Source organism: Phyllostomus discolor, chromosome 6 (assembly GCF_004126475.2).
Source record: "Phyllostomus discolor isolate MPI-MPIP mPhyDis1 chromosome 6, mPhyDis1.pri.v3, whole genome shotgun sequence".
NCBI lineage: Eukaryota > Metazoa > Chordata > Mammalia > Chiroptera > Phyllostomidae > Phyllostomus > Phyllostomus discolor.
The window spans coordinates 132215026-132788309 of NC_040908.2; the positions used below are offsets into that span (position 1 = coordinate 132215026).

Sequence of the window (573284 nt, forward strand, 5' to 3'; positions counted from 1 at the left end):
ATGGGGAAGCTATTAGAAAATATGCCAAGTCAAGTCTGAAGTTTCGACAAGGTAACCCAGGTGGGTGGCACCAGGAGCTCAGTCTGGGATCTACGACCAGATTGTGGAGGGTCTTGAGGTCACTTGAAGAAATTAGGTTGACTAACAGGGCACTGGGAGAGTGTTAAAGACATTTTATTCACAGAACAAGTGTTTATGGAGCCAGACACTGTGACGTGCATGGAGAATAATACAATGGCGAGCTCCAGAGACAGTCCCTGCCCATACAGGGCTTAGAATCTAAGTGATGGAGACAGACACTAAACAAATACAAAATGTAAAAATCAAACACATAAATGAATAAGTAATTATACATCTTGAGAACATTAAGAGAAAAGGTATCAAGTTCCAAGAGTGCATATAAAGAGGGGCAGGATCTGTCCCAGGAATCAGGAAGGACTTCTCTGAGGGAGCAGTTTTGCACTGAGATCTAAAGGATGCAGAGGAGTTGTCTGGGGGAAGGCGGAGGTGGAAGAGACTAAAGAGTGTTGGATTCCAGTCAGAGAGAACCTCAGCCATGGTGGCGGGGACCCAAGAGAGAAAGGGCACGTGGCCCAAGAGGCCGTCCAGCAGGGCCTTGGAGGCCACATTAAAGATTCTGTCTTTGTTCTGAGCACCCTGAAAAGCCACTGAAAAAGGATTTTAACCTTGGGATTGCCATTCAAGTCTGCATGTTAAAAAGGATCATTTGGGCTTCAGTGCAGAAGACAGATCGGAGGGGAGTAAGAGTAGATGCCGGCAGTCCAATTAGGAGGCTGAGAGATGATGACAACTCAGACTGGTGTGGTGGCAGAGGAGATGGAGAGAAGTGGATTCAAGAGGTAGTTGGGAGGGGAAACTAATGACTTGGTGATGGCCTAGATAGATGTGTGGAGAGAGAGCTGAGGTCTGATGGGACAGCAGAGCCGGGTAAGGGAAATCTAGCTTAGGGAGTGGGATTGAAGTGTGATGGGCTGCTTAGAGCCGGCTCTCATTGCCCTAATGATGGGGTCACCGTGGTATAGTGGGAAGAACCCCATTTTGTTATTGGGGAGGCCTGACTTGAATGCTGGTTTTTTCCCACTTATTAGCTGCGGCATCTCGACAGGTAATTTTATACATTCCTAGTCTGGAAAACAGGAAGGGGAAGGGAAAATAGGCCTGCTTCCTCACATGGTTTTTCTGTCAGTGTTCCATGAAAAATTAACTATTACAACCCAGAAAGCTCCACGCCACCCCCCACCTGCACATTACATTTGAATGTGCTGACTTAGATGAAAAGACACTCAAGAGCATGCATTTGGGCTACTAGACATACAGTAAGCTTTGAGCTTTGTGAAATGGGAGACACATTTTGTGTGTCTCTGCAGTTTCTTGTCCTCTGAGATAAAAATCGGATATATTCTAATGAACCACTTAGTTTGTAGCATATATAACAATTATAATTTGAAAAGATTCATGTAACTGTATTTAAATTGGCCTTCCCCACAGGACTGTAAGATCCACAAAAGCAATATATGTCTTGTGTCCCAGAGCTGAGCACATGGAGGGCCTTCAACATGAATGAATAAATGAATGAATGTTTGTTCTCTCTGGTGCCCACTGCTCAGCCCAGATTGGCCCCAAATCTGCACTCAGCACAGGCTTGCTGGATGACTGGGATTGTGCACCATGGAATCTAGCATGAACTCTGAGCCAGTACAGTGACACTGGAGACAATTCAGTCAGGACACAGATGTGAATCTGAGTGTCACTTGTAAAGGAAGGCTGGCCAGCTGGATCTGGTGCTGTTGAGGGTCAAGGCAGGTCAGGGTTGAGAATGGAGCATACAGTAACTGGCTTCATCAAGAGGCTACTCTTGGGGGACCTCTGAGTTAAATGTCCAGTTAATAGTGGCAGCGGGAGTCCCAGCACAAGAACTGAGGAGTAAGTGGGCTGGTGAAGAGGAATGGAGACCTGCAGTGCAGATGGCTCCTCCGGGCTGTTTTGTTAGTGATGTCAAAGAGAAAAACCTGACCTGGAAAGCAAAGGAGATGGCTTTTTAAATGTAGGCTCTTGATGTGTGTTGACTGCCCAGGGGAAGGGGGAGGGGGAGCTGGGTAATCAAAGTTTCTGAGAGCAGCTGGGGAGGCAGAGGCCCAAGGCCTCTTAGGCCTGGTCTACATGGCTGTGGTTCTCAGGGTCAGCCAAGACCCACCCATTGAAGGGATGAGGGGCATGGTCACTGGAGACCAGCCCAAGTGTTTTATATGGGTCATTCCATTTGATTCTAGCACTCCCTAGAGGAGGAGTGTGTTGGCCCACAGGCACACACCAACACCTTCTCCAGAGCATGACACTGAAGCTTGGAGAGGTTAAATAACTCCCCCAAGACTCACAGTGGGTGAGTGGCAGGATTGAGGTTTGATCCAGGTCTGTCCCCAGGGAAACACTGGGAGAAGTTTCTTCACCTGGCCTTTCTCCTGGGTGGCCTGGAGGTTGATGCCTGAGGCCCTGCCTAGTGATGCCTCAGGCTCAGCTCCTCTCCCAGCATCTGTCACTGGGGCCAGAGAACCTGAACTAAAATCTAAGCCAAGAAAACACAGGCTTTTCTCTGAACCTTTCAAAACTCCTTTCCAAGGCTACATGAGGACTTTTGTGGACATTAGGCACTTTTGTCTTTGTGAATTCCTTTCTTCATAAAACAGTAGTAAAATACCCTATACTTGTATAGGTACAAATACAAGTGTATTGATATTACATAGGGAAACCTTTTATAGGACCTAATTTTCTTTCTTCTGATTTTAAAGAAAATACTGCAGGAATCTCCAAAAGTATGACAGGCCACAGGCACTCTGCCTGCAGGGCCCAGTTATTCTGTCCATTTCTCATCCTCCAGTCTGACTTGTTGCAACAGCCGCCTTGGGAAGAACAAGAGATAGTAGTCATGGCATCCGACCCCGCCTTTACAACTTGGCTGAGGCCGCAGTTTGCACGTCTGTACAATGCGTGAAAGTAATGCCATGTTCATTGTGTGCAGGAAGTGTGAAGGTGAGCAGACGCCATAAGTAAACCGCCCAGCATGCAGCCAGGCACAGAGTAGGTGTGCAACAAAAGTTAGTTCTGTCGTTCCCTCCTTCCAGTACCCTCTTCCGCACAATCCGGAGTACAGTGGGTTTGGGGGAGCCGCCTCCTTGGTGGTGGGACAGAGTCCACAGTGTCCTTGTGTCCTGTGACTTCTTCGCCAGACCCTGGAAATCAGCATCGCAAAATAAACACCGCCGGTCCGCTAATCGCCAGCTCGGAAACAAAACAGCGCTGCGCTCGGGGATCTGGGCAAAACCAGCCCTCCCTCTTCCTTCGCCACCGCCCTCCCTTCCTCGCGCCGCTCACTCGCTCGGCTCAGCGCAGCGCAGCACAGCCGCCAAACCGAGGCAGGCACGGTCTCTCCGCTCTCAGCTCCCGCTTCCCGCCCGCCCGGGCTCCGGCAGGTCTCGCTTCCGCGGGGACCCCTTCGGGCAGGAGTCGCGTGCTGAGAGGGCCGGCAGCAGCGGCACAAAGTTGGGAGCCCGCGAGGATGAGGCTGTCCCCGGCGACCCTGAGGCTGAGCAGGAGTCCAGCTCTGCTGGCCCTGGCGCTGCCCCTGGCCGCGGCGCTGGCCTTCTCCGACGAGACCCTGGACAAAGTGCCCAAGTCGGAGGGCTACTGCAGCCGCATCCTGCGGGCTCAAGGCACGCGGCGCGAGGGCTACACCGAGTTCAGCCTCCGAGTGGAGGGAGACCCGGACTTCTACAAGCCCGGAAACAGCTACCGCGGTAAGTGGTCCGGCGTGGTGTGGGGGTCGCCCCCGGGGGGCGCTGGACGCGCGGTGCGGGAGGAGGGCACACAGCGTACGGGCGCACAGTGCCGGCGCAGCGGGGCAAGGTCCCTAATGCCCTGGCTGCCCTCAGCCTTCCTAGCTGCGAGCCAATTCCCAAGCCAGTTCTGGGGCCGTCGCGGGGCCCGCAGCCAGGTTAGCAGCCCCCATCTCCGACTCGCGGTTCCGGGTGTGTGTTGAAGCAAAGCGGCGCGTCACCGACCTGTCTGGGAGGGAGCCCGCCGACTGCCGGAGAACAGTGGAGACCCGCCTCTCTCCAGATCCGTCTCTGGAGGGGAGGGGACCCTGGCTTCTCCCAGATGGGTCCCAGTCAAGGTGGTGAACTCCAGCTTTCCCCACTCCCATTCCTGAAGCAGAACGTATCAGCTTGTCTCTGACTGACCCCGGCGGGACGGTCACTCCAGCTTCCCCGACAGATCCCTTTAGGAAAAGGGACTTTAAGCTTCCCCCCTTAACTGGGCACGGAGAGGACGGGGGGAAGAGCCTGAAGCTTTTCGGAAGGGTCTCTGGAAAGAACTCCCAGTAATATTCTTTCTGCCCCAGGCAAGGGAAGAGACCCTGGATTTCCTAGGATAGGCTCCCGCTGGAACTGGAACGGGCCTTCAAAGATCTCTGGGTAGTCTCGGAGAGGAAAGGGGAGTCCGATGAAGACGATCAAGACGGAAAGGGAAGCCCGAATTCCTGAGGCCTGCTCCCTGGAGGCCGGGTGGCCTTGGCTCCGGAAACCCGGAGGCTCCGTGCCCCAGGGATGTGGCGCCTAAGCTCCCTAGATGCGAGCGGGCTTTCGGGAGCGCGGGGAGGGGATGTCCAAGCAGGTGAGCGCTTTCCGGACAGGACTGGCAGCGCGACCGGCACAGACCTGACGACCCCGGACTCCATCCCCACGGCCCACCTCCTCTCTCCTGAGCCCGGCCATCTCCCCAGACGTCTTTTTCTCCCCATGTAGCAGCTGCCTTCTCCAGCTGGGAGACAGGACCAGAGGCAGGCAAGGAAGCCTGCCTGGCTCCACCTGTGGCCCCGCGGGCGAGGAGTGACACAGCGCGTATCCCTGCACCCCGCCCGCTCCTCCACAAGTCAGCTATGGTACCAAGCAGGGAAAAGTGGGATGTTGGGGCATCTGGTGGGGCAAATGGGTTCGCAGCCGCCATCCTCCCACCCTGCCTTCCCGGTTCCTAGAGCATCACAGGTGGAAGCTGTGGGAGCAACAGTGGAGAAAGTTTGGGGCAGTGTCAGCGGGCGCCCGGCCCACACAGGCGACAAAAACCACGGGCCACCCTTTTCAGAACGCTTCTGCTGTTTCCCCGGTTCTTGCCCCCGACTTTCTCCACCTGGGTGACCGGGAGCCTGCTTGCAGGCGCCCTCGGCACCGGGAGGCGCTCAGCGCTTGGGCGCGCGGGTCGGCGGGAAGGGAAAGGCGTTCGGCGGAGCACTGGCGACTCAGCGCAGGAAGGAGCTGGCGAAGTGGGCGGGCGGCTGAAGTAGCCGAACCGACGTGTGGCCACAGCATCTCTGCCAAGCTGGGAGACAGCCTCTGCTCAGTAGACCAGAGGCAAGAGGGCATAACTGCACTGGCCTCTTTAGCCCTCCCCCAAACGCAGGATCTGTGTTCTCTTAGGAAACTGCCCCAGCTGCACGGGCAGAGAAAGATGTGGCTCTGGAGTCAGATCGACTTGAGTTTCGTAGCTGTATGACCTTGTGCAAATCCTTACTTTCTCCGAGTCCATTTTCCAGTGTGAAAATAGTAGCTGTTTATCCTCCCTCTGTGTGGTTGTCAGGAGTAATTGAGTTTACAAAGTAGAGTGTGCCCAAGGTCTTTAATGCGTGTTCGTTTGAGTCGTATATGCAGCCTTTATTAGTTTAATAATGGAGGGATGTACTTGGTCAAATCTGGTGTGTGTGTGTGTGTGTGTGTGTTTAAAAGGCTTTCTCAGTGCTTCACCTGTCCAATTAACCAGTGAATGGTGGTTTTCAGGGTCCTCAAGAATTAACTGAATAAATGAATGATTTCTTCATGTTAGGAGTCTTGCCTAAGATTGTTCCTAATTTAAGCATGGGAGGAATATTTTAGGTAGTTTAGACAAGTTTGGGGCCCAGGCCCAGTGTCCTACCCAGCATCTCTTCCCACACTGGCTGGCTCTCGCCTCTCGCTCGCATCCTCCCAGCTTGGCTGAGCACTGGCAGCAGCGGGGCCGGCACTGGGAGGGATACATCAGGAATTCACAGGGACAGAGAGACTCCACGGCTGCTGCATAGGTGTGGGTGGCCTGGAAGTGGGAGCTGGAGCTAGGGGAGCACTAGACTTTCACCTTACAGTAATTCCAACCTAAAATGTTAGCCTTTTGGACTGTGAAGCCCCCACTCAAACCACTAGGTAGGCAATCATCCATTCTCCTTTCTGCTGGCTAAGAGATCTTGAGAGACCTTGCAGGAACCACACTGCGGCCTTCTGTGATTAGCAAACCTGATTCCGCCACTCCAAGTTGGGAAGAAGGGGGTGCTGACCTAGTTTGACATTTTTCTGTTGGCTTATACTTTCTTAGAATACTTGTGTGAAAAGTATTCTGCTTGGAGTACTGACTTAAAGCTGTGGAAATTAAAATTCTGCTGGTGTTCTATTTGCTTTTTTTTTTTTAACTTTTTCCTGAATTAGTGCCCCTCACAATCCTTGGAATCAATCCCTGGCTTGTTTTCCTTCCTCAAATCTTTGTCCCTAGTATTCCAGTTCATCTCCAAATAACTTCTGCTCTCCATGCTCCCCACCCCAGTATACCCTTTAGGCATTCTAGCACGGAATAATATATATATATATATATATATATATAGAGAGAGAGAGAGAGAGAGAGAGAGAGAGACACACACACACACATTGAAACATGGGGTTTCTTCTCAATAGCCAGGATCCCATTGAGATTACTATTCAGCCTTTTCCAAGCTGTTAGTACTATATTGACTTCCTTCTCTCTCCCACCACTTCTCTCTACTCTCCCTCCTCCTCCCCCATCCTTGTCCCTCTGCAATAATTATGCTTTAGAAACCTCTGAAAGGCCTGCTCTGTTTCTGACCATGCCCTCCTTTGAAAAGGAGATTACAGTGATTAAAAATAACAAGTTGAGGGTCCTCAAGGGGCATTCCTTATGGGAGGACAATTTGCAGGACCAGCCATTCCCAGATCACAATTTCAAGCCAAATAGAAGAGAATCAGCTGAAATGTTCAAGAATTGATTGAAAATAAAGGAGGCTCTTTTGTCTGACTAGAGGTCTGTTTATTAGGAAAATAAAGCCAGACCCTGGCTAATGAGAGTGGCTTTTCCTAGATGCTCTTTAAAGGGAAATTTCAAGGAACTCGAAGGGAAAAGAATGTCCAGTTGAGATTTGAAAAGCTTCTCCAACTTCAAGCATAATTGGGGGATTTATTCTAAACCGGGAGGTTTGGAGACCTCCAAAGCTGCTTTGCCTTCCCTTTGTTTGCCCCACTCTGGGGCACACACTGCCATAGGAGTGTATGTCCCAGAGTATCCCACCTCAGCCTGGTAGAAAGCACAGGCTTTGATATTGGCTGAGTCTGTTTCAACTCCTGCTCAGTCACATAATTACTCTGCCACCTGAAACAGGCCACTTCACCTCTCTGACCCACAGTTTATCCAACTGTAAAATGAGAGTGCTTTCCCGCACCCCACCCCCAGTGTTGCTGTGAGAATTAGAAATAATCCATGTCAAAAGAAATTGTCACACAGTAGGTGCTAAAATAAATACATGTTATGAGATGATTATTTTAGAAATAGAAAAATACTTGGCAGTGAGCACTGGATGAGACATTATGTTAAGTGCTTCCTACTCATCTCACACCTTATTCCTTGTAGTACTTTGAGGTGGTTTATTATTCCTATTTGCATATGAGAACATTAAGTTTTAGGGAGGTTAGTAACTTGCTGTGGTCACACAGCTAATAATCAGTGGAATCAAGATAAAAATTCAGGGATATCTTACTCCTAAATCTATGCTCTTAACCAGTCTTCCATGCAGACTCAATGGCATGAATTAGGAGTAGAATAAATCACCCAGCTACCCTCTGCCTTCTGGATGGTGTCTTCACTGAAGGACAACAGAAGCAACAAATCAAGATAATAACTGACATATCTTAGGACACAAAGTATGAAGTGTTGGGTCCATATTTACATTTGCTTTTTTTTTCCTTTTTATAGACCACAGTTTTGCATTTTCCCATAAACCAGAGGATTAATTTGGAAACATGAAGAATCTTGTCAATCTTTAGCCAATTTGTTTTGTTGGCAGGGAAACAGAAACAAATTGGATAGGAAAAAAGAAACTAATTCGACTATCATTTTGTTTTTACACGCAGATGTTATGTGATCATGCCAGTAAAATCATATGTTTGAAAAGTACATAGGTGTAATCTGAGAAATTTAAGCTGGATGGGGCCTTTTAAATAAACTCTTATCTAGTGTTTTTATTTTAGGTATTGCTGATGATATTGTAATTAATTGTAAGTCACTCCTCCTACCTCTCCTCTTTTCTTGCACTATTACCCTCTTTTTTAAAAATAATGTTTGACTGGACAGCTACAAGCAAAAAAAAAAAAAAGAAAAAAGAAACCCAACTACCAACTTACACCATACACACAAAAAAACTCAAGATGGATAAAAAATTTAAATGTAAGTCGTGACACCATAAAAGTCCTAGAGGAGAACATAAGCAGGAAAATCTCAGATATTCCATGCAGCAATATTTTAACCAATATGTCTCCTAGAGCAAGGTACATAAAGGAACAAATAAACAAATGGGGTTTCATCAAAATAAAAAGCTCCTGTATGGCTATATAAAACATCATCAAAATGAAAAGGGAACCAGCCATATGAGAAAACATATTTGCCAATGATACCTCAAACAAGGGTTTGATCTCCAAAATATATGAAGAACTCACATGACTCTGCTCCAGGAAAACAACCCAATTAAAAAAATGGGCAAAGGACCCGAACAGACACTTCTCCAAAGAGGACATACAGAGAGCCCAGAGACATATGAAAGGATGTTCAACATCACTAGCCATCAGAGAGATGCAAATTAAAACTACAATGAAATACCACTTCATACCAGTCAGAATGGCCATCATAAACAAATCAACAAACAAGTGTTGGAGAGTATGTGGAGAAAGGGGAACCTTAGTATGCTGTTGGTAGGAATGCAGATTGGTGCAGTCACTGTGAAAAACAGTATGGAGTTTCCTCAGAAAACTAAAAATGGATCTACCTTTTGACCCAGCAATTCCACTGCTGGGCTTATACCCTAAGAATCCTGAAACACCAATTCAAAAGAACCTATGCACCCCAATGTTTATAGCAGCACAATTTATAATAGCATGTTGGAAGCAACCTAAGTGCCCATCAGTGAATGAGTGGGTGAAAACACTATGGTACATTTACACAATGGAATACTACACAGAAAGAAAGAAGGAGCTCCTATCCTTTGTGATAGCATGGATGGATCTGGACAGCATTACGCTAAGTGAAATAAGCCAGATGGTGAAAGACAAATACTGTATGATCTCACCTATAAGTGGAGCCTAATCAACAAAACAAACAGGCAAGCAAAATAGAACAATTGACATTGAAATAAAGAACAAATTGACAGTATCAGAGGGGAGGAAGGAGGGGATAACAGGGGAAAAACGGGAAGGGTCATCAAGAAACATGTATAAGGGACACATGGACAGAGCCAAAGGGAGATAGGATCAAGGGTGGGAGGTGGGGATGGGTGGGGCTGGGGGAGTGGTGTGGGGAAAATGGAGACAACTGTACTTGAACAACAATAAAAAATAATGTTTGAGGTATATCTACAAATAACTTTATACTAGTGTACAATGTAAGATTTAATATTTGTATACACTACAAAATGATCAACACAGTAAGTCTAGTTACCATTTGTCACCATACAGAGCTACAAACTTTTTTCTCTTGATGAGGACTTTTAAGATTTACTCTCTTAGCAACTTTCAAATATGCAATACAGTGTAATTAATTATAGCCACCATGCTGCACATCACATCCTCAGGATTTATTTATTTTATAATCGGAAGTTTGTGCCTTTTGATCATTTCATCATCCCCCCTCTATTCTCTTCTGGCACCCACCAATCTGTTCTCCGTATGTGTAAGCTTGAATTTGTTGCTTTGTTTTTTAAGATTCCACATATGTGAGATTATACAGTATTGTCTTTCTCTGTCTGACTTATTTTACTTAGCACAATGCCTTCAATATCCATTCATGTTGTCATAGGTGGCAAGATTCTGTTCTTTTTTATGGCTGAGTAATGTTCCATTGCACACATGTACTGCATCTTCTTTATACATTATTCATTAATGGACACTTAGGTTTTTTTCACAGCTTGATAGTTGTAAATAATGCTACAATGAACATGGATATCCAGATATCTTTGCAAATTATTATTTTCATTTTCATTTCCCTCTTTTTCGTTATTTAAATTTATTTTTAAACCTTTTCCCTTTTTAATAAATATTTAGTTTGAATTGATAATAAAAATTAAAAGATGCATGTATGAGGTCTGTCTGGAAAAAGTCTAACTGCTGTTAATGAGAACAGTTTGTGGGACATTGATGTCACCTGGCAGCCAAGGAGAGTAGACTGAAAATGTGCATGTGTGAACAATGACAACTTCGCTGTACTAGTAGTGGGGGCAGTAGACAAGACTGACTGAGCATGTGTACTGTGTGGCCCTTATATTCAAAATGACTGAGAGAGTAGAGCAATGATATCTGCATCAGTTTTTGTATTAAGCTTGAACATTCCTCCACAGAAACTATTCAGATGATTCAGAAGGCCACAGCTATGGGCAACTGGTTATGATTGGCAGCTTCATCACAATGACACTTGCTTATGCATCACGTCTTGTGCAGAGATTTTTGGTGAAACATCAAATCACCAAGGTGACTCAGCCCCTCTATAGCCCAGATTTGGTGCCCTGCAACTTCTGGCTTTTCGCAAAACTGAAATCACCTTTGAAAGAGAAGTGATTTCAGACTGTTGATGAGATTCAGGAAAACATGATGAGGCAGCTGATGATGATTGCAAGAACTGTGTGAGGACCCAAGGTGCCTACTTTGAAGGGGACAGAGGAAACATTGTCCTATGTACAAAGTTTTCTTGTATCTTCTTCAATAAATGTCTCTATTATTCATAGTACATGGCTTGGTACTTTCTGGACAGACTGTGTATCTAAACACTTAATGGTTGTGGAGACTGTTTATTGCTTTTAGTTTCATGAAGTGTGAAAAAATGAAAACATACAAAAAATGAAAGCATATCAAATTGTAATTTTTCAAGATTTAAAACTTGAGTATGTCTTCATACACAGTTATGTTGTTGTTCCTTCACCATCGTCTAGCACTCTTCTGTCCAATAGGTAGCCATGAGTCACAGTACCTGAAACATGGCTAATCCAAACTGAGATATGCCGCAAGTGTAAAATGCACACTGTTGAATAATTAGTGTGAAGAAAGATGAAAACTTCTCATTAATAATTTTATATTGATTATATGTTGAAGTGATAGTTACACATATTAGGTTAAATAAAATGTGTTGTTTAAATTAATTTTATTTGTTTTACATTTATTCCTACTGGATACCTATTAACAAAGAAAATTAATTTCATCTGGCTTGGGCTTATTCCTATTGGACAGCACTGTTTTAGGATGTTCTTGTAGGCATAGTTACAAGCCAGCTAGCTCATTTACCACCATGTCTGAGTTCCACTTGACATGCAAGTGGAAAAAGGAAATAGAGGACAAGCAGCTTTCTTTTAATGATGTGACCCAGAAATTGCGCCCAGCACTTTCAAACACATTCCATTGATAAGAATTAGTCACATGGCCACATCTAGCCTCAAGGGAGCCTAGGAAACCTAGCACTTAGCTGGACAGCCACATGCTCAGCTAAAACTTGGAGGAAGAATCTATTTTTTCAAAAGGACAAAGGTGAAAATGGAATTGGGGGGTCAATTAGATGTCTCTATCAAATGCACCATTATGTAAAAACACAGTATTTGATGTTCTTGCAGTGATAGGTCATCTAGATGGATCTTCTCAACAGCATGTGAAGTTGACATAACTGCTGACTGAATCAGTAGGGGGTGGAGAGAGAGAGAGAGAGAGAGAGTGTGTGTGTGTGTGTGTGTTGATAGATTGCATACTGAAAAGACAGAAAGGGGCCAATATGTTTGAGTTGCCTGTTCTGTCTTACCTTCTCCCTCAATAAAAAAGGAAGCTGCAAGGAAAGAAAGGGGTAAAGGTATAATTGGATACGGCAAGTAAATACACACATGTTTGTGTGTGTGTGCAAGACAGAGAGAAGAAGAAGGAAAAAGAAACTATAAAGGAAAGAAAGAGAAAAACACTGGAGATACATTCAGCATGTCGACAAGAGAAATAATTTGGGTACAGTTGAGTCTCATCTTATTTGAGGGTTATATTCAAAAAGCTCTATGGAAAACCATAGCCACATAAGTCAAAATTATTCCTTAAAAATCCTTTGGAATTGTACATTAAATATAACATGGATACTACAGTCAATTTAGCCTTATTTATATACTCCTCCAGATAGTTTTGTTAGTGGGGAATAGAAACAAACACATTTTTCAGTAAGTCCAGCACTTCTGGTTTTCTCTTCAGTATTGGAAGAGATTGATGTTTCCTTAATACCAGATGAAATAATTGGTTCTCTTGTCCGTAAACAGTGATATGACAAATCTGAAATACTATATGATGGAGTAAGGGAACTCATGCTCAGTCAAGCACATAATGAAGTAGCAAGTTGCCCAAATTACCTGAAGTTTTATTTCCTCTCTTTTGTTTCTAACAGTGTGTAGTTGTGATTGAATATATGTGTACCAGGGAACTCACTATGTCACATAAAGCATTCCATGCAGCTGGCCAGATCTTGCTAGTATGAAATTTTTACCAGGTGTCTTTGCTGCTCTGGAGTTGAGGCTAAGACAGGAAGGGTCAGGGGTTACGTGACACCACCAAAAGTTCTTTGCAAGCTCTGCATACACAAAGCTTCTAACTTTCACATAATAATCATAACTGCTATGAGAAGTTCAGGGAAACTTAAACAGGAGCCTACTCACATCTGTTGATTTGATGAGGCACTGAAAATCCATGGGAAAGAACTTAAATCCAATTTACAGTTGTGGTTCAGATATTTGCAAGCATGTCTCATGGACTGTGCTAGAGAGGGGAAGGGCGGGGAAGGGTTCCAAGCACAAACCACTACATGTAGGGGATAGGAGTGTGGGAAGGTGGGCAGACTCAGAAGCAGGCCATAAAAACTAAATGTTGATTCTAGGTGCCGAAGGAAGCTCTTCTGATGTTCTTCCTCTTTCTTCCTTCTTCCTTTTCTCCTCTGTTTCCTTCTTCTTTATTTTTTCCTCCTCCCTTTCTTACTTCTCCTTGTACTCAAAACAGCAGTACTGCTCTTTGAATTTTCTAACTGCACCAGGCTTATTCCCATCCTAGGGCCTTTGTACATGTTCTTATCCATGTCTAGGTTGCTCTTTGTATGGCTCACACCTTATCTTTTAAGTTTCAGCTCTGATGTTATCTCTTTAAAGAGACTCCTCTGACCACCAATTTATGTTTCCCATTATTTTGCTTGACTTTATTTTCTTCATAGCCCTTAACCATTCTCTGAAAATGATCTTAATATCTGCCTCCTCGAGCTAGAGTACAAGCTTTATGAAATAGATCAAGAACTGTGTCTTTCTTATTGCCATTGGTGAAAGCTGGATCATTGATGGTTCAGAGGTGAAGAGCAGAGGACAGAAGGCAAAAGAGCAAAGGAAAAGGGCTGCCAACTTCAGGCACTGACTCTGATTACATGGAGAATAGGGCAGAGGAGAGTGTTGATCCATCAAACCTGGAAACCAGTTAATAAAGTGACTTTCCTTGAAATCAGTGCTTTGTAGGGTCATTTGCACTGTTCCCAAACCTAGCTATGCATCAGAATCACTTGGAAAGTTTTTTTTATTGTTGTTCTATTACAGTTGTCCCAATTTTTCCCCCTATTGTTCTCTTCTGTCCCCACCACCCTCACCCCTGCTCCCCTAGTCAATCCCTGTTGTCCACATCCAAGGGTCATTTATATATGTTCATTGACTAGACTCTTCCCTTCTTATCCCCTTTCTTTCCCTACCCCCTCCTCTGGTCACTGTCAGTTTGTTCTTTATTTCCATGCCTGTGATTCTGTTTTGTTGCAAAAGGTAGGAGTTCCTTCTTTCTTTCTGCTTCATAGTATTCCATTGTGTAAATGTACCACAGTTTCTTGATCCACTCATTTACTGATGGGCACTTAGGCTGTTTCCAGCACTTGGTTATTGTAAATAATGCTGCTATGAACACTGAGGTACACAGGTTCTTTTGAATTGGCGTTTCAGGATTCTTAGGGTATGATCCCAACCCTGGAATCACTGGATCAAACACAGTTCCATTTTTCATTTTTTGAGGAAATTCCATACTGTTTTTACAGTGGCTGCACCAGCCTGCATTCCCACCAACAGTGCACTAAGGTTCCCATTTCTCTGTATCCTCTCCAAAACTTGTTGTTTGTTGATTTGTTTATATGACCATTCTGACTGGTGTGAAGTGGTACTTCATTGTAGTTTTAATTTGCATCTCTCTGATGGCTACTGATGCTGAACATCCTTTCATATGTCTATGGGCCCTCTGTATGTCTTCCTTGGAGAAGTGTCTGTTCAGCCTTTGCCCATTTTTTAATTGGATTGTTTGTCTTCCTGGAGCAGAGTCATTTGAGTTCTTTATATATTTTGGAGATCAAACCCTTGTCTGAGGTATCATTGGCAAATGTGTTTTCCCATATAATTGGTTCTCTTTTCATTTTACTGATGTTCTCTTTAACCAGGCAGAAGCTTTTTAGTTTGGTGTATTCCCATTTGTTTATTTGTTCCTTTATTTCACTTGCTCTAGAAGATATATTGGTGAAAGTATTGCCACGTGGGGTATCTGAAATTTTACTGCCTATGTTTTCTTCTAGGACTTTTATAGTGTCACAGCTTATATTTAAGTTTTTTATCTATCTTGAGATTATTCTCATGTAATTTGTTAGTTGTTTCTTTTTTGTGCGTGTACCTGTCCAGATCTCCCAACACCATTTATTGAAGAGGGTATTTTCACTCCATTTTATGCTCCTGCCCCCTTTGTCAAATATTAATTGACCAGAGAGACCTGGGTTTATTTCTGGGCTCTCTATTCTGTTCCACTGATCTATGTGTCTGTTCTTATGCCAGTACCAGACTGTTTTGATTACAGTGACCTTGTAATATAGTTTGTGATCATGTATTGTGATTCCTCCTAATTTGTTCTTTTTTCTCAAGAATGCTGAAGCTATTTGGGGTCATTTTTGGTTCCATATAAATTTTTGAAATATTTGTTCTAAATATGTGAAATACATCATTGATATTTTAATAGGAATTGCATTGAATCTAGGAAATTAAAAAAAAAATACATAGCTTTACTGGCCCCACCCCAACAAAAGGCTGAATTCCAGGAATGCATATGCTTTATATTTTTTTATTTTCAAGTGAGATGACAAGGCACAAAGAGAAGGTGGGCAAAAGGAAGTCACTTTTCTATGAGTATGCCACCTCTCCCAGCCTCCACCTCCAGACTCCAATGCCCCACGTACTCTAACACCTGGTCACCTCACTGCCCTTTCCTGTTGCTGTGGACACAATACAGTGGCCAGTGAAATGTCCTCAGAGCCAGACAATGGCAGTGTCCCTTGCCTTGGCAGTGGAGGGGTGAGGAGAGAAGAACCTGAGCTTCCTTTAGGTGACCACCCACAACCTTGTACAGCCTGAGCTAGGGCTGATTCAGTTGTACTTCTCTGCTGCCAGCATTTTCCTCTCATGCAACTTTCACTCATAGCTGAGGTTCTGTCCTTGGGAGTCAAGCATATAAGTTTTCTCCGTGGCCATATATTAGCCCTTGAGATGTTGGTGGAGAAATAGCTACTATGCCTTCTGACTCAAATGCCCTATTTCTTAAACCATTCTTTATAGGATGGTGTTTCTTGTTTCCTTGCACTTCATACTCCAGGTGTGCCCTGATCAGGATGGAACAAAGCCGAATGATTATCTCGCTTGTCCTGGACACTGTGTTTGTATTAAGCTTGCCAGGTCTTGTGTTCGCTATTTTGGCAGCTATACTCTGGGATCACACCAAGCCCGTAGCCAGCCAAAATTCCTGTGATTTGCTGGGAGGCCTGCTGCCCTCCTCATGCATAAAACTTGACATAATTCCCCACTATATTTATTCCAGTATGTTTGGGTCCACCCCTGTAGCTATCAACCATTCATGAATCTGGATTCTGTCACTGAGTGACTAATCCACATTATCTCATTTTGAATTATCCACAATTTTAATAAAGAAGTAATCATTAGAGAAGTTGATTAGAATGTGGACAGGAGCCCTCTGACATCCATTAAGAGTCTTTCCCTAAACGTGACATCTAGTTAAGTAGTTTTGAAGTCAACTGATCTGCTGCCATCTCAATGACATTTAAATGCCAACTGCCACCCTCCTGGTCAGCCACCTCAGCTTAGTCATGAAAACTGTTTCTTTAGCCTGCTAATGAATTTTACAGTCTAGGCAGAATTATCTTCTTTCTTTGCTTCAAAATTAGTCACAACTTTTTCCACTGCAAGTGACAGAGATAAAGTCAAACTAAAGCAAAAAAGAGAATTTATTGAGTCCCATATTTAGAAAGTCCAGGGGTGGATTTGGCTTCATGTGTATATGGATCTAGGACTCAAATGTTTTCTCTCTCTCTCCCTACCCCCTTTCCTCTTCCATTTCAATCCTTCCCTTCTACCTACTCTGTCTTGCTCCTTTCATCCTTTGTGTCCATCTGGATTTCTGTGTGTTACTCTTGCTTTACTTACTGAGATAAACTTTCTCCAAATGACAGGAAAGATAGCTGCCAATGACCTTCACTGAAAAACCTTTCAGCTAGTTTTATATCTGAAAAAAAAAAATCCCTTTCCCTTTAACTCCAAACTGAAAAATCCCAGGGAAGTGTTTTGATTGGTCCAGCTTGGGTCATATACCCAGGGGAATGGAGTAGAGAGAGATAGGCTACTTCTGGGTCACTCATTTTTGTGAGTTTATATCTTAAGGAGAGGAGAGGGACTGTGATTGGTATCCCTGAAGATCACGTGGTCACAGTAGGGAAAGAAGTGAGGTCCTAGAAGAATATGTCCTTTAGAGCTTCCTGCCCTCATCCATATTCTCAGCTACAATGTTTGCTTAATTAATAAAATATATTAAAAATAAGTCAGTCTCTTGAGCACGGGCTGCAAACCAACGTGTTGCAGGTTCAATTCCCAGTCAGGGTACATGCCTGGGTTGCAGGCCATGACCCCCAGCAACTGCACATTGATGTTTCTCTCTCTCTTTCTCTCTCTCTCTGCCCCCCTCTTCCCTCTCTAAAAATAAATAAATAAAATCTTAAAAAAAAATAAGTCAGTCTCCTGTATAAGATAGGGATCATCATTATCATCTCATAAATTTGTCATAAGGATTAAAGAAGATAATGAATATGAAATGCATTACAACAGCTCAGTATAAGTTCATTCTTTCTCCCATGTGCTACCTCCTCATGGGATAGCTTGGGGAGAGATGAACAATTGTGGATAGAAAGAGGGATGGATGGCAAGGATGTGAGTATCCTGACTTATTTTTAATATGTTATGTTAATTAATGAATTTATTTATTTATTAATAATATATTTTATTAATGTAGCAAGCACTTATATGTACTTAATATTAAAATATTAATTCATTAATTGTCATAATAACAACATGACATAAGTACTGCTACTGCCATTTTATAGGCGATTGAAAACTGAGACAATGAGAGGTCATGCAACTTGCCTAAGGTTACTGCACACAGTAAATGGGAATTTGAATGCAGGACTGCTAGCTACGTCCATTGTAGAAAGACAGCCTTTGCAATTTTAAACATGCTTGATCTTTAATTTGGAATTAAATCTCCCATTTGGAATGGGAGATGTTCCCTGCCTTGGAATTCTGGGAGCAATTACTGAAGAAGTTCATCCAGGGAAACAGCATTATTCAATCCTACTATACATACACACTTGCTCACTATTGGACTTTTAGCTCAGTCTTCCTATCTGTCAACCCATCATCAGGATCTTTTTCTGCCTGATCCTGATGGGGTGGGCTGAATTATTGTACCAATTTCTAAGTGAAACATGTCAGTTGCAGCTGCTCAGAGCTCTGGAAGTTGTGCAGGGTAAGGAGTGGACCACAGTGGCTTATCTAATGCTCCAGTAGTCTATACAATGTCATGTTACAAGTTAAGGCAGAAGCTGAGTTCCTTGTAGCTGATGTGTGGGCTTATAGCAGGTGGGTGGCAGGGGCTGGCTGCGTGATGGAGCTGGGATTTGGTTCAGGTCCTCATTGTTGAGACTGGGACTGGGGTCTGAAGCCCAGAGGCAGAGTGGGGCAGTTGATGGCACTGGACGAAATTCAGTAAGGCTAATGGGTATAGGAATTAGGAATTGGGAATGAATTGGGAAACAGTTCACCAGAGTTTATGTTAATTGGTTGACACACAAACATTTGAAGGACCCAGAAAGCTATTTGGGAATTAGGTAGAACTGAAGTTTTTTCATGGCAAGTTTACCAAAAGGTGAGGAGAACTCAACCGTGATTGGACATTTGAGGCTAGGCTCTAGTTTGAATTATCAGTTCACATGTAAACAAGGTAAGAAAGATCCTTGCCACTGAGCTGATTTTTAGGGCAGGGCTGTAGTCCAATAATTGTGTAACTTTCAGCCTGATATTCCTAAAACATAAATCTGAATATAACATTCTCCAACTCAAATTCATCAGTGCCTCCTCATTGCCTCCAAGGTGGTGTTCACACTTCTTAACAAAGTTTTGAAGGAGTCTTTAACTATTTACCCTCTGTGTTCCTTCCTCTCCCACCCAGCCTCTTATCACAGCCTCTATTCCAGTTTGCAACTTAGGAAATACTGAGTTTAGGAAATAGTTCTGGTTTCTAAGGCCTAGACTGGCCTGTCATGCCTTTCTCTCTACCTGGGATGCTGTTGCTCACCTTGTCCCCTGGACAGACTCCTACTCCTTATTCACCTTGCTGTGCTGTTCAAATGCCATCTCTTCCTCGAAGCCTCCTCTAACTCCCCCAGTAGACTCACATGTTCCTTCCTCTGGGATCCCAGACCATTTTTGTTCATACCTCCATAACACCCATCACATGCTGTAAAAACTATCTGCTGATGTGTCTTTTTCTCCCATCTCGTAGACTGTGTGCTTCAAGAGGACAGAAGCTGTGCCATTTCTTTCTGTGTCTCCAGGGGCGTACCCCTGGACTGGCATGGACAAGTGCTTGGTAAACAAAAGGATAAGGGAGGTTGAGACAGTACACACAGTAACCCATAAAACCCATAAGAACTTTGGAGGAGGAACCAGAGCAGGAATAGCAAACTATGCACTAAAGAACTCTGTCATTCATTCATTCATTCATTCATTCAACAAGCACTTATTGAGGACTTTCTTTGTGTTAAGAGCTATGCTAAAAACTAAAAAGATACAGTGCAGTTCAAGAGACTTGGTCTCTGCCCTCATAGAATTTACAAGTTATTAGGGGGACTGGATTTAATAATTCAAAAATAAGTATTTTATTAAAATTGGGAAAAGGAAAGGGGTATTGACAGGGGGTATGTTGTGTAGATGTGGAGAGGCTGAGAGGACTTCACACAACACTCTATCTTGGTGTGAGGAGCCACAAGAAGACTCAGTTCAATATAAGGACTTACTCAAGTCCCTCCATAACCTGGCCCTGCAAAAGTTATCCCCCAAAATGACATCCCTTGCAACCCATTTAGTAGTCCTTTATTAGCACCTATTGGAGTGTTTCTTTGGAGATTCAGTCATTGTGCCTGAGGACCAGCTCTATGAAACTCATTGTTGGTTGATCAGCCTCATTATCTTCATTAGCATAATCATCAGTTTTCATCATCATCTTCATTACTCCCCAAATCACCATCAACACCACCACCACTATCACCATCCTTTACAATTCTTGCATGCTTTATATGTGCCAGGTACTATGTTAAATGCTTATTTAATCCTTTCTACATTCTTAAGAAAAAGGCAATATCATTAACTTCTTTTTAAAAATGAAGAAATAGAGAAGTTAAGTAACTTGCCAGGGGTCATGTAATTAATAAGTGTTAGCTCTAAGATTCTAATCCCAAATCTTTGCTCTTAACCAGTTTCCTGTATGTGCTCACAGGATGGCTTCAAATAGACCCTTCTTTATTTCTTTCTTTTTAAAAATCCTTTGTAAGCATTTTTCTTGAATTTCTTAGGTCCCTTAATGGCCTCTCTTGGGAGGCACTTGGAAGAAGTCATTAGAGAGAAAATTCTATTATTTATTGCCAAGCAATCGTCTTTCGTCATTACTGGGACTCAAAACACACTGCACATTTGTTCCTTTCAGGAGAGAGTCATGTAATGGGGTCCTTTGGAGAGATAGGGTCTCCTCTCTTCCTTCCAATTAGGTATACTGTGTGATACCGTCATTGCCAGTGATAATTACAGACTGAAATACCACACTGAGTTCAGCATCCAGAGGCTCCATCTTATGGGTTGTAATCAAGAACATAGAGTCAAACCATAGTTATCTAGAACCTACAGGAATGCAGCATTCTGGAAAGCTGAGTTTATGGTTAGTCCTTTAAGGGCACTACACAGATGTACAAAAAGGTGAACATTTATCATTCAAAAATGTTTAATCAAGATGTTACATACAGAAATGTTCACTAATCATGAAGCTTAGTGAATTTTAACATGTTGAATACACTCACACAATTGGCATCCAGATCCAGAAATGGAATCTGAGCCCTGACCAGTGTGACTCAGTTGGTTGGGTATCATCCCACAAAGCAAAAGTTCACAGGTTCAATTCCCAGTCAGGGCACATGCCTGGGTTGTAGGTTCATTCCCCGGTCAGGGCACAAACTGAAGGCAGCTAAGACATCAATGTTTCTCTCTCTCTCTTTCCTCATTTTTCCCCTCTCTCTTAAACAACAAGAACAACAAGAACAACAACAAACATGACTACCACTCCAGAAGCATCCCTGTGTCCTCTTCAAACCAGTACTCACTTCCCTTTCCCATAGGTATAACCACTGTCCAGACCTCATTGTAGTTTACTTTACTTTACCTGTTTTTTGAACTTTATATATATATATTTATTTATTTTTATTTATTTATATATATTTATATATATAAATGTAATCATACCATTTGTATTCTTTTGTGTCTGTCTTCTTCCACTCAAGATTATGTTTGTGAGACTTAACCATGTTGTATGTAGCAGCAATTTGTTTATTTTCATTACTATAAAGCATTCAGTTCTGTGACACAATATGTCACTATATACATATATATCTATTCTACTGCTGATGGACATTTGAGTGTTTCCAGCAGGTGCTGTTCCATATAACATTACTATGAACATTCTTATACATGTACTATGGTTCCATGTATGTATGCATTTCTGTTGACTTAAGAGTAGCAATTGCGGGGCTGTTAGTATCTACATGTTCAGGTTCAGTAAATACTGCTGAAGAGTTTTCCAGTGAAAATCATTCATTTTCCATTTATCAGCACTGTGAGAATTCCAGTTAACAACATTTGATATTGTTGATCATTTTAAATTTAGTCAATCTGGTGGACATGCAGTAGTATTTTATTGTGATTTTAATCTTTATTTCCCTGTGGACTAATGAGGTTGAGTGCCTTTTCATGTTTATTGGCTTTGGGTACCTTCTTTTGTGAAATGGTAGCTCATATGTTTGCCCATTTTTCCCCATTAAGTTGTTCATGGTTTTTTTTATTGATCTTAGAGAGTTCTTTATATATTCTAGATAAAAGTTAATTGTTGGTTATACAGATTGAAAATATCTTCTTCCATGCTGTGGCTTGCTTTTTCCAAATGGCGTTGTTTGATGAGAAAAATGTTAATACCATCCCTTTTATATATCTTCTCCTTTATTATCAGTTCTTTTTAATGTCCAGTTAAAAAATCTTTAGGTCATTCACATTTTATCCTATGCTATCTTCTACAAACTTTATTGTTTTACTTTTCACATTTAACTCTACAATCTGTGTGAAATTTATTTTGTGTGTGATGTGACATAAAGACCAAGATTTGCCATTTTCTATATGGTTATCCAGTTTTCCTAGCACCATTTATTGAAAGTCCTGTCTTTCTCCCACTGTTCTGAAGTACATCTCTTATCATACATCAAGTTTCCATATCTTTGTGAAACCTTCCTGGACCCCACATTGTTCAGTTGGCCTATTTTTCTTCCTTGCTTTCGTACCCGATTGCATCACTATAGATGTGTAGGTCCTGATACCCGGCGGCAGGAGCCCTCCAACTTCGTCCTTCTTCCTTGATCACCTGAGATATTCTCAGCCCTTTGCATTTCCATATACATTTTAGAACTGGCTTATCAATAACATAAAAACATGCTGGGATTTTAATTTAGATTGCACTAAATCTATAAATCAATTTGAGAATATCTGACATCTTCATAATACTGAGCCTACCATCCCATGAAGTACATTTAATTGCACATCAACTCTGTGCTAATCACTATGCTGAGCTCAGAAGTGGTTCTTGCCCTTGAAGCCCTTACCAACGGGTAAACAAACCCTTATACACAAAATATAATTGACGTGATAGTCTCATCACTAATAATAATAAGAGCTAATATTTATTACATGCCTATTATTTGCCAAGATGATTTTTAAGGACTTTACAAGAGTGAAGCATAAGTAAATTGATGTAATACTATGAAGTAAGTGCTATTATTATGCCCATCGTAGAGGTATTTATTTTTAATCTTAACAGGGTCCAAGACAAAAGAGCACACAGGTCTTGATAGTGAAATCAGAGGACACATCACACAAAAGGTGAACAGCTGAATTTTGAAGGAGTTTGTTAGGAATGAAGGAAGTGGAACATCGAAGACATATGAGTAGCCTGTGGAGAAAAATACTGCAGGGTGAAGTGATAAGCTTTCCAGGAAACTGCCAGTGAGTGAGTCCCAGGACTGGAATGTGGTGTGGTGGGAGATGGGAATGTGGTTGCTGAGGCTGGAGAGGCAGAGACTGAGGGCCTTGTAGTCTATGGAGTTTGAGCTTTATGCTGAAGCCAGTGGCTGTGCAGCAGGGATTGCCTATCTGTCTGAGGTTGGGCTCCCCAGAGCAGACTGTATTCATTTCCTGGGGCTGCCACACATAGTACCACAAACCAGAGGCTTAAAACAACAGACATGTATTCTCTCACAGTTCTAGAGGCTAAAGTCTGAAACCAATGTGTCAGCAGAATTGGCTCCTTCTGGGGGCTTGGAGGGAGCATTTCTTCCATGGCTGTCCTTATTCTGGTGACAGTCTTTGCTGTTCCTTGGCTTGCAGGTGCATCACTCTGATCTCTGCTTCTGTTGTAACCTGGCATTCTCCCTGTGTGTCTCTGTGTAGCTTCTTCTAAGGACACCAGTCATATAGGATTTAGAGCCCACTCTAATCCAGTATGATCTCACATTAACTAATTATAGCTGCAAAGACACTGTTTCCAAGTAAGGTCATAGTTCCAGACACAGGGGGTAGGATTGCAAAGTATATTTCTGGAGGATACAACTTAACCCATAACATAAGCCCTCAGGTGAGAATTTGGGTGCAAGTGACTTATTAGGAAATGATCCCAGGGAAAACCAGGAAGGGAGTAGAGAAACAAAATAGACAAGGTCAAAGGCCCTGACAGGCTGTGACCCTGTGGGAGGTCCCTAAGAAGAGTTTCAGTTTGATCCTGACAAACCATTTTGAAGCGGCAAGTGCCCGTCAGAGTTGTCCTCCCCTGGTGTAGGCAGCTGGGACTTTCATATTAGGCAGAGCAGCCTCCAGTGACATGAGGTCCACAGGTGCTGACTGCTAGAAACAAAGACATATCAGCTTCAGGGTCACTTTAAAAATGAATTTGAGGGGATCTGAGCAGAGGACCTCTATTGTCCGCTTCCCTTCCTCCAGAATTGTGGCCTTAAAAGGCACCCCACTCCACCCTAGATAGCCTCAGACTGCTTTGGAGCTGTCTGTCTGTCCCTCAGAGATATCAGTTCTTTCTTCTGACATCATAACCATTTTCTGCTTGCCACTGCTGAGCACCATGATTTTCTTACTGTACTTTATAGTGCTGCCCCCACCCCCACCATACTTCCTTCCTTACTTTCTATCTGACCTTTTATGAACATCAATAGCCAATAAGAATGCTCCTTTACTTTTATTGGATGAACTGACCAATCATAGCATGAGATTTGCAATTTTTGTGTCTCAAAGTTCTACTCTGAGAAGTATTGGTGGCTCATGGACCACTGCTACATTATCCAAGATGGTGGTTTTAGTTTTTTGAGTTTTAGGGTGCTTCATTTAAAGGACTGAAACTAGTTTGAGGAATTCAGAAGACTAAATGCCCCTCCTCAACAGAGGATTGCTTATCAGAATTGCATAAATAGTATGTTAAATGAATTAATTAAAAAAATTTTAAACCACTTTTTTATTTTTCAGTTACAGTTGACATACAATATTATATTAGTTTCAAGTGTACATCCCAGTGTTTAGACAGCATATAACTGACTAAGTGATCATTCTGATAAATCCTTTCTCACCCATCCCCTAAACCCCATCTCTTCTGAAAACTGTCACATTGTTCTCTGTATCTACAAGTCTGTTTCTGTTCTACTTGTTCATTTATTTTGTTGTTTAGATTCAATTGTTAATAAATATGTATTTATTGCCATTTTATTGTTCATATTTTTTACCTTTTTTCTTCGTGTTCTTCTTAAAGAAGAAACGTTAACATTTCATGTAATACTGGTTCCTTTAACTTCTTCTTGTCTGGGAAAATCTTTATACGTCCTTTGATTCTAAATGATAACTTTGCTGGATACAGTGATCTTGATTCTAGGCCCTTGCTTTTTTGTCACTTTGAATATTTTTTGCCAGCCTCTTCTGGCCTGCAAAGTTTCTGTTGAGAAATCAGCTGATAGTCTTATGAGAGCTCGCTTATAGGTAGCTAACTGCTTTTCTCTTGCTGCTTTTAAGATTCTGTCTTTGTCTTTAACTGTTTGCATTTTCATTATGAAGTGTCTTGCTGTGGGCCCCTTTGGGTTTATCTTGTTTGGAACTCTGTACATCCCAGACTTGCATGTCTATTTCCTTCACAGGTGCTGCTTGTCTGAAAGATGTTAGGAAAGTCTGAAGCATTAGCCAGGTCAGGCCATTTGTAGCAATAAGCCACTGGAAACAGCTTGGGTGGGCCCACAAGTTGGGTAGGGTAGGGTCTCAGGGAATCACCAGGGCTGGGAAAATAGTGTTAGCCAGGTTGACAGACTCAGATATGGGGCCCACCTATGGCTCTGTGTGAACATGGTGGGTCTCAGGAAAGAAAAAACGGCTTCTGCCAGCATTTTTGTCTGTCAGAAAGCTAACCCTCAGCTGACTTCCTGATGCTGGACAATTCGGTTCCTACCCAATTCACTCTGGTTTCTTTCAGAATGCTGCCCCAGCACTGGAGCTTAGAGGGAGTGAGTCCAAGTAATTCCATGCATGGGCCATTTAAGAGGAACTGCCTGGGACTCTAGAAACCCTCTGTCTCCCTCTACCTCAATCCCTACTGTTTTTTACAGCCAGAAGTTATGGGAAATTCTCTTCCTGGCACTGGAAACCCTGGGCCATGGGGGCCTGGTGTGGGACTGGAACACCTCCCTCCTCAGGGAGGCCCTCTACAGCCGAGATAGTCTCCATATTGATTTTTCTTTAAATCCCTAGTTGTAAGACTTCCATTCAGCTAGATTTCAGGCAGTTCTGGCTGATGGATGTTCTGTAGTTTAGTTGTATTTTTGAAGTGGTTGTGGGAGGACTCGTGTACCACATTTACCTACGTGATCATCTGGACTGGAAACCCCCTATAAACATTACCACACTGTGGCTCCAGTGGGGCACAAACCCAGGGCAATCTGTGTGATGCAGATGTGCCAACTGCTGCACTATGGAACCACGCCATTTCAAACATTTTTAAATATAACCAATGCTTGTGGGATATGCATACTCTGACGAACATGCTCAGGATGTGCAACCATGGGGGGTGCATTAAACTTGGCAGAGGGTTTGGCCCTAAGCCTGCTTCTGGGTAGTTTTACTACCTTGGGAGTGTCTGTTGATCTTTCTGCATCTTTGTTTCCTATCTGTGAAGTTGGAAGGCTGGAATGGAGGATAACTGGGATAGCTTGAGGTTCTAGTAGTCCATAATTCCATGTAAGGACCAGAATTTTAGTGCTTTGATCATGCAGTGAAGTAGTTTGAACCTTGATTTATGTCAATTTCAAGGAACTTGAATGGAGTGTCTATTAGATGCCAGGCTCTGTGCTAGGTGCTAGGGATACAAAGATAATTAAAATCCAGTCCTTCTCCAGCATTAACTGACAGTCCAGTGGAGAAGACAGGTAAAAAGAGACTTTCAATTCAGTGCAAATTTACAATGAAAGCTTTTCATTCCAGGAGATTGGGGATACACAGGGAAGAATGACTGTCATTGCCGAGAAGGCACTTGATCTAGGTTTCAATGAAAACATAGTTTTCTGAGTAAATGTGAGAGGAACAAGCACAACGTGAATGCATAACCCCAGCTACTATAACAAAACCTCACAATATAAGTTCATTTCCAGTACTATATTATAGTCTCTGGTCAGTGAGTGATTGTGGTTTTTCAGAAGCCCAGGTTCCTTCCATCTTGTGGCTCCTTCTCCTGGGACACCAGACTACTCTGCTGGATCTCTTGCATTTGGCAGGCAGAGGCAGGAAAGAAGAGAGGAAGATCATGTGGAAAGTTTGTATGGACCAGGTTGGCAGTGGCATGCATCTTGTCTGCCCATGTTCTCCACCTAACTGCAAGGGAGGTTAGAAATGTGGTTCAGCTGAGTGAGTGCCCATAAGAGAAAGGAAATGTGTTTTGGAGAACACACAGCAGTCTCTGCCAGTTTGTGCTGTAAGCTTCTAGATTTCCCTTGGGCAGATCTAATGGGAAGTGTATCATTAGATAACTGTCAAGATTTAAGTTGCCCAGCAGGGACTATCTTTATCAAACCATGGTTTACTGGGAGAGAACTCACCACAGTCTTGGTTAGTTCAAGAATTCCTGAGATAGGGGTCCAGGCGTTTAGCAGGTTCTGAAATGTAAGAGGGAGCTTGATGGAGAGAGTAAGAGTTCACCACTTAGCTGGACAAGTCCTTCTCACCATCCGCTGACCCGCTATCCCACAAGTCTGAGATGCTGATGGAGAATTCACATCTATCCACTTGGAAAATAAAAGGCAGTTGATTCTTATGTTTATAATCTGCTTTCTTCTCTTTCCACAGTGACACTTTCGGCTGCTCCTCCCTCCTACTTCAGAGGATTCATATTAATTGCCCTCAAAGAAAACAGAGAGGGTGATAAGGAAGAAGACCATGCTGGGACCTTTCAGGTAAGAGCCTTTCTGTGCTTATCCAGTGGCCCTTATTGCCCTGGTAGGTTGAAGCCAAGTTGACATGTGTACAAACAGAGAAGACTGAGTAAAATGAGAAGTGCAAGTGTCTGAGGTGGCTTCTTGTGCAGTTCCCTTGACTTGACCATTGACTGAGTGGGCCAGGTCTACTTGAAAGACCCATAATGGAATACGCAGCGAATGCCTCAAACATACCTTAGGGGGTTGGCCACCAGGCAGGGCTCGCAGTGCCTTTAGGCAGCACAGTCCAGCACATTGAGAGAGCATTTGGAAACCAGACTAGGCCCAGCTACTTTCCCTGTAGAGCCATTTCATGATTGACTGGCAATTCTCACCTATAAACTGAGCAAGAGCTTAGGATGGCCAGACTGGAGGGTGTTCAAAGCATAGGAGACGGACTATTAAGGGAATGAAGGGATTGATTTATAGGGGAAGATTAAAAGAATTAAATATGCTTTGCTTGGCTAAATGAACAGGACTGAGTTTAAGAGGTGGTAATGGTCTTTAAATGTCAGTCCTTGCAGAGCAATCTCCTTGGGGAGAGGCTTCGTCTGACTTTGTACAAAAGAGCACAGCACGAGGAAAGTGGGTCAGGAGAAGAAAGGCAATCTCAAAGGCAAGGGCTCTGACAGTGAGTCATATTTCACCGTCGAATATTCTTCCAAGGGAAGTGGCGGAACCATCATCCCTTTTCAGGGGTTTAAAAAGAGGCCGGCAAGTTGTCAGAACACATCCCAGAAGGACTGGGGTGATCCTAGGAGGGAGCCTGGCCAAATTTTCGGTAACCATTACTCATCTCAAATTTCCATTGTTCTGCAGCCCATTTCTATCTGGCATTTGCAAACTCAGAAGAAAAAGAAAAGCTCTGAGGAAGATTACTTAAACCCACAGTTGGCTGCTGGGGACTCGGATATACTTTGCAGGCTTCACAGAGGACCCTGCCCAGCAGTATCTTCCCCATCCAAAGATATTTTCTAATCTTTTGTGGCCAGGTTGTAATTTTGAATCCTGTGATTTAAAAAAAATATCCATTTTTTAGGATTCTGGGCTTCTGGCCTAGCAAGCCTGCTAATACGAATGCTCATTGTAGTGTCCTTCTATGGACCTAGATGGCAGGAACTTTCTTGGCACGAATCTAAAGGTAGTATTATTATGCCCCCATAATAATACTAACGACAGCCAGTATTTTTCTGTTGTTGGCACTTACTGTAAGCCAGGCACTAGGTTAAGTGCTTTCCCTTATCATGGTTTATCTTAATTTAATTAGCTTGCTTTATCTTAGTTTCTCAAAACAACGAAGTAGATAGGAACTTTTATTTCTATTTCATAGAACAGGAAATTGAAATGAGAGAGATTAAATCATTTGCCTAAATGGTTCATAAACAGTAAGGCCAGGTTCCTCTATCACATGTCTGATTCTAGAAACTCTTCCTAGGGGATTGAGTGAGCTCCAGGCAGAGGTGTGTTTCAACAGTGCATCAGTACGTTTTCCATTACAGGGACAGGAAGATCCGTGCATGCATTTAGCCTATAGAGCATTAAAATATATCTCCCTGGTTGTTGTGCTAATTTACCTGGAGGTATGGATGATTTATCTGATTAGGGCAGTTGAGAGATCTGGGTACCTGAGTTTCAGGAGGGATAAAGTTCTAAGAAAAAAAAAGGTTGGGGGCAGCTTGGGGGAGTGTGATATTAATTTTCACCCAAACACAATTTATCTGCTTCAAAATGATGCTTCGAGGTATGTACCCAAAAGAGTTAGAAGCAGGGACTTAAACAGGTATTTGTGTACCCACGTTCATTGCTGCATTATTCACCATAGCCAAAATAGTCCAGTGATGGATGCATGTGTAAACAAAATGTGGAAAAAAAAAACAAAAAAAACCCCAAAATGTGGTTTATACAAACAGTGGAATATTACTCATTCCTAAACAGGAAGGAAATTCTGACACATGCTATAACATGGATGAACCTTGAAGACATTATGATAAGTGAAAGAAGCCAGCCAAAGAAGGACAAATAGTATGATTCACTCATATAAGGTACCTAGAATAGTCAAATTCATAGAGACAGAAAGTAGAATGACAGTTGTCAGGGTATGCAGGAGTGGGGGGACTAGGGAATTATTGACAAATAGGCAAGGAGTTTCAGTTTGAGAAGATGAAAAAAATTCAGGATGGTGGTTATGGCTGTACAACAAGAGGAATGTACCTAATGCCACTGAGCTATACACTTAAAAATAGTTAAAATGGTAAATTTTATGTTACATATATTCTACCAAAGTTTTTAAAAAATGATGCCTGAGTTAGGCCAGATGAGGATATGATGTCGAGTTAGGCCTGTGGGGACATGGCTTCTCTTCTTTAATGCTGCTCTGTTTTAATTCTATAGGTTGGTAGTCCTCTCCAACTCACTGTTGTTTCTGCTCAGTTAAATGTTGGGCCCTGCTCACAGTGAGCAGTGAGTAAGTGTTTGTTGAATGAATAAATGACCGAATTATTCTTTCTACCAGTGTCCATAATTCAGTCCTATTTGGAATTTTTCATAACTTCCATCTTTTTATACATACCTCCTTTTTTCTTCTCTTGGCACTTCTGACATCTTTTCTCATTATATCTCAGTGGTTCTCAGAGTGTGGTCTGTGGACCAGCAGCATCAGCAGCATCTGAGAACTTGTTAGAAATGCAAAATCTCAAGCCCCACCCAGACATACTGAACCAGAAGCTCTGAGGGTAGGGTCCCCACAACCTGTGTTTTAACCCTCAGGTTGAGACCAATGAACACTAGAATTTGAGAAGCAGTGCTGAAAGGAGACAAAGATCCAGCCCATCCAACATGAGCTCCTCCATCACCATGCCAACATATCTGTCTGCTCCTGTCTACCCTCTCATTGCTTCCACCAGCCCTAGAGGGACCAAAGTGGGAGACGAATATGAAAAATGCCTAGCGAACCATAATAATGCTTTTATGCCAGACATAGTTCTAAGTGGTTTACATTTATTAATTGATTTAAGCATTATTGTCCTGCTTTTCACAAATGAGGAAATTGTGGCACAGGGGAATTAAGTAATTTCCCTAAGATCATCCAGCTCCAAGTGATAAAGCTGGGATTCAAACCTAGGCAGTCCAGGTCCCTGCTTCCAACCATGGTGTGCACTGCCTCTCAATGTGCGTATGTTAAGTGAGATAATGATGGTGTACTATGACCTTTTATGGTGGAAGTTTCTGTGCCGGGGCTTTATATACTTTTTCCTACTTGACTCTTACAGCGACCTTGTGAGGCTAGCATGGTTATCCCAGTTTTCCAGGTGATGAAACTGAGCCTCCAAGAAGTTCAAAGTAACCTAACATCTGTGGGAGGGGAAGGGGGAAAACACTGTGCCAAGTGGTTTTCTGTCACTTCATCTCTCCCCGTTCCCACCCTACCTTGTCCATTGAAAACGCACTCCACTTGGGTTCCCATCATCTCAGACGTTAGAGGGTGCTCAGGCCTCCATCTTGCCTCTCCTGCTTCAGACATGGTGGTCTCCATGCTTGCCTCCTTCCACTTTAGCAGAAAAGTGTTCTCTCTCAGTACCAAAGCTGTCATCTTTGGAGTCATTCATTTACCCATCAGCACTGATTGTCTCCTATGTGCCAGGCCCTCAGGTTAGCACTAGGGACACGAGGGTGAGAAAAACAGACATAGTCTTGCCCTCACACAGCATACAGTGTCCTCCTTGTCACTGGACCTTAGATTACTTTTGCAGCCAGCAGGCATGGTAGACAGTCAGCACATCATCAGTTGGGACATGAGTAGATGGTCGGAAATGATAAATGCCATTGTAATTTTAAAAATATGTATGTAGTGATTAACATGTATTTAGATATACTTCTCTGTTAACACCCTCACTCTAAATCTGACAGCTTTGAAGACTTAACATGAACAACAAAGTTCTAATGCTCTTTAAATCTGGTTAAAGTTTACATTCTTAGTTCTAGAAGTGATGCTGAGAATGGGTGATTTTGCTTCTTTCTGAATGAGTGACCCCTCACATGGAGAATCCAGACTCGGCCAGGTACAGAGACAACGAAAGTGAACCTTAATGCCCCTTTAGACTCAGTGGGGAGGGACTGGGGCTACTTCTTGCAGGGAAGGAGAGGTTACAACTCTCACCACTCTGGCAGAGGGCCCAAGAGGAGGTGGGGCTGCCTTCTCTGCTTCCAGGGGAGGGTCCGGTGTGGCAGTGTTGGCACTGACTAGGGGATCTGTCTCTGGCTGCCAGACAGGAGAGACACAGGAGTCTCTCTTTGATGAGCTGGTTGGGTATACTCATGGTTAACTGAAAGTGACAAGGAATGCAGAGCCTGGCTGCCTGCACAAAAGTAACCCGCTCATCCTTTAAAATTGTATTGCTAAAAACGAATTGCTGCCTGGAATGCTGGTGGCCCAGCCAACTGCCTGGCTCACTCTCCCGCTTCTGTCAGGTCTCTGCTCAGATGCCTCTTTTCCAGGGAGACCACCCTGATGACCTGATTTGAAAGCTCATCCCTCCTTGCTTCCTTCCTGCTTCCATCCCTGAGCTGGATGCCCTATCCCTCTTCCCCACTTAATTTTTTCCCATTGCCTTTGTTGTCACCTGACATGCTATTGATTCTGCTTGTTGACTTGAGTATTACCTCGACTCTTCCCCCAAATTATTAGCTCCACGAAGCAGGGACCTTTATCTGTCCTGTTTGCCGCCATTTTCCCAGCCCCTGGAACTATGGTTTGCACACAGTAGACACTCAAGTATTCACAGGCAGAACTTTAAGCTGCTAATTTATAATATTGTTGCTTTGTTTAATTTTCATTTAAGGCATATTGCTTCAGTTAGTTTAGATAACAGTCTGCCAATCAAAAGAAGAAAGACTCATTTTAAAGGGCTGTTTGCCTGAGGAGAGAGATCTCTTATCAATACCACACAAACAAGTATTTTTTAAAATAGCTAATTATTTCATATTCTTAATCACCTGTTTCTAAACTATTTTCATTGTCTCTTCATTAATAATAATATTTATTAGCATTTAATGGGTCTGAGCCATATGAGAAGCTGAGTTTTTGACACACTTTTAAAAGTAAAGTGCTATTAAAGCCTGTTCTTAAGAATTCTTAGTTTATAAGAAAACTTTTTTTTTGTTACAGTCACCTAAGATTGATTAATCCTGAACCTTATAAGACATTAGGATTCACCTGGCTTTCACTGTTATAAATAATGGAGTAAAATTTTTTTGCATAAAAGTTTTTTCTTATTGGGTATTATTTGCTAGAATAGATTCTCAGAAGTGTAATTAAAAATTCAAAGGATATGGACATTTTTATGTTGCTTATGTGCATTGCAAAGGTGATTTTCACACAACCCCCCCCCCCCAAAAAAAAATTTCACTCAGCACTCTTTTTAACAACTTGAGCATGGGCCTCCCGTTGTGGCAGCCACACCCAGTGATGCGAAGGGGAACATGTATTTCCATATCAGGACTGGGCACCAGAGAATGTGGGCAGGTCAACTGGATGGACCAAATCTAGTGAGAAGCTAATGGAGAAAACAAGAAAGTTGCCCACCTAGAGCCGAATTTCAGATGGGGTGGTCAGGATTGCCTCTCCTCAAGGTGATAAAGAGTGCAAGAAGAGAGCTTTGGATCTGTGGCAGCACATCAAACAAATAAGGACAAACATACCCCAGGATTTTTGGTTGCCTGTACATAAGTTCAGAATGAGTCATTCCATGAGATAGGACCACGGAAACTGATAAGGTCTTAGGATGCATCATAGGAGCGTGCACACAGGGGTCAGATTGTTTGTTAAGATTCCTTATCCATCCTGCAAGAGCCCACAGTGTTCTCTTTCTTCCCCTATAAAGTACACCTTTCTAGTGAACAGATATCATAGTCTAAAATATAGTGTTTTCTTTTATTCATTCATTTGTTTATTCATATATTTTTCACAGCATTCATAGAACCCTGTGCTTTTCTTTCAGAGTGAATATTACAATTTATAATTGTGTATTTGTATATAGATTTTTTTGTTTAATATTGTTTGGCCCACCAAGCTCTAGGGCAAAACCAAATCTATTTTGTTAACCAGTGTATTTCTCACAACTAACACTGCAGGAGGCACATTGTGGATACTCAATAAATATTTGCTGAACTAAATTAATGAATGCACTAATTACCAGCTACTTGAAAGGCAATGTTCTAGGCTCTGAACATATGGATATGAATAATTAAGGCATGGTTATTGGTATCAGAAATTCCCGACCCTGGTATGCTATGTATACTGGTAGATTACAAATAAATTGTTGGAGAGCCTAGACATTTATTTCCTTAGATATTGGGGTGGTCTCATCTGTTTAGGGAAATTCTCATTTCCTACATGTGACAGAGTAAAGGGACTTGTATGCAAAGAACTGTTTGGCAGCATGCTGGTACTATAATTGTTACATGTGTGCAAATAAGAAAATTTGCAGGAAGTGAGGAATGAGTGCTGATTTGGGAGAATACAAAGGACATTTACTGAGATAACATTCGAGTTGTCTCTTTGGATGATGGAAGTTTGCAAGTGGACAAGGGATGAAGGTGAAGGGTGTGTGTGAAGGCCACTCCACTCTTTCATCACACCTCTATTTTAAAACTTGCCCTGCTTTAACATTTCTCTCTATCTTCCCTGGCAAGTGCAGGGAGCCCATCCAGGGCCCAGTAAGAGTTTTCTTAGATGAATGAGTGAATAAATGAAACAGGATGAATGACATACTATGCCTGCCCCTGCCCTTCAGAAAGTCACTCAATGTAACATGCTTCTGTGGAGTTGCATCCTCAAAGAACCATCAAAAGGATACATTTGAAAAGCAATGTCAATACCTCTTTCCTGTTCAACACTTAGTTTCCTTTTTAAAATTGTTATCTGAAACTTGAAGAAGGAGCAGACGCAGTGCGCCCTGTGAGTGCCCAGGCAGACATTGGGTGCTCAGACCTCCACAGCCCTGGTCTCCAGGGTTTGCCAGCAGGAAGATGGAAGCCAGTTTTTTTCCAGGCAGACAAGCTCTGAGTTTGGGAATGAGACTCCTTAGGAAGGCTTGAGCATCACTCTTCAGCAGAACATTTGTTTTGTTTCCACACTTGTTCTGTGTGGAAAAGTACAGAAAAGGATACAGAAGAAATAAAAAGTAATCATCTTTTAACCCAGAGACAATCTGGGTATATTTCCTTCCAGATGTTAAATATATTTCTGCATACATATAATTTTTCCACAAAATTTTGGAACCATACTATAATAGGGTCTTATAACCTATTTTATTTTTTGTGAACATTATATTATAAGCATCTTCCTTTGTTTAATTTTATTTATTTTTAGAGAGAAGGGAAGGGAAGGAGAGAGGGAGAGTAACATCAATGTGTGGTTGTGTGTCACACATCCCCTACTGGGGACCTGGCCCACAACCCGGGCATGTGCTCTGACTGGGAATTGAACCAGCAACCCTTTGGTTTGAAGACCTGCACTCAATCCACTGAGCTACACCAGCCAGGGCTATTATGAGCATATTTCAATGCAATTTAATATTATTCCACAACATGAATTTTAACAGCCTTATAACACTCCACTATACTGTTGAATTATAATTTTTTCAGCCATTTCTCTATGTTGGGCAAAATAGGGGTTCCAGTTTTCCTTTTTCTCTGTACTTTTACTTCTAAAAATGCGCAATGAATACCTTAATCCATAATCTTTGTCAGCATGTATGAGGGAGCACCCCCCAAAATGGAATTTATTTATAAAACATTGTGTATTTATTCTTACATTTTAACATTTTAGTCACCTTCAAAGTGCTCTCCATTTGATGCAATACACCTGCCGAGAAGGTTTTTCCACCGTTCAAACAGTTTTTGAACTTGTCGATTTTGATGCTTTTTAGTGCTTCTTCCTTTTTTTGTTTCACCTCTTCCACATCGGTAAAATGTTTCCCTTTGAGGACTTTTTTCATCCTGGGAAACAAAAAAAAGTTGCTCAGGGCCAGATCCAGGGAATAGGGAGGGTCATGCTGGTTTTGGTCAAAAACTGTTGAACACTCAGCGCTGTGTGGGCAGGTGCGCTCCTAAATTACCCATCATGAAATGGACAAAGGTGTTGAAAGAGTCTTCAAAAAAAATTCAATGAAGCTGAAAGCAGCCGCTCACAACAATGCCAGCTGGTACACTGATACGGATGGGTTCCTAGAACACTCACCTAGCAGGGGAAGCCTGCGCTGCAAGGGGCCTGTCCTCCAGAAGATAATTCTGGTTTTGGGGGGCCCCCTCATATATTCCCTTATCACTAGTTTCAAGATTTAAATTATGGAGTTAAACTAAAGTCTCTCTCTCTCTCTCTCTCTCTCTCTCTCTCTCTCTCTCTCTCTCTCTCCCTCTCTCTCCCCCCCCCCACCCTGTGCATGCACACACATGCTACATGGGTAGGCAAAAGTAGTTTTCTAGTTGTTTGTATGGAAAAAGACATAAAGGTTATGATTATTACAATATTTCATTAACTCAAAAGTGTGTTGCGATACAACTATGAACATACTGTTGCCCTGCAGGTAGGTATACACTCCTCCATTTCCAGAGGTGGCTGTTTGGCTTTGACAGTGTCAGCACACACGCTATTATGACAGCAGAAAACATCCTTATTTTTAGGCTGATCTTCCTCCTCAAAAAGGACCATGTATCTTATTATTCTTCCACTTCTAGTTTACCATTTCTATTCATTAAAGGATATGTAGAAAGAACATAGATTTTGGAATCAGCAGACCTGGGCTCACATTCTGCCTGTGCCAGGTAGGCATAGGTGGCGAAGTTGCTTAATTTTGAGTATCAGATGAGATCATTTATGTAAAATGCCCAACAGAGGGCCTGGACATGATGGACTGTCAATCGCGTCTCTTCCTCCTGAACCAGCAGCCTAGCATGTGCTTTCCCTGTCTCTATGTCCTCTGAGTCACAAACTGCCTCCTTCTGTGGATGTGGGCAGACAGCTCAGCTTAGATGTGACTGATCAGCTGTCTGCAGGTCTCCGCCAGGTGAGGGGAAAGACAGGCTTCTGTCTTCACTGTAATATGATTGGGAGGGCTATAAAGTAGAATAAAAAATTTCATTGTTGCTGGGTAAATGATACCCAGTAAATGAAAACGAAACTGTTCAATGTAGGTGCTAGCTATTTGGCTGGGCTCAATTACTGCCTTTGTGACCCCTTTCCACACTGCAGTTTCACTGAAAAATGCATTCAAATTATACCTTGACAAAGGCCCCACACCTGTGAACAAGCAGGTGGAGGAAACCATGACAGTCACCTTCAGGCACTAACCAGTCCAGTCGCTTCATTTCCTTTAAGTCTCTCTCGGTTCTAAGTTCCAGAAGAACAGGGACTATCTGTTTCTTTCACAATAGCACACCTAGTGCTGGGCGCAGTGCCAGACACACAACAGATGCTCAGTACATATTTGCCAAACCAATCAATCAATTTCCTGTCATTTTCAGACCCATCCCTGGGGGTAGGCACTATTATTTTCTGCATTTTATAGGGCAAGTAACACAGAGAGAATTAAAAAATGTGTCAAAGGACACAGAGCCAGTCAATGGCAGTAATCAAGGAATATATACCTGAGGTCTGTGCCACTTTCTCTACTGAGCATCTTTTGTAGCTGCAGGGGCAGAGGTGTGGGAGAGACAGATAGACATTGACTACTTGGTCTCCTGCAATCCTTTCTGGGCTGCTCCCAGGATCACACCAGGCTTGTCCCCGCCCAGACCCTTCCTCTTCCTCATCTTGGTCCTTCACAGGCCAGCTCCTCTGTGCTTTCTGACACTCAGGTCTTACTTTCATTCCATTTAGAGTCTGAGCCCCTGGCCCCCTCTCTGGTCTCTCAAACACTAGGCATGTCCCTTTATCCCAGTTATCTTCACTTACCATGTGACCCTGCTGTGTTAAATCCCTATTGTCGTGCAAGATTCTGCAAAGAGGCAGAAATCTGGGCCGCAGACATCTCTGCATTCCCACGGTCTCACCAAGGCTTGGCACACTGGCCAGCGGATAAATATTTTCCAAACTGATGGATGACTGCTGCTGGAATTTCTGGCCCTGCCCACTTGTTCACTGGCATTAGCTGACCTCATGTTTGGGAACTAGCATTGTTTCCACATCTATTTTTCTAAAGGTCTGGAAATTATTTTCAAATATATTATATAATTGTTTAGCAGACAATATATAACTTTTACTGCCCCAAAAACTTTTATATGTATGTATTAAGTAGCTTAAAAATGCCAATAAATCATTGTGTAGCCGTGCAATTTCTCATCTTTAAAATGAAAACAAGGAGCCTCCATTCCAGAGTAACTGTTTTTATGGGATGGATCTCAATTCTGGTTTTACTTAAGCCATCATGTTTGCTTTTTTACAGAAAATATTTTATGTATTTATTTTTTTAGAGAGAGGGGAAGGGAGAGAGAAAGAAAGGGAGAGAAACATCAATATGTGGTTGCCTCTTGCATGCTCCCTACTGGGCCCACAACCCAGGCATGTGCCCCAACTGGGAATCAAACTGGCGACCCTTTGGTTCACAGGCCCACGTTCAGTCCACTGAGCCACACCAGCTGGTGCTGCTTTTTAAGATAGTTAAATCCAAAGAGTGAGTGGATCATAGTTTACTTAAACAGCTTATTGTAGGATATTTAGGTAAATTTTTAAGTATTATAAATAATTTAGCAGTGTACATTTTTATAAAGAGAACTTCTTATCCATTTAGTTATTGATTAAACAAATACTAAAAACAAACAAACAAAACAAAACCAAATACTTACTGAGCCTGCTATATGCAAGACATGTTCTAGGCTGTGAAAATGTAACTGTGACAGACAAAAATCTCTTCCCTTATGGACATTGTGTTTCTATTTTTTAGATCATTTTCATGGGATAGAGTCTCAAATTTCTGAATCAGATAGTGTTTAGGCTCTTGGTATATATTATTATATCACTTTCCATTGCACCTGACCAAGTAGGAGTTTGAGTAGGAGCCTGACTTAGCTTACTTCTAGAGAGAATGTATAACCTTTGCCAAGTTACTTTGTCTTGGTTTCTTCTTCCTTGGACACAAAACTGTCCCTCCAGTTGACCCCCAGCTGACATGTGATGTCCCATAGTCCTTTGTTTTGGGAGAGGCATGAGTGTTGGTTGGAAGGAATTCCCTTCTATCTACTATGTGGTTACCAAACTACAGCTTACAAATCCCATTCTTGTGTAATTACCTTCTTGGAATAAAGTTCGAGACCTTGGATTTTTACCCTGCTAAATTGATTATTCAACACGACCCATCTCACCAGCATTTCCCACTTTTTCTAGATTTGGCATCTTTTAACTCACATAGTTAATCACTGTCCTCACAGCCTTATGCTAATCTGTGGATTGAATGAGCCTGTAGCCTCAGTTGAGCCACTGGTTCATGCTTCAAGGACTTCATATTTCCTCTTCCTTTTACCCAGATGCTTCCCCCTAGGTATCCACAAGTCTCACCCCTCACTTCTTTCAAGTTTCTGCTCACACACCATTTTTTGTCAAATGGTCCATTTATGACCATATTTTAGAAAACAATATCCCCATCAGTCTTAATCCCATTTATCTTGCTTTCGTTTTCTTCATTTGTCTTCTCACCACCTGACCTGGTGTATGCTTGCTGGTCTATTAGCCATTTTCCCTCACTGCACTGTCAACTCCATGAGAGTAGGGACATTGCTTGGTTCAGCGCTAGCACAGTGCCTGGCACATGGTAGGCATTTAATAACTTGCTGTCAGTTTCTTTTTAAATTCAGTCCTGGACTTCCGGCAAGATGGAGGAATAGGTGGATACACCGTACCTCCATGCACAACCAAGATTAGAAAAACAATTTAGAGCCAGAATAACACCCAGAACTGACAGAGGATTTATCTGAATGGAAGTCGGACAGCCAAGAAGTTAAAGTAGACCCGTACATACAGACTGGTAGGAGGGTCCGAGAGGAAGAGCTGGGCGGGCGCGGGTCGGCGGCGCCCGGAGGTCAGGGAAAACTTGGCTCATAACTGGGGCATGAGCCATCTGAGGTGCGCAAGAATGCAGTGGTGGACCCTGAGTATGCAAGCTGCGACTGGTGGACCCAGTGAGGTGGCAATTGTGGACCAGGGCAGAGCTCGCAGCCCAGGATCCCAGAGAAGGGACTGAGATCCCAGGAGAACGGAACTACCGCCATTGTTCCCTCCCGCCCCCGCTCCCACATATAACGTCACAATCTAGAGACTGGGGTGCCCAGCCCTGGTGAACACCTAAGGCTCCGCCCCCCACTGTAACAAGAGTGACCAGACCAGAAAAAAAAAAAGGAGAGACAGGAAGAGATATGTTTCCAACAGAAGAACAGATCAGTCCCCCAGGACTCATCCTTTTGAGCGACCAAGAAATAGCCAATCTATCAGATGCACAGTTCAAAACACTGGTGATCAGAAAGCTCACGGAATTGGTTGATTTTGGGCGCAAATTAGATGAAAAGACACAGGTTACCATAAAAAAGATGAAGGAAGATACATGGAGGAGAGCCAATAGTGAAGGGAAGGAAACTGGGTCTCAGAACAATACAGTGGACCAGAAGGAAGATAGAATCAACCAAGCAGGAAAGCATGAAGAAATAAGAATTCAAAAAAATGAGGAGAAACTTAAGAGCACCCAGGACATCTTTAAACATTCCAAAATCCGAATTATAGGGGTACCAGAAGGGGAAGGGGAAAAGCAACAGATTGAGCACGTATTTGAACAAATTATAAAGGAGAACTTCCCCAATCTGGCAAAGGAAATAGTCTTCCAAGAAATCCAGGAAGCTCAGAGAGCCCCAAAGAAGTTGGACCCAAGAAGAAAGACACCAAGGCACATCATAATTACATTAGCCAAGGTAAAAACAAAGGAGAGAATCCTAGAAGCAGCAAGAGATAAGGGGACAGTAACCTACAAAGGAGTTCCCATCAGACTGTCAGCTGATTTCTCCAAAGAGACCTTACAGGCAAGAAGGGGCTGGAAAGAAATATTCCAAGTCATGAAAGACAAGGACCTACATCCCAGATTACTCTATCCAGCAAAGCTCTCATTTAGAATGGAAGGGCAGATAAAGTGCTTCTCAGATAAGGTCAAGTTAAAGGAGTTCATCATCACCAAGCCCTTATTTTATGAAATGCTAAAGGGACTTATCTAAGAAAAGAAGAGAAAGAAAAAACATGTATAGTAAAAGGACAGCAAACTCACAATTATTAACAACCACACCTAAAGCAAAACCAAAAGAAACTAAGCAAACAACTAGAACAGGAACAGAACCACAGAAAAGGAGGGCACATGGAGGGTTAGCAACAGGGGGGTGGGAGGAGGAGAGAGGGGGAAAAGGTACAGAGAATAAGTAGCATAGATTGTAGGTTGAAAATAGATAGGGGGAGGGCAAGAATAATACGGGAAATGTAGAAGCTAAAGAACTCATAAGTATGACACATGGACATGAACTAAAGGGGGGGAATGTGGGTGGGAGAGGGTGTACAGGGTGGAGGGGAGTGAAGGGGGGAAATGGGACAACTGTAATAGCATAATCAATAAAATATATTTAAAAACAAGCATCTTGGAGATAGTTTTGGAGAAAATTTAATAAAAAAATATCTAAATGGAAAAAAATAAATAATAAATTCATTCCTAAAACCAGTCGTATTTTTGACAAAATGACAAGGATTCTGGCTCTCACACTCAGCCCCTTGAACTCCCAAAGACAGCTGACATCCAGGTCTTCTTCACATTTGCCCGTATGAGGACGTGCATGCTCACACACAACTTCTGACCTCTTTCCAAAGTAACCTGAACTTGTACAGCTGTCTTTCTGGATCCTTGTGTAGGAGTTTGCCTGAATACCAATTTAATATGTTCATGTTAGTGGTACCATAACTGCTTTGTGCTTGTACCTGAGCCCTATACTTGGAGAAAGCCGTGCTGCAGTGCAGACTGGTAGACAGACATTGTCTTAGTTCCGTGGGGCTGTTGTTACAAATCACCACAAATGTGGTGGTTTAAAACAACAGAAATGCACTCTTTCACCATTCTGGAGTCCAGAAGTCTGAAATCAGTGTCACTGGGCCAAAAACCAAGGGGCCAACAGGACCACACTCCTTCTCGGGGACTCTCAGGGAGTCTGTTCCTCACCTCTTCTGGTTTCTGGTGGCTGCCGGAAGTCTTAGCCTCGTAGCCACGCTACTCCAGTCTCTCTGTCTTCATATCATTTTCTCCTCTGCCCCTTTCTCTCAAAACTTCCTCTGCATCTCTCTTATAAGGATACATGTGATTGTGTTTAGTGCCTTCTTCACCTTCCTTTATCCCAGATAATCCAGGAAAAATGTCTCTTCCCAATATGCTTAAAGAGATCACATACTTTGCTACATAAGGTTATATTCATTAATTCTGGGGATTAGGAAGTGACATTTTCTGCCTAACATTTTCTGCCTAACACACATATCCATCTAGGAACATGAACCTTGAAGAGACCTCAGCCTGCAGGGCAATCTGACTAAATTACTCTGGAAGGTTCTCTGTCCCACTTCCCTTTTGCTGATTTTCTGTAATTTCTCACTTTTCTCTACCTCTTCCCACATTTCTCTCATCAAATGACCTTGTCTCTTTCTCTATAAGAAAAAAAAAAAGAAGGAAATTCCTGGACCAGAACTACTAAACATGTTGGTATCAAGTTAATAAACCTCTCACCACCTCTCCTACGAAAGTGATGGAATATGAACGACCCTTCCTCCTAAGGCCAAATCCTCTGCTTAGGCTCTGGGCACAACCCTTTCCTGCCCTTTCAGGAAGTTTAAATGGCCACTCACCCCTTCTCTTGTTTGTAGAGTCAGACTTTTCCTCTCAGATCCTTCCCTTCAAGTCTTACAACTCTTCCTTCAGGAATCTCTCTTAAAACAACAACAAAATCTCATGATAAACAGGAACTCCATCCCCTGACCAATCCACCACTAAGTCCTACTGATTGTACTTCCTCAGGATCTTTCTAATTCATCAGCTTCTTTTCTTCTCAGCCTAGTCTTTGTCCAGTCTGTTGTCATGTTCCCCTGGACCATCACGGTGACCTCCCTGCATCCACTTTTGCTGAGTGTCTTCTGTGACTGTGTGGCCAGGATGTCAACTCCATGGGATCAGAATGTTGCTTCATTCTTTGCTGAATTCCTTGTGTCCCTAGCATCTAGATAAGTGTCTGGTGTTTATTGAAGGATTGTTGAAGGTAATCAATGTATTACAAATTTCAGGAAGAAGATAAAATTCCTTAACAGCTTAAAGGTCGACCCTCACTTATCTCTCTTCTCACATCATCTTTCCCTTACACCCTGGGTTCTATACACACTGGTCTTCTGTGAATACTTCAAGTCCCCTACTGCCCCAGGGCCTTTGTAAATCAATGTGTTTTCATTATTTGGAACACTCAACCCATCTTCTCCTACCTAATGCTGACTCAGTCTTCAGATCTTAGCATTGTATGTTGCAAGTTGCTTCCTTGCAAAAGCTTTCCTTAGCACCCTTATTTGCTCTTATATATTCTCATTGCACACATAGATTTCCTTTGCAGAAAATTCCCAAGCTATAATTGTGTTTTTATTTGATGACTACCTGATAATGGCCATCTTTCCCAGCAGAAGAGAAAGGGAGCCATTATGGTGCCTAGTGCTCAGCATGTTGTCTGACAGAGATGCTCAATAAGTGAGTACTGCAGGAATAAATGAACAGATACTGGAATAAAGCTGGGGCTCAGACCAGAGACAGGAAGAAGAGAGAGCTGGAGATTTAGATTGGGAGCTCAAGACAGGCTGGTTATTTAGGCTTAGATGGTTAGTGAAACATAGCAGACAGGAAAGATTGGAGGTACAAGAGGATTAGCATCTGGAGATGAGAGGGGCATGGGTTAGGAGCAGACTGGGAGCTTATTTTAGAAAGGAAGAGGTACATATGTGAAAGATGGGTATGGATATAGAGTGTAGAGATGGAAGGGAAGGAAGAGTTTGGGGGGAATGTAAGCAGGAGAGACTTGATGAAGAGGAAAGAGGAACTGAGGAAAAAGAGAGAAGGTTTAGATTTCCTGAAGAAAAAAAAACTGTTGACATAGAGGAAGCAGGTAACCTACATTAGCAAAGTGTGTGGGGAAACACGATCACACTATTCTCAATGTGAGCCTGTTTCTCAATAGAGTACTGTGCATCTGTTTACAGCTCCCCAAACTCACTAAGGCAGGTAAGTCAGGTGTGATGATCTTCCTTTTCTAGATGCAATATTAAGTTGGCTTCATGTCCTGTGCCTATGCTCTCTTTGCTAAACTACACTGTCACTGTCTCACCCAGCTCTAGCCTACCTGTCTGGGCTTGAGCATATGTTTCTCTCATCTTTCAGAATTTCAATCTACTGTAGATGCAGCTGGCCTCCAGGCGGGGGAATAGAACATCCTTGATAGAAGTCATTATAGTAGGATCTCAGCTTTAAGAAATCCTGATATTTCTTGTAACAGACTGTTCTCTTTCTTGAATGGGGAGCCCTTAAGAATGAATTACATTCTCCTAATTGTGCGGGTGATTAGGACAGACCAGGACCAAAATGTTATGCATAGAATGCGAGAAGTACGTGCAGCCCCAGGGCAGATATCAGTCATCTCAGCTCCTTTTTATGGGTTTGAATTCTGCTCAGGAAACTCCAAAGAAAAAGCATTTGACTCTGCTGATGGTGTGAGGTGTGAGGCAGCAATATAATGCCTGGAAAGTGCTCAGCAGTCTGGCCAGTATATAGTGGGTGACTGTAGGATGGTGAGGTACCCCCAACTGACTCAGGCGGTTGAAGGTCAGGTCATGGGGGGCTCATAGGCTACAGGTAGGAGTTTGTCAGTCCTTCTTCCCTTCTTTACCTTGAGCCAAATTTGACCTTGAGTCAGTTCTCTGACTTACTGAATTAGGCTCAAGCATTGCTGGACAGCCTTCCAGAGGCCCAACACTCAGTGTTCCCAACTCCTGTACCTGATAACACGTTGCTGCAAAGCCTCCTTGTGCCAACAGTGATTTCAGCTCAAGAAGACCTGGCCTGTTGACAGGCACCTTCAGTCCCAACACCCACCCTGGCATCTCACCCAGGGCCACAGGGCTCAAATGAGGAGACTGACACCATGCCACAGCAATGTGTCCTGAGATCCCACGTGTGAGTCAGCTCTTGACCCTGGTGACATACATCTGGGAATCAGGCTAACACCTGCTCCCTCGTAGAACAACTTAGCAGTGCCAAGCATGTTCTCACTGCAGAGACTTGCAGGGCCCATTTATCCTGTGTGCAGGGGAAAGAGGTTTTTTCTTTAAGTACATCCTCCATATGCTATAGTCTTCTAAGTAGCTCAAGGAACCCATTCAGTGGTTGTCCTGGTAAACGCTCACTCCTTTTTGAGACTCAGCTCACTGCCTCTGAGAAGCCTCTCCTGTTTCCCCTCCCCAACCCCAGTAGAAGTCATACCCTTGGAGGCTGCCACTGTCCTTGGTTCAGATGAATTTCCCTTTTCTTCCCACTTCTTTGCCTCAGTCTTCTAGACTGCAAGACCCTTGAGGACAAAGCATGTTTTTAATCATCTTGGGACCCCAGGGCCCAGCACAAGTTTTAGTTCTTTTTTTTTTAAAAGATTTTATTTATTTATTTTTAGAGAGGGAAGGGAGAGAGAAAGAGAGAGAGAGAGGACTTCCGGCAAGATGGAGGAATAGGTGGACGCACCGTACCTCCTCGTACAACGAAGATTAGAAAAACAATAATTTACAACAATAATTTACTATCAGAATAACACTCAGATCCGGCAAAGGATTTATCTGAATGGAAGTCGGGCAGCCAAGAAGTTGAAGTAGACGCGTTCATCCGGACTGGTAGGAGAAGACGAGCCGGCGGGCGCGGGGCTGGCTCGGGTCGGCGGCACGCGGAGGTCGGGGGAAGGTTTGGCGCGAAATCGGCGCAAAAACCATCCGGGGCGCAAGAAGGCAGCAGTGATCCCTGAGTACACAAGCTGCGGCTGGCAGACCCAGAGGGGCAGCGATTGTGGACCAGGGCAGAACTCGCGGCCCGGAAGCCCAGACAAGGGTCTGAGTCTGGGGGAACGGAACTACCTCCATTGTTTTCTCCCGCCCCGCTCCCACTCCCGCCCCGCCCCCACATATAATGTCACAATCTAGCGACCGGGGTGCCCAGCCCCGGTGAGCACCTAAGGCTCCGCCCCCCACCATAACAAGAGCAACCAGACCGGAAAAAAAAAAAAAGGAGAGACGGGAAAAAAAAAAAAAATGTTTTCAATAGAGCAGATCAGTCCCCCAGGACTCATCCTTTTGAGCGACCAAGAATTAGCCAATCTATCAGATGCGCAGTTCAAAACACTGGTGATCAGAAAGCTCACGGAGCTGGTTGATTTTGGACGAAATTTAGATGAAAGAATGCAGAATACCATAAAACAGATGCAGGAAGACACGCGGAGGAGAGCCAATAGTGAAAGGAAGGAATCTGAGTCTCAAAACAATACAGTGGACCAGAAGGAAGATAGAATCAACCAAGCAGGAAAGCATGATGAAATAAGAATTCAAAAAATTGAGGAAAAGATTACAAGCATCCAAGACACCTTTAAACGTTCCAATATCCGAATTATAGGGGTACCAGAATCGGAAGGGGAAAAGCAACAGATTGAGCACGTATTTGAACAAATAATAAAGGAGAACTTCCCCAATCTGGCAAAGGGAACAGTCTTCCAAGAAATCCAAGAAGCTCAGAGAGCCCCAAAGAAGTTGGACCCAAGAAGAAACACACCAAGGCACATCATAATTACATTAGCCAAGGTAAAAACAAAGGAGAGAATCCTAGAAGCAGCAAGAGGTAAGGGGACAGTCACCTACAAAGGAGTTCCCATCAGACTGTCAGCTGATTTCTCCAAAGAGACCTTACAGGCAAGAAGGGGCTGGAAAGAAATATTCCAAGTCATGAAAGACAAGGACCTACATCCCAGATTGCTCTATCCAGCAAAGCTCTCATTTAGAATGGAAGAACAGATAAAGTGCTTCTCAGATAAGGTCAAGTTAAAGGAGTTCATCATCACCAAGCCCTTATTTTATGAAATGCTAAAGGGACTTATCTAAGAAAAGAAGAGAAAGAAAAGACATGTATAGTAAAAGGACAGCAAACTCACAAATATTAACAACCACACCTAAAGGAAAACCAAAAGAAACTAAGTAAACAATTAGAACAGGAACAGAACCACAGAAATGGAGGGCACATGGAGGGTTAGCAGCAGGGGGTTGGGAGGAGGAGAGAGGGGGAAAAGGTATAGAGAATAAGTAGCATAGAATGTAGGTTGAAAATAGATAGGGGGAGGGCAAGAATAGTACGGGAAATGTAGAAACTAAAGAACTCATAAGTATGACAGACACATGGACATGAACTAAAGGGGGAAATGTGGGTGGGAGGGGGGTACAGGGTGGAGGGGAGTGAAGGGGGGAAATGGGACAACTGTAATAGCATAATCAATAAAATATATTAAAAAAAAAAAAAGAAAGAGAGAGAGAGAGAAACATCAATGTGTGGTTGCTGGGGGCCATAGCCTGCAACCTAGGCATGTGCCCTGACTGGGAATCGAACCTGCGATGCCTGGTTCACAGCCTGCACTCAATCCACTGAGCTACGCCAGCCAGGGCAAGTTTTAGTTCTTGACAGTTAATTAATGTGTTTGTTGAACAAAAGGATGACTATCTTTGATACCCCCTTCCTTAGTTATTAAATATTAAAAGACTATTTGCATATCCTCCCTTATTGTGGAGGCGAGACTTGCCCCTGCACAAATGGTCCCCAATGACTGTGGTCTGATTTTTCTTACATCTTTTCCCTGTGTGTCTGTTTCCAACAGCAACCTCATCCTCCAAGTGGAATTTCACATGTGTTAACAAATCAGTTTGCTCCATTCTGAATCTAGGTTCCTGCTTCTCCTTCAGAGTAAGTTGCAGGCTGGGAAGACAGATCCAGGCAGTCCCAGAAGGCCCATGCTAAGTGGACTGAGTGGGCCCAGCCCAGTGACTATGTCCATGCCATGTCTTCTTAACAGCAAGTGACATGTCAGCAAGCATGCAGAATTCCACGAGTGGGAAAAGAAAGGACAGGTTGCCACATCAGGGAGGGCAAGAATAGCATTCCAAAGATTCTAAAAAGCCCTTTTAAATTGTACTCAGAAATCAGAATGCACCTTACAACAGATACACAGGTGAAATGTAGGATTCCTTCACCCCAGGTAAACTGTTAACGGTATCATCGATGCCTCTGATCCTTGATGATTTCAAATATTCAAGAAACAATGGCAGGTTTTGTCTTGTGTGTTAGTTCTGGTGAATTGTTGGAGGTTACCTGGAGCTGGGAGGAGAGGGTCGGAGGCTGTATCCTGTCACAGCGAGGAAGAAGGATAAGCTGGGGCGACAGGGTACATGGGAGGTGGCAGGAATCCTGAGCACCAGGCATTTGCACCTTCATGCCGTGTCTTTGGGAGTAAAAGAAGGAACACCTGCCATGTCTTCAGTTGTAAACGGAGAGACACAAAACACAGGGAACGTCTCCTAGGGACCAAGTTAGAGGCTCGCCTCCTCTCACAGAGATTGGCTTTTTAAATAGCTTTTTAAAGCATTAATTTAATTATAAAAATAGCACATGCTTGCTGTAAAACAAAAGTGTGTAAATATTTGAAATTTAAAAATTTTATTTTATGAAGTTACTGTTAATGGCCACATATGTACATTGTTTTTTTTTTTACCTTTTTTCTATTACAAATCAAAATAATGTGTTTATACACATATGTGTGTGTACATGCACATACTCGCTTGTATATCTAGAGAGTAAGTCTTTTAAAGCAGCAGAATTCTGGGTGGACATCATTTTTAAAAGGCACAAGATTTATACAATCCAAAGAGAAACCAGAGTATAGACATCATTTTTAATAAGAAAAAGAAAATTGTCCACTTAACCTTTCCCTGTTGAGGTGTAGCTTGAAGATTACTTCCTGGTTTTCACTATTCTAAATGCTAAAAAAAAATCTTTGACCAGAAAAGTTCTTTTTTTATGTTTTAGATTAATTTATTAAAATGGTTTCTCAGAAATGAAATTAGTATATTAAGGGGTATGAATATGCTTAACATTTTTGATATTTTGTGAATTGGTCCATAGACTTGGTTGATGGACACTTGCAACAATGGATAAATTTAAGCTCAATAATAAAGCCTTTGTGTTTCCACTGCCAAAGAAGAAAAGAATATCGGAAGTATCTCACTGTGTATCCATGGTGGCTGGTTAGCAACAGCTCTTGCTAGGAGTGGAGCAAGTGCAGTGAACCAGGAGTGCAGCGGCTTAAGGACACCTCTCGGGAAATATGCAAGTTCTGGGTTACCACTGACTTTACTTGCCTCAAGTGAATTGTTTGTAGCAGACTGGGGAAATGTCCACACTGCCAGGACTCCAGGAGGGATCTCCAAAGTGCCAGGCCACTGTCTTTCCTTCTCGTGGGTCGAGTACAGATGGCCACCAAGGGCTGGGCAGTAGAGGAGTTAGCCCTTGGGGTCAAAAATCTTGGGACTGATTCTTGTTAAATTTTTCCGAAGGGGAAGAAACGAAGGGGATGGACTCTGATAGCAGCTTCAGGCACTGCTGTTCCTGTCTGTTGTGCTGTGTTCAACAAGAAGGCAAAAGTCTATGCATCAGGATAGACACTTGTATAAAAATAACAGTCAACTTAGTCATTCTTTTATTTAGAAAAGGGCCCATGTAATTATGGCATTGGTTATGTTTTCTCTAAATTTGATTAGTAGTCAAATGAACATACTGTTCACTTACTGCTAATGGGAGCTTTAAAGTAAGCTTTCAGAGTAGCAGGATTTATTTTCTGTCATATATTTATATTCACATTAAAAGAAAAATATATGCCCAATCTTGTTAAAAAAGATTTTAAGACAGCTCATATCCGGTTAAATCTAAAATTAATCCTTTTTAAATAGAACTTTAAAATGACCATTTTAGTAGTGACTTAAATTGGGAAAGAAAGGAAGCTTGGTGTTGACTCATACAATTGCTTTAATCTCCACAAGGTAATGTGCCTTTTTTTTTTCTCATTTCAATTCAGGCAACACTTCTTGATCACTCACTAAGTGCTAGGCGCTGCCTATAGCCAGTAAGACCTATGTGTTCTGTGCAGCAGCTGGCAGCAGATCAGCAGACTTTTGCTTCCAAACAGACACACGGCATTGCAACTTTGCAGAGCAAGCTTTAGACCCCCTTTGCAGGTGCCCAGGGATTGCTGGTGCTGAGGGAGATTTTCATAGGTTTCGGTGCCAGTGTTAGGCCCATTTCACCAGCACTGGCCCTCCTCACACATGTGGAATTTTCCTGTGTTCAGATGAGATATGTAATTTTACATATCTAGAAGTACTAATTATTCATGAAAATATTACAAACCACTTTTCAAGTTGAGACTGAACAAATGGCCAAATATAACTGGACCCAAGGCCCCAAAACAATGATATTATTTCTTTAAAACATTTTCATTGAGTTGAAAACCAATGAAGTCACAAATAAAAATAGTAAAACTCAATAAAATAGTCTCACTCTTTAGTAAATAGAGAGAGCCAAATAATGAAATAGATTTAAGAAATCAATGTCAATGTGTTTTTTAATTAATATTATTGTTTCTAGACTAAGCATTAACTGAGAAATTTCAAATTTTGCTTAATTTGCATTGGTTTTGGTTACCCATCTGTAAATAAAGCCTTTTCCCCTCCTTTGGGTTGAATATGGATTGATCCTTTTGCAAAATGCATCTTATATTTCTAGAGAACTTAGCAGGGTGTAACTAGTGTTCATATTCACCCTCATTTGAGCTCCATGATAGCCCTATGATGGAAACAGAACTGGGTTTGTATCCAGATTTTACAGATAAAAAATCAGCGATTGAGCAATTTGGTACCAAGCCAGTAAGTGGCAGAGCCAAGCATATCTCATGGGGCCATGCTGCCTTTCCATGTATTTACAAAATTAGGCACTCGAATGGAGGTGTGGGAACACAAAAAATAATTTTCTAAGTCCTTCTGGCTAGGCTAATAATCAAATTAACATGAGACAGATGAACAAGAGAAAATGTCCAAAATTCATAACAGATGTACATTCAGGGGTACCATAAGAATGAGACCAGGGAGGCATTGGCCAGTTGAGATTTATATGCCATCTGGAGCTAAGGACAAAGGTGGATGGGGGGGATTGTGGTTTGGGACTTCAAAGGGCAGGAGAGCAATCACATGGAGGTAGAAATGCAAATGTTTGGTAAATAAATGTTTGCTGGGCCATGTTTAACAATAGGACACCAAGAGGACTTTGAACAAACGAACCCTGTCTATCACAGAGTTTATATTAAACTATAGTAATCTGTGATGATATCTCCCTTCCTGGAACAGGTCTTTTATCTAAATTCCTTTTAGGCAGTTAGGGGGAAGGTTTTGGGTGGTGAAAGACAAGACAGCAGAAGCAGCTCAATCATAAAGAGCCTGGTCATAGCAGCCAGCATTCCTTAGGCACTTGCTGTAAGCTAGGACAGTGGAATAGTTCAGAATAGGTTCAGAAGGTAGAATTGTCAGCAGGTGGTAACTGATTGGATGTGGAAGAGGAGAGAGAAGCACAGGTCCAAGGAGCCATGATTAAGAGGGAGGGTTTGAAGGAGGAACCCATTTACTCAGAAGACAGAGGATGGGCCCCATTTGGGACATGTTAAATTCAAATTCTCTTTAGTTATCCAGGTAGCTGAGAGGCAGCGTGACATCATATTTGGGCATAAGAACCCTAAGACCTAGCTTGGCCACTGAGATTTATGACCTTAGGCAAGTTACTTAATCCCTCTGTCCCTCAGTTTCCTTATTAATAAAATGAGGATACTAATAGCTCTTTAGCATTAGCCTTATAGAACTGTAGTGATGTTTAAATGATATATATAACTTAGAACAGTTCTTAGCTCATAACAGGTACTTAATAAATATTTATTGTTATTATTATTAACAATTAATAGTATTGTTATAAATAGTGCTGAGGCTCGAGAGACAGCTGCATTGCCACCATCGAGGTAAGAGTATCAGGCTAAGCTGACCTCTATGTAACTACTTGTTAGGAAATAGTTGGCTTTAAGGAACAGAAAATCCATTTGAGGCTCTTCTCATAGATTATTTTATTGTTTAGCAAGGAATTTGGAGTGGAGTAGTTTCAGCATTTTCTCAGCAGCTCACTGATGTTGGGCCCCTGGACAGGTGGCCTGTGATTCACTTGGCCTTTCTCTCAACCATAATGTGGTTGCCCTAACTCAAAGTGTCTTATCCTCCCCAGCAGCATTCCAAATAGGACTGAAGCTTGTGGGGAAACAATGGTCTTCTCACAGATCTCTGTTCTGTACAAGAAAATCCCAGAAGCTCCAGGACAAAGTTCCCCTTGGGTATCACTGTCCAGAACAGGGTCACACAGGCACCTGCAGCTCACGGAAGGGAACAGGACAGCCATGACTGGCTTTGATTGTTCATGATTCATTCTCTGGGGCTGGACACTTTAAGCCTTGAACAAAATAGGGGTCCTTTTAACAAGGAAGTAGGAGGGAATAGCTGATGACCTGCAATTAAGAAATACTGCCACACTAAGGGATGTGGGCATTTGGAACAAGAAGAATAAGAGGGGAGAACCCAGGACCCCATGGACACATGGCATTCATATAGGGAAGAGGGTGGTGAAGAGATTTCAACTGCCAAAGAAATAGGAGAGGAAAGCCAGAGAGGAGAGCCAAGAAAAGCCCAGGAAGACTTTCCAGGAGGGCATGTCTACGGCAGCCCATGTGGCAGAGCTCTGAGCAAGAGGAGTCTGTAAAGAGCTGTCAGATTTGGAAGTAAGGAGGTCCTGGTGGCCACTGCCAGAGCAGATTCAGTGGTGCCAAGGGTTGAGAAGAGAATGGCATCTCTCCCACATGCAGCTGGTGGGAATGTAAATTAATTCAACATTTCTATCGGTTTGGCAATGTGTATCAAAATTTAAAATGCTCATACCACTTAACTCTGAAATTTCACTTCTAGGAATTAATCCAATAGGAAGAATTGGACAAATGTAGGCTGATATAGTAGGTACAAGGGTGTTGACTGCAGCCTTGTTTATGATAGTGAAGAAAAAAAAAGAGGGATAATGGATCTAAATGTCCATCATGAAGGATTAATTAAAACAAATGAGGGTACATCTTGGCAATGGAATGTTAGACACAGTGGCTAAGAGATGAAGTTCTGGAATCTGACAGCCAGGGCTTGAGTTCTGGCTCTGCCATTTACCAGCTGATTGACCTCAACTTTCTGGAACACCTTCTGGGGCTCAGTTTCCTTAGTCATAAAATGTATAATTACAGTAGCAACTCATAAAGCTACAGTGAGAATTAAGGAAATTGATACAAATGAAATACATAGAATATTACTGGCATATATTATTTTGCAGCAATAAAAATGTATGGCAGGCCCCTTACCACATAACAGGCACATGGAGACAAAAAAAAAAGTGGCCCAAATGAAAGAACAGATCAAAGCTTCAGAAAAAAATACAACTAAGCGACAGAGAGATAGCCAACCTATTAGATGCACAGTTCAAAACACTGGTAATCAGGATGCTCACAGAATTGGTTGAGTGTGGTCACAAATTAGATGAAAAAATGAAAGCTATGCTAAGTGAAATAAAGGAAAATGTACAGGGAACCAACAGTGACAGGAAGGAAATCAGGACTCAAATTAATGATGTGGACCAGAAAAAAGAAAGAAACATTCAATGAGAACAGAATGAAGAAACAAGAATTCAACAAAATGAAGACAGGCTTAGGAACCTCCAGGACATCTTTAAACGTCCCAACATCTGAATCATAAGGGTACTAGAAGGAGAAGAGGAAGAGCAAGAAATTGAAAACTTATTTGAACAAATAATGAAGGAGAACTTCCCCAATCTGGCAAAGGAAATAGACTTCCAGAAAGCTCAGAGAGTCCGAAAGAAGTGGGGTCCAAGGAGGAGCACACCAAGGTACATCATAATTACATTAGCCAAGATTAAAGATAAGGAGAGAACCTTAAAACAGCAAAAGAGACAGTTACAGACAAAGGAGTGCCCATAAGACTGTCAGTTGATTTCTCAAAAGAAACCTTGCAGGTAAGAAGGGGCTAGAAAGTATTCAAAGTCATGAAAGGGAAGGACCTACATCCAAGATTACTCTATCCAGCAAAGCTATCATTTGGATGAAAGGGGAGATAAACTGCTTTCCAGATAAGGTCAAGTTATAGGAGTTCATCATCACCAAGCCCTTATTATATGAAATGTTAAGGGAGTTAGCTAAGAAAAAGAAGATAAATATGAACAGTAAAATGACAACAAACTCACAATTATTAACAACCACACCTAAAACAAAAACAAACTTAGCAAACCACTAGAACAGGAAACAGAATCACAGAAATGGAGATCACATGGAGGGTTATCAGCGGGGCAGTGGGAAGGGGAGAGAGGGGGGAAAAGGTACAGAGAACAAGTGGCACAAATGGTAGGCACAAAATAGATGGGGGGAGGTTAAGAATAATATAGAAAATGTAGAAGCCAAATAACTTATATGTATGACCCACGGCATCAACTAATGGTGAGGAATGTTGGTGGGAGGGGTTGTGCAGGGTGGGGAGGAATAAAGAAGGGAAATGGGACAACTGTAATAGCATAATCAATAAAATATATTTTAAAAACTCAGGAGAGGAAAATACAAAAATATATGGTAGATCTATAGATATAGAAATAGAGAGGTGTTTATGAGATGGTAGAGAAAAAAAGTAATGTTGCAGAATTAGCAAGATAATATGATCTAACAGTTAACAGTACTTTTTTCTGGGAGATGGAATCATGGAAAAAGTTCATTTCTATTTTATACATTTTTGTGTTTCTTACCTTTAAAACAAAGATATCTTAATGTCTAATTCACCTGGCTGATTACCATTGGGTGGTAACTGTATATCACAGTGCCTGGCACATTGCAGACAGGTGGTAAATATTTGTCGAATGAATGAATGAAAATAGGAAGTGTCTTTAGGAGGAGGTTGCATGGACCAAGATTTTAACATGTAGCAGTTCTGTACTGACCAGGCTCAGGATGACCCCAGGGAGGAGGGACTCAAGCTGAGGGCTGTCCTGTCAGTCATCAGCATGGATGCTGCAGTTTTCCAGGATGGAGACAACATGAGAGGAAGCCAGGCCCAGAAACACTGGAGTCCAATCCCTGCTTCACTTCAGCCCTTCCCAAACTGGCCGAATCTGAGAGGACAAACATATTTTAGAACTGCAGAGGAGTTTGGTGGCCTTGAATCATTTTACATGAGCAAATGAATGCCCAGAAAGGTTGAGTTTCCCATGTTACCCTAGGACCTGTGTCTCCCCAGTTTCCTGTGCTGGGGTGGTTCCTTCTTCCAGGGACCCAACAATGTGGATATTTCCTGATATAAATGAAGTTGTTGTGAGAGGACATTTATTGGAATCTTTAAGAAACCCATTTCTGTTATGTAGTGTGACTTGAATTTCTCAAGTTCATTGATCACACATGCCCTTTATTTTTGTAAAGAACAAAGGGCTCACAACTCCCATTGTTCTAAGTCTTTTAAAAATTACATTTAATCTTTTAATCACAGTGGATAAACAATATTGTATTAGTTTCAGGTGTGCACCCCAGTGATTAGACATTATATAACTTATTAAGTGGTCATCCCAATAAATCTCATACCCATCTGATGTCATACATAGTTTTTAGAATATTAATGACTATATTTTCTATGCGTACTTTATATCCCTATAACTATTCTAACAGTCAATTTTTACTTCGTAATCTCTTCCACCTTTTAATCCATGCCCCAAACCCCTCTCCCATCTGGAAACATCAAATGTTCTCTATATCTATGAGTCTGCTTATGTTGGTTTGTTCATTTGTTTTGTTTCTAGATTCAATTATTGCTAGATATGTATTTACTTGCTATATTGTTGTTCATGTTTTTAAACGTTTCTCCTTCTCCTTCTCCTCCTTCTCCTCCTCTACTTCCTCCATTTCCTCCTCTTCCTCCTTCACCTCCTCCTCCTTCTTCTTGTTCAAGAAGACCCTTTCACATTTCATGTTAATACTGGTTTGGTGGTGATGAACTCCTTTAGCTTTTTCTTGTCTTGGAGCTCTTTATCTATCCTTTGATTCTAAATAATTGCTTTGCTAGAGTAATCTTTGTTGTAGGTCCTTTCTTTTCATCACTTTGAATATTTTTTGCCAGTCCCTTCTGGCCTGCAAAGTTTCTGTTGAGAAATCAGCCACAGTCTTATGAGAGCTCCCTTGTAGGTAACTAACTGCTTTCCTCTTCCTGCCTTTAAGATCTCTCTTTGTTTTTAACTGTTTGCATTTTAATCATGATGTGTCTTAGTATGGGACTCTTTGAGTTTATCTTTTTGAGACTCTGAGCTTCCTGGACCTGTGTGTCTATTTCCATCACCAGTTTAGAAAAGTTTTCAGTCATTATTTCTTCAAATAGGTTCTTAATTCCTTGTTCTCTCTCTTCTACTTTCAGCACCCCCATGATGTAAATGTTGGTATGCTTGAAGTTGTCCCAGAGGCTCTGTAAACTATCCTCAGTTTTTTGGATTCTTCTTTGTTTTTGCTATTCTGATTGGGTGTTTTTAGCTTTCTTATATTCTAAATTGCTGATTTGACTTTTGGCTCCTTCTACTCTACTGTTGATTCCTATAAATTATTCATTATTTCAATAATATGTCCTTTATTTCTGACTGATTCTTTTATATGGTGTTCATGTCTTTTTTACACTGTCAAAGTTCTAAGTTCATCTACTCTTCCCTTAAGTTCATTGAACATTCTTATAGCCAGTCTTTTTGTTTTTTAACTCTGCATCTAGTACATTGCTTGTCTCCATTTTGTTTAGTTCTTTTTATGGAGGTTTGTTTTGTTCTTTCATTTGGACCATGTTTCTTTGTCTCCTTATTTTGGCAGCCTCCCTGTGTTTGTCTGTATTTATTAGGTAGAGCTGCTACATCTCCCGGGGTTTATAGAGTGACTTAATGTAGTAGGTGTCTTGTAGCGTCTTGCAGCCTCTTCATCTGCAGTTGGGCACTGCAGATAGGTGCACCCACTGTGTGGGCTATGTACATTTTCCTATTGTAGTTGACCCCAAACTGCTGTTGCAAGTCAGTGGAAGGGATTTACCTTCAGTACAATCAGCTACAAGGACTGGCTGTGATAACTAACCACCATGAAGGATCAGCTATGTAGGGGTCCACCCCACAGAGCAGGACTTACTTCAACAGGGCTCTGGTGCCTGCTGAGTTTATCTCTTGAGTGTGTGGCTTGTGGAGGTGGTTGGGGTGCTTAGACATGGTCTGGAACTGTCTACTGGTCGCACTGGCTTAGGGCCTCCCAGGAGGTGCAGGCCAAGGTCAACTGCCATTGTGTTCTGCCTGGGGCCACCTGGCATGAGCTACAAATTGATTTGCAGATGGCTGCAAATTGTGCTGGGCTTAGAAGTGCCCAGGTGAGGCCATGCTTCAAACCAAGGCCAGCTTCTGCTTGCTGGGACTGGGGCCACTTAGCGAGAAGTAAGGGACACACTGAGGTCAGATGCTGCTTTTCTGAGAGATTTTAGGAAAATCTGAAGCATGAGCTGTGACAGGCCATTGTATGGAAAAGCCACTGGAAACATCTTGGTTGGGCCCACAAGTTGGTGGCAGGCTCTCTGGGAATTTCTAGGGCAGGGGGAAGAGTGATAGGCAGGTTGATGGAGAATCAGATATGGTGCCTTTCTACCAGCTTCATCGGGGAAGGGCTCAGAAAAGGAACAATGGCTTCTACCAGCACTTTTGTCTGAAAGAAAGATGCCCCTCAAGCTCTTGTCTTCATGTCAGATACTTCACTTGCTTCCCATATGTCCCAGTTGCCTTTCAAGCTGCTGTCCTAGCACTAGAGCTCAATGGGAGTCCATTCAAGTAAGTCTGTGTGTGGACTTTTTAAGAGGAACTGCTTGGGACTCCAGAAGCTCTTTGTCTCATTCAGCTACAACCTCTACTGTTTTTAGCCAAAAGTTATGGGGGTTTCTTTTTCGAGCACCCCTAATTTTTATCCACCACAGGTAAGTGTGGGACCAGCCTGTTCTGTGTCTCCTCCCCTCCTACCAGTCTTGATGTGGTTTCTTCTTTATATCCTTAGTTGTAGGACTTCCATTGAGCTAGATTTCAGGTGTTTCTGAATGATGGTTGTTCTGTAGTTTAGTTGTAATTTTGATGTGGTTCAGAAGTATGTAAGTGCTGCATTTATCTCACTGCCATCTTGACCAGAAGCCCTAAGTCTTTTGTGAAAACATTGATTGCTATTCCTATTGTTGAAAGTGGATTGTTCTCTTGGCAACACACAATGAGAAAGAAGGCCCATCAGGGCACTCTCAGCCTGTGACACTGTTGAAGTTTGATCTTATGGTTCAGGTGAATAAAAGAAAAAAGCACTAATTGAACAGGGAGTCATTTGAATTGGTTACCAATCTAAACTATAGAATGCTTTGGGAGAAATGACATTTGGTTATTTTCAAGTACATTTAGGAATTCAGAATACTGGCCAACTGAGCTCTCAAGGACAGGCCCTTAGAAAATCCAATTTAATGAATATTTAAGAACAGCTTGTTGTTATGCTATTACAATTAGCACAGGTAAATGGAGGCCTCAAATGAGCTCTTGGAAAGCAGCCTTTTCTCAGTTTTCTATGTTAATCATTGATTGCTCATATATTGTTGTTTACTCTGAGGCTGCTTTTACTGGAAAGAAAAGATGTGCTTAGTGACAGAAGATTGTGGGGCAGAGGACAGGGCCTGAGATTTGGGTTCATATACGGCTAAGGTAGAATAGTGGCTCTTCCATGGAGGAAAGCTGTGTGTCCCTCAAGAAATTCATTAACTCCACTGAACCTCAGATTTCCTCCTCAGTAACACAGGATCATAGCACCTGTTTCAGCAGTTGTTGCTTCTGATTCAGCAAAATCATGTTTAAAAGTCCTGGCACAATAGTTCAATAAATTCTAGCTTGCTTCTCCCAGAGCTGAACTTCTGTTCTCTGATTATCTAAAAAAAAAGATCAAGTTATGAATTACTGAAATCTTTCAATAGGTAAAGAGAAGGCAGTGTATTGGTTCCTACCACAGTTTGCAGTACGCCTTGTGCCTTTATCCTAGACTGTCCTGAGTTGCTGTTAGTCCTACCCTTCCTGAAGCAGCACACTGAGAAAGCAAAGGTGAGCAGCAAAACTAAAAAGTAGGTTCATGCTGGTTCACCTGCAAATCAGGTACCACACATATTAAGGTCTCACACATATTTAAATTTGGTTCCCTACTTTTTTCTTTCCTAACTCTTAAAATCGAGGGAGGGATCATGTAGGATGAGGCAGCCAGAAGGCAGCCTCAAGGCTCTGGAATGGAGCATGTCTAAGAGACGGCAGTGTGGTGATGAGGCTGAGAGTGGCAGAGATGCTGTCCAAGAAGTTAGCAGGGACTGGATCAGGTGGGGAACTTATTCATGGGGGATCTGTTCCAAGATCCCAGTGGATGCTAAACTAAGGAAAGTACCAGATCCCTATATATCCTGTGTTTTTCCTAGACATACATACCTATTATAAAGTTTAATTTATAAATTAGGCAGAGTAAGAGATTAATAATAACTAATAATGAAAGAGAACAGTTATAACTATATTCCATAACAAAAGTTATATGAATGGCTTTGGGGATGTTATAAAGTGAAATAAGGATCACTTGCACACAACACCAATACCGTGACAATGATCTGATAACGGATGTGGCTGCTAAGTGACGAATGTGTGGGCAGCTTACGCATCGTTGATAGGCTGGACAAAGGAATGAGTCATATATCAGGTGGATGGATTGGGATGGCAGGAGACTTCATCATGCTACTCAGAACATCAGGCAATTTAAAACTTATGAATTGTTTATTTCTGGAATTTTCCACTTATGGTAATGTTTTCAGAACTGTGGTCAACTACAGGTAACTGAAACTGCAGAAAGAGAAACCACAGGTAAGGGGGCACTACTGTGTAAAGTTTAGATTTTAAGTACAATGGAAAGGCACTGGAAGTCTGTAAAACAGGAAGTGGCATGATTTGATGTATTATTTTAAATGTGCATTCTAACTATTGCAGGAAGATTGGATTGTAAGAGTTCAGCGTGGAAGCAGGAGATAAGTTAGGGTGTAGCTGCCATGGTTTATGGAGTTCAGGGTGCTCTAGGGTGGTGGAGTGAAATACTGTAGAGGCACAATGGACAGGCAGTTAGAGGTGAGCCTTAAGTAAGATAACAGAATGAAAAGTCCAAGTGTGTGCCATAGACATTTAACAGACACAAGTCCCCTTCCTCCTTTGTGCTATAATTATTTCAACAAAGTGATGCTCTTCTCTGGAATTGGATTTAGAGAGATGAGGAATTAATAACCACATTTTCTCAGCTATGGATTTGCTCTTTGGAACGAGGGCTGACCAGGTGACGAAGGCTAGCTCTTGTGACCATGGCCTGCCTACTAGGAATACTTGCCAAAGGAGGGAGAAAGAAAGAGGCAGGAAGCAGGGGGAAAGGGAAGAGAAGTGTGGGAAAAGGCTGGAAGGTGCAATCCGGGGACCTCCTAACAAACCTGAAGATGCTGCTGTGTGCAGAAGGTACTAGCATAATAGCTGGATATGCATCCTTAAAGTGACAATATAGGGATGTCAGAGCAGTCTGCTGTAATCAGAACTGGAAGGAATCTTCTAGAGGCCATTTCATCCAGTGTCCTCATTTGAGGAAACTTGGATTCAGAGAGATGTGACTTGTGCAAAGCCACATAGATAATGGCAGGTAGCAAGATTGAGTGGAAAGAGACTAATTTTCCAAGTAAGAGATGAGGTGCAGTCTTTATTCAATAAAGGTGTCCTGAGCCCCACTGTGACTGAGACCCATTCTAGGCATGGGAAATGCAGAGTGCAATAAAACAGATTAGGTCTCTGGCACGTGGGGCTTACAGCAACCTTGCCACTGTGGGCCAGCTATTTTGCCTCCACAAATCAATTTCTTGTTCTCTAAAATGGCAGTAGTAGTAATTAGTGTATCAATTCATTCTGCAAAGATTAATTAAGTGTATATAATGTGCCAGGCACAGAGCTAGGTGCTGGTAACACAAATGTAAGGCCCCGTTTTCAGATATGATTCAAGATGATGTCATCCTAAATGTACATCTAAATCCCCCAGGGCCTTTTAAAAATTCATTACTACCCTGGCCCCAGTCCCAGAACTTCTGGTTCAACTGGTCTGGGGTGGGGCCCAGGGGTCACTAGTTTCACAAGTTCCCAGGTGGTTCTAATGCTCAGGTTGGGGGGCGGGTGGTGAAAAAGCCCTGGAGAGGAGAGGATAATGGACACAGACTGATGAGGGAGGTGACGGGTGGTACTGAGAACAGCACATATGGCTCAGGCCCTGGGTTTTCGGAAGGTTTCCCAGAGAAAGCAAGGCCACTATTAGAAGATAGTCTAGCAACAAGATGAAGGACAGTGTCTGGGAGGGAGGGAGGACCTCAGAGAACTGACGAGTAACAAATAGATGCCCTTACCACTGGCCAGGGCCAGTGATGAGCACTCAATCATGGTTCCTTTGCCTGTCTCTCTCTCTCCGTTTGTTCTTCCAGGCCCACTCCCTTCCCATTAATGATCTTTCTTCTGCAATACACTGTGCTGACAGGACAACAGCTGATTCTCCAGCTTCTAGTAATTATCTGGAAGAGCTTCTCTGTCATTCATCAGCTGGTGAACCACTCACATCTCCTGCTCCTCAGCCAGGCACGAGCCCAGCTCTCAGCTCCCTCCCCGCAGTGCCCAGCTCACATGTCCCCTGTAGCAGAGGGGAAGGCCCGCACCCTTCTCTGCATAATTTGATGAGTGTATTGCCCCCAACCTTCCACCTTCAGGTACACAAAGACAAAATGCATTCTTCTCAGGTATTTAATTTGTTCTGCACTCAGTAACCCCCAGCTGGTAACCCAACCACACTGGATGTGTTTGAAAATAGCCAGTGAGAATTACCATAAATCCACTTCGTTAAGAGAGACACTTAGTGTTAAAATATAGTTAGATTAAAGTTTGGCTTTCCCCCAGGGTGTGGAGAGTTCATAGACATGTACCGTATTCAGTAAGATTTAAGTCCCTGTGCAATGGCTTCCGCTTTCATGCTAAAACAGGAGGGAAATCCGACATGCTTTTATATCCCAGAGAATGATGAGAGTCAAAGTCCTGGTCAAGCCTCTTCTGAAATAACCCTCAGCAGAACCTTACCTGCTTTGAAAGGCGAGGGGTGGAGGAGAAGGGAGCCCCCTTCTGACCCTGTGTTGACATCTGCAGACTGAAGCAGAGTACAACCAAGCATCAGAGTAAGAAGGAGACTGGGATGTTGAGGAGAAAAACCCATCTTCTGCTGGAAATGTCGTTGTCCTATGACAGGTTGGGGAGAGCTGGAGAGTCCACTTCTATTTGTAATCTTCTAAATGCAATGTAAAAAAGGATTATATTATTTTTTCCAGCCTGTAAGATAGCCCCACTTTGTCCCTCCTCCCTTCCACTTTCCCTCATTTTGTACCACTTTGACATATGGGCACGACCAGAAACAAAGGTTGTTGTTTCATCCAGGCAGCCATCTGTCCACACTTGCCAGTGAACTGAATTTGCCAAGAACTCCCACTCTGAGGGCTCTCAGGAGAGGCAAGCTGATAAGCTTGTGCCTTTGATAAAGCTCACAGCTTCATGATCTGAGCAGGGTGGGGAGGCTGAAGCCATGGGAAACTGCCTCTCGCATGGAGATGGTCCGGATCCCTCTGGGCCTGGAGGTGCTGACAGTGTAAGAATGAAGGAATGAGGAGGGAGGGGTAGGGCTGCAGGATGCACTGGGGACGTTCGAGGAGCCAGGGCTGCAAATAAAAGCTGGCAGGGCTCAGTTTTCTTCTGCATCTGACCTTACCACAATCCTCTTCCCCAAAAATCTAAGCTTTCTCTTTCCAGAGGCTGGTGAAATCATGGAGAAGCCACTGGTTTGGAGCCAGACTGCCTGGTATGAGTTCATGATGAGCCTGGCAAATCTGGCTAAGTGACATTTCTTTGAGCCTTGGTTTCTTCAGTGACATGACAAGCCTGGTCCTCCCTCTGAACTGTTAGGGACTTTAATGTGCCAACATAGTTAATACACATAAAGCCCAGCACAGCACTGAGACATGGAGGGTTCTCGGCAAACTGAGTTTTTCCCTCCTAATTTTGTCCTTTGTTAAATGAAGTCAAACCATTGAAAGCCCCATTAGTGTACAAGGGATGTTCGTCTGTCCATCCCAGAGAGTCTAGCACAACATAAAAAGGCTTCCCGAACAACTTCAGGCAGAGCAGGACAGAGAAACATACATTCTGCTGAGCTGATCATAAATCTGAATGAAATCATTATGTAAGTACTCAAGAGCAATTCAGTGAGAAGATGCCTCATCTACCTTGATGGGCCTTTCAATTACTCATTTTTAGTACTGTATCACACCATTCTCTGGCAATAATTATTAAACACTGCAACGGTATTGCAATATAAAACTTTTAAGGCTGATTTAGTTCCTCGGCATTGGACTGCCTAGCATAGCATTCCCCAATTATATGGTTTTATTTGTTTAAAACCCGTCTATCAGAGTGATTTTCTAGCACTGAGTCAAAAGTGACATTATCTCCCCAAGTGGAAAACAAGGGGACTGTGAGTGGGGTCCAGTGGTCACAAGCTTTGGGGTTATGGGGGACGTTAGCCCAGGCTCTCCACTTCCCAGTCCCAGTTTCTGAATCTGTAAAATGGGGATAATTCCTACTTCACAGGATTATTAAGATGATTATGTGAAATAGTGCATATGAAGTGTTAGCAAGAACACAGAGTATGGACTCCATAATGCTAGATATTATTGCTGTGATTACGCATTCTGGGACCCCCAGCAATTCCCAGTTATCCACATATGTGCATCATCACCTTCTGGGTTCTGGGCACTAAAGGTGCTGTCAGGGTACATTTTCTGCTCGTCACTTTAAGAACCCAAAGGAAGTCATAGTTATGGGCCACCCAACTATTCCAGCCACCCTACTAGGCACTTTCATCAGCATGACCTAGCAGATTTACAGATAGGGACACTGAGGCACAGAGATTGGCTACTTCCTTCAAGCTCATGCAGTGACTAAGACGGAAGTCGGACTCAGGCCTGCTTGTCCCCAAAGCCCATACATCCTTCTCTCTTCACTACCCGATGCCTCTCAGGATCCCAGGAGGCATACATATTTCACCGGGTTTGAAGGAGAATTCTTCCTCCACTTCATGAATCTTTGAAAGGCAATACCTTTTTTCTTAGTGAGGATTACCTACCCCTGATAATTGACCAGTTCCCCCAAAGTCCATCTCTACCTTTTAGGGTCCCCCAATCACCACGTGGAAAATGAGCTCTTTTTCTCTCTCTCTGTGTCTTTCATTCTCTCTCTTTTTAATCATCACCTGAGGATGCAGTTATTGATTTGAGAGAGAGAGAAGAAGGAAGAGAAAGAAAAACATCAATCAGTAGCTTCACATACCTGTCCTGACTAGGGATCAAACCCACAACCTTTTGTTGTATGGGACAACTCTCCAACCAACTGAGCTACCGGCCTTTCTTTTTAACCAAAGGCTACGCTGTAGATGGAGTGATCAGGCAATGACCCCTACACACACACACACACACACACACACCAGGTCCATTGGAGCCTGTCCATTGCACTTGAAGCTCCGAAGCCAAGCTGGATTTAGGTGCAGGCCAACTGGGCTGGTGCCAGGGACACCAGTTTGTAAGGAGCACTAAAACACTGCTGAAAATGTAATGAGTCGGGGGAAAACAGTCTTTACCAGAATCACTGATAGTGAGCATGACATGAGAATGCTGATAATGTTTATTATTACAAGTGATACACAGTAATTATAGTATACACAGCAATAGCTTTGTGCCAGGAACTTCTCTAACTGCTTTCCATATATTAACTTCATTTAAACTTTCCAGCCTATTGAGGTGGCCCCATTTTAAAGATAAGAAGACTCCTTCCAGAAAGGTTAAGGAACTTGCCAGTCACACCACTAGTAAATAGGCTGTTGGCTTTCCCAGGGTGTTCACTATTGCCTCTTGGTGGAAGGAAAAAACCTCTAGAAGCACTTAAGTGACAAGAGATGGTGTCTAGCCTCCCTTCCAGGCCCCAGAGTTGCTAGATGACGTGTGCAAGTTCAGGGCTGGGAGCTGAACTGCTCAGGGCAATTAAAGAGTGAGTGAGAGCTGAGCCAGCAGCCTTCCCTGCCTCCTTCTCACACACAGCACTCAGCCTTTCCTCCAAATGGATGTTTGGCATCTATTTAGAGCATATCATTTGAAAGGAGGACCCATTATTAGCCTTCTCAGAGTGCCCACATGTTCTGGTCCAGCTCTGTTTCCAAGCCTGGCCTGTTGTGTTTGCTCTCAATATGGGAGACAACCCATTTAACTTGGGGAATTAACCTGCTTTTGGGGGAGGACACGATCCATTAGCTCTTGGGCCTTGACCTAGATTAGAGAGCATGTGCCCAGGGCCAGGTGTCATAGGGGCCACCTGCAAAGCTCATGGCCACCTGTGCAGGTTCTCAGGGAGGTGGAAGGCATACCTAGGGAAAGAGAATATAAAGCGAAAGGGTAACAGAGATGAATACAATGAAAATAAAAATCTTTTGGAGGAGATGCTAGAGCAGAAAGGGGTGCTCATAACTTCAGTGAAGGGATGTGAGGTTGGGAGATGAGAGTCTTTGTTCGACTTTGAAGACAAGTTTTGGGCCTAAGGCTTTACATGCTAGAGGAGGGACTGCTGTCAAAATCGACAGTGGATACTGCAGCCAATCCAGACATTCAAATGATGTTTTTGGTTCATTCGGAAAACCGGAGAAGTGCAGAGGCTCCTAGCACAAAAATCAAGCATAACATATACACAATATGAACACAACTGTTTACAAATGTCAAAGTGTAACTAGAGAAGTCTAGAAGGAAACACACAAACCAAAATTATTGAAACAGTGGAAGATTTTCCCCCTTTCTCTCTTTGTATAATTTTCTATAATGAACTTGCTCATTAGAGCAATAAAGAAAACAATCTTTATTAAATTTTAAAAATCTGTATAGAAAGTTTTTTCATAAAAGACAAAGCAGCTGTCTTTCCTTCCAATATTTTTCAGACTGGGAAAATATACATGGGAAACCAGAAAGAGGTGGTTTAGCGGCTGAGATTATTTTCTTTGGAATCTCTTTCAGATATTACTGAAGTGGTTCAAAAACCCTTCTTGGACAGATCCAGCAATAATAATCTGCAATAATTTTACCCCCAGAAAGATGAAAAGATGTGAAATTTAGCTATAAGGAGTGATCTTAATAGCCCCAGATTATAAACAACAAAATGTTCAACACACTGAGGTTTGTTAGATAAAATGCAGATAATCCAAACTGTGGCTATTATGCAGCCAATAGAAAATGTTATTGAGACATATACTGAGTAGTAAAGAAAATGTTCATGGTGTGTTGTTGAGTGAAAAGCAGGTTCCCAGGCAGTATAGTATAATCTATATTATATAATTGCACATACATGTGTGTATATATGTATAATCTGAAAAGATGCACATCAGAATATTAGCAACTGTCTTGGTTCATAATTTTTTGTTTCATATTTTTTTCCTTTCTGTTTTTCTGAATTTTCTCTGATGAAGAAAATATCCCTGCTTATTCTCTTTAGGGTGTCTTTCTCTGTGTAATACAATTAGACTAAGGTATGGGAGGACCATTTTCATCTAACTACCATATACTGAGGACCCATTATGGGTCCTGAATGCTTTGTAAATACAATCTCATGCATTTCTTTTGTTGATCTAGCAAGATGGGTACTATTATCTTTGTTTGCAGATGGGAAAACAAACTCAGACAGGTCAAATGACCTTAGCCAAAGTCATACAACTGGAAAATGGACAGAGCCAAGATTTAATTCAAACCTACCTGACTCAAACATTCATGCACTTTCTGTTTTATCTAATCACAAACCTCTAGAGAAGAAATATGTATGAGATGATGCCGTAGAACCACATCTTCCCCCATTCTCCACCCCAGAGCTATAACGTCCCCTACACTCTCTGACTCAACAATCTGTGTTCAGACACTGATGTTCTCTCCTTCAGACTCAGCCTACCCACTATCCAGACCAAAAAGAACTTAAGCAGCCACTGTCTCCAGTTGTAGGTTATCACACACTATTTCTGATAGGTGTTGGGGACATGAAAAACTAACTTTCCCTCCATCCTTCTAAGTTCTTCTGGTGGGCTATAATCAAATTAACATGAGACAGATGAAAGGAGAAATGTTCCAAGTTCATTATGAATGTACATTCAGAGGATTTGCCATAAGACTACGAGACCCAGGAGGCATTGGAAAGTGAGATTCATATGCCATCTGGAGCTAAGGAGAAAAGTGTGATGTGTGTGTCTTGGTGGGGTATAGGGGTGGGGGCATGGGTTGTGGTTTGGGATTTCAAAGGGCAGGAAGGCAATTCACATAGAGATGAAAAGCAAATGTCTAGTAAATAAATGTTTGCTGGGCCATCTTTAACAATGAACACAGAGAGGACTTTGGACAAATGAACCTTGCTAGATTTCTCTCTGTCATTCACACAGGAGTTTATGTTAAACTATAGTTATCTATGGTAATCTCTCCTTTCTTGGAATGGGTCCACTATTTAAATTCCTTTTAGGCAGTTAGGAAGGAGTCAAAGGTTTTTTCCTGATTCTTTGTTTTTGAAAATAACCATGTTAGCCCTGGCTTGTGAGGCTTAGTTGGTTGGAGCATTCATCTATAACTGAAAGGTTGCAGGTGTAATTCTTGGTCAAAGCATATAGCTAGGGTAGTGGTTCAATCCCTGGTGGGTATGTATGGAAGGCAACCAATCGATGTTTCTCTCTCTCTCTCTCTCTCTCTCTCTCTCTCTCTCTCCTCTCTCTGAAAAACAATGAAAAAAATGTCCTCAGGTGAGGATTTAAAAATAAATAAATAAATAACCATCTTAAAATCAATATTCAAAGTGCCATATGTTGTATGGCAAAACTTTGGTCCTCCTCCTTAAGCACCCTTGGTCATGGTGCCCTGCACTGACCCCTGCACTCCTGAGTTGCTCTCTTACTCACCTCACACATCCCATCAGCAGAAATCCCTTCTAATCCCAAGGCCCAGGTTTCCAAACCTACCCTCTCCTGCCAACTGTGCTGCAAGCCCATGTTCATGGGCCCAGTTTCCTGTTGTGGATGCCATTTCATGTTCTTTTACAATTAATGACTTACCTTCAGTCCTCATGTGGGACCTGGAGCCCTGACCCTGAGCACTAGTCCTGATCTCTATGTCTGTGGCTCTTGTTTCCTGAACAAATGTCCAAGAGGCCACCTACATGGGTTTCTACACAGCAGTCTCCTAGATGTCTGACTCTCACAGTCCACACATTTTTTACAATGCTTATGACTTCATCTGGGAATGCTGTTTAGATTCATCTCCTGAGGCTATGTCTGTTGGACCAGAAAGGGTGAGATAACTTATCAGGAGAGAAAATCCAGACCAGAGTTGAGGAGGGGAGCCAAGATTAGATTCAGGGAAGTATTGTGTATTCAAATCTAAAGAAAGTGAGGCCATAAACAGGATGAAGGGAAAGTAAAACACCAGGGTAAAGGTAGGTCATGATGCAGCTTTCAAAATAGGTTTGGTGTGTGATTTAGGACTAAGATTGTGACCAATGAAGAGTTTTGGAAGCCTTTAAAGTTGTGCTGATGAGGTAGCTTAGAACGTCCCTGGAAAAGCCTAATACTTGAAAAGGCTTGTTTGTGACCAGATGCCCAACCAGTTGCCTGAACTACAGGTTGCCAAGAATTCTGGAAATCAAACCTTGTCCACCTGTCTAAACCTGGGTCTTACCTGGCTTACCTGGCTATCTCATCTGATGGGATGGGGACCAGTTACAGCTACAGGTCATTAAATTATATCTCTTGCAGGGAGTTAAACAGCCTGCTTGATCAGCAAATCTCCCACAAGTGACTTTAAACTTAAACTTAACTTGAGATGTTTATTTCAGCCTGTATCTAAAAAATGGAAATGTTACCCATGGACTGTTGTTATGAGGTTCTTCAAAAAAATTAGAAACCTCTTCATTTAAAGTAATGCATCATTATTGCAGAAAATTTAGAAAATACAATAAGCACAGAGAGGAAGTAAAATCAACCCATACTTCTTATGTCTATGACTAGACATAAACCCGCTACTGTAATGTTTTAATTTTCTGGCCTCAGGTACTCAAAAAAGAAACCATGGATTGAAATGGTTGGTGAAGGCTTTTTAAGGGAGCTTCATTTAGTTGGTGGCTAACACCATGAGTCTACTCTATACCCTGACAAATGTGGAGACGTTTAGGGGTTGGGGAAAGACAAAAGAACAGGTTCTGATAGGACCAAAGCTTGTGTAAAGAAGCTGATATTTTCTGAAAAGCAAACAACTTTGGAAGCATTCCCTGAATGGGAGGAAACAACCCCTTCTGTTCAATACTTAATTACCATCTGGCATCGGAGGTTGTGGATAAACAACTGTATTTACCTGAGGAGGTTTTATGGTTTGGAAAACATTCTTCTTGGTTTCAGTTCTGGGCCAAGGGTCTGAGTCTTATTGCTCACTGGGATCGTTGCCCACTTGGAAGAGCACAGGCTTTGGCTTCCGACAGCCCTGGGTCAGAATCCAGACCAGATTACTTTGAGCTTCATTTTCTTATCTGTAAAATGGTAATAATTATTCCTATCAAGAATTCAATGATGTGACCACATTAAGTACTTGGCCCATAGCAGGTGTTAATTAAACATTAGTTCTCTTTAGGTTTCCCATTCAGTCACCCAGAACGCTCCCAAGACTTTTAAAGGTTCAGGATCAAAGGTACCTGTGAAAGTTCTCTGTGACTCTATAAAGGGAGTTGTTGAACCCAACTGTTCAAGTCTAGGAAAATCATATTGTTTGGAAATCCACCCCGCCAACAAAGCTGCAGAAGGAAATCTAAGTACTCATCAAGAAAATATGAAACAAAAGTACTATTTACATTTACCAAATATGCATGTGTGTCTGTTGGAGTGGGGTGTTTAGTTGTTGGGGTCTGATTGGCCCAGTATATGTGGTTCTATGGGACTCAGCCTGGCTACCTAACATGGGAATGACACTTTTAGGAGGGACTGTGGTATAAGGAAAAGAGCACAGGCATTAGAGCCAGCTAGCACTGAGGTTAATTCCTGACTCTGCCACTGTGACCTGGACAGATTATTGAACCCATTTGCATCACAGTAGATGGGTATTCTTTAAGGACAGGCTGAATAATATTTGAGGGGAGTGAAAATAACATATGTAGAGTCCTTGACCAACAGATAACTGCTCAAAAGATCTAGCTATTATTATTATCAAAGCTATTAATAACTATCTAGGAATACAAAGTCCAAAGTCAGAAGGATGTCCAGGGAGTTGTCTAATTAAGGGAGCTGGAGCAAACAGTGCAGTCAAGACTAGAGACAGGAATCTTGCAACCAAAGGGATGGGGGCAAGTACACACCTCCTTCTTCAGTGCACACCTTTATGTACCAGACCCTGTGCTAAGTGCTGAAGAAACAATGAAGGAAAACACCAAGATATAGTACAGTCCTCATGTAGCTTACAGATTGTTAGAGAAGTAAATATTAATCAAGGAATCAAACAAGTGCATATAAAATTAAAAGACTGATAAAAAGTCTGAATGAAAGGAGAGCAATGAGTCTATGGGAAAATATAAGGAAGGGGAATTGCCAGAGTGAAAGAAGACAGGGAAGGCTCTTCAGAGAAAAGTGAGCTGAGGTGGAGGAAAGCAATGGAGGAAGGGAAGAAGAAAAGAAGGGAGGGAAGAAAAATAGGAATTGACTAAGCTTTGGCAGAAGAAAACAAGACCAGCACAGCCAATTGTGGAAAATGAGGAGGCAGCACAATGAGACTCGAGGTAGGAAGGCAGGGGCTCAGCTCTGGTTAGGATTCAGTCATGATTCTGGAAACAATAAAGAGATGTGGAATTGTTCTAAAAAGGGAGATATTATAATTACATTTGTGTTTTTAAAAGATCACTCTGGCTTGCAGTATAGAGAGCAAACTGAAGAAAGGCAAGAGAGGAAGTACAAAGACTAGTCAGGATAATTTCATATTGTTTTAGATTAAAAATGATATAGCTTAGTCTAGGATCCAGTAGGGATGATAGTAGGAATTCCAGAGATATTTGGAAAGTAAAATGGATAGCATTTGGCTACAAAGCATGAGAGAGAGGGACGAGCCAAGGATGACTTCCAACATTTCTGACTTGTACAATTGGAATAGGACCAGGTTAGAGGGAAGATGGCTAAATTGTTGACAAAGTGCATTGGGGGTGTTTTTAATCCACGAGGAAATGCAAGTAGAATATAGAAGGTCGGTGATCCATGCCTGGAGCTCAGAGAAACCACCAAGACTAGAAACACAATATAAATTTTTTAATTATGTACACAGAGGTAGTAATTAAAGCATGAGCTGAATGAGGTCACCTACAGAGAGATAATAAAATCAGAACAAGAGAGGGCTTAGGACTGAGATTTGAGAAACTTCAAATTTAAAAGCCAGTGGAGCCCTGGCAAGTGGCTCAGTTGGTTGGAGCATCGTCCTGTATATGAAAAAAAGATTGCAAGTTAGATCCCCATCAGGCACATACATAGGTTGCAGGTTCAACCCCTGGTCGGGGCTCATGCAGGAGGCAACTGAGCAACTGATCAATGTTTTTCTCTCTCCCCACCCACTTTCTCTCTCTTTAAAATCAATAAGCATGTCCTCGGGTATGGATTAAAAAGTAGAGTAGGTTGAGCAGCCAAAGAAAGTTGAGAAACAGAGGACAAGAAAGTTGAAGTGGGAGAAGAGGGCAGTGAGGAGCTATGGCATAGAAACCAAGGGAGGGGAGTCTTTGAAGAAGGATTACATAGTATCTGTTGGGTTAAGCATTGCAGAAACCAAGGATTACCTCAGGTAGAGCTGTTTTGGTAGTGTGATATGTCTCCAAACACCTGGGATTGGATTGAGAATGATTGGGAGGTGAAGTGAGGACAGTAAGTATAGCCAACTCCTTCAAATAATTTCATTGTGGTGGAGAAAAGAGAGATACCACCATAAGCAAAAGGGAATTAGGTGTTAATTGTATCTCTTAATTTTTAAATGCAGAGACTCAAATGTGCTTCAAAGGCTAATGGGAATGATTCAGTTGGGGGCAAAACTTGAATATGGGGAAAACAGGGGAAATTGTTTGAGTCAGGAAGAAGGGATGGGACCAAAGCAGAGATGTGAGCAAAGTAAGGCTCCTCTGTTAAAACAGGAATGAAGGTCAGGGTGGCTGCAGATGGGAAAATGAGATCCTCTATACCTGATAACCTCTGTTTTTCTTTTCTTTCTCTGTAACGTAACAGGCAAAGTAATACAATAAGAGGTTTGGGAAGAATTGGGAAGACTTGAAATTATCATTGTCAAGAGTGGGAAAATAACAGTTAGCTAGATACGTACAGCACCATAGCAGGGCACACTTGAGGCTAGGACTCTATCAATATAGGAGACAATCAGCCTTGTCACAGGTTTTGCCCAGCAGCACCATTCTGCTCAGGTGTGAGAAGTCCATCTAGATTTGGGATTTTGTCACATCGGGAAGATGAATGACAGAGAGATAACGGAGCTTTTAGATGCAAGGGTGTCCAACCTGCAGCCTACAGACCACCCTTCAGCCTACAGACTGAGTGTGGCCCAGGATGCCTATGAATGTGGCCCAACACAAAATCATAAATTTATTTAAAACCTTTTTTTCCACTAGTGTTTGTGTATTTAATGTGTGACCAAGAAAACTCTTCTTCCAGTGTGGCCCAGAGATGCCAAAAGGTTGGACACCCCTATTAGAGTATTTGTACCATAGATGAAAAATGAACATCCATAAAGAGATAACTCGATGTTGATAAAGAAGAGAAAGGAAGAGGGCCTTGCCCTTCTAAATATTAACTACCAGAAACAGCATGAGTTTTTAGGAACCTGGCATGTGATTACATTGAACATATGTCCCATTTGCCAGAGAAAGTCTCAGTTTTGCCTGTTGTTCCAGAACAATTATCAATAACAACCCCTTCTAACCTCATTTGACAGTACATCACATCATCACTCTATATATGAGAGATGGAGCACCACAAAAAAGTGAGGGAAATAGATTAAGTAGTAATAAAAGTAGGTCACAGCATGGGCTTCTGGTGTCCCATCCCACATGTAAGGAGCTTGAGGTTGCCCCCCCCCCCTAACAATAAGTATAAGTACAAATAGACTGGGAAATAATTCAACAACTCTTCTGATATCCATCACGGGACACACCACAACCCTCAAAATCAGAGAGACAGACAGGAGGACACAGGAAATCACAGCTTACCAGACCGAACCTCCACATGCCAGGGTAGGAACACCTGAGGGGGGCTGATAGGTTGCTAAAGGCTCAGTGTTGACAACTGAAGATCTAAAGCATGCTGGGGCACCCATTTGGTGAACTGGGGAGGGGAGCAAAACTATGTGAGCTCTACCAGGTCTGTCCTCACAGTGAACATCAGAGAAAAATTCCCTTGTATACACTTCTGGCAGGGGAGGAGAAAAGAACCATTTTTAATGTACCAGAGCATTCTGTTCTTAGCAAGACTTGCCCTCAGGACAAACTGTTTTTCAGAGCCTAATCTACGGGAGGGGGGGGCATTCAACTTCAGCCCCCTCCAGCCACCCTATCTAATCTAAGGAGGAGAAAAAACTAAGCAGTGGTGTGAAGTTTGCAATCCAGGAGCCCACGTCACCAGAAGACAAAGACCTAACAACAGGAAAATAGAAGGGCCCCCCAAAAGCACACACCTTACCACCACATTACTAAATCCCTGTTTACCTGAGTTCCTTTCAGCCAGTATATCATGTCCACATGTGAACAAAAAATTAAAAGGCCTCCTACTAGGGAAAAAAACAATTTGAAAAGACAGAGAAAGCATCAGTACCAGACAGGGCAAGAGTGTTGGAGTTATCAGACTAGGAATTTAAAACAGCTGTGATTAATATCCTACAGGCTCTAGTGGATATAGTAGACAGCATGCAAGAACAGATGGGTGATGTAAGCAGAGAGATGGAAATCCTAAGAAAAAAGCAAAAAGAAATACTAGACGGAAAAAAAAACACTTTAACAGAAATGAAGAATGCCTTTGATGGGCTTATTAGTAGACTGGACACAGCTGAAGAATCTCTGAGTTTGAGGATATATCCACAGAAACCTCTAAGACTGTAAAGCAACAGGACAAAGACAAAAAAAAAAAAAAAAAAAACAGCAAAATATCAAAGGACTGTGGGACAGCTAGAAAAGGTATAACATATGCATAATGTGAATCCCAGGAAAGAAAGAGAGAGTAAAAACAGAAGAAATATTTGAAACAATAACACACAATTTTCTCAACTTAATATCAGACACCAACTCTAAATCCAGGAAGCCCAGGAGAATACCAAGAAAGAGAGTGTCAAAAACACTACATCTAAGCATGTCATTTTTAAACTACAGAAAATCAGAGATAAGAAAAGTCCTGAAAGAAGCCAGAGGGGGAAAACACCCTTATTTTAGAGGACAAATAAAAATTATATCCAACTTTTCTTAAAAAATCATACAAGCAAAAAGAGTGGAGTGAATAATTTAAAGTGCTGAGAGAAAAAAACCATCAACTTAGAATTCTGTACCCTGAAAAGTTACTATTCAAAGTGAGGAGGAATAAAGGACTTATCCAGACAAAGAAAAATGAGGGACTCTGTTGCCAGTAGCCCTGCCTTGCAAGGAATGTTTAAAGCTCTTTAGTGAGAAAGAAATATATAGGTCAGAAACTCAGATCTTCACACAAAAAAGAAGTGCATCAAAGAAGGAATAAGTGAAGGTAAGTGAAAACTTTTAACTTTCTTATTCTTAGCTAATTGAACAGGTAACAGTTTGCTCAAAATAATAATGTATTCAGTTTTGTATACTTACAGCTATAAATATGCTCATATATGCTTATGTATAAGTGAAATAAATGACAATAATACAGTGAACAGGATGGAAAATTAATAATATTTTCATATTATAAGGTATTTGCACTATCGTGAAGCAATATAGTGTCATTTGCAAGTAGACTTGGGTTAGTTGTAAATATATATTGTAAGGCAAATTCTAGGACAGCCACTAAAAAAAAGAAAAAGTATTATTGGTATTCTAAGAAAGGAGAGAAATAGAATCATATGAAAAGCTCAGGTAAAACTACAGAAGGCAGACTTGAGGTCAAGATGGAGGTGTAGGTAAACATGCTCACCTCTGCGCACACCTGTAGCAAAATATATAGCTACACTACAAAACAAATAGCATCCAGAACTGTCAGATAATCGAGCTGTTTGAAAGCCCAACGACCAAGAATTTAAAGAAGCCACATTCATCCAGACAGGTAGGAAGGGCAGAGACATGAAGAGGTCCAGAAAGGCATGGAGACTTGGAGTGGCTCAGAGAAGCATGTGGACAGAATGGCTGATCCCAACATCTATGAGTGGTGGATAAAAACAGGAGGGATTCCTTAGGGGTAAGGAATCCCAGCCCCAGGCCAGACTACCCAGCCCAGAGTCCAACTCCAGAAAGATGAGTCCCCATAAATGGGGCTGTAAAAACCAATGGGTGTTGGTGTGGTGGAAGAAACTGAATCCTCTTAAAGGGCTCACAGTGGACTTAGGACTCATGCAAACCCACCTCCTCAGGGATTCAACACTAGGGCAACAGCTGGAAGGGCACCAGTGGCTTATGGGGACACAGTGAAGTACAAGTGGGGAGACAGCTTCTTCCCTAGCAAAACTCCAGAGGGCAGGCACCAGCATTGTCCCTTCTGTAAGCCCTGCCCCACACAGAGCAACAGAACGGTGAACCCGATTGGCCTGCCCTGGCAATTACCTAAGGCTCCATCCCATATAACTTAACAGGTGTACTAAGACAGGGAGTCAAAGCAGCTCTACCTAAATACACAGAAACAAACATAGCGAGGCTGCCAAAATGAGGAGACAAAGAAATATGGCCCAGATGAACAAACAGAACAAAACTCCAGAAAAAGAACTAAATGGAATGGAGATAAGCAACCTATCAGATACAGAGTTCAAAACACTGGTTATCAGGAAGCTCCAGGAACTCACTGAATACTTCAACAGCATAAAAAAGACTCAGGAAGAAATGAGATTACACTAAGTGAAATAAAGAAAATCTACAGGGAACCAACAGTGGAGAGGATGAAGCCAAGAATCAAATCAACGATTTGGAACACAAGGAAGGAAAAAGCATTCAATCAGAACAGCAGGAGAAATAAGAATTTTAAAAAATGAGAAGAGGCTTAGGAACCTCTGGGACATCTTTAAACATACCAACATCTGAATCATAAGAGTGCCAGAAAAAGAAGAGGAAGAACAAGAATTGAAAACTTATTTGAAAAAAAAAAAAAAAAACAAGGAAAGAAAGCTTCCCTAATTTGGTGAAGGAAAGAGTCCAGGAAGCACAGAGAGTCCCAAACAAGAGAGACCCAAAGAGAACCACACCAACACATGTCATAATTAAAATGCAAAAGTTTAAAGATAAGAGAGAATCTTAAAAACAGCAAGAGGAAATGAGAGAGTTACCTACAAAGGAGTTCCCATGAGACTATCAGTGATTTCTTAAAAAAACTTTGCAGGCTAGAGAGACTGGCAGGAAGTATTCAAAGTGATGAAAGCAAGGACCTACAAACTAAATTACTTAATCCAAAAAGCAATCATTTAGAATGGAAGGGTCGATAAAGTGCTTCCCAGATAAGGTAAAACTAAAGGAGTTCATCATCACCAAGAATTATTACATGAAATGTTAAAGGGACTTATTTAAGAAAAAGAAGATCAAAATGATGAAGATTAAAATGGCAATAAATTCACAACTATTGATAATTGAATCCAAATAACAACTAAGCAAACAAGCAGAACAGGAATGGGATCATAGATATGGATATCATTTCAAGGGTTATCCCCAAGTTGGGAGGGGGAAAGGGGAAATGAGAGGAAAGGGCAGAGATTAAGAAGCACAAATCGGTAGGTACAGAATAGACAGGGGATGTTAAGAACAGTACAAGTAATGGCGTAGCCAAAAAACTTATATACATGACCCATGGACATGAACTAAAGCAGAGATTGCTGGAGAGAATAGAGGTACCAGATAGAAAGGAGCCAAGGGGAAAAATTTGGGACAAACTGTGCCCTGGCTGGCATAGCTCAGTGGATTGAGCTCGGGCTGTGAACCAAAGTGTCGCAGGTTCGATTCCCAGTCAGGGTACATGCCTGGGTTGCAGGCCATGGCCCCCAGCAACCGCACATTGATGTTTCTCTCTCTCTCTCTTTCTCCCTCCCTTCCCTCTCTAAAAATAATAAATAAAATCTTTTAAAAAATAGAAATACTTAAAAAAATTGGGACAACTGTAAATAGTATAATCAATAAAATATATTTTTTAAAAAACATAGAAGGCAGAAAATGTTGGAAGACAAAAATAGGAACAAAGAACAAGGGCAGAGAACAAGAGCAAACATGGCAAGTATTAATCCAACTATAATCAAGAATCACCTTAAATGTCAATGGTCTAAATACACCAATTAAAAGTCAGGTTTTCAGAGTGAATAAAAAATCAAGACCCAACTATGTGTTGTTTATAAGAAACTCATGTTGAATATAAAGCCATATATAGATTAAAAGTAGAATGATGGAGAAAGATATACAATGCTAACACTAATCAAAAGAAAACAGGAATAGCTGTATTACTTTCAGACACAGCAGACTTTAGAACAAGGAAATTTAGCAGGGATAAAGAGGAGCATTACATAATGATAAAGGGCTCAATAGTTCAAGAAGATATAACAATCCTTAATGTGTATGTGCTGAACAACAAAGTGTCAAAATACAAGAGGTAAAAACTAATAGAAATGCAAGGACAAATAGATGAATCCACTTTTATAGTTGGAGACTTCAACACCTATTATAAATGGACAGATGCAACTGGCAGCATATCAGTAAGGACATACTTGAACTCAACCATGCCATCAATCAACTGGATGTAGTTGACATCTATAGACTACTCCATCCAACGACAATAGATTACATGTCCTTCTTAAGCTCACATGGAACATTCACCAACATAGACTGCATTCTGGTTCATGAAACAAATCTTAAGTTGAAAAGGATAGAATGCACATACTAACTGCTCTCAGACCACCATGAAATTAAACTAGAGATCAATAACAGAAAGATAGCTAGAAAATCTTCAAATACATACTTGGAGATTAAGCAACATATTTTTATCACATGTATCAATGAAGAAACTTCAAGCTAATTTTTAAAATATATTGAACTAAATGAAAATGAAAATACAGCTTATCAAAATTTGTGGAATGCTGCAAAACCACTTTTTGGAGGAAAATTTATATCATTGAATGTACATATCAGAATAGAAGAAATATCTAAAATTAATAATCTAAGTTTCCTTCCACTTTAGGAAACTAGAGAAAGAAAATCAAATTACATTCAAAGTAAGCAGAAGAAAAAAATAATAAAAATTAGAGCAGAAATCAATGAAATTGAAAACAAGATATCAACTAGAGAAAATCAACAAAAACAAAAGCTGGCTCTTTAAAAAGATAAGTAAAACCCATAAGCCTCTAGTTAGACTAAGAAAAAAACAGAAAAGAAACATATTACTAATATCAGAAATGAAAGAAAAGACATCACCCCAAAGTCTCTGGACACTAAGAAATAATAAAGGAGTATTATGAACAACTCTATGCCCACATATTTGATAACCTAGATGAAATTGTTAAAGTCCTTAAAAAACACAATCTGCTAAAACTCACACAAGAAGAAATACACAGTCTAAATAAGCACATATTTAATAAAGAAATTGAATCAATAATTATAACCTTACAAAACAGAAAGCACCAGGGTTCACTAGTGAATTTTATCAAACATTTAAGGAAGAAAGTATACCAATTATCTACTTTCTAACTCATTTTATGAAGCCAGCATCACCCTAATACTAAAACCAAACAAATGCTTTGCAAGAAAAGCACAGACCCATATCTCTCATGAACATAGATGCAAAAATTCTCAAAAAATATTAGCTAATTGAATCCAACAATACGTAAGAATTGTATACCCAACCAAGTGGGATTTATCCCAATACGCAAAGCTGTTTCAACATTTAAAAGCTAATAAATGTAATCTATCACAGCAACAGTCTAAAGAAGAAAAATCACATCATCTTATCAATGGATGCAGAAAGAGCATTTAACAAAATCCAATATACATTCATTCATGTTAAAAATTCTCAAAAATGGAGAGGAATGCCCTCAGCTTGTTGTAAATGTAAAAAGAACATTTACAAAAAAAAATAGCCTATAGCTGTTTCATACTTACTAGAAAGGAACTTGAAGTTTTCCTGTTGAGATCAACATCATACTGGAAGTGCTGCCTAATCCAATAAGACAAAAGAAAGTAAAAGATACATAGGTTGGGCAGGAAGAAATAAAACTGTCTTTGTTCATAAACAATATGAAATATATAGGAAAATCTGGAAAAATGGCAAAAAACCCTCCTGGAACTAATAAGTGATTCTATTAAAAGTTTAATCGTTGCCAAGTTTTGAGGTGGGAGACAGATAAAGGAGAATTGGTAGAGCCCAGAGGAGTTTTAAGGCAGTGATGTTCAGTACAATACTACAATGTGCAATGCCATAATGATAGATACATGTCACTATACATTTGTCAAAGCCATTAGAATGTACAACACCTAGAGTGAAGCCTAAAATAAACTACAGACTTTGAGTAGCAAGAACGTGTGAATGTAGGTTCACGTATTGTAACAAATGTGCCATTCTGGTGCTAGATATTGATAATGTAGGAAGTTGTGCATGTGTGGGGGCAGGAAGTATGTGGGAACTCTCATTTCTGCTCAAATTTGCTATAAACTTAAAACTGCTCTTTAAAAAAATTATTAATTTTTTAAAGTAGCTTACAATATGGAGAAAATAGAGTTGGGTCCCTACTCTATCACATTTAAAAAATGTATTCCAAAAGGATTGAAGACTTAAATGTGAAAGGTAAAACTATAAAGCAAATGGAAAAAAATATTGGAGAATACCTTTGAGATCTCAGTTTTTGAACAAAACTTAAAAAGTGCAAACCATAGGAGAGAAATTGATGAATTTGGCTACATGAAAAATTAATTGAGTTCCATTAAACAAAGAATTCTAAAGATAAGATAAACTCCTGAGGAACAGAAATATATTTGTAAATAATGAAGGACTCATATCTAGAAAGTCCTACAAATTAGCAAGAAAAAGTCAGAAAAATCCACTGATAAAGTTTCTAAGTAGGCAGTTCACAGAAGGACAAACCTGAAAAATTTGTGAAGAGATGCTCAAATTTGCTAGTATTAAAACAAGATACTAATGTACATGTATCAAATGGGAAACTATTAGAAAGTCCAACAATCACAGTATTGTTGAGGATGTGGGGAAATGGAAACACTTGTGCCAAGTTAGAAGAATAAAAGCAGGCATCACCATTCTGCTGAACAACCTGGCAGTAATTAGTGAAATTAATATTATTATACCCACAACCTAACAACCCAGCAACCCCACTACATGGTTTATATTGCTAAGAAGCTCTCATGTGTGTTCACAAGCAGAACAGCACGAGAATCTTTATTGCAGCAGTGTTTCTGGAGGCAAAGAGCTGGAAGTCAGCTAAGCGCTCCTCGCTGGGACAGTGGGTAGATAGCGTGTGGTCTATGCATGCAGTGCATACTAGGCAACAGAATCAATGAATTACATTCACACACAGTAACATATCCCGAAAGCATAAGGTTAGGTAAAAGAAACATTAAAATACAAAACAATTCTATATAACTTCAAGTAAGTAATACACACACACTCTAAAGAACATATATAAAATATTTAGGAGTAAGTGTTGAACAGAGGAGGGAAATGGGAGTAGGATAAAGAAAACAGAGAAAAACAAAATGTAATAGATGACTGCCTTTGTTTTGTCCAGTGATGAAAACATATGATGAACTAATTGGGTGACTTAATTTTTTTTAACTGCTGTGCTAAGAAGAGGAATTTTTTTTAAAGAAAATAACTAACTAAACAAACAAGTGAGCAAAATATAACCAGAGACATGGAAATAAAGATCAAATGTTTAAAGTTTAAAGTCTAGCTACCGTATATAGAGAGTGTTTGCTTTGACGGTAACCAGAGGGGAAGGGATAGTGGGATAATGAGGCAAAGAAGGAGAAGGGTCGTCAAAGAACATGTGTAAAGGACCCATGGACAAAGACAATGGGCGGGGAGAATTGAATGTGGGAGGTGGGAGTAGGTAGGGTGCGGGAAAGTAATTGGGGGGAAATGGGGACAACTGTAATTGCACAACAATAAAAAGAAATACAATATGCATATAATGATCTCTCTCATCAGGTTATATTTGAAGATTAAATGAGTAATTCAGATAAACATTTAGTTTAGTGCTTGGCATGTACTAAACACTCAAATGTTATCCATTAATGTATTAACAGTACTCCTGACATAGCTACTACCAATCAACTGGAGTTAGCACTTAAGACCAATTGGATTTAGACAATTCCCCCAAAGATCCATAGTCTACAGTTCTAATAGATGGATAGGCAAGTGCTGGCAGCAGACCCAGATGCAAACAGCAGAAATGCTGAAAGCAGCCTCAGGGAATGGGAATGGCTACCAGCTTTTCTTGCAGTGCCATTGGGAACCTTGATGGTTAAGGTGGGAGAACGCTACTGGAATGCACACATTAAGAAAGTAGAGATTGCACAAGTAAGCTGTGCTCAGAAACTGGGGAACTTCACGTACTCTGAGATACTTCTCCAAAGGGGCGTTTTCTTCTAACATTTTATTTTCCAGCTATAAAACTAGCTGAGTTTAAAGTCTAGCTATGGTATATAGAGAGTGTTTGCTTTGGATTTCCTGTTCCCCATTCTCCTCTTCCTTCCCTGAGGTGGGACATACCTCATCTTAGTGAATGAACAAGATCATCACCAGGTGGTCTGTTCCTCAAAGTGCTGACCCAAGATCCTCATCCCAGAGAGCCCAGAACATATGCCAGCCCCTTGCTGGCATGTTAATTCAACAAGCATTGGCTGGGACTCTATCCCAGGCACTATTCTGGTGTCTGGGGATCTAGAGTTGCTAACACAAAATGACAGGCTTAAAAATAAAATTAAGAAAGTGTCAACTTGGAAACTTAAGAGCCTTCCCAAAGTGAAGCACATTTTAATATGTTTATGTGTCGCTGGTTTTCCGTAGATCATAGATGAAGAAGAAACACAGTTTATGAGTAACTGCCCTGTCGCAGTCACAGAAAGCACCCCTCGGAGGAGGACACGCATCCAAGTGTTCTGGATAGCACCGCCAGCAGGATCGGGCTGTGTCATTCTAAAGTAAGTGAGCATGGAATTCTTTTAACACTTCATTCCCCTTCCCTGGGGTCCATCAAAGACTTCATGGTATTGCAGAAAGGAGGTGGCTTTGCTGGGGCATCAGGCAAGCTGCATAATTTCTCCATCCTCTGTTATCTCAACTCAGAAATGGAACTGTGGGCCATTATTGGTAAAGTGCTATATAAAAATCATTCTCCCAAATCTCAATTTTCATCTAATACAATGATTCTCCTGGCCACTTTCTACCTTCCTTGAGATAATGATACTGTGGTTAGTTAAGAGAAATTATTAACCAGGTGAGGATAATCTTTGACTTTCTCCATCTGGAATGGGATACCTAATATCCTTAATCTGCACCAGGTTGACTTGAGACCCAGTTGTAACCTCTGTTAGCCTCTGACTTTCCTTTATGATCCTATTTTTTTTTCCTCCTCCCATCAAAATTGCCCTCTTGTGCCACTTCCTGGGTGGGGGGAGGGGGCTCCTGATTTTCCTTTTGGTGAGTTACAGTAGATGGTAGGAGGTGTTAACCAGCTAATAGTTTTCCTCCGAAAAGTAGCATTATCTCAAAACTATGTCTCCAAAATTGTATGCCATACAGTGATGTTTGGGGAGATAGATATAAATAAGTGGGCAAGAAATCAACTCTGTGGTTAAACAAGTTTGGAAAATGCTATGTACTCTATCCTCTTCTTGCAAATTCACAACATATGTTAGCATACTGATGGTTTTACAAACTCCTACTAATATGAAATGTTTGACTTGGTTCTCCCCACCATTTCCCAAACTTATTTGACTGCAAAGTTCCTTTTCTACTGAGACATCTATTGACATTCACCAGTTTGGGAAACATAGGAATACATTTTAAATAGATTATAGACTGCATAGAGTATGGTGAGAATTTTAGGATTTCAGACAGGCAAATTGTCATGGTTAGGTGAGCAGGGCTCCAATTCCAGTATCGAAAAAGTCATTTTCCTATGGAGGTAGGAGCTGGGACCTTCCCGACCACCTTCCTCTTCTTTCAATCACCCAAGGCCTTATTCCTGTATTTGGTTCACTTGTCTGTACCTCTGGCAGGTGGATATTTCGACAGGCTTACAACTGTAGTTAACTCCAGCCCAGCCCCATAGAGAGGCTAATAAAGAAGCATTTTACCTATGCACTCCACTCCCTGTAGGTTTTGGATTCAGTTGTGCCTGACTTATGGAAAAAAGCTCACAGAAATCTTTGGAAACCTCTGTCCCCTGTCCAGACTTTGCCCTGTCTTTTGCTGCTATCTGGGCATCATTTGTTTCTTTTTTAGTTCAGATTCTTTGAGAACTTTAGCTCTTGGCATTAATTTACATTGGAGATTTGTTTTAAAAAATTTAGCAGTAGAATATTTTAGATGAAATATTTTATATATAAGCCCAATATATAACATGCATCTAGTATCTAGTTGAAATGTGGAAGAAGACCTTCTGGGAATAAACAAAAACACTGAAAGGAGAACAAGCAGAGACTATTCGTTCAGAGCTTGGTATATATCAAGGGAGTCAGCTGCCATCACTGGCACTTGGCAGAGACTCAGATGCAGGCAGAGGAGCAGGAAAGCTTTATAGTGAAAAAGGGAGAAGACTGCAGGTACGTGCTGATCGGAGGTGGTTTGTGTGGGGAAGCAGAAGGTGGCTAAGTGGAAGTGAAGCACCTTATGCAGCTGGTTTGGAAAGTGTGTTCAGGTTTCTTTGGTTGGTCCTGAATCAAAAATAGAGGAGGCAGTGGGGGCAAAAATTAGAGAAGTTGGCTGGCATTGACCAAGTCCTGAATGTTCGGGTCTGATAGCTTTCGGAAGTTGTGCTTTGGCTTCCCGGGCCAGTCGCTGCAAAGGCTGGGGTCAGATATCTGTTGTCATAGATGGCCTGGCCATTGTCCAAGAGTATATCCAATTGGATATCCAGACTGGATATCCAGTCCAGCCTGAACATAGCGTCTCAGTTTGGCTTTCTTGTACCCATGGTGGCCCTACCACTCCACAGAGCCTGGAGCCTAAAGAGAAAGTTGGAAAACATCAGACCCATGTGATGAGTCTTCCCACTTCCAGAACTTTTATCTCTCTGGCCTACTTTTCTGATTTTCTTTGACTTCTTGTTCTCACAAACCAGAAGCTTTTGATCTCCCTGGAGGAAGCCAGAACGGCGTCTCTTGTTTATTCATTAACGATAAACACATGTGAACATATGTTTATTTATTAACAGTTAACCAGTGTGGCCTGTGCGTTCCCTTATTCTTTCAACAAATGTGACTGAGCTTCTATCTGCACAGGCATCGGGATATACAGGCAACCGAGGCATGTTCTTGGCCTTGAGGTTCTCATGTGCCAAATGGAGGAGAAGGAAGGGTCAACCAGTACTTTCTGTGTACCAGGAACTCAGCTGCACTTCTCTCAGGCTTTATCTACATTAATCTTCACAACAGTTACCCCATTTTACAGGGGAAGAGTTGGGTCTCCAAGAATTAGACAAGTTTCTTAAAGTCACACATCCATGCAACTCTAAAACCCCATGCTCTTCCTTTTTTTTTTGGTTTCTTTTGAAGGAATGAAATACGAGCTTCTACTATTCACGAAAGAAATAACAATTTTATAGGTAAGATGTAAATACATTCACATTGTAAAATTTCAGACACAAAGAAAACAGTGAAATACAGAATGCAGAAAAAATGAAAAAAAATCCCTGACATTGCCCCCAATGAGTCTCAGAGTTTCCTACCCAACAGTAGCAAAGATATCAATTTGGTGTTTATTCTTTAGATTTATCTGTATGTTTGCATGCATATAAATAAACATAAAAGAACATAGTTTCATTTTTGTGGGAATTTAAATTTACACAAATGATGTCATGGTCTGCATGATGTACTGAACTTGAATGCATCTTCACTAAAATGTGTTAGAGATTCCCAGGTTAGGACACAGAGATCAACTGCTTTTGAGAACCGGTTGCACACAGTCTATAATGGGAATGTGTTAATTATTCCATAGTTGATGGAGGACATTTAGATTGTTTTCCATTTTTTTACTGTTACAAATAATATTATGATGTGCATCCCTTGTACATGCCTCTTTGAGCAAATATGCAAGTTTTTATCCCTGGTAGATGCCAAGAAATGGGATCTAATGGATACACATTTATAATTTTAATAGATATTGCCAGATTTTGCCCCCAAAACTGTGCCAACTTAAAACATTTTCCCTGATTATGAACAAGAGAACCTGTTTCCTTACTCACCAGCAACTCTTGATATTATCGATCTTTCAAGTTCTGCCCACCTGATAGTTAAAATCAGTATCTCATTTCAATTTGCATTTTCCTGATTACTAATAATAGTAATCTTTTCACATATATTCCATTTCTGTTTCCTATGCCTATTCGTGTTCTTATCTGTTTTCCTAATGACACAGCTTTTTAAAATTGATTTTAAAGTAGTTAAATATACAATTATATAAAATATTTTTATGTGCAAAAATATTTTATACATAGCACTTAAAATTGATCTGTATATGTTCCAGGAAATAATACTTTGTTATACATTTTTTAAGACTTTATTTTTATTTATTTTTAGAGAGGGAAGGGAGGGAGAAAGAGAGAGAGAGAAACATCAATGTGCAGTTGCTGGGGGTCATGGCCTGCAACCCAGGCATGTACCCTGACTGGGAATCGAACCTGCGACACTTTGGTTCACAGCCCGCACTCAATCCACTGAGCTATGCCAGCCAGGGCTTTGTTATACATTTTAAATATTTCTTTCCACCTTTCTCTTAACTTTGCTTATAGGTATCTAATCTGCCAGAAATTGAAATTATGATTTCAATCACGTGTATCCACACCTTCATTTTTGAAGTTTGATTTGTGTCTATTTTAAAAAGGATCTTCCTGTATCTATGATTATAAATATATTCCCATAGTTTTAATATTTTCATAAATTTAAAAATAAATTTAGGTCTTAGTTTTGTGAATGATATGCTTCAAATAAGTCCAATAGAAACTAGAGGCAAGCTCAAAGTGAGGTTGCCAAAGGGTCAGTTTAACAAAGGGTTTATTTACAATGGTGTGACCACAACAACAGAGAGAGAGAGGAGCTTTTACCACTCAGAACTGAAGAGCAAAGGTGGGGAAAGAGAGGACGGAGCAAAGAAGACCATCCTCTCTGAGGAGCTGAGACTTTTGGTTAAGGGAAACAAATCTCCTGAGGTTGCAGAGGCTCCTACCCCACTCCTTTCCTCTGATTTTCTGCCAGTTGGCCCCTTTGGCCTGGCCCCAACTCCCAGGATGATGAAGCCCAGGGATATTAATATAGTCCATATAGATTCCCCTCTCGGACAAAGACCAGGGTGTCGAAGGACAACGAAGGTATCTGGAGAAGCAAGCCAAAGATATCAGCACAGACAGGAAATCAAAGTCTACCTCTTTTTTCTCAGAATGACTCGTTACTTGTCTCATATACACTTATTGAATAGTTTGTCCTTTCCCTGATTGCTTGTCATGCTACTTTATCTAATATAAAATTTTGAAACAGGTCTGTTCCATTCTGTTGATCTTTTTATTCCTGCATGAGACCCACACCATTTAGTAGCATAATTTTATTTTATGTTTTGATAGCAAGTCATCATTCATTAATCTTATATTTCAAAATGTTCATGGCCATTCAAGCAGATTCATAACTCCAGACAAATTGCAGAGTAAGTTTGTTGTGTCTAATAAAAACTTACATTGAGATTTTAAATAGTATTGCATTGCATTAATAGTTTAATGTGAGAAGAGTCAGCATCCTACAATATGTTTTGCAAGTCAGAAACATGGAATATCCCCTATTTATTTGGTATTTTATGTCCTTCAGCAAAGTAATGTAATATTTCTTCATTTAAATTGCACATTTTTATGAGGTTTTTTTCCCCCACAGGTATTTTACAGTTTTATTGCTATTTTGAATGGGTTCTTTTTTCCTATTTGACTTTCTAATCCTTGATTGCTTGCATTTAGAAAACCTATTGACTCATGTACCTAGAATTTAAATCTGGACATTGCCAAACCCTCTTGATAGTTCTAATGAGTTGTTCTTCCATTCTTTGGGGATATAATGAATAAATATATACCTTTTTTTCATGCATTAGTTGCTTATCTGTCACCTCTAGTAGAATATTAAATAGTGGTAGTCATGCTTATTATCTGATTTTAATAGGAATACCATTATATTTCACTTTTAAGTATAACATGAAGTACAGGTTTCAAATTGATATCTGTAATCAAGTTGAGAAAGACTCCTTATCTAGCTGAAAAAGTTTCCATCTTTTTTCATGTGGAAGGTGGCTGGGGAAGCAACCAAGCAAGCAGTACTCCTTGTGCACCTGCCATGTGCCCAGAGTACATCAGCACTGATACTGACTTTTAAGACTTTCAGTCTATTGTGCTAAATAAAAATATGTATGCAGCTCTGGCTGATGTGGCTCAGTGGATTGAGGGCCAGCTGGCAGACTGAAGGGCTGCCAGTTCGATTCCCAGTTAGGGCAGATGCCTGGGTTGTGAGCCAGGTCCCAGTCGGGGGCATGTGAGAGGCAACCAATCTATATTTGTCTTGCCCGTTAATATTTTTCTCCCTTTCTTTCTCCCTTCCTTCCTCTCTCTCTAACAATAAATAAATAAAACCTTTAAAAAACACATGTATGCAAAAGTTAGCAAACCCAAAACAGACAAGAACAGGGGACAAATTAAGTATGGTTAGTCAGAAAGGAGATGAGTGAGGAATGGAATAATGGGAGCACCAGAATAATGGGAGCACCTTTCTTGGAAAGGTTAGTTTATATCTTAGAGGCTGAAATAGGGTTTGGATAAATGGACAGAAGGGAAGAAGTTATTCCAGGTGAAGGGGTGGACAGACTGAAAGTGAAAGCTTGGAGGTAAAATAAAGACAGCAGCCTTGGGAGACACTAAAAGACTGACTTAGTGAGATTAAAAGGTCTATGGGGACCAAAGTCTATTGCTCAGTCATGGAGGTCCTCCAATGTCAAGATGAAGAGATTGAACTTCATTCAAGAGGACCAAGGGAGCCATTCATGGTTATTAAACAGTAGACTGACATGCTGGAGGAAGTTTCATTAAAAAAAGTTAGTAAGGGCACTGAAATCTGGCAGCGAAGTCAGGACAGATGAAAGGGGAGATGCCAACTTTGCTGCAGTCCTGACTTGCAGAAAGGAGTGTTTATTGTTGCCGTGTTCAGGTGATGTTCCTGGGAGACGACAGCATGGTAGAATCAGCAGCAGAGTCTGCTCAGTGTCTGTAGATGACAGCTCTGAAGCTAGATGGTTGTATTCTTTTGCCCGGGAGGGCTGGGAATGGAAGCACATAGCAATTACGACTTCCCTTTTGGCACAAACCTGACACCATTTCCATTAGATGCAAAGACTTGAACATTTCTAAATTACAAGCTTTCCAGGCAGCGCTCCTTGCATCCTTCTCCCCCCAAAATGAATGACCCAGCACTTAAAGCTTCCCTGGCATGCTACAATGCCACAAGAATGCTGAAAACCGTTATAGCAAAGTTGCAACTGATTGAAAGAAAAAGCCCTCATGAATATTTACAACACCCTACCAGAGGGAAGTCCTGTCTCCTGAAGTGATGCTCTCTTTCCGTACATTTATTGTCTTTATTACTCTTATTACTAGATTTCTTTTTCCCTTTTTTTTTATTGATGTTCGAATACAATTGTCTCCATTTTCCTACCACCACTTTCCCCTGTCCTACCCATGCCCACCTGCCACTCTCAATGCCACCCCCTCTTGGCTCCGTCCGTGGGTCCCTCATTCATGTTCACTAGATTTCTGACACTCATTTGCCACTTCCCAGGAGGGTCTGAGATGTCATCCTACACTGAGGAGACCAGTCACTTGGTGAATCATTTGGGGAATTCAACCTTATGAAACAATGGTCAGCTAGAGGTAGTAATAATAGCCAAGAGCCAAGCCCTGTTCGAGGTGCATTACAAATACTTATTTAATTTTCACAGCAACTCTAGGAAGTCAATACAAAAGGAGAAGTTAAAGCACAGAGTGGTTAAGTGACTTGCCCCAGGTCACAGGGTGACAGAGCTAGGATTTAAACAGAAGCATCTGGGCTCTGCAGTCAGTGATTATAATACTGCACTCTGCTGTCTTCGACTGGTGCCACTGGGTCAGATTCAACTCCAACTTCTCCCTCTCCCCCAACATCAGTAGATGCCAGTCTGTCTCTTCTAATCACTTGCTTTGCATTCATTGCCTTATTCATAGAAACCTTTTGCCTCACTATGGCAGCAACCTCCTCAGTCCTCACCCCAGCACCTCCTGCACACTGGCATGAGACTTGCTGCCTTCATATGCTGCTGAGTTACCCCAGTTACCTAGCAATTAAATGAGGGCTTCCATCACCTTCAAGATTAAGTCCAGAATCCTAATCATGGCATTGAAGTCTCCTCCTATCCTTTACCAGGGTCCCCGATCAGCCTCTTCTTTCATTGAGTCCCTCCTTGAACACAGTTCTCCAGCCATTCTTTCCTACTCACTCTCGGGAACACTCATGTGTGCCTGCTGTGTGCGGGTTCTGAGGACTCAGACGCTGGCTTTGAGGACATCACAGTCTAGGGGTGAAATACAACAAAACAATTCAAGTCCAGAGTCTGCAATTCTGAAATCCCAAAACCTCTAAAATCCAAAATAGTTTTCTTAACTCATTTAGGGCCCAAACCAGCCCTGAACTGACTTCAAGTCATTTATAGTCTTTCAGTGTAAATATTAATGTATTTGATGCTCCCTCAGGCCCTAATGGGGATATTATAAAATATATGGAGTTTCCACTTTATTACTTTCTGAAATCTGAAACTCTTCTGAATTCTGAAACACATCTGGTTTCCAGGCTATCAGATTAGCCTATCAGATTAGGGACCTTTGCTCTGCTGATACAATAGGGAGGGGATGGGAGGTTGGATATCACTCAGAGTGCTGGGGGAGAGCAGAGGAGGCAGCCCTTGGGTAGGACTGGGCTTCACATAAATGTGAAAAAAGGAGGAATCCACTTCTTGCCAGTGTAATAATCTATTCCCAGCTGCAGTCGCTACAAGATATGAAAATTGATTTACTGTTCCTCATTGCCGAAGAAAAAGGTACAATTCCTTAGCATGGTATCCAAGGTCATTTATGACTTATTCCAGCCATGCTGGAGTCTCATTTCTAGGCACTTCTCCACCCCACATGAGACTATGAGCTTCATAGAGGAAGGGATCAATTTTATACTCTTTGTAGCTCTAATGCATGGGTTGGCAAACCTCAACTGATAGTCTAAATCCAACCCATTGATTGTTTTTGTAAATAAAGTTTTATTGGAATACAACCATGCTCCTTTACGTATGTATTGTTTAGGGCTGCATTGTTTAGGGCTGCTTTCCTGAGAAGTTGCAACAGAGACCGTATGGTCTACAAAGCATAAAACCCTTCTTCTCTGACTCTTTATAGAAAAAGCATACTGACCCTTGCTCTTATGCATCCCCCAGTACTAGGAACTCAATAACTGCTGGTATCTGGTCCAGGCTCTCCCAAAAACCCAGCTGAGACAAAGGCTTATATGCAGGTAGCTTGTTTGGGAAGTGATCCCAGAGAGCAGGAGGTAGGGGATAGGAGCCTGTGAGTTGTATCGGGGTGAGGGGGGCATGTGTGATTCAGTCAAGTATTACTGACTTAGCTGTCACTGTAGGCAAGTGGTGCTTGATCCTCCTGGGACCTTTTGAGAAGGCTTATGATGTGTCTCAGGATAGTGTGCCCAGAGATGCAGGGGGAAGCCATTATCCATTGGCTTCCATCCTCCATTTCAAAGGGGGTGGGCACAAGCATTGACTCCCCTGAGCTTCTGGGGTGCACATTTGTGAGCGCTCATCAGATTCTGAACACATACTACAGTATCAAAGAAGCTCTGGTACAGAAAGCAAGAGGTACACCATGAGGATAAGATGTGCATCATCCAACTACTGCAGGCAGAGCTGGTCACAGCACAACTGTGGCTGCAGTCAGAGGTGCATGGCAGAATGAGAAGAGGCATATAGAGGTGCCCGGTGCATCAATTAGTATGAGTAACAGTGTAAGTAGTTTACGTTTATTACCAGCACTATGCATTGCATGCCTTATCTCTGTGCTCATAAAAGCTTATAGGTCTTCTTTATATTACTCCCATTTTGTTGACGGGAACACTGAGGTTTACAGAGTTTATATTCAGGGTATTAAAGCAGTTACAATGTAATTACAGTTATCATTTAACTGTTACATAATAGATCTGAGACTTAAACTCTCTTCTTCCTGACTTCAAACCCCTTGTTGTTAACTAGTCTCCACTAAACTACACTGACTGAGCTTGACCAACCCCACCCCTCACTCTCACCTTCTGCCTCAGTTGGCCTGTGAGAGCATAGCCCCTCCTATAAACCAAGGGGTAGAAGACTGCCTGTGGGGAGAGATATTTTTCTCTGAGCGAGGAAACTACATGTCATTTACTGTTTAGAAAGTGGAAAACAAACCCGCAGAGCTGGCAAGGGAAAGGCTTATCAGTGATGTTTCTTGATCTCTGCACCATTTCCCCCTTCTTCCCCCATCCCCCTCCCAGCTGATAACCCTCCAAATGGGGGATGTTAAGAATAATACAGGAAAGGGAGAAGCCAAAGAACTTATACACATGACCCGTGGACAAGAACTAAGAGTGGGGGGTGCTGGAGGGAAGGGGGTATTAAGTGTAAGGGGACAAAGGGAAAAAAATTGGGACAATTGTATCAGCAAAATCAATAAAATATACTTAAAAAAAAGAGTACATGCTATATAAGATTCTGTGTATATAATGTTCAAATGCAGGAAAAAATAACCTATCGTGCTAAAAGTCAGATAATGACCTTCCACATCTGGAAGGGGAAAGACCCCAGGGGGTTTTCTGCAGCACTAGTGTGTCATACTTGTTGCGAGGGTAGTGTTTCCCTGTGAAAATTCATGAAACTCTACACTGATAATTTGTGTACTTGCACATATTATATAGGGTTTTTTTAAAGATTTTATTTATTTATTTATTTAGAGAGAGAGAGAGGAAGGGAGGGAGAAAGAGAGGGAGAGAACCATCGATGTGTGGTTGGTTGCCTCTTGCGTGCCCCAGACCAGGGACCTGGCCTGCAGCCTAGGCACATGCCCTGACTGGGACTCAAACTGGTGACGCTTTGGTTTGCAGGCCAGCACTCAATCCACTGAGCTACACCAGCCAGGGCTTGTATAGGTTATTCTTTAATTTAAAATAAAATGTAAGGCTTCTGGGGAAAAAAAAAAAAGAGAAAGGCTTATTAGTGGGGAGAGAAGATGAGTACTGAGGAATTAGCTAGCACTCATAATACTTTGTCACTCCATAGAGCTCACCAGCTCTTTTTATCTTGCAAGGAAATAATAACGCAGACAGCCCACATGAGACGACTGTGTGTGATTTAGAGCAAACTGGCAGGCTTGGGAGATCTGATGTGGCTGGGGTGCAGCTTACCCCACAAGTTTCCCGGCATTAAGTAATGAGAAGAACCACAGACGTCTTTATTGTAACTCAGGGTTGCTTTCCCTTGAGGTCATCTAGAACCTCAGCAATGCTAACCAGGGGAGGACACAAGGAGCCTACAGCAAAGGGGGTGGAAAAAGCCCCAGCCAGCTGAAGTGGCTGGTTCTCGAGAGAGCATTGGGAAAGACCGAGGCCATGTCTAGAAGCGCAACATGTGCTTGGTTCAGGAAGACTTAGATGCCCTAAGACCTACCGTCCAATAGGTGGAGTCCAGATGCCAGGGGTTCCTGAAAGGCTGAATGTGGTGCAGTTCCAGGGGAGCTGTCAAATGGCAGCAGAGTTTCACTCAGCAGCTGGAGTCCCAGGTGTTGGATCCAGCTCCCAGGGGAGGAAGCTGTCCAGAATTCCACCGGAAGTATGGGCTGTAGAGGCACTCCAGGCACAGCAGTGAACTGAAACTCAGGTGGGAACCCTGTAGCCCCACTCTGTGGATGGTGCCAACATTGGGAGGGGCCAGGAGCTTACTACAATGTGGTGGGCATGCATGAGTACACGGCCCACCCCAGCTGTGCACCAGGGCCCAGGCCCCTAGCAGCAAGACCAGTCTCGGTCCTCTCCCGCCGACAGAGTGGGAGTTGCCAGTCTATTCCCTGCCGTAGGCACAGTGGGATCAGAAACAACATGTTTGGACCCCGTGGACATTTTTTAAAAATTGAGATTAAATTCACATGACATAACATTAACCATTTAAAGTCTACAATTCAGTAGCATTTTAGTACATTCACAGTGTTGTGCGACCGCCACCTCTCTCTGGTTCCAGAACATTTCCATTGCTTCAGCGTAAAGCTCTTTACTCATTGAGCAGTTTCTCCTTATTCTCCTCTGCCCCAGCCCTTAGCAACCGCCAATCTTCATTCTGTCTCGATGGATTTACCTATTGCTGATATTTCCTGTAAATGGAATCACACAACATGTGATCTTTTGCATCCAGCTTTTTTCACTTAGGTAATGTTTTTGAGGTTCGCCCATGTTGTGGCATGTATGGTACTTCATTCCTTTATAGATCTGAATAATACTCCCTTACATGTATATACCTCAATTTATTCCTGTGGACATTTTTGACATGAAATGGTCAAAGGATAAAAATGGAAACATTTGGGCAACAGTGAAAAAGTACTAGGTGGTATCATGCCTACATTAACCTTGCAGTCCCTGTAGTGTTTTAACCAGAGAACATATCATGCAATACACCATGCGTTGCTCCACTCCTGAACCTTCCCCCACCCCCAAGAGGGACAGTGATGACTCTGCAACAAAGGTAGAAAAGGACAAAGAAATGGTTCCACATCTACTTTGTCTTTCAGGGTCACAAAGTAAGTGCAAAACAAGTTAGCGTAACTTACCCAGTCACCAAAATGGCTTGGTTAGGCCTTTATACCCAGTACGTGACCACAGTGTCACAAAGTCACATCCTTGGCATGTGTTACGTCATCTGGAAGAAGCATGTGCTGAGTCCCACCAAAGATGCAGACGATGCCAGAAAGATGAGCCTTGGGTGCTCAGCGGTGTAGGAGAAGGAGTTTCCTCCACAGGCGCTCACGGCTCCATCACCATCCACTTTCAATCTGTAATCAAAGAATTGTCCCTGAGTTGTTTGCCTCCCTGCCAGCCTGCTTACCACAGAGAATACCCAACCGAAAGCCAATGAATAAATGAGATTACATGAGAAGAATGTCCCCCTTGCCTTCTGTGATTAATTATTGCAGGTTGATTTCAGCTACATTTTTCCTTGGGCATTTCCCTAAGATTTCACATATAATAGCCCCTGGACACTGGGGAAAAAAAAACAGAGGAGAAAAAGCTCCATTATATCTTAGTTCTATGCTACTCATAAATGAAAATCATTGTTAATTTAGAGTTTGACAGCTGTGGAGAATTTGTAAGTTTAGGGCAGCTGTCATCAACACTCTAGCTTATTTTTCAAACAGATGTTTAATTTGACTTTAGTGCTATTGCCAATTTTTGAGGAGAAAGGGGGAAGCAGAAACAGAAATAATCATTATATTCATCATTTGGTTTCCTTTCAAAACATAAATCGGCATGATTAACGATGACATCAGAATTGCTGTAATTGCAATTTTGGGTGCAGGACTGGTTAGCTATCATCTCCTTACTTGATCTAAAACTCCGTTTTTCCTCTCCTAAAGTCAGGGGCTGTTTTGTGATAATTACACCCAGACTCTGAACAACAGTCACAGCTGACCAGCGTACAGGAAAACTCAGGGAGTGGCCAACAATGGGTGACTGGGCCCCAACCCCGGATGAAAGTCACGGGGCCAAGTCTGTCTTGTGGCTGTGGAATCAGGAAACCAGCGGGAGCAAACAGAGCCCATGGAATGGCATCCCGGGTCTCCCGCTCCCTTTGACACAGCTACCATGCGTATGTGGCTCAGGCAGCTGGGTTTGTGCATGCTCACAGTGTGCAAATCGGTCTCAATGTATAAAATTAAACACATGTGTGGCTCCACGTAGAAATCTGATGAGTCAGAATGGACTTGAACAGGCCCGGCTATTCCAGTCCACGTTGCTTGGAGGAAATCTTCCTTCACACCAGCTGTGTTGCTAGGTAAACCCACTTCCCGGATCTGATTTCTCCACCCTTGCCTTTTTGTGTTTGGATTTCAGTGGTCTCCCTTGGCTTTTACTTTTTACCATCTGTCATGTGTTTGATTGTGGCCCTCAGCACCTCTTTGACAATGAGTCTGTGGTGGGAACACTAGGTGCAGTAACACACTTATTGTTTACCTTTGTACTTGTTTCTTTGTACATTGAGATGGAAGACTCACCTTGCCTTCTCCCTCAGTCAACAACTCTGATTTGTGCTATGCTAAAGAAGAATATACCCCAAGGAAAAATTGGGCAGATATCTTGGATTTCAGTCTTAAGCTGTGGTTTGGTAGAGGAACCATCCACAGCCCAGTCCAGCTAGTGCTAGGAATAACAGGTCTAAACAGAATTGAGGATGTGCGCTCTGTGGGCCAAGTCTGAATCCTCAAAGGGTGCCCCCCTCAATCTCTTTAAATGGTAAGTATTATTTTCAGAATATTAACCTGGAACTAATTCTTCCTTAACGACAGAAAGACGAGACTTCTGCCAGGTTAAATACTCAAGAATTTTGGGCAATCTTTAGGGAATTATTTCATGTATCAAAAACTCCTGGCTGTTGCTTGCCACCCCAGCCATCTGCCTGGGTCTAGACTATGGGTCTGTTGCTCAAGCAGCTGCTCCCCCACCTTTGCTCCATGCTCGGAGACTGTCCTTCGATATCCCACATCACAGCTAGGGTCAAGTGATGATGGTTGATTAGATGCTGTTGAAAGCTTGGGGAGTGCCAGATGGAAATTTTAACATGGAGAACCTACATAACTGGCTTCTAGGTTTGGCGGCTCTCAGGGCCCAGAAACCCAAGCTCGTCCTTGGGGGTTCCTTCCTCTCACACACGGCGAGTATTAGGATCCCAGCCTAACCTCAGGAGCCAGTTTACTTCTCCCAAAGAATGCCCCTACATGAGTCCCAGTTGTCCCAAATTTCAGACCCAATTCTCCTCTAGACTAATTTTTTTAGCATTATAGTTACAAAGGTAGATTCACAGGTCAGGTGGCCTGTGATTGAATTCTGGCTCCACCACCCACTGACGACATTGGGCAAGTCATCCTAAACTCCCAGAGCCTCCGATGCTACCCTGGAAAATGAGGATAACAATAGGACCTACCTCACAGGGCTGCTGAGCGGGTGCAGTGAGTTAATATATGTATGCCATGTGTTTAGAAAATGTCTGGCACAGAATAAGCTCTTTACAAGACTGCTTATTATTATAGTTTTGATGTTGCTGTTGTTATTGCTTCACATTTGCAATAAAATGGAGATCATTGTATGGATGTTTCCAAAGACAAAAGAAGTGGTTAGCCCCCAGGAGTGAATTCCAATTACTACTACTTAGGGCAAAAACTGTACAATTTTAAATGTGGTTTTTCAAACTTCGGAAACTATTACATTTCAGTCTCACTGGGTCTAGTTTCCTTTTGCTTGCCTGCTCCTTGCCAATTAACATAAGAAAAACATAAAACAAAATAGCCATGTTAAATTTTTAAAAAATCAAAACCTGGTAAAATGAAAATGTGAACATAACATCAAGAGAAGAGGGAGACCGAGTGCAAATATACATGGGCTCTAAGCTCTCACAGAGTTGTAAGAGGAACAGATTATGCCCATTAAATAAAATGGAAAGCTAGAGGTCTTCTGATATAAATAAATATATATGCCAATTAAAGGAATGAATGAATGAATGAATGAATGTAGGAAATTTTGATAAAGAGCAGAATGTATAATCTCAAAATACCTGCACTCAGAATACCGACTAATTACAGAAAGAAAAAAAAGGAACTTTAGAATGGGGAAGTCTGACAGACCCCAGTAACAGGACAAATCTAAATTTACATCATGTGCCACCTGATAGGGTACAATGAGAAAACACAGCATCACTTCTGTGATATTCCTCCTAAAGACACATAACTTAAATCGAATCCTGAAGAAACATCCGACGAGCTCAAATATTTTACAGAGTTACTGACATGTAATCTCCGAAAGTGTCAAAGTCATAAAAGTCCAGGAAAGACTGAGGAGCTATTTTAGATTGAAGGAAACTAAAGAAACATAAAATCTAAGTGTAACACTGTGATTCTAAACTAGACCTCTTGGCTATAAAGGAATAACTGGCAAAATTTCAATAGAGTTTGAGGATTAGATGTATTAATGTTAATTTCCTAAATCTGACAGTTGTATCACGGTTCCTCGGGAGAATGTCCTTGTTTATAGGAAATGTATAATAAAGTACTCAAGGTGACCAGATATCATGTCAACCACTTGCCCCCAAATGCTTCAGGGAAAAAAATTCTTTGTACTGTCTTCTAAGTTTTCTTTAGGAAACGGTTTGGAAATGGTTTCATGTTTAAAAGATTCAGCTCAAAGACAGAGTAAAAGGGAAAAGAGAAGAGTTGCATTTGCATCTTTGTCTCTCCTTTCTTGATTCTGTTTCTTCCTGGCTTCTTTCTCTCAGCAGCTTGGGCTTAGATGTGGGGGCGGAGACTCTGGGTTCAGTGGAGAAGACAGGCAAGGACTCACCAGGCCTGAGAGGCCGGGCTGAGTTCATTTGCACCACTGTTCCATACCAGGCACCATGCCAGAGGCTGAGAATGCAGAGCTGAGCAGGGCACAGCCTCCCAAGAATGCCCAGACTGGTAGGAAAACAGACAATGGGCAGCAACTACACAGTGTGAAAGAGGCCACTATGGGAAGAGCACAGGGCTGGGCGGGGTGGTGGTGGGGCCCAGCCTGGTCTGGGGTGCTGCAGGAGGGCCGCAGAGCACACAGAAATGAGCAGACAGAAGGCAGCTGGGGACAGAGAGCAGAAGAGGCAGTGGGTGGGAGTGTCCTTGGCCCAGAGAGAGCAAGGAACATCTGAGGACCTGCATGTGGATCCTGATGATGGAGCAAGAAGGAGTGTGGTTGGGGGTGGAAGTGACACTCAGTAAACGTGACTTTTTTTTTTACTTTCCCTCTATTTTTTAGCCTTTCCTTTGCCAAAACATTCCTTCCTTGAGCATTCAGCTGTATATTCCTCTAATTTTTTAATAACAGTAAAATAATAGCTAAAATAATCTGCCAACAACTCTATAATGAAGATACTATCCCACTTTACAGAGAAGAAACTGAGGCATAACCTGTGTAACATCATGAGTGGTAGAACTGGGATTTAACTCCTGGCTCCACTAACTAACTGACTAGACTAACTCTACAGCACAAACTTTTGATCCGCCACAGTGCAGATCTTTAACGAGGCTGAATTCTTGCAAGGATTGTCTTTTATGGGCCTCAGTGGTTCTCTGACTAGAGAGGTGAATGGGAGAGATGCTTGTGAACAGCTGTCAGTGCATCTTACCCACTCAGGTCACCTCCCCTCTCACCCCATCCCACACTGTCAGCAGTCGTATGAGCCCCGCCATGTGGCCAGGTGAGCTTGGAGCCTTGGCTGCTTACACCCTGGGCAGCTGTAGAGCCAGAGCAGCTCAGCAGAGGAGGGCAACAGAGGGTCAGGTTAAAGAAGAAAGTCTAAGAATCAGGTCCAAAGCATCTTCAGTGAGGGGAGGCCTTCACAAGGGAAGAAATGGGGCACAGAGTTGGGTTAAGATGAGCAGTTCAAGATGGACACTGTGAATAAGGCAAAGGTGTAAGTCCCGTTCGTATGTGGTACTACAGGTGGCACTTGGCCTCTACTGGAAGGAATGTCAGGGTATTTTTCACCACACTCTGCATGCCACTATACCACAGGACTCTATTGTTCATTCAACAAACATTTTCTGAGCACCTATTATGTGCCAGGCTTGGGCTAGGTGTGGAGGAGATGAGAGAACAAGCTGGAGGGACTAGCACATGAATATTCATCTGAGAACCTGAAGTGCCAAGCTGTCTTTGGAACAAGGCTGCATTTTCATTTTCACTTTAGCCCCTGGAACAAAGCAGGGAAGTGACAGTTACCAGCTGGGGGTGGAGTGGGAAGTGTGGGAGGAAAGAAGAGCAAGTTCCCTCCAGCGGCAGGGACATCTCTAAAACAGCTTTTCACAGAAAGCCTAATTATTCTATTATTCCTCCACAACAGGAAAGGTCTCCCTTTCCACACTTTTCTGGCCTTCACTACAGACTCCATGGCTAATCACGTTTTTCAAGATGGTTCTTGATGCAAGCGTTGCCCTTGCAGACAAGCTCTGGTGTCAGACAGGTCAGATAGGAGTCCTAGCCCCACTCATTCTGAGCCTGTTTTTTTTAACTATAAAATGGGGATGAGGCTCTAAGGTTTAGGAAGTGCCCCTTTACATTTTTAGGTAGTTTAGGGTTTACAGAGCACTTTCCCAATTCTCTTGCAAGACTGATGTCGTTGAGTGAAATTGAGGCTGAAAGAGACACCGTGATTGGAACTGGATCACACAGACCATGAATATAAAAGTCAAGATGGAAACCTGGCCTCCACTTTTAAAACAGAAAGGATTTTCTGTACTTTGGCACATTTTCTTTTATGATGATGAAAGTCACTGGGTAACTCTGGGGACACCTACATATTCTATTTCTGCCCAGGAGTTTTAGCTTGGGATTTCCTTGCCACATGGGAGCTGGGAGAGCAGTGGAGAAAGTGATGGGTTGTGGCATCAAACTCATTACCTAATCCTGGCTCCACCTCTTAAGAGTTACATAAACTTGGGCAAGATACTTGGTCCCTCTGTGACTCAGCTTTTTTCATCTGCAAAAGGAGATAATAATAGTAACCATCTCATAGGTAGGAGAATTAAACCAAGTAGTCTAAATCAGTGGCTCTTAGCTACACATGAGAATCACCTGAGCAGCTTTTAAAAATTACCAGTAAGGCCCCATCTCTGGAAATTCTGATCCCCTTGGTCTGGAATGGAATCAGGGTGTCAGTGCTTTTTAAAATCCCCCTCCCTCCTGAAATAATTCTAATGAGCAGCCAAGGCTGAGAACCCTCAAGGTATGTAAAACACTCACTACGGAGGGCCTGGAGCATAGTAAGCACTCACTATTGTTAATTATTAGTGTTGTACCAGCTGGTGATAAAGTAAGGCGCATGGACTAACACTGGTGAATTGGTGCGAACACCCTGTGGGCGCCAGCTGCTGTGCAGTGCACTATGGGTAGCTAGATGAGCAAGAGAGTCCCCACTTCATAAGAGTTTAATTAACTCCCTAGTTGGGTAGGAAAGGCATAAATACATGAGAAGTTATGCAGCAACGTGAGGTTTAAGGTAGAAAGAAGAAAGGAAGAGAACATTTTTTCAGGTACCTACTTTGTGCTAGGATCTTTACAGACCAGCTTAGCTCATTAATGCTCACAAGAGACCCATAAAGTAGGTATTAACCCCAGTTTCTAGGGCAGAAAACTGAGGCTGTGGAATTACATTACCTACTGCACAGTGAAGAGGTGTGTTGAGATCTGCTGGACTGCAGAGGTCTCTCTGTCTCACCATGTCTGTACCATGCTGGTTTCACGGTGACTATAGACAAAAGTAATGAACTAGCAGAGATTAGCATTTAAAAGGTTTAAATATCAGTCCTTATTTAAATATGTATATGTATGGAACTTTTAATCTGTGTATCTACCATTCTACCCACTTACTCTTCCTTCCTTTTGTCTAGCTATTCATTTAATTCTGTTACCCAACATGGCTCCAAAATAAGATTTTCAGTTTAATCAAATACTTTGGTTAATAAGCCAAGCTGTTGGGTAAAGTTTAATTAATTTTTTATTTTCTTGCATAAAGTTAAAAAAACAGCATTAAGCTAAACGATATATCACCTCCAACAAATCATGTTGGAATGGGAACGCTCAGGTTATGCTTCAAGGTACACTAATGCATCGGGAGTTTTTAATGTAGATTAACTACCAGTCCTAAACAGTAATAGAAATAGAGGAAAACAAAATTAACGTGATTAAATACACTCAGAGAGTATTTATTCTGTTAATTGTTAAAATTTAGGCAGCAGTCAGATTGCAAGGAGACTTGCAGCTGCAGCTCCGAAATAGCTGGTCCTCCCCTCAGCTGTTGCTAATTAATGTGATTTTCCTAATAACAGTTGCCTGATAGCAGAGAGACGGTAGCAAATCAAAACAACTTCATTTCAGTGTTGATGAGCCCTGACAACAACAACCAAAAGAGCCCAGTAAAATCCAAACGGAAATGTTGCTAATTGCAGGCTAACATGTGGTGTTTCTTTTATTTTTAAATTTTTTTATTTATTGATTTAAGAGAGAGAGGAAGGGGGGAGGAGAGAGAGAGAGGGAGAGGGAAGCACCAATTTGTTCTTCCACTTGGTGCATTCGGGCGATGCTCTAACAAACTAAGCTGTGGTCCAGGGCTACCTGTGGTGTTTCTCTACACCACTGACCTCCAGAAGTTGGTGGTACAAATACATGGGGTTTGTTGGTTAGTATACAAGTAACATCATTACATCAGCCACAGTCACAGTGGGATTATGCCACAGGCTCCAGAGAGGAGCAGAAAAGTATTCTGGACAACTGTCCATCGCTCTTGACCTTGGCATGTATAAGTGACCCATCTTCTCTCAATATCTGTCTGACATTTTTTCCCCCAAAAGACAGAATTCGAGAAGCCAGTTTGCACCATACGATATGCAGAACCCTACTGGGAAGAGTTTTCAGAAAAAGAATCCAGAAGTAGCCAGCATCTCTCGTATCTAACCCATCTATGGTTGCATTTGGCTCATGTATTGATCCCCAGTCCAATCAATTGCCAACTAGTTGGTTTCACCAAAATATGTTGCACAAATCATAACAATTTATAGATGAAAGGACTGGTTTTGTTTCCCTAAGGAAGGTACCAGGCACATGGGAGACTAGAATGTATTCGGCTTTTCTACCAGCAGTGCAGTATAACGGCATCGCAAACTGGGCCAGTCAGTCACATTAGACCCCTGGCCATAAGGGGCTCCTGGTCATCTTAGGGCAGCTTGAACAGAGGAGACTTCATGTTAGCAGGAGATTGAATTATAGATTTCCAAGACCAGCTATGTCAACCCAAAGAAACACTAAGCATTTGGACAAAGAGGGGTTAAATACAGTACAAAGGGTCATTACCAAAAGGTCATTACCAAATATCCTGCTAGGACAAGGATTCTGCTAGTTTACTTTCTTGAAATTTATTTTACTTGTATTAAAATGTCCTTGACATGGAGCCATCCAAAAACAAGGGACCCGCACACCCCATTGTGGTGGCACAAACTCAACCATTTGCAAACACAAAATGAAGCAGTATCTGTGACCAAGGCAACGGACACTGACAGGTGTGTGATTTTGGGGCCCACTACACTGTGAGGGTCCAGCTTTAAGGACATCTGTTGTGCTGCCCCCAAGAGGTGGTTACCATCCAGTTTTACTCCTGTTCCCTCATACAGATGAGGGGTTGAAGCTGAAGCCTCCTCCTTCCCTCTCTTCCCTCTCCATCTCCACTTCTATCTCCATCTCCTCTCTTCCTGTCTTCCCTCTCCATCTCTGCTTCTGTCCCAACTTTGTGACAGTTCTAAGCATTCCCTTATGAACACACACACTGAAGTTTAACTTCATCTCGCAGAGATATGCAACATGGAAATGTGGTGACACCATCGCCTTTAGGATAAAGGTCTTTATTGATTTGTTGGGTTTTAATTTATTCCTTGCTTACTTGAAAAAAAAAGAGATTTGTAGTACCTTGTTTAATATGGATAAAAGACTCCAGATTCATTCCCAAGTCCCCCATCTCAAGCATTAGTGAAATTTTGTAATTTACAGTATTTTTTAAAAAGAATTAGTCACTTGTATTCTATTCTGCATCATAATGAGGTACCATTAATTCATCTTCCACATATTTTACTCAGAAAATTAGACCTCTTGACCTTCCTTCTTTTTCTCCTCCCTGCCTCCTCTCTCCCTGCCTGTCTTCCCTCCTTTCCTTTCTTTTCCCTTATCTCTGACAGTATTTTCTATGCTAGATCACAGAGCAAAGCATGCCCAGATTTTGTGGCTCACATGTGGCTCATGTTGTTGTTCCAGAACTCTTTAGTAGTCAGATGTGATCATGATTTACCTCTGATAAGCTCATGTGATATTAGAATGAGGTCAGGTGCTACAAGAAGGGTACAGATGTTGAAAAGAAGAAACATGGGACAAATCTGGAGTCAAAAATGTAAGGCCTATGGGTATCTTTTTTTTTTTTTTTGGTCAAGGTCACCTCAAGAGATAAGCAAAGTGTATATTGTGAAATCAGCCACTCTCTTTCCCACAAAGAAAGTTCCATCCTTGGTTTAACCTCTTCCTGGCAGACACATCAACATCCTGTTGATTCCCAACATTGTGAAGGAATTTTGAATTCAACCCAAATAGTTCCTTTTGAGAATAATGGTTGCCATCAGTCAAACAGCCCAGCTCGAACAAAGCAGAGCAGACTTAACTGGCCTTTATGCAGTGGGGAATGTCGTGTGACTCACACCAGCCGCTGTGTGCTGCTCACCAGCACTCCGGGTGCCGCTGCCAGCACTGCAGAGCTATTGCTTCTTTCCAGATCCTGGACATATGGTAGACGCTCAACACTATGTGCTGAATATGAAAGAGCTGAATGATGAGTAGAGTCAATGTATGAAAATATATCAGATCAACACACCTTCAATGCCCCCTGCGCTGTGCTAAGAGCTAGAGGGGCCTCAGGGCTACAAATAAGGCCCCTGAAAGAGCTTAGAATTCAGTAAGAAGTACACGGTATAAACACACGTTAAATGGTAATACAAAATATTAAAGCTCAAGCAAACATCAAGAGTAGCCAGTGCCCGAATGTCAAATAAAAAGTAATGACGGGCAGTATTCAAAAAACCCAGTGAGACTCTAAGGAGATGGTGAGGGGGTAACAGATGAGTGTGGTGTGGTTAGACACAGAAGAGGTGGAAGTGCATTCCTGGTTTAGTGAGTAGCAGGGGCAGAAGCTGGGAGGGGTCATGGGACCCATGCTCTGCACACAGTGAGAAAGCAGGACTGAGTTCAGGTATTTGGGCAGAGTCAGGTTGTGCCAGTGGGGTGTCAGACCCAGAAGGTGGTGTGTATCTGAGTGTTCAGGATTATGGTTGTTTAGCCAAGGGTTTGGACTGTAATTGATAAGTGAGAGAGGAGCCTTTGTTAGGACCTACTATGTACAAGACCCAGTGCTAGGATGGGTTGGAACAGGGCAGAGATGGGCGATGGGTTAGTTAGGACTATGGTGCCATTGCTGCCTAACAGTCTATGAAATGAACTATTAATGTGCTCATGGTGACCATTAACCAGTCCCTTGGCAGAATGTATATAATAAATTGGATGGGTTTGCAAGGAGAGGTGATTCATTAAGAGGTTACTGCAATAATTGTAGAGGGAATCATTCCTTTACTTTTCCGTGCATGTTCTTTTTGAGGGTGGGGTAGATAGGACTCAGGTGGATACGAACAGGCATAAACATCAAGACTCCTAATTTCGAGCAAATGGTTTTTGTAGAATCTCTCCCCAAAGCAAGGCACATGCTTACCATTTTGCATATGGTTTTTCCAGGGGTTCGAGAATCCTCTGAAATTCACTCAGCAGCCTGAATCCCTAGCTAAGAACCATAACCACCCTCCCCACAGTCCCTAACCCAGCCTGCAGGAGCGAGCATCTCCCAACACACAGGTCTGCTACTGTACAAGAAACTCCCATTTCCACAGCAGAAGTGCCGGGTGACAGACAGGGAAGCTCTCTGAAAAACAGGAAAAATGGCAGGTAGCCTGTGTTTAAGGATGTTATTCTGTCACCTGGATTGTTTCCTTATACCTGAGGGGACAATGTTGCCAGCCCTGGCTTAAGGGAACCCACAAAAAGGGGAGGCAGCTGAGACCAAGGTGGAGTGGGACGAACTGCAGAGAGTAAGGACTTGTGTAAACCAGCCAGAAACAAACTTGAAACGAGGCATTTCCTCTCTAAGGAGGGGGTGGGGTGATTATGGGATTACACCCACGCCCTGCGAGGAGCACAAGGACTCAGCAAGGAACACCGAGAAACCCAGGAGCAATGCTCTGCTTTCTATTTCTTGTTTTCCAGCCGAGACAGGTTCTATTTCCGATCAGAGCACAGTCTGGAGAGAAAGCAGTTGAAGTCTTGGATGCTTGGAATAAAAATTTAACCTTTATCTTTAGAAAAGAAAAGCACATACCTTCGTTGAAGATTTTTATTAAATGGAATGATAGCCATGCCATTTCATATCTCTCCCAGCATGCATGTCAGACCTAACAGTGGTTCTTAAGCTTTTCAAGGTCAGAAACCGCTTTGGGGAGCACAAGAGAGCTATGAACTCTTACCCAGAAGTATGCACCTGTGGACATCACACAAAATTCCATCATCCTGAAACCCATCTGCAGACCCCAGATTGTGAACCCTGGGTTCAATAAGCTTTGGCCAGATCCTCTGCTGAGTTCCAGGTACCCACTGAGGAATAAGAAACAGTCCTGGGGCTCAAGAGGCTCACAATCTGCTGAGGGTTTATACATGTGGAGAAGTTGGAGGAGAAAGTGAGGCAGGGGGCTGACCAGCAGCTTAACTGCATGAGACATTACACAGAACAATCATGGGTTCAATAGTATTACAGAAGCAGTGAACCCAACTGTCAGCTGTCCTTGGATTATTAGTCATACCCCAGGTATCATTGATCATGTTGCTAAATGCTGAATAACATGCTGAGGCTGGTTTTTCTTTGAAAGTAATTTTTCAGGAACACAAAGCATCATGGTTTTGTATTCTTAAGAGAAAAAGATATCCTGGCCTCAAGATGCATTGTGAGATATTACCTTCCCTCCAGGCTCATCTCTCTTTGCAATGTTACGAAATGCCATGGATAATTTAACCCAGAGAGAAGAACTCAGAAAGGGTCAAAAGATGCTGGGGGAAAACAATTGGGTGGTTTAAAACAATTATAGAAAATGAGAAATGGTCCTGTTCACTACCCAGCATTGCCTACCTGCCAGAGCTTCCACCACTGGGACTACTTTCTGCAGTTTATTTATTTTGTCTATGTGAGTTTATTTAAGATTTTTTTCCCAACAGGTGACATATTTCCAGCCAGTGATTTAGTAGGTACCCCTAAGGGTTTCCACTGTTTCCTCAGCCATGGTGCACGGGCATGTGACAGCCTCCTCCAAAGAAAAATTATTTCCCACCCCTGTGTTTTCCTGTCAAAATCCCACTCCTCACCCTTCCCCTTACAGCCCAGTCTCTCTTCACACTGGCGTGAACTTGCAGGAATCAGGTGCAGAAAACAGGAACCTGTTTACTGCTCTCTTTGTAATCACAGTAAACAGGTGCCTGTCTTCTGCACCTGATGGAAAGTTGCAGCAAATGGCAGCATGACCTCCCACCCACCAATTCCAAACCCCCTTTTAAGTCCTCATTCATAATGTCCTACTCCAAGACTCTTCTAACCAGTGTCCCACCTCTACTCCCACCTAAGTCCTACAGTGCTCCCCGGTACAATCTCTTGACCTGGTGCATAGGGGCTTATTTTTCTCACAAAACAAGAAGTCCAGGGGTAGGTGGCTTGCTGGCATTGTTTCAGCACCTAAAAGATGTCAGGGCCAGTGCCTCTGTGATTTTTCTTGGCCGTTTCCTCATGGTCACAAAAAGGCTGCCTCGTTTCATACGTTGTGCTTGTAATCAAAGCCAGAAAAAGGACAGGCCGGGGTGACTCATAAATTTCTCTTACCTGGAAAGCAAAACTTCCTCAGAAGGTCTCCCCTTCATCCTGCAAACCTGCCCTCACGTTACTGAAGCCACATGTGGGTCATATATCTCCCATTTCCCAGCAAGAAAGTCTGGGAAAGTGAGACTAAGATACTGTGATTGGCTACCTTGTACTACCTCCTGAGCAGAGGGTTTGGCACGCATGGCAGATGGAAGAAGTGGGTCTTGCGTAGACTCTCGTACTTGCTATGCAGTATTTTGATTCACCAGATTACATCTCTCTCTCTCTCTTTCATCAGCCTGTCAACTATTTGCTGTTGCACACACACTGTCTTATTCATCGCTCCACTTCCAGTGCCTCACACAACTGTTAAACTGAAGCACGAGTAAATGAATGTCTTCCTGCTTTCCATGCCTCTCACATCTAAACTCATACTTTTAAAACATAATCCAGTTTTATTCTGTTTTTATATCTCTCTTGTGATATGAAAATTAATTCCTCATTGTTAATTTTCCATTGGAGTTTGCAGGGGAGGCAGTAAAATGTTAAATCCTAGAGTAATAGTATTGAGAAGATATGATAAAGATGAGGTCTGACACTGGACAATAATAACAGAAAATGGGACCACAATAAATTTGTGGTCCTCAGGGTTATCTAAGAAGAAATAAACTGAGTGCTAAAATGAATTTTCCTCTCATTTTTGTTAAAATTAGAACTAGCATTTATGAATGAGTGGTAATTAAGCAGGAATAATCTCATGGCAGCTACTAGAATTGCTTCTTTGCAGTAACAAGTGACTATACCAATCTTTGAGCCAGTAGTTTTGTGACTTCAATGAGGATTGTAACCTTACTATTGGGCACACACGGAGTTCTCATGTGTGTATTGTGGACAGAGCCCTGCAGTTAAGCCCTCCCTTTTTACTCCAGGGGCACATTATCGTGGGCTGCCAGGATGTCTGTTAACTCCCGGACTGAGCTCCATGTCCCAAGATGCCCCAAACACCATAGAAAGGATTGATAAGGGTCTGGATCATGAAATGCACCCAGCCTCTAAACATATCTGCTTGTGAACACAAGGCCATGGTCAGGGTGGCAGCTGGGGTCCTTATGAAGTGAAATAAGGCAGATAGCCTAAGTTCCTAAGGATATTACCATTGCTATGACTTTAACATTTCATTCCTGGGGCTTCCCACAGAACTATTCTTTCATGGCAGAAGGAAGATGATGCTGATTATAAACTGGATCACTTCTATGGAAAACATCCCTGAGATCACAGACAAATTTTGTAATGTATTATAAGAAGTGTTCAGTAATAGGGATTTTACTGGAATTGGGATGAGGATTGACAAAAATAGTCTGGAGACCACAAACCCGAGCTTCATTTTGGCCATTCATTAGCTCCACCTAAGGCAGATGACCAGGATAGCACCTCACTCCTCCCTCCACAAGGAAATGAGACAGACCTGGCATCAGTCTTAACAATAGCTGCTCTTTATTAAATACACTAATGTGCCAGGCACTTTGTTAAGGGCTGGTGATTTAACAACAGCAGCAATAATGGCTACCACATACTGAATATTGACTTTTTGCAATGTGCATGTAGTCAGGCCTTTGCATAAATTCTGTGTACACAGCAGTGACCCAGCTCCTGAGGTCTCCCTGTCCATTTTTGGAAGGAGTAGGGATCCCAGGCCGTTTCAGCACTAGACAGCAAACCCACAACCTAGCAAACTCTAACTTCACTCCAACAGGCAAATTCCCCAAGGAAAAAGAACAACCAATAAGTAAACCCTTCAGACAGAAAAGAGCCAAGCACCCAAGAGATTCAAGATGGCATTTCTGGAAATGTTCTACTTCAGGTTTAAAAGGAAATTTTGAAATGATTAAGTTCTTTAGAATCTCAATATTCCAAAGTTTGAGAAGCTAACACACTGAGAAATTTAATTTAGATTTCCTTAACACTTTCTTTCATGATAAGAGAGCATTCAGTAGATCAGTATATAAATGCTATGCAACAGGACTGCCAAATTGCAACAGAGAATGGGAGAAATTTGTCATTTTGAAACGCTGAGGGAATTCTTACTAACAGCTTTCTCATCTTGTAAAGCTATTATTCTCCTGAACGATAATATGATTTATAAATCTCAGCTGAGTTTTATACTTTGATGCGAACAGACTTCAAGTGAAATGCATTTTTGCAGAATATAAAAGTCTCTCAGGAGTTGACCAAATGAGGAGTAAAAAGAAACATCTTCTGCAGCTAAGCGTATCAGTCTTGGTCTCTGTTGTCATATTGGTAGGTGAATGTTGGTCTTCTTCAGAGTTCTGGGCTCAGCTTGACTTCTTCTTTAGTTCACTTTCCCTGGATGACATCAGCCACTCTGAAAGCTTTAACTTTTACTTCTGCCTCAGTGACCTCCATTTCCACACTCGCCACCCCTCACATCTCTCCCGAGTTACAGTTCCCCAAGTCAAACTGACCCCTAGACACCACCTTCATAACCTATAGTTCAGTCTCAAATTCTCTCCTTTTCCTCCAAACCCTGTTTCTTCTCCCAGTACCACAGCGACATTAGTAATGTCTATAGAAGTAAATAAGATACAGTTCCTGCTCTCAAAATCGAATAATCTAGCACAGGAGATAGAAGAGTAAACAGGCAATTACAATATAGGCTAATCAGTGTTGCGGTAGGAAAAACCCAATAGGCTGTGGCTGTGGTTCTTGTAGGAAGAGCACCTAGCCAAGGAATCACCTGAAGGAAGCACCATCTTAGTTCAGTATGAGTTAGGTAACTGAACTGTGTGTGTGTGCATGTGTGTGCGTGGTGTTGAGGAGTCATGAGGAAGGACGAAAGAGGTCCCATGGACAGAGGCCCAGAGGTATAAGACCATGAACACAGGTATAGGGCATGGCTTGGACAGAGTGCTCGAGCAGAATTGGATAGGGATGAGGGCAGATCGGAACAAGCCTTGTGTCCCACGTTTGATCTGCACAGAGTTTGAAATCCAAAGGGCATGATGCAGAGGGCTGGCCAGCCACATGGAGATGTCTGCTCTGGCTTTTCCTGGTGATCACGACCCAGGCTCCAGGCAGACCCACCCAAATCTCAGTTCTCCACAGTGTGTTCCATGAGCTGATCCAAGGAAAATTCATCAGGGTTACGTTCCATAATAATGCTCACCTCACAGAGTAATTGTATTTTTTGTACCTGACTTTTAACCCTTACAACCACTCTGAGCAGAAGACAAACCATGGACTTTGGAGGCAGACAGAAGAACTTCAAAACCTTGGGCATGTAACTTGAACTTTCCTGCATCTCAGTCATTCTCCTCTGGAAAATAAGCCCTCATCTTAATCCCTCTGAAAACAATAGCATTTTTCTAAGTTTGCCTAGCTTGACCTGAAATGACATGGAGCTAGTTATAGTTTTATTTACCCTCTTAGTGTAAATATTCTTACATTTTGCTGCAGAATATTGATGTGTTTAATTTGGGGGAAGTTCATTGTATCTGAAAAATTAATTCAAAAACACACCCAGCCCCAGGGTCTTGGATGAGGAATCTGAGGACCTGTGATAGATGTAATGCATATATGCACAGGAGATAATATGTGTGAAGGCCTCCACAATGCAGGGACTGGCAGGCACAGTGCAAGGGTGCAGAAATTACAACTATTATCAAAACGAGAAAGTGAGCCTCCTGAGACTTTGGAAAACAAGGGATGAGGGAAACTGAAGCATCTTATAGGAAATACATGGTTTCTATCTCTGCTCTCCCAAATTTTTACAATCTTAATTTTGGAAAATTTAGGGATGATTTAATTGTTCAAAGTGTGATCATGCTTTTAAATCATTGGCTTTGCCATTGTTCTCGTATTTATAGCAGGAGGAAGAAAATCCAAGATATTTGTCATAGACACTAGCAAAGGCAGGCTTTGGGAGCTTCTGGAAAAGGAAAGAGCACAGACAAGGGCCTGGTAGAGTGGAAGAGGAGTCCAGGTAAAGGGCATAAACTTCTCAAAGTCTGCATCGCAGGGAGCATGGCGCCAGATGGCAATAAATGAAACCATAGTAAGTTTGTATTTTATCCTGTACAGCAGGGTTTTCAAGCTATTTTGACAAGAGAATTTTATTGAGACAAAGTTTGAGTGGTGCGGGAGCTCTGTGTACTGCAACCACACACCAACCTGTTTTTATTCTATGGCCCAAGAGTTTTTTCAGAAGAGCAAGTCTGATCATCTCACTCCTGGGGCCACACTCTTCAAAGCTATCTCATCGAGCTTGGAGTAAAAGGCCATCTCCTTGCAGGTTCCAAGTGATGTGGTTCTGCCTCCTCTCCAGCTCTCTCACCACCTCCCTGGCTCACCATTTGTAGGTTATGCAATGAGCCCTGACCCTCCCCCACTTCACAGATTTTATAAGGCCCTCTCCCTTGCTTTGCCCTCCCACTTGCCTAGTTAGTTTCTTCTCTTTCAAATATATGCTTAGCCATCTTTTCTGGGGGGAGCCTTTCCCAGCTTGATCAGGACCCCCCATGTTATACTCCCCCACATCCTGTGGATTTCTCCATTCAGCACTTAATCACAGTTGTGTTAAATGAGTAGGTGAGGATTCAGTTGTTTGATGCTTTCCCTTGCACTGTACTGTGAACTTTGAGAATGGAAAGGGGCCCCATCTGTCTTGTTCATGACAATATCCCTGGCCAGTGTCTGGCCACTAAGTAGGCCTCCAACAACTACTTGCTGAAAATGTACCAGTAAGTACAACAAGAAGGCAGGAGGGGAAGAAGGCTGCTTTGGCTGAAATGAGGATAGAGCCTTTAGTTGAAGCAAGAATGTGGGGCCTGGAATACTTCCCACTAGACCTTCTTTTCCTTGCCTTCCACAGGGGTCCCTGAGGCCCTTCTCGGTGGGAAACAGTCTGAAAAGCACCGTGGGATACTCTGACTAATAAAAGGCTTTATTATCTGGCTTTGGGGTGAGAGTCAGTGTTCTCAAGAGTGTTCTCTTGGCCCGAGGAAACATTCTGCTTGATGGTCAACAGAATGATCATCATAAATAATCAAAGTAGTTTTGTGTTGACGGGAAGTATATTTCATTCATTTATTTCAACATGTTGTCTCCCCTGGGTGGGGAAAAACTATAAAAGACATATGTAGACTGGTCTGAATTTTATCCTTTTGTGCAAGACAGGGTGCAGAGTAGACATTTCTTTGGAAAGTCATCTTGGCCTAGGCCCAGACCATTGAGAAAACTGCCTCTGTACTCGGCAAATCTGTGCACACTTGGCCCCATTCCTGCGTGTGAGATCGTGTGACACAGGGCAAATTGTGTGACTCTTTCACTCGTTCAGTGTAGTCAGCTGGGATGGAGTCAAGGGCTCCCTTTATCTGCTTAATAGGGTAACTTGAAGCAAAAATTACCTTTTGATTGAGTAGCGTTGCTAAAGAAAATCAGCAGAAAGGGCTGGAGATCCATTGGCACCATCTCAGCGTTAAGTGTAGTAGACTTTTAAATTACTGGAACACTGGGTTTTGGGATTCAACTTCCACACAGCCAGCTAAAAATAAGTAGCAGGGTGGGTTAAAGGAGAAGTAGAATGTCTGTGTGATCCTAATTAGCGAGAAAATATGTGCTGGCTAAAAGTAAGTCATTTTTCAACCTCAAAACATTCTTTCCAGATTCTAAGAACCTGTGTTTGACATGTTTAAGAGAGAGATATAATAGCTGAGTTGTCTTTGTTCAGAATGCAGGAGACAGTTTTGACTGGACTTTCAGGAAAGATATAGAATGACATTTTCAGAACAAATCAAAATGTATATTTTAAATTCCCTTTTCCCCCTTCAGGAAGAGGATTTGACACGCTTCTCTGATTTGAATTTGGTTGATCTACAAATGGTTTCAATAGTTTATATAAAACTAAAGTAAAATGAACCATTGAGAAAAGTTATTGAAGATGCTGTTAATTCACTTTTTTACCTTAATATTAGCACCAACACCACCAACACAATTACTAATATTTATTGAGTGGTTTCTAGGTTGTTGCTAAGCTCTTAATGTATTTTCTTATTTAGTTCTCATAGCTATCCCATGGGGTAGGTATTATTTTTTTTTAAGATTTTATTTATTTTCAGAGAAAGGGGAAGGGAGAGAGAAAGGGAGGAAGAGAAAAATCAGTTGGTTGCCTCTTGCATGCCCCCATCTGGGACCTGGGCCACAACCTAGGCATGTGCCCTGACTAGGAATCCAACCAGTGACCTTTTGGTTCACAGGCTGGTGTTCAATCCACTGAGCCACACCAGCCAGGGCAGTGGTAGGGATATAATGGTGTCAATTTTCCAATGAAGAAACTGAGGCATAGAGAGTTGAGGTGACTCACCCAAAGCCGCACAGCTATGGGTGGCCAAACAAAGTACCGACAACCCCCAAATCTGCCTGCCTCATCACTCACTGCACTTGTGTCTTCTTTCCTCACAGGGCCAGCATCGTACAGAAACGCATCATTTATTTTCAGGATGAGGGCTCTCTGACCAAGAAACTTTGTGAACAAGGTAAGAACATGCGGGCGGCAGAGGGCCACAGAAGTGGAAGGTGGCTCATTCAGTCCAAACATCTGGCCTCAGGAATAAAGATGATTGGGCTTTCTGAGTTCCTCCAGCCCTTCTTCCTCACGTAGCTCCAATTTTTAATTTGGCTGTGTGCTCTGGATAATTGGATCTGCCTTAAGCTCTAATTACCCAGCTTGATTCCCTGGGTAGGAGATAATGTACCTTATATTGGTGTCGTCTTTTATTTTTGTGAAACAGTGATTATTCTGAAGAGGTTCCTTGGAATAATTCACAGGACTTAATTAAGGAATGCACAATTGTGTACCTTTAGGAAGTTTTTAATGGTTTTCCAGAATAACCACCAGCAGGAACTTGTGTGGCACCCCGCCAATATGGAGGGATCTTCTCCAAGGAGATGGGGTTGCCAACAGGGCACTGACCTTGTGATTTCACCACATTCAAGGATCTGGTCCTTAGATCTGCAAGCTTATCATCAGCCTTTCCATGGGTTGAAAGCAGTCTAACAAAACCTATGCAGACCGAGTAAACTAGAGAGGTCAGAGCGGAGAGGACTGCATTCAGATCCAATCTGTGTTAAAGCCTGCCTCTGCTCCTCCTAACCATCCGACTTAATTTATGTAAAATAGTGTCATGCTTCCTTGGCACATAGTAAACGCTATATATAAGTATTAGTTATTGTTATCTATATCTGAGGGCTTGTTTGTTAATCTACTGTAAAAAATTAAGACCTTAAACATCTGAATGTGTTTAGAAGTCATTAAGGAACTAAATAAAAATAGAAAATGTTCTATAATTATACATCTTTATCTCATTTCTATTCATTTTTGCAGGATTTTATTTGCATTTAAAGTAATTAGCATTTTGAGAAGAACTAATCCTTTCCAATTCTAGCAAGTCATAAACTACTAAGAAAAAGGTTGATAAAAGTCTTCTGGGAAAATTATACGAGGTACTATTTTTTTGAGTGCTTGCTACATCTCATGCACTATTCTAAGCACTCCACATCCTTAGTGTAATCTATACAACCCTATTTGGTAAAAACTATTAATTACATCACCCCTATTTCATAGATGGCTCAGACAGGAAAAGTTTAAATGGTTTGCTCAGCATCATACAGCTAGTGGTAGAGGGCAGGGTTTGAATCTAAGAGCCAATGCCCTTAACCACTTCCTTTTATCTAAGGAACTACGTCCCAATTCAGTAGAGTGAACTGTTGCCTTTGTTAGATCAAAGCATAATAAAGCGTAGGGTTCCCTGTAGATGAACTAGAATAGAAATTAGGTTCTATTTGGCGGGGGTGGTGTTGGTGCACAGTGAGCATGGGAAGAACAAAAGCGGGGAGGTCAGATACCCTGCATTAGGACCATACCTGCCATAGGGACCAGAGAGCTGGAACCTATGGGTCAGGGCCCTAGTTGGCTTCCAGGCAAGCATCAAAACATGTGGCTCTTGGGGCTTTCCTTTCCTGTATTTCACTGTGCACAAGTTCGCCCCACTTTTCTCTAAACAGAGAACATCTCAGCTGTTGAGTCTCTTGGTTCTCAAAGGGCATTCCCATTCCTGCCCTGGCTTCTGTGAAATGACAGTGAGGGCCTGTGGGCCAGAGTTGTGGGGTTTCTGGGTCACACATTTATAGGCCACCTCTTAGTTCACACCCACTGGGGTATGGCTTTGGTAGTCTGACTATTAGAAAACAGCCTTATTTCCCAGATTTGAGGCTTCTCAGGAGACACTTCACTGACACTCCCATGTACTAATAACAATCCTCAACTCAGTGTACTTTCCGAAGCCTTAATCCTTGTCTAAGCTATGAATATGCTAAAATTCTGCAGGTACAGTGTCAATAAAATGGCACTGCAAATCCCTATTGGTTATCATTTCTGAAGCAGAGGTCCTGTCAAAATGACTAAGCACACACCTGCATAAAAACACCACTTCCTAATGGCAACCTCATGGGGGGTAGGGAGAGGCCCAGCAGGACCTGGGCTATAGGATATCATTAGATACAGTTGTGGATGATCCCTGGAGACAGCAGACCCAGGAGGAAATTCATCAGTTAGCAAGCAGATCACATTAAGAAAGTGTTTAATTTATGAGCACAGAGCAAAGGGATTTTTCTTAAATGTGTATGACTACTTAATTATCTCTAGCTCTTTCACTAAGGTCTTTACATTCTTTGCTTCTGCAGTGAGTCCAATCAAATCTATCAAGGAAGAGGAGAGAGAAATGAGTATTTCCCTCCAGTTGAAGCTGTTAATGCATAGGGGAAAAATTAAGAACTGCACAGATCAAAAGCAATGGCAATCGTTATTTCAAAGAAGAAACATAAAACATTAAGCTACTTACAATTAAATGAGAAACATAAAATATTCAAAAAGGTGACCTATCATAAACACATGCATCCCCATGCTCACTTTAAAACCAAGTCACAAACAATTAAGGGAAAGAGACAAAGAGAGGGAAGGATGAAGGGAAAAAACAGAGAAGAGAGGAGAGTGTGGGGGAGAAGAGGTCATGAGAAAAGGTAAGAAGAATGAAGCCTAAAGGATGACAGCTGGAAAGGAAGCCGACGGACTGAGAGCAGAAATGGGGAGAGTGCACCTCAGGAGACGCTGCAGGACCCAGACTTGCCTGTAGCTGGCAGCCCCTGCTGTAGTTGGGAGAAGGGGGAAGTGAACGCTTGTCATCACTGCCCTTTGAAAACCTGGTTCACTTTCAATCAGCTTTTCCTCACTAGGAAACAGTATGGTTGTTTCTAATTTCAAACTTAGACATTTATTTTTTTTAAGTGGAAGCTTATTTTCTGTTGGAAGGCCAAAGGATTTATTATAAATGCATCCCTTCGAACTCCTGGATACATCTCAAGTTTACCACCTATACCTGAGAGCCCTTTTGCTAAGGTAAACTTAACAATTTGCCTAAGTTTGGTTCCCTGAGACACTGCTGTCTCATTTGACGCTGCCTGGTGGTTAACAATCGAAACCCCAGCATGTATCTCTGAGCTCTGAATCCCTTTTTCAAAACTGATTTCATTTATTCACAACATAGTTGGTCATAATGGAAATGTAAAAGACAAAAAACCTTCAGGAGTTATTGATCTACCCTGCCTTTCCTAAAATACATTCAACAGGGCTTGTCCCTTAACTATCAAAGTGGCTCACACAGGAATCAGACGTGGTTTCCTGTGCATAAGGCAGTGGGGAGCCTGCTCCTAAGCACAGATGATGCTCTGGCCTCTTCCTAGTGTACAAAGAGGAGCCACACAATGATATCTATTTTGGGTGGTTTCAGACCTCTTCTTTAGGGCTGTTTAGAAATCCTGGAGCTGCGCAGGGAGATAATTTTCTAAATGGACCAATCTTCATTTAAAAAAGCAAAAAGAGAAACACACAGAAAAAAAATTTACTCATTGGTGTTTCTGCAGACCTATCCAGCAGAAGGTCTCTCCTAGACAGGTGTAATGCAGAGATTAAGAGCATGGGTCCTGGGCTCAGAAAGACCTGACCTCCAGTTCTGCCTGCACCACTCACTAACCCTGTAGCCTTGGACTGGTGACCTAATCTGCCTCAGTTTTCTGATCTGTAAAATGACATTAACTAAAGTACTTCTTTACCTCCTAGGATTGCTAGGACAAACCTACCAATATATGGAAAAGACTCAGCACATGGAAGGACTCTATACAGTGTAGTTTTTATTACAATAACATGTCCCTTTTTTCTCCATCCTAAAACCTAGAGTGCACTTCTTGTCCCCATCACTGATTTTGCATATTCAAAGCAAACAAACCCAGTAAATTCCATATGGAACACTTGTAAAAGGCTCTTCCTTACACTCAAAAGAGTTTTGTATTCTTTGTTACTGTTCTTTATATAATATTTAAGAATAAGTGTCCAACTTGGAAAAAAGAACAGTTATGTTAATACAGCCAGAACAGAAGATGAAGCAGTTGAAGCGAGTTGCAGCTGTAGTCATTGTTTTCATCTTATAGTGAGCAGAACAGACTACAAGCAACAGTGCACAGTTAGGGATGTGGGCTTGACAGTCGGGTATCCTGAATTTATTCATGTAATCTCTCTTTCCCCACTTATGGCTATTCACAGCTAAAAACAGGGGCAGAGAGGGATTCTTAAGTTTTTCCTGGCTACCACTGTGCTCAGAAGTAAACCTGAATTTAGGAACATATTTCCAAACCCCCACCACTCCCATTAAAATTTCTGAAAGCTTGATACAAAGTACTGTGGCTATACATGCATATCTTTTTTTAAAAAAATAATTTTCAGCAGCCCTTTATTCCTCTGTCTCTGTCTTTCTGTTCTCACTGCTCTCCTTCAAAGCAGCTCCTTCTGGTCCTGGCAATTTGGCCCCAGGGGATATTTCTTAGAACACACACAATGCCTATATGCATATTCCTCTTGAAATTTGATGGAAAACCCTGATCATGTGGCTCAGTTGGTTAGAACATCATCCCATATGCTGAAAGGTTGCAGGTTCACTCCCCACCTCGGTCAGGGCACATACCTGCGTTGCAAGTTCGAACCTCAGTTGGGGTGCATGCAGGAGGCAACCAAGTGATGTTTCTCTCTCACATCAATGTCTCTCTCTCCCCCACCACACACACACTTTTCTCTCTAAAATCAATATAACATATCCCTGGGTGAGGATTAAAAAAATTTTGGTGGAATAATTGTGTTGTAGTACAGGACAGGGAAAGAAATTGGGGTCCAGAATGGTTAACTGAGTCAATTGTATCTCTGGTTTCTCAAGATAACCTCCATCCCAAATATTCTGCCTTATTGGCACCATAGGTCTCCTCACTTAATTAGAGCAAAAACTTTCATTTTTGTTTTTTTACAGAATAGAATTACCGTACCTAGAGGTATACAAATCCTTTATAGCCCGAAGACTGACCCGCTTCTCTGTGTTATCAGTCAGTGAAAACTCCACCTCATATTTTTATTCCCAAGCATTATGGAGGAGACCAAGACCCACATTCGCTTCCTGACTTGGTGCCTTTCCTTCCTGTTTCAGATTCCACATTTGATGGGGTGACTGACAAACCAATCTTAGACTGCTGCGCCTGTGGAACTGCCAAGTACAGACTCACATTTTATGGGAATTGGTCTGAGAAGACGCACCCAAAGGATTATCCTCGTGAGTAGAGGAGCTACTTTATGGGTTGGGAAAAGTGCATTACAAGGTTCTGTCTGTCTCATCGTGGGACACACTAGCTAAATTGTGTTAGGTCTGCTCACTCGTGCCAAGTGATTCATGAAAGGCACGTTTCCTGCAAGTGAATTCATCAAGATAGTGGTAATGCTTCTGGCTTCCTTGTATAGCATTGTTCTAAGTGTTTTCTTATTTGTGATTTTTAAAAAATAATCTTGAAGTTGTGCTGCTTATTTTCAGGTTAGACATGTGGTAACCTCAGCCCTCCTCAAATGGCTCTATCCACAAATTATACAATACACATCTTTGTGCTAGAAATAGCTGGCCAAATGGACCTGCTCTTGGTGCCACAGACCAAGGTCGACAACTATTCAACATCTTTAACCACAACAGGCACTGGTAGTCTCCCGGCACACCCTTTCCTTACCGACTCCAGGTAACCCCTTAGAATCCTCCATGACACCATGCTCCAGATAAGCATTGAGGGTCCATGAGAGCTGTCAGGAGACCCCAGACTTGCTATTTTGGAGTCGATCCTTAACTGGGACTCTGCCAACTCACTTTTATCATACAATTGTCTCAACAAATGTCTAGCGTGTGCCAGGCACTGTGTAAAACTTTAGAGATATAATGAACAAAAAAGGACACAGCTGATGTTCTCATAAAACTCAGATTAGTGGGGAGACAGACATGAATCAAATGATCACAAAAAAAGATGTGAAAATTATGACGATGAGTAGTGGACTTACTGAGTGCCATTTATACATTATGTCATTTAATTCTCAAAAAATAACCTGCTTTTGTGCATGAGCTCCCTGGTGATCAGAGAAATGTCATGATTTGCCCACAGTCAAATGCAAGTAGTGGGTCCAGGCTTTCAAAGGGGTTTGCAGGCCCCTTGCCCCACCTCTCCTTTGGATTGCCTTTAAGACCCAGTGTCACTCGTTCTAACTGTGGGTGGCAGGCTGTCCGTGTGTGGCACTGAGCACCCTTTTTCTGTTCAGTGATTTATTCTTGTTCATTTCACTTTGGAGTTGCCACAGCTGGGAAAGAACAGTGGGACTGGGGGGAAGAGATTAAAAAGAGGGATTTGAGTCAGCCCCAGAGGAAGGGGGAGCAAAGGTTACATGGTTGGGGCTTCAGAATACTCAGTTCAGACCAGAGCCTCCACTGTCCCAAAACAGCCCACCCAGAGGGCACTCCGACATTTCTTGGCAGGTCAAGAGCCCTATTGTTTAATTTTACCCACATGTAATTAAGGCTTGGGTCTTAGAAGACTCTTAATAGTTCATTCTTCTGACTCTGGGATTCAGCTTGATCTGCTTCAGCTGGTGTGGCAGACCTGCTTGAACAGACTCGGGCTCTTTGCCTGGGGGTGGAAACCACTTGGAACAAGTATGAAGGAAAAAATTCCCTCCAGTGCCTCCCATCCACCAGCCCAGAGGAAATAAAATGTTAGGGGCCCATTACTCATCTTTTCTAATTCTAATGAGCTACTTGATCTTTTCTGTTCTGACACCATTATTTCCCAGAATGAAAAAAATAAATTTAAAAAGGTACAAATCATTGTTTCTGGGTCTTTGGGATAAACCAAGGGCAAATCTGCACAGAATTTCTGTGGAGTTGTTGGGAGTCTCAAAACAAATATAGCAGACGTGTGTCTCAGATCCCTCAGGGTGGCTCCATTGTCAGCTGTCAGAGTGCGTCAGTTTTTGGTTGGAAAAACTTGGTCACTATGTACAGAAGAGCATTTATCACATCATGCTGTAATTATTTCTTCAGGAGACTTTCTTCCCCATCAAAGAAAGAAAGTCCCCAGGACAAAAGCCACAACACACTCGTTTTTTATTCTCAGTGCCTGGAAGTGCCTGTTGCCTTCCCAAGTGCTGTGTCCTGATTGTTGGACTTAGAGTGGCATTGGCTTTGACCTGGGAGGCAGATTTCTGGTGCACGTCTGGTTACAGTGGCCAATCCTGAGCAGGGGGTGTGGGCTAGACCCTCCTTGGAGGAAAGGGGCAGCTTTGTACACTGGGGGGACAGGAGCCAGTTGGAAGGGCACAGAAGGTTAGTCAGGACTTTCAAAATGTGATATTCTCTAAAGTTATTTCTACCATCTTAGGTCATAGATGACCTTCCTTTTGCCTCCCTGAGGATGATTTTGTCTTGATAACCAAAACTTGCCATTAAGCCATAATGTCTCTCCACAATAGTGCAAACTAATAAGTGTGGAGTTGGCCTCTCCATATTAATTACTCACCCAAAACAATGCTTCCTCTGCAAGTATCTTGGAGCAGCAGTTCTCAAGCTTTTTCATTGCAAGGACCCTTTTACACACTTAAAATGTATTGAGAACTCCAGCATACTATGGTTTATGTGGGTTGTATATCTCAATATTCACCATGTCAAAAATTAAAACAGACATTTAAAAATATTGCCTAATTTTAAAAAGCAACATGCAATGAATTAGCAATAATAAGCTTATTACATGTTAACATATTTATGAAAATGACTGTTGTCTGAAAAAAGGAACTTTAGTGAAAAGAGCATCACTGTTTTACAGTTTTCCAAATTTCTTTAATATCTGGCTTAACGGAAGACACATGGATTCTCATATTTGCCTCTGCATTCAACCTGTCGTGGTTTTGGGGGTGTTTTTTGGTTGAAGTATATATGAAGAAAATCCTATCTCACAGAGATGTGTAATTGGAAAAGGAGAGAATATTTTAACAACCTTTTCAGATGACCTCCTTTGATACTACACCAAAACTCTGCAAATGGCACAGTGGTCCTCCCTCGGCTGGGAACCTGTTCTAAGACACCCAGTGGGTGCCTGGAACTACAGATGGTACTGAACCCTAACTATACTATGTTTTTCCTATAGATACATACCTATGATAAAGTTTAATGCTTTTTCCAGCTTAACTCAGCACTTACCACACACTGTGGACATAGCTTTGTAATCTGAAGTGGGACAGCAAAACTACCATAAATGTCTTTCTTCTTCACAATTTCATTGACAGAGATCCATTCTTAGAGTAGATCTTAGCAACCTCAGCATATGATTGTGTGCTTATTTGTTTTGTTTTTTGTCGTTTCCTTATGAAGTTAAAAACTTTCACCTTTTCACTTAAAGGAAGCACTTTACACTTTCTGTTTGGCATATGTGAATTGCCAGCATCAGTATTCTTACGGTTTGTGGCCATTGTAAGTAAAATAAGAATTACCTGAACACGCACTGGGATACTGTGAGGTCCACCTGGTAACAGAGACAGCTAGCTGCTGAGTGACAAACAGGCAGGTAATCTATACACATGGACACACTGGACAAAGATGATTTGCTTCCAGGGCAAGGCAGTGGGGCATGTCGTCACACAACTCAGAATGATGTGTGATTTTAAAACTTATGAATTGTTTATTTCTGGAATTTTTCATTTGATATTTTCAGACCATGATTGACCTCAGGAAACTGAAATGGTGGAAAGCAAAACCTCAGATAAGGGGGAACTACTCTACTTTCTTAAAGGAAAATTATAGCCCTGGATGGCGTAGCTCAGTGGATTGAGCGCGGGCTGTGAACCAAAGCATTGCAGGTTCGATTCCCAGTCAGGGCACATGCCTGCGTTGCAGGCCACGGCCCCCAGCAACCGCACATTAATGTTTCTCTCTCTCTCTTTCTCCCTCCCTTCCCTCTCTAAAAAAATAAATAAATAAAATCTCTAAAAAAAGATAATTGTAACATAGAATATTAAACCATGCTAATGAACTTGTATTTTGTTACATTAAAATGCATTGCTTTCCTTTGACTAGATCTTTTACAACTGAATGATTTTGTTACATCATTTATTGGTCATTTGAAAAATACTGGTTTACTGAGTTATGCAGACAATCCAAATGTTGAGACATTTCATTATACAATATCAAAAATCACATTCATTAGCATCATTTCCAGTCTCATTGGAAAAGGGTTTATACATTGGAAAGCTATAAAATTCATTAGTGACATGTTAAGTTTTGCCAGAAAGCTTGAATTTTATCATTGGCAGCAAATGCTGTCAGTTGTGTTCCTTGAAGTGACAGGCTCACTTCATTTCTGAGATGTCTGCCAGATCCTCAAGTCTGAGTAACCGTAGTTTTCCGCCCAGTTTGCACCTCCAACAATCACACAAGGGCTTTTATTCAAGGCGTTCATGGTACTTCAGTATATAGTGCTTTATACATGCTTCCCATTTAGTCACACAGTATAATAAAAAGATGTGTACTCAAAGGTACAGAGATTTAATAAAGTTAATAATTCTATGGTTTTATCAATGACATTCTTAAGGGGAACCAACTTTTTTGATGGTTGTTTTTGGTGGTGTGTTTGATGGTTGCTCCTCACAGTAAAGATTACATTGACTGTTGACTACTGAAGGCCACTGCCTGGATCTGCACTGAGTTCCAGTAGTTATACTCACCTTGTTTTCACACCATCAGCGTTCACATGGACACATTGCAAAAGGCAAACAATGTCTTAGTAGTATTATGAGAATAGTTTTCACCTCACAGTCCCCTTAAAAAGGCCCCAGAGCCCCAACAGGTCTCCATAGTACTCTCTCAAAGTAAACCGCACTTGGAGAACCTCTGCAGTAAGATAGCTACATAGGGTGTCTATCCTTCTGTTCTCTTTGTATACCTTGAGAATTCACACTGGACTCTACGTTGAGGATGGGGCACCACCCTTATGCTTTCAGCTATCCCTTGTGGCAAGCCACATCTGCCCATGGCTCCTCTCAACCATTATAGAAAATGGTTTATTCCAAATGCTGACTTTGGAGTTCCCTCTCTTGGAGAACAGAGCACTCTCTGCGTCCAATACACTCCTTCCTCTTGGAGGGGCTAGGTGTGGTGAGCTAAGGAAGATGGCCTAAACAACTTCTGACATCCCCTCTCTATTGTAATTCCATGAATCCCTGATGGCCATCTGGAAATACTAAAATCCTTTCAAAACACTCCCAATTGAGTAATTTTTTAGAAATTCATTTTAAGGCTGGATCATGCAAGTTTTACCTCTGAATTTTATAAGTGGAAAAAACCTGAAGCACAAAGAAGTTAAGGGCTTAGATCTCATAGCCAGAGAATGACAGAACCAAAATCAAAGCTCAAATCTCTTGATTCATTTTTGCCTTCCTCTGGGGCTATCATGAGGCAGTCTTCTCCTCTGCAGTAAAGTTAAATGTCTTATACACAAAGCGTCTTTTAAATTTCTTTAAAATTTTTTGATTTTAGAGAGAGGAAGGGGAGGAGAGAGAGAAAGAGAGAAACATTGATTTGTTGTTCCACTTATTTATGCATTCGTTTGTTGCTTCTTGTATGTGCCCTAACTGGAGATTGAACCTGCAGCCTCGGCATATTGGGATGATGTTCTAACCAACTAGGCTACCCAGCCAGGGCTAAGCATCTTCCAATAAGGCCCTGCTGTACCACCGTGAACTCAACAGATACCAAGTTCTGAACAGCTTTGCCCCACAGTACAAAGACCTGCTCTGCAGAGATCCTAACTTAGAAGCGAGAGAACGAAGGTCTAGATTCTCTGAGCCTGAAGAGTTCCAGAACCCTGGGGACTAGAGGTGCAAGCCCTTCCCCCTCCACACCCACTCAGTGTCTGTCCTCAGTATTCTGAGTCTGTAGTGCCCCGCAGCTGTCCAGGAGCACGTGTTCTTTATAAACCGCAGTGACTGGGCAGTGTTACCGCACAGGGATGCCCCAAGGAGACATGCCCCGTCTTTGCCAGGGACTGGGAGTTGCCTAACACATGCTGAGTTTTTTTACTCTCTTGTTGTGAACATAGCTCCTGGGTATTTGACAAATGCTTCCACTCCAGAGAGACTATGGAATCTCCCTTGACAACGTAAAATGCATAATGCCCTTTGTTTTTGACATAGGTTTAACACTGTTTAACAAACTCATATTGACGAAAGAACATTTTTTCCAGGAGCCAATTATTTTTTGCATTTGAGAACACTTTGCCTCAAATATAAACATGGCCACTGGGAAATATACTCTACAGAATCAAAGTTAATTTTATGATAAAATTCAGCCCTTTTTTTTAATTGGGTCATTTAATTTAAAAAATTATTAATTATTAAATCCGATCACATGAAAGACCACCATTCTGACACTTGGCAACTACTTCATTTCTTTATATATTCATCTGTATGTAGAGTGTCTATATCACATTGGAATACATTGTGTCCCATTTTTTTGCATTGAATTTTGTTTCTATGGCCACAGTTTATTACATCAGCTTTCCCTTAACTGCTTACCTAACTGTTCTTTTATTAAACATTTAAGTGATGTCAGGTCTTTTGTTAACATAAGAAGCACTGCAATACCAAAACTTTGTACATGAAGTCTTTCTCCACCCTTTCTACTTCTTTTGAATTATTTCTTTGAAGTAATTTCCCAAGACTACTGTATCAAAGGATATGGGCTTTTTTGGCTCTTGAGATCTTTTTGTCACATTCTTCTATAAAACGTTTCTATCAATTCACCATGTTACCAAGAATGAATAAATATATCTGTTTCTCCCAGCCGCCTCAGTATTCAATTTAACCTTGTTTGTTTGGATTTTGCCAAGTAATGATAATGAAAAGTGAATCTCATTATTTTATTTTTTAATGTTTTATTTTTCTAGATTTCCTTTTTTAAGATTTTATTTATTTTATTTTTAGACAGAAGGGAAAGGAGGGAGAAAGAGAGACAGAGAAACATTAATGTATGGTTGCCTCTGGCACACCCTCTACTGCGGACATTGTCCCAGGCATGTGCCTTGACTGGGAATCAAACTGGCAACCCTTTGGTTCACAGGCCGGCGCTCAATCCACTGAGTTACAACAGCCAGGGCAAAATGTTAATCCTGTTCTTTCAAATTGGGATTGGCTCAGTTACTAACACATTTGAATCCTTTTTTTCATGTTTATTGTCTTTTGCCTTTAAACCCACTAGGGTGTTAGCAGGAATCAAATCTGACTTTGCTCATTATTTCCGCAGAGCCTAGCTTATTGTCTGACCCATTGAAAGCCTCTCATTAAGTAGTGTTGAATGAATGAATGAATGAATGAATGAATGGCACTTACAAAATGAACAAGGGAGAAAGTGGAGGGAGATGAGCAGTGAAAAGCCATAAAGAGGTAAGGGCAGGAGAGAAATAGGGCCTTATATGGCTTCTGAGTGGAGAGCACATTGGGTGGAGCTGGTGATATATGGAAAGATGGGTTAGGAAGATATTGCAGTGATGGTGGTAGCTTGGACTAAGGCAGATGACATGGTGATTGAGACAAGGGAGTGACTTAAGATCTTTTAGAGGTAGATTCTAACATGGATTGGATGTGGAAGAGTGAGAGAGAGAAGCATCAAACCTGACAAGCCAGGTTTCTGGCTTGGAAATGAAGTACTCTTCCTTCTTAAAATATTCCTCAATATTATTGTCTGTCTATTTTTATAAATGATTGTGAAATCATTTTATCAAGTTCTATAAAGATCCTGTCAGAATTTTAAGTGGGATTGCACTAAATCCCCAAATTACTGGGAAGAATTACTAGCTTTATAATATTTAGCTTGCTCAATTTCTTCCCATTCATGAATGACTATTCATGAGTTTCCATAGGACAATGATGAGCTATGTAGGGACCGTAGGACTCTTCTCTTCATCTAACCTGAGAAACAAAATAAAACATTCAACAAACAATAATCCCACTCTTTTCTGTCATCACTGGGAATTTTTTTCCCAAGCTGAGTAATTGTGTCCCTCAGAGCCTCCCAGTTGTGCCACCCCCAGACTGAGTCACAAATAAAGCATGTCACTAGGAAATAGAATTTGGTACCAAACACCTGTGTTATGATGTACCAGTTCAGTGATAGAAAGGGCAAAAGAGAAAGGATTAAATAGCTTCATCCCCCTTTTCCTCCTCCCTTCCTTCCATTGTTCTGGGAAGTCTTATGGCAACACTCACTATTTATGGAGTAGAGAAGGAAAGTCAGTAACTTGGCCTACCACTTAAACATAGCAGGTTGAACACACACATTAATCTCTGATCGTCCCTCAATTCCCATAAAGAAAACACTATATAAATAAAAAAGATATAAACCCACAAAACAAGAGATAGCACCAAAATCTGGGGAGATGAAAAACAGAGAGACAAGACGCAACTCTCTCAGCAGAGCACAGAAAAATGGATCCTGAAACCCGCAGAGAGGGCAGTGCCTAAGAACCAAGCCCAGTCACCATGCAAACATGAGAATAACCTCAGGAACCAAAAGAAGGCCAAATGCTCTGCACAATTAATGAAATAGGCGTATTATCTTCAAATTTCAGAATGATGACTATAGGGACAACCCTAAAAACATCCGGAGAAACAGGTAACTAACAAAGGATCAGGAACCAAGTGGCATCATAACTCTTTCAAGCAATACAAAGCAACAAAAAACAATGGTGCAATGTCAAACTCCAAATCCACAATTATAAATTCTCAAGGGAGAAAATTTTTGTTCAGGCCAGGGTCCAAGCGGAGACAGAGAACCTTTCTTTCTGCATCCCTTTTTCTTTGAAAGTTTTCCCCTCCAAGGACCCTGCCTTCCTGCTTCCATCTAACCCTTCCATGCCCCCATAAATTATTTCTTCATCAAACTCTCCCCTCTTGCCTCATTGACCACATCATCACTTTTCCGTGGGACCCTGACTACTATGGCCACATTTTCAGAAATTGATTCTTACTCTGTACGTGTATTCCCTTGATTTAAAAAAAATTGCAAACACAATAAAATCACTTATCACTCTAGGATTTCGCCTATATCCCCACTACACCACCACCACCTTTGACTTAGACTCCCCCACCTGTCCAATGCTGCTTCCCTCCCATTGCTCCTAGGACCTGGAGACAGCCAAATGGGACTGTCTTTCTGGGTCAGTGGGTAAACTCGGATGCCAATTCAATTCCCATTCCTAAGGTTTCTAATTCCCTTCACTAGCACTAGGCTGTCATTCCACCCAAAGCACATTCAAAGCAGCATTGTTATAAGTAGACATGTCAGCGCTTATGTGCTAGGTCATTTCTGTAACTTTAGCCCAGAGAACACCCTTTAATAATGGGCAGTACATTTGCACAGCTCATGTTTCCTGGTGTAAACATATATGTGATTTCTGTAAACACTCAGAAGAACAATTCTAATTTTTCCTAAATGATTTCCTTCCCCCACAAAATCTTTCTTGTATATCCTTCATAAATTCCTAGAATTATTTTACATTTTTGTTATTATTATGAACATAATTTCCATTTTTCATCATGTTTTCTGCCATTATACTTATTATACTAGAATTTTATTGATATTTTATTCACTTTTATTATATTTGTATGTTTTTATTGCTAATAGTTTTAGTCACAATTCCTTGGATTACATATATAATCACATTTGTCCTTTTTTCTGATTATTAATCTGTGATTTCTATGGTCTCCTTGTTCACTGACAAGAACCACCACTACAATAAAACAATAACAGTAAAAATGGGTAGCTTTGTTTGGCTCCTATATGCATTTAAAATGCCTTTAATATCTCAAATACAAGGTTGACTTTTGACTTTAAGTATATATTTATATAAATGCCTACTTTTAATTTTTAAATGGTTATTGGACTTTTCAAATGCTATTTTAGCACCTATGGGTATGAACATATAATTCTTATGATTTAATCTCTTTTTATAGAATATTATAACTAACAGTTTTCAATTTGCTAGACTATTTATTCTTGCATTCTGTGACAAACCTAACTTGGTGATGGTGTATTTTTCCCTTTGGTGCACATGCATAATCATTCTTCTTCCACTATTGTATACTATTTGTAAGGCATTATATTAACTTTCCATGCATTTTCTCAATAACTTGCCTTAGCCCCATAGGATGAGTATTGTGTTTCCCATTTTCAGAAGAGGACATTGAGTCCCAGGAAGGTTAGCAATCAGGTGCAGTCAGAGACTCAGTGTGGGCAGTCAGGCTTTGAATCCAGGTCCATCTGACACTAGAGCCCTTTGGCCACAACTCACCTTTAAAGTAGTAATCAGTCAGTGTTGTCTTTAAATCATTCTCAACTACATGCAAGAGTAAATAGGTCTATACTTACTGATTTTTAAATCTGCCCTTCACCTGACTTTAGTCTCAAGATATTAACTTTCAGGAGGAAATTGGTAGTTACTAACTACTCATCTCTATTAGTCATTGATACTTCAAAAGATTTAACCACGAACACTGAGAATTTCTTCTCCATCCTCAACTCCAAGTTCTCTTCCATTTCTACATCACTTATTGGTGCACTCAGGCTCTATCTTTTGTGTTAATTTTAGAATTTTATTCCTTTCCTTAAAAAATTATTTACTTTATTCAGATTTTCATAATGCATAGCAAACCACAATAGAGCACAATAAGATAATTCTATTTTATTTCCTGACCAAACCTACCTGTGTTGGTTTTGTAGGTTTTGTTAGCTTAGTAAATAATGCTATTGTGATAGTGTTATCCTTTTTCCAATTTACATATATCTGGTTTTGCATGTACTATTTTCTCATTTCTTTTGGATTACCCACTTGTTCCTTTGCTAAATTTTTATATTGTGTAGTTAATACTATTTACTTAATATGCTGATTTTTCCATTTTGGGTTTTTTTTAAATATTAGTGCTAAATGCAATTTAGGGCCATGAATTTTCTTCTTTAATAGAGCTCTGAGCCCCTCTTGAGATTTTAATATGTAGTTCTCATTTTCATGTTTTTTTTTCAAACAGAGTACTTTTGTACTTTATCTTCTTGACATACTTGTTAAACAGCAGAGTATTTTTAAGTTTCCAAGTAGTCAGGGATTTTGCTTTATATTTTTGTTCTTAATTTTGTTTATTTTGCTTTGGTAAGAGAGTAGTATATAACTTCCAACTTTTTGTTTTAACAGTGTTTTTTTTTAAATAACCTCATTTATGTTTACTTTAGAAAGCTTTTTTTTCTTATTCCTCTTCAGGTACTGAGGAGTATGTTACTTATTTCCTCACGAGCATCATTGGTCCATGCAAAGCCCTTATGGCTTTATTTGTGTTTTGTCTCATTTCATTTACCCCACATATATTGTGATTACTACCATGTTGCAATATTTTTCTGCCACTTTATTTTACATTTTCTTATTATAACTTCTTTGTCTTTCTTTTTGTAATGATTTCTTTTCTTTCCTTTGCTTAAATTTTTTCTACTGGTTTAAATGTTATTTGATTCACTTTTGTTGTTCTTGTTCTAAAGGGTAGTTGCCTGTGTTTTTGTTGTTGTTGGTATGTTTTTCTTTCACATTTTTTTGTTTTATTTTCTCTTTCTATTTTGCTTTTTAAAAATGTTTCATGGAGGGTGCCTTTAAGATACATACTTATGTTTATTTATCTTTATTGATTTCATAAACATTTTAAGATTTATATCTTCCCTGAACAAAACAAGAATGTTAGCATGCTTTCAGATTCCTCGGTCTCTATCATTCCTTTACTTAAACATACACTTTATATTGATTATTTTCTAGAATTTTATTTCTGGATTATTATGGATACTTTCCTTTTCTCTTCTTTAGTCAACCAACTTTTTCTGAACTTTAGAGAATGAGCAGCAGACATCATGCCTGGTCTTTTACCCTTAAATACTTCAGTCATGTATTTTCTAAGAATAAGGATATTCTCTCACAAATCACAGTGCACATCATTAACACTGATAAAATGCTCTTGTCTACATACCTTGTTCAGGTGACATTAGTTGTACCTCTAATGTTCTGTATAGCAATACTACACACTATCAGTATAATTCAAGCAATAAATATGAGACCATTGAGTGAGCATATGTACTGTGTGGCCATTGCTTTCAAAATGACTGAGCAAGTAGAGCAACGAATCTGTATCCAATTTTGCATTAAGCTTGAACATTCCTCATGGAAACTATTCAGATGATTCAGAAGACTGCAGCTATGGGCAACTGGTGATTGGCACCTTCATAATGACAGTGTGTCCACTCATGCATCACATGTCATCTCATGCAGAGTTTTTAGGTGAAACATCAAATCACCCATGTGACTCAGCCTCCCTACGGCCCAGATTTGGTGCCCTGTGACTTCTGGCTTTTCCCAAAGCTAAAGTCACCTTTGAAAGGGAAGAAATTTCAGACCATCAATGAGTTCAGGAAAATGTGATGGGGCAGCTGATCGCTATTGGGAAAATTGTGTGAAGTCCCAAGGTGCCTACTTTGAAGGGGACTGAGATGTCATTGTCCTATGTACAATGTTTCTTTTATCTTGTATCTTCTTCAATAAATGTCTCTGTTTTTCATATTACATGGTTGGATACCTTCTGGACAGACCTCATAGGTAATTTTAAATGTTCTAGTAGCCACATGAAAAAAAGGGAAAAAAATCAGGTGAGCCCTGGCTGGGTGGCTTAGTTGGTTGGAGCATTGCCCCATGCACCCAAGGATCATGGGTTTGATTCCCGGTCAGAACACATACCTAGATTGCAGATTCAATCCCTGGTTGGGGCACATACAGAGAAAGCAACCAATTAATGTTTCTCTCTCACACTGATGTTTCTCTTTCTCTCTTTCTCAAATCAGTAAATATATACTTGGGTGAGGATTTTAAAAATATAAATGAAATTAATTTTAATAATTTATTTTATTTAAGCCAATATATCCAAAATGGTATCATTTCCACATGTAATTAATATGAAAATTTATTATTGAGATACTTTACATTGCTTCTTTATGCTCAAACCCAGGGTAGATTTTACAATTAAAGTACATCTCAATTCAGACTAACCACATTTCATTTACTCAGTAGCTACACATGGCTCGTGGCTACCATATTACACTCACAGCTCTGCAGCAAGTTAAAAATAAAAATTTCAGCCCAAGATCCAATCTAAGATCATATACTGCATTTCTTGTCATATCTCTTTAGCCTCCTTTAATCTAGAGCAGTTCCTTTGTCTTTCTTGACTTTCACGATAGTGACATTTTGAAGGGCACCATACAGTTATTGTGTAGACTGTCTCTCAATTTAGAATGCTCCCTCTTGAGTAGATTCAGACTGTGCATCTTTGGCAGGAATACTGCAGCCATCATAACTATTTCTTTAACATGCAACTTACATTTGGTTGTTTTTCCTTACTTCCTGTTCTTCCTTCATGTTACTAATATCCTCCCTAAGTCTTTAGGGAGATGTATGTGCTCATGTTAAATTTCTGGTCCATCTGTTGAAATAAAGCTGCTTCATGTTTGGCTCACTTTCTATTTTATTAGTTGCACCCCTTGGTATACAGTTATTGTGACAGGTGGTTTTGTGTTTCTCTAGTGCTATAAATTTAGGCCTGCTGGTGTGTGATGGGGAAGGACAAAATCCTAAGTAGTATTTCTGCTAATGTATGTAAGGGACAGGAAGAGAAAGAGACCATGGAAGAGAAACCAAGCATCACATCGCTCTATCAACTCCTCTATTTGCTCTCATTTTACTGGGTTCCTTCTCCAGTCAGGAATTAATCTCAACACTCTTAGAACAAAACAGGAATACTAAAAGGTGATCCCCTTAGGTTCTACTCCCTAGCCCTCTCAGTATGGAGAGGAAAGGGATAGAGAAAGGTACACCCAGAGGTGCCTGGGCTCCCTTCACCTCCTCTTTCCTTGAGGAGTAATGCCCTGAGATTGCTCTGCATAGAGAGAAATAGGGCTGGCCCGCTGCAATAGACATCTGAGTTGCAGGACAGGCAATGTCTCTCCCTTGGAGATGTCAGAGATAGGAAACAGGAGAACAATAGTCCTCCCAAACCCATCCTCCCACCACTGGGTCAGAGAAAAGAGGAGGACTCCATCCACCCTCTTACTCCAGGGTCAGGTGCCTTTCATCCCATCCCAACCCTCCAGTCAAAACAGCCTTTAATTTTCTTAATTTTTTTAATCCTCACCTGAGTATATGTTTATTGATTTTAGAGAGAGAGGAAGGGAGAAAGAGAGAAGAATAGATATGAAAGAGAAACAGGGATATGTTGCCTTCCTTATGTTCCCTGACCAGGGATCAAACCTAGAACACTGGAATGTGCTCTGACTGAGAATTGAACCCACAGCCTTTTGGTGCAAGAGACAACACCCCAACAAACTGAGCCACCCAGCCAGGGCTGGACAGCCTTTGACCTCCCTTTATTTTAATGTCTCTGTTAGCTCCATGGGTCTGTGATTCCTTCTGTTTCTGAAGTTTTCTGGGATTAAATTTAGAGGAGTGAGGAGAGTGTGCTAATTCACCATCTTATCAGATGCCAACAGCAAATTTTCAGGATTTTTGTTGTTTCTAATTCTTGTTTTTAATTCTTGTTGATTGCAAGAATTAAATACAATTCATTTAATTCTGCGCAATATCCAGTCTTACTGCTTAATCATGTTTTTTAGGCTCTCTATTCTTTTACCATTTTCATCTTGGTTTTTCTATAATGGGCTATTAACAACTTGTTCTAAAATCATGTACTTATTTCTCATTGATTTTTAACAGTGATTGCTTTCTATTTGTCACTATGTTCTTTGGGCCCTATATATTTATTATCATTATATTCTCATTAACCCAGACTTTTATCATTACATTATTAATATAATTAGCTCCCTTTAATAAGATCTGCCTTAAATTCAACCATGTCAGCGTCACACCTGCTTTTTCTTTACCTTTTTAATGTTTTTATTTTTTAATCTTATTTTCCATAAAACATTTCTGACTACCCCAGCTAGCATGCCTATTTATTTTCTGAACTCCTAACTGGTATTATATTTTGGCATCTAATCATGTGCAGTCTTAGGACCATCCTTGTCTCAGCCTGTCTGGAAGTGTTAGTTAATACTTTACAGTTATAAGGAAAACCAATGGGATTCCCAACATACCTGGGTTCTATCTCTTGTTAGCTGTGTGACCTTAACTAGGTTAATATGAAACCGGAAAAGCCAGCATTCCTGCTGCCTCCCACCACCAGAACCAATAGCAGAGACAAGGATTGAAACTTTATGGGCACTTTATTCAGGGGGCTGGCGAGCTGAGAAGATGGTAGGTTTGTACCCTAACAGACCATCTTAAATTCCATTTTAAACCTACCCTTTTTATAAGGAAAAGAAAGCTGTAGGTAAAGGCTTTGGAATTCAGGGGGAAAGCTAATCAAATAAAAAGCTGCAGCATTCTTTCATCTATTTCCTGGGCGTTGGTCTTTATCTGTGTGACTCAAATACCATCTTGATTGCTTGCAGTCCTCCTGAGGCACAAAGGTGGAATGTTTATGGTCTCCTGGAGTCAAGGCAAGTCATACCTTCAGTTCCTGGAACAATAACTTTTTACATACATTGATTGCTGAGCTTATTACCTATTACCTGGAACTAAAATTTTCCAACTTTCGAGTCCCCCATCAATTTGATCTCTTTTACTCTTGTTAACATAAGAAACTTCCAAACCTGTAGAGAATTTTTATAACAGTTTATTTGAGTCAAACTAATAACATATGCCAGGGAGTATAATCTCAAGTGTTCCCATAGAATAATACTTTTGCAGCTTCTTTTATGCATTTGAAATTAAGGAGTGAAAAGAAGGAAGATTACAAGGAGGTGGGAGAAAGCAAGGCAGGGTTGGATCACAGGACGGGTAACAAGATTATGTGCTCTGTTGAGGGTGGTTACAGCTGATTTCAAAGGTGTGTTTATTTAGATGCACTGAAACAATGGACAGGACTTGCTTAAAGATAAATCACTTAGTAACCAAGTTACATTCCTGGGGTATGACTACCCACCATGACCTGCTGAGTTAGCAATTTATGATCAGATCACCCTGTGAGATTACTTTCCATAGAACTCCTTTTTTTTTAATCCACATTCATTTTTCCCAGAGTTTCTTATGATGATTAGACTGCTACTTCTGAAACCTCTGCTTCAGACTCATTTATTTGGCATTTAAATGGGACTTGAAGTTTGAAGGTTCACAGCCTCTCACTTGCCTTTCTCCTGGAAGTCCACAAACTACATTTCTTGAGCATATTCTTTCTTAAATGAGACATGCCTCTATTAGACTGACCATTAAGCATTGTATAAAGTAATACTTCCCTTATATCTATCAAAGTAAAGTTCCATTATCACTGATAGACACAAGTTAATTAACTGATAACTTGCCATTGACTCTTGGTGGTTGGCAAGTTAAATAGGAATGTTCTCTGCATCTCATTCATGTAACTTAAATAATCACTTGTCTTGAAGTGATTTGAGAAGGGAAAAAAAGTGGCATCATTGGCACATCATGGATCAGTTATTACACGTTCCAATACTACCAGTTTTCCTGGCAAAACAGATGTGATTAACATTCAAGTATGAGACCAACCCATGCATTTTTCCTTTAACATTTCCATCAAATCTGTTTGCTGTTTCTTATGTTGTGACCCCCAGAAATGCATGCTTTAATAATAAAAGACTTAATTTTCCCTTTGCATGAAAATATTCTAAACTCCAAAAAGTCTTATGAAATCATAGGACAGGGAATATACAAAGTCCATTAAACAACAGCATAAGTATGGTTACCCAGGAATTTGCACACAGAACTCTGCTAAAGCTAATGGCATTTACGTACTTAAGTTTTCCAAACAATGAGTTGAAGAACATACCCTCAAGAATTGTTTATGCCAAGAGAGGCCAACTATGTATAATTACAAGTGGAGTTTCTGCAAAGTTCTGTGCCAGGCACTACAGCCCTGGCATACATTTCTGCCAGTGTGCGAGAGCTCTACTGTTTTGGGATAGACTAGAAGCATGAGAAGCACAAAAAAAACACTCTCAGCTTTTTCCTAGCCTCAGTTAAACTCACAGTGAAAGAACAAACATATAAAAGGACAAAGGATATAGGAAATCACAGCACAGGCAGCCCTGCCTGGCATTTAGTAAAAAGGATTAGTACAGGAGACCCTGCAGTAAAGCTCATTGCAGGTGATTAGGGAGTAGGTTAGTTGTAATCCCTTTACCACTGAGTTGATTGACTAAATTGAAAGTTACACATCAAATGCCCCAGAATGTCTTAGAACCTTTCAGAGTCTGTGCCTATTCATATGACCCTGATGACCTTCCACTGGAAGGGAAAGTGTGCACTACCTGCAGGGACATCCTGAAGAGGGCCTGGGCAGAAGCTAAACTTTTCCACAACTGCCAGCAAGAGTTTAATTAAACTCTCTCTAATGTAATAAGCTTGGTTCAATTTCAGAAGAAAATGTGCCCTTTTCCCCCACACATGGAGCTTCAAGGGGTCTTGCAGCCCATGTGGAAAGAACAATAGAAAGCAGAAGTCTTTCTCTTCACATCTGGCTCCTTGAAATGAGCTAAGAGGCTTTCTGTAGGGTCTTGCTGGCTGGGACTGTTAGTGTTTACAGATGTGAGTGGCTTTCAGTCATTGAATGCAAATTGTGTTTGCTTTGCTGCACACACTCTGGGAATACCAAGAGGAAGAAGAGGAATACTATTCCTTTATCCGCCCACCCACATTGAAATTCAGGGTACAGATTTTTCAGGTTTGTTAGGTCCCTAAGTAACCTTTGAAGGGAGCTGTATATCTGTCTGCTGTCCCTACTGCAGCACACATGGATTCATTTGGCTTTGCCTTTCAGCATTCTGGTTCCATTTTTAGTCCATTGACTACATTTTTAGGTGAACATTCTTGCCTACAGACCTGAGTGGCTACCCAGCTCCTGGTCTAATTCTGCCTTCCTCTTAAACTTTGATCCATATTCTGAGGGCAAGCTTATCAAAACAAAAATAAATAAATAAATAAAATTTTAAAAAAAGAAAGAGGGCTAGCTTTTAGTGAGGAGGCTTGAAGCCAGAAAAATAAGCTAAAGCAGGAAAGTGGGAGAGAGCAGGTTCTTGCTGGAGTAATGGATCTGAACACCTAATATCAGAACAATGTGGGAGTTGAAAGAGCATTTCTGAGGTCAGAGAAGCTGTAACCCAAGTTTCTCTTGCCCCAAGAAAGTGTGGCCAGTGGTCAGCACTCTTTGGAAAGGCAACATGTACTGCATACAGTCGGAAGCATCCAGGACTTGGAAGTTAGATCCAACTTGGAGTCTTGTATCTGAGACTTATTATAGGGCTTCAGGACAATTTCTGTACCTTTCCATGCCTCATTTTCCTCATTTGTAAAGCAGGGATAATCAAAACTCATAAAGCTCTTTTGAAGATGGCATGGGTTCACAGCTAAGCTCCTTCATTGGCTAGCCTAGAGGACCTCAGGGAAAAAAACACCAACTGACCTCTCTGAGCTCTAATTTTAAAGGATAAAACCAAATCTGCATTATTGGGTTATTGCAGGGTTAGGTGAGTTAACATTCTTATTGCCCTTAAAACAGGCTTGGCATGTACTGAGAGCTCACAGTGTTAGTCATTGTTATTTTAAAATGAAATAATGCATAAATCGTTTTTGAGCTCAGTACCAGAGGCACAGAAAGTGCTGTGTTATCTGTGGCTGTAATGCACTTATTTCTAGCCTTATCAGTAGATCTATCCAAATTCTCAAACTTTAAATTAAGGATTTAGCTCTGATCTCATGATGATATCTTGGATAAATTCTCTCATTTGTTTGGCTTCTGTCATCTGATGAGAATTTGCTGATGTTTCATCCTGGCTCCTGAATTTCATCCACATCCCAAATGGAGAGAGCCTGAACTGCAGGTATATTTTGTCATCCTTAACTCTACAGATACCACTGAAATTGAATGGCCCCAAATTTAAAATGAAAATAAACTTTACAAAAAATCTAACGCTGCAGAAAGCCTGACCAGCAATGAGGAAATGGAGCTTGCGTTTGTGACTTTTTCTCCCCTCAGAGAGGAATTTAATAACAAATACAACATATGTCTCACAATCAGCCAGCCAAACACATGGAACTAGTCAGCTAACTTTAATTACAAGTTAGTATTTACTGACTTGTATTTTTGTAAATAAGCTAAGGCAAGCAAACAGTTTGGGATTTCTGTGTGCTGTTGGCCAAGATCGGTTTTACTTGGTTTCCCTCCTCTCTTTCCCTCTGTTCCCCTCCTCTGCAAAACACACAAAGACAATTCTTAGGTGGGATTTGCCTCAAAGCATACTAGGGCTTGGGCGGCAAACAACTAGAGAGGCTACAAAGTTAGAATGAGAAAATGAAACTGACCTAAAATATTAAGTGCAGTCCCATGTGCAGCCCCTTGCTCTCTTCACCAAGCCAGGTCTGGCTCAGCCTTCCTAATGCAGCCAAAACCATTACTCTTCAAGGTTTTCCCTGACACCCCACACTGGACTGAGTCCAGTTCTCAAAGCCCCTTTGTAACCTTTTGTCCCCTTTCTAAACCATTTATTATTTACTATGACTGCTACAGGTTTCCATAAGGTTATGTTCCTCAAGATATCTACATAATTTAAAGCTTACAGAATTCAAGATTAATCCTGAAGAGGATTAAGACTGTTTTTTTCAAACCACCTATGAAGTGGTATATCTGTGAGCCAAAAACAGCTTAAAATGCATTCAGTTGCCAGCTTTGAAATTATGATTCTTGACAATCCTTTTTATTTGGAGCAAGGGTAATTTGCATTGTTTTACATCTTGTGTATACAGGAGCTTTAATATTTTAATATCTCTTTTTATGTCTTTATTAATATCTTTTATATTGCTTGCCCTATGATTCTCATCCAAGTAAAATGAAGTTACTCTGTAATTATTTGTTTAATTACCCAGGCCCTTCTCCCACCAGTAGCCTCTCCTCCTGTTTGCAGTAGAAGCAGGCGGAGAGCAGGACCCACAGCAGGGTGCCCAAGGCCATGGTCACCTCTTTTCTCCTCTCCAGGGTGTCACAGGTTGGGGATGCTGCCTAGCAGTGGGAAACTGGATTGGCAGATGTGTTCCAAAGGCAGCCCAAGCCCTGGACAAGCAGGGAAGCCATCTTGCATCTGCCACTTAGGACAAATGAGAGGGACAGCACAGAACAAGTGCTGAGCTATGCAGGGGTTGGGATTGGCCAAGGAAGGTGTGGGCAGGGAGTGCATGTGAACCCCATAAAGCAGATACAAGCTCAGCATCATCACTGGACAAAAATCATGGAGCCAAAACATGGCCAAATTATGAGTAAAAAGAGAATGAAGATAATGGGTTAATCCAGCACATAAGCAAAACCCACTGTTGGGGTGAACTGAGTCCTCCAAAAGATGTTGCAGTCAGCCCTAACCCTCAGGACCTGTGAGTGTGATCTTGCTTATAAATAGGGTCTTTATGGATGATCAAGTTAAGATCCTTATCCATATGACTGGCATCCTTATGAGAAGAGGAGATTATGACAGAGGGACGCAGAGGAGGAAGCTGTCAGCAAGCTAAGAGACACTTGAGGCCACCAGAGCTGGAAGAGAAGCCTGGAACAGGTCCCCCTCTGGAGCCTTCAAAGGGAGCTCAGCCCTGCCTGCACGTTGATCTCAGACTTCTGGCCCCAGAACTGAGAAAGAATAGATTTCTTTGTTTAAGCCACCACTCCCCTCCCCAAATTAGCTGTTTTCCCTAAAGGATAACTTCCAGATACTGTCATGCTACTCATTGTTCATTGCAGTATAAAAGTGTGCACCAAAATAGTGTCATATGGTAGACAGTTGAAAAACATGGGAGGGACTAATGAAGGTAGAAACTGACATCTTCTGAGAATCTAAAAGGAAACAATTTTCAGACTTCCAACCAAGATGGAAGCATAAGTGATGCACTTTGCCTCCTTGCACAACCAAAACAAGCACAATAACAAATTTAAAAACAAAACAACCAGGACTGCCAGAAAATCAAATAGCAAAATCAAACTGTATGGAAGTCCAATAACCAAGCAGTTAAAGAAGAAACTCATCCAGACCAGTAGGAGGGGTGGAGATGGGCAGCTGAGATGGAGAGGATTAGAGGCAAGGTGACAGGTGGAGGACCAGGCAAGGTGGTGGCTGGTGGGCTGGGTGGTTCCACATTTGCATGTAGCTCAACTGGGGAGCAAGACAGATCACACAACCCAGGGTTCCAGCATGGGAAACTAAAGCCTCAAAACCTCTGGCTGTAAAAACCTGGGGGTTGTGGCAGCAGGAGAAACTCCCAGCCTCACAGGAGGGTTAGTTGGAGAAAACCACAGGGTCCTAGAACATACACAAACCCACCCACCCAGGAATCAGCACCAGAAGGGCCTAATCTGCTTGAGGATAGTGGGGGTTGGGAGAGGAAAGTGACTGAAAGCTGGCAGAGAGTGGAGCAAGTGGCATTGCTCCCTCTCTGACCCCTCCCCCACATACAGTGCTGTAATGCTGGAAAGGGGATTGCCCTGCCCTGATGAATACCTAAGACTCTGCCCCTTAAAATGTAACAGGTGTGCTGAAACAAAGTAATATGGCCCCAATGAAAGAACAGATCAAACTCCAGAAAAATAACTAAGCAACAAGGAGATGGCCAACCTATCAGATGGAGAGTTCCAAACACTGGTAATCAAGATGCTGACAGAAATTATTGAGTATGGTTATCTAATAGAGGAAGAAATGAAGGCTATACAAAGTGAAATAAAGCAAAATATACAGAGAATCAACAATGAAGGGGAGGAAATCAGGACACAAATCAAAGATTTGGAACAGAAGGAAGTAATAAACATGTAACCGGAATAAAATGAAGAAACAAGAATTCAGAAAAAATTAGGAGAGGCTTAGGAACCTCTGGGACAACTTTAAACATTCCAACATCCAAATGATAGGGCTGCCAGAAGGAGAAGATGAAGAGCAAGAAATGGAAAACTTATTTGAAAAAATAATAGAAGAATTCCTCAGTCTGGCAAAGGAAATAGATTTCCAGGAAGTCCAGGAAGCTTAGAGAATCCCAAAGAAGATGGACCAAAGGAGGCACACACCAAGGCACATCATCATTAAATTAACCAAGATTAAAGATAAGGAGAGAATCTTAAAAGCAGCAAGAGAAAAGGAGTCAGTTACCTACAAAGGAGTTCCCATAAATAAGACTGTCAGCTGATTTCTCAAAGGAAACCTTGCAGGCAAGAAGGAGATGGAAAGAAGTATTCAAAATCATGAAAAGCAAAGACCTACATCCAAGATTACTCTATCCAGCCAAGCCATCATTTAGAATGGAAGGGCAGATAAAGTGTGGCCCAGATAAGGTCATTAAAGGAGTTCATTATCATCTAGCCCTTATTATATGAAATATTAAAGGGACTTATCTAAGAAAAAGAAGATCAAAACTATGAAAAGTAAATGACAACAAACTCACAACTATCAACAATTGAACCTTAAAAAACAAAAAACATACTAAGCAAACAACTAGAACAGGAACAAAATCACAGAAATGGAGATCACATGGAGGGTTGTTAGTGGCAGGGGAAGGGACAGGGAATAAGAAGCATAAATGGTAGGAACAAAACAGATGGGGGAGGTTAAGAATAGCATAGGAAATGGAGAAGCCAAAGACTTATATGTATAACCCATGGACATGAACTAAAGGGGAATGCTGGTGAGAGGGGTAAAAGGTGGAGAGGAATAAAGGGGAGAGAAAAAAATGGAACAACTGTAATAGCATAATCAATAAAGTATACTTTAAAAAATAGCAAAATTAGCCCTGGCTGGCATATCTCAGTGGATTGAGCGTGGGCTGGGGACCAAAGTGTCCCAGGTTCGATTCCCAGCCAGGGTACATTCCTGGGTTGCAGGCCATAACCCCCAGCAACCGCACATTGATGTCTCTCTCTCTCCCCCCCCTCCTCTCTTTCCCTCCCTTCCCTCTCTAAAAATAAATAAATAAATAATCTTTAAAAAAATAGCAAAATTAAAAAGAAACAATTTTCTTTTCTCCATGGGCAGGAAGGACAGTCATATCTTTCATCTCAAAAACAGAGGAAAGAGTTATCTATTCCTCTGGGCTTCATCAGCATTTTGTCTACTCCTACAGCATGGCACAAATCCTAATTGGCAAGAATTATTTATCAATCTATCCCCTGCCCTAGACTACTAGTTCTCTGAGGGCAGAGACTATGTCTTCCTCATGCTGTATCACCTCACAGCCTATGCAAAACAGAGTAGACACTGATGAGCATCAGAGAGCTGAAAGGATGGATGAATAAACTGGACTCCTGGGTCCACTCCATCCTCTGTAATGATATCAAGGAAATATCACATAGAATAAAATCTAAACCATCTAAAATCTACCTTAAATACTTTCTGCTTTCTTTAATCTGTAAGATCTGGAAAAATATTTCATAGTATCCTCAACCTTGTGGCATGCAATTATACTTATAATTAGCATCTCCAAGGTACTATGTATCTGAGAAATAATATTGGACAAATCTCCTTATGATCCTTTTCCTTACCCTTTATTCCCTATGTCCTCATAGGAAGGGAGAATGTACATGTTCTAAAAATCTTAATAAGGTTACTCAGAATTGTACACACAAAATTCTGCTGAAGCTAACAGCATGTATGTGCTTAAGTTTTCCAAACAATGAATTCAAAATATACCCTGAAGAATTGTTTATGCCAAATAAGGCTGACTATTCACGGTCATGACTAGAATTGCTGCATGTTTTGTGCCAGCCACTGCATTCCTGCCAATTTGCAAGGATTCTTGGGTTTCACTTTGGAAATAAAGCAAGAAAATGCCTCTTCAACCCAACTTATATAGATCTTATTCTTCATTAGCACTTACTTAGTCTACACTGATTAGAGCAATATCCTAACCCTGTTTTGAAAGGCTTATTTTGGCTGACAAAGTGGCATGGATTTTCGACCAAAGAGCATGGAAACAAGTTAATAGAATTGTGATGTCAGTTAGGTCCTGAACACACAACACTTGGAAAATGGCTCACACTACTTCCGTGCCGGAGGCACCAACTGAGAGGTTGTCAGTCAGATATTTCTCTCAGCCAAAGGAAAACATCAGCTCCCCATCCTGGTGGCTGATGGGCCAAAACTTGAAGAACAGAGGAAAAAGCAAAAAGTTGGCAGACGGAGGTAGCTTTGATTTGCTAATCACAGCTACTAGATGGTATGCTTGGAGAATAACTCACAGCAAATAGAGCTTACAGACAAAAGTGATCCTGAAAAGTGGACCAGCTGAGAACCTTGAGCCTCTTCTTCAGACTCAATCCAGCTCCCAGCTTTTGGAACCAGTGATTTTCTTTATTTGGAAGAACTTTGCAAGAGCTTAGTAATTCATCATTGTACCAATTCTAACAAGGCTATCACATCTAATGGTTAAGTGTGTGGACACTTGAGCCAGACTGAATCCTGCCTCTACCACTTAGTATCTTTGAGATGAGTGGCAAGTCACTTAACTTCCCTATATTTCATCTATAGAGTGGGAATCATAACAGTACTGACTTCACAGGACTATTGTGAGGATGAAATAAATTAATATATGTGAAGAACTGAGAAGAATGCCTGATATATAATGTTACACAATTGTTAGTTATTATTATACCTCAGTTTTTGTGATTGAGTTCTTGCCTTGGACCCTAGTTCTCATAATTAGGTCTCAATCTTCAGGCACTCATTAATTCCATAGGTATCTAGGGAATGCCTACTCTTTGGCTGACCTTGCCCTTAATGTTGCCTTTTCGCTCAGTACCAGATGCCCAGAAATGTTAGTGAGATCACATAGGAGCCTTATATTTGCCCCTCCAAGTTTGTGAGGTCCCTCCCTTGCTCCTACCAATATTTCCAAGCCCTGGAATTCTGCCTCTTGGAGCTGTCAGACCTGCCTGATGTCCAGTGTCCCTACTATGCCCTAACACTGGGAGGTCCCTGGCCTGCCCGCTCACCTCTACTACCAGTTTCTCTGTCCTTTTTTTAAGTCCGGTCTGATCCTCATTCTGACAGCACCCTTGAAATTTGTTCAGGCAATGAACAAATTATTCAACGCTTTGTTTCCCTCCAAGGAAGAACTAGGAAGCCAGACTTCATCAAGCCATTCCTGCTGACCCCACTTACTGTGATAATTTAATCAGGTGGACAGCTTTGGGGGGGCAGTTAGGGAGTGGAAAGATCAAACAAAGAGGAAAAAGAACTCATAGACATGGACAGCAGTGTGGTGATTGTGCAGGGGGCGGCGGGCTATAAGAGGGATAAACGGTAATGAAAAAAATACAATAAAAAGTAAATTTTCTTAAAGAAATTTTTTTAAAAGAGGTAAGGAAATATCCCTCTAATCATAAACTATACCTCTTCATCTAGAGAAAACCGACTTCTCCTGCCTAGAATTGCACAAACAGAACTCTTTCATTTCGCCAGAGCTCCGGGGAATAATAGGCCACCAGCTGCCACCTTGGGCTGCAGGTTTCAGGAACGGGGAATTTTCCATCCTGACTGCTGCCTCTGCAGTGTTCTCAGCCACCAGCATATGGTGGTGGGCGTGAGTCCGAGCCAACTTTTGTGTTCCTAAGTAATACAGCTGAGATGCCGTCCTCCTTTGCTATAAGGTTTTGGACATTCATTAATCACCCGGTTTCTTGTATGTACCTACTATGTGCAGGCCTTTAGAAAACAAGTCACCTCCTTATGTATTTTTAAAACTCTTGGCGGGAAAGCCAAAGTAAATGAAATACTCAAGGCAAAACTAATAAAGTTCTGCTACTACCAAAGCAGAAGGAACTTGATCAAGGTCACAGACCCCAGGGTAAATTCGAAATTTCATGCCATCACCCTGGGTTAAAATACGAATTCTTCAACTGGACTAAATTCACTAGGACCTGACCAGTGCCAATCTAATCTCTTGCCCGTCTGCAGCTTATACTCTTGTCTCCATTGCCATCTGAGCTTCCCTGACAGCACCCTGCTGGTTGTTCTCCAGACCTTTGCACATGTCCTTTCATGTGCTTGCAACACTCTCTCCAGTCGCACCCTTTCACCTGACTGATTGCTGGCTACTCTTTCACTCTTTGGATAAACCCCACTGCCCCAGAAAGCCTTTTCCTGTGCCCCAATCTAGATTAGCAGCCCTCCTCCTTTCTTCTCAAGCCTTGTGGTTATCCTGTCACGACAATTTCCATGCTGCATTGTAATTGCCCATTTGTGTGTTTGATCCCCCTCATAGGCTGAGGGGCCCTTGCCTGGTTTGTCTCAGAGTCTCTGGGAGCTTGCATAGCACTTAAAGTATAATATGTGACCAGTGAGTTGCATTAAGATAAATGAAGCTTTTGCTCTACTAAACTGCCTCCCTGAGAGGTCGAATTCCAGAATAAAGATACCAGCTTTGCAATTCCCAGCTACTGGCTCCATGCAGGCTGAGGTCCTGGCCCAGAGCACCTGACCTCTGATCTTTAGAATGTGCTAAAGTAACTTTGACCTCCTACCTGTACGTCTTACAAGTTCACAGCTCATCTCTGTCATTTTCCTGTCATGTCCCCATTACTTTTGGTTCCCATACAATGTAGCTCAAGCCTTGGGTTGTCCAGAGTGAGACTTGAGAGATAAGGAAAGAGAGGTAAGGCTGCTTTCACTATCACACCTTCTTTTTTTAAGTGAATTTTTTACTGAAGCACAACATACATACACAAAAATTGGTAAATCGTAAGTGCACAGATCACAGTCTGCCATTCGTTTGCCATTCCTTTGAAAAGGAGGACTCCAGAACCTCCTTTTTTTCCTTCCAGTTCTGCAAAGGGCAGTCACCATCTTGACTTCTATCACTGAGTAATTTTGCTTGTTTTTAAACATTTATAGATAAAATTTTATAGCATATATCCTTTAGCATCTGGATTCTTTTGTCAACTTTGTAGTTTGTGAGATTCATTCACAATGGTTGCAAATAATTTTGGTTTGTTCCTTTTCATAGATGTATAATACTCCACTGTGTGACTGTACATTTCATTTATCCATTCCATTACTGATGAACATCTAGGTAATTTGGCACTGTTATGAATAGTGCTATATAACAAGCATTCATGTGCACATGTTCTGGTAAATATATGTACACGTTTCTGTTGGTTATACATTAGGAGTGGAATTGCTGAGTCATAAGATATGTAACCTAGTTTTAATAGATACTGTTAGGTAATTTTGCTCAAGAGAGATCTGGTGAATCTACATCCTTGCCAGCACTTGATGCTATTCATCTTTTTTCTTTTTTCATTTTAGCTATCTGCTGTATATGTAGTGATATCATATTTTTACTTTAATTTGAATTTCTTTGATTTTGACTACTATATTCACATTGGTCCTTTGAACAATCTAAAGTGACTATTCAGGTCTTTTGAATTTTTTCTCTATTGAGTTGTCTTCCTTTTTCTTATTGACATATGGGTTCTTCATATATATTTTATTATATATATATGAGTCCTTTGTCAAGTATATGTATTCAAAATATCTTCTCCTATTCTGTTGTTTACTCCTAATCTTTTTTTATTTTCTAAGTATATTTTATTGATTATGTTATTTCAGTTGTCCCAATATTTTCCCCTTTTCCCTCCTCTACCCAATAACCCCCTTCCCTCCAGCAACCCACCCCCTTAGTGCGTGTCCATGGGTCGTGCATATAAGTTCTTTGGCTTCTCCATTTCCTGTACTATTCTTAACATCCCTATTTTGTACCTACCAATTGTGCTTTTTAATTCCTGCACCTTTCCCCTATTCATACCCTCCCTCCTCACAACTGATAACCCTCCAAATGTTCTTCATACCTATGATTCTGTTCCTGTTCTAGTTATTTGCTTAGTTAGTTAGTTAGATTCAGTTGTTGATAGTTGTGAATTTGTTGCTATTTTAATGTGCATAGTTTTGATCTTCTTTTTCTTAAATAAGCCCCTTTAACATTTCATGTAAAAATAGCTTGGTGATGATGAACTCCTTTAGCTTTACTTTGCCTGGGAAGCACTTTATCTGCCCTTCCATTCTAAATGATAGCTTTGCTAGACTGAGTAATGTAGGATGTAGGTCTTTGCTTTTCATCACTTTCAATACTTCTTGCCAGTCCTTTCTTGCCTGAAAAAATTTCTTTTGAGAAATCAGCTAATAGTCTCATGGAAACTCCTTTGTAGGTAACTCTCTCCTTTTCTCTTGCTGTTTTTAAGATTCTCTCTTTATCTTTAACCTTTTGCATTTTAATTATGACATGTCTTGGTGTGATTCTCTTTGGGTCTATCTTGTTTGGGATTCTCTGTGCTTCCTGGACTTGCATATCTATTTCCTTCACCAAATTAGGGAAGTTTAATTTCATTACTTTTACAATAGATTTACAATTTCTTGCTCTTAATCTTCTCCTTCTGGCAACCCTACGTTGGCATGTTTGGAGATGTCCCAGATTCTTCTTATACAATCCCCATTTTTTGAATTCTTGTTTCTTCTTTCTGTTCTACTTGAATGTTTATTTCTTCCTTATGTTCCAATCAACTTGAACCCTGGCTTCCTCCCTTTCACTGTTGGTTCCCTGTAGATTTTTCTTTATTTCACTTACTACAACCTTCATTTCTTCCTTTATGTTGTTGCCATACTCAATGAGTTCTTTGAGCATCCTGATCACCAGTGTTTTGAACTCTGCATCTGATACATTGGCTATCTGCATTATGTTTAGTTCTTCTTCTGGGATTTTGTTCTGTTCTTTCATTTGGGCCATATTTTTTTGTCTCCTCAATTTGGCAGTCTCCCTGTGTTTGTTTCTGTGCATTAGGTAGAGCTGCTTTGATTCCCTGTAAAATGCACCAGTAAGTTGTGTGGAGTAGAGCCTTAGGTAATCGCCAGGGTAGAACAACTCATTTCACCAGTTTGTGGCTCTGTGTAGGGGGAAGGCTCATAGAGGGGACTGTGCCAGTGCCTGGATTCTGGGGGCTTGCCTGGTATTTGCCCCATTTCCAGCTACTTCATCCACTCCCCATATGCAACTGGCACCCTTCCAGCTGTTGCCCTGGTGTTGAATCCCAGAGTCAGTGGGTTTGTGTACATTTTAAGACCATGCAGGCTCTTTAGGCAGAGTTTCCTAAAAATCCAGCAGTTTCTTCCACTTCCCCAATCCTCACTGGTTTTTACATCTAGAAGTTATGGAGATTTATCTTCCCAGCGCTGGAGCCCTGGGCTCTGCGGTCTGGCATGGGACTGGTATTGCTCAGTCCCAAGGTATCCCTCCCAATTTTATCTACTGTATGTGAATGTGGGACCATCCATGCCCATTCCACCACTGCCACTGCCTCTCCATGCCACACCACATCTCCTCACTTCTCCACCCTGTCTCCACGTCTCCACCCCTCCTACTTGTCTGGATGAATGTCGCTTCTTTAAATCCTTTGCTGTCAGGCTTCCATACAGTTCAATTTTCTGACAGTTCTGGGTGTTATTTGTTATGAAATTTAGTTATAATTCTCTTTGTGGTTGCATGAGGAGGCAAAGAATGTCTACTTATACCTCCATCTTGACTGGGAGTATATTACTCCTAATCTTTGATGAGCAAAATGTTTTAATTTTAATGTAACCTACATCATCTTTTTTCTTTATGGTTAGTACTTTTTGTGTCTCGTTTACAAACCTTTGCCTACCTCCAAGTCACGAAGATTTTGTTCTATATTCTCTTTTAAAGGCTTCATTGTCTTTACCTTTCATATGTAGATGTTGAGTTGATCTGTAATTGTATTCTTGCATGGTTTGAGGTAGGGGTCAAGATTCTTTTTTTGCCACCCAGATTTACTGATTAGAAGGTTCATCCTTTCTTTTCTGCATTAGCATCACCTTTGTTATATATCAAGTTACTGTGTATCTGTGGGTCTATTTATGGACTCTGTATTCTGTCTTTCTGTTTTATTGGTTTATTTGTCTATTCTTCATATCTGGGAGTGTTAGTTCCCCAACTTTGTTTTTTGAGACTATTTTGTCTATTCTTGGTTCTTTGCATTTCTGCATAAATTTTAGAATTATGATCTTAATTTTTATTATTTAAAAATCTGCTAGTATTTTATTGGGCTTTTGTTGAATTTAAAGAAAAATTAACAGAGATTTGATAACTTTATCTCATTAACATTTTTAATTAACAAATCTGTTATATTACCGCATTTATTTAGATTTACTCTAAGTTCACTCAGTAATATTTTATAGCTTTTTATGAAATCTTGTTCATTTTTTATAAGATTTATTCTTTAAAATATGTATCTTATGCTATTGTAAATAAAGGGTTTTTTACCTAATGATTTGATTTATTTGTTACTGTATATAGAAATTAAATTAATTCTTGTATATTGACTTAGTATCCAGAGACTTTGCTAAATGCACTTATTAATTCTATTTGTTTGTATATAGATCATTTTGGAATTTCTCACAAGCACAATTATATCTTACCAACAGTTCCTATCCAACCCTTATGCTTTCTAGTTCTCTTTCTTGCATTGTTGTGCTGGCTAGAACCTGCAGTATAATGTTGAATAGAAATGGTGATAGTGGGCATTCTTGCCTTGTTCCTGATCTCTTGGGGAAAGCATTTTATTTTAGCAGTGGTTGTGGAAAGCTTTTAGTATTTTATTATTAAGTATGATTTTTGCTATAACTTTTCTTGTAGATTTTTTTTATCAGGTAAGGAAAGTTCCCTTCTATTCTTAGTTTGCTGAGATTTTTTTAAATCATGAATGGATATTGAATATAATCAAATATTTCTTCTGTATCTGTGAATATATTAATATAAATTTTTTCTGTTAATGTGATAAACTACATTGACTGAATTTTGAATGTTAAACCACCCTTATATTTCTGGAATGAACACTACACGGTTATGACATGGTATACTTTTTCTAAATAGCTGGTTGTAAGGTTTGCCAATATTCTGATTGAGGTTTCTGCTATGGTCATGAAAGAAATTGGACTCCTATCTTCACTTTTACCTTCAGCTTTCAGGTGGGAATTTTATTTACCTCAGCCTCCTCTTTCATCCTATATGTAGACTTGGTTAAATAGACTTTGCTTCTATTATTAGTTTAACAAGCTTTCCGCAGAGCCTCTAGCTTCTCTCTCACTGACAGAACAAAAAGTCTTCCCAAAGACAATGAAATCACGATCCAAGTCCTGGTTCAACCATTCATGGGCAACGTGCCCATTGGCAAGTTACAGATTTTCCGCCAGCCCTCCGTTTTCTCATCAATGAAATGCTATTGGAAGTAAATTAAGGGATGCATATGAAGCACCTGAAACAAGTATGCACTCAGTAATTCCTATTCCTTGCTACTTCTTCTCTCTGCTGCCTAAAAACTTTTTAAATACAGAAGAGCATTTTGGCTTACTATTTACAGAGCATAGCTGGCAGTTAAGATTCAAACCTGAAAAATGAACGATTGGTCATGGGAAAAGTCCATTTTTTTTCTGTTAGACTCTAACAAACAAAGCAAAGTTATTTACTGCTCCTGCTAAGTTTTTGAATACCAGCTCCTAGATTTTTAAAATTAGATAAACATTGCTAGAATTTATCATCCAAAGTGCTGCAGTTTCTTCCCTGGGGTTTCAAATTCAGATGTTAATGGTGTATTAAACATTTGGAAGGTGTCCAGGAATATAGCCTCTCTCCCATATTTAACGATGTTTATGTGGAAAAGTCAGCTTGGAAGGACACTGAAATAAAGTTCCTCTTTCTAGAAACATAATCCCAGTGCCATTTGTCAGCACGCAACGAACTTTTAACCAGCCTCCGCAATAGCAATAGACATGGGAGTCTGGGGGTGCCCTGAGGTTATGTTCTTTGCCTCTAAGATGAGAATCACTTGGTTGACTAGGCTTTACAGATGTCTAAATAAATCACAGTCAGACGTTCGGAAAAAAATTGGGTTGGAAAGGCCGAGTTTGAAGAAGGCTGAGAGATTTATGATGTCAAGAGCCAATGCCTGCAATGTTGTCAGGGGCTCTGCATAAGCACGGTTCCATTTATTCCTCTGGTGTACCCACCCCAAGAGCTGATTCTGGTGACAGCCCTGTGTGACATCAGAATGACCTTCTAACTACATCTGGACTTAGTTCAAGCTCTGGATTCCCAATGGAGCAGAAAGGGCATGGCCTTGGCAGACCCAAAGATAATCTCAGCCCTGCCACTTACTAGCAGTTCAGTTTCCATATCCATAACATGGGATGGTAACTGGCCACCTAGGATAACTACTGTGAGAGCAGAAGGATGCTAGCAAATACCTGTGAAGTGCATGATGCAGGGAATATGTTCAATAAATTGTAGTGGTTGTGATGATAATGATAACAACGGCAACAATGATGATGACAATGACAGTGAACACATCGTCCATAGCTTTGGGTAGAGGGATGCTGAAGAATCATCTGTATTCTATAAGACTACCCTACTTACAGAAACAGGAGGAGCAGCCCCAGATGTCTCTCATTTAATCTCCAGACTGTTATTTTATGGGTCTCTGGGCCCAAACACATGATCTTACTTGAATGAGCCTGTTTCAGTTTCCCCAAAGGCAGAGCCAGAGGCAAGGACTTTGCTGCAGACACTTTATATAGAAGATATCTGGGAAGCAGGAGGAAAGGAACCAAGGAAGTATAGAAGGGGAGGAGAAGGAATCAGCCTAAGAGTGCTTTGACATCAGTGTACTTCTAGAAAGTGTACAGAATAGAATTATCTGCCTCCCAGGCTTGTCCACCAGCACCCACACCTGCACAGGCTGCAGATCGTCTCCAGGAACACTAACTTCCCTACACTCCCAGGCACTTGCCTGTAGGCCAACCGAGCCTCAGAGCTTCAGAGAAGGCCATGAGGCGATAAATGGAAAGAAGCACAGCACACTTGAAGTAGACGCTGACTGACAGGGTGCATGTGCGCTCACACCTGCCTACCATCGTTGTGGCTGAAGGGAGAGGTAGATGGAGGGTGTGTGATACAAAGCACCGAATGCAACTGCCGCAGGCCAAAGCTTAGTTCAAGTGTGGGCTCTTCCTACATGCTGTCTACCTGCCACGTGTGATTCAGCACTGTGAGACACCCAGTCCCCAGTAGGGTCCATCTTCCTCTATCTCCACTTCCCAGGAGGGGTTACCTGCACAGCTGGTGCTTACGCTGAGCAGTACTCAGATCTACCCCAGACTCCAGAGTTGTGCCATCCCATATGATAGCCACTAGACACATCTGGCTATTTAAATTTAAATTGATTGAAATTAAATAAAATTTAAAATTAAGTTCCTCGGTCACACTGGCCTCTTGTCACTTCAAGTACTCAATACTCACATAAAGCAAGGGGCTACCATATTGGACAGTGGAATATGGAACACCTCCATCTTCACAGAAGAGTTCACTTAGAGCTTCTCTAGAGTGAGCCTGCCTGGGTCCAAATCCTGGCTCTGCCACTTTACAGCTGGGGAACTGAGGAAGTCATTTAAACTTTCTGTGCTTCAATTTTCTAATCTATTAAATGGCCTTGTTTGAAGGTTAAATAAATAACAATATAAAAAACACAATGTAAAAAACAGCTAGAAGCTCACTGGCTGTGATTGTTATTTCCCAGTTTCTAGGATAATTCCTAGGTGAGTCAGACCATGGTTAAAGACCCTTTAGCCCCAATCCAGACCCTGGGTCCTTTGGGGTTCATCTCTGGGCTCCTGCAGTGTCTCCAGGCTCAAGATGCTCTGCCACATGCCCCAAGTCTCAGAACAGAGAGGGTGGTTTGGCCACTGCTTCCCTCTCAGCCTCTTTTCAGTGTCTCACCCTGACTCCAGAAGGTAGAATCTGACGCCTAACTGCAAGCTTGTGACAGGGGCCCTACTGGCCACTCCAGTCTGTACAGGACTCATTCTGCTGCCAGTCTCTCACCCCTTGCTCCACCCACCTGAAGGGCTTCTATTACCCCACCACCACCACCACCTCCACACACCAGAGCTACGTAACTGCCATTGGAACCACAATTAAGCTGGCCAAAGCACTTGGCAAATCCAGCTATCCTGCAGGATTTTCCTTTCCCTAAAGGACCTGTGCGTGCTCCAGTTTGCTCCCAATCCTTGCCTTCCTTGGAGAAATGGAATATTAATATTAAAAGTAACATCTATTATACATGTTGCTGTATAAAATGTATTATACATGTTATTGTTTATTATACAACAGAAACTATGCTTTTTTCATATGGGTTTCTTCCTGTAATATCCATGACAACCGTAGCAGGTAGGTACAATTGTTATTCTCTTTTCACAGGTAAGAAAACCTAGCTAGCTCATTCAAGGTCACACAGCTAGTAAATGGAGGAAACAGGAATGTGGTGATGGCCTTAAATCAGGAGGAGGTCTCCTTTTTTTTCTTCCAAGATGTTTGAAAAAGGGATGAGCTGATACATAAAACAGTATGGGTGAATCTCAATGTATTATGTTAAGTTGAAGAAGCCAGACTCAAAAGGCTACATCCTGTAGGAGTCCATTTATACCATATTCCAGAAAATGCAAAACTGTAGGGACACAAACAGATCAGAGGTTGCCAAGGGCTGAGGGTAGAGGAATGAGGTTGACCTCAAAGGGGCACATGGCAATATTTTAGGTAACAGAACTGTTCTATATCTTGATTATGGTAGTGGTTACATGATTGCATGCATTTGTCAAACCTCACTAAACTGTACATTCAAATGGATGAATTTTATTAAATTTTAAGTATACACTTATTTTTTTTAGATTTATTTATTTATTTATTTATAGAGAGGGAAGGGAGGGGGAGAGAGAGAAAGAGAGAGAGAGAGAGAGAGAGAGAGAGAGAGAGAGAAGGACATCAATGTGCAGTTGCTGGGAGTTCTGGCTTGCAACCCAGGAATGTACCCTGGCTGGGAATCGAACCTGGGACACTTTGGTTCCCAGCCCGTGCTCAATCCACCGAGCTACACCAGCCAGGGCTTGTATACACTTATTTTTAAAAGGAAATAAAGCATACAGTAATTTTCCCCTGGTTGTCCCCAGCATTTGTCCAACTACAGGAATAAAGTGGGGCAAAAGTCACTGTTTCAAAAACTTGGTGATGTAAATGGGTTCAGGGCCAAATAAGTGAGATCCAAGATGACTTTTATGAGAAGAGCTGGCAGGTCCACAGATCAGGATTGGGTGCCAAGGATTCCAGAAAATAATCAAGGAGGAGAAACAAAAAAAAAGTGAGCTTAACTTCCTTGAGAAGCCCGGAGGTACAGGAAAGAGAACAGGTAGGCTTTGTGGGAAGAGAGCATTGATGGAAGATTTCTTTCACCCAGAATGAGAAAACTTGAACCTCTTTACTTCAAGGGAAAAGCTCTTCCATGAAAAAGAGATTAATGGTGGACTTGACCCAGGTATTTACCATCCCCAGTACTCTCCATTCTTTCATGGAGATCTGAGTTTCCATCTGTTTTCAGATCCCTTCAGCCTGAAGAACTTCTAATAAATTCACTCGGCTTTCATTGATCAGAAAACATGGTTTATTTCACCCTCATTTCTGAAAGGTATTTTTGCAGGATATAGAATTGGACGGTGGCAGTCTTTTATTTCTTTTAGAATTCTAGAGGATCATTTCATTGTTTTCTGATTGGTCTTGTTTCGGAAGCCAGCAGTCATTTTTACTCTTGTTTTCCTAAGTGTAATATGTCTTTTGTTGCCTCTAAATAGTTTTGAGATTTTCTGTTTATCTCCAGTTATTATGAATTAGTTACAATGTGTGTAGGTATAATTTGTTTTTAAATCTTCACCCAAGGATATATTTTTTATTAATTTGAGAGAGAGAAAGAGAGAGAAACATCAGTCAGTTGCCTCCTGTACACGCCCTGGCCAGGGATCAAACTCACAACCTAAGTATGTGCTCTGACCAGACACTGAACTCACATACTTTTGGTGCATGGGACAGCGCTCCAACCAACTGAGCCACCTGGCCAGGTCTAGGTGTAATTTTTAAAATCCTGTTTGTAGTTTATTGAGCTTTTGCATCTGTAGATTGATATTTTTCATCAAATTTGGGGATATTTCAGGCATTATTTCTTTAAATATTTTTATAATTCAATTTCACTATCCTCTCCTAGAACTCCAATTACCCCTGTGTTAAACTACTTGTTGTTCTAAAGGCCACTGAAACTCCAATTCATTTTTCCACTTTTTTCTATGTTTCATTTTGAATTGTTTCTGTCACCCTGTATTTCAGTTTACAGATCTTTTCTGTTGCTACGTCCTAATACAGGTATTATGTTTGTCAGTTCTAGAATTTCCACTGGGTTTTTAAAAATAATTTCTGTTTTTCAGCAGAGAGTCCCCATCTGTTCACTCATTAAGTTAATCTTTTAAAAAAAAATCTTTGAACATGTTGATAATAGGTGTTTTAAAGTCTTGGTATGCTAATTCCAACATTTCTGTTAGAAACTCTCTTTATTGACTTTTTATGATCATAGACAATATTTTTGTGCTTATGCACATTAGCAATTTTTAATTGTATGTGGGACCTTGGGGATGCTACATTTTTAAATAACTGGATTCGTTCGTATTTTGACCTGGCAGATGGTTAACTTGCTGGTACATCTACTTGATTTGCTTTCAAGCCTTGTTTTCTGGGCTTTGTTAGGGTAAACCTAGAGTAGCATTACTCTAGGGATAAAGTAGTTTTAGTACATTGTGCTTTTCTAGGGTCTCAATTCAATGCTCAGGGGTCAGCACGATCTCTCTAATGTGGATGGTTAGAAGTCCTACCTCTTTTGCATTGTGTGAATTTCTGAATATCTTAGCTTCCCAGTAGCTATTCTCTCTGAGAGCCTTGTGGCACCTCACCATGCACATGTATAACTCAGTGTTTGGTCAAAGATTTAAGGGGATGCCTCTTCATATTTATGGACTTCCTTCTCTGCACAGCTCCCTCCTCTCTGGCATTCCTACCAGTAAATCCTGTCTATCTCGGCAGCCTCAAGTTTCTGCCTGCACCTCCTCACCTCAGTCAGATTGCCACCTTCTGCCCTTGTGACACCATCCTGCACCCAAAACCAGGAGAGGTTCAGGACAAATCTAGGGCTTGCTTCTTATGTTTCCCTCTTCCAGGGATCACAGTCCTTTGCTGTCTGTTTTGCAACATCTGGAAGCTAGTGTTTCATATATTTCATCCAGTTTTATAATTATGTGCAGAGGGTAGTCTAGTGCCATTTACTGCAGAAGTTGTGTGAGCACGTATAGATTTGGGAGTTGTCTGTAAACAGGACTATTGTATTCTCTTCCTGGCTTTGCATTGCCTTCAAGATAAAATAAAAACTTACTGTTAAGACATTCATATTTCCTCATGATGCGCCTGGCTGAATGGCTTCATTATGGTCATCTCTTCCTTACAAACACACACACACACTCACACACACTACTTTACCTACTTGTGGTTTTCCATGTACCTCTGCCTTTTGTTATGTTCTGCTTTAGCACAGACTGGTCATTCTGCAAAAATACCCTTCTCCTTATCCCTTAATTGCCTTGCCAACTGCTACTTATCTTTCAGAATGTAGCTCAGCTACCACCACCTCCAGGAAGCCTTTTATGGTTTAGTCAGGGTTAAATGTCTCCTTATCTGTGCTCTTATATCACTCTGTGTGTGCCTTTATCAAAGCAGCATTGCACGCAGTTTTTTGTGATCACCTACTATATGTCCTCCACCCTACCCTCCTGACTGAACATGTCAAAGACAGGGACTAAGCCTGATTCTTCTCAGAGTCTCTCTGGAGTATCACAGGTTCTAGGATACTTTTTCTATAAAGGGCCCCATAGTAAATATTTTAGAGTTTGCAACCAGACAGTCTCTCTGTCATTACTACTCAACTCTGCCATTGCAGGATGAAAGCAGCCATAAACAGTAATAAATAATATGTAAAATAAAAACCTTTACTGGAAGAAGAACAGGCAGGGAGCTATAGCTTGCTGACCCCTGAGTTAGCACACAGTATATGGCTAGCAAACATTCATTCAATGAACTAATTAATAGAATAGAATATTATTATTGGAGACCTCAGAGGAAATAACAAAAGAATAAAACCAATTGTATAAGTGCAAGGGTTTGTCCTGGAATGGAAAAGCGACACTTCTTTCGAGACCTGAAGGAAGGAAAAAAGTTTAGTTGAGTGCTAGGTTGAGGAATTTCTAGCCTAATTGACATATTTCCCCACACAGGACTTTTTCCAGGAGGCCACACAGGAATGAGATCCTGAAAACCAGAATGCCTTGGTTAGAGTGACTTTCTGAAGCAGCCAAGAGTAGGAAGAGCCACAGAGCAAGTACAATCTGTGTCCTGGCAGCACCCAGGGGCAAACCCAGAGGAGCCAAGTCCTGTAGCCAAATCCAAAGTGTCAGAAACCATGCAGATTCTGGAACTAAGCCTAGGATGAGAACAACAAGGGCAAGAGGGAAGTGAGATCCAAGATGACTTTTGTGATAGAGCTGGCAGGTCCACAGCATTTTTCTGTTCGTCTGTGCATGAATGAGTCTGTGGATGGGTCGACCTTGGCCTTCAGAAGAGTTAGTGACAAGGTCATCTACTAGGAGATAAAAGAGGGAGAAGGGGATAAGACTTAGAGATTAGAGGAGTTCTGGTGTTGCTAGTATAGCAAATTCCAGCCCTCTCCTACCCCCAAAAAAGATTTGTTGAGGCTGAGTTTAGACAGCAGGAGGCTGTAGCAAACCAGCCACCTAGTTCTAGAATATTCTTCAGTCAAGTGCTATAAATGGATGTGAAAGAAATGAATGAGTGGCTCTCTTCAGGACTGGGATTGGCAGGGGAATACAGCCACTGTCAAAGCAGGAAATCTGGGCTGTCACTGAACACCTGCCATATGTGGAACACTTTAGAGAATCTATCTACCATGCACCATGCCTCCTCCCACACCAGCCAAAAGCCAGACATGGTTCTTCTTTTATCAGTTATGGGTTTGTAGGCATCATTGTGAATGCTGGTAATTTAACACCAACCATGACAACAGAAAATGTGTCAGAAATAAGGTTACTACACATATATTCAGGATATATGTCCCTGGAGTGGCTTTTAGACAATGCACCTGGTTGGCTGTCAGTATCTCAAACTCACATGTTTAATCGTTTCTTCCTCCCAGCTTTCCACCTGCCTCTGTCCCATCTGTGCCTCATCCAAGCTACTGGGGATAAATGTCTGGACCCAGATAAGTGTAGGCCAACTGAACACTGCCAGAACCAGAGAGAGGAATGCAAAACCCAATAGCTGTGGCCATACCTGAGAGCAGAAGGAGCTGGTGATAGTCTTAGTGCCTCAGCCCCTGCCCCCAAGACTGAAGCCCCAGTGTTTCACCAAAACCCACAGCACTAGCCTCCATGAGTATTCCTTTAAGAAGGTCACAAGCATTTTGTTGGTTCCTCATCCTCAGGCCTTCTAATACCTGAAGCTTCTCTCTCTCTCCCTTATTTCCTAGAGGATGGTAGAACCAGGTCTAAATTTCTCTTTGTCTAAGTTTACTGGATTCTGTTTAACCACCTCATTCTGTAGGCCACAGATTACTGAGTCACATTTAGACAACTCTCTACCATTTTTCCATATTCAGGTGCTTGCATCTGACATTTCATCTCTATCTACCAGTTATAAGTCAAACAGCCACCCAATCACCCAACCAGATTCCTCTTGGTTCCCATGCCATCCAGAGACTTGTCTGGGTTTGCCCTGCCTTGTTCCAATTTAATTTGATGGACTAACATTTATTAGCATCAAGCCTGTTTTGTGTGCCAGCCACTAGTCATTACATCAGCCTCAGAACAATAGGAGGGTGGTCATGTCAACATTTCTATGTAACAAAAGAAACTGAGGTCGAGAGTGACTAATTGACTTACTCAATCTAGAAAGTTTGAGAACTGAAATTAGAATACATGTTCGTCTGACCCCACAATCAGAGTTTTAACTATTTCACCAAACTGCCCCCAAACACTGTCCCATCTTCCCCTTACTGACTCATACCTCTGCTGCCATGTCCCCATTTCCTCTCCCCTGCCCTAAGTCAGACCTTGTACAACTCATGCAGAAATGTTGGTGGGTTCTCTATTTGGTCTTCTCCCCGGGGCCCTCAGGAGCGGGTCCTGTCAGAGACGTGGCGCAGGCTGGTAGAGAAGAGCTGGGCTCTGGCACCAGACAGGCCCAACTCAATGCCATTGCCTTCACCCCTCTGCTTCTGTGATCATGGATTAACTCAATGTCTATGAGTCTAAGTTTCCTCATTTGAAAAATGAAAGTTATGATAGCATCTGTATCAAAATGGGGTTTTGTGGGGAGCGGTTTGGTGTTTAATGCGATAATGTTGGTCAAGTCCCTGACACAGTGTCTGGCACATAGTATCAAGTCAGTATGTAGCTGCTGTCTTGTCGTTCTTCTCAGGAGGAAACTCCCAGGATGTTTCCCCCATTTGCCAATGCCATTTACCACAACGGACACTCAGCACCCTCCACAACCTGTCCCTGACACTCTTTTTTTATCTTATTTATTTGCCTTCTAACTCTCCACTCACCCACTGATCTTCTCTGGTTCTGGACCTCTCAGTAGGATATAGGGAAAAGAGAGTGTCTTCTGGGATGAGGCAGATCTCGATTTGAACCCAGGCTTTTCCCATCACTAGTTCTGTGAGCTTAAGTAGGTTCCTTAATATCTCTGGGCCTCAGTGTTCTTATCTAGAAGATGAGAGTGAGGTTGTAGTGAGGCTTAGACCTAGGAAAGCGTTTTACCTAACACTTAATAAGTATTTAATCCTCTTGTCTATTTTTCAATAGAATCCTTTTCCTACTGCAGGATCTTCCCATGGGAAATTTTCCCAGCTCCACCACCTCCTTCCAGATTCCTCTTGTGGATTCCCATAGGGTTTTCTGTCTGTAATCATTCAGAGACTTCTGTTTTGTACAGTTCTTTAAAGTTTTTATAGCTATTTCCAAAACCAGTCCAATTATTTTATACCGCTCTGAGAGACAGTCAAGCCCAGTAATTATTCACCTTTTTTCCAGTACACGATGGTGGTTGCAGAATGACCACAGAGATGCCGATTGCAGAATAAAGCATATAGTCAATAATGTCAAGATAACTGGGTATGGGGGCAGGTGGGTGCTTGGGGCAATGTGGGAGGCCACTCTAGAGAGTGCATGGTTTTCTGGCCACTTTGCTATTGTATCTGAAACTGGTGTGGAATGGTTGAATATAAACTGGTTGAAAATATTTTTTTTAAAAAAAGGTAAGTGGAGGCTCTGAGAGATTGAATGACTGTTTCATAGTCACAAGTAGAGGCCTGGAGCTCAGATCTTCTGGCTCTCAGTCGTCATGCTTTTCTCCCCTGTATCATTTTGCACTTGAATGACTGCTCCTCACCTGAAATCATCGCCCTGTCTAATGCTGCAAATTGTTTTTCCGCGGTACCTGTCTTGTCCCACCAGGGAGAGTATAGTCTGGTCCCTCACACTAGCTTAGTGCCCTGAAGATATCTGTTATGTGGTTCATGGTATTCAATATGTTGATATGTGAATTAATGTGGCATGTTGCAAGACCACTGTAGAAAACTTACAACTGTATTGACTGGAGGATTGAACTGGTACAATGACATTTATTCAAGGGTAAGAAACCACAAAGGCATTCCACTCGTGAGGCACTGGCTTCTCTGCAGTTGTGCCTTTAGACTGGATGCTTGGATGTTAGGGGAATTTGGAGTTAGCTGCTCCATCCCCTGTGCTCTGTGTTCTTTATTCTGTAATAACCCTGACCATGCTTAATTGTAAGTAATCTGCTTATGCATCTGTTTCCCCACCCCTAGACTATGAGTCCCTCCAGAGCAAGCACCATACTAATTCCTGTCAGTGTCCAGGGCCAGCCACTGCACTTGGCACATACTTAATGGATGTTGAATGAATAAACCAAAAAGGCCCATCTGGGCCCATCTCCTAATCCCCCTATGATTGTGCTTGTTCTTATTCTGTTGTCCTGTTCCACATTGTCTATTTCTTATCTCCTGTACTGAATTAAAGGCAGGTTTCATATTTTACTCCTTTTTATAGTCTCCCTAACAACTAGGAAAGGAGGAAACTATAATTATTGAGTGTCAATTGTGTTGCCAGTAGTGATTGCACACATATTATCTCATTTTTTTCAATTAAATTTAATTCTTATAATAGGCTGATAAGGTAGGCATTATCATTTTTGAATTACAAAGGAGGGAGCTCAGACTTGGGGAGATAAAGTAATTGGAATTTAACCAAGTTTACAAAGCTAGGAAAAAACGATGGCAGGATTTGAATGCCTGTCACTGGCTCTAAGACCAATGCCTTTCTTTTTTATTGTTGGTTGGTGTTTGTTCTTAACAACATGCCAGATAGCTGAGTGTGTTAGTGTTAGCTCAGTAGGTGTCAGGAATTCTGCTGAACTGAGACTTGAGTTTAATCATGTTGAATCCAATCTGTACAAGCCTGCTCCCAAATGCTCCGAGCACATATACTACTACCTTTCTATTGGATTGTTTAGATGACATGCTTTAGGAAACGTACTAAGCACTCACGATGCATCAGGTACAGTGCTAGGTGCTGGGAATACGGTGCTGCATACAGGCTCCATCAGGGAGCTTACAGTCTAGTGAGAAAACAGACATGTAGCAGTGCTTATAAATGTGATCTGTGCTGTGAGAAGACCACACACAAGGGTTTAAGTCAGTCTAGGGAGGCCTTAGGAGGCTTCTGGGTAAATCATGAAAGAGGAATGAGTTGGCCAAGCCAAGAGTAAGGAAGCACAGAGGAAACAGCATGTGCTAAGCCACTCAGATACGAAATTGCAGGTAGGATGGGATCTGGGAATTCTGGTTGAACACAGTCAGTGGACCAAGAGATGCTGAAACTTGTCTCCCTGAGTTCACATCATGAACCTAAGGTCAGCATTTAGTTCCTAGCTCTTGCTTATACAAGCGGTGCTTTTGGCTGAGATGACAGCTAGGAAGTGAGTTAGAGAAGTAGTTGGCAGAATCTCCATTGGTCTTCTCTAGGGACATGATAGATAAACACAAGTTTGCATTTCCCAGATGTGTGGGAAATAATGAACAAGCAGTTGGGCAGACCTACATGGTGATATCATCTGCCTGGGGTGGGAAAGGCTGCCCTCAGCAGGCCAGGAGGCTGGCTTGGTGCCCATGCTCTTAATGTGCCCCTGGGAGCAGGGGCCATGGGGTGGCAGGTGGCAGATGTAAACAGGATCAGGCCCTGTTGAGTATTATTTTCTTAAGTGGTGGGGTGGAGTGGAGAGTTCTGCCCACTCTGGGCCACAGGGTGGTGAACTGCAGATGTCAGTTGAGTCCACCCAGTTCAAGTTTTCCTCTTTGCTATGCTTGAAAATGTTCTTTAAGTTGAGACATTATAAACCTAACCTCAGTCAGAGAACTGAGCCAACCTTATGATGAATTGTATGTCACTTAGTAAGAAATGTGTGAACAACCTTAAAGACACAAAACAAACTCAGTGTCACACTGGTGTTGATTCTGTTCCTCTCCTTCCTCCCCCTAGGACTTTAAAAAATCTTCAGGTTAAGATTTATCTTGGTCCCACTCAGACCTTATTCCATTCTCTTTTCATGTCAACCATTAGTGCCCACCTGTATCCCACAGCAGTCATCAGCCTGCATGGTCCTCACCAAACCACAGTGGACAGGCCACTTCCTCATATCCCAGGTGCCTTCCCATCCTCTAACATGGTTAGCTTGCCTGCCCCCCCACCCCATCCTGGAAGGTACTTAAAAGCCAGCTAAAGACAACAATTCTTATTCTCTAGAATTGCTAAGCCTATATCACACTCAATTCCTTGACCTTTTGCTCCTTGCTGACTCCCCAGCTCTGTGCTCCAATTTTGCTCCCTCTAATGCATTCTTTACACTGCTGCCTGGATGATTTATCTGCAATTCAAATGTGATCATATCAGTCCCCCACTCAGGATGCTTTAGTGGTGTCAGACCCTTTCAAATGACATGCAAACTCCTGAAGTATTGAGAGCAAGGCCATCCATGAGCAGGCTTCTTCCTACCTCCTCGGCATCATTTTCTGTCTCTTCCCTTGACAGTCTGTGACACAGTAATGCCAAATTACTTATGGTTCCCCAAACACACAATCTTATTTTATGTTTCTTCATCTGCCAGAAATAACCTGTTCTCTCTATTCTGTCTTAACAAATCTGATCAGTCTTTAAAATCCTCTCAGCTATCCCCTTCTTGGGAAACCCTCCCAAGCGGAAGCCATCATTCTGGGCTGCCTCTGTGTCTTGTTCAGGCCTTTACTGTTGCTGTGTCTGCATATTCTCAAGACTTACTTGTTTATAGGGGCTGTTTTGTTCATTACTGCATAGCCCAGGACCTAACACTGAGCAGGTGCATAGCCAGATCTGGTTGAATCGTTGTCCAATTACACCTCCTCCCCATAATTTAAAGGATTTGAGTTTTAGCCACAGCCACACTGATACCTGTACCCTCATTGGCTTTTCTAGGTCGGGCCAATCACTGGTCTGCAATCATTGGTGGATCCCACTCCAAGAATTATGTGCTGTGGGAGTATGGAGGATATGCAAGTGAAGGTGTCAAACAAGTTGCAGAATTGGGCTCACCAGTAAAAATGGAGGAAGAAATTCGACAACAGGTAAGAAAAACAATCACAGAATAATCCCAAACCAGAAATGCAATCAGAGTGTTCTTTAGATTTCACTCCCAGGAGCTTGAAATTTATAGTACAATACACTGGAAAATTGGTACCATAGGAAGCAAAATCTATTTGCTGAGTCTAGAAGGTTTAAATTAGGTTGAGGACAGAGGCACCAATGTCCATCTTGTTGTCGTTCCTTGATTGCATTTGTGTTTTCTTCAGTCTGTGCTAAAAGCTGATGCTGTGGCCACATTGTTGGGACTCCACATCTCTGGTTTTCTGAGAGTGAATTTGATAGATTGTGGTTTGCTTACTATGATTTTTAAGAGGGTAGATGAGTGACAGCCAAGTTGTCTAAGCCAAAATTGCCATTTCCAGAAATAAACATTTGTATATCAACACATGCTCTTGCAACTATATCTTGAGGTGTCTGACAAATTAGTTAGTCATTAGTTATAATCATTAGAGACTAAAGCATATTTTAGTAACCGTGTGCTATATTATGTGGGCCCATGAGCCATACCATTACCTGGGTACCCACTCATACCACTGAAAGACAGAGGAGAAATAGCCTGTTGCTCTGATGGGGGATTTGGGGAGAAGAACTGCAGTGTTTCTATGGCCATCCACAGGCTGCCCATGAAGAGGAGATGGTCCAGCTTTGGTCATCACTACCCACAAAAACCCTTTGGGCCAGAGAGAACTCAGTGGGCAGCCACGTCTCACTGACCACAAGCACTCAAGATAAAATAAAGAAAGAGCAAACTGTTCTTGGAACATGGTCATTTCACAACACAGGTCACTATGAGGCTGCCCCATGTCTCCTGAGACACTGGGCTCATGTCACATGAGGAGCATATGCCCGGAGACCTGAGCTGCACAGGAGGGTAAGCACAGGTAACAGAGGTGCTTCCCCTGAAGTTAAACATCTGGCCTCCCAGCCCCCACAAAACCTAAATTGAATGCAACAAAGGTCACCCTGACTCCTACTATAATCCCCTGAGGAATCCTTTTGTACTAAAGTCCAAAAATGCCCAGGAATTAGCTCATGTTTCTTATTAATTTGATTTAAAGTCTTTTCTCCATTCTTGGAAGAAAACATGTTTAACCAGATGTTTAAGACTGCATGTTGTTCATCACAAGGCTATCTGACCAGTTACTTAGTGTTTCTGTGATTCTGGCTGTCATGCCTCACTCAGAACTGGCATCACTCATGCAGGCTACAGCACAGCCACGTACACCTGCAAAGTCATGGAGGGTCCATGTTGGTCCTGGTCTCTGACTTGTCATGGGGGGTGTGGGGAAATCCCTTGTTTGGGTTCCTGGTGGTCCCTATTTCCAGTTCTCGAGCATGGAATTGTGATATACTGCCTTGTCTAGTTCTGTTGTGTGAAATGGTGAAAACCTTTTTATTACAAATAATGATTGAAATGCTAAAGTTTGCAAATAATTTAGATCAAGAGCAAGGACATCTTCATAATCATTCCAGTCTCACTTGTTGGCTATATTGAGAGGTTTCTGGAAAAGAAGGAAGTGTGTATGAATTGTGAGAAACTGAGACCCTGTTGTGCTGGTGAACATTGTCTGCCATGTGTCATAACAGTAAAAGGTTGATACCTGATGTATGGGACCCTCAGCCTTAGAATGTCCTCCTTAGGAAAATGTTCTTTGTTTGGTATGTTCTTAACCAGCCCACCTGGGATTAGCTTTTGTACCACACAGGCAATGTCTGCTTGTCCCAAGTGGCTAGAGTTCCTAACATTAAGTTATAATGATAGTTTAATTATGGATACTGCCAACGGAGTTAAAAATCCCTCTGAGCATGTCTCAGGGTCTGTCACTGCCTTTCAGCCCCCTGGGTACTGGACATGTACTTTTAGCTCTCCCATCTAGTTTGAGAAGACAATATATTATCAGTTTTACAGATAAGGAAACTGAGGCAGTCAATAGCTAGAGAATAACAGAACTTGAACCCAAGTCTATGTGGCTCTGAACCCTGTATATAGTACCAGATAGGAAATTTGCAAGGTCTTATGTAAATGTCAGTTGCCTTGTTCAAAACTTGTTAAGAATTTCAAGGTGGTGATGCTGTGAATTCCACAGCATGGAGCCCTGGGAGTCTGCAGGTCGCATACTCGTGAAGCAGGCCCTACCCTCCCACTTTCCCTGCCCCCCCCAAAACTGCCCAACAGACAAACTCCTCTCATTAGGCTTGGAAATAAGCCCTGTTTCCAGAGCTCCACAAACAACACAATGAACTCCCCAGCTCCTTGGAAAATCGGTTGGGTAGAGTGATGTTGGGGCCCCTTCACTTCCAAACAATTCATGGTTATAACACCCAATTTATTATATTTTTATGTAAGTCAGGTAAGAAACAACATAAAAAGGATCAGGAATGTGAATCCTCCTAGAATATTAAAGTGTCCTCTGAATAAATGGGAGCTTGTTTGAACACATCTACAAACTAACACAGTGTTCTCAGCCTTTAATACTTTATATCCTACCAATCACTCTATCAAAGAACCTGAGTCTAACCAGGATGAAAATAAAAAGCCCTCTATTCCCAAGGAAGACATTTATATGCTCACCAGCATTTTCTTATTACAGACTTATCACTCACTGCAAGTTTCAAGGGCATTAAAAATCACAGTAGATACTGTTGGAGGTAAATCTTATGCTGATGGCTTTCAAACAAATAAACAAACTAATAATCCCATTAGTAGTGGAAAATTGTAATAATATCCTTGGGTATAAATTTTAATGTTAATATAATTACAAAACAACCAGAAAATTAATGAAAAATTACAGTAGCATTATAGGCAATAATGACACTGGTGGCTGGAGAGAGTAGGGGAAGAGTACACTGAGCACTTCTTAGCAGGGAGACAGAGGCACATGTGCTCTGGTGGGGACTGTGGATTAGCCTGGCAGGTCACAAAGGGGTAACTCGAGGCAGGTGGAGACAGTAGGAAATGGTAGATGACACTTGGAGGTACACCAAGGAACAGAAAGAGAACTCTTGTGCATTCATTGTTATGAAATGGTTGCACTAAGACCATTTCTGCTTCATCGAGTACACATTTATGGCATGTGTACTGGGTGTCTGGTTTTCTGCTATCTTCTGGCCCAGAGGTGGCACCCCATTCACCATCTTATTCCCACTAGAAACCTAGGCATCGTTCTTGATTCCACCCCCTACCCTAACTTCTGCTTTCTCTCTCAAATTCATCCAGTTAACTCCCTCCTCAGCACTGCCCAGTCCAAGCCATCCTCATCTCTTGCCTAAATTGTTGCACTAGCCTCCTGGTCACCACACCCCCCATCCTCTGCCTGACATTCACATGGCCCCAGGGCCACTTTGTGAACATGAATCAGGTCATGCCACACCCCCAATTAAGTGTATTAATTTACTTATTTAATAAGTATATTAAACACCTACTCAATGCTAGTCATTAGAGATGATGTGATCAGCTCATTTCCTGCCTTCCTGGAGTTAACATTTGAACAGTGGAAACAAAGAAAACAATTAAATAATTATAAAGTATAAGTGAAAAGAAACAGGGGGTGACATAGAGAACTGTGGTAGAGAGGGACCTTTTGAATAAGGTGGTCAGGAAAGGTCTTCCCAAGGAGTGACCATTAAGCTGAGACCCTAAAGAAAAGCATAAGGAAAAAAAAACATTCTAGATGGTGGCATCAGCATGTGCAAAGACCCCGAAGTGGAAACAAGATCATTGTGCTTGAAGAACTAAGAGAAGACTAGTGTGGCAAGAAAGGAGAGTGAGGAGCAGTGTGGCACATGAGACCAGAGAACTGAATGCAGGATTACTTTATCGCCATGCTGCAGATACTCACAGATTTGGTGGAGAGGCAGGTAGTTACTTAGGTAACTATTTGGAAATTATAAAGTTCCTTTAGGGGCATGTCTGCATCAGCTGGGGAAATGCAGACAATGGAAGGTGAACGTGCCATTGTCTGGATCATCCTATGTTCTACTGCTGTTTCCTTCCCTCTCGCAAGCAGGCTAGGCGTCCCTTGAAGGCAGGCACACACCTGTGGGCCTTCCTCACTGCCTCTGTTCATACTCATTCTGCTGTTTCAGTATGGTTACTTTTACCTCTTCAATTTTAAACATGTTTAATTGCTTTCTTCAGATCATTCTATTATCTCAGGGTCTTAAGGATTAATGTTCCTTTGAATTGAACTTGCTTTCTCTCTCTCCCCATCACTAGTTTTCTCACTGGTTTTGGACTGTTTGCTCATCTCTAGTAGTATTTTTCTTTTTTTCTTTTTTTTCCAGTTGGAGCCTTTGCTCAAGTTGTGGTATCTCCTTAGGGTGACATTGTATCTCCGTCTTATCCACCTGAGTTTTTGTGTCATTTATCAGTTTGGAATTCCCCACTGCATGGCCAGTATGGCCATGAACTCTGTTTATACATGGGAGAGTCTAAGGTTTCCATTTCTTGAAGGTGAATTTTACTGAAAGTCCTGGACAGAGGTCATACTTTGTTGCCACCTTCCCAGGTGACGGATGGAGAGTTTTCTCGTGCTCTGTTCATAAACAGGGCAGCCAACAAGTGAGCAGCTTGATGCAGGGATGTCTTGCGACATCTCACCTCCCGCCAGCTCAAGACCTCCTCCTTTCTCCCCTCATGGCTTACAAACCTCTACTTCTAGCCTCTGTGGCCCCTGTGCTCATCCACAGCCCACACAGGTCACCATGTACTGCCTCCTGCTCATTGGCCTGGGTCAGATTTCTCTTCCCATTTCAGGCATCTAGGAATTTTCTAAACTCAGGTATCATTAAAAATGTGCCGTTATAGTTTGTCTAGCATTTCTATGTTTGTAGCAAGAGGAAGAACCTTCTGCCTCAGCCCAGTCTTTTCACGTTTCCAGATGCCCACTCAATATCTGCAGCACCTAATACAGTGTCTCATACAGAGTCAGTGCCCAACAAATATCTGAATTGGTTAATCAACAAGCAAGCCACAGATGTCCCTTGCATAAAAGCATAAGCTGTGAATGGCCACTCACTCATGAAAAAAATGAACTAGAAAAAAGCACTCCAGCTTTGAGATTCCCTGGACTCAAGTCTTCCCTGCCGGTGAGAGGTCAGATAATGATAGGCCCTCATATAGACATCGATTGTTTCATCTTCAGGAGGCCTCGCTTTGGCAGATCACCTAAGCCAGCCAGTAGGATGATCATACCACCTATGGCACAAGAATCGATAAATAAGCAAGTGTTCTTTTTCCTTTAAAATTGAAGCAGTTTATAAGGCCCTGGGAACTGGCAGGAAAGGGAGAATTTTTTTCTCATCTTCTTTAAATCTTTAGATACGATGTACATCTAACTAAGCTTTTATTTTTCTTGATTGGTCTCCTAAAATTTTATCACTTTCCTCTAATGAAAACCACTGCCTATTTCTGACGTTTTCCATGAATTATGGCATGCTCCCCCAACTGGTGGAGAAAGTCACTCATATACACAAACACACACACACACTATAAAAATAAAGCTCCAGTGATCTTCGGGGCTTGTTACACATAATACTGTCTAATAGCTAAAAGTTGTCTAGGGCCATACCACCCCAAGCATGCCCGATCTAATCTAATAACTAAAAGCACTGGGTCTGAATCAAGCTTTCCTGGGCTCAGATCCTGGCTTCATCATGTACTGTGTGACTTTGGGTAAGTTACTTAACCCCTCTGTGCCTTGATTTCCTCTCCTATGAGATGAAGATCATAATAGTGCCAATTTCATAGTTACTGTGAGGGCCAAGTGAGCTGATATGTATAAAATGCTCGGAGCAGAGCCTGCCCTATAGCAAGTGCCCACTAAATGTTACCTATAATTATCAGTTTTCATTCTTGGTTCTCCTCATCAATGAAATAAGGGGTTTGTCCTAATATTAAAGAGCCCCTACAGGAGCTAGAAAAGTTAATGTTTCTAAAGGTTCAAATTCATCATGTGACTCCTCAACCTGAGAACGGATGCCCATAGGTGGAAGACACAATTTCTTTGCCATCCCTCAGGCTCTGCCTCTGCCTGCCCTTCCTTCCCCTGCCCAACAAGGTGATCCCCCATACAGCCTAACCTTGTGTCCTAAAGTTGACCTTAAACAATCTGAGGACAATAACCATGCCCTCAAATAAAAAAGGAGCCACAATAAAACTCCATGCCATTCCAACCCTCTCCCTGTGCTTTGGCTCTTCCCTTTCCTTGGAGCGGCATTGCCTAGATGCCCCCAGGAGCTAGTTTAGTGCCACCTCCAGAATTAGGCCTGGAGACAGCCAAGAAGAGATGTTCCCATATTCATGGAATATCAGCCAGAGGGTAGAAATGCAGACAAGCCTCCCAACCTAAGCAAGGAGGTGGTCCAGTGTAGCCTCCTGATTGCAAGTAAGAGCAACCCACTGAAACTAACTCAAGGACAAAGAAAACTTCATTGTAGGGAGAAAGTAGGACTCAGGAAAACACAAGCTAATACTGTGAGCAAAAAAGCCTCAAGGCAGCTGTGACTAGAAGGCATTCACAAATTGTCACTCTCCCCTTTCCACCCTACCTCCAACATCCCCAGAGCCCCATGGTTTTTTCTAGACTCTTCTCTGTGAATGTCTTTCCCCATCTTTCTCAAGAGACCTGCTCTCTCTGCTTATTTATATTGCCCACGGACCCAAATTGTTACTCCACAACTTTCTTTCTTGGCTTCCCATAAGGAAATAAGCAGTCTGGGTGACTCTTAGCTGAAATACTGGAAAGACAGATTGATCATTGGACAATCTGTGCATTGGTCCCCCCTGCATATCTATCTGCCCCTAATGCAACCAGTGGCTACTCCGATGTAGGAACCACCCAGCCAGTTATTCCATATAGGAACTGTGGGTAGAGGAGTTTATGCTAAAAAAGAGAATTGAAGGTAGAAGGTAAGTTGATTGACATTTCAGAGCAACCGTGGATTGGCAAGAATTAGGCTGAGTCACAGAACCATGGCCAATGGACTAGAATTCAGGGCAGGATGTCAGGCCTGCAGGAGGATCACTGAACAGAACAGACTCAGCACAAATGAGAGGGGACATCAGCAGAACACCAGCGTGCAGAACTAAGCCAATTAGGTGAGAAATGCTGGGTCCAGAGATTGGTTCAGCAACTTAGGTGGGGCCACAGGCCATCACTATACCTAAGCATAGGAATTTAGAAAGACAGAGATCAGAGAAATGGTATGAGCGTTGAGAGCACAGTCAAGGCCACTTATTTGCCTTTGTCACCTGCTGTCTTGTTCCTTAAGAACCACGAAAATAGTGCAGGACAAGTAGGTTAGCTTAATGCAGTTTCCTAAGTCTTTGACCTTGTGTAGGTCACCGAAGCCCTAGATTCTTCACTTTCAAATGCTGATAATGAGAATATGAACAGCATATGTTTGTTATGAAATAATACACATATAGTGCCTGGCTTGAAGGATGAGCTCATTTTTTGTCTTACTGTGTGAACAAAAAGTTAAATTTGAAGTATTTATTAACCCATTTTTCTCCTACCTTCTAAGAAGACGCCTTTGTTTTATTGGGTGGGAATGCAATTGAAAGAAGAGGTAAACTGTGCTATGTAAAAGCTGCTTGAGAATGATAACCAAAACAAGTGAGGGAAGGAGTAAAGCCAGGAAGCCGAGACAGTATTCGAACTGTAAGGAGTGAGAAGAGACACATTTGAGCCGCTGCCATTGGAGTGGAAATCAGGGGGAGAAGGAAAGGTCCAAAGAAGGATTTAATGAGTTTGACTTCTAAAAGAGCCATCAAAATGGACCTTGAAAATATCATGCTAAGTGAAATAAGTCAGTCAGAAAAAGCTGAGAACCATATGATTTCACTCATATGTGAGACATAAAACTGAAACTCATAGGCACAGACAGCAGTGTGGTAATGGTCAGTGGGGCTGGGGGAGGGACAGAGGGGCCTAATGAATGGTCATAGAAGATGGTTTGACTTTGGAGGTGAGCACACAGTGCAATATACAGATCATATATCACAGTAATGTACACTCATGACCTATATGACCCTATGAACCAATGTCACTTCAATATATTTAATAAAAATTGGGGGGGAAGATAATTTTAGCAGTATACTTGGCAGAACAGTGTGTGATGTAATTTGCCCTCTGCTGCCTCCTCAAGAAACATTCAGTAAAGACCTACAGTACTTTCCAAGGCCCCCAGGAGTGCCCAGTTTTATCTGTGTTAACCTCATTATCTGTATCTCCTTCGTCCCTCTCCATCTCATTCAAGGTTTAAGTCCATGGAGTACATAGAAGTGGGCACTTGTGTTTGATTAAAATAAAGTGATGTAGGAAAGGAGTTAACAATTCTTAGTCACAGACACTTGATACAGAAATTAGAACATCATTTGAAAGGTGTGATTTGAGTTACATGAAACCTCTTGTTTGCTTTCAGTTGAGTCTTCAAACAAATCAAAATCACAGTAGGACCAGCAGCCAAAGTGACTGAGTGATGCCTGTTCTTTAATAAAACCAGTGCTGGCCCCCTTGGGTAGAAGGAGGCAGAGTTTGACTCAACAGCAATTTCTAACCACACCCCCTCTTTCACACCAGAGCATCACCAAGTCCTGGAAATTTTTCTGAGAGTCTCTCTGTGAGAGAAATGTGGGAAAATTTTATCCAATGCTTACAGCTTATTTAACTCACCAAAAAATCCATTTTTACAGCAACTGAGCCAAACTATTGCAAACCAAAGGCATATGTAAATGGGGAATAATTAATAAATTGCCTCAAGATTTAGAGGGTAGTTTGGCAATATCTATCACAATTGTGCAGTTGTTATTGTGGCAAAACATAACAATTTTTGTTATCTTAATTTTTAAGTGTACATTCAAGTGGTGTTGAATATATTTGCATTACTGTTTGCATATTTCATTTATACCTCAACCTAGTAATTCCTGTTTAGGAATTTGTCTTTCAAAAATATTCTCATGCAAATGTATATGAGGAAGAATATTCATTACAACATTGTTTATAAAAACAAGTGATGAAAGAAGTTTTTATCAATAGGGGACTGGCTGCCATGCAAATGTTAAAAGGAAGAAAGCAGATCTGTATGTACTGATACAGAATGCTCTGCCGTGAGTGCTGTTAGGTGGGAAAAGCTGAACAGTGTCTCTAGCTCTCTATCATCTGGGAAGAAAAAAAAGAGGTGGGCCAGAGTACAATGGTCATATGCATGCACAGAACTTTATATGCTCAGAGTATTACCATGATCACACACCAGAAACTCACTGTCCCTACAGCAAACTGGGACCTACAGCAAACTGGGAGACCAGGGGTGAGAATGAATGATGTGTTCACATTTCAGTATATTCCCTTTTGTATTATTTGTACACGTACAAGAATGTTATTTAAATAAACAAAGAAAACTTTGGCAAGGAATTGAGTATTACAAAAAGGCCAATACTCCAAACTTAATCTGTAAATTTAATGTGTTGCCCCCCAAAATATCAAATAACTTTTTAAATCATACAGACTAATTCTATGAAAGAACTAAATAGTCAAGAATAGTCAGAAATGCCTTAACAAGAATAATGATTTGTGGGGAGGAGAAGAGAGAAGACTAGCTAAATCAGATACTAAAACTATATTATCCAACTACATTAAATAAAACTGTATGAAACTAGAGCATGAATAGACAGATTAATAGAATATACTAGAAAGTCCAGAAATAGACCCAAATTCATTTTAAATTAAGTATATGAAAAAAGTATAATTTCAATCAGTTGAGGGATGATGGGTTATTTAATAAATGATAATGACACAACTGTAAACCATGGGAAAAACAGTTTGTTCCATACCTCAATCCTTAAGCCAAAATAAACTCCAAATATATAAAAGATGTAAATATTTTAAAATGAAGAAAACATGAGAGAATGACTTTTCTAATCTAGGGAAAAGTCCCTTCTAAGCATGTTACGAAACCCAGAGGTCATAAAATACTGATAAGATAAACTGCAAACATTTTTAATGGTGAAAAAGATTCCTTTAAAAAGATGAAGGACAAAGTGGGAGGAAATATTTGTCACTCAAACAATAAGCAAAGGGCTAAATTTTTTAGTATGTGAGGAGCTCTTATGGGTCAATTTTGAAAGACCGATAAACCAGTAGAAAGAATGATCAAAATACATGGACAATTCTCAAAGGAGGAAATTAGATGGCTTTTAGAGATCCCTAAAGATGCTCAACTTTACTTACAATCACAGAAATGCAAATCCATTCACCAAGCTGCAGTTGACAGAGACACAGAAAACCAGACGCTTTGGTGAGCCAGGTGCGGCAGTGCACATGGGGACGACTTTGTGGAGGGCGCGTTTCTCTGCCTCAGCAGTTCCTACCCAGGAATGTACATGTGCAGATACACATAAGTGTGTGCTGTTTACCGAACGCTGTTTGGAACAGAAAGAGTGGGAAAACTTAAATATCCATCAATAGGGGAACCAGTTAAATAAAAAATGAAAATTTGAGATTAGACATTACCAAGACAAATCGTTTAGTTAAAACAGAAAGCGCAGCAGAGTATTTATAGTGCATTCTGTTTGTGTTATCTCTTTGAAGACGTCCATGTACATCCCTTGAAGGATTTATAACAATAGGAACGGTGGTTGCCTCTAGAACAGGGACTGAGATTGTGAAACAGGAATCGGAGGAGGACCTTTCATTATATTGCCTTTGGTACCTTTTGAATGTTGTCCCATGTTTTTGCAGTATCTATTAAAAAACTGATTATTTCATAATTGAAATAAAAATAAATAAGCCAAACACCCAAGCTTGGGAATCTTTGAAAGATGCCATAAAAGGGAACACGTTGTATGTTCTTGGGGAATCGCTGTCATCCTGGTGACCAGCTGAGCTTCTCTAGACTCTGCTCATGGAGTCAAACGAACATGGTGCCAGAATGCTCCCAAAGCCCCAGTTAGGACCTGGTCCCAGGGACTAGGCTGCTTAGAGACAGAGATTTATAATCTATGTGGTCTAAAGCATCTATCAGAGAAGGAGTATGATCATGGCCATGGAGGAAAGCAAAGGTAATGTTGGTACCTGGGCTTAGGTCTGAGGGGTCAGGCCACAAACAGGAAGACCCCAGAAGCCCAGACAGCATGGGAAGGGCTGGAAGGTGCCCGAAGGCTCTCCCAGCATATTGGCTGCCACTGGGCCTAGGAAGGCCTGATGTCTTTAAGGATCAGAAAGGACTGGCCAGAACTTCCTCCAGGAAGGCTCCAGGAGTGATCACAGCCACCCCCTCTTCACCTTAGAAACTACCAGGCAGTGTTTGTACATGCTTTAAGTGTTTAACACACTGCAGAAGACAGAACCTCGACTGTGGATTGTCCCCCGTTCACAGGACGTGTGAGCTGCCCTCCTGAGAGTGAGCTCCTAAGTCAGCGTTACACTAAGTGCAGTCTTGGACGGTGCTGTCGGCAGGCCATTTGCAGCCAGTCCGCGATGCGCTGAGCCCAGATGTTAAGAATAAGCACTCTGAAATGGCAATTTAACAGTGTCCATGAACCTAATAATAAAAATATCAGAACCTGAATTTTGTATGCTTTCATTTTTTTACTTACTTTGTTTTACTATTACATTATAATTATATTTTACCAAAATACAGTCTGCAACAGATTAGATATTTTTTAAATGACAACGAGCTAGTTTCTCACTACAGAGTTGGGAAGCATTGTTTCAGAAGCAAGGACCATTTCTCTGTCATATCTTTACCTCCAGTACCTGAGTCAGGGTCTGGGGTACCACAGATGTTAGTAAGTGTTTATTTGAAGTTACCACAGTCTGCTGTTTATTTGTTTGCTTTTGTTTTTGTTTTTGTTTTAGATGAGAAAGCTGAGGCTCAGAAAATATGTGACTTACCCAAATGCTAATGGCAGCACAGATCTGCAGCTTGGATCCCCTAATTCCCATCCTGGTGCTTGCTTTTCTCTCTACTAATAGAGAAGAGACATAGGCAGCCCTGAAAACTGCACCCATTGGACTCAGCCAGTTTACTGAAAAACTTGCACAGTTTTCACTGGACTGTTTCTGAGACAGTTTAGAACTGGACTTTCCAATGAATATTTGCCATCTAGTGGTAAAAAAAAAAATAAGTGTATGCACCTAGTATAGATATTCATTCATTCACTTATTCATTCATTCATTCATTCATTCATGTGTCAAACACCATATTTGGGAAACCATTTGTCCTTAAGGGGCTCTTGATCTCTTGGGGAAAGCTGACATAGAAATAGGTAGTGATAACACAGTGCAACTTCTACTAGGAAAGTCAAGTACAGGGCTGATTATGAGCACTGACAGAACTTTCTCCTGCCTCAGGAAATTGAGGTTTCATGAGCAGAATATTAAACTAAATATTTTGATGCTCAAAAAATATCTTCTTTCTTGTCTTGCTTTGGCTGTACCATGAGGACCAGGATAGCAGTTTCTGTTGTCATTTTCCTTATGTGAGGACAGACTCCTGAACTGAGCATGTTAGGGCTGCAGCCAGTACATGCCCTTTGGCTGTCCCAACAGCTGTATACTTCGCCACCACTACATCTGGGGCTTCAGGTCGGTTTTGAGAATGGGTCGTTCATTTCCCACCTCTTGTCAGAGCATCTGCGGAATGTCCCTTCTATGCATGCAGTTCTTTAGCTATCTCACCCTGAAATTCTCCTAGAGGTAAGCCTGGCATTCCCCAGACAAAGAAGTTCTTCCAGGCCATAGAAGACACGCTCCAAGGAGCCAAGAACCATCCCCCCAGTAGTCCAGCTTGCCATCAGTGAGAGAGGTGGGGCATAAAGGAAGAAGGGACAGGCCTGTACAAGGAGGTTGGGGTCATCTCATGAATGAACTTGAGCATCAGGCTGTGGAGATTCCAATAGACCAGTAGGAATAGGGCAACCCCTGAGGATTACTGAGCAGGGAAGTGACGAGAGACCAGGGCATTTGTTCAGTCAGCTAATAATTATTGACTTGTATCGAATAAGACCCAGTGTGGGAGACGCATGATGCCATCCCCTGGGTTATAATGCACTCTTTACTCCCGTGCAACAACTTGAAGTTCTTGTCTCAGAGAAGGAAAGAAATTAAATTGTCTTTGAAGCTTCAGAGTATATGAAATTAGCTACAGAAATTATAAAGCCATAAGTCACACTTGCAATTGTTCTGTAATTCTGTAAACATAGCAATTTTTCTTTAGGATAGAAATATGTGAACCAACAGGAGAAGCAGGAGCCCTGCCTCATGGAGAGAGATTCTGCTCCTTTCTCAAGGTCTGTCCCCACATTACAGCATGTCCTCTTGACACCATGTAGCCAATAAAGCTTATGAAGCCTGGCTTTGAGGACTAAGGGAGATGGAAAAGCAAGTAATTTGAAGCTGATGAGCTGTGTGTTGCTAGAGTTTTGTATAAGGTTACATGGGAGTACTAAGGAGAAAGTATCAGATCCATCTAATTCTGTCTTGAATGAAGGAGCCCACAAAGTCATGAGCTGAATTTTTTAAAGAATGAAAAGAATTTGTAAGTAGACAAAAGGGAAGGGCTCACCAGACAGCATGGAGGTGAGAAATACCTTCATGAAACAGTAAGGGATGGGAGAGCATTAAGATATGGAGTCGGGTGGGATTTACTCATTCACTCATTCTTTCTGTGAACGTTTCCTGTGTACCTATTATGGGCCATGCCCTGAGGTAAGCCAGAAGGCATAGAAATGTGCATAAGACACAAATCTTACCTTGAAGGAGCTCAAGTACTCAGAATTTGTAAAAGCAGAAACCCCCCTAAAAAAGCAGTACATTGCCTTTGCTTCAGAAAAGGCAGGCAAAAGAAATCAAATGATTCTCTCAAAGTCTTGCTATCATTTCCATAGCTTCCACTATTGTCTGCCCTGTACCAGGCACTATGATAGATTTCTTACAGACTTACAGATTTCAATGAATCTTAACAACAACACTGTAAAGGTGGTTATTATTGATTTCATTTACCCGATGAGAAAACCAAAGTCCAGGAAGCTTGGGTAACTAGCCCACGGTCACACAGCTAATAATTTCGGTAGCACTGGAATTTGAGTTCTGACCTTTTCACTGGCCCTTTGCTCTTTCTCGTGTTGCCTCTCCATCCCTGAAAGAGCTTTCCTTCCCCATCTGTATCAGAATTCCTCCCAGACTCCCATATCCCACCCTGTCATGGGGACTTTCCTGGTCCTTCCAAACACATGCTGTTTCTGTCTTCTTGGGTCTTCCAGAGTATCTTGTATCCCAGTTTGGCTCATTTCCTGTGTTGTGTTATGGATGTCTGCATCTGTCCAGGAAGAAAGAATACAACATAGGAGTCAGTCTAAGCTGGGCTGTGCCCTGGACCTACCCCCCACCCCTGCTCCCTGGTGGGGCTTTGCATACGACTTAACCATACCTTGGTAAGTGTCTGTTGAATTAAGTGGAACACATTAGCCCTCAGTTCCATGACAGAAGGACTGCTTTAGCAAAGTCAGCCATTCCACCTCCTTTGTGTCCATACCCACCACCAGTTCTCCAAACAATAATCTATTTCCCAGTGGGCTCCAGTTATAGTACTCCTTAATTTATCTTGCCATTTATAGGCAAAATGACCGCTTCATTAATCAATGGGTAAAGAAAATCAAAAGTCTATTAACTGGCAAGCCAATGCTGTTCCAAGAGGCATTGATCCATCTACGTTATGAGCAGCTTGCTCATTGGTGGCTACAGTTCCTGAGATCAGCTCTCTAGGGTAGCAGTGGGGGAACTGGAATCCTTTTCAAAATAGCCTTCAAGTGGATAGAAACACACCAGATTCTTATTTAGATTTTTGTGGAAGGGGGTAGGGAATAAGAAGGGGGAGACTATTTGCTTGTCAGTAATAAGTATGCCATAGGGTTTATAGATGCATGCATTTAACCAATAAACACTGACAGATATTTATATGTTATCTGGAGCCAAATTAATTTATTCTTTAAAATTTAATGAACTCCCGGTGGAATGTAGTCAAGAATCGGTGCAAATACAGAAGGTGTGCTCATCTAGTTGATGGTCTGGGATCAAGGCTGTGAACATGGTTGGGGCTCTCAAAGCGAGGTTTTTCTCTATAACAACATCCAAAGGGCTTTCTTTCTGGAATGGATTTGCTGATCATTTAAAACTCACCCCTACATTAAGGTTAGTGACCCCAATCTTGAGCAGATACATATCCGAAGAACATGGAATATCCAAACCTACCACAAAGAAGTGGGTCAGAGGTTAACTCCAAAGCCCTCCAAATTAGGGCCTCAGACAACAGCAGTTCTTGTTGCAGGGGAGGTGTCTGGCCTGAGTTAGGGCTTTATTTTATTATTCCAACCTCCATTTGCTTATTAAGTTCCCATTCTCCTACTACATGCATTCTTTTACAACATGCACCCTAACTTACCTGAGTCCAATATACTAACATCTAAGATGATTTTACTACGTCCAGGATGATGCAGGGACCTTAGAACACTAATTTTCCTCATGCCACTAACACTTTAAGTATTGCTGTTACTAAATAATTAACTTTTACAAACACTTAGCCTACAAGGCATTATTAGTATTGTTTCGTACAGTCACTATCCCTTTAGCGTCACCCATATACTTACCCTTTCTGTCACTCTTCCTTCCCAAATTTCCATTTCCCGTCAGGGGTCCTTTCCTTCTACCTGAAGGATTCCTTTAGCATTGCTCCTAGTGAGAATTTGCAGGCAATAATTCTCACAGTGGTTTTCTGAAAATGTCTTTATGTTTGCCTTCTGTCTAAAGGATTTTTTAAAATAAGCTGGCAGTGATTTGTCTTCTAGTATTTTAAAGACATCACCCCATCTCTGTCTTTGGCTTTCATCGTTTCCTTGAGGTCACACGTCAGTCTGGCTGCTGCTCTTTTGAAGATAACATGTCTTTTTCTAGAACTGCTCTGTCTTTGGTTTTGAGCAGTTTTACTACATACTGAGACGTGGTTTTGTTTTTATTTACTTATTCTTTGGGGGAGCTGCTGTAACACTTCTTGAATTCATGATTTGATATCTTTCGTCAGTTTTGGAAAACTCTGGCCATTATTGCTTCAAAGATTGGTTCTGCCTCAATATTCTCTCCACTCTCCTCCTGAGACTCCAACTGCACGTATGTTACATTCTGATGTCATTTCTCATGTTTCTTATGCCTTCTTTTCTCTACTCTCCACCAATTTTCCCTCCATACGTTAGTCCCGATATTCCCTAATTCTGTCTTTTGTTGATGTTAAACCTGTTAGCTCTTAATTCCAGTTCTCATACTTATCAGTTCTAGAATTTCCATTTGGTTCTTTTCTACAAATTCTGATTTATTGCTAAAGCTTTCCATTTTGATTCTATTTCCTTGAGCATATTAATCAATTTTGTTTAAATCCAGGTATGATAGCTATAATACCTGGACCATCTGTGGGGTGGTTTCTAGTTTCTATTTTCCTTGACCTGTTTTCCTGGTATGTCTGATAATTTTTTATTGAATGCCAGACATTGTAGTTGAGAAATCCTGAAAGCTCTGGATGACATTATCTTCATCCACAGAAAGATCACTTTAATTAAATCTTCGGTTGGACTGTTCTGAAGCTAAATGTCACTCTTTGTGGGAGCTGTTTTATTTATGGTTCACCCTATTCCAAAGGTGTAGCTGTTCCGGGGTCCTAACTGGAAGCCTGGAGAGCTTTCCAGTGTCTCTCCCCCTTATGGTTTCTGCCTTCCAATTTTAACCTCAAACTATGAGGCTGCTGAAAGCTCTGTTTGGCCCCTTAGCCACTAATTCCTACTCAGGTTTGCAAACTCTCTATCCTGTGACTCTTACAAATCAGCAACTGCCTCAGAAGGAAAAGCAATGCCAAGTGTTGGACTCGCTTCCTGTCCTGCCTTCCTTTCTTTTCAGGATCTTGGCTCAAGTCATTTTCTCTCCCCAGGCCTATGAGACTGCCAAAAGCTATGCTCAGCTTCTAGCCTTCTGTGGCTGAGGGAAAAGCCAATGCCTAGGGGGCGAAAGCAGCTCAGGATATCTGACCCACGTCTATACATTTCCCCTCTCTCCAGGATCTTGGCCTTCAAGCTCTGGCTGCATTGAGAGCTCCTCTAATGCTTTTAACCATGTTGGTTTGTTTTGTTTCATCTATATTTTTTAGTTGTTCTTGGCAGGTTGTTTGCCTGATAGAAGCTAGTTTATCATGATTGGGAGTGAAACCAGAATCTCTTCTTTAAGCATTAGGGCTCTGTCCAGCCCGTATACAACTGTGTCTCTGACATCATTCTGATCCTTTTTCTTAATCCCAATCCCATTTTCTGGGATTGGTACTAATCACGTAAAGAGCTCTGTCTTTCCAACTGCAATTGTTCAAAGCCCTCCCATTAAATATGTTGTGTTTATATTTGCTGTTTGTTTCCATTTCTAATTTCTATTGGAAAATACAGCATTGAACCAGGCATGACTTTCTTCAATGTGAGTGCTTTGGCAAAACTCTGCAAAGGGGAAGAGGCTTGTAATACTCGAGTACTTTGACTGGCAGGCTTTCCTGCACTGAAGTCTCTCTCCTGCTAATCAAAGCATTCTGTGTCTGTGTCTAGCTTCTCATTCACATAACCCCACTACAGCGGGACCACCTGCCCTGAGTCTGAACTGAACCTGTCCTGGAATTTTGCTTTTTGACTTATTGATACCCAGTGTATATAAGTGAAAGATGCTAATAAACTTGGGTTTTGTTTTTTTTTTTCAAATATTCAAACCCTTCAAATTTTTTAAATCTATGGGTTTAAAATAAATAATATTAAAATCCATTAATTAAAAATAAATATTTAACAGTAGTCAAGTAGTAGGACTCTGATTCTAAGATATTATTAAACCGTACCACTTTTTTAGAGTGTTTGAGACGTTAGATGTAAATCAGAAATTATTAAAGAATTTCTTGATGCTTTTGAAAAGGAATTAAAATAACAAAGAATTTGCTTAATGTGTGAAATAAACTCTATTGGCTATATACTGAGCACCAACCAACACACAGACAGAACTGTCTAATGTGGTAAGTGAGCTCCAGGCCGATTCAGCTGGGACAAGTAGCTAGTGAGTACTGTAATCTAGAGCAGAATGTGCTAAAGCAGGGACTTATAAAAAGTAATACATGAATATGTCAAATATAAAACACTCCAAAAATTCATCGTCCCTGATTTCCAGTTTGGGTTTCTTGAAAGTGGATCAAGTAGTTAAAGATAGTTGCCAAGCCGTCTGCATGTAGAAACACCAACTTTGACAACTTTGCCCAATTTTGACAGTTAGCTTGTTCTCACCTATAGACGATATGTTTAGTAACTTATCTTTATTGAGTCTTTTCAAAGCAATCACCTTCTTTTTCTCACTCATTACTCATTCATTTTAAAAAATTAAATTGTGTAAACACAGTATAAGAATAAGAGCATTAATATGCTGCTGTAGCAAGGAATGGGCCACACTGGAGCATTCAGCATGGGGTGGGCTCTGTCAGCATTTTCTAGAGAGGGGTGACAAGCATTGGTTAGTCCTGCAAGGAGGGTAAGTGGCAGACAGCCAAGAAAGCTTCCACAGTACAACTAATGAGCACAGTACATTTTGTTCAGGCTGGGGTTGAACGTTATCTATTTGAAGTCACCTTCCTTGCCACTGTCTCTCTTATCCTTCATATTCCTTCACTGGCATGATCTCAGAATGATTGAAAACAGTGCCTTCACTTATTGCCTTAGTTTACTAATAATAACCGTGAACTTTTAGTGTGTTACCAAGTGCCAGGCTGCTAAACACTTTACATGAATCATCTCATCGAATCTTTAGAACTCTATTAAGTAGTACTATTATTATCTTTGTTTTATACTTGAGGAAATTGAGACTCAGAGGAGTGAAATGATTTGCTCAAAGACTTATAGATAATAATGGTTCAATGCAGAATTCAAACCAAGGTCATCAAAATCCAGAACTCACATTTTTACCAACACACTTAACTTCATCCCTTGTCATGGAACTTGGAAATTGGTGGTGAGTCCTTTCTGCTTCTCAGGCCAGGGCCAACTCCCCACATTGCCATTTTCCTTTTTGTACTCTGGACAGCATCTATAAACTCAGCCCACTTTCCTTTCCTTTAGTCCTCCAGATTCTCCCTGACCCCTCACACCTGGCAAAGTGCAGAGTTCCATTACCCTAAGTTACATGCAGTGAAACTTATTCCTAAATGATGTAGGTAAGAATTTCAAAAGTATTTTCAGACACTAAAAGATGTGTTTCTTATTCCCTTTCAAGGTCATTGTCATGTGAAGTATATTTACATCAAGGATTCTCTGGCTTTCTTTTTCTTTAGTATACTATCTTCAAACACATATACTTTGGTCTCAAGTGTCTGGGAAGAGTCATTTATTCTAATAGGTTACATTCTACATGCAATCCTTCAATTAAATATGGGTTTATAAGTCAGAAACAACACAGAATCCTACACAAACTTGGTCTCATCTTACAATCAGTCCCTACCTCCACCCCAACAGTGGGAAAAGAAATGAAGTCAGCCTGCTTTATTACTATTATTATTATCTCTTGAATTCAATGAAGGGTTATATATCTTTCAAGGAATGGAGAATAGATATTTCCAAGACTGTACCATCACATACAAGAACTTGGTAATAAATACAATAAATGCCTAAATAAATCAAGGCAAGCATTGGTAAAGTAATTTTTCACCAGCATACAGTTTCTGTAAAAAAGCACTAAAGTGTCAGTCCACATGATGCCCCCAGCCCGTTTCAAGGTGTCTGTGAATTGAGCATCCCTCTTTTATTCACTCCTCTGCCATTGTGGCAAATGCCTGGTTCATGTTGTCCCACCGCTCAGTAGGTCTTCACTGTGGTTGCTACAACAGACACCTTGAGATGCTTTTGCTACAGAGACCGTTGTAGACTGCTTGACTGGCCCAATGATGACTAATTTCAGTGACTTGGATCACTGGGGAAGAAGGGAGCCACTTTCATTTTAATTACATCTACAGGAGTGCAACAGTTTGACTCCAGCTCATTGTCCTGAAACAATGAGCTGGAAGGAAATGAAAATAAAATCCGGCATGTGGTGGTCTCTACTTGTACAGATCTCCTTTTCACAGTTTATTATTGCGCCACAGCTCAGTCAGCTCCATATTGGGAAATACTGGCAAGCCATGGATTTGCAAGAAGATTAGAACCTATGAAGAAAGCATTATTCAGCTTATTTTTGTTTATTTTACTTAAGCAATGAAAATGCATTGTGCGGCTCAAGATATGAGACAGCATCTCGCCATCACTGCAGATGTTCTGCATAAAAAGGTCAAGAATAATTAACTCTGACATGCAGATGTATTTATTTATTTATTGTCCCAAAGAGAGAGAGCCAAAGACATTCTTGGGGGTTTCCAGAACACTTCATACTCATCCGTGCCCTTGGATGCTGGCACATGCTGTTCTGTTCCCTCTCCTTTTCCATTTGAATAAATAGCATCTTTCAGCAAAGCCCAGCTCAACTGCTGTTTCTTCTGGCCTTCTCAGCAGTGGAGGTGGGGTAGGGAATGGGTGTTGAAAGAGCAGAAGACCTTAGGTGAGAAATCTGACTGGGAATGCCAGTGCTGTGTTGACCTTGGGCAAGTTACTTTGGCTCTCTGAGCACCAGTGTCCTCATCTGTACACTGGAGGAGAATTAATAGTCTCCTATACCATAGTTGTTATGCATATTAAATGAGATACTTTATGTACAGCACTCAGGATGATGCTTGGTTATAGAAGTGGCATTATAGGTATAATTTACTTTCCTTCTGGCACCTCCAACAGCAGCATCTCTTTAGTCTTCTTTATGATGCCAATTGATTACACATCAGAAAACAGGGATTCAAATTATTCTTTATTCTTTTCTCCTCCCCCTACCCAAGTAAATACATGAGCAAGTTTAATTTTCTCTACCTCCTGTCTTAGATCTATTCACTCCTCTTGGTCCTCACTGCCTTGATTAATACAAGGCTAACTGCCTTGATTAATACATGGGGGTTTTTTTCATGTCTCACCTGAATTAATGCAATAATGTCATTACACATCTGCCTGACTCCCATCTTACCCCCTCCATTGCATCTCCCTGAGGCTTTGACAGTGGTCTCCCCTGGATCTCCCCTGTCCCTCTTCTGTAGGGTAATCAACCATCCCAGTTTACAAGGACTGAAGGGTTTCCTCAAATGTGGGACTTCTAAAATCAGGACTGTCCTGGGAAAACCAGAATGAGTTGGTCACCCCACATCCCCTGTTTAAAATCTCTCAGTGGCTCCACAAAGATTTCAAGATACTCTTACATCTTCAATATAATCCAGCCCTGCTCTCCCTCTACCTTCACCTTCACCACATGCTTCCTATTCCATACACAAACACACACACTCTTTGCTTCAGCAATACTAGGCTCCTAGATCTTCTTCCACAGATATTTCATGCTTTTTCCCAGCCCCTTTTCTGTCTTTGCACTTGTAACTCTTTCTGCTTGCAACATCCATCCCCTACTCATTTCATCCAGTGACTCCTTCACATCCTCATGTATCACCTCCACTAAGAGGTCTCCCCATTGCACCTGCCTCACACAGAGGCTCCTCCTAGCATTCCCACAGCCCCCTGGTTTTGCTTGAACCCAACATCTATAGTCTGTGTGCCCTAACAGACTGAGTGGTTCTGAGGATGGGTACCGTGTCCTCTCTTTATAACTCCAGGCACTGACACATTGTAAGTACTCAATGTGGAATGAACAAATGAGATGTACACCTTTTCCTCCCCACCCCCACGACTGTGTGAACTCCTCAAAGGCAAAAGGCAAGTCTTGATTTTTTTTTGGTTTCTTGATTGCCTCCCCCACCACCTGGTACCCAGTAGGGTTCCATTAATACTTTGAATAAATAAATAGATAAACAGACAAACAAACAAATAAAATTTCCTTTAGTTATGAGCCAATGACTTTTCATGGTGAAATAAACTTCCCTTCAGCTTGCCCCCTCCCCTAGCCATGTGTCCCGGACAAGGTATGTCAGACTAAACATGGCCTCGTGCTGTCCCCCAGGTAGCCCTCAGCAGGAAATCACTGGAGTCATGACCTCTTCTATAGACACAGACTCCAGAAGAAAGATGGTTTCTTTCCAAGGCAGATTTCATATCTAAGAAAATTCTCAACTAGACTCCCTACACAATTGAGTATAAAGGCCACTAGCACATGGGGAAGAAAGCTATACCAGATGGATTTCCCACTACAAAGAGATGAAATATGTGTCATTTCCACTTCTGTAGTGGTTTAGTCTTTTTGGAGCTCAGCATTAAACAGCTGGGAGTCCTTTCCGACAATGCAGATTTGACTGCCTGATGGCAGGAAGTCGAGCAGCAGGCAAGTTCCATCCACTTCCTCCAACCACCTTTCCAGCCAGTGGGTGATAACTTTCTCCCCTGTAAAAGTTTTATAGTAAGTTGGGTAGAGAACCTAGCAGGGAGTGAGGCCTCAAGGGGGTTGGTAACATGGAGAAAATGAGAGCAGATTTGGAACATGAGCGATTCATGAGTGATTTACTGTTGGCATAAATGCAAAAAGGTCCAAGGCCCTTGAGGTCACATGGACCTGGGATCAAAACCTCACTCTTCCAGGCGCAAACTGCGTGAGCTCTGCTTTCTAACTTCTACAATGAGGAGAATGACAATCCCCACCTGGCACAGAACATGTTAACACATTAGCTCTATTCCCTACTTTTGACACTTACTGCATTTGCTGAAATGAAATTTGTCAGACTTATGGTCTGACAAAGGATTTTTTCCTCTCATTATGTAGGTTTCTTTATAATGATAAGATTGTTTTCAATTAAATCACATTTAGATGTACGTATTTTTTTTAATTACTTACTTTTGAATGGAAAGAAAATAGTATGTCAAACAGGAAAAAATAGAACTGTGAAGGGGTGTCTGGGAAATGCAATGGTTCCAGCCATGTGCCAACCATGAAAGCTGAAAAATGGTGGTTTTTGCAAGTTGCTGTGAGTCTCTGGAAAGACCTGGAAACACCTGTGTTCTGCTTTAACTCTCATACCTCCTCTCCTAAGTCTCCCAAATGGAGAGGGGTCTCTAACAGCCTTAAACTCGTTTATATACCCCTTGATGTCTGTCCCCAAGACAACTTATCTCCATACAGGATTGTTTCTGACAGTTATTCATTCACCTTCCAAGTTCACTAATCTTTTCAAATTATGGTACATTTGAGAATAGGCACGTGTGACGGAAGCTTACTCACTTTCAAGCCAAAATCATCCCAGAGAGAGCTATAGAAGCCAGGCCACCATGGCTCAGTGAGCCAGGGTTTCAGAATCAAAGGCCAAATTCTAATCCTGGCCCCTTCATCTTTGCACAAGACCAACGCTTTTGTCTATCAGCCATTAGGTAAACTCTCCAAACACCCATCACTTAGTTCAAGTTCTCCTCCAGTGCTAGACACCACTCCTTCACAGTCCCAGCAGATAGTCACCCTACTCCTGCTTGACTACCTTCAGTGACAGGCTACTCATCTCTGTCAGCTCCCGTACACAATCGTGCAGCTTGCACACCACACAAAAGCACCAGCTGAAAGCCAGTTTCCTTTCTGCTTGTCAAACTGGTTGTCCCTAAGGGGATAACTTTTTCTAATTTGATCATCCACAGGGGCTCCTTTTTCTACCTTTCCCAAAAGTATCATGAGGACTAGCAGTGACCTTGTCAGGTTGGTGCACTCCAATGCTCTTAGAAAGGATACTGCTCCCTGAAGAGGAAGGGACTTAGTCTCCATCACGAAGGTGTCATTGCACATACCAAGTGAGCAGCACAACTTTGTGTCTTTTGGCTCTTCTTGGCAAGGACCAACTCCCCAAATGAGTCCACATGTGGAGAGACCTGCAATTAGTCGGCATCCAAGTGAATGTCTCTGCAAGGGAAGAATATAACAAAATAAACAAGGACCTGTGGCAGCAAGCTCTGCTGGATCATTCATCAAATTGTAACATCTTATCCATGACTATGAAATGGCTTTATGGTTAGGAAAATGTACTAATAATTTTATTAGGCAGCAATTAAACTTAAATTCCTTTTAACTGTATTTGATGTCATCCTTTTTCTGAGCCCATTAGGGTAACATTAAGGTGTTTGTGCAGATAGCTAAGTCATTTCGAATTACTTCCCTGTCTAATGTGGGAACCTTTAATAGCACACTCTTAGGTTGAATTCAATTTCAGAGACACCAGGCATGCTAATTAGATCGTCTCAGTGTTCCTTGCAAAAAAAAAGTCAGAGAAGAGCTATTTTTCCCCTCTTCTGCTTAGTGATGTTGGTGGAACACAACTTTCCAAGCAATTAGAGGTATAGACCCTTTACTGCACAAAACCTCACTTGAACTATTAAGTATTGCTAGCAGACACAATGTCTGGTTAATATGACACCACTGCTAAAATGTTTTTAAGATCTAATTAGAACCAGTAAGTTTTCTCTGTTATTCTTAGTATCATAGCTAGTATTTGTTCTGGCTCAGCCCTTTAACATTAGAGTTGAAAAAAAGGCAAGAGAAAGGAATGAATGTTTATTAGGTACTTATTATCTCCTAAGTTCTGAATAAAAGAGGCTGACAGTTTAAATCCCAACTCCACAGCTTGACAACTGTGTGACATTGGTGCTTTGCTTACCCTCTCTGAGCCAAACTTTCTCTGTCCATAAGTGGAGATAATAAGCCACAGCTCACAGGGCTCTTACAGGCAATAAGCATCTTATCCAGAACTTAGGAGGCGGTAAGTGCCTAATAAATGTTCATTTATGATCTATAAAACAGGGATGATAATAATATTCACCTCCCTCACAGTTCACTGTGTGGGTCAAATGCAGTAATAAATGTAAATGGTCCTTACAGAAGATGAAGTGTGATACAGATATAACAGGTATATCCCTCAGTTTTGCCCATGAGGTCTTGGGAGGAATCCGCCTTCTTTCTGTGAGGCTGAAACCACATATTCGATACCACAAGGAAGTTGTAGAGAAGCACCAGTTAAACCACATACTTGGGACTTCGGTAAATTAGACCAAAGGGAAAAGAAGACAACACCATGGGGAGGAGTTGTTCATGGTTCCAAAGGTGATTTGATGCATTTGCAACTCTTGAGGTGCCTCAGTTTCCCCATCCATAAACAGGGGGTGGGGTGAGCAGATTGATCCATGGATTAAATGGTGTTTTGTAGAGCAAACAGTGCATTGCCCAGATCTGAAGCATTCAACAAAATAATAATTTCATTTCACAGTTATTTCAACCAATCTTAGTCCCTGGAAACCATCCGCCTATGTCATCCCTGCTCACTTATAGATTGGCTCTTTCGTGGCTCTTTCCTCATTGATCTATTAACATAAATTCTTTCTCCAAATAGTCCCTGTACTTGACATCGATCTGCTAACTTACCGCTATTACAACCATGATTGCAATTACCGTTTGTCCAAGCCCTTGAGATGCCATCATCCTTTCCTCTCAGTTACCATGATAAATGTTACTAATAACTCCTGCCTCAGATTCTTTGTGGAGTGAGGAAAGAGATTAATTTATTAATTGATGGATTAATGACTCATAGCTCTTACAATCATCATTAATTGCTGTTACCTTTGAAGCATCAAATGGTTGAGAGGGTTGAGAGCTAGGCTAAAAGGATGTTTCTTGCTCTCATGGAAAAGATGAGAGACATCACCAGCCCAGGTAAAGGAAGTGAAAGTCACCTTGAAAGTATAAGTGTGTTAAGGCTGTCATGGCACAAACCACAGCTACACTGACCCATTCCCCTGTGTTCCCTAGCTTTTCCCCACAACTACTGTGATTTTCTCAACGTTATACACCCTGCCCTGGGCTGCTGGCACTTCCCTCACCCCAAGACCATTCTCCACCCAGGGATTCCTAACAGCCAGTCAAACAAGACAAGAATACAATGGACTCTTGGTCCTACCATCCTCTGGGGTCCCTGCAGGCTCTGGTCAATGCTACACGTAGCTGCAATCTCATCACCTCGTCTTTGAGAGGGCCGTCATCCTCCAACACTCAGAGTCCATGGAAGACAAGAGCTCCTGATGCTCAAGTCAGCAGGACACCATGGAGAGCCCAAACCCTGTATCAGCCCATTCCACTCCATCCCCATGCACACCCACCTCTCACAGGTGAGGAAGGTCATCCTGGAAGAGACACGCAAACCTCTCCTGTAATTACATTTCTGCTTAGACACCAGAGTTATGCCAATGCAAAGCACATTGGCTTTTGCTGAATTATTCCAATCAAGCAAATACAATATCACACGTTCTCCTCATAGGGTCTACCATCAGCAAAGCCGATCATATTCTTTTAAATATTATAGCCATTGGTCCTTGCTTTACAGTTTTGCTCATGGAATATTCCCCATCCTTTACCATCTAAGATCTGTTTTCCCTCCCTTTACTATGAACCCTGACTATTATTCAAATCCCTTGCCTCCCACCCTTTTCTCCTGAAGAGCCTTTCTCAGCCAGACTTGGCTCATCTCATAACTCACCTGTGGAATGTTGTAACTATGTTCCTGAAAAAATGATGGGAACAGACTAAGGGCTTGGTTCCAGATTCAGCTCTGGGTTTGAATCCAGCATTCTACTGCTTTTAATTTAGCTCTCCATCACACTTGGAGCTTTGGTTTTCATGAATTCCATTTATTCTTCCTTAAATGGCATTCTCACTGGAAACGGTGTCATGGCAGGCGGACTGGTAGGAACTTCCTTCCTATGGCAGCTTCTGTGGGGTCTGTGTGTTTCAGTGGCAGGCCCTATAAACAGGAGCAATGCTCTGTACAAACTCATCTGTAAGAAGATGTGTTCCGTGGCCTGCCCCTCACAGACATCAGGATGCTGACCAAACAGTGAGAGGTTTGACACTCCTTATCAACAACTGGAGCGATTCCTCACATCAGAGAGGGTACCACTAGCAAGACTGTCAGTGAAACCTGAACCTACATGGCAGAATGACTTACATACAGTTTGCCAAAGAGATTAAAATGTGTACACAGCCACCATAAATCGCAAACAGACATCACTAGAGAGTAAAGTTGGATTTAATATCAATACCTCCAAAACAGGGCATTGGGCAAGGCCTTGGCCTAGGCCCACTGAGTAGATCTGTCCTGGAATTCCCGATCTACCTCTGTCTTTGTTGTGGTTCTGTGATTTCTGCTGACCTGCCTCTCGATCCAGGCTGATCAACACACTTTCTGATCCAACTGGCCATGCCCATATATCAGAATTGATGTTCACATTGCAAAGAGTTCTTTTTTTATGTCAGTCCAACTGATATGAAATGACTAGGGGGACTTTCGATGTCAGGTTTTGCATTTGCTTGTATAGTCAATAAAAATTATTAAGCTAAGGAGTAAATCCTAATAATATGCACCTCCCTGGGTTGTATGAGAAACAAATGAAATAAGACATGCAAAATGGGTTTGAAAAGCACATAGGCCTGGTTGTTATTATTTCTTTTTGAAAGGAGCTATTCCCTGTTAATGATTCCTGTCTTGCCCTTTGGACTTCTCTTCAAAAAGGCAAGCCAGACACATGTGACAAGTTAAACAGGCATAGAAGATATTTTTATCTCTTTAAGCCAACAACAGTAAATGCATCACAAGACAGTGTGTGATTAATTTCCAAGTGAATTGTGAAAAGAATAATTGCCAGAAGAATATGAATGAGGGGGGTTCACTGTAGCTGGTGGTAGAAGGAGAGAATGAAGCTCCAGAGAGGCTGTGCAGAATAATAGAGATTTGTTCTGGGTCTTGTAGAACCAACCGGAATTTTGGTTGGTAAGGAGAAGGCATTCCAAGGAAGGTCATATAAAGATAGGTGGCCAGATAAGAAATGGGGTGTCCAGGGGAAAGTTAGAGCAGGTGGGTCAGTGTGCAGAGTAGAGCGTGGACATAGTGGGAAATTGTGAATGATGTTTGCTCTGAACTCTATACCTTTCAACAACTTAAACACACCTACACCATATGCTCTAACCTAATGAAAAGTATGCTCCCAGCCTGGCCGTGTCTTTTGCCCAACACACTCTCCTCCTTGTTCCCCACCCATCCTTTGCCATCCTAGCTCAACTAGATTCCTAACTTGCCTACATTTCCAAACCTAGAGAACTGAAAGTAGCACTTACCTAGGCTTTTGTGTGCTTAATGCTTTAAATATCCTACCTCCTTTAATTCTCAAAATAACCCTGTGAGATGGTACTGCCTTTATCCCCATTTTGCTGATGAGGAAATTGATACTTGAGATGTTAAGGTCCAAAGTCATATCACCCACAAATGGTAGAGTCAGGTTTTGAACCCCAAGTTGTCTGACCCCATAGAATGATTCCCAACCACTAGGCAGACAATTCAGCCTCTCATTATCTAAATCACCCTTGGACAGGATGGATTACTCCAGTCAACCCTTGGAAACCTGTCCCATGCTGCCATCCTACTGCAAAACCCTGGGTACCAAGGTCATGATACAGCTAGGAATTGTTAGTATGGCAATTGTTTAGGGTCTTAGAAGACTTTCAACACCCACATTTATATTTTATCCTTTTGACAATGAGAGCCAATGAAGCTTTCATGATGATTATAATCATGAGGAATAATATGGTCAAAACCCATATTTTCAGAAGACGAACCAGGGGACCCAGTTCAGCACTGTCCTGCCTGATACACCCTGGATTGTGGAGAGGTTGCAGGAAAAGGCAACAACTTGCAGCCTATTTTGCAGTTTAAGGCAAGTTAATAGGATCTGAATTAAGGTAATGAGTTTGGAAATAGACAGAATATGATAAAGAATCAACTCATTTCACTGTAAAATAAAATGTACATGTATTTCTTTTGAAATACTAATAATGTCATGTTATCTGTAAGGACTTGACTGATAGCTTCATAGCTCCTCCAGATTCAGATGCATAACAGGTACATCATTGTTCCTGGGATTGTATTCTTGGAACTGCTGGAGGCAACATGACTTGGGGGAAAAGTTGTTCCCAGACGTTACAGGCATGGTTCAAGTAGTGGTCTGTCCATTCAACTCACCATGTGACCTTGGGAAAGTATTTAATCTGTCAAATGGGGGTAATAATAATAATGTCTGTCTCACAGGGTTGTTATGAGAATGAAATAAGACAGTGGATAGAAAGGCTATGATTAACACAAAATAAATGTCAGATTTTGTACTATCATTTCTTAGCCAAACATCTCATTAAAAGCCCTGCATAATCACCCATAAAATCTTGTTTGAAATAAAGTGATTGGGTTCAACCAACCCTTTGGAAAGCAATTTGGCTTTCCAAATGCTCTCTACTGTGTATTAAGACACATAAAAATGTTCATTTCATATCCTTTGACCCAGTTGTTCCACTTCTCGGAATCTATTCTTAGGAAATTGTCCTCAATACAGGAAGAGCATAATGCACAAAGAGGTTCACCGCACAGATGGCTAAGAGTGAAAAATTAGAAGCAAACTGAACGTCCAGGAGCAGATGATTGAGGAGTTCTTGTGCAGTCTGCTGATGCTCTAAAAATGCTTTAAGTCGGTATTAAATACAGAGTTCAGAAGTATGTCTTAAAATGCGTAGTCAATCGAGGATCAAAGCATATTCTTTTCTTCAATTCATTAACCCCAGTCCTACCCAGGGGTTCCCTGCATGGCCCACAGACCAGCAATTCATCCCTTTTTATCCCATTGTCTGCCATCCAGGCACAGTCCCTGGGGGCTTCCTCAAAGAGCTCACTGCACCGCCTTAGGCTCCTCACCCCTCTGAGGCAAACCTCAACTCTATCCTCTTCCCTAAGCCCCCAGCCTCCCCACCCCACCCCCGCAGACTCAGAGGTTCTCTCCAGGACAGGGAGCTATCTTTAGGTCTCCAAGGCTGCCACAAGAAAGCATCTTTCTCAGCTTTGCCCCCACCCCATATCCCTGCAGCCTCCCCACTTCCAACTTCTTTTCCATTATTTTCAACACCATTTGTTATGTTTGTTAAGAGAAAGTGTTTTCTTCAAGTGTCCAAAATGTGTTCATCCAATTAAACGTAAAAGGGAAAAAAGATTGACTTGAGTGTTAAATGTGATTTAGTAGCCCATTTACACTTAGACTCTGAGTCTTGGAGCCTTGAATGCTTTGGGAAATACTTCAAGAGAAGAGTGAAATTTTATTAAACCTCATCATTTCAAAGCTGGCACCCATGAACTTAAAAACTCAGACATTTAGCTGGTCAAAAGAAATCCAGTAAAATCACTTGGCCTGCCTTTATCTTGTAAGCTGGAATTTCTTTTGATAACACCTAAGAGGAAAAGCATTTGCTTCCTCTTAAATTTGTTTAATCATGTGCATTTTGCAATTTCATAGATTTGGCAGACAATGGGTAGTATTTGGCTTCAGTGATTCCAATTTTAAAGACAGTTTCACAACTGGGCTTCTCTGGAAAACTCAGACATCTGGACCCTGAGTGGCCCAGGCTCAGCATGTGGTGAAACCCCCTGTGAACCTCTTCAGCAGAGCACAGAACAAGCTGTACCGGGCCCTTTCCTTCCCTCACTCCCAGGACCCTTGGTGCAGGCCTCCTACAGTTCCTGCATAAGTTTATGGGCATTTTTAAAAAGTCAGTAGGGCAAGAATCTTTATTAATGTTGTTTGCTAGTTGAACAATAATCAGTATTTCAACTCAATATTCACTCAGTACCTACTGCATGCCAGGAGTCCTGTACTGAGCACTAGAGATATGAAGATACCTCATGTTGGTTCATTCTGGCCCTTCCTTCCTTCCTCTCCTCCCTCCCTTCCTTCCTTCCTTCTTTCCTTCTGTCCTTCCTTTCTTCTTTCCTTCCTTTTCCCTCTTTTAGATATTATTTAGATAATGCTAAAAAACAAACAGGAATAAAAGTTTTTACAATTTCACTGCTTTGTATATAAAGAAAAAAAATGAGTGTCTCTCTTTTCCCATCCCGCTTTCAAAACCCCAGAGGTGGTAACTATCCTTAACAGATTGGTGTGTGTTCCTCCCAACTGCTTCTTAAATTTATATAAATGGAGCTATCTATGTATATGTCTGTTTACCCCGACATTACTTGGAGGAATAGAATGATGTAATACTTAGTAGTTCCCACAGCTTGATTATTTTACTTAATACAGTATGGATTTTACCTAATTATTTTTAATGGCTGATTAGTAGTTTGTTATATGAAAGGTCTATAATTTATTCAAATATTGCCCTATTGGTGGACATTTAGGTAGTTTCTAATTGTTGTGCAATCGCTATTATGAACAATTGTGCTATGAATATCGTCTGAATATATATACTCATATATGCTTACAAATTTGTATTATTTATTTATAATGGATACCCATAAGTGATATTAGTGACTCAAAGAGTATGTGCCTTTTGCAACTAAAATAGATATTACAAAATTCCTTTCCAAGTACCTTCCTCCCATTCACACTGCAACCAGCCACATGGGACAGTGACCATTTTCCTACCTCTCACCAGCTCTGGAGAGTCCTCTCTTTTTCATTGTTCCCAGCCTTTAGACAAAGCTATTACTGTTCTAATTCATATTCCCCTGACTTGTCAGGGGCATTGTATATCCCATGCTTTTGTATGTTTATTGGCCACCTATTATTAAATCACACTTTCATGTGTGTTATTACTGTTGTCACTGTTAACTCTGACATATTGAATGCTGGCCAGGCAGCCAACTTCACTGGACACTTGACATGCATTGTTGTGTTTAATTCTATAACCCTGCTATGAAGTAGGTGCTATTATCCTCTCCATTTCACAGGTGAGAGACACCTGAGGCTAAGGGTAGATAAGAAACTTACTTGTCCAAGTGGCCTACCTGGGATTCCAATGCAGGTCTACTGGCTTCAAAGCTTTTGTTTGTTCCACCATTCCAGTCCACCTCTCACAGATCTGCCCTCCTACATACCTCTGAGTCTTAGCTTTCTTTTATAGATGACTTTGTTCATCTCCCATCTGCCTCGATGGCCCACAATAGCCTTGGGATGAGAACCTAACTCCTGCACCAACTGACCCCTGAAGCAGCTAGGCTTATGTGAATCCTTACCAGTCTCTGCCTGGAAAAGGTGCACAGATTAAGTTTATAAACAGTGCACTGGCAGTTTAAGTTTACCCTGTAATTTATAACCTTGTGCCTGGGCTTTCTGGTTCTCCCACAGACCTTCCCACTCTGACCTCCCCTAATGTAGAACTCCTTCAATGTCAAGTCATTTCTTTCTTCCCTCCCCACACACTTAGAACAGTAGGGCACATCTTGTTCTCCATGAACTTGCAGGATTGGGCACACATTGTGAAATAATAAAGGAAAGGGAGGAAAAGAGCAAGGGCTGCATGATTTTCTGGCTCCAGAAATTTTCTTCCAGGGTAAGTTAACATCCAGCTTGCTCTCACAAACAGTCCTGAGCCAAAAGATTCCAAATCAAAGCAAAAATCTATCAAGAGAATTCTGATTTAAAACTTAAGAAAACAGCTTGTACATATTTTTAGAACAACCCAGAAAAGAATACATCTGTGACTTGAAACAGCTGGAAATCTACTTTTTGCCAAAATTATGCCGATTACAAAAGGCATAATAGAGAAGAGGCATTCACTACCCAAGCAGTCCTGTATTTTTTATATATTCAACTTCTGAATAACCTTCACTTTCATACGTCAAAAATTAACATCTCTCAAATGCCTTGTGACCACCAAATGCCAGCCAGCTGCACAGTCTGTACAGCAGTGTTTGTATAACTACTTGAGGATTTTATTGTATTGTGTCCTTATTGGCTTAGTAAAAAGAGTAGTAACCCAAAAGAACAAAAGTAATAAGAAGCACAGGTCTTATAAGCTCATCATGTATTTGAGGAAATTGAAGAAATTATGAGGCATGCTGCAGACAGAATAACATTAGCCTCAGATAGTCATTGGACTTAAGCCAGTCAACCATGTGTTCGGTTCCAAAGGAAGACAACAAAATTAAAGAACATGTGTTGAAAATGTTGGTAGCAAATTTTGGTTATAAAAAAAAGTATCATTAGGGAGTCAAAAATTGGGGAGGGGGAGTTACTGAAAATGAAACCTTCTCTTACCTGGGTCCCTGCTAGGACAGGGCCTCTCTTGTTCACTAGTACGTCCCAGTGCCTTCTTTGCATGTAATAGAGGGTCCATAAATATGTCAGTTGCAACATCAAGGACTTCAAGGTTCAGAGAAGTGTGTTTTTCTGCCCCTAAATATAGGAAAAGAAGCAGGAAAGAAAGGATCCCTAAGGCTACCCTGTTACTGTGCCTTACAATGGACCAGCGCCTTATGGAGACAGAGAGTAGACCTGAGCAGAAAGTGTGACAGTGAAGGCCTTTTCTAAGACTATTATCCAAATGCTCTCCTGCACTATACCCCTTCCCTCAATTCACACACACACACCCCTGACCAAAGTCAGGCACAACACAGGTCCAGCCAGTTCAGATGTCCCAAGGACAAAGATAGGACTCTGAGGTTCAGTGTCTCTCATCAGAGAATGCCATGTTTGGAGAACAAGTAGAACTGGAAGCTGTGCCCAGGAGACCCAATATCAAGGTCAAAACCAATACTCCAATCTTTGGAATAAAATGAAAATTTATAGTTCAGGTAAAGAATCAAACCAGAAAAAAAAAAAAGAATCAAACCAGAGATACTAATAAGTGAAGAGTATTCAGATGAATGAGTTTAGAGGAATTCTCAAAGTCGAGTGAGGACATCCAAACTGGTGTTTTCCACCAACTCTCTGTGTGCATTTGAAGGAACTGGAGCAGGCTCCATGTATCTACTTTACAGAAGATAGATAAATGACAACATCAAAAAGAAACTTGTGCTCCACCAGAGTGACTCTCTGGAGTGTTAGCTCCATAAAATAGTGAAGCCAAAAATTGGAGACAGTTGAGGTCAGACACTGGAGAAGTATTTCTGTGGCGCCAATACCACAAGCATAGAGGAAAAGGTCAGCAGCAGGGGAGGTCAAGAGCAAGATAAGAGCAAGGTGAGCCTGAGATTCCAAGACCCGAATCAGAAGGGCTGGCCAGGAGGCCTAGGACACAGTGTCAAACAAAAGGTCTGCGGGCCAAATTGAGCCCTCCACCTTATTTTATCCAGCCCAGCACCTTGTTTCTACCCAAAGGCAGTGCGGAGCTTTCGCTTAACTGTTAAGGAATAGTTACACTGATACAGTCCTAAAATTACATTTGGCCCTTTGAAGGCAACCGCAAGGCCAATGTGGCCCCTGGTGAACATAAGTTTGACACCCCTGGCCTAGACGATGATCAGATGGTTCTGCAAGGACAAAGCCTCCTTCAAAGGCCCTGGTCCCTAGCTTTACCCTGATTGCCGCATCACCCCAATCTTAAGACAGTGCACCCTGAACTTGATCCATGATGGCTTGTGAACATGTGCGAGACCCAAGAGGCACTGTGGTAAAAATACATACATGTGTGCATGCATATGTCCATACATACATACATATTTATCATTCTGCTTGAGGGTTTTTGAGGATAGTAAGCCTTTCTTGTCCTAATGATAAAGGGGGTGGTTATTCATTTTAAGTGACCTTGAAGTTTACTCTAAGTGAATTTGCATTCAATGTGTCTTGCCTTCAAAAAGTTGCTCTATGAGATGCTTGAGGAAGAGGGTCTTTTTCATTGTTAAGCCTGCTACAGCTCTGCATTCCCCCTGCTGGTCTTCCTCAGACAAATAGAACTGGGACACTGTCCCCAAAGCCCAGGTATTGCCGAGAAGCCCCAAGAAAATGCCGATGAGGGGATCTGATCAGCTAAGTCCACTACTCTGCTCTTAGAGTAAAGATTTTTTTCATACAAATAAGTGATATGTCTCCTCAAACCCCAGAAAAGGTAAGTAGCAGGCAGCTGAAGACTGGTCAGGGACTGTATGGAAAGGAGGTAAGTGGGAGGGAATGCATGTCCAGAATTTCACCATTGCTTTTCAGGTAGTGCCCTCAAGTGGGAATCAACAAGCTGAATTATAATTCTGTTTTGAACTTGAGCCCCACCTGAATTTCCAATCCCATCCATATCCTGATGGAAAACTGTTATTCTGTCTTCCTGGTGAGGAGATACTAAAGTATACCATCAGCCTATATGCTCCCCTCCACTATCCAGAGAGGCACACCCAGAGTGACCCTGATTGTGAAGCCTGGCCCATCAGAGGACCTTTGCTGAGGATTGCCACTAAGCCTTTTGATGGCAATGGCCATTAGAGGCTTGCAGGGTGCCCTGCTCCCCAGTGTAGCTCTTTGGTGGCTGTAAGACTCTCGGCAGTGATTCTAAAAGGCAGCATTTTAGACAAGGACCCCGCTGTGCCCCTATGGAAGCTGAGTTAACTGCACAGCTTGCCCAAGGAACATCTTCCTTTAGAAACTTCCTCAGGCCTGGAGACTGCTTATAGAAAATGAGTCTGCATTGGTAGTTATCTTACAGGCCCCTCTTCTAAGACCGAGCACAGGTCAGTGATTCCAGCCTTCATGGTTAAGGATGAACTTCACCTCCCCCAAGTTTTGCCTTCCCACCCACTCCCCACCAGTGAGGCAGAGTATGCCTATTAAAGTTTCCCATTGGTAGCTGAGATTTAATATTAAGGGTATCTGGCAAAAGCTTTAGTGGAGCATATACCTCTGGGCATGTAATTGAATAATGACAGTCCTAAGTATCCTTCAGCTTCTTAAGCAATAAATGCATATTAAACTTCATTAGTGACTATAGCAGGAATGGCCAAAGTCAGCCACTGGATCAGCTTCAAGCTTAAGGATAGATTTTAACAGTGAAACACCCATGGCAAAACCTCAAGTAAAAGAATGCTAGCTAGAAAGCAATGGGAAAGAATTGAGGAGAATCCAGACCTACTCTGCAAAAATAGGGTCTGCCTTGGCAAACACAATAAATGTGCATGTTTATTCACTCATCTGGTTCATTACAAAGCACCAATCACAAAGATATTTGTCTTTTTTCTTGCTCTGGTAAGCTAATTACAAAGTAATTAAATTAGCTACAGAATAAATTAGTTGTTATCAAACTGAAAGTAAAGGCATTCTTCTAAAAATTATTTAGGGTAAAATCCTGGCTTGAATGATAATTCCAGATTGAGAAATATTTTATTTCCTTCTTTTACTAATGTATTTATTATTTTAGAAGGAAATCCTAAATTTAAAGGTACACCTAAATACTTATTCTACCTTTAATGAATGACAGATAAAGGACAGCATGCTTGCATCCTTGAAAGCAAGAGAGGGGCAGCCTACGTGAAATGTTTACATGATGGTCCTTGTTGGCTGAGGTCGCTGAGATATTGAAATGTCTCCAGTAGAGAGTAAGTGGGCTGGAAATTAATGGTGCTTGCTGTACATATTATCATTTGATTTAGCTGCCTCACCACATGTCACTACTAAGTAGCTAGAAATAATGCCTTTTTCCAAAAGCGACTACCCTGCCCTCTTAAAACTATGAAAATATAAAAAGTTATTTCCAACCTCTAAATTACACTTCTGCTAGACGCCAAAGTTCAAGAAGTGGCTGTCTCTGATCAATTGATTTTGCAGAGCCCTTAATGAAGTCATTTCTATTTGATCACAAATAAGTCTGAAAATACCATGTAATAAAAGTGTCAGGCTTTCAAGCTCTCTAACAAGATGAAAGTTATTTATGAGTTGAAAGAGTGTGAGATATTAATGGTGAAGGCACAAACGACTGGTAAAAGCCCGGAGTCAAAGGACAAAAGCTGGAATCATTAAAGATAATGGAGCAAAGTCCCATCATCAGAAACCCTGTGATATCATGGATTTCTTTATAGCGCAGGTCAGGGCAGGGCCTGTGGTCACAATGTGTTACGGGGGAAGGTCAATGTCAGGCCCCACACTTGGGCTCCACAGCAACAGCACGGTTAATAAGATCGGAGAGCTGTACTGGGTTTTAGTGGCTAGTAAAGTCAGTCAAAGTCAGTAGTGTGAAGAAGGGCCAGTGTGAGTGTGGATAATGTTAGAATGTCATCTAGAGCAAGGGTTCTTAACTGAGGCTTCCGGTGTGGAATTTAGAGGTCACACCCTTTCTTATCAGACATTTTACAGTTTTCAATAGTACCGTCAACACTGTCGTGATCACCCATGTTCATATATCTTTGCGACCATTCCGATGCATGCCTAAGTACCATCCTAAGAGTGGAATTGCTGGGTCTAGGGGCATGTACATTTCTAGTATTCTTAGTATGTCTTGTCAAAGGGGTCCCTAGGAAGGTTGTGCAATCTCCGTTCCTAACATGAGCATTTGAGAGTCATGTTTCCTCCGTGCTTTCCTCAAGGAACCCATTTTAAAGTGGAATGTTTAGAGGGGGAGAGAACCTGAAACCCATCCCTTTCATTTTCAGGGGACAATACTCTGAAGCCTGGAGGAAGTGAAGGGATGGGTTCTCCAAGCTCACAGCAGAGCAGGTGGGGTGGGGGAGAAATGGGCGTCTGTAGGCCCCGTTCCCGGCCTTAGACCCGACACACAACAAGTCCTCAGAAATGTGCAGCACAGACAGATCTATAGGAGCAGAAGGCAGGTGGGCAGTTGCCTCGGGGAGTGACTGCTAATGGGTGTGGGGTTTGGGGTGAGGGGGGCAATGGTTACACACTGCTAAGACTACACTAAAAGCCACAGAATTACATAGTTTAAATAGATAGGTTGTAGAGTATATGTTTTTTTATCCCAATAAAGCTACTGTTTAAAATAGGAAAAGGTGCTTAATAAGCATCTGTGGAAAGAAGAAAGAAAAGGAGGAAAGGAGATCAAACATCCCTGTTCCTTGATTTCCAACCGGCGGCCCATCCTCCATGTCCACTTGAGAGAAGTAGAGCAGGTCTGCGATTGATCCCAGCCTCGGTTCAGGGTTACCTGTCTAGGTGTTTCCCTGCTTTCAGTACACACTGATCTGCCTATTCTCAGAACTTAGGAGTAAAAACTAAAAAAAAATGATCTGATCTCCATCCTTTCATATTCCCCTCAGACTCGAGCTCAGGGCCAGTTTCAAAGTAGGAACTTGATAAATGTCTGTTTACAGAATTACTGGTGAACTGTAAGTAAATTAAATATTAACAAATAAGGCAGCGACACAGCACTATTTCCTAACATTGAGGCTTCATTTTTCTGCAGCTGTCAGCACAGCCTCTATAAATTAGGTTGACAGTTCAGTTTGGTATTTTGGACATTCTGACTTTGCTCCTGACTTCGCTGCACATAGTGAGTAAGGACTCATGGGTCCCATTTTCTCCCTCAGTGCCAGAAAGCACAGAACTAAAGTTAGGGCTTGAGAATAGTGACTGCTCCACGGAGGGGTGAATCCAGAATCCATGCGGCTTAATGCTTATTTAGTCTTAAGAAAAAAGAATACAACATTATGAATGCAAATTAAGTATATAGGACCTTAGAAGGCTGTGAAGGTATACCTTCCCTACCCTGTGGCCACACTCATTTCTCTGCTCATTCTAGTTGCATTTCATTTTGCTTTGGGGTTTAAATGTCCACTGTTAGCAGAATTTTAGCATTATAAGTCTCCTAGACTTCAAATTCTTCTTAAAAATAGAGTATAAGCAATTGTCGAATTAACACCCACTGCCAACATGCAGATACTAACTAGAATAATGACAGAAGCATCCCTTCTTGGGTGAAGATTGGCCTCTAAAACTGTTCCACAGTGCAGAAATTACACATCATCGTCATTATCCTTAAAGTCCCTGAAGATGCCTGTTAAGTGCAGAACATGGGGTTTTCATGTGTATGACCTTGAGTTCTTGTACACACTCAAGTTTGAAAATTGCATAGCCAGGTCGAAGGTAGGGAGGTGTAAATGCAGGTGGCAGGACTTACAAACCCCTCTCCCCTCTGACAACACTCAATCCTCTAGCTGGAATGGAAGGTGGGTGCTCACCCAGGGTGTTTATTCTATCCTGTTTTAATACTGAGCCTTTATAAGCTTAATACATATTAACAGGTTTGTTTGTTGTTATGGAATTTTAAAAGGTGATAGGATACGTATGAAAGCAAACAGACCTGGCATAACAGGTGCTCCGTAAATGTCAGCTGGATTTAAATCTGTCTTATTTGACTGGGTCCCCATACACGCTGCTGTGGGTAAAGATGGTGTCTTCTGAGCTGGTGTTTCTGTTGTGGCCCCTCTACACAACCTCACTCTCAGGCATGTGGGCCCTGGGCTCAGCATCTCTGAGTGGGTGTGAGGTTCCTTGGACCAATGGAGTAATCTCAAGTCCTTATCTAAAAACATTTCAACATTACAGCTACTTTATCTTACTTTGTATATACAACAGCTGTTTTGGAATGAAATTATTTATTTAGTAATTTGTTTGCAATGGTACGTTTGCATTCTTAGTTCTTTCGAAAGCTGCCACTTAGAGGAGAAAAAAAATGCTTCTGTTTTGGTTGTATCTTTAAAAGTCACTCAAGCAAGGCAATAAGATTTCCAAGAGGCAACCAGGATTCTAGCTAAATTGGTCTCAGGACTTCAATGAACTTTGCTCCTGCCTTCATATTTAATAAAATATCTCATTGATATCAGCAATAACTTTTCCAGAATAAAATCTCATAGCACAATCTACTTTGGGGTGAAAAGTACAGAGACCCTTTAGTGGTACAAATTTACTTAGAACTTTTAAATTATATTTTATTGATCATGCTATAACAGTTGTCCCAATTTTCCTGCATTTCCCTCCTCTACCCAGCACCTCCCACTCCCTCAGGCAATCAATCCCCACACCATTGTTCATGTCCATAGGTCATGCATATAAGTTCTTTGGCTGCTCCATTTCCTATACTGTACTTTCCATCCTGTAACTATTCTAAGTTACATCCCCATACCTATTTGTACTTCTTAATCCCCTCACCTTTTTACCCATTCCCCTACAACCTCCTTCCATCTGGCAACCATCCATATGCTCTCCATATCCATGCTTCTGTCTCCAGTTTGCCTAGTTTTTTTTTTTTAGATTCAATTGTTGACAGGCATATATTTATTGTCATTTCATTGTTCATAGTTTTGGTCTTCTTTTCTTCAATAAATCCCTTTAACATTTCATATAATAATGGTTTGGTGGTAATGAACTCCTTTAGTTTTTCTTGCCTGGAAAGCTCTTTATCTGCCCTCCAATTCTAAATGATATCTTTGCTGGATAGAGTGATCTTGGCTGTAGGTTCCTGCTTTTCATGACTTTGAATATTTCTTGTCAATCCCTTCCAGCCTGCAAAGTTTCTTTTAAGAAATCAGCTGACAGTCTTATGGGAACTCCCCTGTAGTTAACTAACTGCTTTTCTCTTGCTGCTTGTAAGATCCTCTCTTTATCTTTAACCTTTGGCATTTTAATTATTATGTGTCTTGGAGTGGGCCTCTGCATTCATCTTGTTTGGGACTCTCTGTGCTTCCTGGACGTGCTTGCCTATTTCTTTCACCAAATTAGGGAAGTTTTCTTTCATTATTTTTTAAAAATAGATTTCTAATTTCTAGCTCTTTCTCTTCTCCTTCTGGCAACCCTATGATGCAAATGTTGGGACACTTGAAGTTGTCCTAGAAGCTGCTTACACTATCCTTGTTTTTTGGGATTCTTTTTTCTTCTTGGTGTTCCTATGTTCCTTCTGTTTTGTTTTCTCATGTTCCAAATCATTGAGTTGATTCTTGACTTTATTCACTCTAATGTTGTTTCCCTGTAAATTGTTCGTTATTTCAGTTAGTGTATCCTTCCTTTTTGACTGGATCTTTTTTATGTAGTTGATGTTCTCACTAAGTTCCTTGAGTATCTTTATAACCAGTGTTTTGAATTCTGCATCTGATAGATTGCTTACCTCTGTTTTGTTTAGCTCTTTTTTGGAGTTTTGATCCATTCTTTCATCTGGGCCATGTGTCTTTGTCTCCTCATTTTGGCAGCCTCCCTATGTTTCTCTCTGTGTGTTACGTAGAGCTGCTATGATGACCTGTCTTGGTATCATAGACTAATGTTGGTGGTATCCTGTAGGGTCCAGTGGCACAACCTCCCCTATTACCCAAGCTGGTACTCGAGGTGTGTCCCTCATGTAGGCTGAGTACACCCTTCTTTTGTAGCTGTGCCTTGGTTGCTGTTGGCAGGTCAATTGGAGGGATCTACATAGGCCAACCAGTTACAGGGACTGCTATGACCACTGACCACCAACCTCCTCCCTCTGTGGTGGATCAGCTGTGCAGGGGCAGTGTGATGGTGCTCTGACATGATCTCTAGCTATCCACTGAATATGCAGTCCCTGGGGTTTCCCAGGTGGTGCAGGCCAAGGTCAGCCCCCACCTGTGTTTTGCCTAGGGCCACCCTGCCTGAGCTATAGAGTAATCTGACATGACTGCTACTTGTGCTGGGCTTGGAGACCCAGGTGAAGCCAAGCTGTCCATCTAGGCTGGCTAGTGCCATGCCTGGAGCCAGTTAGCAAGAGGTAAAGGGCCTGGGGACTCACTGAGGCCAGCTATTGTTTGTTTGAAAGGATTTAAGAAGTTGTGAAGCTTGAGCCAAGACAAGCCATTCATATGGGAAAATTACTGTTAACAGCTATAAGTTGGGTGGGACAGAGCTTCAGGGGATCTCCAGGGCAGGGCAAAAGTATTAGCCAGGTCAATGGAGTCCCAGATACGGCACCTGCCTGCTGGCTCTGTGGTTCTGCCTGCCTTTCCATCTGAGACAAAGCTGTCTCCCAGCTCTTGCCTTGATGCCAACCACTGCAGTTCCTCCCTGTATGGCACTGGTGCTTTTCAAGCTGCTACCCTGGTGCTGGACCTCAGAGGGAGTGAGTCTGGGTAAGTTAATGTGTGGGTTCTTTAAGAGCAACTGCTTGGAGCTCCAGAAGTTTCTTCTATCAATTCTACCTGTGGATTTTTGCAGCTAGAAGTTATGGACCCTATCTTCCCGGCACTGGTACCCTGTGCTGTGTACCACCTGCAGAAACTCCTCGCTCCTGAGATATCCCTCCCAAATTTTTCTCTAGCACATGTGTATGTGGGACAAGCCCACTCTGCATCTTCACCCCTCCTACCAGTCTGGGTGGATGTGTGTTTTTTTTTTTTAATTTCGTAGTTGGCAGACTTCAACTTGATTTCTGCAGGTTCTGAGTGATGGTTGTTCTATAATGTAGTTATAATTTTGATGTGGTTGTGCGAGGAGGCAAGCCGTGTTTACTTATGCTGGCACCAGAAGTCTGCTTAGAACTTAAGTAGCGGTCCAGTGCTGGGCTTGGGGCAGGGGGTGGTGTTCAGAAACAAATAAACATTGCTAACCACCAAAGGAAAGAACCTCTAAATCATAAAATATTTCTTGACTCTATCTCTTCTTCTTTCTCCTCTGCTTCTTCCCCAGTTGGGGAAGACTTCCGTGCTCCATCCACACCCCTAATTTCCTAATTATATGTTCCTCCCCTAAGCTCATGTATGGCTCCTTGCTTATCTCTAATTAAGAGAGCAGTCAAGTTTATGGCTTGCCTTGTGTACTAGAGGGTTAGCTCCTTGAGCCAGGGACTTTGAATTATTAATTTTTAAAACTTCAATTCCTTGCTTAGTGCCTTGCTTCCTCAGTATTTGCTAATATGTGGTATTTGTGGAAGGAAAGGAAGAAAAGGAAAGGGAAAGAAGGTAGAATATTGGAGCTATAATCATTTTCTTTCCATCAAAGCGATAGAAAAGAAAACATTTTTAACATCCATTTAATTAACTTCATGCATTTTAAGTCTTTATGTAAAAGATCTTTTGGCTGATTTCTGTATTCTCACTTTTGGTGATTGCTCTAAAGTTATACAAAGGATTCCTAGAAACCTGCAATGCTCCCAGATTCCAAGAGGGTCCTCTACTCTGTAGCGTCTATAGCACAGGTGGCAAACACAAGACCCAGGGGCTAAATCCGGCCCTCCACCTTGTTTTATCCAGCCCAGCACCTTGTTTCTGCACAGCAGCAGTGCCAAGCTCTCACTTAACTGTTAAGGGTAGTTAGATTTATACAGTCCTAAAATTACATTTGACCCTTTGAAAGCAACCACGAGGCTGAGGTAGCCCTGGTGAACATGAGTTTGACACCCCTGGTGTAGGATGACGGCTGAGAGACTGGGCTCTGGAGTGAAACGGCCTGTGTTTAAATCCCTGTCAGCTACTTACATCTGTGTGGCTTTGGCCAGTTACCTCCCATCTCTGAGCATCAGTTTCCTTGTCCATAAAATGGGGATATTAAAACTACCAACTCCATAGCAGTCATTAGAAATTTAAATGGGAAAATACATACAGCTGAGTAAATATACATGTGCCAATAAATGATTACTATTAGAAGGACAAAATCTAATACATCCAATCTTAAGTCATAGCTCCATTAGCAGGTAACTATTAAGTAGTGGATTCTAATAAAGGAGGAACAAAAAATTCACTGAGAACTTATGAGAGGTAATGAGATGATGGAATAACCATCTTTTTCTAATATATTTAACTCATTTTCTTACAATTAAGCTACAAGATTATTCCTTCACCTATAGAATTGATAAATTCTTCATTATATTGACTTATTTGAAAAGATATCCTGGTTTAAATGATATGTATATCCCTTTAATATGATTTTTCTAGCAAGAATAGGTTCTAATATAGATTAATATCCTAAATTGAGAGTTCTAATTGAACACTGCAGGAACCAAGCATGAGTCCAAGACATCATCTCATTTACAAATGTCAGTCACTGAGGAGACGTTCACCCATGGTTGGGGGGATCTCACAACCTCAACAACAAGAATAATCATAAGTGATATTGACTGAGTACTTGCTGTGTGTTAGGCAGCCCACGTCAAGCTACCCAACCTGAGCAAAGCCTCATGCCTACACCAGGGCTGACTATCCGTTTATAGAGTGGGAAGCCCCCAGCTACAGAGCAGAGCACTTTCATCTGCTCTCTAGAGCATTCTTTACTCAGGCTCTGGGGACCTCCCCAGCAGCCTCTGTGATTGGCAGGGATCCCAGCAAAGAGAAGGAAGAACTCCCCAAGGCTCTGTCATCCAGACCAGGGTGAGACTTGGAAAGCTATTTGTCTCACTTCCTTTGTGCAGAAAGACCTTCTCTCCCTTCCCCCAGTCATCCTCTAATATTTTCTTCATAGTGCTTATTGCTTTCTGAAGTGATCTTGCACCTTTGTATTTTTAGCATCCTGAAGCTTCCATGAACACAAGGACCTTTCTGTCTTATTCACTGCATCCCACCACCCATGACTAGGACAGTGTATGGCCCGGAGTAATGCTCAGTGCCTATGTGTTGAATGCACATAAGGAAGGAAGGTGGGCAAGGAGACAACACCCTCCAATGGGGGGAGGGGGATTCTCATGCCTCCAAGATCCTGTGTTTGCTTGCCCAGACTGGGTTTCAGTTGACCAAAATCTCCCTCCCAGATTCTGTTTTCCAAGTTTCCTCAGCTTACCTATGCTTCCTTTGAGCCTAACTCACTGACTAGCCTTCAGTTTCTTCCACTTTCAATCATGCTCGACCCTATTCTCCCTGCTCGACACTTAAGGACACATCCCATCTCTTACCACGATTTCTGCAGGTGGCTAATACCATTGATTATTTGACTCATTCAACTCTCAGAGGGTACTCTTTCCTTTAATCCAAGTTTTAAGGCCATCTCACTGTGGGCTCCTGTGTATCACTGATTACACCCGGCAGAGTCCAGCAGAGGTGTTGGCACTGCTCTTTACAGATTCCTCTGGAAGCTCTGGAGCTGTTAGTCTCTGTGGTCCGTGCTAATAGTGCCTTTCTCTAATCAACCCCGATCTACCCTTCACCATGCCAAAAAGATAAATACCAAATGACAAGAAACAAATGAAAGGCCGCCTTCGAGGCCCAGAAAATCTCATCCACTCTGCCAGGGCCCAAGAACTCCTGATTTAAGCGGTTAGTCTCTCCTCTAATTCATCCTTAGAATGTATTGCAAACTCAAAAGCCAATAGTTACACTTCTCGGCAAAGGAGCCGACAAAAATGTTTATGTTTGAGGCAGCAGCAATAGAAACAAGATCATGTTTCTCTTTTATGAAACCTGTGAGGGTAATTCATTGAGATCTTGACACTTAATATCACCTAATCACCTCTCCAACAAGATAGTTGTTTTGGTTCAATCAGCCCCACATGCAGACATTGCTGCTGCCACTTACTGGGTCTCGTTGTTAGGTGGGCTGCTTTAAATATACAAGGCAGGATTTGGCAAGAGGAAGCAGCACCTGCTTTATTGAAATACAGCATCATACTTTATCCTCTGAAAGAGAAATGTGCCATGTAAATGTCCTTAAAAGATGATATTCATACATCAAGACGTCCGTTCCAACGAGCATTGTACCAGATGCCCAATCACACACAGTCACCTAGAATGGAGGTGGCAGATGGAGAATTTGAGCTTTTAGGGAAAACAAATCTGTAAATTCCTAAGTGTCTGCATGCTCCTGGCCAACACACACCCAGGTATTTCTTTTATTCTCACCCGAGGACATGTTTATTGATTTTAGAGAGGAAGGGTAGGGAGAGAGAGAAAAACAAACAAACAAAAACACTGATGTGAAAGAGAAACATCAGTTGGTTGCCTCTCGAATGGCCCCAAGCAAGGATCCCACTACTTAGGTATGTGCCCTGACCAGGACTCAAACCTGCAACCTTTTGATGTACAGGACAATGCCTCAACCAATGAGCCACCCAGTCAGTGCCACACACCTAGGTACTTTGAATAGCACCCACTGGCTCAAGGAAGAGATTTACACCTCAGAGAGGACTGGGGAAAAAGATGACATTCAGGTCCCTTGTTGGCTGGAGCCTATGAATAGATATTTGCAGGATACTCGACCTCAGCCTGGAGAGTTTTATGCACTGAGTTAAAAGAAAGGATTGAGTGAGCACTGTCCATTGACACATTAGTGTTGGTTCCCTGGCACCAGGGGAGACATTAAGGTAGAAGACATTTTCTCTCCACTTTTCAAAAATTGAAACAATCATTCCAGCAGTGGGAGCAGGGAAGTCAAAAATCCATAACGCTTAGCAGCTCAGGTACAAAGAAAATGAAATCAGAAATCCAGGGTGTTTTGCTATTACTGCCAAGGGCCTATCTTCAGCATAAAAGCAATCTTTTAAATTTCACATGGTTTGACTCCTATAAATCTGATTGAGTCATTCCTTGTCGAAAATCCTCATGTGGCTTCTATTGTGCACAACTGTAGCTTTCAAATTGTTCAGCGGGTTGGAGGGGGGTGCATTTACAACTTTACATTTTAAATTACTACTCCACATATTTTGTGATAAGGGCTAAGAATGCAATGGTCCCACCCTCCTGAAATAAGTAGACTTTGGTCTGCAACACGAAACGTTTCAGTGAGATAGCAAACAAACACATAACACCTAACACATAACATACAAAAAGGTTCTCCCAAAAATCAGATTAATACAATGCTCTTTATGTTATATGAGCAGAAATAAGGGGAAGTAGGAAAATAAGACATTAAGGGTGCTTTAAATGTAGAATATCTTGAGGTCTCACAAAATATGTGGAGTATTTAATTTAAAATGTAAAGTTGTGACATCCATATGTTTAACACAAAAACCCAAACCAAAAAGCTGTGAAACATCTTATGTCTTATGTTCTCTGTGTTCATGCAACTGACTTGTCTGTCCTTTTCTGATGTCTGGGTCCCAGGACTGGTCTCCAGCCAGTTTGCATCGGTAACCCGCGAAGATTCTGGGAAGCTGCCACTTCAGTCTTTTCTTTGTGTTATCGTAGTTTGGTTTGAATAAAGTATATAATAACAATGAATACCAAAAAAATGTTCTGTGGGGCCTCAGCGAAGGCTTCTGTGGGGTCTGAGGGAGAGGGACGGGACTCTCAGCCTCACCCCCTCCGCTCCACTCAGAGACGCTCTCCCTTCGTCTGTTCTGCAAGGTGGGCTGCCAAGCAGGATTATCAACAAAGAGTTGTGTGACTCAGAAGCAAAGTTTGAAAATGACCTGCCTAACAGATAAAACCTAGACAAGTCCTGCCTGTTCTGTATCCCATCTGCCTCTCAGACAGCCCCCAGCACACCGGTGTAGTCCAGTTCTTCCAAAGACTTGAGTTTCTCTCGCACATCAAGTCTTCCTTCTGTTCCCTCTGCCTGAACGTTCTCCCGTCTTCCCTACCAGGTAGACCTGGGTTCTTTTTTGAGATGTGGTTCAAATGTTGCCTTTTGAGTGCTACTCTTCCTGCGTTTGCAGTAATTTCCCATACTCCCATAGCATTTGGGCGTGTGATGGGATTGTTATATATGTCTGTATCTTGGGCCAGTCTGCACACTCATAGAAGATAGCGTCCAAGTCTTATTTCTTTCCTTCTCCATCTTCCTCCAGGACCCAGGCATGTGGTGGGCACTCAATAAATGTTTGATGGATGAATGTGTAGCTGTTTAATTCACCACCAGATAGCAAGTTGGCATTTTCCCAAACAGCTTGATTCAGAAGGAATTCAAAGACACAGCCACAGACTCATAATCAACTCAAGCAGCTCTGTGTTAATAAAGAGCATACATTCTTTTAACTAGTTCTGTTTGGATCTGAATTTCATTTTCATAAAAGCAATGATTACAACAACATTAAAAGAAATATTGTACAGAGGTCACACACTGAAAGTCATGGACAATAAGAGTCTCTTAAATTGGTATAGTGTGGCCCTGCTAATGTGACCAAATCACTTCTCTACTTAAAATCCTTGTGCAGCTACCTGCTGCCATGGCTTTCAAACTCCTCCATGGGGCTTCAGGTGTTCCACAGGCACCTAAGAGTCAGGTCTCCATGGAGATCTGACTTGGGGGATGTAGTTCCGGCCCCACACCTTCTGCTCCAATTGAGGAAGGTTCCACAAAATCTAAGGGTTTGAGTGTTTTGTGCTTTAATGTTTTTACTTGAATGACTTTGGCTCAGCCCAACTCTCCAGCTCATCATACGCCTCACTGTGTTTTTTTTCTGTCCATCCTCACCTGCCTGATCCCTGATATCATATGAGTTTACAACTCAAAACTCACTCCAAACCCAGCTCTCTAACAGCTGTTTTCATTTTTATGAACTGCTGTCCGGGGCCAGAGCACAGAGTTGCCATGTGGCCCATACCGTTTTATGTTTTCTTTCTTCACTTAACACTGCATCATAAACATTTTTCCATTACGTGAGACACATCTTTCACTGTGACTTTTAAATGACGAATTTTTTAATTGGTTGGCTCTAATTTATTAGGTCTTCCATTACCATTAAAACAACTTTTGACTCTGCAGGTCACTTGAGCTGCTTCCAAATCTTGGCTATTGTAAATAATGCTGCAATGAACATAGGGGTGCTTATATTCTTTCAAATTAGTGCTTTGGGTTTCTTTGGATATATTCCCAGAAACAGAATTGCTGGGTCATAAGGCAGTTCCATCTCAATTTTTTTGAGGAAACCTCATACTGTCCTCCATAGTGGCTACACCAGTCTGCATTCCCACCAACAGTGCACAAGAGTTCTCTTTTCTCCACATTCTGGCCAGCACTCATTGTTTGTTGATTTATTGATGATAGTTATTCTGATAGGTTTGAGGTGAGCTCTCATTGTGGTTTTAATTTGCATTTCTCTGATGATTAGTGATGTTGAGCATCTTTTCCTATGCCTATGGGCCATACTTTGTGTCCTCTTCGGATAAGTGTCTATTCAGGTCTTTTGCCCATTTTTTTAAATTGATTTGAGATAAAGAAAGGAAAGGGCAGGGGGAGAGTGATAGAGAGAGAGGGACGGGGGAGGAAAAGAGAGAGAACATCTGTTTGTTGTTCTATGTGTTTATTCACTGGTTGATTCTTGCATGTGTTCTAACCAGAGAACAAACCCACAATTTCGGCATATCAGGACAACACTGTAACCAACTGAGCTCCCCAGCTGGAGCCCTTTGCCCGTTTTTTAATTGGATTATTTGAGAGGGAGAGTTTGGTGTTGAATTTTATAAGTTCTTTATAAATTTTGGGTATTACTTCCTTACTAGATGTATCATTGGCAAATACGTTCTCCTTCAGTGGGTTGTCTTTTCATTTTGCTGATGATTTCTTTTGCTGTGCAAAAACTTTTTAGTTTGAGGTAATCCCATTTGTTTATTTTTTTCTCCTGTTTTCCTTGCCTGAGGAGATATATCAGAAAAAATATTTCTTGAGAAATGTCCAAGATTTTACTGCCTATGTTTCCCTCTAGGATTTTTATGGTTTTCAGTCTAACATTTACATCTTTAATCCATTTTGAATTTATTCTTGCATATGATGTAAGAAGATGATATTGTTGCTTTTTTTTTGCATGTATCTGTCCAATTTTCCCATCACCGTTTATTGAATAAGCTATCTTTACCCAATTGTATGTTCTTGCCTCCTTTGTCAAATATTAATTGACCATAAAGTCATTGGTTTATTTCTGGGCTCTCTATTCTGTTCCATTGATCTATGTGTCTGTTTTTATGTCAGTACAATGCTGTTTTGATTACTGTGGCCTTGTAGCATACTTTGATATCAGGAATCATGGTTCTTCCAACTTGTTTTTCTTTATGCTTAGTGAAATAAGCCAGTCAGGGAAAGACAAGTACCATATGATTTCACTTATATGTGGAATCTAATGACCAAAATAAACTAACAAACAAAATTGAAACAGATTTATAGATACAGAGAACAGACTGGCAGCTGTCAGAGGAGAAGGGACTTTAGAAGGCTGGGTTAAAAAGGTGAAAGGACTAAGAAAAACTCACAGACACAGAGACAGTCTGATGACAAGAGGGAAAGGAGGGTGGAGGGAGGGAGAAGTGAATAAGGGAGGGTAAATGGTGATGGAAGGGGACTTGGTTTGGGATGGTGAATACACAATATACAAATGATGTATTATAGAAGTATACCACTGAAACCTATATAATTTTATTAACCAATATCACTCCAATAAATTCAGTTTTTAAAAAGGAAAAAAATTTATTTTATGCTCTTAGAAATAATGCTGTGTTGAATATCTTCATACATCTGACTTTTTTCTACAAGTAAACATGTTCTTGATTTTAACAAATTCTGTAGATGATATTGATTGTGCTATTTTGAAACAAATGTTTTCTCAATAGTCTCTCTTTTCTTTTTTTATATTTTCATGGTTAAACTATGTTAAGTGTCACCCTGACCAATGTGGCTCAGTGGTTGGGCATCATATCACAGAGCGAAGAGTCACTGGTTCAATTCCCAATCGGGGCACATGCCTGGGCTGCGGGTTTCTTTCCCATCGGGGCATGTCTGAAAGGCAATGGATTGATGATTCTCTCATACATTGATATTTCTCTCCTTCTCTTTCTCCCTCCCTCCCCACCTCTCTAAAAATAAATAAATAAAATCTTTTAAAAATATATGGTATTAATTATCCAGTTGAATCTTTTTATCTCTTCTAGTATTACTTCCTTTATCACTTCAAGCCTTTAAAAGGTTTTCAAGTTCATTGTTTACAGGCCCCAAGTTCTGGTGCAGCCTTGGTTTTCTATTTTTGGGGGTTGTCCCATAGATATATACATTTAATTGTTTAATTCATTTGAGTATATTTGGCACATGTTTAGTTATATATGATATTTAAGTTCGTATCATTGTTTATTTAATAACCTCCTTTGCCCCATTGTTTGTCATACTTCATTATACATCAGATTATCACATGTAAATAGGTTTGTTTCAATGCTTCTAATCCTCTTCTACTGTCTGGTTTGCACCAGTACTATACTATTTTAATTGCTCATGCTTCATAATATGTATAAAATTTACAGTTCTATCTTATCTAACCAGAGGTCTTCTTTTCCAAAATATCCTTATATGCTCTTAATATTTTGTTTGCCTAATAAATGTTAGAATCATGTTGTCAAATTCTAAGAAAAAAGATTTTTATTTAAAATTAATTGTCTTTACACTTAACTTCTCAAGTCATTGCATGCATTTTATAGTTTTATGTTGTTGTAAATATACACATTCTAACTGTTTACTGCTTATGTATGGTAATACAGTATATACAGTACATAGTAACATATTATGTACAGTAATGCTGCAAAGTTTTGAATTTGAATACCAAATCTTCAAGTACCAAAATTTGAATACCAAAACTTGTTGATTTATTTTTATCTCCTTTCCAACAGTTATTGTTCTTTATACCTTTTGCAATTTGCCTAAAGCAATATTAAGTTATAATAGTAGTGACATTCTTATTTTGGTCCTATTTTTTAAAGAAAAGCTTGACCCAGACTAAACTCAGCTTTTGAATGGGACAACAAAATGGGCTTTGTTCATCCTTTTGAAATGGAGCCCAATTATGTTTCCTTAATAAATGAAACTCTGTGTCCAAATAGGAGAGGCACTGTAGAGCAATGGTCAGAAAGCACTTTGTGTAGAAAAAAGCTGATGAAGTTTTCAGAGGGTATTCATTTGCCTGGAGCTGGGCTAAGACAGAGAGAAATATTCAGCCTTCAACTCCTTCTCTTGTTTCCCTATTCCCCTTTCCTCTTACATATGTTTAACTATTCCATGTAAGATTTATTTTGCTACTTGATGATGGATTTCTGTGTTTATTCTGTCATTTAGAAAAAAATCACTATTAAAAACATTTCTAATCTGTTTCTAAATGTCAACAGAAAAATAAGCCAAAAGGTAGACATAGTAATTAATCAAAAAATCTTTATTGAGCTCTTTCTACCTACAAAGCTCTGTGGTATATGCTATAAGGGGAGAGTTAAGAAATAGTCCCTACCCTCAAAGGTCCTTTAATCCAGTTGAGAAAATGGCTAAACAATTGCTGGCTGTAAAATATGAGAAATTGAAATAAACGTTATAACTAGGTCATAAGCCACACCCTGTAGATCAATTGGGTCTCCAGGTCAATTGATTAATCCACAGATCAATTGGATGGATGAGCAAGGACTTCATGAGCAACTTGCATTTAGGTTGCATCTTGGAACATAAATAGGCTTCCTGAGCATGTGTTCCCTCAGATTCTTTTAGGTGAGTCAGCCAAAGCACCCACGCACTATGCCCCAGATGTCAACAAGCACAAGCAGCTTGCTACTCTGGGCTCGTCCACCAGCCCCATGTGTGCACACAAGCACACAAACATGTTTCCAAATCACAGACATTTGCTTTCCTATCCCTCACTATGATTGTCCAGCTCCAAAACCCTTTCCCATATGTCTCTGGCCCTCCTCAGCTCGGTGTTCTCCAAAGTTTGGCTTCTTATATCTGTTTTTTTCTGCATGGTTTTTGCTTCTGCTCCATTCCTTGAGTTTAAGCCCTTTCTTCCATGTTGTTCTAGTGGAGAAACTCTCAGATCCAGTCCTCTGCCTATAGAATCTTCATCCTCAGTCAGACATACTTTGTATTGAGGGAGCTTTGAAAGAATTCCCTTCATTATCCATCCAGGAGTCATGGAGGTGATCCAGGTTCTCCTCCAGCCCCTGACTCTAGGAAGGAGAAGAAGGGTGAAGGGAAAGCAGATGAGAGGATGTGCAATGGAATTCCACCTGTGTTGTCCACCCAGCTGGAATAACTGGAAGTTATGCATCAAGTTCCAGGAGAACCTCAGAGGGCTGTATAGGGACAAATCAGCCATTCCCAAGTGGTAGATTTGTTAAAGCCAGAGTCTGATTTCAAACCCAGCCAAATCCTCTGGCCTCTGTAGCAAACTCCACTTGAGAGACAGGATGTGGGGGGAAATGTTTATTAGAATGCAGCCAGCCACAAGTAACAGAAAACTTAATCAAGAGTGGCTTAAACAATATGGACTTTTCTAGCTCACTAAATGAGAAGCTGGGGGATAGGTGGTTCCAAGGTTAGGGCAGTGGCTCATTGATGTCATCAGGGACTAAGACACTTCTACCTTTCTACTCTGCCATTTTTCACGTGCCGTCTATGGCTCAGTTTATGGTCCAGATCAGTACAGTAGTTCCACACTTTGCCTCCCCATGTGACAACCTGGGTGATTTCTTCTGCTCAGAGTACTATTGACCAAGTTACTCATGGTATTCAGCTGACAAATGGGATGGCCTAATCAGTCAGAGATGGCATTATTCATATAGCTGGAACCCTGGAGGGGTGTGTGGAGGGCTAGAGCTGTCAACTGGAGTGTCCACACATAGCCTCTTTAGCATGGTGGTCTCAGGAGAGTCAGACTTCTTACATGAAAGCTCAGTGCTCCCAAAGAGAGTGTTCCTAAAGACAGAAAGTGTACACTGCCAATTTCTTAAGGCCTGGGCCCATAAACTAGCCAAACCAGCCACAAAGAAGTCACATTCAAGGGGGAGGGACATAGACCCCCATCTCTTAATAGGAGGAATGTGAGGATTTATGGTCATCTTTGATACATGCATAAGTTATCAACTAAGCTGATGCAATAAAGAAACCAAAAATTTGGTGATTTAAATCAGACAGAAATTTATTTCCCTCACATATAACACTGCAAAGGTGAGCATCACAAGGCTGGTGGTCTGTTTCTGCCAGGCTCTGTACACAGCTTTCATATCTGTGTCCAAGACAGGTGCTCTTGTTGCTTCTCCTTCCCAAACAGTGGGAAAGAGGAATTGGAAATGGAGGGCAAATAGCTTCCTGGTACAAGGTCATAAAAAGTTATACACATACTTTCTGTTTGCATCACATTGGCTAAACAATGATCCCATGGCCACACTCAGCTGCAAGTTATTACCAAAAGGAAAATGGGGAGAATAGGTGCTGGGAGATAATTACTTCTTGGTCTCTCTTGACAGCCCAAAAAGAAATGAAATAGGTGGTGGTAGATACGCTTCAACTCTAAATAATGAATTGCTATCTGGGGGTGGTTTATGAATCAGCCATGTAAGTGCAGATGGTCTTCACACCCAGGGCTGGAGAGTGAATCATAGGGCATTCGGAACACACATGCAAGTATTGGTCTACTCACCCAAACAGAAGCAGATAATGTGCAGATAACCCCCTTTTAGGAGAGGTTGCTTTCTTGAATCTCTCATTAAATAGTAATGATAACTAGAAGCTGGGTTTGCTTGGTTGGGGTTCTTCTCCTTAGAAGTATTTGATGTGGTACCTTACTTCGACCTCACAAAGACTAAGAATTAGTTAATAAAAAATAAGCCAAATAGTTCAGTAAATCACTTGTCATCCATAAATATAATCTAGATCTAATTAGGAAGGCCTAACAGCAGCATTAGCTAGATCTAACCAACCAACCCCACCTCAATAGGGTGTTGATGAAGGCCTTCTGGGAGAAGGTGGTGTGCATCATGGGTGTTGCTGAGATTTCTTCTGCCTTCTTCTGGTTCCAAGAAACTCACTGATCCACTTTTGTCAGATCATCTGTCTGCAAGGCAGATCAGAAGGTTCTCTTGCTTGTATCAGAGCTGATGCTCCTATGGGGAGAGGTCTCAGTTTCTGCCCATAAGTGCTCACAGTTCAGTCATTTTATTTTATTTTTTAAGATTTTATTTTTTACTTTAGAGAGAGGGTAGGAAGGGAGAAAGAGAGGAAGAGAAACATCAATGTGAGAGAGAAACATCAATCAGTTGCCTCTTGAACCCAAACCAGGAACCGAACCCAAAACTCAGGCATGTGCCCTGACCAGGAATGGAACCGGCAATCCCTCGCTTTGCAGGACCACACCTGGCCAACTGAGCCACACCAGTGTGGGCCAGTTCAGTCATTTTAGCTAACACCAACATTTGTTTCATAAGTATAGAAGCAGGGGCCAGTTCAGTCATTTAGCTAGCACTAACATTTGTTTCATAAGAATAGAAGCAGCTCTATTCCTCTCTGCTTTATATATTTTTATATATTGGGGTTCTGACTATACTTTTGCTTAACAAAATGTGTTTCATTAGTTAAGAAGAAGGGGGGAGGGATTGATGGCTATTGGCTTAGAAGGCTCCTTGGGCTCAGGGCACAGCCAGCTCTTGCTCTCATATATTTTCACAACTATTTTCAAGAAGGAAATGGTCTTTCCACTGGCTCTTGAGGGATAATTTTAATATATTTGGGGACATATTTGAAATGGAATAAGGGTGTTATGACTCTAGATTCCATTTATTTATAGTTAAATCTCTTTAGCTTTTGTATTAAAAAAAGAAGAAGAAGAAGAGGAAAGAAAAAACACGTATTTTACTGAATAGGCAGAAGAGGGTGACAGAAAAAAACACGCATTTTCTACTCAAAAGACTTAGGTTTCAATATCCTATCTCTACTACTTATTAGCTCTGTGGCCCAGAGGAAATATTGAGCTCATTGAATCTCCACTTTCTCATGTATAAAATAAGGAGGATAATGATAATTCCTGTAATATCGTGCTACAGTGAGGGTTAAGTTAGCTAGTTTATGTAAAGCACTAAGCATAGGGCCTAACACTATTAATAATTTTCATGTATTGATCCCTTACTAGGTGACAGATACTGTCTAGGTCAGTGGTTGTCCCCTGGGAACTTATTAAAAATAAAAATTCTCCTCAGGCCCCACCTCAGACTGAGTCAGAAACTCCGGGGGCAGGGGCCCAGCAACCTCTTTAACAAGCCCTCCTGGTGATTCTGATGCACACTCCAGTTTGCAAACCACCAGCCTAGGTGTTTAAGAAATGAAAGATATAATTCTCACATCCACATTACACTAGAGTGATAATAATTTGTGCTGAAAATGAAGAATGCAAACATGCCCTCTTCTATTTTCTTTGATGAGAACCCCAAAGTCTTACTGACTTAGTCACACCTGTGATATTTGTTGTTCCCAGAGCCATTTCTTACAAGGAGATGGAAGATAGGAGACTTAGGAAAAACCAAATATCTCACCTCCTCCTCCCTCTCAGGTCATCTCCTCCCCCAGCAGAGGGTCTGCACTCCATCTATGTCAAATGCTGTGAAAGGCCTGCGGAAAACTCAGCCACTCCAGAAAGCATGAATAGCTCCACCTTAGTGCAGCCTCAGCACCTGGGGCCACTATCTCCCCAACTTGTCATGATGTGTTCCATCCATCCCCCTGATAAAATACGAGCTCCTTGAGGGCAGGAACTATGTCTTAATCATCTCTGTGTTCCCAGCGCCTGGTACACATAGTAGACACCTAATAAATGGGTGGTGAATGAATGAAGTGTCAGCCCCAAATCAGAGGGGCATTTGTTCCAGGAACATTCAGGTGGTAGGCGTGCCCTCACAGCCAATATATCTCTGGCCCTGGTGACAAGTAGGCAACAGGATTGCCTAGGGACCTGTGAAATGTTACCTGAGTCGTGCCTCCTCCATCCATCAGCTGGGTTCAGTGCCACAAGGAAAGCTGTGTGACGGTCTCAGGGCAGGTCGGAACCACATTAGGAACAGCCTAGAAAAGCAAACTGAAAATATCCATTTCTTTTCTCTGCCATAAATTGTTTTCCCAGTTACAGGCGAGGTTGAAATGAGCTTTGTCTGTTGACAATTTGGATAGAATAACTTTTCTGTCTCATGAATTCTGAAGAGTGGAGGACTGAATTTCGCTCTGGGCCGTGGATAATGAACAAAGCACTCAGGGGAATCGGTGGGAACTGAGCGTGGCTTAGCTGAGGAAGAATCTGGCCCTACTTTGGGCTTTCCCTGAATTGTTCCTGCCTGTCAGGTCCTTTCATGCCGAATGGGTGCAGAAAGCCATCCTGCTGCCCAGCCTACCCCCTACCCACTGCCACCTATGCCGGAAGCCATTCATCTAGCTCACTTAAAAGAGCCAGAATAAATATAGATTTCTCCTTCCACACATTAATTTATGGAACTTTTCTGTCTTTCTCATTGCAATGTTCCTACCTGCAGTGGTCCCATTCAACTGTATTGAAAAGCAGCAGGGAAATCATCCTTCGCTAGAAAACTTTGACGACTAAATTCAGACTGTAAGGGAAAATCTATTCCAGGTTTAGCCTCTCTCTCTAAAAGCAAATGTAGTCAGTATGAGGCCATGGTAAGGGGCCCCCGTAATGAGGAGATCAGGCACCCCATAAGAGCTGAAGGAGGAACGAAGAGTGAAATGGTCCAAGTTAAACCTTACACGGAAGTGACCCTGCAATCCAGTTACGAGTGGGTGATGGCCAAATTCCAATCATCCAAATTTGGTGTATCCTCTAAAGTAAAAAATGTATTATAAAACTGCCCCCTATTCATATCAGATTGTAGCCTAGATGAAGGAAGAAGATGCAGACAGAAGGGAGTGGTCTGTGTGGCCTCTAGAAAGATGGTGGGCAAAGAGAGGAGTTTGTGAAGAAGGTTTTCTGTCCAGTCTAGGAGAGAGGCTCCACGGCCAGCAGGCACAGTGTTTTGACCTACAGGCCTGTCATTTAACTTTAATACTGGCCCTGTATTAAAGTCTATCCCTGTAATGGAGGTAAATACATCTGATAGCTCCATGAATGTGTCCATTAAAATGATTCAGCTACACCCCTTTGCTTCAACTCTGGGCTTCCCAGGCAATATTCGGTTCAGATTATGGCTTCTCCAAAAGGTGTTCTCACACATGTAGGCTATGCTACACAGCACTCATGGGTTTTTATAAAATCCACTTGACTTTCCTATTTCTCACTGTTGAGCATGTCCGAGTTCCTCTGGTGGACCCCCTCTGCACACACCATCAAAATCAAAGTCTTAGATCAGGAAAGGAGAGGAATATACTGGTCCAGCCAACATCCTAGATGACAAAGCTCTTGAATTCAGCTGGGATGATGATTTATCTTCCCTATCTCTGTCTTCTGAGGGCCGGTATTAAAGTTAAATGACAATATTAGTCTCTTTCTTTCTCTTTTTTTTTTTTACTAAGGTGAATTGTTAGGCTGTTTTAAGCACTCCTTTGAAGTAATTTTCTTCCAAAATTTTCTAATTTTTGTGCATTATATATTTGAAAGGGATTTCAGATTGCCTGGTGATAGAAAATGAAAACATACAAACTATACACTCCAACCTTAAAAACATCTATAATACATCACCATAAAATATAATTAGAAATCCATTCCAACATCACATTACAAATCTATGACTTAAAGGTAGTTTCTGTCATTTGAATATGGTGGTGAGCTGATGGCTGAATTGGATTCTTAAGATAAAAGCAATTCATCCTGCATTAGGAGTTATTACCTTAATTGAATAATGTCTGGATAATGCCAGTAGTTAATGTTATTATCCATTATCTTGGTGATTTCACCCCCCTGTTTCCAGAGAAAATATAGCCCATTAAATGGATGGTAGGATTAAAACAGAAAAAAGCTGCAAGCTTTTCATGCCTTGTTATGCCAAGGTCAGGAGAGAAGAATGGCCCTGACCTTGAAATAGGACAGAGGACCTGGCCTGGGCTAAATGCTTAAAAGAATTGCAAAGGAAGTGCTGTCAGTTACTCCAGAGTGCCTTGGGTTTCCTCAACAGTATATCTCTCTGAAAATTAGCACCCATTAATTAATTCATTTATCCTTTTACCCATTCATTCCTTCAACCAACTTATTCATTCAACCAACATATTTTGTGCACCTTCATTAAACAAACTATCAATGGTGCCAGACCATGGAGAAACAAAGATAAGTTAGTCAAGGAGGGAAAGGCAAGGCTTATGGAGAATTTACTATATCTCAGACAATATAGTGGGAGCTTCCAAAAATATCTGGTTTATTCTTCCCTACAACTCATATGGTAGGTAGCATTACTGTACCTATTTTAAGCGTGAAGAAACTGAATTTCAGACAGGTGAAATGGCTTGCCCATGGCCTCTTAGCTACTAAAAAAAAATGAGAATCTAAACTTAGTTTATCTTATTTCAAGACCTTGGTTATTTCCACTACAACTGGAATTGGACTTAGGACATAGATACATTTTTAAAATTATAATCCAATATGATAAATGATATACAATAAATGGAGCAAGACAGCTGCACTGGGGGAATCTACATATCCATTCTGGGTGGACTCACTGACATTTTTGGCAGGGGAAAATGTCTAGATGGTTCTCATGTCTCTTCCAAAACTTCTTTACATCCCAAAGCCTGTCACATAGCATCGTCTCCACCTCCTTCTTACCAAAAATCCAGTCTATATGCTCCCAATCTCTCAAGTGAAAATCATTTGTTTCCCCAGATTCAACATGACTCAACACAAGAGAAGGGATGAGGCTCCATTTCATTTCCATCACCTCCTCACACTTCATTTTATGGAAGGAACTATGCTCCCTTGAGACTCCTCACACCCAACCAAACTAGCCTCTGTCCTGGTCTCTGCCACCTTCCAACCTTCTGGTCACTCTGAGTCCTCATTTGCATATGTTGGGGTAGCATATTCTATTACCCTTCACCAGCCACTGGATCTTATCTGGATCACAAAATAACCAATACCGATAATAAGAGTTAAAGACTGAAGAAAAAAAAAGATGAGGGAGTCTAGCTCCCTCCTGCACCACTGAGGATCAGCAGTTACTTACAAATGATGGGCTTTCATCTGGCTCCAGGCTGGCAAGGGATCTGGTGGAAAAGAATTCTTTCTGAGTTTCATGTTCCTTATTCCTCTAAGCCACTTCTGGCTGGGACACTATAAGCAAATCAAGTTTTGATTAGTTGAAGCCTATTTGAAGGCTCTAGGAAATGCTGCTTGTTCATTCATTTATTAAACAAACATTGTCTCCCTTGTGCCAAATCCTATGCTAGAGGAGTGGGGAGGAGGGATATAGAAATGAATATGACACAGTTGCCCCCTGGAGACACTCACAGTGGGGAAGGGGAGGGAGGAGATGCTTGATATGTAACGAAGAAACTGGGGGTCATGACTTGGGTCAACATAGGGTACCTTGGAAGCACAGGGGAGGGGCACTACCCTAAACTGGAGGCTAGAGCTGCATTCTGAAGGGCCAGGAGGCATTATCTAGATGAGAAAAGGTTAAAAGGTATCTCAGGGAGATGGTGGGGTTTATGCAAAGGTACAGAAGCGTAAAGAAAGTATATCTGGCTCAAAAAAAAGAACAACAACAACAACAACGAAACAGTAAACCATTCAGTAGGAAGGCAGACACCCTAATGACTGTGCTTTGACATCACAGGACCTTGGGCTCATATTCAGGATCCTCCACTTATTAACTGTGTGAAGGGAATGAATTGTTTGGTTTCTCTGAGCATCTTAGCTGCGTGAAGAGAATGAATCATTTGGTTTCCCTGAGGAATTTCCTCTCACTCAAATTCCCCCTTATAAAACTATAGGTACCTACCACATAGACCACACTCACTACTTAATAGCTGGTTTGGTGATAATGAAGAAGTTAAGGATGGTGGTGCGTAGATAAAGAGTATGTGTAAGCAGAGGCAGATATGAGGCTTGGAGATAGGGGGGGCCAAAGAGTGAAACCATTGTGTTCCATGCTAAAAAAAAATGGACTTTATCCCTAAAGCCAAAAGAAGAATTTCAAGAAGTGGTATGACCTGGTCAAATGTATGCTGTAAAAAGATCCCCATGAAGGTTTAGACGGGGGAGTGGGAGAATAAAATTGGAGGTGGGAACTGAGTTAAGAGGTCTATCGCACAAATACAAAGGCAGGTTTGGGGGCATTCTCTCCAGAGTGCAGATGATGGAAGATGGAAGTGGGAAGCCACTCCTATGATTTCTCCAACTTTGGGGGTGACCTTTTTTAGTCCAGGCCTGTGTACTTGCAGCAGGGCCCAGCTACACAAAGGACTAGAGAATCCAGGCTCCTGTCATCAATGGAATTAAGTTGCACTGGTGACTCCATAAATGTCACACTCAGGCACACTGAAGTGTCTGTTTTATGGCTTAAAATGTAAAAAACTACAGTGGTTATCTGTGGGTGGTGTACAGATTGTTTTTATAGTATTCTTTTTGGCCTATCTGTTTTCTAGGTGTTCTACAGTGAATACATTTTTCCACTATAAAAATGATTTTTAAAAAACAAAACTAAAAAAAATTACAACAAAACTAGAGAACAACTATCACTCAGAACTGCTGAAATCTGGCTGAATGGAAGTCCTACAACTAGGGAATTAAAGAAGAAATCACGCTGAGACTTGTAGGAAGGTCAGAGATGTGCAATAAAAATCAGGAGGGATATCTTGGCTGCTAAAGTCTCCCCTGAGGAGCAAGGGGTCCAAGCCCCACACCAGGCTCTCCAGCCCAAGGTTTCAGTGCCAGGAAGAGAAGTCCCCATAACTTCTGGCTGTAAAACCAATGAGGTTGAGGCTGAAGGACATGGAAGGCTTCTGGAGTCCCAGGCAGTTCCTCTTAAAGGGCCTGCATATGGATTTACTCAGAATAATGCTTTCTGAGTGCCACCACTGGAGCAGCAGCTTAAAAGGCACCAGAGATATATGGGGAGGAACTGAACTGCCTGGCATCAGGATGAGAGCTAAGGGGCAGTTTTCTCCCAGACAGAAGTGCTGGCATAAGCCGTTGTTCCTTTTCTGAGCCCTCCTCCAACAGAAACAGCAGGCAAGCACCATATCTGAGACTCCATCAACCTGGCTATCACTGCTCTCACCATCCTGGTGATTCCGTGAGGCCCTGCCCCACCCAACTTTTGGGCTCACCCAAGCTATTTTCAGTGGCTTTTCCATAGAAATGGCCTGTCCTGACTCATGCATCAGACTTTCCTAAAATATCTCAAACAAGTAGCATCTGGCCTCAGAATGCCCTGTACCTCTCACTAAGTGGCCCCAGACCTGGCACTAGTGGCAGCTGGCCTTGGCTCACAGCTTTGAAGCACCTCCAAACCCAGTACAAGTAACAGCCATCTGCAGATCACTTTGTAGCTTATGCTAGGTGGCCCCAGGCAGAGCACAGGTGGCAACTGACCTTGGCCTATACCCCCAGGGGAGGCCACAAAGCCAATACACCCAGTAGACAGCTTCAGACCACATTGAAGCATCACCACCCAACCACTTCTAGAAGCAACACCCTGAAAGGGAAGACTCAGCAGGTACCAGAACCCCACTGAAGTAAGTTCTGCTTGATGGGGTGGGCCCCCTGCACAGCTGATCATCCATAGTGATCAGAGGTTGATGGTCACAGCCAGTAGTTGCAGTTTACCAGCCTGGAGGTAAATCCCTCCCATTGATGTGCCAACAGTAATCAAGGCTCAACTACAAGAGCAGGATTACTCAGCCCACAGAGGGAGGGCACCTCTAGTGCCTAGCTTGGGTGATTGGGAAGGCTGTGCCATTGGACCCTACACAACCTTGTATTAGGCCACTCTGCCAAGCCTGGGAGACATAGCAGCTCTACCTATGGCATAGAAACAAATACGAGGAGCCTACCAAAATGAGGAAACAATGAAACATGTCCCAAATGAAAGAACAAAACAAAACCCCAAAAAGAGAACTAAACAAAATGGAGACAAGCAATTTATTAGATGCAAGGTGAAAAACACTGGTTATAAGGATACTCAGTGAACTTAGTGAGAACCTCAACAGCATAAGAAAGGACCAGTCAGAAATGAAGAATACGCTAACTGATGAAGAATAATTTACAGGGAATACAGAGTAGAGTAGATGAAGCCAGGAATCAAAACAGTGCTTTGGAATATAAGGAAGTACAAAGCACCCAATCAGAATAGCAAAAGAAAAAAATTTTAAAAAATGATGATAGTGTAAGGAGCCTCTGAGACATCTTCCAGCATACCAGCATTCACATCACAGGGGTTCCAGAAGGAGAAGAGAGAAGCAAGAAATTCAAAATCTATCTGAAAAAATATGATGATGGAAAACTTCCCTAACTTGGTAAAAGAAACAGACATAGAAGTCCAAGTCCAGGAAGTACAGAGAGTCCCAACAAGATGAACCCAAAGAGGCTTTGCTAAGACATCATAATTAAAATGGCAAAGATTAAAGACAAATAGAGAATCCTAAAAGCAGTAAGAGAAAAGCAATTAGTTATCTAAAAGGGAGCTCCCATTAGACTATCAGCCGATTTCTCAAAAGAAACTTTGCATGCCAGAAGGAAGTGGCAAGAAATATTCAAAGTGATGAAAAGCAAGGACTTACAACTGCGATTGCTCTACCCAGCAAAGCTATCACTTAGAATCGAAGGACAGATAAAGAGCTTCCCAGACAAGAAAAGCCTAAAGGGATTCATCACCACCAAACCAATATTATATGAAATGTTAAAGAGTCTTCTGGAAGAAGGAGAAGAAGGAGGAGGAGGAGGAGGAAAAGGCAAAAAGGAAAGAACAGAAGGAGAATAAATTAAAAATGTGAACAACAAAATGACAATAAATACATATTTATCAATTGAATCTAAAAAAAATAAACAAACAAGCAAAACAGAAACCGACTTATAGATACAGAGATCATTTTGATGGTTGCCAGATGGGAAGGAAATTGGGTGGATGGTTGGAAAAGGTGAAGGGAATGGGAAGTACAAATTGGTTGTTACAGAATAGTCATGGGGATGTAAATTATAGCAGAGAAAATATAGTGAACAATATTCTAATAACTATGTATGCTGTCAGACAGGTATGAGATTTATTGGGATGACCACTTAGTAAGTTATCTAATGTCTAATCACTGGGGTGTACACCTGAAACTAATATAATAAGGTATATCAACTAGAACTGAAAAACAAAAATGATTTAAAAATGGAAAAAAAACTTACACCTAGTTTCAATCAAAACAGCAATTCTTTCCTTACTACCTAAGTAAAGAAACGTTTGATTAAATTTCAAAAAGGAAAAAAAAATGTTGATAGGTTCCAGCTTCAAACTTCTAAGCTACTTATTTTCTCCCTTTTGCTTTCGGAGATGGTGCTGTGCCAATGAAGATAGGCTGGAGACATGTGAGCGATCTTGCGTTTTGAAAAATCATAGCCACCTTTATTGTTATAGCTGCAAACATGGATTATTTTATGATTTATATTCAGGAATCTTCAAGTGCAGGAAAATTGCCCAAGAGTTAGAGATGATTGGATTACTGGTATTGTCTTCTTCAGGACAATAAAATATCTCATCCGAGGGAAGCCCAAGTGACAACAACAGTTTCACACTCAGCCTGGGTTGTACGTGGGAGGAATTGAAGGTGAGCCTTGGGGGAAGTTTAGTGAAGTTCAATGGGAACCAGACAGGGGTCTAAGAAACAAGCTTTTTCAGCAGCGTGCCCCAAAACATTGAGTCAGCATGCCCAAATCCAGCATTCATGAAATCTCCTTAGATATACATTTTATGCTTTATTAGGCCATCTTCTTAAGAGGTGGAATCTTGATTAAAATTTTCAATTTGTTTTTTTAAACAGTAATAATAATGATGAGAATAGTTCACATAGGTTTATGGTTAATAAGGTGTTCAACATTTAATCCTCACCACAACCCCATGAGTTATGTTTAGTCCCAGTTTAGACAGGGGGAAAGTGAGTCTCAGAAAAGCTGACTGACAGACCTGAGGTCACCCAGCTAGAAAGGGGAGAGGCCAGGATTCAGACCAGCTCTGCCGACTCTAACAACTACGACCTTTTCACTCTCCCTGCTTACGACTAGTCTTTTTTGTTTTGCTGTTTTCACTAAACTCACTAATTCAAAGGTGAGTAAGGCCTATAGCAATTGTATTAGTTCCTATTACTGTTATAGCAAGTTACCACAAATTTAGTGGCTTAAGAAAATACAAATTTATTTTCTTACAGTTCTAGAGGTCAGAATTCCAAAATGAGCTTTACGGGGCTAAAACCAAGGTGTTGGCCGGACCGATTCCTTCAGGAAGCTCCAGGCTGCTTTTCTCTTCTTCCAGAATGTGGCTGGTGGCATTCCTTGGCTTGTGCCCACATCACTCCAATCTCTGCCACCACCCTCAATGGCCTTCTCTGTAGTCAAATGCCCCAGTGCTTCCCTGTAATAAAGACACTTACCCTTAGGGCCCATCCAGGTAATCCAGAATAATCTCCCTCTCTCAAGATCCTTAACTTAATCACACCTGCAAAGTTCTAATGAACATACAAATTCACATTCACAGGTTCTAGGCATTAGAACATGGATATATTGGGGAGCCATTATTCAGCCACAGGAATATTTATTTCATGCACTGAGTGGTCCTTAAATGTAAAATTCTCTGAATGTAAATTTAGGCCATAGCTCTTCTTAGTTTTCTATTTTTAACCTTTCACTTTTGAGGGCCTTGGGGCTTTAGTGCATGCTTGCTTGCTAGCTTTTAAGCAAATTTAGCTCTTAACTCTTGTTGGAAGTAACTTTCCTAAAAGCTGACGACAGAGGAGGTCTTCCAGGTCAGGAAAGCGCTTGCAGAGAGGTGCATTTTCTGCTGTGAGGCCTCTCCTGCCTGCTGCCTTTATTGATCACCTACTATGTGTCAGGAACTGTGCAAGCATGCTACATTCATTCATAGTTCATTTAGTTCACTTATTTCTTCCTTTTTATTGTATTTTTTCCATGACCATTTATCCCCCTCATCCCCTCTTGCACACCCAAAGGCCCCCTTCCCCCCACAGTTACCACACTGTTGTCCATGTCCATGAGCTCTTTTTCTTTTTTGCTCAATCCCTCCACCCTCTAACCACTACTCCCACCCACCGCCCCAAGCTGTCAGCCTGCTCTCTATTTAAATTTGTCAACAAGCCCATAAGATAAATATCATTATCCCCATTGTACTGATGAAAAAATCAAGGCTCAGAGTTAATATGTCCAAGGTGACACAATTAAGCCACAGAGCCTCCAAAACCCAAGTTCTTAATGCCATGCTGTTGCAGTTGGATAATTCTCAAACCTGAGTAATGTATAGACTTCTTTTGCAGGTCAAGTATAAGCTCACAAACCCCCAGGGTTGAATTAGAAATGCATTTACCATATTAGTATTTAAATATGTGCAAAGATAACAACATATTAACTCCTCATTCTTATAGCTCTCATATGACTATAAAAGCAAAATAGCAATAATAATAATACAAACAAAACTAAACTCCTTTTAAAGTGCTAATTAATAGCATTGTTTCAATGTGGTGGGTGATGCTTGTTGCTGAAATTAAGTCACTGCTCACAATCTACATGCCATGCTGCCTGCCCAGACCCAGGTCCTTTGGAGCTTGGCACACCTGTATACCAGGGTCCTTGGGCCCAAGTCACCTCTCCCACTACTCCCAGCCATTGACATCACACATATCAGTTGGGCCTTACCTGGTAAGAATGCCACTGATTTGTTAACACTGCCTCTCTTTTTTTTCCCCCAGTAACTGTAGCCAGTGGATTCTCTGGGAAGCAGACTGAGTCAAAATCAGCATGCAGGAAGATATCAGGGAGTGCTCTTGGGACCCACACACCTGTGAAAAGGAGGGAGCTGAAGTAGAAACCGGCGGAGGGAGAGGTTGAGCTGGGCTGAAGGCCCAAAGAAGGCCTCTGCCAATCCACTGGGCAGGGGTGGCTCTTCAGGGTTGCCCTGACTTGGGGTCAAGGAGTCCCCTTTGGGCCTCTGGAAGGAGGCAGTTTCATCCAGTCAACACAATTCCCCAAAAGAACTGACAGCTAAGGGCTAGAGCGATCTGGGCAGAGTCACAGGGTCCACCACACTAGCCCCCAATAAAGCTGTGCACAGTGGCAGTAGAATGAAAACACAAATGTGTCCTGGCCACTGAAATGGCCCAGCGGTGCCTGACTAAGTCACTTTGAGATCATTCATAGTTACTTAGTTGATTTTTTAATTCTCATAGGAATATAAAATGTTTATATTCCCTCAGAGAACTGAGGCACCAACAATGACTTCACAGACCCCTAGGGTTCCTCAGACCTTACTCTGAGAAAGGAGAACATTGGGAGTCATCTAGTCAGCTCTGCTGGGGATTACTATAAAACCCAGTGAGATCTTTCCTGTGACGCATGAAAACCTCAGAGTTTTACAAATGCTTCTTTGGGTGGCAGCCATAATAATTTCCAGGTCCTCTCCTAATTCACAAGTAACATTTGGAAATAGAAACTTCCATTTATTGAACATTCATTTAATAGATTTCATCAGGTACCAATACTATAGAACAGATGCTTTGCCAGGCACCTTTTGGTAGGAAAGAAACATTAAGTGAACAAATAATCATGCAAATGATAATGCAACGTGATTGAGGTCATGGGAAAGGCTGGTTCAAGAGTGTGGGGCCATTGTGAAGGAATTACCAGGGGCAGGGAGGAGGGGAAATGGGAGGATGTTGGGCGGAGGGTACAGAGTTTCAGTTACGCAGGGTGAGCAAGTCTGGAGATCTGATGCACAGCAGGATGAGTATAGTTGATAATGCTGTATGGTACACAGGAAATTTCCTCAGAGCAGATTTCACCACACACAAAGAAAGTCAACTATGTAAGGAGATCAATATGTTAACTAGCTTGGCTGCAGTAATCATTTTACTAGTACATGTATATCAAAAATCATGTTGTATCCCTTAAATACAGTAGCCCCCCTTCCCATCCTTCATTTCACTTTCTGCAGTTTCAATGACCCATGGTCAACCATGGTTAATTGGTCAACCAATATTAAATAGAAAATTCCAGAAATAAATAATCCATAAGTCTTCTGTTGCATGGCATTCTGAGTAGCATGAGGAAGGCTCATGCCATCCTACTCCACCCCGCCTGGGTCAGGAAGCACCCCACTGCCCAGTGTACCCACTGTGCACACTCCCCATGAGCTAGTCACTTAGTAGCCATTTGGTTTTCAGATCTACTGTCATAGTATCTCAGGACTGGGCTCACATAACCCTTATTTTACTGAATAATGGCCCCAAATTGCAAGAGTAGTGGTGCTGGCAATTCACACACCGAAGAGAAGCTGTAAAGTGCTTCCTTTAGGTGAAAATGTGAACACAGTACAATAAGATACGGGTATGAGAGAGAGAGCACATGCATATAACTTTTATTACAGTATATTGCTATAATGGTTCTATCTTATTATTGTTATTGGTTAATCTCTTACTGTGCCTAATTTATAAATGGTTTCATAAGTATATACAGGAAAAATATAGTACATATAGGGGTCAACAGTATCTGTGGTTTCAGGCATCCACTGGGGGTCTTGGAACATATCCCAAGAGGATTACCGTGGACAGCTGTATATACATTTCTATTCAAAAAAGAAGACAACAGCTTTTCAGAGAAGGGATTGCTTAAGAGGAAAGGGATAAGGGCATTCCAGGCAAAGGGACTCACAGCCTTGAGTGAACCTGGACATGACAGGTAATGGAGGAGATTCAGGCTGAAAGGTAGGTCGGCAGGAGTAGGAGATTATAGTGAAAGAGGTGGGGTGGAGAGATGAGAATATATCTAAGTGCTCATTGTTACCCTTTTTATTACCACTCACCTGCTCTTGACCTACCTTATCTCATTCAATCTTCATGAGTTATTATTGACCCACTAGAGGACACAGCCTGTAAGAGCAGGGATTGCCACCTTGTCTACTGCCCTGACCCTCCCAAAAAAGGAGCTCAGTAAACATGTGTTGTACACATGAGGAACCCTTTCAACAAGGATGAGTGACTTCCCCAAATTTACACAGCACAAAGGTGACTGAGCAGAGATTTGAACTTCAGTCCACCATACTCCACCACACTGCTCTTTAACTCCCTCCCCATGATGCCACAGTAGTAGCTAGAAGGGGGTTTTCACAGTTAGGGGAACTTCGGTTACCATGGGAAGTGGAGGGGTGTGTGTGTGTGTGTGTGTGTGTGTGATCTTAAAGTCCCTTGATTTCCCCTATTACCTCTGTGTTATCTGCAAGAGTACATGGGGGTGGGGGGGTCTCAGGAATGAGACGGGTTAAGCTCTCACAGCTTATCAAGTTGTTCTTTTGCATTTAAATAGCACCATTTAAGTAAGCAGCATTTCTGGAACCTTATTTGAAGCTAACACACTAAGCACCTTAAGGCATGCTTATTTCTCCCCCATCCAGGTCATTTAGAACTTCATTACTTAATAATTTGAAAGCTTTCTCTAGAAATCGGTGGTTGAAGGGAGATGATGACATAAAATGTTGTTATATTTAAGGACCCAGCAAAACAGGCTGACTGACACCTGGGTGAGAAGCTTCTTATGGGGAAAGAGAGGAGAGATGGAGAGCTTAGTGTACAAATGAATTCTCATTTCCTTTTAAAACTGCTTTTATTTTAAGGATAATAAAGCCTAACAGGCTTTAAAATGGTCAAGTAGAGAAGCCATCGGATGTCTCATCAACTATGCCCCTGCTCTGGTTCTTTTGCCTGTTCCTCACACCCCTGCCCTGGCTCTGAGCCCACCACCTCTAGGCATCTGCCCTGACCCCCTGCACTCACAGTGAAGGTCTCACACATGCCACTTTGGAAGCCGTCCTCACTGTCCAGTTGAGAAAACCATGGGAAACAGACCTGAAGTGCCTTTTCTTCCCATTTTTCATTAATGGCCATATAATCACATGGTTCCAAATTCAAAAGACATTTAAAGTTACACAGTGAAAAGCCTCACTTTCTTTGCTCCCTGGTTACCCAGTCCTCCCCCCGTGAGATACCCTGGAGAAACTTTACGCAAATAGACATACAAGCCCACGCAGGCACACGCACACACATTTTGTCCCTGCCATTGCTTTGCACCATGGTAGCTAGGTTATTATACACATAGATTTTTATACAAACTGTACCTTGCTTTATTGTTTTGTTTATTTTAGAGATAATCACACTAGTGATGCAGGTATCTCCTGCTTTTGGAAAGGTCGAGTTACATGTACCACTTCACGTTTACAAAAGACCCACATTAGTACCTGTTTTCTTCCGCCTTTCACTAAGCGGAAGAAAATCCAAAGAGGATTTTCATTTTTGCGAAAATAAGGTTCAGCCTTGGGTTTGCAGTGAGCCCTCATAGAGGCAGCACACACTCCAAGCAGTGAGACTGGTGCCACCAAGCTCCTTTTCCAGGAATTACACCCAATATCTCAGCATCAAGCTGTCAGAGCTTTGAACTGTCTGTGAGCATCTGTGCTCTCTCTCAGTTTATTCCGCACATCCGTTAGCAAGATGTGTCCTAAGGCAATTGCTTCTTCGCTTTATGCCATTTCACGTTATGAAAGGTTTTCACAGGAAAGCTCTGCCTTCAGATAGTGGGAGAAACCCGGATAGCTCTGTTAATGATGAACCCAAAGACCATAGAGCAATGTTTTAAAAAGAACATATATGCTTTTGTATCTCTTTTTTGCATCGCCATGTAATTTTTTGGTTAATTATTAAAGGAAGTGTATCATAAATTAAATTATATCTGAGATATATTAAATGATAAAGCAATATATGAGGTAGTTTATATAATCTATTTGTATAATAGTCTAGCTAGCATTGTATGTGAAAATGATAGGAATAATGAATGTGTGTGTAAGTATGATCTCAACTGTGTGGCAAAGACATACATGTATACAAAGGAATACACAAACTGATGATAGCCGTTGGGTAAGGATGGTAGGGTTATTTTTGTTTCTCTCTCTGTAACTTTCTATAATATGGTTCTGTTATTTTCTTTTATTTTAAAGACCCTATTTTAGAATGTGAGGTGTATTTTCATCTTGGTAGAGTGCTTTCCCGGTCCTTCTCAGATGCATTAGTACCCCTGTCTCACAGGACTCAAGTTCCTGTACCAGTGAAGCCTTCCTCAACTGCTCCATGGATAATGGCAGCATTCCTCCCCACCCAGCACTGGCCTCCCTCTTGCCCTCCCCTGCACTGTTTTCTACGGACAGTAAAGTCTGGCACACTGGAACTCTTCATTCGCAAGGAAAGCTCCCTGAGGGCAGGGACTGGTGTCCCTTTTGTCCAGGGCTCTGTCTCCAGCACCCAGAGCAGAGGCAGGCATGGAGTTGGGGCTCTGCCAATATTTGTTGGATGAGTGACTCCTTGCCAGCTGCCCCCAGCGTGCCAGCAATCACAGGCATGTGTGACTACCTTCCTCTGCCTTCCTCTCTGTCTGTCTGCACTCGCTGGAAGGCCACCCTCAGCTCTGGTCTAGATCTCAGCTCTTCTCATCTTCCCAAGGACCCCATTCCTGCAAGTGCGCCCTCTCTCTGTCCTGCAGTAGCAGTTTCTCTTTATTGGATTATCCCCTTCCACATACAAACTTACCCTAAGGGTGCTCATTTTCTGAAAAAACAGTCACATGCCCTTCCTGCTACTGCCAATTTCCTCCACTCCCCATGTAGCAACCTCCTCAGAAAGAGCTGCCTGGGCTTGTAGGGGCATCGCCTTGCCTTCCCCTCTCTTCCTAAACCTGCTGCAGCTGCATTTTCAGCAGTGACCAGCATGGCAGTGGAGGCACCAGTGAGCAGGGGGAGTTCAGGGGGACAGTGGGGGCAGTAGGAAGACAGCAAGGATTGCAGAGGGCAGTGGGGAGAGTAGGGGGAGAGTAGATGCAGCACCAGGCTCTGCAGAGGCCCTGCAGGCTGGTCTGAGTGCCCCCCTGCCTCTCTGGCTGTTCCTTCCTAGGCTGTTTACACTTCCCCATCCTCTTCTCTGTCTCCACTCACTCCCCAGGCACCATGTCCTGTGGCTTTCACTGCCACCTTCATGCTGATGACTTTCAAATTTATGTCTCAGCCTGAGTTCTCTCTTGAACGCCAGCCTCCCATCTCCACCTGCCTCCGTGATACCTCCCCATGGGGTCATCCCGAACCTCTCTTTGTTTGACCCCCCACATCCAATCCATCAGCACAGCCTGTTGCTTCTCCTTTCTTAATAATGTCTTGTATCCAACATCATCTCACCGTCTCGATTGCTCTCTCCTGGCCCAGTCCCACCTGGCCCATCTCCCCATATCCCCCTCGCCCTAGGACCCTTGCCCCCTTGCCCCCCGCCCCCAGCAGTCAGCAGGCTCATCTAAACATGGGACTTGTCATCGCCCTCCTGCTCACCACCCCCTCAACAGCCTCCCAGTGCCACAGCTCACAGGATGCCCCCGAGACCCCCTGGGAAGGCTGCCAAGGCCAGAGGCTTCCTCTGCCTTTTCATTAATTAATTGTTTAATTAACTAATCCATTATTCATCCCTTAACCATTCCCTGCATACCTCCCCCAAGCCAGGTCGGTGCTGGGGACACAGGGAGGACACAGTCCAGCCCCTGCTCTGACACTGGCTTCCAGGCTGGGAGGCATCTGTCCTCAGAGGAAGGTGGGAAGTGGGGGACAGGGAAGAGGATCGAGGACTGTCGAATGCTGTGTCTTTAAGACCACGAGAAATGAGCACGGTTGGGGGGGCTGCCCTTACAGGTTGCCTCATAGGCCCCTTCAGCCAGACCTGGTCTGGCTCATCCTCTCTGCAGGCTCCAGCCGGCTTCTCTGCAGCCCCAGCCTGTTTGAACGCAGACGGGCCCTGCTTGGCATGCTCTCTCCTGTGTGATGTCTGAATCTCGCCTGGCCTGGCACATTTCTTACTGCTCTGCTCTGCCCTCCACGCCCACACTAATGTTTTTCTAATTGCTGCAGATAGGGGAGGAGGTGCGGAGCAGGGCTGAGAGGACAGGGCCACCAGGGGCTGGTGGGATGGGAGAGACAGACATGCCCCAATGATCTGTTCAGCTTCCTGCTTAAGCTTAGAGGAGAACATCATAAAGGACACATTAAAAGCAATGAAGGACACATTAAAAATCCAGAAAATGAGGTTAAACCCGGGATTGGCAGTTTGGTCACCAAAAGATGGACTAATCGAAGCCCATGGCTAATAGAGGCACATGGAAGGATTGCCCCTCCCTCGGGCCCCAGAGTGATGCCAGTTCTCAGAGCGCTCCCCCTGCCGAGGACAGGCAGATGCAGGTGGAGGGCAGCGGGGCAGCCCAGACAGCGATGGGCCCCTTTTCTCCCGCTTCAGAAATGCCAAGATGCTTTCACAATAGTCTCTCGGGAGAATTGTTATCTATGAGCATTATGCAATTTTCCCATCAGAATTACAGGCTGTGTTTGAAAAGAAATAAAAAGAAATTGAATTTGAAATGCTTCTGTGCAACCACATCATCTTCTTGTGGATCTGTGAATGGGGTTCAGATACCTCCTCTGGCTTTGAAATAGCTGATCAGACAGGGGCTTGTGACAGCAGCTGCTTCCCAGGGGGACAAGGCACGCGATGGGCACTCCCAGCAGCCAACCCAGGTTTCCAGAGGCAGACTCAGAACCTGTGAGCTCTGACCATGGTTCCCAAAGTGACCCCTCCGTCCTGCCCCTTTCCCCTCCTTCTACTACTTGGCAGTCCCAGCAGAGTTTTCCGGCTGGCGTTCTCCTCCTGCTCTTCCAGTGCCCGCCAGCTCAACACCCAGGTCTCTTCCTGTCACTTCACACAGCCCCAGCTCCACCCTAGGCTGGTGGATGCTGGTGGGTTGGGGCTCAGAGGACACTGGCCCCTTCCTCATCACAGTCTCTCATTCATTCAACACACATCAATCGAGCACATTCCAAGTGTGGTTCTGAACACTGACAGTACAGCAGTGAGCAAAACAGACCCCTGTCTTCATGAAGCCTTTATTCAGCAGGGGAGATAGAGGACAAAAAAAGTAAATAAGCACAATACATAGTATACAGGACAGTGACAAATATTATAGAAAAAAAGATCAGCACGTAAAGCGATGGGGGGTGTGCTGGGTGTGATGGAGAAGGAAGGGACAGGGAATTGCTCTTTTGAATAGTGTGGTCAGCAAAGGCTTCTCTGAGAAGGTGACATGCGAGCAAACCCTAGAAGAGGCAAAGGGATGAGTGCTCTGACCTGGGGGCTGGGGAGTGGGCAAGCAACGCATTCCTGGCACAGGGGACAGCAAGTGCTTGTGTGCCTGGCACGTCTGACGAAAAGTAACGTGACCAGGATGGCTGAAACCAAGTGAGCAAAGGGAAGAGTCGTAAGAGATGAGGTTAATGAGGTAACGAGAACAGGGAAGATCGTGAAGGGCCAGGGCAAGGTCCCCATTTGCTGTGAGGTGTGCATCCATTGGAAGATTGTGACCAGAGGAATAGGGCTACTGGGGAGCCTGCAGAAAGGTGAGGAAGGAGGCAGAGAAATCCGCCAGGTAGCAAACGCAATAATCTAGGTGGGTGATGATGGTGGCTTGGACCAAGATGATAGCAGGCAGGTGACAAAAAGTAGTTGGCTCATAAATACAGGAGTCTAGCACAAATAACACCCTTTCGATTGCAAAATCTTTTATTACAAAAGTATAAGCATGTAATTCTGTAACATAACAATATCACACTCAAGCACACCATATGACATTTTAGGTGAAATGTTGAAATTAAAACTATAAATGATTATACCCATATTACCACCAACCCCACTTGAACAGGCCTTACTCCCGCCGGACCCTGGACAGTTCAATAGTGGAGTTGACCGCATGTGCTGATGAGTCAGATGTAAACCACGAGAAAAAGAAGCATCAAGGATGAGAAACCCGAAGGCTGGCTTTGCCATTTCATGGGAGGGGAGAACAGGAGGCCAGGTTTGGGGAGGGGAAGATCAGGAGTCTGATTTCAGCACGTTGAGTTTGAGATGCCAATAAGACATCAGAAGAAAATGTTTGACTGTAGATACACAAGTCTAGAGTTTGGAGGCCAGGCTGGGGTAGGAGACTGAGGAGGCATCAGTGTACATTTAGCTAGTGTTTTAGGGCATGGGACAAGAGGAAATCACCCAGACAATGCAAACAGAACAGAGAAGAGGACCAAAGGCTGGAATCCAGGGCGCTTCAATGGTTGGAGAAAGGTAAAGAAGGGCCAGCAAAGGAGACTGAGAAGGGCTGGCCAATGAAGTCAATGCAGATGCAGTGAGTGCCAGAGCCAGGCCAGAAGTGCTTCAGGCAGAGGGAGCGACCAGCTGTGTCAAGTGCTGCTGAAGGGTCATAGAAGCTTAGAGCTGGGCATTGACGTTTGGCAGTGGAGAGCTCACAGGTGACCGTAACCAGAGCAGCTGCAGAGGAGAGAGGTGAGTCTCAGTTACTTCCACCTGAGAAATGGGACCACCTGCCTGCTTACCTCAGAGGGTGACCATGGAGACCCCATGAGACTGTGGGCAAACTGGAAATCACCAAGAAATATAAGGTGTCTGTTTTGATTTATGACCCCATAAACCCAGAGTCTGTTGAAATGGTAGGAGGGATCACTGGACACAATTGATTGTACAGATGCTTATAGGCCCATTATCACCCCATAAAATGGCTCATTTCCTGCTGCTCATCCCCAGGACACTCACTGAGGAGTGACTTTCCACTTCCCTTCAGAGGCAGAAGCCATCAGAATGATACATTTTATGGGTGGAAGTGGGGATTCTGGGAAAGGGTAGAGGCAGAAAATGGGACCTAACACTGCTCATTAGGACCTTATCGCAGAACGTCGAGCACTGCCTCCCAGAGTGAACCTGTGACCCTGCGCCTCTGAGCAAGGGCTGCTTGGAGAGAACTGTCAGCCAGGAGCAGCCATGCTCTTGCAGGAAAAACAAGCAAAGTGGGAGAGGAATGAGAGGGAGATGGAGAGGAAGACCGGTCAGGGAAGGCGGGAAGAGCATGAGTTTTGGAGTTAGACACACTTGTATCGGAAGCATGGTTCCTGGTGGTCTTCAACAAGTCATGTGACTTCTCTGAACCTCAGTTTTCTCATCTGCAAAATGATGTCATAGTTATTCCCCAAAGGTTTTCATAAGAAATAAGCCAAGGAATGCACAAAGACGTGCAATGGGACAGAATTGTGTGTGTGCATGGGTATCATCTCATGTGCACACATGGATATCACTGCACATACACATGTGGGTATCACTAATGTGCATGCATGGGTACCACTGCATGTGCATTTAGTGTCATCAGGCTTCCTCCTCTTTAGTAACAATTTCTCCCCAACGCAAGGACACTTGTGCTCTCCCATCTTCTTTAAAACCAGGACAGCATTAACGTTAACAGTATTGTGAACATTATGATAATCTTCCAAGTGTGGCTGCAGTATTCAGTGCTCAGAGTAGGCTCAGGCATGCACAAGGCACAGATCAGGGCAGGGGGCACAAGTGCCTTGACCCCTGTACCACAGCTTACCCTCGTCCTAGCTCCCCTCTGCCTGGGTTCACAGGGCGATGGCTGTGGTCTCCAGGGTCAGACTGAGGTTTAAACTCTCGCTCTGCCATTGACTGTGTGACTAATTTGGCCAAATGAATGTTTCTGAAGATTAAAAAGTATATGCCAACCTTGAAATGTGCTGTAAAGATTAAATAAGACATTATATGAAGGTATCATAATTAGCAAGGTACCTAGCACATCAAAAACAATAGATCACTGTTGTTATTGCTGTCTCTCCCTGTTTCAGCTCCTTCTCCTGTCTAACTATGGCTTGCATCCATTCCTCTTCCTGCAGGGAGGAGGCATGTTGGATGGGCAGACTGCAAGGCTATAGGTCTGGGGCAGGACATGCTATGTTGGGGGAGCTTAGCCTCGCTGCCTCCATAAGCAAAGGGGCCTTAGAGTGAGAAACAGATGTGGTTCAGGACTGGAAGAGGAAGGCAAAAGGTCAGAATCCAGGAAAACACAAGAATGGAGGAGGAGGTGAGGAGTAAGGCAGGGAGGAGGAGACAGACGTGGACCTCTTGCTGTGGGTCTGGCTGAAATGCCCAGTGCCCTCCCACACCAGGTGTGGCTCCAGAGGGAATGGGAGGGTCAGTGTAGGGTAAGGTGGTTCAAACACCAGCCCCTGCCCTGACCCCCTCAGACTCACATTGTTGGACTCTGCTCTGCTCCGACTTTGTATCTCCTGATATCGATGTGATGTCTGCCTCCAACCAGTCCCGGCCTGTTTGCATTCCACACAAACCCTTGTTCCTCTGGATCTGACCTCAGCCCATGACCCGTTTGGGGCTGTCTGATTCCCACTTGATACCAGTAACTATGGAGCCCGAGTACAGCTGTCACCTCTTCTCAGTATGTGTATCCAAAGCCAAATGAAGGAACTCATCCCTGTGAAGATGGACATGAGTGACCTGTAGCTTCCTTGGGGTTTTTACATTTTAATTGGCATAACTCTGGAAATTGCTAATGTTATCCAAATGAGGCATGAACTGTGAATGTCCTAAAATACTTTGTTTGAAAAGGGTCCTATGGGAGATGTTTAAAGGCTCTGAGAATTGTTGAAAGATCCTTTCTTTGCTTTAGAGACTTGTTAAAATGACTTTTCATTAAGTCCAAAGTTTGGATTGCTTACTCTGAATGTAAGTCTGCCATTCTTCGAAATGCAAAATGCCTAATGCCCCCGTGGCCCCATACAGGGCTCACCAAGTTGCATAAACCTCCCATCATTTGCTCCCAGGGTTTCTCGGCTCTCCTGGGCTTTGTTAGTTCATAGATGCAACCATGTGCTCCACTTTCTGTGCTCAAGCAGTGCAAATCAATTCTAATACCAGCCCGGCCTGAATGTAAGAATAAGAATAGTAGCTAATATATATATTTTTAAATCCTCACCCAAGGATAGGGGTTCTTTCTTTCTTTCTTTCTTTCTTTCTTTCTTTCTTTCTTTCTTTCTTTCTTTCTTTCTTTCTTTCTCTCTTTCTTTCTCTTTCTTTCTCTCTTTCTCCCTTTCTCTCTCTCTCTCTCTCTCTCTCTCCCTCTCTCTTTCTTTCCTTCTTTCCTTCTTTTTCCTGATTTTAAAGAGGAAAGGAGTGAGAGGCAGAGGAAGAAAAACATCTATGTGAAAGAGAAACACCTATCAGCTGCCTCCCATATGCATGCCAACAAGGGATCAAACCTACAACCTAAGTATGTGCCCTGACCAGGCATCAAACCCGAAACCTTTTGGTGTATGGGACAATGCTCCAGCCAACCCAGCCACCTGGCCAGGGCTATAGTCACTAATATTTATACTGATAGAGGCACTGTATTAGCACATTACCTGAATTATATCATGTACTCCCCCAAACAATCCAGTGCAGGAGATACTCTTTTTAACCCCATCTTGCACATGAGAAAGCTAAGAGAGGTAAAGATACTTGCTGAAGGCCATAGAACTAGTAAGTGGTGAAACCAGGATTTAAACTCAGGTGTGACTCCACAGCTTGGGCTCTCAGCCAAACTATGTTCCTGCCTGCTGGGTTAGAAATGCTAAGGAGAATGATAGGAGCCAGTGAGTCCAAAGTTGTGAAGACATGGGCAGGCACATACACATTCTTGCTGGAGTATAAATTGGTGCAGACATTTGGAGGAAAAATTGGTAGGCCCTGCCAAAAATTTAAATTTGCTTTATCTTTTAATCATTCCTGGGAACCTATAACACAGGAACCCTTAGGTCTGTAAACAAAGAAATATAAACACACATGTCTATCATGCATCCTTTATGGCAACAATTAAATATCCACCAATAATGTTGGTTAAAAAAAATATTGCAGAACATCTGTGCTATGGAATTCTACACATACCCATATATCAAAAAGAATGATGTGGCTTTGCTTTTCAGAAATTTACTGATCATGCATAGCGTTTAGATATGGCCATGAACAAGCTAGACACTCTCCACTCCTGTAGGGCTCGGGTTCTACCAGAAAATTGATGCAGTAACAAAATTACTTAGCTTTAAAAATAATTTTTCTAGAATGCTCCTGCTTTCTTATTTCATTGGATAACATGAGTGAGCACAAATGAGAGACAATAAGCAGTTGATCGTGCAGATGGTGTGGAGCCACTAGATGAAACAAATTATAGCAGCAAGCTGTTCTAATGCCCCGACACGTGGACCCACCATCCTGGGAGCCTCCGCATCTCTGAAAACTACAGACAGAATTTCACCACCATAAATAAACACTAATGAAGGGTCCAAACAATTTTTGTTGAGTTATTCTGCAAAAGCTAAATCAATATGTCATTAGTTGGGACCCAAAACCAAGATTTAATTGCAGTGCAAGGTGACACTGCAGGACCTGCCGACTCGGTGGCCACTGCAGCTCCACCCATGCTAATTTTCTTCTTTTCAGTAAAGCATTTCTTACAGAGCAAAATGATTAGCATCAGGCAGTATCTCATTTCTTGGATTCCTTTTCTATTAGTCTTGAACAGGCTTACCATAATTGGAAGACCTTCCATACTTCAAAATCAACAAAAAGAGAGCTCTGACGCTATATCCATTGACACAGAAAGTTTCCCATGGTGTAATATTAGGGGAAAATGTAAAAATCATGGTGCAAATAATATGCACAGTATAAGGAGCTGTGTCTGACGCATGTGCAAATGCAGAGTTGCATCTGCAGAGTCGAAGGCCTGGAGGGAGGCACACCAAAACGCGACATTCTGGAGAAGAAGGCAGAAGGCAGGGCATGCGCTGAGGCAGGAAGTGCTCAACATTTACATTGCATGCTTCTGTGCTGCTAACTTTGTCTACAATAAGCATGGAGTATTCTGGAATTAAAAGTCAAAAAAGTATACCAGGAATTTCAAAATGACCATGGAAGTTGTGGGAAGCCGCTGAAGGGTTAGGCAAGGAGTGGATCAGTCAGATTTGCAGCAATGTGGAGGGTGCAGGAGACTCAGAGACCAGTGAGGAGACTGTGGAAGGATTCAAGAGATGTTAAGGCTGTGAACACAGTGGATGTTGGGGCCTCATCACTGTGAAGGGGCGGGAGGTGGAGGAATGCTGGTGACGCCTGGTATCTACTTCAGGCAGTAGGTGGATGTGCCTATACCCACATGAGGCCACGGGAGGAGGAGCAGGTTCTGGGTCAAAGAGTTTACCATGGGACAGGGGACACATGAGATGTCACCAACAACCTAGGTGTTGGGAGACCCAGTGCTGGCATTTGGGAGATAGGTCAGGTCTCACATGTGACTTCATGATAAGCAGCTTCTTTCAGTTATTCAATAGATATTTATAAGGAATAAATCAGGGAGACATTCTCAACAGATAAAAATGTCTCTCATGAGAAGTGTAAACCTCTCAGCACTTAGAAATGCTCTTTGAAAACATGTGAATGTGGGGTGTTTGTGCATCCAATGATTCTTTTTTTTAATATATTTTATTGATTATGCTATTACAGTTGTCCCATTTTCCCCCTTCACTCCCCTCCGCCCTGCACACCCTCTCCCACCCACATTCCCCCCTTTAGTTCATGTCCATGTGTCATACTTATAAGTTCTTTAGCTTCTACATTTCCCATACTATTCTTGCCCTCCCCCTGTCTATTTTCTATCTACCATCTATGCTACTTATTCTCTGTACCTTTTCTTCCCTCTCTCCTCCTCCCACTCCCCTGTTGCTAACCCTCCATGTGATCTCCATTTCTGTGGTTCTGTTCCTGTTCTAGTTGTTTGCTTAGTTTGTTTTTGTTGTTGTTTTAGGTGTGGTTGTTAATAATTGTGAGTTTGTTGTCATTTTACTGTTCATAGGTTTTGATCTTCTTTTTCTTAGATAAGTCCCTTTAACATTTCATATAATAAGGGCTTGGTGATGATGAACTCCTTTAACTTGACCTTATCTGAGAAGCACTTCACCTGCCCTTCCATTCTAAATGAAAGCTTTGCTGGATAGAGCAATCTTGGATATAGGTCCTCACCTTTCATGACTTGGAATGCTTCTTTCCAGCCCCTTCTTGCCTTCAAGGTCTCTTTTGAGAAATCAACTGACAGTCTGATGGGAACTCCTTTGCAGGTGACTGTCCCCTTATCTCTTGCTGCTTCTAGGATTCTCTCCTTCATTTTCATCTCGGCTAATGTAATTATGGTGTGCCTTGGTGTGTTCCTCCTTGGGTCCAACTTCTTTGGGACTCTCTGAGCTTCCTGGACTTCCTGGAAGTCTATTTCCTTTGTCAGATTGGGAAAGTTCTCCTTTATTATTTGTTAAAATAAGTTTTCCACTTGTTGCTCTTCCTGTTCCCCTTCTGGTACCCCTATAATTCAGATGTTGGAACATTTAAAGGTGTCCTGGAGGTTCCTAAGCCTCTCCTCATTTTTTTGAATTCTTGTTTCTTCCTTTTTTTCTGTTTGGTTGTGTCTTTCTTCCTTCTGGTCCACTCCATTGATTTGAGTCCAGTTTCCTTCCTATCACTATTGGTTCCCTGTGCGTTTTCCTTTATTTCTCTTAGTGTAGCGTTCATTTTTTCATCTAATTTGAAACCAAATTCAACCAATTCTGTGAGCTTCCTGATCACCAGTGTTTTGAACTGTGCATCTGATAGGTTGGCTATCTCTTTGTCGCTTAGTTGTATTTGTTCTGGAGCTTTGATCTGTTCCTTCATTTGGGCCATTTATTTTTTGTCTTGAAGCACCTGTTACATAGTAAGGGGTGGAGCCTTAGGTGTTCACCAGGGCGGGGCAACCCACAAGGCTGCGTTGTGATGCTATTTGTGGGGGAGGGGTCCAAGGGTCTGCTCTCTGCTGGATTTCAGTCCCTTCCACTGCTTCCCCCAAGCAAACTGGGCCCTTCTGATGCTGATTCCTGGGTGGGTGGGCTTGTGTATGTTCTAGGACCCTGTGGGTCTCTCTAACAAACTCTCCTGTGAGGCTGGGAGTCTCTCCTGGCACCTCAACCCCCACAGGTGTTTTCAATCAGTGTTTTGAGGCTTTATTTCCCCTCGCTGGAGCCCTGGTTGCATAGTCTATCTCACTCCCATTTCACCTGGGTTATCTGTGTGCAAATGTGGGACCGTGGGGTCCGCCAACCACCTTGTGTGCCACGCCACTCCACAGTCCACCTCCTGCACACCTGGGTCTGCCAGCCACTGCCTTTTTTGCCACAACCCCTCTCCACTCGGCAGCCCAACTCCACCCCTCCTACCAGTCTGGATGAATGTGTCTATTTTAACTCCTTGGTTGTCCGACTTCCATACAGTTCAATTTTCTGTCAGTACTGGTTTTTTTTCGTTTCTAAATTGTTATTGTCCTTATTTTGGTTGCGTGAGGAGGCACAGTGTGTCTACCTATGAATCACTGGAGATCAGAAGTCCTGATCTCCAGTGATTCTTTACTCTGATGAAAAGAGGGAAGCCTGAGTCCTGGTCAGATGGTTCAGTTGGTTAGAACATCATCCTGATGAGCTAGGGTTGAGGGTTCAATCCCTGCTCAGGGTGCATGCTGGAGTCAACCAATGAATGCATATGTGAGTAGAACAACAAATCAATGTTTCTCTCTTTCTCTCTCTCAAATTAATAAATTAAAATAATGTTTTTTAAAGAGCGAAACCTGAGCTCAGAAAGAGGCTGCAAGTTTCTTCTTGGGCTGGAGGGAGGGGCTCTTCCCTATGGGCCACACTTCTGCCCTTCACCCCACCAGGACCATCTGTAACACCCAGGCCAAGCTGGATTCAGCTGATCTCCCTTCCTCTCAAAGGCTTACCACCCACCGACGAGGTGCTCCAGACCAGCAGGTCTTTGATAATCTTTGGGCCTGACCCTGGAGACACTGCTGACCTCCTTCCTTCCAGTCTCCTCAAGGCCGTGGGATTTTCTGGGCAAGGTACCCAGCTAAGGAGAAATCCACCAGTTCATTCCAAATATGATTTTCTAGGCACCCACAGCCAGGCATGGCTCTAAGAACTGGGGCAGAGCTGTGAACCGTCCAAGCATGCCTCTGCCCTCCTGCAACTTGGGGACCTATTTAGTCAGCAGCAAAGCTCTTCCTTCCACAGCCAGTGACAGTCTGGACTTCTGTATGCATAGCAGGCAGCAGTGCCTGAGCACTGTAGAGCCCAGGCCAGCAGGAGGGGAGATAGAATGTGATACCCCTCACTCCCAGTGTGTAATTGAAAATAAGAACACAAATAAACCTCATATTTAACAAAAATCAGCAAAGTTCTCATTTTTCCCTACAATGATGACTTCATGCTTTCCTTCAAAGTATTCATTGTCAGATTCTTTGTCAAAAAATTATTTTAGGTCCCACACCCTAAGGGTGGTCTACACACTGTCCAAAGCAAAATAGACTGTAGAGGCATGAGTGGCACGGGGTGTGGCCCCGGCTTGGTGCTGGCCTCCTCATCTAAAGGATTCTGATCTGGCGCATGAGTCTCAACAGCAGGAAATGCCTCAGGGGTGACGATCCTGGGGGGCAGTGTGGGCTCCCACTCCAGCGTGGCCTGGGGCAGGCCCCAGTCTGGGTCTGGACTTGGAGCACACAATGTTCCCTCAGGTTAGACACATAAGGAAGTCTGGCTGTCCAGGCAGAGTCCAGGGCAGAGTCTGGCTCCAGGGGCAACGGGACGGGCTGAGCTGGAAACCAAAGGTGTGGCTCAGTCGACCCATCAGTATCCAGCATGCACCAGGCACACTGAGCACTCAGCCCACCTCCTGGGATTGCGTAGGCCTCAGGGCTTCCCCACCCTGGAGCTGGATGGTTCCCACACCTGGGCAGGTAGAGCCTCCATAGCAGGTAAGTGAGTGGGGGTAGACAGTGTGACCCTGTCAAAACCCTCTTGCTCCCCTGAGCCCAGCTCTCCTCACTAAATATCTGTGGTTCTTTTTTGCAGAGTGATGAGGTCCTCACCGTAATCAAAGCCAAAGCTCAGTGGCCAGCCTGGCAGCCTCTCAACGTGTAAGTAGCAAACAGACCCTGGCTCTTCGCTCTCCCTATCCCAGCCGTGAACTTGAAGCCACTCACCTAATGGCCACAGCATGCCAGTTAGCTCATTAAAGTCATTAATACCTGTTAGATGGACACACAGGCCAGGTGCATGCCCATGTGTGGAGTGTCACCAGTGCCCCTATCCTCTCAGGATGCAGTCTTGGTCTCTGTTGCCCCGATAGCTCTAACACTGCAGAGGATCCAGCTCAGAACATGGATTCACCAGTATGTATTCACTCATGCTCTCAGCCACAACAAGCTGAAATATACTTGCTCTCCAAGCTCACAGGTATACTCACTCCAAGCAAATATGCCTCACAGGAAGTCAGGTTTACTCCAGGTTCCATTCTCAGTCTCCATCTCTTCTGTCTACTCCATCTCTTTGAGATCTCATCCTACCATGCATTTTGGTAAATAGGGGTATGCTAATGGCTCCCCAAACTACCACTTCCCCAGGCAGGTATGTAGGTGGGTGATGGATAAATCCATCCATCAATTTCCTGTGCACCTCCGTAGATGTCCCACATGGACCTTGAACTCATCATACCCAAAATGGAGCCCATCACTAAGTCATATTGGTTCTGCCTTCTTAGTGTCTCCCAAATCACTCCTTACCTGGCCATTCTGCTGCCATTAATTCAAGCCATCATCTTTTCTCACCTAGACTACTTCGATTCTTCCCTCTTCCATGGGCTCCTCTGTCTGATCCTTCATCCGGGGTTATCAGAGTGATCTTCTAAGAACCCAAATCTGATTCCCTGCCTTAGAATCCCTCCATGACTTCCCTGCATCTCCAGGATGCAGCCTGCACTCCTCAATTCCCTCGTGAGGACACAGTGAGCATGACACTCTTCAGCCCCTGTCTCCTGTTCCTCAGGGTTCATGTCTGGCCACCTCCTACTCTGTACCTCCCTGTACTACCCTGATTCCCATGCAGTTCCTTGAACAAGCCTGGATTTTATTTCTCCTTCATGGATGGCAGGTCTGGAGCAAAGTTCCCAGGCAACCACCAAAAAATGGTTTATGAAGACAGGCTTGGCTCACCTCTCTGTGGAGCCGTCTGCATACAGTAACAATAACACTGATGAAGACAGCAACAATGTGGGGAATGTATGAGATACTGCTCAGTGGGAGAAAAGGCAAACTCATATAAGCATAGGAAGGGAAGTGCAAGAAAGACTCCACAGCATAGGGCAGTAGGAGCCGAGGGAGGAGCACTCACACATGACCAGCTGATGGCAAGGAAGCTATTGCCAGGGACCTGGTGACCACCTGTTTAACCATTCAGGAAATTAATGGCTCATCCCCTACTCAGTGCCTGTCCTATACCCAGTCCCCACCCTTTGGAATGCCGAGCCAAGGAGGAGACAGACAACAGACAGAGTTCCACCACTCCAGGCCTGCTCTGCACAAGTCCACGTGGCCCTGTATATACAAAACATATCCACCGTGGTAGCCCTGTTTGCTCCCAAAGGAGAAGTGTTACAATGAGGATATGAGTGGCTCTGGGAGCCCAGAGAAGGGGCACAATGTAGCCTGGGACTGGGACTGGGGCTGAAGCAAGGTCAGGAAGTCTTTGTGCAGGAGGTACCATAGGGCTGAGTCTGGAAGGATGCTCCTTGCCCCAGAGTGGCCCAGGTCTGGTGGAACTGAGGCCCTGAGCGGAGGCTTGAGGAGGGCAAGAGAGGATGGGAACAGCTGACCAAGGGAGGCTTTTGTTAGCTTGCTGTGATCTCCACGCCTTGCTCTGGATCTCGTCTGAGGAAGCTGAGAACAGAGTAAGTGAACCCTGAAACAGCACAGGGGCCTGGGGTGCCAATCCTTTGCACAGATGGAAATCCACGTGTAACTTGTGACTCCCCCAAAGCTTAACTACTAATAACCTACTGCTGACAAAAAGCCTTACCAATAACATAAATAGTCAGTTAACACATATTTGTATGTTTTATGTATTATACACTGTTTTCTTATAAGAGTAAGCTAGAAAAAAGAAAATGTTATTTTAAAAAATCATAAGGAACAGAAAATACATTCACAGGACTATACATATTTATTGAAAAAAATTCCCCACATACAGGGTGGGGCACAAGTAGGCTTACAATTGTGAATATGCAAAACACTTGAGTTTATTCTTATATTATTATTTATTAATTATCACATTATTTTCCATATGAACAACTGTGAACCTACTTTTGTCCCACCCTGTTAAATGGACCTGCGCAGTTCAAACACTTTTTAAGGGTTGACTGTAGCTGAAAACAGGCCCAGGCTTGGAAGTGCCTTTGCCTCGGAGAAGCAGTAGAGGCAGGGCCTGCTGGGCGGGGCTCTCCTGGTGGGCGGAGCTCTCTCCTGGTGGGCGGGGCTCTCTCCTGGCGGGCGGGCGGGCATGTGCTTGTTTCCTGGCTGTCCCACCAGAAGACACTGATGTGAATTCACAAAGGCCTTTGGCTCCGTTTGCATAATTAACATCAATCTGAAAAAATATCCATTCTGAATGCTGTTTGCTCAGGCTTTCTTCTCAGCTTCCCCCAGCTCCCAGGCTCTCAGAACCTTCCTATGACAAGTTCCTCACCTTTGGTTCAAGACCAGGTAGGGGTTGGGGACATCTGGGCCACAGTTTGTGGATGTCAATTTTCACACCACTAAGGATACCTATACCATTTTCCCTTAAGGAGCCTGGGTTTAGAAAGATGTAAACAGTAAAGCAAGGTGCTTCAGGAAGGAAAGAGGGAGGAAGGGAAAGAGAAAAGGAAGAAAGCTGAGAGAAATCCTTTTTCTGTGATCACCTACTATTTGCCAGATACCGTACTAGGCACTTACATTCCTTAACCCTCATACTAACCCCATGATAATCCCCCTGGGGATCATAATCCTCACTGTACAGTGGAGGGACCCACGCTCAGAGGTTGCGTGCCAGGTCCAGCCTCAGCATCCAGCTGCGTCAGTGCAGAAGCTGACTTCAGTGTCTATGCCCTTCACTACAACAAGGTCCTTCCGTTAAGTAACTGTTCATTATCCATCCTTTAATCAATCCAAACATAAAGCTGTCAATCAGACTTCTGGTCAACATGAAATTAGCAGTGTGACCACACTAAATTGTCTGACTCCTGAAAAAAAAAAAAAACAGATTCTTAGCTTGCACTTACCCTATGTTCTATCAAGGGTGACTAAAACATTTAATTGCCTCAACAAATGTGCATCTGGGGTCTCCCAAGGGAAGTGCTGTGGAAGGCCCCCAGGGACACAGCACTGAGCAGAGCAGATCTTCCCATGGAGCTTACAGGAGTTTAAAGGGGGAGAGACATGAACCAAATGATGACAAACGTGGCATGTCTATGACATAAAGGCATAAGCTGCTGTGAGCGTGTGTGGTTGGGGCCCCAACCCAGCCTGTGGGTCAGAGAAACCTCCTTGAGGAAATGGGAATTGAGCTAAGAGTTAAGGAATCAATAGAAGTTAACTAGGTAAAGAAGCAAAGCAAGGGGAGAACATTCTAGAAAGTCTAGAGAGACCATTATGTGCAAAAGCCCTGAGGAGGGAGCAGAGCATAAAGTACTAACAGGTTATGGTATAACTATGTCCAGAAATCAGAGCTGAGCTTGGTGCAGGGCCAACCCATGCGACATTCGAGACTTTGATTTTTACTTTAAGAGTAATGGGAAATCGTTGAAGGGTTTTAAGCTGGATGACAACATGATCAGATCTAGATTAAAACAACACCCTGGCTCCGATATGAAAAGGGTAAGAGTGGCTGAGGAGAGACCCGGGAGGAGGCTGTTGCAGAGGTGCAGGGAGGATTCACAGGGACTTGCACTAGGACGGTGGTGGTGGAGATGGGGAGGTGCAGGGACCTGGGAGACACACAGGAGTGAAACGTTGATGATACGTTGGATAAGGAGGATGAGAAAGGCAGAGGGGTCAAGACGCTTAATTAATGAGTTGGTGGGTCCTCTCATAAGATATGGAACATCAGATGAGGTTCAGCAGGGAAGATCGTGGATTCAGTTCTGGATGGGTTACCTGGAAATGCCTTCGAGATACCCAGTCGGAGGGGTTACATAAACAGTTACCTATAAAGCTCTGAAGCTCATGGGTATGGAGGGGGGCAGGTATTCTGCACTAAGTCAACAAGAAATGGATGATAATGACAAGGTTATGGGTGAGAGAGAGCTTGAGAATAAGTCAAGGGCTCAGGCTGAGTCCAGAGAGCACCAGCATTTAGTGCTGAGGAGGACTTCTCTGCCAAGGAAACAGAAAAGGGACAGCAAAGAAATGGGGGAAGGAAGCTTGCTATCAGAAAAGCCAGGTGAAAAACACATTCAAGGAGTGGGCAGCCTGTGTCCAATGTGGCTGAGAAATCAAGTACGATTAGAGCCGCAAAGTGCCCACTAGATTTACCAACATGAAGATCTGTCAGTGACCTTACTGAGACTCCTCTCTGCAGAGCGGAGGGGGAGAGGTAAACAGCCTGGAGCAGGGTGAAATGTGAACAGAAGAGGAGGTTATGGAGTCAGTGAGTACAGACAACCCTTCTGTGAAGTATGCTATGAAAGACGAGACTGAACCACAGCTCCAAGGGGATGAAAGAATCAATGGACTTTTTTTCCCCTTGGTTTGTAAGACAGGATAGGCTTTCTGAGAGACTGAAAAAAATATTTGGAGATACCTTCCCATGCTTCACTCCTCCCTTAGACGTCCTAATACCCCAGTGGAACAGAATTAATTGAGGGCGAACACTCAGACTTCCCAAACACCCAAACCCTCTCCACTCAGTGCTACCAGCTGGTCAAGGGAACGTTATTTTCCTTTGATATTCCCCTACCCCACGTTCCCCTTTCCTCTTCCAAATCTCATTAGGAAGTCAAATTGGGAAGCCTCCACGCAGCCAAGTTTTGTTTTGCAGACTCAGCCCTGCCCCTCCTCACTGAGCCTGCTCGATTGAGGTTAATGGGATTCCAGCCTCTCTCTCCGGTGGAAAGCCAGGGTGACCTACTTTGCAAGGTCCTGCCCATGGAAACTGACTTGTTTTCCAATGATCTTCATCTTTATCCACTAGACCACTTCTCAAAGGACAGCCTTGAATGAACAAATTAGCTGCTGACTTGTTTAGCTCAATAAATCAAGCTGTGGCTCCAACAGCCCGGAGCACAGGTACAGACAGGAAAGACAAATTCTCAACAAAACCCACATCCGTCACCAGTTCCTCTGGCCCCTGAGCAAAAAATGCTCAGGTTTCCTGCAAAGCGATTCTGCATTTCCACCACCCAGTTCCTCTGGGTTAGTCTGGATGCTAGGAATTACTGGAACTTTTTAAAAGAATTTTTATTTCTCTAAAAAAAATAAAAGAGCTTATTTTTTTTAAAAAAAACTTGTTTTCCCTTTCTTATGAGTCCTGTAAAGGACTGTAGTCTCCTTAATTATTCCCAGCCACTCTGCTTAATTAACATTGGATTAGACAATGGTCATGTTCTCAAGACAGATGAGGAGCTGGTGAACCGGAAACACCCTCACCCTGCCCAGAAGTCCTGCCTCTGGAGGGTCTGTGCCGGTAATCACCCAAGCCCTGGCTCCCCATAAGGTCAGAGGCATCTTTCCCTCAGTGCGGGCTGAAGGCCCAGGGCCCTCCCTGCCTCCTGCAGCACTTGCCCAGGCCCACTGATGTCCTCGGGATTGTAAAAGGAAGACTGGACTATATATGATCTAATCAACCAGATGGACCCAGAGCTCCAGATGCTTCCAGATTGTAGTTTTCTTAAGTCTGGAAATCACTCAAACCTTCCTCCACTCTCACAGGGCCTCAGCCTAATGCGTGGCTCGAGCGCCCTCTAGTGGCCTTATTGAGTTTCTGCAGCATCAAAAACTATTGGGAACAGTCCTAAAACACACCATGAGAGACAGAAGTCAGTATGTGAGTGATCTGGGTCACCAGTGGCTTGAGTCTCACCGGTGTGGATCTTTAATTTAGAAGGGCATAATAAGACTCAAAAAGGATCATAAAATCCCTTTATTGTCTCTTTTCTTTTGTGCCGCTTTTGGAATTTTTGTTTAGAAATGTTTATCTATCAAGACTGTGATATTTTTCTTACAGATTTGGATTAACTCTGTATATGCAGTAGATATTAACATTTGACAGTCACACTAAATCAGGGCTGTCAAACTCATTTTCACCAGGGACCACGTCAACCTCGCAGTTGCCTTCAAAGGGCCGAATGTAATTATAGGACTGTAGACATGTAACTACTCCTTAACAGTTAAGCAAGAGTTTGGTGCTGCTGCGGGGTAGAAACAAGCTGCCAGGCCAGATAAAACAAGGTGGAGGACTGGATTCGGCCTGAGGGTCTTGTATTTGCCACCTGTCCACTAGAGGGAAACCTTTTGCCCACATGTTATTATTTCTCTCTAATTCAGTACAGCTGTTTTCATTATACAGATGGTTTTAGTTGAGTCTAATTCAATTAGCTACATTTGTGATTGCTTTTATTGTTGAAAAGCTGAGGAAATTAACACTTCTCTAGCAGACCAGAAAACTTGGCTTTTTTTCAATAATCTGGTTTTCTATTTAACACTGGATTTTTTGCCTGTATGATACTGGATGTGAACCCCATGTCTTTATTGCAGTTAAGGTAACCCAACCCTACTCATTGCACAATCTTTTCTTTCCCCCTAAATTGAATAAATCCTTCTCTAAAGTTTGTGGGATCTCCAGTTGTGCCACAAATTTATCTTTATCTCTTATCCTGAATATTACGTCATTTCCATTATCATGCTTTATAATAGCTTCAGTTTTATGGTATGGCCAGATCAACTGTCTTTGCTAGGAAAATGATTAAAATGTAAATCCCACATAGAAAAATGAAACCAAATTAACAGAATACCATAAATGGGAAAATGTGGCATGTAAGAAAGCATGAATCAGAATGTCTATTATGGTTTAGGCAAACTGAAGAACTCTAATCATATTTAGCACTTCCTAAAGAAAATTCACATGTACTCTTAACTCATTATTTTAACATTTCATTTTTATTACAGAAGTATTAAATATCTTGAGGTGATTTTTAAATTACATTTGAAGGTCAAAGAAAGTACATTGGCTCCATATTTGTTTCTTAGATTAATTCATTTATTTCAACAAATATTTGAAGAGAATCCACCGCGTGCCAAGTTCTCTGCCGGGCGCTGGGATGCAGCTGTGAACAAGGCACACACCGCCCCTCCCCTGTGGGAATCCAGCAGGGAAGGCGGAAATTACACAAGACACTCCACGGAAAGACTGGACCCAACATACTCTGGGAAGGCCCACCAGGGGTCCCAAGCAATGGAGGCATTTTTGGTTGCTGCAAATCTCCTACCTCTCAAAATACATGCCAAGGACTGTAGGATACCTCCCTCAGATTACCGATTTGGCCAAAATGCATTTGCAGAGAACGATTTGCATAAGTCCTTGTAAAACATGAGGTTCTCAGATGGTTCCATCCATGGGCTGAGCAGTGGATCCAGGGGGAATTGCGTGGGGGTCGGTTTGGTTTCTCCAGCTCTGGATTCCTCAGTAGAGCTGTTTTCTTCCCCTCGGGTTGTGGTGGTGAATAGTCCCACCAGTGGGGTACAGAATATGAACCACTAACCTGACCCAAAGCCACATGCTCATGGAGATCAGAAGGGAGTAAGTGGGAAGGTTGGTCTCTATGGCAATGGAAGAGGAAGCCTGCTCTCCAAGGCACTGCTGGACTTTCAGGCGCCCGGTGCCAAGGAGGGCTGGAGCTCAAAGCAGCCCCACCCAGATGCCAGTGTTCTCTGTGGCACCTAGTGGAAGGCAGGCACCGGTCTGTGGTCACCAGTCTGTAGGTGAGCGATGCTGCAGCACCCCAGACTGCAGGTATTCTAGAAACCGGGTCTTTGGAGAAGCTGCTGAAACCACCGACCTCATGCCAGGAAACGCACACACGGGAAAGCATACGGCGCAGTGATAACAGCTCAGGAGGCAGGCACGGGACTAAGTACCGTAGGCAAGTTGTCTCCCTGAACACTCACAGTAACCCGTATGGGGATCCTCACTTTATAGATTCGGACACTGAGGCACAGACTGAAGGTCTGTCAGTTTGTCCAAGGATTACTTGGCTTCCCTCTCTCTCTGCTTATTGTTTGATCCCGTGTGGCCTGGCAGAGCGGGAGCAACCCACTGCCGTGGGGCCTGGCCAGGTCTGGAGTCGATGCTTTCCGGGGACAGGTGAAGGCAGCCAGAAGCAGCTGGTCCCAGCAGAGGGACACAGGGACTCCTCGACAGCTGAGGTGGACCAGCTGCCAGCTGGACTGCACAGGCGAGTTGGCCCCCGGCCAAGGATTCCCCACGATTGGCAGCCTGGGGGCGCAGACTCAGGCAGCTCGACCTTCAAACCTCAGACCAAAGCCCCAGTTATCTCCAAGTTCATGAACCTCTCTACACTTTCCTTTCTTCTCTAAAAACAGTATAATAATTCTAACTCCCCAGGGAAAGGGAAACAAAGTAACGCAGGCCTGCTACCAAGCGGGTGCTGACCGACTCTAACCCTCCAACCCAGCCCCTCGGTGGGCCACTCCTAAGGCCTCTTCTCAGCAACATGAGGAGACAGGTTGTAGCTCAGGGGTTGTCAGCCAAAGGTCTCTGGCTCTTGGGCGGCGTCCTCGCTGGCTGATGGTAGAGGGGTGGGCAGTGGTTGAGAGCTGGGTGCCAGGGCCTCAGGGCCTTGCTGTAAAGCAGCTTGTTAATGCAGGCAGCAGGATGGGGAAGGTGCTCCCCCTGGTGGCAGGATGGAGACCTCAGTACAGTCACAAAGGGGCAGGGTGGAGGATTTAGAAACTGATGATGAAAAGAATACTGGCCTTGAATGAATGTGGACTTTTGATTTGTGGTCTCCATTCTACCATTTTGTGACCTTGAACAAGCCACATAACCCTTCTTAGCCTCAGTTTCCGCGTCTATGACATGGGGTCAATTATCCTGTTCTGGGGATTCAACAAGAAAGTACAAGGGCTCGGGGCGTTGTTAGCCAGCATTTATTTGTGAAGTTCCTCTCACACCCAACACAGCTCGGCTCACATATAAAACAAAGTATTTGTTCATTCATACACTCAGAATCATTCCGTGCCAGGCACTGTTACAGGAACTGGAAATAAAGCCACAGTGAGACAGACAAAAGCCCTGCTTTCCGAGCGTACAGTCAGTCCTGTGAGAGGTGACCATCAATAAGCAGCTAAACAAGTCGATGAGACGGCACAAAACAGCAGTACGTGCCGTGTGCACGTCAGAGGTGTGGAATCGCATGGCAGTATGTGGTGCTCTCTGCGTGTGGCCAGTGGACAGACTCGGGGGAGAGGAGGGTGCACACCACGCATCGCCACAGGCCGTGGGAGACCGAGAATCCACCTCCCTTCTGTGCGTGTCCTCCTTTAGCCATGGCCTGCCTCTGAGCGGGCACCCCTGGAGTCCCTGATGTCATGGTCTCTGTGTTTGGTCTCCAGGAGAGCAGCACCCTCGGCTGAGTTTTCCGTGGACCGGACACGCCACTTAATGTCCTTCCTGACCATGATGGGCCCGAGCCCCGACTGGAACGTGGGCTTGTCTGCGGAGGACCTGTGCACCAAGGAGTGTGGCTGGGTGCAGAAGGTGGTGCAGGACCTGATTCCCTGGGACGCCGGCACTGACAGCGGGGTGACCTATGAGGTGTGTGTGTGCCTGCAGCCATGAGTGACAAACCTTGCCCAGCCCTGCTGCAGGGGTCCTGGACATGGAGGCAAATGCAGCCCAGGCTGTGTCCTAGATGAGCTCACAGAGCGGTAGTACCCCGAGGCTAGCGTGCACTCATCAGCCCACTGAGAGGGGGCGGAGAGGGAATCTGCCCACGAGCTCTTCTTCCATCGGTCCATAAGCACGAAACAGCAGGCAAAAGGCAAATGCCTGGAGGGAGTCGGAGGGAGCAGAGGGAGAAAGGGGGCTGGGCCACATTCCAAAAGTTCCTGGACAACCAGGCTGAGGAGCTTGGAATCTCTCCTGATGCCAATATTTCTCAGTTATGGCCAACACACCAACAACATCAAAATCTGCAGTCATCAAAGAACCAGTGGCAGCACAGCCTAGGACAGACAGTGGTAACTACGGTCTGTGGGACAAACCTGGCCTTCCACCTAATTAGTAAATAAAATGTTGAACCCATCCTCACATACTCGATTACACGTTGCCTGGGGCTGCTTTCTCACCATAACAGCTGAGTCCTTGCGACAGACACAGTTTGGCCCACGGAGCCTAAAATATTTACCACCTGACCCTCTGCAGACAAAAGTTTGCCAACGCCCAGGCTAGTGGGAGGAGCTCTGCATTCAGGCCCAGCTGGCCCCCAGCGGGGGTGACCTCTCCACAGCGTGTGGCTTCTGTGTCTGGGCAGGAACCTACCACGGACTCGGGAGAATCTGAAAGTCCAGATCAGCAGATGGCCATGCACGACGCAGGGCAGGAACAGAATCCTGCAAAATAAAGAGTAGTCATACTTGTTAAGTTCCTATCAAGGCTTTTGTTCTGATCACACTACAAATTGCTTTTGCAAATAAAAAAAATTGTTTTTGTGGTTTTTAACCAATTTTACTTCCCACTCTCTGTTTTCTCCCCCACTGCAGTCGCCCAACAAGCCCACAATTCCCCAGGAGAAAATCCGGCCCCTGACCAGCCTGGACCATCCTCAGAGTCCTTTTTACGACCCCGAGGGCGGGTCCATCACGCAAGTAGCCAGGGTCGTCATCGAGAGAATTGCCCGGAAGGTACTGGGTTAGAGCTTTACCTGACACAGACCTTTCCCACCCAGGGCACAAGGACCCCGTACCCCTTTCCGTTCTTGAATTATGGGGTCCCCGGCATATTCCGGGATGTAGAATCCCTGGGCCTCCCAAGGTTTCTAGTAAACAAATTACTCACACAATATAAATGAGCAAAATGAAGAAAATAGGGTGTCATGCTCCACTGAATGGTTGGACCCAGGCACATAGGTTTCATCATGAGTTCCACAATCAATTACAAATGTCTGCCACATGTCAGGTTTAGAAGTGGCTTCATTACCTTTTTTTTTTTTTTTTTTCAGTCAGATTGTAAATGTTGTCCCAGAACTCTGCCTTGAATACAGGGTGGGCATTAGATGTCATGTCCTCCCTCGTCTTCCCTCCACACATTCCACTCTTGAACGTGAGCCCTCTGAGTAAAACTCCTTTTGCAGGGGGAACAATGCAATATCATACCCGACAACGTGGATGACATTGTAGCAGACCTGGCTCCGGAAGAGAAGGATGAAGGTACATTGTTTCCCTTTGTTGCCAGGGGCAACGTAAATTGGCACCATTCTTTAGAAAAGCAATTTGCTAACATGTTTTAAAAGCCACAGAGACATCCTTTGATTTGGTAATCCCATTTTTGAGGGTTTCTGCTGGAGACATATAATCCAAAGCAAGGCCAAAACTAGGCACAAAGTATCAGAGAATTAGGGAAGGTGTGACACAGGAATGAATATGCACTCAACAGCGTCCCAGGCCTTGAAAATGATCACATAAACGGCATTTGCACAGGCTTCACTGCCTTCAGACCCCTCTCTGCTTTGATTCTCCTGCTGGCCTGTGAGGCAGCCTGAGTCCACGCCCCAGCCAGGAGAGTGAGGCCCAGACCCTCCTGTCGGGCGGAGAGGCAGAGCCGTGGCTTCAGCTCCAGTTTCCTCATAGGGTCTGGGGCCACACAACCGGGGCTCTCACGCTGCGGCCTTGGGGGAGGAGCTCACCTTTCTATCATGGTATCCTCACCTGTAGAACGAGGACAGTAACAGAACCTGCCCCAGAGAGAGTTGCTGTCTCAAACGGGAAAGAGCAGGTACAGTTCTTAGAACAGTGTTGGCACATAGTAAGTGCTCAGCGAACACTGGCTGCTCTTCCCCTCATCATGACCCCTGTGTACGTATCACAATCACCAGGAAGATGAGGCAGCAACACGAAACACCCGTGCACCCCCAGCGTGTCTGGTACGTGCCCACAGCCCTGTAGGAGCAACATCTGCCACAGTGAGGGGCTGGAAATGAAAAAGGCGTCCACGTGTCGAGGGGAAGGGATAGGAAGAGAATCTTTTCTTCTTATTAGATTATTTAGATACTTCTTAGTGGAAGCTAAAGTATAATTTTTATAGAGAAGGGACTGACTTCCATCCAGAAGCATCAGGCCCACAGAAGTTGGTCCGGCAGCAGGGATTCCTCTTCCCTAAAAGGGCTTGTCTGGGGAGAGGGTCAGTCCCAGGGGCCACAGGCCCCCAGGGAAACCCTGTCACATGCTCTTCCCAGATGACACCCCTGAAACCTGCATCTACTCCAACTGGTCGCCGTGGTCCGCCTGCAGCTCCTCCACCTGCGACAAAGGCAAGAGGATGCGGCAGCGCATGCTGAAGGCACAGCTGGACCTCAGTGTCCCCTGCCCCGACACCCAGGACTTCCAGCCCTGCATGGGCCCCGGCTGCAGCGACGAAGGTGAGGAGACCACCCAGGCCAGCAAGTGGCTGGCACAAGCTCAGGAGGGGACGCGTCTGCCTGGCGATGCCGGCCCCGTGCACCTAGTCAGGCTGCGTCCCTGGTGGGGCGCCAGGACCCTGACTGTGGTTGTCAGTGGGGTCCACCTGGGGCAGTCCCTCATCTCCGGCAGTGTCTCCAGGACTCTGGATGCAGGACGTGTCTCACGACTTCAAAAGGATTCCTGAGACTGACTGGCCACCAGCCTCCTTCCCCAGCCATGGAGTAAATATACACAGGTTACCGAGGAGCTAGCGAACATCTCATGATAAACGATAGATAGCAAGTAGCCTGCTTCTGGGCCTTAACTCCAACCTCCTTTTAAAAGCAGATGGGCCCTGACCATCGTAGCTCAGATGGTTGGGCAACACTCCCCAAAGTGAAAGGTCATCGGTTCGATTCCCTGTCAAGGCACATGCTTGGGTTGCAGGTTTGATCCCTGGTCACGGTGTGTGTGAGAGGCAACCAATCAATGTTTCTCTCTCACAGTGATGTTATTCTCCCTCTCTTTCTCTCTCCTTTCCCCTCTCTCTAAAAATAAGTAAAATCTTTAAAAAGAAAAGAGAAGAAGAAGCCGATGAACAGGTTGGGCAAGTTTGAATCTAGATCCACCGCCCTGATTCTGTGTGGCTGACAGACCCTCTTGATGTCCTGCCCCAGCCTGAGTCACTTCCTTGTGTTCAGGGCCCGGGGCTGATTGCAGGAATCCTCAGACTTTCTCTCTCCCTCTGCTGCTGCTCAAAGGTCAGCACCTACGAGCTTGCACCCCCCCATGTCCTGATGGCTGCAGCTCCCAGCTGACACCTGACTGCTGCTGTGCAAAGGTCAGCCACCTACCTTCCAGGGGATGACTCCCACTCCGTCTGGACAGATCTATATATGCTCCATATTCTGTGATCTTCACTGTCTCAGAGGTGCGGCAAGGAGACAGGAAGGCATGTACAGACTGAGCTGGTTTGTGGCAAGAATAAAAACACCTCCCAGCACATGCTAGCTGGGGTAACCTGGAGTGGCAGTGACCCTACTGCAGGTCACTCACCCCCTGGTTCTTCCCAGGGGGCAGGCAGAACACTTCCCCGGCCACTCTGCCTCAGAGGTTTACTGTGGACTATTGTGCCTGTGGTCAGACACTTCCGAGGGCCATCAGCCCTGACATAGACAGGCCGAAGGAGGCTGTGACAGGCCGGGCTCCTGCTCAGGGCTGGGGGCCGTCTGACAGGGCCTGCAGTGGGAGTGAAGGTCTTTACCCCTCCACAGGGGACGGTCCTTCCTTATCCCAGCTCAGGTGGCTCCCATGTGGTGATAACAGCTCTAAAACATACTGGGCTGTGTCTGCTTTTTAAAAAAAATATTTTATTTATTTATTTTTAGAGAAAGGGGAGGGGAAGGAGAAAGACAGGGAGAGAGACATTGATGTGAGAAACATCTGACCATAGGCACCCCTCCAGGAGGCCAAATCTGCAACCCAGGCATGTGCCCTGACCAGGAATCGAACCAGTGACCTTTCGCTTTGCAGAAGGACACCCAACCAACAGAGCCACGCCAGTCAGACCTGTGCCTGCTTTCTTTTTCCTTTTCTTTTTTTTTACTGTGGTACCTAACATCAAATTTAGCAGCGTGACCATTTTTAAGTGTACAGTTCAGGGCTATTAAGTACATTTAATGGTTGTGTAACCATCACAACTGTCTGTCTCCACCACTCTTTTAGTTTTAATCTTGCAAAACAAATTCTGCACCCATTAAATAATGACTCCCATTCCCCCTTCCCTCAGCCCCTGGCAACCTCCACTCCGCCTCCTGTCTCTATGAATCTGGCTACTCTAGGGGCCACATGTAGTATCATGGTACCATGTTTGTCTTTTTGTTACTAACTTATTTCCCATAGCCTGAGGTACGCAAGGTTCATCCATGTTGTAGCTTATGTCAGAATTCACCTCTTTTTAAGGCTGAATGATATTCCATTACGTGTCTGTATTACCTTTTAAATTCATTTATCTGTCGGTGGACACAGGTTGCTTCATGTTCACTACTATGGATAATGATACCGTGAACACTGGCGTACAAGTGCCTTAGAGACTCTGATTTCAATACATGTGGGCATATATCCAGACGTGGAATTGATGGGTCATATGGTAATTCTAATTTTCATTTCTTTGAGGAACTGCCATACTGTTTGCCATAGAGCTGCCCCATTTTACATTCCCACCAGCAGTGTACAGGGTTCCAACTCTGCGTGCTCACCAATGCTTATATTTTCTGTTTGTAGTTGATAGCAGTTGTCCCAGTGGGTGTGAGGGACCTCACTGTGGTTGTGGTAGTGTTTCCCTAATGATAGTGACATGACGGTCAACATCTTTTAATGTGCTAATCACCATTCAGATATCTTATTGGGAGAAATGTGTATTCGAGTCCTTTGTCCATGTTTGAATCAGGTTGTTTAGTCTTTTGTTGTTGATTTTTAAGAATTCCTGTGTGTTCTAGATATAAATCTCTTAGCAGATATGATTTGCAAATACCTTTTCCTCATTCCAGAAATTGCCTATTCACTTTGATGCACAAAAGTTTACTTTTCATGAAGTCAAATTTGTCTTCTTTTTCTGTGATTGCCTGGGTCTTTGTGGTCCTATCCAAGAAATCATTGCCAAATTCAATATCATGAATTTTTTCCCCTATGTTTTCGTCTAAGAGTTTTATGGCTTTAGCTCTTATGTGTAGGTTTTTGATCCATTTTGAGTTAATTTTTTTATATGGTATTAGGTAAGGACCCAACTTAATTCATTAGCATATGGATATCCAAATTTCTCAGCACCATTTATTGAAAGGACTGTCCTCTCTCTATTGAATGGTCTTGGCACCGTTGTAAAAATCATTTGACTGCGTATGCAAGGGTTTATTTCTAAGCTCTCCATTCTGTTCCATTGGTCTATCAGCCAGGACCACGCTGTTTTGTTTACTGTAGTTTTGTAGCTAAATTTTGAAATATGAAACTGTGAGTCTTTCAACTTCCTTATTCTTTTTTAAGATTGTTTTGGTTATTCAGGGTCCCTTGAGATTTCACATGAATTTTATGATAGAGTTTTCTATTTCTCCAAATATGCCTGCCTTTTTTAAAAAAGATTTTATTTATTTATTTATTTATTTTTAGAGAGGGAAGGGAGGGAGAACGAGAGAGAGAGAGAAACATCAATGTGCGGTTGCTGGGGGCCATGGCCTGCAACCCAGGCATGTGCCCTGACTGGGAATTGAACCTGCAACACTTTGATTCGCAGCCCATGCTCAATCCACTGAGCTACGCCAGCCAGGGCTTATGCCTGCTTTTTTTACCTAAGGTGCATACTCCCCAGGAGCTACCCCACTCAAAGTCAAATAAAGTTCTCTTGTGTCCACATCAGTTTCCCTTCTGCACTTGGTTATCCAGGGAACATTTGGAATAAGAATGAAGCAAAGATCCCTTTGGACATTTGGGAGTAATTATATGACAGCTTGAGTGTACAATTTATTGTGGCAACCACATCTACAAATGTTTTCCTCATCATCTGAGCCAGCCCTTTATCCCAGACCTTGTCATCTCTCTCCACTTCCAGGGCAGCAGCAGAAGGGTCCTTTGCAAACAAAGATCTGATCGTGTCACTCCCTAACTGAAAAATTGGTGGCTCCTTATTGCCCATGTGCAAACTCCTCAGCTTAATTTACTGGCAAAAATACTTCTGCAGAGAACCCAGGTGGAGGTCTGGTAAAAATGAGCTCTTTGACACTCCTCCAATGCAATTAACATCATACTGCAATACTGAACCACTCATTGTTAGTAAAGGCACCTGAGGATATCTATTTGGGGATGCTTCAAGAACAGAGCCTGTTGACTCCAATCTCTTCCTCTCAGAAGACCCTCAGGTTGGGGTGAGGGTGTTCCTCCTGCTCAGGGTGATGTCTTGACAAGCCTGAATTGGGGCTTACCAAGCCCTGTACCTCCAACCACATCACACTGGCATACAATTATCTTATTTGGTTGTGCACATGCCTTTAGTTGGCCTTGTCTCTGGCTCTAACATGTGGGTTTCAGCTATGATTTCTTACTGCACCACCAGCTTTGTGTAGCTGCACTGTCTGAAGGTCAGATAACAAGGTGTAGGCTCCACACGTGTGCAGGTGACAGTCTGTGCACATGTGCAGGCTTGCTCCCACTCTGACTGCAGCCATGTTTTCTGGCGTCACCTCCCAGTACCACACACATACACTCTCCACAAAGGGGTGTTTGCATAATATGTTCCCTTTACCTTCAACGCAAACATGCATCACCCAGCAAAGTTCGCTAAGATGTGCCCTCATGTCCCCAGAACTCCCCGAAGGGGTGACTTTTTCCCTCTGCAATGCCCTGGGCTCACCATCATTGTCATATTTCCAATGCCTGGAATTATTGTCAGTTTCTCTCTTTCTCACTCTCTCTCTGGAGTAAAACAAGATCCACATCTTGCACATCTTTTAACCTCAGAGCTCACCACTCAGCACTCAGTGTTTTTGTTCACATGAATAACTGGATAGTTGGTAGGTGCATTACCTCATTTTCTTCTTCTTGTTTAAGAACTAAGCAAGCACACACGCAAACACCTGCCTGTGTTTCCAGCGGGAGCAGCACACCGCCCCCCCCCCCCCCAGGAAACAGGCCCCCCAGGCCATGCAGAGAGGTTCCATTATCCTTCTCACCCAATCCTGAGCGTCTCCTACATGCCCATGGCCGTTGCTAACACCCACTCATAGGAGCAAAGCCACGTGTAGTCCAAGATATCAACGTAGAAGGCTGGCTGTATTGCCCTCCTCATTCTTCCTCTACGTCTCCCTCTCCAGACACACACAGACGTTCTCTCCCTCGCTCGCCACCCCACCATTTGCCCCCCATTAGCAGATGGCATCGTCTCTTCTTTGCTACCAACCTCCACTGAGGCACTGAGAGGCCTGTGGCCACTTAGCATAACCTGCTCTTTGGGTACAAATCAGCCCTCAGGTCCCTACGCCCCAAGGCCAGTGACACTCTCTACCCTTAGGGACAAAATTCTCTCATCTGTTTTTCTAGACTGGGAACTGGCAGCTTTAGACAATGACCAAAGTCTCAGTTTGCTCTGAGCAAAAGAGCTTACACAGCATCTCAGAACACTGTCTATATAATGGCTTTCCAGTACCGCCTGGTGGAACTCTCTGGCACAACGGAAATGTTCTGTCTGCACTGTCCAGTATGGTAGCCACTGGGCACACCTGCCTAGTCCGCACTTCGGTGTGGTGACTGAGGAAGTGACTTTTAAATTTTATTAAATGGTCTTAAATGTATAATACATCCTAGACCATACAAGTGGACTATGACTTATCCTAAATTATATGTAGATTACATTTATGTCTTATCGCACACATATAAAACACCCTTCTATCTATCCAAGCATCTTTCATATGTATAATCGCAAGATAAGGAGTAATCCTCACTGTCCCATGTGCCTAGAAAAAAGCATTTCGTTTCCTCTTAGAGAAAGTACTGGTTTAAAAAACTGTATACCTTTTTTGTTCCCTCATATCCTCAACTGCCTAACTCCCCTTGAAGGCCAGCTGGTTCCTTCCTGATTCCTGCCCTTAAGGACTTGGGTCGCACAGGCCGTGTGTGGCGCACGCCCTGGCGTGCGGCGCTAGGGCTGCAGAGTCCGCTCCGTTTGTTGCAGATGGTTCCACCTGCACCATGTCCGAGTGGATCACCTGGTCGCCCTGCAGCATCTCCTGCGGCTTGGGCATGCGGTCCCGGGAGAGGTACGTGAAGCAGTTCCCAGAGGATGGCTCCGTGTGCACGCTGCCCACCGAAGAGACGGAGAAGTGCACCGTCAACGAGGAGTGCTGTGAGTGGGGGTGCGGGGTGGTGGCGGGGGTGGAGGGGGGGCGGCGTAGGGCAGGCACCAGGCTCCTAAAGCAGCGGATGCGACTCCAAGGCCTCGGGACTCCCCAGCTTCCAGCAGCTGCCTGGTGACCGAGTGGGGCGAGTGGGACGAGTGCAGCGCCACCTGCGGGATGGGCATGAAGAAGCGGCACCGCATGGTCAAGATGAGCCCAGCGGACGGCTCCATGTGCAAGGCTGAGACTTCCCAGGCGGAGAAGTGCATGATGCCTGAGTGTCGTGAGTGGGCATGGGAGATGGCAAGGGACGGGAGCAGGAACAATATGGAGGACCGCAGCACACCCTACTACCACCTCCATCAAGGTCAGAGGTTGGGCAGGTGCAGGGGAAAATGTGGTCCACCATCAAGATAAGGGCCGTAGTTGTACAGACATCAACCAGACCCAGAGAGCGTGGCCTCCTTTGAGGGACATTCTGAGCAATGCTGGGATGGCAAATTGGTGTCACCTGCAGCTGTGTCTAGAGGCCCAGTCTCTTTGTGAGGGTAACAGTTCATGTAGGTGGGATGTACATTCTCTAGGTCATCCTAGGCCTCCCCACTCTCTCACATTGGATTTGCCTGGCCCATAAAGCATTACAGCCCCCGCTCTATGCACAGGCCCACATATGAGTACACATATGTACACACGCACACAGTCCATGCACATTCTAAGGGTTTCAGCACCAGTGTCCAAAAATGCAGCACGGAGTCCATCTTTTAGTGTGTGGCTCCTGGCATGCATGAGAGCTTTCTCTCTCCAGTGAGCCCCTGCTCACACCCTTAGCAGTGTTTCAAGCGGAGACCTGTGTATTCATATCACCTGTGTATTCCGTAGCATCGGATGCCATGTTAGCTAGCCTCCAGCAGGGCCGGGGGAGCTGCAGGAAAGAGAGGAGGACAGTAGTCTGCTGAGCCATTTCTTGTCCTGTGGAGTTCACTTAACTATCTTAACCCATCGGTCAGTTTCACTTTACTCCTGGGGCCAAAGTGGGGACAGTGGGTGGGGACACAGAGATCAAACAACACAAAGAGGGGCCCAATCTCAGTGGCAACCGTGGCTCTCGGCCTAGACACCATCCCATGCTTGCTGTCCCCATGGTCCGAGTGGAGCGACTGCAGCGTGACCTGTGGAAAGGGCATGCGGACCCGCCAGCGGATGCTCAAGTCTCTGGCTGAGCTCGGGGACTGCAACGAGGAGCTGGAGCAGGTGGAAAAGTGCATGCTGCCCGAATGCCGTAAGTCCTGGCGCTCTCGCAAGCCCACCCCTCTGCCCTCTGTTAACCAGCCCAGCATGGGATCACACTGCTAGGTCACAAAATCCAACTGTGTGCTGGGGAGGGAGAAAGAGCCCAGATTTGGACCTCTGTGTAGCCAAGTTATTTAAACTCTCAATCTCCTCATCAGTAATGATGATCCCACTGCCATCTACAAAGCACAGAGACTGCAAGTTGCTATGGTGTCTAAACGAGAGGCTTAGATGAAAAACACTTAGCACAAGGTTCTGTAAACCTTAGTTCTTTCCCTCCCCTGCACCCCACGGTCCCCAGTTAGGGGCTGTCTGGCCAATGGACTTCCCAAGGTTTTTAATTCCATTTCTCCTTCCTCCAACCATTTTAGTTATCCATGACCAGAGAGTGGACATTGAATCAGTGACTCTGATACCCTTGCCACTGTGATAAGACCAGCCAGCAGGAAAACAAGCCAAGCTCTCAAAAGCTCACTGCCCACCCCCATCTCCTCCCAAATCTCTGTGATCAGCTATATGTATTACAGGGGGACTAATCTCCAAAGGGGAGAGAGCCCATTTTTCTGGCTAGTCTCCCAAGAGAGCCTCTCTTTTAGGTGTTGGACACCCTCGCTATGATCTGTTTTCTGGCTTCCTCTGAAACGCACTAGCAGTGTTTCATGCTTCCTCTCCCTTACTACCCAGGCTGCTTGCCCAGATTCAGATCTAGTCCAGAAACTCACAAAGCAAGGCAAGAAGCTCTGAGCACATCTGCAAAGTCCTGCCCCCAACACCTTCTTGAGTCACAGAAAAGCCAGAGAATGTGGGTTATAACCTGGGCACCAATCCTGCCTCTACTGCCTACCACCCACGTGGGCCGGATGAAGTCAGTCTGCCTCTTGGAGTCTTGATTTCTTCTGTGAAGTGAGATAGCAGCGCCTGCTTTGCATTTCTCACAGGCTCATGTTGCGATGTTCAAAGGAGAGCGTAAGTGACCGTATCTTGTTTCAGACATGAGATACACTCATGCCCATCTGTGTCTTGCCAGCCATTGACTGTGAGCTCACCGAGTGGTCCCAGTGGTCCGAATGTAACAAGTCGTGTGGGAAAGGCCATGTGATTCGAACCCGGATGATCCAAATGGAGCCTCAGTTCGGAGGCGCACCCTGCCCAGAGACTGTGCAGCGAAAAAAGTGCCGCGTCCGGAAATGCCGAAACCCATCCATCCAGAAGCTGCGCTGGAGAGAGGCCCGCGAGAGCCGGAGGAGTGAGCAGCTGAGGGAAGAGTCTGATGGGGAGCATTTCCCAGGTACTGCCCCCAAGTGTGAGGCTGGTGCTCAAGGAGACGTGAAAGCAGGGGATTAGAGCGGGTCTTGGAGAACTGGTAGGAGCTGGCCAGTTGGAGAAGGGCATCCCTTCTCTATGAACGAGTACTTGCAAAGGCACAGAGATGCCAAAGAACATGGTATGTTCGAGCAAGAAAGGGGTGAAGACGGAGCTGTGTGCAGGAGGACAGGCGGGAAACCAGGAGGGAGTGGTAGGGACCGGGCCAGGACAGGTCTTGTAGCCTGCTGAGGATTTGAGACTTGGCTCTACCGGTGAAGGCTTTAAGCAAGAGAGTGAATTTCACAGACAGATCGAGTGGTTGGGAGGTGGCAAAACAGAGGCATAGACACAAGTTATCGAACACAGTTTGTAGCGCAGGAAAGAGATCTCGTGCCCCTCTCCTCCAATGTAACTTGAGGGAGTTTCAGGATTTAAAAATACTCACCTGAGGCTTTGCTGCTGAATAAGCTGCTCCAAGCCAAGACTGCCAAACCCCCAGCAAAGCCATGAAACAATAAGTTGGGAAGACCCACAGTCAGTCTGGGGTGCAGGCCGGTGGACGGATGGTCTTTAGATTCCCTACAGTGGGCAAGGGAGCTGCCCACCTAAACGTGAAAGTTAAGGATGTGTTGAGTTTGACCTTCTTAAAAGCACAGCTCAAATCACCCCTTTTCTTCTCTGCTGCTTAAGGCATTCCACCTAGGGCCATGAGGAATGCACACAGGGAGCTACCCAACAGTTCAGTTTCTCTGACAAGAAGCCATTCGCAAATCAGAACATTATCTGTTGGTACACAGCAGTCAGTCGGCCAGTCCACATTCGTTTAAGCCCAACCACGTCCCAGGCCATCACTACGGCACGGTGGTCGCCCCCATGAAACCTGGCGTCGTGGCGAATGGCCATACACCGGTTCTACAAAAGGGTCATACACAGAGTGCCAAGGAGACCCTTTTTAAAGATCTAAACTAATATCTGGAGGTCAGGGAAGTTTTCTTTGGGAAGGGCACACGTATGTAGGAAAAATTAGACTTGAGTCTACTTAGTATTTGGGTGGCTATTTGGGCAGCAAAGCATTAAGACAGAGAAGTGGTTAGCTGCAACTTGAGTGGTTGGTGCATTACCAGGCCACCCTATAAGAGTAGCTATTGACAAGTCATGTATTAACACGATGCTGTGGTTCAGGCGACTTGGGCTAGCTCAGCGGGATGCGTCTTCTGGGTCCAGCTTAGGCTCATAATGTGGTAACTGTCAGCGGCCAGCTCAACCCAGGCTGGGAGCTCTATTCCGGTCTCACCTGTATTCCTGGGGTCTCAGCTAGGGTGGCTGGGGCCTCTCCTCCATGTGATCTTTCCAACAGTCTAGTCAGGCTTTCTTACGTGGTGGTGGAAGGGTCCCCAGTGGCTTTCTCAAGCCATGTTTGCTCATGTCCCATTGGCCAAAGCAAGTCATGTGATCAAGCCCAGACTCAAGAGGTAGAGAAACAGACTGCCCCTTGCAGGGAGGAGCTGCAAAGTATTTGCAGTCTATCCCCTATGAACTAACAGTCATTAATAAGGGCTCCAAGCATTATTTAATTCAACAACTCACTACACACGAAGGCAGTGGAGAAGCCCAGACACACAGATTTGACAGTTGTGAAGTACTTGAGTTCAGCACCCCTGTCCTGTGCCCAGTTTCTACCGGCCTAACCTTCTCACGCTTTCAGGCTGTAGGATGCGCCCGTGGACCGCCTGGTCAGAGTGCACCAAGCTGTGTGGAGGCGGGATTCAGGAACGCTACATGACTGTAAAGAAGAGGTTCAAAAGCTCCCAGTTCACCAGCTGCAAAGACAAGAAGGAGATCAGAGCCTGCAACGTTCACCCTTGTTAGCGAGGGTCCGAGCGTCCAGGGCTGCGCTCCAGACTCCAGAGTCACCAGTGGCTGGGTCGTTCGTTTGCTTGTTTGTTTAAGGCAATGTAAATCGTGTGCACTAGTTTTCATTTCTGCAGTGTCATTTGCCCAGTAGTCTTGTGGACGCCAGGGACGTCCTTTCTGTACACTTCTCGGGAGGCACAGACCGAGTTGGGCTCCCTCATCTTCAGCCAGCACCACTCGAGCACAGGCACGGGGAGTGTCAGCCACCCTGTACCAAACGGAAACAGGTCCCTCTGGAGCACCCACTGGGGTGCCGGACAGAGACCCTGGCCTCCATGCAGGACAACTGTGTCTAGGAGCAACTCCACGCCCCATTCCCAGGGCGCAGCAGGAAACACACCCCCTCACACAGAGAGAACAGATGCCCTCATTCTCATCTTTTCTCACTTAGTGGAGCTTAGGTCTCTTGTTGAGTCTCTTCAGTCATCAGCAGATCTTGGAGAGACAGAGCTGGTAAAAACAGCTGGCAGACGCGAAGAGGAGCACTGGTGTGGGGTGGCTTGCTTCTCTCGCTGAGAAAGTCTGAGTACGTTCATCTCACCTCCTGGTACTGGTTCCCGACACCCCAAAGGAAGTGATGGCTGCTTTATTTGAATGTGAGGTTGCCAGTTCTTACACCTGATACAAAGGGTGACTAAATCTAGAATTTTTCCCTTGGTTTTTTTTTGGGGGGGTGGGGGTGGGTATTGTATGTTTGCCACAATCTTCCTAGGAAGCCAGCCTAGTGAAGTTTCCAATACTAGATCCTTAGGAGAACCTAGTCCTCGCTAGCAGTCCCAAACCTGAGTTTTTAAAATCTTCCAACACACATCTAGACTTTTACATTTTCAAACCAGTTCTAACATTTTTTTAAAAAACGTATGCATTTTGCTGAGTCTCCCCACAGCCCACCAAGACAAAAGTCTTCTCCTTTAACAAAAGTACTCTCTCTGTACTTTAAAGGTGTTTTTTTTTTAGTCATGAAATTTTATATGTAGAAAGAGCTTTGCTTTCTTCTGTAGAAAAGTGTTGCAAAGCCCTTTGGAAGAAAGGTAGAAATCTAGAGAAAACAGTACGACAGAACCAAGCTGGGCAAGAAAACCGGGTGGGAAGTCGAGCCTAGGCCAGCTCTGCACCGAGGGCTCTGGTCCTCGGCGTGCCTGAGGAAAGGCCGGTTTCCAGCTCCTCCCCAGCACTCACTCGCACGCCGAAAGCAGGGAGACTGACTAGCAAGGATTAGCGTAAAGGACACTCAACTGAGTTGAGTTCATCGGCAGTTTTTACTCGTTCATTTATTGTTAAAATTAGTGTTTCATTTCTGTTGCAGGTCTTTTTCATTATGCTTAATCCAAATGTGTATCATGGATAAGATGCATACAATGCTTTGAATACACTATTTTAAGAACTTGCATTAAACACATCAGGATATTCCCAAATACAACATATATATATATATACGCTATAGCCCTGAATCTGTATTATTTTCTCTAACACGAGAGACTGTTCAATAAAAACCTCATTTGGGTCTGTCCTTTGTGTTTTTACACTAATTAAGTGTTCAGAAGGCTGGGTCTGTTTACAGCTGTTATCCACCTCAATCATATTCAGCTAAAGGCACGGTTTTTGCTCCCTCATTCTGGAGAGGCCATTGCTACCACACCTCTGAGTTTCCAGAGCCGTGTTTCTGACATCATTGTTGTAGCCCTTAAATGAACTGCTTTCTCCCCCCACAAAGGAACATGATGTAAAGAAATAAGGAGTCAATACAGAATCTGCCCACTTCCGCAACATTCCTCTTAACTATCAAGAGGCAGACTATCAACCCATGAAAATCCAAGTTCCTTAATTAAGATGGTGGTTCCTAAGTAACTCCAAGCACAAGCTCCCCACCCCCCACCCCGGTCTCGTGTTTTTATTTGGTCCCTATTGGGTGCATTTTTAATCCTAATTCTGGAGAGTTAAAACCAGGTAACTGGCTAGTGGCTGAGCATGGGGAACGTCTTTCTTATTACATAAGTGTTACCTCTTTTGCTTACGAGGGGAGGAAGTTTATAACAAACATCAAATCTCTTTTTTACCAAAGTCCTGTGTTAGGTGATTTATAGTTTTTCTGGCTAACCATTTTGGAAATAAAGACTTTTTACTACAAAAATGAAATTTGTTTGGACTTGCACTTGAGATAGTAAACAGATCATAAGACGCCCAGTGAAAACTGCCACATAAAGAGCAGCTATAATTGTTGCACACATATTTTTATCAATGCCAAACCATTTGTAATCCACTTGACATCCACATTCAGACACTGGGTCACTCACCTGTCCCCTGGCCAGTGCATTATTTGAAGGAAAACTGTTGTAGCAAATGAGAATAAAGCCTGGGCTTCTTTGGGCCCAAAATTTAAAACAATTGAAGATTCTGTGCTCTTTTTAATTTGAACTTTGTGTACTAAACATGTTCTAGGCATACTCAAAGTCTGTGTACTTCTTCCAGGAAGTGAGGGTACATTACGCATTCTCACACGAAACTTAGTGCAGGTCAAATCTGTGGCTAACACGTCAACACACATTAGTTCTCCATGTCAAATTACCCCTGTGACCTGACAAACAGCCCAGATTTCCCAGGCAGGTTTAAAGGGGTTCGATACTAAAATGTACCAGGACTGTATGCTCAGTAGCTTTTTTCCTCAAACAGAGTTAAATATTTGTACCTTAAAGGAGCGGATGCTACTGTCCAAGGAAGACAAAACATACATGTTTAATCCCTAACTACAACACAGAATCAAGGAAGACACAGACATTCCACTATTCAGTTCTTTGGTACCACTAATATTAATAACAGAATGATTCGTTTTGTTCTTCGTATTACCCAAAGTCGAAAATGAATGAAAACAGTTCCTTTTGAAAATGAATGAGATGCTCTGACAAACTATAAATAGCACCTGAATGCTAATGAGCGTGAAGTCTATGAGCCAAAGATCTCTACTAAAATGTCAAATTTAAATAATGACATCCCTGCTTCAGACACTCTGTCAGTTCAGAAGGTTGTGGGTTTTTAACATTTATTTTTAGAGAGAGGAAGGGAAAGAGAGAGGGAGAGAAACATCAGTGTGCAAGAGATACATCAATTGGTTGCTTCTTGCATGCCCCCAACCGGGGACCTGGCCCACAACCCAAGCATGTGCCCTGACTGGGAATCTAACCACTGACCTTTAGGTTCACAGGCCAGCACTCAATCCACTGAGCTGCACCAGCCTAGGCGGAAGGTTTTAATACCCTCTGAAGGGCCGAGAGGTAGAAGCTGTGTAACAGTTAAGCAAGGGGAACCTGGGTACAAACACTGTTGTGCCCCTGAAAAGCTGTCAGAGCAGGGACCAGTTATTTTACTTTTTCTGGCCTCAGGCATTTTTTTTAAGGCGAGAGGTAGGGGTCAGAGAGTGAGAGAGAGAAAAAGAGAGACTGGCTTCTTTGTTCCACTTATTTATGCATTTATTGGTTCATTCTTGCATGTGCCTTAACCAAAGATCGAACTGCAACCTTGGTGTATCAGGTTGATGCTCTAACCAACTGAGTACCCGGCCAGCCCTCAGGCTCCCACACAAGCTTTCTTACACCAGGGACTCCTCTATCCCACCTGCACAATTTAGCCAGCTCTCATCTTGAGAGCACAAGCTGATGGCATCCTGACACAGGAGTCACCGAAAGCCAGTCTTATCCTACCAGTCCCTCACTTCTTTATAAAGCAGTAATGCCCACTTCCTGTTGAAGCGGGCTCCAGTTGTGTGTCTGTCACTTATAACTGAAAATGTCCTGATAAATGAAATACACATGCAATCCTTTACCTAGCTATCATCAGCGAAAATGCAATTTCAGGCCTTCCACTTAAAATTCCTAATGTCATAACATAAACTAGCATTCATTAACATTTTCTCATATTGCTCTAAATTCCCCATAAAACAGATTATGTTCTTAACTATTTCCTGGCTTTAGAGCTGACTGGGTAATAGGTCTCATATTTCAAGCAGTTAAATATTTAAAGAGCTCTTTTTTACTTCAAATAATCTTAAATATTAGCAGACGGGAAGAGGGCAAACATCACGTTCAAGACCACTGACTCCTTAACAATAGGTGGAGTGTATAAAGTAGTATCTACTTTTTCCTTAACCTGGAATTTACCGGCCTATCGGGAAAGCCCGAGGCCCACCTCCTGCTGCCTCACCTGCTGCATCAGCGCTGCTCAAAGCAGGACCTGCAGCCCCAGAACGTCCACGTTCACTACCATCCTACAGTGAGATGCAGGGGCTAAAAGCAAGCACGCGGAAAGGTTTGTAACGATTTGACACTGCACGATACCCAAGAGTATGATTATTTTTCTAGTGGTTCATTTTTACTACATTTAGCAGAAGTAGCAGTCCACGAGAGTAAAGATGAAACGTTTTAAAAACCGGCTCTTCACCGCAGGCAGGCAGGGGAGGGCTGCCCTAGGCCACTCCCACTCGCCGGGCAGGAGGGGATGCCAGCGTGCCAACCCCAGGCTTTCACATCTCTCTCGTACTGAAGTGCTCACACAGCAGTACCACCTCCAGGCTGGTACTCCTACACGCCTACAAACAAGTACCCAGCACTGGCTCTTTCTCACTCCTCTAACATCCTACCCTATTGGGCAAGATAATTGTCCCCTTTGCCCTCTGATTTTGCCACAGAGTTTCTCATAAGAGTGGCTCACACTGACTTCCTCCACTTCCTTTCCCTCCAATCACACCTCAACCTACTACAACCTGGTTCCCACGACCAGACGGCAGGCACAAACCTCTCAGAGTCAGCAGCCACCTCGGAGTGATCACTGCTGCTCCACACTCCCTGGTCCTCGCACGACAGCCTTTCACCGCCCTCGACATCCTTGACAGTGAGTCTCCTGGTTGTTTCACCAGGTTCTGGGTGTTTCTCTTGGCTTTCTGCCACCTCTTAATCTTCAACCCCCATACTTCCTTTTCCTCAAAATTTCTACCCTTTGGACCTTCCCTCAAACACTTTCTACTCCTACCTCTTAAATAATTCACTTAAAATAGATGGATCCAAATCTGCACTTCTAACCCTAGCCACTTGAGTTGCACACCCCATTCCCAAACGCCTCCTGGACTAACCCCGTGTGTAACCAGCACAATCACCACACATTTCAGTCCCTAGAGGGTTGCCTGTGCTCCTTCTTCATTCACCAAGTGGTTTTTCTGTGTGCGTCGGGAAACACGGGCACAGCAGTAAACTCAGCAGACATGGCTGTGTCCTCACAGAGCTTACGACACTAAGGTGGCAGGTCAGGCAAGACACACGAATTGTCACAGATGGTGTCATTAAGTAAATACAGGGCAGTGTGATGCTACAGTAAGGAATCAAGAGGCCTCTCTGAGGATGTGGCATCTAAGCCAAGAGCAAAAGGATACGACAACTCATTGGAATAGTGAGTGAAGGGGCTGATTTGGAAAATATAGTGTGTTCCAGAGCATAACAAAGCATATCAACTTGAACATAAGAAGAATATGACAGTTCCTTGTACACTATGGTAAGAAATTTAGATACTCATCCAAGTGCATTGAGATGATAACAGATTTTAAGCAGCAGTGTAACATTTATTTACAGTCTAAAAAGTATCCCTTTGGCCCCACTGAAATGACAGTTTTGTGCGGGCAAAATGGAAATAAATAGACTACTTCAGAGGCCATTGTAGTAACCTGGGTGTGAGATAAGAGGCTTAGACAAAAGTGGCAGAAGAAATGGAAAGAGGACAGACTCCATGATTCCAATAACCTCCTACCTGATCGCCCTGCGTTAGGTCCACGCTTCCCTGCTGTTCCCACCCCCACTAGATTCCGTCGAGGCACCCCTGTTCTGAATCCTTGGAGTTTTCCATTACAGACAGAAGGACCAACCTATATAAAGCCTTCCACAGGCCAAGCTGAGTCTGCTTTATTTTTTTTTCCTATTATACTTAAAATCCTTTTAGGTTAAAGTTCCAATCCCAGAACACACCTTGCATTCTGCCAACTCGGTGCCTTTGCCCAGGCTTTCCACCTCCTCTCTTCCCCACCCCAAATCCTACCAATCCATGAAACTGCAACCAAAACACCACTTCTAACTAAGAAGCTTCCCCAGATTTCCAAGGAGGAATGTACCTCTTCTTCTGAACCTGACAACTTCTTGCATGCTTCTCATACTGCCTTAACTCTGCAGCCCTGGCATTTGTTTTGTCACTCTTAATCTTCCTCCACTAGATACTGAGTAATTCATAGGAAGAAAAAGCTCCAATGCATCCATGTCCCCAGTATGCCTAGTAAAGTCTTGTATAAATAAATCTGTTTAAATTAAAAATACCTTTTCTCTAAAAAGTACTCTGAAATTTTATAGGCAGTCACTGGTTACATATTCCTAAGTGGTCAAGTGATACTGAAAGTGACTATGTTATCATCACCTCCTCATATTTACCTGCCAGTTGTCTGCTCAATGGGATCGTTATGTAAAGGAATGGAGAAAGAAACAGATTTGAGTGAGTGGCGATGAAAAGTTGAAAAAGGATCAGGACAGACCTGAAGTATACACAACCTAGTGACATCGAATTTTAAGAGTCAAATGATAAAGTAAGGAACCAATTTATATTATAAAACTCAAAAGCCTCAAATGTCGAGAATCATCAATTCAATAAGACATAAGTATCCAACTCTACAACATTATAAATCCTTAAACAATGTAAGGAGAAAATTCACGACTGTCAATTCAGGAAATCCTGTTTGAAAGAATTTCCAAATACATACAGCAACAGAAACATAAGAGATTCTAAAGTTAGAAACGCAACCTTAAATGCTAAATGTGCTAAAGAGCAAGATTGGCAAACCGTGGCCCACAGATCGAATCCAGTCTGCCATCTGTTTTTGTACAGAATGGTTTTTACAATCTTAAAAGAATTTTTAAAAACTCACAAAGATTAATATTTCATGACATATGGAAATGATTGAATTACAAATTTCGGTGTCCACAAAAAAAGTTTTATTGGAACACAGCCATGTTCATCCATTCAGTCGTACGTACACTGCTGATGGCTGCTTCAGTGCCGCAACGGTGCAGAGACTATCTGGCCCCCAGTGCCCGCAATGATACGTACTACCTAGCCCTTCATAAAAAAAGTCTGCTAACCCCCCAAGCTATACAGAAAAGATTTCAAGTCATAGATGAAGAGGGCTACAAGGCACCTCTGACTGTTGATGGAAATCAAATAGGCCAGACTTCAGCTTTCAACCCCAGAGAACAGGAAGCAGGTTTACCCTCCTACCTGAGACAATCAGAAAACTGGAGTAAATGTGAGAAACAACTGTTTCCAGACATACACCCAGCAGCAGAGGACTACAATCCCTGCTGGAAGAGAAACAAGCAAGGCAGGCCTTAAAACTGCCCCGGCTTTCTGCCCAGAGAAACACTCCAGGCCGCAGATGGGGCGAGGAATTCTAGGCAGGGCACAAATGTGTCCCCGAGCTGAAAAGACAGACCCTGGAGATCAGGGAGTCTGAGGCAGGTGAAACTGCAGGACAAAGTTCGAGAAAGGAGAGAGCTACACAGGAAAAGAGCTCCGAAAATGTGCACAGAGTCGATGAGTCTTTGCTGAATATCAAGATATGCATGTACAGAGTGAAACTCCAGTTAGCTGGGCAAAGAATGACCCAGGAGCTGTGAACAGAATGGCCAGCAGAGCTCTCTCAGGGCTGCAAATTGTTTCAGTTCCCACTAGCTAAATTGTAAAGTCCTCACTGATTACTCAAAGTATTCGGTAGAGACCCCAAATGGGCCACACCTGTTGTGGAGCTGAACTACCCTAGAAAAAACTACTTGAGACCACATGAAGCTTAAAAGCAAGCTTTAAAACGATCAAACTGAATTGCAAATAAATTAACCAACTGCCAGGACAAAGCCCAGGAATCTTTAGATTAATATGACAAAATCTAGGAACCCGACATAAAATACACAATGTCCGGCATTCAATCAAAACTTAGTAGACACGCAAAAAAGCAAGAAAATGTGAACCATAACTAAAGATGAGTCAACAGAACAGATCCAAAAGTTAAAGAGATGATGACATCAGCAAAAAATAACATAATAGTTATTTATAAGCATGTTCAAATATTCAAAGCAACAAGAGAATTAAGCCCTAAGAAAGTTAGGCTGTTTTAAAATCTCTCAAGGAAGGTACACAGTTAGTACCATTCTCAGCACACAGAAGAGAAGTTAATTTATTACACGCAACAGGTGAGGTATTAAGACTCAATTTTCTGGACACCCAATTGAGAGAGACTGGGTAAATACATGAACGTAATGAAGACAGAAATAGAAGATACTTAAAAGAACCAAACAGAACTTCTAAAGAAGGAAATAAAGTATAAAATAAAAATTTCATTGGATGGAATTACTGGCAGATTAAAAAGTAAAGGTTAGGGAACTTCAAGACACAGCAATAAAACTTATTCCAAACGAAGGGGGGGAGAGCAAAGTGAGATAACAAAATTTAACTTTCAGGTTGCTTTGCTACAAATCACTTATTCAGAATAAAATGAAAGTGTTCCCATTAAATTTGGACATTATATAGACAGTTTCTTGCTATCTGAAGTTACCCGTGATAAACAAAAAACTTCCCCAAATGAAAGCACTGACAAAAATATAGAATAGTCTACAGTATCAAAAGCCACAGGACAAATGTGGTATCTTACTGGGCAATAATTGTAGTTATCATTCAAATAAATTTGTCTGCTTTGCTTCAGCTGTTTTAGGCTTCATCCTCACATGAATTCCTCTCTCCTCTACAGTTGGGGCTCTCGTCAGGAGCACTTCATAGAAAAAGTTTAAGAATACACCGACTTAAGGAAATATTCAAGAAGTCACTAAGAACAAGCCATTTCACTTCAAGTTCACCTACTAAATGACTGACAGTAACTTGAGATTCCACCCTAAAGGCGTTGTTGGGAAAAGGCTCAGAGCTACTACGGTAAGTTTCCTCCAAGTTACTCCTTGAAGAAACCACCAAAATAACAAGTCATCAAGCGGCATCTTGTGATAACACAGCGATTTTAATTCTAGCACCTGAAGCTACACAAGGGTATGCTTTATAAACCTCATGGGACTGTTGTACACGTTTAATAAAGTGACAACTGTGCAATACCACTTAGCATCTCCAAATCAGGAACATACTTTTGAATTGTTTAAACACAATCCACAGAATTAAAAACAAAATCAGAAGCCATCCACAGTCACACTAATTGTCAATTTAAAGTTTTACACGCACTATTTGATACAACAGTCAGTCTCTAGCAGGGATGTTGGAAGTGATTTCAGCTCCTCATCCTGCTGTACTCAGCTGGGGAGGTGTCTCGAGGAGCTATGTGACTGGCCAAAGGCGGGTACAACCAGGACCAGAACAGCGAGTACAGTTCTACCACAGTTTCTGTAGTTTTCACGGTTTTCCTTTGTCAGTTAAAAGTGAACAGTGAGAATTAAATACTTATCTTTACATATACACAAGGTATGCTGTGAAAGCATAGTTGCTTACAAACATATAAAAATACTTGTTAACTAGTTTGATAAGAAAATAATGTATAAAAGTATATTGCAAAAACATTAATCATCTCTGACTCTGGAAAGATCAATTCCATATTTTATATTACAAACAAAAACAGTTTTAGTTTTTATGAATCCTTTATCCAGAAATACTTACAAAGGAAGACAGACATAAACTCTTTATTTTTACTCTCAACAAGGTTGTCAAAAGACTTAAATTAGAAAATCCAGAACACTGAAATGCCTGCGTCCAGAATGAGTCCAAGTATTGGCCACACAGAATATTTTCATCTTGAGAGTAGGAGTAATAATAAAGGCTTTTAAAGTAGCTTTCAATTCATAAATACATTGGCATTTTGGTATTTTGGCCACCAGAAAACAAAGGCTGTGAAGATCTGAGATGTCTCACTCCTGAGGAGTCAGTTCAGTGTACTTAAGGTAACTGAAGGTGACGTCAAAAGTTTTAGATAGGCAGCAATTCACATTAAAAGAAAAACCTCCCTGTTTCTATTTAGAGTAACAGTAGGGAATATGATTCCAGAAGTTACAAGTTATTTCAAAACCTATGACTTCAGCTTGCCAAACAGCTTACGTTCCAAATCTGATTCATCCTTGTTAAAATGTAAGCCCTTCAAAAAGAATGTGTCTGTGTGTACAGATGCATGTTTTAAAATAATCCAATAATCTTTGAAGCAGCCTTAGTGTTTCCTTAAATCTGTCCTGAAATGACCATAGGATTAGCCTCACGGAAAGGACTAGCCAGCTGCTTGGTCTAAGGCTACCACAGTGATCATCTGGCTAAGGCTAGAAAGGTGCCAACGGGACGTAAACCATGAGGAGAGAAGATGAGGGCTCTTCCTGGCAGTTGGTAGCTAAAACTCAAGGGATTCTTAGAAAATGACACAATGGCAGCCTTTCTTGTCTTTTTCTTTCCGCGTTGGTTCTGGTGAAGGAGGACATTCCTGCTCTTGAAATTTCCTGTAAGACAAAAACATCTACATATAGTCGCCTTCTTGGTAATACGTTATTACAAATGCAGGTTGTTTTGGGCTCAGTCTAGTGTGTGGGCACATGCTTTTCAATGTTAAATTTCAACCAGGGAATCAAGGCAAACCTGGGGGCAGAGGGGGCACCCACAAATGCTTCCACACCAGCCTAAGGAGGCTGTCCAAGCTTCATTAGTGGTGAGTCTTAAATCAGATGAGATGCTGAACTCACTACCTCTAAATTCCCCCCATAATTTAAAATACCATGACTCTGAGGCAACGATTTTCAACCTTTTCATTTCATGGCTCACATGAACTAATTATTAAAATTCTAAAGCATGCCAAAGAAATGTATTTTTTGTAGATCTGACCCCAAAAAAGGGTGCAATTTTGATGCATTCACACTGACAGCTATTGTTGTATTGGCTGCTGTCCTTTTTTTTCATTTGACAATCAAAGGGAAAACAGCTCAGTGCACCTGACTAAATAGTCAACCAGGGAATCAAAGCAAATCTGGGGGCAGAGGGGGCACCCACAAATGCCCCTTTTTGGTCAGTACCTGACTATTTAGTACCTGACTACTGCATGTTTTAAAAATTTTTGCAGCACATTGGCTGAAAATTGCTGCTCTAAGATATACTTGAGAAATAAACATCCTTAACTAGAGTATAATATAAAAGTACCCTTGTGAAGTATTCCGGTTCTTACCCATGTCCTACTACTCACTATCTATAAATCAGTATTAGACAAGTTGGCTGACCTCTCTGAACCTTGATGTTTATAAGGAAACAATAAAAACCCACTTTTTACAGTTGCTACGAGGAATAAAGAAGATCTTGCTATGTCTGAATGCCTAACAGTACCTGGCATTAAAAACCCCCTTTAGTGCCTCCTCATTCCTGACTGATTGACGGGTATAGATACTGAGGATCAAAACCAGACAAAACATTTCAAAATGGCAGTGGAAATTACTTTAAGAAGGACTAATTCATCTCTGTGTGTTAAAATATGTGTAACATAAAATTTGTCATCTTAACCATTTTTAAGGCTACAGTTCAGTGGCATTTAAATATATTCACAACTTTATACAACTATCACCACCATCTATCTGCAGAATCTCCCATCTCGCAAAATTCAGACTCTGTATTCATTAAAAAATAACAGATCTCAGATTTTTAACTAGTGCTAAAAAAAAATAAACCAAAATATAATCTCTTGTCTCACACACCCCCATCCCCCGTAAAGAGAATGCTCTGGTAAGAGGCTAAAAGTTACAAGAAGCCCATAGTTCAGATGTCAATTGAGCTTACATGTAACTGACATGAGCCCACTCCACATGCCTGTCAAACTAACTGGCAGAGAAACCAGTGGATCTAAAGAGCAGGGGGTGAAGTAGGGGCGGGCACGGACTCAAAATAATCAAATCAAACCCTGCCCACTACGCAACTCAATCTTTCTCACAGGCAAGCATATACAGTAATTCCAGTGACCTCACCCATCACCTCAAGCTTCCTAGAACTCATTAACACTTTCTGAGCCAAGGGGGCCTGCCAGGCCAGCTAACAGAAAGACTCTTTGTAGTCTGAATGGTACACTTCATGGCCTGTGGCAATGCTGAATCTCTACTATTTACTTAGCTTACTCATTGCTGGGAGGAGCCCAGGAAGAAGCAAAGCTAAGAGCACAGGCTGTGGAATCAGAGATACGGAATCAAGTCCCAGTTCTGCCACTCAATATGTGTAAGTTTTGAACAAGTTATTTAACCTCTCTGTACCTGTTTCTACATCTGAGAGTGGGGATAAATGAAAGTATTCAGTTTACTGGGTTGAGGTGAGGATTAGATGTGAAGCACTTAGCTCAGTATCTGGCAGAAACTACCACTCAAACGCAGTTGATGTTGTCGCTGTCTTCATGCCACCACTGACTTTGGAAGTTGCGGAGATTCTTTTCAGAATCACTATGTGTACTGTCTACTTCACTACGATTAAATTAGGTTTTACATGGAGGAAGTACGTAGAATATAATATGTACTTAATTAAAATTTTTCACACACCTTGTGCATTAACCCCTAGAACAGAATCTCTCCTATACATAATGTTCTTTCTTACTAAACACATTTGGTAAGTCCTTTTTTTTTCAGTTTATGGTTTTTAAAAGCATGGCGTAAAATTCAATAAAATATATTTCTAGACTGTGTTTTGCTTACCGTATAACCCGGACAAGCTCATGGAAAGCCTGGTCTACATTCATCCTAATCTTCGCTGAGGCCTCCATGTAAGTCACCTTCAGTTGCCGTGCTAACTGCTGTCCTTCTTCCTGTGTTACCTGAAATTCCAAGAAATTCATTGTGTTAACAATGAGATCTGCTCCATCTAACCCCTGGGCACAGATTGCACTGTTAATCCACCCAGAGGCCAGGCTGGTTTGTCATAGATGAGCCAAGAGACTTCATAACTCAACACATACTGAAACCCAGCTCTGTAGAACAACTCACAGAGGAACACACCAGTGACAGGAACAAGATTTCAATCCAGTGGTTACTCAAAAAGTATTAAATACAGCAATGATAAACTCTGGGAAGGTACTATGAGAGCCTTTACCCTGTTGGGCAGGTCCAGGAAAGCTTCCCTGAGAAGTGGTATCTACGCTAAGAACTAAATAAAGAATCCGGAGCTAGGTGGAGGTGGGGTGAGGAAGTATCCCTGAGAAAGGGGAACAGCACCTATGAGTGACAGCCACGGTGGGGAACCGCTTTCCAGGTCGGTCCCCGTAACTGAGAGAAGCCTTGAATGGCTGGCACACAGCAAGCTGAGAAAGAAGCTGACAAGAGGTGAGGGTGGAGAGGAGGACAAGCCTCAGGAGGAGGCTTTTTCAATTTTGCGTTTCCCAGTCCCTGGTACATAGTGGAAAAAACAACAATGGATCGGATCACAAGCTCTTACAATGCCTTCCTTACATTAAGGAGGCAAAGGCAGGCAGGCAAGGAAGGGGGCCGTGGCCAACGACAAAGAAAATGGTAGGCCAGAACAAGAAAACACTAACTGAATCTAAGTGAATGCCTTAAATATTTTAAAAATAGAAAGTCAGAATAGTGGTATGTGTCTAAAATTATTCAACTATACTACATTTACATTATATAATGGGGCAGAAAAGTTACATTTCTGAAAAAATGACTTTTACTGCTGTCATTATCACAAAAGTAAACACTTTCAGAAAAGTCAGAAAACAGATATGGGGAAAAAAGAGAAAAAAGTTTAGGAGCCTATCACCCATAGAGAACCACATTCTTCTGGTTTTTCAATGATGTACATTTTTCCCTATGAAGCACAATCATACCTTTTGTGTATTTGTGTTACACCCTGGAAATACGCTAGTCATTTATCTAGGTGTTCTTCGGTAAATGCCATAGGCTTCTCTACATAAACGGTCATGTGACTCGCTAACAAAGACAGTTTGATTGCTTTCTTTCTGAGGTGGAAGCCTCTTCTTTCTTTTCTGGCCTCACCTCACTGCCCAGGACCACAAGCACAATGACATCAGTGTTATGAGGGGCACCTTCGACTTGTTTCTGATCTTAGGCACAAAGCATTTATCATTAAGTAAGCTGTTTATTGCAAAGTTTTATGTACCTAATAACAGCTTCAAAATTGAGGTAAAAACTGAAAGAATTACACAGAGAAATGAACCTATTAATACTTATTATAGTCAGAAGTTTCAGCACCCCTCTCTCAATAACTGCTGGAGCAAGTAGAAAGAAAATCAGTACTGATACAGATGGCTAGAACATTATCAAACACCTTACTCTAATGGACTTTAGCTGCCTTTTGTCATCAGGTGAGCAAAGCTTCCCACTATTCTACTTGTAAAAAAAAATTTTTTTTAAATCAGGAATGGATGTTGAATTTTTGTCAAATTTTTTTTCTGCATCTACTGATATCATATGATTTTTTCCTTTTAGTCTATTAATATGGAGAATTGTATTCATTCATTTTCACATGTTAAACCAACATTGCACCCCTGAAATAAACCCCACTTGAGGATGATGCTCTGCCCTTTCCTGATATTGTTGAATTTTATTTATTGAAAATTTATTAAGAATTTGTACATCTATGATCATGCAAAATATTGAACTGTAGTTTTCTCAGAGTTTTGTTGGGTTTTGGCATCAGAGTAGTGCTGTTTCATATAATGAGTTGGAAAGAATTTTCTCTTCAATGTTCTGGAACAGTTTCAGCAGGATTGGTTTAATATAATTTCAGCAAGATTGGTTTGATGAATCCGTCTAGACTTGTAATTTCGTTTGAGAGAAGGTCCTTACAACAAATTAAATTTACCTTATAGATGTAGTATTATTCAGGTTATCTGTTTTTTTCTTGAGTGAGTTTTGGTAGTTTGTGCCTTTCAAGGGATAGTTCAGTTTCCTCTAATGTGCTGAGTTTATAACTATAAAGCTGTTTATAGTATTTCTTCATTGTCTTTTAAATATCTACACACGATCTGAAGCGCTAGCACCTCTCCCATCACCGATGTGACTTGTCTTCTGGTTACTAACCAGATGGGTCACTCTGACCTTCTGAAAACCAGTTTGGAGTTCTTATTGACTTATTTATTTTTTGGTTTTCTATTTTTTATTTCATTGCTTTTCATTCTCAGTTTTATTATTTCCCATCCCCTGAATAAGTATGGTTTAATTTGCTCTTTTTCTTTCAGTTTCTAAGTAGAAGCTAAAGTCATTGCACTGAGACCTTTCTTTCCTAATAAAAGCATTTAGTCTTAACGATTTCCTTATATACTTCTCTAGTAGCATCCCACAAACTTAGTCACAGTGTTTTAATTTTCAGTTTATAATACTTCTTTATTTTGATTTTAACTTAGTTAAAACTGATTTTTATTTGTATTTGTACCAAGGATTTAAGGATACAGTTTCCCCATATTTGGAGATTTCCTAGATATCTGTTTTACTGATTTCCAATTTAATGCCACTGTGAGGAAAAAAAATACGGTGTCTCATCAGAATCCCCTTAAATGTTTTGAGACTGTTCTATTGTAACAGGGTGCAGCCAAGAGGGTAGCCTCAAATAGGGATCTGTAATAAGATCCAGAAGAGCCTGGAGATAATTGGCTCCACACCACAGGGCCACACCTGCCCAGAATCTGGCAGCTGTAGCCAATTGTGAGAGGAGCCGGAAATGGGGTTTCAGAGGAAGATTGGCGCCGGGATTTAAACCGAGACGCAGCAGCCATTGAGGGGGGAGAGCCATGCGCAGCCCTGCAAGAGAGAACCCCACAGCTTTGGCAGAGTGAAGACTCCCTTGGCCCTGAGAGGAGAAGGAGAAGCACACGGACTTGACGGAGTGTAGACTCCTGCAGCCCTGAGGAGAGAACCACGCAGCCTGGCAGAGTGGGGCCCCCACAGCTTTAGAAGGGGGAACCACCACCTGGTTTTAGCAGAGATCCCGGTGACTCAGCCGAGGGTGCCGGGAACCCCAGTCGAGAGGGAGTACTAACTGGGAAGAACCAGAGGACTACCTAAGCCATGGACCTCTATTTCCTTCCCTGAGATACGGTACTCTGGACTGGGCAAAGGGGGAAGGAAGGAAGGAATGTGTGTTTGTGGGTGTTTTAAGGGACTTTGGGATTTTGGTGAAGACATTAGGTCACTACTTTAAGTTTGTATATAGCATTAAATAAACGTTTCCTTTCCTTTTCACAAATCTCTGGCATTGAGAGACGTCTTTCCTCTGGCGGCGGACATAACGGACCCAGGGCCCTCTTTCAGTAATAGTATATCATCCCAGGCCCCCCTTGTTGTGTTCTGTAACACTATGACCCACTCTCATTTCAAAAGAATGTGTATTTGTTGTTCTGAGGTGAAGTGGTCACTAAATGTCCATTGGGGAAGTTGTTCCCAGTGCTGTTCAAGCCATCTACACGATCACTGCTGATTTCCTGCCACTTGCTCGGTCAGTTACTGAGAGAGGGGTGCTGAAATTTCTGACGGTAAACATGAGTATGTCCACACACCTTTGTAGTTCCCTTCATTTTGATTCAAGAATTTTGAAGCTACTATTCGGTACGTGAATATTTAGGACTGTTATATTTTCTTGATGAATGAAATAACCCTCTTTATTCCTGGTAATAGTCTTTGCCACGAAATCTACTTTGTCTGACACACTTACATATCCACTTCGACTTTTTTTCATTAGTGTTAGCGTGGTATATTTTAGCCCATCCTTTTAACCTATTTGTGTCTTTACATTTAAAGTAGATTTCTGGCAGGGTCCTGCTTTTTTATCCCATTTGCGCTCACTTCAATGTGTGTCTTTTAATTGAGGTGCCCACATTACTTACATTTAATGTGATTGCTGGTACAGTTCAGTCACCTTGAAACTTGCTGTGTCCATCCTATTTGTTCTTTGCCCTACTTGTCCTTTTCTACCTAATTTTGGGTTAGCTGTATTTTCTTTCACGATTCCATTTTATCTCCTTTGTTGACTAGTGAACTGTGTATGTATTGTACTATTTTAATGTTGCTTGAAAGTTTATAATATTCATTTCACTCACCAGTCTAATTCAAGTGGTATTATACCATTCATGTATAGTTTAAGAACCTTATTACAAGAGTATGTTTCTCCTCCCACCTTTTTATCTTTATTACCTTCACCTCACAATACACTATTATTATTCTCCTTTAAACACCTAATTATGTGTTAAAGAGATTTACATAACAATAAAAGTAATTTACACCTGTTTCAATTACCATTCTGGTGTTCTTCAGTGTCTTTGTACAGATCTGGATTTCCAGCTGGTGTAACTTTTCTTCGTTTTATATTATCTCTAGTAATACAGGTCTGCTGGGAATGAATTCTTTCCTCCTTTGTACATCTGGAGAAAGTCTTTATCTCACCCTTATTATTGACAGGTTTTTTCTCTGAGCGCTACAAGACACTGCGCCACTCCCGCCGGGCCTGCACTGTTCCCTGTGAGAAGGAGTGCCGACTGCTGGCACCTTTACCTTTGTCCCTCTGGTCATTTTGCAGATTCTCTCATTATTTTAAACATCTTACTGTAATTGTGCCTTGTCATTTTCTTCACATTTCTTGTGCTCAGGATTTGTTGAGCTTCTCAGATTTACACATTAATGGTTTTCATCCAATTTAGAAATTTTCCATACTTCTGCTGTTAATCTCAGACACTGTAGATTTAATTTCTGAAAATTCTATTTTGAACTTTTTACATCTTCCATGTCTCTACTTAAAATATTCGGTCTTTTCTCTAGCTTCCTGAAGTTGTAACTGTTCTAATGTCTGTGTTCACTAATTCTATTTTCTGTGTCGTTTCTGGGTCTGTTTCTATTCACTGTTTTTTTTTTTCTTATTATGAGTCATATTTTCCTGCTTCTTTACCTGCCTGGTAATTTTTGAGTGAATGCTTGCTTGGGTACTGGACTTTTACATATTGTGTTCTGGATATTCCTACAAATATTTTGACCTTTCTTTTGATTCAGTTATGTGGAAAGTTTGACCCTTTTGGTAACACGGTGCCAGAACAGCGGTTAGTCTGGGGCCAATTTTGCCCCTCTACTGAAGCAAACAAACCTACCGAGTCCACCACTCAGCACCCCAAGAATTACAAGGTTTTCCACTCTCGCTGATCAGACTATGAATTATTTCTGACCCTATTTGAGCCCAGGGTATTGTTCTCTCTAATCTTTTCAGACAGTTTGTTTTCCCAACTTAATATCCCATTCCCCAAATCCTCAGTGAAACATCATTAGGTCATTACATTAATGCATATACATCTAACAAGTGTTAGTACTTCAGAACACTTTGTACTCTGTTGTGTTCCAAAAGGGTAGCAGGCAGGTTTCAAGTTTACGTAATTTTTAAATTGACCCTTCTTCTCTTCAAAAGAGCCTATGTACCCAAAAGTCCTATGGTTTTGAATTATAAATCAATCAAATCCAAGAATTAATTAACAACAAATAAGGAAGCCAAGTAACAAAAGAAAGCTTCACCAAGCCAAGAATTTAGAAAGAACAATTCCTGTTTTTTTAAAACTTGGCATCGTAACTTCCTTCCTGTAAAAATACCCCCAAGCTGTCACATATTCTGTGCCTTCTTCCTGGGAGAGACCTCCCAACTCTATCTTGTCAATTTGTTTCTTACTTCAAGACTCAAGCAATCAGAAAGTTCTCCTTAGTGCTGACGCCGTGTTAGCACAGCATGCCAGTGACAAGTCCGAGCACACCAGGCTACACTCCACTTTTTGGTTTTCTCAGTCTCCTGCCATTATGCCCTTTGCGGCCAGGGAACAAGGCACATTGGTCCTAGAGCCCAGAAGAATGCAAAGTACTTAACTGAATAAACATACGTTAATGAATGTCACGAATCGTACACCTTGAAGTAAAAGAAAAGATGATATAGAAAGAAAAATAGAAATAAATATTTGAGACACGTCAATCTCAACAACTTGCTTTATTAACATAAAATTGATGGTGGGGGGGAGCGGAGACGGATAAGCGTCCTTAAGAAGCCTGCTATTTGTCTCTCTGCTCAATGTCTCCTCAAAAGGGAGTTTGCCCTGCCGCTCCTGCGTAACGTAATTCAGCCAGAGGGGAGCAGCAAATGACCTACTTTTATACACAGTCAGGAGAGTAACAAATTAATCATCTAGATGCTAAAACAATCCCACTGCTAAGATTTTTATGTGCTTCATTTATTTATTTTTAAAGCATGGTTTTTACACCATTGTCTTCCAGTAACCAAGGTTAGCTAAGTTCACATGACCACATTTCTGGTCGAGAACGCTCTAGCCACATATAAAGGTGCTGTTGAGCTCACTGGTGTAGCCTTGTTTTAACCAAGTAGAACAAACAGCACAGCTACCAGCAAGGCAAACAAAGATGAACAAAAAACCCCACATGGAACAAAGCAAAGCCACAGCATTATGAAGCCACAAATCAACAGAAGATTGAAAGCTCACAAACAACCCTCTCCAGGTTCCCCAACTCAGAGAATTTGAAAAAGATGCCAGTTACTCAGCCTTATCCCTGGATAGTCTGATTTGGTAGATCTGAGCCCTATCTATAAATGTTTTGTTTTAAACAACCAAGGTGAATCTAATACAATAAATTCACTGATCTACATTTAGGAACCTCCAATGAGACTCAGTTCAAAGGCACAAATGATGATAAGCAGAAATCTACAATAACATGAACTTATCTAGTACTGTATTATTTCCAAATACAGAGGAACAAAATGGGAATGACGAGAGCAATTTTATTAAAACCAACCGGGTTTAACTAAAACAATCCACAACATTTGTAATACTCAAGGATGTGTCCAGTTAATGAATAACCTAAGTTTAGAGAAGCAAAACTTGTTTTTCAAAAATATCTATTATGCAGAAAGGGTCATCACAATACCACATCTTGATTCGTCAATGCCCTGAATTCATTCGTTCAGCAAATATTTATTGAGTGCATATCTTTGTTCTATGTGCTAAGAATAAACATGAACAAAACCAACAGGTGGAAACTGAGAAGCATTTTCTTTGAGTCAACGGTTTACAAACCTTTTAGGTGCAGACAAGGCACAAACAGGTCAGGTTAGATGCCCCTTACTCTATTGTTTGAGAGGGATGGGTTCTTTTCCTGGAGGCTGAAGGGGTGCACTATGGTCCAGGTACTGACAGAAAGGAGGACTGGAGGTTAGTACACTTAGCCATCTATTATTACTAGTGCCAAAGGTTTCTTTCTTGAATTGATGAGAGCCACTAGCAATTTTTTTAGCTAACAAAGGGGAAAGGAGAGGGGTAAGCTAAGGTAAGCCAGGGAGGAAAAGAGGGGGTAAAAACAGTACATTCTACACAGGGATGTGTGAAGGACAGGAATTTGAAACCAGAGATATCATAAAGTCCACAGTCCAACACCACACACTGCTGTGTTACATTTCAGCATCAGTGTCCTGCCATGTTACCTACTTTTGCATTTTAGCAAGGGGAACCTGTGTTTTCTTCCTACACCTTTGACAGGACAAACAAAATGATCTATGTATCTCTGAAAGGCCAGAGATGCAGTAATGCTAAATAACCATTCAAATTCTACAAATCTCTTTTTACGTAATGTAAACTTCAGTGACTTTGTTTTTTTGCTACTGCTGTTGTCACTGTCTGGAAAAAGTGTTCGATAAATATTGGGTGGGTGGGATGAAAGAAGCAAGTGTACAGAGATAGAAGATAAAAGGAAGCAGGCAAAGCCTCTTCTGGCTGACCTCCCCTCTCTGATGGGTTCACAACCTCAAGAGCCAGTGGAAGGAATGCCCAAGGCTGACCCACAAACTCAGAGAACATGGGAAACTGGCATTTGCTATGAAAGAGAAAATAAGCTAGAAGCTAAAGCAAGTCCAAAGGATCACATCTAAGACAAAGGCAAAAAAGAAGGAAGCTAGACCAACAACTATGAACAAGTCTGACCGGTTACTGACTAAGAACCTAAAAAATGACCAAAATGTAAGCATTTCTAACCAGAGGTAAAAAAGTTTTTCTGGAGTCCCTGTGGCCTGTCTGGGCTCAGCCCGTGGAGCAATTAAGGGTGCCTAAACATTATAGAACATCACCTTTAGTTCTGAAGGGATTTTAAAAAGGTAAAAAACCTTTAGTATGACATTTCAACTTCAGATATACTGAGCACGGCCCTTGAGGCTGAAAGGTAAGGCATGCACAACTGTCTTTGTACATCCCTAGGCCCTGAGGCACCTGGAAAGATAAAACGAGGAGCAGCCAAGAAAGGCTACTGTAAAAGAAGAGGGAAGGGGAGGGAATGGGGTTCCAGAGCTAAGTAAACAGTGTTTCAAAGAGAAGAATGTGAGCAACTGTGTCAAATGTCACTGACATCTGCGCAAGTGTTGACCTTGACTGGGGCACTGCATGCCTGATGTCAGCGCAAGCAAGAATGGCAGGAAAGAAGGCAGAGAGCGCAAGTGTAAATAATGCTTTTAAGGAGTTTGCTATTGAGAAGGAGCAGCCAAAAAGCACTCAGAGGAATGTGAGATTAAGAACAAGTTTTTGCTAAAATTCCTTTTTGTTTTAAAGATGAGAGCCATTGTAGCATGGAGTATGATGATGGGAATGATCACGTAGGAGAGAAAAGGACCAACTGGGACGGAACAAGAGATGCCCACAAGCTGGTGAGAAGGAACAGGACCCAGTGCTATTGGAGGAGATGGTCACACAGATGTGAAGAGTTTATCCATGTAAGTGGCGGAGGGAGGACTTGACCGGATACGTGTGCACTGAGGTTAGTGCATGTGGAGGTGGGAACGTGTAGGAATTTCTCAGTGAAATAGAAAAATATCATTCATCACAAAGTGAGAGCAAAGAAGAGGAAGAAACTATTGTAAGTTTAAGACAGAAAGTATGTCATAAACATCCAAACAAGTGGGGAACGAATGGAGGAGAAATGCAAGATTCCCAGCAGGCTCTGAAGTCAGAGGTCATAACTTTAAAGTGAGAGCAGCTAACATGCCTGCGTGCAGGTGTGAAGAAACCTAGAAAAGAAAAGATGAAGCATAGGAAAAAATAGCATTTGTCTTTGTACCTAACCTTCAGAGAATACACTCGAGGAATGAACAGAAAATTAAGCAATCAGGTTTCAGTTACTTGCTTTTCTCCCTTGGATATACACATCTGAACTTTCAGTACATCCATAACAGATACAAATTCAAGCAGAGAAACAGAAAATATTAGTCCAGGCTAACTGCATTATCTTTAAAGTGATGGAAATATGAAATTATTATTCCCTATATTGTTTCTCACCACCTTGTTTTACTTTTAAAAAAAGAAAAAAGCCTAAGATGAAAAAATCTTGTAAGTCTATGGTAAAAAATGGCCAAAATGCCATAGTGTGTTGAGTATCTGCAGACAGGTGTAAACCACACACCAAATACTGGCAGTCTTCAACATACAGATGACTGGAAAAGTAACTCATACAGACACCTTGTCCCAACTAGTCATGTTTAGCTCTGGTGGCATATGCTCCCCTACTTTCACTCATCTGTCGCCACCCATCCTAGAGACCTCGACCTCACCCCAGGCCTAGTCCTTCCCTGAAGGCGCCATCATGAGACACTTTGTGAGAAACCTATGTCTACAATCAGGGCAGAAAGACATTACAGTGAGAGAGGGAAGACAACCTCTTGCTCACTACAGAACTACTTAGCCATTTTTCCCAGACCCAATGATCTACAAAGGTCTTTCTAGAAGTAGAGAAGACTGAAGAAAGCGGTAGGCAGTTCTACTGGGTAACACTCAATATCTATAATTAGGTTTAGAAACCCTGAAGGAAATGGCCCAAAGAAATAAAAAATAAATTTAAAGAATAGATGAACTATCAACCCTAGGTTTAAGATGTACGCAATGCACTCTGGCTGGTATAGCTCAGTGTATTGAGCACTGGCCTGTGAAGCAAAGGGTCGCCAGTTCAATCCGCAGTCAGGGCATGTGCCTGGGCTACCAGCCGGGTGCCAGGTGGGGGGTACCCGAGAGGCAACCACACATTGATGTTTCCTTTCTCTCCCTCACCTTCTCTTTTCCTTCCCCCTCTCTAAAAAAAAAAATAAGTAAAATCTAAAAAACAAAAAGATATGAACAATGCCATATTCTAAATTATATTCAAACAGTTTATACTGGTTTGAAATGAAGACCGAATTTTTTACCTCGACTTTATAATAATTTAGATTTGAAAGAGACCCAGCAGTAAAATTTATTCCACAGTAAATATCATCAGTACATTTCTAAATTGTAGCATTAGAACAATAATATTCTTTTAAGTTCATGATTGAAACTTGGTATACTTTCAACAAAAATTTTACAAAGAGTACACAAATCAAAGGTTATGTTTTAAATAGTTAACTATGAAATGGAAGGCTGTCCACTCTGCTGTTTATCAAGCAATTTTTTCTGATGTTTAAACAAAACCTTAAGAATCTGTTCATAGAAGGTTATACAAAAACAAAAAAAGAATTAAATACCAGCAAAAGTTAGGAAACATTTAAACAATTCTATTTCAGATGTGGGGTAGAGGATAATAAAGACCTAAGAGAAATAAAGACGCAAAAAGAAACCCCCTAATTAATGTATAGCCTGCATTAATTTATATCTGACCTTGTTTCCTCATCCACAAAGAGATGAGTAAACAATATATACCAGTTTTCTTTTATTTAAATGTGAAATAGAAGGGTAAAGAAACAAGTGAGTATAAACCAACCTGCAACTAAACACTAAAAATATTCTTTTCTTTGCTGGTTACTAGCATTAGATCTAGCTGGTGTGAAAATTAACAGAAAATTCAGTCATTAATGGGACTTTAAAAAAATCAAATAGTATTAATTTAAATCATATCCATTCTCTAAATGAAGGTAATTTAGCATCAATACTGAATCAATTAGGCCTTTAGGAGTAACTTTAAGACTGTCTAACTAAATTCGAGTTTTGGATGTTACCCAAGAAATTTTAACATGTGAACTGAGCTGGTACAAACACCCACAGGCTTATACAGTCCACTTAATTTCTGTGCAAAAAATGGGAAAATTTAATTTCCCCAAGTCTCTTTCCTTTTTATTTCTCACCTACTGTGATTCTGTAAAGCCTGTGCTGAGTGTGTCAAACTCAGCACAGTATTTTTTGACCATGGCACTTTTAGCTGTTACATTAAACACATCCATTCACTTACATATAAACGACCGGTTTCCCGAATGCAGGATTCCTTCTCACCTGTCTTTGATGATCCAGATCTGCTTTGTTACCAATTAAAATCATTGGAAACTCATCACGATCCTTTACTCTGAGAATCTGTCTTTGAAACTTATAGATTTCTTCAAAACTAAAAACACAAAAACAAATTAATCAATTTCACCAAGTAGCAGCAGCATCCCATGCTCCATTTAGTACTCTATTCCCTTTTGCTTCTTTATAAAAACAAGGAAATCCAAATTCAGTAACACAGGGGTCTAGACTGAAGAACAGATCTACAGGGTAATATCGGTACGAACCTGCCTCTGTCTGTGACTGAAAAGACCAACAGGAAGCCCTCGCCAGTTCTCATGTACTGTTCTCTCATGGCTCCAAACTCTTCTTGTCCCGCTGTGTCTAGAACTGAAGAAAAAACAACACGTGTAACTGTGTCCATGTTTTCATTTTACAAATGGCGTCCTCACGAAGGCAGGCCCGGTTGATGGGGGTCCTTTAGCGCCCGTCACACTCAGTGTGACCCTCTTAGTACTTTACTCTCACTACTAAAGACAAATGCATTCTAATGGCAGCCATTTCAGAATTATCCTCATCAGTACTGGTTGATTTTGTAGTTAGAATATATTAGCATACCAATCATAAGGTTAAAAATATCAACTACATCTAGGCAGATGGGAGTCAGAGAACCTGTGAAATCATTTGAATGTTTATCTCTTCCATGAAAAGAACTGAAAAAGATACCTATAAACTCAAAAAGAAACTTTGCTCTGCCTTCCAAATACCAAGTTTAAAGTGCAGGTGCTAATGTATTTCTTCATCTCTGAAAGAAGTTAAAAGAACAGGGCTTTCTTCTAGGGAGAGAGGCGAAATCTTTGCCAGGCAAAAAGCACTATTTGCTAAAGCTTCAGTGCTACAAATTCTAAGCAAGTTAATAAATATTGAAGCTCTTTATTCACTTCACCCATTTTAAGCATCACCAAAAAGGAGTAACTCAAAAAAAAAATCCTTTGATGGTCTAAATTAAAATTACAGTGGACACAGTGAGAGAGACAGAACAGTTAGTCTGTTAGTAGCTGTGGACCAGGACTGACACAAGACTGCTCTCATTCCTCCATATCTGCTGGAATTTAGGACTCATTTCCAGGTGGCTATTTCTGTAGTTATCCCAAAGAGAGAAGAGCCGGGCACCACAGAACCCCAGGAGCCTCCACTTCTAATTTACACAAGAACTTTCGAGCCTGCTCCCCACTGCTAATCCCCAGGAGCTTGCCCTTCTTCCTTCAACTTTCCGGGCTAATCCCAGAACTAGCCTGCTCCATCTTCTCCCATCCCCTTTGTCTACAGATAAGTTAAATCCTTTTCAGAAGGAATTACAGTTTTCTCCACCCTACCCACCCCCCCTCCATGTAATAAATAAAACCCTTGCAAAACTCCAGATGACATGCTATCTTTTCTACCTAACCTTGTCGCTGGAGGTTTAGACTCCATGCCCCAAGATCTAATAAATGCTTTCTTTTAAAAAGACTTTCAGCCACAGAAGTAAAAATTTTTTAACAATAAGAAGAGCTGAAACCTCACGTTTTTTCTGAATGTCCAAAAAAAAAAAAAAACACAAAAAAAAACAAAAACAAAAACCAATTTCAAGTTACAACATCACATGACCAGTTTCCAGAACAAAATGAATCTGGGTACTGTTTTACATTACGTTTACTGAGGAATATTTAAATTCCCTAATATACAGATTCATCAATCAAAACTAATGAAAGATGGGTTTATATGCAAGATCATCAATTATATTTAACCTAGAAAAACATCAAAGCTTAGTTTCTAAAAATACGACATGTGCACTATCGAATAAAAAAAGATGACTTACTGTCCAGCCGGGCTGCTCGGTCATCTATCACGCACTGCTTTGTGTAGGAATCCTCGATGGTTGGATCATAATCCGTCACAAAATAGGACTGCAAGAAAAATGACCTTATTTTAAAATGTATGTCTGCATACACAAGTACCAGTGTAACTTTACCAAATCCCACATATTCGAAACTAACCAAAATATTTTCATTGTGTATTAAGGTCTATCTTTACTGTTTCAATTCCCCCATTCAATGAAGTCAATTCAGAGCAGCTTCCAAGTGGAGAAAAGAAATTTTCTCCGAATTTTCCTATCTGAAATATGCAAGACAACTGTAGAAGAGCTGTAACTTTCTTCATAATTAACACAGATATAAACACCTAAGAATCCAGACCTCAGGAAAGACACCGTAAATTATAATTCAGGTCCACTGCAATCTGACGGTAAGCATCAGCCCTACGAACAAAGTCATCTGACACAAATGGAGACGAGAGGCCTGGAAGATTCCATGTCCCGTCTTCCTGCCGCTCACCTCTTCTGTTCTCACACCTGTCTTAGTCCTCTTTCATCCGCCTTGCATATTCTCTTAAGGAACAGGACCTCAGAATTCTTTCACTCACAGCGATCTCAAACTCTCAAACGTACTCTTTCACTGACAGTTTTGTTGTTATTGTTGTTTTATCTTAACTTCAACTTCCCTCTTCTGTTAGCAAAGCCTCCCACTGCTATCCTCTCAAATCATCACCAGCACTAAGGCCAATTCAGGTAACAGTGTCAGAAGGGAAGAATCTTACCTAGTGAACCACTTAAATGTTTGTGTATTATATTTCATAACTTTTAAAAAAAAATGTTTTAAAAAGGAAACAGCAGGAACCAGAGTCTGAGAGAGAACTCAGTTCCCATTTTTACAGGAGGGCACTAACCAGTTAGTTCACTGACAGCACCCTGCTTTTTGTTCTGAGTTATCTCCTTCATTCTTCTTGCCTGACCAACTTCCTCAAAGCCTACTTTTCCTCTGGCTCCTTACAAAACCTGAGGGAATGACCTGGAGGAAAGCAGCTGATTGTTTTCCAAAGGTGTTCGTCAGGACCTGTTTGGCTCCAGGAACACGACATTCTTAAGGGGTGGCCCCTGGGCATGGTGACCTCGGAAACCCCAGAAAGCTGCTCAGAGACAGGCAGGCACTCTGCATGGGACAGCACAGAGACTCCTGGTTTGCGGGGGCGGGTGGGGAGAGAATGTCCATCTGCTTGCTGCTATGATTGTATATACTTATTTTATTTTTGAAGGACACTTGCCACGTTTATATTTTAGGGTTAACTTTAATCACAGAATTCAATATCCATAATCCTATTTCCCCTTTGATGGTTTCACTTAAATACAAGACTTACTAAACAAAGCCTGTAAAAGAAACATTTACCACCAACAGGAGCAGCTTTGAGTAGAGAACACTTCCATCACCACCTCTTTCCCAATTTAAAAATAAACAGGTATCAGAACAAACTCACTTCCTGGTACCCACACCTCTTCAAAAAGCAAATATAACTGGCAACAATGTCCTTTGTACCAACTGCTCTGAACAACTTTAAACTGCTCTTTCACCAAACTAGCTGGATAAAGCACACTGTTGCCTCTTTTTTTTTTAAGATCTGTTTCCTGAAACACGTTTCTCCACAGCAACCTGACACCCCTCGCCATGCTTCCATTTCATAAAACCTGAATTCCATCGAGTGATCCCAACTGATGCGCAAATGGGCTAAAATGTGCTCCGCTGTCCCTCCCACTTTGAAAACATAATGGACAAATATTAAATATATTTTTCAAATGTCCGGGCTATGTATAATAGCTAGAAGTCCTTCAGTGTGACAGCTTCTTTTCGTTTTGTGAGACCAAATTAAAAAAATTAACACTTCTAGAAGACTGATGGTTTAAGCAACTGTGAGGGCCATTAAAATAAAGGTAGTGGCTGTGGAAGTCTCACGTTTTCTTTGGATGTCTTAGTTCCTGAAACAGAATCTTAATGTTGCGAGAATTTTGTGACATTGCTAACTAACACCAGAAAGCATTTATTCCACTTACATTAAGTTTTAAGACAAATTAATTGTTGGAACTTCTGGATTTAGGTCCACATTTCATCTTCATTGTGTCCTGTTTTCATAATTTGTCTGTAGATCCTATAATCTTACTATGTGAGGGGGTACCCAACAAAACTGGAATTATCTTCTGCAGGGCAGGTCCCCTGTACTGCACACTTCCCCCAGTAGGTGAGTGTTCTAGGAACCCAGCTGTATCAGTGCACCAGCTGGCGTTGTTGTGAGAGGCTGCCCTCAGCTTCAGTGAATTTTTTTTGAAGACTGTTTCCACACTTTTGGCCATCCTATGATGGGTGATTGATAAGCACACCTGCCCACACCACGCTGAGCGTTCAAGCAGCTTTTGACCAACAGATGGCATGATCCCTGTACCCCACCCTTCCTCTTCGCCCAATCTTACTCCGAGCAACATTTGTTTCCCCGGATGAAAAAAGTCCTCCAAGGGAAACCTTTGCCTATGTGCAAGAGGTGAAACGAAAACACGGCAGGAGTGCTAAAAGACATCAAGATCGACAAGTTCAAAAACTGTTTTGAGCAATGGATAAAAAATCTTGATAAGTGTATTGCATCACATAAAGAGTACTTTGAAGGTGACTGAAGTTTAGACATGTGAGAATGATACACAACTTTTCATAAATTCCAAGGACTTGGGGTCCCCCCTCATCTCTAGATTTTAAAGAGTCACCTTTACGAAAGCATCCTCCTCCCTCAGAGATCTGCCCCTAAGGAACACTGTTAGATAGGACTGGGCAAGACAGAGCTGTGGCTATAAATCCCGTTTCTTTTACTTGCTGCAAGTCAATAAAGCTGCCTCATGACAGAGAGCCGCACCTCGCTCTTGAATAGAACACCCCAAGCGGTGAATCCCTTGAGTTCAGTAACAACATCGCTCGGGCCTGACAGTCACAGAAGCAAAGACCCCCGTTTCCCTCTCACAGGTCTAATAAGGCGGAGGTCAGAATATGCCTGAAAGGAGCACTCATCATGTGCAGCTAACAAATAGAATTGTTACCTCCTACCACAGAGACATAGCATTTCTGTTGCTTAAACTTGGGTACCAGATATTTGATCACCAACAAATCAGCCTCATCCTGGCTGGTGTGACTCAGTTGGTTGGAGCATCATTCTGTGGACCAAAAGGTCAGGTTCAATTCCCGGTCAGGGCATGTACCCAGGTTGCAGGTTCAATCCCTGGCTGGGATATGAACAAGAAGGCAACAACCCGATGTTTCTCTCGCACAATGGTGCCTGATGTCTCTCTCCCTCTCCTCCCTCCTCTTCACTCTCTCCCTTCCTCTATCTCTTAAACACAAAGAAAAAAAATGTCCTAGGGTAAGGATAAAAAAAAAATTTAAAGAAATTAGGTTCTGGTGATGAACAGTTCTGGACTGAATTCTAACTCTACTTGCAAGCTGTGGAACCTGAGGCAAATGACTTTACCTTTCTAACACGTGGCATCTGTAAAATAGGATTGTAACAAAACCTGGTAGAACAGATAAAATGAAGTAATGTACATAGTGCCAAGACATGGTGATGATTAATAAACGTTAACCCTAATAATCATTGCATTACTTTAGTCACATGGTTACATGCTTGCTATAAACCAGTGCTTTTATTCAAGTATAAAGACTTGCTAATCCCAAGAACAGGTATAATAATTCTAATCTTAGTTATAACACAGACCAACCATGGGACCTGATATCCAAAATGTTGTGAATCAAGATAAAGGATAAAGGCTCCCCCCACCTGTCTGGTGTCCTAGAAATATTTTCTGGATCTACCCTGTGATTGCAGAGGTATATACAAATGCAAAATCTCACCAAGCTGCACACTTTTTTTGCATGATACAAAGTATACCTCTCTAAATTACATAAATTAATGGTGGGATTGAATGGTTCCTTTGCTGCTTATAGGATTCAATTCTTTGTTTACACAGTAAGCAAAGCCTTCTAGTTTGATCTGTGCCATTCACCAAATACTTATTTTTCAATGCTTGAAATGTTAGCCAACTGCTCTTGCTGTCTTGGTTTCATTCATTTGCTTGACAATTAAATATGGAGCATCACAAGGACAAAAGTCCCTACTTTCACAGAGCCCACTGCTTTTTGTAAAACATCCAGTAATTGTGTGATTGGAGACAAGAACAATGTGGAGTGTTAAATGCACTGGCCAAAGAACAGAAACATCATGAAGTGCCAATACCATGCTTGCTCAAAAGGCAACAATGCGTGAAGGGTTAATACTGCAGTCATGCGTAGAAACTATGTGTACACAGAGTCCCAGCAATTTGGGGAGGGCAGTCTCTCCTGAAGTTGCAAAATGTTACCAACCACAGTCCAGAAAGGATATTCTGTAGCAAGAAACAAGGAAAAACAAAACAAAACAAAACAAGCAGGGTACTGTACTGTAGAAGATAGTAAGAGTTCAGCCAAAAGCAGGAAAGGAGAACCAACTAACCAATTGAGAATAATGAGGGGGGAAGAGGTAGGACGAGGGGAGTATAGTGTGCTGTCCTGGCATCACAGGAAGGGATGCATGGAAAAAGATCCTAGCTAGAAAGAAAGGGAATGCCTCCTTCCAGAGGGCAGGAAGCCTTCCATGTAGTGAGATGGGCAGATGGACCTAAATCTCTTTAAAGGTTATTAGAAGTTGTGAGAAAATCTTAGGATCAAGGAAGCTATCCCAATTCAGGCAGGGAGAGCTGTTTCTCTTGACAAAATCTGGCCCAGGTAAGATTGTCAGAAGCCCTTAACAATGCAAGAATTTTATGCTGTGATAGCAGGAATATTATTCCTGATTATATGCCACCAGATTGCACAACGGGAGCTCTGTTTGGCCAACTCACTATCTTCCCATTCAAACTGTAGGGAAGAAAAGAAGGGGGAAGGGAAGGGATGAGAATGAGGTGATGCAACTTCTGCATTCAGTCAGGGGAGAGTGACAACCGGCTTTCTCCTGATGCCAAGCTACTGGTGAAAGTGTAGTTCCCAAGCACTGCCACAGAGCGGTGCCTGGTCTGTGCACCCAGACAGAACAGGTAGTTAGAGACTCTGGGAAACTCAGTAAAGCCAGCACACTGGTCCACTACCCTTGCATATAAAATGGAGAGGAGGCTCGAGCTACTGGGCCACTGGGGAGTTGTCAACAAATGACAGAGCACTTCTGAGCACCGCACCACTCTCAGTAGTCTTGGGAGTCCTCTGAAAACACAGGGTGCAGAAAGGGGAGGGGATAAAAGAGAACAGAGGAAGAAAATAGATGAAACTGTATAGAAAAACCTTGATAGTTACTGAATCTGGGCAATGTGTATATTGTAGTAGTCTCTCTACTAGTGCATATGTTTGCCAATTTCCATGTGAAAATTATTTTTTAATCTGGTGGCAGCACATAAGTACTATAGAAAGGGTCAAATCAAGGGAAGAAGGATGCTTTTTAACTCTAAGCTTTCGCCTCACTCTACTCAAGACCAACTCACCTAGAAGCCTAATATTTCTTTTCTTGGTCAGAATATTTTCCAGTTTTCTTTATGTTTCATTTCTTACTTGTATTGTCCATCCTCTCCCCCATCCAATTACAATATAAACTCCACGGGGACACAGATTTTTGTCAGAGGTAAAAGTGACTTGCCTAATACTTAAACACCAAATCACTGGCACATCCAGCACCAAAATCAAAGCTTCCAGGCTCCTCCTGCTTTATTTATTCTGCCTTTCCAGAGTTAAATGACACTCATGCTCATCCTTCATTCCTGCTTCCATTGCTCCCATTTAAAAAAAAAAAGTAATAGCCTCAATCACAGCAACAGCAATTACCCTTCATTTAGCATTTAGCATGTGGCAAGCAGTTCATAACACTGTCTAATTACGTGATACATATGACATTTTCCCAATTAATTTTGACAACAAGGCTGTCTCTGTCTCTGTGTCCTTCAGGGTTGGAGCTGAAGAAGTGGAGAGAGGTGAGAGGGGTTGTAAAGGCGGCACCGATGAAATCTGGTGCCCCTGCTTTCTCACCAGGGCCTCTGGGTTTCCTGGAAGAGTCCCTGAGTGGAGCCCTCCCTGGGCACGCCCAGGACTTAGGTGAGACCTGCCGGTTACATCTCTAACTCCCAGCCTTTGGTGTTTCAATGACACCTCCCTCCTCCTGGTCTACTCTATCTTCTAGATGACCATGCACAGTGGCCCACCCCCCTTTTGTAATTGTTTATTGATTTCAGAGAGAGAAGGGAGAGAGAAACATTCATGTGAGAGAGAAACATCAACAGGTTGCCTCCCATACTCGCCCTGACTTGGGCTCAGACCCGCAACCTACGTGTGTGCCCTGACCAGGACTTGAATCCACAACCTTTTGGTGTAGGAGACAATGCTCCAACAAACAGCTACAATGCCAGGGCCACAGCATCCCTTTTTAGAAGGCTTTAAGCTGGTTCCATCCAAAAGCTCTGGGAAACACTGCTGTCTTCTGAAGTTCAGATTGCTAACTACAGGATGGGGAAAAAGTAGGTTTACAGTTTTCTGTAAGGAAAATAATAATAATTAATAAATAATATAAGCATAACCTCTGTGTTTCACATACTGTGTTTCACAACTGTAAACCTACTTCTGCTCCACCCTGTACATGGCCCTCTTTTTTTCTCTCTGTTCTATCGATTCACAGATTCACATATTAATCCTTATGCTTCCCAAGCAAAAGGGATACATGTCAACTTCTCAAAATAATCCTATTAGCACTTTCCCCATCACCTGGTTTCAATGAAGAGGACGTAAGAAAAGCATCATCTCCTCTCCGCTACCTGTGAAGGGGGCAAAGGACAAAGAACACGCTGCATACTATAGCAGCTCTCTCCAAAAACATCTTCGTCTCAGAGCCCTCAACTTTCCATGCTTTTATTTCCTGGAGATAAGGTATGGGCTGAATGTGCAAAACTCAAAGCCACATTCTATGCATGTCCTTGGAATATGAGGGTGACTTGGCAACTATTTATTCTCAGCCTTTGGGGCTTCAAGAGAACCAAAAAAAGGTTCAAGTTCCAGTTAAAATCCAGTTCAAGTAGATGCGACATATGCCAAGCCTCTCTCATGCTTTTTAGAGCTCCCTGCAAGGGAGTTAAGTGATGTACCTTGTACATAGTTAGAACCTCACAATACTGGCTGTTGGAAAACCCTATTATAAAGATTGTAATGGGGAGTTAGGCATTAATTTCCCAGAGCACAGTAAGGACCTGGCTAGCGATCAGCAGCCCCTACTTGCTAAAACAAGGGCAGTACAAATTCCTCTGGTAACACTAGAGAAGAGTGGAGCAACTTCAGGCAGCTGTGAGCCAGAGCCCGGCTCTTCCTGGTGTCACTTTTTAACAGCAGCTGTCAAGTCACAGAGAACCTTTGTTCCCTGCGAACAGCCTCTCTTACTTTTATGTCAAATGTTTCCAATATGCTTGATATTCCTTCACTCAAGTACTTATTTTTTTTCTGACTGAAATTAGTATTTCATTTTATCTAACATGTATAATTAGAGATCTCCATAGTTTATCCTCTTGAACTCAAGTGCAGAATAAAATCTACACTAAGCCAAGTAATCCTTTTTGTTTCTTTTAAGCAAAATTTTGGCCTCCATGTGACTTCTGCAGAATCTCCGCGGTCTGCACACCTCATGGACAAAGTATCTGGTTGCAAATCAATGGGCCTGGTATGCAGCAAGCAAAAGCACAGTACAAAGTCAAACTACACCCTGGTCCTATTACAAAAGTCTGTTTCTAAGTCAGCTATTTGGTACTCATTTCTCCAGATAAAAAGCTGCATTTAGGTCCATAGGCCAGAAGACCACAAAAACTACCATTGAAATATGGTCCTGAGCCAGTATTAACCCTGAGTTTTAACATCTGAAGCAGAGTCCTTGGCCCTAAGAAGAAATGGGAAAAGGATTCCGGTTCCTTTCCCTGAGTACAGAGCCGGCCCTAAGCTACACTTACCAGGAAGAAAAGCTTGTCTTTGGGGCACCCCTTTGTACACCTCAGCCCCTTGTCCTGCCCCAACGCCCCACTGCCACACTCTTACCCAACCTTTCGCCTCATTCTAGAAACATTCTAGGTACAAAATCACTTACCTCTCTCCCTACTGTTCCTCCCCCACTTTCAAATTAAAACAGTTCCCTCAAGAAAGCTAATCTGGCCCAGAGACACAAGGTGAAAAATTATCAGCCAAATCAGAGCACACTGCAGTATGAGAAAGCTCACCCCAGCCCTGCAAGGGACACTTGCTCTTCTAAAAAGCAACATTCCAAACCAAAATCAATCTTCAGTAGCATTTTCAGCACAGGTGAGAAAGGAAAAGCTTCAGACTGTGAAGGAAGAATTATTCAGAGGGGTCAACCACCATTTCATGTCGGCTCCACAAAAGGAGCTTTAGCTCCCTCTTCAAAGCTTTTATCCTTCAAACCCACAGGCTTTGAAAGTAAAGAAGAGAAAGGTTTTCCTCTTTCCTTCTTTCCCCCCTTCCTCTACAACACTACAGCTTGTAAAACTAACCTCCTGGGTGGATAAGACCGCACAAAAATGTTTAGCTCGTAATGCCAGCAGAGTCATCTTAAACACTGTCACCACGAGGACGGGGACCCTGCCATGGCTACAGGCACTGTGGTTATATACAAGCCATCTGTAGGGAAGAAGAGCCTGACTGAAGGACCGACCACCTATGGGAGCTGCATATTCCTCCTTTACGGCTGGAATATTTCAAAACCATTAAGAAACAATAAGCCAATGGCCTCTATCTTGTAGCATGAAAAGCTGATTTCCCTTGCCTGACCTTAACAGTTAGTTGTTTGCTCTCAATTTCCAATTGTTAGTTTTATTACAACATATAACACATAAAGCCTATATGAAATGTTAAGGATAAGAATTAACATTTTTTTCAAAGCACAATGATGGCTGACATAGACTAACAGATTAAAAAAGGGAGGGGAGAGAGAGCCTATCTATATATCATATATATGAAATATTTATCATATAAATATCATTTATATATCATATATATGAAATAGTTAATGTCTATATATTATGATATATAGACATTAAATAAGTATTTCACACCATGCTCATGGGAAATTTGAATAAATCCCATGACATTCCTTTTTTCACACCAATGCACAAGTCTTTATTGTGTCTTTCGGCTCTTGCTTTGACTGAGCCTTGCACTTCTACGAATTTCCATCTCCCCACACTGGAGTCCTCTAGGTCTTCTATGCAGGCTCAGCCCCACCACACAGACCTCAGGGTCATTACCTCCTTCAGACAAGAAGCAATTTCAACCATTACAAGATCAACATTCAGAGTCTCAGCATTGTTAGCTTTGTTATTCGTCTGTCCTTGGCAATGCTGATAATGGCTTCTGTTTTATTCCCAAACACCAATATCACTATGTCTCCTCCCTCTTCTCAAAGATTTCCCCAATCAACAGGTATTCCAGCTCTTAGAGTTCGGCTTCTTCTACTCTGAGCCTTTTTGTTATGCTGATAATCCACTAAGTAACACAAGTCATTCCTAGAACCAGGGCCTCGTTTTCTTTTTGTTGTTTTTTGTCTGCACGTTCACCATTGTTGTAGCTTGGATCAGTACTTCATTTCTCATTCCTTTTCATGAGATGCCATTGTACAGACATACCATACTATATTTATCCATTCACTGGGTGATGGACACTTGGGCTGTTTTCACATTTTGGCTACCGTGAACAATGCTGCCATGAACATTCATGTACAAACTTTTATGTAAACGTGTTTTCATTTTTCTTGGGTATATAGTTAGTAATGAAACTGCTGGATCACAGGGCTATGTTTAACTTTTTGAGGAACTGCCAGAGTTTTCCAAAGTGGCTGTGCCATTTTACATCCTCATCAGCAGTGTCTGGGGGTTCTGATTTCTCAACATCCGCATCCTCCCCCACACTTGTCACTGAACATCTGTCTTGTTGATTCCAGCCATCTCGGTGAGTGTAAAGTAGTATCTCCTTGCATTTTGATTGACATTTCCCTAATGGAATGCTGATTATCTTTTTATGTGCTTACTGGCCATTTGTATACCTTCTTTGAAGAAATGGCTGTTCAAATCTTTGCCCACTTTTGGGTCATCTTTTTTATTGTTGAGTGTAAGAGCTCTTTATATATCCTGTCTACAAATCCCTTATCAGGCACATGATGGGCAACTGTCTTCTCCACAGTCATTATTTAAGTCTTCCTGCCATAAGTTAGTACACAGTCCCAAAATCTCAACCCTGAGCCAAAGTCCTGTTACCCAAAAAGAATTTGCCTTAATTCTAACTTCCATATACTCAGATTTGCGGGTTACATCTGTTCCTATGCTCCACCAAGCAGACAGCCATCCTATCCTCCCACTACGTGGCGGATCTGCTGCGCTGACTGCTTGCCTAGAAGAAAACTCAAACGCTGTCCCCACTCCTCTAAGACCCATCCATCTACCACCCCAACCCTGCACTTTCCTCACCGAACTGCATTTCTCTACCTGTACCATGCCCTAGCACAGTTCGCTTATGTCGATATGTGGAATCACCCCACTTCATCGAATTTAAGATGCCATCAATCATAAAACCATAATTATTTTACGTGCCAAGAAAGAAAGAAAAATGCCATAACAGCTAGGGCTTGTCTTTGATTATGAAGCATTTCAATGTCAGAGACACTAAAATGGGGGGTTGGGGAGAATGTGTGTCTTAGAATCAATGACATACAGTAGTTCTAGACAACACACTCTATAAGGCTGGTATGACTATTCCCATTTTACAGGTGAGAATATTGAAGCTCAGCATTTGTAACCTACCAAAGGTCACAAAATCGCTAGGCTGGCGAACTGGGGTCCACATTCATATCTAACTCCAAAGCAGCTTCCATTACACTTTCTTTAACCTGCAACATTAACTTAAAAGCACACAGCACACACCAGTTTAAAAAAGAAGTCCTATTATTCTTAAATCAAGTTATTGTTTTAATTATAAACTGCGACTGCCAAATAGAAAAGACAAAAACAGTTTCAAAGTGAAAACACTCCATTTTTACATTAAGAATAATGATCTAAGTATGTATGGCAATATAAAAAAATGTGCAAAATCACTCTCTTTGATCAAACAATTTTATTTCTAGAAATTTATCCTACCAATACATCTATGCCATAAGAAATGACATATGCAAGGTCATACACTATTGAATTGCTTTTAATTCAAAAGACTGGACATTTAACTTTAAATGTCCTTCAGTAAATGAGTGGTTAAATTATGAAACATGCATTCAATATGAATGAAACCATTTTTTAAAAAATGACTTCCTGTACTAATATGGAGTGATCTGCAAGATACATGACTAAATACACACAGTTTACATATTTACTTTATGTGTATAAAATATTTCTGGAAAGATATACAAGAAACTGATTAACCCTGATTACCTGTAGAAAGAACTGGGTTGCTGGGAGACCTGAGTGGGAAGAAAAATATTTTTATAGGTTTGAAAACTGAAACATGTGAATAAAAGAGGGAACCAAGGGGAAAGACCTACACAAACTAAATATAAGCTCTTCAGTAATAAAAGCAGAGCACAGGAGCATGAGGAAACCTAGGTTCTAGTTTCAGCTCTACAACAACTAGATGAGTGTTCCTGGGTGAGTCAACCTCTTTCTTGGCTTTTAGTTATACATGGGGAATTTGCTCTTGTGAACCCTGAAAGGAAAAAAAAAGGACATCTGAGGACTAAGAAGGGCTCCGGGTACCTGGGTTCAATTAAAAAAAAAAAAAAAAAAAAGCAGAGCCTAGCAGCCATTTCTGTGCAAGGACCTCTCCTTCAAACTGCACCTCACAGAGAACACCATGCCCTAAACTGCCTGCGCCTGCCCTGCTAAACTGTCTGCCTGCACTGTTTCTGCCTTCTACGCCAGTCCTTAAAAAGGAGTTCATGGAGTCTTATAACAACCAACAGGACTAAGGCTTTCCCCCATCCAACTGGAGCTGTGCAGCTCTGGCCAATCAGAGCAGCTCTTTCTGACCAATCAAGAACCAGGGCTGAGAATTCCTAGCTATATAAGCCAGCTAGCTAGCTCCCCTCCAGATCCAGGATCCCAGAGAGCACCATTGGAAGACTGAATACTGCCTTTCCCAGGCTGCAGCTGAAACACTAAGGATGTCTCATGAGTGCAGAGTGCTGTTTTCATAGCAATGCTGTATTACAGTCAAGCTGTTTGCAATAAATAAAATTTCCTTCTTCACCGCACCCCAAACTGGGATTCCTATTAGCATTTGAATTGGCACCAGAGACCATGAGTTGACACTCTTTATGATCTCTTAAAAAGATTCCGGCTAATTTAATAATGATATTTAGCTCCCACAGTGTGTCAAACATAATGTGTAGGTACTCTCAAGAATTTAAGTCTGTGGTGGAATAGAAAGAATGTCAGATTTTAAGACAGAAGGGTTGCTTAAAGCCCTAGCTCCTGCTACTTCCTAGCTGTAGAATTTGCAGCAAATCACATCACTGACATCAAGTTTTATTACCTGTAAAGTTGAGGTGACAGCTACTTTCACAAGTCTGTCACAAGGAGTAAGGAAGATACATAAAAATTTTCTGAAGTTTTTACACCATCATGTAAAATGTAAATTAATATATATAGAAACCCCCTTGAGGTACTATGAAGTGTAAGAAAGAGCATGGATTTTGGAGTCAGGCAGAACTGGATATCCCCATTGCTATGTGATCTTAGGAATGTTATTTAACCTCTTAAATCTCAATTTCCTAACCTGTAAGATGGTGATGGTGATTCTTATTTGAAAGGACTATTGTGAAAATCAAGTAACATTGTAAGGTACCCAACTACACTGTTTAGCTCAAAATGGGCATTCAAAAATGGGTTCTCTTCCTTTCCAAACTTAGAAATGACAGGCTGCCCCATAAGCAGTAGCTGACCAACTCACTTCTAGCTGTAACTTTTGCTCCCTAGAGCCTGGTTACTTCCTTTTTCATTTCCTTTCCCCCCTATCCACTGTTACCTACAAATATCCTAAACCCCATTTTCATTTCTCATATCTTCTAGAGCAGAGAATGGTCTGCAGAAGCAAAACTAGAAGTAAAGGAAGTAGCCCACATTCTGCTAGACTGAAAACTTCCACATGAATCTTCTTCCTTACGTTCATTCATTAACTCCCTTAAACTACAAATGCTAACTGAGCACCTATATTGTATCAGGAGCTAAGGATAGGATCCTAGCTCTCACCAAGCTTGTAGTTTTTGGAAGACTAACCATCAACAAATAAACAATACAAGATCTGCTTGGAAAAAATCCAGCCATTGTTAATATAATGAGAATGGTTTGCATGACATCGATGTAATCTAGCAGCCAAGGAGAGTGGGCTGGAATACACATGTGTGAACAATGATGACTTCACTGTACTAGTCAGTGGGGGCAATAGATGCCATTGAGTGAACATGTGTACTGTGTGGACATCACATTTAAAATGACTGAATGAGTACAGCAACAAATCTGCATCCAATTTTGCATTAGGCTTGAACATTTCTCCATGGAAACTAGACAAATGATTCAGAATGCTGCAGTTATAGGCAACTGGTGACTAGAAGTTTCATCACAACAAGCCTGCTCATACATCACGTCTGGTGCAGAGATTTTTAGAGAAACATCAAATTACCAAGGTGACTCAGCCCACCTACAGCCCAGATTTGGCACCCTGAGACTTCTGGCTTTTCCCAAAACTAAAATAATCTTTCAAAGGGATAAGATTTCAGACCATCAATGAGATACAGGAAAATATGACAGGGCAGCTGATGGAGATTGAGAGAACTGTGTGAGGTCACAAGGTGTCTACTTAAAAGGGGACTGAGGCAGCATTGTCCTATGTACAGTGTTTCTTATATCTTCTTCAATAAACATGTCTATTTTTCATAGTACATGGCTGGATACTTCCTGGACAGACCCCATGTTATCACAAGTGACGTGAACTCTGAAGAAAAATAAAGGGGGCTGACAGCACAGGAGTCAGAGGGGAGGACATTATATTGCGAAAAATGGCTATAGAAAGCTGCGCTGACAATGTAGTGTTTCAGGAGAGAATCCAAGGTCAACTGAGGAATGAGCCATGCTACTATCTAGAAGACTATTCTAGACAGAGTGAAAATGAAGTAACAGACAACAAGGTGTGAGTATGGGAAACATATCTGAGGAACAGCAAGGAGACCAGTACAGTCACAAACAGAACAAACAGTAGTAGGGAGAGCGTTAAACAAGTTCAGAACGTTATCAGGGAGGCAGGCAATGTCTTGTAGGACATGAGAAGGACTTTAGATTTTATTCTGAATGAAATGAAAACCACTAGAGCTTGAAGCTCCAATCTTCTCCATTGGCTACTGCTTTCCTTCCCCAGGCTTGCCGTGCAAGACAGATGGTTATAATACGTCCTTTCACAAGGATTAGCCAAAATCCATCCCACAAAGGCAATCAGAGTGTGTGTGTGTGTGTGTGTGTTGTGTGTGTGTGAGTTTGTGTGTGTGTGCGCGTATACACACACTGCTCACCATTGCTTATGATCGCCTTTAAGATGTTGCAGCAAGCGATTTCCATTGAATCAAGAAGGAAAAAAACAAAACATTTTAAACTGTACTTAGGAAAATGTAGGTCAATTATACTTAAAATTACTACAATAATACACTTTTCAGTGTGCCTAATTGTTTTACAGGAATATAACCATAAATGAAAGAAACTAACATTGTTTAAACTACCAACAGACATATACAAATATGCATATACACAAACAAGCTGTTCGGGCAGCCTTGTTCGTTATCATGAAAAACTGTTAATAACCTAAGTTTGCATAACAGATAACGATTAAACGGATATGGTATATCCATTACAGAACAGTAAACAGCCATTAAAAGGAATGAGATAAGTCTCTAAGAATACATTTCAAGAGTATCCATGATATACAGGGCGGGGCAAAAGTAGGTTTACAACTGTTCATATGGAAAATAATACAATAAGAAGCTATGTTTTACACACTCACAACTGTAAACCTACTTTGTCCCACCCCGTATTAAGTTTATTCATTGAACAAATATGTGTAGGGTGATTACTATTTAGAGGAGCTGGAATATAGTCCTGAATGAGAATAAAACTGACAGGGTCTAGTACTTCTGGACCTTATATTTTAGTACTTGAGGAAACAATACATACACAACCAGAATAAAGATGACAATGCTTGAAATAAATGCTACAAAAAGAAAAAAAAAAAAAACTAATGTGGATGGAGAATGAGTGCAGGGAAGGGGCTTCTTGTTTTAGAAAATTACATTATGAAATATTACAGTTATGGGTCTACAGCACAACTAAATTTAAAAAAAAAAAATTTTAAATGCCCTATTGAGCACGAAACTTCTTACTTCTAATTATTTAACCGTATTTATCCACCCAGCAATTCTCAGTAGTTTCTATAACATCCTTCCTTGTGGCATATAAGTGTAAATCAGACTAGATCACTGGATAAATCTAAATTCTTTCAAGTAAAGACAAACATTTATATCAAAATAAACCATTTAAACGTTCACCTTATGAAAATATCCAAGCGTGTAGGTTTAAAAAGTCAAGAACTAAATGGCATATATTCATAGAACTGACTTTGCTCACACCATTTAAATCACAAATTACAGCTTGTCTACATGTGTACAGCCTAATTTCACAGTGAAAGAATGCCACATCAATTGCAAACCACATGAAGAGAAAGTAAACATGCAACTAAATTCTGAATCACATTTATATGCATAAGTCAGTCTATAACTATTATTTCATTTAGTAAAAGTACTTTTACAGTGCTTATTAGCAAATTCAGGAAGCGGTTTACTCACTTTGGTGGGTTGAACTGTGGCACCCAAAAAGATATGTCTAACTCCTAACTCCTGGTACCTACGAATGTGACCTTATTTAAAAACAGGGTCCTTGCAAATGTAATTAAGTTAAGGATCTCCAGTGAGGTCATCCTGGACTGTATTATTATAAAAGAGTGGGAGATTTGAGACACAGAGAAGACTCGGGGGGCGGGGCAGTGGGGAAGCAGCATACAAAGGCAGAAGCAGAGGTTGGGAGTGATATGTCCACAAAGCCAAGTAGCACCACCAGCTGCCAACGATCACCAGAAGAACGAAGAGTCACGGAGCAGATCCTCCTTCAGAGCCTCAAGAGGGAACCAACCCTGTCAACAACTTGATGTCAGAGTTCTGGGCTTCAGAACTATGGGAATGGAAGTTGTACTTCTTTAAAGCTATGAAGTTGATCATAATGTCTTACAGCAGATGAAGGAAATGAATACACTCACCTATAAAATTTGAATGTCCCATTCTTCCCAATTATTTTCTGTAGTTTATAAAGCCAAAAGGAGTAGATAACAATTTTTTTCTACCCATAAGCTATTGAAACTCAAACATTAAACTGTCTTCACAATACCAGCACTATAATTTATCACAAAGATATATTCACAGACACATGAGTTTTCATTCTTTGAACTAGATATTCAATTAATCAACAAAACACAAAAAGTAAAAAAGGGTAAATGAATTTAAATTGGTTCTAAGGTTCTAGTAGTTTTAGAAAAGCAGGCAAAATAATTATTGGTTTTAACATATACTTAAGTCTCAAGACTAGCAAGTTAACTTTATTTTGTAGGGGTTTTTTCATTATAAAATATACTTTCTCGTAGAAAATAAGAAAAATCATGAGGAAAAAATTTTTCACATTCACCTTTAGAATCGAAGCCTGTCTTCACAATTTAACTTAAAATGTAAAATTAGGCCTATACTTTCTACCCTTCGAACTGCTGGCCCCTTCCTTAAATTGCTCAAAAAGCCCCATCCCTGGCTGGCGTAGCTCAGTGGATTGAGTGCGGGCTGCGAACCAAAGCATTGCAGGTTCGATTCCCAGTCAGGGTACATGCCTGGGTTGCAGGCCCAGCTGCCGGCAACCACACATTGATGTTTCTCTCTCTCTCTCTCTCTCTCTTTCTCCCTCCCTTCCCTCTCTAAAAATAAATAAATAAAATCTTTAAAAAAAAAAAAAAAGAAGCCTCATCATTAAAGGCCTTTGTTTACAATCAAGTTTGTGTGACAGTTACACAACTATGAAATTGAGAGTCTACAATGGAAATTCTGATCTAATTTTAACATAAGCCTTATAATTGAAACACACAAATGGGAACTACAAGGAGAGGTTCATTGTCATGGGGGTTTCCGACAAGGTGCTTTCCCTTGAACATTTTGGGTCCTGAACTGTTCTGGTCTCTAATCATAATTTACATACCAACCAAGCCCTCAATTTTAGAAATGTTTTTAGTGCAGAAAAAGCAACAGATGAAGATCAAAATAGTAACAAATTTTATTCAAGAGTTTTTGACTAATGATCTACATTTCCCTTTCATTTTATTTTCTAAAAAATAAGAATCAAGTAGATAAAACAATTAGGTAAAGAGGAACATCTAACATCTAATAGCTACCGCACAAGAAAAAAGGCTGAATGAAGCACTGAGAAATTTTAAAAACTTAAACATTTTGCCAAACCAAATCTCTCAATGTAGGCACACTTAACATTTTAAACAATGATGTTTTGTTAAGAACAAATATTTCACTAACTGAGGTACATATTTAAACTGTCCTGCCATTCAAATGTTTACTCAAAATTACACAGCATCCCTACTGCACATTATGACTTCCTCCCAAAGAAGACCATATGGTAAGGAGGCAGAAAGGCGAGCAGCAACTTTACAGTGCAGAAACCAAACACCACCTCAACTCGGAAGACCGAAGCCAACATTGACAGTCATAAATCATGTTGACATTTAATGTACCCTTGATGTGATGTGATGAAAATGGCACTTGACCTCTGTGGTCTTCCTCCTAAAACCCGTAATCCCAGTGCAGTCATGAGAAAACAAATTCCAATATTGGGGCATTATTCAAAATACTTGGCAAGTACTCCTCGAAATGGCCAGGGTCACCAAAAACGAGGAAAGTCAGCTAAAAGAAGCCGAAGACGTGACAGCTAAATGTAATGTACTATATCATGATGAGATCCCAGAACAGAAAAGGGATGTTAGGTAAAAACGATGGAAACCTGACTAAGTATGGACTTTACTGTTGGTTCATTAATTATAACAAATGTGCCATACAATGTCAGGTGTTAATAATAAGGGAACTGGGTACATAGAAACTGTTTTATCTTCTCAATTTTCCTATATATCTAAAACTCACAAAATAAAGTATATTAAAACAATTTACATGGCAGTCATTTCAAGAAAAATACCAATTAAAGTCCTAGATAAGACTTCTCTAACCGCACACCTGTAAACACTTAACTGAAGAAAAACAACTAGACCCACTAAGCAGTTTCTTCTAGCACTAAGATTACATCTAGATTTTACAAGATGATCAAGGTACTCAGGGGCAAGACAAAGTCTACCCCACCTGCGCAAGCAAACATTTGAGTTACTGTGATAAGATTGTGAAAATCTCCTACTTTTCAAGTCTCATAATCACAGCATTACTTATAAACAGATAGTTTAAACTAATTTAAAAACGAAAGAATAGTAGTTCAGAAGAGGATTCTTACAAAGCAAAGACCTTGAGCAGGAAGTCTGGCCTTGCCTAAATCACCACAGACCAAACCTTATGTCCCTGAACACTTACACCCCATTTCCTCATTTACATAATGGAGTGACTACGGCACAGTGCAGTATCCAAAGGATGCTCCAAACATAATAGCATATCATAAGTGAGAACAGAGCATTCTTACTCTTTCACTTCACTGGCATCTGCTAAAAGCAACAAATTCAGTCAAATGTATGTAATGTTTTGTCAGCGAGAGATGCAGAATCAACCAAAAGAGAGAGAGAGAAGAGGTACAAAGAAGGGGGAAGTAGAAGTAGCACTCAGCTCCTTACCAAGACCTCCTTTTTTCTATGCCTCAGCCTGCAAAAGTGTCTTTATGAAATTCTCCTCAAGAATTGAGACGATCCTAAAAATTGTTACACTGTAATTCAACAAAAGCAGGACTCTAAATGCAAATCAGACCCAGGAGAGAACAATAAATGTGTATCAGTTCTTGTCCCCAAGGACTCACTGTCAAGTCAGAAGCCAGAGGAAAAAAAAGGAATACCATCTTCTGATCATTCTAGGATGCCATCAGTTGGAAGACACATCCTAATTACAAAGACATTAAAAGAAAATTTTCCGAAGTGTCTTAGAATGGACACTATAGTTTCCAAGTGGTACATGCTAGAATTGGTGTAGCATAAGGGGCAACGGGAGCACAGCTGTAAAGCTTACACTGTTTGACACTGCTCTCTCTACAGGTGTTTAAGTGGGGGAGGGGGTTTGAGCAATTCCACGGGTTCTTAATCCTTTAAGTCAATGGGAAAATAGAATTTGCAATTTATACATCTTGCCAGGAACAGATTTATTTACAAAATGCAAGACAGAGTGAAGTGTTTTTATTAATAAAAAGATTGTAAGCCAACATAAATTCATAGTAACTCTTTGGGAAACAAAATTCACGAGTTATTTCTTTAATTCTAAGAAATGCAGCCTTTTATCAACAAGAAACTTAGAAGCCAACAGAACTTAGTTTTTCCTCTTGATCTTCCTCTATAAAACAAATCACAGTGAAGCTTTCAAGTGTACAAAAAGGGCAATCATCAAATACACTACATTTCTAAAGGAGAATCACGTCTTTATAGAGATAGCAAGAAAAACAAAACAAGCATTTTCATGTTTTCCCTTCCATTAGTACTAAAGCTCTACTTTTGAACAGGAATACCTTGTCTTTGCTAACTCCTTAAGGCCATGCACATAATAAGCCTTAAGGCATAATTTGCTGAATGAATGAATCACTACCCCAATAAATCCTATTTGCATATTTACTTTTTTTAATTATTGACACTATTACAGATGTCCCTCATTCTCCCCCACTCTGCCCCCTTACACCCAGCTCCTAGTCTTTACCAGTGTTGTCTGTGTCCATGAGGTATGCAGATATGTCCTTTGGCTAAGGAGATCTGTCAGTCTGTTCCATGGATCCATGCCTTTGGTTTTATTTTGTTCATCAGTTTATTTTGATCATTAGTTCCACATATGAGCAAGATCATATGGTATTTGTCTTTCTCTGACTGGCTTATTTTGCTTAGCACAATAATCTCCAGGTCCATTCATGCTGTCCTGAATAAACACATCTCCAAAGAGGACATATAAATGGCCAACAGACATGAAAAAAATGCTCAACATCACTAATCATAAGAGAGACACAAATTTAAACTGCAGTAAGGTATCATCTCACACTTGTTAGAATGGCTACTATCAATAAATCAACAAACAACATGTGCTGGCAAAGATGTGGAGAAAAGGGAACCCTCATGCCCTGTTGGTAGGAATGCAGACTGGTGCAGCCACTGTGGAAGACAGTATGGAGTTTCCTCAAGTAACTCAAGATGGAACTGCTGCATGACCCAGTAATCCCACTTCTGAGAATATATCCTAAGGAATCCCAAAACACCAATGAGAAAGAATACACACACCTCTATACTTAGCATTATTTATAGTAGCCTAGATCTGGAAACAGCAGAAGAGCCCATCAACGAATAAGTGGATTAAAAGGGCGTGGTGCCTTTATACAATGGAACACTATGTGGCTATAAAAAAGAAGGACCTCTTGCCCTTTGCAACAAACAGCATGGATGGACCTAGACATTTACTTCTTTTAGAGTCCCCAAGGATGAGGAGGCATCTGTCCAGTTAGGCACCCTTGTAAGAGAAGCAAAACCCTTCTCTTACAGCAGAACTCCTGTACCCAGCTGGGCGAGGCTCTCAGGCAGTCTCCCAGGACCAGCTTCCCCCTGTGGTCACTCCAGCAGAGAGGGCAGCTGGACCGCAGAGTAGCTAAGACAGAAGAAATGTTTCCCAAGGAAGACAAGTGTGCAGTACAGATAAGCCAAACACAGACACTTTATTGATTCTTTTGAAACTCCTCAGGGAACCAGGTATCTGCCCACATTGAGTCACGTATGTGTATGGACTTGGCCATAGTAAAAACTCTGTAGAGTTTTACTGTCTGCCAGGCACTAAGTGCTTTACACATATTCACTGTAAACATCTCCATTAGTCCATGAAGTGGGTAGATAACTCGTAGTATTGCCTCCACGTTACACCCAAGGAAACGGAGACGCTGAGGGGTAAGTGACTTGCGCAAAGCCACCTGGCAGTCGGTGGTGGGGTGGAGACTGATCCCAAGTAGCCTGGCTTGGTTCTGTGTGCCAAACCACTACATCGCTCCACTGTGAGACACTTTCAGAACACAGTAAATGGATTGGCTCTATTTTCTCTATGTTTATGGAGTAAAATGTCCAGACCTGAAACCCTTCTCCCCACACACCTCAGTCGATCCTGACACCAGTAATAAACCGGCAAGCAGGAGGTTTCCTAGGTATGTGAACGTGATCTGCATTACAGTGAATATACACATAAAACTATCCAGACTCCCTTCTGCCTTCTAAAAGCTTAGATAAGTGCAAGATTACCATACACAATGAAGATTTTTAAAAACTTTTTATTTATTTCTAGAGAAAGGAGAAGGGAGGGAGGAAGAGATGAAGAGAAATATCAATGTGTGGTTTGCCTCTCGTATGCCCCCAACTGGGAACCTGGCCCACAATCCAGGCATGTGTCCCTGGCTGGGAATTGAACTGGTGACCCTTTGGTCCGCAGGCCAGCACTCAATCCACTGAGCCACACCAGCCAGGGCATGAAGACTTTTTTAAAAGTATTATCATAATGTGTCATACCCAACACTCAACTGATAAAAAGCCATAATTCTACCCCAAAAGACTTATGTTAGAGAGATACAAATGTCAGTTTTATTTTTCTGAGTACAAAACAACTGTGTGACCAAAACAAAAATTTGCATGATAAACTAACAAAAACAGATGTAAAAGAATTCAACATAAAGTAAAAGAGGGTTAGTGCCATTTAACCCACAGATCTCTTTTTTAAATCCACACCCAAGGACAAGATTATTGATTTTAGAGAGAGGAGAAGGCAGAAAGAGAAGGAGAGAAATGACAATGTGACAGAAACATTGATCAGTTGCATCTTGTATACAACCTGACCAGAGACAGAACCCTCAACCTAGATATCTGCCCTTACCAGGAATCGAACCCGAGACCTTTGGGTCCACAGGATGATGTTCTGGCCAACTAAGTCACACCAGCTAGGGCAACACACAGATATCTTACTAAGGCACTCACATTAAGTAAACTGCCAGCCCAAAAAGGGGGGTGGGGGGGTTATCAGAGAAATGATAACCAAATAAGGTTATAGAAATACTAAACTAATTGTAATTATATAACATATGTACAATGAACCTAATCACTGTAAAAATGTTTAAAGAATAAGGAGTTGTACAATCCAAAAAAGCCACAGTGTGAGAAGAATATAAAGATGAGTAAAATAAAGGTCCTCCCACACAATTCAAGTTGTTTATTTAAATTGTAACACTGCCCACCCACAAAAGAGTCACATTTTATTTGAGGTCATTTTACCTCTTGCTATTTCCTTTGCAGTGAGTCTGCAAAGTTGTGATGCATGGTGGGATCCTATTCATTGAGCAGAAAGCAACTGGGTGAAACATACCAGGAACCAAACTTCTGGCACCCTGAAAACCACAAGAGAGCAAGATCTTTTTTTTCCCATGTCCTAACATTATTTTAAAGTGGTTTCTTCACCAGCAATACACCTAGAATGACTGCATGCTTGTCCAGTCACACCGCTCTCTACCAAAAGTAAAAGGTCAACTGACACTTAGACTGGAAAGTAACCAAGTCAAAAATGTTAAATAGACTTCCTTAAGCAGCTCTCATTTACTTGCTCACTTAGCTAATTTCAACCTATAAACAAAATAAAAGCAGTGGAAAGTTTTTCCTATAGCAACTCGTGAATACTTGGCCTTCAAAGTAAAACTTCAGGTTGGCCCAGAGACTCCCCTTAATCAATTTTTTGCTGCTTGCAGAAAGTTGCGCAAAAGCATTAGCTAAGACAGGGAAGGAACTTTTCCGAAAGCATTAAAAATACTGTCGGTTTCTATAAAATAGCATAGATTGGCAAAAATAAAAATACCAAATAATTTAAATGTATTTCAAAATTCACTTTTCAAGTCATGAAAAGTATGATGTGAGAGATGGGAGAAGCTTGAAAATGTGAGTTAATCTTAGTAGTAATTTAAACAACACAATGATAAAAGACAAACTGACTGTGAATGAATAAATGCACATCAATACTTTAAAACCTTTGGGAATGTCCATACCATTTCTCCTTCTACTGGCCTGATAGTTGGCAGCAAATTTTAGGGTTTTTTCAATGAATTTCTCTTCTGTGGTCAGATGGAGCAGGGAATTCTACAAGGATGGCATGAAAACCCCCATTCTTGTATTTACACCCTAAAAAATGTCAAAAAGTGTCAAAACATCTGAAGAACACTGGGTGGGGGTGGAGTCTAAATCTGCTGTTTGTTATTTCTGCCCTGTCTTGCCCTCAGGGAGTGCAGAGTCATTTGATCACTGAGGGAGTGGGAGTAGGGCAAGCAGGGGGTCTCTCCCCACTAGGACTCCCACCTATGACTTCAGCCTGGTTGGAAGGATCCTCCCTAACGAGGAAAAGTCCCAGATTTAGCTCCCTTTCCACCCACCAGGGTTGCTGTTCCCACTATGGCTCAGCCTCTAATTGAAAGTCTGAAGTCTGACTCAATCCTCAACTTCTGCCTTCCCTGTGTTTTCTCATCAGTAAGTGCTCCCTCCTCTCTTTTGAGCTCACCCTTATTCAGGGATAGAATAATTAAGAAACAAAACAATCTTGCCTCGCATACATAACAAATCAGGTCCCGAGTTGTAAAAACCAGCTCTACCACACTTTCAGGGGCAGGCAGTTCCAGAATTACACAAAGGAGGCAATCCTCTCCAACCCAGAACCAGCAGAACCTAGACACCAAAACCAGGCAAGGACACTGTGAAAAATAAAAATTATAGGCCAACTTAACTAAATAATAACACAGATGCAAAAAAAAAAGCTCATATATAAATATTAGCAAACAGATTCCAACAGTACATAAATAAGAGTATACATTAAGACCAGTGAATTCCAGGAATCCAGGAGTATAAGGATACATAAACCTTTTTAAAAAATTACAGCATAATTCACCATGTGGACAAATTAAAGGAAAAACAATTATGATCACAAGATATAGGAAATGTATGGGAGAATGTCACATTTACATTAAAATTTAATATAGCAAGTGGGACTAAAAGAGAACCAAAAATCTACAGCGAACATTTTTTAACAGCGAAACTCTTTAAAATCAAGAACAAGAAAGAACGGCCTCTATTATTACTATGTTTATTCAACATTACAATGGAGGTCCTAACCAACAAAACAAGAAAACAAAATTGTGTAAGAACTGAAAACAAATTATGTGATGATATGGTTATATACACAGAAAGTCCTACTGACTATACAGAATAAATACTAGGAATAGAGGCCTGCCTTGCCCCTCTTCAGAAAAGAAAGTTTCTATGTTCAAGCCATGGAAAATCAAGTCAAGTAGATGATACCATATACAACAGGCAACAGCATATATATGGTGACTAGGAGTAAATCTAATAAAATATATTCTAAACCTTCATGGAAAGAAACTATAAAACTTTAAACAAAGGCCAAACTGGGGGGTGGAGGTATACAAATGAAAAAGCATTCAATGTTCATAGATAAAATGTCAAAATGTCATTTTCCCTTATCTGATACAACTTAAAAAGCTATTAGGTTTTTCATGAAACTTAACAAGCTAATTCTAAAATTTATGAGATAAATACAACCAAGAAAACCCTCATAAGAGTAAGCTCCACGAGAATTTTTCATTTTGTTCAGTGCTATTTTCCTAGCACCTACACAGTTCCTGGCATATAGTAGTAGTAGCAATTTAATAAAATTTTTATTAAATGAATGTACCTGTGAAGCTTGTCCTAACCATCTATGAGGTTAATACAGTGGAACTGACACAGAAATAGGCGAAAGGATTAATAGAACAGAATATAAGCCCTAAGAAAACAAGTCCACATATATGAAATGTGATGTACAGAGAGAGACACAGAATAGCAGCTCACAGGGGAAGGACAGACCAGTCAACAAGTGATTCTGGAACAACTGCTTATGCATGCAGGAAAATGTGAGGTTGGGAGGAGGGAATTATAGAGGGCCTATATAAATCCATAAATACAGCATGCATTATCTCTACAGTCTCCCTAGAGAAGTCTCACAAATTTTTATTTTCTAAATATTTAGATGCTATTCTAATTGAGAAGATATATAGTACTTTCATGGAACAGTAATGCTTAATAATTAAGCACTTACTAAATACTACAGCTATCATTACATCTGAAGCTTTCACACTCACCTTGTTGTGAAGCTTTGCTTCAACCACTTCCTTGCTTTGCAACCTTAGAGAGGTTACTTGATTTCTCTGAGCTTCGTTTTACACATCTACAAAGACTTACTACCTCATCATGGCAATTGCCTGATGGGGTTTTTTAATCCTTTTAGTTTTGTTTTAGAATGCCATTAAAATTGTAGATTAAGTTTTAGAGTTGACACAATTAAGAACTTGAATCTTCCAGAATATAGTGAGCTTTTCCATTTATTTAAGTCTTATATGTTAACTGTGGTGGTACTTTTAGGTTTCCTCAGCTGTTTGCACAAGGGGGTCTCATCATCTGTTGCATCTTGTTTGTAAAAAGCCAGTTTTTGCATATAACACTACTGTCCGGTTACAGAATGCAGTGGGAGTTGGGGAAGGGGCAGCAATTGATCCCATTCTGAGGGAGGATGGAGTTTAAAATCATACTAGGCTTCTCTCATCTACTTCCTCAAATTAAGACTTTCTGTCTGGGAATATTAGAGAAAAGCATTCAACAAAACACTGACATAGAATTTCCTCAAGAGAATTTAGTTTTCTTTCCTTGAATAGCACCAAAAGTGAAAATGACCTCATTATCCCATGGCATGAACTCAAACATAGTTGTGAAGGCTTCAACAGAATATGCACAAATCTGAAAATCTCAAGGCATTTAACCAAATGCTTCATTTTCCAAAAAACCAGAAATAGTAACAGCTTAAAACTACAAGTCACTAGAATGTACACAGCTTCTAAAATTCTGCTGCTATTATATAATTTTTAGTATTCTGTATATTGAATGTCTGTGCCAGGAAGTTTGAAATTGTTAGCTATCTTACATGATGCTTTAGTATCCTTTTAAATAAAGTTAAAACACATATTAGATTATATTCAACTACACTAACTGTTGTGATAATAAAACTATTTCAGAGAACATATGCTTTCCAATGCTAATAAAATTTTGGAAAAGCTTGTAAGTACGCAACATAAAATGATATCAATAGTATCTCATATCTCAATGGTAAAATGATATCATATCTCATATCCAACACTCAACTGATAAAAAGCCATAATTCTACCCAAAAAATTTATGTTAGAGAGATACAAATGTCAGTTTTATTTTTCTGAGTACAAAACAAATGCGTCATCAAAACAAAAATTTACAATTTCTTTAGTAATTCTGCAATTTGTTTAGTAAGAGCTTCGAAAGTTAAAACAATGGTTAAAAAAAATTAAGGGGTAAAAGTTCTCCTGTACCTTCATTTTGACTGACATGACAATAGCAGGAGTCCCATTCAATTTAGGACACAGCTTCCAATAAGAGCAAAATATGTCCTCTACCGGGCTGGTAGAGGTGGGAAGGTGTGTGTGTGTGTGTGTGTGGGGGGGGGGGGTGCAGCCAAGCAGTTGAAATTCATGCTGTATCTTAAATAATTTACATGTTAAACAGAGAAAATCAAACACTGCAAATCTTTTAAGGGTAGAATTTTTATATTCAGTTCAACTGTGGAAACTAGGCATTCACTTGTTTAAAAAACTACTCAGACAAAACAGAAATAGCATAAATCAATTAAACCAAATTAAGTCAAACAACAGCAGTGTTTTAAGATATAATATGCATGCAAATTTTTTATGCTAACATTTTTTTACACAAATTTCATTACAGAAGCTATTACAGTTAAGATAGCACTGACTACACGCAAAGTGACATATAAAAATAAAAATAGCTGAACAGAGGATGGTCAAACCTCAAAACAAGTGCTATAACCACCACCCAAAAATGCAAAATAAAGGAAGTTGTCTTCAGGGTGAGGAGAAAAAGTCTCATTCTATCTACTAGTAGGTGGGGGGTCCTTAAAGGGGAAATCAGTTCTATGGCCCAGAGATTTTCAACCTTTTCATCTCATGGCATGCATTAACTAATTACTAAAATTCTGAGGCACACCAAAAAATATCTTGCCCATCTGACCAAAACAAACAAAAAAAAAGGTATAACTTTGCCTGATTTACAAAAACAAAATAGAAATCACCTATTCTTTTTGCTCCTAAGTCACATTTTCTTTTGTTGCTTTTGAGAGAGAGAGAAAGGGAGACAGATATCCATTGGTTGCCTCCCACACCCACTGGGGCTTGGGATCATGTCCAGACCCGGGGTCCCAGGCCCCTATGCCCAAGCCAGGGATCAACCCGCAACTTAGGTGTGTGCCCTGACTGGGAATAGAACCTGCAACTTTGGTTACAGAATGAGACAACCAACTAAGCCACACCAGCCACAGTCCAAAGTGACCTTTTTAAAAAATGAGGTGACTCTATTGATATGTTTTTAACCAATCAGACACACCCTTATTATGCAATGTGACCAATAAGAGATGCAACTCTGTTATATGACCTATGTATTTATGGTTCAAGACAGAACGTTCACACACATGGCTACTGTGTTGGCAGTTGTTTTTTATTTTTTTAACCATCTCACAGGGATGTCCAACCTTTTAGCATTTCTGGGCCACACTGGAAGAAGAGCTGTCTTGGGTCACACATTAAATATACAAACACTAATGAAAACTGATGAGAAAAAAATGTAAATTTACAAATTTGTGTTGGCTGCATTCATAGCCATCCTGGGCCACAGGTTGGACACCCCTGTAAGGGAAAAGAGATCAGTGCACCTGAATAAACAGTCAGATCTTGCATGTTTTGAAAACTCTTGAGGCACACTGATTGAATATCGCTACCATGGCCTTCCTAAGTGTTTAAGAACAAATACAATGAGTCATTACTAACAGTAAAAAAGGCAAGCACTGTTATGTTAGCTTCAGAAGCATGTTTATCTGTACTAATAATACTGCCTTTTAATTTGCACTAATGAACTAAGCAAACTAAGTCTGAATTGCTTGAATGTACATACATATACACATACATTTATCTCAGAGACCCCAGAAGGATGTGGGCATTAAAATTTTACTCCAGGAGAATAACTGGTTATCTTATTAATTCTCACTTGATTTCATTCAAAGTCGAGTTGTCAGTAAAACTGCTCCTAGAATTGTGACAATACAAATTCATGCAACATAACCCAAACAACACAAATTCCCCCCTACTTAATGAATTTGTAAGTGCTTTAGAGAAAAAGAAAATATGAAATACATTATTTTAATCTTTTCCAACCAAATCTTCATACACTCAGATAAGCTTTTTAACCACAACCACAACTCATCAGAGAAAAAATTTCATAGATAAAAACTATTTACTCTCCCTCCCACATGCTGCAGGTAATGAAAATAGATGCTGCTCCTTAAAAGTCACTGTAACATAAAGAAACTAAAACACAGGCCAAACACATAAAAGTACGGAGCAAGAAATACAAAGAGGCTGAACTGGAAACAAAATGACCATGATAACAGTTTAGTGGCTTCACTAGAGAAGAGGCTCAACAGGATTTCTTTTAAAATAAGACCCAGCAATGGGGTGCTTAAAAAACACAAAGATAATAGAAGGGTAACAAAAAAGTGCATCAAACTTAGTCAACAAAGGAAAGCAAGTGTGAAAACATCATTGCCATGCATGGTAAAATTTATTTGGCAAAAGCTGATAATTTGAAATGCCATTATGCAATCCTGGAAACATTATTTAGGCAACAAAAAGTACAGATCACCGCAAAGCACTACCTACATCATGTAGTCAAAACTGTAGGATACAAAGGCCACAAATAAAATTAATGAAGATTCAATGTACACAACTCAAATTTTATACTTCAAAGCAGAGGCTGATTCGTCACAAAATGAAGACTGGGCTATTTACACAGATGCCTTCTTTTCTCACTTCTGAACAAATACTCACCTGGGTACACAATTCTGTACTCTACTTCTCAAGGAGGGTCCCAAGTATTACATAAGCTCCAGGCCTTTTAATACTTAGTTAGGTATGTCCCTGGACTAAAGACAACAAATGTATCTTCTCTAAATGTCTAAAAATTCCAGATCTCTGGCAACTACGCCAAATAAAAAAAAAAAGAGCAGCAATCAACAAAGATAAATTTCAAATATATATTATACTAAACCATTTAAATAAGGGGAAAACATGTTTTAATTTAGAAAATTAAAACGAGAATTTAACAAATATCAAAATGACTACATGCAATCTTCACAGGTGAAATCAATTTGAATGTGCTCAAGAGCAAAACAAATAAATTCTAAGATTTCAGGAAACTACGCAACCCAAAGGAAAACAGAATATAATAATTGGTAGTGCTTGCAATTTAAGAGCTGGTACCTAGGCGAGGAGGAACCTATCCTAGAAAATCTAAATAAGTAACACTCAAGGGGTGCCTTGATTGTCTTAAATTTATTGGAAAAGTATGTCAACATGTAGTAACGCCCTGGCTAGTGTGGCTCAGTTGATGGAGCACCGGCCTGCAAACCAGGGGGTAACCAGTTCCATTCCCAGTCAGGGCACATGCCAAGGTTGCAGGACAGGCCCCTGGTTGGAGGGCACACAGTGTGCCAAAAGAGGCAACCACATAGTGATGTTTCTCTCCCTCCTTCTCCCTCCCTTCCCCTCGCTCTAAAACTAAATAAATAAAAATCTTTTAAAAATGTAGTAACACTTAAAAAAATGTTCAGATGATATTCATTTATTCCAAGGAAAGAGTTCCCAACAAAAATAAAATACTCTCATAAACAACTACATAATGAAAGCTGAAAAGTTTAATTAAGGTAATGTTTTCACACCAAAATTTATAAAAGAAAAAACAATATACAAAAAGCTGAGATCTCAAGAACTAGAAAACTAAACCAACTGAACATAAAATGGACAAAACTGTCTAAAAACTATTAAATTCATATCTGGAATTAATGACAAGAGTTGTAAACTGATTTTTAAAAAGCATAAAATTTAAAATTCTTCAAGAACATAAAGATGAACATTCTAATTCGCCCTAGAAGAAAAATATAGTCATGATCATAGGTTTTATGGACCCAAAAAGTGGAAAACAAATACAACACTCATGCAATGCAACTTAATGAAATTAAAAAGAAACTTTTTAGGTAAAATGATATTATATAAAATTCCTTACTGATGCATGTCCTAGATGTCTAAGAACAATTCAATATTAAGGAATACCACAATAACAGTTTTAATAAAAACAAAGAAAAGCCATTTCTATAGATGCCACATAGCATCTGATTAAAACTACACTGCTAACACGAGCATTTAATAAAATAGTAACAGATACTTTTTCCACCTAACTTATCCAAAATATTTTCAAGCATTTTACAGATACAGGAAAAAACAGTAGCAAAACATCTACTGTATTCAATTTGATTTAACTCTTATTATCTTAAAAGTTCAAAGTTCTGGCAAAGCAATACAACTATATAAATAGGATATAAATATTAAAAGGGAAGAAACCTGTATGGTGATGAACGTTAACTGGACTTACTGTGATCATTTAGTAATATATACAAATATCAAATCGTTATGTTGTACACTTGATACTAATACAATCTTTTATGTCAATTATACCTCAATATAAACAAATAAAAATAAACAAAAAGGGGAAATATTAACAATGCACACAGGTGACAAAGGACCTGTGTTCCAAATATAAAAACTCTTACATAGTTTAGTAACATGAACACCCTAATTTTTAAAACAGACAACTGATTTGAACAGACACTAATGAAGATACACAAATGCCTGATACACAAACAAAAAGATGTTCAACATCACCAGTCTGAGAAAAACAACAAGTTGAAACCACAATGAGATATCAGCCATTATATACCCATTAGATTGGCTAAAATACCAAGTTTTCACAAGAACCCAGAGTATGTGGGATTCCCATACATCTTTGGGTGTGACTATAAAAATGGTACAACCATTTCCTAAGAAACTGCCAAGCTATTTTCCAAAGTTAAATATACACTTACCTAATAACCCACAACTTGGCTTTAATCCAAAAGATACGGAAATACAAATTCATATAGTAACTTATACGTGAATGTTCAGAGCAGCTTTATTTATAATTCCTAAAACCTAAATCAACCCAAATGCTCCATCAGCAAGTACAAAGGCAAATAAATTTGGTACACCCATTCCATGGAACTACCAAGAGATAAAAAGGAACAAATTACAATAAGCAATTATCATGGATGAATTACAACCAAAAACAATGTATCACACAGAAAGAGCCCAGACACAAGGGTATAACTGTATAATTCCAAAACATAAAGTCTGCAACAGGCAAAACTATACTACAGTGATCAAAATCAATACGGTGGCTACCTCTGGGGGTTACTGAATGGGGAAGGGACACAAGGAACCTTCTTCGGGTGATGGGAAGGTTCTATATCTTGCTTTTGGTAATGGTTACATAGTTTTCACATACACACTTGTCTAAACTCATCTAACAAGACACTTAAAACCGGCGCATGTAATTGTATGTGGTTACTACTAGAGAATGAAAACCTAAACAGGAGTAAAATGGAGGGGCAGAGTAGGAAGCTTTCACAATACTTTTTATTTTACATCTTTGTATTGCTTTCATCTTTGAATATGATAAGGTAAAAATTTTGTCTTGTAATGAAATTTTCACAAATTTCACTCAGCAGTGCAATCAATTTTTAAAATCACACACAATAAAGAAACAGATTCTTTATAAAAGATACAACTGTAAAAAATCTGATCATCATAAATAAAAACATGTCTGCTCTTAAGAGAAATTATCTTTTTCTAACCTTTAAGTGATAAAAGAAATCTTGATTTGAAGTCTATACTGTGGTTCACCACAAAATAAAGAAACTAATTGTAGTAAATACAAAAGACAGGCTTTTTTTAAAGTAAAAGGCTAATAAAAGAAAATGGGCAAAGACACAAACAAATTATACAAGAAAAACTGCAATAGTAAAAATAAGATCTCAAACTTCCCTGCAAAGCATAAGAATGCAAACCAAACAACTTTATGTATCATTTTATATTAACTAGCAAATTTATTTTCAACTTTTTTCTAATTCTAAAACAATGGTCATTGTTGCAAGTTTATAAAAGTGTAAGGAAAATAAGCCAATATTTGGGTCTCTTTCATCACAGTTTTTTTTCCATTATTTTAAGAATGAACATCAGGATGAGACTTAATATGTATTTTATATTTTCTTCATGTAAATTAGAGTAAGCAACTTCCTGTACCATTATATATACTTCCAAAAGCATATTTATAGGCTCCATTGATCTACATTAAGTCCACCAGAGCAAATGACCCATATTTTAACCATTGGCTTCTTTAGGACAATTATAGCATGTGACTATTATAAATCATGTCATGATAACTATCTTGGTGTAAAGAGCTTTAGGGTTCTTATTTATTCATTTCCTTGGTAAAATCCCTGGAGATATACTTATCAAGTCAAAGGATATGGGTAGGCTACTGATAAATACGAAACTACACTGTAGAAAGCTATTCCAGCCGTATTCCCTTAGTGTTCTCAGCAACACTGACATGCTAAAATTCCTTTTAGAACATATTACATGTTTGGTGAAGAAAATATCCAGACACAGAAAAGAAAAAAACAAAAATAATTAAAATCATCCAGGGATGTTTACTCTTCACTTAATGAGTCCATTTCCTGCATGCATACATAAGTAAATCTGTATTGTCTTGTATTGTATATTCAATATATTCAGCAGTTTTATAATCTGCTTCCCTGCCCTACTTAATGAGCATTTCCTTTTTGCCAAATGGTCCCTTAAGAGAAATTTTAATGAAATTGACTACTACTTGTTTTTTATTATTGACCATCAAGGCTATTTCCAATATTGTATAAGTAACACTGTCACAAAATTTTGTATGTAAATCTTTGCACACAGAGCAGATTAGTTCATCAGGAAAAATTCCTTGAAAAATAACTAATGGATCAGAGTGTATGCAACATAAGACCTAATTCAGCTTGTTGGTTTGCAATTACAGTAGCAGTGTGAGAGTACCCATACCCCACACCTTTGCTTAAAATAAGTAACTTGTATTGATCTTTGCTAACTGATAATTTTTCAATGGCTTCTTGTTTTTGCTCCTCAGTGAAGGGTAACAATTTTAAATATTTATTGTATTTTGTTTTTTAGTTGTCTGCTCATCCTGTTGCCATTTTTCTTTTAAGGTATGAGAATCGCTTATATTAATTAGTAACTTTTTAAAAAAATATGCAATTCTGATATGCCTGTAATGTAACCTATGAAATTACTATTGGGTAAAACTTTTTAAAAGGCACCTATGTACGTCTAGATTATTTTGCTTCCTATTTCTAGCTGAGACTCCCATCAAGTTCTCCCTGTTTCTAAAAAGCCTCCTGCATTCATAATCATCTGCATAAATATCCTTTCCGCTATTCTTCAAGGGGGAAAGAAAGGACTATTCCTACCCAGCTCTCCATCTTTCAGTTGTGCTCCAGATTTGACCTCCCACCTTTTCAAAAATCCCTTTCTCTAGTACCTTTCCTATTGTTCTAGTTCTTTAGCCTCAGTATACCAACAAGAAACTTTTTTTTTAATTTGAAAAGAAAACATTTGCAACCCCAAATTTTACCTTCCTTCTTTCTCATACATCAATATTTTTCTTGCCCTGTCATTCAGTGTAGTCTGGCTTCTATTCATGCCATTGCACTATCACTGCTCTCAGTAACCTATCCATTGCCAAATCCAATCTCACATTTTCACCTTTAGATTATGGACCAATCTGAGGCATGTGCCTGTTGAACACTCCTCTCTAGGTTTCTGCAATACCTAACATGATTCTCACCTCCAGTTCTCTGGTGGGTTCTCTTCAGTCATCTTCTTCCTGCCCTCTTTTCAATGGCAGCCTTCCACAGTTCCATCTTGAGCCAACATGGGTAAGCCTCACTTACACAAACTATCTTTAAGAATCATCTATTACTTTCGATTCCCAAATCTATCTCTCTACCCAGGTCTCCCTCCTACTCTACTCTTCTAGTGAGAAATAGGCATAGTACATGCCTGCACAAGGCTGCCCCTATGCATCTCAAACTCAACAGGTACAGAACTAAACTCATTACAAAATTAAGTTTAATGATGTAATGACTTGGAATGTGAATCAAGACATACAAAAACATTCATTCATGTTTGAGCTAATAATCTGAAGTCAAGAGAGATAAGAAAACAACTTTGGGGAAAAATATTAATTGCATTATTTAATAAAACCAAAAAAAGAAAAACCCTTAAAAGGACTTTTCCTTCGGGAAAGGTGGAGTAGACATACTTTTCCCATTCCTCCTAAGCCAAAAACTCTTTCATATTCACAATGCAGTTAACCTTTGAACAACATGGGTTTTAACTGCACAGGTCCACTTATACATGGATCCCCCCCCGCCAAAATACACACAAGTACTGGAAATGTATTTTCCTTTCCTTATGATTGCTAATTTTTTCTCTAGCCTACTTTATTGTAAGAACACAGTATGTACTACATGTAACGTACAAAATTATGTGTCGACTGTTTATGTTATCAGTGAGGCTTCCAGTCAACAGCGGGCTATCAGTAAAGTTTTTGGAGAATCAAAAGTTATATGCAGAATTTTGACCGCACAGGGATTGGCACCTCACACTGTGCATTTGTCAAGGGTCACCTGTATATAAAATACACATAAGAAGATTCTTAGTGTTGGAGAGAATGCAGACAGGCTAATGCTTTGGAACCCAAGAACACCACCACCGTGGTGAGTTCCCTGGGTTTTCTTTCTACCTTAAAAATCCCAAAATTGGGGCTGAAAACACCTGTAATCCGGAAATGCCAAAAGGCACAAACAAGAAGAACTCTAGCCAAAGTGTGCTTTCTCTAGCCAGAGGACCAGGAAAAAGGCAGCCCGGAAAGATGGAAAACTCATACAATAACCACTATACTCCAGTCACACACCACAGGAAAAAACTGTGGCCCCACCTACACCTCCACCAGCAAAGGCCCAGAGGAACCTAGAATTCCATGCTCAAGGCTCCAAGGAGGCACCCCCAAACCCCACTGGGATGGTGTCAGAGAAACCGAAGTCGGGAGCCAGGACATTCACCCCTGCGGCCTCACTTCCCGAACAGCATCAATGAAGATCATGTGGGGAGCCTGGACTTCCACCCCCACCCAGCAGTAATGAGGAATGTCCTCCCACCTCAGATTTCAATGGAGGCTGAATGCTGAATCTGGACCCCTACTTCCCCTGGCAGTAATGAGACAGCACCTCTACCTCTCTCATCTTGCCAGAGCAGTTATCAAAAAGAGTCAGCTAAAACAGATGGTTTGAGTAGGATCCAGAGCCTCAGAATAAAAATACGAAAATGTGCAGGTTTCAACAGAAAATCCAAGAACTAGGAAGATCTCAAACTGAATGACACAAAAAGGACAAATGCCCTAGCTGGTGTAGCTCAGTGGATTGAGTGTGGACTGTGAATCAAAAGGTCGCCGGTTGGATTCCCGGCCAGGGCACATGCCTGGACTGATGGCCAGGTCCCCAGTGAGGGCCACATGAGAGGCAACCACACATTGATGTTTCTCTCCCTCCGTTTCTCCCTCCCTTCCCCTCTCTCTAAAAATAAATAAATAAAATCTTTTTTAAAAAAGGACAAATGAATACACACCAACAGAGAAATGACAGAGATGTCAGAATCATCTGACAAAGTCATTAAAGCGGTCTTATAAAAACGTTTCAGCAAATCCAAACACACTGGAAATAAGTGGGGGGAAAAAAACCTCAGCAAAATAAACCAAAATCTCGGCAAACAAGTATGTTTATAAAGAACCAAATGGGAAATTAAAACTGAAAAATAGAATGGCCAAAACAAACAGCTCAGAGGATGGTCTCAATGGCAGATGAAAAGGAAGAAGAAATAATCAATGGATGGGAATACAGAACAACAAAAATTACCCAATTGCAAAACAGAGAGAAATAGACTTAAAAAAAAAAATGAGCAGAGCCTCAAGGCCCTGTGGGACTCTGACAAAAGATCAAACATTCATATCATCACAGTGCAGAAGGAGAGGACAAGGAGGGTGGGGCTGAAAAAGTACTTGAAGAAATAACAGCTAAAAATTTCCCAGATTTGGCAAGACAGAAACCTACACATACATACATTCAAGGAACTGAGCAAAACTAACATGGAAAAAACCCAAAGAAATCCACACCAAGACACATCATAATTAAACTTCTAAAAATTAAAGACAAAGAAAAAATTTTGAAGGCAGACAGAGAAAAACACCTTACTTATAGGGGAAGAACAATGAGAAAAATAGCACATTTCTCATCAGAAACCATGAAGACCAGAAGTGGCACAATTTTTCAGGTGCTAATCAAAAAGAATTATTACCCAGAACCTATACCCCTCCCAAAAAAACAGCCTTCAGGAATGAAGATAAAGCAAATATAAGAGAATTTGTTACCCGTGGATTTACTCTAAACAGAAAGGAATTAATAAAAGAAGGAATCTTGGGAAGAACAGCAACAATGTGGATACATATGAATGCTTTCCTTCTCTTCAATTGTCTAAAGTATGCTTGACAGTTGAAGCAAAAATCATAATAATGTCTAATATGGTTCTATATGTCTGTAGAGGAAATACTTAAAATAATTATATTATAAACAGGAGAGAGTACAGGGATGGAAAGGGAGGTAAGGTTTTCATGCTTCACTCAAACTGGCGAAATGACAATACCAGTACATTGCGACAATAGGTGGAGATAGTAATGGTACCTGTGGGATTCTAGCTTTTTGCAGGTATTCTTGGTATATAATATGTTGCAATTCCACAGTGCTATTACCCTATCAGGGAGGAAGTTAAGGCTCAGAGCTGCAAAAGTATGTAGATAGTAGTAAGTAGTGAACATGAGGCTCAATCCCATAATCATTCGGCTCCAAATCCTTAATTTTTCTTCCCACTGGATTTTAAAAAAAGGACTCTTGGGACTAAAATTTCAAAATGTGGGAGGGACAGAAATATTTTCTCATTAATCTCTAACTGAAATTTAGCATTTTCTTCAATAAACCACTGCAGCAGTCAGTATCTGTGGCTGACCCACAGAGATCACAGACACTTTATGCAACAGTGGTTGCAGATCATTCGGAACAGGATTTACACTCAACACAAGTTAAATAGAAAGACTTTTGTTTTTAACATTTTGACAACTGCATTTAAACACAATTGGTCTCCTTTATAATACCGTGCCTTTTATTTTACACATTTAAAAAACAGTATTCTGAGGAGTCCATAGACTCCACCAAATTGCCAAGAGTACTGTGTACAAAAAAGGTTAAAAACCCCGGCACGTAGAACATTTTCCAAATTCTCTTTTATAAGAAACGTCTTAATGGACCACAGTTTCCACTTGCCACTGGGAATTGGAAGAATAGCTCTGCTTTTGAGAAGACGCAAGAGAAAGAAAACCTATAAAATTAAACCATGCCAGAAGCAAAACACTTGAAGGTCCTCAAAAATCAATACCACAAGAGTCCAGTCCTTGGACAACATTCAGAATCCATCCAAAAACAGCAGGGGGCCCCCAATTTGTACCTAATTCACAGGTAATTCCCCTAAACGGAGATACTCAAACCTCTGAAATCAAAAACCAGGGTGACCCTCCCTCTCTCCCCAGAGCACGTCTACTCAAATCTTCTGAGTGTACATTTTTAAGCTCCCAGGGCCCCTTCTTTTGCCTCTATAACTAGTTTCCTTAGCCCATTTCTTCTAGGGCTCCCGTTTACTACCTCTGGAACTTTCTAAATAAACTTTCTCCTATAATTTGAGTTCTTGTCTCTGAACTCTTTCTTTGCCGAACTTAGGAACTGAGGTCCAACTTCTCCGGCAACTGCTGCCATTTCAGTCAACGTGGCAGGTAACACAGTGGGCCTCTGGAACACCTCAAAATATTTTTCTCCTTACAAAAGAGAATTTTTAAACTAATCAGGCCTACCTGATATGCTTAAATTACACAGGAAACTTTGTCAACTAAGGAAATAAACTACATTATACTTGTATGTATATATTATTATTAAATGGATATTCTAGGGATTATATTAAAATCAATATGGTCTACAAAGTCCTGATACAATCCTCATTTGTAATTCTTGGTATCTTAAAATGTTATGTTATAGAAAAACAAAGTTCTTTATCAACTGCATTATAAGATCCAAAATTGTCATTTAAAAAACAATTTATTCCACCTTCCCCAACCTTCTGTCTCTTACCCACCCAGCCCACCCCACTCACTTCCTCTAAAGCACACGTTTTCTAAAGATGCCCTTAAATCTAAAGATGCCCTTAAATCATGTTTTCAATCAATTCCTTTACTGAGGAAATTAGCAACTGTACACACTTTCACATTAAAGTACACAGAATTCCTTCTCACTCACATTTTACCTCTCCAAAAATAAGAATTACACAAATAAAGGCAAAGCTCTTAGATGAACAACTACCAACAACATTTTTCCTAATCCCATGATCATCCAAACTTGAATATAAAAGTCCCATCATTCGCAAGGCCACCAAATAGGTAGCACATTTTTAAATTAAGTATATATTTCTAAATGCCCCCCCACACACAAAATCAGTTCTTGATGAAAATGTTCTCAGTTCAAAAGTTATCCATTTACATTATAAATAAGTAAATTTTATGACCCAAAAATGTCAACAGTATAGCACAGAGCACAGGTCTAGTATATTATATTCTAGATTTTCTCTCAATCCATGCTCACACCTACCTAAAACCACATTATGTGAGCGCTTATTTTGTATATCTACAAATAGTATTGCGAATTTTGTGCTGGGAAAAGTTAAAGGTATCACTTCTTCATACAGGAAATTTAAGGCAAAATTAATCATCAGTTCCTGTAACCACCAAGATGAAATCAAATAACTGCTTTGGAGAAAGCTTTAGAAACTGTGTATATATAGTAATTTTAAAAGCAAATCACAATGCATAGACTGATACACATTCACGAGAAACAGTTTTACTCACAAATATGAACTTTTTACTGTAATAAGTATTGTACTCAAGTTTTATTTGTTGTTTGAATAGGCAAAGAAAAAAAAAAAAAGAGTTTCCCACCCTGGAGGAAAACCCCTAAAGAACACACTTGTGTCTGGTCAACCAAGTCAAGATACCTTGAACACCAAATGAAAGGCTCAAGTTTCCAGTCAATTCAGAGTACATTATTGTTAATTAACTATATCTTAGAAAATGTTATGAAGAAAAATTAAGATTATGTATGCCTAACTCCCAATATAGGAAATAAAACATCAGCAATATGATTCTAGGCATTTATATGTCCCTCGACAATACACCTCCCCCTCCTTGGCCTCCCCACCTCGAGGTAATCAATACCTAAATTTGGTGTTTGTCATCCTCGGGCATTTACACAACAGTGATTTGTAAAACAGATACCCCAATCTTCTTAAGCTACATTTTATTCTTTATTTTTCCAAAGATTTTATTTATCTGTTTTTAATGAGAGGGGAAAGGAGAGAGAACACAGGGAAACATGGATGTGAGAAACATCATTAGGTTGCCTCTGGCAGGCGCCCCAAGTGGGGACCAAACCCACAACCCAGGCATGTGCCCTGACCGGGCACCTAACTGGTGACTGCTGGGCAACCGCTCGCCTTTCGGGACATTACCCAACAGGGTCACATCAGTCAGGGCTTCAGCTACATTTTAGAGAGAGGATGCCATGACAAATCTTTGGCCCCATACTAACTTCTTCATCAGTCACCATCATTAACAATTTTCATAGAAACATATCATGTCATCAAAGGAGTTTCTGATGAAGCCTCAGTTACTCTTCCCTCTCTTTCCCCTCCCCTATTCAGTGCTCTAGTCACATAATAGAATTTCACTCATTAAAAGGATCTATATTGCTCTTGTCGGTTCCCCTCTAGTAAGTTCCAATTTAACATTCATAATTCTGTAGTAAGAAGATTCTCTATTTTAAGAATCAGGAAAGCGTCCCACCAGTGTGGCCCAGTTGGTTGGGCATTGTTCTGCAAAACAAAAGCTCATTGGTTTGAGCCCTGGGTAGGGCAAGTGCCTGGGCTGTGGGTTCATGTGGGGCCCATGCAAGAGGCCACCAATGGATGTTTCTCTCTCACATCAATGTTTCTCTCCCTCCCTTGCCCCCTTTCTAAAAATAAAGTCTAAAAAGATAATAACAAAAATTTATAAATAAATAAATAAAAATGTTTTTAAAGAGTCAGGAAACCAACATAAATAAATCCCAGCTTCACTGTGTACTTGTCATAGGACCTTGGGCAAATCATTTCTTCCCAAGCCTCCATTTCTTCATGTAGAGCAGGGATGTGTCAAATTCATTTTCACTGGGGGGCCACATCAGCCTCACAGTTGCCTTCAAAGGGCTGGTTGCCTTCAAAGGGCCCAATGTAATTTTAGGGCTGTATAAATGTAACTGCTCCTTAACTACCAGCAAGGAGCTTGGTGCTGCCGCCGGGTAGAAACAAGGAGCTGGGGTGGATAAAACAAGGTGGAGGGCTGGATTCGGCCCCACCTCGGGCCTTGTGTTTGCCACCTGTGATGTAAAGAATGGAAATAACAATGACCATGGCAATGTCACACTGCCTTCCAATCCATAAAGGGTCCTTGATGGTACAGAAGGAAATCACTCACACAAAAGTTCTGTGAAAACTAACGTATTACACAAATGTAAATCATAAAAAGTAAGTGCTAGTCATAAAAAATTCTTAAGAATTACTTAAAAAAGTTAAAGTGTGCCCAAATTAATTTTTTATAATTCATTAAATAACCTAACGCTTTTACTACAGAACTCAAAATTAACAATGTTGAAATCACAGTTGACTCAGGCTGTTTATAATGAAATAATTCTACGACTGAATAATTTGTTCTAAATTCTACACTGAGTCAAGATTCTCACTTCTTTAGAAACTGTAAAACCCTGCAGAAGAAATTATACATAAATCATGCTTTTCAAGGTAATAAACAGCATGGACAGAATTGTCCCCCCCCTTTTTTTTGTTTTAAACAATTCAGAACACTCTAAGAATTACAGAACTTCTTTAATGACTGCTGTGGGAATGAGTCCCCCACTCCCACCCCTGTCCCATCAAAAGAGAAGAAAATCACTCTGTCTTCCAACTTGGGAGGCGGCACTATCTAGGTGTGAAAAACACCCTGACCCCAGTCCAAGGAAGGACAGTTCTCTTACAAGTATGAGACATCCACATACCACACAAAAATATGTAAAAACCTTTTCAAAACCTTATTTTAAAAAAGGTCAAGTAAGATACAACAATCTAATTAACTTTTTAAAACTCAAACTCACGTGCCATATAGGACTTTAGAATCCAAAAGGATCTTAGACAAGATCTATTTCAGCCCCTTCATTTTACAGATAAAGAATCCAAGGCCAAGAAAATATAGATCCTTTTACTGATTTTTTTTTAATGTAGTAACCGGGAGCTTTTGCCCTAAAGAAAATATGATGCAAGCCTTCTTCAAGGGCATCAAAAAACATTCTTTTCACAAAATGCGAATTAGAGACAATAAATGTAACAGAAAAAAATGAGGAAACAAGGGAGAATGAGGAGTTGGAAGGAAGAGAAAGAGGCCCAACCCCAAAGGCTCTTATTAACCCAAAATAACTACTTATTAACCTGGCCTTAGTATCTCCACCCACAAAATATCTATTAATTACAAAGGGAAAATTACTAATTTTTTAGCAGATAACTAAGTGATCAGATTTTACATTACCGCCAATGGGGAATTTAACATGCCCTGTGATATCACGTACTGGAGGCTTTTCTTTTTGTGCCATTTCTGTCAAAACCACACAATCTGATTCTAATAAGAAAATATCAGATAATCCAAATTGTGGGATATTTTACAAATAACTTTGAGACTAAAAAGACATGAAAAATAAGTGCAACACGCAATCCTGGATTGTATCCTGGACCCCCCTCCATAAATTTTTTTTGTTATAAAGGGCATTATTGTAACAATTGGTGAAGTTTGAGTTAAGTTAGATAATAACATTGTAATTTCCTAATTTTGACAACTGTACTATATATAGAAGACTTTCTTTGATCTTCAGGAATTAAACACCGAAGGACTATCACTTCCACAACTTACTTTCAAGAAGAAAAAAAAAAATGCAGAGGATACTGTGGAAGCACATGGGTGGGGCACCTAGTCCAGTATGGACATTCCTCAGGAAAGGCTCATTGGAAATAAATGCCTTATCAGCATCTAGAAAGATGACTAAGAATTAGTCAGCTAGAAAGGACATTTCATAAAGGAATGTCCTTTTCACACAGACTGTGACTAAGTGTGATCACCGTGTTTCCCCAGCACACTGTGTGACAGCACGGATTACCAATAGCTCCAAGGCAGGTTTCTGGGGGTTGCCAGGTGGGGAAAGAGCAGCGGCCCCAGAGCAGCAAATGCAGGTAGGAGTATGAGAAATGATCACAGGGAGGCAGGAGGGAGGAACAAAGGATGTAAAGGGATGCTTTCAACAAAACTTCATTCCCTGCTCATCCCAGCTCTCCTAATTTTTCAACTAAATGGAAAACATCCCAAGAACCTAAGCATTTTTTTAAAAGAAGAAAAACTTAGACAAAGCCTTCATTATTAAGGAAGGTAGGAGGGTAAGTAGGTAGGTAGGTAGGTAGGTACCTAGATAGGTAGATAGGTAAATATATAAATGTTTAAAATAAGTATTTTATATTTTTAAAAAATGTTGAAGGGTCAAAGGAGTATATTTCTCTGGCATTTTGTAATCAGAAAATATAGATTCAAGTCTTATGTTATGAGACCTTGAACAACATTTAAAGTGTGAGCCTCAGTTTCCCTATCTGTAAAAAAGATTTAATAAATTGTAAAGATTAAATAAGGCAATGCTTATTAAGCTTTTCCATGGTGTCTAATGCACAGAAAATGCTCAATATATGAGGTCTAACCAGAAGGCATCCAGCCAATATGAAAAATTGAGACATTTATTGAAGAAGACAGGACAATGACTCCTCAGTCCCCTTCAAAGTATGGACCTTGGGACCTCACACAGTTCTCGCAATCACCATCAGGCTACCCTGTCATATTTTCCTGAATCTCATTTACGGTCTGAAGACTCTTCCTTTTCAAAGGTAATTTTTTTGTTTTGGGAAAAGCCAGAAGTCTTGGGGTGCCAAATCTGGGCTGTAGTGAAACTAAGTCACCTGGGTGATTGGATGTTTTCCTTAAAAACTCTGCAGGAGAGGTGATACATGAGTGGCTGCATTGTTGTGATGAAGCTGCCAATCACCAGTTACCCATAGCTGTAGCCTTCCGAGTCATCCTAATAGTTTCTGTGGAGGAATGTTCAAACTTAATGCAAAATTTGATGCAGATTCATTGCTGTACTCATTCAGTCATTTTCAATGTGCCAGCCACACAGTACACATGCTCACTCAGTGGCATCTACCACCCCTACTGACTAGTACAGTAAAGTTGTCATTGTTCACACATGCACATTCCAGTCCACTCTCCTTGGCTGCCAGGTTACACTGCAGTAGTACAAACCATTCTCTTTATATTAACAGTGGCTAGACTTTTTCTGGACAGACGTTGTACCTTAGTCATTATTGATTCAAAATATTCTTCAGAGGTCCCTGTTGCTTATCCTTAGTTAAACAAACAAAACTTGAAACCTTTAGTATTATAATTCAGTCACTATACAGGATAGGAAAATCAATTGAAGTCTAACCACCTTATCAAAAACACAAACTAGCCCTGGCCGGCGTAGCTCAGTGGATTGAGCACGGGCTGCGAACCAAAATGTCGCAGGTTCTATTCTCAGTCAGGGCAAATGCCTGGGTTGCAGGCCACGGCCCCCAGCAACGGCACATGGATGTTTCTCTCTCTCGCTTTCTCCCTCCCTTCCCTCTCTAAAAATAAATAAATTAAAATTTAAAAAAAAACCCACAAACTAAAATCTACCTATACAGGTTTTATAATTACACCATTATGGCTTTTTCACCTTACAATTCTACTGTAATTAATAGAAACTCTTCTCTTTGTCCCTTCCTTCCCCTCTCTCTTAAAAAAAATGAATTAATGCAAACTCAAGGTTAAAATAAGAAATTAGAAGATGACAATTTCATTACCCAGATAACAACTACTTACCTGGGGATATTAAGTTTGGTGCCTTTTTCAATGTTAACCACTTAACTCGTCTTTTATAAATTTACACAACTGCAACTTTAATTAATAGTAAAAAGTATAAATACAAGGTTTAAATCTATTAGTCATAATCCATTTTAGCACTGTTCTGAATAAATAACTATTGACAGGCATAAAAGTAAGTCATTAAAGTAATTATTAGGATCTACTTTAATAGAATATTACAAGGGTTTCCATTAAAAAAAAAAAAAAGGAATGCAGGGTATTTTGTGACAGACCAGTAAGACAGCTGGAACAAAGCTGTTGAAGCAACAGCTGTGTACTATGTACTGTTCATCTAAAACCACAAACTAAAGCAACCCATGTCAGACAACTTCATTTGACTAGCCAACACAGTCAATGGCGCCTTCCTGAAACTGCTACAAAGAAATCTAACCAACTACATGATTTACAATGATTTGAGGAAGGAGAATAAAACAAAACATCAGATTGTGTCTTCAAGTGTAAAATTAAAAACTGAGAATCACAATGTAATAGTACATAACAGAAGTCAAAGTTTTCCACACCACTGTAGCACCTGCTAAACCATAGAACCAAACTTCGTAACAGTACGGAAGTAATCCCAGAAACCAAACATTTGATGAAGTTTGAATTACTAACTTGCAACCTCACCAATCCCTACTCCATTCTTACCTTTGAACTGAATGAAAAGTACTTTAAAATAAAACAATGCAGAGGCTATAAGAAAATTTTAACATTAACTAACTGGATATTAAAAAGTAGTAATTCAAACCAAGTGGTTGGCATGGAAATTTCATGCTAATACCAGAAAATAATAAATTCTTATAGTACTCAATTAAGCTACTACAACCATCCATTTAAATGTCTGCAGTTACTAAATTACCAGAACTACACCTTTGTTTTCTATTTTATTTCCAATTTTTTATTTCTAAAACCCACGAATCCTTTTCAAACCTTAGGTTCACTTTTTCCTCAGTTTATACACCCTGTGCGTGCTTGCATACATGCATCTACCTGCATGAGGTGGATTTCCCTACTTCATTTAACTGGCACAAGTTCAGGGGCAAAAGGGCCCAAATTACAAATTTAAGTCACATATCTTCCCCACAAGATTTCCGAAACTTAGTACTACATCTATAACTAACCTTCCTTTGCAGTTTGACTCCATTACTTGCTTACTGTTCTTTTCCTTTCAGCTAACAAACTGATTGTTCTGATCTCAACCACATGTCATCATTTAACCGAAAACAAGACAGTAAGAGAAAATGCACTAGGAAATAAAACGAGAGTAATAAATCTTTAGACCTCACTCTTAGGCTGTTTTACATTTCCTGAGTCAGAATTTTCAGAGAAAAATTAAAATGGGACTATCTTCTGTAAAGATTATTCTGAATAAGACTGAATGCTATGGATCAACTGCTAAAACTTCAAAAAAACTCAAGATTCGAATATGCACATGTCACATATACAGAACCTTTTAACTCCAGAGAAACTATAAAACACAGCTATCTGTCCTCTTCGGTAACTAGCTGCTACGGAACCGTAACAGATACCACTCCTCGTTCCTAAGACCTTTTTATTTCCAACTATTTCCTATGTCTTGCTCAAGACCTAACCGTCGCGATAAACACATACTAACAGATATTTGATTCATGCTTACTTCTATGTAACCAAGGTATGCCCAGTCTATTATTATTAAAATCTAAACAAGAATAAAATGTATAAATATAGCAAAGGGGCAGGCACTTAGGCAAAACATTCCAAATCTCTAAATTTTTCTACTGAAATATTTGTTTCACTTGTAAACATTCTAGTGTTCACAGCATTTAAAATGAAAACGCTGAAGTGAACCAAACATAGAATGGTTGCCTTGTCTAAAGACAGTTACACAGTGGATGAACCAAGACCCAAATGTCTTGGCTGGCAAGGATTTTATACTTGACTTGCAGGTGACTTTACACTAACTACTTCAAGCTGCTTTTTCTCAGATAAGCAGTCTATGAATTTTTCCAGGTCTCGGACACCTTTTTAAAAAACAAAAACATGGCAGCTGTGGTGTTCAATTTTATAAGGCAACCACAAGGAGTAAAGTTGCTCAGAAACCACCTCCATTTTTAAAATAATGTCTTATACTACTCTCAATGAAGAGAAAATAAAGCAATTAAAAAACCTTAATTAAGCCTACATAAAGGTTAAAGTAAATATGAAATATAAAAATATTTAAAAAGATAAAAACACAGTTATCTAAATTATTTTACAAATACATAATTTCACATGTACAAGAAATGTAAATGGGCTGAATTCCCCTACTAAAAAACAGAGATTCTCAGGCTTGATTTTTAAAGATCATATTGCATACTGTTGACAACAGCTTACCACAAAATGACAAAATGACAAAAATCAAAAAAACGCCCTGGCCTTTGTGGCTCAATTGGTTGGAGCAACCTCCCGTAAATCAAAAGGTCACGGGTTCTGTTCCGGTCAGGGCACATGCCCAGGCTGCAGGTTTGGAGGCCTGGTCCCCGGGGAGGGCACATGAGGAAGGAGACCAATCAAATGTTTCACATCGGTATTTCTTTCTTTTCTCTCTCTCTCTCTCTCTCCCCCCCACCCCCTCAAAAACAAACAAACAAACAAACATACAAATGAAGTGAATGCATACAAGCAAAAAGCAGGAATGGTAACACTAATATCACAGGATAAATTCAAGTAAAATTCAGCACAAGACTGATACTAATTATAAAAAATACAAAGATGTAATCATCATAACATTTTATATACCCAAAATGTAACATCAAAATAAAGTAACACTAGAAAGGCAAGAAAAAAATAAAGGTCCTCATAGGAGATTTGATAAATGTATTTCAGTTTCACAGGATAAATAGGCAAGAAAAAACAGAAGGATATAGACGGTCTGAATAATACAATCAACAAATTCCATTTTAATAGATTTGTATAAAACATTGCACCTTATATGATACAAATAAATGACCTTTCTTCCCTCATGTTCTTGGAGTATTTACAAAAATCAGTTTTATATTGGACCATTACATTAAAAATTATTCATGTTCCAAAACGCAGAGAATTTACAGGTCACATTTTTTGACCACAGCCCAGGAAAGCCAGCAATTTTTAGAAGATCAACTCAATCCTTCACCAAATTCAAATTACTCAAACATTAAGAGGATACTCAAACTCAAATGCAAATTATAGTCAAACCTCAGTTCTCAAACACCTCCCCTCTGGAACAATTCAGTTCTTGACCAAGTCGTTCACAGAAAAAATGTCTCTGTTCTCAACCTGACCACCCTTTCCTGCTGATACTAATTCTAATGGGAAAAAAACAATTTGGTTTTCAAGCAAATCACTTCACTCACTTCACGAACAGCCTCCCAGAACAAACTGAGTTCAAGAATCAAGATTCCACTGTATCTTAGAATTGATAAAAAGCATAAGACTGCTTATTAAAGAAAACAATGCAAAATCAGTTTTATAATGCCTTTCCAAAAGCCATTACGGATACTAAACCTTGTGATGATGGTAACTAAGAAAACATTCTGTCACTAGAATTCCTTCAAAATACCTTTAAAAATATAAATTATAGCACATAAAATACCTAGAGTACGATAATGAGAAAGAGGTGGCAATCTCCCTTATTTTTTTGAAAAAATACAACAAAAGTTGATATATGAAATCATGAAAGACCAATACACTATGCAATATAAAATATCCATACTTCAGATTACACACACACACACACACTCTCTCTCTCTGAAGAAAGGACTCCTTTTGCTTCTAGATCATTCCAATTTCTATACCTCCAGCAAGAAAAACCTTTGCCTTGATCTGCATTTTACAGCTCAACACACACACACCCTCCCCCCAGGCTCTTCTACTTGCCTCAGTGCAAAAAGCTTAGACTTGAAGGATAATAAACTTGAAAACTATCCCTTTTAAACATTTCTCTTTCTCCAAATTTATACCGCTCAGCCAAAAACCCAAATGTGGCTGAATGTCTTAGCAGACTTAATAGAATTTCACATTTGTTGAAATACTGCTACTGATACTCCAAAAATTAAAGCTCACTGGTATCAATCCGCCCTTTGGCATCAAAAAAGAATGGGAATCTCAGTGGTCCACAGTAATTCTGAAGGCTGGCCAGTTAGTTCTTCATGCCCAACACCAGGAACAGCTAAGATCAACCCTTCATCTGGCAGAAAAAAATTAAAAAAAAAAAAAACATATTCTGCCATACAAGAAAAAAAAATCAATGACAGAAAGCAAATTTGACAAATTCTTCTAGAATGGATACTATCTTATCCTTTTCACTGGTTAACTTAATATGTTATAAGGATTTCAGAGAATCAATGCACAAATGGTAGGTATTTCACAAGATAATTGAGAAAGTGAATACCAAAATGGAGAAGAAAACCTCCCCTGACCTGAGAGGGTTCCACAGTTTCCCAGGGAAAAAACAGGGAACAGAAAAACCTTCTAGTTCCTGATTGTTTCCATTTCCAATGATAAGAAAAGGCTACAAGTACACAAGCAGAACACCAGGTATTCCTGCAGAGTGGAAACCTGAGACCAGTCTGATAAGGGCCAAGCCATGGAAGAGAAATGAAGCAGTACCTCCACTGTTTTAATACAAAAGCATTGGGACCCAATAATTTTATACCCAGCCACATCATTCTTTAGCATGCAAAAGTAACCATAACCTTAGATATTTTCTCAGTAAAAAGTACCTGAAAATGTCCTTTGAATCACAATTCATTTAAAAACTTGTTGATGCAGACTGCCTGTAAGCACTGAAACCAGTTGGAATAATAGACATGGAAAAAGCAATAATCCTTAATGAGAAAGGGATTCATACTATTATTTTTTATTATTATAACAACAAAATAAACTGCCAAACACAAAAATACAATCTTTTAAAAACAATTCAATCACACAATTTTAGTTGCTTTAAATAAGGACACTAAAGAGGTGGGTGGAAACACAGCAAACAAAACTGCTAAACTTCTTTGTTTTCCCTAACTGGAAACATTATTATTATTCTGATTTTCTAATTAAATATTTAAGAAAGAAATAATTTTAGCCCTGGCTGGCATAACTCAGTGGATTGAGCACAGGCTGTGAACCAAAGCATCGCAGGTTCGATTCCCAGTCAGGGCACATGCCTGGGTTGTGGGCCAGGTCCCCAGTGGGGGCCACATGAGAGGCAACCACACATTGATGTTTCTCTCTCTTTCTCCCTCTCTTCCCCTCTCTAAAAATAAATAAATCTTTTTTTTTTAAGAAGCAATTTTAAGGTAAATCTGAGTAGTAAAAAAAGAGAATCTACCTGGCAAAATCACCCCAGAGCCCTGACCAGTGTGGCTCACTTAGATGGCTGGGCATCATCTCACAGAATGAAAGGTCACTGGTTTGATTCCAGGTCAGTGTGCACAGGACAGACAACCCACTGAAGTTTCTCACATCTCTGTTTCTCTCCCTCTCTTTCTCCCCTCCCTCTGCCCCTGCTTCCCCTCCCTCTAAAAATAAATAAATAAAGCCTTTAAAAAGAACACCACAGAATACGGGGAGGGGGGGATCTACGTAGCAAAAAAAACAAGATTGGTACAATGACTAAAGAACATAGCCAAAACCTGTATTGATCTAACTACATTTATCAATCTCTTCCTTGAAAGGCATCTGCCTACAAAATTAAGCAGAAATTTTCTCCTTAAACAGAGAGAAAACTGGTCCCCTTTTTGCCTCAACTTTGTGCCTTTAGGCTTACTTTCATTCAGTGGCTAACTAGAGTGACTACCAAGACCTGATCTTGTTAGCATAACCAAGTAAAACAAACTCTGCTTATTATTATTATCCAAAGCAAGGGCCAGAGATGTTACCTTCGCTTACACATTCATGGTGATTATCAGCCAGGTTTCTCTACTGTGGTTATCATTTTCCCCTTGATAATCAATAATATCTTACGGGCAGATACTCCAGCTACTTGAACTTTCAGCCAATAGCTTTAACGTTCGTTTATGATGCAACTGTTATGACGGCCAAATGGATGATTTTCTAATCCCATCATTTTCTCTATGCCTATTAGTCAGAATTCTACCTTAAAAATTCCTTCCTCCTTCATCGATTTACCACTATGGAGTCGCAGATTCTTTATTCATGGGCAATTATCAATTACTATCTTTATTTATTTCGATGATCATACACTGTCCCGCAGTCAGCCAGTGGGAGTTCTTACAGACTGTTACGTCTTTGACCAGTCACCATCACTTTGTTTTCTGAGCACTTCTTTTCCTTTATGGCACTACAAGACGCTTCAGGCTCGTCTCCTGTTCTTCCCTGCCCCAGCCCTGGGACCAGTCATCTCACCAAGGCTCCTTTTAGTAAAGGGTGGTACTCAGAAACCAAGATCTGGCTGTCCATGTTTTCCCTGCTAATGGAGTACCCACTGTTTCTAGGCCCTCTCAGCAGACAGAACTGACAAAAAGATATATAGATGTACGTATGTGTATCCACACGTATCTCTTTCTATATCTATCCCTATGCCTTTTAAACCATGAGTTCATGCCAATATCTTCAATTCCAATCAAACATCACCGAGTTTGCCCTGTCCAGTGTGGCTCCGTTGGTTGGAATGGCATCCTGTAAAACCAAAAGGTCACAGGTTCAATTCCTAATCAGGGTACATACCTGGGCTGCGGGTTTGATCCTGAGGTTGGGGACCCTATGGGAGGCAACAGATCAATGGTTCCCTTTCACATCAGTGTCTCTCTCACACTCTCTCAAATCAATAAAAATGTCCCTGGGTAAGGGTTTTTTAAAAATTTTTTAACAAATAAAACATCAGTGTTCCTTCTAGGCTTCCCCTTTTCCACATTTATAATTCCCTTCTCCAACAATCAGAAAATGTGGCTTCCATTTTCCACAATTATATTTACTTATTGCTTAGTCCCAGCATAGAAAATTGTTTCAAAATTGTAAACCCTTTCTTCTGTGACAAGGAAAAAAACTATTAACTAGGATTCAATGTTTGTTTGGACTTTTTTGGGGGGGGCGGTGAGGAAATGGGGGGGTGGTCCTTATCCTAAGGACACAGATCAAATACCAGGTTCAAAAGTTACTTAGTTTTTCTTCTTCTTCCTTCCAGTGTGGTCATGTAACTCACTGAAAAAATGTCTGGTTCACTCCTTCCAGAATCTAGTCTACCTTAGGGTGTTTTTTTCTTATCACTTGATTTTACTGGTGTTTGCTGTTTATATACTGAGTACGTGCACCACTAACATGGCTCCAAAGGTGAGAAAGGTACCCTCAGAAGGGTCACCACCCCAAGACCACCCACCCACCTCTAAGAACCAACCTCATTAATTTCGAACTTCTCCTTCCTGTGCTGCTTTCATCCCAATGAACAGTATGTATTTTTTCTTATTTCCCCTTCTCTCTTATACAAAAGGTAATATATTATGTACAGTAGATACTTTCATATTTTCCTCTTTTTCACTGAACAAGATATCCTGCAACCAGTTCATAGTGACCCTTCCCATCCTTCTTATAGTTGCATATAATGCTCCACTGGGTGACTGTATCATATCTTATTCAACCCCTCCCCTATCCTATAGGCTACTTATAATTATTTTAATCACAAACAATGCTGTGACCTCCTGCATGTGTATTTTCATCCTTGTTGGAAATGTATCTACATGATAAATTCCTAAATTTGGGATTATTGAGTCAAAAGGTAAGCACATACATAGTCCAATCAAAATGTACCTGATGTCTCCTGATATAATGCACTGAGAAGAAACCATTTTTGTTGTTCCTGCCCCCCAAAATGTATAACCTGAATCTAACCATAAAGAAACAAACACAAATTGAGGAACCTCTACAAACAACTAACTTGTACTCTTCAAAAATGTCAATGTCATGAAACACAAAGACTTTCCCCACCCTCCTCAACTTTTAAAGTTATCAATTAATTTTCTTAAATGAATTAGATTACTTTAATTTCAAAGCTTAGGAAAGACCCATGACACTTTAGCAACAGATGAATTAAAAATGCCATCTCAGTAATTAGCTGCCTGTCAAATTTTAAAAGACATGGAAACAGAATACACTGTATAATCTGAGATGTTCTTTTGCTATAAAGGGCATTTTGGGGGATATTTCAAAAACCTGAAAAAGTTCTGCATATTAGATTAGTAATAAGTCAACTGTATTTTTTTATTTTAGTTATACACTGTGTTTATGTAAGTAAATGCCCCTATTTTTGGAAAATCTATATGGAGGTATTTAAAAATAAGGGGCATTATCTTCAACTTAAGTGATTCAGAAAAAAAAAGCAGTGTATATATATATATATATAGAGTGTGTATATGTAGGGGGCGGGATGAAACTAACATGGTAAAATGTAAGCACTGGGGAAATCTGGGTAAAGTTTTTTTAAAAAGCAACACTGGGTGTTATTTTGACATTTACATTCATATTTCTAGTACTGAACATTTATTTGTGAAGAAGCTCCTTCTAGGGAAAAAACATTACCATATGAGAAGACAAGAAAGTTGGTTGGCAATACTAAACTAATATATACAAACAACAAATTCTGTGACTATAAAAGTTTTAATTAAACTAAAGACAATGCTATTTACTGCTAGGTAACCAATAAACAATCACATTGTTTTCATAAAACACTAAAAATAAAACATAATTTATAAGGTTACAAGGAACTAAGTCTAATTATATCTCCAATAACACAATTTGACAACTTATATTTCTTTGCTTCTTTCAGAACCAGGCAAAAAATAAGAAAATAAACATATAAATCTTTATCTTTTTCATAAACACCTGGGAGACATATTTCTTTGCAAAACAGAAATCAGAGGCCTACCAAGGACATTACTTTAAACTAAATTTCAACCCCAAACACAGACTAGTGGGTCTACAAAGTAACTCAAGACCAAGACCTTTCAGGAAGATTCAATAACTATTAACTCCACATTGTTTACAGGCAGCGTCAAAGTTTTTTACTCATTACCACTTTTCAGTGAGGACACAGTAAAACTAATATTCTACAGGTTCTCCTATTTTACCATGCCAAATAAAAAGGGGGAAGGGGGATAAATGTTCATGCAGCATCACGTAATCTGTTTCAATTTTAAGAGATTTTATTTTGAAAAAAGAACGGTTAAAATTTTTTAAAAATACAGCTGTAAAAAAAGTCTCTTTACCCTCCCCCACTTTTAAAGTTACCAATTTATTTTCCTAGGGGAATTAAACAGACTACTTTTGTTTCAAAGCTTAAGAAAGACCCATGACACTTTAGCAACACACGAATTAAAAGTCCCATCCCAGCCTGCCGGTCAAAAGCAGGGTTTCTCAAGTACTCTGCAGAAGTGGCCTCACTCCACTCCTGCAGCTTCCGCATCCCAGGAGCGATGGGCAGACACACACCCATCCCTCAGGTTACAACAAATAAGAGTTTTGAGAAATCCTAGGTTAGAATTTCCTCGTTTCTCTTCTGACAAAAGCAGTCACCTTCTCTAAGAAGACAGCGTTCTTCCTTGAGTACCTGGCACTTGTGTCTAGTAATTGCCAGCAGAACCAATTCAACTGTTGCCAAAATGAGGAAATCTCTATTAAGCACCACCACTGAGGAGGGATGTCTTATTTTTCAATGCTGAGAATTCATTTGTAAATTGCTATGAAAATGTAAACCAGTAATCTGCACACTAAAAAGAAGTCTACAGTATAGTTTCAAATTCACAGATAAAAATAATTTTAAATGATTTGTAATTGTAGGATGTGTCTTCAAGATGTCGCAACAGAACAGCAATTCAGGAACCTAATCTTCCCATGTGGACCAACTAACTATGAACACAAATACATTAAGTCTTGAAATCTCTTTTAGGATCTCTGCTGAAAAGCATTCAGCAAATGACGAAATCTAGCCCTGACTGGTGTGGCTCAGTTGGTTGTACATCACCCCACCAAGTGAAAGGTCACAGTTCAACTCCTGGTCAGGGCACATTCGAGAGGCAACCAATCGATGTTTCTCTCTCACATCAATATTTCTCTCCCTCTCTTTCTCCCTCCCTTCCCCTCTCTATAAAAATAAATAAAATCATCAAATAGTTCCTAAAACCATAAGTGAAATCATTAAAAAAAAAAAAAAAAAGGACAGACTTTAGGTAAAAAGCAATGTCTGCATCAGGTCCAGACTAACAAGTTGTAGGACTGACTAAAACTCAGTATGTGAGAAATCAGCTACCCCCTATACAACTCAAAATCTGACAAAATGCTGAATTAAAGTCAGGATACTTAAATAACAGAAACTGGGAAATTTCTCTATTTCTGTAAAACACATTTGGTCTCTTCTCAGAGCTGGTAGACTACCATTAACTCAAAAGCCCAATGATTACACCATTATTCCCCAAAATTAACCCTCAGCTGATAAAAAGAATTTCCCTAACTGGAAATGGGATCACAATTCATCACCTAAGAACTACAAGGCCATGAGGAGGGGATTATGAAGATGGGAAAAGGGGGAGGAGGGTGTTGAAGACTGTAAGAGACCAGATTTTGTCTCTTACCTTTATGTCAAGGAAATATGAACAAATCACAATTTTTATTTTGGAGGAACAAGATACAGAAGTTAACAGCAAATAAAACCAAGTAACAATTATTACTTACCCTGTAGATGGCACTATGTTAAATGATTTGCATGTATCATATTATTTTCTCCCAAAATCCTACAGGTACTACTATTAGTTCCCCTCTCGTATAGGGAAACACACTTGGAGAACCTAAGAAACTTAACCAACAACACACAGCTAGTTAACTAAGTAAGAACCTTGAATTTGAAAGATGCAGATTTGTTCAACTAAACCCAGTGTTTCACGAAGAAACATGCCTTGAAGAGAGTAGGGAGATTAGATACTCCCCGCTGTCAACTGAGGAGGGAAGCCTAGAACCCAGATATCAAATGTTCTCTCTACTTCACTTTCTACAATGTTTAAGACAATTTCCTAATGAAAGTTTATTCACCATTTAGGTATTCCATTTACCAAGAGAACTTAAAACATTTTTCAAAAATCTGTGAACATAAAGAAGGAGGTCATGTACACACATATACTCTCTTAACAGCAATATTTTATATTTTATCACATTTTATGTTATATTCATTTTAAAGAGGAAATGGCACCTCAATTAAGTAATTATTGCCTTCATTTCCTAACTGTGCTGCTCTTCATAAGCATGGAAGACAACAGGTAAAGCTAAAGTTAAAGACAGTCAGGGCTAAAGGCAGTTGTTTTTAACTTCTCTACTCCCAAATTCACTATATTTTTTCTGCTCAAGATTATAAAATAGAAAAATATATACTGAACACTATCAAAACACTTTTTTAATCACAGGGGTCTTAAAAAATAAAAACCAATTTGTGCCATCTTGAACTCCTCCAAAAAGAATGGACTTCCGCTTGTTAAGGTTATTATCCTCCTGCTGTGTCCTCCAATGACTATGCTAGACAATCAAAGCATAATGAATTTCAATTTTCCGGGAGTCAGAAAACAAGCAGCAGTTCTATTAAGTGTAGATGATAGTCACATGAGCTCCATAATCTAAGATTAATATAACAATAATAAAAGCAGTAATGCCTGTAGCCTTACTATGTACTAGACACCATTCTAGGCTCTTGACACGTTAACTCATTTAGTTTACACAACAATGATATGTGGTACTTTGTATTTCCCCAGTTTACAGATGGGGAAAACTGAGGTGCGGAGAGGTTAAGTAAAATTGGCCTATGATTACACAAAACTAAAATTCTGTCCAGGTGGTCTGGCTCCTGACTCTCCAGAGAGCCCCAAAGTTAGAGCCTGTGTTTCTTCCTTTCACTGGCCCCAACTCAACTGCCTTTCCCACACCCCCTCCTGCCTGCCTCCTCTCACAAAGCTAGCATATATAACTCCCCATATTCACACAAGACATGTCCTCTCTCCCCACTACCCACCCTATATTGTGCTTTTTTAAAATCCTCACCCAAGGACATTTTTTAATTGCTTGCAGAGGGAAGGAAGAGAGGGAGGAGGAAGGGAGAGAGAGACAGAAAACACTGCTCTGCTGGCTCCCAGATACACCTGGACCAGGGCTCCAACCTGCAACCTAAATATGTGCCCTGACCAGGGACTGAACCCTCAGCCTTTAGGTTCACAAGAAGACTCTCCAACCACCTGAGCCACACCCACCAGGGCCACATAGTACTTTTACCAACCAACCCTTAGCAAACTGACTTTTCCCCGATTCTGAATTCCCTTTGCATTTGAATATGTTACAGAACTGTACACATAAAAATTTATAATAATAGCCACCATCAACGGAGTACATACTACAAGAAGGTTCCCATAAAGGATTATAAAGAATGTGTGATCAAACCCAGTTTACTAAAGAGAAAACTAGGCTCAGAGAAGCAAACTACTTTAGCGATGTTCTCACAGTGAATAAATAACAGAGCAAGACCAGGAACTTAAATCTGTATGACTTAAAGCTCACACTATTTCCATGTATAAATATCTGTCTTCCTGATGCATATATGCCTCCTCTATTTCTTTTATATCATCTAGAGCACCTAGGTCCATTTATATTCATAAAGGAGGTATTAAACAAATGAATTCTAGAAAATCACTAGAAAGCCAGCAAAAGGTTCCAACTCTTTAATTAAATAATTCACTTACACTCAGGCTCAAATACATATAGATGGCCCCTCCCCCCAAAAAAACTAAAATATTTGTGGTTTAAGTCTTTTAGGTAACATTCTTAATTAATACTGGAACCCAGTATTACTCCCTCACTCCTCAACAACACCTTCATCCCCATTAACTGCAATCCCCAAAGAAAGGGTTAGTTATAAATTGTTTGGCTTTGCCATCAGTAACTTCAAGTCTCTCTTTAGCCCTAGGGAAATAGCAACATGACAGCATCCCTGATTCTGCAGCCTGCTATACTTAAACCAACCTCACCTCTTAGTGTAATTTTTTTAACCCACTAATGGGCATACTGTAAATGACCATTACATAAACATCTGCTCTTCCTGGATATAAAGGTTTAAGCAGCAGTTTTTTTACCTTGAAATAGCATAACATCAATTACTGTTCATTTAGTCAATATGAAAGGTAACGACCACATTTACGTTTTAGTACTCTGTATTTTAATGTCACTATAAACATTAAGTAAAACGAAATAAGCTATTCCAGTATCCCAAATGACAACAAATGGGTGAACATAAACCAGAAATAAATATTTCACCAAAGTCTCTTAACAGTACTCATGATATACTGAGTATCTTTGTTACCTGTTATGAGGTACCTTCTTTCTCTCCCAGCATACACCACACCTTTTATATTGACAAAAGCAGAGAGATAACTGGGTTTCACTTTTTAAAAATCCAAAAAAATGATCACTCAAACCTCTCACCAAGAATGAATCCCAAGAATGAAGAATTCCACCTCCCTTTTTACAACCCTTGACTTTCCGCCTCCAGCTACCAGAGAGGGCTGGGGGTGGGGGAGAGGGTGGTTGGAACCGACAGAGAATGCTCGACTGGGTCAGCCACCTCCTAGTCTGGCCCATCCCAAACTTTACCTTAACACAGCTAGGAGGAGGAAGGCACCAGGAATTCTTGGGAGATGGTCTCACCCGTATCGGAGAACATTCATGCCCTCCTAGAAGCCACCATTTCCCTGGGGCATTATCACATACTCCCACCCGGGCATATTACCTAAGAGATTACTTAAAAGAAAAGCACACACACAAAGAGAAACAACGCACTGGTTGAAACGGGCAGCTATAGCTCAGCGTGTGCAGAGAACCGGGAGACCATGCGGAGCCGAAGCCAAGTTGCCACTACGATTGTACCTACGGTCCAGGAGGTGGCCGGAACAGCTGAAAACCAAGCACTGGAGGCTCCAGCCCCATGCCCGACACCCCACGCCCGACACCCCGCACCCGGGCCCAGCCCTCCAGGCAGGAAGCCCAGCGTAGTGGGGCTGCCTCTCCCGGAGGGCACACGGGCCTCTGCCGGAGCGATAAGGTGGATCGGCGCTTCCTACCCCCCCAGCTCCGCCCTCCCGGCCACATTCCTTAGAAGCACGACTCCCTGGACGCCGAATAGGGCGCCAGACAGGAGCACGGTGTTGCGGGCATAGGGTTCGAGGAAAGAACCAGCCTCGCGCCCCTAGCCCGTCGGGCCCCCAGCTTCCCGCAACACCTCTGGGGCGGGGTTGCTGCAGCCGCCTCGCCACAGGTAGCGCGAGCTCCCACCCGCCACCCCCCCCAACACCCACGGCAGGCCCGCTCCAGGCACCTGGATAAACTGGATGGTGAGCGCCGACTTGCCCACGCCGCCCCCGCCGACCACCACGAGCCGGTACTTCTCCTGGCCAGAGCCGTCCCGCCAGCCGGCCGCGGCCATGGGGACGCCACGGAGCCCAGCCCGGCCACGCCGAGCCGCTGCCCGCCCTAGGCCCGGCTCCGGGTTCGTGTGCGGCCGGCGGGCTGCAGGCGAGCAGCCGGGCGGGGGTCCCGGGCGCCCGGAGCTGCTGGGAACACTGGTGCGTACGGCAGCGCAGCGCCCTGGCTGGCCAAGTCCTGCCCGAGGCACGGAAAAGCGGGGAAAAGCGGAGAAACCGCAAGAACCCGGAGCAGCAGCGATCGAGGGGCGCGCTAGTCCACCGTCTCCGTAGCGCCTGGAGAACGCAGCCTCTAGCGCCGCTACAAATGGCCGTCTGGGGGCCGGGCCGCTACGCCGAGGTGCTGCATATGCATGAAGGGGCGTGGTGGGGCGGGGCCAAGTGGGCTAGGCTGAGATTCCCGAGCTGAGATTCCCGAGCTGACCCAGGGCTCAGACCTCCGGGATGTGGCCCCTAACTCCCCTTTTTGAGTGTGTGTGTGTGAGTACGTGAGAGAGAGGGTGTCAAGTGAGAGTAGAAAGAAGACAATGTGTCTTCTGTGTATGTCAGGGATTGTCAGGGATTATGTGCATGAAAAATACAGCATGTGAAGGCATGTGTGAAAAATAGCGCTGTTGTCATCTTAACTCCATTTGTGGGAGAATAAATATCCTGTTTTAAGAGTACAGATGGTGACCGTGATTATGTGAAAAACAGTGTGTGGCAGTGATTGAGGACTAGAACTCTGTCACAGTATTGTGTGTGTGATGAACTTGTAGTGGTGACAGTGTGTGAGAAATGTGGCAAAGTCTGAGCCATGGGAGATAAATCACAGTGACTGAGCATGCCTGGGACAAGAGTGAATGTGAGATTTCATACGTGTCAGGAGAGTGTCTTAGTGGTTGTGTTTATGTGTGAGAAATATATGGCAACTTATAAGAGGAGAGTGTGCATGAGAGATTAGGATGTACTTATTTGCACACTACATGCCAGGCACTGTGCTGGGGATCCTATCATAAACAAAACAATATCCCTGCCCTCAGGGAACTTACAGTCTGATGGGAGAGATGGCTGGGACAACAGGCAAAGTATGAAGCATAAGGATAAGGGCTGTAACTACTAAGCACTGGCAGCGTGTGCACTCATAGGGGAAGCACTAGAGTTGGGCAGTCATGGAAAGCTTCCTAAAAGACCTGAATAATAAATAATATAGGCAGACAAAAAAATTGGAAAAAAAGAAACTACATATGCAAAACTCAGAGCTGAGAAGGTAAGCATTGTGTCATATGATTTTGGAAGTATTGAGAGTTTGCATACCACTGATTATGAATGAAAAGTGATGATCTCTATGTGTGTGGCAGTATAAATGAATGTAGCAGGAGTCAAAGCTCTATGTAGAGTACATACACAGTAGTAGATAAAACCATGGGCTCTGTAGCCAGACAGTCTGGATTCAAATCCTAGCTCTTCCCATAATGGTGTAATGTTGAGAACTTACTTAACCTCTGTGCCTCTCCTCTCTAAAGCAAGGATACTAAGATTACCTACCTTGAGGGGGATCTTTTTAGGAACAGTCTAATGAGTTAAAACACACAATAACACCTGGCATGTAGTAAGTAAGCATTTATGGCAGCTTTGGAACAGGACTGCAAGTTCTTGGACACAACCTAACGACTCTCTTGGAACCAGCAGAATGCAGCAGAAGTGATGCTGTATAACTTCCAAGGCTAGACCAGAAGAGGCCATGCACCTTCCACCTGTTCTTGCTCGAGGAGAAACAAAGTAAGAAGTTTGGCTACCATGAGACTGCCATGCCAGAGAGGCCACATGTAAACAGTCAAAGGTCCAGCTGACCTGACCAGTGTGGCTCAGTGGGTTGGATGTCATCCTGAAAATCAAAAGGTCACCAATTTGATTCCCAGTCAGGGCACATGCCTGGGTTATAGATTTGATCCCCAGTTGGGATGCGAATGAGAGGCAACTGATCAATGTTTCTCTGTCACATCAGTGTTTCTCTCCCTCTCTTTCTGCCTTCTTTTCCCACTCCCTCCAAAAAAATCCAGCTGAGCTCCTAGCCAATAGCCAGCATCAACTGCCAGCCATGTGAGACATGGATACCCAGTCTGCCCAACCTTGAGATGCCTGCAGCCCCTGCTGCCATTTGACTGACTGCAACTGCATGACAGATTCCAAGCAAGAGCCACCCAGGCCAGCCATTCATGACCCAGAAAATCATGAGCAAAATAAAATAGTAAACCTGGTTGTTCTACTTTTTAAGGCTTTTTATTTGGGAATAATTTCTACATATAAACATAAAGAACACCCACATACCTCTTTCATATCAATGTTTCTCTCCTTCTCTCTTTCTCCCCTCCACTCTCTCTAAAAAAAAAATCACTGAGCATGTCTTCAAGTTGGGTTTTTTAAAATAATAAACAAATATGGCTTCTAATCAAGATGGAGGCATTGGTAGACACACTTCATCTCCTCATGCAACCACAGAAAGAATTACAGCTAGATAGACCTCAAGACACATAACACCTAGAACCATCAGAAAATCGAGCTATATGGAAGTCCGACAACCAAGGATTTAAAGAAGACACATTCTTCCAGACAGCTGAAAGGGGTGGAATCTCAGAGATGCGCAGAAAGGCAGTGTGGCATGAAGAGGCAGTGGCGGCACTGGAACAGACAGTCCCACGTTCACATATGGTCAATGAAAATCAGGAGGGATACCTTGGGAGTGAGCGATCCAAGCCCCAGATTGGACCACAAAGTCCAGGGTTACAGCGCCGGGAACATAAATCCCCATAACTTCAGGCTATGAAACCAGTGGGGTTTGAGACAGCAGGAAAAAATGCTGGATTTTCAGGAGGGTGCATTTAAAGGGACTGCATGGATTTCGAACATATGCAAATCTACCCACTCTAGGATTCAGCACCAGGGCAACAGCTGGAAGGATGCGAATCACATATGGAAAGTGACTGGAAATGGGACAAGTGCCAGGAAAACTTCCAGAAGCCAGGCAGTGGTATTTGCCCCTTTCTGAACCCTGCCCCACCCCCACAGAGCCACAAAGCAGTGAAGTGGGGTGTCCCAACCTGGCAATTACGTAAGACTCTATCCCACATAATTGACAGGTGCCTTTTCTACAATAGGCCATGCTACTAAGAAAGGGAGTCAAAGCAGCTCTACATAATACACAGAAACAAACACACGGAGGCTGCCAAACTGAGGAGACAAAGAAATATGGCCCAAATGAAAGAACAGAACAAAACCCCAGAAAAAGAATTAAAACAAATGGAGATAACCAATGTACTAGATGCAGAATTCAAAACACTGGTGATCAGGATGCTCAAAGAATTAACTGAGTAAGGCAACAAAACAAAAAAGACGCAAGAAAAAATGAAGATTACACTAAGTGAAATAAAGAAATATCTACAAAGAACCTACAGTGGAGGGGATGAAGCCAGGATTCAAGTCAATGATTTGGAACATAAGGAAGAAATATGCATTCAACCAGAACAGCAAGAGGAAAAAAACAATTCAAAAAAACAAGAATAGTCTAAGGTGCCTCTGAGTTTCCACACATGCTGACATCCAAATCATAAGGATGCCAGAAGGAGAAGAGGAAGAGCAAGAAATTGAAACTTTATTTGAAAAAATAATGAAAGAAAACTTCCCTAATTGGATGAAGGAAATAGACATACAAGTCCAGGAAGCACATAGAGTCCCAAACAAGTTGGACCCAAAGAGGACCACACCCAGACACCATCATAATTAAAATGCTAAAGGTTAAAAATAAATAGAGAACCTTAAAAGTATCAAGAAAAAAGCAGAGAGTTACCTACAAGGAAGTATCCATAAGACTTTCAGCAGGTTTTTCAAAAGAAACTTTACAGGCAAGAAATATTCAGTGATGAAAAACAAGGACTTATGACCTAGATGCCTCGATCCAGAAAAGCTATCATTTAGAATGGAAGGGTAGAAAAAGTGCTTCCTAGACAAGGTAAAGCTAAAAGAGTTCATCATCACCAAACCATTATGTGAAATGTTAAAAGGACTTATTTAAGAAAAAGAAGATAAAACTATGAACATTAAAATGGCAACAAATTCACAATTATCAACAACTGAATCTAAAAAAACAAACTAAGCAAACAACCAGAATAGGAACAGAATCATTGATATGGAGATCATTTGGAGGATTATCAGCTGGGAAGGGGAAGGAGGAGAATGGGGGAAAATGCACAGGGATCAAGAAGCATAATTGGTAGGTTCAAAAGAGATGGGGGATGTTAAGAACAGCATAGGAAATGGAGAAGCCAAAGAACTTATATGCACCACCCATGGACACAAACTAAGCAGGGATTGTTGGAGGGAATGGGGGTACCAGATGGAGTGGGGAAAAGGGAAAAATTGGGGCAACTGTAATAGCATAATCAATAAAATATATTTCAAAGTCAAGGGAAAGTAATTATTATAATAAATAAATAAAGTGCAACCCAAAATCTTTGTCTCTTGTCAAAAACTTCTGGTAATCAGAAAAGTTTATCAAATCTCCAAAATATTCAAAAGAATGTTATTCCCTGAATGAAAAAACAAAACTATACTAGCCACAGCTATTTAGACATAGGTCCCAAGACAATTATAATGCATTCCTTAGTATTCTGTGGCTTGGCATCTGGTAGAGGAGCACTCAGGGGTCTGAGCCTACTGACAGTTTGACCAGAAAAAGAAAGTGAGGAGGATACAGTAATAAATACAAGCTGGTAAGCACCTATGTGTTGGTGACTAAAGTTTTCAGGGGAAAATCTATTTTCAGTAGAACCTATTTCAATAACCTATTTGCTGAGCTGCTTCTCTGCTGAGTCCTGACCAAAATTTTCTTTCCTTTCTGCTCTGCACCACTATGATCCTTGTATACAGGACAATTCCAATGCTGAAAGCAAGCAAGCAAACCCAACCTGTAGAAAACATGCTTTAGGTGACCCCCAGGAGTCCATTTCTCCTTACTTTCAAATAGTATCTCCAAATTTCCCCTCTGTAAGTTTGGGAGTGACTGACACCCATCCCCATTTCCAGAGTTCACTCAGATTCACTTAAGATTATCAATCTCCACTAGCCACTAGCCACAGTAATTAGCTAAAGGATGGGCACATGACCTATGTCAGGCCAATAAGGAACAGTTTCAACTGCAGAATCAAAACTACAATGAGACACCAGTTTACACCCATTAGGATGACTGTAATCAAAAAGACAAGGAATTTTCACAAGAATATGGAAAAACTGGAACCCTCATGTACTGTTGATGGGAATATAAATGGTGCTATTGCTTTGGAAAACAGTCTGGCATTTCCTGAAATGTTAAACATAGAGTTTACAATCCAGAAATGTCACCCCAAGTATATACCCATGATAAATTAAAACATATGTCCATATAGAAACTGTATGTGCAAATTTATAGCAACATCATTCATAATAAACTAGAAGTGGAAAAACTCAAATGTTTATCGACTGATGAACAAAATGTGGTATATTCATTAATGGAATATTATTTGGCAATAAAAAGGAATGAAGTACTGATACAAGCTACAATATGGATGAACCTTGAAAATATGCTAAATGAAAAAGCCAGTCACAAATGACCAAATGTTTTCCTGTAAAAGGTTCAGGATAAGAAAATCTTTAGAGACAGAAAATACAGATTAGTGGTTGTCAGGGTTAAGGGGGAAATGCTGAGTAACTGATAATGGTGTGGGTTTCTTTTTGGAGATATAAAAATGTTCTGAAATTAGATAGTTGTGATGGTTGCACAACTCTGTCAATACAGTAAAAACTATTGATTTATATATGTTTAAAGTGAATTTTATGATATATGAATTAAATCTCAATAAGGCTATGAGGTGAAAAGAATCAATTGCAGGGTTTTATATGAGCTAACGAGAAAGTGTATTTTTGCCCTGGCTGATGTGGCTCAGTTGGTTGGGCATACTCCTGCAAACTGAAAGGTTGCCAGTTCGGTCCCTGGTCAGGGCACATTTGGAAGGGAACCATCAATGTTTGTTTCCCTCTGTTTCTCCCTCCCTTCCCTTCTCTCTAAAAAGCAGAATAAATAAATCTGAAAAAAAAGAAGAAGAAGAAGAAAATAAACAAAATGTCTTTTGCCCTGGCTGGTGTGGCTCAGTTTTTTGGAGTGTTATCCTGTAAACTGAAAGGTCATGGGTTCGGTTCCTGGTCAGGGCATATGCCTAGGTTGCATGTTCGGTCCCCAGTCAGGGCATATGCAGGAGGCAGTCTCTCAGTGTTTCTCTTCCTCTCTCTCTCCCTCCCTTCCTCTCACCCAAAAATCAGTAAGGATGTCCTAGGATAAGAATTTGTTTAAAAATCTTTTTTTACTTCAAGATGTCCCTCATATCAATTCTATTCCCTTAGTGAGCCCTCAAAATCAAGTGTTCATCAAGTTAAAAGCCACCTAGTTATTCTATTCCAAAACACTTTCTTACCCTCAGAAAATAGCCCAAAAGCCTACAGCAAAAAGATACTCCCTGCAGAAACAAATTGCTGAAGACATAGAATAAGAGAGAGAAAGAACTAGTTATCATTCAAGCCAATTAAAGATGAATTCTTATCTTAATCTGAAAAGTGTCACCCTCAAGTAGAAGGATAATAAGTGAGTATATCACCTTCATGAGAATAGTCCAGAATCTTGAGAAGACCAATAGAGATCATCCTCCTTACCTTGACAAAAGAAATCCAGTGACTAGGGAAGGAATTTCTTTCCCAATGTTACCTAACAAGTTATTAGTTAACAGGACACAGGTCCCCAGACACCCCTGCTCAGAGCACTTTGCCTCATTCCAACGCTGGTGTTGTCCAGAACCCCTCAGAGGTTCACAGCACAGAGACAGTGAAATGCTGTCAGTCAAGAAAGCTGTTCAATGCATCATTTTCACTTAAATTGAGGAACTGTCTGGATAAGGAGTTGTCAAGAAATTTCAACAGGTAGATTTGGGGCCAGGTTTGACAAACAATATGTTTTGGCCTACAAATGAATTTTTTTAAAAAGTTTGAATTGGTTGCCAATTTTTAAAAGTAGGATATTTTAAACAAATCTGGATTTCTTACTCTTCCTGGAAAAAAAAATTAAATGAAACATCTAGCAACACCAGGGTGGCATTATCATATGACAACTGGATAAGGTAAGCACAGGGTGCCCCTGACAAAAGGTGTGGGTGCTCCTATCCTTCAGACACCAGCGCTCTGTGTCACACCCCACCTGTGTGATGGTGCCTGCCTGATCTTTGTGAGCTTTAGGAATCTGCAAATCCTAGTACCACATGCCAATGTTTTCCACCTAGGATGTGCACCTGAATCCCCTGCAGTGCCTTAAAATGAAAAAGCTGGGCTCCACCTCACAATTAATAAATAAGAATCTCTGAGATTATGGCCCCAGAATCTGAATTTGTAATTTAAATATCCAAGGCAACTCTGAGACACTTCCATAATTGAGAACTCTTGGAGAAGAGCAGACTCATTCATGTCCACTCTTTATTTCAGGACAAACAATGACCTTCTCTTCTGGAATGTTGGTTACTCATCATCTCTAAAAGTCACCATTGCCGAAATACCATCCTTGGCCCATCCCAGAAAAAGGATCTGGGAGTGGAGTAGGGAGGGAGGTGCTGAAACCAAGATTCCCCTGACCTCATCTCTAGCTGAGTCAGATAGAGCCCAGGCCTGATGACAAAAAAGGGCTATCCCCCAAATCAGAGAGCATCTGATCCTTAACATGGTTGATGGAAAAGTACCATCTACTTATTTTCTTAATGGGCCACTGTTTTTTTTCTTCTTTAAATATTTTATTGTTTATGCTATTACAGTTGTCCCACTTTTCCCCTCTCCAACCCCCTCCCCCAGCCCAGCCCCCCACTCTTGGGCCACTGCTTCTAATGTGAATGAATGGCTGGTGGAGAATGAAACAGCCCAACAGGAGCCGCATGCATCTGAGATGAGACAGACACACAAATCTATTCCTTGTTTAAAGATCATGCTGCTAAGAATAGAAACTGAAACACACACTCAAGCGTGTGCACACACACCTCTGAAGAAGGCCACAACAGGGCTGGAGAAATCCACAGCTTAGCAGAGAATCATCTGAAAATCACAGAGCAGGAAAGCCTCCCTAAGATCTTCCCCACTAAAGTGCTCATTTTACAGAGGAGGAAGCAAAGGCCTAGGTAGAAAAGAGCAGTCCCAAGCATTGCCTGGAGATAGAACACAGAAGAATGACTGGAACGCAGACTCTATCTGCCAGCTAGGGCCTCAACATGGTGCACTGCCTTAGAAGCCCCAGAACCCAGGTGGCAGAGCAGCACCAAAGTCATACCACCCTTTTCAGGCATGTCTGCCAGAAAAAATCAAGCAAGAATGTCCACTATAGCATTTTGTAAAATAATGAAAAATTTAACACTACCTAAATATTCAACAACAGGGACTTGGTTAAATGATGCTACAGCTGTGTTATGAAAAACTGTGTGGCCATTAAAAATAATTTTTATTTATACCAGAAAATGAGAAAGTCAGATACAAAACAGTATGTTCAGTATAATTCCAGTGTTATAAAATATAAATAAATATATAATAGCTACCACTTACTGAACATTTACCATGAGCCTGGCACTGCACTAATCACTTAAAACATTATCCAATTTAACCCACAAATCAATCATCTGAAGTGGGTTCTGTTATTATTTGTATTTTCTAAAAGCTGCAGCATAGAGATGTCATAGCTAGTACATGGCAGAGTATATATTTGAATCCAGAAGGCATGAGTTTTAGAGCTTTTGTACTTGACCACCACATATACATTAAAAAAAAACAACAAAAACCTGGCAGGATATTCAGTTATCCTAGGTAGTGAGATCACAGGTGAGTTTTATTTTCTACTTTCAGTTTTCCTGTACATATTTCTTTATCTTTCTTTTATTTTCTGTTTTTCTTTTTGTAATTCTCCATTCTCTCTTATCTCCAATCCCTGATAATCTCTAATCTACTTTCTGTCTCTATGAATTTTCTTATTCTAGGCATTTCATGTAAGTGGAATTATACAATATTTGCCCTTTGATGTCTGGTTTATTTCACTTTACATAATGTTTCAAGGCTCCTCCATGTTGTAGCACATATTCATTCATGCTTCATTCCTTTTTATGTGAATAGTATACCATTGCAAGGATATACTACAATTTATTTATTCATCCTTCTATTGATGAACATTTGCATTATTTCCACCTTTTGGCTATTGTGAATAATGCTGCAATGAATATTTGTGTACAAGTACCTTTTTTCAAGTCTTTTGGGTCTATGCTGAGGAGTAGGATTGCTGGGTCAAATAGTAATTCTGTTTCACTTTTTGAGGAACTACTAAACTGTTTTCCACAGCAGCTACACCATTTTACATTTCCATCAGCAATGTACAAAGATTCTAATTTCTCCATATCTTCATCAGCACTTGTAATTTTCCATTTTTTATGATAGCCATCCTAGGTGTGAAGTGGTATATCATTATAGTTTTGATTTGCATTTCCCTAATGACTAATGATGTGGAGCACATTTTCATTGCACATTTGCAATTCATATGTCTTCTTGGGAGAATTGTCAAGTCCTTTGCCTATTTTTTAGTTGGGTTGTCTTTTTGTGTTGAGGTGTAGGAGTGCTTTATATATTCTGTATATTAAGCCCTCATCAGATATATGATTTGCAAATATATTCCCCCATTCTGTGGCTCTTCACTCTCTTGATAGTGTTCTTTGAGGCACAAATTTTCATTAATGAAGCCCAATTTTTATTTAAGTCATAAAAATGTAAAATTATGTCTATGAATAATTTTTAATGATACAAAGTAGAAGCCAAAGTTACACCTATATGTTCTAACTATGTAAAGCAGTTGTACATATATGATCTATATAAAAATACGTGGTAGTTTGATAATCTGGGAGAATTAATTATTCCAGGAAGACTGAGAAACAGGTTGCTGTATGGAAAGTACTTGTTGTCCTCTACCACTCAGGCTGAACTGTAATGGCTGCTTTGTCTCTTTCTTTCCTGCAACCCCTCTCCAGAGAGAGGCACAGCTGCTCTGAAGGGACTGGACGCTGAAAATGAGCTCCTGTAGCACCCAGGTCTGATTTACAGAGCCCCAAACAGGTCCATGGCTTTTTTAAAGATTTGTGAATAACAGAAAAGACCAAAATGGTAGAAAAGAGAAGAGGGAAGTCCTTTTTTTCCCCCGCCAAATGATAAGCCTCCAAAACAGAAGGGTGCTTCAAATGTAGCTATATGGATTTATGTTAGTCAGCTGGTAGAACCTGATAATAAGCAGTGACACAGAGCTCCCAGGAAACTTTTAGAATGTGGAGGTTTCTAGGCCCTCTTCCTGCCCCACAGAATTACAGTGTTTCAGGAGAGAACTGAAAGGAAATGCCTGGTGATTGTAATCTTCCCTCCTCTGCCCCAGGGAGCAGGGATACTTGTATCTCCCACAGTGCAATGCCAGTGGTCTGGTGAGAACAAACAAGGTTTTCTTCACAAGGCACAGGGAGCCCTGGAGAGAACTGGTGAGACAAGGTGTCCTGCGTGTTACAAGGGGGAAGGGCCTGAGAAATCTACCCCTCTCCCCAAATTAGTCAATGTTGGGGCATTAGGGGATTCAATAAATAGCCCTCTTCCTCATCCAAGTTCTGAACCAGTTGAGAAAACAGACAATGAAAACCCACAGATGGAGATCAAGATGTCAGCTATCTTACTGATAAGAGCTAGGCTGAAGTATATGGGTTAGATGTGAGGTCAAATGGCCTTGTGGACACTATTCCCAGAATATACGTATCACACTGAGCCACAGGCAAGGCTGGAACAACTGCAGGGAACTGCCTCCACAAAACTGGTAGCAAGCACGTAGGGGAACACAAACAACTTCCCCTGTGGGTCAGGCTGCCTCACCCCACCTCTCTGCCCCCAAAAAGGAAGGAGTTAAACTGAGCATTCCCAGGTCATCCTCCCAAACTCATTAATTAGATAACTCATACCTTCTTCATAGAAAAGGATGAAAAAGGGGTGGGGAGAGAGGCTAGGAGTCTTACTCCAGTGATTTCCAAATTTTAGTGGGCATCAGAATCACCTGGAGGGCTTATTACAGATTGTTGTGTTCCACCCCCAGAACCCTGATTCAGTAGGTCTGGCGCAGGGTTTGATAAACTGTATTTTTTTAATGAGTTTTTTAGTGATGTTCGTGCTGCTTATCCCGGGACCACACTCTGAGAACCGATGGTCAAAAAGAACCTCCTCACTGGTAAACATAAGGAGAAATAAACGTTCCCCTTGACAGTCAGGACTTGTTTGGTTGCCAGCGATAAAAACTCAACTCAAACTGAAATAAAAAGAATGTATTGGGTCACGTAACTAAATGATACAGTTGTTGGTCTAATTTCAAGAACAACTAGACTCAGTATCTTCAGGAGTCTTTCAATCTCTGTATCTTTCAGATGTGTTTGTGCTATATGACTGGTCTTAACCAGGGTTTCCCCTGGTACTTGTTTGTAAGATAGGTCCACTTCCATTCCTTCCCCTCAGCTAGTATTTCTCAGACTTCAGTATGAATCAGAATCACCGAGAGAGCTGGTTAAAACACAGACTGCTGGGCCCCCACCCAGGAGTTTCTGATTCAGTAGGTTTGGGGTAAAACCCAAGAGTTGAGAATTCTAACAAATTCCCAGGTGATAATATCGATGCAATCAGAAAAATGGAGGATGGATGCTGGGGAAACACAAACAAGAGACGTTCACTACTCTTTATTTTATAGATCAAGAAACTGAGAGGTTGAGTGGCTGGTCTGTTTTATCCCATTGAGAAAATGAAAGTTTTTCCAAAGGGCATGTTGGCACCATAGAAAGAGCAATGATTTTGAAGACAATTTGATGTCAAATCCCATCCCCAACACTGACAAACTGAGTGGTTTACAGTAGTTCACTAAACCTGTTTCCTCCGCTTTGCAGTGTTTTAAAATGAGAATAACTGTAACAGGTACTCATAGGGTGGGATGAGGGTGTGATGATTTACTGGAACATGTAAGAGAACTTTATAGTTAGAGAAGTATTCGATGGATGGGAGCTTTAAACTATTCTATTTTATTTTATTTTTGTGTATTTATTGCCATTTTAATGTTCATAATTTTCATCTTCTTTTTCTTTAATAAGGCCCTTTAACATTTCATGTACTAATGGTTTGGTGATGATGAACTCCTTTAGTTTTGTTCTTTTCTGAGAAGCTCTTTATTTGCCCTTTCATTCTAAATGATACCTTTGCTGGGTAGAGCAGTCTTGGTTGTGGGTCCCTACTTTTCATGACTTTGAATATTTCTTGCCAATCCCTTCTAGCCTGCAAAGTTTCTTTTGAGAAATCAGCTGACAGTCTTACAGTCTTCTTAAAGAAGTTGGTTAGATAAGAACTTAGTTAGATAACTAACTTCTTTTCTCTTGCTGCTTTTAAGATTTTCTCTTTATCTTTAACCTTTGGAATTTTAATAATGATGTGTCTTGAAATGGGCCTCTTTTTAAAATATATATATATTTTATTGATTATGCTATTACAGTTGTTCCATTTCCCTCCCCTTATTCCCCTCTGCCTTGCATAGCCCCCTTCCACCCACATTCCCCCCCTTTAGTTCATGTCCATGGGTTGTACATATAAGTTCTTTGGCTTCTATATTTCCTAAACTATTCTTAACCTCCCCCCGTCTATTTTCTACCTACCATTTATGCTACTTATTCCCTGTATCTTTTCCCCTTTTCTCCCCCTACCACTTCCCCTGCTGATAACCCTCCATGTGATCTCCATTTCTGTGATTCTGCTCCTATTCTAGTTGTTTGCTTAGTTTGCTTTTGTTTTGGGTGGGTTTTTTTTTTTAGGTTCAGTTGTTGATAGTTGTGGTTTGTTGTCATTTTACTGTTCACATTTTTCTTTGCATCTTTTTTGGGACCCTCTGGCTTCCTGGACTTACATGTCTATTTCCTTCATGAAATTAGAGAAGTTTTCTTTCACGGTTTTTTTTTTCAGATAGATTTCCAATCTGTTGCTCTCCTCTTCTCCTTCTGGCACCCTATGATGTGAATGTTGACTATCTTAAAGTTGTCCCAGAGGCTGCTTAAACTCTTCTCATTTTTTTAATTCTTTTTTCTTCTTGTTATTCTGATTGGTTGTTTTTTGCTTCCTTATGTTCCAAATCAGTGATCTGATTCTCAGTTTCATCTATTCTACTCTTGTTTCCCTAAAAATTGTTCTTTATTTTAATTATCATATCCTTCATTTCTGACTGAATTTTTTATGCTGTTGAGGTCATTGAGCATCCTTATAACCAGTGTTTTGAACTCTGCATCTGATAGATTGCTCATCATTGTTTCATTTAGCTCTTTTCTTGGAGTTTTTATTTGTTCTTTCATTTGGACAATGTTTCTTTGTTTCCTCATTTTGGCAGCCTCCGTGTGTCTTTCTATGTATTAGGTAGAACTGCTTTGACTCCATGTCTTTGTACTGTGGCCTAATGTAGTAGGTGTCCTGTAGGGTCCAGTGGCATATTCTCCCCTACCATCTAAGCTGGGTACTTGAGGTGTGCCCACTGTGTAGGCTGAACACACCCTCCTCTTACAGTTGAGACTTGGTTGCTGTTGGCAGATCAATAGGAGGGATTTACCTAGGTCAGTCAGCTGCAAGGACTGGCTGTGACCACTGACCACCAACTTCCAACCACTGTAGAGGATCAGCTGTGCAGAGGTCCCCTTCACAGAGCAGGACTTACTTCACCAGGGCTCTGGTGCCCATTGAGTCTGCTCCTGGAATGTGTTGCTTATGGAGGTGGCTGGGTAGTGGTGCTCCAATATGGTCTATAGCTGTCCACTGGGTGCACATTCTCTGGGGTCTCCTGAGAGGTACAGGCAAATGCCAGCTGCCACCTATGCTCTGTCTAGGACCACCGGGCATAAGCTACTAAGTGATCTGTAGATGGCTGCTACTTATGCTGCGCTTGGAGGTGCCCAAGTGTGGCCAAGCTCTGAACCAAAGCTGGCTGCTCTTAATGCCAGGCCAGGGTCCAGTCAGTGAGAGGTACATAGCCAGATGCTACTTGTTTGAGAGAATTTAGAAAAATCTGTGGCATCAGCCAAGGCAAGCCATTTATATGGAAAAGTCACTGGAAACTGCTTGGGTGGGCACAACAGTTGGGTGGAACAGAGCCTCAAAGGAATCACCAGGGTAGGGCAAACAATATGAGCTACGTTGAGGGAATCTTAGGTATGGCACCCACCTGCCTGCTCTGTGGGGGTAAGGCTCAGAAAAAGAACAATAGCCTTCAGTATTTCTCTCTGGGAGAAAGCTGCTCCCCCCCCCACCCCGACCTCTCACTCTGATGTCAGACAATCCAGTTCCTCCCCATATGCCGTTGGCATCTTTCAAGCTGCTGCCTTGGTGCTGGAGCTCAAAGGAAGTTAAGTCTGAGTAAGTCCATGTGTGGGCCCTTTAAGACAAATAGCCTGGATCTCTAGAAGTTTCTGTCCTCTACAGCCTCAGCCCCCACTGGTTTTTACAGCTAGAAGTTATGGGGACTTACGTTCCTGGCACTGGAATCCTGGGCTAGGGGGCCTGGTATAGGGTAGGACCCCTCACTCCCAAGATATCCCTCCCAATTTTTATCTGCCACATGTGGATGTGGAACCCCCCCATTCCACAGCTATGTCCCTCCTACCAGTCTTGATGTGTTTCCTTCTTTAATTCTATAGGTGTAGGACTTCAGTTCAGCTTGTTTTCTGGAGATTGTGAATAATGGTTATTCTGTAGTTTAATTGTAATTTTGATGTGGTTGTGTGAGGAGGCAAGAAGTATTTGCCTACACCACCATATTGACCCAGAAGTTCTCTGAAACTATTTGTTTAATGAATGAATGACCCAGTGACTGAGCAGTATAGTGTGATGTAATGTAGGAAATCCGAAGGGATAAAATACAGTCCCAAGTTATAACTCAGTTGAAAAGACAAGACAAGACAAAAATACTACAATATTGAGGTGAGAGTAGAAGCCAGGACTGTAAGTAATGTCTCAATGCTAAATGAACCCTGAGCTACAGAAAATCAGAGGTGAGAGCCCTGGCTGGTGTGGCTCAGTGGATTGAGTGCCAGCCTGTGAACCAAAGGGTCACTGGTCCAATTCCCAGTCAGGGCACATATCTGGGTTGCACACTTCGATGTTTCTTTTGTTCTTTTTCTCCCTCCCTTCCCTTCTAAAAATAAATAAATAAAATAAAATAAAAAAGGAAAGAAAATCAGAAGTGAGAAACAGCCCTGTAGGCTGAAGTGATGGGAAGATGACATATGGAGAAGCAGAAATAAAAGGCATTCTGGAGCACAATTTCTAAGGGAGATATGGAATAAGCCCAATATCTTGATGCTCGTGGAAGAACTACAAGATTTGGAGTTGGATAGAACCAGGGATTTAATCTCATATTTACCCCTCATTGATGGGCACAATTTCTTAACCCCTCTGATAAGGATAATAATGGGGCTTCAGAGCCAGGCCTATACTTATGCACTGTACAGCCCCTGCTGGTGGCCATCCTGGGTGCTTGGTCTTTAGGATCTCATCCTTCCTTGAATGCTTGTCTGAAGCCAGACCAAAGAGAAAAAAAGACTACAGGTAGGAGAGAGGAAAAGTTTTGCTGTATGCCCCTGAGATCCTCCAGACCTGGAGCCAACTGGAGAATGATGGGAAAATTGGTGTCCCTAAATGGAATGCGTGGACTCCTCAGATCCATGATATAGGTGAAAGCTGGAAAGGGAAACAATGGCAGAGGGACATCTTCCATCACAGCCGGTGACATCCTCTCAGCCTCTGTCCATCACTCCCACAGCCTCAGTGGTCAGCAATCCAGCCTGTAGGCCTGAGACCTCCAAAGCCCCCCCTCCCCTTCAACTGGATCTTGGTTTCCCTCCCTTGGCTTCTTGATCTCTGAGACTTCTCTTTGTTTCTATTTCAGTCTCTACTTCGGCTTTTTATTTTTTGTGTCTGTTTCAGTCATATTCTCTCCCTCTCTCTCTATTTCTCTCTTTCTCTCTCTGTTTCTCTGTCAATTATCTCATTTACTTTTTCCATTTTACTCACATTTCTCTCAATAACACGCCCCAACTCTCTGACAATACTCCTGGCATTACTGGAACCCAGAACAAAGAAAAACAGAAACCCAGAGGCTTATTCACAAAAGCATGTCAATCTAAAAGCCAGTATATTAATTTACATTCATACCTTTATACAATACTCAAAAATATAGCTCAGACAGATTAAAGAGTTAAACATATAAAAGCCAAATCACAGAGAAGCTGGCAGGAAATTGAATTGACTATCAGATCTTTGTAGGAATTGTAACTTTTAAAGCATTAACCAAAAGAAGAAATCACAAAGGAAAAGAACAGATTCTACTACATAAAAATGTGAAGCTTCTGTACAAAAAATGTAAAAAGATGAAAGTAAAAAGGAAAGCAGATGAAGAAAAATGTTTGCAGTAACATTCAAAGAATGAATATCTAAATTATATGAAGATCATATCATAAAAAGAAAAATTAAAGCTTGAATAATCAGCCATCTTCCATAAATAGAAAAATTACCATAAATCAACATAAGGAAAAGTGTTTAGTTTAATATTCTCAAGTATGTGCAAAATTAAAACACTAACAGGAAACATGTCCCTGCCATTATTCTAGCAAAAATTAAAACAATGATAATACCCAGTGGTTGTGGTTAAGTAAATTTACACAATACTTTTGGAACATTCTTGGCAATAATTATCAAGAAACTTTAAACTATTTGTACCTTTGTCCCTTAATTCCATTCCAAGGGATTTGTCCTAAGGCAGCAGATTTTAAACTATGCTACTTGCAACCTTAGAAGTTCTGTAGAGTTGTCTGGGGGACTGCTAGAGAGAGTATGCATTCCTCAGGGGTTGGGCTATATGCAAGAGAAATTAACCCTATCATAAATAGAAAGTCAATGCACTGAAAAAAAAACTCAGAGGCTCATGGAATCCATGGTTGTTCAGCAGTACAACCAGGTTCTGAAAACAGGCAGGAAACAAGAGAATTCCAGAGGGCCAAGCAGCTGGAACCACACCACAGGTCACAAAGCCAGAACAATCAGGCACACGTGGCACTGATGCTGAGAGGAAAATGACCTCCAGTCACCCCCACACAGTGGGGTCACGTACTCATGACTCAAAAGCAGGAGAGAATGCCTGATTGAACCTAAGCCACATGTCTCAGGTTTTGCAAGGAAACTGAAGGTGGAGGTGAAGAATCTGGGGTTTGGCTTTCTAATGGGAGATGAGCACTATCTCTCAAGGCTACATACATTTAGGAAGTCCTCCAAACGGAAGCCTTGGGGGACTAATTGCAAGATAACATGGGTACTGGACAGCTAGCTGGAAAGCAGGAAATGTCTTCTACTGGGTGATAGGGTGCTGACCACATAAAGCTCTAAGCTCCTATCCTCACCTCAACCAACGCACTCCACTTTCATCAGCTTTTCCAAATAGGTTCCCTGGCAAGATTTTATTTGAAGGAAGGTTTCTGCATCTCCAACACATGGAGAAGCCATTGTGACCCCACCAGGGAGGCTGGTTTAATGCACATTACCAACTCTGTTCTTCTTAGCTGCCTCCAAATAAAGAGGCTAGAGGGATATTTGCTTTTGCAGACCCCCTTACCGGCAAGGGTTGACCACATAACATAATTTTAGCCGAAGAGGCATTAAGTTTATGTCTGCTGGGGATGATTCTGGGATGATAAAAACAAAAAGGCAGACCTGACTGGCGTTATCTCTCCATCTTTTCTGCTTTGAAAGCTGATGTTACAACTAGAGCTTCAGCAGCCATTTTGAGAATGTGAACAAAAGAAAAGGCCGAGGGAACCAAAGCCAGCAGTCATCCACTTCTGAGTGACTCGTTACACAAGAAAAATAACCTTTTATTGTAAAGGCCACTTAGAGAAGCTGTCTGTTCCTTGCAGCTAAACACATTACTAACTGATAAACCCCTAACAGGAAAATTAAAAAAGTAAAAGTATGTATTGCTATGTTGTTCATTACAGAATTTTCCAAATTGGTAAAAAATAAAAACCAAATAAATTAATTTAAATGTCCAATGATAGGCAATTGCTTGAATAAACTGCAGGCTATCCCTTGGATAAACTATTATGCCTATATTAAACTGGGTGAGTGTGAAGTCTTTACGTACTATGACATAATTCAAACACTAGAATACATCATTATATCAATGTTATTATTACTATACATTAAAGCCCAGCTACCTACAATAGCCACGATCCCTTTTTAAGGAATGGAATCACCCCAGCACCTGCTGAGCAGAGTAGCCCTAAACAACCACGTTCTGTGCCACGTAGCTCTACGACCCCTCCTCTCCTGCAGTTGATCGGCTCTGGGGTGGGCAACTGATCCAGAGTAGCCAGCATCGTCTGAGATGCTCTGGGGCAAGACTCTGCTCAAAGAGGGTGAACTGGGCCAACAGGTTTTTCATCCTCTGGAATCAGAACTGGGGAATACCGAGAGCCTAGGAATTATAATAACCTAACATAGGTCTAATAAACACAATCATGAAAAATTCTCTTTCATATGGACAAGAACATAAGCAAATAAAAATAACTGTTTTGTCAGGGAAATGAGTTTGTGGATGATTTATCTTTCCAGGAAGTCATTATTATTGTTCTAACGTTGTTTTCACATTAAATGAAATTATGTTTTAAAACTGCTGTAGAACTGCTGGAGGAAAGCTTTAAATGTGTGTGTATTGTTTGACTCCGTAACACTATACTTCCAAGAATTTAAGATATTCTATATTAGAGATAATGCAGGAAAATGTAAATTCTTGAATACTCATCACAGCATTGTTGTAGTAGAAAAAAATGCAAATCACTAAAATGCCAACCAAGAGTATTGGTTAAATAAATTATGATATATCCATAATGGGATGCTGTATAACCATTAAAAATGACATTGTAGCCCTGACGGGTAGCTTACTTGGTTGGAGCATTGTCTCTGTAGCCAAGTTTGCAGGTTTGATCCCTGGTCAGGGCACATACAAGAATCAATCAACGAATGGGGCAATAAATGCCTCTCTGTCTCTCTCATATCAATACATTTTAAAAAACATTTAAAAATCACTTTGTAGAATATCATTAGGCACAGAAAATGTTCATGATTTACTGCTAAGAAGAAGAAAAAAACAACCAACCAACAAAATAGTAACTATTGGTGCCTCTTCTTGGGTAAAGAACACAATATGTGGTTTCATAGACCAAATATATATATGTATACACACACACACTAACAGAAAAGGACACACACTAACATGTTAACAATGGTGGTCCTTGGGTTGGGAGGGAGGGATGACTAGAATAAATTTTTGTACTTTTCCTTTATGTTATTCTTTTTTCCTGTGTTTCTGTCTTGGGTATGTATCTTTCTTATACAATTAAGAAGGCGAGGGGAGGCTATTTTCCCCTTACTTTTTTTTTTCCAGAGAAACCTGCTGACTGCCACAATTCCCAACACCTGCCACAGCCCCCGCGCCAGGGGAACCAGAGACTTCTGCTCTCAGAGCCCAGTGCGCAGGTAAACAGTGAGGAGAGGCGGCCAGAACATGGAAACAGAGGTTGGGAAGACCCGAAGAAGCCCAGGCTGTCGTGGGGCCCGTGGCCAGCCTCTGGCGGGGGAGCAATCGCCCCCTGCCCTTCCCACGCTGGCGCTGGACGGGGACTCTGGAAGGACCCTGGCTGGGGCGCGAACAGGGGCAGGGAGGGGTCACCCCAGTGCCGCGGACCCTGCTGACCAGGGTGCTAACAGGCTGTGCTCACAGAGGCATGAAGATTTAAGCTGGTGAAAAGTCCAGCCGGATAGGCGGCAGCAGCTCGGCAAGCGCCCCGGCCGACCGGAGGAAGGCTGCCCAAGCCCTAAGAGCCCGCACGCGGGCGGTGGCAGAGATGCCATCGGTGACGTGGGTCTGGGCCAGGCTGCCGGCAGCCAGCCAGAGAGAAATGGTGGGGTAATCCGGGCGGGCGGGTGCCACGTGCTTCCAGCGCTTACCTCACCACCTGGGCTCTCCCCTCTGTTTCCACCCAGGGGCTGTGGGTCTTGCTTGAACAAGACAAATAAATTATGGTGACACAGAAGGAATATATCATAGAAAGAGGAGCCAGAAGACGTAGAGTGGACGCTTAACTCATGTGACCGTGAGCAGGTCCTCTTGCTGCCCCATGCCTCAGTTTCCCTGTCTGTGACATGGGGATAATTATAACGTTTACCCCAATTGGTAGCTATGACTTGTATTAATGAAAACAAAAATGATATAAGAAAGGATATGTCAAAACTGCTTCATTGGTTATGAAGGACTAAGTTAACCTCAGTCCCTGTTCATCAGACGCATACTTTTCAGTTCTATAATTGTGAGTGTTATCTGTATTTAATGGAACCTCACCACTTTCCACTTCCCACAGCCCACGATGGAAGCCTTCGCAGAGAAATGAAAATTTAAACATAGGAAGGAAATCAGATCCAAAGCAAAGGAGGACACATCATACTTGCCAAAATAAAGATCAATACAAGTTTCTGAGTTTCCCAACAGAGAAGGTGTAAAAGGAGCCATGATGAAGTATGTTGTTCTCACTACTGGAAAAGAAGATTAGTATGGAAAAGGTAAAGCAGGTTAAATGTCTTCAGGGGAAACAATGTTTTCTAAATCCGTATTGCCCAAGTGTCAGTGGTTTGCATAATGACCTCACAGGTCTTGCTGTATCTATAGGCCACGTGTACTTTTCATTACTGAATACTTTTTCTAAGAGTCTGATGAAAATGATTCCCCACAAAAAATGTATTTTCCCTAATACACTGAACTTTATTTAAAAATACATAACCACTAGAGTTGAAAGTATTCGCCCTTTAACCAACTAAGATCATCTAAAAGGCCACGTAAGATATGTGTGTGTGTGTGTGTGTGTGTGTGTGCATGTGCATGTGTGTGCAGTCTGTGTACCACACTGGGGAAACTGCTCTCGGCATTTAGTGCACCCCTTACACAGCCCGTCATGGCAGGTCCACATGGACTGAGATCCTAGTTATCACTGGGGCCAACCTCCAGGGCCATCTCCAGGGAGGGTGAGGCCCCTCAATGGGGCAAGATCTACTCAAAATCACACATCAGGGAAAAAACAGGCTGAGGGCTCCTGACCTTCAGTCCAATACCCCTGGCTCCCCTTTCCCCACTGCCTCTTCTTGAGTCCCTCCCCCCATCATCCCAGTTCACCCCTGTTAAGGGTTTTGGACAGTCTTGAAGAGTCATAGGAAATCATTTAGGCAGAAGAGTGATAATAAGAGTTTGCTACAATGATGACTGGATTGGAAGGATGCAGAGCAGAGAGGCATGAAGGCCTGCTAGGAGACTCTTGCAGTAATATATTAATGTGCCCATGACTGGTTCTGAGAGGAGGAGAATTGATACAATTTGGGAAACACCCCAGAACCACCTGAGATTTTTTTCCCTGTCTCTTTCTCTAAGTTTCCCTAAAGAACTCCAGGACAGAAAGAGCTGCAATTTAGGAGGTTGGTGTGGAACTATAGGTGTAAAGTCAGAGTTTTCTAAACCTCACCTTAATAAGAAGGTGCTAAATAAGCTTTGGACAAATTGCACAGGATAAAGAGAAGTGGCCAGAGGAGGGAAAGAACGTACTGGCAGGCTGCAGTGGAGCAGTTTGCACGAAAGGCAGGCACCCTGCAGAGGAGGTAGCCCAGAGCCCCCAGCTGAGGCTGAGCCAGCGGAGGAAGGAAGGCTGTTTGTGTGGGCTCCTGGAACAGCTCCCTTTCACAATTCATCTGCTGGAAGAGCTGCCTGCTTGTAGTATACCCCGAGGCACTATATGTCGTAGCCGGGCCCTGTGTGGGTGCCAAGGAAAGTCATATCAAAGACTACAAGGTGATAACCTGAAACTCAGATGGCTCCCTGGGGCCACACAGGGATGCATTTTCTTCACCCAGAGCCTCCCACTCCAGGGCTCCTGCAGAGCCATGAACAGTTCTGCCTTGGACTACTGAGGACAACCTGCAGAATTCATTTGCAGCAAAGCTACAACACAGATTTGAGTTGGAAATAGAGGTGCAGAGACCCCCCAAAATCTGGTAGTCATGCTGCCAACACTTGAGGTAGACATGGGATATGACTTTTCAGCTCCCATAGCCAGCGCTTCTGCCAGGTGCTGCTGCTTGAGAGGCCATGGGCTGAAGAAAAAGGCCCTGGATTAAGAGTCAAAGGCTATATAGTGCTTGCTCTGGGTCTGTGTGATGTTGGGGAAATCACTTTGCTACTCTGGGCTTCAGTTTCTTCATCTACACAACTATTTTCCTAATTTGTGTCCTGCTGCAAGAATTGGGAAATTTAGGTTCTGCGGTCAGACAGGCTTGGTTTCTGGTCAAGTTCTTCCCAAAGGAACTCAGAGTTCAGTGGAGGACACACACACACACACACACACACGAACAAAGATATACAATAGACAGTGGCACAAAAGCAGTGATCCTGCTTCTTGCTCAAGCCAGCACAGACAGTGAGTGGCAGAGTGAGGACTGGAATGCAGGGACTGGATTCTAACATAGAGATACATCTAACCAATAATTATACAAATAATGCAATGGTTAATCATAAAAGTGACAGATACTGTGAAGGAAAAGTAGAGGATGTAATGAGGACACCAAACAGGTTATAACATGACATATAAGCCATGTTAAAGATTTTGAACATCCTCCGAAAAGTCACAGGAAATCATTTAAGCAATAGTGTGATAGTACGAGTTTGCTGCAGTGAAGGCTGGATTGGAAGGGTAAAGAGCAGAGGCACGAAGGTCTGTTAGGAGGCTCTTGCAGTAACAGAGACAAGAGACAGCAATGGCGTGGGTCAGTGTGGTGAGAAGACTAGACCAATGGGGGCAGAACCATCAGGACTCAGTGATGGATTCAATGTGAAAGGGGGAAGGGAGAGGACAATGTTAATGATGACCTCTTCATTACTGGAATGAGCAATAGAGTGAATGATGGTGTCGTTTATTGGGATCGAGTATGGGAGGAGTAGTTTTTGGAGGAGAAGCTATTTAGTTTGACTTTGGCCATTTTGGGTTTTGCAGTCATGGAGGGGGTTGTGGTCATGACTTTGAGAAAGCAGTTGGTTGGCTATGTGAGCCTCTCGGTCAAATGGAGGAGAGGGCTTTGGAGTCAGCCCAGTGTGGCAACTGAAGCCACAGTGGACAGGGAGGGGCAGCTTGTCTGACGCTAAAGCAGAGTAGGTAGTACACTGGGCACAGGCTTTGAATGACACCTATTTGTTTCTGCTCCCTCTTTACCCCCAGCTCTGTGACCTTGGGCAAATTTCTTCATTTCTCTGAGCATAAGACTCCTTATGTGTAAAGTGGAAAATGATTTTAGCTACCTTGCTAAATTATCATGAGAATAATGCTGTAATACAAGTTAAGGTTCAAACGATTCTCATCTACTATACAAGATCTACCCAGAAAAAGTCCAGCCATTATTAATATAACAGAACAGTTTGCACGACATATATGTAACCTGGCAGCCAAAGACAGTGGACTGGGATGCGCATGTGTGAACAGTGACAACTTCCTTCATTGTACTAGTCAGTGGGGGCGGTAGATGCCATTGAATGAGCATGTGTACTGTGTGGCCCTTGCATTGAAATGACTGAGCGACTAGAACAACGAATCTACATCAAATTTTGCCTTAAGCTTGAAGATTCCTCCATGGAAACTATTTGGGTGATTCAGAAGTCCACAGCTATGGGCAACTGGTGATCAGCAGCTTCATCACCCCAACGTGCCCGCTCATGCATCACGTCTCCTGCAGAGATTTCTGGTGAAACATTACATCACCCCAGTGACTCAGCTCCCTACAGCCCAGATTTAGTGCCCTGTGATGTCTGGCTTTTCCCAAACTAAAATCACCTTTGAAAGGGACCAGATTTCAGACCGTCGATGAGCTACAAGAAAATATGATGGGGTAGCTGATGATGATTGGAACCATGTGAGGTCCCAAGGTGCCTGCTTTGAAGGGAACTGAGCCATCATTGTCTTATGTACAATGTTTCTTGTATCTTCTTCAGTAAATGTCTTATTTTTCATATTACAAGGCTGGATACCTTCTAGACAGACCTGGTATATGAGGATATTTTTTTTCCTAAGGAGGGAATTTTTAAATGTAATTTATTGGCATGACATTGGTTAATAAAATTATATAATATATCATTTGTATATTGAATTGTGTGTTCACCACCCAAGTTAAGTCTCCTTCTACCACCATTTATCCCCCTTCACCCTCTTCTACCTCCTCTCACACCCTTTCCCTCTGGTACTCACCATACTGTTGTCTCTGTCTACAAGGGTTGTGTTTTGTTTTGTTTTGTTTTTGCTTAGTCTCTTTAACCTTTTCACCCAGTCCCCCAACCCTCCTCCTATCTGACAGCTGCCAGTCTGTTCTCTGTATCTATTAGTCTGTTTCTATTTTGTTTGTTACTTTGTTCATTAGATTCCACACGTAAGTGAAATCACATGATACTTGTCTTTCTCTGACTTATTTCACTTAGCATAATATTCTTCAGGGATGTCCATGCTGTTGCAAAAGGTAAGATTCCTTTTTTTTAAATGATGAAGTAGTATTTTACTGTGTAAATAAATATGCCACCGCTTTTTTATCCGCTCATGTACTGATAAGACACTGGGGCTGCTTCCAAATCTTGGCTATCTTCAATAACACTGCAGTGAGCATAGGAGTACATATATTCTTTTGTCTTTTTTAAATTCTTGTTTATTCTGCTACAGTTGTCCCAATTTTCCCCCTTTGTCATCCTCCATCCAGCCCACCTCCCACGCCCACAGTCCACCCCACACTGTTGTCCATGTCCATGGGTCATTATGTGAGGATATTTCAGACAACCACCTTGTACTGTATGTTGTAAGCTTGGTGTGAAGTCTAAAATCAATACAATTTATTTGAACAAAAGAACATATCCAAAGCAGTTGTCATAGCAGATAGATAGTATAGAATAGGTTTATACAGCTATTTTAGAGATGGTCAATCCTGGGGTCAATCCTGGGTTCAAGCCTGGGCTTACCACTTCCTAGCTGCATGACTTCCGGCAACTATTTACAGTTCCCTTTTCTGAAAATTTGAAAGAATAATGAAATCGTTCTCATGTGATTGTTATACCGGTTAAATGAAACAGTAATGCAAAGCAACTTGCACTTATCACGTGCTCAGAAAATGCTAGCTTTGTTATTATCCATCATATTGTGTCTGGCCCACAGTATTCATTGTATTTGTTTCTCTGCATCCTCCTCACCACTCCTCCACCATCCAGGGGTCCATCCGCATACATTTTAGATGCTCCAGCCTCAGTCAGTGTCTGTTCACAGAGGAAACAGGGCTCTCTAAATCCTAATTCCTCACAGAATTCCCCAGTTCAGCTCTCTCCACAGCAATCTCTTCTCCCCTTCATTCAACAAGCATGGCAGATAATATAGGACATTGTCACATTGTTCTCAAATCCCAGCTCCCCGTCCTCACTGAGATTGTAAGAGACAGAGGCTGTAGGCCATATGCTCACAACATCAGCTGTGTTTCCATGGCTACCAGTCCAGCATAACTAGATGCTTCAGCAGGGATGAGCTGTGACGCCCAGCTCTTCACACAATATAGCAGACTAGCTATTATTATATTCCTCGCACTGACCTAAGGGCTAAAGTAGACCAGACATGATTCTTAGGGGTGGGTAAGTTTGTGTTTGCACAAGTAAGACACTGAATTTAGAAATGCATTTGGCTATCCATGGCAACAGTAATTGCTTTGACTGTCATAAATTCAAAGAAATCTAAAATCAAACCAAAAAATTCCACAACAAAGGAAGGTCTATTGCTATATGGATATAATAAAAATCTAATTTTTCCTAATAGGATCATAGAAGCCTTTGTTTTAATAGACAGAGGAAGGGAAAGATGAGAAGCAGAGAGACCTGTTAGCAAACTTGCAGTCATAGAAAAAGTCATAGAAGCGATGATGAGAACTGAACTAAGTCAGGGGTGATAGGAGTTGGGATGGGAGTCAGGGAGGTAGCCAGAGGGAACTGGAGGCTTAGATTGTCAGTGACAGTAAACACAGAGATTGACTAGTTAGAATGTGACTTAGATTTCTTATTTTTCTATATGAGTAAAAGAGTCTTGTTGTTATCTGAGTGGAAGAACATCACGGGAGCAAATTTGAAGGAGCTGATGATTAGCTCAATTGTGTAAATATTCAGTTGGGGGACCATGGTACATCCAGGGAGTGGGGCAATATAGAATAGAGGCTAGAAGCTCAGAAACAGATAGTAGCTGGTAGTCATCAGCATGGGCAAGATTGGTGAAAACCAAAGGAATGGATGAGAGCACCCACAGCAAAAAGGAAGTGAGCCAAGGAGAGAACTCTGGGTGAGGAGCATTTAAGGAATGGGCCATGGATGAGAATTCAGTGAAAGAGATGGATTCAGAGAAACCAGAGAGGTAGAAAGAAAGCCAGGGGTAGGTGGTGTCACATAAACCAAGGAAAGAGGATTTCAAAAGAGTGTTACATCCCACAGAGAATCTAGGAAGATAAGGGATTGGTTTCAGCTTTTCAGCTTTACTGAGTTTGAGGACAACAGTGAACACAGCCTATGCGTGTCTACTGTGAAGGGGAGTAAAGGTGGAGTGAGGCTTGAGCCCGGCCCCAGGCTGAAGGAAGAAGCCCAGAGCCAGGGCATGCAATCAGTAACATCTCTCCCAGACAGAGGCCAATTTGGGAGCAAAACTCCAAAACCTAGAGTCTCTCCTCCCCCAGAAGGTCCCTAGAGATGGCTCCTCCACAGGGAGTTTCCAGGCATCCCTCAGCCTCTTGTTCCTTTGATGACATTCCTCCATAAACTTTTATTGTTCTTGGGAGACACAAGGGAATCAGTCAGGAACTCCACTTACTGCAGGCTTACTAGGAATTATGCAAAATACCAGCTGTCTCCCAGATCACCTTATTAGAGCCATAGGGTGGTAATTTCACGGAAATGACTCCGAGGCAGCCTAGCAGGGAGCATTTTACACAAGGCATCTGTCTTCCTTATCTTCTATGCCTTCTTTGGGGCCAGCCCCATTGTCCCTAAGCCAAACTCTTTGGGGGCTGTGCCCTCAGCCTCCTTTCTCCACTCAGACTCAGGGCAACCTTTGCCCTGGACAGTCTCTCACTGTCCACCCCTTGGTGGCTCAACCTGGCCTAGGAGCAAAGAATAGGGGATGCAGCTTGGTAAGGTTAAGGGTGTGTAACCTGAAAGAGACCCAGGAAAAGCTGTCAAGATTGTGCAGATCCTAAAAGAACCTGGGACATGAAAGCTGTCCCCTCACAGACTCCAAGGGATCCATAGTGAGGTCTTGGCTTCTCTAGAGAATCCACCCGCCTCACCCCAGTAGTTCACTTTCAGAAACCATGTTATTGCTTCATTACCCTACTTTTCATGCTCATCATTGGCTAACTGGGCCAGTGGGGACATTAGGCCCAGGAGCTTTCTCCACAATGTTTTTTACTACAGAATCCCCATACTCCTACTGTATCTAGTACTGAGACTGGTTGTTAAGAAGCTAAGAAATTTTTTTGACAAGTGAAATCGTGAAACTGAGACAGATAGCTGAACACAATGGTGGGGCAATTCACAGCCAGGTGCAGATGGTCACCAGGGCAAAGGAATGCCTGGCAGGAGTAACCCCTCCTCTCCTGGTCCATTCTTTCCTAATGATAACTTCTAGGAGATAATATTTAGGCCTCTGTTGTGTTTCAGCTCCAGGCCTAAAAAAGCAGCAAAACCAGGTGGGAAATGCCAGAACCAGCTATGATATCTAAAAACCCCCTGCCCTGCCACTGACCAATGAGGGGAGACCATGACCCTGAAAAGGCACACCTGGAGAACTGATGGATATTCTACTGAAACCCTCCCCGAGACCTTCCCTAAGATTCCCACTGCAAGAAACAGATTAAAGGACCCAGCAGCATGCTCTCCCTCCGAGGAGCAGGTGGTGCCAGCCATTGCCCCCCACCCCAACTTCTTTCCCCACAGGCACGCATCTCCTAAACTCTGGCAGCCTGTCCCAGATGAATCCTCTGAGCCTGTCCCCCACACTAAACCCCCTTTTCTCTGACTTACCAATGAGCTAAGGCAGCTCAGCCTAAGCTCTCCTGTTGCTTCTTCTATACTAAGCTCTCCTTTTTTTATTGAACCCAGATTTAATAAATGGATCCTCATAGTCACCTGGACTTGGGTTGTGAACTCTTTCCTACACGAAGTCAAGAACCCGCCCACTATGGCTGGCCCTATAGGCAGACCCGCTCAGGGATAGGCCCCTTCTCTGGTAACAGTACAAAGTAGGCACTTGGTAAATATTTCTTTAATTCATTTTTCTTTTTTCATTTACCACATGCTGTTTGCTTTACCTGGAAGGCTCGTTCTCCACCCTCATCATCTAGCTAATGCCTACTCATTCTTCCAAGCTCCCCCAAAATATCATCAACACCATGGAGACTTCATCGATTCTCCACATCTGGTCTGTTCTGTGGCATTCAGAACTTATCTCTGAGATAGAACTTTGAACTCGGTGTTTCAAATATTTTCTTGCTTACCTGCTATGTTGGCCCCTCCTTCAATAAAAAGATACACTGATAGGTAGATAGATAGATATCCTAACACATTTGAGATTCATTCATGTTGTAGGATGCATCAGTACTTCATTCCTTTTTATTGCTAAATAATATACCATATTTTATGTATTTATTCCTCAGTGATAGATATTCAGTTTGTTTCTACTTTTTGGTTTTTATAAATAATATTACTATAATAATTTATGTATAAGTTTTTGAGTGGATGCACATTTCCATTTCCTTAGAATTGCTGGGTCATATGGTACCTCTATGTTTAACCCTTTGAGGAAGAGATAAACTGATCTCTGAAGCAGCTGTACCATATTACATTTCCACCAGCAGTGTATGAGGGTTCCAGTTTCTCCACACCCTTGGCAACACTTACTGGTTTTTTTTATTATAGTCATCCTAGCGGGTGTGAAGTGGCATCTTATTGTGGTTTTGATTTGCATTTCCTAATGATCAGTGGTGTTGAGCATATTTTCATGTGCTTGTATATCTTATTTGGAGAAATGTCAAGTCCCTTGCCATTATTTTAATTGGGTAATTTGTCTTTTAATTATTGAAATGTAAGTGTTCTTTATACACATATATTCTGAATAAAGTTTCTTATCCGATGTCTGATTTGCAAATATTTTCTCCCATTCTGTGAGTTGTCTTTCCACTCTCTTATTAGTGCTCTTTGAGGCACAACAGTTTTACATTTTGCTGAAGTACAATTTATTTAATTTTTTTTTTTTGGTTGCTCATGCTATTGATGTTGTACCAAGACGGCTTTTATAACCCAAGGTCATGAAGATTTATTCCTATGTTTACCCCTAAAAGTTTTACAGTTTTAGCTCTTACAGTTAAGCCTATGATCCATTCAGAGTTTAAAAGGTTTAATCTTAAATTTAGTATAAATTTTATCTCCTCCCCTCCCCTACTCCAGGCCTAGGTTAGACCTTGATCACTGACAGTGGAAGTAGGGGCAGGGTGAAATCTAGCGCAAAAACATCTCTCCTCCTTGCTAGGCGGAAGGCTTTTCCCCTATCCACATTGTATTTCAAAACGAACAACTCAATTGCTGTGACAGTCTCCACTTATTTACTCTGTCCACAGAAAGTGGAGTGACTTATTTGATTTGTAAATTTGGTAATGGGCTGGACATGTTTGATTCAGCGACTCCTTTTCCTCCTCTCATTTTGGGAAAGAGCCCGGCTTAGCTTTTGTCACCGAAAACATGATACTTTGGCCATCATCTACCTTATTCTTTGTGTAATTTCTTAATTTCTTTAGAATCCAGGCAGTGAAAGAGATACTCTGATTGGGGTGTCTGATACCCTTTACCCTTCTTTCTGCCTGTACTATATTGGAGGGGGCAAGAATGAATGGGACCAGGGTCTTAATTTGACTGGCTCTGGTTATAGTTCTCCTTCTGTTGGTTGTTGTTGCTTCTCTGGCTGTCAGTAACTGGCCACTAATGACCTCTGTGAGGCAGATCTCCAAAGGTAGTTTCTCTCATGGAGAGCATGCGGGAGGTCCTTGAGAAGGAACTGCCGGAACCTCCCCACTGCAGAGCTATCTGACGATCAGTCAGCATCCAGGCAGGAATCAGACTCCACGTTCAAAAGTAACTGAAGAGACCCTAATGCAGAGGAGTTGGCAAGGTTAGGAGAACTAACTAGGACTGCTGAAGTGCCCCAGGATAGTCAGTGGAAGCCTTTAGCACTGCTGGGCTGGATGGAGTATGGGGAAGAAATGGTTAACCACAGGAGAGGAGCCACCGGAAGGCTGTGGTCATGGGAAGATGAGTGAAGCTACTGTAAAACCATGGCCCAGCAGAGAGGGATTTGAGATAGTGGTTTGGAGGGTAATAAATGTCTTTCTTTCCTCCTATCTTCTAATCTCTTGCTGGTGTCTCTGACTGCCCAGACCCAGCTGGAAGTCAGAGGGCAGGGGAGCCTGGTGATGAGTTCTCTAGGAGTAAACTTCCCAGGCCACAGAGTAGGGCAGGGAAGGGTAGAGAATGGAGTTGGAGGGGCAAGTGGATAAAACCCTGCACATCTGCCCTGGTCAGGTGGTCTGATTGGTTGGAGAATCATCCTGTGCACCAAAAGGTGGTGGGTTCAAACTCCAGTCAGGGCACATACCTAGGATGCAGGTTTGATCCCCAGTCAGGGTTCATATGGGAGGAAACCAACGGAAATTTCTCACTCGCATTGAATTCCTCTCTCTCTCTCTTTTCCCTTCCTCTCTCTCTAAAAATCAATGAACATATCCTCAGGTGAGGATTAAAAAAAATTTTGCACATATGATAGAAGAGATAGGGCTCTACCTCTGCTCTTCCACACCCCTCAGCAGCCACCATCAGGGTGATATTCAGCAGTACTGCTGCCAAAGTTGTTTACCACTAGTAAACATTCTGATTAAGCAGCAGCCATGCTGTCCAGCTGTTAAATATTTATTTTGAATATCAACCAAGAGCACACTTTATAGTTTATTAATGTTGGAGTCTCCTGCCTGGCAGGTACCATACTCTTGGATAGAATAACAACTAAATAAGAAAGCTCAAACTTCCCTACTGTCTGTGATGCTCACTTGACCTTCAGGGAACTCACAAAACCTTTCAGTTTCAAGTTGTGGGCATGCAGACTGACTATTCCACTCCCCCACTTCCTCCCTCCGGCCTGCCATTTCCCTCCAATTGTTTTTTCTTACCTGCTCAGTTAGACACTAGAGATAGTTTGGTAATGTACTGCCAGAGCAGAGGTCCAACTTGCCTGTGCTGCAGGCAACTCTAATTTCTACAAATGATTCTCTTGGAGTTGCCTCTCCACACCTCAGCACCAGGCTTCAGGTAGAGAAGAAAGAACCCACTCACCATGAACAAATGCTACAATGTCCACAAGGCCAACTCCTATCAAGAACCACCCCTTGTCTTCCCTGCCCTACTTTTAATATATTTTGGAAAGGGGGCGTGGAGGTGGAGAGGCAGTGGATGATGGCAGCAGGACCATTCTGCACCTGTTTATAAGCCCAGGGGAAGACTGAGGGTAGGGAAGCCTACCCCCAAATGTAGGCTGTTCTCTTTAGAAGGTGAGGTATTTAGGTGTTTGGTATGTTTTTTTTGTTTTTGTTTTTGTTTTTGCAGCAACAGGCTTTGATGTGACTATGAGGCAAGAGAAAAAGAGCCACCAACATCCTATTAAAAAGTAGTTCCTGCTCTTTGCAAAAATATTTTTAATTAATTAATTAACTAATTTTTTTAGAGAAAGGGGAAGGGAGGGAGAAAGAGGGGGTATGTCAGAAATATCCATCAGCTGTCTCTGGTACACACCCCTCTCATTAAGCACCCCAATCGGGGACTGAACTCGCAACTCAGGCATGTGCCCTGAGTGAGAACCAAACCGGTGACCACTTCCTTTGTTGGACAATGTCCAACCAAATGAGCCACACCAGTCAGGGTGGTAAAAATATTTTTAAATACTGCAAATAGAGATGTTGCATACAAAATACAAGGTTCTCATCATCCCACTTCTCTGAAAAAAAAGCAGTACTAGCAGTTTGATACATATTCTTATAGTCTTTTTTTGCAATGAATATTAACTTTAAAAAGGAGGACCTCATAGTGTACATACTGTTTTCAGACTTCCTTTTTTCACTCAACAGAATATTCTAAACATCTAGCAGTTCTATACTGTCAAAGTATGAAGTTAAAAACATTGAAAGAGAAAAAACCAGAATGTAGTGTTGAATTAGAAATTGAGGCATTGGTGGGAACTGATAACTTTTAATATGTATGGATAGATGTAGAAATAAATACAAATGTAAATGTTTGTATGCAAACACACACACATCCCAACATAGCTACATACACAATGAGCATACCTGCACTCAGTTTTGGGTCCCCAAACACCATTCTCCACTAAAAGAACAGAAGCTCCTTGGAGAAATGGTTGAATCCAGAAATCAGTCAGTGAAAGCACAAGATGAACCTGGAACATCTCTTTGTGCCAGAAAGTAAGGAAATGGTCAAAATCCATTGGGCCAAAAGGACACAGAAGCAAGCTTAAGGGGACCCCAACTGGCCAAATTTAGAGTAATTTGAACATCAAAAGGAATAATATAATAATGGATTATATTGTTAATTCACTATATAAATTAGGAAACCATAAGTGTGTACTGATATAAATAAGTGAATAAATCAAAAGTTTAAAGAACAGTATGTTTCCATGGTTTCAAAACACATCCGTACAAAACACTTATTAGTTACAAATAGAGAGTTGTTGCTCAATGGATGTAGTTTCAGTTTTGCAAGATGAAAAAGTTCTAGTGACCTGTTGCACAATGATGTACATACAGTTAACACTGCTCTATGTACACTCAAAAATGGCAAAGATGGTAGAATTTTATGTTATATGTTTTTACCGCAATAAAAATAATACTTATTTGTTACAAAAGGAAGAGAGTAGTTTTACGATGGAGCAGCCTGTTAGACATCACCTTAATCAAGGGATCAAAGAGAACATCATTAGTAAACGTGCAAATTGAAACCATGTATCACCTGTAGGACACAATGAGGAGACAACATCACTCCTGTGATATCCCTGCCGAGGATGCAGAACCTGAATCTACTCATGAGGAAACATAAGACAAACTTAAATTGAGGGACATTCTACAAAATAATTTGACAGCAATCTTCAAATGTGTCAAGATCATGAATGCCAAGGAAAGATAAAGAACTGTGTCAGATTAAAGATGACTAAGATAAGACAACTAAATGAAACACAGGATTCTGAATTAGCTCACTTTTCTGTAAAAGACCTCAATGGGATAATTGATAAAACTTGATGGGGTGTGAAGGTTGGAAGGTGGTAATGCATCAGTGTTGATTTCCTGAGTTTGATGGTTGTATGTGGTTAAGTAGGAGTGTATCCTTGTTTTTAGGAAATATACACTAAAAAACTGAGGGATGAATCCTCATATCAGTGTCTTATTCTCAAAGACTTTGAGGGAATAAAAGTTATTCCACATGTATTGAAATCATCAGTTTCTACCAATACCTCTGTAGGTATTATACTTGCAACCTTTCTGTGGATTTGAGATTTTTTAAAAAATATTCTTCTAAAGGAAGAAGATAGTAGGGCAGTAAAATGCTGATTGGAATCTCTATGGGCAGAAATTGTTGGCTAGAGAGCTTCCCTTAGCTTTCCCATAGGCAGAGTGATGCATTTTTCATTGGAGAATCTCAACACTTTTCAGAGCATCTGGTAACCCTCCAATTCCTGAGCTTTTCTAGGGCATCAAAGAAAACATTGATTTGTTTTTTTGTCAGCACCCCCCTCTGCAAGTACTGTCTGCCTTAGTTGCATTGGGTGCAGGTGGTTTGTCTAAGAGATGATCCCAGGAAGCAGCAGTAAAGAAGTAGAGAAAAGCAAGTCAAGAGAAGACAGAAAAGCCACTCTGAGGCCATGTTGTTGAGGCTGTGACTGGGGGCAATGGGGGCCAGAGCAGGACACGGCATGCGGCTCGGCACTGTCCGCCGGAAGCACTGGCTGCTGGAGCACTCAGCGACTCCCTCTCTGATCCCTCTTTGGTAGAGGATTGACCCCAGTAGAAAAATGTACTCTCCCCAAAATACTCTTTCATTTGCACATGAGCCAAGCAGTGCTCACAATATCAGAGTAGCTCCAAGGCCAAAAGAGAAAAGATACAAGTCCCATGTTGAGGCAGGAAGCTATCACAGCAGGGGAGGCTGAGCTATGGCTGAAATCCGAGGTGGGCTGAGGACTTGTGAGTGCCTCACCACAGGCATCTGCTGTAGCAGCTTTACCTTCCTCCACTTGTTGTTGTTGTTTGTTTTAATTTATTTTTGAATTATAGTTTACATTCAATATTATTCTGTATTAGCTTCAGATGTACAGCAAAGAAGTTAGAGAATCATGCACTTTACAGAGTAGTCCCCCCACACCCGCTGCTTCAAGCACCCACCTGGTCCCACACATAATTGTCTCGATATTATTTCTTAAGACATTTTCCCCACCTGCTTTCTCTAGTTCAGATCGAATCATCAAAGATAGAGTTTTTGTTTTTATTCGTCTCACTGTTTGTGTGGGTTGATTCTGAGTAAAGGAAAGGAAAAAGACCTGATTTTGCTAATTTTGTAATCAGAAGTTCACTAATTGGAGACTGTAACACTTGCTTATCATTTATTCAATGCTTGCCCTGCTACAAGTGATCCCCAAGCACTGTCCCCAGCTCTCCTAGTTACTTCCTTTCCCGGGGCTTCTTTGGCACTGCTGGTTAGCGAAGTGGGATTTGCTCATCCTCACCAAACCACAGGTGAGACTCCTTCCATCCAAGAAGGACTGTAACTCAGGCTTCACAATTTTCACAGAAGCATGTCCTGTCAGTCTTATATTTAAAGTCTATGGATATGGTGACTACCAGAGGGAAAGAGCAGTGGGAGGAGGTAGAAAGGGGTATGGGGGGATAAATGGTGATGGAAGGAGACTTGAGTTAGGGTGGTGAACACACAATACGATATACAGATAATGTATTATAGAACTGTACACCTGAAACCTATATAATTTTATTAACCAATGACACCCCAATAAATCCAATAAAAAGAAAGTCAATGGATATCCCTTTAATCATCAGATAAATGCCACAAGCCCTTGCCAAGTAGCACAACTTAGAACTGAGTGCAAACTACCTTCTTACAAGAAGCACAGTTGGAATTAAAAAAAAAAAAAACAACCCAGTTAAGAGAAAGAGTTCTTGAGAAAGGCACTTACAAGACTAGATCAGATCTTCTCTCGTGCACATTCTCCTGGGTAGCACTTTACACTACTATGATATAATTATCAATTGTGAAATCAGTTGTCTAATCTCTGGCCCCCTCTACGGTAAGATAAGCTCTATTGGAGTTGAGATGTGTTCTCACTTAAAACTGCTTCCTCAGCACCTTATAAACAGTTGGACTCCAATCAATATTTGTAGAATATATTATTTCAGTTGCAAATGACTAAGGCCCCGATTGAAATTTGCTTTAATAAGAAGATAAAGGTAGGGTAGTCTCCCAGGTTGGCAACTCAGTGATGCCATTAAAAGTCCTGCTCCTTTCCAGCTCTCTGAATGTCATCTTTGATCACATCCTCAAGCTGCAGGATGACTGTAACAGAGCAGTAAGAGCCCAGGAATCACACAAAACCCAGAAGAAAAGAGACCATCTCTTTGTGGCTCTTTCTTTAAAACAAAGAAACTTTTCCCAGAATCCTCCAGTAGACTTCTCAGCTCTCATTGGCTGGAATTGGGTCATATGCACATTCCTAGACTAGTCATGGCCAAGGGGATAAGATTGTCTTCCAGTCAGTAAGGCCTACTATCCCTTGGAGCCAGGAGCAAGGTCCACTTCCCCTGATGCACACAGCTGTGTGAGGGGGAAGTGGGTATCAGAACAAAACCATGCTTTTATTGAAATGGAAGTTGGAGTGTCCACTGTGGGTTTACACTCCATGTAACTCTCCACACAGCCCACTGCAATTCAAATCTGCTAGCCTGGTCCAGACAACAATCTCTGTAAGAGATATCGGGTGTCTTCACCACACTCCCTTCTGATGTAGACTCCTCCCCCAAAACATTACTCACCTCTCTTTTTATCCACCTCCACGCTGAGTGCTAGAATCAGCCTCAGGCACAGCTTGTTTTTCCCTTGCAATTTTTGCTGTACTCTCATTCAAGACACTCTATGTTCTTGTTCACTATCCTTTATACAAGAATATGTGACAAATATCTCCTTGAATGAGAAGTTTGTGTCTATGGACAAATATCCTCTCACCAAACAAGGACAATTACACAATTAATGGTCTTTCTTTTGGCAGTGAAATTTAGAGCTATGTGTACTGCTCAATAACCACAGTGGTCTCATTCCCAGGCTCTTGGTACTATTCTGTTTCTCCTTTCTCTGCATCTAAGACTGGATAGTAGTTTTTGTCTCTTTATGTAATAAGTTTATTCTGGGAAAGTCTGAACCCCAGAATTTTTGAGCTCTTGAGGAAAGAGCAACTGAAAATGAACTAAGTTTGTCATATTTCTCCCTGAGTCAGCCATTGACATTCTAGACTGCATATCTTAACTTGATATCTAAAGTCCACTGAGGAAATAATTGAAAATATATATTCAAGTCAGATTCTTATGGTTGTCTTTTGAGAACCATAATGCCAAAACATACCCTTTGGGCATGCAGGGGATACTTCCTGAAGGGAATGGATATTGTCATTGTTGATCATCCTGGCAAAAGTTCAGTCCTTTGGCTGGAAATATGGTCTGGGAAGCCACATCATGAACTAGGGTAAGGGGAAAACTTCCTTCTCTTTCTGGGGCCTTGGATTAATTTGGCTTGGTCTGTGAAGTGGGGACATTCCTAGAGAATTCCTGGTGGTGATGAACCTTGACCCTGACATAGTGAGGCCAAGCCTGGAACAGAGCAGGCAGATGGACCAATAGGGGGTACCTGAGGAAGGATCTGAGTTTGTGCAGTCTTAGGAAGTCATCTTTCACTGTTCTTCCCTTTCTTTATTCAGGAATCATCAGTCACTTTTCTTTAAACATTATTGGGTAGTCTCCGATGGAACACAGGAGATGGAAGGGAAGATCTTGTCTCACACTTGGGCCAAAGAAGCCAAGAGGAGAGCAGTACCTTATATGAAGCCCAAATAGTGTCAGCAGAGGACAGCTAGGCCCATAGAGCAGCAGCCCCAGGGGCTATTGTATGAGAGGCAGCAGTGTGCCTTCTTGGAGAGAAGGCCAGAGTGAAAGAACAGGAAGGATGCTTCCCCCTTCCATCTTTCTTTTTCTTTCCTCTCTTGTCCTCCTTCCATTTCTCCTTCTCTCCTCTTCTCTTCCTCTTCTCTCCCTTTCCTTTTTTTTTTTAAATAGGCAATATAATCACATGGTCCTAAATCAAAAGTATACAAAATATATGCTCCAGACATCCAGTCAACCAACCCCCTCCCCACCCTAGTTACTAGTTACTTTTTCATTCTTCCACAGATACCCTATGAATACAAAAGCAATATAAATATGTATAATGCAATATGCTCTTTTCTACTTTCTTCTATAAAAATTAGAATACTACACCCTGGCTGGCGTAGCTCAATGGATTGAGCATGGGCTGTAAACCAAAGCATCGCAGGTTCAATTCCCAGTCAGGGCACATGCCTGGGTTGCAGGCCATGACCCCCAGCAACTGCACATTGATGTTTCTCTCCCTCTCTCTCTCTCTCTCTCTCTCCCTCCCTTCTCTCTCTGAAAATAAATAAAATCTTTTAAAAAATTAGAATACTTAGTACTCTGAACCTTTTTTATTCACTTAACAATATACCTTGGAGATCCTTACATAGCAGTACAAAAAGAGCTTCCTCATTTAAAAAAAATAGCTAGATGGTATTGCACTGTATGGGAACATGTTTTATTTAATTTTTTTCTTTCACCAACAGTACATATTTCATTTCCCATGAGAGTAAATATATCTATCAGAGAAAGTCTTAGAAATGGACTTGTTGGATCAAAGGGTATGAGTATTTATAATTTTAAAGTATATTGCCAGATTGAGGAGGGAACCTGTTCTTGAACACAGTGGAACATCCTCAAAAATTCTCAGAAATAACTGGGAGAATCCATAAAGAAAATGTTTTTCTGGTAACTTATTGCTGGGACTTAGTGGCTTGAGCCTATAATTTGGGTTAAGATGACATCACCTGAGTAATGGTTATTTATCATTATAAGACCCCCTCATGACAGAAACTGCCGGATATTTCCCCAAAGCCATTATCCAATTCTTTTTGTAGTAATACACGGTAATCTAAGCAATGGCTACCCATTTTCTGGTTAGTTTGAAGCTTAGTGTAGCCTTGTGACTGTTATAATTAGTGGAAATGAAGGGTGCAACTTCACCTCATTTGTTTAAAAAAAAAATCACTTGCCCTGGATTCTACTCTGTCCCCTTCTCACAAACTTAAACATGTATGGGTCACATGTGACCCGTCTTTGACCATGCAGATGTAGACAATGGCTTTAAGGATGGCAGAATAGTAAGATGGGAAAAACTTGGGACACTTATGACTGTGGGGATCAGAGGGTTCAGTCACCCTGATTTGTTTACCTTGGGGTTCTTTTGTGAGAGAAAAATAAACTTCTATTTTCTTTAAGTCATTGTACTTGGGGACCTTTTGTTATAGCAACTTAGCCTTTTTCCTAATATCCATCCAATATTTTTGTGGAATAGGCTCTTGGACTATTACCCTCAATGTCCAAGCCAAATGATTTATTTGTCTGTATATTCTTCATATCTACACAAGGATTTAAGAGAGCTAAACAAGGGCCTGCCACAGAGCAGGCAATCCTTTCCTTCCTTTCATAGTATTTACTGAGCATACGCTAAGCAATAGACACATTGCTAAGTTCTAGGGATACATTAGTGAGCAGGACAGGTACTGTCCCTGCCTTCATAGGCCTTCCAATACGGTGGAACAAGCAGACATTATTGAAACTGTCACATAAATAAATATGTAGTTAGAAAAGTAGAATGTGGGAAAAGGCATGTTAGATGAGATTGGAGGTAGGCAGTGGCCAGAGCTCACAAGGCCTTACGCTGTGGTTAAAGCCAGTCTTCTAGTCAGTTTGAGTCATCCTCCCATCCCCACCCCCTTTCATTTGTTTAACAAATATCTATTGGTCACTTAATTAGCTGACGGGCATGAGGGAACCTTTCTGGTTTTAGGAAGACAAAGTTGTTTGGGCCTTAGGAAGACCTTAGGCATCAATGCACATATTCTTTGGAAAGGAGAAATTCTCCAACTAAGATGGGGGTACTTAGCTGAAGTTAGCATGATGCCTAGGGAGACATGAATTTCTCCTGATTGAAGGTGTTAGAGCAGAAGCAGGATCAGTGCCTGGTTCTAGAGAAACTAGAATCAGAATTCAGGGAAACAAAGTTTGCTACCTCGATACCAAACAATTCACTCAAGGTCACCAAAGGGTGACAGAGCTGGGACAGAGAACTGCAGTGTTACGCAGTTGCTTCTGAACTGGCTGTTCCCCTGCTAAGGCCTTTCTGCCTGTGGGGTGAGGAGGGAGCCGCTGCCACATGTCCCGCCAGAGTCCCTTACTGCGTGCAGATTTCACCTTCCCTCGGGCAACCTGAGTTTAAAATGGAACTTCCCAAGGCCTGCCAAGGCCTGTTAGTCCTTCCCCCTGCCTCCAGGGAGTGCTGACTCAGCCTCATCTCCCCTCAAAGATCTCCAGGAAAGCTGAGAAGGGTGCTGGACTTTCCATCAATGTTACTACCCAGGGAAGAGCAAGATGACGAAGTGGAAAGATGGATGAGAAATCTGGTCTGAGCTCTGTCATGGTGACACATCTTTTTCCCTCAGTTTCCTCATCTGTAAGAAAGAAGCCTTTCTGCTCTAATACATTGTAGTGGGGGTTGTCAATATGTGGTTCCCAGTTAAGTAAGTAGCATCAGCATCACCTACAAACTTGATAGAAATGCAAATTTTCATGATCTACCCCCGACCCACTGAATCAGAAACTCTGGAGTGGGCCCCAGCAATGTGCAGACCATTGCCCTGCAGCATGGTCTTTATGGCGCCCAGTGCTTCCTGAGCTCACACTGTGGCCCTGGTGTGATGGGGCAGGAGCCTGCTGCTTCAGACTGTATGGGATGTGCTTTGCACAATGCCAGGGAGTGCCTTTCACCCTGTAGACATTGTAGGTTTGTAGGCTATTAAGACAAGTTTCTGGAAGACAGAGGTAAAATGTCTCTTAAAGAAGGACACTTTTTTTGTTTTATCCTTACCCAAGGACATTTTTTTCCCATTACTTTTAGAGAGAGAGGAAGGGGTAAAAACATTGATGAGAGACAGAGAGAAAAGCATCAGTTGGTCACCTCCCATACATACCTGGACTGAACCAAAGGCCAGCACCCAGACCCAGGGTTGAACACATCTGGATTGAGGGTTGCACAGGGCACACACCGGACCAGGAACTGAACCTGCAACCTAGGAATGTGCCCAGACTGGGAATGAAACCCAAAACCTTTCCTTTATAGGCAGCACTCCAACCGAGTCACACTGGCCAGGGTAGAGGGACATGTTTTTCTAATTGGAATGGAGGTGAAACTGGCAGGGGCTGGAGTTGGGGGTTGGAAGCTGGAGCTGGCTGAGTTTAGCTGTAAGACCTTCCCTACTCCCCAACTTTCTGGGCGTGAGCCACTGCTGCTGCTTTAATTATTTCAAAGCCTAAAAGAAGAGATTCTAGTAGAAACTTCCTCCTCTCACTGCTCTCCTCCACACAGCATTTGTCTCAGGTCCAATGATTCAAAACCAGAAAGGTCCTGAGAGACTTCCACACCAAATCTTATCACTTTACAGATGAGGAAACTGTGGCCGGGAGACTTTAAGCAACTTCCTTAAGGACATGCAGAGTTGGTGGCTCCACCAGGATTAAATGAGGTCTCTGTTTAGAGCTACAGCTCTGTTATAATCTGCATTCAGTGGAGCCTAAGCCCCAGTTCTGAATGTGTTTTTTCTTTCAATTCTGTGTCCTACACCAACCTCCAAAACACACCCACAGCCACCCACTCCCACTGTTCCACTATCTTCCTGTCCAAACCAGAGAAGAGGAAAGGATATGAAACTCAGTCTTCCGTAAAGCCTGTGGGACTGGGGTCAACCTCAAGGATGGCCTTGGGCAGTAAAGGGAGTACCACTTGAATTGAGACTAAAGCTGCCAGGTAAAGGGAAGTGTCTGCTGGCTTATTTTAGGCATTCAGAGCAGCTGGGGGAGGCGTGCCAGGAAGGGAACATTTCCAAGCCTCCAACATTGCACCCCCCAATATGGCCAAGTGAAGCCCACTCTGCCCACCCAGGAAATTCCCAGGGGCTGTGCCACCACTGCCTACTGCCACCCTTGCCAAATTTGTGAGGCAGAGGATTTAATCCCTTAACTCAACTTGGAGGCAGACGTGGCCAAGGTTCAGAGCCAGAGCCAATGATGTTGCACATGAGGTTGCAAATGTACCCCCTCAGGCTCTGAGCACATCATTCCTGAGTTACTAAAGCCCAAAGCAGAAAATCAGAACTTCTCCAGCCTCTTAAGCAGACTCCTCCCAAGGGACAGCAGTGTTTCTTTGTATCTCTGAGACCCACTTGTGGGAAGGATTGTCCTTCCCTCTCTTGCAGAAGCAATTCTAAACTGGGGAGGGAAAGGGGAATTCTGAGTTGGGGGAACGAGAGAGAGGGATAGGTTTGCCCCAACCAGGCAATCATTTGGGAACTTCTGGCTGTAAAGAGAGTCAATTTGTGTCACAGACCCAGCTCTCCAGGTGCCAAAGCCCCATGAAAAAGTCACAGTGTCACAGCTTTGGGCACCAGCTAGCGCAAACATTACAGGATAGTACTCACTGTGCCAATTAACTCAACTTTATATCCACATTCCCTCCACTCATTGTCCCTGCTGCCAAGGATGACCCTGCTCTTATCCTGTGACTCCACCTCCCCTTGGCTACAGCTGATGGGCAGGTGAAAATAGAAAGCTGAAGCCAAGTGTAACAAACTCACAGACTGGTCAATGACTTCCAGTGTGGAATGGCGCAGAAAGAGGAACTGAAATAACTGTATTTTTTTTATTTGAGAATTTAAACAGAGGAGCGCAGAGAGATGAGGCATGTAGCAGCAGGAGCAGACATTGAAGGGTTATGATTTACAGAGAACCAGGGGCAACCACGATGAGCAGGCAAAAGCTGTAAGGACACAGAAGTCATTGGGAATCAGAAACCAGGAGTGGAGATAGTATTGAGGAAATAGAGCTGCCCTAACTGGTGTGGCTCAGTTGGTTGAGCATTGTTCCACAAAGCGAAAGACTGCTGGTTCAATTCCCAGTCAGGGCACATGCCTGAGTTGCGGGCCAGGTCCCTGATTAGGGACATGTGAGTGGCAACTGATTAATGTTTCTCTCTCACATAGATGTTTTCTCTCCCTCTGTTTGTTCCTCCCTTTCCCTCTCTCTAAAATAAATAAATAAATAAATAAATAATTGAAAAAAAGAAAGAAGGAAGGAAAATGGAGCAGCCATATAGATGTGCAGAATAAGAGTCACAATAATAGACCAGTACAGGAAAAGTCCATGGAAGCCCTCTTGTTAAGGTCCCTTGAGATCCTTTTTTTAAAGGTTTTATTTATTTATTTTTAGAGAGAGGGGAAGGGAGGGAGAAAGAGAGAGAGAAAAACATCAGTCAGTTGCCTCTCACATGCCCCCTGCTGTGGACCTGGCCAGGCATGTACCCTGGGAGAGGAGGGAGAGAGAGAGAGAGAGATACATCTGTGAGAGAGAGAAACATCGGTCAGTTTCCTCTCACATGCCCGCAACCCAGGCGTGTGCCCTCACTGGGAATCAAACCAATGACCTTTCAGTTTGCACACAGGCATTCAGTCCACTGAGCCACACCTGCCAAAGGCCCTTGAGCTCCTTTAGATACAGAGCAACCTTATGGCCCAGCCACACTACCATAGGTGTTTTCTCATCAGAGTTGATGACAAGTTTATCTCTTTTTTCATCCTTCTCCCTCTCACACACACACCTATTTCTTGAGGTGAGTTAAATGATTATTTGTTCTTGACAACCAAAAGAACCAAGCACAGCCTAATGTCAGATTTTTAATAAATATAATGATTCAATAGTACAAATAACAATGCTCAAAGAGCAAGATAAAAATCTCCCACTATGCTTTCCCACTTAATAAAGTTATTAATGATAATAGTAGTAGCTTTCAAGTATTAGATACATACTTCTGTTCATCCTTGTACATATTTGTACCCAACTGAAATTATGGTGAACATATATTTTGATTTTGGCTTTTATTGGCTTACTGGGACTTTAAGAGACATTCAGGAGATGCATGAGGAAGAAATGAGGATTCAGGAAAGACATGAATCAATGTATAAAACTATGGGGTCGAACATGATGGCCACCAGCCACGTGTGGCTATTTAAATTTAAAATAATTAAAATTAAATACAGTAAAATATAATTTTCTCAGTTACCAGCCACATCTCAAGTGTTCAGTAACCACACGTGGTCAGAGGCTAACATATTGGCCAGCCCAGAGACAGAGTATTTCCCTCACAGTAGAAAGTTCAATCAGACACTGGTAGGAGACAGGCTCCTTCTATCACCAGGGTAGGCCAGCTTTTCCTATAAAGGATCAGAGAGTAACTGTTTTAGACTTTGAACACATGAAAGCAGGTATCAACAATACACGAACAAGTGACCATAGCCATATTCTGATAACACTTCATTCACAAAGAAAAGGCAGTGGGCCACATTTCGCCCACCAGCCACCTATTGTACCCTCGCTTTATCACATCACCCTATTGGTTTCCTTCACAGCACTAAGCATTTTGCAGTAACTTACTTTTTTATTTTTGTATTGTCTTTTCCCCCACATTAGACTATAAGTGCCAAGATGGCAGAGATGATGTCTATCTTGCTCGCCACAGAGAATCCAATGCTGACAGCACGTACTTCATTAGTATTTATTGACTGAATGAGTAATGGTGTTGACACTTGACTAGGGAATGCCAGAGAAGGAACACTTTTTTAGGGAAGATAATGAGTTCCCTTAGGGACATGCTAGTTGTATTATAATTTATTATTTTTATGACTCTCTCTGGAGTCTCTTTCACCTTTAGCCTTATTTAAGCCTCATTAGTCTAGAAGGCAGTGATGTTTTTCAGGAGCCAGACAGAGTTGCTGCTTTTTGGACCTGCTCCCTGGGAGGCTATAATTGGAGACCCAGCCATTGAAGAGATTCCCTAGGACTTCAGCCCTGAGCCAAAGAAGCAGGAGGAAGACTTGGGTGGGGCCTGGCCATGCTGCTTGTTTGTCTGTGTTGGCTCTGAGACCGCAGATTTCTTTCCCATTCTGTTTGAGCTGAGCAAATCTCTGACCTAAGGAGTTACTAAAGGTGGAATTTCCCAAATTTCAGTCATTCATGTAATCCCTTCACAGTTTTTACTGCATTTCCATTCCACCAGGAAATATGTTTACTTTATACTTCCAACTCTGAAATCTTTAAAATGTTTACCTCAGACTGGATCACTCTTTGCTCAGAACATTCCCCTGGCTTTCCATCTCTGAGTGAAGTCCAGAGTTCTTATCACGGCCTATAAGACACATATAATCTGGCCTTTAGATAATTCTCTGACCTCATTTCTGCTACTGAGTCTGTCCGCTCCTGCCACACTGACCCCTCGTATTCCTCGGGCGTTCCAAGCCAGCTGCTGTCTCAGAACCTTGGCTCAACCTGCCCGGAATGCTTCCGTCCTCAGACGCATACCTCAGCAAGGTCACTTTACATAAAACAGCAGCCCTCTTTACTCTTCCAAATACATTTTAGATACGGATAGAAAAATTCCACTCTCACACACACACACACACACACACACACACACACAGAGTCAAAATATTGATTGGGATTGCATATATTTCTAGAACAATTTGGGAGAACTGACACCTTTATAATAGAGCTTTCTTATCTATGCTATGTCTCTTAATTTGTTTAAGTTTTATGTTTTTCATTAAAGTTTTACGATTTTCTCAGTAAATACCAAGCACACACCTTTTGTTAGATTTGCTTCTAGAGGTATAAAATTGAGATGCTTTTATAAAGGATATCTTTTTTAAAGAATTACATTACAGCCCTGGCTGGCGTAGCTCAGTGGATTGAGCGCGGGCTGCGAACCAAAGTGTCGCAGGTTTGGTTCCCAGTCAGGGTACATGCCTGGGTTGCAGGCCATGATCCCCAGCAATCGCACATTGATGTTTCTCTCTCTCTCTCTCTCTTTCTCCCTCCCTTCCCTCTCTAAAAAAAAAAATAAATAAATAAAATCTTTTTAAAAAATTACATTACATTAGAAAATGTTTTGTTTTGTTTTTTATAAAGATTTTATTTATTTATTTTTAGAGAGTGGGGAAGGGAGGGAGAAAGGGGGGGAGGGAAACATCAATGTATGGTTACCTCTAGCATACCCCCTACTGGGGACATGGCCTGCAACCCAGGCATGTGCCCTGATTGGGAATCGAACTAGCAATGCTTTGGTTCACAGGCCTGTGCTCAATCCACTGATTGCTGGTCTATCTTTATATTATCTGCTGTATCAGTTATGACCACATTTTTATTTCTTTTTTTTTAAGATTTTATTTGTTTATTTTTTAGGGGAAGGGAGGGAAAGAAACATCAATGTGTGGTTGCCTCTTCCACGGCTCCTAGCAGCAAGGACCTGGCCCGCAACCCAGGCATGTGCCTGACTGGGAATCAAACCAGCGACCCTTTGGTTCACAGGCAGGCATTCAATCCATGGAGCCACACCAGCCAGGGCCCCATTTTTATTTCTAACATTGTTTATTTGTGCCTTCTTTTTTTCTGATGAGTCTTACTGGTATTAGAGAGATACTAAAGACCTACTAGCATGTAATGGTGACATTTTTGATGTAATCAAAGGTGTTGAAAATGGATGGAAAGAGGAATAATTAAATAGTATTGCTGGTGTTTATGTACAAACCTTCAAACATTTTGTGTCCCACCAGTGCTATATGGTTTACATGCTGGGGAACATTGATTTATTAAATGTCACAACCATAATGAAACACCTTTTGAGTTACCAGTTGCTTTGGCTCACCTCTGGGCCTACCTTTAGCTCAGGAGGTGACAGAAGGATGTTGAGCTGGGGAATCCCAGAGTCTAGATAATCTGCGGGCCCTCTCTCCCCAACCCATCCTGTTGCCCATACTGCTTCTACGAGTATCTCCTCTGTGCACACAGAAATACTCCCCAGGGTAGGGTTTGGGGGTGGAGGGAGCAGTTGGTGAGGGCCTCCCTGACTTTCCCCACCCAGGCTCTGGATGTTAAGCAGGAAATGGGGGCTTTTTAAAACTGTCAAGATTTCCTGGAAGCCTGTGAGAGCTGAGGCCATCTGGCTTTCTACAGCTCACTTTCTGGGGGTGTTTGGGAACCGAAGCAAGGAGCCCTCTCTGGGGACATAGGCCCACTAGTTGTAAGTTCTGAGGGTCTGAACATGTTCATGTTGGACCAGAGAAGGAGGCTTTCAGACCCGGCTCTTCCAGACTCTACTGGTGTTCACCACCACCCTGTCCCCAGGGCAGTGCTTGTCAAATCAAACTATGTCTTCTGGGAAATGTGATTGTGTTGAAGGCTCCTTCTCTGAGAAACCCTTGAACTGAGGAAGACAGGAAGCCACAGGCTCCTGGGTGGGCAGAGCCTACCTGGGTTACCCACCCCCTACCTCAGAGGGCAATGCAGCTGTTCTGAGTCATCAAAGAAGCCTAACAAATAACAACTTTTTACATGTTATCATCATCAAAGCAGTAGGTTAGAGCGAGGTTATGGCTGGCACGAGGGCACTGAACAGAACACAGGTTTGAGGGGGCTCCAAAGTTCAGTTGCTAGTTCTGCCTTCTGCACCTTCTGACAGTTCTTAGATGACCTTGCTCAGCTGTGAAAACCAAATAACATCGTGGTGTAATGTGTGATCCATACTTAAACAAATCTTGTATAGGGAATATAATAAAATATAATATAATATAACTTGTGTTTGTACATGCTGCATTAATTATGGTACTGCTAGCTGCTGCAACAAATAAGCCCCCAAATGTATAAGGACACAAACATAATAGTAGCTCATTTCTTACTCACATAAGTTCAAGGTTGTTTGGTGGGTGGCCCTTTTCCCCTCAGTGATTCAAAGACCCAGGGCCCGTTTATCTTGTGATTCTGTCATCCCCCAGGGCTTCAGCAGGCCGAAGGAGAGCAAGGGTGTGGAAGAGTCACACTCACTTCCTGAAAGCTTTGGCCCAGAAATGATAACATGCCTTCCCGCTCACATTCCAATGGCAACAACTGTACACACAGCCACACCTGGATGCAAGGGTGGCTAGAAAATATGATTTCTTCGCAGGTAGCTGCTTCTGGTAACAACTTGTACCACAGAGAAGGAAGTGAAATTCTGGTGGACATGCCATGCATGCATGCAAAAAAAAAAAAAGTCTGGAGAATGTACACCAATCTATTAACAGTTGTTACCTCTGGGAAGTAAGATTAGAGATGACAGAGAGACTTCCACTTTTATTTTAAATAAGTAATATTTTATGAGCACATATTAATTTTATAACTAAGAAAAGAACACTGAGCATGGTTCATTGTAAATTTCTGGGCAAATAGGTGTTATTTGTTGTTATCTTTTTATCTTGTTCTTTTGTATAGTCCTAGAGTCAGAAAATATTACCCAAGAAAGGAATGTCCTATTACATGTCCCTCATTAGAGGCAGGCGGGTTTTAGGGTGAGGGTGGTGTGGGGAAAAGCAGAAGGTTTTTTTCTTAAAATTAAAAAAAAATATTTATACCAGCCCTGGCCAAGTGGTACAGTTGGTTGGAGCATTGTCCCATACACCAAAAGGTTGTGGGTTGGAGCTGCAGTGGGGTACGTATGGGAGGCAACTGAACGATGTTTCTCACATTGATGTTTCCCTCCCTCCCTCCCTCCCTCCCTCCCTCCCTCCCTCCCTCCCTCTCTCTCTCTCTCTCTCTCTCTCTCCCCCCCCCCACCCCTCTCTCCCCCCTTCCTCTCTGTCCAAAAAATCAATGAACATATCCTAGGGTGAGAATTAAAAAGCCTTGGCTGGTGTGACTCGCTGGACTGTGAACCAAAAGTTGCTGGTTCGATTCCCAGTCAGGGCACATGCCTGAGTTGCTGGCTAGGTCCCCAGTTGGGAGCGTGGGAGAGGTAATTGATTGTTTTTTCTCTCACACATCAGTGTTTCTCTCCCTCTCTTTCTCCCTCCCTTTCCCTCTCTCTAAAAGTAAATAAATAAAATCTTTTAAAAAACAAAGGTAATGGCCCTGGCTGGCGTAGCTCTGTGGATGGAGCGCGGGCTGCAAACCAAAGCGTCGCAGGTTCAATTCCCAGCCAGGGCACATGCCTGGGTTGTAGGCCACGGGCCCCAGCAACTGCACATGGATGTTTCTCTCTCTCTCTCCCTCCCTTCCTTCCTTCTCTAAAATAAATAAATAAAATCTTTAAAAAAAAAAAACAAAGGTAATAAATGAAAAATATGTATTTATACCAAACAAGACCTCAAAGAGGACACAAATTTAGGAAACTGGAATGGTAGCCTAAGAAGCACTAACCAGGAAATATTACATATGCATTTCTTAAACACATGCACAAAGATGCCACATCTTAAATCTTTGCAAGAAGGAAGGGCCACTCTGGTTTTCTAATTTTTTTGAGCACAAGATATTCAATACTTTTTCATGTAGAGAACAAGAGGTAATCATTAGCATGAAAAGGGAGAAGGAAAAGATTTATAATCAGTACTATGTAAAAAGAAAGCAAAATCACAAATACTAGTCAGTCTACCACACAGATGGGTTTAGAGAGACAGGGAGATGCCTATGGGGGAAGTAAATGGAGAGAGAGAGAGAGCAGGGAGAGAAGAAAAGAAGGATCCGTGAAAGTTGCGACCGTTCCCAGGCCCCATTACAGGTGACGATCAAAGGTGTCTGTCTCTGTCCAGAATCATTTATTCATTTAACAAATTGTTGCTATGTGCTGACCATGGGCTAGGACTCTGCCAGGTACTAGAAATATAGCATTGAACAAACCAAAACCTCTATTCTCATGGAATTTGTTTTCTAGAGGAAGGACACAATAAACAAATAAAGCCAAAAGTATATGACATATCAGGTGGTGATAAGTGCTTTAGATAAAATTAATGCAAGGTGAGGGATATAGGAAATGCAGAAGAGGAATGGGGGAGAGGAGCAAGTGTGTGTGTGTGCGTGTGTGTGTGACTTTATGTAGTTGGTCTCATGGTCAAGGAAGACCTCACTGGTAAGGAGCCATTTGAGCCAAGGTCTGAAAAGACCTGTGTGAACTACCATGCCAAGACTGAAATAGTAATTATAGCAGAGAATGCTGTTGGTTGTCCAGCCAACATCCAGATGTTCATTCCTCCTCTCTAGCAGAGACCCTCCCCTCTTGCCAGATTGCAGCCAGGTCACCAGGAGAAAGCTGGACTCCATCTCCAACTCCAGGGGTGGATCCCAATTAGCCTAAGCCAATCTTGACAGCCCAGCCTCACTTAGAGTAACTGGTTCAGGAAGCCAGGCTTAAGTTAACTAACACAGGAATCCCCCTGGTCACTGTATTGGTTCAGGGGCAGGCCCTCAACCTAAGCTGGCCTTACTAGATTGAAAGAAGGAATCTATATTTCTGTTTGAGGGGGGATATTTTTTTCTGTCTCATGATGGATGTGAACAAGGAAGCATGTTGTCACAGTTGCTCAGGACATGGTGACACGGTCATCCTTAGACAATGAGCCTGTAGACAAAGCAAATACAAAGAAGAGGACAGAGCTAGATGAACTGCAGAGAAACAAAGTCAAAGCCCCGATTATTCCATGCCTGGAGCCCCCTCTACTCTAAGACTCCCCATTATACAAGCTGAAGAATATCCTTACTGTTTATGCCAGTCTGAGTTAGATTCTCTGTTCCTTCGTTCTTAAAGGTTCTTGACAATGACAATGAAAATAATAGCAGCTAACCTTCCTTGAGCATTACCTTGTGCCAGGTCCACTCCTTAAATTTGTCATTTCATTTAGTGTTCTCAACAATCTTATAAAACAATAAAATTATCGTCCTTATTTGTAAGATGTAAGTGACTTTGCCCAGGGTCATGTGGGTAGTAAGTGGCAGGCTCAAACTCTTGTAGAGCTCAGAGTCTGTGCTCTGAAACCCTGCGATGGTTCTAACAATATGTGGGGCCGAGAAATAGAAATAGGAAAGAGTGTGTGAAGAAGCCAAAGGAAGAGGAGATGTTAACACTCTTATACATTTTATAATTATATATAATCCTGTGATCTCTGCCTGGAATATCCTAAACCCAGACCACCTTCTCCCCACTCCCCCTTCTCTGCCTAAGAACTTCTTTTCGTTCTTTAAGACCTTGACTCAGATGTCACCTCCATGGACTCTCAGTACACGGAGAGGCAGTTTTCCCCTTTCCTCACCTCCACTTCTCCACCCACCCCCTCCAGGTCTCCACCTCCCAGGCCCGCAAATGCCAAGCTCACAAGTCATCTGTTTTGCCAAAATTCTGTTCCGATTTGATAAACTCTGGCCGGGCCAGCTCACTCAGCATGATTCAGCCCGGGAGAGAATAGAGAGGCTGCATGCTCGGCATGCCGACTGCCTGAGCTCAGGCAGGATGGGCGGCGCAGGAACCTCAGCCTGACAGATGGCTCCACTCGGCTGTCTTTCCCGGCCCGATGCCAGGGGCAGCGCTCGCACTCCGCAGGAGGGAGGGCCGCAGCCAGGTCCTGTGATTCTCACATGTATGGCCGCGTGTATGTGAGTGGTTATATAGGGAACACGCATGGGCGAGGCTGTATGTGAAACAGACTGCATATTTGTGTGTGGATGGTTTGTGTATGCATGTTTATCTGTGTGCGTGCAGGTGGGTATGTATGGGCATGCCTGGCTGTGTGCTTGTGTGTGTTTGTGTGCACACAGAGGTGTGTGTGTGTTTGAATTTCAAGTTTGCATTCATGCTGGCATGTGTGCTCATGAGCATGAAAGGGAAAGAGAGAGGGAGAGAGAGAGGGAAGGGGAGAGAGTGAGGAGGGTCCTAGGCTTTGGAATTCAGCCTGTTGAATGTCCCCACCTACGGTGGAGGGCTGCCGCCCAGCCCTCCCTTCAGCTCTTCCTTATCACAGGCCTGAGGGACGTGAGCTACAGCAGAAAGTCACCCCATTCACAGAGTGAAGTTTAGGCTCTCACCAAGCTTCAGGCTTCTAAAATCAACATCCTTGCTACAGTTTCTCCCTCAGGTAGAGATGCTTAACCTTTTGTGAATCCAGGCCCCTCTGAAAATCTGATGACTAGAATGGGATCTTGTTTCCAGGAAAATACTCTCAAAAACTGCAATTTTTACATACACTACACAGAGCTCAGTTGTCCTCCAAAGTTTATAGGGACCTCAGTTAGGAAACTAAGTATTATACAAACACTTATTAAGCATTTGTCGAACACTTACTGAGTGTTATGCTGAGCCCTTGTTAGATAACTACATAAAGGAATAAGATGACCACTGTTTTCGGAGGGCACACAGTCTAGTAGGAGAAATAGATGTAGATGCATAGCCACAGGCCACTAACACAAGCGCAATAATGGTTGAATGAAGAAACTGCCAGAGCATAAAAGGAATGCACTTCTTGAGAAGTTCCAGGAAAAGATTCACTGAAGAATAAACATTTTAGCTATATCTTGAAATATGAGAAGACGCTGGTGAAAAACAGAAGATGGGGGAGGACTCTCCAGGCAGAATGAAGAGCATGTAGAAGGCAAATGGGATGATGTATTTGGAAATAGTATATCTGGGATTATCAGGAGGTAAGGCTGAAAGGGAGTCTGGAGGCAGGCTGTGCAGAGCCTTGTGCATATGAAGCTAAAGGTTTAGGTTTTATCCTGTGTGATGGCAACCCTGGGAGCTCTCTAATCAAGAGACTGACATGATCTAACTGGTGTTTTGTAAAGACCACAGGGTATCCAGAACTCATCCAGAGACCAGGTAAGTGACTGTTACAGTAGTTCATGTGGGCTATCATGGAGGTGTGAACAACAGGATTGTGGGAAACCAGGGCACAGTTTTGAAGGAGAGAGATATTTAGGAGACAAAATAGTCAAGAATTGTGTGCTTGTGTTAAATGTATGTGGTTAAGAAGGAGAAAGGAGGACCAGTTGAGCATGGTTTCTTTGCTTCTAGCTTTGAAGACAGGTGGCTGTTAAGGCCACTCACTGGGATGGAGCCAAGATGCAAAGTAGATTGTTGAGGAAGATTATGAATTCCATTTGGGACAGACTGTGAGACATCCAACAAGAGATGTATATTAGGATATTAGCTTTATATAGGTCTGAAGTACTGGGGAGAGAGATTCTAAAATGTAAATTTGTGAGTTATAAGCAGGTGAATAATAACTGAAGTCATGGATAACATAAAATCACTCAGGGAGACTATAGATACTGAGTGAGAAAAGAAGCAAGAAAGAAGTATTTAATGGTACACGGAGGAAGAGAAATTTGTGGAGAAAGAGACATTTTTGAAGGAAACTGTGAGGGAGGATTCTTAGAGTTTGGAAGTATTGAAATAAAATCAGGTGAAATGGATTTCCTGGAAGCTAACAGTGAACAAAACTTCTAAAATGAGGAAGTGGTCATTAGTGTCAAAGCCTAGAAAAAAATCTTGTAAGGGGAAGACTGATATAAAAATCATCCAAAATAAAACAATAGAAAGAAGACTGGAAGGTAGTATGAAATACATAAAACCCTGACCGATAATTACTACAGGGCAATTATGGGAGATTTTTACATTCTTTTTTACAATTGTCATCTAAATATCCCAAGACCAATCCAGTGTTGTAGGAATCATGCTACCTGATATCAAACCATACTACAAGGCCATAGTAATTAAAACAGCATCTAATTGGCATAAAAGCAGACATATAGATCAATGGAACAAAACAGAGAGTCCAGAAATAAACCCATGCCTTTATGGTCAATTAATATTTGATAAAGGTGGCAAGAACATACAATGGGGTAAAAAGAGTCCATTAAATAAATGGTATTGGGAAAATCAGACAGACATACATGCAAAAAAATTAAATCAGATCACCTTATTATAACATAAAGAAGAACAAACTCAAAATGGATTAAAGACTTAAATGCTAGACTTGAAACCATGAAAATCCTAGAAGAAGACATAGGTAGTAAAATCTTGGACATTTCTCATAGCAATATTTTTTATGATATGTTGCCTTGGGCAAGGGAAATGAAAGAAAACATAAACAAATGGGACTACATCAAACTAAAAAGTTTTTACGCAGCAAAGGAAACCATCAACAAATGAAATGCCAACCCAACGAATGGGAAAACATATTCATTAGTGATATACCTGATAAGGGAGTAATATATCCAAAATTTATAAAGAACTTATACAACTCAACACCAAAAAACAAATCCAATTAAAACATGGCAATGGACCTGAATAGGCATGTCTCCAAAGAAGACATACAGATGGCTAATAGACTTATGAAAAGATGTTCAATATTACTAATCATCAGAGAAATGCAAGTTAAAATCACAGGGAGAGGCTTCTGGTCAAGATGGTGGCATAGGCAGACATGGCTTGCCTCTTTGCACAACCACATCAAAATTACAACTAAAATATAGAACAACCATTACTCAGAAATGTCTGAAATAAAGTTGAATGAAAGTCTGACAATTACAAAATTGAAGAAACCACATCCATCCAGACTGGTAAGAGGGGCATGGATGAAAAATGTGCTGGCCCCTCACCCACATGGACAAAAATTTGGGAAGGATGTCTCAGGAGCTAGGAGTCCCAGACCCACACCAGGCCCCTCAGCCCAGGATTCCAGTGCCAGGAAGATAAGTCCCCACAACTTCTGGCTGTGAAAACCAGTGGGGATTGAGTCAGTGGAAGAAACTGTTGGAGCCCTAAACAGTTCCTCTTGGGGAACACACACACAGACTCACCTACTCAGACTCGCTCCCTCTGAGCTCCAGCACTGGGGTGGTAGTTTGAAGGACACCAGTGATATACAGGGAGAGACTGATGTGTCTGGCATTGGGTCAAGCAGAGGCCATTGTCCCATTGCTGGGCTTTCCCCACCACAGAGCCAGTAGGCTGTTGCCATACCTGAGACTCTGTCAGCCTGGCTAACACTCTGTGATCCACCTTGGAGATCCGCAGAGGCCCTACTCCACCCAATTTATAGGCCAACCCAAGCTGCTTTTCCATAAGAATGGCTCATCTTAGCTTCTAAGTCCTATCAAACAAGCAACAGCTGGCTTCAGTGAGCCCTAGCAGCAGCCAAATTAGGTTCACAGCTTGGTTTCACCTGGGAATCTCCAAGCTCAGCACAAGTAGCAGCCATCTCAGATTGCTTTACAGCTCAGGCAGGGTGGCCTGGGGAAAAACACAGGTGGGGGCTGACCTTGGTCTGCACCACCTGGAAACCCCAGGGCCAGCCCACCCAGTAGACAGCTATAGACCACATCTGAGCATCACCACCCTGTCCTGTACAACTCATCCTCCACGGAGGGCGGAGATTGGTGGTCAGTGGTCACAGCTTGTTCTTGCAGCTGACTGGCTTGGGTAAATCTCTCTCATTGATCTACCAACAGCAACCAAGTTTCAACTACAAGAGGACTATGTCCTCAGCCCACACGAAGGGCACACCTCAAGTACCCACCTTGGATGATAGGGCAGGCTGTGCCACTGGACCCTACAGGACACTTACTACACTAGGCCACACTACCAAGACACAGAGCCAAAGCAGCTCTACCTAATACATAGAAACAAGCACAGGGAGGCTGCTAAAACGAGGAAACAAAGAAACATGGCCCAAATGAAAGAACAGATGAAAACTTTAGAAAAAGAGCTAAAGGAAATGGAGATAAGCAATCTTTCAGATGCAGAGTTCAAAACACTGTATATACAGTGCTTTTGATGCTCAAGGAACTTAGTGAGCACCTCAGCAGCATAAAAAAGACCCAGCCCAAAACAAAGGATGCGATAACTGAAATAAAGAGCAATTTTTAGGGAAATAAGGGTAGAATAGATGAAGCCAAGAATCAAATCAATGATTTGGAACACAAGGAAGCAAAAAACAACTATGCAGAACCAGAAGAAAAAGAATCCCCTCCCAAAATGAGGATTTTGTAAACAGTTTAAGGGGTCCAACATTTCCCTCATAGGGATGCCGGAAGAAAAGAAAGAGCAATAATTTGGAAATCTATGTGAAAAACAGTGAAAGAAAACGTCCTTAATTTGGTGAAGGAAACAGACATGCAAGTCCAGGAAGCACAGAGAGTCCCAATTATGATAGATGCAAAGAGGCCCACTCTAAGACATCATTATTAAAAGGCCAAAGTTAAAGATAAAGAGAGACTCTTAAAAGCAAGAGAAAAGAAGTTAGTAACCAGAAGGTTGCCAGATGGGAGGGGTAGGAGGGAGAATGGGTGAAGGGGTGAGGGGATTAGGAAGTACAAACAGGAAGTTACAGAATAGCCATGGGATGTAAAATACAGTATAGGAAATGGAGTAGCCAAAGAACTCATACGCATGACCCATGGACATGAACTATCCTGAGGGAGCAGGGGACGCTGGGTGGAGGGGGAAGGGGGAAAACTCAGGACAACTGTAATAGCATAATGAATAAAATAGGTACATTTTTAAAGATTTTATTTATTTTTTAGAGAGGGGAAGGGAGGGAGAAAAAGAGGGACAGAAACATCAATGTGTGGCTGTCTCTTGTGCGCCCCCTACCGGGGACCTGGCCCACAGCCCAGGCATGTGCCCTGACTGGGAATCTAACCAGTGACCCTTTGTAGGCCAGCACTCAACCACTGAGCCACACCAGCCAGAGCTAATAAGATATAATTTTTTAAAAACCCACAATGAGATATCACCTCACAGTTGTCAGAATGGCTATTATCAATAAATCAACAAACAAGTGTTGGCAAGGATGTGGAGAAAATAGAACTCTTTTGCCCTGTTGGTAGGAATGTAGATTGGTGTAGCCACTGTGAAAAGCAGTATGGAGTTACCTCATAAAATTAAAAATGGCTCTGGCCAGTGTAGCTTAGTTGGTTGGAGCATCACCCAGTAACCAAAAGGTTGCAGGCTTGATTTCTGCTTAGGGCACATATGTGGGTTGCGGATTTGATTTCCAGTGCAGGTGCAAACAATCTCCTGTCCAGACAAATGCATAAGGGAGGCAACCAATCAATGCTTCTCTGTCACATCAATATTTCTCTGCCTCTCTCTCTAAAAAAGCAATGACAAAATGTTTTCAGGTGAGGATGAAAAAAAATTGCCCTTGCTGGTGTAGCTCAATGGATTGAGTGCCAGCCTTTGAACCAAAGGGTCACCGTTTCAATTCCCATGGTGCACATGCCTGGGTTTTGGGCCAGGTCCCCAGTAGGGGGGCGTGTGAGAGGCAACCACACAGTGATGTTTCTCTCCCTCTCTTTCCTCCTCCCTTTCCCTCTCTCTAGACATGGATAAATAAAATCTTAAAAAAAATTTTTTTAACACAACTGCATTATGACCCAGCGATTCCACTCTTGGGAATATACTTGAAGAAACCTGAAACACTAATTCAAAAGAATATCTGCACCCCTGTGCTCATTGCAACAATAGCCAAGATGTGGAAGCAGCCTAGTTGTCTATCAGTGGATGAGTGGGTAAAAAAGCTGTGGAACATTTACACAGAGGAATACTACCTGGCTGTAAAGGAGAAGGAAATCTTACCCTTTGCAACAGCGTGGATGGACCTGGAGAGCATTATGCTAAATGAAATAGGCCAGTCAGAGAAAGACAAATACCATATGTAGAATATAATGAATACAATAAACTAACAAAAAAATGGAAAGAGATTCATAGATAGAAAAGAGATTGGCAGCTTCTAGAGGGGAAGGGGGATGTGGGGCTGGGTGAAAAAAGTTAAGGGATTAAGAAAAAAAACAAAACAAAAAACCTCGTAGACACAGACAACAGTATAGTGAAAACTCATAGACACAGACAAGAGTATCAGAAAGAAAAGCGGTGAGGGAGGTAAAAGAGGGTAAAGGGGAGATAACAGGTGATGGAAGGAGACTTGACTTGGGGTGGTGGACACACAATACAATATACAGATGATGTATTGTAGAACTGTACACCTGAAACCTATATAATTTTATTAACTAGTGTCACCCAATAAATTCAATAAAAATTAAGTTAAATTTAAAAACACACTAAGGTACTTCATAATGAAATTATTTAAAGTAAAAAAATAACTAAATGACTAGAGAAAAAGCAGATTTATAACTCTGTACACAGGTATAAAGATAATGACAGCAGACTTCTCATATGAAATTATGCAATCCTGAGGACAGTATCACAACATTTTTAATGTGCTGAAAGGAAAAAAAAACTGTCGACCTGAAATTCCATATCTAGAAAAAATATCTTTCAGAAATAAAGGAAATCAAAACTTACTACAAAGCCCAATTATCAAGAGAGTATAGTGTTGGCACAAAGATACACATTTAGATCAATGAAACTGAATTAATAGTCCAAAAATAAAACTTTACATTCATGGTCATTTGATTTTGACAAAGGAGCAAGAACAATTGAGTGGGGCAAAGGATAATCTTTTCAGCAAATGGTGCTTTGATGATTGAATATCCACATACAAAAAAAAAATAACTAAAACCCTTACCTTACACCATACACAAAATTAACTTAAATGGATCACAGACCTAGATGTACGAGCAAGTGTTGTAAGACTTCTAAAAAAATATATAAGAGGATATCTTCATGGCCTTGGATCCGAAAATGAGTTTTTAGACATGGAACTAAAAGCATAAGCCATAAAGAAAAGAATCAATAAGTTGGACTTAAAAAAAACTTTGTGTTTCAAAGACGCCATTAAGAAAATGAAAAGACAAGGCATAGGTTGGGATAAAATATTAGCAAATCACATGCCTGATAAAAGACTTGAATCTAGAATAAATAAAGAACTGTTACAATTCAGTAATAAAAGAAAAGTAACTCAATTTATAAATGGAAAAAATAAGATAAACAAATGGGGGATTAAGAGATACAAACTTTCAGTTATAAAGCATATAAGGCACAGCAACATAATGTGCAGCATAGAAAATATAACCAATAATATTGTAACAACTTTGGTGACAGATAATTACTAGACTTATTGTAATGATCATTTTGTAAGGTATATAAATATTAAACCATTATGTTGTACACCTAAAAGTAACAATGTTGTATGTCGACGACACTACAGTAAAAAGAAAATATCACTACGAAAAGATGCCACTACGTACTCACTAGAGGGGCGTAACAAGAAAGATACATAATACCAAGTGTTGGCAAGGATGTGCGGAAATTGGAACCCTCATGTACTACTGGTAGAAATGTAAAATGGTACAACCACTTCGGAGAGCAGTTTGTCCACTTCATAAAAATTATCATACATTTCCATTTCTGTGAATCTATCCAAGGCAAATTAAAACATATGTCCACACAAAAACATGTATGAAAATGTTCATAGCAGTCTTATTCATAATAGTAAAAAGATGGAAACAAGCTCACTGTTCATCAATTGGTGAAAGATAAAATGTGGTATAGCCACACTTTGTCTTAGCCAAAAGGCTGAGAAGGGATTACATGGTACAATACATCCATATAATGGAACATTATTCATTATTTAAAAGGAATGGACTACTGACACATGCTATAACATGGATGAACTAAGTGAATGAAGCTTGAAGCAAAGACTACATGTATGATTCTATTTATATGAAATACCTAGAAAAAGCAAATTTAAAGAGATTAAGTGGTTGCCTAGGTCTGGGGTGGGAGTGGAGATTAAGTATTGAACAAGCACCAGGGAACTTTTGGAAGAGATGATAATGTTCTAAAACTGGATTATGGTGATAGATATACAAGTTTATTAATTTACCAAATCATTGAGTTTATACATTTGCAATGAGTGAGTTTTGTTTAAAAGAAAACAACAGCAACAACAACAAAATAAAGGCCTTTACATATTTTTCTAAAAACTGAAAAAAGTCATTATCAGCAAACCAACACTGGAAAAAAGGTTAAAGAAAATTCTCCAGGCAAAAGGTAAATCACACTGAATGAAAATCTAGATCTACACAAGAGAATAAGAGCATCAGAAATAAAAATCTATGACAGTATTACATGTTGCTGTGTAACAAATTGCTCCAAATCTTAATGGCTTCAAACAGCAAACACTTATAATCTCACGGTTTCTGTGGGTCAGTCTCGGGAGAGAATTCTCCATTGCTCTTCTGTACATCTTGTATCAACTTTGTTCTAGACACAGAATGTTTTGTTCTAGACACAGAATGCCTGCAAGCAAAGAACGTCTTTTTGAGAATGTTTTTTTTCTTTTTTTAAATATATTTTATTGATTATACTATTACTGTTGTCCCATTTCCCCCCTTCTCTCCCCTCCACCCTGTACCCCCTCTCCCACCCACGTTCCCCCCCTTTAGTTCATGTCCATGTGTTATACTTATGAGTTCTTTAGCTTCCACATTTCCCGTATTATTCTTGCCCTCCCCCTATCTATTTTCAACCTACATTCTATGCTACTTATTCTCTATACTTTTTCCCCCTCTTTCCTCCTCCCACCCCCCTGCTGCTAGCCCTCCATGTACCCTCCATTTCTGTGGTTCTGTTCCTGTTCTAGTTGTTTACTTAGTTTCTTTTGGTTTTGCTTTAGGTGTGGTTGTTAATAATTGTGAGTTTGCTGTCCTTTTACTATACATGTCTTTTCTTTATCTTCTTTTCTTAGATAAGTCCCTTTAGCATTTCATAAAATAAGGGCTTGGTGATGATGAACTCCTTTAATTTGACCTTATCTGAAAACCACTTTATCTTCCCTTCCATTCTAAATGAGAGCTTTGCTGGATAGAGCAATCTGGGATGTAGGTCCATGTCTTTCATGAGTTGGAATATTTCTTTCCAGCCCCTTCTTGCCTGTAAAGTCTCTTTGGAGAAATCAGCTGACAGTCTGATGGGAACTCCTCTGTAGGTGACTGTCCCCTTAGCTCTTGCTGCTTCTAGGATTCTCTCCTTCGTTTTCACCTTGGCTAATGTAATTATGATGTGCCTTGGTGTGTTTCTTCTTGGGTCCAACTTCTTTGGGGCTCTCTGAGCTTCTTGGATTTCTTGGAAGACTGTTCCCTTTGCCAGATTGGGGAAGTTCTCCTTTATTATTTGTTCAAATAACTTTTCCACTTGTTGCTCCTCCCCTTCTGGTACCCCTATAATTCTGATGTTGGAACGTTTAAAGGTGTCCTGGATGCTCTTAAGCTTTTCCTCGATTTTTTGAATTCTTATTTCATCATGCTTTCCTGCTTGGTTGATTCTATCTTCCTTCTGGTCCACTGTATTGTTTTGAGACTCAGATTCCTTCCTTTCACTATTGGCTCTCCTCCGCGTATCTTCCTGCATGTCTTTTATGGTAACCTGCATCCTTTGATCGAAATTGCGCCTAAAGTCAACCAATTCCGTGAGCTTTCTGATCACCAGTGTTTTGAACTGTGCATCTGATAGATTGGCTATTGCTTGGTTGCTCAAAAGGATGAGTCCTGGGGGACTGATCTGTTCTGTTGGAAACATATCTTATGTTTTTCCCTGTCTCTCCTTTTTTTTTTTTTTTCGGTCTGGTTGCTCTTGTTATGGTGGGGGGCGGAGCCTTAGGTGTTCACCGGGGCTGGGCACCCCGGTCGCTAGATTGTGACGTTATATGTGGGGGCGGGGAGCGGGGACAGGAGGGAATAATGGCGGTAGTTTTGTTCTCCTAGGCTCAGACCCTTCTCTGGGCTCCTGGGCTGGGAGCTCTGCCCTGGTCCACAATCACTGCCTCACTGGGTCCCCCAGCCGCAGCTTGCCTACTCAGGGATCACTGCTGCGTTCTTGTGCCCCGGATGGCTGTCGCGCCGATTTCACGCCAAATTTTCCCCGACCTCCGCGCGCCGCCGACCCGCGCCAGCCCCGCGCCCGCCCAGCTCGTCGTCTCCTACCAGCCTGGATGTATGGGTCTACTTCAACTTCTTGGCTGTCCAACTTCCATTCAGATAAATCCTCTGTTAGTTCTGGGTGTTATTGTCTGTAAATTATTGTTGTTCTATTCTTGGTTGTGCGAGGAGGTACGGTACGTCCACCTATTCCTCCATCTTGCCGGAAGTCCTGCCTTGAGAATATTTTTTAGCAAAGAGCCTTGGAAGGCAGAAAAAGTGTATTTCTCCATGGCAGAGGGCAGATTTCGATCCTGATCCGTCTAATAAAGACAATGTCTTTGGGGCTTTGCTTGCAGCTTCCAGCTTTGAACTACAGACTATCAACATCAAAGCCATGTTCAGAGTGTTTTCTGTTCCGAGGTCCATCCAAACACAAACTTAATTAGTTTATAGCTATGATATTATGTTCCAGGCAGCATCAGTTCCAGGAGCTGGGGGTGTGGGGTAAAAAGATAGAAACTATTTAGTATGAATGAGGTAAGGGTTGGAAGAGAGAACTTCAAAACAGAGAGATATACTGTGCAGCAGCAGCCCATGGCCTGGTAGAGGCTCTTTGGCGTTCCAGACGATGGCTGAGTTGGCTGAGGGAACCACAGCTTCCTCCTCTTTGGAGATGGCTTGCAGGTAGGTGTTTGCCAATAGCTGAGATGAGCTCTTGATTGTGGAGAGAAACCACGGAGCCTTTGCTTTCCTCCCATTCAAACAAAGGAGGCAAACCCACACACAGGGCCTGAGACTGGAGACGTGAGAACTGGAGATGGTTCCAACAGCCAGGAGATGAAATTCCCAAAGGCAGACAACGGGGACAGCACATTGACTTTATTATTTTTTTATTATAATTATAAAAGTAATGCACACTTATTGTAAAAACTTTGAATAGTACGGACAGCATGCGGGGGGGTGGGGAGAATAAAAACCCTCTCCCTGCCGATCCCACCCCTCAGAGACATGTAAGGTAAAGCAATAATTTCCCGTCCTGCCTCTCCCCTCCCCATTCCCTCAAGTCTCTTCTCCAGAGGTTACCAACTTCGTTGTCTCTTATGGCACTTGTATATCCGTTTTCCTAAAAAGTATGTTCCTTTTGCTACGTTTGATTAATCCATTTTAGACATACTATAGTGACTTCTATTTGTAGATTAGGATTTAGTTCTGCCACACCTCCACCCCCTTCTGTTTCTTCTCCCCAGCTTCCTGATAGAATTACAGTACAATTTTGGGCTAAATCAACAGTTAATGTTTACATTATGATCCCTATGTAAATAATGTTTACAAATGACCATCAAAGCATACCTAAATTCTATTTTTTTCAATTTTTGCTTTTCCTAAAGTTCACAGTTGCCTTGGGTTTTCATTTACTTAATATTCTCTGCAATAATTACCTAGAAATAACTCTTCTAACACCTTCCACTAATTTTTCACTACACTGTTCCTTGGGGCCAGTGGCATCAGGTCATCTGTCAGGTCCGATTTTTCTCTGGAACACACTCCTCCTGGAGAAATTCATTTTCCTGTTGGAACTGCTTCCATTCTAGCCCTCCTGCTCAGCTGTCTTCCGGGACACTCCTTCCCTGTTATCCTGAGGAATTTTTTTTTTTTTTGCCTTGCCCTGAATTGGAGTCCTTGTTGACTAGAACTTGTATCTTCCTCCTTCTTAGGTTACACCCTTATTGGAGAGATCACGTGTACAGTAGCTTCATCAGTTTTAGCTTGGTGATAACCACAACATAAATCTTTTGACTCACCTTGCTTTTATCAGGATTGGTTGCATTTATACCTAGTGCAAAGCTGTGATCCTAGATTTATCTTTACTGCCACTTTTCAGGTACTCTTCATCTCTTTCCTTGTTGGAACTTCTGTTTTTGGCTTAGTCCGTTATTTTGGTGAGAAAGAGTGCATTTCAGACCTGGCATGTCTATAACATTTCTTTATTCTGTCCTAAAGATGGACATTAAGGTCATTTCCAAAATTTTACTATTGTAAGCAATCCCTACATGAGGTTTTTTGCACAAACATCTAAATTATTTGAAAGGAGAAAGCAAAACTGAAGCATGTGACAGATACAGGAAACAGCATGATGAAGGTCAAAGAGGAGGAGGAGCTCATCAAGCCCCTATTGGGTGAAGGGTAAGCTATGTAAAGGGGACTAGAAGCTAAAGCTGGAAAAACAGGTTGTGGCTAAATCATCAAGTGTCTCAAATGTCAGTTTAATAAACTCAGGTTTGGAAAGCCACAGAAGTCTTTTAAATGGGAGTTTGACTTGATAAAAGGCACTTGATGCCACTTCAATAGAAGGAGAAAAAGGTTCTACTTACCTCCGTAACCTATGTTCTAGACAAGTAGGAGGAAAAGCAAGAGTTGCTAGTGTCATGGCAGCCAGAGGAGAAGCTTCAAGAAGAGAGTAGCCAACTATGTTACAGGATACAGAGAAATCAAATTAGATGATTTAAGCAATAGGAGAATTGTGGTGGCATTTGCCTGAGTAAACTGTCAATGGAGAGGAGTCTGAGAGCTAAAAACTACGTCAGAAATACTGTAATTCTGTTTCAAAAAGTGCAGGGGAGATGAGGAAGTAGAGAGAGTAAATGTATTAGTTAGACTAGGCTATGCTGTAGTAACAAAGTATCCCCAAATTCAGGGACTTACAGCAAAAGTTTGTTTCCTTCTTACACTCTGTGTGGTGAGGGTGGGGGGACTGCTCAACACAGTCACTTAGGAGCTCAGAGTGATGGGGTCTCCATCATCTTGAAGTTGGAACTTCTATGAGACAAAATGTCCAGGATTGCCTTAGCAACTAAGAACTCACTGGAAGGTCACATGCCAGCTATTCTTAAGTCCAAAGTGAGATACTAGTTACCTAGGCCTACCTAACTTCAAAGGAGCTGGGAGACGTGGGGAGCACATGGACTGTTTGGAGAGCACCAACTTCTCTGACACAGGGAGAAGAGGCTTTACAAACTTTGTTATAAAGGGAGGAGAGAGATAAGGTAGTATCTAGGGTGACAGGAGGTTAGTGGGTTTTGATTTTTGTTTTTCTAATTGGAAGAGAATTGAGTTTGCCTCCAGGACAGGGGGTGGACAAGCAATGGAGCATGGTATTGGTCCCAGAGGAGGTGGAGGGGAAATGATGGGCTTCAGAAAGGAGACCTGACCTTCTTTCTCTGAGGCTGGCAGGAAGGAAGTGAAGGACATGCAGTTAGCTAAATCTGTGAGTGTAGAAGCAGGAAATTGAGGAAGTTCACACCTGATATATTCAGTTTCCTAAGAAGTAGGAAGCAAGTCAATTGCCAAAATTGGTGGTAGTGGTGGTGGTGGTACTGGGAGGAATGAAAAGTAGGTTATGGGCCTTTTGGAGTTTGGAGAAGTTTCTCAAATCTGTCCCCACTAAGCCTCCAGCCATTGAGTGGGCAATTACAACAGCTTTCTATCTGGTTTACGTACCTCCATTTAATCCTTTCAACATCCTACAAATGGATTGACCTCTTCTAAAAGACAAGGCAAGTCAGACAACGTCATTCTCTGCACAACACCCTAACGGTTCAAAAGGCTTAACATGACCCAGAGATCTGGCTCACAGACTTCCCTAACCTCGCCTCGGAGCCCTCCACACACTCTCGCAAGGCCCCTTCACTTCCTCCCTCCTTCCTGTCTCCGGGCCTTCGTAGACGCTCTTCCCTCCACAAAGAAACCCTTCCATTCCACTTCTATTATACCTTCACTTAGTTAGTTTGAACTTTTCCTTTAGGCCAGAAATTAAATGTTACTTTCTCAGGTTGGCCTTTCCTGATCCTGAGACTAGGGTAGGCTGTCCTATGGTACACTTTTATAATACTTGGAGGTTTTTCCTTTGTAGCACTCTTCATGACTATAACGATATGTGTGTATAGAGTGGACAAGGGCTCTCTTTTCTGGTAGGCCATTTTTCGATGAAGGCAGGCACTGTGTCCCTGGTCTGGTTTTGCTGTCTACTGTTTTTTGTTTAACATGTAGCACCTTGCCTGGCATGTAACAGACGATAAGTAAATGTTTGCCAGATGAATGAATGGACTACTCAGTTTTGTTAGTTAAATTAATTCACGTCTATTGTGAAGAGATGACCAAGGTTGCTTTAGGGCCAATCTGCCAGGTTGTGCTCAGGAGTCCAAGCTTAGGAGTAAAGAAGGCAGATGGTTGGACTAATACAGAGTTTAGACTTTTCAGAAAGGGTGTGGCTGAAAGAGGATAGTGCTGTTTTTCATGCTGTACTACAAGGTCAAGGGAGAACAGGGAAGGAAGCAAAATATTAAAGAGAGTGATATAGACTTGAGAGAAAACAGTGAGGCCAAAGGCCAGGATGTCAGGGAGAAGATATGGTAGGAATAAGAGGGTTAGGGAGCTAGGAGATGACAAGCAGAGAGATTCAATACACCAGAACTCGAGATCTCAGAAGTGGAGCGCCAGGTCTTGAGGAGGTCCAGGGTATAACCGTGAGCTGTGAGGTGGCGGTTACTGTTGCCAACATTGAGGAACAAAGAGGCTAGGGTGTTAAATGGCTTCACATTATGAAGTCACCTGGGTGGTAGCAGGACTTGAAGTGGAGAAGACTTGAGGGACTGAGATGGTCAGAAGACAACCACTGCAAAGAAAACACAGAAGACGGTGTGAGCCCCAAAGACAGCCCTCCCCACCCAGTTATTCCTTCCATTCTGGTGCACTCGTTTAGGAGTCATGGTCTCAGGACAGAGGGTCTGAGCTGCTGAGCTGGATGGCATAAGCCTCAAAGGAGAAGTAAATTTTCCAAGTAATAGAAGTGTAGTGATCGGTTAATGTCAGTGGGGAATGTTGAGACTGCCCATGGAAGCCCCAGTGGAATGTGGCAGAATAGGCAGCTTCTAATCCGGAGACTGGAAGAGAATATAAGATGTGGCCTCAAGAGAGAACCAAGTTTCCGTTAAGCAGGAGGTGAAGACAGTAATCTGCCATGAACATAAAGTTTATGGAAGTTTTTGTCTGTTTGCTTATTTTAGCAAACAGATCGAATGGCGTTTGATTGAATGGCGTTCCAGCAGTAAAAGTAACAACATGTAACAGAGAGAGGAAAGGCTCTGGGTCAGAAGTTAGAGTTTCATTTCTGGCTCCATCATTTACTTGCTGAGCAACCTTTGCCAATTAGTTCACCTCTTCAAGCTCAGAATATGAGCATGCCAGATATGAGGCATCCTGCTTCAGTTTCTGCCTCTGAGCATTCTCCCAATTGTTTGATGATGCCTGTTATTGGCTGACTGTCCTTTATGTGGGAACCAATGAGAGATCAGGATGTCAACTTGTGAGCTGGTCTCCCAGACACCAGCAGGGCCTTAAAGGAATATGACTTGTCCTACACCCACGATTGCGGCACACTTAAATGAGGTTGCTGGAGAATTCCCCACCCCAACCCCTTCTCCCCTCATTATTTTCTTCAGTAGTAACCTTGAGGAAAAACTAGATTATTTCCAACTCCCTTTTTCTTCATTCCTCTAGGTTCCCAAACTCTGATGGTTCCCTTCTCACTTTTTCAAAGAGCACTTGTGAGGAAGCACCTCATTCCTGGACACTTGGTCACCCAGGATTGGGGCCTGTTTTACTTGATAGCCAATAATGGTAATAACTATGGTTTGTCTATTTTATAAATAAAGAAACTGAAGGTAAGAGGTGAGGGGCTCAGGGTGGGGAAGCCATCTTGGAGGGGCACCAAAAATTGAGACTGGACTGTAGCCTAAGGCAAGAAAATAATGACTGCCAAACTTTGGATGTCTAGCTTATAAGTGCCCTATCCTAACAGCAGTGTTGTTTCCGCACCACTGTAAGCAGTCTTGGTGGGCGTGGACATCCAGATGCCTCTCTCCCACTACCATTACCTGAGGGCTACAGAGTTCTCACCTGGGCAGTTTAAAGGAAATAGCAGTTCTTTTGCTACTGAGATGAGCACCGTGCCTAGCCTACAGTACATGCGTAGCAAATGGCATTTGCTTCACCATTGTCTGTCACTTACTGTCAAGCAACTCACTTAACATTCCTTGCCTTGGAAATAATGTGTATAAAATTATCAGTGTTCTTAACATCTATTAACTACTGTGATTATCATAATTATTGTATTAGTCCTTGAAGCAGTGAATGGGTTGAAACAATTGTGGTATATCATCAGCATGACAAATTATTTAAAATAATGTAGAATCAGGCATCGATTGTTGATAAAGAAGTTTATATCACTGAATAAAGTCACATTATGATAGATTAAAATATATATATAAATGAATACATGTCTGAAATGATATATCACAAAATGATAACCAATATTTATCTCTGGGTGGTGAGATTGTGAATAACTTTTTAATTTGATTTCTGCCTTTCTTCATGTTTTAATCTTCATAAGCAGGCAGTACTTTAGTAATTAATTTTTAAGTTAAAAAGCCATTATGTAGGAGAAAATCAAGTACTCTCGGTTGAACTCAGTCAGGGGTAAATTCAAGGCAGGAGGGCAAGACAGTCAGGTTCCCTGTGAGAGAGACAGAGTGAGAATGTGAGTCACCACACACTTCTGGTTTAAAGGAAGGTTCTTGGAAGTGGGTAGATACAGATCCAGCCCTCCGGGGATGCTGGAGGCCCGGGCCCAGAGAATAATTTTTGTCTGTCTCCTGCCTATCTCTTCACTGCATACTACTGTTACAAAGTTGAGAGAGAGACAGAGAGAGGGAATGAATCCCAGCCACTCTGTTCTTCAAATATGCCAAACTCATTTTCACCTCTGGACATTGTTGCTGCCTTATTTCCCCAAGAACCCCTTCTAAGTTACCTGCCATCTACCAGCCACTATACATATCCCATTAGCCTATTTATTTCCTTGGTAGCACTCACTCATTTTGAAAGTATCTTATTTGATTGTTGTCACAAAAATGTAAGCTCTGTCTTGTTTGCCATATATACGCTGTGACAAGAGTAGGGCTTGTACAAAGGGGGAGCTCAAAACAAAACACAACACAACAGCAACCCCCGGTATAATGTGAAGTCAGAACTCATCATCAGAGGAAATGTTAAGCAGGGAAAGAGCCAGAAACCCAGCTGTGCTGCTGCGGCCCGGAAGTGCAGAGGGTCAGCAAATGGGAGTTCAGGTCACCTTTCGGTTAGATTCAGTCAGGAATATAAGGAAAGAAATAATATTTGAAGTGAGTTTTTTTCCTTTGCAAAGAGCAGTTAACACACACACACACACACACACACACACACAAATGTGATGACATTTCCAGAGGAGTATGACACAGTTTGTATGTATGAGTTTATTGGAAATCTGGGTTAAATGAGTAACTTCCTGAGTTACATGAAAAGTGATGAGGCTTGTGGCACTCTGGAAAATCTTGACACAAATTGTGCACTAAAGCGATTCCATGGAATGGTATTTGATAATATAAATGGTCACTTAGTTTAGAAGATTTTGGCTTGAAGTTATGACAGCTGAACATTTCAGATACACATCAAAATTCCTGGTATGTAGCTCTTAACTCTGTTTTTCTGGGACACAAGGAAGCAGATAACTAAAGTTTTATGTCAAACCTGTCAACAAGTTAAAAAAAGGGTGGGGGAGTAAGGAACAGGTTTTATTCAACATCTTTTACATGCCACACGTGAACAAGGCGTGCATTTTCTCATTTAATAACCCTCCAAGACAGGCATTATTTCCATTTTCCAGATGAAAATAATAAGGCTGAAACAGATTGACTTAATGAAGATCACAGTTAATATTACAGAGGAAAAGTTGATTCCAGGTTTATCTGACTTCAAAGCCTGTACACTTGCTACCACACTTGCTTTCCCAGCATTCCTGGAAATCCCCCTGATGAAATGTATTGTTCATCTTTAAAAAAAAAAGCTATGATATGGCTGAAAAGGAGGCAGGAAGTAACAGGAAAAACTAACACACAAACTATGAGGTTGAATCACCTGACACTGCTCATTTTTTTTTTTAGCCATAGAGAATTTTGTATCGTTCAACCTCATATTTGTTCTGTGGGTGAAGATCACTATGACAACATTATTAATAGCTACTCTACTGCCCATTTGTACACATCTTTACAGATTACATTTCATTGCCATTTCAGTAACCCCTTAAGACAGGAAGGGGAAGGATAATTGTTCCCATACTATACATGAAGAAAAACAGATTTGGTTGCCCTACCTGCTTATCAGAGCATCATTTGCCTTTAGGGAAACCTGTAACTTATTTTATTTTTAGATGAGGGGAAAGGAGGGAGAAAGAAAGGGAGAGAAACATCAACGTGTGGTTGCTTCTCCTGCACCCCCATTTGGGGACCTGGCCCACAACCCAAGCATGTGCCCTGACTGATAATTGAACCAGTGATCCCTTGACTTGCAGGCCAGCACTCAATCCACTGAGCCACACCAGCCAGGGCAAAACCGGTAACTTCAAGGCTTCTCCCTGTCCTCTACTCCCTGCTTCTACCACGTCCCACTCACATGTTGTAACTGGTCTCCCACAGCCCCATCTACTGTCTAAACTAGTCAGAGGTTTTCCTAAATGCAAATCTCATCGTTTCACTTATCTGCTTTAAAATCCTTAGTAGTTCTTCATTCCCATAAGACAAAGTTTGAACGCCCCAGCCTGACTCGTCTACCCTCTCCAGCCTCACCATCTGCCATTGCCCCTCAGTACATCCTACATGTACGTTGAGTAGAACACATTCTCTTGTGCCATGCACTCGTGACTTTACCCGAATTGTCCTGTGTGGTTGCAATGGCTTTCCCATCTTTTATCTGACATTCAGCAGGCAAATTTATGCTTTTCAAGGCTTAGTTCAAACGTCACCCTTTTGTGAAACCATGCTTGACCTTCTTTGATAGTTACTAGGTTTTTGTTCTCTCACAGCAGCTAGTACATTTTTCTCTGATTAGGTGTTTACATGTCCTTAAAATACTCACCAAACTATATTTTACCCTTAGAAACTTCAGAACACAGCACAGAACAAGACATACAGTATTATCAGTCAGAGCCCAAGGGTCCTAGAAAGTTCCCATCTTGTGCCTTAGGTTAGGGAATAAGGGAAGTCTTAATTACATGCTGAGTGCTAAAAACCAGGGCACATTCTCCCAGGGCTTTTCCAGAAGTCATATTGAAGGCATAAGCCAAGGATTACCTGAACTTATATTTACACTTTTATTACCAAGGGTTACTTTCATTAAAGTAGTGCCTATATGATCTGTACAAATTACATAAGAATATTTGGACTTTGGATTTTGCACAGGCACCTAAGTTCCAGTGGTGGAGCACCTAGGAATCAAGTTGTTCTTTGCTGCCACCATGGTAGCACATTTAACTCCATCTGATGAACAAGGAACAGTTTACTACCAGAAAGTATGTGTATACAAATAAAACAACGAGGAGCACAAATGGCCACAAAGACAAACTTCAGCCAAGAATGTTCAGCTGACTAAATATTCCCATAATGCTTCCTTATAGCCTTTTACATTTGGTAGCAGATATTAATGTATCAAAAACACTTACAGAGAAGAAACACACAACTGACAAAAATCTATCTACCGAATTTTCTTGGATTTGGGGAAAAGGACACTGTTATTTAACTGTGGGAACACATTAGTCTAGTTTGTGGAATCCCACTCTACTAGCAGGCAGTTTGAAAACCACACTCTTAATAGTCATTCCTTTACTTACAGCATGAGTGATAGTCATACCTTTACTCAAAGCACAGGGTCGTTTAAAAAAAAAAGTGTGACCTGAAACAACTTCATAGAAAGAGAAAATTTTGATTATGATTCATTAAATTCACTTTTTAATGTTGTTGGGCTTTAAGAAATGGTTTGGTAGCTTAGCAGAGTTCAGTAATTTTCTCAGACAGACACCTTGAGCCAGATAGGCACTGCCCTGCTACCCTGGCTGGGGTCCTGTGCGGTAAGATTCAGTCCCTACCCTGTTATAAGAGAAGGCAGTACTTACAAGAGGATGCCAGCCAGCTCTCTGGGTGGACCCAGAAGCAGCTGAAGTTTCATCCACTCAGAGGCCCAAGAGATCAATATCACAAATCTAAAAATCACTCGAGTTGGATTCAGGGACTCTGCCAATGAATGATCTTAGCCACGCCCAGTGACCCGAGGTAGACAGGATTTATTTTCAAGATGTTCTAGTGACAGAACTGGTATATTTTGATTTTTTTTTAATCACTTCGAGAGTCAGGCAGTATGTCTGTAACATATCCTGATTCATCTTAAAATGTAAGAGACATTCTTACAAAGTAGTGTGTTTTCCCCCTAATGTTATTTCACTGGCACATGTTCAGTGAAATTTAATCCACACTGTTATCTTTATAGCTGCATGTTTGACTCATTTGGTCACTCAGCAAGTATTTATTGAACATCTACTATTTACTGGGTTCTCTTACACACTGCATATACTTACCATTTGGGTCAATACTCATTTTGGGGTACACCATCATTTTCAATTCTCCTTATTAAAAATATTAAAATCTTTGAGCCCCAGCCGGCATAGCTCAGTGGATAGAGCACAGGCCTGTGAACCAAAGGGTTGCTGGTTTGATTCCCATCTGGGGCACGTGCCTGGGTTGCAGGCCAGGTCCCCAGTAGGGGGCCACATGAGAGGCAACCACGCATTGATGTTTCTCTCCCTTTCTCCCTCCCTTCCCCACTCTCTAAAAATAAATAAATGAAATCTTTTTAAAAATCTTTGGACTTTTTCCTTTTTTTTAGGTATGTATGCCAAAATGGTATTACCAGGGAAGAGCTTGAACAGGTCAAGGAATTGTATAGCAACTGTTGCATGTGGTCAAGATTAAAGCATAGGCTTTAGTTTTAGAATTGTATGTGAAATTTATGGTTAGGTCACTGTAGCAGTCTAGAATAAAGATGGCAAAAATCTAAACCAGGACAATCTCAGCAGGAGTTAACAACAACAACAAAAGATTAGAAAAACACTGTGGAAGAAAGGGGAACAATGTCTGATGAGAACTAGGGGGTGAAGGTAGAGTTAAGGGTGACTGCTGGGTTTCTAGCATAAGTGACCAGAGAACACAGAGCAGAAGAACAAGTTTGAGGGGCAAGCTCAGTTCCATTTCATGTTGATTTTCAGGTATTTGTGGGTAGTATATAGGTGGAGATATTCCAGTTGATTATAAAGTTTGTTGAAGAAGTTGCTATAAAAACACAAGGCTTTTTCTTCCTCAGCACCAATTTCTTAAGCAGTCAGTTAACTACATTATTTCATTTTGCAGATAAAGAGATAGGCCCAGAGACACACATCTATTTTCAGAAAGCTACTTAGAGTATTGAGATTAGATCTAGGAAGACTCATTCAGGGCTATTTTAGACCACCCTACTGCATTTCAGTTTTGTATCTTGTTGGTTGTACAGTTGTTCAAAAATAGAGTCGTTATCTCAGAACCCAATACACAGAGAACCCCATATAAAAGGCATAATTCCCATTTGCATTCTTTTGTTCCTGCCTGACTTCTCAAAGAGATCCTGCCACGCTAGAGAAAATTTTTAAAAAGTGGTGTGATTGCTAGAAGTGACTTTTGATCAGCGTGAGCAACTCTAAATATCACATTGTTATTATAACCTAACTGCATTTATTTCTCAGATTGTTAAAGAATGTTATTTGGTTGTCATTCTGAAAGGAAACCAAACCAGTGTGTTCATCACAGGCCATTTATCCCATGAGATAAATGGATTGTGACAGTTACACGTAGCTGTGGTAACAATAGTTGATAAACAGAAGTGTCAACAGCCACTTAAAAAACTGACATGACAAATACTGTTACAAGGTTGAGGATCCGATGATACCTCAAAGGCTTCTAGAGAAATGAAGTTTCTTTTAAGTTACTGGTTTTAAAAACAAAAACAAAGCATTCAAGTACAGCATAAAATTAGGACCTAAATTCTGAAGGAGGGATCAAGATGGTAAGGGGAACAGGTTTGTTTTCTCTGTAGTGTAAGAACAAAAGGTGAATGGGCAAAGAAATGGAACGAGATTTACTATGTACCAAATAGTCGTAATAAATACACCATATCATGTCAACTTTATAAAGCAAACATTATAAGCACCTTATGAATGTGGAAACGGAGGCACAAAGGGATTAGGCCATGGTGGCAATGTGTGACTAGTTGCAAGGGCTTTGATGTCAGGCATACTGGCTTTACATCTGGGTTCAACTCTTACTACTAAGCCTTAATAGTAACTTATCCTCTGTGTATATTACTTACATACTGTATATACTTAATACAATTTGCTTATCAATACTCATTTTGGGTGTAATCACCATCAGTAAATGACATTAATATTTGCCTCATAGAGTCATCAGGAGGATTACATGTCATGGAAAAAGCACTCAGTGTTATGCATTCAATAAATCAGCTACTTACCATTGTCTAAGACCGCACAGCAAGTAAGTGGCAGATAGGACTCCACACTTCTTTTTTTTTATTCTAAACAAACATCTGCACTACACCTCATTAACTCACTTAGGCCCCTGATATCCGGGGGGAAAGAGCAGAGCCCAAGGAGGGGGACAAGCAACACTGATGATACATAAGAGTCTGGGAGAGGGCAGTAGGTAGGGAGCTGATATATCTGACTCTACTTTGAGGAAAGCATTCAGAACTGTTTGGACAAAAGACAACTATAATTAATTATATTAAAAACGATTTTGTTTATTTTTAGAGGGGAAGGGAGGGAGGAGGGAAAGAAACATCAATATGTGGTTGCCTCTTGCACGCCCCCTACTGGGGATCTGGCCTACCAATTCAGGCATGTGCCCTGGCTGGAAATCAAACAACCCTTTGGTTTGCAGGCTAGCACTCAATCCACTGAGCCGCACCAGCCAGGGCTAATTAATTTTTTTAACTATAATTTTAAACTGAATCCTGATTTAAGGGGAAGGTTTAGCTAAGAACATTTACCAGTGTGGAAGGCAAAAGTCACCAGTAAAACTACTTAGTTTACCCAATACATTGTATAGGTATTTCACATCTGACATTGAGTTTCTAAAAGTATTTTGATTCTCTTGTCTTTTCAGACATCCTGAAATGAGTACTTTTGTCTCCTACAGTATTTATAAATCACAAAGAAAAGTTTCTTACAGCTATCAAAATATCACTGAAAACAACTTTAAATTCCAATCACTTCTAATCGCTAAATAAAAGTAACTGCACAGAACCCCCTCTAGTGTTAAGACAGCAAAATACAATGGCCATTTAATTCTAAGATTTACAGATAAGTTCATTCAATTATTTACCTGTTATGTCCTCACTGGGTGTCAGATGCTATATTTATTTCCTTACTAGATGTTATGGTCCTAATTATATAGTATAGTCTTTAAAAAAATTTTTTTTAAAAATTTTTAAATTTAATTTTATATTTTTTAATCTTCATTCAAGGACATGCTTGTTGATTTTAGAGAGAGAGGAAGGGAGAAAGAGGAGAGAAACATCAATGTGAGACAGAAACATCAATTGGTTGCTTCTCTCCCATGCCCTGACGGAGAACCACACCCACAACCTAGGCATGTGCCCTGACTGGGAACTGAACCCACAACTTTCATTTTTGTGGGAAAATGCCCAACCAAGCCACACCAGCCGGACCACTATCGTCCACTGTGAGCAGCCACCACCTTTAAATGTATATTATATCCTAATTAAGAGAGCACAGTATAAACAGCTTCTCTAACCAGTGCTGCTATCCAATTGTGCAGTTTACATTAACCACACAAAGCTAATAAAATGCTATGGAAGTAAATAGCTTAATGTACAATAGATATGTGACAACTCTGTTAACACCTCTTTGTTTTCCATATTTAGGAATTTAAGAAAATTGCAATGTGAGCCAATTCGACCCCAACAAAAATGACCTGAATATGTTAGGCAGGCAATCTTCTCTAAAACATACAGCAGCATACTCTAGGACATACAGCGGCATAATTTCTTGAGATCTTAAATGCAATACTGATGGATTGTGAATACAAAACCAAAATGTTTAACATGATAAGTCAGTTTTCCTGTCCTACATTGTGAATAAATGTTCTATGAAAAAAGAATTCCCTGGTCAAATAAGATTAGGATCTGATAGGTTAAACCAAACTAATCTGCTTTCTTTATAGAAGTACTCCTGGAATTTTTTTAAAGATTTTATTTATTTATTTTTAGAGAGAGGGGATGGGAGTGAGAGAAGGAGAGATACATTAATGTGTGGTTAGTTGCCTCTCACATGCCCCTTGCTGGGGACCTGGCCCCCAACCCAGGCATGTGCCCTGACTGGAAACTAAGCCCTAGGCCCTTTGGTTTGCAGGCCAGAACTCAATCCACTGAGCCACACCAGCCAGGGCTACTCTTGGAATTTTTAGTATGCTAATGTGAATGATGAATTCCCAGTACAGGATAGTATAAAGTTTTTCCCAAACTTACTTGACTTTGAAATGCTCTCTCTCTCAGAAAACCTAATGATATCAAGAAATCTATGTTCAGCCCTGGCTTGTGTGGCTCAGTGGTTGAGCTCCGGCCTGCAAACTAAAGGGTAGCTGGTTTCATTCCTAGTCAGGGCACATGCCTGGATTGCAGGGCAGGTCCCCAGTAGCAGGCAATGTGCGGTTACACATTGATGTTTCTCTCTTCTTTCTCCTCCCTTCCCCTCTCTAAAAATAAAATAAATCTTAAACAAAAACAAAAAAATCTAACGTTCAATGGAGCATACTTTGGGAAATGATCTTATCCAAAAAAAGTTGCATCAGTTACACTGCTTCCACTAAAAATCTCCAGACTTTGACTCAATGCATCAACCCAACACCCAACACTCTCTTCCTACATCCCTAGTGTCTTTCATTGGGCAGCCACCTACTCTTTGAGATTTCAATACTCTGGAATCTCAAATGCCTGGTAATCCTCTGTTTCTTTTTGATTAAATAAGCAACTGGCTTCAAAGTTTATGACATCACACAAGATATCAATTTCCTTGACAATCCAAACAAATCATTCCAGTCTCACTCAAGTGCTGAAATAGGAGATGCTGCTTTCACTCTTTCACAGACCTTATCTATGGACTCTTCCTGAATGTAGCCTGAAGCCTAACTGTAAGACAGAGTGGACCAGTTAATGTTCCACAGAGCTAAGAGATCAGACTACTGCAATCATGCCCAAGGAAGGTAAGGGCCAAAAGGACAGCACAAGCAGCCTCTAGGGAATTCAGCTCAGAAAAGCGTTTGTTATCACAATAGGAGGTGATGGTGCCCCACTTGGTGTAAAGTGAGAAAAAAGGGAGGAGTAAAGCAGGGAGGCATCATGGAAACAGAATAGCTTTTTCAATCCTCTGGAGTTAAATTCTCCCAATGTAGCTTCAATAACTGGCAGGAACCAATTAATTCCTAACAAATATAAAGGAACACCCAGAGCGAAATGTGAATGAATAAAATCTCTTTTGGATTATCTGTTTTTCATAATTATTCAGGATAATTAGAATAGTATGTTTATTTCAGTCAAGATTCACAATACTACTCTTTTAAACTGAAGCTGGGTGTGTTTTCTCAAGTTTTTGGATACTTTTTCCTGGAGCTAAATTCCAGAGGAAAGTCCTTTATAATATAATGAGGCATTTTTAGAAATGCTGATGTTAGAATATTAAGTAAAACTCAATCAAGTAAACCAAGACCTGTCTCATTTCACATCAGTAGGTTTGTAAATTCTCTTAATAAAGTTCATATATACACAACTCAAAGTAATTCAAATTTGTAACAGAAATCTGTAACGCAAATAAAAGGAATCCACTGCTACATAACTAAAATTATGTAATTATACATTTATTTATAAAATAACAAAAGATTTAGGAATAGATCTGTTTATTGTACTGTGAAAATGGTCTTGGTACAATGAGAAACATCATATACTTTGAAGACACCATTCAGAACTGTTAAGACAAAAGACGAACTATAATTTTAAACTCAATCTTGATTTAAGGGAAAGGCTATAAATTATTGGCTGCAATGCATTCAGCATGAACTCAGATCCTATATAACATAAAGCATGAAAGAGTACAAAAGATGCTGGAGTCCAATAAGCCCATACCTAAATTTTAGCTGTAAAGCTGCAAGGACTTTTTGTTTATTCTTATATACTGGTTTTCTTCTGAGACAAGTTGATTTTATCTCCAAGACTTAAGGCCATGCCCTGTAAACAAGAATGAAAATATTTATAATTATTGACACGACGTAAAACCAGCAGGTTATTCTATCTTAACCAAGCCCCCATTCAATAATACAACCTTTGACAATGAAACCACGGACGTACAAATCAGATTCACCAAAACCACCTTACTTGGTTAAGTACTTTTAGTGCTAGATTTACAGGCAGTTACTAGATTTATGGTTTGGATTTCAAAAAAACTCTAAAGAACCCATTTCACAAATACCCCATGGGAATCGATCTGCTTTTAAGCAAATATCCAAAATAAGGCCCAAAAGGTGAGTCATTTTAATAAATCCGAAGGTGTATTTCTATTCAGAGAATACATTACATATATATGCATCTACTAGCACAAAACACTAGGACAGAGAATACTACACACAGAAACAAAAAAGACATCAATTCTTCCTCCTCTTGTTCAATTCAGGGACGATCTCAATAAAAGCAACTGTTACCTGACTCTTCGCACGAATTCTGATGTGGCCAGTAACAGGGGCCTCTGGTCCCTGTTGAATAGGCTTCTCAATGCTGACATTTGCAAGTGCATCTTCTCCAAATATGGACCGAGCATAGAGGTTGGCTGCCATAAAGCCACAGTAACCAGAAAGTGCCTGGAAGAAATTTGTGATAAATTCAGTACTCTACTATTACTAAAGAACTTACATGTAAGCAAGACTGAAGAACACAGACAAATTATCACTAAAATAGTAGTTATCATATGGTAGTGAGCACATGACTGTATAAATTTGTCTAAACTCATGGAACTACACATGTAAACAGTATGGATTTTACCATGTCTATATAAACCTGAATGTAAAGAAATAACACTTATCCTAACTTGTATTTATACATTCTCTGTTTACTTATAGTTGTTTGACTGCCATCCACATCAGACCTAAGCTCCATGAAGAAAAAGATTTACTTTAATTTTGTTCATTACTGTATATCCAACAGCTCACAGAGTACTATTGGACTCACTTATCTGGCAGCAGACATTCTTTTACTGATAAAACTAATATTATAAAAACTTTATTTTTTCTTTCTGGTCTTTTTTTTTCATACATACACAAACATAGCAGATAAGCAAAGCATATCAACAATTTTCTACATAAACAGATATATTGTATCCCACAAGAGGAGCCAACAGAAGACATCATGAATATTTTCCAGCTGAGTATCAGAAATTATTTTGAAATAAGCTTTTAGCTGAAAGGGATAAGACTGAAAGAGAAACTAATTTGACGATTCACCTGAGTCCCTGCACTAGGAACAAGCAGACTGATATAGTGCAGAAGAAAGAGGTAAACAGATTCATACATGCTATGGGATAACTTCTTTTAGCTAGTCCAGAAAGACGCTGCTTTTCTCATGCTGAATAATAGCAAAAATACACTACAGGATATACAAGAAGCCTGGAATCTACCATATTCCTCTCTATTGGATTTCAGAAGGTCTCGGTCAAATCTTACCTTCTCTGGAGTAAGGCATTTCATGTTGGTTGACTTTAATATGTGTTGTAAATAGTCATTTAAATCAATTATATTTGTGTTAACTGTCACCTGTAAAGACACAGAAAAAAGTCAAAAAGATTGTAATTTCTTTAAAAAATTTTTTTCAATATCAAACAATTGTACTAAAAGCAATACAAGTACATAAAGATACATAAAATCATATTACACTATTTTCTTTTTTCTTCACCTATGCAGGTTATAATTCTTACAATAAGCAAGTTGTGAATTCCTTATATTGGGATTGAGAAACATCACTCATATGTCATATGAGACCATTCTTCCAAGTATTTAGTGAGGAAGGATAGACAACAAAAAAAATAAATGACATCTATAAAACCCAACAAAATGCAGGATGATATCAGAACTTTCAGATATAGATAACTTCGCAGAAAATCAACAGAGCACTGCATCTAAAGTATTTCTAATAAAAATCAAGGCTCAAAGAAAGTTGTGCAGCAAGCCACTGACTTTGTAAAGCCTCTTTTGGATACCAAATCCAATGATAATGTATTATTCATACATACAAGAAATGGAATATTGTCTATATTGTCAATCAATCAATCAACCAATCAATCAGAGTAATTATACTCTCACAGATTTCCAACAGCTACTTACCAAACTAACTTGTGTGACTTTCAACTAAGGCTAATTTGCAAGAATAGATACTGAAAGACTTTGTTTTTCACATCTGACATTTTTTTAACAGGATTAATTTTCTAGAAGAATCCCTCAACACTAGCTAAAAAGAAACAAAAACAAGGAGCTCGAATAAATCTCCCAGAACTAACTTTGTTTTCCCATTCAAATTCGGCCCACATCTGACGGAATTCAGCATCTGTGCAACTTGCAGGCTGGATATAGTCCATGATGTCAATGTGAATATCACTAAGGACCACACAATTTCTGTCACTTGCTGCTCCAGAGACATCATAAACTGCAATATACACACAAAAAACAATTCTCAATCACCAGAGGCAAATTTTACTTTAAAAAGTTTTAATATTTCTAAGTAATAATTATGGTACTAAATATTTATATAATGCTTACTGTACAAACATTGCTGTATTCTAAATGCTTTACAAATAGTACTTGTTTAATATTCACATCAATCCTATGTTACGGTATTATCTTCCAACTTACAGATGAAGAAGCAAAAACAAAGAGAAGCTAATTAAGTTGCTCAAGGTCATAGAACTAATAAGTAGTAAGAGCCAGGATTCAAACTCAATTGCTGTATGTAAGGCACACCAGGAGAATACACAAATAGTAGTGTTCTCATAGTAGGTGCTTAAGAAATTATTTTTAAAAATATCTTTATTTATTTATTTTTTAGAGAGGGAAAGGGAGAGAGGAGGAGAGGGAGAGAAACACCAACATGTGCCTGCCTCTCACATGCTCCCTACTGGGGACCTGGCCCTCAACTCAGGCATGTGCCCTGACTGGGAATCGAACCGGCGACCCTTTGATTCATAGGCAGGCACTCAACCACTAAGCCACACCAGCCAGGGTTAATATTTTTGAATGAATATTGCTGAGCCATAGTACTTCATGATATAAGATTATATGCTTCTATGACTATTTTTTCCACGGTATAAAGTTATAATCTCATTGGAGCCTTCCTTTCCTCCTAGCCTCATCTCTTCACATTCCCCCAACTTACCTACTTTCAGAGAAAACTGAGGTTACCAAGAATATGTTTCTTTAATTTTCAGCCCCACTTCTAAAAATAAATGTATCTTTCTCTGAATCCACTCTCACCTTCTTGCCTTTTGTATCAGAGAAGTGCTGCCCATTCTCTTTAAGGTTAATATTTCCTGCCATCTGTGATCCCTGCTTTGGTTCACCAACCATTACCTCTTTTACTCTGTCTTTACCTTTGCATTCTCTACTGACTTGCTTCCCTTATAATCATCCTATGAACATACTCAAGACATTCTCATCTTAAAAAAATAAGTCTCCCTCATCCTTGATTTCTATTCTAATGCTCTCTCTCACTCATATCAAAACCGAGGTCCTACACTCAGAACAGTCTGTATTCACTATCTCTATTCCTCTACCTCCTATTTAGTCTTCAACTTATCACCACTGCCCAAGACATGGACAAGACAAATTTTAGTATCATTAATCACCAAATCCAAAGGATCCTCTCTTTTAGATTTCATGTTATTTGACCTTTTACCAGTGCAGACATTTCTTGAAAATTCTTCCTGCCTTCTCTTCCCACTCCTCAGACTCCTTTGTAGGCTTCTCCTCCTCTGACCAGGCTGTCACTATCACTGTTCTCCTGGACTTGGTTTTCAAATCTCTTCTCTTTTCAATTTTAAGTCCCCTTGGTTATTTCTTCTACTTCCACAGCTTTTAAACAAATATTTACCTCTGGTTCAAGTTCCAGACTTATATCAAAATTGCCCTGGAATATCTTCAGATACTTTATTACTCAACCTGCTCAAGACTTAACTTTGTCTCTCAAATTTGTTCTTCTCTTCTCTATATTCCTTGTTTTAGTGACTGACAAACATAAACCCAATTAGGAAACTGGAGTGTAAGTTATCCCTGAGCCTTTTGGTGGTCTTCCTTTATTTGTGTCTCCTCCCTTCTTTTCAGTTGTATCTTTGAAAAATGCCTCTTGGATTTTTAAATAGAATGTTACTCTCCACTAGTACAACAAAAGGCTATTTGAAACCTCAAATAAAAAAGAAATCTGAGTGTTACTTTAGCTACTTCCTCTTCAGTCAGGAACCATGTCCTGGGCATTCTAGTTCCTTAATATCTATTATCCTTAGCCCTTCTCTCCATCCCAACCACTACTGAGTTGGCTCAAGCTCTGTCATGTCTCACCTGTGCTCCTACAATAGTCTACTAGTTAATCATCCTGCCTCTTCCAATCAGTCTTCTATAGTGCTGTCACAGAAACATTTAATCATGTAACTCACTTACAATTCCTCAATGGCTATCCATTTATGTGCAGGATAAAGTACAAAATCCTTAGCATGGCAAGTAGAATATAGCTCCCACTAACTTTCTTAAAGTCATTTTTTTCTACCACCACCCTCTGGTCCATGTAAGCTCCAGGTATAAACATGCCTTTGTTCCAGCTGAATCCCTGTCTATCTGTAGAACACTTACTGATCTTTTAAAACCCTACTTGAGAATTAACTCTTCCACAAAGGCTATCCTGATCTTCCCCCTCCACCACCCCCATGTTGAGAGAACTAAGCTAACGCTTCATAGATTCCCACAGGCTTCTTTCGTAACAGTTACCATTATGAATTGCACATATCTACTTTACATATCTGTTTTCTGTACTCGCCTGTAAACTGAGGACAGAGATCGTTTGTTTCTTACCACGATAGACCCCACCCTACTACAGAAATTGCTAAAAAATAAAAATAAAACCGGAAAAGTTTATTGACTGAATGCCTCTGTAGAAGCTAGTCCTTTGGTGACTTTATAACAAATGCTTATGCAAAGTTGAGACCAAGTTCCAATGTTATCCTCTGATAACATGCCATTGGCCTTTACAAAGCCTTCCATACTGTTAGCACTTTCTCCCATGACCCCAGAGCACATAGTAGATAAACTAGCTCCTGTCACATTGCATTGTAATTATATATTTATTTATTTCCTCCTCTTGCTGGACGGTTTCTTGAGGACAGTGACTCTATCTGGTTTATTTCTGTATATCTAAAATATAGTACAGTGCTTGGTACCTCAGCAGGTGCTCCATAAATGAACAGATTCAGGTTCTGTCCTCAAGAAATGTCACACAGTGACTCATTACAATAATTCTTTAATACAAGTATTCAAACACCACATGCTGTAAAATAATGCCTTACCTATGTTACCAAATATTATTCCATTTTCTGTTGATGCTACTTTGACATTAGCTTTAATGTTTGCAAAATCATGAGGAGCAAGTGTCAAAGGAGATGGCTTTTCTACAAGTTTCAGATCCCCTGAAAAAAATTTAGACATAGTTACAAAGACATAAATATGCACCTCTCAAATTGTAAATTTTTTAAAATATATGCAGCTTAGTAGTTTCTAGCAAAGTAAGAAACAAGAGAGGGTTATGATTCAAATATTATGAGGACAAAATAAAAAAATCATTTAATACATTATTCATATCAATATGCACTTTCTTTTAAAAGGTAATAGTCTCTTCAGAATAATTCTATATTTAATTCATGTGTGTGCACGCACGTGAGTGTGTCAGGGTCCTTTGGGCACACCATTTTATTTCAAAGAATGATTATAAACTTCTTAAAAAGCTTAAGTCATAAACTATATAATCCATTACAAAGAAAGATAAAACAACAGAAAGATGTAAATTCTTAGAAACGTAGTTCTTTATACAGACATCAAGCTGTGCTGAGGGCAGAAGTATATTTTCTCTTGATAGCTTCAAGAGTTACTCTTGTTAACTCTTTAACCCATGTGGAATTTACTAGGGGCACTGCACTGTTCCCGTACACAATTTATATTTCACAACTTCAAAGCCAGATGTAGAAGTGTCGAAAGTCTGATTCCTGTTTCTTTAATAAGAAAAATAAAAGACATTTCACATTGCTAAATGTTAAGGATATATTGCTCTGGCCACATGTAGTAAATATTGGTTATAGACTCAGAAAATACTTAGTTCTGTACTAAGGAAATTAAAAATTTAACTAAGCTACTTGGTAAATCTGTAACTTAAACAGCTCTTATTTCTATTTGGAAAAATTTGCATTTGCAATCGAGTTCAGTGAATATAAAGCATAAGCATAAGAAAGTACCACAGAGCTTCCGAAAACTGGAGTTGAAAAAGACGAAGTATTAAGTGTAATACTAAGCCTTGACTAAAATGTCACAAAGGGCTCAAGAAAATTCTTATCCTAAAATGTGTGCACATCCCTTAATAATCCGTCATACAGATTTACTATAAATATCCTTCCTTTACGGTAAACTTGCTCACCTAGAGTAGCTAACTCTAATGTGCAGTTCTGTAAAGTGTCACTGGTTTGGTTCACAACAAGCACATCCAGGACGATATCATACTGGTTGACATGAACATAAGCTTCTGCATATACAGGATCTGAGAAACCTGTCAACTGGGTGACCTGTCAAACAAAAATTAAGAGATAATCAAGTGACTGAGACAATTTAGCCAAACATACTCTAGCCAAATGATTAAGTCTGTTAGGTAATTAACAGATGTGCTTAGATTAGACAAGTCATTTGGAAACAGGTATAATAAAATTGTTTTGTAATGCAGTCACAGTAAATCAAAACAGGGACGTTAGAAATAACAGGCCCTAGAGTTTATATTTCAGTACTAGAAAGACATTAAATATGCCCAGCAAATACATTAAACAAACATACAACTTAGGAAATAGATATGGATACATTTCAGTTAAATCCCTCAGCATCTAAACTCACTAGAAGTTCTCCAAAACTCAAGAACCCAATAAAATTCAGATCATGTGGCAGTCCCTGCTACCCAAGTTCAGGAATGAAATAAATAGATTATATAACAAGAAATGTGTATAATTCCAGGAAGATAATTTTTTAAACATTTCCCCCCAAATTTTTAAAACACATCCGAAACATAGCAGTTTCAGGACATAATATTGTCACCAAAAACACAGACAGCAAATGAAATAATAGATAAATGGAAGTACATCAAAATTAAAAAATTTTTATGCATCAAAGGGCACTATTAACAGAATGAAAAGTAACTCACAGAATGGTAAAAACATACATGCAAATCATATATCTGATGAGGGACTTGCATTCAGAATATATATAAAGAACTACTATAACTAAACACAAAAATAAATAAGCAACCAGATTTAAAAAGTTAGCTGAAAGCTTGGATAGACACTTCTCCAAAGAAGATATACAAATAGCCAATAAGCACATGGAAAAATGCCAAATATCACCTAACTTTGGGGAAATGAAAATCAAAACCACAATTAGATACCAATCCATACGCACTAGGATGGCTACTATTTTTTTAAAAAAGGAAAAGTGTTAGCAAGGACTGGGAGTTAGAATGTAAAATAGCTGTTATGTAAAATTAAAGTGGAATTACTATATAATCCAGCAATTCCACTTCTGGTTATAGCCCAAAAGAAATGAAAGAAGAGCCTTAAACAGGTATTTGTAAATTCATGTCCATAGCAGCATTATTCAAAATAGCCAAAAGGTGAAAGCCACCCAAGTGTCCATTAACAAGATGAATGGATAAACAATATGTAGTATATATTCACAAAGAAATATTATTAAGCCTTAAAAAAACATTCTGACACATGCTACAGCATGGATAAATCTTGAAGATATCAAGTTAAGTGAAATAAACCAGTCACAAAAGGATAAATATTATATGATTCCACTAATGTAAGGTACCTGGAGCAGTCAAATTCATAGATAGAAAGTAGCATGGTGGTTGCTAGGGACTGAGGAGAGAGGGAATAGGGAGTTATTTAATGAGTATGGTGGAGTCTCAGTTTTGCAAGATGAAAAAAGTTCTGGGGATGGATGCACAATAATATGAATATACTTTTTTTAATTCCTCACTAGAGGACATGCTTATTGATTTTTAGGGAGAGGGAAAGGAAAGGAGAGAGAAAGAGAAACATCGATGCAAGAGAGAATGTCAACCAGTGCCCCTTTGCATGTACCCCAAACAGGGACCAAACCTGCAACCAAGGCATGTGTCCTGACCAGGAATCAAACCTGTGACCTTTCAGTTTACAGGACGATGCCCAACCAACTGAACCACACTGGCCAAGGTGATATGAATGTACTTAAGCCACTGAATTATACACTTAAAAATAGTTAAGAGGGTAAATTTTGATGATATCTAAATTTTACACAATTTTTAAAAATAAAATTTTTTAAACCTTTAACTCAAACATTGAGGTCAACTACCAATTGGAAAGGAGGTAAAGTGTTCTAGTAGTTCCAGTTCTGCAACTAACCTTATCTCGAGGACAACAAAATTTTTTTTTTATATATATATTTTATTGATTATGCTATTACAGTTGTCCCATTTCCCCCCTTCTCTCCCCTCCACCCTGTACCCCCCTCCCACCCACATTTCCCCCTTTAGTTCATGTCCATGTGTCATACTTATGAGTTCTTTAGTTTCTACATTTCCCATACTATTCTTGCCCTCCCCCTATCTATTTTCAACCTACATTCTATGCTACTTATTCTCTATACCTTTTCCCCCTCTCTCCTCCTCCCACCCCCCTGCTGCTAACCCTCCATGTGCCCTCCATTTCTGTGGTTCTGTTCCTGTTCTAATTGTTTACTTAGTTTCTTTTGGTTTTGCTTTAGGTGTGGTTGTTAATATTTGTGAGTTTGCTGTCCTTTTACTATACACGTTTTTTCTTTATCTTCTTTTCTTAGATAAGTCCCTTTAGCATTTCATAAAATAAGGGCTTGGTGATGATGAACTCCTTTAACTTGACCTTATCTGAGAAGCACTTTATCTGCCCTTCCATTCTAAATGAGAGCTTTGCTGGATAGAGCAATCTGGGATGTAGGTCCTTGTCTTTCATGACTTGGAATATTTCTTTCCAGCCCCTTCTTGCCTGTAAGGTCTCTTTGGAGAAATCAGCTGACAGTCTGATGGGAACTCCTTTGTAGGTTACTGTCCCCTTACCTCTTGCTGCTTCTAGGATTCTCTCCTTCGTTTTTACCTTGGCTAATGTAATGATGATGTGCCTTGGTGTGTTTCTTCTTGGGTCCAACTTCTTTGGGGCTCTCTGAGCTTCTTGGATTTCTTGGAAGACTGTTCCCTTTGCCAGATTGGGGAAGTTCTCCTTTATTATTTGTTCAAATACATGTTCAATCTGTTGCTTTTCCCCTTCCGATTCTGGTACCCCTATAATTCGGATGTTGGAACGTTTAAAGGTGTCTTGGATGCTCTTAATCTTTTCCTCAATTTTTTGAATTCTTATTTCATCATGCTTTCCTGCTTGGTTGATTCTATCTTCCTTCTGGTCCACTGTATTGTTTGGAGACTCATATTCCTTCCTTTCACTATTGGCTCTCCTCCGCGTGTCTTCCTGCATCTGTTTTATGGTAATCTGCATTCTTTCATCTAAATTTCGTCCAAAATCAATCAGTTCCGTGAGCTTTCTGATCACCAGTGTTTTGAACTGCGCATCTGATAGATTGGCTAGTTCTTGGTCGCTCAAAAGGATGAGTCCTGGGGGACTGATCTGCTCTGTTGAAAACATAGTTTTTTGTTTTTTGTTTTTTTCCCCCTGTCTCTCCTTTTTTTTTTTCCGGTCTGGTTGCTCTTGTTACGGTGGGGGGCGGAGCCTTAGGTGCTCACCGGGGCTGGGCACCCCAGTCGCTAGATTGTGACGTTATATGTGGGGGCGGGGTGGGCGGGGGAAAACAATGGCGGTAGTTCTGTTCCCCTGGACTCAGACCCTTGTCTGGGCTTCTGGGCCGCGAGTTCTGCCCTGGTCCACAATCGCTGCCCCTCTGGGTCTGCCAGCTGCAGCTTGCGTACTCAGGGATCACCGCTGCCTTCTTGCGCGCTGGATGGCTTTTGCGCCGATTTTGCGCCAAACCTTCCCCCGACCTCCGTGCGCCGCTGACCCGAGCCAGCCCCGCGCCCGCCGGCTCGTCTTCTCCTACCAGTCCGGATGAACGCGTCTACTTCAACTTCTTGGCTGCCTGACTTCCATTCAGATAAATCCTCTGCCAGATCTGGGTGTTATTCTGATAGTAAATTATTGTTGTAAATTATTGGTTTTCTAATCTTGGTTGTGCGAGGAGGCACGGTGCGTCCACCTATTCCTCCATCTTGCCGGAAGTCTCGAGGACAACAAAATTAATTTGAGACTGTTTACTCATCTAACAGATAACAGTGTTAAACTAGATCAAAGATTTGTAAATTTATGTATTCTGAGTGTAGTATAGTTTTCCAAATAAAATCCTATATGGAATTCAATATATTAAGAACATAAATGTAGAATTGCTCTATTTAAAGCAGCAGGACAAAGGAAAAGCTGAGGGCAAGGTGTCGAGGAGGAGATCAGAGCCCTGGCCTCTAAAAGCTTTGCTTAACCTTTAAGGATCCGCGGCGCTGTGTATTACACTATGATTTCAACAAGTTATAAAATCATGTACTATCATATAGTAAAGTACTTTATCAGCTTCTGAGTTTCTATTGTGTTTAATAAACTTATCAATCACAGTGACTTGACAAAAACTGATGCTGCATAACTTGTTTTTCTTTTAAAAAAGGAGACCAGCAACTTCCTGATTACTACTTTCTTAATAGCCAATTTAAATAATTTACCAGTGTATTTGACATTTTGTTACCTTATTAAGTTTAGATGCTAGGGGATCTGCTGCCTCTTTCCTCTGTGTGTTACCCATTGCTGCCAGCAAACTCAGCTGAAACTGATCTTCCTTGCAGTTCATTTCATTCTTAGCGGTTAGTTGCATGAAGGAAATGGGGTCATCAGGCTGTACTGTCACATTCCTCTTTTCAGATTCTTTCTGTGTTGAGAAAACAAACATATGTCTATGTTTAATATGGAAAGAAAAATAGCTTTTTGTAAGCCTTTAATAGGGACAGCCTTATTCCACATATGAGGACTGAGGTTTTTTTAAAGCAACAAGGCACTTTTATGGCTTTATGATATATACCTTACCTTTTGGGATAATTTTTCTTCTTCAAGTTTAGCAGATAACATGTGTGAAAGGGACTGTCTGCACTCCTTATTGAAAATGTCATTCATTAAAGGTGAACATTCAGACAAGACCTTGAGGCACAGGGAAATTCGATCTACATCATCATCTGTAATTGGCTTCTTAGGAAGAGAGGATTTTCCCAAATGAAGGATAGTGGCCATGAGCAACATAGCCTCAGCGACAAAGGACTAGAAAAGAAGAGATATGGGTTATTTACTGTCATGATTCTGCAATTGCAATAATGTTACTTTATTATAACTCACAACCCAAGAAATAAAACTAATTTTCACATCACTTGAATAAGATTTCAAATCTTTTAATTTCTTTTTTGCATCCTACTTCTTCCTTTCTATGCTAGCTGCCATCCTCTAAAACCTCCACTAAGCTTCTAAAGACAACAATGGCTTTTTAACTGTCCTGCATTACTCTAACCCCTCCACACGCCAGTGCTATCTTTTTAAAATTTCAACTACAGCAAAGTCAAAAGGATGATACATTTCACATAGTTATCATTTTGCCTTTTACTTATTTCACTTATATACATGTACACTTATTTTTTTAAAGTAAACATATAAAAGTAAGACTCTTCACCTCCTAAGTACTTCAGCATACATCTCTTAAGAATCAGAACAGCTGCTCTGGCTGGTGTGACTCAGTTGGCTGGAGCAGTGTCCCGTAAACCAAAAGGTCACAGGTCCAATTCCCAGTCCAGGCACATACCTAGGTTTTGGATTTGGCCCCCAATTGGGGCACCTGCGAGGCAACCAATCAATGTTTCTCTCTCACATCGATATTTCTCTCCCTCTCTCTAAATTCAATAAACATGTCCTTGGGTGAGGATAAAAAAAAAATCAGAACTTCCTATATAACTGCAATATCATTATCTCACCTGAGAAATGTAACAACCCCAAAATATATTCACTGTACACTCTAAATCTAAAATAATCTTCCTAATTCTCACAAAATGTTTTCATTGTTTTCTAAAATCTGGGATCAGCTTCACGTATTTTATTTGACTCTTACTCTCCTTAGTTCCTTTTAATCCAGACCAGCCCCCTGGATTTTGTATTGTTTTCCCTCACAGGGACTTTTTAAAAGAGCCCAGACTAGCTGTTTTACAGACTGCCCCCCACTTCTGGTTAGATACCAGAGAGATGATGATGTGCATCTCTTCTGTATCACATCAGGAGGCATATAATATTAGGTTGTCTCATTATTGGTGACACTAAGTGTGATCACCTGCTGCTACTATGTTAATCCTTGTTGTACACCAATCACTTCACTCTACATGTGAATACCTTCAGTGACTTCCCCAGACCTTCATATTGACACCATAGCACTTAGTCTGCTATTCAGGGTCTACCACAAAGTGAATAGAAAGTAATTTTTGAGTCTTATGTAATATTATCCCAACACATGATCTACGTTACTGACAAACTGTCTTTGGCTAACCGTTGATGTGCACACATACATGAAAAAACTACCAGAGGCCTGGGAAAGAACCGGAAGAATAAGTTCAACAATCCTCTGAACAGTCACCAGAAGTAGAGGAACAAGGAGAGAACCAGAAAAAAAAAGGAGCTGAAGAAATAATGGCTTAAAAAATTCCCAAATTTTATGAAAACTATAAACCCATATATCCAAGAAGCTCGGTAAAGCCCAAGCAAAGTAAACATGAAGAAAACCACACCAAGGCACGTCCTAATCAAATTACTGGAACCCAGTGATAAGAATATCTGAAATCAGCCAGAGAACACAGGACACATTCCATGCAGAGGTATGAGAATGACAGCGGCTTCTCATCAGAACGCTTCAAGATAATGGAGCTACATCGTTGTAACTGTCAGCAAGAAGACAATGGAACAACATCTTCAAGGCACTGAAATTAAAATGTTCTCAATAGAAATATATATCGTAACAAAGATATCTTTCAAAAATGAAGGAAAAATACTTTTTCTGACAAAAACCAAGAGAATTCAATGCCAACAGATCTGCATGACAAAAGAAAATCTGAAGCAAACTCTTTCTGCAAAAGGTATATGATACCAGAAAGAAACTCAGATCTACACAAAAAAATGAAGAGCAATGAAAAAGACATAAGTGAAGGAGAGCTAGTGTGATGATAAACAACCAAACTTCCACCTGCGTTGTACCAAATGCAGCCAACTTCATGAACCAGCTATGTCATCAGAAACCTGGCTCTCTCAAATGTCAGCAAATGTCCTCCCAACCTGAACAACTGAAGCAGCCTTTCCATGAGAGAAAATCGAAGAGGACCATGAGACAAGGAATCTTGGAGACTTTTAAAAAACATAATTTAAAGAAGAGGTGATTAATGTGACAAGACCTGAATAAATAAATAATGGCCCAGAGAGAGTTACAAAATAAATTATTGTCCATAAATCAAAATAAATTGATAAAAAGAGATAATATACCTTGCAATTTGCTGGCCCTATAAATGTCTTTTATGGCTCCTTTAATCATAAAAGTTAAAAACAATCCTCTGTGCCCTGCCTGGTGTGGCTCAGTGGATTGGGCACCAGCCTGCGAACCAAAGTATCACCTGTTCAATTCCCAGTCAGGGCACATGCCTGGGTTGCAGGCCAGGTCCCCAGTAGGGGGAGTATGAGAGGCAACTGCACATTAATGTTTCCCTCCCTCCCTCTTTCCCCCCTCTCTAAAAATAAATAAAATCTTAAAAAAAAACCCCACAAAATAATCCTTTGAAAATCCCAAATCTAAAATGAAAATGTCTAATTATATGTTGGCTTAAGTAAATGAAGGAATTTAATGGACTGTTAATGTAGCTATTAAATATAACTATCGTTAAGAACAGTTTAAATTAACATGGGAAAATATTATAATGCTAAATGAAACTGCAGTATTATAAAACAAAATAATCACACTAGAGAAAAAAGTGCTTCACAGATAAAAACTACATCAAATTCTTTCTGGAAGAAGGAAAAATTTTTGTTATTATATCCGGTACTGTAATTCTATCTTTTGATGTTTCTATCTCCACATTAACAAGGTTTGTACTTCAGTGCTGTGACCAGGAGTAATTTTTTCTTATTAGTTATTCCCTCACTCCCTATTTATTTTAGCAATGTGAAAATAAGCAAAGACAAACCATTCACAATTCTACTACACATGGTAAAAACAAGTATTTTTTCTCACTTAAAAAAATCTTTAAAAGAAAATTGACTATTTTTAACAGGTGAACAAACAAAAACAGAATATTATGCGTACAGCCTTAAGAAGGAAATTCTGATAAATGCTACCATACCGATGAAGTTTGAAGACACTATGCTAATAAGAAAAGTAAGCCAGTTGTAAAAAGGCAAATATTATATGACCCACTTATATGAAGTATAGAGACTAGGTAAATTTATAGAGGCAGAAAGTAGAACAGTAGTTGCCTAGGACTGGCAGAAGGTATGGGGAACCACTGTTTACTTAGTACAGTTACAGTTTGGGATCATGAAAAGTTCTAGATATTGGATATTGGTAATAGCTGCCCAACAGTGTGAATGTACTTAATGTCACTGAACTATATATTTAAAAATAGTTAAACGGTAAATTTCATGTTATGTCTATTTTACCATAAAAAAATTATCTAAAAAAATGTTTTAAAAGGCATCCAGGAAGGTACCTGAACTTCTGTCCTGTTTTAACTCTCAACTTCTTACTATTGGCTAAGTATGCCCCTCCCTACCTGAGTCTGACCTCTAGATAAATAAGAAGTGGAAAAAAAAGGGTACATATATATGAAAAGATAATTAACTATTTAATGCGTAAATAATTACAAAGCATCATAGGTTGATATGACATGCAGAAATAAACTATAGGACAACAAAACAAAGAATGGTATTAGGGGTTGGGGAGAACGGAAGTACATTACTTTAAATGAGCATATAGTCAGAATGATCAGAAGCTATGATGAAGGTTACGAACTGTAGAAATGGAAATATGTTTAAGAGACATTTCTGGAATAAAATAGGCAATGACTAACTGCATAAAGATGTTGGAGAGAGGCTTATTGTTCACTGGCCCTCGACTAATCCTAGCACACAGAAATGCCTTCATAAACCCTTACATCTCTTCCACTGGACTAATCAAAAGGTAGTATTGTTGTATCACTCTGTCAATATTACACTAACATTATAGTACTGTGTCCACTTCCCCCATTAAACCATAGGCTCTTTCACAAGAGGAACTTTAGCATTCACTTCTGGGTCCCTCACAGTGCAATGCATACAGAAGACACTTGATGTTCACTTGTTGGGTAAATGTAGAATAAATAGACTTACATTTTGCTTTTTCTTCTCCTGAACCAAAGCTACGTAGCGCAAGGCAATCTTGGTCAGAGTTGTGGCAAGGGAGGCAGCGACAAAGAAATCTCCATCCAGAAGGAATCCTCTCAGGGGAGGTCTGCAAAACAATCAAGGAAGATGAAACATACCAACTTCTTAAGCAGCACACAGCTTTTGCAGAAATGATTCAAATAAGGCTACTTAACACTCCTACTGCCACCCTTCAGTGAGGAGGATATAAACTAGCTCTCTTCAGCTCTCAGAATGAAAAAGGAAAGATAAAATAATACATGGATTTAAAAACCTACGTTCAAATGATATAGAAACAAATAAATATAAAGAGAAGTGGTGAAGGGTGTATGTACTGAAACCAATGATCCCAGCTTATCTACAGTATTTACTTATTGTGTGCCTTTGGGTTAAGTTATAAACTCCAAGCCTCAAATTCCTCTTCTATAAAATAGGACAATAATATACTCAATCAAAATGGGTTGCTGTGAAGATTATATGGACGAACTACAAGTACAATGCCCAGCATGTAATAAGTAATCATTAAATTTTTAGGCATTATTTTCATCATCTTCACTATAAAACTGAGAATAAAATGAGGAAATCATCAAAATTTTATTCCATCAGTTAAAAGTGGAAAATCTTCCAAAATGTTTCTTGAATGGCAACGAAACTCCAATACCGCCAAAGTTACTTCAGCTTAGCGTTTTCTGTATGAGTAAAATGATTCTAGCTTAAACAGAAACCGGTTATTTCAATAAAAACACTTATCAAGGCGCAGAGGATTAAAACCATCAACATAATTCCTGAGAGAAAGAACTTAAATATCCTTCTCCTTTCAAGTATCTTAAATGGCAAAGATTTCCATTTTGGTCATAAAAGCAAGTAAGAGAAATCACTTGACTGCTTTATTCACAACAGTAATTAAAAAAAAGGATAGCTGGCTGGGCACAAGGGCTGCAAATTACCTTTCTTCCTCCTTCTTGGTGGGCCTAGAACTGCTAAGGGCGCTCTGAGTTGCATAGGTGCCCATCTCGGTTACCAATTTCTGAACTGGCCCCACAGTTATTTCTTCTTCAGGTTTTAATTCACCAGCTTCTTTCTTTATTTCTGACTCTACAATTGGGATCTACAAATCAATTGGAAAAATCAATTTAGTAATAATATCTACAGCAAGCAAAATCATATTTAAAGATTTTATTTACTTACTTTTAGAGAGAGAGGGAGGGAGGAAGAGAGAGAGGGAGACACTGATCGGTTGCCCCTTGCATGCCTTCAACCAGGAACCCAGCTCGCAACCCAGGCATGTGCCCTGACCAGGAATCGAACTGGCGACCCTTTGGTCTGCAGGATGACACCTAACTCAGCTGAGCATATCATTCAGGGCACAAAATCATATTTAAATATTTAATAATTTCTACAGAAATAGCATTTCCCCAATGGGATTTTTAGAACGTGGAACTGTCGATTTTCTTTCCTTCCCATGATAATGTGGTGAGAAGAACAGGGGCTTTGGTATTATATGCCAGTTACTTGTCATATAGTTTTACACAAATTAATTAAACTATTTTGAGCCTTAGTTTTTTAGATTTTATTTATTTATTTTTAGAAGGAGGAGAAGGGAAGAAGAGAAGGAGAGGGAGAGAAACATTGATTGGTTGCCTCTCATATGTGCCCAACCAGGGCCTGAGCCTGCAACCCAGGCATGTGCCCTGACTGGAATCGAACTGGCAACCCTTTTTATGGGATGACACCCAAGAAACTAGAGCCACACTGATCAGGCTGAGCCTTAGTTTCTTACTTTGTTATATGCAAATCTTAATTTTCCACACAAGTTGCTTAGTAAGAAAATGCTTTTAGGACAACGACTAAAAGAAAATGGATACTCTTATTCTTCTTTTCCATCCTTTTCTGAACCAAAAGAACCCTCATCCTCCTAAAATGAAATAAATCTGGCTTAACTGCACAAAATAACTTCATCAACTACCCTTTAAAAAAAAAAGAGGCTACTATGCATGTATTCCTCAATAACAGCATATCTAATTTAAGAGCTCTGTGAGTCTTCAATAATCATCTATCAATTTCTTTATTTTATAAATAAAAAACATGCCCAGGCAGGTTAAGGAATTATATCCATGGTCCCAGAGCTAATTATCCCATATGGTTGTTAGTTAAGGAAATACTACTGCCAGTTTTAGTACATAAATACTGTCAAGTCAGCCTTGTTCTTATAATATTTGCATTCTTCTTTCAGAACACATAGGTGAAAGAAGAGTTTTACAAGTGTTTTTTTCTTTTTTAAAACACAGAACATTCTGTTCAAATAAAATCTTTCCCAGAAGGGTAAATAATACAGGGAAGGGGAATCCCCTCCCAAATTTCCCACAGCTGTTAGGTTTCGTTATCTGGGTAACTAAAATACATTTTTCAGTACTCTTTAGCTCAGATGAAAACACTAAAGTAAAAACTGAATCAACACATAAAAGTCAGATGTAAAAAAAGGGGGAAAAAAGGCAAATGTACTAAAGTAAAAATCACCATCTAAAGTAGTAGTTACACCCTGCCTGGTGCGGCTCAGTGGGTGGAGCGCTAGACTGAGAACCAAAGGGTCACTGGTTCCATTCCGAGTCAGGGCACATGCCTGGGTTGCGGGCCAGGTCCCCAGTGACGGGTGTGAGAGAGGCCACCACACACTGATGTTTCTTTCCCTCTCTCTCCTTCTCCCTCCCTCCCCCTCTCTAAAAAGAAACAAGATCTTAAGGAAAAAAATAATAAAGTAGCAGTTACAACTAAAGTAAAACATACCTCCCCCAGGGACCTTCGGACCTCAGTCATCACACTCTGGATGTCTTCCTTGGTACTACAGTATTCTCCCAGAATCCACAATGCTCCCCGGTAAATCCTAAAACAAGAACACAAGTTCTGAAACACTGACTTGTCAACAAATCTTGAAGCCATTTTTCTTTGTGAATTTAAGCTCAAGCAAGAAAATAAGATTTTGCAGTTCTACGGGATTATGAATGACATTTTAAGAAATATAACAAAAGACAGTAAGTTTAATTCTCCCAGAAATCACAAGCATTAAAAGGAAAATAATTACTCTCATCCATCATTATTAGGGACATTTAAAAACTGGTAATCCCAGTAGTAAAACTAAGTTTCGCAGAGAGGTGTTAGTTATCCTCCTTTTAGGACAGAGTTAAGATAAAAGTTTATCTTAACACAACTATAAAAAATTTATGATTTTAATGTAAAAAGTACTTTTTATTTGTAGTCACTGAAAAGAACAGGCAAGATGCTGACCAGAACAATGAATACGGAAGGAGTATAAAAAGATCAATAACAACAACAAAAGTAAAGAAAGCAACAATTTTCTAGTTAAAAATGTTAAACTCATCTTTTCCCTAAGATTTTCATTCAAGTTACTTTTTAAAAAATCCTAGAAACAAAAGCTCTAACAGATCATGCATGGATTCAAAAAGCAAAACTTTGATACTTTTTTTCCTCACAAAGGAGCCAATTTTTTTCTACTTCCCTAAATGTCAATACATTTTCAATCAGAAAAACTTTGTAATAGTCCCTTATTTTTTACCTAGGTAGATATAATGCAAGTCTATTATAGTCTATCTATCAGATGCTTTAAAGGAACAAAATTTGAATGCAAAAGTCCTTTCTCACTAGTAAAGATTATCTGAAGGGAAAAACGTAATGTCACATTCTGGGTGCATTTGCAATCCTTCACTTTATTTTTTTATTAAAAAATATATGTTTTATATAATGTTTATATATAACATGTTTGTTTATATAGAGAAAGTAGGGAGGGAGAGGGAGAAACATCATTGTGAGAGAAACATCAACCAGCTGCTTCCGGCACATGGCCCAATCGGGAACCAAACCCACAACCTTGGTATGTGCCACAGGAATCAAACAGGTAACCTTCTGGTCTATGGGATGAAACACCAACCAACTGAGCCACACCACCAGGCACAATCCTTCACTTTAATAAATTATAAAGGGGCATGTAAATAATAATGATAACCAAACAAGTATGTCCTTAGTCACTTTAGGAGTCATACTGTTTTAGAGGAAATCATGACAGAAAAATAGAACTAAATCACCATAACCGTAAAAAAAAAATTTCCAATAGGTTATGGATCAGCCAAGAATGGGTGTATGGTAATGGTTATTGTCATTCTTATTTTGTCTTGATTGTCTTAAGTCACTGTTCTGTTCTGCTCTTGTATTTTATATCAACTGACCCTTTCAAGACAGATGCTGATAAAGTGCTTATTTGACTTTACATTTAAACAGATTTTAAACATACTTGACAGATTTTATAGCATGAAAGACTTCAAGCATCTTCTCAACAATAAGCATTCTCAGGTTATCAAAGCGCTGAATGGCTTCACGAACAAACTCCAAGACATCAGCAGCTGCTGCTTCATTACTGTCGCTGAGAAATTCCATTAACTAAAAGAAAAAAAGGAAAAGATAATGATTTAAACCTCAGGTTTAATAACCTTATTCAATTTTTAGTAAGGTTAAAGTAAATTAAACAAATTTACAAAGTATGTAATAATTTTCAAATGAGTACCAAAATGTAAGTTGAGACAAGCACAACTAAATTAAAACAAGCCACAATGGCTCTTCTCTTTCATGTGCAGCAAAGTTTATTACAAAACTCACCATACAACAAGAGCTAGAAATTTGCCACTCAAAATAAATTAATTGGATCATCCTAAATTGTAACTGAAAGTAAACCCAGTAAAATTTTAGCCTTGACTGATATGGCTCAGTTGGTGCAATGACGGCCCACAAAAGGAAAGGTCGCTGGTTTGATTCCAACTCAAAGGCACGTGCCTGGGTTGCAGGTTCAGTCCCTAGTCGGGGCACATGCAAGAGGCAACCAATTGATGTTTTTCTCTCATATCAATGTTTCTCTCCCTCTCCCACCCCCCTCTCTCTTTAAATAAATACATGAAATCTTTATAACAAAGTAAAATCATTTTAGAAAAAAATTCAGAGCTCAATGGCAGAATTTCAAATTACAATACATACATTATTTATCTCATAGTGACAGAAAACAATATACTCTAGGTATGTGAATTTTTCCGATAACTGAACCCGTCAACCTTACGAGGTATAATTATTTGAAAGAATTATTTATTTGCCCTAATGATTCATACATATATATAGTCCAGCACAAATAATGCCCCTTTCTTATTACAAAACCTTTTATTACAAAGTCATAAGCATGTAATTCTGTAATGTAACAGTATGATACTCAAGAATACCATATGACACTTTAGGTGAAATGTGCAAATTAAAACTATAAATTATTACACCCGTATTATTCCCCTAACAACCACACTCAAGCAGGTCTTACTTCTGCCAGACCCTGTATATATGAAAACAAATATTTAGGTCTGTTCAAAAAAAGTCCAGCCACTGTTAATATAATGAGAATGGTTTGTGTCACATTGATGTAATCCAGCAGCCAAGGAGAGTGGACTGGAATGTGCATGTGTGAATAATGACAACTTCACTATACTAGTCAGTGGGGGTGATAGCTGCCATTGAGTGAGCATGTGCACTGTGTGGCCATCACATTCAAAAGGACTAAGCAGAGCAACATATCTGCATCAAATTTTGCATTAAGCTTGAACATTCTTCCACGGAAACTATTTGGATGATTTAGAAGGCCAAAGCTATGGGCCTTCTAAACTGTAGATTGGCAGCTTCATCACAACAATGTGCCCACTCATGCATCACCTCACGTTTCGTGCAGAGTTTTTTGGTGAAATATCAAATCACCCAAGTGACTCAGCACCTGCTGTAGCCCAGATTTGGCGTCCTGTGACTTCTGGCTTTTCCCAAAACTAAAATCACCTTTGACAGGGAAGAGATTTCAGACCATCAATGAGATTCTGGAAAATACAACAGGGCAGCTGATGGCGATTGGGAGAACTGTGTGAGGTCCCAAGGAGTCTACTTTGAAGGGGACTGAGGTACCACTGTCCTATGTATAATGTTTCTTGCATCTTCTTCAATAAATGTCTCTATTTTTCATATTACATGGCTGGGTACCTTCTGGACAGACTATATGTACACATACACACACACTAATTTTACTTTATAACTGCAACAAACATTAGTTATAATAATATGAGGAGGTACTTTTGTCACTATGTTTTTATTTTATTTTTTTGATGAAGGGGTAAGAGAAAGAAGTCCAAGTCCCTATTCCTCTGAGTTTAAGAGTGAACATAAAGATCCCTTCTGACCATGAGATTTAATAATTCTAGACCATTGAGATTCCCAGCATTTAACTACTGAATAACTAGAATTTTTAAGATTCTTTTTGAGAATTTCAAAAGGAAGGCAATCAGAATTACATACCACAGGAATAACATTTGCAGCCATATCTGGAAATCGGACAGAACAGGAATGCAGTGTTCGCACAAGGAGCTGTCTATATTTGTCAGTGTCTTCATGCTCAGACACATTATTTGTTTTAATCACTTCCTTCTTCAGGACAATAACCAGCTATAAAACAAAGTAAAAATAAGTGAGAATTACAACACATTTGTCCTGATGGCTTACAAACTGCTGTCAGAGTTGTTTTTACCTCTTCAACATTCCTAGAAGAGACAAGATCCAGTGCTAACTGCAGAGTTTTCTTGCGTACTTCTAAGTCTGGTGTGCTTAAAACTCTTAGGATGTCCATAACCAGATCCTGAAAGAACAAAAAATCCAGAATTAACACCAGTATTTCTGGTCACAAGAAAATCTGAACTCAAGAATGAAGGGTTCTGTTCAATATCACCTTAATTCTTTGATCAATATAAAACCATTAGTGATGGAAGAAACAGATATTTTTGGTCTCCCAATGTAATGCAGTATGAAGTATACAATATTACAAGAAGATGCATCCAAACTGAAAATGTTTCTTCTGACTCTGTCAAGCTTCAGATCAACTTATAGTCTGTAGGAAATATAGAAGTCTATGGAACAAGCTAAATGACACCACCAGACAGTAACCAGACACATCCAGAGAAAGAATGTCTGAAAGGACAACTGGTCTGGTCGCTTCAACAAGTCAGTATCATGAAAAAAAAAAAAAAAGAAAAAGAAAAAGAAACCGCTCAAATAAGAGACTTAAGGGACACAACCACCAGTGATGATGCATGGCCATAAATTGGACAAAACAAACAAAAAGGGACTTGGAGGGAACATCTGGGAAAATCTGAGTTTGGAGCTGGCATTAGATAATATTAAGAAATTATTACCAATTTTGTTAGATGTGATGTTATTTTGGGTTTGCAGAAAATAATATTTTAAAGATGGACACTTCAAAAATTTATGGCAGATGAAGACTTTAAAATATAACAAAGCTAATTTACAACTGATTTTACTTCTTTAAAACTTTATATGTTTTAAAATTTTCACTGATAAGCCCTGACCAGTGTGGCTCAGTTGGTTAAGCATTCTCCCGCAAAGCAAAAAGTCACCGGTCCGATTACCAGTCAGGGCACACGTCTGGGTTGTGGCCTGGTTCCCAGTTGGGATGTGTGTGCGAGGCAACTATCAATGTTGCTCTCACACATCGATGTTTCTGTCCCCCTTTTTCTCCCTCCCTTCCCTTCTCTCTAAATATAACTAAAATAAAATCTTGAAAAAAAGATTCACTGATAAAGTTCTAAAAAAGTCTAGGAATAAACTTCTATATCACCTTCACTTACATTCACCAGTTGTTAATAGTTTGCCACAAATGCTTTATGATACCCTCCCTACTCCTAAACATCAGTGTACACCTCCCAAGAATAAGGATAATTTCTTATATAACTACAATTATCAATTCAGAGGAGCTATCATTGATACTAACACTATTAACTAATATATAGTCTATATTCACATTTCTCCAATTTAGCAGTCCTGGGTCTTTATTTTTATAATGATCATTATTCTCACAGATTAAATAGGTATGCTGATAATTTTCTAGAATCTAATCATCTTTTATTCTCAATCAGTTGGTACAATTATTTTCCAGGAAATGCAAATTATATTCAAATCAAGAAAAACATATCTCTATTGCTAATAATACCAAGTACAGTACAATAGAAAAGATAAAAGGTAATATATTAATTAATGTTAGAAATATTTCTTATGGGAAAGACAATACCCCAAAAAGAAATGGTGATTCAAAAGTTATACCTTAGTGAGCAAAATTTAAACTGCCCAGGCTCATTTAGGCTAACAAAGATGGCAAAGCTTGGGAATTTATCTCAATATGTAGAAGATTTTATGTAGGACTTCTATTTCAAATAACATTTACCTGTAGTACTCGTTCATGGGCAGGGTGCTCTTTTAATTCTACCAATCGATCCAGAACTATGAGCTTTACATTGTTATCACTCTCCTTAATAATTAAATCAATGTAACACTGAGCAGCAGCCTATGTAAAAAAAAACACACAAACAAAACAAATACACATTAACAAACATATTCATCTGTCTTTAACATAGGTGAAAGTAAGAATAAAAAACCCAAGACAAAATATATTTACTACTTCTCCACTAAAAGTTTATGCTTTTTTTTCAGACCATGTCCCTCTATTCCCTAAATTCTAACAAATCTCATTATTTTTCAAGTTTATAAAATATCAGAAGCATCAGAAATTAAAAGGATGAAAACAGACCGTTATAGGCAGAATATTAACAACAAAAATTAAGGACTGATATTAAGGAACAAGGCAGAAAAAGCAGATAAGCAATTCCAAAAAAGTATAGCTACTGAGCATCTTTTACTTTAGGTGCAAAGTCTAACACCCTCATTACTGTACAGAAAAATCAAAAATAGTAAGAATACCCTGAACTGCCTGGCTGGTACTGTAGCTCAGTGAATTGAGCATGGGCCTGAGAACCAAAGGGTCGCCGGTCTGAGTCTAAGTTAGGGCACATGCCTGGGTTGTGAACCAGGTCCCCAGTAGGGGGCATGTGTGAGGCAACCACACACTGATGTTTCCCTCTTTCTCCTTCCCTTCCCCTCTATCTAAAAATAAATAAATAAAATCTCTTTTAAAAAAAGTAATACCCTGAGTTATTAAAAGCAGAGAACAAAAGAGAAAACCTGAAAGAACTCCCAATGACTTGGAATAATATGATCAACAAAATAAGCAACAATAATAATGGATTATAATCCATACAATAAAATATTCTTGCTGATATAAAGAAAGAAAGAAAGGTAAGATGAAGAAGGGATAGCTCTTCCTTGCAGAATAACTCCAATTAGTAAATGTAGAATGAGGAAATAGAAAATCACCATTAAAATACCACAGTAATAATTGCTGTAGAAAACAACCATTGATGGATGCTAAAATTAGTTGGTACAAATTGAGAATAGAATATCTGCACAGTTTCAAAGTATCTTCTCATGATACTACTGATTACAAAGGAAAAATCCTAATTCAACAGTGGAGAAATCCGGCAGACCCCACCTTAACCAAATGATCAAGGTTAACATCACTAGTAGTAAGACATATCAACCTCATGTACCCCTTTATGATACACTGAGAAGGGAGCATTACTTCCGTGGCATTCTTCCCCCCAAATGTAGAGACTCATGTAATTATGAGAAAACATCAGACAAATACAAATTGAAAGATATTTTACAAAGTGACTCTTCTAAAGTGTCAAGATCATGAAAAACAAGGAGAGGCTGAGGAACTATCACCAATTGGAGCTCCTCCATAACAACTTAAGTGTCATGTGGGAACTTGGACTGGATCCTAGGAAAGAAAGAGGGCATAAGTGGGGAAACTGGTGAAATTCGAATACAATCTATAGTTTGGTTAACAATATTGGTCCAATTGCAATTTCTTGGTTTTGACAATTACATAATTGTCATACAAGACATGAACATTATGGGAAGCTGGATGAAGGATAATGGGAACATTGTCTTATTTTTGCAACTCCTCTGTGAGTTTAAAATTATTTCATTATAGAAAGTTTTTTAAAAAATTTTAAAGTACTGGTGTGTATAGCAGTAAATTCTCCTATTTATATAATCTGGCATTCTAGAATAATTCCTTCTCTGAATATAGTAGGGGTTCCTCATATAGTCTTGATATAATAAACCAAAGAAGAAAAAGATAATATTCCATTATTGAAAATACTGGAAACTTTTTTAGGATCCATCATTTAAAATCTGGAATTCCTTCTCCCAGATCTAGTTTTTAATGTCAAGTATGGGGAGAGATCTTAAAATACCAGAATCATTCTTCTGAAACTAGAAACATTGACATTATCTGTCTCTCTTTCTCTCCACATGTATATGTATGAAAGCAGGAAGGAAGAAGGAAAGTCAGACTATATTAAGAATCAAATAAGTTCATGAAATTCATAGCTGTCACCTCCATGCCATATAATGCCATGTAACCACATAGTAAACTGCAATGTCAACAAAGCATAAGTGATGAGACAGAGCATTTATCATCTAACTGGCACCAAAAGAAATAAGTAGTACCTTGATTGCAGTGGGTGCACTAGAGAGTGTCACTAAAGTTCCAGCGGCTTCATATTTTACAGCCGGGCTAGAGGACTGTAATAAGTTGTAGATGCAGCGAATAAAACGAGCCCTTTCTGATGGATTAGCATGACAGACCTGGAGGAGAAAACGTTTAGGTTTCAACTTACTTCATGGACACTTGATTTCAAATAAATTTTTAAAAATAGGTGTCAGTTTATGGAATGCTAGTTATCTTAGCTCGAAAGCTAAGAATAGTTTTATAAGGACTTCTGAAGATGCCAACCAACCTGGGATGAGACACTGTGACACAACAATGGTCATTTCAGACAGAAATAGGTTTTACTTCAAATAATTGTTGTGGCCACTCATTCATTTATTCATTCAATAATAATTTATAATTTCACTCTTGCATAAGAAGTTTTTAGATGACTTATAATAAAAGATGCATACTATAGCCAAGTGAAATAGAAAATTTAAAGGACAACAATACATGAATCAAGTACACTACTATGGGAACTGTGATAGGATATTACATTTGGGCTTAAATTTTTATTCTAGATGTCACATCAAAAAAGGAAATATGATGAATTATATAAATCTCAAAAGCTGATAAAAGGAAAATACCAGTTCTTAAAGAAAGATAACCTCTTTTTAAATTACTACTCATATTTTGTGATCATATTCCATATTGGGGAGAAAACTAAAACATTCCATCCTGCTCTAATTGCGCCCTAATGCCTTTACCTGTGCAGAAAATATCCCTTATTTTTGATCTTTTGAGTTTTAATATTTATGTTAGATTTTCCTAAAATGTATCCATTAAAATCTTTATTATTTGAGCATGACTCAAAAACTGTTCCCTTTTACTTTAACCTGGCTCCAACTGGACAAAATTAGTCAATGGGTAAGCAGGGAACCCCCATTTTTGAGAACCTCAGAGGCATCCTTAAACCATACATATGAATTAAAAGGAATTATCCACTACACTTTTGGTTTCATCTTAAATGCCAATTTCATATGACCAGCACCCTGTGTTATAAGGGGCCACTTTGTTGCAGGGGCAAAGATGACTATAGCGAGTTAACAGTATCTGCTGCGTATTTTTCGTTCACATCATCCTATTCAATAAAGTCATCCCAAAGGTGTATTTCATTAGCCTCCAATGGTATCAACAGCAAAACTGGATGTTAATATGTGTTTTATTTTATTGGAACATTGAGATGCAATCAATTCTTTAAAAAAATATATAAAATTAAAATACTGCCAATAAAGCACTTCATTTTAAAACCAAATCTCTTATCTAGTTTCAGACTTTCTGTTAGTCAGTGGCCTACAGTGTCAATATTAACATGTTTAAAGTCTCTTTTCTCTTTTGCAAATGGGGAACATAAAAAGTATTTATGGATTTTTATTTGTTTTTAGATTTCTGTAGTTTGGTGTGTACTGAAGAAAAGATTTTGAGTTTTATCCCAAAGCCTGATTCACAATCTATTCAGTGCCTGAGCAACAATTTCTTTGCAGCTGCATTAGGTCAGCCATGAGTTTTTACAGAATTCTTTACAGAGGTTTAGAAAGAATGGAAGCAAGTACTTAGAAAATACAATAAACCAAAGGAAAAAAAATAAAAAATTTAATAGGACATGCTATAAAATATTTCTACTATTAAAACGTATTATCCTAGCAATTAAGCAGCTTCCCAGAAAGACTAGCTTTATCTTAAACTGTTCAAATGTATTTTCCCCATCATAGATTGGTCTTACCTTATAAATTAGCTCAACAATAACCAATTGAAGAATGTCTCCAAATGTCTGAACTTGATCAATACAAGTACTTAGGTAATCCAAAGCTCGATCCTAAAAAAATAAAAATATGTTTATCAAGCTCCACCTCATTCAAAAAAAGCACTTAATGCAACTTAAAAAAAAACATATACAACTAAATAGAAAACAAATAAGGAAATTAGGGCAAAGAAAACTAACTGATAAAAAAATGAAGGCTAACACATAAATATAAGCCATAGTCAAATATATGTTCTAAAAATAGGTCACAAATATGGTGTCTGAATTTTCTAGTAGCTAAACCAAGGAGAAAAATATTGTGTTCAGGGTATTTATACAATCAAAACAAACCAGCTGCTTAAGAATATGGGTCTTCCTGTTTCTGAGACTGAGAAGAAAAATCTCATAGATTCTCATACACTGAATACTGTGATAAAGAGAACTATGGTGCCAACATCTCTAGAGTAAAAGTATCAACAAGTTTTATCAACTATTTCTGATTATGTCCCGTTGTGTAGGTGACATCAAAAACATAGATCACTAAAACCAACTCTGTAAGAGGACAAGACATTGTGACCTAAATAAGTAGCTTTCTTATAATCTTGTTTATGAAGATAAAACAGGAGCATCCAGATTTCAGAGGAATGAATAGACTCTGCATTTTTTAATCTTCATCCACATTATTTCCCATATTTTGATAAATACTGGATAGCAAAAATTCCTAGATTAGGTACCACCAAGGTGTGCAAAGTCACTGCTAACCACCAGCAGACCTGAATGTACTGTTGGTATCCACTCAAGAAATTTGAAAAGCCTAGTAAGAACACACATCTACACTGAAGGCCACCCTCTTTAGCAGACATGGTTCAGGTGGAGCTTATGAATAGCTACTCATTTTCTTTATTAAGCCATTTTAGATCTATACTAAGAGAAGGAAAAACAGGCATCAAAGCCCCAAAGTAGAAGGCCACAGAATATGGCCGTAATTTCAATCTGGAAAACCTGTAAAGTGGTTGTTATTAAATGTCTCACCAACGTTTAGTCTGATATTCCAGAGAAGGGTTAAGAAAATTTTTATACAGTGGGGTGGAAATGGGAGGGAGGTGGGGAGGGATGGGTGGGTGGGCTGGAATGGGAGTAAAAGGCAGAAACTGTACTTGAACAATAATTAAAATAAAAAAAAAATAAATAAAAATTTTTATACAAATTAAGTTCAAAAATCTTAAAAAATTCTAAATACACAAATCACACAGTATAAACAAAATTACTGACTGAAAACTTGATTAGGTCTATGTAATACTTTCAATTATGATTTAAATACGGTCATAAAAGTAGTTTTTTAAAAAGTACTTCACCTGATCTGCATGAATTAACATCATAAATGCATTCCTTTTGCAACTTGCATCCTTTTCATTCACCAGAAAATCATGTATCAGTTCAGGAGCATCAGGTATAAGATGTTCAAAATTTCTTGAAATAAAGCAGATAACATCAATGTTCAATAAAAACCTACTTTGTTATTTTATTTTAGTAGCTCTCTGAATGCTACCAAAATTAATCTTTATCAAACTCTATAACAGTATCTATCGTTTTGCTTTTTAAAATTTTAAATCTATTAGAAAATTGTGGGTAGGAATCACAAGCTTTTATCTTCCCCTATGAAGTTATCAAACTATACTTTTCTAGTTCAACACAGAAAGAGCTAATTTATTCAACATAGTATCTATCACCTATCTCAAATAATTCTTTCATCTACTTTAGGAACATAATATCATTGCTCATAATGACATCCTCAAGGTACTAAAAGATCCTTCTTTAAAAATCATTAGAGCCCTAGCAGAGTAGTTCAGTTGGTTAGAGGATCCTCCCTATGAGCCAAGGTTGTGGGTTCAACCCCTGGTCAGGGCACATACAAGAATCCGCCAAAGGAAGAATAAGTAGAACAACAAATCGATGTTTCTCTCTCTCTCAAATAAATTTTTTGAAAAATAATTCCTTGAATTTTACTAGCTATGTACTATATTTATTTACATACTGACTTATTTTGGAAATTTTTAAGTATTTCTAACAGAATAATGAAAAGCTTATTAAAAACCATTACTTCAAGAATTATTAATTTGCCCTGGCTGGTGTAGCTCAGTGGATTGAGCGCGGGCTGCGAACCAGTCATCGCAGGTTCGATTCCCAGTCAGGGCACATGCCTGGGTTGCAGGCCATAACCCCCAGCAACCACACATTGATGTCTCTCTCTGTCTCCCTCTTCCAACTCTAAAAATAAAGTAAATAAAATCTTTAAAAAAAAAAAAAAAAAGAATTATTAATTTGCAGCCATTTTTGTCTCACCCATACCCCTTCCCCCTTATTATTCTGAAACAAATCTCAGGCCATTTTCCATTTCTTTTGTAAATATATCAGTATATTCTCTAAAATTAATAATTCTTTTTAAAACTAATCATAATACCTTTATCATACCTTAAAAATTTAAAAGTTCTTTAATATCATCATATAAACTGTCTTAATGGCGTAATTTTTGTGCATGTACTGTAGCTTAAACACTGAAATTTGTATAGTCTGTATGGTAGCTTTCAAGGAACTCTACATTGTTAATGACAATGCCACTTTTCCTTACAGGTAACAAAATCTAATATAACACTAAGAGAACTGTGAAATTATATAACAATCAACTATTAGAGTACATAGATGTTTATAAAAATTATATCCTACTTATAAGTGGATTGATGCCGCCAGTGATTGTAAAACTCAAGCATTCTAACTTCATCTAACTGGTTCTTCGAGTTGTTTTTAAAGTCCAAAATCTTCAGCTTTCTAAGAACAGGAATTAGTTGAGAACTGCAACATTTCTATTGAAAAGTTCCCTCCTTAAGTCCTCTAAGGGTAAAAAGACCCACATTCCACAAAAAGGGAATTCTAAAGTAGTCAAAACTCTTGAAGCCTGTAAGGGCTAAGTAAGTTAATAAATTCATTAATTGGGCTGGAGTAATACAACTGAGAATGGCAGGCACTGTCACAAACTGGGAAGTGTACAACCTGTCTAAAGGGGGCTACTGTCAGTGAATTCCAGCAGACTGTTGTTATGCAGAAACTAGGACCCAGTGTTGACTTTCCACGTTGACAACATAATGATAACAAGGAAAAAGTCTCCATTAGGCCAAATAAAACACATCTGCAAGCTACGTGCAATCTGTAAGGAACCACTTTGGAACCTGTAATCTAAAAGACTAAATAAACAGTCCTCTCAGAACTAGGCCAAAGGGAATATCTTTATTTACCTATATATAGTGTAGATGGCCAAAACAGCATTTCTTCTAACGTAGCTGTGACGATGCTCCAAACAGGCACGGATGGCTGGCATTAAAGGTTCTAGCAATTCTGCTTCTTTCAATTTGCAGAGAAAACGAAGAGTAGATCCTCGAATAAATTCATTAGGATGCTGAAGATCCTGATAGAAAAATTTAAATAGGAAATATTGAGTTCCAATATTTTACAAAAAAAATTCATGCAAAATTTTCTAATGAAAAAAATCAGAAAATACTGTAGGTTTAATGAGAAAGACCTAGATTATCAGATAATTTTCATCAGATTCCTGTTGATTAAAGCAGTTTTTTATTTTTCACATCAATGTCTTATATTCTGTGTCACTACTTTTTATTAATAACACATAAAAATGCATGGAAAATGTCTGAAAAAAGTAACAATAAAACTTTTTACAATAACAACTTACAACTTCAGTTCCAAATACCTGCATGTAAAACAAAGCCCCTTCCACCAATTTTGCATTTATCTAAAATCAAAACAATATTCATAGATAATTATGTTTTAGTTTACCTTTCTATATGCATCGCATACAAGGATCATTTCATGTAAAAGTCTCCCATCTGGCGTGGTTTTAGGAACAATCTCCCAAAATACCAGGAGTAATTTTTTGATGGTATGATCCTGAAGAGGTAGCACAAAACGAATGATGGTCATCAGAAGTCCAGGAAGCTTTTCGCCATTCAGAATCATAATGATGACTTTCTTCAAAGCTTCAGTCTTTGACTTCACATCTCCTTTTTCTGATTTAAAAATTTTAAATAAAACATAATTATTTCAAAAGAAATTTTCTCAGATAATTTTAAAAGCAATTAACAAAATAAAACGTTTTCTAACTTTATCAATGGCAGTAGTAATAAAGGCACTAACCCAAATGACAAGGGTTCCCAACCTGGTCATGCCACAAACAAGCTATGTGATTTTACACGAGTGATTTGTCCCTTCTTTTAGGTACTTGTTTATTTTTATGACCAGAACAATTGTAGTAACACTGTATTTGTCTCTTATATTTCTGTGAACCTCATGATTCTATACATATAATATGAAGGCATTGGTTTAGGTCTCTGGTCCCCAACCAAAGGAATTAATGCAGAGACCATAAATGTATAGGATACTAAATAATATAAGTCTCAAACAAGCATGCAGCTATTTTTAAAAATGTAAATAGATGCTATTAAGTGCTTCTGAATTCGAAGTAGCTTTTAGTCAGTAGGTATTGTATTTTCTCAACTGAAGTTACAACCATTATTGGGAGGTAGGGATCAGTGACATGTTTTCAACATTAGGATGATCCTCAAACTCAAAAAGATTGGGAACCAAAGAATAGATTCCCAAGATACTATTCCCAAAGAATAGATTCCAAGATCCCATCATACTCCTACAGGCTATAAAATCAGAATATAGAATCTTTAGAATTTAAAATACAGGCTTTAGAATCTTTATTAAGAAACTACCTAAAAAATCAGAAAAATAAAATGTACTAGATTAGTGGTCACTGTTTATAATTAAGAATAACACATTTAAAATACCAGTTTACTGTTACTTAGCCCTCCAAAAAATGCACTATTAAGTATTTTATACAAAACAATCTGTAACTTCACATCATTATCACTGCTTACCAAAGAACTTATGGTACATCTTTTGGACCCAAAATTCAAAGGCAGAAATATAAGAGACAAATACAGTGTTACAACAATTGTTCTTGTCATAAAAATAAACAAGTACCTAAAAGAAGGGACAAAGAGGGATGACAGCAGTGTTTAATAATACTGGAGTTATCATAAGGAAAAAATAGAACTACAACAAATTTCTAATACTTAGAGTCAGGTGACTATTAAATAGAGTTCTTTGCTGTTGCCAAAGAGACAGAGACTGTGAATGATCAGTTGGTAGAGTTACAGGAAGGATTTAAGCTTTGGGAGAATTATAACTAGGTAAATCAAAAGTTCACATCTTCAGGTATTTGAACCAAAAACACAATAAGGGTTACAGTCATATTTATCTCATAAGGGTCAATATTTTTCTTTCAAACTGATTAACTTCTCATGCATTTCTCCCTGCTTCCAAGTATTACATCTCCTACCATATATGAATAAAAATTGGTGTACATCATATCAAATCAGGAAATGAATGAAAAGATGGAGTAGCAATCTGAGCAAACTTTTAGTTTTAAAGTCTGTGAGGATGACAAAACAAAGCATCAGGAGAGATGACAGCATCTGATAGCTATAACCAAGAAAATAAGACAGACTAGGCCAAGTTCTAAGTGGCTAAAGTTGTATTCACTGAGCAGATACAGGTCTTCCTCTCTTTGTCCCAAAGCTTCCTTTCCATTTTTCCCCCTAATTTGTTTGATACTGTAAAAGACAGAGTCAAAACAGCATAAAATTTTATCACTATTACGCTGATGGCTTCTTCTGTTCCTGTTTTTGCCTACTTTTCACAAATTTGCAAATCTGAAAGTTTAGCAGGATAAAACAGCACTTGCAACTAAAGGTTAAATTTTAAAAGTTTAATAGCAAAGTTGTAAAAAAAACGACACCATTTTTTATTTGAAGCCTCCCCAACACCAACTTCCATTTATTCCAACAACTGAAATTGAAGTTGGGAATGCTTTTATCAACATCTTCAAAATTTTCAAAATTCTGTTCCTTTATGAACATTACCAAAAATATGGAAAATTCACCAGAACATACCAAGTACTTCATACTGCAGGGAATGTACAGTCATCAGAGCACATATCCAGTGATTCAAGGTAAAGAAAAGTGTAGTAAAGCAACTAAGTATTTCACCAAACAAAAAAGTATTTGTTACTCAAATCGGAAACTACTTCTAAACTTTTTCTCAATCTCAACTCTTTGAGATAAAGTAAAAAAAAAAATTATAAAATTTTAGAATACTTAGTTATTGGTTAGGGAGGGGTAGCCAAGGCAGCTGCAATTAAGAAAGGGTATTGTTAGCCCTGGCTGGCGTAGTTCAGTGGGCTGCGGGCTGCGAACCAAAGTGTCGCAGGTTCGAATCCCAGTCAGGGTACATGCCTGGGTTGCAGGCCATGACCCCCAGCAACCGCACATTGATGTTTCTTTCTCTCTCTCTCTCTATATATATATATCTCCCTCCCTTCCCTCTCTAAAACAAAAAAAAAGGGTATTGTTTACAATTAAAGTAGGGTTTTTTTTAAACCTTTCTGGCTATAACCTTAAGTATTTTGGTAGTCTATAACTAAACTAAAGTTTATTCATTATTTTGCATTCTATTCTATTATATAAATATGAATACACATATATTCATAATATATATGGCTTTTGGATATAAGGGTATCAGTTTAAATGCCATAAAACTGGATTTTTTTTCCTTATTAAGAGGTGAGAATACTAAGTAAAATATTGTTTCCTTCAAACCGTGATTATCTTCTAAAAGATACCTTCAAGGTCAGAAGCATAATTTTCATTCTACTCTGTTTAAACAATAGTTATCAGTTTAAGTTAAACTTGATTTTAGTAGTTCAATTAAACAAGAATCATTATTTTGGAATGTGCATTACTTAAGAAAGTTTTTTGACAGAATTGCAGAAAGGAGATACAGTATACATTTTTAAAATTCAGAAATATATTTGTTTCTTCTTGCATAAATGCTTTAAAAATGAAAAGCTTAAACCTTTCTAGAAAATACATATGTAGTCCATCATTGATTCATTTGTTCAACAGGTGGGGAACCCAAAGAACAAAGTTCTTTTGGTTTCCCAAGCTAAGTAATAATGATGTTAAATGCACAAAGGAACTAAGACATTCAAATACACATTCTCTCAACCTGTTACCTACAGAGAATTATCAGCTATATTTAAGCATAATATATTAAACTAAACAAGCCATTATGCTATTTTTAGGAATAACTAACAAATTACTAATTATTATATAATTATAATAAATTATATTTCTTCAGCTGTAATAAGCTGAAATGAGATGTTTTATTTCAAAAAGCCAATACTGAAAGTCTAAAGGTAACAAGTTTTCATTTTTAATAAGACAAAAGGTCTACTGAAGAGATCCTAGGAAAAAATTTAGGCAAAAATTAAACATGTCTAATTATAAAGGAATTTTAAATGCAAATGAGCTGTTTATTTTCATGTCATTTTCAAAATATTATCATAGTTTACCTAGATCATTTTTTAGGCTAATTTCGGACGGTGGTTCTGAATCCATTGGCACGTTAATTAACGTATAGCACACGTTCTCAGCAGCCGTCATGTTTTCTGGTGATAATCAACCCTTGATACAAGATTTAAGGATAATAAATGCCAGAAAATCTAGAAAAATAAATACAAGGATATCATTATAAGTAAACAGCTCTCAAAAAAGAAATAACAAAACAACCATAATTGCTGTGATCTTTACTGTCTAAAGTTCATTCAGTTTGGCTTATGAGTTTTGAAATATTAGAAGGGTTGGGTCAATCTATATTGTGACCCATAAAAATAGAATAATTGAAAAAAAAAAAGCACTTGTCAGTTTCGACCTAAGTTATATTATTTTCCACTCCAAACCCCGGCTCGGGGTTTAGAATTCTGTACTGCTTGCTGAGTTAAGGCCCACCACAGAGTGACAGTCCCCGGGCCCCGCCCACTACATTATAGAAATGATTTAACGTAGCATACAATCTGGACTGCTCCAGCTAAGAGACCCAGTGCGCGACTACTCTGCTAAAGCCTTTAAGTGTTTTAACGGGTTTTACCAGTGACACCCGAATCTGCGTACGTGGATACCTCTATCCGTGCGCTGCACCCCCACGCCCCTTCCCCGTCCCTTTCTTCCTGCAAAGTAAGCCCTAGCCTGGAATGGCAAGCCCCGGGGGCCTAGGAAGAAGGAGACCCCTGGCCACAGCACACAGCCCTGGACGGGGCGTCCCGCCCAAAGCTTCCCAACCACTCGCCCCACTTCTCCAGGCCTGGACACGAGCGGCCTAGTCCCTTCTCTGCCGTTCTTCCCCTTACGGAGCCAGTTCCTCCAACTCTGCCCAACTCAACATGCCTTTGGAATTGGGGACTCGCGGCCGTCTACCTGGCTTCGAGGGGCTGCAGCTGGGGCAATCGCTGGACCGTCTACCCTTGCTCCAACCCCCAGCAAAAGCGACGGCTCCGCAAGTCCTTGGCTGACGTGGAAGGGGCGGGGAGACGACCGAAGCTACAGCCACCTAGCTCCTACGGCAACTCAGAGAGGTCATGCCTTCACCGTCCTGCGCCTGCGCTTTTCCAGTTCGTGCAAGTTTCTCTGCTTTCATCCACGCTTGGGTTAGGCCACAGAAAGGACTGGAAACATATTTATTGTTTTCACTGCACGCCTGAATTAAGCGCTGTGGTCACTTAAACGCTATTTAGCAATAGTCTCACATTCCTGGAATTAAAATAGCCAAGGGGTGGAAGTTTGGAGAGAGGGGACACATTTTACAGAGTTCTGTGGTCCGCTGGAAAATAGCAGAAGACTGGCAGCCGGAAGCCCCTTTCTAGTTCATCACTAATAAACCGGGAAAGTAACTAATACTCTTTCGGTAAGTAACTTAAGTTCTAATGAGGTACACTAAATTCTATGAAGATCCATTGCGTTCTTAACATCTGCAGTACTCCGAATCTCTCTGCCTCCGTAGTTAGGCTAGAGTTGCTTGATATCAAAGTTTCACTCATGTGATTTTTTTTTTAACTGTCCCTTTCATGATGCTCTATGAATACCAAGTAAATTATAAATTTGTCATGCATAAAGGGAGGTTGACAGTCACTGTTTGAAAGGATTTTACCTATCTCCAAAGACCCAGTTGTTACAGCTACCATCACCCATAATACGTTCATTTTGCCCATTTGAGATTCGGTATCTCTGCCCCCCCCCCCCCCCCACTATTGTTTTAAACATTGAAGCCTTTGGGGACAACTGTAATTGAACAATTAAAACATTTTAAAAATAAACATTGAAGACTTAAGCAAAATATTATGAATACAGAGAGGTCTGACAGAGCCTATCCTTATTAACAGGTTAACCTTGGTTATGGAGATAGAACACAAATTTTGCCTCATGTATCTAAAATACAGCTGTTTTGAGATTTCCTCTTTTTGGAACAATCAAGCAAAAAGTCCATGTGTTTATAGCACATTCTGAGTGCTCCCCAAATCCGGAGCATTCATTTTAAACTGTTTGAGATAATTGCAGTGATATATGGAAACCCCATATACTCTTTAGTTTCTTCCAATTAGCACCTTGTATAACAGTAAATTACCAAATCCAGGAAATGGACAGGGATACATACATTCACTCACATTTCACTAGTTTTAAGTGCACCCATTTGTATATTTAGTTACCATGTTTAGATTCATGTGGTCACCATATCAAGATACAATTCCAGTTCAAGTATCATTCCTATTCCTTTATAGTCACAGCCACATACCTCAATAACCCCTGGAGGTTACTAACCTGTTCTCCATTCTGTAACTTTGTCATTTTAAGGATGTAATATAAATGAGTTAGACAATGTAAACTTTTGAGATTAATTCCCCCCCCACCCCCGCAACTCAGCCTAATTCCCCGAGATCAATCCAAGATGTGTGTACAATAGGATGTTTCATTTCTGTGTATTCATTTCTAACGTGGAACTTTTACAAATTCAGTTTATCTGGCTTCCAAGCCCACCTATCAGGAAATGACAATCTGTTGGCATGAAATGAAGCCCCCCACCCCCAAATAAAAACTAGACAGCATTAAGAAAGCTCATCAATTTAGGGCCACCATGGATGGTATAAGACTAACCATAGTGACTTCAGTTGCCCTGGAGGCTCCATTGTATTACAAAATAAAATTTGAGGCTTACCATGACCAAGGTATTAAGTAAACTATTAAATATGAAAAAAGGCAAAAAAAGGTTCTATAAAACCTCATTTAAGGTATGCACTTAATAGTCATAGGCAGTGTAAACACAGAGCTTGTTGAGCAGACTATCAGAACCTTATATACCCTACTTCTTCCTGCTTTGCTGTAAATGTGCGCTTTTGTTTTGGGACTTAGTTTTACTTTAACATGATTACATTATTTTCATTTTTTTAAAGATTTTGTTTATAGAGAGGGGAAGGGAGGGAAAGAGAGAAACATCAATGTGTTTGCCTCTCACATGGCCCCCACTAGGGACCTGGCCTGCAACCCAGGCACGTGCCCTGATTAGGAATCGAACCTGCAATGCTTTGGTTCGCAGCCCGTGCTCAGTCCACTGAGCTACGCCAGCCAGGGCTGATTACATAATTTTGAATGCTAACTTATACATTATTTGAGAACAAGGACCTTGTCATATACTAAGAATCATAAAAATTTACGTCTAGGAAATCCAGGCCTAGAAAAAAAGGGACAACTCAAATCACAAAAGGCGACACTAAAAAAGCTGGAACTAGAAGCTCAATCCTGTCACCTCCTTTCCTGCCTCTTATTTTTAACCATACCAGTTCTTCAAAGATGCACATATAGACAATAAATTCCAGGTGATTTGGATATTATGTTTATATCAAAGTGATAGTTTCTGTGAAAAGACAAGGAATTTTGTTTATAATTAACAGACTAAATGGAATAACAATATAACTAGACAAAATAACATGGAAAAGGCATCACAATGAACTCTGTATAGTGGGAATGAATCTTACTGGTGTGAGGAAAATTTTAATTTCTAAAGTCAGTATATAAGACTAAAATCACGTTGAAAAAAATTTCTAAAATTGCCCCCAAAGTACAATACAGATCAGTTTTTTCTTTTTTTTTTTCCCAACTGAGTGCCAACCAAGTAACTGGTTTACATGTAGGGAACAGTGTACAAAAATGATGTACAATCTTTCAACAGAATCACTTTGCAAAGACAGAGGCTCATGCTGGGAAAGGCACAGGGAAAGAGACCTGCCCGAGGACAGAGCAGTTTATGAAATTTCCCACTTATGCTCCTTCACCAGATTACACACCCACTGAGTCTGCAGGCAAGTGGGAGGACTCCCTCTCATCCAGTATGTTTGTGAAAGTCACCTGTGCTTGATGCAACTCCATTGTTGGTTAAATGGCCACACGGTACAATACTTGTGGCCTCATCCCAAGCTCCAATGACAGACTCTTCAGGCTTCTCCAGAGTGGATATGGGCATCTCATACATTCCTGTATTGAGTCAGAGGACTTTCAACAAGGTTGCCAGAGGTTCTGTTAACCACTCTCCCCTTTAGTCACAGAGAGGTCTAAACCTATTAACAATTTTTGGCAACCTGGAAAAAAGTTAAACTAACATTTTGTGCATCTTGGGGTATACAAGGTGTTTCCACACAAATTCTCCAATTTAACCTTAAAGATATTTCCTAAAAATAGAGCTAAGTAGCTCGCCCAAAGCAAACAGCAGCTAACTAGTAAAATTCGTTCTTAAAATCCAAGTTCCCTGTCTCTAAGGAAGGGGTGTCAAATTCATTTTAACCAGAGGCCACATCAGCCTTGTGGTTGCCTTCAAAGGGCCAAATATAATTTCAACTCCTTAACAGTTAAGGAGTAGTTACATTTATATAGCCCTAAAATTATTCTGTCCCTCTGAAGGCAACTGTGAGGCTGATGTAGCCCTGGTGAAAATGAGTTTGACATCCCTGCTCTAAGGGAACTGCTCCTCTCCAGAAAGATATGAATCTTAAAAACATAATTCCTCTAGGCTTCTTAGTAGCAACATTTTGGATTCGTTTTGATTTTGAAATCAGATTTCCTCTAATTTCCCTTTCATGGTCTAAGATAAAAATTGTCTTGCTGTATGTTGGTCCACAGCTCACAGGAATAAGGGGAGGCAGCCTAAAGATTATGCCAGAGTGTGGCTGGGCAGGATAAGTGGAAATGATGGTTTTGAATTAAAATTTCCTGTTATTTTTGCAGAAGTTCCCTACACTGAGACAAAGTATTCTGAACCCAATCTCCATGAATTCTCATGCAGCCAGTCCATACATTGGGAAATTAGTGTAAGGCCTGAACAATAAGAGGTATTATTTTTCCCCACCACTAAAAATAAGGCAATTTATCTGACAAACATGGCAAGCGAGCAGTTGTAATCTCAGACTACTATTTATATAGTTGAAGCTACTTGAAAAATAAATGAAAACTCAATACACACCAGCAGATGAAACAATTTTATTTCACAGTTGTCTTTAAAACCACAAAGACACTATGTTTTTCATATAAAAAACATTAGTACAGATAACTATACTTTCTAGAAAATGATTATATAGACCCTCTCAAAGAAAAATGCATCCCGTTATGTGGTTTCAGTGAAGTTGCTTGGGAAAAACTCACAGTTGGACTGATTCCTAAAACATACCATTCTACCACTGCATCTTTTGGTTCGAAGTATAGAATATTGTCATCAGGTCATGTTCCTGCATTCTTACACATTTGATAATACACATATAGACCAGGGGATTATCACTTAATGCTCCATTGGTTCATCAGCCTTTTCTGCAGGTTCATCAGCTGGCTGAGCAGGCTTAAGAGAGGAAGAAAAAAGAAAATGTGCGATATTACATTATAAAGAAATCTATGAGAAAAAGGGGTTACATATATTTTAAAGACTCAATTTTAGTTCATTATCCCGTTAAAATTTCTAAGCAAAGGGTTTTAAAGAAATAAATATAATTTACAGTTCTGAAAATCTAAGCATCATTAAACAATTCTAGCATTTTCTCATACTTTGTCTTGCTCAATAGAAGGCCTTCTTTTCATTACCACTACTAGCACTCACATTTTAGATATCCTTTTCCTTTCGGCACTAATACACACAGCAAAAATATGATCAAACAAACTAGCTGTGTGGCACTCCAGTCAATACTGCCACTTCTCAACAGTGCTGGTTCTTACCAACAGCAGTTTAATGCAAATCTTGCTTCTCCAAATACCAACAACATCCTTTCAAATTGTAAAGAAATTCATTCTGTAGAAGAAATTTCTGTAGAGAACACTTTATTTTGCATCACACAGCTATCAAATAAGCATCAATAAGTAGCAAATATGTATTGTAAAAATCCAATTTAAAGCCCAATATGTAACCTGAGATTCACCAACACTTCTTGATCCTTTCTCAATGTTTGTGAAAAGCCAACTTAGTTTCCAAAGCTGGTTCCCAGGGAACTTCTCTCAGTCTCACTACTATAGACTCCTGGCTGGCCCTATGATTTGCTTTAGCCAATGCGATATGCCAAAGTGACGTTCTGCTAGTCCTGGACCTTAGCCTTAAGAGTACCTGGCAGCTTTCACTTTTGAGCTTTTGAACTTTTACAGCTCAGAGCTGCTGCCCTGCTACAGAAACCCTTGTGAGAGAGGAACATGAAGACGACACAGAAAGAGGCCCAGCCTAGCAGAGGTCCCAGTCTTCTACTTGTCCTTGTAAGATATCTAGAAAGTGTGGTAAAGATGACATAAGTTTACAGTTGTGAGTATGCAAAATAAGTTTATTCCTGTATTATTTATTGCATCATTTATTTGTATCACCAACTGTAAACCTTCTTTTGCCAACCCCTGCACATGACTAATCGACCCCTTTTGTGTTTATGGAGATCATTGTCCTTTCAGTATTTCACTTTACCCAGCTTAATTTTCCTACTGCTATTTGAATTATAAACTTATCTCAATAATTAAAGACAAAATGGTAGATTTACAAAGTTGTGGTAGGAATGGCAGTTTACCATAGAACTAAAGCCTCTTGTGTTATGATTAGTTATATATACCTGTGCCTTTCTCTGTGGCCTTTCTTCAAGACCTTCCAGGAATGGAGACACATCATCATCATCATAAATCGTAAACTCCAAGTCTTTACCAACAATTCCAATGGAAACATTCTGAGGATGGGAAAAAGGTAAAAATAAAAAAATCAAGAGAATTTTGGTTGAAAAATGCTTATGATAAAATGTTGGGGGAAAAATGAATAAAAATTTACATAGCACTTGAATAAGACCTAACTAGTAAGCCCTTATAATCTGCAGATTTAAACACTCACTTTTGATAATCATAAGTAACCCCCAAGGTCTATGTCATCTAGAAAATTTGCAAATTGGCTCGTAATGGGAATGTGCTACATACAAGTATGAAGGAGAAAACCACTTATTAGGAAGTGAGCCTAACTCCTAAGAAAAATCAAATTTGTTTCTTGTGTAAGTTAAGACATAATGTTTCCTACCAAACAAAGAACCTAAGTTTGGGGTTCTAAAGAGCTGAATTTGGTGGGAGCTTGCTAACCAGTGCAAATAGCTCCTGTAAAATTAAAATTTTAGTGAAAATTTTAGGCATAAGGATATATAGGCCATTTTCTTTTTTATTTTACTTACTGACTTTAGAGAGAGAAGAAGGGGAGAGAGAAACACTGATTTGTTGTTCTACCCATTTATGCAATCATCATTTGTTTCTTGTATATGCCCTGACCACAGACTGAACTCCCAACCTTGGTCTATTGGGACAATGCTCTAACTAACTGAGCTAGCTGGTCAGGGTTAGGCCATTTTCAATGTTTCAGTAAAAATATGAAATTAGAGCCCTGGCTGGCATAGCTCAGTGGATTGAGCGCGGGCTGGGAACCAAAGTGTCCCAGGTTCGATTCCCAGCCAGGGTACATTCCTGGGTTGCAGGCCATGGCCCCCAGCAGCCGCACATTGATGTTTCTCTCTCTCTCTCTCTGTCTTCCTCCCTTCCCTCTCTAAAAATAAATAAATAAAATCTTAAAAAAAAAAAAAAAAAAGAAGAAGAAGCCTTTGTTGAAGTTAAAAAAAAAAAAAATGAAATTAGGAAGCCAGATACCTGAGCAAACTTTTCTGAACTGTAAATGTCAGTAGGCAACTGCATATCCAACTTTTATTTTATTAAAGATTTTATTTATTTATTTTTAGAGAGAGAGGAAGGGAGAGAGAAAGAAAGGGAAAAAACATTATTGTGTGGTTGCTTCTTGTGCACCCCCTACTGGGGAGCTGGCCAGGAACCCAAGTATGTACCTTGACTGGGAATTGAACCAGCAACCCTTTGGTTCACAGGCCAACGTGCAGTCCACTAAGCCACAGCAGCCAGGGCTATATGCAAGTTTTAAAAGATACTCATCTTGGAGTGATGGCATTATAGGTATTTTAAACATATTTTTAATATTTAATGTACTTTCCTAATTTTTCAAAACTAGTACTTTGATAACAGGAAAATTTGTTTAGAAAATATTATATAGGCTATAAAGTCTTCATGTACATATTAGAGAGTTATTATGCAACCACTGTAACAAAATGGATTTATAATATGCTGATTGGTCATTAACCTCAAGGAGGCCCTTAGCAGTTCCTGCATTGTACTATAGAGGTCCCTAGATTATTCAATATTCTGTTTTCTTGGACACCTCTAATATTCCCCATTCTCCTTATAGCTGGAAACCTTGCTATTTCACTGAGAAAATAAAAGCAAATTAAGAAGAGAACATTCACAAATTCCCACAGTATCCACTCTTTCCCGTATCTGTGTCCTTACATTTTCTCCCTTCCTGTTACTGTGAATGAATCTTCCAATTTCTTGACAAAGGCCTACCTTTCCACCTGTCTACTGTTGAAGGAAGTTGGTCCAGCAGTTTTTCTCATATTTTTTCCTACATATATGTTCCTTTATACTGGATTATTTTCATGGAACAGACATGCTGTATACTTCCCATCTTAAAAACCCAAAACAACAACCCCCTCTTTTTTACTCTTCCAATTGCCACCCAATTTCTCTGGACCGACAACAGAAAATATCTTTCGAAGATCCATCCACCAATTCCTCTTCTCCCATTCTCTTCTGAGATTCCATTCCAATCAGGCTTTTGCCTCACCATTCCATTAAGGTTGTTACCTAAGTCCCCAGTGATATCATTGCTAATCTAATGGTCAATTTTCAACCCACATCTTCCTTGATCTACTAGCAATTTTTTATTTCCTCCTCCTTGAAATAGTTTCTTCATTTATTTTTAAGAATGCCTCATTTCCCAAGTTTTCCTCTTACCTCCCTGGCCATCTTCCTCAGTCCTTTTGGCTAATAGCTACTCACTTCCCAATCTCTAAAGGTTAGAGCGCCCTTGGCCGGGTTTTCAAACCTCTTGTCTAACCAATTCTTTTAGCAATCTCATCCAATCCAGTCTCTAAAAGCTATTTCTATATGAAGACCCCAAAATTTGTAACTCTAGACTTGACCATTCTCATTCTCTACCAAACTCCAGGGGGTGCTTATCTGGTAACTGTGTACTTTGTGTCATCAAATGGACAAACAGGCATTTCAAATTTCAAATTAAAGTAACTGCCTGATTTTCTTCCACAACCTCTACCCCAAAACCGACCCCTCCCACTGTCGTATTCAGCTCAGTAAATCATAAATGTCTTTTATAGGGCTAAAAACCTTGAAGGCATTCCCCTCATACCTCCACAACCAAATTGTCAGCGAAACTTCTTTGGTGCTAATTTTATTTTTTACGTTTGTGGGGTTTTTTTGTTGTTGTTTATGTTTTTTTGTTTTTTGAAAGAGAAAGGAAAAGGGAGGAAAAAAGAGAGGGAAACATCTATCGCTTGCCTCTGGCATGAGCCCCAGCAGGGGACCAAACCTGCAACCCAGGCATGTGCCCTGACTAGGAATCGAACCAGCAACCTTTTGGTTTATGGGACATCTGAATCATACCAGCCAGCGTTTCTTTAGCTCTAATTTCAAAACATACCCAAAATTGAACCCCTTTTCATCATATCCCACTCTATGACTTGGCTGTAATCCACCATAATTTCTCACCCGAATTATTTTAACAGTCTTAAAACTATGTCCACCCATGTGCCCAATACAATCTGTTCTCAAAATGGCAGCCAGGTAACTCTTTTAAAACTTAAGTCAGCCCTGGCTGGTGTGGCTCCATGGATTAAGTGCCAGCCAGCGAACCAAAGGGTCACTGGTTTGATTAACAGGGCAAATGCCCGGGTTGTGGGCCAGGTACCCAATTGGGGCATGCAAAAGGCAACCGCACATTGATATTTCTCTCCCTTTCTTTCTCCCTCCCTTAACCTCTCCCTAGAAATAAAAAAATAAAATCTTAAAAAAAAACAACCCTAAGTCAAATCAGATTTCCTCTGCTCAAACTCTTAACAACCCACTCAGAGTAAAATCCAAAGTACCTACAATGATTTATAGGACATACACAATATGGCCTCCATTACTTCTCTAGCTTCCTTTTTTTCTTGATCACTGACTCCAACATGACTAGCCCCCTTGTCTTGAACACTACAAACATTCTGGACCCAAGGCTCTTGCACTTGTGTTCCCTGAAATAAGCCTCTTCTAGACATTTGCATGGCTCACTCACTCATCTCATTTAGATCTTTTCCTCAAATTGCTCATTCTGGGTAAAGCCATCCTTGTCCCCTATTTTAAATTATACCCACCATACCACCTTCCTATACCCAACTGGTCATTCTTTCTCCTCCTACCTGTTTTATTGTTTCTATAGCATTGGTCACCTCCTAGTATACTATATAATTTACTTACAGGTATATCATCTATCTCCCCCCACTTAGATATATGTACCATTACAACCAAGATGTTTACTGTGTTTACTATATTGTTAATGCTTAGTGCTTGCATGTGGGAGGTGCTTAAAACATACACGTACTTGTAAACTAAATTAAAAATATGAAGATACTCCTACTGCTGAAAAGTAAGGAACATTTCATCTACTGGCTTTATATAAAAAAAAAGTTCAAAAAATAAATTTAAAATCACATCACTTAGTGAGTAGCTTAAAGAGAAAGAATGAGCCAAAGTAACCATCTCCCAAATTACAGAATTGTTAGTGTATCTATTAGTATATATTCCTCTATTACTTACATTTACACAATAAATGATTAAACTGTAATGTTAATATCTACAATTGGAAAACAAGATATTTACTGATGTTTACCTTTGTAGTTAGGTCCTGTTCCGCAGGAAGTGTCTCCCTTAAAGCACGCAGACCATGCTTAACCAATTCATTCAAATTGCCTATATAATAAATTCACAATTATTTCTTAATTCCATTTTCATGTTAGGCTTCTTTTATTTGTTGGGTCTACCCTGAAATCATTGTTTTAGTCACATACTAAATATATCACAATAAAACAGTCAAAAGTTAAATGTTTAGCCCTATAATCTTCTAATATAATAACATTACTAATTATTATTTTACTTAATAAGAGGACACAAGGCTTTTGTTACTAAATTTGACTTTTCCTTATGGTAAGTTAAATCAAAATCTTGATTCACAAATGATAAAGCTCAAAGTTTTGTAGAATGTATTCTGTGAAATGCTAGATACTGTCTTTGCTCTTTATGAAAGGAGTCTCCAACTCTTTCTATGTGGCCAATATTATCCTGACACCAAAGCTAGACAGAGATATCACAAGAAAATAAAAAACCATAGATCAATTTGATTTATAGACACACACAAAAACCTCAAAATACCAGCGAACAGAATCCCAGGAAAGCAAGATGGTTTAACATTCTGACCGGTGTAACTCAGTGGGTTAGGCATTATCCTGCAAACTAAAAGGGTGCTGGTTTGATTCTTGGTCAAGACACATGCCTGGATTGTGGGCTAGGTCCCTGGTTGGGAGTATGAGAAAGAGAACTGATTGATGTTTTTTACTCTCTTTTTAACTCTCTCATTTCTCCTCTCTCTAAAAATAAGTAAATAAAATCTTAAAAAAGAAACAAACAAAAACCCCAAACTCCAAAGTCAATGAATGCAATATACCACAACAGAATGAAAGGGGGAAAAATACCCGACATGATCACCTCAGTAAGTGACTTAAAGTGCATGTGTTAAAATCTAAGACCCTTGCATAAACAAAGCACTTAAAAACCTGCTCTATCATCATATTTTAAATCTTTTACTTTTCTTTCCCACAACTACATTGATTTTTTACTTGTTAATGGACTACTAAAAGCAGAAATGTCTGCGTGGCTAAAAGATAAGAACAGAATCATAGAGACTTCCGGCCAAGACGGAGGCGTAGATAGACACACTGTGCCTCCTCGCACAACCAAGATAGGGACAACAACAATTTAGAAACAGAATAACAACCAGAACTGACAGAAAACTGAACTATATGGAAGTTGGACAACAAGGAGTTAAAATAGACCCATTCATCCAGACTGGTAGGAGGGGCGGAGTCGGGCAGCCAGGCACAGGTCATGGTGCAGAGAGCAGAGAGTGTTAAGACCAGGCGCATAAGGCATCCAGGGCGCACAAGACGACAATGTGTGGACCCTGGGCGCACAAGCGGCAGCTGGCAGACCCTGGCTGAGGGGTGGCAACCAGCAGACCCAGTGAGGCAGCGATTGTGAAGTAAGGCACTGTGTGCAACCCAGGATCCCAGCATTGGGAAACAGAGCCTTGGGGCACTGATTGAAAACACCTGTAGGGGTTGAGGCGCAGGGAGAGACTCCCAGCCTCACAGGAGATATCGTTGAAAAGTCCCACAGGGTGCACAAGCCTACCCACGTGGGAATTGGCACCAGAGGCACCCAGTTTGCTCGGGGGAGATGGCGGAAGGGACCGAGGTCTGACAGAGAGTGGAACAAGCGCCATTGTTCCCTCTTGGACCCCGCCCTCACATACAGCATCACAACCCAGTGACTGGGGTGTCCCACCGTGGTGAACACCTAAGGCTGCTCCCCTCACTACATAACAGGCACAACCAGACCCCCTCCCCAAAATGGCTGAAACAGAAGAACAAATCAAAGCCCCAGAGCCAATACTTTTAAGCAACCAAGAGATAGCCAACCTATCAGATGCACAGATGAAAGCACTGGTGATCAGGATGCTCACAGAATTGGTTGAATTTGGTCGCAAATTAGATGAAAAAAAATGAAGGCTACGATAAGTAAAATGAAGAAAAACACACAGGGAACCAATAATGATGGAATGAAAGCTGGGTCTCACATCAATGGAGTGGACCAAAAGGAAGAAAAAAACATACAATCAGAAAAGAATGAAGAAATAAGAATTCAAAAAAATGAGGAGAGGCTTAGGAACCTCCAGGACATCTTTAAACATTCCAACATCCGAATTATAAGGGTACCAGAAGGAGAAGAGGAAGAGCAACAAGTGGAAAACCTATTTGAACAAATAATAAAGGAGAACTTCCCCATTCTGGCAAAATAAATAGACTTCCAGGAAGTCCAGGAAACTCAGAGAGTCCCAAAGAAGTTGGACCCAAGGAGGAACACACCAAGGCACACCATAATTACATTAGCCAAGATTAAAATGAAAGAGAGAATCCTAGAAGCAGCAAGAGATAAGGAGACAGTCACCTACAAAGTAGTTCCCATCAGACTGTCAGCTGATTTCTCAAAAGAGACCTTACAGGCAAGAAGGGGCTGGAAAGAAGTATCCCAAGTCATGAAAGGCAAGGACCTACATCCAAGATTGCTCTACCCAGCAAAGCTTTCATTTAGAATGGAAGGGCAGATAAAGTGCTTCCCAGGTAAGGTTAAGTTAAAGGAGTTCATCATCACCAAGCCCTTATTTTATGATATGTTAAAGGGACTTATCTAAGGAAAAGAAGATCAAAAACATGTACAGTAAAATGACAGCAAACTCACAATTATTAACCACCACACCTAAAACAAAAGAAGCAAACAACTAGAACAGGATCAGAACCACAGAAATGGAGATCACATGGAGGGTTAATAGCAGGAGAGGGGGGAAAAGGTACAGAGAATAAGTAGCATAGATGGTAGGTAGAAAACAGGGGGATGGGAAGAATAGTATGGGAAATGTAGAAGCTAAAGAGCTTATGATACATGGACATGAACTACAGGGGGGGGATGTGGGTGGGTGTGTGTGCAGGGTAGAGGGGAATAAAGGGAGGGTAATGGGAAAATTGTAATAGCATAATCAATAAAATATATTAGAAAAAAGAACAGAAAGAAAAAAAAACAGAATCATAGAAAACTAAAAGGTGTCAACAGGGCTTAAATTGGTAGCTAGTACAGTATTTCTCAATTCTGTCTGGGCACTCTTCAGACCAACTGACAGGAGTCTTCAAGGTCAGGGATACATATTTGTACTTAAAAAAGTCCTACTGGTGAATGAAGCTACTATGGTACTTAGAAATAGGGTAAAAGTTAGCATGTGTAACAGAAATAATAAACACTTTATGGGCTTATTTTCTTTTTTGAGAGGGAGAGAAAAGGAGGTGAGGGTGGGGTGGGGGTGAAGAAAGGGTGGATAGGGGAGAGAGAGATGTCCATTTGTTGTTCTACGTATTTATGGACCCATCCATTGATTCTTGTATGTGCCCTCACTGAGGATCAAACCCCCACAACCTTGGCACACTGGGACGATGCTCTAACCAACTGAGCTACCTGGCCAGGGCCTTCATGGCCTTAATTTTTTAAAAAACTCTTTCTGCAAGACTGGTAGTTTTCTTAATTTAGGATACTATGTTAATTCACTATATAAAGATTGGAAAGGGCAAAAAAAAATCACTTACACTCCATAAATTCAGACATGTGTCTCTCCAAGTAAGTACGAGCTGACTGAGAACGGGCTCCAATGGACATCGCTCTACAGTCAAAATAGTTAGCAGATGGGCAGGTTTGGAAAATATGAGGACCCATATCCTATAAATATGAAAAGAGTACACATAATTCTTGATTTTGGTTAAACTAAAAATTAGACAATTTCTAGTCAATGTTAAAAAATAATTAAAATATAAAAATAATCTATGAACTTACATCATAACCAGCAATAAGCAGCCCCACACCATATGGTCTTCGGCCATATCTTTGCGTTGGAATCTGGGTCTCTTAAACTAGTTAAAGAGCCTGTTCTAACAAGGAATAAAGTACTATGTTTATTTTCAAATTAAACATTACTAACAAACAGCTTTGATTTCTTAATTGCTGCATAATCAACCACAGGAAGAAGGTGAAAACAGAGCAATTTTTCTTTGGTCTAGTGTTAAAAAATGTTCAACTGTCCACCAAACCCAAGAATTAGTCCTAACAAAATGTTTTCCTGCCATGAAGAGAACCTCACTTGTTTTGGATATGAGCAGCTGAGGATTTTTTAGGATATCTAGAACCACCAATAAAATCTTTAAATTTCCTCTAAAAGTGATGCTTGGTTAGTTTTCCTGGAAATTGAACTTTTCTATGTCTGCGAAGTATCAATTGTTTATAAGGCCTGATGAAAGAGCAAATAAATTCCTTATTTTAGAACCCATTCTTCCATGGTAAAAGTTCCCATAACTCTCCTAAATTTTAAACATTCTGGTGTTGAAAAGTAACTAAACTTTTTCTACAATCTAACCTATGTATATATTATCATATTCCTAATAAGTAACATAAGGAGTATCAAAATCCTTTAAAGTTCATTTCCAAAATTGTAACATAAAAAGGATACTGCTTCCAATTAGAGCTACAAGACGAGACACAGGAAGAGGTCTGTCAAATACAAATCTGGAATCCAAACACTCCTGGCGCATAAAATTACTAAAAAAGAAACAAGAAAAATTAGTAATTTTAAATCACAGAGCTATTCAAATCTGAATAAAGTAGTTTGATTTTTCTGCTTTCTTCCAAACATTTACACGGATTACATTCGGGAACCAGAAAGACATGGAAGGATGCGTTTTGTAACAAACACTGGGGGTCTGCGGAGGTCATGTGAGATTAAAAGAAAAAACACCGTAAAATATAAATTTAAAAAACCTTTGTCTCAGAGCATTATAGAATAGAAAGCTGAGGAAAAAAAAAAAAGAGCATTCTTTCTTCCCTTATCCTTCCAACTATGAACAAGACTGTCTTAAATTCTAGGTCTCAAGCCAGCACAAAGTGTAATTACTAATTTTGTTCTTGAAAGCTGACTAAAATTTCCTCAACAGAGCAATTTCAAGAAACAGAATCCATACTAGGACACTGTTTCATGTTCTTGTCAATGCTACTTCTATCCATAAGCAGAACTCTAGGGGAAATACTGGACTCAGGACTGTCAAACCTGACAAGACTCAAGCAAGTCTAACATTTAGGGAAAATGAAATTCATGCCTCTTAAAGCCGAGAGCGTGAACAACAGATACCCGCCCTTCCTTCTGCATTGCTTTGTCCAATTTATTTATATGTCATATCTAATGATTAAATGTTGACCACAGGAACCAAGCTGTTCAGCACTTTTAAGTCCACTTCCCAAGGCTGTCTAAAACGACATTGCCCCAACGTGACAGGTACTAATCACATGTGACCACTGAGCACTTAAAAAGTGGCTAGTCTAAAGTGAAATGTATCATAAGTTCAAAATACACAAGAAATTTCAAAGCCTTAATATAAAAAACAGTGTAAAACAGTTCAATAGTTTTTATATTGATTACATGTGGACATGACAGTATTTTTGACAGACTGGATTAAGTAAAAGGCTTGACAATGCAACATAATGCACATTTTCAAGAGCTAACAGAAACCAATAACACTGTCACTATACAGCTTGACCTAAGAGAGTAGGAGTTTGCTGGATAACTTGAAAATCTTAAACATTAGCATTACTATTTTCCCTTAATGGTTATACTCTTTCTTCCCTAAATAAGTCAAACTTACACACATTAGTTTTGGCTTATTACCTGCCATATCCCATACACACACTCACATATCACCTGAAGGCACTGTTAAGTGGTCTACATGTTAGGCTATTTAACAATAACCTTGAAAAAGACACTAAAAAAATTGAGAGGTTAAATAACTAGCCCAAGCTCAGATACTAAGTGGTAAAGGTGGGAAATAAACTGAATCTGTGTGATTTCAAAGCCCCAGCTCTTCATTTACACAATGTCTCTCAACTAGAAATAATTTTGATCTCCTCTGGGGTCCCACAGAAATCTATTACTCTCCACTTTCTACCTTGTTTTATGGACACACTACTAGATTTCCAGTTCCTAAAAGGCAAGAGCTATGTCTGATTCACCTTTGTATACCCTACAGTATCCAGAATTAAGCTTTGCAAAAAATAAATGTCTGATAAATTCTGGTGTATTAAAGAAAGCAAGGGTAGTTTAGCTGTTTCTTAGAAACCAGAAAAAAGTTGTCAAGCTCTTCTTAGACATAACATCATCTCAAACAATATATACTGAGTTAACAAGTATCACATTATTCAGTGATTTCTCCAAAGTGTTAATATGCTTAATTCTATTTGTTACTATTCCAGGGATGAAGAAATGGACTATTAGTAATTGAGCCCAAATCCACTAAGGTATTCACAATCTTAATTTATATACACTCTGCAAGAGAACTTCCTAATATATCTTACCTAAATCTTTTCCAGAAATTAAATCAATTATAAGTCAAAAGGGATCTGCCTTTTGTTTTTCATGATCATACTCACCACAACAGTCTAGCATCAGCAGTAAGTCCTGCAATTGAGATACCAATATGGTTGTCGACATGGAGAATTTTTTTCTGATGAGCTGCAAGCTCTGACTGTGCTCTCTAAATACAGACATTAGAAGAGATAAAAAAACAAGTTTGCAATTATATTATCTATACAGTGACACTTATGTTTGATAGTTGTTTTCTAAAGGAGGAAGACAAACTCATTGCTTTAATTACCTTCAATGCAACCAACACTGCATGGGTTTTTGATTTTAGACCAACTGTGGCTGAACCTTGTTTGACAGCTTCCATTGCATATTCAATTTGATGAATCCGGCCCTAAACAAAAAAATCGTAGTCATCTTACAGGACCCTTTTATAAATTTAAAATTAAGAATTCCAAAATCTCAGATGAGCACAGTTAAATCTCAAATGATGTTTTTTTAAACCAGGAAATTTAATGATAAATTTAGGTTCCAGGAATGTCTAAAATGATTCTATTCCATTTTCTCCCAGCCTACAATCTCATAATGTTCAAAACATACTGTAGCCACCAAAATCCACTTCACAGAAATTGTATAAAATATTTTACCTGAGGACTCCAAACAGTGACATCATTGTCATACTGGTTGCGAAACTAAAAGTAAAAGAAAAAGGGCCTGTTAATATAAGAACATCACAAATCCCAACTCTTAACTAGCTCTACCATTAAAAAGGTTTTCTGATGTTTCCATTTAAACATTAACACAATGCTATTAATACAACCTCACTGTAAGATTACTACTGCATGTACTCAGCTGTAAGCCAATTCTACATATACCATAAGCTAGTGGGGGAGGAGGAATCAGATCTAGATGGGACCTAACTTCCAGTCCTACCAACACCCATAGCATCCTTTTGGGTTCAGACAATTGCTTAAGTTCATGTGTTGACTTTCCTATCTTTGCTTATGTTCTTCCCTTATACCATACCCTAATAGAGTCAAAAGCATTTCTTTTTTAAAAATTAGCTCAAATGTCTATCTCTTGAGGGTTCTCCTTTTTTTTTCTTCCGTAATTCTCCCAATACATACTCCCACCAGTTCTTTACCTACATGTCCCTTACTTCCTTATATTGTGATTAGGGGCATGTCTGATTTATCTTTGAACACTCACTACACTTATAATAGTGACTTTTAAGTACAGGCAATCATATTGAATGAATAAATACAAAAAAGTCCTTAGGAAGTCAGAAGTGGACTCATACCTACAGCGACAGAACCATTACTGCTTTAACGGCGGCATTAAATGGCAGAACACTACTTGGGAAAATAGTCATGGGGGTGAGAAGGTTGAGTACCGGAAGCCCTGAGATCTATGTTGTAATCCTGATAATATCACTTTTCTCAGCCTTGGTTTACTCATCTGTAAAACTAGGTGACTGGAAAAAGTGATTGAAGAGGGCCTTTTCTGATCGAGTTCTAATGGAGAGAAAAATGAAATAGACCCAGCAGGTAAATGCATGCGGTACAGGAACCCAAACCCTGTGTCAAGTTCACACTGGCAGTACAGGGAGGCCTCCAAGTCAAGTCCCTATTATCTCCTCTCACTCCCCTGACGTAGAGCACGAGGGGCCATTCAGTACTGCTCGGAATCTACTCCACTGAAGGAACTTGAGGGGCGAATTCGGCTAAGTCACGGAGAAGGTAGTGTCTGAGGCCCAGCAGAAAGTGAAACAAACCCAGGAGAAAGGCCGCACTGACTCCCGACAGCCCTTCTCCCCGCCAGGCCGGAGATGCTGAATCACTGCCCGAACCCTCCCGACTGCTATAGTTTCCACGCCCCGTGACCCCCGACAGCTCTAAGGACGGCAGGAGATGCGGCTCGTCATTGTCCAGTTAGCGGACCTCTTGCCCCAACCCTGCCCAGGCTTGGAATCCAACGCACCATGGTTCCAACGCAGACCTGGCAGTCACCTCCTGCAAAGCGGCAGATCAGGCAGCGCAGCCGAAACTACCGCTCTGCGATCTACAGGGAGGTCTGCGGGATTTTGACGGCAGAGGCGCAGGGCAGAGCAGTCTATTTCAGAGATATCGATTGGCTTCCAACGCTTCCCCGCCCACAGAACTCGCCACAACTCAAAAGTGGGCGGGGCATCGGGAGAACGTGGAACGGACATTGGCGGGAAACCCTGGCCAGAAATGCCTGTGGCGGCTAAGAGCTGCCTGGCAGTCACCGCCAAGTTAACGCTTACATTCTCGTGATTTACCTGTGAGTTGCTGATACTCTCCAGTCTCACTGGCCCTGCCAGATGCACCTGAAATCGCTCCAGATGACAGCTTCGACTCGGAGTGATCAAATATGCAGCTAAACCTCTCATAAAGCATCCACAAAAATTCGGGGTGTTGTGTGACTGTGAGAAGAACAAGACTACCACAAGAAAGGCCACAAAATAACAGTCCGTTTAATGTGTGTTAACCATACTCTTACTCGCGTATGTTGTTTGTGTACACGCTTTTCTTTCCATTTTGGAATCCAAAAGGAGAACTCACCTGTCAAGGCTCTGTTGTCATTGGTCACTCTTTGTCATTATTATTAGTTTCCTCCCACCAGACTTTGAACTCGCTGAGGGCATTGATGTCTTCTGTGCCCTCAAAACCAAGCATGGTGCCTGGTAGATTAGGCCACTGAGAAAAAAAATGGACATTTTCTTCCAAAATACGTATTCTCTCTTTGCATCTTTTAGTAAGTCCCCAGGTAAAATAGTTTAGGACAGCTCTGTAAACAGCTGCCAACTTAACATCTACCGACTGCCAATGATGACTTTCTTTATAGCGAAGAAAGGATGAATGTCTAGGCTCAGGTAAGAATTGAAAGGGACCTTAAGGGTTTGAGATTTGCAGATAAAGTAACAGACTCATATCACGTGATTTACTCAAATTCAGGACAATTTAGTATTACCCTTTCACTTATACAATTTGAACATTTTCTATATTAAATATTTTCTAGGCTCCCTAGTATTCCACCTTATAAACATATTTTATTTATCTAAGTCTCTATTGTTTAATATTTAGGTACCCCTTCTCCCAAGCAACTCATTTATGAGCTGTTTGATATATTTTTTGTGTACATTTGTGTTCCTTTCTTTAGAATAAATTCATAAAAATAGCCCTGGCTGGTGTGGCTCAGTGGACTGAGCGCTGGCCTGTGAACCCAAGGGTGGCTAGTTCCATTCCCAGTCAGGGCACATGCCTGAGTTGTGGGCCAGGTTCCCAGTAGGGGGCGCTGGAGAGGCAACCACACACTGATGTTTCTCTCCCTCTCTTCCTCCCTCCCTTCCTCTCTCTAAAAATAAATAAATAAAATCTTTTTTTAAAAAGTTAAAAGAAAAGAAAACAAAGTTCTTTAGAACCCTCTCTTTCTCTCCCCTTTTCCTCTCTAAAAATACATAAATAAAATCTTTATAAAAATTCATAAAAATAGAATTGAGGGATTAAATGAAATGAGTATTTCTAAGGCTTTTGATAAGAAGTGTTAGGTTGCCCTCCAGAAATGTTTACCAGTTTATACTTTGAACAGTAGTATATGAACACCCTCCTCCTGAAATTCAATACTAGTTGTCATTTTTAAAAATCACTGTTAATGAATTAAATTTACAGATTTAAATGAATAGATTGTTCTCTTTTGTTTCTTCAACACCTAGCACAATGCCTAGCACAAACTTAGTGCTTAATAAATATTATTGAATGAAGGCTACACTTAAAAAATTATGGCCATCTTTTCATACCCATAAATAATGATCTATATGGTTTTCAACAGTTTCATAGTATTCCATGATGTGGAAATACAATAATTTTCTTAATTATGGATGATAATTAGATTATTTCCAAATTTCTGCTATTACAAAAATACTATAATGAATATTCTTGTCGATATATGGCATAGTACCAAAGACCGATGTCCAAAATTGTGTGTTCCCGGTATTCTTCTAGTAGAAATCTTTAAATTTAGAAATATTTATAGTGAAATTTTAGAATTGCTTGTACTTTGATGTCACCGTGCTAGATAGTCTTGTTACCGTATGCATCTACTTCACCCTTTACGGATTATAGCAGCAAGTCTCCTTCCTCCCTGGCTTCTGGTTAAACTTTGCTGATATAGGGTTCTAGCAGGAGATCCAGGGCAATAGGAGACAGAGTATTTATTACTCTTTCTCCCTCCATGTTGGTGCCGGGTTGGCAATGGGACTGCATGATCTCTTGCTGTTTCCCTGCCCACATTCTGATGATACTCCTTTCAGTTACTCTTTTGAGTGTGCCATCTGTTTCTTGCTGGAACTTTGATGGCTACAGTAATATTTTAAATTTCATAGGGTGCAGGAGATATACACTACTTATTTTTAATGTTAAGAGAAACCTGTTATCTTTTCTTGAAGTTTAGTATATATTATACTCCTAGAAACAATATCAGTAGGTCTAAAACAACTGGAAAGTAGAACCTAAGATTATGATGTAGGCCCTTCCCTGTTTTCTACCTGCTCACATTTACAAGTAAAAGGGAAAAAAGTCAGTTTGCAGTTGGTTTTATCATTTTTACAATTATAAAAAGAATACACATTTATTTAATTTTTTTTCAAGTACACAGTATGAAGAATAATCCCCTGTCATCCACTAGAGAAAATCACAGTTAAAATTTTTAGTTGTTTTCCCCTACAACCATATATCTCTAAAGAATTGAGAGAAATTATCCTAAGAATATATTTTCCAATATTTATAATATGTAATACGCTGTGTGTGCATTTCATATTATGCATGAGACTCTTATTCCATAGAAAGAAATACTGCATTTCTTTAGATCAATTTGAATCTAACACCTGCCATGCTGGTGGAAATTCAATCTTGGTTATTATTGAGAATTTCCTCTCCATCTACAGTTGTACAAAGTTTCTAGGGCAATAATTATTGTAGAAATACCTGGAATGACCTCAAATTATTTGGTTGTCTCTACACATTGATTTACTGCTAAATTTCCTCTATGCCATCTTCAGGTCTGATGACTCCAATATTCCTTTACCATCCTTGGAACTCAAGAATCTGGAATCAAGTGAGGGAATCTTGCAGGCCCTACACCCAGGTACAGCCTTCCTCTTTGAGGCTGTGCCACCATCCTTGGCTCTGTCACAGAGCATAACAGGAGTCTTGGCTGTTCACTCAACAAATAGGCTACAGACTTCTAAATCTTGTGGGATCTCTCTTGTACCTCACCCTCAAAGGTGTTCCTTTATTTTTCCCCCCTCTCATTTCAAAAGACAGGAAGAGCCTGTGTTGCTTCTAAGAGGATTTTGATTTTTGCCTTATGAAAATCTGAGGTCTGGGTACCTGCTTGAATAGGGGTAAGGGGCAGGGTGTAGACAAACACATAGAATTAATATCTCAACAAAATAAACTTCCACAAAAATTTGTGTCAACTTATATATGCTTATTTTTAACATCCTTTTTAATTTAAACATTATACCACAAACATTTCTTCATGTCACATGCTTTTAAATGTTGGCATAACAGTAAGGTATTCCATCACATGAGTGTACCATCATTTATTTCACTAACATTTGATAGCCTTTAGATAGCTCACTTTAAAGCTAGCCTTGTTTATATCCACACCCACCTTATTATTTTTTACTAGTTATTCAAAAGCTAATGTTGTCTAATGGTAATAGCTAAAGCTTGGAATAGAGCAGATTGGAATTAATAGACATAATTTGGAAGAGTAACAATTTAGAGTTGTATCTAAACTGTGTAACATAATTTTCTCCCTCAGTGTGTATGACCAAAAGAGAGGCCTGTACGAAAGCCATTGGCATACTTAAGTTGTTTAGAAATATTTTTCTAGAAATTAAGCAATTATTACAGAATGTCATCTAGATAGTTGAGTAACAATGACTATTACATGTCCATGGGAAAATTTTACCTTGGCTCTTACTAGAATTTGTTTTTATTTAGTTTTTAACCACCTGCCCCGCACCCCACCATCCCCCGCAATCCAGCCCTGGATGGGTAGCTGAGTTGGTTAGAATGTTGTCCCAATGCACAAAAGTGTGGGTTTGATATCTGATCAGGACACATACAAGAATCATCCAATGAATGGGTAAATAAGTGGAACAACAAATTGATGTTTCTTTCTCAATCTTAAATCAATCAATTAAAGTTTTTTTTTTAAATCCAGAAGTAACTAACAATAGTCTTTAAATACAGAAGCAATGCTGTTTTTCTGGCCTATTCTTTCTACAAAATTCCCTTATAGATCAACTTAGCAACTACTGCATAAGAATCAGGGTGTACCTTGGGCCCACTCATGCTTCAAAGAGTGAAAGCCATTAAAACCCCAGAAGACCAAATATCTCCTCTGTTGGTCCACAAGTAGAGCTTTCATATAAGAGCCACTTTGAAGAGTCCAGCCAACCACGTTCACCTCAGAGTCACCAATATATGCATAGAAGGGAATCATGAAGAGGATAGGCTTAGGAGTCAGATGGTTCTCATTGATTTAACAATATTTATTAATCACCTTACTATATGCCAAGCATTATTACTAAATCCTGAGAATCCCTCAGTTAACAAAACAGGTAAAAATTCCTGAAGAAGATTATTACGGGATGAAATCAGAGAGGAAACAGGGTGGGGGTTGCAGATAATATAGGGCCTTTAGGCCACTGCAAGGACTTTGAGTGAGATAGAAAGCCACCAGAGGGTTTTGAAAAAAGAAATGTCATGACTGATATTTTTAAATGATTATTTTGACCCTTGTGTTGAGAACAGACTGTATGGAGCTGGGCATGCTAACCAGATCAAGGCAATTATAATAATCCAAGTGAGAGATGGCAGTGGCTTGGACTAGAGTTATAATGGTGAGAGGGCAGGACGTAAGTGGATTCTGGATGTATTTTGAAGGCAGAGCCAACAGTACCTTGCTAATGTGGCATGTGGGAGAATGGTTTCAAAATGACTAACGTTTTAGGTCTGAGCAAGCAGAAGAACGGAGTTGCAATGAACTGTGACAAAGAAGAGATAAAAGCAGATTTGGAGGAAGGATAAATATGGTTTTGTATATTTCATGTTTGGAATGTCTATTATACATCCTAATGGAGATATGGAATAGTTGGTTGGCATATGATTTGGAGCTCAGTGAAGAGGTTCACTCTGGAGACCCAAAACTGAAGGCCATCATTGTAGAGAAGTTATTTAGAGCTATAGGCCTAGAGTGGGAGTAGATAGAAAAGAGTTCCAAGAATTGACCGATGAGGACTTCAATGTTAAGACAACTGGTTTTATATTTAAGCTTAGTTACTTGGGAGCTCTGAGACCTTTGATGACTGATTTCACCTCTCTGAACCTTTGTTTTGTTGTTGCTTAAATCTATAAAGTAGAGAGATATTGGCTAGTATCTTTTATGATTGTTGCAATGACTAAGTGAATTTCTCACTTAAAGTGCTTAGCACACTGGCTGGCACATGGTAAATACTCAATATTTATTAACTATTATTATTAGTATTATTATTTTAAAACCAGTATTTGCCTTGCAAAATGTTGCTCGCTGCCTTAGTAATAATGTACTCATAATTAATACAGTAATGATGCCTATTATTTAACTAGATAAAAAGTGGCAGACTAGAAGTATACAGTGAGCCCACTCCTTTTTCAACTTGTTAACTTTTAAAGTCTAAATATTTAATTTTGCTTTAGTCTCTGGAAAATTTTTATTTTTATTTAGCTGCCAAGATCTATGTAACACAACAACGGAGACCTATCTTTCTTTAAAGCATTGGCATTCAGCATGGTTGACTGTTAACAAAAATAAAAACATTGTTGGTAAAGTTAGAAATAAAGACACTCTTCTTTAACATATTTGAATAATCATTTGGTCTGGAAATTATTTCATTCTTTATTAAAAGATATCTTCTGATTTTCAAAATAAACATTTTTTGTCCTAGCAAAATAAAATGTGTTTGATTTCATTTTTTAAAAGATTTTATTTATTTATTTTTAGAGAGGGAAGGGAGGGAGAAAGAGAGAAAGAGAGAAACATCAATGTGTGGTTGCTGGAGGCCACGGCCCACAGCCCAGGCACGTGCCCCGGCTGGGAACCGAACCTGCGACACCTTGGTTCTCAGTCCATGCTCAATCCACTGAGCCACGCCAGCCAGGGCTGATTTCATTTTTATAGAAATCCACCCTGAGATTATTTGGAAAACTGCTTTCAGTATTAAAAACAGGCATTTTTTCCTTTCCTAAGCCAAAACCAGCATTTTTTTTAGTGTCAAGGTGGCTTCAGAATTTCTTTTCCTTTGGTGTATTGCTGAGGTGACAAGGGTAACAATCATAGAGAAACAAAAGAACAGACATTTTATGAAGGAAAGAGTATCTTATAAATAAACCAAAAATTTTCATTTGTTGTATTTTTTCCCTTTTCTCATTATAAGAGAGAAAAAACTCAATTCCTAGTTTACCAGTAGGCTAATAATTCTTTAGATATTGGTCATAATAAAAGTAATGTGACTTTTAAAACCAATGTTTTATAGAATGGAAGTAAAGTTAAGTGTGCAATTCCCTTGTCTGCTGCTAGGTGGCAATTAATGACTTGGAGAGAAAAAAATAAATCCACTCTCCCCCCCCAACCCCGCCCCATCTTCCCCACCCTGAAAGATACGTGCATTTTCTCTTCCTTAAGGTAAGAATTCTCTTAAGGATAATATTCTCTTTCCTACTTTGTTTTGCCTCAGTGAATTTACATTCACCTTTTCCTTTAATTGTTAAGAATAACACATACAAATCTAACACAGACTGCTATAGCTAGAGAACAGATCATATCTTTTAAAGAGGGTGGTTTCCAGAGTGTATGTTCCTGAGTGATATAGAGTAGGAAGTTGCTATAATTTCCCTGTAGGTTTTTTTTTCAATTTTAGTAAAGAAAAATTTCCTGTGAAAGGAATTACAACTGGCCCACTTAAACATTATGCCAAATGTAATACAATTAAATGTAAAACAAAAATGGAGAAAGTACTTTTAAGGACATAAAAGCAATTCAGTTTCAAAGTGGTGAAATTGCTTTTTCAAATAAACTATAGGAAAAAACAATAATTCTTCACAAGAGTCACAGAGTGGCACATGATAAAGAATAGTTGTTTTTTTTTCAGACAACGTATCCAGATATATCTATTCCTGGCAAAATTATTTAAATACTATACATAGCTTCTTTTGTATTTATAAGTCTAGTGAATCTGGTCTATATCCTTTTAAAACATATGTTGAATTATGTACATTGGTTTTTATGACTTTCTTTACCAAAAGAATATATGTAAACGAGTATTTGTTTCATGTAAAGTTGAAAATATCAGAATCCCTGTTCAAAGAAGACTCTCAGTTTGGGTCTTAAACCAAAAAGACTCTCCCCAGGCTGAACTTAATGAAGCCTAACACCAAAAAGAAAAGCTGTTTCTGGCATTCTAGGCCTTCCCTGCATCCAGATGGCCGGTCTGTAGCCCAGCCAGAACCAAACCCTTCCTGCTGCCTTTCAAGCTGGCCTTGGATGACAGCCCCGTGCTACACCAGCTTCCATACCCCCTTAACTATTCAGTGTCCAAGATTTTTAAGAAGACGTGGGACTTCCAATGTGAATTTGGTTGGAAGGGTAAATCGAGTTTTAAGCTTCAAGTGTAGTTTATAAAATATTTATCCACCTCACCTCTCCCTTCCCCTCCCATAGGCTTCCTCTCAAAGTAGCTCAGTCAGCCAATTGGCATCAGAGGAGCACCGTTTGGAAGGGAGTGTGTGTGGGCAGCTTGCAGGTGAGGACAGGGCTGCCAAGGCAGACCATGCGGTTTGTCCTGTGCCTACACCCAATACCTGACTTGTGCCTTTCCAGAGCATTTGTATACACACAGCAGAACTGCTGTTTAGGGTGTGGGTAATTTCAAAAAGTATTTTTTTAAGTAACTCATTGACAAGATTTAGGTTCAGCAAAAGAGAATGTACATAGGAGACACAAAATGACCATGCGTAGAATTAAGCGAGAACTTCACTGAAGTACTTATGCCAGAAAAACAAATCTACGTTGGAAATCTTACTAGTGGCAGCCATTGTTTTCATCTTGGGTTTTCAAAGGTTTGTTTGTATGTGCAAGTTTCACCAGAAGGTAATACACAAAACAAGCTCTGCACTTGAAGGTAAAATTTCCCTATAATTTTGCTTTTCTTCACATAGAGAGATGTTACTGGCTGATTTGCAAGGGTGCTTCTCAGTTGGCCAGAATAGGTATTTTTCAGATGAAACCCTATGACTCTCTGTCATTTTCCTTCTTATTTTTGAATCTCATTTCTTAGTTCTGTGCTCACTGTTATTTTTAATTATTATTATTATGCCTGTTGCCAAGCTTTTCCACTTTCCACAGGGTTGATTAGAGACCTGAGAAATCCAAGCCAACATAAAGTCCTGGTTTCCAGATCAGACTACATGAACAAAGTAAAAAAAGACTGCAAAAGTGCTAGCTTTTACAGAGCCCTTAAATAAAATAAAACAAATATATATAAAGGAACCTAGAGCTGAGGAGAATGGACCCATAGTCCCTTAAAAACAGGGACCCATGGAAGGAAGAACAAAAGGATAAAAAAATCATATAGCACTGAGATGAAACGAAAGTATGTAAAAAAGAGAATAAAAGTAACTCTGATATATCTGTTGATTTGCAGTGTTTAGCCTGGAGTGCCGGATGGCTACTCCAAGCGGCAGAAACTCTTTTAGCAGCCAACATAAAAAGGGCCCTCTGGCGCCAGCTTCACATTTGTGGCTCCAGAACTGAAACCCTTCCCTTGACCCCTCTCCACCTGCCTAGCTCTGTTCAGATCTTCTCTCCTCTGGTTTCAGCTTCATCACTTGCTTCTCTGCATTTGCCTGACCCACAAATGCACAAGGTTGTCTTCTGTGCCATGACTTTTTCTCCTTGCAGCTAGTATGATGAAAATTGGGACCTTTCATCCAGCTATGTTGTCTCAGGCCACCTTGGCTGACAACCCTCCCAGTTGGACCCAGTCCTCAGGATTTTTTTCTTTTGTGAAAAACACACAGCTCAATGCACATTTCCAGAAAATAAGGCTGAGATCACCTAAATGCAGAAACGGTATAAACGTCTATCATTTCTGGACACAAATGTCTCTTTTTCAGTTTTATATATTATCTTACTTATAATTTTTTTACCTTACTAGTATCACCATATTATTAATATTACCCTACTAATAACTGATATTTGATGGATTGCAACTGGATTTTCACAGAAAAATAAAATACTACATCTGCCAGAAAGTAAATGCAAGAAAAAAATTAATGAAAGCAAGAAAGGAACTAACACATGGAGTTAGACATCAACTTTTCCTCTTAGAAAATCTGAAGAAAAGCTCAAATGAAGAGGAAGATTGTTTTAGAATAAGTCATCTCATGTGGGTTTAATGCACTTTTTAAAAATGTGCATTTTTATTTTTGTGAAAAGAATTTTACTTCCCCTTTCATTTTGAGGAGGGGGCAAAAAACTTGGGAGCACCATAACCATGTTTTAGTGTCAAAAGGAAATTGCTGACGTGAGAAATGTTACGAATTTATGAAAAACAATAGTTTTTTCTCCAAATTAAAATGTTGTGTGCTTCTCTACTTTTCCCCATTGCCACGAGAGTATATATATACATATATAAAGGCATCCTTGCATAAAACCCTTTGACCAGATTTCACAACTTTTGTCCTATGTTAATAAGACGTCTTTACTTAGTTTCAGTCTTTCCAAATAAGCTTGTAAGTTTCTGACACAGCAAATACCAGTTTGGTCCTCTCTGTCCTCTGTCCCTTGACCCTCTGCTGAAACCTGGCTTGATCTGTTCACGTAAAAAGGTGTAACTAGGCATGTAGAAACTATTTCTACAGAGCATTTTGTCTTTATATAGGGCCACACAGAACTGTGGGGAGTTCCTCTTATGCCCAGGAAGGAGAGAGATTGGCTGCCATCCAGTTCAGCCGGCTCAAGAGAAATTCAGCTTCCTTGTGCTCACAGACAGTCCCCTCCATGCTGACCTTTGACTAACTGGCAGGGCTCTTGAGTTCTGACCTTTCTTCCCCTCTGCCCATAATCTTCTTCTTCTCCACACTATGAGGGGGAAAGCCTGAGGAAAAGGTGCTAAGGAGAAGAAGAGTGGAAGTCCTGACTTTTGAACCCATAAATATTTTCCCCCATTGATAAGGGAGTAGACTTTTCATTTAAAAGAATGCCAACACATGGCATGCAAAATTTGCAAAACATGGAGATTTAGCTTGGTATTTGCATCAGAGTAGGTACCCTATAAACCTTAGAAGACTATCCTATAGTCTCTTTTAAACTCTATATTTAATGGAATTTTTGCAAACATTTTTTACTTTCTTTTTATAATTATTATTATCAGTAGTTCCACTGTGTGGGAATAGGTTCCAGGAAAAGTTAAAATGCATACAATGGTGAAATCTTACAGAATTTGATGCTAAAGTCTTTAAAAAATGCAATTGATTTATCTCATAATCCTTTAATTTTGAAAGAGACCCAGCAAGTACATTATAAAACCCTTCATTCCACATTTAAAACTTAAGAAAAAAGTAAATAATATGAAATAACAATTATAAAAGTACCTTTTAAATTATAAAAGAAAATAAATTATAAAGATTTGATTGTCTTTTCCTGATTTTTTTCCCCTATGATGACTTTAGTGATAGCTTTCTCCTCCCACTAACTGAACAAACAATCCCTTCTCTTTTGGAGTGTCTGTCACTCTTTCATCTAGCCCACTCTATTTGCCTTCCAAAAGCTGGCATTCAGCTGAAACTAGAAAAAAAATATCTTTTTCCAGTTTGTTAGCAACTTGTTGAAGGCAATTGACTGCTTTTCAATAGAAAACATTTCCTTCCCCTATTGTGTCACCTCTACCCCCTAAACACTTCACAGAACTCTGGCTGAGCCCTCCCCTGATTGCCAGACAGTGGCTTCCTTAAAACAAAACAAAAACTTAGAAGCAGCATGTGTCACAGACATGTGGCATTTTTTTCATAACAGAGTCATTGCTGTCTACTCATAATGTCTGCACACTAATGGGCCCCACAGAACAGGAAGGGACTTCCCAATTCAGTTTTACCCATAAATTTTACAGGGAGAAAACTGAGGCCCAGAAAAGTGAGGGTATATAGTCCAATTGTTGAGGGGCTCGAGAGTTGGAAAATTTTAGTTTAAGGTAAATAGTTATAAGCCCAGTAAGTAATGCACATGTTAAAGCTTTTGTTTCAGAAACTACATAAGGCCCATCCTGGCTCCTGGGAGAGACAGCCGGCTTCCTGGGGCACAGCTAAAGACTACCGCCTGGGGACAAGTGGAGGCATCCGGGCCATTGTGTTCAAGAGAGACAGACGACCACCTGACCCTAGGAACAGCTAACTGCCCAGGGTGAGAAGGCTGCAGTCTTCTTTCACCTAATTTTCCCTGAATTTCAAAACCCTTAACCACACCTTATTTATTCCCTGTTAAAAAACACTGGCTTGGAAAGAAAATGTAAGATGGTCTGTTAGGGTATGAATCCACCATCTTCTCAGATTGCTGGCCATCTGAATAAAGCGCCCATAAAGATTCAATCCCTGTTTCTGCATATTGGGTTTGGCATGTGACAGGCAGCATGAACGCTGGTGTCTTTTCTGGTTTCATAATTTCTATAGCAAAGTTTTCTTTTTCTGTACCATGGACCACCTTGACAGTCTGATGAAGCCTATGGATTCCCTGTCAGAATCATGTTTTTAAGAGCATAAAATAAATTACATGAATTTGGACACTTTTCCTTATACCATACACAGAAATTAACTCAAATTGACCAACAATCTAAATGTCAGAACTAAAACTATACAATTCTTAGAAAAAAACGTGAGTGAATATTTATGACTATATATTAGGCAATGGTTTCTTTTGTCTTTTTAAAAACAGCTTTACTGATCTGTAATTCACATACCATAAGCTTCTTTCATTTAAAATTTATACAATTCAATGGATTTTAGTATATTTACAGGGTTGTATAAACATCACCATGATCTGATTTTAGAACCTGATTTTTTTTTTTTTAAACAATAAGGAGGGTTTATTGGTTCATGTACAGAGATGATCAAAGAATGATTCCAAGGTCTGGATTTTTCTCTGTCCTTTTCTTCTGCCATTTTGGTGCTAAAAAACAGCTTTACTGAAACTAATTCACATATAATTCACTTATTTAAAGTGTACAATTCAATAGTTTTTATTTATTCACAGAGTTGTGCAACCTTCTCCTAGGCAGCAGTTTCTTAGGTTGCCATCAAAAGCACAAGCCACAAAGAAAAAATACTGTTCTGCATCAAAATAAAAAACTTCTGTGCTGCAATTAATACTATCAAGTTACTGGAAAGTTAACCCACAGAATTGGGGAAAATATTTGCAAATCATACATCTGATAAGGGGCTTGTATCCAGAATATATAAAAAACTCTTACAGCTTCATAATTAAAAGATGAACAACCCCATTAAAGAATGGGCAAAGGTGTTGAATAGACATTTCTCCAGAGAAGATACACAAATGGCCCATAACAACATGAAAAAAAAATGCTCAACATCATTAACCATTAGGGAAATGCAAATCAAAACCACAATGAGACATCACCACACACCCAATAAGATGACTATAATTAAAAAGACGTACAATAATACAGGATATTGAGGAACTGGAATCCTCGAACATTGCTGGTAATAATATAGAGTGATGCAACAAGTTTGGAAAACAGTCTGGCATTTCTTCAGAGGTTAAACATGGAGTTACCATATGACCCACCAATTCTACTGGGTATAAACTGATTAGAAATGAAACATATATCCACACACAAACTTGTACATGAACATTCATAGCAGCATTATTCCAATAGTTAAAAAATGAAAGCAACTTAAATGTCCATCAACATGAATAAATAAATATGGTATATTCATGGTATATACATGGTATATATGGTATATACAATAGAATATTATTTGGCAATAAAAAGAAATGACATTCTGACACATGGTAACAACTTGGATGAACCTCAAAAACTTTATGCTAAGTGGAAGAAGCCAGTCACAAAAGACTACGTATGGTATGATTCCATTTATATGAAAGGTCAGAATAGGCAAATCTTTGAAGACAGAAAGTAGATTAGTATTTCTCTAAGGCTGGGTGCAGAGGGGAAGAGAGTGGGAAGTAATTGCTAATGAAACTGTTTTTGTGGTGGTGAAAATGTCCTAAAATTAGATTGTAGTGATGGTTGTAAAATTCTGTGAATATATTAAACCCATTCAATTGTGTACTCTAAGTGGGTGAGTTTTATGTTTATATGAATTATATCTCAATAAAGATATTTTAAAAAGAAAATACATAAGAGTCCAAAGGAAACCAATTTCAATGAAATTCAGTTATCAGAATATTAAAAAACAAATATGTGCTATAATAAGATATGTGCTTCTTTGTTAACATGTTAAGTTATAAGATGTAGCAGCAAGTCTGCTACTGCCATAATTTTGAAATAGTAATTAGTGAATATGGTATTTTAAGATATAAGCAACAAATGTAAAAGCAATAAGAAAATGTCTGATTTTTGTTGGTGAAAACTCATAAGTACTGCTAATACTCTGTTTTATTGTCAACATTAATAATCAGAGGACTACATGGCCAACTTAAGCCTACAAATAGGAGGAAATGACAGGGCAGAGGTTGGGGAGATCCTGAAGGAAATGCTAAATTTCAATTAGCGGTCAGTGAAAATAATGATGTAATCTTTTTCCCTTTCAAATTCATGGATACCCTGAATTCTGTGTATAGATTCCCTGGGGGTCTATCAAGAGGGTTAGTAAGAAAGCCAGTTTAAAACCCACACTTTCCAACACAGTCCAGTTCTTGAATCCAACCCTTTTTCCTCTCTTATTAAAGGATATTAGATAGAAAAGAAATAATTTTATGTAAACGACTAGATTAAGCCAGTGCTAAAAAGAGAGGGACCCAAAATTTGCTTGTCTGGGAGTTTCTGAAGAAAAAAAGATTTTGACAATGACCCACTTTCTTACTTGGTCCCTGCCCCAACCCATTACCACACCCATTCATACAATGCATGTGCACCACCATCATCAAATGATGCTATAATGTTTCTCCCTTTCAATAGAAGACATTGATTTAGAGAAATAATTGTCAAGAGCTCTAGTGAAAATGTGAATTTTGAACTTTCTTAGAGGGAATATTTTTAAGTGTTTACCTTTGAATGCCTGGCAAGACAGAAAAGCTGCCAGGAGATTGAATCAGTTGGAAACAGGGTGGGGTAACCGAGTTCAAACCACTGACTTTAGATTTTGCAGAAATTTAGCCACTTTTCAATCAAGGAGAGCTTACCAGGGCATGCTACTTTGTTTTTTTTTTTAAATTCTCACCCAAGGACTTGCTTAACTGATTTTAGGGAGAGGGGAAGGGAGGGAGAGAAACATCTATCATGTGCCGTGATGGGGCTAAACCTGTAATTTAGGTATGTGCCCTGCCTGGGAATTGAACCTGCATCCTTTCTGTCTATGGGATGGTTTATGGAATGCTGCTCTAACCAACTTAGCCACACCAGCCAGGGCAGGGCATGCCATCTTTAGAGACAGCTGCTGATACATGTGGTTGCTAAGAGGTGGACTGGAGGGAAACAGAGGCAATCAAGTTGTTTACCTCCATTATATTCAAATTACAGTAAATATAAGACGATTACAATATGTGTACACAAATAGAGTGAATAATTTTTTAAAAAGAGAATAGAATGTATGACATTCCTACCATTATTTGAAATCTGGGGCAAGGAGGTTTTTGGGTCCTCTACTGAACTGTGCCTTCCTTTCAAATCACCTCCACCATGTACTATGGTACTGCCTGATAGAGTGGTAGAACTTGGACTGCGGTTTGGGGTTGGGCATTAAGACTGGTGGTCATGCCTCAGCAGGTGTGGCACAGTTTGTGGGGTGTCATCCTGCACACTGAAAGGTCACTGGTTTGATTCTAGGTCAGGGCACAAGACTGTGTTGCATGTTTGGCCTAAGTCAGGGCACATAGGGAAGGCAGCCAATTGATATATCTCTCTCACATCGATGTTTCTCATCCTTTCTTTCTCCCTCCCTTCCCCTCTCTCTAAATATCAAAAAACTTTTTAAAAATTAGAAAAAAGACAGGTGATCACTGCAGTACTGGAACTTAAAAGGTTAGACAAACCACAATTATATTTTCTGAATAAAAAAAAAGAATGTGTTATAACTATGGGGTTTTATAGTTCTTTCTGTCCTCAAAAATTCTTTGGGAAATATACTTTGCATACCAAAACCCTAAAGTCAAAAGTACAAAGTATTTACAGTTGACACTATCTTTAAAATCCAGGCCGAATGGCCATCATAAATATATCCCAGATTAAGAGAATTGGGAGTGCAGTAAAAATGTATAGAAACTGGAGAAGATCCAGATCAAATTCAACAGCCAGGATTTCAAACCAAAGCAAGGTCAGACCCAATAGTCAAGTCCAGAGACTGAGGTACAACCCTCAGAGCAAGGATCAGGGCAAGACACCAGTCAGAAACCAACCCATAAGGAGAGGTAACCAGATGAGCTCAAATATTCTGGGGTACCGAACAGCCACCCAGGGAAAGGCTCCAGTAACAGGAGCTCTCTAGGCACTGATGGAGAGGGGCAAGCAGGTGAGACAGCTGATAAGGCTTGATAACAGGACAGCTTCAGCCTCAGGTGATTAGCTGGTTCCTATAGATTTGAACTCAATTCCTACAAGGATAGCCTGAATCTGCAAATGGGAGGAAGGGAGAGATGGGGCAGAGGTCGGGGAGTGGTGGAAAAGATGGAGGTGGAACATCAGCTGCTTCTGATGGGCAAGATCCTGACAAATTATTATATATACACAGAGTTATATGTAGATTATATTATGAGCAACAACAAAAATAGCTGATGCTTATATAGCACTTATGCTTACGTAGTACTTATTTTACTGTCTCAGTGGTTTATAGTGATATATCATCATGACTTTAACTTGCATTTCCCTAATGTTGAATATATATATATTTTTAAATTTTGCAAATTTTTTTTGTTTTTTATTGATGTTGGAACACAATTGTCCCCATTTTCCCACCACCACTTTTCCCTGCCCTACCTGTTGAATATATGTTTATTTGCCATCTATATATCATCTTTATAGAATTGTCTCTTTATGTCTTTGGCCCATTTCCTAATTTAACCCTTTACATATGTTAGTTTATTTAATGTTTACAACAAGCCTAGTACTAGTATTATGTTCATTAGGCAAAAGAGGAAAGTGTGGCATGGAAAAGTTAAATGATTTGCTCAAGGTCAAATAACTAGTGAGTGGTAAATTTGGATTTTAAGGTAGGCACTGGCTTCTCTCTCCTCACTATTCTATAGCTCCCTTGGTGTGTGTGTACACACATTTTTATACTTGTGTGCATGTACACACAAGCAAACACACACACACACACACACACACACACACACACAATGGTGTTGGAGCTTGTTTGTACTGGCTCATAGGAGCCAAATGTGCACCTCTTTTCCCAACTCCATATTCAGTGGCATCATATTGGTAGCTTGACATTGGCCATGCAGGGAGGATTCACAGGGTGGAAACTGATAAATCAGGACTTAATTTTTTTGAAACGCTGGCTAACTAGCATAACACAGGGTATGCATATCACACAGATACATATATATTTATATGGATAGGCATGTATAATATATGTAACAAAAACAAATAAATTCACATTATAAGCTACACATGAATTAAAAATCCTTTATTAATCTCCTTTATTATTTGTTCAGATAACTTTTCCACTTGTTGCTCTTCCTCTTCTCCTTCTGGTACCCTTATAATTTGGATGTTGGAATGTTTAAAGATGTCCTGGAGGTTCCTAAGCCTCTCCTCATTTTTTTGAATTCTTGTTTCTTCATTCTTTTCTGATTGTATGTTTTTTTCTTCCTTTTGGTCCACTCCATTGATGTGAGACCCAGTTTTCTTTCAATCACTATTGGTTCCCTGTGCATTTTTCTTCATTTCACTTATTGTAGCCTTCATTTTTTCATCTAATTTGCCACCAAATTCAACTAATTCTGTGAGCATCCTGATCACCAGTGCTTTGATCTGTGCATCTGATAGGTTGGCTATCTCTTAGTCGCTTAAAAGTATTGGCTCTGGAGCTTGGATTTGTTCTTCCATTTCAGCCATTTCTTTTTGAGGGGGGGGGTCTGGTTGTGCCTGTTATGTAGTGAGGGGAGGAGCCTTAGGTGTTCACCACGGTGGGACACCCCAGTCACTGGGTTGTGATGCTGTATGTGGGGGTGGGGTCTGAGAGGGAGCAATGGCACTTGCTCCGCTCTCGCTCTCACTCTCTGTCAGATTTCAGTCCCCTCTGCCACTTCCCACAAGCAAATTGGGCCCTTCTGGTGCTGGTTCCCAGGTGGGTCTCTCCAACAAATTCTCCTGTGAGGCTGGGATACTCTCCCGACACCTCAACCCCCACAAGTGTTTTCAATCAGTGCTTTTAGGCTTTATTTCTCCGCGCTGGGTCCCTGGGTTTCTCGGTCCATCTTGCTGCCCGTTTTCACCTGGTTTATCTGCATGCAAATGTGTGAGTGTGGACAGCCAGCTGCCTTATGTGCCTCACTGGGTCTGCTCGTTGCCGCCTCCACCCCTCTTACCAGTCTGGATGAATGCTGTCAGACTTCTGTACGGTTCAATTCTCTGTCTGTTCTGGTTGGTTTTTGTTTTGTTTTGTTTTGTTTTGTTTCTAAATTTTTGTTGTCCTTAATTTTGGTTGTGCAAGGAGGCACTGTATCCACCTACGCTTCCATCTTGGCTGGAAGTCCCCCTTGTGTAGTAACTTTATTTTGACCTACTTTCCTTCACACTCAGCTTATACTGGTCAAGGATCAAATAGAAAGATTTCTTTGGAAGATACTTACTATAAAATGTTAAACTAAATTTCAGTAAAAAATGCCTTGATATGACTCTGTGGACAACACTGTAAGATGGGTCCCTATCAGTCCTGTACCTGCTATGTTTCTAAAAGGAAAACACTGCTTTAAAAAAAAACCCTAACGTTTGCAATTATGCAATTACTGTTTGTTTGTTTTCTCAGTTAGACTCTGATGGAGTCAGTAATGAAAAAATACATTACAATGTCTATTTATGGCTTTTGATGAAATGTGCCTATGGGTTGTTGTGAATTTTAATATGCAATTCATTGCCTGGGCTCTGCACAACTTTTATTGTTTAACTTAATAAAATCCTCTGGATGTGGATTAACTTCCTTTGCTCTGTATTTACTATTGTGTCATCTGCAATGAAATGGGGACTGTGAGCATTTTGATAAGTGGACTGAAAGGTTTCTAAATCTCACTTCTGGCCTCTTATTGTGAGCCCCATTATGTGCAGTAACCTGATTTTATAATTTCCTACAGTGGAAATCAAACCTAAAGAGATGTTATGCCACCTCATACAACAGGGCAACGTACGTAGGCAGTTCTCCCTGCACCCTTGGATCCTCCTGGCTAGATGAGTACCACAGAGTGAGCACAAGGCCGGACCTCCGGTCGGAGCAATGAGAACATGAACAGATTCTGTATTGAAGCTCTAATCACAAGAGGATGGAGTTAGTAGGTAATAATACATCGGACTGGATCTTTTTTTGCCTTAGTAAAACAAAATGTGTAAATTTTACTTAGCCTCATCACCTAATGCCCAGTGTTCTGTATTTAACAAAATGTATTGTGGGGGAAATGCTCATTGAACAGATTTGAGTACAGTCATTACTTATAATCATGGTGAGAGGCAATGGAGTCCATCTGACTGCTCTCTGGGGTTCTGACTGCATCGCTTCATCTCAAAGGACAGAGCTGAACACAACTAGCTTATTATTATTATTTCAAGTTTACATAAATAAAAAGGGGTCGTTATGCATGAGTTGGAGGAAAGCAAAGCTTAAAGTAAATATATTCATGTATTTCATAAACATTCATGTGTTTCATAACTAGTTAAGGAATCAAATCAAAATAAAAGAGCACAACTGGATAGAAACATTAGTTAAATTGTACTCCAAACCAGTTGAAATGAACTTAAAAAAAAAACAAACTTCATTTTCTCATATACTGCATTAGGATTCCTAATATAATGTAGGAGTTACTTTAGAAAAAACCCTAGTATATTTATTTATCTTGATAGATAAAGCTATTATAAAATCATTCATGAGATCGACCAATTGGCTAGTGTTTTTTCTGGTTTTATTGGACATAATAAATTGATTAATATTGGGAAGATCTCAGAAATAATGAGTACTCTGCTTGTGCCATTTAAAGAAAACTGGAAAAGAAAAAAAAGATTGAAAAGAGGAAAAGGCAAGCAGAAGATACTAAAGAATATAAAGTTACTAAACAGAGTTAGAGAGAGCAAGTTCAGTCTGAGTTTTATTCTTGTTGCCATGTAACTTAAACTTGTTAGAGCAACTGAACCTTGAGATCTTTTATTATTACTATTATTAATTATACTTTATTATTCTCCTAATAGAAAATAGAAAATAGGATAATAATTCTTGAGGTATGCATAGATATATAGGTGAGGAATTACCATAGAGATTAATTTTAAGCACTTTGCAAATTTCAGAGTATAATGCTTTCATTAGAACATTCATTATTTCTCTGCAAAGAGTGGAGGAAATGTCATGGACTTGCCTGTCCCTTATTAGATTATTGATATGCCTGAAGTTTAGATATATCAACACAGCACACACACAATAACCCAAAAAAGATATTGTTACCCACCAAAACATAAATACCAAGAACTTTTTCAGTGAGACCTTCTGAGATTGGCTTTTTTTTTTCACTTAGTATACTGTAATTCTTTTGAGATCCATCCATCCAAGTTGTTGCATGTATCAATAGTTTCTTTTTATTGCTGAGTAGTATTCTGTGAGATAACATAGCATAACTTAACTATTCACCCATTACCACTAGCAATATATGACAGAGCCAGTTTCTGTGACAGCATTTGGCTTTGTTTTATTCCAGTCTTTATTTTTAGTCTTTGTGTCTTATTTTACTCTTTTTCGATAGTTTACAGCGATATATCATCATGGTTTTAATTTGCATTTCCCTAATGTTGAATATATTTTTATTTGCCACCTCTATATCATCTTTATAGAAAAGTCTCTTTATGTCTTTGGCTCATTTTCTAATTGGATTATTTGTTTCTTACAGCTGATTTTTGAGTGATTTTGTAAATTGTTTTATTTACTGATTTGAGAGAGAGAGAGAAATTTATTGTTCCACTTATTTGTGCATTCATTGATTGATTCTTGTATGTGTCCTGACTGGAGATTGAATCTAAAACTTTGGGGTATTGGGATGATGCTCTAAACCAACTGAGTTACCTGGCCAGGGCTCTGGAGTGATTGTTTTTAATGATCCTTTATAGGTGTTTGACTTGCAATACTTTCCAAAGTACGTTTCGATTTGTAAACACTTTCTTTCCGTCTGTCTTTTCTTTTCATCATCGTGTGGGATCTTTTGCAGAGCTGAAGTTTTTAAGTTTGATGAAGTCCAATTTATCAGTCTTTCTCTATGGATTATGCTTTGAAGGTGACATCTAAGAACTCTTCACCTAGTCCTAGGTTCCAAAGATTTTCTCCTTTGTTTTTATCTAAAAGTTTTATTATTTGACATTTTACATTTAAATCTATGATGTATTTTGAGTTAATATAAGGTGTAGGGTTTAAGTTGAAGTTCATTTCTTTGCCTGTGGACGTCCAATTGCTCTAGCACCATTTGTTGAAAAGACTTTCTTGGTTTTGCATCTTTACCAAAAATCAGTTAGCCATATTTAATGTGGATCTATTTCCCTCTGCTATTGCACTGATATATGTATCTATCCTTTGGCAATACCACACTAGTTTGTTCATTGTAGTCTTAACATTTAAGAAGTAGTTTTAAAAAGCACTTCTCTGAATAATTGCTATCTTTGTTTTTTGGAGTGCTTATGTTTTCCAGGCCTTGTTTTAAGTGCTTCACAGGCATAAATTCATTTAATCCTTACACAAATCCTGTGAGATGATAATATTTAGGCCCATTTTACAGGCGAGAAAACTGAGCACAGAGTTGTTAAATAACTTTCTTAAGAGGCAGGTTTGGAGCCCAGGCCCATACCCACAGCCACTATGTTTTATTGCCTCTCTGAAGTGAACAGATTTCTACCTTCTCACAGAATTGCTTTTACTGGAATCTGCTTTGGCATTTTTCCATCAGTCTATGTTGAGAGACATGATAAGAAACATCTCTATGAAACTTATTGCATTTACTGTAGGCAAGTTAATGAGGATGTGGTTGACTATGTCACATGGTGTCCTCTTTAGGAGGACAGATGGGAAAAATGTCTCTCAGGTCTTAGTACCAGGAATAGATCTATTTCTCCTGAGTAAGTGGTTTGTTTTTATCTCTTGGACATTGTGAAACTGTATAAATGATTACATTTCCCATTTTGTGCTGGCTGCTAAAAAGCTCAGAACCAAATTTTCAGCCTATCTTTAGCAATAATGTGTACCACATCTATTATTACCTCTGACTTCATTCTTTTCTACCCTAATTTTCTCTTTTCCATCATTTCCTCTCTAACTCACTTTTTTCCACTTTAATCTTTTTTAAAATGAAAAATATACAAGCACATAGCATTAAAAAATCAAATACAAGGCTTTTAACATCAACAACAACAAAAAACAACATGTCAATCTCTTTGCCTACTCCTCTCATCTCTGATTTCTACTCTACAGAGCCAGCTAGGTTCATGTCTTTTATTCTGGGGCTTATACTGTTTTATCTTTCCCCCTGACTTTTCAGTTTAAGTATTACCTCTTGATTTCCTTATATGGGGATAAGATTTCTTTTTTTTTTTTTACTAACCATTTTTTTAAAGATTTTATTTATTTATTTTTAGAGAGGGAAGGGAGGGAGATAGAGAGAGAGAGAGAGAAACATCAATGTGCGGTTGCTGGGGGCCATGGCCTGCAACCCAGGCATGTGCCCTGACTGGGAATCAAACCTGGGACACTTTGGTTCCCAGCCCGCGCTCAATCCACTGAGCGACACCAGCCAGGGCAGATTTCATTTTTTTTATACCACCCTCTACACACCCTTCACCTATAACCATGCTCCCATTTTAATGATATCATAATTTTGGTTAAACCTGTTCTCAGTGTTTACATTGTTGTGCCTATGGAAATATTGTTCCTAGATGAACTGCTTACTGTTCACTTTGTGTCTTGTGTAATCATTTTGTTTTCCCTTAGGTTAATAATTGTCCTTTTTTAAACTTCAGTTTCCATACAGCAATCACTAATTTCAGCCAAGTCCTCTGACAGAATTATAAATCTCTCTATCATTTTGTTTTCTCACAGGCATCTCTTCTGGATGTCATCCTGGAGTCTTTTGTTTTCCAGCTCCATTCTGGACAGGTTGATCTCTGGGCCAGTGGTCCCGCTGTCATCCTGACACTTTCTTTTCTCATCATTTTGAAAATTTCTTTTGCATCTCTGTTTTGTTGGATCTTCTGTTTCCTTAACTTCATGTTTTCCTCTTGGTTTACTCACTTGCCTTGATGAAGGTCATTCTGCAATAGTTTCCTGAGGAAAAGTTCATGAAAGGTAATTTTTTGAGACCTAGAATGCCTGAAAATGTCTTTATTTTAACAACACTCGGGTGATAGGGTATAGAATTCTAGGTTAAAAATAATTTTCCCTCTGAATTTCAAAGGCATCGGTTCTTCTCGTCTAGCTTCCCAGGTTGCTGCTGAGAAGTTTGACACTCATACCTCCTACAGGACTCCAGGTTTGTTTGTTTTCTTCTTCCTGGAAGGTTTTGAGATCCTCTTTTCTTCCTAATGTTCTGAAATCTCATGATGATACACCTTAGAGTGGGGTCTCTTTTCATCCAGTGTGCAGAATGAACCTCAATACTGTGGCCCTTTCAATCTGAAAACACATTTCCTTCATGTGAGAAATTATCATGTATATTCTTATTTTAGTAATTCCCTCTCCTCCATTTTCTCTGCTTACTCTTTCTAGAACTCTTGATTCAGTTGTTGGAGTACTCAAATGGATCTAATTTTTTTCTTATCTTCCCTTTTTTCCAAGTTTCTTAACTTTGTCTTCTAACCCTTATATTGCATTTTAAAACTTCTGCTATAGTATTTTTATATTCTAAAGTTCTTTCTGGTTCTATGATTGCCCCCTTCCTCTTGTCCCCATTTTTGTTTTGCTTTGTTTTTAAATGGCATCCTGTTCTTGTTTCATGGATGCAATCTCTTCTCTTACCTCTCTCTAGGACATTAATTTTAGTATCTGAAGTTTTCTTCTATATTCTCCCTCTGAGCAGTTTTTGTTTGTATTTCACATTAGTGACTTTTCATAAACAGCTGTCTATTCATATTTAAGAGTGAGGCACTTACATGCCCCTTGAGGATGGGCAGAGCTCACTGACTGCTGTGCTTCACAGTAGCACCACATTTCTTTTGAAGGGAGGGGCTTCCAAATGTCATTATTTGAAGACTTTTTCTTTTAAATTGGTCGATCAGATAAATTCTTTTGGATGGGAGTTTATAAATCTGGCTTCTAGCCTTCTGGGAGCTTTTTTGGGGAAAGTGGCTAGAGGCTGGGAGTGAGGGGAGTTCATTATTCCTTATAGAAACTTCCATAAAATCCCCCTGCCTTCAGCTGTGCCTGGTGCACTAAGCCCAGATTCTTTGACCCAGCTTCTCAAGAGAATAAACTTCCTAGCCTTTTCTAAGATGGTAGATGGATAGCCACTTGGCTGCTTTGTTGGGAAGAAGATCTAGAGTTCTAACTAGTCATTAAGATTTCCAGTCCACCGATACAATCTTTTCTTTCCACCAATACCCCATACTCCTATCTTCAGAGGTGTCTGGTGCCTCTGATTTCAGAGTTTTCCAGGTAATTTGTCTTCCTTCTTCCAGCATTAAAAAAAAATTGTCCCACTATGAGCAAGCCTGAATCCTGAGTCAGGAGCAAAACAAGAATGTGAAGTTGAAGTCAAAGAAATGGTGCCTCTCACAGATAAAAAGATGAGCAAAAAACAAGAAAGACTTCTGCAACTGAAAGAGTCATCATATTAAAGTTTCACTCTTTGTCTTCTTTCTCTACAAGTTTCTCCATGTGAAATGACTATACTTTGAGAAAATATGCTGACGAGTGGTAGTTCCCTCTTCTGACCCCAAGCTACACCCTGAGAGAGAAGCAAGGCTATATATGGGAGAATGAATTACAAGATCAGAAACCTGGAGGTTGTGGAAAGGTTGAGAAGTGTGTCCAGGCTTCAGGACTAAGGTCAACAACAATGTGAGGAGAGAGAAGGTCCAGATTTATGTGCGTCTTGATTTAGAAGTGCACAAGAGGGCCTGATGTCTTAAGGAGCTACTGGTTGGGGGAGGGGCTGGGTCGTGGTTTCCGGCTGCCCTGTCCAGTTGGCCTTTCAAGACTGGCTGGTTGATAGAAATCTACTGGTTAGGGGCATTTCACTTTACTACACTAAACATAGTGAGCCTTTACAAAACTTGCAGGCCTTCCTACACAAAGAAAATGCTGTTAATATGCTTTCCATCGAAGGGCATGAGCTCTGGCTTGTTGTTCCAGTGGGATGTGCTGCAAGACTCAGCCAGACCAGCAATCTGCTGCCAACAGTGGCCCCTAGGGAGGTTTCAAAAAGGAATGATTGTGTCCCTAATATCACATTTAATAACCTTAAATAACGGTAGGTATAGCTTAGCTTCCCTTAAGAGATGACTCATAGTTGGTACACAAGAAATTTACTGAAGGAAGAAATGAAGTTTAGTTCCCATTGATAGCTTTGTCATCCAGACATTTTAAAGTATAAAACAACAACAACAACAACAACAACAACAACAACAAAATAGAAAGTATAATACAGAGATTACCTGTAAAAAGGTGTTGAAATCCTATTGGGCAGAAGAACTGGAAGAAGACACAGGGGAGTCAGAAAGTGACTTTACTCTGATCATGAAGGAAAAGCACTGGAGGCAGAGGAGAGATACAGAGAAACAAGATAGTGTCTGCTGGCCGAGGAATCTAAGTTCCCCTCCTCCTGGTGACACTGGAGAGATTCCCACAACTCTCCAAGCATCTGGAACTTATTTGACTCTGGGTGGAGGAAGGTAAGTGACAGCTAGTGGGACCAGTGGCTATCTGGAAAGATGGGATAGAAAAGCTCAGGGCCTGACAACTAGAGAGCTGAAGAAGAAAGGAAATGGCCATTAGGCAGAAGCAGAGCTGAAAGGCTTCCTGGTTGCTTCTGGTATTCAGCACATGCCATGTGGACACAGAAAAACAAACTCTCTGAAAGGAGAAGAAATTGTGCCAATGTTGTTGGTGAGGTAAATGAGCATTCCAGACATAGATGACCCAGGGATTCTTAGTATTAACATGCAGTGTTATGTGCTAGATAGTATTTTCTTTTATTAAAAATATCCCCAAACTAATGTAACTGTTCTGTACTGAATCTCCCAGAACCGGACCCTGAGATAGATATTTGCATGCAGGAAGCTTACTGGGGAGGGCCCAGGGATTCACACCAGAAGAGAGGTGAAGGAAGTAGGATAGGGCAGAAGGACGGGTTGAACAGCAATGTGGTCACAACAAAGGCCTCTTAGCCAAGTCCATGGGGAAAGAGGGCTGAGGACAAAGAGGGCTGAGCCTTTATACCTGGACAAGGACTAGTCATGAGATGTTGGCTGCCTATCAGCTCACACAAGGTGACCCTCTTCAACTGAGGACAGTGTCAGAAGAGTCTCCTGATGGCCACCAATATTCCTAGCAGCTGAGGAAATGAATGATTGCCTCAATCCAGAATGGAGGACTGAGTGGCACACCATGGCATCTATTACAGCCGGTCCTTTCCACTGGATGTAGTCACTTTATACACACTCTAGGAACAGCTCCTCTCAGATTCTGGGAAAATGAGATAAACAACAGCCCCTGGTACTTACCTGGTCTGAAGGTACCAATTGATAATCATTGTTTCCCTGCTCTACGACCCATTTTTGTTTCCCTCACTCTTGGATCTGTTGTCTAGTTGGCTTGCCTGGTGGGCCTGTGGTTACCATCCCCTTCTCAGGCTAATTCTGTTTCATTTACTATCAGAATTGGGCAAACAACTACCCAGTCAATCACAGGCACCTCTAAACCCACAGAGTTCCGAGTTGGTGGGACAAGAAGCATGAATACCAAAAGTGGGTCACTGTGAGTGATGTTAAGTAGGGCCCAGGGTCACTCCTACTTCCTTCCTTCCTTTGGATCCCAGAACCATGTTTTATACCATTTGAGAACACGGTTTCATGTAATAATTGTTAATTTGTGTTGTTTGCTGCATCTAGGAAGATGTTACTGAGTGGTATCACCTCCAAAGTGGAAGCTCAGTTACACTTTCAAAAGGCCATTTCATTATCTCTCTTTACTTTTTATATTTTTTGTTATTTATATCTTTAGGCTATTTATTACTCCATAAAAGGGTACTGGCTGTTCATATTTTTATCAATCCCTTATATATGGTAGATGATAAGCTTTATTTGATGTTTATTTTTGGTGGTTTCTCATTCCATTGCTGTTTATCTTGAATTCTCATTTTAATTAGTTGATTTTGTGTTTCATAGCATAAAACACATTTGACTCTGTCATTAATGATTTTTTAAATGCTTCAATATTCCAAAAGTGACATCTTGATTTCTGTTAATAAAAGCATAGTATTATGTTGCTTTCTATATTTAATGATACATTTTTGAAATTTTTACCTTCAAATGAAAATAGATTTCAGTTTAACTATTGAACTCTGAATCTATTATGGCATATAGTATAAAGTGTGGCAATATATTTACATTCTTTTAAATGATATCCAGTTTCTCCTATGTTATTTAATAAGGATTCATTTATTCATTGCTTCTTTCACAAAATCTTTTATGTATTAACTTACTGTGTAGATTTGAATTTATTTCTGAAATTTCTGATTTGTTTAGTCTACTTTTTTAAAAAAATGTAGTAGTATAAGACTCTTTCCTGTTATTTCTCCCATAAGAAGTGACTACTAAAAAAAAAAAAAGAAGTGAACTACTTTTCATTTTAAAATCTTTGCATATGAACACAGGTTATATGCATATGAATACAGAGATATAAAAAAGGTCTGGAAGGTTAACCTTGGATGGCTGGATTACAGATGAACTTCATATTTTTCTTGTCATTTATCTATAAATTCTAATATATATTACATTACAATGAACACATATCATTTCATTGCTTAAAAAGGGAGAAACTCTCCAAATAAGATAAAGAAAACAAAAATATTAATCATGTGATAAAAGACAATTATGAAGTAAAGAAAAAGAGAGGGAAGGTTGGGGAATATGTCACATCAGGGGCAAATTCAGATAAACTGTAGTTGCTCCCAAGTCCCTTTTATCTGACTGTACTTAACACTCTCCAGCACTCTGTGTACCTAAGCACGTCTCTGCACGCCCCTGACTTTGCTGAAATGGCCCGCTTCTGTCCCAGTAGCGGGACATTTCAGTCATGGGATCTATTTCCTATGACGGCAACTGTATGTGCCTTTGGCTTTCAACCCAGTTGGTTACCACACTGACTACTGGTTATTGATTTCTTTCCAGATTTCTGATATTAGACTTTGTTCTGCATGTTGGGGTAACTGCTCAAATCTCTTTGTAGTCCTTCCTCAATTGTCAACCCGCCTCACTCATACCATCCACCCACTCCCAGCTCCACCAGCTTTTGTGCTATTCTCAGCTGCACCACGAAGTTTGGGGTGACAGACCATCTGCTCAAAATAACCATGCCCTGAATATGGTTTTTTGGACCAGAAGTGATACCTGCCCATAGGAGAAACAGCTTGTGATTTGTACACTCTGGCTCCAACAAAACAAAACAAGCAAGCAAACAAACAAATAAACAAACAAAAATGTTGGCAATGTAGCAACCAGTGTCCAATCAGGAAAACAGAAACCATTGTAGATATGTTAGACAGAAGGGATTTAATTCAGGGAATTTGTTACACTGCTGTTGGAAAGTTGGAAAAGCAAAAAGGGGGAAGCCAGGAAAACCAATTACTACCTCTCAGACAGGGAGAGCAAAAGTGAAGAGGTGGTATGAACGTCCTCTACAGCTGCCTCTGTTTGAGACTAAATGGGAGGTAGGATGAGGTGTCACCAGAGAGTGGGGGGTCGAGGGGAGGCACCAGGAGGTGTTCTTGAGATAAGGAGGGAATTGCATTTGTTCACAGTTTTAGTGCAGTGAGGCACAGCTTATCCTCGTTTCCACCCCTAGCTGAGGTAAAATTGCTTGTTATAGACGTCTTCTCTTACTTGACCTACCTTGAAGGAAGTCTTTGTTTTGCAAACAAAAAAGCCCTCCCCAGACACCCACTGCCTCTGAGTAGTCTAGCTCAGGCCTCTTCCCCTACATTTTCCTTCATCATGCTGACTCAGAGCCTCCCTTTCAATTAGGAGTGTACTCCCCAAGAGTTTTGATCATTGCTGCTGTATGTGACATCACAATGTTTTTAAACCCAGGGAAGGGAAGTTCTGCAACATTATCTTTTTTCCTCCCAGAACACCATCATTTGTATGCTTATTTTCAGTGCATTGTACAATTATTTTGTACTCATAAAACTCCAAATGCCCTGTTAATCAGTTTTGCATTGAGTCTGTGAATGGGAAGCGTTACCATATTATTTGTTTAGTCTTTCCAGTTATGAGCAGGGATGACTGTTTCTGTAGCAGGACTTCCTTTTAGTGTATCATTATGGCTTTGGACTTCTCTTTATAGTTTTTGTTAGGTTGGCATTAAAATATGTAATGGGGGTTTGAGGTTTGGGTTGTGAAGGGAATGCATTTTACACTTTTGTTCCTGGCTATTGATTGTAACAAATTTTAAAATTGGTGTGTTTCCTGCTGACCACTTGAGAAAATGAGGAATTGTCCAGGGTGAGAAGGGGTGCTTAGCAGAGATGGATTTGTGTTGTCTGTTTGCTTTCACATATTTGTGTCTCTTGTGGACAGTGTTTGAGCAGTGCCCGACCCATGTGAGCCATGCACGTGGTGGACCTTCACCATTTTCCTGTGTGAATAAGCCAAGTTAATCGACCTGTGTGGAGACCAAATCCATGTCCTTAAACCCTCTGAAGGCACAGGCAGGATAGGCCTTTGCTTTCAGCAGCTCTCATTTCTAATAATTAGAGCTGCCTGGACTGCTTTGGGAGATATTGTTCTCTATAATATGAAATTGAGGTGCAGTTTTACAATCAATAATTAAATTTAATGAAGTACTTCTCTTCTTCCCCCCAAATAGCTACAATTAAATATATTCCATGGCATCTTAAAATTGAGAGAGATTTTAAAATTAAACTTTTTTTATTTTTACATAACTGTAAATTTGTATGTCGTTGTAAAAATTAATACAGAGATAATGCAACCCTTACCAAGTGTGATAGTTCATTTTATGTGCCAATTTGATTGGGTTAAGGGATGCCCAGATGGCCAGTAAAACATTATTTCTAGGTGTGTCTGTGATGATGTTTCTGGAAGAGATTAGTTTTTGAATAAGTAGGCTGGTAAAGGAGATCCTCCTCTCCAATGAAATGAGTTGAGTATTATCTGAGTAGAACAAAAAGGTGGGGAGAGGGCGAATTTGTTCTCTTGCTTGATCTGGGATACCCATCTTTGGCCCTTGGACATTGGTGTGGTGTTCTTCCTTCTCAGACCTTTGGACTCAGACTGAGACTTATGTTGCTGACCCCTGATTCTCAGGCCTTTGAAGTTGGACCTAACACTATTGACCTCCCTAGTTCTCAGGCCTTAGGGCTTGGACTGAATTTTACCACTGGGTGGTTTCCTGGTTCTCTAGCTTGCAGATGGCAGATCATGGGACTTTTAGTCTTCATAATTGTGTGAACCAATTTCTATAATAAATTGCTTCTTATATATCTATATAAATATATCAGTGCCTATATCTACATTTATATTTATTTATATACACTATTGGTTCTGTTTCTCTTGAGAACCCTAACTAATATAGTAACAGGTAACATCCCCAACAGGTAACATCTTGCAAAACTGCAGTACAGTATCACAACCAGGATATCAATGTCATTACAGAACATTTCCATGACCACGAGGATCCCCTTGTTGCCCTTTTATAACCACACCCACCTCCCTCCCATTCTCCTCAGCTCCCACGCTGTCTGTTATCTCTGGCAGCCATTAATTTGTTCTCCATTTCCATAATTTTGTCATTTCGAGAATGGTCTATGAATTGAATCATGCAATATGTACATATTTGGCTTTTTCAGTTATAATTCTCTGGAGATCAATCTTAATTGTGCATGTACCAATAATGTTATTTTTTGTTGTTGTTGAGTGTTCCTTGGAATAGATATACCCAATTTGTGTAACCATTCACCCACTGAAGTACATCTAGGTTGTATCCAGCTTTTGGCTATTACAAATAAAGCTGCTACAAACATTCATGTACAGATTTCTGTGTGAACACAAGCCTTCATTTCTCTGGGATGAATGTCCATGAGTGCAGTTGCTGGGTTGTGTGGTAGTTACATGTTTAGATTTTTAAGAATCTCCCAAAATGTTCTCCAGACTGGGTGTGCCATTTTACAGCCCCACCCACAACATATGCGTGATCTGGTTTCTCTGCAGCCTCACCAGTGTTTGGGGTTACTTTTTCATTTTAGCCATTCTGAGTTTCCTAAATAGTTACGGTGCTATTCAAATGATTTATTTCATATTGGGTTAATTGGGTTACTTTGTGTTTTTCAAGGAATTGGTTCATTTCATTTAGTTGTCAAATTTATATGTGTAGAATTGTTTGTAGTATTCCCTTCAAGTTCACTGATTTCAGCTCCCATCTTTGTTATTTCCTACCTTTTTGTTTGAGTTATTTTGCTCTTATTCTAGTTTCTTGAATGGGAACTTAGATTATTAATTTGAGACTTTTCCACTTTTCTATATGTGCACTAGTGCTATAAAATTTCCTGGAATAGATATTTATATCAAACCAGAAAACCATGTTTGTAGCTCCCTACTGAGGAATTCAATTCGATTCAGCACATATTTATGGAGTACTTGGGTCAGGCACAGTTCTAAATCCTTAGTATACATTGAGGAAAAAATAGACAAAGATCTCTATTTCTGTGGAATTTACATTCTAGCAGGGAGAGACAGGCAGTAAATAACTAGCATAATTTATATACTATGTAAGAAAGTGATCAGTGCAGGAACAAAAAGCAGGGCAAGAGGGAATGAATATGTAGGGAACTATAGTATTTAAAACCACAGAGATTTGAGTAAAATTCTAAAGGAGTTAATCAAGCCAGCATCTATTAGAAGTGTGCTTCAGATGGATGAGGCAGCTTAGAGCAAAGGCCCTGTGGTAGGAGCATGTCTGGAATATCTAAGGAAAAGCAAGGAGCCGGTGTGGCTGGAGTGGAGTAAACAGGAGGAAAATGGTAAAGATGAGGTCAGAGCACAATGGCGGGACAGGGGAGGAGCTAAATCTTTGGCTCTGGCTTTGAGTGAAATGGGAGCATATGAAGCAAAGAAATGACATGACCTAATTCAGGTGTTAAAAGCAGCACTCTGGCTGCTATGCCGGGAACAGAATATGCCTACTGGCATCTGGAAGCAGATGACCTCTTAGCAGGCAATTGCAGTAATGCAAGTCAGAGGCAGTGTGGCTTAGAACAGAGTGGTAGCAGTGGGAATAGAGAGAAGTGATTGCATTCTTAATATATTTTGAGAGTAGACCTAATGGGACTTCTTCATAGATTGGACTTCGGGTATTAGAAAAAGATAGGCATCTAAATAACCAGCTTGATATAAATCATTAAACATAAGTGATCATATTTAATACCATATGCACAACTGTTCTCTATAGCTCTTCCCACAAGTTCTTGGACAATGGCAGGCACTGACCTAGGAGCAGCTGATCAACGGCTGGACCTTAGCCTATAAAGTATCCTGACATGAAAGTTTTGCTCAAATAAATGTCAACTGTTCCAGTGATTTTTTTTCTTTTGGGAATCAGAACTGAAAAGACAAAGAAAATCATAATCAGTGAGAGCAGAAGCTGCAAGACTTGGAGAGAAGGCAGTATTCAGAGTTCATGAGTAAGCATAAACCATGGATAAACAAGAGCTCTGAGCAAACAAAAGCCTTGAGGCAGCAAAAAGATATACAGAGTAATGACGGAAGTGATAGAAGATGAGTAAAAAAGCATTGCAATCTCAGGAGAAAGAGTCAATGGCCAGGGCTGGGTCACAGGCCAACCCTAGGGCAGATGTGCAGCCAGCTGCTCCGTTACCAGAAGTGGGAAAATGGTGCTAGACAGACACACACCACACGTGCACACCAGCCATGTAGAGTAGGCTGCAGTCAGCACCGTGGATGCCAGAACCACATGTGAGCCGAAATGAGGAGGGTGCAAGGAGGCCAGAGAAAGCAGAGGAAATCTGTCTGCTGAGAGAAGCAGAAAAGTGTAGCAGACGCTCAGAGAGAAGCAGGGGTGGCCGATGATGCAGCCACGTAAGAGTGGGAACTGCTTTTCATCTTCCTGTTTCAGTCAAATTCCAGGGGGCCTGGCTGTGCTGATTCCCACGCTTCAGCGACCCAGGAGATTGCCTTTTGAGTTGGTTCAAAACACCTCCTTTTCTCCTTGAGTTAGTATGAGCAGTTTTTTACTTACTTACAGGCTCTAGAAATAAAGATGGTACATTTGGCTGGAAATTTGAAAATTTCTTATCTCTCAGGAATGAGCAGAGCAGATAAAGTACCGAAGGTGACCATGCAGACATTTGGTATAAAGAAGAACAAACTGGAATCATGTGAAGCTTTTTACATACTTTGTCTCATTTAACCCGTAGCGTTCAGGAGGTTCCATGACTGAGGCTCACAGAGAGTAAGTACCGTTCATCCTCATTATTCGTGGATTCTGTATTTGCAAATTTGCTTACTCACTAGATTGTATTTATTACCCTTAATCAACACTCCTGGTACTTTCCTGGTCATTCATAGACATGTGCAGAGCAGGGGAAAAACTGAGTTGTCCAACATGCACATTCCCAGCTGAGGTAAACGAGGCAAGCCCCTGTCTTCTTGTTTCAGCTCCTATACTGAAAACAAGTTTCCCTTTTAAAGTCTATTTAGTGTCACATTATTGTGCATTTTGTTGGTGCTTTTGCCGTTTAAGGCCCCCGATCATAATGTTGAAGTGCTGTCTACTATTCCTAAGCACAAAAAGAGCTAATGTGCCTCACAGAGACAATATGCGTGTTAGATAAACATCATTCAGGCATGAGTTACAGTGCTGTTGGCTGTGAGGTCACTGTTAATGAATCAACAACATATGCTAAATAAGCTGTCTTTAAACAGAAACACCCATAAAATGAAGTTATGTGTTGACTGGTTGATGACAATGTTATGACCAAAGGTTTGTGGGAACCTAAGCCTGTATTTCTCCTAGAAGCAATAGTTCAGTATTTGCTAATTCATAGAGACTTTATCAGACATAACAACCGTGAAACGCAGGAATCAACTGTAACACATGTAGGATCAGAGATCAGACAGTCTGTGGAAGAGCGGAGTGCCCAGCCCCAAAGCCGTGCCTCTGACTCTGGAGAAATCGTGCTCATTCCATCCCTCCATGCCATGCTGCAGAAGAGAAAGAAAAGTTCCTCTGTTCAGCTTCCAGTGCTCTTTCTGCTGCATAATGCCCCCTTCCCTAGTGTTTGTTGCCTTGTTGGAAAGTGAACAGGTATGGAACAACTGTGAAAGATGTAGGATAATTTACATTAGGGCTGCGGTAGTAATAAATAGCACATCTGCCATCACTCATCCTTAAATACATGTGGCAGACATTGCTAATCTATTGTAGCCGCTTTTCCGGCTTCAGACCAGATGGTGTTTCACAGTCCTCAACAAAGGACTCTAGGCAATCACTATCAGGCAGTCAGAGTTGGTATCTAAGATGAAGCCTTTAGCTTCCTTGCATGATGACCTGTGTCTTTATAAGATGAAGCATATCAGATCAGCTGTATCTGAGCTGAAGCAACTCTATCAGTCTGTTTCAAAGCCTAGACCCCTAGGGCAGCTCTGAGTATCTGGCTGACTCTGCTTTGGAAAGTCTTTCTGGATTCATTTAAATAAGACTTTTGCTCCTGAAAGATTCATTTTGATGGGAACATTTTTCTTGTTTACCTCCAAATTGCCTGTGCCTAGAACACTGTTTGGCATAGAGGTGGTGTTCAGTGATGCTTGTTGAATGAATGCCTGGGCACCTAGATTGATGCCTTCCTTCCCCAGGGAGAAAATGAAACTGAACTGGAGCAGCATTCTATTGAATCTTTCTGCCTCCTTTCTTCTTTTCTGTTTATGTTCTTTCCTCCCATGGCTCACCTTTTTACCTCTGGTATGATGGATCTGGGAACCCTGAACAAGAGAGGCATGGGGGCATGCAAGGAAGACGAAGCATGAGGTATGCTGCTTGAACTAGGAGCTAGTTGAACTCTGGGATCAAACCCCATCCTTCAGCTTCTAGACCTGCTAGGCACCATTGCTGCCCATTCACCTGAAGGGCTTGGAACTCTTACCCCCTCTATCTGCCCAGCCCAATTTCTTTTCCTGCGCCCTATCTCCTTTCCCCTTCTTTTCTCCTCAGTCAGTCATGGCAAATGGAATTTGGGAGGAAATAGGAAAGAGGGGATGGGAAATTAGACCAGGAAGAGATGGATATATTTGGGAGGGAGCCTAAGGTGGGAATGTCACTTAGTGGGCCAGTTATGGCATGGGAGTTAGGATTGAAAGAATGTTGTTAGATTTTTGAACTATGTCAGTTATTTTATTATTGCAAGTGATTTTCAGTCATAATGTCTGCTCTGATGTTGGGGGAACCACAGGAAGCTGAGCACCCCAATCTGCAGCTAGTTATAGAGAAGTAATGCAGCACCTAAAGCTGTGGGAAGCAGTGATAAAACACCTAAGGGCATGGGCTTTGAAGTAAGATTCAGCTTGGTTACCACTTGCAAGCTCTATGCTTTGGGACAGTCTCCTTAATCATGCTACAGTTTATTTCTTTTATTAGTAAGATGCAGATAATAATAGTATGTACCTTATAGGTCATGCTGATGAAAAGAAATGAGCCCTGTAAAGTTTTTGTGAAGTATGTTTACTCAAATGGTATCTATTGTTATCATTAAATTAACATGATCATCATGTGGCATTTACTTTTGTTTTTAGCTCTGAGGCTGAAAGCAAAATAAACTGAGTTCCTGAGAATCTACGGGGAAGACAGGTGCTCGCAGGGGCGTGTGAGCCTGTGTCTGAGAAACAGTCCTGACAGCACAAGTGTCAGGAGGCCTGTGGGTTCCTCAGCAGGGACTATAGTGGGGGCTTTGGAGACCATTAGTTCCCAAGATCACAGGGTGACTGACTAGGAAATGCAAGAAACACTTACTTTGGGAAAGTTTGCCCACATTTCCTCGGCACGTGTGGAGGGTGAGGAGTGGCCATCTCCAATTTAACAAAGAAACGAATCAATAAGCCAGAGAGATGGTTCTCATGCTAGTGAAAGCCTTGCTACTTTTGGCTTTACCTCTCCAGCTTCTGTGATATTTAGTTTCCCGCAGCTGGACTCACTGATGCACACACCCCACCACCACTGCTGTCCTGTATAATGACCCAGGGTTTGCCCATCTCCCACTATATTCATTTCTAGTGCTGCTGCAACAAATTATCAAAACCCTAGTGGCTTAAACAACACAAATTTTTTATCTTACAGTTCTGCAGGTCAGAAAACAAAAATGGGTCTCACTGGGCTAAAATCAAGGTGACAGCAGGGCTCTGGAGGGGACAGTCTGCTTCCTTCCCTTTTCCTGATTCTAGAGGCCACCTGCATTTCTCAGCTTGTGGCCCCTTCCATCCTCAAAGCCAGCAATGGCAGGTTGAGGCCTCACATCAAGTCACTCCAGCCTCCACATCCATCATCACATTTCCTTCTGACTCTTCCACTTCCCTGTTCCACATTTAAGGACCCTTGTGATTACACTGGACCCACCTGAATAATCCAGGATAATCTTTTCATTTTAAGGTCAGCCGATTAGCAACTTTATTTCAGTTGGCAACCTTTGCCATAATTCCACAATTACCCCTTGCCAGTATCATGTATATTCAGAGGTTCCAGGGATTAGGATGTGGATGTCTTTGGGGCCATCGTGCTGCCTTTAACAGCCATTATCCATTATGCCCTGCTGTCTGATTCTAGAATTAGGGCTGAAACTAGTCAAGTCCCTCAGAGACTGAGCCTGAGCCATCCTCTTTGTGATGCTGTCCAAGAATCCCATGCCTGAGGAGCTGGTGTCTGGCCTGAACGGCTCCCTCCCCCTCACTTGACCTTTATATAAAGTGACTCAGTGCCTTACGATGAGCATGAGGGTGCTCTGGCTGCTCTGTCCAAATGGGTGGGTAGGAGAAACTATTTATTTCTTCAACAATATTCAGTTTCTTTATTGTGAGAGCGAGGCTAATAGATGCAACTTTCCTTTATTGAGTATTTTTAAACATGAGAAGCCCATCTATCCATTCTATGGTACAGCCTTATTCGTTAGTACTTTCATTAACTCGATCAATGCCTAAGGACTGTTTATACAAATTATAATAACCATTAGCTGACAGTTCCTAAAACTACCCAGAGGTGATCTGTATTTTTTTAAGATTTTAATTAATTTATTTATTTTTAAAGAGAGAGGAAGGGAGAAAGAGAGAGAAAGAAGCATCAGCCAGGGACCAAACCCACAGCCCAGGCATGTGCCCTAACTGGGAATCAAACTGGTGACCTTTTGCTTTGCAGAATGACGCCCAACCAACTGAGCCATACTGGTCAGGGTGACCTGTATTTTTAGGTGCATGCATAAGGGCACTCACCTACACACAGAGGTCAGTGTGGTGGGAAAAAGGTGTTAAACATCTGTTAAAGGTGTGCTAGATGCCATTTTTTACCTTAAGGGGAAGGAAAAGAAGGAAGGGAGCTAAAGTTTATTGAGAAGCTGCTCTGTGCCAGGAACTTTACAATTGTAAATTCACTTTAATTATCATTACAATGCAAGAAAGTAGTTTTCATCATCTCCATTTTACAAACAAGGAAATTGAATCTCAAAGATTACATAGCTAGTAAGATCTCAACTTTGAGATATGGCCTGTCTTTCCCCTTTACCTGGCCAGCTTTTAAAACAAGAAAATGGAACAGAATAAGGATGTCAAATTGAGTATAGTGATGTGAGCCCTAGAGTTTCATGGAGGTACCCAGGGACTTTTCAGTGAAGGGGCTTAGTAAGAAGCAAGCTGAGTGGGCTGGGCTTTGGGCCCTTCCCATCTTCAGTCAGACCAGCATTGGGATGCAATGTAACATTTCAACAGAAAAAAATGATGGGGTATTGTTTTGCTAAACAAGTCTTTTGAAGGCCATTAGACTAGAATCTGACCACAAACGAATTGGTCAATTTTTCCAATGCTTTAGTTTTTACTTAATGTGTATCAGGGGCTTTGGGAGGGATGGTGCTCTCTAGAATAAAAGAGATCATCTTGCCCTGGCTGGTGCAGCTTAGTGTATTGAGCGCGGGCTTCGAACCAAAGTGTCGCAGGTTCAATTCCCAGTCAGGGCACATGCCTGGGTTGTAGGCCACGGCCCTCAACAACCACATATTGATGTCTCTCTCTCTCTTTCTCCTTCCCTTCCCTCCTTAAAAAATAAATAAATAAAATCTTTTTAAAAAGTGACAATAAAGTGGCTGGGATCATATTATAAAAAAAAAAAGAGAGATCATCTTGGTTAGCAAGTGATAGAGGAATTCTTAAAATAGAGAAACAAGATTCTTCAGACACTAGTCTGCACTGGGACAGGATGTTCGCTGATGGCAGAGGGAAATCAGATTCATATTGGAGATTCATGTTGGATCAGATTCATCTTGACAGTAGAAGTTGCTACAGAAAAGGAACCCCTATCAGTGATGGTGAATGGGATATGAGGACATACACAGACCATTTGAGAAAACTACCTTGAAGACTCCCTTCCAAGATTCTGCCTTGTCATGTCACTGATCACTCATACTGAGTAAAAGCAAGCAGAGTCCCATTAAAGTATCACATATTTAAATTTGTAAAGCAGATAACAACTTTGAAAATTTTAAGTCAGCACCTCATAAGGTACACTGTCTGAGTGTCACTATCTTAGCAATGAAAGAGGGTGAAATGAAAGCCACATTTTCTCTTCATTGGGGGACACTCTTATTCCTGGCTTTGCTGCACTCCTTAGTAATTCTTCAAGGAAGAATTTTAAAAATAGCCAACAATTACTGATGGACCACTTCAATCTTTAAAATAAATAATTTATGTAACAGAGTTTCAGAATGTCCCCCAAAATTCAACTTACTTGTCTTCCATTTTAACATGGTTCTCAATTTTTAGCTTTGCACAAGGCTGCCTGGAATTTTTCTGCCTCCCTTGAAGCTAGGTGTGGCCATGCGACTGAGGTTTTGATAATGTGATACAAGCAGAAGAGTTGTACGGCAACTTCTGGCAATTCTCCTCAAAAGATAAATGGTACATGCCCCGTGTCTCTTCTCATTTCTTCCTCTGTCCTGCTTGCTGGAACATAGAAGTGATGTTTGTCACTTTCGTCACATTCTTGGACCATGAAGGTGAGGGCCACGCTAGAGGGATGAAGAGCAGTGAGGTGAGCCTGAGTCTCTGAGAGCAGTGTGGAGCAGCTCTGGATTTTCCACTTCAGGAGTCTGATATGAGAGAAAAATAAACTGTACTGCTTAAACCACTTACATTGTGTTTCTGTTTCTTATAGCCAATACTAATGCAAATTGATATACCCTACATATTTTTATATTATACCAATTTTGCAAATTGAAAAAACTGTGGCTTAGCCAGAGTAAATCATTTGCCAAGGTTACCCACCTAGTAGATGAAGGAGTCAGGATTTGAACCCTGATTTTTCCCAAATCCCATGTGCTTTTCTCCTTCTCAGTGTTGACTTTCAGACCATGAAGGTGATGGTTTTTGACCTTCTGTGCCTGGAAAGAGCCCTTTGATAAAGCTCCCTGGTAATGTCTGGTCATGTATATACAGTCTCCAACTTGCTCCATCTGTTATCTCATTCAAAAATAAAATTTAAGAGCCACAAGAGTCATGGTGAAACTCAACTGCATATCATCTTGAGAGTTCTGGAATATCACAGCAGCCACCAGAGGTCTGATTTGCATGAAGGCTTGTTGGCCTTCTAGGAGAAATGGTAAAAAGAACCATGGGAACTAATGATGGGGACCCTAGAGAAATGGTTGATACCCTTGAACAGAGAGTGGATGATGAAGTAGTCCCTAATCCTAAGAGAAGGGCAGATGCCGAGTGCTGGAAAAGCAGAGCACTGCCTGGAGGTCAGAGTGGGTGGTGGTGGGCAATGGAAGGGTATAGCCATTTTTCTGTGGGCAGAAGTCAGGCAGGTGAGGGAGGCTGAGGTAGGTGGTATCACAGAGTGAGCCCCGCACAGACCAGTTAGTTAAAAGAGCTTCATGGCCATCTGTTTGAATACAAATGTCCTCATTTAGATGCCAGATTATCCAAGGTTTTTGAAAAAGCTTTCACTCTTTAGAGGGGCAATTTCATTCCCTGTTGGGGTTAGAGAGGGCCGTGGTATGATTGAATAGAGGTACACTGGTAGTGGTGACTGGGGCACAGAGGAGGCAAATTGACAGCACCAGCAGAAATAATGGAAAGGGAGAGAGCGAACCCCTTCCTGTTGACTGCACACGTCCTCATCAAGGGGAGTATCAGCACCAGTGGTGGATAAAGGGCAACTGGCTGGTTCATTTGAAGACCTAGTAGACACATACGGTGGGGCAAAGCTGACAACACGTTCCTGAGGAAATATGAGAGGATATTAAAAAGGTATATTTCATAAACCAGGCATAAAAGGACAAATATTGTATGATTCCATTTATATGAGGGATATAGGATAGTCAAATTCATAGAAACAGAAAGTAAAATAGTGGTTACCAGGGGCTGGTGGGAGAAGAAAATAGGGAATTGTTTAATGAGCTTTAGTTTGAGATGGTAAAAAAGTTCTGGAGATGGATGGTGTTGATATTGCACTACAGTGTGAATGCACTTAATGCCTTTGAACTGTACAGTTACAAATAGTTAATTTAATGTTATGTGTATTTTACCACACACCCCAAAAGATATATTTCTGTGTGCAGAGCATACATATTTTCCCCAACCTCTACCTAGCATTGAGGAGAGGGAGCCCCAGGTAACCTAGCACTGCAACTAGAAATCCTATTTGACCTGCTCTGTTCCTACATTTACCTGTTTCTGACATTTGCTGCTTCTATTTTTGACCATTCTTTATTTCTTGGACTGAAAGCAGATTTCGCTTCTAAGATTTCATTGCTAGCATATATTTCTGGATTACATTTGCTCTTCCCCTTTGTCTCAGTTATATCCCAGCTGCTCTGGGGAACCCTGCACCCCTGCTCCCTGAAGTTGTTTCTACCTCCTGGGCCCCACTTTTGCCCATGGTCTTGCCTGGCATGATCTGGCTTCTCAAATTAGAAACTTAATCACTCAGGTCCACACTGCTGTCTGGCTTCCCAACCCCCTAAACTCTAGAACTAGAACACTGATCACATATGTACTTCCTGGTCACTCCCCTCGGGGAGTGGTAAGAGCTAAGGCCAGAGCTTACCGGGTCACGCTGGGGATGAGAGGACAGGACAACAGACACACCAGCCTCAGAGACCAGATAGATTAGTGGGAGACCCATGAGTGGGCAGAAGCCCATGTGGTCAGCCTAAGGGTCAGGGAGTTCTGGTAGCAGAAGGAAGGCATAGGCCATTTTATGTCTTGTTTCCTTTCCTGCTGTAACCCAGGTGAAAGCCGAGGCCCCTGTGACCACTGAGAGCTCAGTGAGATTTCCCTAACTACCTGATTCCACAATGTAGCATAACACAAAGCTTCCCATAGGCCTCTGGAGAATTTTCAGAGGTTTATGCTCTAATTAACCCCTGACCAACCTAAGTTATCCCAAGAGCTAGAAAACTCAGCTCTTTCACAAGTTACTCAGACCAAAAAATGTATAGGTATTACAAAGTGGTAGGTAATATCACCACTGTTTTACAGATGAGGAAGCTGGGAAACAGAGAAGTTAAATAACATGCGCAACAAATGTTTGCAATTTGTTCTCCTCTTCTCTCTCTCTCCTCTCCTTTTCTCTGTCCTAACCTTATCCATCCCAAAGGGCCCTCCACATTTCATATCCATCTTCCTTTTTATGCAGAAAGGATTTCCACTCTCACATTTTTGCATTTTAGCAGTTATTACATTATTTCTTCTCAGGCAGTTAATTCTCCCCTCATAGGAATACTAATACTAGTATTTAATGCATATAATGTACTATTACATTCTTTTGGTTTTAATTTTTTATATCAACCAAGCCATTTTCAAAGTAAAAGCCTTCCATGTCACTTAGAATAAAAGAAAAAGTTTAAAGTTCCCAAATCAGATAGCCCTTCCTACTTTTAACTCACCTGGATGTCTTCTTTCTTCAGCCTCCTTGTATCATGCAGCAGTTCCTAAATCTGGCTACATATTTGTCATTCCTGAGGATCTCTGCAACATATCCTGGACTCAGCTGCAGAGACTCTAACTCAGCAGATGAAAGTGGGGCCTGGAGTTGTGCAAAGCGACAAAACTCAGCGATTGTTCAGGAGCACTGATGGCACTGACCTCATTTCAGGGGCTTGGCAGCCATACACGGCTAATGCCTACCGTGTTGGACAGTGCCGATATGCAACAGTTCCATCACTGCCTAAAGTTCTCCTGCATAACACTGGTCTAAACTATTTATTGTCCATAGCACTTACCGTGATGCTTAGCAAATGTAGCTTTATCTCTATTCTTCCTAAACCTCCCAGATTCTTACCATGCCTTCTGAACTGTCACTTCCTAAGCAGAAAACTCTCCTTGTAGCCTCAACACCTTCTCTGACTGCTCCCCCTTCCTGTGGGCCTTAATTTATTTCCTCAGTTAAGGGCCTGAATATGGTGTCAGGGTCTTTGCTTCTGGTAGGTGCTACCATGCTCTTGTGAAAGACTCAGCCACTTGGAGGCTGGTGTCATTTGGCTATTATTGCTCTCCTCCTTGCTGCTTTACTTCCAGCCTCCTGATCATCTTATTCATTGGAGACTTTTACATGTGGCTCACAATCTTCCTGTTTATCTCAAACCTTGCTGTCATCTTAGATAATGTTAGTGTCCTGCTAATAATTGGCCCCTCAGTTCCTTGACCTTCTCATCTCTAATAAAAATAAGAATAAGAGCTAACACTTGCTGTGTGCCAGTCATTAGTCTAAGAAATCAGCATGCTATATATAAACTCATTTGATTTCAGGACAGCTCTGTAAAAATAGGTCACTGTTGTTACCATCTCCATTTTACGGATGAAGAAACAGTTACGTAATCTGCTCATGGTGTTGACATTACTAAGTAGTGAAGGCAGGATCTAAACTCGGGCACTCTAGTGCCCGATAGAATGCTTCAAGACTACTACAGATTTTTTCCTTCCAGTGCTGGTCTTTCTTCCATTCAGCCTCTGCTATCCACTTCCACTATTTTACCATGAACTCTGCCATCCCCCTACCTGCATCATCTTCATATTACTAATTCAACCATCCCATCATCTGCCGACCTCATTGCCCTCCAGCAGGTCAATAAAAACAATAATAAAGTAATGATAATAATAGCAAACATATATATATAGTCAAAGTGCGTTCACATGTTAAGTCACTTCTTCCTCACAACAATTCTGTGACAATGGTAGGTATTATTATTACTGTTTTACAGATGAGGAAATTGAGGCACTGAGAGATTAAGTAATGAGGGCAATGTCACACAGCTCATAGATGACAGAGCCAGAATTTGAATCCAGTCAGGCTCCAGAGTACACATTCTTTTTCTTTTTTTCTTAGATTTTTATTTATTTTTAGAGAGAGAGGAAGGGAATGAGAGAGGGAGAGAAACATCAATGTGTGGCTGCCTCTCACCCGCCCCCTACTGGGGACCTGGCCTACAACCCAGGCATGTGCCCTGACTGGGAATTGAACAGGCCTGTGCTCAATCCACTGAGCTACACCAGCCAGTGCCAGAGTACACATTCTCATTAACTGCGCTAAAGACAATAAGCCCAGAATAGTGGGGAAAATCCTTATCACCTGGAGATATTTTTTTTCAAAATACCCATGCCTACCCTCCAGTTCCAAATGTTTGCTTGTTTGTTTTTTATTTTGAAAGAGCTTCTCAGATAACTTGGACATTGGCCTCATATTGAGAACCACGAATTAGATAATTCCAACAACCTCCCAACCTGGCGTTCTGGTTGAGTTCAACCTACTGTTGTCCTGCCAGCCCTGGTCAGGACTGCTTCACACAACACATCAGTGTGTGGGCTGAGAGTGGAGGTATCATGACCAGTACAGCTGAATCCAAAAAAAGGCATCAGTATCAATAGCTTGGAGGAGCTGTGGTGAGCAGAGACAGACAGCTTTCTTAATGCCTACATAATATTTGATGTGATTCTTTTTTTCATGTCCATCTGATTTGATCCAATAGCCAAGAAGAAAACCAGCTACTTAGCTGGGGATGGCACAGGGCAGCAGTTTGCTCCTCATTAGCCTGAAAGCTTATAAAACAAGAAAGCAGGAGAGAAGGAGAGCAAAGAAAGTATTCTTGGCATAGGTCCAGGGGAAAAGCAGTCTGGCTGAAACCTTTCAGTTCCCTTAGCCAGGAAGCAGCAATCTACGTAAACAGGAAGTTGAGAAGGTTGGGGGAGAGGGCAGTGGTTAGTTAGTGAGAACAAGAGCTGACGCCAGATCTGTATAAGTGGTTACATGCAAAAAAGAGTCTTATACAGGCCCAGATTTTGCATGTTAACCATCCATGCTCTCTCCTGGGCAGTGTTGTTTCATCAGAGCATCTGTGTGGTGTATGCTGGGGCCTGTTCTTACATGGATACATATGTGAGCACCTGCTTTTTTTTTTCTTTTTGCCAGTTGTCTGCTGGGTAATTTTATCTTATCTCATTTAAGAGTCTAAACACTTTGTGAAGATGGCATTATTACTTCCATGGTTTTAGGTAAGAAAACTGGCTCAGAGAGACTAAATTATCTTGCTCAGATTAATTTACATTATACAATTATACAGCACTTTTGAAAATTGTTTCCCCTCTGAAAAGTGATTGTTAAGCATAACCTATTAGAAAGAGGGTGTATAAGTTTTCTAAGGATACCATAATATTTTACTATAAACCTGCTGGCTTAAAACAATAAATCTATTTTTCACATCATTTTGGAGGCCAGGAGTCTGAAATTAAGGTCTCTGCAGGACCACGCTCCTTCTGAAGGCTCTAGGGGAGAAAACTTCTTTGCTTGCCCCAGTTTCTCGTCACTCCAGACATTCTTTGCCTTGTGGCTGCATAACTACAATCTATTCCTCTGTCCACATGGTAGTACCTCTATGTTCCTATCTTCTGTTCTGTCTCTTATAAGGACACTGTTCACTGGATATACAGCCCAACTGGATAATGCAAGATGATCTCATTTAAAGATCTTTCACTTAATTACAGTTTCAAAGCCTCCCCTGCCATTTTTTTCCAAATAAGGTAACATTCACAGGGACAAGGTATGAGGACATGGATGTATCTTTTTGGGAGCCACCATTCAACCCCAAATGGGATATCATTATCAAACTATAAATGCAGATGCTGTAGTATTTTAATAACCATGGATTTGAGAGGGATATTATCTTGATTAATGTTCCCATGGCCAAATCCCCATTCTTTAAAAGAATAGACTTTCCAAAATGCTGTTCTCCCACCACCCCTACCTATTCTCCCAAACCTAAGGTCTATCAGAATTTCAGGGCAAGAGGGAAATGTATCACAAAGGCACAGTATTTTGAAAATGCACTCCAAGTGAAGATGATATACCTCCTTCCCACAATGCACATGACCACACATGGTCAAGGATTACTTCTCTTAGGAAATGCTGTAACTTAGGCTGATGGGTAAGAGGGAGCCTCGGGGTTTGTTGGTTGTATGTTGAAAAAAGAAAGAGAAAAATCTAACACTAGTGATCATGGAAATTCAAAGTTGCATTGATCTGAAGAGCATCAAATCCAAAAAGCACGGTTGGAAGGAAGGACATGATTACTACACAAGAATGACACTGTTGCCCATGTGACATGTCTGAAATACAAATGTAGTCAAGTTACTCTCTGCTTAAGGTTTTTCACTGGCCCCCTTTGAGTACCAGGTGAGTTTCAGATCCCTTAACAGAGCACACAAGGACTCTGTAAACTGGCCTGTACCTACGCTTTTAGATGCATCTTTCACCACTCTCTCTCAAAGACTGTCTCCTCCGGCCACACCAAAACTCTTACTGTTTCCTAAACAAGTCATGTGCTTTATTGCTTTTCTAGACTTGAACATTCTGTTTCATCTGCTTGCAATGCTCTTTTTTCTTCTCTGCCTGGAAATTCCTACTGACACCTTAAGAGTAATTTCCCTGCTCTTCATTAACAAGCCTCCTTACTGCTTTCCATGACTGGCACCTTCCCCTGTTGTGATTTCAAGTCAATCTATTCATGGGAATTGTTGACCTGTATTATGTCCAATCTTTCTCCAATGCTTTGAGAGCTTTTAGAAAGAACTGCCATATTCATCTGCAAGTTCCCAGTGTCTAGTAGGTGTTCAATAAATGTTTGATGAAAAGTGAAGGGACAGAGTCATCAATGGCTTCAAGTTTGAAATTCTTGGTTTGGTGACAGTAACATCCAGGCTTTCAATCTTTGTAAATGTGTCAGGCTAGAACCACACACAGAGAAGAGGTAGTTTGAGATATAAGTCTAGAAGAGGCACAAGAAGGAATTGTAAGAAACTGAGTTACTCAGTTTGGGGGCATAAAGAGGGTAGTTTAAGATAGATTGGGAGTCCTCAGTCCATTTCCCCACCTTCACCATGAAGAATACTGAAATGCAATTATATTAGGGTTTCCCATCAATACCAATGACAACACATCAGAAGCATTACAGATGACAGATGAGCTACAAGTAACTGTTAGTACTGATAACAGGGAGCTATGTAATTATGGGATGAACTGGGGAACAGAAGGCAAAAGGAAACAATTTATGAGAGACACTTTAGGAACTTACTGAACAAGATAAGAGGGATTTGATGTTGGACCCCATGGCTTATGTACATATGTCAGTTTAGAGTCTATTATATTTGTAGTACCTGGTTCTTTTACCTGATTCTGAGGAAAGTGGATCATTTTGCTTACCTATGGCATTTGTTCAGGGCATCTGATCCATAGACTGGCAATGGTAAATGAAGTCTTGGTATGAGGACTCTTCTTCCAATAATGTTAGTAACGTCTGAATCAGTTGGCTCAAACAACACAGTATAATCTAACACCTAAAACCAGAGTGTATACCAATTGGATACCTTATTTAACTTCTATGTGCCTCAATTTCCTCTTTAGTAAAATGTGTATGATACTAATAGTACATACCTCATAAGGTTGCATTAAAAATAAAATGGATTACTTAACCCTTAGTAAGAGTGATCAATAAGCATTATCTATTATTATAATTTTAGGAGGCAAATACAAAAATTTTTAATTATGTGAGGTGGTGGATATATCAACTAACCTTACTGGAGGAACATTTTGCAATATATATGTGTATCAAGTCATCAAGTTATATACCTTAAACTTATGCAGTATTATGTGTCTGTTAATTCTCAAGCAAGCTGGAAGGGAAAGTGGCATATACTCAAAGTACCTACTTCTAAACTTAAATAATAATAGTTATCTTTTTCTAGCATGATAGGACCTGTATTAGTCAAGACTTAAAGTTGCAAATGACAGAAACCCAGTTCAAACTAGCTTAAGCAAGAAGAGAATTTTCTTGACTTGTCTATTTGAAAAGCCCAGGGTAATATTTATCAGCTTCAAAATATAGCTGGTTTCAGGGGCAAAAAGTGACACCGCAGGACTTGGATTCTTTTTACCTCTCAGCTCTGCTTTCTTCTACATTAATTTTATTCTCAGACAGGTTCCTCTTGGAGAAGCAATATGACTATTGACAGTGTCAGACTTGCATCCCCACAGCTTAACCATAGCAGAAAACATCCAGCAAAAATTCTGACATTGATTCTCATTGGTCCAAAGTACATCCAATGCTTATTCCTGACCCAACCACTGTTTTGTTTGGCTTGGCCTGGATCATATGCTTATCACTGAGTGAGTAGTAGGGCCCTTCCACAAAGACAAATTGAGGTGTGATGACCAGAAGAAATGCAAGTGAACGCAGCCAGGGGCAGATTCAGGTTTTGTGGAGCCTGAAGCTTTCAATTTTGGGCTTCTCCTTAATAAAAATAATACAAAATTACAAATTTAAAAATAAACATTAAAGTGAATTTTATTAAGAATGAAAAAAATAGCCTGGCTGGTGTAGCTCAGTGGATTGAGCGCAGGCTGCGAACCAAAGGGTCACTGGTTCGATTCCCAGTCAGGGCACATGCCTAGGTTGCAGGCCAGGTCCCCGGTGGGGGCCACGTGAGAGGCAACCACATATTGATGTTTCTCTCTCTTTCTCCCTCCCTTCCCCTGTCTCTAAAAATAAATAAAAATAAATTCTTAAAAAAATAAAGTTAAAAAAATGAAAAAATAAATCACAACAAATTATTGGTATCTTGGCAATTCTGTTCTTTTCGTCCAAAGTCCGTTTAGGCAATCTACCAGAAATGCTTAAGTGCTTCTTGATTGTAACGTGGCTTCCTCTTCCCATCTTCCCATCTAGAACAGTCCACAACTCCCAGAATCTCTTAGCACTTACAGAGACCCATGCAAGCGAAGGGCTCTGAAGCTTAGAACTTTGTTAGCTTCATAATAAATCCATCTTTAGACACAGGGCAGCAAAAACAACAGATGTCTATTTCTTAATAGCAATTTTTTTTTTTTTAAAGAATGGTGATCTGGACTACCATCCAAATAACTCTGCTCAGGCCACCGCGTCTGGGGAACCTTGAGTCTTGGCAGAACAAGTGATCATCATTTTGTACTTTGTGGCACTGGCCAAACCCAGCTGGATTTTTGCTACACTGATTTTAACAGCTCTGCACTCACGTAATTCAGTGCTTTAAAAGGCCATGTTTTATTTGGCACTGATGCTTTCAACAAATTTACAGGGGCCGTTGGCCTGAGGAGTCAAAAGCTGAACCTGTTCTGCCACAGCTCCTGGCCATGTCCTAATTTCCTCTTTCTTTTTCTTCTCATCTACTTCTTCTTTTGCCTCTTACTTCTCTTCCTTCTTCTCTTCCTCCACTTTTCTTCTTCCTTCTCCTCTTCTCCCCTGATTGTTTTGACGGATCATTCAGTTCAGACAGTACATCACACATGAGGCCTAAATTATGAGCAAATTCCACTGACGTCAGGCCGTTTGTACATCCAGTGAACTTGGCTCAGTTTTTGGCATTTAAGCTGTGTCCAGTGGAGACAAGTGCCTTCAGGGCAACAGAGGCATTCCAGATGGTGGTGTTCAGATAGGCTCCCTAGCACGCTGCCTCCCATCTGGGCCACCACTCTGAATGCCATAGGCCACTCTCGGCACATCCCCATAGCTGCTGTTGACTCTTGGAAGGAGCGCAGCAAACATACTGTGACTTATCAGGGAAAACCTGCAGATGATTAACTCTGAGCCCATTATATGATGCATTTCCATCCAAGCGGACTCCAGGCTGGGGATAAAAGCAGGGTAGGCAAGAGAGTAGGCACAGTGAAACACCAGGAGTTTAGCAACAATTGTACATGCTTTTCCCAACAAAAGAGACTTATTAGTAGGAGAAATAAAACATTTAGAGATAGACAAACTTGGGTTCGGGGCCCTGCTGTGTCACTCATTACCTGTGTGAACTTGAAAGACTGGTAGAGAGGTTATGTGTTCTTTCCCACACTGCTACTTCTGGAAACAGCAGCTACTTTTCTTTGGGACACTCCTTTCCTACTCCACAAGGCCTCGGGGGCTCTGTCCTCCTACCCCCAACCCTCCTCAGTGATAGTACCCACCGGGGCCAATTACAGTGTCACAGCCCCCGGGGCATAGCAAATAAGCCCATGATGTATGCCAGCCATGCTACTGCTTCCTTGAAAGTTACAAATTTCTAAGTTGGATCAAAGCTATATATGAATGTTAATATACCTCATAACTCCAAAATGAGGGAGAAAGTAAAACAGCTGTCACTCTAGCTGGGAGAAATGGAGACATCTAAAGTTAAAAAGCAATGCCTCCACTTCCCTGAATCACTGCCACAGCTACCTACCTAGATTTATGGAGGCAATGTGGGATTACACATATGTGAATTTTCCTGGCAGTTGAAGGTTATTCTTTCAAGGATGAAAGGACCTCTTTTTTTTTTCTTTTTAACCATATAATTCAGACTTTTCTAAAATGTTTTAGACACTTCCCTTAATTTGTAAAAGATAACCACACTTAACCTCTCCTGGGTGGCTCAGAGTCATCAAAATCAAGTTAGTAGACTGTGTGATAACATAATTTGAGGGGTTTTTTTTTTTTATGTTTGTCCTACCCTATACTTCCTAGCTCCTTCCTGCTCACCCAAGCACCACAGGGTGAACTCCCTACAAGAATGAGCTTCATTCATAGCCAAAGCTCTGGTTCTCTTCCTGTCTTACATCTCCCTTCCTGATGTGTTCTTGCATTCCTCTGGCTCTTGAACTTCTGTTTGCTTCCTGCTTTTAGTCCAGCAGTTTCCCCTTAGATCTCACCTGTGATACAGCTGCTCTGTAACTGACCTTTGGTCCTTTTCCTCACATGCCATTCTGCCTTTGCCCGTGGGCCCCATTCTGCTTCCAGCTGGCAGTTGTACTGAGCCAGGGTAGGGTCCCATGACAAGGGGTCAGATGTTAGTGTTCCTGTTGCCTTTCATGTAGTTAAATAGACTGGGATCATTTACTTCAGAGACAAAGAACCTTATACACCACCATAACCCTCAGACTAAGACTTAAAATATCTGGGTGTAGAAGAAGGGTTATAGCAGATATGCTTACTAGTGCAGAGGGCACATTGTAATAGGGCCATGTAGATATCAGTTCTCTGAGGAGTGTCAGTTGCCATTTTTAATGGTTAATTGGGTTACAGGTGCTTTGTTGTAATTGTTAAATTTCCAAGCCTGACATCTAGGCTCAGTTGCTGGTCTCTATATTGCCCAGGCCTCATTTTCTCTTGCTCTCCCCATGGACCTGTGATCCCAAGTCTCCCTAGGTTATAACATTTTCTTTTTGCTTCAGCAGACTCAGCTCTTCTTCTCCATAAAAATGACAAAGATGAGTTAGTAAAACATGAAAATGTATGTATATACATGCTGAAATTGTTTTTACCCTGTGTAAGGGTTAAAGGCAATGACACGCTAAAAGTATTATGAAAGAATGGATGCACTTAGGTAAAGCTATGAGAAACATTGTAAAGGACAGATCATGTGAAATTAAATGCTTAAGTTAAGTATAAACATCTCAGTCTCATTTTAAGAACTTCAGAGAACCCTGACCGATACCATGTTCTCGGTAACCCACTGAGAAGCAGTTTCTTGTCCCGTCTCTGTGGAACTGGCCCATCTGCCTGTCCAGCCACAAAACACATGAGAGCCCAGCCTGGAGGCCCCACCTTTGACATGCACACAGAAACTTCTCTCTTTCCACCCCTCTTGCTCAGTTCCGCTACCTTTGGGCTCTGTGATCTGATGGCATACTTTAATGCAGCGGTCCTCAAACCTGGCCCCACATCAGAATCATCCAGAGAACAATTTAAAAATTTTGATGTCCAGGCCCAAATACAACAGATTAAATCAAAATCCTGGTTAGGGGCCCAAGAATGAAATTTTCCCCTAACATTTTATTGAGAAAAACTGCAAACGTTCAGTTTAAAAACATTTACAGGACCCATATATCCACCACCTAGATCTACCCATTAGATTTTGTTGTGCATGCCTATCCATCTCTGAACATTTTAACATTCCTCCGACCATCCATTAATACATTTCATTTTTATTTATTTATTTACTTTATTTTTAGACAGAAAAGAAGGGAGGGAGTGAGGGAGAGAAACATCAGTGTGTAGTTGCCTCTTGCACGTCCCCTACTGGGACCTGGCCCACAACCTAGGCATGTGCTCTGACTTGGAATCGAAACCCGCAACCCTTTGGTTCACAGGCCAGTACTCAATCCACTGAGCCATACAAGTCAGGACAATCCATTTCATTTTTTGATACAATTTAAAGTAAATTAATGAACACAGCCTATGGAGAGGGAGAATGCAGAGTTATTGCTGATTGACCTGCACAGTTTCTGTTTGGGGTGATTAAAAAAGGTCAGAAATAGATAGTTGCAATGGTTGCACAATATTATTAATGTAATTAATGCCACTAAATTGTGCACTTAAAAATGATTATAAAGGTTGCCCTGGCCAGTGTGGTTCATTTGGTTGGAGTGTTGTCTCATACACCAAAATGTTGGGGTTTGATTCCTGGTTAGGGCACATACCCAGGTTGTAGGTTCCAGCTCTGGTCAGGGCATGTATGGGAGGCAACTGATCAATGTTTCTCTTTCACATTGATGTTTTTTTCCTCTCTCTAAAATCAATAAATATATTTAAAAATTTTTAAATTATATATGGTAAATTTTATCATACAGACCTATATGTACACATATAGTATACAAGTATATACCTGTATTTTTAAACTATATATATTTTTAAAAGAATTTATTATTAGCCTTGGCTGGCATAACTCAGTGGATTGAGTGCAGGCTGCAAACCAAAGTGTCGCAGGTTCGATTCCCAGTCAGGGGTACATGCCTGGGTTGCAGGCCATGACCCCCAGCAACTGCACATAGATGTCTCTCTCTCTCTCTCTCCCTCTCTCTCTCTCTCTCTCTCCCCCCTTCCCTCTCTAAAAATAAATAAATAATATCTACATTTGAATCCTGTTGCTTACTCTATGAATCTGGACAGGCAACTTAACTTCATTCTGTAATCTAGGAGTATAATACTACCTCACTGGGTTGCTATGAGTTTTTAAATGGCAAACTCTATGGGATAGTGCCTACAGCATAGTTAGGACTCAATCGATGTCGTTGACCATAATCTTGACAGCATGGTCATATTATTATTCTCTTTGTTCCTAGTGCCTTTTATAAAGATTTTTGTCGCATGTCTGCCTCTTAAATTTCACTTCAATCAGCACTTATTTAGCACCTGCTATCTACTAGCAAGTATGATGGGCACTAGTTCTAGAAAATACAACACGAATAAAGTCCCCATTTTCAATGTGCTTACAGGTTAATGGGAATGAGAGCTGGTGACACAACCAAGTTCACAGAAAAGCAACCTGACAAACTACTGCAAACGGGGCGCAGGTGACACTGAGGGTACATGGCTGAAGGGAATGAGGGACTGACTGTCCTAGGAACATCAGGCACAGCATCAGAGGTGACAGACTTTGTTGCTCTAAAGGAAGTGAAGACTTCCAACAAGCAAAGCATGTTATTGTCTGTCCCTTTCCTTCTCCATTAGAAGGTAGGTTTCATGAGACCTGGGATCTTGATGTATAGTAGGTATTCGATAAATGTTTGTTAAATGAATGAAAAAGCTGTGCTAAAGGCTTCACATGGATTATCTCACCTTCTACTCACAGTGACTCCCATTCAATAACACCATTAGATTCCCCTTTTCACAAATGACAAAACAGAAATTTAAAGAGCTTACACAGCTAGAATGTGGTAGAACCCAGATTTTAACACAGGCAGTTTGATCCCAAAACTCGTTCTGAGTTAGTTTATTTGACTGCAGGACTTCTCAGAGCCTCTGAATCTGCCATCTACAAGAGAAGGGAAGCATATACAACATTATCCAAACTTACTTGACCACAGAATTCTCCTTGCATGTGGGTGTGTGATATTCCTAGAGTTGTATAGATATATTTTGGGAATCCTGCCATATATTTTCTAGCTCATTTGACTGGGAAGTTAGTAGAGCTTTATTTATAGGTCAATAACAATTCCATTGTGATCTCATGTGGTCTAATATACCTAAGGGGCATGGTGGGATGAAGGGAAAGGGATGGAATTCGTCTCAATGGGAAAGCAAAAGCAGTAAAAGCAATAGAGTAGGAAAAGTATCTAGGCGAGGGTCCAATAAACAAAAAAAGGTAGTCCTAGTAAGGGAGGAAGGTGGTGCTAAGATCACCTTTCTTTCAGCAAAATCTGTGACAGCTGAGTATGTGGGCCTGAGCAAAGCAGCAGAAAGTTAAGTTTGGTCTATTACATAGAGATCTATGTCATATGATGCAGACCTTCAATGGATGAATAGACACTGGTATTATTTACTCAATATCTGTTCTCTTCCTTCCTCTTTCTAACAGAGCCCCATGAGTCCCCTTGTAATTTACCCTCTTTCTCAGCCCTGTGCTTCTGTTAGCCAATCACTCCCCTTGCCAGTGAATATTGTAGAAATGAAAAGGTCACCTTTTGCAAATCTGGTCAGTAAGACAAAAAGGCAAGCCTGCTTGGAGACTTCTGGGAAAGGTTTGCCTGTTCATGAAAAAGAGACACATGGAAAGAGGTGTTGTTTGTCTTCTGTATGTGATGTCTGGGACTGAAGAAAGCTAACATTAATAATGAGAATAGCAGAGCATAAAAATGGAATATTTTGTCTTTAGTTCTCTTTTATGTTTTTATTTTTTGTTGGGAGGCATAATAAAGGGATTAAATTTTAGATAAGGAAATAAGTTATTCATTTCCAAGGTATAGCATTATTCTGTTTCAGAATTTTGCTATAACTCCCTGTTTCAGTTGACTGTTTCAGGAATGAGGGTCTTGGTCTTAGTTACATGTACAGTTTGCATGAAATATTGCAACAGAGATGAATCAGTGCCAGCACAAGGGTACTACCTAAATCAGCATAAGGGACTTGTATTGGAAAAGGCAGAAGGGACGGAGCTGTCAGATCAATGACAAAATATTGGAGTAAATCCCCAAACAACTGCAGCTGAGGATTTTAGGGATTCTTCCCATTTCTAAATTAGGTTCTTATCTCTCTGATGCCCAAATACATGGCTGTGCCTGGGTCTTGTAAGAGTCCCACTTGAAACCTGCAAAGTCTGCTATGCTTTCATCTCAAAAACATGAGGCTAGCTGCCTGCATCCTTGCCTTAGAGCTTTTAGATATGTCCTGGAGCAGATGTAGGCCCTGTCAGGCTCACCTCTTGCATTGTTGGTTACTCTGGGGGAATGGAAACTCAATACAAATAGAACAAGAGGTTCTCCTTGGCCAGATAATCCTGTCTACATGCTTCCTTTAGGGCAGTCAGACAGCCATGGGCTTCAGAGTCTGGTGCCAACAGATTTTTAGATGTTTTAAGGAGCAGCTGTGAGCACTCCTACCCCTCATCCATGAACTTGCTCAGGTAATTTGTCCAAGGCCACACAGTTAGTAAGTGGAAGAGTGAGGATTAAAATCCAGTTGTTTAGCTCCCAACATCTGTGCACATAATCATTACACTAAATGAGACCTGTTAAACCTGTACCAAGTAACATCATGCATGAGAAAGTCCTGTGAAGTGCTTGCAGACAGAAAAAGGTTATGAGACTGATTCCCCACCTTTCACTTTTACCCCAAATTTAGTAGAGCCTTTCACTCTCAGTAAAGACCACTGGTTCCTCACTATTGATGCGTAGCTTCATGCTTCACACCCAGCAAAGCACAATTAGGGAAGTCAGTCTTATCTTAAACTCAAGGAAACCACTTATGTGGGCACATCTATTATTTATATCCCTCCTACTGAAGGGAATCCAGCAGGATGAAGGAACCCATGAACCAGTAACTTTTATTGGAGAGGAATCTCAGTTACTTGATGGAGATGGTTCTCAGAACTGGGCACTTGGGCAAAGCTGCCTCGGGCAATGAAAAGACTGGGCAACTTATCACCACCTTTCTGAGGCATTGTTTGAGAGTAAGGAGTAAACCTTGTTTCATATTCTCTTCCTTGCCTTGGTACATTTGTTGGGAACCACCCTGCCTGGTATCAGAAGCTATAACCCCCACCTAAGCTAAGCTGAGGGAATGACCTTGGACCATAAGCCAGCAAGGAGACAAAAGCTTATCTCCCTGGCAGGAGCACCACTTCTGCTCCTTTTACTTCACCCTGTGTGGCCCCCAATGCTTGGTTGGCTAGCCAATGATGGTAAGATTCCCCAAGGGGGGAATGACTTAAGACAGTCACGATCATGTGGGAGGCCCCCAAGGAAGGACTTTGGGTCTATAGAAAAAGGACAATGGACCCTTGCCCCTCGGCTTTGATAAAGTCTGAGTCCTCATTGTCTGTGAGAAAATCTCTTATTTCTTGGTTGCTTTAGTTCCCTTGCTCCACCTAAGCCTGAAACAATGACAGGGTGGTGCAGCCCTGTGCTGGAAAGGGTGGGTTCCCCGGGGCAATCAGGCCTAAGAAAGAATATGTAAAATCCTGTGAAACCTACTTTGTTTAGAATGCTCTCAATTAAATGATAAGGGTCCAAGGAAGAAGTAAGTTTGTTCCTTAAAGTTTTTACAGCTCTTTGACCCTGACTCAAAATAGGCCCTCAGACTTCCTTGTTACCTATTGTTTGATCCTTACTTCCTGGCAATCAGTAATGAGCTTTACCTGAATTATTATGCAAACAAACCCAATAAAAAGCCTCTCTGGTGGGGGAATGGGGCATTCTCCCTTAGGGGCGCTCCCCTAGAGAGGGTGGCCATGAAGCTCTCCACTAGAGAGAGTGGCCGTTTCATCCCTATTTCTCCACAGGACTTGGTTGTCCATGTGTATGTTTTTCTCGTGTTTCGACGAGCAATCTGCAGCGTTCCGCAGTCACTGCAGGCCGGTGGCCACAACATACATTTATTGGACAAGGAGCTCTGTTCCAGGCTTTCTAGCTGCCTTTATACCTTCAATGGCATGAAAGTATGGTAGTTATAAAAACTTGTTTATGTATTATTGATATAATATATAATGATATGATATGTAATTTTATATTATATACAGGGTCCAGCACAAATAATGCCCCCTTTTTTATTACAAAATCATAAGCATGTAATTTTGTAACATAACAATATCACACTCAAGCATACCATATGACATTTTAGGTGAAATGTTCAAATTAAAGCTATAAATTATTACACCCATGTTATTACTCTACTGGCCACACTCAAGCAGGAGGAGTTACTTCTGCTGGATCCTGTATAATTTTACTTTTTATTTATATTTTATAATTATATTTACACATTATCAATATAACTATACAGGAAAAATAGGTGTATAGTTGTGAGTATGCAGAACAGTTTGTTCTTGTATTGTTTATAATTATTGCATTATTGTCCATACAAATATAAACCTACTTTTGCCATACCCTGTATTTATATAACAATCATTTTATATTTTATTGTTTTATATACAATTATTATATAAATTTATAGTCTACAAAATGCTTGTAATATGACCCTTTTTGAGAGGACAATGGGAACTCGTGCTCATAATCTTGGCATAGCATATTTGGAGAGGTACTAAAAATGACTGTTGGTGATGCAATGGATAAGGTGGTGATGAAGTTAAAATAAACAAACTTGGAGAGGCAAGATAAAAACTGTAGCTATTGGTCTAAAGTGTAGAGAAAGAGATAGTATACAGCCTGCATTAAGTGGTAGTTGCCATTTATGCTGAAAAAGATTGTGTTTCTCATCAACTAGGTGTGGACTCAGCAGAAGACAGCCAACCTGGGGCCATTTCAGATTTTGCTCAGAAAGGTGAACCTAACAGAAGGTTGGTTCACCTGATTCCCACTGCCGTGGGAGGAAACATAAGTGACTAGCTAGAGGTAAATATTTTACCCACAAGACAGGCAATTCAGTGGTTGCACTTCCAAAGTACCCATGAAACCACCATGAGAAGAGTAGTCAGCTTTGAACATCATCCAGAAAGAGACAGCCTTAAACATTTGCTACAGCTAGAGCAAACCTGTAGCAGGGTACCTTAGTGTCAGTCCAGTAAGACATTTCCTGCCCCTTAGTTCTTTTTTTTAATTATATTTTATTGATTATGCTATTACAGTCCCATTTTTTCCTCTTTTGCCCCCCTCCACCCAGCACCCCCTACTCCTCAGGCAACCCCCCCATCATTGTTTATATCTATGGGTCATATGTATAAGTTCTTTGGCTACTCCATTTCCTGGACTGTACTTTACACCCCATGGCTATTCTGTAACTACCTACTTGTACTTCTTAATCCCCTCACCTATTCACAAATTCCCCCACACTGCTCTCCCATCTGGCAACCATCAAAACTCTCTCTGTATCCATGATTCTGTCTCTTTTCTTTTTGTTTGCTTAGTTTGCTTTTTAGATTCAATAGTTGATAGATATGTATTTTTTGCCATTTATTGTTCATAGTTTTGATCTTCTTCTTTTTCTTAAATAAGTCCCTTTAATATTACATATAATAATGGTTTGGTCATGATGAACTCCTTTAGTTTTTTCTTGTCTGGGAAGCTCTTTATCTGCCCTTCAATTCTAAATGATAGCCAAGATTGCCGTAGGTCCTTGCTTTTCATCACTTTGAATTTTCTTGCCAATCTCTTCTAGCAAAGTTTCTTTTCAGAAATCAGCTGACAAGAACTTCCCTGTAGGTAACTAACTGCATTTCTCTTGCTGCTTTTAAGATTCTCTCTTTATTTATCTTTAACCTTTGGCATTTTAATTATGATGTGTTTTGGAGTAGGCCTCTGCATTCATCTTGTTTGGGACTCTCTGTGCATTCTGGGCTTGCATGTCTATTTCCTTCACCAAAGTGGAATTTCCTTCATTATTGGTTTATTAGGTTTCCAATTTCTTGCTCTTTCTCTTCTCTCTGGTACCAGTATGATGTGAATGTTCGACTTCTTGAAGTTGTCCTAGAGGCTGCTTACATATCCTCATTTTTTGGGATTCTTTTTTTCTTGTCTGATTGGCTGTTTTTTTGCTTCCTTATGTTACAAATCATTGATTTGATTCTTGGGTTCATCCACTTTACTGTTGTTTCCCTGTAATTGCTCTTTATTTCAATTAGTGTATCCTTCATTTCTGACTGGATCTTTTTTATGCTGTTGAGGTCCTTACTAGGTTCCTTGAACATCCTTATAACCAATGTTTTGAACTCTGCATCTGATAGATTGCTTATCTCCATTTTGTTAAGTTTTTTTTTTTCTGGAGTTTTGATCTCATCTTTCATTTGGGCCATATTTTTTGTCTCTTCGTTTTGGCAGCTTCCCTGTGTTTGTTTCTATGTATTAGATAGAGCTGCTATGACTCCCTGTCTTGGTAGCATGGCCTAATGTAGTAGGTGTCCTGAAGAGTACACCTGCCTCCCCTATCATCCAAGTTGGGTACTCAAGGTATGCCCTTCATTTGCATGAGTACACCCCCTCTTGTAGTTGAGCCTTGATTGCTGTTGGCAGGTCAACAGGAGGGATTTACCCAGGCCAGCTTCAAGGACTGGCTATGACCTCTGACCACCAACCTCTGGCCTCCATGGAGAATCAGCTGTGCAGGCAGGGTGGTGTGGTGGTGCTCAAATGTGGCCTGTAACTGACCACTGGGTGTGCAGGCTCTGGGGTTTCCTGGGTGGTGCAGGCCGAGGTCAGCCTCCACCTGTATTTTCCCTGGACCACCCTGCATGAGCTATAAAACAATCAGATTGCTCGTACTTATGTGGGGGTTGGAGACTCCCAGGCAACGCCAAGCTGTGAATCTAGGCTAACTGCTGCTAGTGTTGGGCCTGGAGCTACTTAGCAAGAAATACTGGGACTGGGGACTCATTAAGCAGACTGTTGCTTGTTTGGGAGGATTTAGGAAGTTGTAAAACATTAGCTAAGACCAGCCATTCATATAAAAGTCACTGTTAGTGGTTTGGGTAGGCCTGTAAATTGAGTGGGATGGAGTCCCAGAGATCTCCAGGGCAGGGCAAACAGTGTTAGCCAGGTTGATGGAGTCTCAGATGTGGCACCCACCTGCAAGCTCTGGGGCTCAGTTCGGGGAGGGTTCAGAAAAGGAGTAATGGCCTCTGCCCACCTTTCTCTCTGGCAGAAAGCTGTCCCCCAGCTCTTGCCTTGATGCCAGACACTTCAGTTCTTCCCTGTATGCCACTGATGCCTTTCAAGCTGCTACCCTGTTGCTGGAGCTTAGAGGAAGTGAGTTGGAATAAGTCCATGTGTGGGTTCTTTAAAAGGAACTGCTCAGGACTCCAGAAGTTTTCTTCCACTAGCTCAATCCCCACTGGTTTTTGCAGCCAAAAGTTATGGGTACTTATTTTCCTGGTACTGGAACGCTGGACTGGGAGGCCTGGTGTGGGACTGGGACTCCTCACCCCAAGATATCCCCTGAGTTTTTCTCCATCACATGTGGATGTGGGCCCAGCCTGTTCCAACCCTCTGCCCCTCCTCCAGTCTGGATGGATGTGGTTTCTTTAATTGTGTAGCTGTCAGACTCCATTGAACTTGGTTTTTGATGGTTCTGAGTGATGGTTATTCTACAGTTTAGTTGTAATTTTGATGTGGTTGTGCAAGGTGAGCTGTGTTTACCTTGATGCCTTCATGACAGGAGGTCCTGTTTCCCTTAGTTCTTATCCATCTCTTTGTTTTTACCCTGAAGGATCAAGGGGCAGTCTCTTGGTGATTGGGGAAGAAGGAGTAGAAGCACTAAGTAGGAAAATAGAGATAAAGCTAAATAACCCCCCTGTCATTGTGAGCATTTTTTCAAAGGGAGAAACTTTAACTTCAAATGATATTTGGAATTTTGACTTTAACATTTAAATTACTGAACATTTGGTTAATAAAACAAGACGATTCATACAACTAGATGTCATCAGATGACTTTTAATCTAGTAGTGTCCTGGTTTGGCTTTCTCCCAAGGGGAGGACCAGTTGCTTAGTATGAGTAATGAGGATGAAAGAAAAAATGTTTTTGAATGCATTCTATGAGTCCACTGACTCAAAGTGGCCCCCCATAGTGTTTTGAATTGTACTTCTTTATTTGCAACTGAAAGAGTTCTAAATACCACACCAAATATTCTATGGGCAGATTAAACACCAATATACACAAAAATGAATTTCCTAAAGTAATGTCTTATTTCAAATTCTAGCTCTCTCAGCTTACTGGAAAGGACATTTAATAGTCAGAAGAAATATATATAAATGTTGAGAATTTCTTGCTAAGGGTAATTTTCAGGGGTTTTTGTAGGGAATCACGCTTTCTCAAGAAATGTTCAACATCAATCTTCTTTTTCCCCTTACTAGCCACAAGCCGTACTCCTGTTAATGGAGCTGTGGAACTAATGCTTCTCTTTGCATTTGGATTCCTGGGATACTTCTTGATGCTGGTTCCCAGTTCATAATTTTATACATATATTTTTTCTATCACAATATCTCTGCATTTTGAACAGCTACTTAAAATTTGTTTTTTGCATTTATGATTAAACAGTTAACTAGCTTATGTCCAATGAGAATGTGATTGAGGCCAACTTTTTGCTGCTTTTAGCATGCTTAATAATTTCCATCTTTGGCTTACTTGAATAGTCATAAGTATTAGCATTTTATTTTTCTGCTTTCCACTCATTTTTACAAAGTAGTTTCAAACAAAATATTCACATCATTGCATCAACCAGTATTTTTTTTATTTTTGATAATAAAACAATTCAGACAGAACAGAAACAAGGACTGACAATGACTTCCTAGAAAGTGTGGAGTAGATTTGTAAGTTTGAAGAATCCCACTTGATTTTTAAGATGAATACTTTTCCATTTTAAATCTACTCTCTTTACTATTATGTTTAACCTACTTGAAATATATAGATTCAAGCCTTTCCAGGTCCTCAACACACAGACGAAAATATTAGACAAGCACAATTTTGGTTCACTTTCCGTCATGTGCTGGGGGTCCCATGAGAGAATAAGATAATTGGAAGTTGGTTTTCCATCAAATAACCTTTTTCTCCCCCTTGTTTTTAAGACAGAAGGGAAGGGTGAGAGAGAGAGAAAGATCAATGTGTGGTTGCCTCTCACATGCCCCCAACTGAGGACCTGGCCTGCAACCTAGGAGTGTGCCTGACTGGGAATCAAACCAGTGACCCTTTGGTTCACAGGCTCACATCAATCCACTGAGCCATACCAGCCAGGGCCTCAAATAACCTTTTAAAAAAGTATTTGTCAAGACATTCTGTGAGAGATTTCAAATGTGACAACTTAAAAGTATAAATGCAATATAAAAAAATAAATTGAAGACTACAGGACATAACCTTATCAACACTCCTAATGTATTCATTAGGTGTATGTTTTAAATTTGCATGTATAAAAGTGTTCATCATGAAAATAGAGCTATAATAAGAAATGACAAAATATAAAAGCACAGAAGCTAAGAACTCAACTTCTTGAGTTCTATTCTGCCACTTGTTACCATGTGATCTTGGGAAAGTTACTTGGCTGACTATATCTCAGTTTCCTCCTAGATAAAAAGGGAAAAATAACATCTTCTGCCCAGTGGAGTTCAGAACTAGTTATGAGATAAAAAAAAGGAGAAGATAGATGGTGGTCAAAATATCATCTGGTAAACTTCTAAAGGCTAGAATTGAAGAGGTGGCTTAGACGTATGCAGTAATAGGCTTCCTAATATGGACCAGTCATACATCAAGTATTGCTGAACCTGCTGGTCTCCCTACACAGCAGCCTGCCCCTGTGAAACATGTGTGGGGAAGTAGGATATAATGCATATTTTCTGTGTATCACAAGTTAAAATGATGTAGGAAAGGGCTTAGAAAGGCATTTAAGATTTTTTTCTCCTCATCATGTCAAGAAGAAAACTCACTCCTCTTTTTCTGGGGAGGAGTATGAGAGATTGGCAGGAAGTGGAAATGAGTATTATCTTAGTGAAGCTTCTTCTACAAGGAGAATATTGGAGTGGGGAGAAAGTTTTACCCCTTAAGATTTCCCAGACTTTCTTCTCTTAATCCTTTGGCTTGACCATTGCCTGTACTCAGCCAGGCTATAGCTATCTCTTTTTAGAGAAGAGATCAGCAAACTATCAGGATAGTCCTATTCTCATTTTCATGAGGCTATTGCCCCAATGCTATTTGTGCTCCTGTGTGAGTCTTCCTGGTATACTCCAGGTCTGCAGTGTTGCTTTTGCCCCTAGAATGCTCTGAAATAGGCCAGGTGAGTGCATTCATTAAATTGAGTTGGAGGCCACATTGTACCCTAGGATGAAAATCAATTCTTATTTTATTTCCCAGCCCAAATTATGCCTAGCCAATTTGTCCAGTTATACATTATGTTAGTTCAATTCCCTGAGAAGCAGACACCAAAGAGAGACCAGACATGTAAGAAGTTTATTAGGAGAGGGAATAGAAGAAGACAAGGAGAGCCATCAAACCATGGTGCAAGTCTGACATCTGTGCAAGAGGAGGAAAAAGGGAGGAGGAAGGAAGAAACCTCAGAGTGCAGTGCAGCTCCCAGAAAGGTTACACCTGGCTGACGGGAATTCTTGAGCCAAAGTCACTTGTTAGAGGAGTTCTATGTCTCACTGGAATGGGCCTGCTTTAGTACCCTGGCCATCCTCACTGACTAGGAGCAGTGGGTGGAAAGGGTGGCCTCAGTGTGAACATGGTAATAGATCCAGATGCTGTCAGTCCATTATGAACCCTGAGGCAGGGTGTCTGAGAAGTGTACTTTATGGCCAAAACATGTATATAATCCATCAGAGGTTCCACAGTGTTGTCAAATGATACAAATACTCCAATAAAAATATACTAACAATAATATGCTTCATATCTCATGATCAAATTCCAGGGGAAAATTACAATAAAGATAAAAATTATGTCCCCTTGCAAATTATATCCAAGTAATTTAAAGTCCAAACGATTAAAGCCCTGAATCAAATTCTCTCGACTCTATGAGTTAAAGTTTAAAAAAAATTAAAATCCAGCCCTGGCTGGTGTGGCTCAGTGAATTGAGTGCCAGCCTTGAGAACCAAAGGGTTGCTGGTTCGATTCCCAGTCAGGACACATGCCTGGGTTGTAGGCCAGGTCTCCAGTAGGGGGTGTGCAAGAGGCAATCACACATTGATGTTTCTCTCCCTCTTTCTCCCTTACTTCCCCTCTAAATATAAATATAAAAAAATTAAAAATAAAAATAATTAAAATCCAAAATTCACCTTTCCTCATTTTTTGCCCTCTCAATCTTAGTCAAGAGAGAGTAGACATGGGCTTGGGTTCTCTTGGCAGCAGCACCGGAAATGAATGAGCTTCCTTCAAGAAGTGAAAATTAGAATTTGTCTTCATGACCCCTACTTTACGAAAAGTTAAAGAATTCCTAAAATATACCAGATTATAAGAGTTCTAGCTCAGTAATTATACAATTGGAAAGCGAGCTAATGACTACAGCATAATGCAGTTACCACAGGAAAGTTATGCTCCCAGATCATACCCCTGAAAAGGCCCAAAACTATATCAAAGGTATCCAAATTGAGGTGAATAGATGGAGGTAATATGAGTTTTTGTCTCACCAAGATTCATTCATTCATATCACAAATAATTAATGAATACCTACTATGTTTCAGGAGGTATTCTAGCAGTAAACTAAATAGACAAGAGTAGACCTTGCTGTCATGGAGCAAAATTGCATACTATTGGGGAAGATTTTCTTTAAATGGGATAGGTAATTAAATATGTAAGATATTATAGACATGGTAAGGAGAAAAATAAATAAAAGAAAAGGTTCTAACATGTTGGGAGTATGTCAGAATTTTAGCTAGGATAATCATGGAAGGCGATTTTGAATCAAAACTTAGAGGATATTAAAGAGTAAGCCAGAAGGATACCAAGCAGGGAGCAATTGTTTTGCGGTAGAGGAAATAACAAATGCAAAGACTGGAGGCAGGAGTGTTCTGGAGTACTTGAAAACAGCAAAGCAGGCCTGTGTGGCTGGAGTAGAGCAAGCTAAGTGGAAAATGGTAAGGGATGAGATCAGAGGGACACAGAGGGACATGCCATGAGGAGCCTTGTTAGCATTCACTCTGATGAGCTGGGAAGCCAATGGAGGGTTCCGAGCAGATTACCCACCTAAACCAACAAGATCACATTGAATGCTGTGTTGAGATGAGACTGTGAGGGGTGAAGTAGAGAAACAGGAAGATCATTTAAAAAGCTATTGCAGCAATCTATAGAAGAGATGATAGCAGTGAGAGGGGGTGACAAATTGTTGAGTTTCTGTATTTGGTTCGATGGAGTCTAGATATTGTGAGTTTAACTCAATTCAGAGAAACCACCCATCAAGAAGTTAATCTCTCACTTCCAATCTGGGGGGAAGAGCCATCCCTGCATACTATTTTCTCTCACAGGGAGGGGCATCTGTGACACTCCTGGCTTCTAAAAACATTTGAAAATCTTCACTGGCAGCCCCAGTCAATAGGCTTTACTTGAAAGACCTTTCCTTCCTACCGTCTTCAAAATCTCTTCATTTCCCTTTCCCTTTGAGTCCCATGTTTCTAGCAATCCTTGCTGAAAAGAATGGGGCTCAGTCTAGTTCCACAACCTCAGGGCATCTTATGAGCAGCTCTTAAATCCTGAGCCACAGCAGTTGTTGCCTTTACTCCTTACCATGGCTACGACATCTTCTCCTATGGCTGACTTCCTCCTGCTTCCTACAGTTGTTTCAACAGGATATCACCCTCAGCAAAGACCTGAATTAAAGCTGCTTTTGGAACCTGTGCCCACTATGGGCCTGATAATACTCAAGTCCTTGTCTTTCAGTTTCAATGTCATAGCCTTGAGTAGCACTTCTCTCAGCTACAACTTTGTCTGCAGCAAGAGATTAGGCCCTTAGTGTTGTATTTCCTTCCTCTGTTCCACTGCTACATTTTTTTTTTTGCTTCTATTTGTTTTTTTTAAATTACTTTATTGTTGTTCAATTAGTTGTCTGCATTCCCCCCACCACTACCCCCCACCACTGCTATTTTTCAGAAAGACTCACATGAGTTTATAATAGTTCAACTTGTTTTTTAGATTGCTCCATTTCTTTGCCTGTGGTAAGTCTAGTACTGTTTGCTGGATTCAAGCATCAGCTTTCTTTTGCTTTTTCACACCCTTTCACTTTGTCTCTCTTTTTGTTTCCAGCCAAGACCTGCATTTTTCTTATGTACCTCTCTAAATTTTGTTTTGTGGGGTCTCCCATAGTGAAATATATGAAATCTATGCATTTTGTCTTTGCCAAAAACAAAGAAATTCTCACCTCCATTTTTTTGAGCTGCATAATATTCCCAGGAGATAGTCTCCTAGTAGATCAACATCCAGTCAGGTCCTGTACTTGACTTACTGTCTTTTCCCAGTCTTGCAGGGGCAGGACTTTGCCACTTAGCTGCTGGCCTCGCTGAGAGCAGACTAACACACATGCCTCTTGCAGGCTGAAATATTTGAAGGAGAATGGAGAACGGAAAAGGAACATCGGTTACACATGACCTTTATCATGTGCCCTGGTCCTCACCCCAAACTTACCAAAGTTGCTCCTCACTCTTCTCAGAAGGAGTAAGAGTACGCAGACCAGGAAGATAAGTCCCGTATAGGAGGAAATACTAGAGTGGGGAGTAAGTGTTTCCCCATAAAAGTATGTAAAATACTTAGCACAGTACCTGAATAGAGGTTAGTCCTCATTAAATGTTGACTATTTTAAGTAGGTAAAGAACTGAAAAACTAAGATGAAAATTATATTCCAGTTTACTATTAATAGGACTTGCTAAAGAAAAAGTATGTATGATAGAAGCAGGACAACCAAGCAAATCTCTAAGTTTTTTTCTTTTTTTAAGAATAAACCCCTCCATATTAAACTGTCCTTTCAGTGATCATCCATGAATACAACCTGCTTCAGCCCTAACTGGAGTGGCCAGTGGTTTGGGCGTTGTCCTGCAAACTGAAAGGTCGCACGTTGATTCCTGGTCAGGGCACATGCCTGGGTTGCGGGCCAGGTCCCCGGATGGGGGTGTTTAAGAGGCAACCGACTGATGTTTCTCTTGTACATAGATGTTTCTCTCCCTCTCTTTCTCCCTCTTCTCCTCTCCTCTCTCTAAAAACTAACTAACTAAATAAATACACCTGTTTCAGACATGGAAACAGCTTCAGACAAATGAACGTCTTTATTAAATACATCGAGTGTAAATTTTTTTAACTTGAATCTTAGGATGACAGAATTGGATTAACCCTAATCTCCATTTATGGCACACTCTCCTCATTGGTTCCTCCCTCCCACTCTCCCTCCTTTCTTGCCCTGCCTTCTTTCTAACTTGCTCCCTCTCCTAGAGAATCTTACAACATCAACATCTTGTTCTGAGTGGAAAAGAACCTTAGGATTCTCCTGCCCGTTTCCTCCTTCCCCCTCCCAGGCAACTGTCCTTACTTGTTGGGCTGAGTTTGAAATTTGAATAACCACTGAAAGTGACAGACTTGCCACATCTGGAGAAAAAAAAAAACCTGCTGTTTCTTTTGGTTTCTCCCAGAATTCCAAGTGTATCCCAAAAGCTCAAAGGAAGGGCGTGGTTTTGACTCAAACTTTGCCCTGTTTGCCAACCTCAGGGAGTCTGGGCTGAGTTAGGGGGAATGTAACAGAACCTGACAATAGACAAGTCTAATGTGGTTTGGAGTTTTATTATGAAACTTCTGTGTAGTTCTGCTTTTCACCCAGTTGTGTCATAAGAAAACAACCAAAACATTCATTTCAGTTTTGCTAACCAATTTTTGGAATAACACAAATGCATATTCAGTATTAAATATTCTGTATTGTAACTAATAAGTTACCTTAAGATATTGAAAATGTATTGTGTACTGATTCACAAGTCAGTTTTAAACTAGTTCCATATTTTCCTTTAATTATAAGTATGATCATATATATAACATACACACAATATCACAGGTCTATATAAAATATACACCTTAAAAACACAAATATTGGGACTGTTAATTATTTTATTATACAAGCAGTCTATATTCATTAAAGAAAATTGGATAATATAAAAAATTGGAAAGAAGGAAAAATTTTATATGGGAGAATTTCTGATTTCATTCCTGACAACTGATATAGTGCTAGGTTCTGAGAAAAACACATAGGTGAGTAGGACATTGACTGTGCCCTTTAGAAGACAGATACAGATAAAATCCAACTATTTTAAATATTCAACGAAAGGTTATGTTTATCAAGCATCTTCAGTATGCCTGGCTCTTCCTGTTACCTTTGACTCAGGCATTTAGAGGTCAGCCCCGTTTATCCAGAGATCATATGATCTGTGGGTCCCTGGGCAGTGTTACGATTTAACTCAGGGTCACCCTTTTTAGACCGTATATCTGCTCTTCATTCTTTAGAGTGGAGGGAGCTGGAAATAAATCTTTCCACTTGTTGCATGGGCAAGGAAGACTGGGTAGATGAGTGATAAAAGGTGCAGTGTTGATAATATCCATTAAAGACAAAGAAACTACGGTAAAATTGAGGTAGGGAAGGGTCATGGTATGCAGTGTATTAATGACTCATTCCAAACTTTCCAAGAAGGACACCACAGAAGCAGAACATTTTTCTAAAGCTATTTTGAATGAAATTTTGAAAGACGATTTTAATAAAATAGAGTTTAGTCAGCCATTTTACAATTTTTAACAGGTGTATAAATCATATATTTTTAAAAAATATTTTTTATTGATTATGCCATTGCAGTTGTCCCAATTTTTCCCTCTTTGCCCCCCTCTACAGTAACCCCACTCCCTCCAGCAATTAACCCTTTAGTTCATGTCCATGGGTCATGCACGTAAGTTCTTTGGCTACCCCATTACCTATACTGTTCTTAATATCCCTGTCTATTTCGTACCTACTAATTTGTACTTCTTAATCCCTGCACCTTTTCCCTCAGTCTCCCCATTCTCCCCCCCACTGATAACCCTCCAAACGATCTCCCTATCTATGATTCTGTTTCTGTTCTGCTTGTTTGCTTAGTTTATTTTTAGATTCAATTGATAGTTATGAATTTATTGCTATTTTAATGTTCATAGTCTTGATCTTCTTTTTCTTTTATTAAGTATATTTTATTGAGTATGCTATTACAGTTGTTCGATTTTTTCTCTCACTTTTATCCCCTTTTGCCCTGCACTCCCCACTCCCTCCAGGATTCCCCTCTACCCCTTAGTTCATGTCCATGGGTGGTACATATGAGTTCTTTGGCTCCTCCATTTCCTCTATATTAATGTCCCGTCTATTTTGCACCTACCAATTATGCTTCTGATTACCTGTACCCTTTCTCCCATTTCCCCCCCTCCCCATCTCTGCTGATAACCCTCCATATGATCTACATTCTGTTCCTATTCTAGTTGTTTGCTTTTTTTTTTTTAGGTTCAGTTGTTGATAGTTGTGTTTGTTGTCATTTTATTGTTCATAGTTTTTTTTTTTAAAGATTTTATTTATTTATTTTTAGAAGTAGGGGGGGGAGAAGTAGAGGGAGAGGAACATCAATGTGTGGTTGCCACTCATGTGGCCCCCACTGGGGACCTGGCCCACAACCCCGGCATGTACTCTGACTGGGAATCAAACCAGTCACCCTTTGGCTCACAGCCCATGCTCCGTCCACTGAGCTACACCAGCCAGGGCACTGTTTATAGTTTTGATCTTCTTTTTCTTAAATAAGTCTCTTTAACGTTTCATATAATAATGGTTTGGTGATGATGAATTCCTTTAGCTTTACCTGTCCAGGGAGCACTTTATCTGCCCTTCCATTCTTAATGATAGCTTTGCTGGATAGAGTAATCTAGGTTGTAGGTCCTTGCTTTTCATGACTTTGAATACTTATTGCCTGTCTCTTCCTGCCTGCATTTTTCTTTTGAAAAATCAGCTGATAGTCTTGTGTGGACTCCTTTGTAGGTAACTCTACGTTTCTCTTGCTGCTTTTAAGATTCTCTCTTTATCTTTAACCTTTGGCATTTTAATTATGATGTGTCCTGGTGTGGTCCTCTTTATGCCCATCTTGTTTGGGACTCTGTGGTTCCTGTACTTGTATGTCTATTTCCTTCACCAAATTAGGGAAGTGTTCTTTCATTATTTTTTCAAATAAGTTTTCAATTTCTTGCTTTTTCTTACAGATTTGAATGTTGGTATGTTTGAAGTTGTTTCAGTGGCTCCTTACGCTATCCTCATACTGTTGATTCCTTGTAAATTTTTCTTTATTTCACTCACTGTAGCCTTCATTTCTGCCTGGGTCTTTTTTATGTTGTTGAAGTACCCAGTGAGTCATTGAGCATCCTAATAACCATTGCATCTGATAGATCATCTCCATTTTGTTTAGTTCTTTTTCTGGAGTTTTGTTCTGTTCTTCCATTTGGGCCAAATTTCTCTGTCTCCTCATTTTGGCAGCCTCCCTATGTTTGTTTCTATGTATTAGGTAGAGTTGCTTTGACTCCCTGTCTTAGTAACATGGCCTAATGTAGAAAAGTGCACCTATAAATTGGATGGGGCAGAGCCTTAGGTAATTGACAGAGCATAGCAACCTGTATGAAACAGGTGATGGAGCTCTGTGGCTCTGTGTGGGAGAAGGCTCAGGAAAAGGACAATGGTTGCTGCCTGGTCTCTGGAGTTTTGTCCAGGAGGAAGCTGTCCCCTGGCATTTACCCTGATGTCAGGCATTTCAGTTTCTCCCCATATGCTGGAGCCCAGAGGAAGTCTGTGTAAGTCCTAAGTCTGCTGTGGGCCCTTTAAGAGGAGAAGCCTGAGAATCCCACAGTTTCTTCCACCACCCCAACCCCTCACTGTGGGGACTTATCTTCCTGGCACTGGAACTCTGGGCTGAGTGGTCTGGTGTGGTGCTGGGATCTCTCACTCCCAAGGTACCCTCCCTTATTTTTATCTACCACACGTGGGTGTGGGACTGCCAGTTTCACGTCTCCAGTCTCCATGTCTCTGCCCTTCCTGCCTCTCTGGATGAATGTGACTTCTTTAATTCCTTGGTTGTCGGACTTCCATACTGATTGATTTTCTGATGATTTTGTGTGATAGTTGTTTTGTAGTGGAGTTGCAATTTTTCTATGGTTGTATGAGGAGTCAAGCTGTTTTACCTATGCCTCCATCTTGGCTGGAAGTCCACCTTCTCCAAATTGACAAAAGCTTTAAAATATTCATTTCAGGGTTCAGGTCTTGATCTCTTCACCTTAGCAGGAAATCTAGGATGCTCCATGAGTGGTGAGAAGGACTCAGAGATATTGCAGGCTTGGTTCTAAACCATCTGCTCTTTTATGAGGTTGAAGTTGGCATTCTGCTTACATTCAAGCAGGGTACCTTGTACCTCTTTTAGAACTACTGACTTCCTAAAAATGTCAAGAAAATCAGCTTTAAAATTTGAGACTAATGAGTGGCCTCTTTTCTATGTAATATCTTCTTTCCCTTTCCTTGGAGTCAGAAGCCTTGTGTGTCAGCTGGAGTTGGGAGAAAGCCAAGTTCACCCTTTGCAAAACAAGAAGCCGATGAGGCAAAATGGGCCCCTGCTAGTACCTAGCACAAGTCCAGGTCTACAAGGTGGTCCTGGGTGGCCTTCTTTGGAATCCTGCCGCACTACATTCTAAATTACATACTGATCATGTATACATTTAGGAGTCAAAAATCAACTGGTTTTACTTGTGCTTCATTATGTACTGTTAATAGTAGACTTGCATTGGTTTCTGGTAACTTTATTTCTAAGATTTCAAAGTAATTATACTTGGAACTATACCAAAGAAGTAGAGTTGTGAGACCCTGTTCCTAGGATCCTATGGTCATTTAATATAGCAAGGAACTGTAACAAATGCATTTCAGTTCTTAAGTAAGATGGTTGAGGCAGCCGGGGCCAAGGGAGAAACTGGCCATTGTCTAATGCTGTCTCACTTGCACTGATGAAGCAAAACCAGACAGCTTCTAATTCTCCCTTGGTGATGTTTTTTACACATTTACATACATATATCAAACTCCTTACAAAGCTGACATTACTTTAATCTATTGCTTTCATTTAACCATCTGTCTACCATCCATTCATACAATAAATATTTACTATGTGCCTATTGTGAGGGAAAGCACTTTGCTGGACACAGTATTACCAAATGCCTCAGTTGAAAAACAATTGCATGTCACTGAAATATGAGTTTATACAATAAAATAAAGCTGCTATGGGAAATTAGGAATTTATTTACAAAATAAAAGAGCTTAAATTTAAGTAGCAAATGGTACTCCATTTTCAAAACTGGCTGTTGTTTATTTGTCTTTTAAAGAACACTCCTAAACTACTATGCAATTCCAAATGATGAGTTTCTATTACTAACAAACAAATATAAAACTCTTCCCAAAGACAGGGAGTATTAGCAGTGGATTATCTGACTCTCATTGAGGTTTATTTCTTTATATGTTGAATTTTTTTCCTTTGTTAGTTACAGAGATTGAGAAAAGTCTGGTGGCTATATTTTACATAAGCTATAAAAAATAAATTGTTGTTCTCTAAACTGTCTGTCTGGCTCCTAAGTCTCTCTGCAGTGTCCTGGTCATCTATTATTCATTGCCAACTAGACATTTTCCTGTTAGTGCTCCACAGGCACAACATACTCAGGACGTATAAAGCTGAACTCTATGTTACCTTCCATAACCTGTCTTCTTGAAGCCTTTCTTGTAATTAACAGTACCACCATCTACCTAGTTTCTCAATCTAGAAATTGGATACTCATCTAGAGCCTGTCTTTGCTGGCACTCCTCATATTTATTAGGTCATCAAGTACTGTTCACTTTATTTTTTAAAAAGGTGTAGAATCTTCTCTTCTTATCATCACTGCTTTAGAGCCCCTCATCTTTATCTTTCCTGGACTATTGCAAAGACCTTCAAAATGATCTTCCTGCTTTTGATCCCTCAGTGCTCTAGTCCATCCTCTATACTGCCTTTAAAATTATCTCCTTCTAACTTAAATATGCTTATGTCACTCTCACTCTGCAAGTCTTTGAATAGATCTTCCTCATTAACTATAGGATTGAGTCCAATTACCTTAGCATAACATAAGGACCTTTATAATCTTGTCCTAAATGTTTTTTTTTTCAGACCCATCTCTCCATAAGTATTATGTGCTTTTCCCAAATGAGATTGCTTACCTAAATATCCCATACATGCTCTTTTTATATCTATAACCAGCAAGTATGCTTTTTGTCTATAATTTACTTTTCTACTTGGTGAACCCCTACTTATCTTCCAGGATCCAGCTCAAGTCCTCTAAAAAGTTCATCTTTGAAGGCCTGTGAAAGAATTTGTATCTCTATACTTGGTGCTGGGCTGTTCTTTTTTGCCCTGTAGATCCCATCACTACCATTCTCTACCTGCTCTGGGCCCTTGGAGGCTGACCTCTTATAATAACATTAACCAGGTTTTCCTACCCTGGTTTCCTACACTTTGTGGTGGATTTGAACAATGGGAGGCCCTGGAAGAAGCTCAGAATGGGGAAGAGAGTAAGACTGTAGTAGTATTTCCCTAATTCCCTTCCTCCAAGTACTTGGGTTGGCAAGGACTGCATCTACTAAAAGAGTTCCTGTTGGGTAGATCTTCTTTATAGCTAGAGCTTTCTTTCTGAATTCTGGTAATAGCTCCTTTCCTTTGCCTCTTCAGGCCTAGGGGTGGGAGTAATTGTTCAGTGTTGATGCTTAATTATTGCTAACTCTGCCTACACCTTTGTAAATAAATCCTTTATTAAACTCTCTTTAATCACTCCTTTTGAGTATGCCATCTGTTTTCTGTCCTGACTGGCACACTCCTATGGTACCATTTAGATATCTCTTTAACTGTTTAACATATTGTATTTCAACTATTTTTGCCTATCCATTTCCCCCATTAAACTCCTTAGAGCAGGTCTGAATCCAGGGAAAGAATCCTTGTGACTAGGTAAAAAAGAGCCTTCCTCCTCTAGGCTTTGCAAAGACTAGGGTAGGACATGCAGAGGCCAGAGCAAGGAGGGATCTCTGGAATGTGCAGAAAACGTGAGGGATGTGGGAGTAATCTTTGAGAATCAAGTAAGGAACTGACTGCTTGCCTTGATCAGTGGAGCTAATCTGATTGAAAAGGGAGTCTACACTTTAAAGGAAAACCAGAAAGCAGGACTGAAGAAGTTGGCCCAACTAACTAATTAGCTTTGCGATCTCAATTCAACTTGAACTAAAGTCTGAGATTCTTGGCCTGGCATTTGAATTCCACTGATAGAGGCTTCCAAATTTTAGCTAGTAAGGGGACCAAGAACTATGAACTAAAGGGCAGAGACTCTAAGAACTGTGTAAGATTTCTCAAACTTCTACAACTGTTGGAGGTGAGAGCTAGAGGATCCCAATAAATAGCGCTTCTCATTTCTGCCCAAGTTTTTGAAAACAAATTGAGTAATAACAGATTAAGACAGATGAAGTCAAAATAATAATGACAACAGAAACGACAGCTCAAACTTCTAGAGCACTTACTTTGTAACAGGCAGTGTTCTAAGTGTTTTACATATGCTAACTCCATCTTCATAACAACTCTTAGCCCCATTTTGTAGGTGGAGGAATTGAATCACAGGAAGATTAAATAATTTGCCTAAAGTCACATGGCTGTTATTAAATGGAAAATCTGGAGTCTTCACCAGTTTGGTTCCAGAATCTATGCACCAAACTGCTACACTACATTACCTCTTCAGATATATTATAATACATTTATTATAGATAAAAGTGATGCTGGAGAACGTGATTTGTATCTGAACAAGAATTCTTAATAGCGAACTCCTAGTCACAGACAATGTCGAACTTATGCGGGCTTCCTTACATGGTCTGCCTCTGGAAAACTTAGGACATGAAGGAAGGAGAAAAAGAAGGAAAGAGAGGGAGGGGGGAGGGAGAGAGAGAGGAGGAGGAGGAGGAGAGAGAGAGAGAGAAATTCTTATGCATGCTCACATTTTTTTTTATATTCATCAATCCGATTGAGTAAATTTTCCTCTCCTGGGAGGAAAGGAGTTGAAGGCTGGAGAAAGTTTAGGGGTATTACACTAGTGGAGGGGGCTCCACTAGTGTACATTAGAAGAAAACATCAGATATTGGGATGGGAGATTTCCCCCCAATGTCATATTACTATATTTACTACTTTTTACTATTATTTTTTGTTCTCAATATCAATGCCACATTGTACTATAAGTATTTGTCTGTTTCTATCTCTCTCTTCCTTCCTCACCTATGCACTTCTTAACAGCAGAACCCTCTTTCCATTGATGTCTGGATCTGCAGCAACTGGCACATGGCACACTGAATAATTGCTTGTCAAATGGAAGAATGAACACATAGATATTTCTCTCTAATTTCAAGAAAATACAGACTAGGATTAGTTGTTAACTCAGAAATAGATGAGCTGCTTCAAAACTTTAGCTCCAGCCCTGGCTGGCGTAGCTCAGTGGATTGAGCGCGGGCTGGGAAACCAAAGTTGTCCCAGGTTCAATTCCCAGCCAGGGTACATTCTTGGGTTGCAGGCCATAACCCCCAGCAACCGCACATTGATGTTTCCCTCTCTCTCTCTATCTCCCTCCCTAAAAAATAAATAATAAAATATTTAAAAAAACCACAAAACTTTAGCCCCATGATTTGAATTCATCCTCAACCTCTCTAATTCCTGGCTTTTATTTTGAATGTAACGGCTTAGCAGGAGAGCTGAGCAAGCTGAAAGCTTCCTACTTACTGCTGTTGCTGCTATTCATGGCTTTTCTGAAAGTGGAATCAGAAAAGGCAGTGAGGAACAACACAGCCTAGCAGCTTGGAACCTTCTTGGTTATGCCTTGTCTAACAGAAAGAGGACTTGGGCTTTGGTGTCATTAAACCTGATTTTGAAAACCCACTTTGCAATTTACTAGCAGTGTGACCTTGGGCAGATGATTCTTGTACCATGTTTTCAGTAGCTATGTTCTCAGTTTTTAGGCAATTCCCTCTTATGAGGACATCATCTGCTTTTCAGAGAGATTATCATTTGACCTCTTTCAGGGAATTACTCACGCCCTAGCCCATGGCCTTTTTTTTCCATTTTTAAAATCTGCCTGCTTTATCTTCCAGACATCAGATTCTGCTGTTTGATAACAGGTGACTATCGAGAAATGTGATTATTCCTTTTCTTTAATTTATCCTGTTTTTTCTGGTTTGTGATTGTATCTCAATTAACTATTTCCTTAGTTACTGATTAACTTGATGGAATCCAGTTTCACTGACATAATAGTGAACTTTGGCTACCACTAACATCTATTTGAACCACCGTAGCTTGTCCAGTTGCCCTGCTATTTTTACTGCATCTTCCAGAACTGCTGAAGCTTACTACCAATGGTCACCTCAAAATGCATCAGTTATTTTAGCCTCTCAGTAAGGTCACCCGAATGTAACACACTATTTCCTGACCAGTCAAGCCTGTGTATTTTGTACCTGGTAACACATATTTCTGGGAATGCTGTATGGAATTACTCAAATCCTAAGCATCTAGACAAACAGTTATTTATTATGAAAACACAGAAATGAATAATTAAGAAAGCCTTGAGCAAGACCCAGTTCCAAAACTGGACTCTCACTGTATTACAGGACAACTGCTTGTCAGCTTGCTTCTATTTACTCATCCTTCCAGGACCCTCCTATTCCAGTGAGTCCCAGATCCATTCTTCTGTTCACAGTTGATTCACAAATTCAGAAACTATTCCCTGAGGACTGCTAAATAATAAGTAACAGTGACATTTGCTCACATTTAAGTAGGATTTCACAGTTTATAAAATGTTCTGCACCCATTCTCTCACAGGATTTGCATTCTAGAACAGAGGATCTTACATGGGTCCATCTTTGAACTACTAGAATAATGATGCTCTGTTTTGTATTTTTGACACCCTTAGTCTGTTTCTGCCTCAAGGCCACTGCTCATTCATTCATTCTTGCATTCAACTAACATTTATTACACTTAGGAATCTCCCTCTGTATTAAGTACTATGCTAGAAACTCTGGGACAAAATTGAGTATAACACAGTCCTTGCATTTAAGGAGAAATATTTCAAATTAATCAGCAAAATACAATGGTATAATAGTGATATAAATTATTTATATAAAGACCTAAATAATATAGCAGAAGGAGAGGTTAATTCTAGCCCAGGCTTTAAGGCAGCTTAGGTTTCAGAGAAGAGGAAATTTAAAAAAAAAATCAACATCAAAACAAAACTACAGGGCAAAGTAAGATTAATTTAAAGTTATTTAAGTGGTTAAAAAATGCTATATAATACTTTTTGCTTGGGGTGTGGGGGATGGTATGATAGGAGGGATGGTTGTGAAATCTAACAAACAAGATAGAGTGTTACAACTTCAAAGAGGTTAGAAATCATTGTCCTAATACCCTAGAAGTTTAAACACCGGATTATTTGGACCTTGTTACATATCATTTCTAGGCAATGAGTACTGGGAGAAATTTGTGCCAAACGAGCAGAGCTAAAGGGTTTTAATAACAATCATCTTTATCTTAATGAGGATAAGGTGACTACATGGCATCAGAACCTGGGTGAGCATTTCCCATTTCATAAATAAGGCCGTTTTAAGTTTTATACTTGAAGAATATTGGTAAAACTTGAAGAATATTTATGAATTGGGAAATTGGTAATTTCCCATTTCATAAATAAGGCCGTTTTAAGTTTTATACTTGAAGAATATTGGTAAGAATATTGGCATGTATCTAATAGTAAAGACAACATGATTTTCTTTCTATTTGGTTACAAACATGCTTGTGTATGGGTGCGCATGCATATGTTTTAAATGGTGTTTTTAGCATTATAACATACCACCCAACTCTACTCGAATTCTTTTTAAAAGCATTATAACAGAAGAAAGAACAACAGGATTTCCTCTTTCACTAATATTGACTTAACTTTATAGGGTCCCAAGCATGAACTCCTCTGTTTATTCATGAAACAGATCCAGGCTATGGTCCATTTGGATTTACTTCCAACCTTCACAGTTCAGACTGTACAGCCAGTTTAACTCTTGGCCTCTCAGGTGACACAACTTGCGAGGGTTATAGAAACGGCCACAGCAGTGCTGGGAGGTTGCGAAAGAAGCTCATTAGCTGGCCCTGAGCCCAGTAGACGAGAGTCTCTCAGCAAAAGACAGTTTCCACTGGTTACACTTGGGAGTTACCCCTGGTTTAGCCTTTGTCTCAAACCATCTGTATATGTCAAAAGTGCTAATAAGCAACTGACTCACTGGCGGAATAAATTCAGTCTGGTGATTCTGTGCTGGAAGGTTCTGTAATGATAGAGTTGCAATAAAGGCAGTTTCTTAAGTTTTGAGGTCATCTAAGCCTAGTTGTGAGATAGCATATTGATAATTGAGAGTGGGTACTGGAGATGAAAGAAATGGTTTTTGCAGATGAAAGAAGACCTGTCTAAACCTTGCCCAATAACCTTTTCCCAGATCTCTTAAAAGTAGCAAGTGCGGATCCCTTTTTAGAGACCCTGCAAGTATTTCACAGGTGTTACTGTGACAATTGTTGGGCAAGTTTAATAAGACTTGAGTTCCCTGAGAGTCATCAAGATCATTTAAGCCCTCGCTAGTATGGCTAAGTTGGTTGGAGGGTCAATCTGTAACCAAAGGGTTGTGGGTTCAATATCCAGCCCAGGCCTATGATCTCTCATCTGGGTGTGCATGGGAGGCAACCAATCAATGTTTCTCTCACATTGGTGTTTCTCTCTCCCTTCCTCTCTCTCTAGAAAAGCAGTAAAAAAAATCTCCTCGGGTGAGGATAAAAAGAAAAGAGAACAGAAAGATCATTTAAAAGCTAATGCCAGATGATAATGATTTTGAGGCCTCTCAATCACAGGATTATGCAAGAACATAATATTTGTCCTAATGAAGACTAGAAGTGTGTGTGTGTCCTGGTATAGTTTTTCATTTTCCTGTACCAGCTCTTACAATGACCTATTTCAGACATAGATGAAAACTGTGAATGTATGTGTTACTTTTTTAAAATATAGAAACAGACATTTAGGTAATGGAAAAGGTCATTTTTGTGAGATGTCTAGTGAGCACAAATGCATTTATTCATTTTATTTCAAGATCATCTTTCATTTTATTATTAGTGAGAAGCATTTGGCAAGATTTCAACTTCAAGATTTCATGAAATTATCTTAAATATAGAAACATTAGTAATGAATTGGCATATAGTAACCACCATTTTTTCCTATTAGGTTAAATGTCTGTTTCTATAAGCAATTATTTCTTCCCAACTTTACAGTCATTTTTCTTTTGTGTTTCCCTTGGAAACCTGACACCCTCAGAGAAAGTATTCCAAGCACTTTCACTTTAAAGGGCAACTCCCAATCTCTCACATTTCATTTAAAACTCTGGTCAAGGAGTTAGCCTAATGTCAAGTCTGTCTATCATATCTGATGGTTATTTATGACCTGGAAAAGTAAAATTAATGAAATGGGTGTTTTTTAGGGAGCCAAAAAATGTTGTAAACACTCTACATTTAGTACCTCATTTAGTCCTCACAATAACCCTATGAGTTAGGGTCAATTCATCTGAATCAATCTAAATAGGCAATCTTCCTGAGTATACCTAATTTATGAATTCATATATTATATATAAATTCATATTTCTATATATTATAAAATATATAAAGAATGTCTGCTAACTCCTGGGTTCTGTCCAAGGTGCTCTAGATAGAAACATATATATAAGGCTAGGGGCTCACCTTTTAGGAGTTCAGGGTCAAGCAGTTAGTATCCCTAATTGCAGCTGATTTGGTGGACATTATATAATTGATAGAGCATACTAACAAGGCTTCAGGCATGTAGTATATGGCAATCTATATGGCGAATGCATTCCTTTCTATTTAATTAGAAGAGAGAGTCAGAAATAGTTCACACTCCAGTGGGACAGAAAATAATCATTTAAGCTTTTGCCTCTAGGCTATATTAAGTCTTCTGTTCTCTGTCATAATAAACTCTGAAGGGATCTGGACGGCCTGGACATCCCATTGAATGGCATTTGGACATTGAGGGATCTGGATGGCCTGGGTGTTGGGGGCATCATGCTGATTGTTGAGGATGAATAAGAAGTGGCTAGTATGCCCAAGGTCTTGATAAGATACAGTGTTCCAGAGGGCTGGAGATATATCCTATAAAGATCCAGGGATTTGACACTTCAGTGAAGTTTTTAAGGGGTCCAGTGGTCAGAAGCATGACAAAATATCCCCTTTAAAGTAAAGAAAATTACTGTATCTTGCATTTGCTGCCGCAAAGGAGGAAACAGTGCCTGTCAAGCTTCTTTGTGTTCCGGGTGCAACACATACCAAACCTACAGATACCATTCCATACACTGACATAGAAAGCTGCCAGCTTTGAGTGATGAAGTCCACCCTACAGTGTAAATAGCCTCACCACTTGGGCAATATAATCCAGCAGATCTTATGGTGTTGGAGATGTCAGTGGTGGGGAGACATGCAATATCTTATGGCAAACCCACTGGGAGAATAATGATGTAAGACCCTGGGATTCGAGGGCAAGACCATGCCATTTGCAGCCTTGAATCATCTGCCTTTGGAAAAATAGCTCTTGGTGAGTTATTGGGTCTGGTGGAGGCAAAATGCTTCATGGGACACTGACCAGGGTTCCAGAGCTGCCTATGAGCTAGGTTCTGTCAGGTGTATCACATCATAGGTTGGAGAGACCCACCAGCAGTCCATGGTAATATGGAAATGATACATCTGCCCAAGCATTACAGAGGACACAGCAAACTGCGTGAGCAGATAGCCCAGAGCTACTTGTCACTCTCAATAGCACTGGTCCTCAGCTTGCTCCTGTGGCCACATTGAGGGTCCTGTATGACCAACTGAAGGAGAAGGAAAAGCCTAAGCTTAATTTATGGATGGGTCTGTTCTATATGTGGGTAAAAGCTGAAAGTGTACCATGGTTGCATTATAGCTACATTCAAGGATAGCCTTGAAAGACAGTAGAGAGGGAAAATCTTCCTGATGGGTGGCGCTGTGAACAGTGTACCGAGTCATTTATTTTTTTGTGGAACAAGAAGTGGCCCAGTATACACAGATATGGGAAGTGGCCTGGAAAGAAAACGGTTGAAAAATTGGAGATGAGAAGGCATATAGATGAATGTGAAGAGTTTTGTATCATATATTATAACCCAGCAGAAAGCATCTCCATGGAAGAGGCACTGAATTACCAAGCAGATACAATAACTAGACCAGTGGACACAAGCCAACCTTTGTCATTGGCCACCCTGGAACTGTCAATGATGGACACATGGATGAAGTTGCCATGATGGCAGAGACAGGCTATAGCGTGGGTCCAATAGCATGATTTTTCATTACCACAGCTGATCTAGCTTCTGCTGCTTTTGAATATTCAATCTATTAGCAACAGAGGCCAATACTGATATATCATTATTTCTTGATGAGACCAATGGGCCACTTGGTAGTAAGTCAACTACAAGAGCTAGTGGTTTGTCTTCACAGGGATAAATGCCTATTCTGAATGCAGTCTTGTATTTCATGATCTCAGTGCCACAGCCAACACCACAGTCTGGGGCCTTTAAATATGCCTAATTCATGGGTATGGAATCCCACACACACAAAAAACATCTGAACAGATGATCCACTTCACTGTGAAGGAGTGAAGTGTGATTAGACTCATGGCCATGGAGATGAACTAACCATATTGTGTGCTGCAATATTTAGGAGCATCCAACTCCACAGAACACTGAAATAGCCTTCTAGAGGCACAGGTCAGAAGCAACACACCTTGAAAAGGATACAATGCCATCCTTTTCAGAGAAGAGCTCAGGCTTTTTCCTCCTCCTTCAGCTAGTGATATGGGAACTTCCAAATCCCCTATAGCCATAGGTATGTTTCAACTGTGGTGAATGACATGAGGATCCAGGCTAAATTAGAGACAAATGGTGCCATGTCTTCAGTAGGAAGAACACAGTGGACACCAGGGGGTGGGATCAGGAATGGCCCCACTTACCATCACTTCCAACAACCCACTGGGTTTTGTGTGTGTGTGCTTCCTACACCTGCAATTATGAGCACTTAGGGCTGGTGGCTGTGGTCCCCAGGAGTGTACTCTTGTCAGGGGACAGAACAAGTGTCTCATTGAACTATAAGCTATGGCTACTTCCAGGGCACTTTGGGCTACTTGTGTTCAGAGACCAGCAAATGAGAAGGGTCATCACCATTTGGCAGGTATTCAACTTTGATCATTAGGAAGAGGTAGTGCTACTTTTAATAGAATTAGGTATGGAACTTAGGTGATTTACTTGGAAGCCTCCTGTTACTCCCTTGGCCAACTGTAACTGTGAATGGACAAGGGCAGTAACCCTGACTTGAAAAGGGCCACATTGCCAAGGACTAACACTCGTCAGGCATGAAGGTTTGGGATACACCATGAGGGAAGCTACCAAGACTTGCCAAGGTGATCGCTGAGAGTGATGGGATTTAGAATGAGCAATAGAGGAGGGAGAGGATGAGTACCAGGTGCAGCCCCAAGACCAACAGCAACAATGGAGACTCTGGTTCATCTCACTAACTTTCTGCCTCTAAGTTTTCTTTCAGGAGGAAAGGCCCTCAGGGACCACGGAGGATCTGTTCCCTGAATCAGCATGGAGAAGCAGATTTGTCCACAGCATGTGGTGGACTGGACAATCATGAAAATATTCTACTCAGATCTGCTCTGGGGAGCATAACTGACTGTTGTATCCAACCCCTACCCTCTGAATCCACCAGTTTTTACACTAAGCCAACACTTCCCTTGGCTTCTCATAGCCAATGATAGCATGGCAGGGGTATTAATATCAGTTCATTCCTAGGAGACAGAGATTTATTTAACATTTGACTTTGTCTCAAGGATTCCCCATTGGCCTGGTTGAAACTTCCTTAGAATTGTGCTGTAGTGTAAGGCACTTTCTACCTAATTTTCTTCCCTTCCCCTTCTCTTTCACTGATGTCAGACTTGCATCACAGGCTGAGGGCTCGTCCTGTGTTCTCTTGCTTTCTCACCTTTATCCTTCACAGGAATTTCCCCAGTAAATATAATGCATGTCTAATTCCATCTTGGCACATGTTTCTCTGAGGACACAAACTAACATAATGTCACTGGGGAAATGGAACTTTAACTAACAAGAAAATAGTAGGATATGAAAAAGTAAGTCTTAGAATCTACCTTCCTGTTCTCAATCTCCAGCAATTGCTCAGACAACCGTCACATTATTGTCTGGAAATACCAATCCACAATTTCTTTATTATTTTTGCTACCCAGAAAAGGAGGAAGTACTAGCAAAAGAAAATGAAGGTAAGGGAATTACTTCCTCCATCTTTAATGGCTCTTTCACTTTCTCTTTACAGTGTTTATTATTATTTAAGCTGTAGTCCATTGTACAGTGTGGCATTCTGCAAATTTATATCACTTGACATCTGTGCAAACCTATACCTATTACAAGAAAACCACTCAAGTGTGTGCTCTAACCCAAAGCATAATTTTAATCTATGTAAATGGGAGAATTTTGTTATTGCCCAGTCAGCTGTTCCCAGATATTAAGAATCTTGTATAGTATTCTGATTTTATCTTTGCTATTAACATTTGGGAACATCTTTTGATTTTCTGAACCATATCTTACTTAAATAGAAAATAGGGGTAAAGGTATTTAGCTCTCTAGAGGTAAAGAAATACAGTTGCTCAGATGGGACTTTTATATAATAACTATACTTCGTGGTGTGTGTGTTGTAAGAAAAATAAGCTTATGACTTGGGGTCAAAAGACATGAATTCAACTCTCTAACTTGTCAGAAACCTGGGCAGGTTGTGTTACCTATTGAGTCTTGTTTACCTCAGAGGTTGTTGCAAAGTCCACATGCAACAGAACATGTGAAAAGGCTTTGTAAATTGTGTCATATAGATGTGAGCTTTCATAATAATGATGACAACTAGGGAATTTCTTTGGCACAGCTTTTGACATACGACAGATATATGTAGCTTAAGAGAATAAGGAAGTTAATTTAACTCATTGTATGAGTCTATTAGGGACAACATAACAAAATACTGCAGATTGGGTAGCTTAAACACGTTCTAGGGGCTGGAAGTCCAAGATCAACGTGGAGCAGGGTTGTTTTCTCCTGAGGCCACTATCTGTGGCTTGCAGATAGCTATCTTCTTGTCATATCCTCTCATGGCCTTTTCTCTGTATAGGCACATCCCAGGGGTCTCTTCCTCTTCTTATAAGGACACCAGTCTTTTCAGATTAGGATCCCACCTGTATGGCCTCATTTAACCCTAATTACCTCTTTAAAAACTCTATCTCCAAACACAGGCATATTGGGAGTTAGGACTTTGACATATGAATTTTGGGAGGGTATAATTTAGTCTATAACACTAATCTTTATGTATGATCAAGGTCTAGATACTACCCAGTACTACCCTGGTCTACCTCTGGATAATGTGGTTCCTGGATCTCCCACATCAGGGTCACTTGAGGTGCTTGGTAGAAGTGCAGATTCCTCAGTTCCACCAGGGGTTTACTAAATCAGAGTGGGACTGTGGTTCAGCAATTTGCATTTTTACCATTGGGTAAAAGTTATCTAGGTGATTTTTGTGCACTGAAGTTTAATAATTGCTAATATGATTTAAAGCACATAGAAGCTTTGGAGTCTACCTGGGTGATTCTTGGCTCCACCAATTACTCGATGTGTATTTTTCACCAAATTACTTAATATCTCTGTGCCCCAGTTTTCCCATATGTAAAGTGAGTATTATTTACTACTTTCAGGTTATTGTCAGGAATAGACATAAAGATTAGAGAACCTACATGCTTACATGCTGTAGGCTTGTTGGGAACTGCCCTGCCTGGTTGCAGAAGCTGTAACCCCCGCCAAGGTTAAGGCTGAGAGAGCGACCTTGGACCATAAGCCACCAAGGAGACAAAAGCTTATCTCCCTGGCAGGAGCACCACTTCTGCTCCTTTTACTTCATTCATAACTGGCCCCCAATGCTCGGTCGATTAGCCAATGACGGGTAAGATTCCCCAAGGGGGGAACGACCTAAGACAGACACAATCATGTGGGAGGCCCCCAAGGAAAGACTTTGGGGCTACAGAAAAAGGGGGTGATGTACCTTCGCCCCTTGGCTTTGACAAAGCCTGAGTCCTCATTGTCTTCGAGAAATCTCCTAATCTCTTGGCTGCCTTACTTCCCTTGCTCCACCTAAGCCTGAAACAATGACAGAGGGTGGTGCAGCCCTGTGCTGGCAAGGGCGGATTCCCCAGGCAATCAGGCCTAAGAAAGAATGTGTAAAATCCTGTGAAACCTGCTTGGTTTAGAATGCTCTCGATTAACTGATAAGGGTCCAAGCAAGAAGTAAGTTTGTTCCTCAAAGTTTTACAGCTCTTTAGCTATCTGACCCTGACTCAAAATAGGCCCTCAGACTTCTTTGTTATTTATTGTTTGATCCTCACTTCCTGGCAATGATTAATGAGCTTTACCTGAATTCTTGTGTAAACTAAACTCAGTAAAAGCCCATTGAGGAACAGGCTCCTGGCCCTTCTCCTTTGAGAGATCGTCCACCTTTCCTCCCCAAGCAGATCATGTCTTGATAGACTTATTCTCATCTGTGGTGGCCA

General features: G+C 40.9%; 4 protein-coding genes and 3 long non-coding RNA genes across 8 annotated transcripts; 3 read left to right on the top strand and 4 right to left on the bottom strand.

Annotated features, from left to right (window-relative positions):
- The first annotated feature begins 3214 nt into the window (after positions 1–3214).
- On the top strand, positions 3215–271858 carry SPON1 (spondin 1). Its single transcript, XM_028517009.2, has 16 exons — positions 3215–3812; positions 27455–27561; positions 82342–82475; positions 113872–113945; positions 118992–119114; positions 163602–163750; positions 247326–247390; positions 256916–257117; positions 258065–258205; positions 258655–258730; positions 259756–259938; positions 265677–265847; positions 265955–266122; positions 266954–267118; positions 268157–268417; positions 270140–271858. The coding sequence occupies exons 1-16, from the start codon at positions 3575–3577 to the stop codon at positions 270301–270303; spliced, it is 2421 nt and encodes an 806-aa protein (XP_028372810.1). The 5' UTR covers positions 3215–3574; the 3' UTR covers positions 270304–271858.
- A 7550-nt stretch (positions 271859–279408) lies between these two features.
- Positions 279409–356092, bottom strand: RRAS2 (RAS related 2). Of its 2 annotated transcripts, none has more exons than XM_028516986.2 (6): positions 355670–356092; positions 296523–296610; positions 294952–295054; positions 294674–294782; positions 283107–283225; positions 279409–280892 (listed from the first exon to the last, which is right to left on the bottom strand). In XM_028516986.2, exons 1-6 carry the CDS (start codon positions 355775–355777, stop codon positions 280805–280807), a joined length of 615 nt encoding a protein of 204 aa, XP_028372787.1. In that variant the 5' UTR covers positions 355778–356092; the 3' UTR covers positions 279409–280804. The 2 variants fall into 2 exon arrangements, with proteins under 2 accessions (XP_028372787.1, XP_035884958.1); XM_036029065.1 differs by lacking the exon at positions 355670–356092 and adding an exon at positions 297054–297502.
- LOC118501298 lies at positions 332925–354055 on the bottom strand. The gene is made up of 4 exons (XR_004903925.1): positions 354044–354055; positions 351171–351177; positions 342510–342517; positions 332925–335070 (listed from the first exon to the last, which is right to left on the bottom strand). It is a non-coding gene; the product is annotated as an uncharacterized LOC118501298 (long non-coding RNA).
- A 77076-nt stretch (positions 356093–433168) lies between the features above and the next one.
- Positions 433169–469930, bottom strand: COPB1 (COPI coat complex subunit beta 1). Its single transcript, XM_028516984.2, has 22 exons — positions 469805–469930; positions 468904–469053; positions 465261–465490; positions 464705–464874; positions 462770–462884; positions 461397–461489; positions 459634–459771; positions 457445–457564; positions 455738–455845; positions 455509–455655; positions 453434–453579; positions 451915–452011; positions 450078–450238; positions 449098–449218; positions 444748–444975; positions 444413–444592; positions 440037–440181; positions 438919–439038; positions 435871–436016; positions 435041–435130; positions 434027–434182; positions 433169–433556 (listed from the first exon to the last, which is right to left on the bottom strand). The coding sequence occupies exons 2-22, from the start codon at positions 468992–468994 to the stop codon at positions 433497–433499; spliced, it is 2862 nt and encodes a 953-aa protein (XP_028372785.1). The 5' UTR covers positions 468995–469053; positions 469805–469930; the 3' UTR covers positions 433169–433496.
- A 3957-nt stretch (positions 469931–473887) lies between these two features.
- PSMA1 (proteasome 20S subunit alpha 1) lies at positions 473888–488173 on the bottom strand. Its single transcript, XM_028516592.2, has 10 exons — positions 488073–488173; positions 486740–486784; positions 486385–486486; positions 486161–486264; positions 484194–484282; positions 483524–483594; positions 483280–483409; positions 479703–479782; positions 475498–475608; positions 473888–474260 (listed from the first exon to the last, which is right to left on the bottom strand). Exons 1-10 carry the CDS (start codon positions 488073–488075, stop codon positions 474204–474206), a joined length of 792 nt encoding a protein of 263 aa, XP_028372393.1. The 5' UTR covers positions 488076–488173; the 3' UTR covers positions 473888–474203.
- Positions 488174–488213: 40 nt separating this feature from the next.
- LOC118501299 lies at positions 488214–499496 on the top strand. Its single transcript, XR_004903926.1, has 3 exons — positions 488214–488583; positions 491173–491228; positions 499467–499496. It is a non-coding gene; the product is annotated as an uncharacterized LOC118501299 (long non-coding RNA).
- Positions 494811–497850, top strand: LOC118501300. The gene is made up of 2 exons (XR_004903927.1): positions 494811–494849; positions 496569–497850. It is a non-coding gene; the product is annotated as an uncharacterized LOC118501300 (long non-coding RNA).
- Positions 499497–573284: the final 73788 nt, after the last annotated feature.

Excerpts from the sequence above, each read along its gene's own strand:
- SPON1 (XM_028517009.2), top strand. The coding sequence starts at position 3,575 with ATGAGGCTGTCCCCGGCGACCCTGAGGCTGAGCAGGAGTCCAGCTCTG. Across the intron at positions 258,206-258,654 it reads TCGAGAGAATTGCCCGGAAG|GGGGAACAATGCAATATCAT; the intron begins GTACTGGGTTAG and ends CTCCTTTTGCAG. Across the intron at positions 266,123-266,953 it reads GTGCATGATGCCTGAGTGTC|ACACCATCCCATGCTTGCTG; the intron begins GTGAGTGGGCAT and ends CTCTCGGCCTAG.
- RRAS2 (XM_028516986.2), bottom strand. The coding sequence starts at position 355,777 with ATGGCCGCGGCCGGCTGGCGGGACGGCTCTGGCCAGGAGAAGTACCGG. Across the intron at positions 295,055-296,522 it reads CCGAGCAGCCCGGCTGGACA|TTCTAGACACAGCGGGACAA; the intron begins GTAAGTCATCTT and ends TTTTTTCTTCAG. Across the intron at positions 280,893-283,106 it reads GAGCTTGTCCGGGTTATACG|GAAATTTCAAGAGCAGGAAT; the intron begins GTAAGCAAAACA and ends TTTGTCTTACAG.
- COPB1 (XM_028516984.2), bottom strand. The coding sequence starts at position 468,994 with ATGACGGCTGCTGAGAACGTGTGCTATACGTTAATTAACGTGCCAATG. Across the intron at positions 449,219-450,077 it reads ACCAAGAAGGAGGAAGAAAG|ACCTCCCCTGAGAGGATTCC; the intron begins GTAATTTGCAGC and ends ATTGTTTTGCAG. Across the intron at positions 440,182-444,412 it reads TAGCATCTAAACTTAATAAG|GTCACCCAGTTGACAGGTTT; the intron begins GTAACAAAATGT and ends TTTGTTTGACAG.
- PSMA1 (XM_028516592.2), bottom strand. Across the intron at positions 486,265-486,384 it reads CAGTGTTGGTTGCATTGAAG|AGAGCACAGTCAGAGCTTGC; the intron begins GTAATTAAAGCA and ends GTCTGTATTTAG. Across the intron at positions 474,261-475,497 it reads GGCCACAGAGAAAGGCACAG|CCTGCTCAGCCAGCTGATGA; the intron begins GTATATATAACT and ends TCCTCTCTTAAG.